The 576,716-nt window shown below is 43.8% G+C and overlaps 1 protein-coding gene across 1 annotated transcript; it reads right to left on the reverse strand.

Moving 5' to 3' along the window:
- Nucleotides 1–28,659: 28,659 nt before the first annotated feature.
- On the reverse strand, nucleotides 28,660–414,070 carry GFRA4 (GDNF family receptor alpha 4). Its single transcript, XM_044278104.1, has 9 exons — nucleotides 413,422–414,070; nucleotides 138,367–138,444; nucleotides 74,292–74,570; nucleotides 68,132–68,212; nucleotides 49,899–50,244; nucleotides 45,097–45,206; nucleotides 40,902–41,036; nucleotides 30,846–31,003; nucleotides 28,660–29,127 (listed from the first exon to the last, which is right to left on the reverse strand). Exons 1-9 carry the CDS (start codon nucleotides 413,468–413,470, stop codon nucleotides 28,984–28,986), a joined length of 1,380 nt encoding a protein of 459 aa, XP_044134039.1. The 5' UTR covers nucleotides 413,471–414,070; the 3' UTR covers nucleotides 28,660–28,983.
- Between the last annotated feature and the right edge of the window lie 162,646 nt (nucleotides 414,071–576,716).

A 576,716-nucleotide genomic window follows, 5' to 3' on the forward strand; every position in this document is an offset into this window, starting at 1 on the left:
ATTTTATTTTCGTCTGCATGATAATTTTCACAGAGCTTCAGGCCGTACACATTGACAAATAAATAATTTGGATACTTAATTTACATAAGAAAAAAAAAATCTCTTCTTACAGCCTCAGAATGACAAATAAATTGATGAAGAATTGTAGTTCTCCTGGGATTTATCATGTCCCCACGCGTTTCACTGATGGAGCTGGAGGCTAAGTGGTTTCTTTTCATGCTTTCCAATAAAACAACAAAAAAGATCTGCATTTGAAAAAAATAAAAAAATGTTCTACACGATGAAAAAAGTGACAGAACTGAATAGAACAAAGGAACAATATATGCAGGTTGTCAGGAGGCCTCCGCCACTGCAAACCTGATATCCCTCGCCTGGTGCTCCTGCTGGGGGACGCAGTGACTGCACACACAGCGATTGTTATTAGACCGCAGGTGGCACTGTAATTTGTGGAGAGACACCCCTCTCATAAAATGTGTGAGATTATTGATGTTATGTGTATTGCTGGTTTACTTGTTACTGTTCCTATGGTAGCTATTTTCTGCAGAAGCCTGCATCTATTTCTTAGAGCCTGAGCTATGTATGGTTTATTATGTCCATCGCTACGCTGCCACCTAGTGTCCAGGTTATATTATGTCATTGTGTACATGCAGAAGGACCTTTTGTTCACATGACCCTCCTGTGAAGGCCCTTTAGACAGAATAAAAGAAGGGCACATGAAGAGAATGCTGGGGCAGGCAGAACTGGAAACGTGTGGTGGAGCAGCCTGGCCACTGACCATTCCATGCAGTGGTGTCTCACACACCGGTGAGGTAGTTCTGAGCAGCAACTGAGGAAGATTGCCAGTATATATATACTGGAGGTGCAGTGACCGGCGGGTTCACTGATAAAGGGTTAATTGTATGGTTCACTTCTTGTTCCATGGACTAGACCCATTTTTCCAGTATTTGCACTTGCCATGGACTATTTTGCACCAGTCATGGACTGTAACTCTATTTAAAATCACCTCTCTATGCCACCATGCTTGAGATACAATTACATCTAATCACTCTGGCCATATTGACTTGCACTGTTGATATGCTTTGCTGTTGTGTCTTGCAGCTAGAAAAAAAGACAAGAATGTGATTGTATTCTGTGCATGTGCTTGCTGTTTGTATTTCAGGTAACTGGAGATCAACAAGTCAAGTGAAGCCAGGGAAGGCTTCTGTTAAAGTAGGGGGTGTGTGCAGTGACCCGTTGGTGCACTGCTAATAGGTTAATGTTATGATTCACTGCTTCATTGTTCCTTGCAAATCAGCCAAGAGGAAAGAAGTGCATGACAAGCTGAAGCAGGAGAAAGGAATTCTTCTCCAGGGAGACACCATCTCTGTGACTGAATGCTGCCAGAAAAGCAACTTTACTACGAACCAACCTCTGAGGGAAATAAGCATTAAATCATTGCAGAAGGTTGAGGCCCAAATAAAGGGACAAAGTCAGTAATGGTAACGCTCGAATACAGCTGTAGACTTTACTGCACATGGTTAGTGTTAAAGGGATTATGGATTTATTTTACATACTGATGACCTATCATCAGAATAAGCCATAAGTAGGAGATCAACTCTTGGGACTCCCGCTGATCAGCTATATAAAGAGGCTGCTGTGTTCTGTGAACACTTTGGCCTCATCCTAGGCCATGTGACATCACTTTCATCTGTGACATGATCTAGGTACAGCTCAGCACCATTCACTTCGTGTCCTCCTGCACCTGCTGTTTCACGAGAAGGAGAAGTCTGCTCCTGTCCATCTTTAGCCGCTGCTTATAACTGCAAGCATTCCTCAGCTGTCTTGCCACCATCCGGAACAGCCGTGAATGCTGAATCCACCATTGAGGACCGTGCTGAGGATCCAGTGACTGGAGACACTTATTCCACCCTCGACATTCAAGCAAAGAAATAATGGAGCCTAGAGTATGAGGTAAGAGGCTAGAGAGTGCTGTCCCTTTTCCTTGTGTGCCATCAGCAACCTTAAAGCCTGTCCCATGGACTCTACCTTAAAGCCCCACATCTATTTACCTAGTTGTACTCCTTGCACATTCCCTTCCTTCTCAGGCTAAATCCTGTCCTCTGAGATCGGCAATGTTCAAAGCATGTGGTCCTGGTATCTTCTCTCTGCTTCAGACAATCGTTGGTTTGAGGACCGTATTTTTCGCCCTATAAGACGCACCTAGGATTTAGAGGAGGATAATAAGAAAAAAAATACTCAGATCAGCCCCCCATTTCAGCCATAAGCCCCCCATGTCAGCCATCATGCCCCCCATGTCAGCCATCATGCCCCCCATGTCAGCCATCATGCCCCCCATGTCAGCCATCATGCCCCCCATGTCAGCCATCATGCCCCCATGTCAGCCATCATGCCCCCCATGTCAGCCATCATGCCCCCCATGTCAGCCATCATGCCCCCCATGTCAGCCATCATGCCCCCATGTCAGCCATCATGCCCCCATGTCAGCCATCATGCCCCCATGTCAGCCATCATGCCCCCATGTCAGCCATCATGCCCCCCATGTCAGCCATCATGCCCCCATGTCAGCCATCATGACCCCATATCAGCCATCATGCCCCCATGTCAGCCATCATGCCCCCCATGTCAGCCATCATGCCCCCATGTCAGCCATCATGCCCCCATGTCAGCCATCATGCCCTCATGTCAGCCATCATGCCGCAATGATCCTGGGGACAGATTCTGTTAAAATAGGGGGTGTGCAATGACCTTCTGCTTCACTGCTAAATGGTTAGTGCAATGGTTAACTGCTAAACTGTTGGGATGTTTACTAAGATGTTAACTAGACACTTTCAAGTATACAAATGGTTAATGTAACTGAACTATGTACTTTGTATTTCAAAAGGCTATGTATGAGTGAGAAATAGTTAACTTGAAGCCATAGTAATAGTTGCCGGGAGGTGGGCTGGCTCCACTTTCCTCTGGCTAGCAATCCAAGTGGAAGGATGTGACCTCTGCTGCTGGTGTGTATGTCAGTAAAGCAGTAGAACAGAATTCACCTCTGATGTTTATCTCCTATTTGTGGTGCAGCATGGCTGGATCTTGTCACTATAGTCTACTATAGGTAATGTGAAGAAAATGGCAAGCACCTTCTGTAGCTCAGATTCCCAACGCGGCTGACAGGGGAGGACTGGCCATAGACCCTACAGGTAAATTTCCTGTTGGGCCGATGCCCAGGGTCCTCATGGTGCCCTTCTCGACTTGAATTCAACTGTATTGCTGTCCTTAGGACACTGGGAAAGTTGACTACTACAGTGGGCGCAGCAGTATTGTGGTATTTGGTTCTTCTGGGGCGGTATGTTGTGCTGTACTATGGTATTGCTGCTGTTGTACCTAATTATTTGTGTTGGCTCTACCTAGTTGTGTTGCCCTTCCTTCTGTCAATTTGGACCACCTACAATATGGGGCCAATTTTAGGTTTATGTCCAGGGCCACTTTAAGCTCCCAGTCGGCCCTTGGAGGCTGGACTCTTGAGGTGGTTGTGCATGCCTGCCACCTTACACCATGACAACCAATACTGCCACCATTGTATTTCCCAAAACTGGTTGTCACTAACTTTTCCTGGAAAACAGATTGGCAAATCTGGTTACTTATGCAGTGGTCCATCATCTGGTTCAAACTGTGGCAAGTGCAGGTGAAGCTTAGCAATTCTCAGTAATCCTCATACGGCCTGGCTGCAACGCGTCATGCAATTCTCAGTAATCCTCATACGGCCTGGCTGCAACGCGTCATGCAATTCTCAGTAATCCTCATACGGCCTGGCTGCAACGCGCACCCCTTTATTAGTTCCATTTTTGCAGTTGTCACTGAGCACGTGTGAGGCCCGCATGCTTTGCATGTAGATTACAGAAGTTCTTCCAGTGATTGTCGGAGATCCGATCTCATCACATCAGCTTCAGACTAAAATGACTTCTTTATTCCATTAGTAAATAGTAATAAGTATGCTGAGCATTAAAGGAGAGCGCTTCCAATCACGTCTGATGAAATCCGCATCTTGTTGACCCCGCTCAGGTGCCACCTTCCGTTAGGTCTTCCTCTACAAGCCTCTCAAATGTATTCTGAGCCACGTATGATGAGGAGCGTGTGCCTGGCATTATAATGGACCACTTATGTTCAATGACTTGTTTGTTTGGATTCATCTGTCTACGTTCGGTGTCTGAGCAGAGGTCTCCGAGGAGAGATACGTGCTGATAGGTAGTTGTGACAGCCAGAAAATTGTATACATTGCTAAATAATATCTGGGGGAAAGGCTTCACACCTACAACCAGTCATAAATAAAACATACCGCGCACAGGACGCACTGTATGGTTGCCAGCTTTGTGTCTGTCGTTAAAATAAATTTTGCATCTCTTAAGAAAAAATTATCTGGAGCCGAGATTGTTTTTCTCGTGCAGGAACTCGAGATAAATATAGAGGGCAAATCCCAAAAAAACGAATGATGGCTCTCATGGATTATCATTCCAACCAGGAACGTATACAGAAGTCATAGGACGTCATAACAAACTGTGAGTGTTCACCGTCATTTAGTCAGTGACGTAGCTACTCATGCCGGTTATCTACTAGACCACCAGGGATCCTGCTACAAAGCCCCACACAACCCACCAACTGTTCAGACATTAACACCTTCACTGTCCTAGAGCGTCAGGTGCACTGACTAGGGATGAGCGAATCGACTTCGCATGAAACACCCAAAGTCGATTATTCTAATACTGTACGGAGCAGGACCTCCATACAGTATTAGAATGTATTCGCTCTGATGAGCTGAAGTTATTGCTTCGCGAAGTCGCATAATAACTTTATAAATTAATTTGTACTGTAAACATTTTTTTTCCAAAACTCGGGTTTGGTTCCAAGTGGTACCTTTGGCTCATCGGAGGCAATACATTCTAATACTGTATGGAGCTGCTGCGAATGAAACATCCGAAGTCGATTCGCTCATCCCTAGCACTGATGGTAAGTGGGTTGCACAGGAATGTTTTTTAATATTTTTTTGCAACTCCCCCAGTTTACTAGACCGGTAAAGGGAAGATTACTGACCTGCTTCCTGGCACTGGCTCCCTCCTCCTTTTTCTCTTCCATTGGGTTCCCTCAATGTTAACTTCAAGTCTGACATAGAGACAATCAATGGCCGTTACTGGCTCTCCATCATCTCTCGTAGTGACAAATGGTCACATGACGCAAGGGGATCCAGTGATTGGCTGCGGTGATGTCAAACTGGAGGGTAATATCGAGGCAATCCAATGGAATACTGCAGGCCTGAATGAGTGGGGAGTCAGTGCCACTTCCCTTCACATGTCTAGTAAAGTGGGGGGCTTGCCAAAAACACATTCTTGCACAACCCCTTTAAGCCTTTCACTTACCCCAGACCACTAAGCATTCTTATATTAACCCCTTACTGCATGAGACTACAAGGGATCCTAGACCATCAAGTATGCAGACATGATTCTGTTTACTGCCCTACACCATAATAGATTCTTACATCAACCCCTTCACCACCCTGGATCATGAGAGATGCCGACACATTTCCTGTGCTTAGCCCCATTTCTCATAATCCCAAACTATGCAACCACAGGGTGGAACCCAGCATCAAACTAAGTTCTGCATATTTTTTTTTTGCAGTGGTATTACCATTCCGACACCACGCTACTGTCTCTAATGGGCTAACAATAATGTAATTTCTGTATCTATTCTAGGTCCTCTTACACAGTGCATTAATTGTTCTGCTATGTAACTGTTATTCGTTGTATTACATGTCATATGCCTGGTTAGCAGAAGGTGGCAGCGTATACGGCAGAGAAATCTTTATATAGAATGGAACTTACCATTCCATTCTACCCCTTTTGGGCAGAAGTGGGAGGGGCTACCAAGGGAGGGGCTGCATGAAGTGTTTATTCAGTCTTAGCGGAGGCAAGCGTTGCAAGCAGACGTGTCAAGATGTAGCAGCGAGGCGAAGGTCCCCCTCCTGCACCAGGAGTCTCTCCCGAGGGAAGCAGCTCATAGAGCACCATGACTCCTTACTGATTTACAGACAGAGTGTCATGAGGGGGTCAACAGCCAAAGGCACCCCACTCTAAGGGTACCAGACCTGTCCTAAAGTCCAGCTATCAGAGTAAAGCAGAGTATAGAACAGCAGAAAAGGAGAAAGTAGAATATTCAAGTTTGCCTGCCAGTTTATCCAAAAACCTGCTGGAACCATGAGAAAGATCATTTTTTGTACTGATGCAAGTAAGTCTGGACTTGACTTATTCTCCACCTCCACCATTACTCTCCCCTTTATTGCTTCGCAGCCTAGCCCTGGGGATCGACGGTATCCAGGTAGGAGCACCAAGACACACACAGAGACTATTAAGGCTGCACCACACCACTCGGCATTCCGATAAAGCTGGGACACAATCGGCCCTGGGGGCGGCACATTGCAATTGTACTAACAATATATGTTTCCACAATGTCCTCTGTGTGATGTGGATCTTTAGCAAGTTACACAGTGTGCTTGTAAAGACATAAGCCTTAAATCTCTGAACATCCAGCTATGGAGACTCCAGAGGTCCTCTTCAGACACCTCCTCTCAACACTGGCATGCATTGTAAAGTTCTCTTTTACTCTTTTCTCCACTTTTCTTGAAATTTTTGCTTTTCTGGCTGGTTCACACTCCAGGGCTGTGTTCTAGCTACCTCCCCCCTCTCTATCTCAACACTCACTGAGACTGATCTGGTGAGAGGATACAGCCCCACCTAGTGGTGACAATAAAGCCCTGTTCTCTCTTTCCGATGATTATACTTGAAAATTGTATAGAGAAGCACTAAATCCCATTTTTGACCCCTTGGTGGCATAGTGTACGTACAGGTAATGCATATACAACCCTTTTGCAGGGGGGTCACCTCCTTATCAGGGGGGCACTGCACCCCTTTGAACTTTTCACTAAGAATAACCACTAAAGATACAGACACTTTTTTACTATTTTCATTGCAAAGAGCGATATCTAAGGCCATATTGCATCAGAATTCTACAACATACAGGGTCATGTACTCTACCCTGAGGATTTCTCTCCACTGTATATAAATGGGATTTATGTAAATCCTGTGATTCAGGCATGGACATTTTCCCCAACTGAAATCTTCTGTCCCTATGGTCACTAATAGTTGTCCGTCGTAGTGATATCTACCCCATAGTAACGAATGGCTTCTTTGGTCATGTGATGCAACATTGAATATCACGTCACCACCATTTTTGTCTAAAACACCCTATTATAAATAGCTGAAAATGCATTGAACACCTTGAAGACCCACCACCCTCACCATACTGGGCAGGGCCGGCTCCAGGTTCATGTGGGCCCTTGGGCGATAAAGCCTCAGTGCGCCCCCTTGTGGCATTCTGCACACAACAAACACGGCAATGAAGCTGCATGTGTTTAGATGTTGCCAAATACAATAGACAGAACACGCTGCAGAGCGGACATATCTGAATCAATCCTTATACCCCTACTTTTTTTTTATCTACCCAGTGTTTTAATTCCTCAGGTCTACTCAGTATTCCGTTTTTACTGTACACCCCCTAAAGAGAAACAGACATTAAATATGAAAATAAATTTCAATATGACTGCTGATAGCACTGTGCTGCTGCCCGCCCCTGTGCCCCCAATGCCCAATAAATATCAATATGATGATATCTTCATTTGGAGCACAGCAGGGCAGGCTGCAGCAGACTAGGGTTGTCACGATTTTAATTCGATTTTGATACCATAAAAAAGTATTGCAATACTCAATACCATTCAATACCACGCAAAAAAAAGCCGCGTGAATTCCGCATTTTATGAAACGTCCGGCCCATAATCGAACAGTCCTGTCCTATTTTTGGGGGCACAAGGTCACAAAAAAAATGGCGAATCGCGCAGCTTTTATTTTTTCTGTAAGGCCTCATGCACACGACTGAATAATGGCCGTGTTACAGCCGTCTAAGTATCGTCCGTCACACGGCCATATTTAGCAGCCAGTGAAAGTCTATAGGGCTATTCACATGGACATTCTTTCAACGGGCAGTGAATAACGTCCGTCAGACAAACCCCATTGAAATCAATGGGACCGTTTTTAACGGCCGATTGACAGGAGTGCACCCGTCTAATGGCCGTTAAAAATGGGTACACTTTACCCAGGCCATTTAGGGGTTAAAAAAAAACTCACCTCATCCACTTGCTCGCGGTGCGGCAGTCTCTTCTCTCTTCAATGACCAGGACCTTCAGAAAGACCTGCGATATGGCCGGTGACGTGACCATGTGGGAGCTAAACTATGGGGGGCATTATTTTAGCTGGGGGCCTACATGGGGGCATTTATTTAAATAAAGATTTTTTTTTCCATTTTTTTTCCATTGTAGTTTGATTTATTTCCATTTAATTGCAGTGGTAGTTATGGAGGTATCTAACAGATGCTTCCATAACTATCACTGGGTCTTACGGTCAGCCAGTGGTGTTCTTCCACCCCAGAGCTGACATTAAACCCCTCTCCATTACCCCGGTACCCAAAGCCTCAGGGGTGGAACCATTTTATATGATGGTTCTGCTCTTGAGGCAGCTGCGAGCTGGTATTTTTAGGGTGAGAAGAGGCCAAGAACCATGGACCTTCTTATCCTGATAATGTCAGCCCCCAGCCGTTGGTTAAACTTTGGCTGGTTATGAAACAGGGGACGACGACCCTATGTCATTTTTATTTATTTATTTGGTTGGTTAAAAAAAGTTTTAGAGATGAACGAAGCAAGCTTCTGTCTCCTCTTAAAATGCATAGGCTGTGCGGATGTGTAATGAGGTATCACCAAGTCTCGGTAAATAACTTCGGAAATCAATTATTAAAGGGGTTGTCCAATATCTAAAATATTCCCCCAAGTGCCCGGTCCCCTTGTATGGATTATACTTACCTGCTCTCCGGCACTCTCGTCACTCCTGATCACTGCAAGGCGGCCGCTGCATCTCCCCAGGTGGCCACGACAGGACGAGCCTCCATAGTGTCATCTCCGCCTGCTATTGGCTGCTCGCCTGGTCGCCGGATGTTTTGATCCAAGCAATGTGGAGATGCAGCGACGGCCGGGCAGAGAACAGGAGCGACGCGTGTGGCATGGGAGATTCCCTTTAATAATTAATTTCCTTAGTTATTCACAAGACTTCGTGATATTTCATTATGCATTTTAATGCTGTACGGAGACGGAAGCTTGCTTCATTTATCTCTAGAACTTCTGAAAAAAGTGGAGCCCCACTTCTTTTTAACCCAAAATTAAAAACAAAAAATTACACAGGGTCCCCCCTTCTTCATAACCAGCCTAGGTTTAAAGGGGTTATCCGAAACTATAAACTGCTCCCCCATATGCCTGCCCCCCCCTTACACACAATATACTTACCCCGCTAACCGCACCGCTCCAGGTCCCCGCACCGCCGCTTCTCCCCCTGCACAGATGAAAACATCCAGTGTTGGGGGGAGCAGCCAATGGAAGACTGGAACGAGCCTCCCTAGCATCGTGGGTGATGCTAGGGAGACTCGTGCCCGTTCCCGTCTGCCATTGGCTGCTCCCCCCGACACTGGATGTTTTCATCTGTACAGGGGGAGAAGCGGTGCAGGGAGCAGGGTAAGTATATTCCGTGTATGGGGCCCAGCATATGGGGGGGGGGGCAGTTTATAGTTTTGGATAACCCCTTTAGCCAAGAGGTGGGTGCTAACATTATCAGGATGAGAAGGTCCATGGTTCTTGGCCCCTTCTCACCCAAAAAATACCAGCCTACAGCCGCCTCAAGAGCAGAACCATAAGATAAAATGGTTCCACTTCTGAGTGCAACCCAGCACTCCTAAGGCTTTGGGTACCAGAGTAATGGGGGGGGGGGAGGGAGGGGGGTTAATGTCAGCTCTAAGGTAGAAGAACACTGCTGGCTGACAATAAGACCCAGTGATAAAATGGTAAAAAAAATAAAACCACAATGAAAAAAATTCTTATTTAAAAAAACACACCCCAACTACAGCCCTTTTTGACCATTTTATGCAATCAATTACACACGACGAGTACATGCAGTCCAGCGAATCCGTCGCAGTCCAAAAGCAGATCTGTGAAAAATGAAATAACAATTTAACAAATACGTTAAAATTATAAACCTTTGTTTGCCTTTTTCATGATCTACTACTACTACCGTGTTCTCTGGTGCCTTTGGTACCACCACACAATAGTTATGCCCCCTTGCCCACACACACTATTTATGCCCCCTTTGCGCCCCCAGACACATGCTATTATGCCTCTTAGCGAACCTACAGTAGTTTTGACTTATTTTTAAAAACATTTTGGCTACAATTTATACTTGCTTCGTAATGCTCTCCATAGCATCATCATCATGCCTCTGTACATTGATGTTGAGCGTCTCATCACACTGGTCCAAGACCATCCAGAAATTTGGGACGTCAATTTGGATCAGTATCACGTTTGCTATAAGAAAGATACAGCATGGGCGGACATTGCAGGCCAGATGGTCCCCGCTATTTCAGCCAAAGATGATAAGGCCAGAGAACAGACTGGTAAGTATAGCAGTCAATTTCTTTTGCACGAATGTCATGGTATAATGTCCCCTTTTTTAAGTTTTTTTTATTTATTTAGAAATTCTATTTTTGCTCTAGTGAAAGATCTGAAATCAAGATGGGCATCCTGCCGAGATCAGTTTAAAAAACATTTAAAGGAACAGGGAAGGAGCGGAGATGCACCCAGCAAAAAGAGGCCTTATACATTTGCAAGGCAATTTACAGGATTTACCATCAGAAATCCCACTGGAGGAGGAGGCGGTAAACAATGTTTGCTGCCACATCCAACACAGGAGCATTCTGTTGAAGATCACCTCACCAGCACACGTGATGAAAGTGCCACAACGTCTCCTGCCATCGCTGTGCCTTATGCCTCAACGCATCGTAAGCGTCGACTACCACCTTCTGCTATGGTCGAGGATGCTACCAGGGCCCAAATTCATGAGTGGGTGCTGAGTTTTCTTGAGAAGTCCTCTTCTGAAGGATATGAAGAAGCCTTCTTAAGATCTCTGGCACCCCTTTTAAGACGGGTCCCAGAGGAGGTACGTTATCGGGCCCAAATGGTAGTTGCTACTGTACTGGAGGCATTTGTACCACCTCATGATCCCTCTCCCATACTGCGTGCTGTGAATATGTGGCGTATTCAGCAAGATGAGGCCCTTTTTCCACCTGGCTCATCTGCACCACGTACGCAGTATTGGGGGGGAATCAACACCCCTCCATTACAATCAGGACTACCATTTGTGGCCCGTAACTCACCCCTGTCTCTTTTTTCAGGAAATCCTCATGGCCCATCTCTATCTGGACCTGGCCTGTATGCCCTACCTCCTCCTCAACATTGGTGACATTGGTCACAGCCACCCTCCTCCGGTAATAATGGACAGCCATCCACTTCCCCTTTGTGTTCTAGCCAAGGCGGCCAAGAAGGATGACAAGACACCTCAGGGTTGCCTTCCACCTCTGGCCATTTGATGGACTTAGAATTTCCCTTGCTGCAGTTTTGACTACAGTTTTTTTTTCAGTTTATTTAGTTTAGTTATATTCCCTACTTTTTTCAAACCAACACCTGGATCGGAATTATTTTGGAATTGCATGTATTTAAACATTTAGGGGATCATTTACTATTCTGAAATCCACCTATATTAGGCGTATTTCCGGCGCAGGTGGCGACGCAACAGTTAGTTGCGCCTCTATCTGCGACTTCGCCACGCTCACGCCAGGTCTTAAATTTTGGGCGGGGAAGGGGATGGGTCAGGAAGCCCGTCTCATTCACTATTTTCGACGCCTGTTTTAGGCGTAGAAAATGGCCTAAATGTAAGACAGAAGTGGCGCTGGATTGGCCGAAGTTATGGAGAGGCCGGCGCCTCTTCATAACTTCAGTGGATCCTCCGCCAGTGCAGGGGCTTTATTAAGATTGGCATCTAAAATGCTGGTCTTAATAAATGCGTCTCTTAGTTTAGCCCCTCAGTTATTTAACAAAATATATCAGTATTTCTCTGTCCACCTGAGGTGGATGCACATGCTCAGTACCACACTTAGTAAAAGTTTGGAAACTCTTTAATTTATGATATTAAGCAAGTTAACTTTTGCATCCCTGTGAAGTGTATTAGTGGGGGATTGAGAAGCACTGGTGGGGGGTGGGCCTAGCATCTACCGTTTTCTGTGATGGCAGTCAGTATTTGCCATGATGGCGGCAATAAAGTATTGACTGCCATGAGAGAAGTTGCACGCTGGAAAAGTGTCACTATAGTAGGCTGGCGCCAGTGAGAGCAAGCAGCTTATTTGAGGACACAGGATCCCTTTAACAAATTACAGCAAACAATTATTTCAAAATTATTTTATTTTGGAATTTAGGCAACATGAACTAACTGTAGCAAAACCAATTAAACTATGGAAATCCTGTCCACTGGTCACAAGAGCGCAATCAGATGAGGTCCTGTTGCCATGGTACAGAACCCTCTGGGGTCATCCGCATACAAATCACGAACTTCTATGCCAGAAGATCCCGATCTTCCTTGCAATGTATTGTATAACTGAACCTGGGGAAGGGAAATTGTTATCTAGATCAACATCCAAGGTGGCATCGTGGATCCGAGTGAAATTGTGAAGAAGGACGAAAGCCTTGATGACCCAGTCCACATTATTTGGTTCAACGTCGCATGTTGGTGTCTTCATATGTCAAACCAGCCGCAGCAACTCCAGCAGCCTGTCAAACGTTGGAACGGACATCATACAGAATGCAATAAATTTGTCTGGGTGCTGGAGCAGGTCTTGGTAGAGAGTGCTGAAGTGTCCTATCCAGGCCTGTTGAGAGACTATGCGGTGAACCCAGTACCGCCACCTCTTCTCATGGGTTCTTCTTCAAGCATTTTTGGACGCTCTACAAACTGCTCAGAAATCAGCCAAAGAAGCAGCACACAGTCCATTGGTTGTGAGGACATACCGTATTTTACGCCCTATAAGACGCACCTAGGTTTTAGAGGAGAATAATAAGAAAAAAATATTTTCCATTACACCTCAGTTCAGACCAGCAATCAGACCCCCAAAGTTAACCAGACCTCAGCTTACAGCCCCAATCAGACCCCCAATGTCAATCAGACCTCAGATCAGACCGCCAATGTCAATCAGACCTCAAATCAGACCCCCAATGGCTCAGATCCACCCCCCAACCTTCAGCCATCTATCAGCCCCTATTTGTCAGCCATCAGCCCCATATGTCAGCCAGCAGCCCCTATATGTCAGCCATCAGCCCCTATATGTCAGCCATCAGCCTCTATATGTCAGCCAGCAGCCCCTATATGTCAGCCATCAGCCCCTATATGTCAGCCATCAGCCCATATATGTCAGCCATCAGCCCCTATATGTCAGCCATCAGCCCCGTATGTCAGCCATCAGCCCCTATATGTCAGCCATCAGCCCCTATATGTCAGCCATCAGCCCCCATATGTCAGCCAGCAGCCCCCATATGTCAGCCATCAGCCCCCATATGTCAGCCAGCAGCCCCCATATGTCAGCCATCAGCCCCCATATGTCAGCTGTCAGCCATCAGCCCCCATATGTCAGCCATCAGCCCCTATATGTCGGCCATCTGCCCCATATGTCAGCCATCAGCCCCTATATGTCAGCCATCAGCCCCCATATGTCAGCCATCAGCCCCCATATGTCAGCCAGCAGCCCCCATACTGTATGTCAGCCATCAGCCCCTATTTGTCAGCCATCAGCCCCATATATTCAGCCATCAGCCCCTATATGTCAGCCATCAGTCCCCATATGTCAGCCATCAGCCCCTATATGTCAGCCATCAGCCCCCATATGTCAGCCATCAGCCCCTATATGTCAGCCATCAGCCCCTATATGTCAGCCATCAGCCCCATAAATTCAGCCATCAGCCCCTATATGTCAGCCATCAGCCCCCATATGTCAGCCATCAGCCCCTATATGTCAGCCATCAGCCCCTATATGTCAGCCATCAGCCCTCATATGTCAGCCATCACCCCCTATATGTCAGCCATCAGCCCCCATATATCAGCCATCAGCCCCTATATGTCAGCCATCAGCCTCTATATGTCAGCCATCAGCCCCTATTTGTCAGCCATCAGCCCCTATATGTCAGCCATCAGCCCCCATATGTCAGCCATCAGCCCCTATATGTCAGCCATCAGCCCCCATATGTCAGCCATCAGCCCCTATACGTCAGCCATCAGCCCCCATACGTCAGCCATCAGCCCCTATATGTCAGCCATCAGCCCCTATATGTCAGCCATCAGCCCCATATATTCAGCCATCAGCCCCTATATGTCAGCCATCAGCCCCCATATGTCAGCCATCAGCCCCTATATGTCAGCCATCAGCCCCTATATGTCAGCCATCAGTCCCATATATTCAGCCATCAGCCCCTATATGTCAGCCATCAGCCCCTATATGTCAGCCATCAGCCCCATATATTCAGCCATCAGCCCCTATATGTCAGCCATCAGTCCCCATATGTCAGCCATCAGCCCCTATATGTCAGCCATCAGCCCCTATATGTCAGCCATCAGCCCCTATATGTCAGCCATCAGCCCCCATATGTCAGCCATCAGCCCCTATATGTCAGCCATCAGCCCCTATATGTCAGCCATCAGCCCCATATATTCAGCCATCAGCCCCTATATGTCAGCCATCAGCCCCCATATGTCAGCCATCAGCCCCTATATGTCAGCCATCAGCCCCTATATGTCAGCCATCAGTCCCATATATTCAGCCATCAGCCCCTATATGTCAGCCATCAGCCCCTATATGTCAGCCATCAGCCCCTATATGTCAGCCATCAGCCCCATATATTCAGCCATCAGCCCCTATATGTCAGCCATCAGGCCCCATATGTCAGCCATCAGCCCCTATATGTCAGCCATCAGCCCCTATATGTCAGCCATCAGCCCCTATATGTCAGCCATCAGCCCCCATATGTCAGCCATCAGCCCCTATATGTCAGCCATCAGCCCCTATATGTCAGCCATCAGCCCCATATATTCAGCCATCAGCCCCTATATGTCAGCCATCAGCCCCCATATATTCAGCCATCAGCCCCTATATGTCAGCCATCAGCCCTCATATGTCAGCCATCAGACCCTATATGTCAGCCATCAGCCCCCATATGTCATCTTCATCCTGCTGTTGGCTGTGTATCGCGGCGCACAGTGTGAGGTCACAGAGCGCCCTCACGCTGTGCGCAGCCCTACACAGCCGATAGCAGAGCCGAGGACCAGGATGAGGTGAGTACAGAGCCTCCGGTACTAATGAAGCGCTTCCATAATGGAAGCGCTTCATTAATATTCGCCCCATAAGACGCAGGAGCATTTCCCCCCCCACACTTGGGGGGGGGGGAGGAGTGTGTTTTATGGGGTGAAAAATACGGAACTGCTCTCAAAACCATGCAATAAAGATGCAAGAAACCACTGAAAACAAACTAAGAAATCCTAAAGGCTCTCTATGCTCCTGAAGCAAAAGAAAATGGCTTCTGGGTTGATCCTGTGGGTGTTTTCAGAAGGGTGGGCCTAGAAATAACTGCCAATCAAATTCATCAATTTTTCATGTCCGTTTTTAATGTCCGGATGCAAAACGGACATTAAAAACGGACACATGGCCAGAAAATGGATGCACACACTTATGCAAAATGGCCATGAAAAACAGACAGTGTGTCCGTTTTTTTTCACTGTCATGTGCATGTAGCCTTACGGTGTTCACCGCATAGGACATTTTTTTGATATTTTAATAGTTTGGACTTTTCAAACGTGGCGATATGTAATATGTTTATTTATTAATTGTTTATATATTTTATATGTAAAATTGGGAAAGGGAGTGATTTATACTTAATTTTTTTACTTTTTATTTAATAACTATTTCCCCCTTAGGGGCTAGAACCTGGGATCTTGTAATCCCTTGTCCTATTCAGCCTGATAGATCTCTATCAGGATGACTAGGACCTCACCCTCTCCCTGTGCATAGTGCACACAGCAGCAGGGAACTGCGATCAGAAGCTGCCACTGCCACCAATGAGGAGGAGGGGACCCTGTGGCCACTGCCACCAATGAGGAGGAGGGGACCCTGTGGCCACTGCCACCAATGAGGAGGAGGGGACCCTGTGGCCACTGCCACTAACGATTTTAATACTTGTAATAGTAGGCAGGGTGATGTTTAAAGAGACCACAACTGCCGCAATTTTGAAGTGAGGAAATGAGTGGGTCCCCTAAGGAACAGTGGGCCCCGGCACTTGCCTGGGTATGCCGGGTGCTGACGCCGGCCCTGAAACTGGGCACTGTCGCTATGCCCATATGATCAGCAGCGGACCATGGCTGTAACAGAGTGCTGGGGTACAGTTGCAATGGCCAGGATGAAAGATACCTCAGATCTCAGCAGTTTAACCCCTTAGATACTAAGGTTTGTCAGAGAGAAGGAGGGTTGTTCTATCGGTCCATCACCCTTTCATTGTGCTGATTGATGCTCCCTGGAGGTCAGATGTCCACTAATCAACTATAGATGGTCTACTCAAGGACTGGTCATCATTGACCTGGAAAACTCCTTTAATGGGTTGTCCAAGGACAGGGTTTGTTATCGTGTCAGAACTGGGCACTACTTTAGGGTCCACCTATTGGCCACCTTACCCTCTATGCCACTCTGACCACAATGATTCACAGTATCGGTGGACATGTCCTTGAAGGAGAGGACGATTCTTATAGATTTACTTATGCCCCTTTCACACGAGCGAGTTTTCTGTGCGGGTGCAATACGTGAAGTGAACGCATTGCGCTCGCACTGAATCCGGACCCATTGATTTCAAATCGCTGCATGTTCTATATTCTGCGTTTTTCACGCAGCCCTGGCCCCATTGAAGTGAATGGAGCTGCGTGAAAAAAGCATCACATCCGCAAGCAAGTGCGAATGCAGTGTATTTTTCACTGAAGGTTACTAGGAGATGTTGTTTGTAAACGTTCCGTTTTTTTATCACGCGCGGGAAAAACGCATCAAAATGCATTGGACCTGAACAACTGAACGCAATCGCAGACAAAACTGACTGAACGGAACTCATCCGGACCTAATCTGTCACGCGTTGTTCCCAGACGTTTTCTCTCTGCACAAAACACGCAAGACGTTAAATACAGTACGTGGTAATTGCAGCACCACCAACACATTGAAGTCAAAATTCTCTCATTTTCATTGCAAAATGATAAAAAATTCATTGGAGCGCGGTCCCTTCCTCGGGTCGGCAAGTGCATTGCAGTAACAGGTGCCAGGAGCTGGCGGGAGGCCCGGTGGCCGCATCTCTTTTTCCTGGACACTGGCATTATTTTTCTGTTTTCCTGCTTCCTGTCATTTGATGATGTGCCAAACATCTAGGGGCTCGCATGATACCTGGCACCGGATCAGATCGGCTGGATGACAATGCTATTTGGCTCTGTGTTTATTTTGGAGTTTATGTTCTTTCTGAATAATTTTTCTATTCCAGATTCATTTTTAGAATCATATTCTTTTTGGAAAACATCTCATTGGCTTTTTAGATTGCAATAGTTCACCAGAATTACTCCCTGGTGTCCACTTCAGAGACTTCAAGCCCAACTGTTAGCTCAAGAAATATACCAAAGGTTTATACAGAGACATAGCTAGAGCTCCCATCACCCAGGGGCCCCGTCTCTAGAGCTCCCGTTTTAGGGGCCCGTTTCCCTTACAGACGGGTCGCAGTCCTCCAGCAAGACACAAGACTCAGATCCCAGCACACACACCTCCTGAGCTCCACTGTTAGACTGAGGTAATCCCCCTCACCTGGCAGTGCTGGATGGTTTTTAGGTGTGGCCAAACCCGGCCTGGAACATGGGGAGTAGTCACCGACCCAGCACTTTGACTACTCCCAGTAAGAGCCGTCCCAGATCAGCTATACAGCCATGCTAACTATTAAGGTGTCAAACAGCAACTGCTGCTGACACATAAAAACCGGCTCTTATTCGGTGACACATACCTATCATCCACAATGATTCCTTGTACCTTCTTACAACTTACATTTTATTAATTTTTCTGTATCCTGCGTTACATCCTGTATTACACTCCAGAGTTGCACTCACTGTTCTGCTGGTGGAGTCACTGTGTACATACATTACTTATCCTGTACTGATCCTGAGTTACATCCTGTATTATACTCCAGAGCTGCACTCACTATTCTGCTGGAGGAGTCACTGTGTACATACATTACATTACTTATCCTGTACTGATCCTGAGTTACATCTTGTATTATACTCCAGAGCTGCACTCACTATTCTGCTGGTGCAGTCACTGTGTACATACATTACATTACTTATCCTGTACTGATCCTGAGTTACATCCTGTATTATACTCCAGAGCTGCACTCGCTATTCTGCTGGTGCAGTCACTGTGTACATACATTACATTACTTATCCTGTACTGATCCTGAGTTACATCCTGTATTATACTCCAGAGCTGCACTCACTATTCTGCTGGTGGAGTCACTGTGTACATACATTACATTACTTATCCTGTACTGATTCTGAGTTACATCCTGTATTATACTCCAGAGCTGCAATCACTATTCTGCTGGTGCAGTCACTGTGTACATACATTACATTACTTATCCTGTACTGATCCTGAGTTACATCCTGTATTATACTCCAGAGCTGCACTTACTATTCTGCTAGTGGAGTCACAGTGTACATACATTACATTACTTATCCTGTACTGATCCCGAGTTACATCCTGTATTATACTCCAGAGCTGCACTCACTATTCTGCTGGTGCAGTCACTGTGAACATACATTACATTACTTATCCTGTACTGATCCTGAGTTACATCCTGTATTATACTCCAGAGCTGCACTCACTATTCTGATGGTGCAGTCACTGTGTACATACATTACTTATCCTGTACTGATCCTGAGTTACATCCTGTATTATACTCCAGAGCTGCACTCACTATTCTGCTGGTGGAGTCACTGTGTACATACATTACTTATCCTGTACTGATCCTGAGTTACATCCTGTATTATACTCCAGAGCTGCACTCACTATTCTGCTGGTGGAGTCACTGTGTGCATACATTACATTACTTATCCAGTACTGATCCTGAGTTACATCCTGTATTATTCTCCAGAGCTTCACTCACTATTCTGCTGGTGGAGTCACTGTGTACATACATTACATTACTTATCCAGTACTGATCCTGAGTTACATCCTGTATTATACTCCAGAGCTGTACTCACTATTCTGCTGGTGGAGTCACTGTGTACATACATTACATTACTTATCCTGTACTGATCCTGAGTTACATCCTGTATTATACTCCAGAGCTGTACTCACTATTCTGCTGGTGGAGTCACTGTGTTACATACATTACATTACTTATCCTGTACTGATCCTGATTTACATCCTGTATTATACTCCAGAGCTGCACTCACTATTCTGCTGGTGCAGTCACTGTGTACATACATTACATTACTTATCCTGTACTGATCCTGAGTTACATCCTGTATTATACTCCAGAGCTGCACTTACTATTCTGCTGGGGCAGTCACTGTGTACATACATTACATTACTTATCCTGTACTGATCCTGAGTTACATCCAGTATTATACTCCAGAGCTGCACTCACTATTCTGCTGGTGGAGTCACTGTGTACATACATTACATTACTTATCCTGTATTATACTCCAGAGCTGCACTCACTATTCTGCTGGTGCAGTCACTGTGTACATACATTACATTACTTATCCTGTACTGATCCTGAGTTACATCCTGTATTATACTCCAGAGCTGCACTCACTATTCTGCTGGTGGAGTCACTGTGTGCATACATTACATTACTTATCCAGTACTGATCCTGAGTTACATCCTGTATTATTCTCCAGAGCTTCACTCACTATTCTGCTGGTGGAGTCACTGTGTACATACATTACATTACTTATCCAGTACTGATCCTGAGTTACATCCTGTATTATACTCCAGAGCTGTACTCACTATTCTGCTGGTGGAGTCACTGTGTACATACATTACTTATCCTGTACTGATCCTGAGTTACATCCTGTATTATACTCCAGAGCTTCACTCACTATTCTGCTGGTGGAGTCACTGTGTACATACATTACATTACTTATCCTGTACTGATCCTGAGTTACATCCTGTATTATACTCCAGAGCTGTACTCACTATTCTGCTGGTGGAGTCACTGTGTTACATACATTACATTACTTATCCTGTACTGATCCTGATTTACATCCTGTATTATACTCCAGAGCTTCACTCACTATTCTGCTGGTGCAGTCACTGTGTACATACATTACATTACTTATCCTGTACTGATCCTGAGTTACATCCTGTATTATACTCCAGAGCTGTACTCACTATTCTGCTGGTGGAGTCACTGTGTACATACATTACTTATCCTGTACTGATCCTGAGTTACATCCTGTATTATACTCCAGAGCTGCACTCACTATTCTGCTGGTGGAGTCACTGTGTGCATACATTACATTACTTATCCAGTACTGATCCTGAGTTACATCCTGTATTATACTCCAGAGCTGCACTCACTATTCTGCTGGTGCAGTCACTGTGTACATACATTACTTATCCTGTACTGATCCTGAGTTACATCCTGTATTATACTCCAGAGCTGCACTCACTATTCTGCTGGTGCAGTCACTGTGTACATACATTACTTATCCTGTTCTGATCCTGAGTTACATCTTGTATTATACTCCAGAGCTGCACTCACTATTCTGCTGGGGCAGTCACTGTGTACATACATTACATTACTTATCCTGTACTGATCCTGAGTTACATCCAGTATTATACTCCAGAGCTGCACTCACTATTCTGCTGGTGGAGTCACTGTGTACATACATTACATTACTTATCCTGTACTGATCCTGAGTTACATCCTGTATTATACTCCAGAGCTGAATTCACACTTCTGCTGGTTGTTACTGAAAACAGTCAGGAAGCTTAGCTGACCTTCCATGATACAGTCAGTTTTTCCTATGAGATTATTGTACATTAGTTGTTGATGGAGTCAGGAAGAAAGGCAGAATTTTGTGTTGTTTGGACTCTGCCTGTCATTTATTTAATAATTGGAGCTCCCCTATAATAAATACCAGAAGACCTCGGTGTGAGTATTAATGCATGCTCATTATGGCAGGCTAAGGATAAGTCTCGTATAATGGCGGTAATACAAGTAACGTTATAGTTCTGCAGAGTTTTCTCATTTGGCATGCGCCACACAGGTGATGCTACCTAGAGGTGTAATATAACACAGCGCGGCGCGGAAACATTGCAGCTCTATATTTTACAATCCTTAAACGTGACATTTCACAGAGTTTATGATCTTTTTTGCAGATTACTGAATGCTACTCTTCTGAGTTTATGTAGGAAAAGCAGCAAGGTGAGAAAAAACATAGCATGGGCCCCAGAATGCTCCTTTGCCTCATATGATGAGTATACTTACATACAATTACCACACACACATACAGTAGGCTAGTGTAGTACTCCATAACTGTATTCTTACAAACTGTTTCTTGCATAATGTTCTGATGTATTGTATAACCCACCATAGCTCTGTATGGATTTGTCAGGGTTAACAATCTCTGCCCCTGTAGGAAGCTAGGTGATGGACTTAGGTCTGCCTATAGTTCATTGTAGAATTGTATGTTAGCTGAGGAAGTGAGAGGAGCTACATGGGGTCACTCCTTGGAGCTTTCATCTCTACATTACAATACTTTAGAGCAGGCATGTCCAAACTGCGGCCCTCCAGCTGTTGCAAAACTACAACTCCCAGCATGCAGTTTGGACATGCCTGCTTTAGAGAGAGAAAGAAAGAACCAGGAAGGACCAAACTCTGCATGGCCGAGCACTGGAGTCCGTCAGTAAGGTATTCGCTGTATAAGGCTGATAGAGACTTTACTGCAGTGATAGGGACAGTCATATCTTAATCCTGTACCACTCAGCTGAGAATTACAGCCACCATCGAAAGAACCTTATTGCTAACCTTAGATTCTGCAAAGAGAGGCTTTGGAGAGATATACGGAAGGAGTACTGTGCACATGGTTAGTTTAAAGCAACGCGTTTTAGTCTATCCTGTGTTCCCAGGTAAAGAAAATTAGACAAAATTGCTAATAAATTCCATGAAAACTTGGCCTATACAGGACAGTGTGAAATAAGCAGTTTTTCACTACTGAATGCAACCTGATGACCACCAACAAGCCCCCTAGAAATGAAAGGCCTTCATACTATTCTATAACCACTAAAACATAGAAAAATGTCCTGTTGCGTTTCACATCCCAACTTGCCTGCTTAATGAGCTGCTGTGTATAAAGGGACCCGGCGCACAGACTCTACGCTATAAAAAATACAATATACTTTGCATTTCTGCTGGTATTAAGATTTCTTTCTCTTTTTTTCTATTATGTTCAGATGTCTTTGTTTCGAGCCTACAGGTTTTCGCTATTCTGCGCTGACGCATTTCTGTTTTTTCAGATACATAACAGCGTGTTGTTTTGCCAGCGCAGTGAGACCAGTACAATTAAATTCTCATGCCTAGCTTGCTAAAATAATATGAGTGTTCCTTTATTACTTTAATGGTTTCAAAGGCGTCCTGCTGGGCCAATGTCTCTGAATCTCCGGATAAGGGAGAACAGAAGGAGAAATGGTTTGTGCTTTCTGAAAATCATGCCTTTTCCACCTGAAGCTTACAGTCGCTTTTTTTTCTTTCTTTAAGTACATCGAGAGAACAAAGCCCGGGCTCATCCTATTTAACATGAGGTTTTATAACGCACATAATAATTTTGCTCAGCTGCCAGTCTCTGACCTGATATCAGAATATAAATGAGGATTGAGATGGATTGCCAGGCGGCATCTCATGCTTGCTTATAGATATAGGGCTTTAGGAAACGTCTACAGAGATATGCATGACATATACAGTTACAATACATACAGTTGCAAGAAAAAGTATGTGAACCCTTTGGAATGATATGGATTTCTGCACAAATTGGTCATAAAATGTGATCTGATCTTCATCTAAGTCACAACAATAGACAATCACAGTCTGCTTAAAGGGGTTGTCCGGGATTGGGAAGATTGGAGTATGTGTACAACAATGCCCTAAATGTTACAATCGTGCCTGTCCTACCTTTATCCGACATTTCTAATGCCCAGTTTTCAAATCTCCAACTCTCAGCCGGAAGCGCTGTGTTTCCAAGACTCGGTGACGTACCGGGTCCCTTTCTGCTGAGTAAAGCCTCTTCTTCCGCTTCCCAGGGAGCCCGGTGACGTCACCATCAGCCTCAGTAATTATTCAAACTGCCTGGATGGGCGGTAACAAGACGGCAACCAACCGCGCTAAGCCACGCCCATCCAGTCCGGTGACGTCACCGGGCAGGGCGCTTTATTATGAATGAAAGAGGCAGAGCACTGAATATTAATTAGGGGGCGGAGTCACGGCGGAGATGAAACCACGTGATGCCGCGCTGTGCTGGGAACCACAGTGCAGTGCGGCAGGAAGGTAGGAAAAAATAAACATAGGTGTAAACAAAGCGTGGGGGGACCGTATGAGCCATAAAGAAATGGTGAAAATACTTAAAAACATATGGGGGGACCTTGATTCAGCTGTTAATAGGGAGTACACAAAAGAAAATGAGAAATTTAATCCCGGACAACCCCTTTAAACTAATAACACACAAAGAATTAAATGTTACCATGTTTTTATTGAACACACCATGTAAACATTCACAGTGCAGGTGGAAAAAGTATGTGAACCCTTGGATTTAATAACTGGTTGAACCTCCTTTGGCAGCAATAACTTCAACCAAACGTTTCCTGTAGTTGCAGATCAGACGTGCACAACGGTCAGGAGTAATTCTTGACCATTCCTCTTTACAGAACTGTTTCAGTTCAGCAATATTCTTGGGATGTCTGGTGTGAATCGCTTTCTTGAGGTCCTGCCACAGCATCTCCATCGGGTTGAGGTCAGGACTCTGACTGGGCCACTCCAGAAGGCGTATTTTCTTCTGTTTAAGCCATTCTGTTGTTGATTTACTTTTATGCTTTGGGTCGTTGTCCTGTTGCAACACCCATCTTCTGTTGAGCTTCAGCTGGTGGACAGATGGCCTTAAGTTCTCCTGCAAAATGTCTTGATAAACTTGGGAATTTCCTTCGATGATAGCAATCCGTCTAGGCCCTGACGCAGCAAAGCAGCCCCAAACCATGATGCCCCCACCACCATACTTCACAGTTGGGATGTTGGGATGAGGTTTTGATGTTGGTGTGCTGTGCCTCTTTTTCTCCACACATAGTGTTGTATGTTTCTTCCAAACAACTCAACTTTGGTTTCATCTGTCCACAGAATATTTTGCCAGTACTGCTGTGGAACATTTAGGTGCTCTTGTGCAAACTGTAAACGTGCAGCAATGTTTTTTTTTGGACAGCAGTGGCTTCCTCTGTGGTATCCTCCCATGAAATCCATTCTTTTTTAGTGTTTTACATAGCGTAGATTCACTAACAATGATGTTAGCATATGCCAGAGACTTTTGTAAGTCTTTAGCTGACACTCTAGGATTCTTCTTCACCTCATTGAGCAGTCTGCGCTGTGCTCTTGCAGTCATCTTTAGAGAACGGCCACTCCTAGGAAGAGTAGCAGCCGTGCTGAACTTTCTCCATTTATAGACAATTTGTCTTACCGTGGACTGATGAACAGCAAGGCTTTTGGAGATACTTTTATAACCCTTTCCACCTTTATGCAAGTCAACAATTCTTAATCGTAGGTCTTCTGAGAGCTCTTTGTGCGAGGCATCATTCACATCAGGCAATGCTTCTTGTGAAAAGCAAACCCAGAACTGTTGTGTGTTTTTTATAGGGCAGGGCAGCTGTAACCAACACCTCCAATCTCATCTCATTGATTGGACGCCAGTTGGCTGACACCTCACTCCAATTAGCTCTTGGAGATGTCATTAGTCTAGGGGGTCACATACTTTTTCCACCTGCACTGTGAATGTTTACATGGTGTGTTCAATAAAAACATGGTAACATTTAATTCTTTGTGTGTTATTAGTTAAGCAGACTGTGATTGTCTAATGTTGTGACTTAGATGAAGATCAGATCACATTTTATGACCAATTTGTGCAGAAATCCATTGCATTCCGAAGGGTTCACATACTTTTTCTTGCAACTGTATATATATATATATATACTGCTGCATATATATAGAGTATAAGCTCCAACCTAATCAGGTTGAGAAGGATTTTCTCCTCAATGTTTTCAACAGTGCTCACATACAGAACCTATTATCCTTGCAAATTGAAGTTCAACCATAAAACTCTTTGATATTAATACTTTTCTTGTAGCTTTTTCGCTTGCTGTAATAATTAGAAGAATGGCTTAGGTAGAGCTTCAAGAATGGATAAGACATAGGATATATTTAAAAGCATTCCTCCAACCAATGGCTGTGCTCCTCAGTCTTCATGGGTCTTGCGTTTAGCTGGTGGAGCTCCAGAAACCTTTAAATATGTGGTTTCTGAGACAGGAAGTAGTCGGTCAGCTACTTCCTGTCAGCCTTATTATGTCTCATGGGGCTAATATCTCTATTACCCAGAGATTTCTTCCTCCTGACATTCTTGGCTCTTCATGGGAGAGAATCGCATGGCCAGAACCTTTTATTCCATCTCTCTTGATGAGCAGTGGATAAAAAAAAGGCCTTATACTTTTCCACTAGTATAAGCTCCAACCTAATCAGGTTGAGAATGTTTTCAACAAAGCTCTTGTACTGAACTTATTATCCTTGCAAATTAGAAGAATGACTTGGGCAGAGCTTCAAGGATAGTGAACAGGATGAGACATAAGGATATATTTAAAAGCATTCCTCCAACCAACAATGGAAGCTGTGCTCCTCATTCCTTATGGGTCTTGCACTCAGCTGGTGGAGCTTCAGAAACCTTTAAATATGTCTCATGGGGCTAATATCTCTATCACCCAAGGATTTCTTCCTCCTGACACTCTTAAATCTTCATGGGAGTGAATCATAAGATAAGAACCTTTTCTTCCATCTCTCTTGATAAGCAGTAGATAGAGAAAAGGCTTATACTGTACCACTAGCGGCATTTAGGCTGCTTGGTGTCATGGCAGCTGGCGTATTTGCAGCATGTAATGTTTGTCCACCAATGAGCTGGGATACAAGGGGATCCAAGCAAAGTAATGTTTAATCCTACAGCTATCTCTCCCTATTCCACAGTACACATGGATGCTGGGGAGAGTGGAATAAGAAGTGGCCAGGGGAAGCTTACCTACCCAAGAACAAATGGACTGGCCATGTTGAAATCTAACAGACTGTTCCTGCTCCTCACTCGCCTTGTATATACCAGGTTGCAGTCTCTCAGAGCTACCGTCCTGAAAAGGGTGACCTCAAATGAAACCCAGGTATTTTTGTGCTTCTATTACTGTATTACTGTATATCCTATATGTCTCCTTTTACATATAAGGTATAACAGGGACACAAAAATACCTTGGCTCCAGCTGGGGTCACCCTTTTCAGGATGGTAGCTCTGAGAGACACAAGGGAAGGATGCATCCTAGGACTTTTACAACTGGCTGTCTATCCAAAACCAGACGTGATGGTAAAATAAAACATCAGAAGCCATTCAGTCCGGTGGACGTTCTTTATTGACTTATCGGACCTGATCTGCAAGTTGGTTGCCATCGATGGTAACCTTAGTTGTTATCGTTTAGGACATGTGGCACCTTTAAGATTTTAAGTCTAACAATATAAGTATGTTTTAATAGTGAATATCACGCTGTCTTCTATCAAGCAGGGCTCCAGATAGGAACTAGTGATGTCACTGCATCTTGGGCTGTGATGTCATTGAATGTGACATTATGAACAGCGATGGTGACCTGGTGAACACTCAGAGCTGTGTTTGGAAGGTAATCTGCTCACCTGACAGCTTCATATAGGGATTCCCAACTTCTGTGCTTATCGCTGGAGATAAGCGAAGTTTTGAAAAATTTGATTTAGCGATTTGCTGAAGTTCTCCAATTAATTTGCCATGAATCCCTATAAATCAGGTACACCCTGGCCTAATCACATTATTTCCGCCGAATCTCAGTGTGAAGACTTGGAAGTTAACCCTTTCCCACATCTCTCCCTATAATCAGCTCACAGGGTTATGGCGGAGACCGTGCAGTATCAGGGTTTTATACGGCTGTGACATCACAAGGGATGGCTACCTGTGGATTGGCTGACTGCATGGAATCATGGGTGATCTCACATTCCCGGGATTCTTACTTTTACTTTGTAACACATGCAGCCGCCATTTTAGGAAAAACTGATTATTTACCATAAAGTGTGAGGAAATTCGGTTTCTTGTTTAATCGAATTTTTCTTAAACTTCAGACCGAATTCCACTTAGGATGCTTCGATTCGCTCAAACTACTTATTGCCTTAAAATTTTAGGGAACCCTTAAGATGCTCATAGACATTAAAAAAAGGTCAGGAACTGCCAAAATATATTGAATTATCAGCTGATACCATATTCTCAAGATGTGAGTTAAAGGGGCTTTCCCATCTCAGACAATTGGGGGCATATTGCTAGGATATGCCCCCATTGTCTGATAGGTACGGGTCCCAAGTGCTGGCTCGGCTATTTTCATTGGCCCCATAGAAATGAACGGGAGTGGTGGCCGTGCAAGCGTGGTGCGCTCTCATTTACTACTACGGGGAGTGCAGCTGGTGGTGGCAAGACTCTGGGAAACCTGAGGTGCTCCGGCCACCACCATCCCTGCTCCGTTCTTGGTGTAGGTGTGGGTCCCAGAGGTGGGACCCGCACCTATCAGACAATGGGAGCATATACTAGCGATATTTCCCCATTGTCTCAGATGGGAATACCCCTTTAAAGTTCCTCTGGAAGTCGATAGTCCTCTGGTGTACATTACTAGGAGCTCACAAAAAAGTCTGAACTGAATTGACATACCCATACACCCACATAAACATGTAAATAAGACAATGAAAATAAAGGACATTTGACACCCGGATTTGTATAGTACAATTTAATACTACTATCCAAAACAAAATGGAAAAAAAGGGAAAATCGAGGGTTAAAATGATTAGATCTTTAATTCATAAAGAAAAATAAAGTCCAAGGGGTGGAGAATAACCAAGTTATGATCAAAATAAAAAAAATTCTGTAGACATAAGATGAAACAAATTTGCATTATATTGTGAAAGCGCTGTTTTATCTCCTCTTGTAGAAATTGTCTCAGATGACCGACAAGAAAAGGTTCGGTGAGAGGGTTTAAGGAACACAAGCAGTTGAGATGCTCAGGAGATGATACCATCTTAGAGGATCCATGTCTTTCATGGTATAACTTTCTCTTCCATTGCCCTTTAAAAGATGAATCCATACATGAAATTTACACATCTCAACCCAATCCCTCTCCAGAATGTAGAAAAGAAGAGTCTGTAGGATTTTTTCGATCTTTTATGTATTTTCTCCTACACACTATAGGATTTAGGAACATCAACAATTTATTCAAAGAATGTTTTTGATTTCACCACAAGTTATGCTTATCTGTAATTCTTGCACTCTGCAGTAGACATCTGGGTACTGTCTTAGATGCTCCACAGGACTCCATAGGACGGCTGGCACCAATTCCGAGCCATTGTTCCAGACGACTCCAGGTGACTTCCACCTGGCCTTCCAAAATGTGTAAAAGTCCAGTCCGAGACTCAAAGAGATGTTCCGCATTATTTCAAAAGACGATAAATGAAAGGAAGGACTTTGAAGATTACCATGAATTAACATAAAAAAATAGAGAAGACACAGTTCTGTTTCCCTCCCAGAAATTTTTGTGTTTTTTTTGTGTAAAACTGGGAACTCTCAGCCGTCTTTAGATCAAGATTTGAAAAAATAGAGTGACGATCAAGGAACATCCACCGCTGATCCACTGGGAACTAGAAGATGGGCCAAGAGAGTTGAAAACTTCAGATTTGATTTCATTGGATCCTACAAGAAAGGGCTCTTCCTTTGAGACCTTAAAAAAAAAAAAATTATGGTTATAAGTCAATAATAGTGATAATACATACTACTATGTGACGTTCTTGTTAAAGGACCAGATTACAAGAAACTTAAAAATACTTTTCTACTTGGACTGAAGTTTGTTTCAGTAGTATTCAAAGAAGAGCATTATCCAAATGGTGAAAGAAAAATGTGTTCCCTAACTTGGAGTTGACCTACACCACCAATTTCGCCCACCTAGGACAGGACTCGTTCTTCCTTTCCAATTTCTTATTTTATATAGAGCAGGAAGGTGACCCTTAGTCCAAATAACTCAAAAGTCCAAAAAGTGGTTCTAATATTTTAGAGCTTATCAGTTTTAAAGGGTATGCTCAGAATAGAAAACCTGTATTCGTGGACCCTAATTAATGGGGTTATCCTCTGTTCAGGATCCACATCTCTTGCCCAGAATGGACAGTAGTTATATAGGGTTCCCATTGCTTTTGATGACCTTTCCTGTTCTGCATCACACAGACAACCCATCAATTCAAATGGCACAGTGTAGTGCATCATTTGCCCTCTGGAGGCAGTGCAGACAAACTGAACGCTTACTGCAAGATGATTGCTGGGATCTCAGCAAGGGGGCACTTTGTGAACTGTTTATTGTTAAGGGGATTTATTTTTATTTTTATCAAGTAGGGGTTGTACAATGCAGAGACTTTACTATAACAAAAATAAGAGGTTATCCAAATAGTCACATGATGCAAGGGGAGCAGGTCATGGATGCCGCCAGAAACTGGCTGCAGTGGTCACATATCCCTCCCAGTAAGATAAGGATTGAGCTTTAATGAGTGTTTATAATGTCAGAGAGCAGAGATAAGGAGCCTGTCAGCTCCCCAACTGACGGAAAAGACAGAAAATCCACCGGCTGCTACTACAGCATCTCAGCTCTGTGCAGAAAAAAAGGATTCAATATTGTTAATAAAGGCCAATTGAAAAATTGATATTAGCTCAAAATAAGTAAAATGCAATAATAAAAAAAATTGCCCCCAAAGGTGTACATGGCCTTTAAGTACATCACTGGATTCATGGACTAGGACACCAATATAATATAGGACAATAAAGACTATGCAAGCACAGAGGTAACTGGCAATCAAATAATATTGATTAAAAATGTCCTATAATTTAAGTATACAGCTCCTATGCAGACCTTTGTGTCCCAGACTGGTTACAGACTGTGAACAAACCCTGTGCAGTCAGATCCTATAGAATGTGCTTTAACAGTTGCAAATAAAAAAAGAATAAAAAATACAGCAACTGCAAATAGTCTTGAATAAAAAAAAAAGCACCTACTATTTCAGGTCTACAGTTCCTTCTGCTATGTGTCTCCATGTTTACAGACTACAAACAACCCCTGTGTAGTCTGACCTGACAGTCAGATGTTCTTCCACTCCCTCTGCCTCCTCTTCTTGGCGATCTACAGACAGTAGAAGAAGAGCTGGTGGAAGAGGGTAACACATGACTGTAGGATTACACAAAGGGTTTAAAGTCTGTAACCATGGAGACGCATAGGTCTGCATAGAAGCTGTAGACACAAAAGGAGATTTTTTAATCAAGGAACAAAAAAATTGGTTGCAAAAGTATACACACCCTTTAAATACCGTGAGCATCAAAAAAGCCACTAACCACTGATCATATTAAAATATCCAGAAATAAATTCTACCGAGTCGAAGATTTAGCAGAGGTTCCTCTCACCTTGGTGGGCTGGACATAGACATGGACACTTTCCTTTACTGTAGGGACAGAGACGTTGGCATACTTCTCTTCCTTCTGCCCGGGAGTTGTGGAGGCCACGGATGGATTCAGAGCCAGGTTTAGATTGGTCCCATTGCCAAAAGCATGGATAGAGTTTTCTATGAAGCAAAAAACAAGTTAACAAGTCATAACTTATGTAAAGGCACAATACACCATAAAAACCTATAGTTCTGGGATGGAATAGTTTCTAATACAAAATCGACAAGATATAATAGGACTCGTTGCTGAAGCGGAATAAACCAGGGTTTAGTTCACAGCCGCCATTAGCCGGCTTGTAGGGAAATCAGTTTTATGCAAACCTGATCAGATGTTCAACTGCGAAAGAGGAAGGAGCGCTCACCGATGATTGCCGGAGCCATTAAAGAGGCCAGTGATTGAATCAAAAAGGCAAATGCAGAACATTAATCTTTCCACTATCCAAACAGACCTGGCGCACGGTCCCCGCCACACAGCTGCTGCCCCACACTAATGTCTGATCCCCGCAGGGCTTAGTTTTCTAGAACTTTCCAGACTATGAAATCAGGAAATTGAGAAAAATCTATGCCTGCCTATCTATCTATCTATCTATCTATCTATCTATCTATCTATCTATCTATCCATCTATACATCTATCTATATATCTATCTATCTACATCTATCTATCTATCTGTCTATCTCCTATCTATCTACATCTATCTATCTATCTATCTATCTATCTACATATATCTATCTATCTATCTATAGATAGATAGATAGATAATAGATGATGGATTGGTGACTGATAGAAAGATAGACAGATATTAAATAGTTAGATATACGATAGATAGATGATAGATGGATACGAGATAGATACATAGACAGATATGAGATAGCTAGATAGAAAGATAGATAGATATGAATAGATAGCTACATATGAGATAGATGGATAGATAGAGAGATAAGTGGTAGATAAATGGATAGACAAATAGACTGACAGATAGATAATAGATAGATATGAGATAGATAGATAAATAGATGATTGATTTGTGATTGATAGAAAGATAGACAGATATTAAATAGTTAAATATATGATAGATAGATAGATAGATATGAGATAAATATGTCTACCCCTGGGCAGCATACATAGCTCCACGAGATTCTCCATACTTCAATCCCATTTTCAGGCCCTGGGCAATGTTCTCATCTTTGGAGACCTCACTGCAAGAACAGGGAGGGAGAGAGACTACCTGACAACTGACGGAAATGTCTATATATTCGGAGCAGACACTGACTGTGACACACTGAGAGGAACAGCTATGACAGCACAGTAAACAAAAGTGGCAGAACATTGCTGAACTTATGTCGAAGCCTCAGACTTCATATTCTCAATGGCCGCACCATTGTTTCCCTCTGCATCTCCCGGTCGCTGCATTAATTTTGGCGTCACGAACAGGATGAAATCCTTTGTGTCTTATGCAAACTATATACCAACAGGATACAAAATTCTCTGCACATAGTAAGAATAAGCCCCACCTGCTTTATTGAAAGACTTTTGTTTGTTAAACGCTTTTATTGAGCTGCAGAACTATCCAAATATATTGAGAGTTGCATGGACATGCAGTACTAGTCACCTGTTATTGAACTGCACTGTTAAAACTGGAAAAAAAGTGTATTTCTGTGTCACTATCACTGCTTGCTGTGAATGGACTCTTGCACTGAACCTAAAATGGCCGCCGGAGGTCATCATGATTAATTACAGAGCCAATACCAACAAGGGACCCTACCTGGGACTGTGTACAGCTTCTGCTACAGCTTAATGTACAGCAATGTCAGGAGACTCATGTTCCTTTGTCAACTGAAAGGTCAAGTGAGCAACCCCATAGGGAAGTTACCTCTTCAACTGCACCAGGATCCACAGTTATGATTGTTCCAGCTACAAGGACAGTTGCTGAGACACCCGAAATTGGGCCGGAGCCCATTGTTATCAAAGAAACAGAGGAACTCTCTGTTTCTGACGAAATCAGGAGGAAACTACATCTTCCAATTGCGCCTATGGTTCGCCTTATTGAGGGAGTACTAGGAGATTCATCCCCTGATTCTTGGGACTCTGGAAGCCCTGCACCAACAGTTGTACCCAGCCCTCCAGACCTCTATGATTAAGTAGGCCGGTTGGCCATTACTAAAAATGGAGCAAGAGACATTGTTGTCAAAGGGACTCTAATGTTTGCCGTTGTGCTGGCAGTTTCTCCAAGCCACCTGTGGAGCCTTTTGCCCTTCTAAAGACTCTATCAAGGACTCTATCATTCTGCAATTTCCCAGTTGCACTTTATTTTTGTGCCATTTTTATCTATTTTTTACCCCCTTCTCAGGTTATCTGGGACTTTAAAAACTAAAAAGTTTATGCAACGTTCAAGACATGTACCCAAAAAGTCTTTTCTGTGCCTTATCCTATGCAACGCACAGCTTCTTAAATCAAAAACTTTTTCACTTTAACTCTTTGGATTACAAATTATTTATGCCCCAAATCAGGGATGGACTTTGTCTCAGGACTATGTCATGGACTGCATTGGCCCAAATGTGAGATCACCGCCCATTTTGTCCCCGTCAAGTAAAGAAGAAGAACAACGCCCATTATTCCTTTTTGCTATCTTGTACAATAATATGCAATACCTTAATGTGAAATATGCAAAATGTGTATGTGATAAATTGCCTAGAATGTGGTGTTGTGCATAACCCTTTATTACAGGAGGCTATCGAAGTGTTATGATAGTACATTGCAATATTTATATCCATATTTGTATTTTTGTGGCATGTACTTGGTGTATTTCAGGTGATGGCGTAGAGATCCACAGCTTCAGTCACTGCAAACGTCGAGGACGACTTATCTTTTAGCAGTGGGGTATGCAGCGTCCCACATCAGTGTGTAAATGGAACACTTTAAACATCTGAATATATATGTGTTTATTTGCATTGTATGGTATTTCCTATTATCTGGCTGGCAATGTCATTTACATCCATTCGCCCCTAGGTGGTGCTGGCACCACACTATATATATAGCTTTTGGTGTATTAATAAAGTTAGTTGGAGTTAGTAGTTGGTGAGAGGAGGAGAAGCAAGTTCATGGAGGAGAGAGACAGACTAAAGTCCCCATGTAACTGTTTTCCTTTCCTCTGGGCCCTGATCAAGCCTGGAGAAGACAACCACAGCAACCAAGCACCAGATAGTGAGTCTATGTACAAAGATGCAGAGAGCCTAGCGAGGGTTACAGCTAAACTCAGCTTATGGACCTCATTAGCACAAGTGCCTGAGAGCAACTTTCCGAGTGCCGGGACCTGCAAATAATGAAGCAGATGTGTTTGCCTGCCCCAAGGGAGATCGCCCTTTAAGCATAGCTCATAGTAACTAGATATATCAGCATACTTTAGTACCAGAGTGCTATAGAGTGGACTTGGGATTACCACCAGGATCCTTGCCTGTAAAGTGTCTACTTTAAAAGGGACAACTCCTTCATTGACAACTGCCACTACCTGATAATAGGAGTACAACTGAACTTATTATTAATTGTGCTATACAAAAACACTTTTAATTGATGAACTGTACCAACTGCCCAGAGACTATTGATTTTCAGTAAATGTTCAACTGGTTTACAACAAACGACTCCTCATTCTTACTACTGCTACTCTCAACATTTGCACCTTACGGTGCTGGCGTCACGAACCAGGGGCCCAGTTGCTAAAGCACCTTACACCCATTACCATCAAAGGCACCTCAACATCCACCTGGCTGGTGTTCCCTCTAATGGAGAGTGCCCCGGAGGATTTCGCGCTGTCTTCCTCATCACTGCACGCCGATCCAGGGAGGCATCTCCTAACTGTGAGTACAAACAACTACTACCCCCATCGGACCATGAGACTCACGTGTTTCTCCCTGCGTGTCCCGGTCGCTGCAGGAAGTTTTAAGAAAGCCATGGAAACACTGAAAGACAAGGCGAGCAAAACCTTCTATGCCATCAGAAGGCGTCTGTATCATCTTAAGGCACCAGTGACCATCTGGCTTAAAATCCTTGACACCATCATCGCCCCAACCCTCCTGTATGGCAGCGAAGTCTGGGGCCCAGACATATACCCAGACTGGGCAAAGTGGGACTCTGGGCCAACAGAACTATTCCACCCAGAACTCTGAAAACACCTTCTCCAGGTTCACAGGAGCACATCAAACAGCACTTGTCGAGCAGAACTGGTCAGATTCTCACTTTACTTTGCTGTCCAGAAGAAGGCGCTATCATTCAGAGCCTATCTGCATAGCAGCAGTCCCAGCTCCTACCATCACAAAGCCTTGCTACACCAAGAAGCCCCAGAAAAACAAAGCACCCTGCAACAAGTCACCCAAACCCAGCCTGCCCAAGCCACCAACCAATATAGCCTGACAAAGGGGGAAATCCAGAGGATGATACACAAGAGTAAAGAGGAGTATATTAGCGTCTGGAGGAACGACATACGAACATCACAGAAGCTGACAGTATACCAGAGCCTGCAGAGGGAGTACAAACTGGTCCCATATCTGGAGAAACTTCCCAATCCAAAAGACAGACAGATCCTGAGCCGGTACAGACTGAGCGCCCACAGCCTGCTTATTGAATCCGGGCATCACCGACAGAGGTACAAGCCCAGGGAAAGCAGACTGTGCCAGCAGTGCGACCAGGAGGCCGTGGAGGATGAGGCTCATTTCCTGCTACGGTGCCCTAAATACTCAGCAGTGAGGGATTCTCACTTCAGGAGACTGTCTGATCTCTGCCCAGACTTCACCTCCATGGAGGAAGAGGAGAGACTCTCCACACTGCTGGGGGAAGAGGAGAACACAGCGGCCATAGCAGCACAATATATTACTGCCTGCCATGGACTGAGAAGAGCCTGATATACCATGGACTCCTATATCCCCACCCTGGATGTGTCTCCACCCAACCCTACCCAATTATTTTCCACTTGCTTTGGCAATGCTAAAATGTATTTAGTCCTGCCGATAAAGCTGATTTGATTTAATATGAGATCGATAGATAGATAGATAGATATGAGATAAGTAGATAGATAGATAGATAGAGAGAGAGATATGAATAGATAGATATGAGATAGATATAAGATAGATGGATAGATAGATGATAGATAGATGGATAGATAAAGAGATATATGGTAGATAGACAAATAGAATGGCAGATAGATAATAGATACTGTAGATATGAGATAGATAGATAAATAGATAGATAGAGAGCTAGATAATAGATTGGTGATTGATAGAAAGATAGTTAGATATTAAATAGTTAGGTATATGATAGATAGATAATAATGAGATAGATAGATTTAGAGATAGATAGATAGATAAATAGATAGATAGTGTGACACAGCAAGGGGTTTTGTCTGGGTAGGCAGGTATTTTCATACCAGCATGTGTGGCTGGGTTGGTTTCCAGATAGGTGAGGTCAAATACCGGACCAGAGTTTAAGGTCCGGGTTTTGGCAGCACCTGGGCTCAGCAGCTGAGTCTCTGTGTTAGGATCTGAGATTTTGTGCCGGACTAGAGGGCTGAGACCCATGTGCAGGGGGAACAGGCCCCCTAAAGCCTGCTGTGGACTACTGGAGGCAGAGCTGCCAACAAGGTGACGTTCAAAATAGAACTTTCCATTGTGTGTGAATTAACACCAAAGACTGCAAAGTGACGTGTTGTTTTGTGCAACTGCCAACAAGGTGACGTTCAAAATAGAACTTTCCATAGTAGATGGTGAACCACAACAACCTGGGGCAAAGTCAGGGTTTCCGCGTTTTGTGGTTCATCAAGTGTGAATAAACACTGAAGTTTGAGTTAAGAAATTGAATTTTGCCTCTGTATTGCGTCCGCTTACCCTATCTACCAGAGCGAAACCCCACAATTGGTGGAGGATGCGGGCAAGCGCAGTGAGGCTGGCGTGAAGGCCGAAATATTTTTGTTGTTTTTCTTACATCAAACCAGCGAGATTACGACCCGTGTCCCTTGACAAAATGGAAGCTGTCGTGAAAACCCTCATGGAGACTAACTGCAGCAGTGGGAGGCTAATAAGCAGCAGCAAGAAACAAACTAGCTGTTGTTACAACATGTGATGGCTTTAGAGGCGGCAGGAGCATCCCAGAGCGTCCACCATGTCCGGAAAGCGCTCCGTGCGGCGATCCCCAAGATGACCCCCTCGGATGATGTCGAAACCTATCTGGCGGTGTTTGAAAAGGTGGCCGTGAGGGAGAAGCTACCCCGAGATCAATGGGCTGAGGTCGTCGCTTTATTTCTGGCATCCGGACCAGTGTAATGGTGGGAGACACTAAGTGAGATGGTGAGAGACGTGGAGGACTTGCCGCCGGGTCCTGAATTGGCAGACCTCAATGTCTCCGGGGATAATTTTGGTACCGCCCACCGTCGGGACCCAACCCTATCCCAAGCCTGGGAAAATGTGCTAATAGTAGATGGTGAACCACAACAACCTGGGGCAAAGTCAGGGTTTCCGCGTTTTGTGGTTCATCAGGATAAGTTGTATCCGGTAAACCAACTACGGGGTGAGCCTATTGAACAGTTGGTGGTCCCCAAGGCTTATCGCAAACTCGTGTTAGATCTAGCCCACCAACACGTTCTCGAAGGTTACCTGGGGCTGCAGAAAACTCAGGATCATACAGCCCAGCCTATTCAGAGAGGTGGAAGAGTTTTGTAGGTCTTGTCCAACCTGCCAGATAACTAGCCCCCAGACACATTTCTGTAGTCCCCTAGTACCTTTCCTGATTACCGAGGTACCGTTTGACCGAATAGCTATGGACCTCATAGGCCCAGTACCAAAGTCTACCAGAGGGCATCAACACATCTTAGTCATCCTAGACTACGCCACTCGGTACCCGGAGGCTGTGACACTGCAACATATTTAGGCCAAACTCATAGCTAAGGAGTAAATGGAGATGTTTTCCCAAGTAGGACTACCTAAAGTGGTTCTGACTGACCAGGGGACCCCTTCTATGTCCAAGGTGATGAGGGAACTCTGTAAGTTGCTGCACAAAAAACAACTACGGAAGTCCGTTTACCATCCGCAAACGGACGGTCTGGTAGAAAGGTTTAACCAGACATTAAAAAATGTGTTGAAAAGGGTAGTGTCTAATGATGGGAAGGACTGGGACCTCCTTCTGCCCTATCTCATGTTCGCAGTGCGAGAGGTACCCCAGGCCTCTACTGGATTCTCGCCCTTCGAACTGCTATATGGCAGACACCCTTGCGGTCTCTTTGATGTGGCCAAAGAGGCGTGGGAACAACAACCCACTCCACATAAAAGTGTCATTGAGTATGTTACCCAGATGCAAGATCGGATAGAGACAGTTTTGCCTCTTGTTATGGAGCATATGGAGGCAGCTCAGCGAGCCCAGAGTCGGGTCTATAATCGGAAGGCTCGGGTCCGGATCTTTAACCCGGGTGATCGGGTTTTAGTTCTGGTGCCGACCATGGACAGTAAGTTTCTGGCTAGGTGGTAGGGGCGCTACGAGGTACTCAAGAAATTTACTCAAACCTTGGAAAGATAGGGAAACCTGTACTGAAGACAGCCCGCAGCCTGGTTTTCTAGGAGAAGAGGTTCCGGCCCATCTGTCTGATGCAAGAAAAGCGGCTGCCACAGTAAAAATTACTGACAGCCTCTCCTCTAAACAGACACACGAGGCAAGGGAGTTCGTCAGCAGGAACACAGATGCGTTCTTAGACCTCCCTGGACGCACTTCTATAATCCAGCATGACATTGTCACTAAACCTCTGGCCAAAATTCGGTTGAAACCATACCGGGTACCTGAGGCTCGGCGACAGGCCATCTCTGAGGAAGTACAACTAATGCTGCAACTAGACGTCATCGAGGAGTCTAGAAGTGAGTGGGCCAGCCCTATAGTACTGATACCCAAACCGGACGGTTTTGTAACGATTTTCGAAAATTAAACAAGGTATCTAAGTTTGACGCGTATCCCATGCCCCGGGTAGACAAGCTGATTGAGAGGTTAGGACAAGCATGTTATTTTTCTGTTTTGGACCTCACCAAACAGTACTGGCAGGTACCCTTAATGGAGGCTGCCAAAGAGAAAACTGCCTTCATCACACTGGAGGGGCTGTATCAATATAATGTCTTACCCTTTGGTCTGCATGGCGCCCCTGCCACTTTCCAAAGGCTAATGGACATTGTGCTGAGACCACATCGTCGGTATGCTTCGGCTTACCTGGACGATATTATCATCCACAGTAGCAATTGGGAAAGTCCCCTCCCCAAAATGCAGGCTGTAGTAGACTCCCTTCGAAAAGCTGGACTAACCGCTAACCCAAAAAAATGAGCAATAGGGTTAGACGAGACAAAATACCTGGGCTATGTCATTGGGCGCGGAGTGATCAAACCTCAAGTAAACAAAATAGAGGCAATAAGAAATTGGCCTCGACCTGTCACCTCTAAACAAGTAAAGTCGTTCCTAGGAATGGTGGGCTATTACATGAGATTTGTTCCCCACTTTGCCACTATAGCTGCACCCTTGACAGAGCTCTTGAAGGGATGAAAATCAGTGATGGTCCGCTGGTTTTGGTAACGCCCGACTTCAATAGGGAGTTCGTGGTACAGACAGATGCCTCCGAAGTAGGCCTCGGTGCTGTACTCTCTCAGGAAGTCAACGGGGATGAGCATCCCATTGTCTTTTTAAGCCGCATGCTCACCCCAGCCGAAACCAGGTATAGTATAGTGGAGAGTGCGTGGCTATCAAGTGGGCACTCGAGTCTCTCCGCTACTATTTGTTGGGGAGAAAGTTCCGCCTGGTGACTGACCACTCCCCTCTTAAGTGGATGAGCCAGGCCAAAGAGAGAAATGCCCGTCACCAGGTGGTTCCTGTCCTTACAGAACTTTAAGTTCTCCGTGGAACACAGGGCAGGCCGGTTGCAGGCAAACACGGATGCCCTGTCCTGGGTATACTGAATGGCAGGTGTTTGCCCCCTCAGGGTTGAACAAAGGGGAGGGGGTGAGGTATGTAATAAGGTACCTGGAATAATCGTGGATGGAGGGTATGTGTCACCGAGGTTCCTGGCCTCGGTGAAGTAAGAGCCGGTATTTTATGTGTCAGCAGCAGCTATTGCTAACTGACACCTTGAGATTTAGCATGTTTGTTTTAGGTAATCTGGGATGGCTCTTACTGGGAGTAGTCAAAGTGCTAGGTGGGTGACTACTCCCCATGTTCCAGGGTGGGTTTTGCCAGGCATAAAAACCAGCCAGCACTGCCAGGTGGGTGGATTTACCTCCTTCTGACAGTGGAGCTCAGGAGTCTGTATGCTGTGAACAGAGGGCTGTGCTGGTATTAGAGGTTTGAGCCAGGCTGGAGGACTAAGGCCCCTCTAAAGGTGAACAGGCCGCCTATGGACTTGATGAGGCTGAACGGCTAACAGGATGTGAATTAACACCCAGCAGAAAAGGTGACTTTTATTGTTTATGGACTTTCCTTGTGTGTGAACAAACACCAAGTCACCTGTGTTTTGTGATACACCTTATCTGAATTTTGTTATACACCAATGTGTAAATAATCACCGCCGTTTGATTCAAGAACTGTGTACTTTGCCTCTATACTGTATCCGCTAGTCCTAACTACCAGAGCGAATCCCCACAATAGATAGATAAAAAAAGATAGATAGATAAAAAGCAAACAGGCAGCACTCCAAGAGTAAAAATGAAGATCCTTTTTCACCCATGTGGATATGCAACGTTTTGGCTCAACCCTAGAGCCTTTCTCAAGCTTGAGAAAAGCTCTAGGGTTGAGCCGAAACGTTGCATATCCACATGGGTGAATAAAGATCTTCATTTTTATTCTTGGAGTGCTGCCTGTTTGCTGTTTATATACATTGAGCAATAGTCTAGTCCCTTTGGACTTGCACCCGTTTTTTCTTTTTCTTTTTTATATTGCTGCCATATTTTTTCTCTATAGACAGATAGATAGATATGAGATAGATAGATATATATGAGATAGATAGATTTACTTACGTAGACAGATGTTGTTTGTGAAGAAGTGTAGGAAGTTCTCGCACTCCTCCTGCCGGTTTCCACTCGTGTTACAGGTGCACCAGGGGGCGACACTTGAGGATGAGTTGTCCACATAGTTGGGGGTGATAGGACTACCTGTGAATAACAGCAGAAACATCAGATGTTCCAGATATGCTATGCAAGTGTACAGAGATCATGCCTTCTGTTTAGGATCCAGGTGTGCATGAGGCCGTATCCACTAATCTCCTGAAGCACTGCACAGGAGGATTTGGAGTACTTTATTATTATTATTATTATTTATTATTAAAGCTCCATTCATTCCATAGCGCTGTACATATGATAAGCGGTGCACATGCATGATACAGACAATTGCACTAATCATAAACAAGACGGGTTACAAACTGGTACAGAAGGAGATAGGGCCCTGCCCGTGAGGGCTTATAATCTACATGGTACTTTATAGATTATATGAGAGGAGTCTATAGGGTATGTCCAGAATAAAACAAAAAGACTTAAAGCAGGGTCCTTGTTCCTGCTGCTGCAGAAGTCCTTCATATTCTAAACTAAGGAATGGGCAGACCTATTAAAATTGGGACATGCCCTAAAAAACAATCCAGGATTTTGACGATTTTTTGGGCTGAAATGTGGCGGTGCAATATGAAATAACCCAACCCATTGTTAAATGAGTCTTCCTAAAGAGTTACTAGTCAGAAGCACTGGATGGACATGATTGTAGACCCACCTCACGTCAAACTAATTTGAAGAAAGCGTTCAGAGATGTAACTTGAAGCTCCTGGAACCCAAATGGAACAGAATACATAAATGCAGAGATATGGATGGGACAGGCCTTGTTGATGCCCAAGAAAATGTAAAAATGCTTACCCCTTGGGTCTCTAAACTTTAGCATGATAGCTGATGGGTGGACCATCATTTAGATAGTTATGTGTCTTGGTTTACTCAACAGCATGCACATTTGGCTCTTCTGAGTATGAATGTTATATCTGTGGTGTAACATTCATCTACAGTAATACAGAAAAAAATGTGAAGGCCGCCTCTAATGGTGCCCATGGCAGTCAATGCCTACTACCTGGCCCTGACGGTATAAAAAAGTCAATGATATTGATGTGAGGGTCATGGTGGATTATGCCCTTCTTTAAACAATTGGGTATTTAGGTGGCACTTAAACTCTTGATGAGCAGAGAAGTGTCTGATCTTTTCTCATTGTGAGGAGGAGAGGTATGGGTGAAGTCCTGAAGGAGAGGATGTGTGTAGAACAGGCATCCTCAAACTGCGGCCCTCCAGCTGTTGCAAAACTGCAACTCCCAGTATGCCCGAATAGCCTACAGGTATCAGCCTACAGCAGGGCATTGTGGGAGTTGTAGTTTTACAACAGCTGGAGGGCCGCAGTTTGAGGATGCCTGGTGTAGAAGATAAGAAAAAGTATTGTGTGCAGAGTGAAGGTTGCGTTGGGTTGCTATTTGGAAACTAGTGCAGAAATTGGGGCAACAAAAAGCAGACTGAGATGCAGAAGAATGAGATAAGAGGTGGATGAACAAGGAGAGCGATGGAAGAACAAGAAAAAAGGTGAGAATAGAGGAATGCTAGAAGAAGCGGAAGAATGAGAAGGCAGCATAAGAGGGTAAGTGGAAGAACGAGAGAAGTGGAAGAATAACTGAAGAAATAGAAGAGTGAGGGGAGAAGTGCCAGAAAGGAGAGGATAGATGGAGGAACACAAGAGAGGTGGATAAATGAGAGGAGAAGTGGAGGAACAAAAGGAGAAATGGGAAATAGGAGAATTAAGGGAAAGGACAGGAGAGGTGGAAAAATGAGAGAAGAATGGAGGAACAAGGGCAGAGGTGGAGAAATCAGAAGAAGTAGAGGGAAGATTGGAGATGTGGAGGACAGACAAGAGAGGTGGAGAAAAGAGAGGGGAGGAGAATAGAGAGGACAGGTGGAGGAAAGAGAGGGGAGATTAAGAAGCATACGAAGTGAAGGAAGAAGTGGAAGAACAGCAAGAGAAGTCGAAAAAAGAAGAATAAGAGAAGTGGAGTAAGAAGAATTTGTGGCTAAGAATAGATATGTTCTATCTTTTGCGAAACGGACATACAGATGTGGAAGGCATATGGATGTATTCCATGTGCTTTCCGCATCCGTATGTCTGTTCAGAAAAGGATAGAACATGTCCTTTTCTTGGCCACAAATACGGACCATGGATCCATTGAAGTCAATGGGTCCTCAAAAAAACAAAAAACAACAATGCCACACAGAAGTCACACAACGTCATCTGTATTTCGCGGACCACAAAATACATACAGTTATATGAATGTAACCTTAACAAATGGAGAAATAGAGGACGAGGAGCGGAGCAGCAGGGTTGAGGATTCAGATGCATAAGCCTGTTACATGGGGTGGGCCTTGACTGCATATAATGTGTGTGTGCAGAGCAGATGCAAGAGATGTTTTTAGATCAATTGAACCATTCTTCTAAGAAATTGCTCTTTTGATAGTGTGACCAGGTTTGTCACGCAGTCCAAAATCCTAAGGGGCTCATTTATTAAGATCGGCATTTAAGACCTGGCGTGAGCAGGGAAAAGTCGCAGATTGCGGCGCAACTAACCGTATTTCTAATAGTAAACGAGCCCCTAAGTTTTTTCAAGCCAGTCAGAAGCAGTATGCTCCAGTACATCCAGTCAGCATCTTAAGCTTGGAGACACTGAGAAGAAATGCTCTCTCCAAGATGTAACTGTAGGGGGTCAGACACAACGGTGATTATAAATGGCTTGGTAACATGCCATTATACATTTCTTTCTTATCTTTTCTTATGAGCAATATACTGGAGACTTTAGGACGGTGCCCCAACATTTACCGTAAACACCACCAAACATCTCAATTCACTGGACAGGTCTAAGCAATTCATGCAGGCATCAAACAGCACGCCTGCATTAGCCGCTCTGCCAGGGCTGACAGCTGCTGTTGTTTGCAGCTCGGGGTTGAACTACAGGGCAGCTTGTATCAGGGTAGATTATCGGCTCAGACACAAATCCTTCCTGCAGGTGATTCTTACTGTAGTGCGTATCCAGTCACCTTCTTGAAAGCTTCCACTCCTGAACAAGCAGCAAGGGTTAACTTTAATCTATGGAACTGCATAATGAGAACAATAGGATGAAATATAGGAAAGCCTTTGAGCATGAAATCTGTCCCACCTGGACCAACCCTTTCCAGAAGCAGGACCAGTATGGACATTGAGGAGGGTATCCCATAACTAGAGCAAATGGAGACTCCTACTGGTACCAGTACCTGACACCATGTCATCCTTGTAACAGGACAGTTGCATGATTGTATCTTACTAACCACCTCTTGGAAAACAAAAAAGGACTTTCCCAGTTCCCTTGCTAGATAATGGGAGGGTCACTGTGGGAATAAAGTAGGTGCACATGGAGGACCCAATTTGGGTCTCCTACCTATATGGGCTCCAGGAGACCTGCACTGCCTGCCTCCCGAGGCGGCTTTGTTCTGTCTACAGTAGGTCCAGCTGGGACAACCTCTTAAGTATGAGACTCTGGGCTCCCTAGTCCCCATTACTTCTACTTTTTGGCATGTTTTCCAATTCTGAAAAGAAGTAGTCCAGGTCCTGGCTGCAGATCTACATGGCTTGATACAAGAGAAAGCTCTAATACTCCCAGCTCAAACCTTAAAGTTAAGGCTTGGCTGCTCCAGGATGCTCAGATATCTGGAGATGTTTGTTGGGTTCCCACTGTGTAGGCCTCTGTAGGGATTTTCTTAAACTCTTCACTATTAAATGATTTGGTTTGGGCATTTAGGCAGTGCCTTAGGATGAGGGGTGTAGCTATAGGCATCTATAGGTAGCCACTGCACCTGGGTACTGGTGCCTGGAGGATGTCCAAAGTCTCTTCTGTCACAAAAGAGTGGTGGGTTTGCTGTTAAAGATTTTGCATTGGTGCCCAGAAGCTAAAAGTTACATCTCTGGTGATGGCCCATTGCTGGAGGTGGCCTATAACCTCTCAATTGAGTACAGAACCCATAAAGAGCAAGCCTACAAGAAATAAATGCTTTGTGTAGCTCAACTCATAGGTATTATGATGGCAATGAAAGAGGCCAATGATCTTTGGGGGGGGCCCTGTGTTCCCCTAGCAGTTCATGTAGATATGCTACATCCATAAATTTGGACAGTTACCTATAATCCCTGTGTACGCCATCAGACAAGCCGCATGGTTCTCTCGTGCACACCCGGTCATGGAGTGCACTGAAGGCTGACAATCCATCTGGAAGGCAGCTAACCGCGACCTGAATGTAGAAAGAAAGAAGAAGATATAACAACACAACGAGGTAAGATGCACCCCCCTCCCATAGTGACGACGGCCCCTCGCCTCAGTAACACAGAAGACATGCAATGAGGCAGCAGCCGGACAACGCGTCTTGTCAGGGGGTCATACGTCTTGTTCTACGGAGTAATGCCAGGCAAGATGACACATTCTAACTGTACCGCTATATTTATAGGGCACAGTGCTGATGTATGGGTCCACCTGGGAGCCATACATAAACCGCGGTCTGTACTACAACTGAGGACACGCCGTATGAGCCTCCTCGTAACAAAGGAGTATTTCCCCTTAAAAAAAAAAAAAAATTGTAATAAACATAGCCCTGTCAGATTTCTAAAAAAATTCTAGTCAGCTCTTTATATGTTTCTGGATAACATCCAATATGGCTTCCGTTACAGCTTTTCAGGAGTCCATGGATCCTAAAATCTTGTATGGCTGTATACATAGATATAGGGCCAGATTTATCATTAGCTCAAGTCAGAATAATGGAGTAAAAAAGTCGCAAATTTTTGCGCAATCACTAAAACTGCGCAAAAATTTGTGACTTTTTTCTGCTCTGCACTATGCTCGCCAGTTTTCTGAAAGTGGGCGTGTTTTCTTATGTAAATTAATCTCTAGACAGATTTACTATTGAGACTATTTAAAAAGTCGCAAAAAAGTATCAAAAAAATTGCGCAATTTCACTCCAGTGAGGACCATGCTTATCTTATGAGACTTTTTAATAGAACATGTGACTTTTTCGTAAAGACGTGCGACTTTTTCGTAAAGATGTGCGACTTTTGTAAAGCTGCTTACTGACGGATAAACTGCTACCGTCAAACCACATTTATTACAGTCTTAAAAGGCCGATCATAAATCTGACTTGGCTAAAACTGACTTTAGCCATATGTGAAAGTGGAGTGAGCTGTCAGAGGCATGATAAATCTGGCCCATAGGCTTTTTAGGTCTCCAGGAAATCTGGTTGACAACCCATTTGGTTAACTGTAATGGAAACCCTAATGGAAGCCGTAAGTTGATGAGTTGGAAGCAGGAACAATGGGCAAGCGTAAGGACCTGAACAACTTCCACAAGGGTCAAATTGTGATATTGAGATGACCGGGTCAGAGCATCCCCAAAAACAGACAGTCTTGTGGTGTGTTCCCAGTATGTAATGGTTAGTAATTACCAAACGAAGGCAAACCGGTGAACTGACAACAGGAACATAGGCCCCCAAAGGTCATTGATTTGTGTGGAGAGTGAAGATGAACTCGTTAAGTCCGATCCCACAAACCACAAAATGCTGTCAATATGTCATAAATGTCTGGGAATTATGGGAATACTTTCAACAGCACCTGTCAGCAGGATTAACCCTATTAAACCAGGTGCCGTTTCTGCTAGGGTTGATCCTACGATTAAAATTAGACCTGTCTTGTGAAAATCAGGTGTGGCATTCCTGAGAAAAAAAAAGATTTTTATTCTTTATCAAATTGAGGGTTCCATTCACTGAGGGGTGTGGTCAGGACTGGAAAACTGAGGAGCACAAGGAGGCTTGGCCCCACCCCTCGGTGGACTGAAGCCCTCATCTACACAAAGAATGAAAGTCTTTTTTCTCAGGAAGGTCACAACCGATTTTCACAAGACAGGTATTATTTAAATTAGCAGGATCAACCCCACAGTTCAGTATGTCTAGTTTAATAGGATGGGTTCTGCTGACAGGTCCCCTTTAAGTTTCACTGTGGTCTTTAGGAGCGGTAGAAAATGTGGCCCTCAGAACAAAACGGTTGTGCATCCCTGTTCTAAGAGGACGGGCCCTTGAAAAAGCAGAGGTCTTAATTTCACACTATTCTATATCTACAGAGATGGAAAAAAGTAGACTAAGTATGAAACGATTATTGGAGAAGAGTCTCAGAAGAAGACATGAGAGCTTCATCTTGCTGTAGAGTAGATGTGAAGTAACTGGTTATGATGGTGACAGGTCACACATAGGTGATCAGGTCGTCTAATACATCAGAACTGATAAAGTGTGAACGCCGTTCAATAGTAATGCTGGCTCACAATGGGGCTGGGAATTTTCCAAGGATTTGTCATAGGGGGATGGGGAGAAAGATGGGGTGCCCTTTCTCAATGAGGGAGATGTCCCTTTCTATATTGGCATCTGATGTACAATTAGATCTCTGTTTATCACAGAAAGACCTGAGAGGGACAGCCCTGGTTGTTAACCACTGGACACCAGGGATGTATTCCAGCAAGAAACATTTATTCACAGGATTGGTGGAGGTCTGGCACTGAGATCTCCATCAGTCTGGAGAATGGGGGACCCCATGTCTCTCCTATTTGCACAACCAAGATAATAAGGAATTTCATGTATATCACTGCTCCATGCGGTGGGGGCAGAAGATTGGGTCCACTACTAATGTTTGGTGGGGGCCCCAGTGGTTGGACCATCAATCTAACACTTATTACTGATTCGGTTAATAGGTTTTAAGGGTGTTTTCCCAGAATCAACACTTACTCTGATGTCCACCATTAGAACGGGATTATGCAATATTGCCCACCCACTCCCGAATGTGTCACATATCTTTAAGTGGTTAAATCTTTTCCCACTCCCATGTCTTAAAGGGGTTGTTCCAAGAAAAATATTCTACAGTTTTCAAACCAGCACCTAATCTGAATACTTTTATAATTACATGTAATTAAAATTTTGTATAGTCATCGAGTTATTAAAAAAATGCATCTGTATAGCGCCACCTGCTGTTTTTTTTTCTTATTTCTTTGTCCTGCTCACTGAGATGGCCGCACATGCTCAGTTTCATCCTTCAACTGCCTCCTGAGCTGTGATAGGGAGAGCTGAGATACGCTCCCTGAGCTGTGATAGGGAGAACATGGACACGCCCCCTGATCTGTGATAGGGAGAACATGGACACGCCCCCTGAGCTGCAGCAGAATAGACACTCCCCTTGATCTATCAGCTTGATATTAATCTAGCTGAGCAAATAATGTGGAGCTCTCCGGATCCATGTGAGGTCCAGGGCTGGTTCTAGCTTTGTTAGAAAGAGATTGTCATGTCCTATATGATGTCTGATTTTCATTTTTTACAATAATCATGGGAGAACCTCTTTAAGGTGGCCATAGACATTAGATGAAAGTAAGATGAACCCACTGATTTCGGTGGTCTGATTTAAATCTTCTCGAACTGAGTTTGCATGTGTATGTGGAGGTCGAGAGTAAAATAATTCAGCTGACAACTAAACTGTATGAGCAGCCTTACAACTAGGATGGGCTAGAAGGAACTTCATGGTACAGAAGTTCTTGCTCTCTAAAGTCTAACCCTGCAATCATACCCGCTTACAATTTTCCTAGAAAGCGCTACTAATCAGAGGCAATGTTGGTAGAGTAATTGCCCCAGAAGAGGTAAATCTTCATTACGTTTCTTCTGAAAGTGTTGAGAGTCTTCTCCAGAGGACAATCACTCTTCTGAGTCCAAAGATTCCTTACATAAGCTCCTATCTGTAAGGTGCTAGTCAATGCTCATCATGGACATGAAAGAATAGATGCGTTACGCCTCTTAGGCCTCTTCACATCCACTGTCAGAAGATCTATGGCACGTCCCACGATGGATATTGACTTGCTGCCTCAAGTACTCGCTACACAATCACTCATGGTTGATGCCATTATGAGTCTTGTAGCGTCTCTAAGTCGACAGTTTATTGGACTTTAACTCAAGGACCTTTAAAATCCTCTGGAGAATATTAAATGTCAGGAGCTAACCGATAATTAAAAAGTATGGTGTTCCGCTCCAGCACTGTTAGGTAATATACAGCTCATGTCTTGCGCTGTGGGAATAAGATGTAGCATTGTAGGCAGGACATGCTGAGAGTTGTAGTTACTGGGTTATCTGACTATAATGGTTTTAATTCTAGTAGTTACACATTTTATTTCAGTTGGTTTACGGACACCACAATGGGTGACAAGAGATCCAGGCAGAAGTAGACTGTGATGCCTCGGATTTCAGGGACCATAGTGTACAGTGTGCAGGTATGTGTATTTGTCTATGTACTAAGGTCCATATAGTGAGTCTATGGATGAGCTGAATACATAGACATCTGTGTCGACAACTACAGTACAAACATGGCAAAATAAATCCCTGTTCTCCCCCCACTAAGATTGTACTGGCCCAGCATAGGACCTGAGGAATCCTAGGTCAGCCAACCTTCTGGCTTTTGAAAAGTGCCCAGTGACTATTCAGCCATCAGGTCAGAGCCTAGGTGCTTATCACCTAGATCCCTTTTGTCAGTCCTATCTTCTCTAAACTCCCACCATGGTAAATGTCGATGATTTCCCTTTTCAACCTCAAAGACAAATTCATCTTGAGAACCAATGGAATATATAGCAGACATTATTTCACACCGATCAGTATGGGCCACCAAGGACAGAGGGGCCTGGTGTTTTTTTTACCACTCTACATTCTTTTCTTATCCCTTAAGCCAATCCCTTCCTTAACAATACAGTTCTTTTGGAGAGGGGAGTACATCACATGTTCACGCTACCAAGAATGGGACCAACCTGAGGTGGGCCACCTTCTCCACATAGATGACTTTTTGGTATTTAAGCCTTTGTTGAGTACTTGTTAGAAGACTAAATTCCACATAGACACTGAATAGAAATTGTAGTAACCTACCTGCAAATGTAGTCACCCTTACAAGCATCTAGTGGGTTGAGACAGTTGGGTTTCTCTTTTGACTCATAAGAACATGTTGGAACGATTGTTTGCCGCCTCCGCTCTGCACAAGCTGTGTCCTCACATGGACAGAAGAGCAGTTCACTGGTATACTCGGCTGGAACTCTGTCAAAAAACTTCCTCAAGGCCTTGTGACACTTGGAACGGTTGCAAGAGTCAGTCCGTGGCATGGGGCGTATGCACAAGCCAACGTACTCTGTTCGTAACTTCTGGCAGGTGGGGTCCACGTTGCAAGCTTTTGCCGCATCAAGGCAACGATTGACTTGGGTGACTTCATTCTCAGAGCCTGGAAAAAGTCATAGAAAGTCATTAGATATCAGCTAGACATTCAGAAGTAATCCCCTGAGGGAATGACAAGAGCATCTGGAGTTTCAATTGTAATTAAGTGGTCTGGCTTAATGCAAAACTAATGTTTTCTATTAAGAATCCTATATTAGAAAGGAAGTCCTGTGTAAGAGCTCGCAACATGCGCCATGTTTGAGAAGGTTATTCTAGTTATATCATTAGAGGGAGAGAGGGGTCAACCCAGGCAACCATACAATGTCAAAAGCCCCTAGTGCAAAGTAGTGTTAGTTGCCACCAACTACTTGACATCCTGTCTGTGTGACCACCTTGAAGTTTGAGTTGCTTTAGACCAGACTGCCTCTCCAAGTTACAGATGCTTGTTTTATGAAGGAAAATTTTTCTTTAAGCATCAAGTATTGCAGGAGTTCACTGGAAAATATAATAATGTTAAATAATATGACAAGATGAGAAAATAATTATGATTAAAGAGATTTTCCCATAGTAGATATTTATGGCATAATTCCCTCGGGGACCACTGCTCGATCAGTTGCGTAGGTGGAAAGTTAATGGAGATGTGGACATGCACACAGTTACTGTATGTTCCTCTCCATTCAAGTCACAAAAATAGCCATCCCCGCAACATGTAATGTGGGAAAACCCCTTTAAGAATATATTTTACTTAGCTTCACTATGCCAATCTCCCTAACATCTTTTCAAGAAAATCAAAGGAATTTTTCTTTTGATTAGGTCATCAGAGCTTGATCAGTGGTGGTCTGAGCAGAGAAGGTACAGCCCATCAATCTCTAAAAGGGTATCTCCATCTAAGGGCGGGTTCGCATTTGCGTTATAAATTCTGTTATAGGTTCCGTTATAATGGAATTTTAGGACGGAATGCAAAACGGAAGCCTTTAAGAGCCATTCAGTTTACTCCATCCTAATACATGTCTAAAGGGCCAAATTACGGTTCCGTTTTATTCCGTTATACATGATGGAAAAAAAAGTCCTGTCAACAGTTTATAGGAGATAAGACCATAGTAACAGAAGACATTCCCATATGAAAAATATTAACCGGTATAAAATGTGGACCCTCCATGGTTCACCCCCTTGGCTAGTAACTGTGTCAGAACTTGATGCCACCAAATGATACTCTGCAACCGTGGTGGCTTGTTGATCCCTTCATGGTCTGCTTTTATGGTAGGTACTGCATATCACTGCCATCTGAACACAGATTTTAGAGAGGTTCCATGTGGGGGGCAGGCGCCAGTGAAGATAATATTGCTTCATAAGGCTGTTCTATGGACAATGTATGTTCATGTTTCTCAATGGATGGAATGCATAGACCAAGTAAAGTATATACACTGATCTCAAAGGATGGACAACGTATGTACACTGATCTCAAAGGATGGACAACATATGTACCCAGATGTCAATGCATGGACAACATATGTACACAGATCTCAATGGATGGACAGTGTCAATGCATGGACAACATGGTGAAGTATATACACTAATCTCAATACATGGACAACGTACGTACACAGATCTCAATGAATGGACCATGTATGTACACATATGTCATTGCATACACAACATATGCACAGAGATGTCAGTGCAGGGATAACGTATGTACAGAGATGTCCGTGCATGGATAACGTATGTACAGAGATCTCAGTGCAGGGATAACATATGTACAGAGATGTCCGTGCATGGATAACGTATGTACAGAGATGTTAACGGATGGAGAACGTATGTGCTGAGATGTCAATGCATGGACATCGTATGTACAGACAGTGTCGGACTAGGGGGCCTAGGGCCCATAAAATTTATTTTGAGGGCTTAACTATTGCAACATTACCTACTCACACAGCAGCAGACAAGGTTCCCTGCAATGACTTTTAGAAGGTGTCCCCCCCGGAAAAGAGGATACTGGCTGTCCTGTCTCTGTAACTACAAGCCACCTCAGCCACCTAATGTATCTACGATAATAAATTGGGTAGTTTCTTAAATAATCTACCCATTTTTTTTATATGAGCATAGACTGGTTGAGATGTTGTATGCTGCCTATCTTTATGTAGTACAGTCATTCTACTGTGTTATGTGTCACTTCTGCAAGGGGTAGTAGACTAGGGGCCCACCTTGCTCAGGGGCCCACTGGGGGATTCACCTGTACTCCTGTGGGCTAGTCCGAGCCTGTGTACAGAGATGTCAATGGATGGAAAATATTTATACACAGATCTCAATTTATGGACAATATATGTTCAACTAGAAAAGCTACAATTTCTGGGGAAATTGTGTGAAGTGTTCTTGCCTCCACCAGTAGTCTACAACTGGAGTGAGCGGAGTAACTGGGTGGAGTGGCTTGAGTAACTGTTGTGTGGTTGGAGTGGCTGGAGTAACTGTGGAAAGGTTGGGCTGGGCAGAGTAACTTTATGGAGTAGGCAGAGTAACTGTGTGGAGTCTTTGGTGTGAGTAAAGATAGTAAACATTACACTAACCCAGTGATGGCAAACCTATGGCACGGGTGCCAGAGGTGGCACTCAGAGCTCCCTCTGTGGGCACCCGCGCCTTGGAAAAAGTCTATGGCGTACCAATATGCTTTAGACTTTTCCTGCCTTCATCAGCACAGGACACACTATGAACAGCACAGGCAGCGCACTGTATGTAGGCTATTAAGCTATTATAGCTAAATGATAAAGTACATGGAAGATACACTATATTGGTATTCAGGTTAAATTGCTGTGTTGGCACTTTGCGAAAAATAAGTGGGTATTTGGTTGCAGTTTGGGCACTCGGTCTCTAAAAGGTTCACCATCACTGCACTAACCAATTAATTGATCAAATTTAAAAAGTGCACATGGCAAGCTTGATAGAGTGAGAAATGCATTTCAACTTTTATTTATTGATATAGAACATTTAATTGCAATGTTGTTGCCCAAAGTGCTTCACAGTTACATACATTTATAAAAACATTAGCAGCCGATTAGTGTAGGTCGGCTTGAAAATGAGGGAGTGGTGGCAGTTTAGAAATCATATCCTGATTTTTCAGCTCACACTCTAGCTTTTGTCACTCTGCTGGCTGCTCACACACCTGGGTTCCTATGGCAACCCACTCTACAGCAAGGGCAGAGAAGAGCGGTAAAAAACATACTGCTCCAACTTGCTCACTTCACTGGCGGTTGCCATCTTCAAACGGTTGTAGTTTAAAAATTATAAATCCTACAGCGAAGAGCTTTACACAAGACCCAGACCTACATTTTGATGCATAGTGTGTCTCTGAAATATTAAAAATGAAGGCACAGTCGCAGTTTAGAAATTGCCCTTCAAATTTGAGGTGGCTAGACTATGGCTTAGCCGTGGACATTTTTAGTGGCAGCAGGGATAGCTGAACGTTTTGATATAAGATTGGTGTAGGTGGGCCTGAAAATGAGGGAGTGGTGGCAGTTTAGAAATCATGTCCTGATTTTTCAGCTCCCACTATAGTTTTAAACATTCTGCCATTCATTCCTATAGGACCAATTTCACCACAAAAATGCCGATATTTCATGAACCATTCAGCGAAACGTTACACAAAGAAATAGGACACTAATCAGGAACAATCCGCATGTTTCAGTATATTACTGTCTATGTAGTGTCAAAACTGTGGGAGGAGTTACGGTGGTAAATTTGGCTTTAATAAGAATATATATGTGAGATAACAGTAAGTGGTCTTGCCATACAAGAACACTTAAATATGTCAATGCATGAACAACATATGTACACAAATATCAATGAATGAACAGCGTATGTACACAGATGTCAAAACATGTGTCCTGCACATGGACAATATATGTACATAGCAGATATCAATGGATGGACAGTGTATGTACAGAAATGTCAATGGATACTGTGCATGGATAATGTATGTACAGTCGTGGCCAAAAGTTTTGAGAATGACACAAATATTAGTTTTCACAAAGTTTGCTGCTAAACTGCTTTTAGACCTTTGTTTCAGTTGTTTCTGTGATGTAGTGAAATATAATTACACGCACTTCATACGTTTCAAAGGCTTTTATCGACAATTACATGACATTTATGCAAAGAGTCAGTATTTGCAGTGTTGGCCCTTCTTTTTCAGGACCTCTGCAATTCGACTGGGCATGCTCTCAATCAACTTCTGGGCCAATTCCTGACTGATAGCCACCCATTCTTTCATAATCACTTCTTGGAGTTTGTCAGAATTAGTGGGTTTTTGTTTGTCCACCCGCCTTTTCAGGATTGACCACAAGTTCTCAATGGGATTAAGATCTGGGGAGTTTCCAGGCCATGGACCCAAAATGTCAACATTTTGGTCCCCCGAGCCACTTAGTTATCACTTTTGCCTTATGGCACGGTGCTCCATCGTGCTGGAAAATGCATTGTTCTTCACCAAACTGTTGTTGGATTGTTGGAAGAAGTTGCTGTTGGAGGGTGTTTTGGTGCCATTCTTTATTCATGGCTGTGTTTTTGGGCAAAATTGTGAGTGAGCCCACTCCCTTGGATGAGAAGCAACCCCACACATGAATGGTCTCAGGATGCTTTACTGTTGGCATGACACAGGACTGATGGTAGCGCTCACCTTTTCTTCTCCGGACAAGCCTTTTTCCTGATGCCCCAAACAATCGGAAAGAGGCTTCATCGGAGAATATGACTTTGCCCCAGTCCTCAGCAGTCCATTCACCATATTTTCTGCAGAAGATCAATCTGTCCCTGATGTTTTTTTTTGGAGAGAAGTGGCTTCTTTGCTGCCCCTCTTGTCTTTGCCTCACTGTGCGTGCAGATGTGCTCACACCTGCCTGCTGCCATTCCTGAGCAAGCTCTGCACTGGTGGCACTCCGATCCCGCAGCTGAATCCTCTTTAGGAGACGATCCTGACGCTTGCTGGACTTTCTTGGACGCCCTGAAGCCTTCTTAACAAGAATTGAACCTCTTTCCTTGAAGTTCTTGATGATCCTATAAATTGTTGATTGAGGTGCAATCTTAGTAGCCACAATATCCTTGCCTGTGAAGCCAATTTTATGCAACGAACTGATGGCTGTACGCGTTTCTTTGCAGGTCACCATGGTTAACAATGGAAGAACAATGATTTCAAGCATCACCCTCCTTTTAACAGGTCAAGTCTGCCATTTTAACCCAATCAGCCTGACATAATGATCTCCAGCCTTGTGCTCGTCAACATTCTCACCTGAGTTAACAAGACGATTACTGAAATGATCTCAGCAGGTCCTTTAATGACAGCAATAAAATGCAGTGGAAAGTTTTTTTTGGGATTAAGTTAATTTTCATGGCAAAGAAGGACTATGCAATTCATCTGATCACTCTTCATAACATTCTGGAGTATATGCAAATTGCTATTATAAAAACTTAAGCAGCAACTTTTCCAATTTCCAATATTTATGTAATTCTCAAAACTTTTGGCCACGACTGTACACTGACATCAATGGGTTGACAACATGTTACACTGACATCACTGGATGGACAACATGTTACACTGACATCACTGGATGGACAACATGTTACACTGACATCACTGGATGGACAACATGTGTACACTGACATCACTGGATGGACAATGTGTGTACACTGACATCACAATGTGTTTACACTGACATCACTGGATGGACAATGTGTGTACACTGACATCACTGGATGGACAATGTGTGTACACTGACATCAATGGATGGACAACATGTGTACACTGACATCACAATGTGTTTACACTGACATCACTGGATGGACAATGTGTGTACACTGACATCACTGGATGGACAATGTGTGTACACTGACATCACTTGATGGACAATGTGTGTACACTGACATCACTGGATGAACAATGTATGTACACTGACATCAATGGATGGACAACATGTGTACACTGACATCACAATGTGTTTACACTGACATTACTGGATGGACAATGTGTGTACACTGACATCACTGGATGGACAATGTGTGTACACTGACATCACTTGATGGAAAATGCATTTACACAGATTTCAATGGATCCCAACTATAAAGCAACTTGTATGGCCAAGATCTCAAGGCAGAAAACAGAAGTCGGTTATCCGCTATATCCCCTTATATAAAAGTAGACGCCTGTATTCCACACTGAGGTCCTTCTCATATCTGTACTGGTTCACATTTTAAAACTCATAGTCTTCTTTCTGAATAACAATATACATTACAGAAGTCTAGTTTTATATGACCATTAGTGTACAGCCACACGGTCAGGTTAATGGATGTAGTTTTGGAAGTAAAAGTCAGGATGATAAAGAATACATAAGGTACAGATATGACTTCGCCATTTTTTAGAATTTACTCCTGGTTATGGTTTCCAAAACTGCATCAGTAAACCTGACCAGGTGGCCATATCCTATAGAGGTGCAGGATTGTCATTTTTATCGTGGTGGTCCATCCAGTGCGTGGTGGATCTGAATACAAGCCCTCTAATATTTTACAACCATGATTTTGGAACTCAATTGACTAAGGCTAGGTGATCTAGACATTTGTATATTAGCATCCGTATCTGGACAAGATCTATCACAATTACCCCATTTCCATTCAGTAAGCCCCCACATCAAGTTTCAGAGGTCACATTTCATTGAACAATGAATGGAGATAATTTTTTCAGCTCCATTTGCCAGCACCTATAGGATTACCCTAACATTTTTTTTGCATTTGATAACATTGGCCGTATCTCATCTTGTATCCAGGTTAGAGACTATATCTCATCTTGTATCCAGGCTAGAGGCTGTATCTCATCTTGTATCCAGGCTATAGACCGTATCTCATCTTGTATCCAGGCTATAGACCGTATCTCATCTTGTATCCAGGCTATAGACCGTATCTCATCTTGTATCCAGGCTAGAGGCTGTATCTCATCTTGTATCCAGGCTAGAGGCTGTATCTCATCTTGTAACCTGCTAGAGGCTGTATCTCATATTGTAACCTGCTAGAGGCTGTATCTCATATTGTATCCGGGCTAGAAGCTGTATCTCATCTTGGATCCAGGTTAGAGGTTATATCTCATCTTGTATCCAGACTAGAGGCCGTATCTCATCTTGTATCCAGACTAGAGGCCGTATCTCATCTTGTATCCAGGCTAGAGGCTGTATCTCATATTTTATCCGGGCTAGAGGCTGTATCTCATATTGTATCTGGGCTAGAAGCCGTATCTCATCTTGGATCCAGGTTAGAGGTTATATCTCATCTTGTATCCAGACTAGAGGCCGTATCTCATCTTGTATTAGGGCTAGAAGCCGTATCTCATCTTGTATCCAGGTTAGATGCCGTATTTCATCTTGTATCCAGTCTTGAGGCTGTATCTCATCTTGTATCCAGGCTAGAGGCCGTATTTCATCTTGTATCCAGTCTAGAGGCTGTATCTCATCTTGTATCCAGGTTAGAGGCCATATCTCATCTTGTATCCAGGCTAGAGGCTGTATCTCATCTTGTATCCAGGCTAGAAGCCGTATCTCATCTTGTATCCGGGCTAGAGGCCATATCTAATCTTGTATCTGATCTAGAAGCCATATCTCATCTTGTATCCAGGTTAGATGCCGTATTTCATCTTATATCCAGGTTAGATGCCGTATTTCATCTTATATCCAGGCTAGAGGCTGTATCTCATCTTGTGTCCAGGCTAGAGGCCATATCTCATCTTGTATCCAGACTAGAGGCCGTATCTCATCTTGTATCCAGGTTAGAGCCTGTATCTCATCTTGTATCTAGGCTAGAAGTCGTATCTCATCCTGTATTCAGACTGGAAGCCGTATCTCATCTTGTATCCAGGCTAGAGGCCGTATCTCACCCTGTAACCAGGCTAGAGGCTGTATCTTATCCTGTATCCAGGCTGGAGGGGGCCCAACAGGGTCCTAGAGCCTCCTTTCCCTGATACACTTCTCCTTTCTTTCTAATATTGTAATTGCTTACATTTATCATCATTACATTCACAGATAGAAAGTTTTATTCAATTCCAACAACTCCTTCTTGGTGTATAAAAAGGGGTTAAGGTCCGCTCTGCAATAAAGGAAAGCTTAGGTGTAGCACAAAAATCACAGTTTTTTTTTTGCTGCTTCTTCCAATCTCCTCCTTATCCTTCGTCCTTCGCAGCTTCTTAGTCTCTGAACCAACGAGTGGTATTGGGTATGCTTCTCACGCTTTCAAAGACTGTATCAACATAGCACAGACCCGCATGTAAATTAGTTCACGTTTCTTTATTATACTTACAAAATCGTTATCTTGAACATCACATGGAACATATGATAAAGTCCTTTTGTTCATATAACTCCTTCTTGGTGCCCTATTTTTTCTCAATGAGTGTATTTTTCCTACCATTGTCCTGTTCTTCACAGCCTCTAAATAACTGGCATTACAAGCTATTCTTTTCAGGTGCCAGGAGGTTTCAGCTTAGATGGGGTCACTGTGACCCAGTACTTAGTTGTCCAAATGTGGACAACCTGACCGCTTGTTTACCGCAAGGCTGCAGTCAAATGAAAAAAGCCCTGTTGCCTCTATTACCCGCTCCTATTTGTCTCTCATATAGTTTACGTTCAGGCCATATAAATGAAGTCAAAATGGTTTGAAAGTAAAAATAAAAAAAGAACATTAAAAGGTTGTAAAAGTAGTAATGATAGTGGCTGTTGATAAACTAAAGTGTTCTGTGGAAATGATGGCTATTATAAACTACTTCACATGCCGTATTATATGCAGGTCTGTCAGAGAACAGCACTTTTCATTCCTGTCACTAAAAGAGGTTGACCAGTGCTTAAAGTGAAACTCCAGGCGAAATTTAATCATTGGAGTTAGTAGGGCCATATAACAGCAGGGGAGTCAATAGCTTCAAAAACAACTACTGCTGTATGAGGCTGTGCAAAACCCCACCCATCTCTATGACATCACTTCCTGCTCTGTAGCTATTGGCTGAGGCTGCACCTGACAGACTTCCTACTCCTCCCACTTCCTGCATGCACTCCGCATACAATCCTGTTAATACTGAATGTTTTTTGCAGATATTGAGGGAGCTGTAGACAATCTGGACATGGATGAGAAAAGGATTTGAGCTTATATGAGACCATAGAAAGTGTTATTTACCCCGTGTATAGAATATAGTTATGCTCTATACATGTACATCAAAGTACTGTTATATAAAACTTCCAAACTATGCCACCATACAATGTCTAATAAATAAACCCATATAGAATCCCAAAAATGTCACCATAAAATGCTCATGGATTATTTGCATATGAATTCCACATAATTCTGCCATTCAAAGCCCAAATAAAACTCAAATTCAAATCCAAATAGTAATAGTAATGCAAAGCCTAAGTAGTTAAAGAGTAACTGTCATATTTTCATCAATCAATTTTAGCATAAGTTACTGCTACTGCAGCATTATGCAATCTTTAGTTTCTTCACATACCACAGTTTTTCTTGAGTTTTTCTTAGTTAAGGCTGTTTTACCCCTAGAATACGAGGATCTTCTGAAGATGGCTCCTCTGCCAGTTTTCTGAGGCCAAAACTGCCTTCCCTCACTTTCCATACACACCTACTTTAGTCAGCAGCTTCCTGCCAGCCAATCAGATTGGATTACTGAGAGAAACGCCCCCCCCCCACTCTGAAGCCTGATGCAGGCATGCAGCATGAAGGACCGCCCTTCTGTCTTCTGTTTACACTGAAGGGAAGACAGACAAGCCATAGCAATGCTCTATTATGGGACCAATTGAAAGGCATAGGAGACATTAATGAAAGCTGCTGTTATAAGGTAATTACAGATCTTTTAACTCAGGTATACATGCCTAGCTCTAATAAACTAGCAAATAATAAAAATATGACAGTAACACTTTAAGGGTTTACGGGTAAAATCTCACATATTTTAGAAAACTAAACAGGTAAATGCTATGGACCCTTGTGGTCGAGGGCGGAAGGTTTTCATGGTCCACTCTTAGCTTGCTCCTAAAAATATAGACCCCAGAGGATTCTTGTAATAAAAAAACTACACCTGTAGAAAGTGTAGTCCACTAACTGCAGAAGCGGGTCCAACTCTGAACCCTGTAATTTACTTTAGGAAGATGTAGTGCCTCTAGTGGTGGGAGAGTACACTCAGACCTCTATTTACTCTAGACCTGCTTGACCAGGAAGTTCGTCTTAAGATTAATTCCAGTCTTTGAGGCACGAGTCCAGTGTGGAAGACTGCATGACAAAGTCATTGGACATCTCCAGTTGTGGCATGTCAGAAAATCAGCTGGAGCATACAATTATTCTGTTTATAGCGTCTTATAAAATCATTTCTAACTGGAGCCATTATTTTTCTTGGAGCAAACCCCAAGAAACAAGGACAGCTGGTCACTTAATATCTTCATCCATCATAAGAAGATTCCTTAGTGCCTGCTCTTCCATGTGCTGCCTGAAAGGCAGAGTTCGCAGTGCATAAATCTTCAGTCTCCTGTGTAATGGGGGTTGCACATGCGGCTCCTAACACCCCCAAGGGACAAGATTTGATAATTGAAAGCAGGTGCTACATAGACAAGTGCTAGGAGGATCTTGGCTGACTTTGTTCTTAAAGGTTGATGTCATCCAAGCATTTGCTTCTCTAACTCACTGGGTGGTTTGCAGAATTTTCTGAACTCTCTAGAGCCCAAAATGCCAGAGAAGTTCTGGCCTTCTACTTTACGGATTTATTGTTCTTCCTGTCAGTGCTAGGTATGTCCCTTCCAGCCGAGTCTGATATCCCATAAGCACTGGATAAAATTATATTATTTATCCTAGAGTCTGGATGTGGTTTACTAACTAACCATGTCTCTGAATATGCAGCATATTACCCAAAGTATTGTAACAATAAACAAAATTGTATATATGTCTGCAAAAAACATAACTACTATAATACTGCCCCTATGTACAATACAAGAATATAACTACTATAATACTGCCTCCTATGTACAAGAATATAACTACTATAATACTGCTCCTATGTACAAGAATATAACTACTATAATACTGCTCCTATGTACAAGAATATAACTACTATAATACTGCTCCTATGTACAAGAATATAACTACTATAATACTGCTCCTATGTACAAGAATATAACTACTATAATACTGCTCCTATGTACAAGAATATAACTACTATAATACTGCTCCTATGTACAAAAATATAACTACTATAATACTGCTCCTATGTACAAGAATATAACTACTATAATACTGCTCCTATGTACAAGAATATAACTACTATAATACTGCTCCTATGTACAAGAATATAACTACTATAATACTGCTCCTATGTACAAGAATATAACTACTATAATACTGCCTCCTATGTACAAGAATATAACTACTATAACACTGCTCCTATGTACAAGAATATAACTACTATAATACTGCCTCCTATGTACAAGAATATAACTACTATAATACTGCTCCTATGTACAATAATATAACTACTATAATACTGCTTCTATGTACATATATATACTTACTATAATACTGCTCCTATGTACAAGAATATAACTACTATAATACTGCTCCTATGTACAGGAATATAACTACTATAATACTGCCTCCTATGTATTAGAATATAACTACTATAATACTGCTCCTATGCACTAGTGTTGAGCGAGCATGCTCGGCTGAACTGATGTTCGGCGTGAGCATCGCTATGCTTGGCACATTGCAGTGCTCAGCTAAATACTGCGGCTGCTCGAGTACAATTTAATACAATGAAAATCAATGGGAGACCCGAGCATCAAACCAGGGACCCCCTGCTCTGAAGAAGAGAAGGTGTCTGGTTCACAAAAAAGGTTAGAAATTGATGGAAAACCCATCAAAATGGTTTGGAAACAGCATTAAGAGGACAGCTGGATGCGTCTTGGACTCCAATTATCTAGGACATACAATAGACAACCACACAAAGGCTATATGTCAAAAGCCAGGTATGTGGAAGCCAACAACCTATCCATGAGACATAAAACAGTCCACATACCTTACAATGGCAGCCTTGTGCACTATGAGACATTCCAAACCAGCTCTCATCTGACTGAGAGCCAGTAAGCCTCAAAGTTGCTTCACATCTGTTGGATAGATTGGGTGGACCTGTGCACCTAGAGCAATATCATTAGGGTGACAAAAAGTTTTCTGTTGTCCTAACATAATATTCAATAAACTGAGGGAAGTGAGGTAGCTAGCTGGGTAGAGGGAAGAGTGCCAGGGAGGCTAGCCCTGATCTGACACACCCCAACAAGTTTGGACGTTTGGCAGATGAGGGGGATGTCAGTCCGGGGACGGCACTGCTGCAGCCAGACACTTCCTCTGCCAGTCAGGGGAATGTCAGCTCCAGTAAGCAGGGGACCAGGAGAGCAGGGCAGGCCAGACAGGTACTGGTAGTGGGAGACTATATTATTAGGGGTACAGAAAGGGCGATCTGTCACAAAGACCGGGATTGTCAAACAGTGTGTTGTCTTCCTGGCGCTCGAGTTCGACACATTGCGGATGGGGTTGACAGATTACTGGGAGGGGTTGGAGAAGACCCAGCGGTCATGGTCCATATCGGAACCTATGACAAAGTTAGAGGAAGGTGGAGAGTCCTTAAAAATGATTTTAGGGATTTAGGTCACAAGCTTAGGGCAAGGACCTCAAAAGGTAGTGTTTTCCGAAATACTACCTGTACCATGAGCCACACAAGAAAGGCAGCGGGAGATTAGGGAGGTTAACAAGTGGCTAAAGAACTTGTTTTGGTTCCTGGAGAACTGGGACGACTTCTCTGTCAGCTGCAGGCTCTATCGTAGGGATGGGCTGCACCTCAACGGGGAAGGGGCAGCTGTGTTGGGGGAGGAGATGGCTAGAAGGTTGGAGGAGTGTTTAAACTTGGGACTGGGGGAGGGTAATTATGTTATAGGATGGGAAGATAGAGCAGATAGAGACCAGGGGCAAGATAATGGGACTGGGGGAGGAATGGAAGGAGGGACTAGAACAGTTCAGAAGGAAAGGTGTAGGGTAAAAAATACTCTTAATTGTATGTATACTAATGCCAGAAGCCTGACTAATAAAACTGGGGAACTGGAATTAGTGATGTGTGAGGAGGACTATGACATAGTGGGAATAACTGAGACATGGCTGGATGATAGCTATGACACTATGACTGGGCAGTTAATGTACAGGGTTACAGTCTGTTTAGAAAGGATCGTCAAAACCGGAGAGGGGGAGGGGTCTGCCTTTATGTAAAGTCCGGTCTAAAGCCCACAGTCCGAGAAGATATAGGTGAGGGACATGAACATGTGGAGTCACTGTGGGTAGAAATACATGGAGGCAAAAATAATAATAAATTACTAATAGGAGTTTATTATAAACCACCGAATATACTACAGAAAATCTACTACTAAACGAGATAGACAAGGCGGCAAATCATAATGAGGTGGTTATTATGGGGGACTTCAACTACCCAGATATAGACTGGGAAACTGAAACCTGTATATCTCATAAAGGAAATAGGTTCTTGGCAATAACCAAAGACAATTATCTTTCCCAACTGGTTCAAGACCCGACCAGAGGGTCGGCCATACTGGACTTAGTATTAACTAATAGACCTGACAGAACAACAGATGTGCAGGTTGGGGGAAACCTGGGAAATAGTGACCATAAATTAATAACCTTCCAATTATCCTTCAAACGAGCGTTTCTACAGGGAGGAAAAAAAATACCAAACTTCAAAAAAGCAAACTTTAGCCAACTAAGAGAGGCCATAGGCCTAACTAACTGGGACAAAGTCCTCAAAAATAAAAATACAGCTACAAAATTGGATATTTTTAAAAGCATCCTAAAATTTCATTGTGAGAGGTACATGCCTTATGGGAATAAAAGGTTAAGGAACAAGAAGAAACCAATGTGGATAAATAGAACTGTAAAGAATGCAATAAATGACAAAAAGAAAGCATTTAAATCACTAAAACAGGAGGGTAGCGAGGAAGCACTGAAAAACTATAAGGAAAAAAATAGAATATGTAAAAAGCAAATAAAAGCCGCCAAACTAGAGACCGAGAGATTAATTGCCAAAGAGAGTAAAACTAACCCTAAAATGTTTTTCAATTATATAAAAAAAAGCATAAATCTGAAGGTGTCGGCCCTCTACAGAACAATGAGGGGGAAGTCGCAGAGAGCGATGAGGAGAAAGCAAAGCTGTTAAATATTTTTTTCTCCACTGTATTCACTGAGGAAAATAAACTGTCAGATGAAATGCTGAATGTAAAAGTAAATTCCCCATTAAAAGTGTCCTGTCTGACCCAGGAAGAAGTACAACAGCGACTTAAAAAGATTAAAATAGACAAATCGCCAGGGCCAGATGGCATACACCCCCGTATCCTAAGATTATTAAGTAATGTCATAGCCAGACCCTTATTTCTGATATTTACAGACTTTATACTGACAGGGAGTGTTCCACAGGATTGGCGCATGGCAAATGTGGTGCCAATAATCAAAAAGGGTAAAAAAACAGAGCCTGGAAACTATAGGCCGGTAAGTTTAACATCTGTTGTGGGTAAACTGTTTGAAGGTTTTCTAAGGGATGCTATCTTGGAGGATCTCAATGAAAACAAGCAAATAACATCATATCAGCATGGCTTCATGAGGGATCGGTCATGTCAAACAAATTTAATCAGTTTCTATGAGGAGATAAGTTCTAGACTTGACAGCGGTAAATCAATGGATGTCGTATATCTGGACTTCTCCAAAGCATTTGACACTGTACCACATAAAAGGTTAGTATATAAAAGGAGAATGCTCGGACTGGGAGAAAACGTCTGTATGTGGGTAAGTAACTGGCTGAGTGATAGAAAACAGAGGGTGGTTATTAACGGTACACACTCAGATTGGGTCACTGTCACTAGTGGAGTACCTCAGGGGTCAGTATTGGGCCCTATTCTCTTCAATATATTTGTTAATGATCTTGTAGAAGGCTTGCACAGTAAAATATCATTTTTTGCAGATGACATTAAACTGTGTTAAGTAATTAACACTGAAGAGGACAGTATACTGTACATATATACTACAGAGGACAGTACACTGCCACAGATAAATCTGGATAGATTGCAGGCTTGGGCAGAGAAGTGGCAGATGAGGTTTAACACTGACAAATGTAAGGTTATGCACATGGGAAGGAATAATGCAAGTCACACGTACATACTAAATGGTAAAACACTGGGTAACACTGACATGGAAAAGGAATTTTTATAAACAGCAAACTAAGCAGTAAAAAACAGTGTCAGGCAGCTGCTGCCGAGGCCAATAAGATAATGGGTTGCATCAAAAAAAGAAGCATAGAGGCCCGTGATGAGAACATAGTGCTACCACTTTACAAATCACTAGTCAGACCACACATGGAGGACTGTGCACAGTTCTGGGCTCCTGTGAACAAGGCAGACATAGAGCTGCAGAGTGTTCTGAGGAGGGCAACTAAAGTAATAACTGGAATGAGGCAACTACAGTACCCTGAAAGATTATCAACATTAGGGTTATTCACTTTAGAAAAAAGACGACTGAGGGGAGATCTAATTACTATGTATAAATATATCAGGGGTCAGTACAGAGATCACTCCCATCATCTATTTATCCCCAGGACTGTGACTGTGACGAGGGGACTTCCTCTGCGTCTGGAGGAAAGAAGGTTTGTACACAGACATAGAAGAGGATTCTTTACGGTAAGAGCAGTGAGACTATGGAGCTCTCTGCCTGAGGAGGTGGTGATGGTGAGTACAATAAAGGAATTCAAGAGGGGCCTGGATGTATTTCTGGAGTGTAATAATATTACAGGCTATCGCTACTAGAGAGGGGTTGTTGATCCAGGGAGTTATTCTGATTGCCTGATTGGAGTCAGGAAGGAATTTTTCCCCCCTTAAGTGGGGAAAATTGGCTTCTACCTCACAGGATTTTTCCCCCTTCCTCTGGATCAACCTGCAGGATAACAGGCCGAACTGGATGGACAGGTGTCTTTTTTTTCTGCCTTGTATACTATGTTACTATGTTACAGTTTTTTCATGTAAAAACTCATTTGCATAAACATGGCCATATTGGAAAGACATACAAATAAGCAGAATCTGCCTTGTTTTTCAGCTAAAAAAACATTTGCATGGAAAATTCCTGATCTACACTACTCATGAACAGCGCCATCTATTGGTTTCATAGTCTTATGACAAGACTATTAGACTATAAGTCTTATGACAACCATATTAGTCTTGTCATAAGACTATGAAACCAATAGATGGTGCTGTTCATCTTGTTGGGGCGCGAGTAAGTGGGGCACTCTGCTCAACAGAGTCTACACACCTTGTCATTACAAGCAGGGCAATAGTTCTTAGATACACCCTAGCAAGCTTATATTACCGCAGATAAAGTGCTAGAAGATGTGTGAATGATAGCAGCAATCCGATATACACCTCAGTGTTAGAACAGGCTATTATAGGCTGAGTGCTACTAGCGCCCCAACAAGATGAACAGCGCCATCTCTTGGTTTCACAGTCTTATGACAAGACTAATAATCTTGTCATAAGACTATGAAACTAATAGATGGCGCTGTTCATGTGTAGATCGTGAATTTTTCATGCAAATGTTTTTTCAGCTAAAAAACAAGGCAGATTCTGCTCATTTGCATGTTTTTCTATATGCCCATGTTTATGCAAATGAGTTTTTACATAAAAACAAAACTGTATAGAAAGGTTATTGAATATTATGTTAGGACAATCAGAAAACTTTTTGTTACCATAATGATATTGATCTAGGTGCGCAGGTTCAACCAAGCCATCCAACAAATGTGAAGCAACTTTGAAGCTTATTGGCTCTCAGTCAGAAGAGAGCTGATTTGGAATGTCGCAAGGCTGCCATTGTAAGGTATGCTGACTAAGCCTGTCATCTGTCTCATGGATAGATTGTTGGCTTCCACATACCTGGCTTTTGGCATATAGCCTTTGTGTGGTTGTCTATTGTGTGTCATAGATAATAGGAGTCCAAGATGCATCCAGCTATCCTCTTAATGCTGTTTCCAAACCATTTTGATGGGTTTTCCATCAATTTCTAACTTTTTTTGTGAACCAGACACCCTCTTCTCTTCCGAGCAAGGGGTGCCTGGGGTTCTCCTATTGACTTCCATTGTGCTCGGGTGCTCGGTAGAGTACACGAGCATACCGATGTGTTCGGCCAGAGCACACAAGCACTTTGTTGCCCGATCAACACTACTATGTACAAGAATATAACTACTATAATACTACCTCCTATGTACAAGAATATAACTACTATAATACTGCTCCTATGTACAAGAATATAACTACTATAATACTGCCTCCTATGTACAGGAATATAACTACTGTAATACTGCCTCCTGTGTACAAGAATATAACTAGTATAATAGTACCTCCTATGTACAAGAATAGAACTACTATAATACTTCACCTATGTACACGGATATAACTGCTATAATACTGCTCCTATGTACAAGATTATAACTGCTATAATACTGCTCCTATGTACAAAAATATAACTACTAGAATACTTTCCATGTATAAACTCGAGACTAGAGATTGTGTAATTTTGTGTTGTTCTCCCAGTATGGGGCTTGCTAGCGGTGTTCAAAACATGGTGGGAGTTGTAGTTTTGCAACAGCTGAAGAGCCACAGGTGGGTGTACGTTCCTGTATCCTTTGTGTTTGCATCTGTTGATCACCCTCATGGTCCTCTGGGCTTCGGTGGGATGTTCCAGGACTGTTTCTAGCCACACTATCACATTATATTCTCTGTTATTGTGCAGTCATATAAAGGAGGAGGATGATATCATTGTGTGTGGTGATATCCACCCTGCATATAGGACGTGCACTAGAATTACGGTATAATTACCTGCTGTGATGGACGCCAGCCTCACGTAGTCAAACCCTCTCACAAATGATTCATAGGGTGAACTCTCTAAGACACTTACACCTGAAAGAAAAAACACATTGAAACTGAGTTACCGCTGTCCCTCCTAAAGTCTTCTCTTACACTCTCATTATATTTGCTTTTCACAAAGGTAACATTTGACCGGCAATTTAATGTGAAATCGGCCCGAGTGAATGATGTCCTTGGAAGGGAACATTATCGTGGAAACTGGCAGAGCCCTCTCCGGTATCATTTCACTTTACAGGAAGGCTCTCTGCTCTTGACAGAAAAAATATTTATTCAAAGCCAACTCTAGAAGTGAAATGTTTCAATTTTAAATTTTTCAACTTTGAAATTTGGGAGGTATAATGCAGCGCATGTCCTCAGAAGCAGAAAACATTTGTCCATACTCACCGCTATTATTTTGCTATAACAGACCATCAGAATTGTGCTTTTTCAGCTTCTCGGCAATTGCTGCCATCAGAGCTTGTTTTTTTCTACTCAAAATGGAAAAACTAGCAGTGGCCAGGTTTGAGGTGGTCCCAGCACTACGCTGGGTCATCTGAACACTGTCAAGGTGTCACCACGTGTTGCTGGCCTCTTAAAGGGTTGGTAAGGCGTGGTGCACCCCAATGAGAAATAAGTCCAGAGAGTTAGAGTCTGCAGTAACCAGCTGTCCCTCTGTCTCTCAGAAGGGTGGTACACTGGCCAAAGGGCTGGTGGCCCAAGGTCTGTGGCTCAGTCATCTGCCTGGCCATCTAGTCAAATATCTGGTGATCCAGGGCCTGTGGAAGAGTATCATCTTCTTCTAGTCACTAATGTAGTCTAGGAGAGTCTCTCCTACTAATCACTGTTCCCTAACTGCAGAACACTAGGGGCTCTGACTGCTCTCCCTGTCTACAGTTTCTAGATGAACTAGAACCTTCTGGTGGGAGGGGTGGAGTGGAGAAGCACAGCCTAAACAAATACAATGCAGTTTCAGTCTGCCATAGACTAGTATAGAGTTTCAATAAAAGTCTATGGGAAGACTAAACAGTTTTTTCCAGACATAAACAAGTCTTCATACATATACAACTGAGCTAAACCAGTCAGAAGGTCAGTGCTGGTGTCTAGTATTTGTATATTCCCTCATAATAACCGTGGAAGATTTCTAACTTCTGCATAGATAGAAAGCCCCAAAGTCTCTTAGCTGGCTGTGGATTAACCCTTTCCATCGTGCAGTGCAGATATAGTGTAACAAAAGTGCAAAAGAACAGGATATGCTGTAATAAACATATAAAATGCAGTTCAACAATGTGAAACAGTGTAAGTGTAAACAATGGCATAAAAAGTTAACCCTTTGAAGTGCACAACTGTAGAGAGTTGACGGCTTTGCGTAGCAGCAATAGGGGCAAATGTCTACAAACGTCCATAGTCCAAAGTACCCTTGCTCCAGGGCACTACAACTATAATTAAATGGTACCTGTTACTAAGATTAAACCTATTAAAGCAATCAAATGGGCTGGTAGGGTTGTTCCTGCTGTTTAAAATGATACCTGTCTTGTGAAAATTGGTGGTGGCGTTTCTGAGAAAATGGACTTCTATTTGTAGCGCACCGAGGGGCGGGGCCTAGCTTCAGCTGATCAGCGCTGACCACACCTCTTGGTGCGTTAAAGCTTTAAATTGGATGAAGAATAAAAGTATTTTTGCTCAGGAACGCCGCCACCGATTTTAACACGACATGTATCATTTTAATCAGCAGGAACAGCACTATAAGGTAGTATACTATATATACTATATAGTTTAATAGGGTTGATCCTGAGGACAACTGCTCTTTAACCCTCTCCCCATCTATTTCTTGTGTCCCATGCAAATCTAGGGCTGGAATGAAAGGTAGGTAAAGTAGGTGGTCGATGGTATTTTTCAAATTTTCAAAAGTTTCATTATAACATACTTAATGTTTCAATTCCTGCTAAGATCTCTGCTTGTTGTCAGTGAATAGTATATGCCTGTTTACATTCAGAGGCTAAAACCCCATCCTATTCTTCTTCCCTAGGTGCACAGCTTATTACAATGTTCCAGAGCTCACCCTTTTGTATCAACCCTGCACCCAAGTCACTTAGATGTGAACAAAAATGGTTTTCTTCACTGACTGCAAGCAGTTATCTTGTATCCTATAAGCCACATGACCATTGCCATCCCATTGCTCCACACTGCGTTTGCTGCCGGTCCTCTCCTGTGTTCTCGCCTGACACACACCTTTCAGCTACTCCTTCCTGCCAGTGAGACTTTTTCATAATTTGTCATCTAGGAGGCTTGTAGCGGAATCTCAGAAATGTGCATCTTTTCTGGCTCTCATTATTATTGCTGCCATGGTCTATTACTTGTGATATTACAGCAACAACATTTTTTTTCATGGCAGTTAAAACAGACAGACAACAGCGTGTATTGATTAAAGCGAGCCGCCAGTTACACGGCAAATGATGGAAATAAATCATCACTGCAGGAATGGGGCACATTTATGGGAAATGTTGTGAGATGAGCAAGTCTGGCTGATTCAGAGGAAGACTGCGCTGGTATTAAAATGCTCTTCAACCAATGGAATATGAAGGGTCCAATGCTATCCGCTATACCAGGGTGGCCCAGTGCTCCCTGCCATAGTTACTCCAGGGTGGTCCGGTAATATATGAGGTATCTAGCGTTATATTCTATAATTATTCCAGGGTGGTCCGGTGGTATTTGAGGTATCTATTATTATATGCTATAACTATTCCAGGGTGGTCCGGTGGTATATGAGGTATCTATTATTATATGCTATAACTATTCCAGGGTGGTCCGGTGGTATTTGAGGTATCTATTATTATATGCTATAACTATTCCAGGGTGGTCCGGTGGTATATGAGGTATCTATTATTATATGCTATAACTATTCCAGGGTGGTCCGGTGGTATATGAGGTATTTAGCATTATATACTATAGTTAGTCCAGGGTGGTCCAGTGGTAGATAAGGTATCTAGAATGATATACTATATTCCAGGGTGGTCCAGTGGTATATAAACTATCTAAAGTTATATACCATAATTATTCAAGGGTGGTCCGGTGGTATATGAGGTATTTAGCATTATATACTATAATTAGTCCAGGGTGGTCCGGTGGTATATAAGGTATGTAGCATTATATACTATAATTATTCCAGGATGGTCCAGTGGTATATGAGGTATCTAGAATTATATACTATATTCCAGGGTGGTCCAGTGGTATATAAAGTATCTAGTGTTATATACCACAATTATTCCAGGGTGGTCCGGTGGTATATGAGGTATTTAGCATTATATACTATAATTAGTCCAGGGTGGTCCGGTGGTATATGAGGTATTTAGCATTATATACTATAATTAGTCCAGGGTGGTCCGGTGGTATATAAAGTATCTAGCGTTACATACTATAATTATTCCAGGGTGGTCCGGTGGTATATGAGGTGTCTAGAATGATATACTATATTCCAGGGTGGTCCAGTGGCATATAAAGTATCTAGCGTTATATACTATAATTATTCCAGGGTGGTCCGGTGGTATATGAGGTGTCTAGAATGATATACTATATTCCAGGGTGGTCCAGTGGCATATAAAGTATCTAGCGTTATATACTATAATTGTCCCAGGGTGGTCCAGTGGTATATGGGGTATTTAGCAATGTAAACACACCAGCTGCAGCGCTCTCCCGTGAGCTTTCTCTGGGAGGCACAGAATTAAGTCCCGGACACGACCATGTGAATATTCAAATAGAAAAAGTAGAATCCGGCTTCCCATTAAAGAAAAAGTTTTATTTCCTTGTATAAAATATCCAGACATCATATGCAAAAACTTTGTCTACGCGTTTCAGACCTTAGAAATAGCGGTCCTTCATCATGACATACAAAAGCTAAAATAAAGTCCCTCTCTTATAGGATTCCCCCCTTAATCTGATGAGTCGCACAGCCCACATACTGTAGCCGCATTCCCTGCAAATTCCGTATTGCTATTCAAACAGTGTCGTATTGTATGGCGACCGCCATTGGCTGCGGAGGGGATCGACTGACAAACATTTAGGAAACTGCAGCCTCTGCGTCTATTGCTGCCCCATTTATAACAGCCCTTACATGTTACCACGCGGGTTATTTAGTCTTCGCACCGTAATCAAAAAATAAACTGGGGCTGACCCTGTGACCTATGGTAGGAGCCTTTCATGCTACACTTTTAATACCTGCCGATACTACATGTTCCCGCTCTCCGTCATAATCCAGAATCGGGGAGTGTCGCCGTATGATATTGCTGATCTCCCCGAACTCCTCACTGAGTCTTGTAACAAAGGTAATGGGACGCGCTTTACGCTTCATAATGCTTCAAAATGTGTTTTTATTCTTCTATTACTGATCTTATTTTTTGATTTTTGTTTGACTGTTAGGGGAAATACTAAAGGAACCCTATCTTGTGTCAGTGCACACTGCTTCGCCCTCTCGGTATTCTGCTCAGTGTAATGTGGTTGTGATCTTCTCTGCTTCCTGTGAGGACAGGGGGACATTTGAGCAGTCACGTCTAGCCCTAGTCGTCTCTCCCTTTGGGATATTTTTGATGATATGTGCAGGATGGCACGAAGTCGCCCAAAGTATGGTGTTTCCGGCTGACTCTTTCCTGTGTGTATGTGTCAGAACACCGGGCATTTCACTATCGGCCTGTAAACACAGATCTGAAACCACCATCGATGAGGGGTCACTCTGCATAGTTAGTGAGACTGAGGCAACACATCCATGTAGGCGCTCCTCAAAGACGGGTACGTCGGAGGCCACACCGGCAACAAGGTTAATTAGGTGATACCCACCCCATCCCTATAAGAGAGGGACTTTATTTTAGCTTTTGTATGTCATGATGAAGGACCGCTATTTCTAAGGGCTGAAACACGTAGACAAAGTTTTTGTATATGATGTCTGGATATTTTATACAAGGAAATAAAACTTTTTCTTTTATGGGAAGCCGGATTCTACTTTTTCTTTATGAGGTATTTAGCGTTATATACTATAATTATTCCAGGGTGGTCCGGTGGTATATGAGGTATCTAGAATTATATATTATAATTAATCCTCCAGGGTGGTCCAATTGTATATGAGGTATATTTTATTATACACTATAATTATTCCAGGGTGGTCCGGTGGTATATGAGGTATATTTTATTATATACTATCATTATTCAAGGGTGATCCAGTGGTATATAAGGTATCTAGCATTACATAACATAATTATTCCAGGGTGGTCTGGTGGTATATAAGTTATCTAGCGTTATATACTGTAACTATTCCAGGGTGGTTCAGTGATGTATGAGGTATCTAGTGTTATGTATTATATGTGGTATATAGTGTTATATGATATACTTTTTCCAGGGTGACCCAGTGGCATATACTATAAAGATACCAGAGTGGTCTAGTGTTATATACTTCAATTCCAGGGTGGGCCAGTGGTATGTGAAGTGTACAGAGTGCTATAGTATAATTATTCCAGGGTGGGCCAGTGGTATGTGAAGTGTACAGAGTGCTATAGTATAATTATTCCAGGGTGGGCTAGTGGTGTCTTTTTTTTGTGATTCATGTAAACACTCCCGTATGCACCTAACAGACCACTCTATATGAAGGAATATTTGTGAATATAGCAGGAGACAATCAGTTTTTTTTCCTATGGCTTTAGGCAAAATGCCGGTGCTTATGTACATACCATGTCTTATACAGTGCAGTGCATAGTCCCTGGTAAAGCATGGTCATGTCCCTGGTGATCTAGTGGTATATGCCATGTTTTGTCATCAGCATATATCATTCCCAGTGCTACATAACAACAGAACACACCCGTCTGCCGCCTGCTATATACTGTATCAAGACATAAATATACCGCCTTAGCCCTGGTCACCCAGAGGTACATGAAAGGTGGTAAAGGGGTATATAATACTCCCAGTCACAATGAATAGTTTTCGATACTGTATAGCAGAGCTCATTGTGGCATCATAGGATGGCCCTGGTTTATTGTTATGATACACATACCACGCAGTAATAAATGACAAATTCAACTCTGCTGCTCCTGGAAAGCAAGCAACCGGCAGAGGAGCAGCCGTGTGTATATAGCAGTGTCTGCCGTACACTGACCTTCCATCAAGGTGTGGTGAATGCTCCAATATATATTTAGACAGTTCTTCTCCTTCTTCATCCCTCGCTTGCACTTGCAGCCGTGCAGCTGGCTGGAGTGAAGGGCGTCCACGGTACGCTTGCACTGGCTCTTGGCATTGGGCGCTAGCTTGTTGGCACCATTGCCAGCTATGCACTGGCGCAATGTTCGTAAATTGAAGCTGCAGCTGGGGTTATTTTTGCACGATTCTCCGGCTTGTAGGCAGTCTCTGCTGGATGATGTGGCACCGGACATCCTTTCTGTGGGGGAATCAAAACAGAATATATTAGATAGACAATGAAAATGCCATGGTATCGCTGGGCACATTTCGGCTCATAAAACAGCTGATGCCACTACCCACCATAGAAAGGGTCAATGCCCAGATTCACAGGTACAGGGATTGCTCATTTTGACACCTTGTAGGGGTGCACTTAAAGGGGGTGTCTCATGAAAGATATTCTGCGTTCTTCACACCAGCACCTGGATATGAATACTTTAGCAATTATGTGTAATAAAAAATTTGCATAGCCACCGAGCTATTATAAAAATTGCATCTGTATAGCGCCGCCTTCTGTTTGTTTTTTTCCTTATTTCTCTGTCCACCTGACTAAGGTGGTTGCACATGCTCAGTTTCATTTCTCCCCTGTCGCCAGTTGTATCCAGTTAGAAGCTGTGACAGTTACAGCAGGAAGGGCATGTTCCTGACAATGGATATGCCTCCTGAGAAAGGGCATGCCCTTCCAGCTGCCGCAGAAAGAAGACTCCTCTGAAAAAGAACACACCCTCTAAGCTGTCCTAAAGACAGCTGCAGCAGAAAGGATATGCCCCCGAGAAAGAGACAAGAAGAGAGCTGACAAAAAGAGGAAGGATATGCCCCCTAGGAAGAGACATGTTCCCTGAGCTGTGATAGGGAGAGAGCTGCAGCAGAAAGAAAACACCCCCTAGGAAGAGACATGTTCCCTGAGCTGTGATAAGGAGAGAGCTGCAGCAGAAAGAACACACCCCCTAGGAAGAGACATGTTCCCTGAGCTGTGATAGGGAGAGAGCTGCAGCAGAAAGAAAACACCCCCTAGGAAGAGACATGTTCCCTGAGCTGTGATAGGGAGAGAGCTGCAGCAGAAAGAAAACACCCCCTAGGAAGAGACATGTTCCCTGAGCTGTGATAGGGAGAGAGCTGCAGCAGAAAGAAAACACCCCCTAGGAAGAGACATGTTTCCTGAGCTGTGATAGGGAGAGAGCTGCAGCAGAAAGAACACCCCCCCAGGAAGAGACATGTTCCCTGAGCTGTGATAGGGAGAGAGCTGCAGCAGAAAGAAAACACCCCCTAGGAAGAGACATGTTCCCTGAGCTGTGATATGGAGAGAGCTGCAGCAGAAAGAAAACACCCCCCCTAGGAAGAGACATGTTTCCTGAGCTGTGATAGGGAGAAAGCTGCAGCAGAAAGAACACCCCCCCTAGGAAGAGACATGTTCCCTGAGCTGTGATAGGGAGAGAGCTGCAGCAGAAAGAAAACACCCCCTAGGAAGATACATGTTCCTTAAGCTGTGATAGGGAGAGAGTTGCAGCAGAAAGAACCCCCCCCCTAGGAAGAGACATGTTTCCTGAGCTGTGATAGGGAGAGAGCTGCAGATGAAAGAAAACACCCCCCCCTAGGAAGAGACATGTTTCCTGAGCTGTGATAGGGAGAGAGCTGCAGCAGAAAGAATACCCCCCCTAGGAAGAGACATGTTCCCTGAGCTGTGATAGGGAGAGAGCAGCAGCAGAAAGAACACACCCCCTAGGAAGAGACATGTTCCCTGAGCTGTGATAGGGAGAGAGCTGCAGCAGAAAGAACACCCCCCCCCCCCAGGAAGAGACATGTTCCCTGAGCTGTGATAGGGAGAGAGCTGCAGCAGAAAGAAAACACCCCCCTAGGAAGAGACATGTTTCCTGAGCTGTTATAGGGAGACAGCTTCAGCAGAAAGAACAGACCCCCTAGGAAGAGACATGTTCCCTGAGCTGTGATAGGGAGAGAGCTGCAGCAGAAAGAACACACCCCCTAGTAAGAGACATGTTCCCTGAGCTGTGATAAGGAGAGAGCTGCAGCAAGAATAACACCCCCCCTAGGAAGAGACATGTTCCCTGAGCTGTGATAGGGAGAGAGCTGCAGCAGAAAGAACACACACCCTAGGAAGAGACATGTTCCCTGAGCTGTGATAGGGAGAGAGCTGCAGCAGAAAGAACACACCCCCTAGGAAGAGACATGTTCCCTGAGCTGTGATAGGGAGAGAGCTGCAGCAGAAAGAACACACCCCCTAGTAAGAGACATGTTCCCTGAGCTGTGATAAGGAGAGAGCTGCAGCAGAAAGAAAACACCCCCTAGGAAGAGACATGTTCCCTGAGCTGTTAAAGGGAGAGAGTTGCAGCAGAAATAAAACACCCCCTAGGAAGAGACATGTTTCCTGAGCTGTGATAGGGAGAGAGTTGCAGCAGAAAGAAAACACCCCCCTAGGAAGAGACATGTTTCCTGAACTGTTATAGGGAGACAGCTTCAGCAGAAAGAACAGACCCCCTAGGAAGAGACATGTTCCCTGAGCTGTGATAGGGAGAGAGCTGCAGCAGAAAGAACACACCCCCTAGTAAGAGACATGTTCCCTGAGCTGTGATAAGGAGAGAGCTGCAGCAAGAATAACACACCCCCTAGGAAGAGACATGTTCCCTGAGCTGTGATAGGGAGAGAGCTGCAGCAGAAAGAACACACACCCTAGGAAGAGACATGTTCCCTGAGCTGTGATAGGGAGAGAGCTGCAGCAGAAAGAACACACCCCCTAGGAAGAGACATGTTCCCTGAGCTGTGATAGGGAGAGAGCTGCAGCAGAAAGAACACACCCCCTAGTAAGAGACATGTTCCCTGAGCTGTGATAAGGAGAGAGCTGCAGCAGAAAGAAAACACCCCCTAGGAAGAGACATGTTCCCTGAGCTGTTAAAGGGAGAGAGTTGCAGCAGAAAGAAAACACCCCCTAGGAAGAGACATGTTTCCTGAGCTGTGATAGGGAGAGAGTTGCAGCAGAAAGAACACACCCCCTAGGAAGAGACATGTTCCATGAGCTGTGATAGGGAGAGAGCTGCAGCAGAAAGAACACACACCCTAGGAAGAGACATGTTCCCTGAGCTGTGATAGGGAGAGAGCTGCAGCAGAAAGAACACACACCCTAGGAAGAGACATGTTCCCTGAGCTGTGATAGGGAGAGAGCTGCAGCAGAAAGAACACACCCCCTAGTAAGAGACATGTTCCCTGAGCTGTGATACGGAGAGAGCTGCAGCAGAAAGAAAACACCCCCTAGGAAGAGACATGTTCCCTGAGCTGTTAAAGGGAGAGAGTTGCAGCAGAAAGAAAACACCCCCTAGGAAGAGACATGTTTCCTGAGCTGTGATAGGGAGAGAGTTGCAGCAGAAAGAACACACCCCCTAGGAAGAGACATGTTCCATGAGCTGTGATAGGGAGAGAGCTGCAGCAGAAAGAACACCCCCCCCCCAGGAAGAGACATGTTCCCTGAGCTGTGATAGGGAGAGAGCTGCAGCAGAAAGAACACCCCCCCTAGGAAGAGACATGTTCCCTGAGCTGTGATAGGGAGAGAGCTGCAGCAGAAAGAAAACACTCCCCTAGGAAGAGACATGTTTCCTGAGCTGAGATAGGGAGAGAGCTGCAGCAGAAAGAACACCCCCCCAGGAAGAGACATGTTCCCTGAGCTGTGATAGGGAGAGAGCTGCAGCAGAAAGAAAACACCCCCTAGGAAGGGACATGTTCCCTCCCTGAGCTGTGATAGGGAGAGAGCTGCAGCAGAAAGAACACACCCCCTAGGAAGAGACATGTTCCCTGAGCTGTGATAGGGAGAGAGCTGCAGCAGAAAGAACACACCCCCTAGGAAGAGACATGTTCCCTGAGCTGTGATAGGGAGAGAGCTGCAGCAGAAAGAACACACCCCCTAGGAAGGGACATGTTCCCTCCCTGAGCTGTGATAGGGAGAGAGCTGCAGCAGAAAGGACAAACCCATGAAAAAGGACATGCTCCCTAAGTTGTCCTAGGGAGATAGCTGTAACAGAGAGGACACAACTATGAAAAAGGAAACGGCCCCTGAGCTGCCAGCCTGAACAAGATTGAGCAGATTAATTGGACAATGAATGGGGAGGTCTCTGGATTCATGTGCGCTACAGAGCTGGTTGTAGCAATTCTCATGAACTACTAGATGATGTCTGTTTCCCATTACTTACATGAATCATGGGATAACACCTTTAATGGGGTTACCGAGCACCAGGAAACCCGCATATAAGGAGAATGTGGGTAAAACGCTAACATTCTTTTGGCTGCCAGCAGGGGGAGCTCATGGCACATACATTATTAGGTGAAATAGCTGCTGTATAGAGTGAGCTCCCTCTAGTGGTAGCTGCCAGCAGAAAGAATTATACCATGCTTTAGTAGTCTGAAGCAAGAGATTTGGAGCTCTGCACCAAAAAAACTAAAAACACTATAAAGAATTTTGGACTTTGGATTTAGATGAAATTATGTTATTAAATTATAGGCATTATTTCTGCATAATCTGCAAAACCTCTTCATCATGAAATCAGTAAACCACCCCAGACTATCATCTATAATACACTGCAAATTATGGAGCCAGCACAGGTCTGGTTAAACTTAAAACAGCATAAGGATGATGATCTGACGCGTTCTGAGCATTGGATGATTGCTTGACAGACGTGTCTTCAGACCTGTGCAGCGCTGGATCCTTCGTCTGCATATCGGTAATTTATCATGGTCACGCACATGGTCCCTGTGGGAATATATTAAGGATGAGTCCCTGTGGTCAGCGGCTTTGCACGCCCCATGTGCACCATGTCTTATACCATGGGATATAAACAGGGATTAAGAAAAATGCCCCTTCTGACAGCCCCTGGCATATGGCAGTACCATTCTGTGTCTGACACTATTATAATGCTATATACATACTGGAAACAAAATATATAAATGAAAGAAAAATAAATAAATAAATATATAACATATAAACTACTTGGTATTTTATGCATTGATGTAAGTAATCACAAAAGTACATACAACTGTAAAGAAAACACCAAAATGACTAAACGAAGCCTTTCCTCTAATCTCTGGTGATTTTCCTACGGTGAATGTAAATGAGGGCATGAATTATGCATGTGTCTGATACGGATGCTGGCAATAAGACGGCGTCGGAGGCAGATCCTAATTCTTGGATCGCACTGCTGGGTTTTGGCTCGCTGCGCTGATCCAACCGCGCTCAGTCCACAGAACAGACAGCGCAAACGTTTTAGCGCTTGTGACTGTGATGCATGAAAAATGTATCCCCCCCCCCCCACCCCGAATTACAACCCCTGCGTCTCTGGACAGGACTTCACTGACTGTTCTTCAATTATCAATCTGTGTTATTACACTTAAGGCTAAGACGTCTAATTGACCCCAATGGGAAATAGTTACAGATGTGGGGGAAGAGGAATAATATTGGGAATTTACGGATTCAAAGCCGGAGGCCAAGTATGAGGAGTGCGGATAGCAGTGAATCAAATGGTATTTAACAGTCAGAGGATTAAACGCACATTAACGTATAATAAAAAGCATTCACACGAATCAAAGATATAGGACCCTGGATTATACAGGATAATGAAGCCCAGCTGTAATACATAAGGGTATTCCATAATTATTACTCAGGTTAAAAAAAACATTGCAGTCTGGAGCAACCCCTGTAACAGCAGTCTGGATGTGTAGTCTGGAGCGCCCCCTATAACAGCATCTAGATGTGTAGTCTTGAGCGCCCCCTATAGCAGCATCTGGATGTGTAGTCTGGAGCTCCCCCTATAGCAGCAGTCTGGATGTGTAGTCTGGAGCGCCCCCTATAACAGCATCTGGATGTGTAGTCTGGAGCTCCCCCTATAGCAGCAGTCTAGATGTGTAGTCTGGAGCGCCCCCTATAACAGCAGTCTGGATGTGTAGTCTGGAGCTCCCCCTATAGCAGCAGTCTGGATGTGTAGTCTGGAACGCCCCCTATAACAGCATCTGGATGTGTAGTCTGGAGCTCCCCCTATAGCAGCAGTCTAGATGTGTAGTCTGGAGCGCCCCCTATAACAGCAGTCTGGATGTGTAGTCTGGAGCGCCCCCTGTAACAGCATCTGGATGTGTAGTCTGGAGCGCCCCCTATAGCAGCAGTCTGGATGTACAGTCTGGAGCGCCCCCTATAGCAGCAGTCTGGATGTGTAGTCTGGAGCGCCCTCTATAGCAGCACTCTGGATGTGTAGTCTGGAGCGCCCCCTATAGCAGCAGTCTGGATGTGTAGTCTGGAGCGCCCTCTATAACAGCAGTCTGGATGTATAGTCTGGAGCGCCCCCTATAACAGCATCTGGATGTGTAGTCTGGAGCGCCCTCTATAACAGCAGTTTGGATGTATAGTCTGGAGCGCCCCCTATAACAGCAGTCTGGTTGTGTAGTCTGGAGCGCCCCCTATAACAGCAGTCTGGATGTATAGTCTGGAGCGCCCCCTATAACAGCAGTCTGGATGTGTAGTCTGGAGCACCCCCTATAACAGCAGTCTGGATGTGTAGTCTGGAGCGCCCCCTATAACAGCAGTCTGGATGTGTAGTCTGGAGCGCCCCCTATAACAGCAGTCTGGATGTGTAGTCTGGAGTGCCCCCTATAGCAGCAGTCTGGATATGTAGTCTGGAGAGCCCCCTATAACAGCAGTCTAGATGTGTAGTCTGGAGCGCCCCCTATAACAGCAGTCTGGATATGTAGTCTGGAGCGCCCCCTATAACAGCAGTCTAGATGTGTAGTCTGGAGCGCCCCCTATAGCAGCAGTCTGGATGTGTAGTCTGGAGCGCCCTCTATAACAGAAGTCTGGATGTGTAGTCTGGAGCGCCCCCTATAGCAGCAGTCTGGTTGTGTAGTCTGGAGCGCCCCCTATAACAGCAGTCTGGATGTATAGTCTGGAGCGCCCCCTATAACAGCAGTCTGGATGTGTAGTCTGGAGCGCCCCCTATTACAGCAGTCTTGATGTGTAGTCTGGATCGCCCCGTATAGCAGCAGTCTGGATGTGTAGTTTGGAGCGCCCCCTATAACAGCAGTCTGGATGTGTAGTCTGGAGCGCCCCCTATAACAGCAGTCTGGATGTGTAGTCTGGAGCGCCCTCTATAACAGCAGTCTGAATGTGTAGTCTGGAGCGCCCCCTATAACAGCAGTCTGGATGTGTAGTCTGGAGCGCCCCTATAACAGCAGTCTGGATGTATAGTCTGGAGCACCCCCTATAACAGCAGTCTGGATGTGTAGTCTGGAGCGCCCCCTATAACAGTAGTCTGGATGTGTAGTCTGGAGCGCCCCCTATAACAGCAGTCTGGATGTGTAGTCTGGAGCGCCCCCTATAACAGCAGTCTGGATGTGTAGTCTGGAGCGCCCCCTGTAACAGCAGTCTGGATGTGTAGTCTGGAGCGCCCTCTATAACAGCAGTCTGGATGTGTAGTCTGGAGCGCCCTCTATAACAGCAGTCTGGATGTGTAGTCTGGAGCGCCCTCTATAACAGCAGTCTGGATGTGTAGCCTGGAGCGCCCCCTATAACAGCAGTCTGGATGTGTAGTCTGGAGCGCCCCCTATAACAGCAGTCTGGATGTGTAGTCTGGAGCGTCCCCTATAACAGCAGTCTGAATGTATAGTCTGGAGCGCCCCCTATAACAGCAGTCTGGTTGTGTAGTCTGGAGCGTCCCCTATAACAGCAGTCTGGTTGTATAGTCTGGAGCGCCCCCTATAACAGCAGTCTGAATGTATAGTCTGGAGCGCCCCCTATAACAGCAGTCTGGTTGTGTAGTCTGGAGCGTCCCCTATAACAGCAGTCTGGATGTATAGTCTGGAGCGCCCCCTATAACAGCAGTCTGGATGTAGTCTGGGGTTTATCAATACTGTGTAGGGGAGCATTCTCTGGGAAGCCGTGTTCATGTTGTTTTGTGGTTATCTGAACCCCAGGGAATACAGGGAGTCCTATCTTGGTCCCTACCATGTCTTCTCCCCTCAGTCTTCTCTTCTATCAGACATTTTATGCTCTCAACCTTTCTTTTGGTTTCATTTTTTGTTACATTTGTATCATCTTCTTGAGCTCCATGGTCCTTTCTGGAATTAATGTAAAGAAATCCTTGTGCAGGTTGCACAGTGCCCAGGACCCGTCCTCAGCCGCAGTGTAGTTTATTGTCTTCTGTCACTTTGTAAGGTTGCACAGGTATCGGCATGTGCTTCATGTACCAGCCCGCATAATTTCAAATTCCCTTAGCCTCCCGCACGCTGGCTCATGAGGTCACCTTTAAATGATCGATGCAATTTTCAGACTGCTCTCCTGGATGCTGTAATATAATATCTCTGATCAGAGAAGGTGATGCTGTTCGCAACTTGTGCGGTAGAGCTGGAGAATACTGGGGCAGATTTACTATTCTTGTAGATGCGCCAAATTTTTTCATATTAGTTTAGTCCAGTGGTGCCCAACCATTTTTCGTCTGAGGGCCCCACTAGACTTGGTATAAATTTTGCGGGCTGGAACCAGGTAGCTTTGCCAGAAAGAAATGCAAACGCTGTCAGGGGGCACGTGTGAGCATTACTACTGTGAGGAGGGCACATATCTGGCATAACTACTGTGAGGGGGCACATATCTAGGCATAACTACTGTGAGGGGGCACATATCAGGGCATAACTACTGTGAGGGGGCACATATCAGGGCATAACTACTGTGAGGGGGCACATATCTGGGCATAACTACTGTGAGGGGGCACATGTAAGGGCATAACTACTGTGAGGGGGCACATATCAGGGCATAACTACTGTGAGGAGGGCACATATCAGGGCATAACTACTGTGAGGAGGGCACATCTGGGCATAACTACTGTGAGGGGGCACATATCTGGGCATAACTACTGTGAGGGGGCATGTGCGAGCATTACATCTGTGAGAGGGCACATATCTTGGCATTATTACTGTGAGGGGGCACATATCTGGGCATAACTACTGTGAGGGGGCACATATCAGGGTATAACTACTGTGAGGAGGGCACATATCAGGGCATAACTACTGTGAAGAGGGCACATATCAGGGCATAACTACTGTGAGGGGGCACAAGTGAGCATTACTACTGTGAAGAGGGCACGTATCTTGGCATTATAACTGTGAGGGGGCACATATCTGGGCATAACTACTGTGAGGGGGCATGTGTGAGCATTACTACTGTGAAGAGGGCACATATCTTGGCATTATTACTGTGAGGGGGCATGTGATGTATACATGTGTGTAATGTATGTAGTGCAGTATGTGATGATCACACACTGCACTACATACATTACACACATGTATACATCACATACTGCGCTGCCACCTTCTTCTGCAGGTCTACCTTGATGTCTGGTCTTTAGGCTTCAGTCAGATCCTCCACCGCCATGCTTGCGCCGTGTGCCCGACACCACCAGGAGCTGGCCCCTCCTCCTTTCATCTCCCGCCGGCTTCTCCTACAGCAGGGCGCTCTATCGCTCCAGTGCCTGCCCAATCTTACCAATCAGGGGCGTAGCTAGAAATGACTGGGCCCCATAGGAAAAATAATTATGGGCCCCCCTCCCGGATCTCCCACCCCCACATACCTAACGGACCTCCCACCCCTTCCAGAGCTCCCACCCCAACATCCCCACACCCCTCCCTAGATCCCCCTCAGTGTCATCCACAGATCCCCCTCAGTGTCATCCACAGATCCCCCCCCTCAGTGTCATCCACAGATCCCCCCTCAGTGTCATCCACAGATCCCCTCCTCAGTGTCATCCACAGATCCCCCCTCAGTGTCACCCACAGATCCTCCCTCAGTGTCATCCACAGATCCCCCCTCAGTGTCCTCCACAGATCCCCCCCCCTCAGTGTCATCCACAGATCCCCCCTCAGTGTCATCCACATATATCCCCCCCTCAGTGTCATCCACAATGAATAAATTAGCTCGGAGGCGGGGAGATTGCAGGCACAGGCAGCATCGCCTTGGTGCCTGTGCCGTTCGCAGAGCTCCCTGCGCTGATAAAGTCCAGGTCACTGCGCGTGCTGCATGACATGGCCGTAGGTTGGGCATCACTGGTTTAGTCTGAATGTTACATTTTTTGCACAAACCAAGTTCAAAAGTGCTTTCTGCTCCGATGCCTGACCCATATGCATGATGCACATTGTAGCTTTAACACGGTTTTGAATTGTGACAGCATTGTGCAATATTCTACAGACCCTGCTGAAGGACCTGCACATGGTCACAAGACCCTGCTTCTGAAGGTCCTCAAGCCATAGGAGAGAACAGAAGGAGACAAATGAGCTACTGTGTGTGCACTCTCATCTGATGTCTGTATTAGTTTAGGGGTGTCTGGATTTATGGATTCTGAATTCATTTTGGGGTTTTGTCCTAGGTTTGTACTATGGGGATGGGGGGGGGCTGACTTTATTTAGGGTCTGTGTTTTTTTAGGTCTGATTTGTGGGTCGGTATTAAGTATAGGGGTCTGATCAGGGCCTATATGAAGAGGGTCTGGTTTGGGGTCTGGGGCTTAACAGATTTGAGTTTTGAGTCTATATTTATTTCAGGTGGAATAGGGGGTCTGGTCTGTGGGCTGTATGGGTGAACCCACACAGGTGGGATGGAAAATCATCCAAACTTTACAGTAGCAGAAAAGTGGATGAAATTTGAACCTAGTCCACACGCGGTGTAAAAACATAATGTAAAATCTGCACAGAAATTGAAGGTGAATTTCTGATCTCATCTTCAGATCTCTCAAGAATTCTGCTGCGGAATTGACTTGTCCATAGGGACATACCCTATTAGTTTAGGGGTCTGTAGTCTGTATTTGTTTAGGATGGGTTTTTATTTATTTATTCTAGAATCTGTTTTCACCATGGACACTGGTCTGGGGTCTGAATTTATTTGTCTTGCTATAGAGGCTGGTGATAGCTGCAAAAATGTCTTGGCAGCTGTAACGGACTGTTTCAGCAGACAAGGGGTTAAAATCCGTTTAGGCGATATGCCCCTTTCTGAGAGACAGGCACAGCTACTGCAGAACACCAAACTCACGAACTGGATACAAAATAGCACTCCAAACTGGAACCTCGCGAATAGCTGCTAGCAGACGAACAGGAAAAGCATACAATCAGCTTACACTCCTGGCAATCAGTCTCCAACAGCATACAGGGAATCCCCCCAATAACGAGACAAGGCTCCGTGTTGAGGGTCAAGCAGTTGTCTGACGTGCTGGCACACCCAGCCTGGTTTTTATTACAGTTGTTGCAAATACAGGACAGATACAACACATCCCCACAATGCATCATGGTTTCCTCCTCTCTGTCCTGGAGACAACCGAGAAGTAATCCAATTATCTCTCAGGACAAAGTGGAGACAACAGGACAGACATCACCATTTAAACACACAATGGGACAATAGAAACACACCCACACAAAATCCTCCCCTCTGCCGGTGATGATTATTGAACACAATGGCGAATATAATCATCTAAGGCAGAGAAATACCGTTTTATAAAACATATCACAGGAACCCCAAAACATGCAATAACCCCATAACCAATATATCCTCGGAACCGAGGGATCTGGGTGAACCACATATCCAAAATTCACCCACATCCATTCAGTAGTTTGGAAGATACAGTTTTATGCCAGTTACACCGAAAATATACAAGTTATACAGAAAATAGTCACTAATAAATGTGTCCCCTGTTTGGTAGTTTCACACTACTGAATGATGTCTCTGTGCACCAAATACAGGCAAGATAGCACCGTGTGGAAAAGTCAGAACAGTGTCTGTGAGTTAAAATGGCCGCTATCTATTGTTCTCACCATGTGCTTCATCCATTGTTCTCACCATGGGAATAGTAAAATCCAAGCAAGTAAGGCAAATGATGCAATCCAGGGACAGAGGGCTCAGTCCCAAGTGCCTTAAGACCCAATAACTTAAGGGACCATAATCCCAGGGCAAGAGGCGGGCAAACAGCCCCCTCCAAAACACTGTGGCGAGGTTGGTTTCACCACAGCAGCTTTGCTGTGGTCAGTAGAAGTTGTCATGGCAGTCTGGGCCAGGTGGAGAAGAAAAGGAAAAATAAAACATCATCTGTCAGTCATTATATTTATAGAGGACCTGTCACCTCTCCTGTGGGGTTTAGTACAGAAGACCTCCCATCTCTGCTGACATGTCTGCTTTAGTAAATATCCACAAAACACATCCCTTTGATAAGAATAGATGGTAAGAAGCTGGTGCTGACTATAGGCATAGTATGGCAGGGTGGCAGTAGAGATGAAGGCATACAGTTGTAAGTTATCTGAGCATCAGGGGAGCCATGAATTGGATTTCCATGATGGAGCAACTGCACAATGCCAGGTCTTTGCTGAGGTTGATGGGAGGTTCTATTATTGATATTGTATTGGGTTCTAAGAGCTTTATGTTACATCTATGGCTCCATTTGAAGCCACATGGAGGTACGATATGGGTCTATGCCACTCTATGGATATCATGTGCAGCAAGCCTCTGAGGAGCTAGTGTAGATGATGGGAGTGGTAGTGGCCCTGATGATATGCTGTTTCAAGGTGTACTTTCTCAGGCCATTGCTCTCTGGGGATCGGTGCAATGGAAAGGTGGTGTGAAGAATTAGGCCAGAAGTAAAAGTATAAAAGTCTCTCTTTACTTAGTGGTGGTACATCCAGCAGTAGTAGGTACAAACTGCAGCTTTGGTCAAAAGAGGTATTAGCTGGTTATGTGGCAATTAAATGGACTTTCAGGCACTTGTGAAAATGGGTGTCCAAGGTGTGATAGAGGCCTGGAGTTAGTCTAGCCTGGAAGTGATCCAGGTGATGGGTGTCTGAGCCCTAGCCCCTCACCTGCATCAGTGTCTGTAAAGCTGTGGTTTTGCTGATTACTCTGCTGTCTAAGCACACTGAAGCTTGTTGAAAACAATGTTCTTGAGTCCGTCAATCTTTCTGGAGTAAAAGTCTCACATGAATACATTGTTAAGGTTCTCTAAGGAAGGAGCTCAGGCATTAGCTTCCTTAGTCTTCATTGTCTCACTGGAACTCCCCCTCCTGGCAGAGAGCATTACAAGCCCACTCTTAACAAGAAGGGAGGGACAGGGTGGTTAGCCCTGTTCCTGCCAACCATACCTCATTTTCTGGAGTACATGGAAGACCATAACATCAACAATAATACACAAAATCAAAAACACCCCTAGGTTTTATTTAACAAAAATTGCATTTATGAGTAAAGTAAACAAGCAAATGTTCTGAGAACGCATTGCAGTGTCTTAAACCCTAGAAAACAAGCGTCGATATCATTAGTGCTTGCGGGAGGTTTACTCTTCAATAAGTTGTGTAAAGGTATACATAATTAATGTATATTCAACAAATATATAATTAAGACTGTAAGTGGCACTCGGAGCGCTGGCGTGCACTGTCTGGGGACGTCGCGCTCTGGATTTAATGAACCCTGTTGTGTATTTAGCGGCAAAGCTGCCAGATCCATATTGATAATAGGATTTCATAGCTCGCTATATGGCCCCTGACGTTTTGCTTGCTCATCTCTTCTGATTGTTCGCGCTGCCTGTTCCTGCAGAGCTGTATGCAGAGTAATCACTTCTCACCACTTAATTTAGGATGACGGGAACTTTATTCTTGAATCATTAGCTGAAAATGAACAATGAAGGAAACAATGGCGCAGGAACACACCGAGAGACTGCAGACGTTTAGGAAATGTATTCGATCTAAAAACAATGGCTTTTTCAAGAAACAGCGCCTTCATTTTCCATAGGATGTGTGTGGTATTACAGCTCAGTTCCATTCAGGTGAATAGGGATTAGCTTCAGGACCAAACAGCCTGAAGGCTGGTAGTATTATATGGTGAGTAATATGATTGGTAGTATTTTATGGTGAGTAATATGATTGGTAGTATTTTATGGTGAGTAATATGTCTGGTAGTACTATATGGTCAGCAATATGATTGGTAGTATTATATGGTGAGTAATATGGCTGGTAGTACTATATGGTCAGTAATATGATTGGTAGTATTATATGGTGAGTAATATGGCTGGTAGTACTATATGGTGAGTAATATGGCTGGTAGTATTATATGGTCAGTAATATGACTGGTAGTATTATATTGGCAGAAATATGACTGGTAGTATTATATAGTCAGTAATATAGCTGGTAGTATTATATGGTGAGTAATATGACTGGTAGTATTATATGGTCAGTAATATGACTGGTAGTATTATATGGTCAGTGATATGACTGGTAGTATTATACAGTCAGTAATATGACTGGTAGTATTATATGGTCAGTAATATTGCTGCTAGTACTATATGGTGAGTAATATGATTGGTAGTATTATATAGTGAGTAATATGGCTGGTAGTATTATATTGTAAGTAATACGACTGGTATTATTATATATTTTAAGTAATACAACTGGTAGTATTATATTGTAAGTAATATGGCTGGTAGTATTATATTGTAAGTAATACGACTGGTAGTATTATATTGTATGTAATACAACTGGTAGTATTATATTGTAAGTAATACGACTGGTAGTGTTATATTGTAAGTAATACAACTGGTAGTATTATATTGTAAGTAATGCGATTGGTAGTATTATATTGTAAGTAATACGACTGGTAGTATTATATTGTAAGCAATACGAATGGTAGTATTATATTGTAAGTAATACAACTGGTAGTATTATATTGTAAGTAATATGACTGTAGTATTATGTTGTAAGTAATAAGACTGGTAGTATTATATGGTGAGTAATATGGCTGGTAGTACTATATGGTCAGCAATATGGCTGGTAGTACTATATGGTCAGTAATATGGCTGGTAGTGTTATATTGTAAGTAATACGACTGGTAGTATTATATTGTAAGTAATACGAATGGTAGTATTATATTGTAAGTAATACGACTGGTATTATTATATTGTAAGTAATACAACTGATAGTATTATATTGTAAGTAATAAGAATGGTAGTATTATATTGTAAGTAATACGACTGGTAGTATTATATTGTAAGTAATACAACTGGTATTATTATATTGTAAGTAATACAACTGATAGTATTATATTGTAAGTAATAAGAATGGTAGTATTATATTGTAAGTAATACGACTGGTAGTATTATATTGTAAGTAATACAACTGCTAGTATTATATTGTAAGTAATACGACTGGTAGTATTATATTGTAAGTAATACGACTGGTAGTGTTATATTGTAAGTAATACGACTGGTAGTATTATATTGTAAGTAATACGGCTGGTAGTATTATATTGTAAGTAATACGACTGGTATTGTTATATTGTAAGTAATACGACTGGTAGTATTATATTGTAAGTAATACGACTAGTAGTATTATATTGTAAGTAATACAACTGGTTGTATTTTAGTGTAAGTAATATGACTGGTAGTATTATATTGTAAGTAATACAACTGGTAGTATTATATTGTAAGTAATATGACTGTAGTATTATATTGTAAGTAATAAGACTGGTAGTATTATATTGTAAATAATACGACTGGTAGTATTATACGGTCAGTAATATGACTGTAGTATTATATTGTAAGTAATACGACTGGTAGTATTATATTGTAAGTAATATGGCTGGTAGTATTATATTGTAAGTAATACGACTGGTAGTATTATATTGTAAGTAATACAACTGGTTGTATTATCTTGTAAGTAATATGACTGGTAGTATTATATTGTAAGTAATACAACTGGTAGTATTATATGGTCAGTAATATGGCTGGTAGTATTATATTGTAAGTAATACGACTGGTAGTATTATATTGTAAGTAATACGACTGGTAGTATTATATTGTAAGTAATACGACTGGTAGTGTTATATTGTAAGTAATACAACTGGTTGTATTATATTGTAAGTAATATGACTGGTATTATTATATGGTCAGTAATATGACTGTAGTATTATATTGTAAGTAATAAGACTGGTAGTATTATATGGTGAGTAATATGGCTGGTAGTACTATATGGTCAGTAATATGGCTGGTAGTACTATATGGTCAGTAATATGGCTGGTAGTATTATATTGTAAGTAATACGACTGGTAATACAAGGTGGTCCATGGAAAAGTGTCCCACCTCCAATATCTCCAAACCAAACTGCCTAATAGTAAATCAGTCTTAGTTGTCCATAGCAGCCAATCAGAGCTCAGCTTTAATTTTTTCAGCGCCCTGTAGGAACTGAAAGCTGAGCTCTGATTGGCTGCTATGGACAACTAAGACTGATTTACTATTAGGCAGTTTGGTTTGGAGATATTGGGGATGGGACACTTTTTCGTCGACCACCCTGTATTATATGGTCAGTAATATGACTGGTAATACAGTATTATATGTCCACTAGTATGTTTAGTAGTATTATATAGGCACTATCTAATATGACTGTTACTGTTACTATATATTGGTATTTTCATGGCGGTAGGAGAAGGAACATTTTACCCATTTGCTTTAGGCACAAAAAATGTGTTTCCTACCATTACCTCTATGTAGTATAGTAGATATAGAGTAACCTGGAGTCAGCTTCACATGGAAAGTGAGGCACCCAAAGTCAAGCCCTGAGCCCCATCACTGGTAGTATAATTGATAGACAAACATATGTGATCCCCTGACCATAATGTCACCATATGCTTGTTGGACAACCCACTCCAGAGCCATGGGCATTGATGTGCAGTTGGGTCCCTTTTGTGGCTATCATGGACTTACTACAAGATTTTGGAGTGTGTCTGTGGGAATTTGTGTCCATTCATCCAATACAGCCTTTTTGAGGACTGGCGCGGATGTTGGTCCCAGTTGGCTTTCCCATTCATTCCAGATGTATTACATCAGGTTGAGGTCAGAGCATTAAGTAGACGCTCCAGATCCTCCACACCAAACTTATCGCCTCATGTCCTGGTAGACCTCACTGTATGCACAGGGGTGCATCCATGATGGAATCGAAAGGACCTTCTGCAAAAATTTCACCATCCATTAAAAGTTTGTAAAAGTGTTTGTATGTTGTAGCATCAACATTACCCTTCTCTGGAAATAAGGGACCAAATCCTAAAAACATCCCCATGCCATTGCCCCCTCCTGTATCTCATTTTACTGGAGGCACTATATCCAGCAAGTCGCATTCTCTTGGTATCCACCAAACCCAGTTTCAACCATCATTACTGCAGAGAACACATTTCTCCAGTCCAGCGACAACGTGCTTTACACTACCCCAGCAGAGACCTGGCATTGTGCATGCTGATCTTGGGCTTGTGTGCAGCTGCTCCACCATGGAAATCCTTTTCATGGCTCCCCTGATGCTCAGACAATTTTCAACTGTGTAGTGAGTGAGTTTTACACACCACGCGCTTCAGCATTCCCCGCTTTGTGAGTTTGCATAGTCTACAGCCTAGTTGTTTTTCTACTCAGACCATAGGCCCTGGGCCTTCATCCCTACTGCCACCCTGCCATACTATGCCTATAGTCAGCACCAGCTTGCTACCATTCCTCTTATCAAAGGGATGTGTTATGTGGATTACAAGAATTTACTAAAGCAGACATGTCAGCAGAGATGAGAGGTCTTCTGTACTAAACCTCACAGGAGAGGTGACAGGTCCGCCATAAATATAGTGACTGACAAATGATGTTTTCTTTTTTCTTTTCTTCTCCACCTGGCCCAGACTGTCATGACGACTTCTCCTGACCACAGCAAAGCTGCCAAGGCACCAGCCTCTATAGCAAGACAAAAAAATCCAGACCCCAGACCAGTGTCCATGGTGAAAACAGATTCTAGAATAAATACAAACCTATCCTAAACAAATACAGACCACAGACCCCTAGACTAATAGGGTATGCCCCTATGGACATGCCAAATTCCACAGCAGAAATCTAGAGAGATCTGAAGATAAGATCAGAAATGAACCCCCAATTTCTGCACAGATTCTACATTATGTTTTTACACCGCGTGTGGATTAGGTTTAAATCTCATATGCTTTTCTGCTACTGTAAAATAGGGATTATTTTTCATCTGCAATTCCACCGCAGAAAGTCCACATTGCCATTTATAATACTGATATCGTCTTATGTTGTAGAGGAACCTACAGGCCCTGAAGCTCTAGGGTCTGGGTGCGACTGATACCACTAAAACTTTTCTTACAGCAGTTATTCTGCATAGATGGATTTTCTTCAGAGCTGTGTGGCCGTTCCTTTGGGTCCATGAGAATAAAAAATCAGTCCTTCATCAATGGACCAGCATCCCGGTAGGTGAAATACTGATACATACTATGTTGTAGTCCAGGTGCTCCAGCAACCACCTGACTTCCCGCCTGGGTGACCACCATCTGATTTCACGTAGCTACATGGGAGAAGGAAGTTTGATCGGCTATACAACAGACTGTCTTTCCGCTTTGCACAGACTTGTTCAGGCCCCTGATGAAATTGGTTACACAATCAGGCAAGTTAAAGGGATTGTCCAGATGTTTACAACATGTTTAGAATATCCTCTAAAAAATGTCATAAGTAAAATGAAAAAAACAAACAAAAAAAAACCTACAAAAAAAGCAAAAGCTCAGACTCATCTATCCACCACCTCTCCTTCTGTGATCTCTACTTCCTGGTCGCCTCTCAACAAACAGGAAATGACCTCTAAGCCAATCACTGATTGGGGTGGCCAGTGATTGGCTGAACGGTCACATGTTCTGCATGTCGTGTAGCACCATGAAGTGGGTGGGAAATTCTAGAACAGGAGCGGCAGGGGATCGGTAAGGTGGGTGTAATGTTTTAAGTTTTTGTTTACACCATTCTGAGGTTTTCTAAACACTTTTTGTCACCTGGACAAGCCCTTTAAGGCTGAAAAACAAAAGAAGACAAGCAGGGAGAATTGGGGAGATGCTGCCTAATACATGAAGACAGGCTATTTATCGCTCGTGTTCATACTTTGCATCACTGCTTGACCTAAAGCCGTCAATTTGCCGATGTCTCTACTGTCGAGCACATTATTCATTAAGCCATGTGTGAAAACAGATTTTTCCCTGTGAGTCTTACCTGAAATCTGTCTGGGCGGTCGCATAGCAGCAGTCCCTGCATGCCTTTGGTGACAACAGCAGATCTCCATCATCCTGTGTGATCTGCAGTTGTCACTGATGTCATTCCCCCAGGCTGTTTCCTAGATGATCTATTTCCCTCTGTTTTGCCCCTTCATAACTCAAAGAAATGACGCCGGTAAAGATTTGCAAGAAAAAACATCATTAAAAATGTTGCCTGTTGCTCAAACTTCCGATTTGTTTATGTTTTGTACGGGCATTTGTACATTTTGGGTAGAAATGCCCTTTAAAAATTGGCCTCTGACTGCTTTAGGAGGTCTCTACAGTAGTCGTCAACCTTGAACCTTTAGCTTAGTGGAGGAGTACAGTAGTGGTGGCAGATCCCTACTGCTGGGGGTCCAGTAATCAGAGCGTTCTCCCTACACAAATCAATAGGTGTTGTCTGTATTGTGTATGGATAGTACATGGCGTGATATCACACATGGAAACACATGGACACACAGAAGACAGCAAAGTTGACTGGTGCCGAGGTGGTGGGTTCTCAAGCTCTTTGCGGTTGAGTGGATTAGGAGTAGGTTGTCTCATAATGACTCCATCTGTCCATAGGTTCAACTAGGACACATGAATGTCATAATGGGGTGTCCTCCACTCAGGACCACCTGCCTGTCCTAGTCTACTTCTGTGGACACTGTGCAATACCACATTTCACCTGTAGAGGCCGCTGCAGGGTGAAACTTCCAGACAAAACTTCTCAAGCAATATCAAAATTTAGTTGATGTGGAACTCCAGGAAACTGATCCGCTTTTATTTTTTTTTCAGAAAGTAAAAAAAAAAAAATGTAACTATCATTTATTTTTATTTTTTTGTAATACGTAGGGGCAGTGATGCTGACCATTTTTGTAATATACTTTAATTACTAAAATCATACATTTCTATTAGAAAAATAGCTCTAAAGTGGCCCATTTTGAGCCTTAGCAACGCTCCTCTGTCTTCTGTTTACATAACACAGCCAGTGTCAGCAAGTCTCCACTGTTATGTAAACAGAAGACAGAGGAGCGTTGCTAAGGCTCAAAAGGGGCCACTTTAGAGCTATTTTTCTAATAGAAATATATGATTTTAGTAATTAAAGTATATTACAAAAATGGTCAGTATCACTGCCCCTACATATTACACAAATAAAAAAAAGAATGATAGTTACACTTTAAGGAGGCTTCTTATAGATTAGATTGCAAGCTCCTGTGGACAGGCACTAATGTGATAGCAATCAGTGTACTAGGCTGCAAATCATATAGGAGGTACTGTATCTAAGAGAGGACTTGCCGGGTGCAGCAAAACTGGGCTAATTAGTTTTATCCTGGTGCAGTCTGGAAAGACGAGCGGTCACCAAGCCGCCGCTTCTCTCTACTATTCTCACTTTTTTTTTTTGTGAGGACCTGAAGGGACGATGGCATTTTTCATACTGGAAGTGACAGTTTTAAGTTGTCTTTGTGGGGCGGCCTGCACCTCCAGGGCCATTCAATTGTACGGCCAGTGTGACATTCGGAGTTATAATTGGATCTTCTGTGTTCTGCTCGGGAACAATGAGAAGAACTCCATCTGTAGCGCTTGATAACATTGCTGGCGCTGAGCGCCATCGCACCGTTACAGCACGTCCTGCTCGGTACACTGAGAAGATAGAGGGCACGCTCAAAGAGAAAGAGGCAAACCTACAGCAACAGAAAAGAATTTCCGGCAATGGTCACCGAGGTCAAACCGAACAAAGCATCTGTGAGGATGAAAACCGCCATGCTGTGCTCTGATAATATACTGACTTCCTATACTCTACCACCGTACTGGATATTGGCTACTTCAAATCGTCCCAACATATGAATTACATGGTCCTATATCCTCTTGAATAAAATGCCAGACTGCAGTGAGGACTGAGTGCTGTTCGCATCCATTGCTCCGTTCCGTGTTCCGCAAAAAAATATAACCTGTCCAATTCTTGTCAGTTTTGAAGACAAGAATAGGCAGTTATATCAAGGACCGTCCGTGCCGCTCCGCAAATTGCGGAACGCACACTGACACCATCAGTGTTTTGCGGATCCGCAATTTGCGGACCGCAAAACACACAACGGTTGTGTGCATGAGGCCTAGGGCTGAAAGACCATTGGCGTTAAAACAGAAAAACCTAGAGAAAAAGGCTTACAGGAACCGAATACTAGAACTGCAGTGAAGACTGACAAAGGGCAGTGAGAAAAAGGAATAGAATGGGTGTTGTATCCTAGTGCTCGACAATGCAGATTTATATGAAATTCAGGACTTCAGGACACTGAATTGTAAAAAAAGAATAAGGCTCTCACAAATAGAATGCTAGAACTGCAGTGAAGACTGACAGATAGCAGTGAGAAAAAGAGGCGGAAGGTGATCGTAGTCTAGTGCACAACAACACAGATTTCAAGATTTCAGGACTATGAATATTTAAATACTTGACACTAAAACATCGAAAAAAGGCTCTTGTGAATAGAATACTAGAACTGCAGTGAAGACTGACAGTGAGTAAAAAAACAGGAATGCAGACAATGCAGATTTATATGGAATTAATTAACATTAAAATATCTGACACAAATGTAGAAAAATCCAGAGAAAAAATGCTCTTGTAAAAACGGACACTTTCTGTGCAAGAACAGTAAAATGGCGTGGCTTCAGGATGTTCCCCGGTGGGAATGCTAATAAGCATATGAGTGACTGGGTGACCAGAAGAGGGTTCTCCATAGCCTCCAATGCATCTTCCTGACCTCAACAAGATGAGCAGCTCTGGAGCACAAACTGCTGCTCTAACAAGTGACGTACAAGAGAGCACGTGCTTTCCTGGGCACAAGGACATGAGTTTTGCAAGGGTTTTCTGTTTTTCTTTACACAAAATTGAAAAGTTCTGCAAATTTCTAGTATGTTTTGCATTACAGTTCCTCACTATTTCCCAAATCTCTGCTTGCTGTCAGTAAATGGGAACATTCTAGTTTTCATCCACCTGAAGTCTGGTTATCTTGGCCTTGATCTGCTCTCCCAGCTGAGAGCTTGTTATGACCATCCTGATTGGATCAGTCTACAGTGGAGACGTATTTGGGTGTAATTATCAGTTATACACTAGATAGTAGTGCTCAATGTCAGTGTGCTGCCTGAAAGGCTAACTCAATATTGGCTTGCAATAGCAGGACATGGCTTCTAGAAAGAAAAGCATTATTTTACCCATTGATGGTGAATCCTAGAAATGATCTCCCTAATTGCCAGTACATTTTAGCTTCTTCTGGATGACCTGGGGCTTGTAAACATGAGGGGGTGTTCCCACATTCAGCTTTTTTTTTGCAGTTTTGAAGTCAAAGTCAAGAATGGACATATGGGAATGAAAGGCTGCTCATTATAAGTTCACTCCTCCTGGGTTTGGATTTAGAAACTATCTAAAAACCTGATTGTGTAAACAAGCCCTCAAAGGTTCAACCAGCTCACTAGGTCATAATGCAACACAGGCCCCATAATTGTTACAGGGGCCACCTCTATGGGACATTCGCCATTGCTTTCTACCACTACTGGCATTAGAATGAGTAAGAGATCTGGGAACCATTGCTCCTAGACTTCCAACACTGCCTCTAGCCTTCTTGCATCTGATTATGATGACTTGGCTCCAGCCATCACCTCTGTCCTATCTCCACCATATTTGTCCTTGCCTTCTCCCCCTGCTAGCAGTGGAAAGACTAAGAAGAGACCTGGGAACCATTGATCATAGATGTCCACCACTGCCCCTAGTCTTCTTGCATCTGATGATGATAGCTTTGCTCTATCATTGACGTCTGTCCTATTTCCATATTGTCTTTGCCTTCTATCCCTGCCGGCATTGGAAAGACTAAGAAGAGACCTGGGAACCATTGATCATAGACTTCTACCATTGCCCCTAATTTTCTTGCATCTGATGATGATGGCTGAGCTAGGCTGATGTCCTCTGTTGTTCATATCTCCATATTGCTTTTACCTTCTACCCCTACTGGCAGTAGCAAGGCTAAGAAGAGACCTGGGAACCATTGTACATAGATGCCCACTACTGTCCATAGTCTTCTTGCATTTGATGATGATTGCTGTGCTCCATGGCATCTCCATGTCTACCATTACTTTCTACCCCTTCTGGCAGTGGAAAGACTAGGAAGAGACTTGGGAACCCTTGCACATAGACTTCCACTACTGCCCATAGTCTTCTGTCATCTTATAATGATGGCTGACCTACATCAATTACCTCTGTTTTTCATATCTCCATGTTTGTCCTTGTCTTCTACCCCTACTGGCAGTAGAAAGACTAATAAGAGACCTGAGAACCATTGCTCATACACTTCTACCACTGCCCCTATTTTTCCCATAGCCTTCTTGCATCTGATGAAGATGGCTACACCCCATGGTATCTTCATATTTGCTGTTGTCCTATACTCCAAAAGACTAAGACGAGACCTGGGAACCCTCTCTTATAGATTTACACCACAGCCCATAGTCTTCTTGCATCTGATAATGATGGCTGCACTCCATGGTACCTCCATATTTGTTGTTGCCCTCTATCCCAAGTGGCAGTATAAAGACTAAGAGGAGACCTGGGAAAAATTGCTGATAGACTTCCACCACTTCCCTTAGTTTCCTTGCATCTTATGATGATGGCTGCTCTCCATCCATGACCTCTGTCCTATCGATATTTGCTGTTGACGTCTCCCCCTACTGTCAGTAGGAAGACTAAGAAGAGACCTGGGAACCATTGATCATAGACTTCTACCATTGCCCCTAATTTTCTTGCATCTGATGATGATGGCTGAGCTAGGCTGATGTCCTCTGTTGTTCATATCTCCATATTGCTTTTACCTTCTACCCCTACTGGCAGTAGCAAGGCTAAGAAGAGACCTGGGAACCATTGTACATAGATGCCCACTACTGTCCATAGTCTTCTTGCATTTGATGATAATTGCTGTGCTCCATGGCCTCTCCATATCTACCATTACTTTCTACCCCTTCTGGCAGTGGAAAGACTAGGAAGAGACTTGGGAACCCTTGCACATAGACTTCCACCACAAGCCATAATCTTCTGTCATCTGATAATGATGGCTCACCTGCATCAACAACCTCTGTTTTTCATTTCTCCATGTTTGTCCTTGTCTTCTACCGCTACTGGCAGTAGAAAGACTATCTGACCATCTGATGAAGATGGCTACACCCCATGGTATCTTCATATTTGCTGTTGTCCTATACTCCAAAAGACTAAGACGAGACCTGGGAACCCTCCCTCATAGATTTACATCACAGCCCATAGTCTTTTTGCATCTGATAATGATGGCTGCACTCCATGATACCTTCATATTTGCTGTTGTCCTATACTCCATAAGACTAAAACGAGACCTGGTGTCACCGCCAGATCTCTGAGAAGCTCTGACAGACGTTCTTCAGTACCTCTTGCTTGAGGTTCTTTTGTTTTGGTTTTGTTTTGTCATCATGTTTCCCTCTCTCAGTTGTCATCTAGTTGCACTGATTGCATCCCTTTATATCCCCTCCCATACTGCATCACTTTGCGGTTTATCCAACTTCCTGGATTGTGCTTACTGCTAGATGCTGCAACTGCTGATTCCTCAGATAAGTCTTTTCCTTTATTTTCCTGTTGGCTTGATTCTGGGTGACCCTGGCTCCCTCCGTATTGAGTGCAGGGTGCCGGTGGTCATGTCTCCTCACTGTTGTAGGGTTTTCGGTTGTCGCTCAGTCTAGGTACGAGGGCATGCAGTTTTCTCTCATTAAGATCTTTGCATGGGCTGAGCAGTCAGGGAGAGCGCTAGGGCTTTTGTAGGGCCCACCCGTATGTTCCTTAGTTTGGGGTCAAGTCAGTTGGATCTTTGTTTGTGACTTCTAGTTTTCTGCAACACCATCCGTGACACCTGGGAATCCTCCCTCGTAGATTTACACCACAGCCCATAGTCATCTTGCATCTTATGATGATGGCTGCTCTCCATCCATGACCTCTTGTCCTATCGATATTTGCTGTTGCCGTCTCCCCCTACTGTCAGTAGGAAGACTACGAATAGACCTGAGAACCGTTGATAGGCTTCCACCAGTGCCCATAGTCTTCTTGCATCTGATGATGATAGCTGCACTCCATTGATGACCTCTGGTATATCTTCATATCTGCTGTTGCCCTCTGCCCCAAGTGGCAGTATAAAGATTAAAAAGAGACCTGGGAACCATTGCTGATAGACTTCCACCACTGCCCTTAGTCTTTTTGCTTCTGACTATGATAGCTGTGCTCCATCCATGACCTCCAGCATATCTCCGTCTGTGGTTTACAGTCCTCCGGGAGATTTACATCTCAGTTGAAATAGAGTGAATGACTTGTATTTAAAAGCCGGCCACTTACTCCCAGGTCAATAATCCAATTTCAGGCACAATACGCAGATGAGACTTGTGTCTTCTCTCCGGCGGAGGCGCAGCTAGATCTATATTAGGCATCACAATCTCTCAGCTACATAAAGAGAGCGGATCAATGCGGCACCGTCATCTGCGCAGGAGAAGCTCTTACCTTCAAGTGATATTTCTTGGTAAATACGGAACAATTTTCAGTTCCATTACAGCTACTAGGAGACTTTGATTCGCAAGTGAAATAGTCTCTGTCTTCCCCAAGATTGACAAGATAATGCAGGGAACATCGGTCCTTAATTCACCTATTCCCAATACACTGCCAGTACGCCACTGCCTGACACTGATATGATTGACTGTGTTACATCGGGACGGTGCATCATCAGTGACTGGTACCAGAAACACTGTACGGAAAAGTTACATCCAGGAGGATTACTGAAATGAGGGTAGATAATTCTACACATGCTTTCTGTCCAACATAAAAGATCAAGAGTCATTCGTTACATAAGGAACCACAGATACTGAAAAAGACAATACCCCTATAAGTGAGAGCGACTTGTGGTCCTCCACTGGTCAACATGTTTGTATCGGTTGTCCCCTTTCCATTATGGTGCTGAGGTTTGTGGTGGCCCTAGACACCATGACTGATGGGGCACTACACAGTTTTTGGTTCAAAATTTATAAATGCGCCGTGTTCCTCACCTGGACCTTATTCTATATGAGGAAGTGACTTTCCTGCCAACAAGCCCGCCAGCAATAAGACACCTGAGTGTGATAAGTCTGGTTGCGTGCCCCCCGTACCGTGTCCTCCAGGAAGAGAGCTTGACCTACTAGCAGGTCTTAGGGACACTCAGCAATGATAGACCCGCATGCAGGTCTGAAGTTGGCCATTAGATGCTTGTTGGTGGAACCAGTCAAAATTTCAGACGCATTGTTCCACCATCTAATGTGTATGGGGCAGATGTTGGGGAAGATAAAAGCTGGCCCTGTTGGACTTCAACATGCCTAAGCCTTTGGTTCTTGGGGAAAAAACAGTATGTTCCTTGCCAGAGGTGTCTGGAGCAGCTTTCTCCCCCATCAATTCACCAGTAACTGAGCATGCATGTGTACGGGTGGATCGGGAGAGGTATCTCAAGTGTGTAGTCAGCTTCAGTGAGACAACAAAGGAGTTGCTCATATTGCACCAACCATCTGTACTGCATAGAAGCTACCACCGCTTTATTGTACATTGGACTGTGTAACGTGGTGCCTCTCCTGTGAGATGAAACTGTGGTATGGCTACAAGGGCCTAGTGCGCCGCTCCGGACTAGACCGCTGTATTGAACTTGTTTTCAACTGTTACTGCACTTGCTGCTTCTGTGCATATTGCTTGCTGCTCAAAGAGTCTACACCACCCGGGGACAACCCTGGCATGTCAGTCAACTGGTCGTGACTACACAGTAGAATGCCCCCTTAGTGCCTTTACAAAGTAGTTATGCCTCATTGGTGCCCCCCACAATAGAATACTCACTTTTTGCCCCCACACAGTAGTCATGCCCCCTTAGTGCCCCCACAATAGAATGCTTCCTTGGTGCCCCTACAATAGAATGCTCCCTTAGTGCCCCCACACAATAGAATGCTCCCTTAGTGCCCCCACACAATAGAATTCTCCCTTAGTGCCCCCACAGAATAGAATGCTCCCTTAGTGCCCCCCACAATAGAATGCCCATCTGTGCCCCCAACTATAGAATACTCACTTAGGGCCCCCCACAATAGAATGATCCCTTAGTGCCCCCCACAATAGAGTGCTCCCTTAGTGCCCCCCCACAGTAGAATGCTTCCTTAGTGCCCCCTTACAATAATGAAGACCCTATAGTGTTAATAAAATAAAAACTAGTAATAGTCACCTGGCTCGGTTCATGAATGGGGCACATCATGCTCTCCCAGTGGCAGGCGACACAGGCCCAAGCCTGGCTGCTGTGTATGTCATCTATTATGGTTATGGCTCAGGCCTCGTAATCATTACTGTGTGTATCCTGGCATGCAAGACCCGGGCCCCCTAGTACTAGGGGGCCCATAGTAGCCACTACTAGTTCCGTCCCTGATTGACCCTTTCTTGTCTTTCTGCTCAGGTCCTTTCTTCTCCCTGACTACCATACATTGCCTCTTGAGCCCCTTCTGTGACAAAGCCCTAAATGAGCAATAAACGGGCAATAAACGGCACCAAAAGGCAATATCACACAGGGCACCGTGCAGCGTAAGGTCTGGCCCTGATCATCTGTACAAGCCGCTCCCGTTCTTGTGGTCTTGAGCCACCCTTGCATTACACTTTTCATGTCAATGGCCATCATGTAATACTGCATCTCTCCTGCAGGGGGCGTCAGGCTGGCTACAACTTCCCCTGTAAAATCAGATTTCTGCTGAGGATGCCAGGAGCAGGACACGTGGTGATCGGCTCATCACCCTGTCAGCTGCGCTTTGAAAATGTCAATAGTTCTTCGACTTTCTAATATACATTGTGATTCCTTGCCCTGGGCTGCTTGCTGTCAGTGAATGGAAACATACTAGTATTCATCCAAAGCCTGACAACTAGTCATCTAGGCCTTGTCCTGCTCGCATAGAGAGGGCTGGCTACCACCATGCTGGTTCTACACAAACCCTCCGAGTAGCCACCTTTGCTGAAGGTGAAAATATCATGCGGGGGCATGGTTCGTGACAATGTGTCAGCACTCCTTGTCACTCTGAGCTGTACGGCTGTCTCAGTTTTAAAGGACTGTAAGTGTTTCCATTCACTGACAACTGGTGAAGGTAGCTGCAACATGCTGTATGAGCAAGGCTGAGCCATGAGAATGTTCCCATTTACTGACTGCAAGCAGAGATGTTGAGAACGGTAAAGAACTGATGCACAAAGTGTGTAAGAAGGGTGACAAATGTATCAGGGAATGTGGAGATCTATACAAAGATGAATCACAGGGGCACTGGGATAGTACAGCTAAGTTTGATGATGCAGCAGGGCTGGGCGCGGAGTAGCTGACATGAGTTTGTCAGATGTAGCAGCCACAGTGCGCTTTAGCATCTATATTACAGCCCCAAATCCCAGCCTGACCATGGATCTAATCATCTGCACTATGCAGCCCCCAAGAGTCATATGATGAGTTCAGCACTGCTACATCCTGCGCAGTAACAGGTAACATAAGTAACAGCTTGCACCGTCACACGGCGCAGAGGAAATCATTCCTATCCTGCAAGAGGCTGTGGGATGGAGATATATTTCAGAAGGATAATCACTTGGAGTGGGCTAATCGCCTGTGTGCAACTGCGCTTCCTGCGAGAATTACCCCCGAGCGCTTCATAAAGAAATATTGACTTTTACATCAGTAAGGAGACCCCGAACGGCCGTACGGACTCGACTCGCGCCATGTAATGGTCAGTGAAGTATGACGGATCTGATCTCTGCTGCGCGGGCGCGCTGCTGCCGTCCTCCTGTCCCGATGCTTTACATTCGCAGCACAGGAAGGTGCTGAGAGCCGCTCTACACAGTGATTACACAGAGCAGCGGCCTTGGCAGAGTTACGGCGGACCGTAAAGTTTTCGAAGGAATGCTAACTCATGTTTGTAAGATCTGCTCCGCGTCTGAGACGTCTTTTTATCTTCTTCTTCTGTAAGTAGGGAACGTAAAAAAAAATCTCGCCAGCTTTTACAGGAGTTTTCTGCCCCCTTTTTTAAAGCGGTACTGTGCATAAAGAGCAGGATCGTAGTTGATGCTACTGAACGACCGTTTTCTAATCGGTAAAGTGCATTTAAAAAGTATTCACACACCCTTCCAGATGTCATTTGCAAAGCTTACAGAGATACGTTATGTGCTGTAAATTTTTTCTCCTCTCCATTTTTTGATTTTGGGAGGAAACTGCTAAGGGCCACCCTCAGATGTCCTTCTGAGTATCTAAAATGCACACATTTTTCAATAGACTGTTCTGAATTTTTTTTTTACCTTATGCCCTCCTCCTTTTATAAAGGATATTCCATGAACATACGGGTTTTTAATTAAAAATACTAGATATAGCCCATTTATCATAATCCTAAAGGAATACAGACCCCAGATCAGACCCCTAAAGAAATACAGACCCCAGATCAGACCCCTAAATGAATACAGACCCCATATCAGACCCCTAAATGAATACAGACCCAAGATCAAAGGTATACAGACCCCAGATCAAATGTATACAGACCCCAGATCAGAAAACTAAAAGAATACAGACCCCAGATCGGACCCCTAAAGGAATACAGACCCTAGATCAGACCCCTAAAGGAATACAGACCCCAGATCAGACCCCTAAAGGAATACAGACCCTAGATCAGACCCCTAAAGGAATACAGACCCCAGATCAGACCACTAAAGGAATACAGACCCCAGATCAGCCCCCTAAAGGAATACAGACCCCAGATCAGACTCCTAAAGGAATACAGACCCCAGATCAGACCCCAAAGGAATACAGACCCCAGATCAGACTCCAAATGAATACAGACCCCAGATCAGACCCCTAAAAGAATACAGACCCCCAGATCAGACCCCTAAAGAAATAGAGACCCCAGATCAGACCACTAAAGGAATACAGACCCCAGATCGGACCCCTAAAGGAATACAGACCCTAGATCAGACCACCAAAGGAATACAGACCCTAGATCAGACCCCTAAAGGAATACACACCTCCAGATCAGACCCCTAAATGAATACAGACCCCAGATCAAATGTATACAGACCCCAGATCAGATCCCTAAAGTAACATAGACCCCAGATCAGATCGCCAAAGGAATACAGACCCCAGATCAGACCCCTAAACCAATACAGACCACAGACTGGACCCCCTAACACATACAGACTGCAGACCAGACCCCATAGCAAATGCAGATCTTAGGCACAGGCCCTCTAAACAAATACAGACCACAGAACAGACCCCCCGAAAGAAATACAGACCCCAGATCAGGCACCATAACAAATACAGACCCCATAACAGATCCCAAAAAGAAATGCATTCCTCAGATTAGGCCCCATAACAGCAGGGAAGTAATATAACCACTTTACAAAGCGTTGATGCGGCCTCATCTGGAATACGCAGTCCAATTCTGGGCACCAGTCCATAGAAAGGATGCTCTGCAGCTGGAAAAAGTACAGAGGAGAGCCACTAAACTGAAAAGGGGCATGGAGGGTCTTAGTTATGAAGATAGATTAAAAGAATTACATTTATTTAGTAATTTTTTCTCCTCTCCATTTTTTGATTTTGGGAGGAAACTGCTAAGGGCCACCCTCAGATGTCCTTCTGAGTATCTAAAATGCACACATTTTTCAATAGACTGTTCTGAATTTTTTTTTTACCTTATGCCCTCCTCCTTTTATAAAGGATATTCCATGAACATACGGGTTTTTAATTAAAAATACTAGATATAGCCCATTTATCATAATCCTAAAGGAATACAGACCCCAGATCAGACCCCTTAAGGAATACAGACCCCAAATCAGACCCCTAAATGAATACAGACCCAAGATCAAAGGTATACAGACCCCTGATCAGACTCCTAAAGGAATACAGACCCCAGATCAGACCCCTAAAGAAATACAGACCCCAGATCAGACCCCTAAAGGAATACAGACCCCATATCAGACCCCTAAATGAATACAGACCCCAGTTCAAAGGTATACAGACCCCAGATCAGACGTCAAATGTATACAGACCCCAGATCAGAAAACTAAAAGAATACAGACCCCAGATCGGACCCCTAAAGGAATACAGACCCTAGATCAGACCCCTAAAGGAATACAGACCCCAGATCAGACCCCTAAAGGAATACAGACCCTAGATCAGACCCCTAAAGGAATACAGACCCCAGATCAGACCACTAAAGGAATACAGACCCCAGATCAGCCCCCTAAAGGAATACAGACCCCAGATCAGACTCCTAAAGGAATACAGACCCCAGATCAGACCCCTAAAGGAATACAGACCCCAGATCAGACTCCTAAAGGAATACAGACCCCAGATCAGACCCCTAAAAGAATACAGACCCCAGATCAGACCCCTAAAGAAATAGAGACCCCAGATCAGACCACTAAAGGAATACAGACCCCAGATCGGACCCCTAAAGGAATACAGACCCTAGATCAGACCACCAAAGGAATATAGACCCTAGATCAGACCCCTAAAGGAATACACACCTCCAGATCAGACCCCTAAATGAATACAGACCCCAGATCAAATGTATACAGACCCCAGATCAGATCCCTAAAGTAACATAGACCCCATATCAGATCGCCAAAGGAATACAGACCCCAGATCAGACCCCTAAACCAATACAGACCACAGACTGGACCCCCTAACACATACAGACTGCAGACCAGACCCCATAGCAAATGCAGATCTTAGGCACAGGCCCTCTAAACAAATACAGACCACAGAACAGACCCCCCGAAAGAAATACAGACCCCAGATCAGGCACCATAACAAATACAGACCCCATAACAGATCCCAAAAAGAAATACATTCCTCAGATTAGGCCCCATAACAGCAGGGAAGTAATATTACCACTTTACAAAGCGTTGATGCGGCCTCATCTGGAATACGCAGTCCAGTTCTGGGCACCAGTCCATAGAAAGGATGCTCTGCAGCTGGAAAAAGTACAGAGGAGAGCCACTAAACTGAAAAGGGGCATGGAGGGTCTTAGTTATGAAGATAGATTAAAAGAATTACATTTATTTAGTCTTGAGAAGAGACGTCTAAGGGGGGACATGATTAACCTATACAAATATATAAATGGGCCATACAAAAAATACGGTGAAAAACTGTTCCATGTAAAAACCCCTAAAAAGACAAGGGGGCACTGCCTCTGACTGCAGAAGAAAAAGTTCAGTCTCCAGAAGTGTCAAAACTTCTTTACTGTAAGAACTGTGAATCTGTGGAATAGACTTCCTCAGGACGTGGTCACAGCAGGAACAGTGGACGGTTTTATAAAGGGTTTAGATGAATTCTTGAAAGTAAATGACATAAATGCTTATGAAAACGTGTAGAAATCTGAGTCTCACTTCCTTCTGGGATTTGAGTCCCCACCTGTCCTTTGGTTGAACTTGATGGACTTATGTCTTTTTTCAACTGTATTAACTATGTAACAAGATAGACATGTAGACAGACACACTGAACTTTCGGTTTTGTTCCTATTTGAACTTAAAGATCTGAAACATTTTCTACATACAAAAAAGACCCATTACTCTCAAATATTGTTCACAAAGTTGTCTAAATCTGTGTTAGTGAGCGCTTCTCCTTTGCCGAGATAATCCATCCCACCTCACAGGTGTGGCATATATAGGTGCTGATTAGACAGCATGAATATTGCACAGATGTGTCTTAGACTTTCCACAATAACAGGACACTCTGAAATGTGCACCGTTTGCCTTACTGGGGGGGGGGGGGGGCAGAAAACCGATCTAGAGCATCCCAAACATGCTCAATGGGTGACATATCCGGTGAGTATGCTGGCCATGCAAGTACTGGGATGTTTTCAGCTTCCAGGAATTGTGTACAGATCCTTGCAATATGGGGCCGTGCATTATCATGCTGCAACATGAGGTGATGGTCGTGGATGAATGGCACAACAATGGGCCTCAGGATCGCGTCACGGTATCTCTGTGCATTCAAAATGCCATCAATAAAATGCACCTGTGTTCGTTGTCCATAACATACGCCTGCCCATGCCATAACCCCACCGCCACCATTGGCCACTCAATCAACAACATTGACGTCAGCAAACCGCTCACCCATGCGACGCCACACACGCTGTCTGCCATCTGCTCTGAACAGTGAAAACCGTGACTCATCCGTGAACAGAACGCCTCTCCAACGTGCCAGACGCCATAGAATGTGAGCATTTGCCCACTCAAGTTGGCTACGATGACGAACTGCAGTCAGGTCCAACCCCGATGAGGATGGCGAGCATGCAGATGAGCTTCCCTGAGACGGTGTCTGACAGTTTGTGCAGAAATTCTTTGGTTATGCACAGGAGAGCTGCTCATCAGTCCACGGTAAGATAAATTGTCTATAAATGGAGAAAGTTCAGCACTGGTGCTACTCTCCCTAGGAGTGGCCGTCCTGTAAAGATGACTGCAAGAGCACAGCGCAGACTGCTCAATGAGGTGAAGAAGAATCCTAGAGTGTCAGCTAAAGACTTACAAAAGTCTCTGGCATATGCTAACATCCCTGTTAGCAAATCTATGATACGTAAAACACTAAGCAAGAATGGATTTCATCGGAGGATACCACAGAGGAAGCCACTGCTGTCCAAAAAAACATTGCTGCACGTTTACAGTTTGCACAAGAGCACCTGGATGTTCCACAGCAGCACTGGCAAAATATTCTGTGGACAGATGAAACCAAGGTTGAGTTGTTTGGAAGAAACACACAACACTATGTGTGGAGAAAAAGAGGCACAGCACACCCACATCAAAACCTCATCCCAACTGTGAAGTATGGTGGTGGGGGCATCATGGTTTGGGGCTCCTTTGCTGCGTCAGGGCCTGGACGGATTGCTATCATCGAAGGAAAAAGGAATTCCCAAGTTTATCAAGACATTTTGCAGGAGAACTTAAGGCCACCTGTCCACCAGCTGAAGCTCAACAGAAGATGGGTGTTGCAACAGGACAACGAACCAAAGCATAGAAGTAAATCAACAACAGAATGGCTTAAACAGAAGAAAATATGCCTTCTGGAGTGGCCCAGTCATAGTCCTGACCTCAACCCGATTGAGATGATGTGGCATGACCTCAAGAAAGCGATTCACACCAGACATCCCAAGAATATTGCTGAACTGAAACAGTTCTGTAAAGAGGAATGGCCAAGAATTACCCCTGACCGTTGTGCACGTCTGATCTGCAACTACAGGAAACGTTTGGTTGAAGTTATTGCTGCCAAAGGAGGTTCAACCAGTTATTAAATGCAAGGGTTCACATACTTTTTCCACCTGCACTGTGAATGTTTACATGGTGTGTTCAATAAAAACATGGTAACATGTAATTCTTTGTGTGTTATTAGTTAAGCAGACTGTGATTGTCTATTGTTGTGACTTAGATGAAGATCAGATCACATTTTATGACCAATTTGTGCAGAAATCCAGATCATTCCAAAGGGTTCACATACTTTTTCTTGCAACTGTAGATAGATAGATCATAGATAGATATGAGATAGATAGTTTCATAGATTATAGATAGATATGAGGTAGATAGATATAAAGATAGAGATAAATCATACATAGAAAAGGCAAACAAAGGGGTCAGCCAGGCTGGTGGAGAGGTAAGTGACCACACACAGGTGGTAAGGTCCTGCACATAACCTGCGCTTTCTATTACACTGCAAGCTTTTGTTGGGAGCACATCACATCTGCACAGGTAATTGCTGAGAGACATTCTGAAATAATTATACAAAATTCGCAGTTTGCATCACACATTTTCCGCGCTCAGATGCAGATACTGTAATTGGCCCCAATCCCCGGAGCACACAACATGGAGGTTTTCAGTGCATTCCCCTAATTAGTAACAGTAGCTCCAAATCTGAGGAGTGTAGTATCCAGAGATGTAGAGGAGCCTCCTATACATAGTGCCGACATAGAGGAGTGTGTGGAGTCACTGATGGTAGGATGTGGAGGAAACCGGCCAGAGCTGATCCGCAGTAGTACTGAGAGAGCAGCTTCTATCTATCTATCTATCTATCTATCTATATCCTATCTATCTATCTATCTATCTCATATCTATCTATCTATCTATCTATCTAACTATCTATCTATCTATTATCTATATCTATCTATCTATCTCCTATCTATCTATCTATCTATCTATCTCCTATCTATCTATCTATCTATCTATCTCCTATCTATCTATCTATTATCTATATCTATCTATCTATCTATTATCTATCTCCTATCTATCTATCTATCTATCTATCTATCTCCTATCTATCTATCTATCTATTATCTATATCTATCTATCTATCTATCTATCTATCTATCTATCTATTCTATCTATCTATCTATCTATCTATCTATCTATCTATCTCCTATCTATCTATCTATCTATCTATCTATTATCTATATCTATCTCTATCTATCTATTATCTATCTATCTCCTATCTATCTATCTATTATCTATATCTATCTATCTATCTATTATCTATCTATCTATCTCATATCTATCTATCTATCTATCTATCTATCTATCTATCTATCTATTATCTATCTCTTTCGCTGAGCTGTGACAGGTATTGTAGCTCCACCACATACAAGTGACTATCATACCTCCCAGCTTTCTGGACGGTTAAAGAGGGACACTTATGGTTCATTGTGTGAAAGATCCCTTTTCTGCATGTCTGTACACTCCAATAGTTTTCTTTTACAAAATAGCACAAAAATAATCTGAATATAGACATTTCTAAAATCCCAACTGCATCAAATAATGAAATATTATGCAAGGCAAGCTCAAATCTACAGAAAGGAACCAGACACTTTCTTGTAATAATACAAATCTATACCTCAGATAAAAAAGAGGGACATTTAAGGAGCAAAGAGGGACGGAGGGATTTGGGACAAAAAGAGGGACTGTCACCCCAAAAGAGGGACACTTGGAAGGTCTGGAATAGGACTAAACTGTAATTCCATGCACAGCCCATAGATAAGGCTACTTTCACATTGGCATTTTTGCTGTCCGTTTTTGTGATCCAGCAGGGGATCTCAAAACCACAGCAAAATACTTCCGTCCTAATAGTGTAGTGTCCCACTATGTAAATGTGGGCACTACTCAAGGGTTAATTGGGCCACGTTGTTCTCCACCTCATGTGGAACATGGTCATTGTATTTTATATGGTATTTGTAATGTGTATTTTCCTGTTATCTCCTGTACCAGGCCTGTTAGGGGTGAAGTTCCTCCTCCTAGGCAGTAGAGGGAGCTAGGGAACCCCCTAGTATATATAGTTAGGCCCAGACAGGAAAGAGTCAGTCCAGAAGGGAGTGAATAAAGCACTTTAGCTAGAGAGGAGCTGAAGATCAGCTTCTAGCATGCAGCTAGATAGACCAGGTTCCTAGCTTGCATCCAAGGGAAGAAGTTGCCTCCTGAAGAAACCTAGTTCCTTTAAAAGTACAGTGCAGAGCCACTTTGATCCAGCCAAGTAGAGAGCTGAAGGGCAGAAGGATATTGTACAGCAAGAGGATTTATACCAGAGGAAGGTTTCCCTACCCAAGGAAAAAGCCAGCAATAGGGCATACGGCCTTGGAGAAAGCCAGACAGGAACTGAGGAGAAATACAGCCTGATCTGTAAGTGTTATATAAAGCCTGCCTGTTACCAGCCATTTATTAAAAGCCTGCCTGTTACCAACCTTTTATATAAAGCCTGCCTGTTACCAACCTTTTATATAAAGCCTGCCTGTTACCAACCTTTTATATAAAGCCTGCCTGTTACCAACCTTTTTACATGTGGAACCAACTAAACACTGTAAATAGTTGAACTGTTTCAGTAAAAGGAAGTTCTGGTTCACTGCAACTTGTGTTCCTCAATTATTCCTACAACAAATCGGTGTGCCACCGTTACTGGTACTGGCGTCACAAAACTATAAGGGATCTTGCCACCGGCACATTAAAAACCTGCAACGCCCAGGGCACCTCACCTACCACCCGGCCTGGTCCCTATACACAGAGAGTGTCCCAGAGGATCCATGTGCCAGCCTCTCCATCACTGCTGTACGCCTGCCCAGGGCATACATATAAAAACTGTGAGTACCAAGAACACCCTTGGTTTAGTAACTACCCCTGTGACCTCACCATTCGCTCACCCTGCAGGGCTGCGTACTGCAATAATACAACCGGCTGCGTCCATTCACAATGGATCCAGGTGTATTATATGAAGTAAAGAAAATGAAGAAACTGGATCCAGCAATAAAACCATTGTAAGTCATGTCCGAAAAAACTGGATCCGGCACCATTGATGGTTTTTGGTGTTGGATCCGACTTGTTCAGTTTCCAATGTCGCACAGAAAAATGCTGCTTGCATTGGGAAGGCAACAAACCGTACCGGTTTCTTCAGTTTTGTCCCCATTGACGATGAATGGGTACAAAACGGAAACGCTGTGCTGCGGTTTTGAGAGCCTGTGAAAGTAGCCTAAGAGTGGTACTGTCTATAAAAAAAATCTGTCTTTATTCTAAATTTCGGAGAAAACTTTAGGGTAGTCCGCTCTGAACTCGAGATAAGTTGTTAACATTGGGGAAAGTCCTTTGGTTTATATTGAATACTTAGATGTTCTAGAACCCCCTCTATTACTCATATCAGCCCTGAGGAGACAAAAGGGCCTTGCCCAAAGGAGACAACCCTAATGATGTATCTGACAGATACCGGATGATTATGTGACTCCTGCATCATCTTCTTCTAGGAGCGGCCGGCGATGACATCAGCGCGTGCGCCCATCCTGCGGGATCCATCACTTTCTCATTAATACACGTGTAAAAATTAGGCAGACATGACTTCTGCCTCCAGATAAATTTGAAAAGTCAACTGCGTCCCTTTGTGATGGATGGCGGAGGCGTGTGGCTCCGGCTTTAAACGACGGGCTGGCGATATTAAAACGTTTCTATAAAGCGCCAGAACAGATGGCGGCATTGTGCTGCGTGTAATGACAAAATCTCATTACAGTTTTAGCCATAAATTAATATCATGAGTAGAAAAATTCTGATGAAATTTTACGTGGTAGAAAATTTGTATTTGTTTGTATATCCCCATCGAAAAATTATTATAGGCCACCATTATTGTGTCCGGTTTTGCTACCTGATGATTGTTTCGCCTACATTCCCTTTCTATGACCCCTTAGTAGGTGCGTAGTCTACGTCTATAGTACTTACCCTTTGACCGTCGAAGTATGTATAGCAGCTACCTGACAACATTTTATCAAGGGTGGTGCGATCATTTCTGTACAATCACCTACTGATTTCCTGGTGGGCTTGTGCATAAAAACAGCAGCCAATCAGAAAAAGCAGAGCTACGGTATATGGCCTATAATAAAATAGAATCTCTATCAGACACCCAGAGACTGTTCCCATCGTCCTGTTAGTTTCTACTTTGGTTCAGCAGAACCATGCAGGTTCCCACCATATCACCCCCATCTGAAATGGGGCCTTCAACATGAAGGAAGGACAGAACTGCAGCTGATGGCACAAATGTTGGATTTCAGACTACCACACTCTCCCAACAGACAAGCTCCAAAGCTGCAGCCACTAATCATAGGTGTTTCTCTGAACCTGTGGATACAATCCTAGTTTATACCATCAGTTATTACAAAGTTCTGTTACTTGATCCAGTTCTGAGGAACCTAGGAACCTAATACACAGCCATACATTTTTTTTTATTTTGCTCATATCTGCCTTTACAAGGAGCACCTTACATGCAGTATGGCTTTGTACATTTACCACTGAGTTCAATGGGAGCTGTATAAATCTGTGTGCAGTGAGCTCCCTCTAGTGGTGACTGTTAATAGTTAATATTTTATAACAGATTTTATGGCTGCATGAAGGAAAATAAAGGATTTGGAGCTCAGTAACAATATATATGTACACATCTTCACCTTGTATAAGATATATCAAGATTTATTACAATTACGGGTAAATTATATGTAGACTGTACTGCTCTAGGCACTCAAGATCCCAGATCATGAGGAATATTAGGAGTTTTCCTCCACACCTACTCTAAACTTCTAGTGATACTAGATATTAACCCAAAACAACCCATGCCATGAGCAGAATCACTCTCTTTACTACCACAGGTAGTAAAGGAGTTCTCCGGGATTTTAATATTGATTACCTATCTTCAGGATAGGTCATCAATATCAGATCGGCGGGGGTCCGACACCCGGCACCACCCACCGATCAGCTGTTTGAAGAGGAGGCGCGCGCCGTGCTAGCGCTGCCTCCTCTTCACTATTTACCTTCTCGCCGTCGGCTCTGCAGCGGTGAGCAGGTGTAATTACACCTAACCGTCCCATTCATTTCAATGGGACTGATCGTTCCCATACACTTGTATAGAAGCGATCCGTCCCATTGAAATGAATGGGACGGCTTGGGTGTAATTACACCTGCTCGCCGCTGCAAAGGCGACGGCGAGAAGGGGGAATAATTGAGGGATTTGAAGAAATAACTTGAGTTCAGACCTTGAGATGAAGTTCAATGGCAGCTTTACTTGAATAAATGTTTCTCCAGACAGTTTCAGGCTTTGTCTTGGTTCCAGCAGGCTTTAGCATTAAACTGGCAGGCAAACTCAACTCTGCTATATATTTCTCTCACTCTGCTGTACTGACAAGCTGACTTGGTGTTTTTGTTTCCTCTTTATGCTGCACTTAACTCTTGTAGTCGGACTTATGTTTAGCCAAAAAGTAGGTTAGAATCCTGGCAGTTCCAACATGGAGTCTCAACCAGAATGCACCAGAACTGCCCCACCTCCTTCTGGTAGCAAGCAGGACTGGCCCACTTCTGTCCAAATTGGTGGAGAATAGAATGGTAAGTTCCATTCTATCTAACTATAGCTCTGCTGTGTTTGCTGCCACCTGGTGGTGAACCAGGCACATTACATGAACAGTTACATAACATTATTATAAATGCACAATGTTGAGGGACCTGGAAATAAATATATAGGTGACATACATGTTAGACCATAAAAGATAGTAGCAAGGTGCAGAAGTGGTAATAACACAACTCTGGGGTGTTACACATGTTTGCGTTAAAATGTCTTTGAGCTACGCATTCACTAACATGGGTATAACAATGCAATTTTTGTAGTAAAATGTTTTTAAACTACATAGTCTGTAATACAGCACAATTTTTGCAGTAAAAATAAAATGCATTGTATAACACAGGTATAAAAATGGCCTTATTGCTTATGTTGCAACTACTTGAGTGTAGAAGATGGGAGTCATAGTGCCCCTGATGAAATTATGTGTCACTGGGTACTCCCCATTGCACCCTGGGGATTGGGGCATTAAAAAGGTGGTATAGGGAATCTGTCCAGAAGTAGAAGAATAGAAGTCTCTCTTTGCTACAGTCAGGGCCGTCTTTTATCTTGATTGGACCCTGGGCAAAAATTTGCTTGGGCCCCCTGGATCCCGCCTTCCCACACCTTAGCAGGCAATCACGCCTTCCACCACAACACACACACACAAAATCCACATATCTGGTAGAGTCCAGTGAATGACTGTAAATACTTCCAGTTCTGAAGACTCCAGCGGCTCAGGATCAGTGCTCTGGGCAGCTGGGCTCAGGCTGGAAGTGGGCACCGCTCTGCAGGAAGGAGACCGAGGCTCGGCTCACCCTAGTGTTACAGTGCACCCCACAGTATGCAGTATAGCACCCTATAGTATACAGCACCACACAGTATGCAGTATAGCACCCCACACTATACAGTACCCCACAGTATATAGTAGAGCAGTATAGCAGCCCACAGTATACAGCACCCCACAGTATACAACACCTCACAGTATACAACACCTCACTGTATACAGCACCCCACACTATACACGATACAGCCCCCCACACTATACAGTACAGCAGTATAGCACTCCACAATATACCGCACCCACAGTATACAGTATACAGACCCCCACAGTATACAGTACATCAGTATAGCACTCCACAATATACAGCCCCCCACACTATACAAGCCCCCCACACTATAAGGCCCCCCCACAGTATACAGGCCCCCCACAGTATACAGGCACCCCACACTATACAGACCCCCACACTATACAGGCCCCCCCACACTATACAGGCCCCCCCCATAGTATACAGCCCCTCCTCACAGTATACAGGCCCCCCCACAGTATACAGCCCCCCACAGTATACAGGCCCCCATAGTATACAGGCCCCCACACAGTATACAGGCCCCCACACAGTATACAGCCCCCCACACAGTATACAGACTCCCCACAGTATACAGCCCCCCCACACTATACAGGACCCCCCCACAATATACAGGCCCCCCACACTATACAGGCCCCCCCAAAGTATACAGGCCCCCCCCACAGTATACAGGCTCCCCCACAGTATACAGCCCCCCACACAGTATACAGCCCACCACACAGTATACAGCATCCCACAGTATACAGGCCCCACAGAGTATACTGGCCCCCCACACAGTATACAGCCCACCACACAGTATACAGCCCCCCACAGTATACAGGCTCCCCCACAGTATATAGCCCCCACACAGTATACAGCCCACCACACAGTATACAGCCCCCCCACAGTATACAGGCCCCCCACAGTATACAGTCCCACACAGCATACAGCCCCCCACAGTATACAGGCCCCCACACAGTATACAGCACTCCGCTATACAGTAGTTTACAGTATATTAACATAATAGCCCCTGTCACCTTTTTCTGATGTAATCTTCACACAAAAAAGCTCCACAGTTAACTTCTGCAACACTCCTGGTAGAACCTGTGATGACCTCATAGCCATGTGACCAGTAATTGCTAGGTTACTGGTCACATGGTGATGATGTCATCTAAGGTCCTAGATCACAACTTTAACACAGTACGATGCCTGGACTCAGTGCCGGCAGGCATGGCATGGCAGTACCCCCTGTGTAGCTGACAGCTTGACACCCGGGGCAGTGGCTAGCAGGGCTCAATAGGCAGCTGCCTTGGGCCCCCCAGGAGCAACTGGGCCCGGGGCAGCTGCCCCTTTTGCCCCTTGGTAAAGATGGCCCTGACTACAGTAAGTGCAAAATAAAAGTTGTAGTACATCCAGCAGTAGTTGTACACAGTACAACTTCTCTTTCCAAATGATAAGGTATGATGGCTTGCAAAGTGACAGATGATGGCACTTCTGGTATGATATCTTGCTGCTGATGTCTCTCTCCTGAACTCCTGGCAAACAACTGTAAGCTGAAACTTGTGGCTGTAAGTGTGCACTGTGTAATGCAGGATTTCTGAGTTGACCTGGCATGGATGTGATCTAAGAGATGGGTGTCTGAGCCATAGTCCCTCATCTGCCGCAGGGTCTATATAACTGTGGTAGCTGGTCACTCTGTTGACTGTAAACGCTGTAGTTCTGCAGAATATCTGTAGTTTTTGGATCCTTCAGTAGCCCTGGAGTATTCGTCTCACAGATGAGCTATTTCTCTGGAACCTAAGACCCTTGGAGCAGGAGTAATAGAATGTGCTTTCTCACTTCTCACAATCTAAGCTAACATATTCCTCTCCTAGCAGGAAGTAGGACCAGCCTTGTTAAGGCAGTCGGTAGGGAAGACACGGACAGTGAGCCCTAACTGGAACCCTGCATGCTTTCTCTGCCTTCTTGCAGTGCAAGCCCTATGTGGCAAGTTCGCAACTGGTCGACATTCCCTACACTACTAAGGTGCAAAACAGATGAAAAACAGAGACAAAACCACACAAAAAGCAGAGAAGTACAGAAATGGGTCAGAACCAGGAGGATGATAAACTACCAAATTGAGAGATATACAGAATAGTCACTAGCCAAGTCGACATCAGAACCAGAAGGGAGACACAGTATAAAAAACACATGCAAAGTGTGGTCAAAAGCAAGCCGTGGTCAATAATATGAGCAATTCAAATGCACAGACAGAACTGGAACCGGGAGCACAGCTAGGGAATCAAAGACTATCACTGGCACTGGTATAAGGCCAGTAAGGGGTTTAAATAGAGTCCCAGGATCAGAACCTGATAGATCCATGACTTGGCGCTCCATTAGTCAGAAACACTAGCACACAGGACTAGATCAGCTGAGCAATCAGCCCACTGCTAGTCTCCTCCAGCACACGCCCGCTGTGAGGAGAAACAGAGCATTGCATGCTGTTGCTAAGGACACTGTTGCATCTCCGGGGGGCATAGCCATGCAGTCTGTCATGAGATGCGTGGCCCTGCAGCACATCTCACCCGGTGCGGCCACGCTGGAGCCAGAGACAGCAGCGCTGGAGCCCGGACATGCAAGTTCATGACAAGACCACTTCTATGTATAGGGGAGAAATGGGATGGTTAGCCCCATTCCTGATGCAAACCACACCCCACCTGCTGGTGTACAGTGCAAACATTAAATAACATTACAAACCAAACATCTGCAGATAACCCATCCGCCCACCTGTACTGGGGTATTGCATGTACAGCAGAAAATTTGTTTTTTTTTTATTGCCGAGAGTTTTGAAATGCAGAACCAGCTGCCGTCAGCTGTATTAAACACACAAATGGGTGACCAGTCCCTCATTCCCTCAAAGCATTCCTTGATCAAATTGACAAAAAATCTACTCAATTAGATCTCCAATAGTGTCCTTAGCACTGCTAGATTACTTGTGTCTGCAATTACCTGCCACAACACATCCTTCCAGGTCACAAGCTGAACACAGAATGGTGTTCTATGGCGTTCTCAGCAAAGGACCTTCCTGAATCCTGACCCTGATTGGCTGATCCGGGCTGTCTGTCAGACTCTGAGCCAATCAGGGTAAACCCTCCCTCCACTTCCTCCCAGTGTCAGATGATCCTCCATCTTCTTCCTCTCTCATGGTTTTCCCTGCCAATTTTCACAGTTAAACAGCGCTGGTCACCATTTTTAAGTGACTCATCGCTTAAGCTTTGGATTCATTTGGCAGATGAGATTTTGTAAAATTCATATCGAATTCAGTTCACTTAGAAACGATTCTGTCATCTCTAGAAGAAGCAAGACGGGAAAACAACCATCATCTATTACCATCTGGAGAAGTGAAACTTTCCCCTCTCCTTGTTATTTCATAGAACTTCTTGATTTGGAGTGATCTAATTTTACACCTCCTCTAGTGCGAGTCCAAGGAACTGCTAAACAATGGCCATTACAGGATGATTTATGGCATTACCGCACTCAGCAGATCCCCGGCTGAGGAACATATAAAATGCTTTTTTGATTTCAGGACCAAGGAAATGTGATTTAGTCTTGACAAATCAGATCAGGGAATAGACAGGCTAGCTTTATCGTGGTTGAGTATATAGAGTATATACAGGTTATATACCTCTTTACCTGGCTGTGATGTCATGATGATTGATAAAGATCAACTTCAGTGATGACCCCCTGATCACAACCTTAACCTTCTTGAACAACATTGTATGTAATAAATACAGTCCTGATCAAAAGTTTAAGACCACTTAAAAAATGGCAACAAAATCATATTTAGCATGGCTGGATCTTAACAAGGTTTCAAGTAGAGCTTCAACATGCAACAAGGAGAAATGGGAGTGAGACAAAACATTTTTGAGCATTCAATTTAATGAAAACAACGAATAAAAGTTTAGGACCACATGCCTTTAAAAGGCCAAATTTGTGCAAAGATGTGGATTCATTGTCACTTTCTGTCAGGTAGTCACACGTTGTGATGGCAAAGGCAAAAAAACTCTCCCTTTTTGAACGTGGTCGGGTTGTTGAACTGCATAAGCAGGGTCTCTCACAGCGCTCCATCGCTGCTGAGGTTGGACGTAGTAAGACAGTCATTTGGAATTTCTTAAATAATCCTGAGGGTTATGGAACAAGAAAGTCAAGTGGAAGACTCAAAAAAATGTCCTCAGCACTGAGCCGGAGGATCCAATTGGCTGTCCGTCAAGACACTGGACGATCCTCGACCCAAATTAAGGCCCTTACTGGTGCTGACTGCAGCCCCATAACCATCAGACGGCATCTGAGACTGAAGGGCTTCAAAAACAAAAAACGTCTTTAAAGACCTCGTCTCATTGAACGCCACAGAACTGCTCGTTTGGACTTTGTAAGAGAGCACCAAACATGGGACATTCAAAGGTGGAAGAAAGTTTTATTCTCTGATGAGAAAAAATGTAACCTTGATGGTCCTGATGGTTTCCAACGTTACTGGCATGACAAGCAGATCCCACCTGAGATGTTTTCTACGCGCCACAGTGGAGAGGGCGTATAATGGTCTGGGGTGCTTTTTCCTTCAGTGGAACAATGGAGCTTCAGGAAGTGCAGGGGCGTCAAACGGCCGCTGGCTATGTCCAGATGTTGCAGAGAGCATTCCTCTTGACTGAGGGCCCTCGTCTGTGTGGTAACGACTGGGTTTTTCTACAGGACAACGCTACAGTACACAATGCCCGCAGGACAAGGGACTTCTTCCAGGAGAATAACATCACTCTTTTGGCCCATCCTGTGTGTTCCCTTGATCTAAATCCAATTGAGAACCTTTGGGGATGGATAGCAAGGGAAGTTTACAAGAATGGACAACAGTTCCAGACAGTAGATGGCCTTCGTTTGGCCGTCTTCACCACTTGGAGAAATGTTCCCACTCACCTCATGGAAACGCTTGCATCAAGCATGCCGAAACGAATTTTTGAAGTAATAAACAATAACGGCGGAGCTACTCATTACTGAGTTCATGTTTGGAAGTTGGATTTCTGTTTTGGGGGGGTTTAGTTTTTTTGGAGGTGTGGTCCTAAACTTTTCATCAGCTGAAAAACAGCCTGGTTCAGTTTATTTGTTGTTTTCATTAAATTGAATGCTCAAAAAATGTTTTGTCTCACTCCCATGTCTTCTTGTTGTATGTTGAAGCTCTACTTGGAACCTTGTTAAGATCCAGCCATGCGGAATATGATTTTTTTCCATTTTTCAAGTGGTCTTAAACTTTTGATCAGGACTGTAGTTATAGTATTATGGGGAAGAGCATGTACACAGGACAGACTGCTACTGAGGTGGGCTTTTCATAATGGAAACAACCCATCTTCCCCAAAATGCACCAGACCTCTATCTCAGATCATAAGAACTGCAAGAGAAGCAGGAAGGTGTAATTGTCCTACAACAATTGTAGTCACCTGTTCCTGCAGCTGTCAAGGCCCTTAGTGGTATTATGACCAGCGTTTTCAAGAGGGAACAGCGTGCAGATGCAGGCAGCTATAGAATAAGCAGGGACACACTGCTGTTGTGAGAGTCCTGTTTTGTAGTTAGCTAGCAAGTGGAGGTGCCATGTCAAATGGTTTAGAGAGATAGAGGAAGTGCTCCAGCCAAATAAAGTTGGGTGGAGGTGGTAGTCTCGCAGTATGTCTGTTCTGTTGTACTGCATCTGTGAGTAAATGTCATCCTTTTTTGAAACAACCCCCTAGCCCAAATCTTCAGTCCAGTGCCTACCCTAACTGCTTAACTTCTTTTCACAGGACTAAAGGATCCTCTGTTCATCTGCTGGGCAAATCTGACCTAAGAAGAGACGAAAGAGGACTGAAAGGATGGAACAAAAATGCTCCTACATGGGACAAGATGGAAGGGTTTAAAGTGCTCCTCCAAGTGACAGGCAGTTATATAACTTTTCTGGAAGGTTTCAGACTACCACATACAGTCACTTTAAAGAGGTTGTCTCATAAAGACAACCTCTGTTCACAAACCTTATCATGGTAGATCATATGAACACTAGAGTGAGGGGGGGGGGGGGGGGGGTCTCCATTTGGAACTCCCTCTATGGGCCAGAAGGGAGAGACAGTACAAGTAGATCTTGTTCCAGGAGACTTGAGCCATCACGGGGAAAGCTTACACCTGAATCGCTGCCATTTATTTGTACATTTCATCCTGCAGTGGCAGGCTAACTAAACTTGCTTTCCCGGGAACATCGTCTGTTTGCCGGGGATGCTAGAACTTGGGGCACTTAGCTGATCACCTTGGTGGCCACGTTTTAAAAAGGGTTATCTCTAAGTATAATGAAGAGAGTGGTAGCCAAATCTTTCTGGAGGACTCCTTGGATGTAGCAGAGTGGCAAAGCAGCAACACATCATTACCAGTAATATCAATAGGTGTGTGGCTGTCACAACCTGCCATTCATTCACTGCTGCTACAGTGTGTTTATACTCCTCTAAAAGAAAATTATAGGCAGAATATCTTTGTCATATATAGAATTAGTTAAAGGAAGAGTCTACTCTTGGAATTCCCTGCGATCACCTCTAATCTGTAGGGAATGCCATCAGCAAGTGTTCCATTTTTCTATAGCACCCCCACAGGAGAAAGGAAGCATTACGCCATTTCCACTAAGATCAATGGGCTTTTTAAGTAATACACAGACATGTTGGGTCTTCCAGAGTGATAGGTCCTCTTTTTGTCTAGAAGATGAGTGTCCTTAAGGGGGCCCCTCAATTTGTTATTGCAAATTGTTTTCCTTACCTAGAAATCTCTTTTAGGTAAGTTATTTTATTACATTTACCCCCTGACACACCCAAGATATACTTTATCTATTCAACTGCGTCAATTTATAAATTATGGAAATTCATCTCCAGGCTAATTCATTATTAATGAAACTCTGTTACTGATTCTGTGTTTCTTCAGCAAGTTCTAAAAGTCGCTAAAAACGGAATATGGCGTGGAGGACGCCGCCGGAATGGGTAAGACAAGACCCACAAATAAATCATTACAGCTGAAGGAAGGCTTGCTGTTTATTTTTAAATTATGATGTGATTTCTGAGGCGCCTCTGATTTTCGTTGCCTTGTTAGTAGCGAGCGCGGCATTAATATAAATGGCGTGTACTCCCAAGCTTACGATGAGAGATGTCAATCACGTCCTCCCCAGAGTTCAGCCTGCCAGGTTCCTGCGTAATAGAGATGTAAGGGGAGATCAATATTGATCACGGGCAGCATACATGAGTTATCCGGGCGTAGGAAGGAAGTCTGTTTACTGTATAATGGGATTGTGCCTGTCACTTACAATATGTGTCATTATTACACTTGACGAGATGAGACCTCTAGGTCCTGCCTGTCCCTTAGCCCTCATGATGTGTACATTGTAAGAGATCTCATTTAATCCTCCCCTCGTGGCCCTCTTTATTGGACTGCCCTGGCGAGGTGACCCCTTTAAATTAACATCAATCAATAGGGAGTGCCAACAAGTTCCTTACCAGGATCATTACACGTCTTCTGCAGTTCTGCTTCATTACAGAACCTACTTCTTTAGCAGAACATGACGGGGGTCTGGGCAAGCTGGGTGATGGAGATGAGCAAATCGAATGTAAATGAATCAAAATTTCCCTAAAATTCGACTTTGAAAAGAAGCCGAAGTTTTGTCAATTCAAAGACAACATTTTCGCTGGTTCACTCAAAACGGAACCTGACAAATTCAGTACAGAGATAAGATAAAGACGGAGGATCACATGGCCCTGGCCGGCGTGATTGCCCATAATGTTTTTGAAAACACCGTCACAGCCAATCAGGAGGGATGATATTGGCCGGTCTATTAGACACTAAGTAAGGTCTCAAGCAGAGGCACCATTCTGATCTCAGCCCCTGTTGTGATAGGCGGTGTCTGTCACAGACACAATAGCTAGACATTTTAGGGTCTTACAAGGACATTTCAAGAGATTGGGAAGATATATTTATTTAGTTGGGTAAATTGAATTACATGGTAGAAAGCCGGTTTTTGCACTAGGGACAGGACAGGGGCAGTTATTTTACTGTATGTGTTACAGGGCTTGAAACCTTCACATTCGCACCTTTTTTCCCCCCAAAATCTTGTGGCGAATTTTCAACAGTGGTGCTCTCTCTACTTGGCATGCTCGCCTATAATCGAAGTCTCATAGCGGTGAATAGACATGCCCGACCACCCTTTATTCACCAATATGGGAGTTCTGAGTACTGGCTCAGCTATTTCCGGCAGTTGCATAGCAATTAAGGGAGAAGATGTTTTGCATGTGCGTTATGCTTTCCTTTACTTTGAGGGCCCTGTTTTGGAGACAGCAATGGTTTCCAGAGGTGGGACCTTCACCTATCTGACACTTGTGGCATATGCCAGTGATAGGCCACAAATGTTGACATAGTAAAACACCTTTAAAGAGGTTTTCCAACAATTTTTTACTGGTGACCTATCCTAAGTCATCAGTATCTGATCAGTGGGGGTCTGACAACCAGGAGAAGGCAGTAGCATTGAGGCCTTCTCTCAGCTCACCGAGCACAGTGCCGTACATTGTATGGCGGCTGTGTTTGGTATCGCAGCTCAGCCCCATTCACTCCTGTGCCTGCGCCTAGGCGATGTGACCAATGTAACAGCTGATCGGTGGGTGTCGCTGGTGTCGGACCCCCACAGATCAGATACTGATCACCTATCCAGAGGATATTTTATCAGTGTAAAACTCCCGGAAACCCCTTTAATTCCAAGTTATAATGCAGCAAAACTTGAAAAACATTAAGGGGGTGAATACTTTTGTAAGGCACTGTGCATATGTTTTAAATTGTAATTAAAATTCATTTTTTTATTATTATTATTTGAATTTAATAACTTTTGTGGTATTATTACATAAATAATTAAATGAACAACATTTAGTTAAGCCAGAAACACAAACTATATAATAAATAGTACTACTACTACTAAAACTACTACTTCTACTATTATTATTACTAGAAAGTTGTAGAGTCCGGCTTCCCATAAAAGATTCTTTTATTCATTTGACGTAAAATCTAGACATCCAATACAGTATAAAATGTCTACGCGTTTCGGACCCCAATATATAGGTCCTTCATCATGACAAGATGACATGATGAAAGACCTATACATTGGGGTCCGAAACGCGTAGACATTTTTTACTGTATTGGATGTCTGGATTTTACGTCAAATGAATAAAAGAATCTTTTATGGGAAGCCGGCCCCTACAACTTTCTAGTAATAATAATAGTAAAAGTAGTAGTTTTAGTAGTAGTAGTATATTATAATTTTTTATTATATAGTTTGTGTTTCTGGCTTAACTAAATGTCATCTATTTAATTATTTATGTAATAATACCACTAAAGTTATTGAAGTTATTGAACTTTTTTGCAATTTCTACATGACCGTGTCCGGGCCATTTGTTCGTGCCTCTCAAAGAGATACACAGGTGAGCGCTGCAATACTTCTATCAGCATATTATTATTATTACTACTACTACTACTAATACTACTACTAAAACTACTACTTCTACTGTTATTACTATGACTAAAACTACTACTTCTACTATTATTACGACTACTACTTGTACTAAAACTACTACCTCTATTATTATTATTATTATTACTTCTACTATTACTACTATTACTACTAATTCTTATAATAATATAATAAAAAATTATGTAAATAATAAAAATCTGAATAAAATAGCTGAATACAAGTACATTGAATGTATTACGTCGTATTACAGATCACACAGATGGACTCTGTACCGTATGTCCTGTAATGATGTTTATTGCAATCTTCATGTCTTCCTCCTCACTCTCACGTCTATATTACTTTTGTTTTTCTTCAGATGGATCACAATTTTCTACAATGGTAGCTTCTCCATCACTGCATCAAGGCAATTACTAATCTAATTACCAGATAAAACAGTACAATTTTATTTGGTTTCAGCTTTTAATATAACAGCATTATACGGTCAGAGAGGAGGAACATCTGTCGGTAATTCTGTAGAGCATTTACTCCGCAATTGCTTTCATATGCATTATCCGGGAAGATTCTGTAGAGCAGGAGACTAGACATAGCCTTGCGGTTCGCCCGGCGATCGTTTCGCGGCGAACTTTGCGTGTTTGCGATTCGCCGAACATGCAAACATATGGAGAAATTTGCGCCCGCCATATTCTTTTACATTGTGAAGAACTTTGACCCATGACACATCCATCAGGTGGGACAGGACAGCCAATTGAGACATTTCAGCACATGGACATACCCCCTACCTTATAAATAAACCTGATCTGGCCGCCATTTTACATTCAGTGTTTTGCCAGTGTAGGGAGAGGTTGCTGTGTGGAGCAGAGACAGACTGTTAGGGACTCCAAACGCTAGCTAATAGGGCCACAAAAGTCCTTTTAAGCACTAGTATAGGTGTGCTATCTATAGGTGTGATACACAGAGGGGTGCGATATACTTACAGACGTGGACAAAATTGTTGGTACCCTTTGGTCAATGAAAGAAAAAGTCACAATGGTCACAGAAATAACTTTAATCTGACAAAAGTAATAATAAATTAAAATTCTATAAATGTTAACCAATGAAAGTCAGACATTGTTTTTCAACCATGCTTCAACAGAATTATGTAAAAAAATAAACTCATGAAACAGGCATGGACAAAAATGATGGTACCCCTAACTTAATATTTTGTTGCGCAACCTTTTGAGGCAATCACTGCAATCAAACGCTTCCTGTAACTGTCAATGAGACATCTGCACCTCTCAGCAGGTATTTTGGCCCACTCCTCATGAGCAAACTGCTCCAGTTGTGTCCGGTTTGAAGGGTGCCTTTTCCAGACTGCATGTTTCAGCTCCTTCCAAAGATGCTCAATAGGATTGAGGTCAGGGCTCATAGAAGGCCACTTTAGAATAGTCCAATTTTTTCCTCTTAGCCATTCTTGGGTGTTTTTAGCGGTGTGTTTTGGGTCATTGTCCTGTTGCAAGACCCATGACCTGCGACTGAGACCAAGCTTTCTGACACTGGCTAGTACATTTCTCTCTAGAATTCCTTGATAGTCTTGAGATTTCATTGTACCCTGCACAGATTCAAGACACCCTGTGCCAGACGCAGCAAAGCAGCCCCAGAACATAACAGAGCCTCCTCCATGTTTCACAGTAGGGACAGTGTTCTTTTCTTGATATGCTTCATTTTTTCGTCTGTGAACATACAGCTGATGTGCCTTGGCAAAAACTTCGATTTTTGTCTCATCTGTCCACAGGACATTCTCCCAGAAGCTTTGTGGCTTGTCAACATGTAGTTTGGCATATTCCAGTCTTGCTTTTTATGATTCGTTTTCAACAATGGTGTCCTCCTTGGTCGTCTCCCATGTAGTCCACTTTGGCTCAAACAACGACGGATGGTGCGATCTGACACTGATGTTCCTTGAGCATGAAGTTCACCTTGAATCTCTTTAGAAGTCTTTCTAGGCTCTTTTGTTACCATTCGGATTATCCGTCTCTTAGATTTGTCATCAATTTTCCTCCTGCGGCCACGACCAGGGAGGTTGGCTACAGTCCCATGGATCTTAAACTTATGAATAATATGTGCAACTGTACTCACAGGAACATCTAGTTGCTTGGAGATGGTCTTATAGCCTTTACCTTTAACATGCTTGTCTATAATTTTCTTTCTGATCTCTTGAGACAGCTCTTTCCTTTGCTTCCTCTGGTCCATGTCGAGTGTGGTACACACCATATCACCAAACAACACAGTGATTACCTGGAGCCATATATATAGGCCCAATGGCTGATTACAAGGTTGTAGACACCTGTGATGCTAATTAGTGGACACACCTTGAATTAACATGTCCCTTTGGTCACATTATGTTCTGTGTTTTCTAGGGGTACCATCATTTTTGTCCATGCCTGTTTCATGAGTTTATTTTTTTACATAATTCTGTTGAAGCATGGTTGAAAAACAATGTCTGACTTTCATTGGTTAACATTTATAGAATTTTAATTTATTATTACTTTTGTCAGATTAAAGTTATTTCTGTGACCATTGTGACTTTTTCTTTCATTGACCAAAGGGTACCAACAATTTTGTCCACGTCTGTATAATATACTTTTATAATGAGTCAAAAACACATAGATCTATATAGTGATCACCTGGAGGTCAGGGGCCTAGGGGCTAGGGGCTTACTAGGGCCATTTTTATATAGGGTAAGGTTCCGGACGGGGTCTCTCTTATCAGGGCGGGTGGTCTGTGGTTAGGCTATCAGGGCCAGAATAGCACCCCCTGTAGGGCAATATCAGGGACAGTTCTTTGCCCACCGTGTCCTTCAATACCACATCATTATCTAGCCCAGGGATGGATGGTTTTTTGCTTTCCCTCCGGGATTCATGGATGTGCACTGGAACCCCCCGGATTGTGGTAGGACATATGGTTCCTGATTTGGTGCCGCCGAGCACCTGATTTAGTGCCGCCGAGCACTTGTTATTGCCGACCACATCTATGCTTTTTGCTTAACTTTAATAATTTAATTTCTTTTGATTTTGAGGGATATCTTTTCCATTCACACGTCCGCAAAATGGATCCGCATCCGTTCCGCAATTTTGCAGAACGAGTGCAGACCCATTTATTTTCAATGGGGCCGGAATGTGCTGTCCGCATCCGCATTTGCGGATCCGCACTTCCACATCCGTGCTTCCGTTTCCACAAAAAAATAAAACATGTCCTATTGTTGTCTGCAATTGCAGACAAGATTAGGCATTTTCTATTATAGTGCCGGCGATGTGCGGTCTACAAATTGTGGAATGCACACTGCCGGTGTCCATGTTTTGAGGATCCGCATAACACTTACGGACGTGTGAATGGACCCTCATAGTAACATTACTAAAGGTTACTTTTTATCTTTATGTATATTCTAATGGATTGCCTTCCTTGTACAATGTTATAATATACTTTCTATGTTAGACAGTATATTACAGTGCATTTGTATTGTGCGGCAGTTGTGTGCGGTTCTGCTGCGATACTGCAGGTATATAGAGGGACAAGCGTTATTGGAACAAATTATTTCTACTGGTGTGATATACCAGTCGCACCCCAAAAATACTGATTGAAGCGGGGTGTTATATACCAATATACTTTCTTTATAGTGCATTTGGGTACTGTATAGGGCATTTGCACATGCGCGTACGCGAAAATTATATTGCCGATATTTCGCATTAAAAACTTATGAATGGAGATCGCAAATTGGAATAATACATCTAGTATGTCACTGTCCATGTTGTGGGACTATGTGCACTTCTAGTAATTATTTCTTGCAAATATGAGCAGAAGGTTTTTCAGGTTCGCCTGCCATTAAAATGAATGGGACCCACCGCGAACTTACAGTTCGCGAACATTTGATCGTGTTCGCGCGATCGTGTTCGCGAACCGTCCCGGCAGATGTTCGTCCATCACTACAAGAGACAACACCTGACCTCTGGATGATGCAGTCTTACAAATGGCTATACAGTATGTTGTCCATGATCACTATGGCCTTTATATCTACATTTAAGCAGACCAGTAATTTGAAGATCCTTGACCTCAATGCAAAATTAGTAACCTAGCATATGTTATTTATAACACTGGTATCACTAGCTATGCCCCTGGATGTTGAGATGTTCGCGTTTATGTCCATATCAGACAATTACACATATCCTTCTTGCTTATCTAGCCAATATATTGGAACCAACATTGGTCCTGAAGTGCCAATCCCTCTATATGGCTGCATTATGATTGAAAGTGCTCAATCTCACACAAAATGTTTTCACCTAAAATCAAACTGGTTGGAAACAATCTTATATTAATGATGACCAATCATGGCCCTACCTCTGTAGGACCCAGCATGCTTTCCCTGGTGATGACAACAGTTCATCATCATGTAGGCTCTTGGGATTCCCTACTATTAACTCACTATTGGTGGACCTTCTATGTGGGAAAAGGTTTCCCATGGGTTGGTTTAATGCTGGTGGAGACCCTTTCTGGAACCGGGGCCATAAGCATGACCCTCTCCACTAAAGTCTATGGAAATTAAAGAACATCCAAGACAGTTACTTTCTTAGACTTCAAATCAGAATGTGTTTTTGTTACTTTTGGGGCCCTTTTGATTTATCTTAGAGGGCCTTCCCTCTTCAGTTTAGGTCCTTAGAATATAAAAACCTACATAGGGTCATTCAATGTAGAAGATATGATACATACAGCCAGCCTGGGCAGAAAATGTGGTTGGTGGAGGTGCCCTAGGTCCACGTAGTCCTACTCACTAGTAGGAAAGCCTTGGATAGCCACCATCTTTATTATTTGACTGATATTAGAAGTGTAAGGGTTTCAAGAAGACCTAATAAATGCCTTATATGGAACAAAATTGTACCAATTTAACAAATGGTATAATGTTTTATGCTGGTGGGACACTAGCAGCAAACCGATAATGGTACACATGGAAAATTGTTGTATAATGTTAAATCTGGCAGCCTTTCATTGACCCTCATTTCCATAGTGTTTTGACTCTTGATTTGACCTGTCTTGTTTGACTTCTCTTCTGCTTTACTCCTTCCTGTACTGGTTGGATCATCGTGACTGAATCCTTGAGTCATCTGATTACCCTTCTGACTACCCTCCTGAACTGCCAGCTTCAGTACTGCATCCCCGACACTCTTCAACCCTTGGCCTTACCAACTACATTTATGCTCTAGTCCTAGTACTGCAACTGTATCTGTCTAATGTAACTCCAATTTCCTTAATAGCCAGCTCATACCTTTCTCGGGAAGTTTCTGGTTCAACCTTACCTAATACTTTTCCCTGTGTATTTGGTATAATCCATATTAGATTTTATCCAGGGAATCAACCAGGAGATAAAACAAATAAAAAAGTACCTGAAACCCTTGGGACTAACCAAGTGCCTGAAACCCTACCCAAGGGTGACAAATTGGGATGCTATTGGTGAAACTTTTCTGTCCGGTTAGTTCTTTCCTGGAATATTGCAGGAATCAGGTCAGTAAACATACTACTATAAGAGCATGTCATTCATTTCAGAAATTAATGCTGCATTAAGTTGCTTTGAACCTAGGAGACCGTTCCTAAAAAATTTAATCCCACCCCTGAGGATACTTGACCTTAATATTCTCCAACCAAACTGATCACTGACATACAAGGCAGCAATTAGCGTGCTTTCATGTTCTAGACATTTACCATCGCCCCTTAGAGTATAACCTCCTTCATTTATATAATACGTCAGAACAGCTGATACATCGTTTTATTCTTGTCATCTGAGATTTCCAGAGTGTCACAATTAGATCAAGGTACACACCAATTTCTGTATCATTTCACAAGAGAGCTGAGTACCATACGTCTCATTAAATGCTGGAGGATGTGTCAGCGGTGTAATGGGTTATGACTAGAAACTTTATGAGGTGTTGTCAATATATCTGAAATCTCACTTGACACAGAGTGATGACTAGTTAGGCCCTGACGTTTTACTCCAAGGTTTGTTTGAAGAGTCAAATTGGTCCTTTTTCAATGAAATAGGCAACCATTGATCTTTATAATGTGAGATAATCTGTCAGGGGAGAACAACCTGACATCTGATCTACAACGAGGATGTTAAAGCTTCTGCCCGCAGAAAATTTCAAGATATCAGACCTCCAAGGTTGAAAGATATGAGCAACAAGATGGAATGGTCTTTATATAGCCATCACCAAAATATTCAATCTTCAAACCAGTGGTGGTGATGGAAGTTCTCCCATATCAAGGAAAAACCATGAGATGAATCATACAGTATTTGGTTGTAGGGTGGCTGCCAGAAATATGACAAAAGAAGTACTAGTGCGACACGGCCAGCAGCCATTCTTGATCCTAATTCAGATAATATAATCAAGTTTCACAAGAAGATAGGTTCTCCAGTAGTCCAATTCTGAAGGGTCCACATAGATGTAGAGTAGGGAGAGAAATGGGATGAAGATGAACTGAGACAGATCTTGGAGCTTCAAATGGGGGATGGATTCCAAGAAAAACAACTTGGTAATAGCTGAAATTTGAACCAAACGTAGGCTGTATTCAGGTGCAAGACTTGGATTTGTGGATCAATTAAACCCAACTTGGGTCACCATAGGATCCTATGGTTCGCTTGAACCAAAAGTGTAACTTGAAGCTCCAGGGCCCCAATGCACAGTCTGTAATAGGGTATCTCCACCTACCATATGTCATTTAGGATACTGCTGTGTGGTGGACGGACCTGATTCAAGCATAAGGGTCTGGGTGCAATTGCTACCTCTGCATATCCTATAGCTACGCCTTGAGCCATTGGGTTTCAGGTCTTGTGAATGACATATAGGCACTAAAATGCGCAGATTGTAGCCGTTTGAATGTGGACTTAATAAACATGATTAGCATAATATGACCTTACAATATGGAAATTTTTGTAAGACTTTTAAGTCCATTTATTTATTTTTATGCTTTAATGCTGTCTTCTTATCCATTTTGCTCACTATGGGTGTTTTTTTATGTTATTTACATTGATGTAATAGACAGAAACTAGAATTACACAGGACTGAGTCCATGAAGTGCTATCAATCAGGTCAGACTACATATTGTGCTATCTCTATCTGCCAGATGAGGCAATATGCAGTTTTAATCCTTAAATGAGGCCACCACTTGTATAATTAAGAACATCTTTAAGATATAGTCTATTATTCATAGCCACATTTACTGAACTATAATATACTGTAATAGTAATGTAAGTGATCAGGTTTATCTTCTCAATAGACTCATATTTCAGAATTTGATATTTTTATAAGATCCTTGCAAAGAGTTCTGTGTCCAGACACTAAATAAAGCAGCTCTCTCTCCCTCTATCCCAGCAAGACAGAAAATACCAATTTTATCTTCTCAATAGACTCCTATTTCAGAATTTGATATTTTTATAAGATCCTTGCAAAGATTTCTGTGTCCAGACACTAAATAAAGCAGCTCTCTCTCCCTCTATCTCAGCAGGACAGAAAATACCAATCTTCAAGTTAGTTAAATGCCTTCATCAGCAATACGACCAGACCCTTGTCTGGATATGACTCTACAGTGGAGAAGATCCCCGCATTACCTCTCACATGAAACAAGCTTAGGTAACAACATGCGTCCAGCTCTAAGTAGAGAGGGGAATTTGTGGTTTTGCACCAAAAGAGGAATTTCTAATAATCTATGGAGGTAAAGTCTTGGACTTGGATTCCTTGAGTCTACCAGGGGAAAATATTTTGAAGGACCCCACTATATGTCGGGGTTGAAGCTAAGCTTTTCTTTAATCTTGAGCAAAGATTCAGCTTGCTAGCCCTAAGGTAGAGTGGCTTGATGGAGACCACTTGGTCCTCAGAACCTGAGGCAAATGGCCCACCAGCCCCCTTAGGTAAAACCCAATGCAAATTATATAGATTTTTAAGGTTCTTCATCTTAGCTTTCAATTTTATACCACCTTGAGCTGCACATCGGTCTAGGCTAGGGTATGTCTGAGTATATATGAATACTCAATATAACATAAAGGGAGCGGCGAGGTTTAGATAGCATGCACTACATTAGCCTTATCATTTGAAGTATGAGGAGCCTTTCTAAGTAGAGCATTGTATCTATGTATTCTAAGCCACGTTCTTAACTAGCAGGCGGCAATTAAACCACAAACGTACACTTTAATGTAGAGAATTGATCTGCAATGTATGACGTGCCTGAATACAATATAGGAAGGTCTCCCCTAGGTCACACAATGATGAATTTTCCATGTGGTGACACACTGTTACCTAGCATCCCTGGCAGATGCTCTTATTCAATAGGATTTTCTGCATTCGAATGGATAGAGAGAACAATGCGCTGTGCCTTACTCACTCTTGGGTCTGTAGAACGAGATGAAAAAAAGGCCTGGGTGACATTTTAGGGGCGACAGAGGTTGCATTTGCACCCGGGTCCGGGTACATGAGGGGCTCAAAGACCACAGAAGGGAGTTTATTAGCACCAGCATTTCAGAGGCCAGTCTTAATCTGAAGACTACTGGTGTAAGATGCACCAAATTAAGCAGGTTTCAATAAATTTGGTGAATCTGTAAGGTTTCCATGAGACAGAAAATCTACGACTGCTGTGAGGAGGTGTAGATTTGTGCTATAATTTTATCCATGCTCTGAGATAAATTATGGTAAATCTGCCATTTCACAGAAGGCCTCATGCTAATCCACAGCAACTCTGCTAGTTAGCACAAGATGGCAAAAAGTAGCACATTTTGGCACCAAATGTGGCTTTTGCAAAATTTTTTAACTTTGTCCTTCAGGAAACTGGTGCAAACCTATTGGTAAATACCCATTTTAGGGCTTGTTCCCATGACCATATGTATTTTGCGGTCTACAAAAAATGGATCCGCAAAAATATGAATGACGTCCGTGTGCATTCCGTATTTTGCGGAACGGAACAGCTGGACCCTGATAGAACAGTACTATCCTTGTCCGTAATGCGGACAATAGGACATGTTCTATTTTTTTGCGGAATGGAAATACGGACATACGGAAACGGAATGCACACGGAGTACCCTCAGTTTTTTGGACGTACCTGTTAAAATGAATGGTTCCGTATACAGTCCGCAAAAAAACAGAGCGGACACGGAAAGAAAATACGTTCGTGTGCATGAGCCCTTAGAGGTAGAGACTAAAAGTCTGCATATATAAAGTGACCACTAGGGGGAGCTTAGGAGTTCACTGTATACTATTAGAAATTAAACACAGTAATAACAAGGTATACAGTAAGTATCTAAGCTCCCTCTAGTGGTGGTCACTGTATACAAACAGGAAGTAACTGAGGATCAGTACAGAATACGAAACATAATGTATGTATGCACTTAATCTATCAGCAGAAGAGTGAGTTCAGCTCTAAAGTATAATAAAGGATGTAACTCAGGATCAGTACAGGATAAGTAATGTAATGTATGTACACAGTGACTCCACCAGCAGAATAGTGAGTGCAGCTCTGGAGTATAATACAGGATGTAACTCAGGATTAGTACAGGATAAGTAATGTATGTACACAGTGACTCCTCCAGCAGAATAGTGAGTACAGCTCTGGAGTATAATACAGGATGTAACTCAGGATTAGTACAGGATAAGTAATGTAATATATGTACACAGTGACTCCACCAGCAGAATAGTGAGTGCAGCTCTGGAGTATAATTTTACACGGAACTCAGGATCAGTAATGTAATGTATGTACACAGTGACTCCACCAGCAGAATAGTGAGTGCAGCTCTGGAGTATAATACTGGATGTAACTCAGGATCAGTACAGGTTAAGTAATGTAATGTATGTACACAGTGACTGCACCAGCAGAATAGTGAGTGCAGCTCTGGAGTATAATACAGGATGTAACTCAGGAGCAGTACAGGTTAAGTAATGTATGTATACAGTGACTCCACCAGCAGAATAGTGAGTGCAACTCTGGAGAATAATACAGGATGTAACTCAGGATCAGTACAGGATAAGTAATGCAATGTATGTACACAGTGACTCCACCAGCAAAATAGTGAGTGCAGCTCTGGAGTACAATACAGGATGTAACTCAGGATCAGTACAGGATAAGTAATGTATGTACACAGTGACTGCACCAGCAGAATAGTGAGTGAAGCTCTGGAGTATAATACAGGATGTAACTCAGGATAAGTACAGGATAAGTAATGTAATGTATGTATACAGTGACTCCACCAGCAGAATAGTGAGTGCAGCTCTGGAGTATAATACAGGATGTAACTCAGGATCAGTACAGGATAAGTAATGTATGTACACAGTGACTGCACCAGCAGAATAGTGAGTGCAGCTCTGGAGTATAATACAGGATGTAACTCAGGATCAGTACAGTATAAGTAATGCAATGTATGTACACAGTGACTTCACCAGCAGAATAGTGAGTACAGCTCTGGAGTATAATACAGGAGATAACTCAGGATCAGTACAGGATAAGTAATGTATGTACACAGTGACTTCACCAGCAAAATAGTGAGTGCAGCTCTGGAGTACAATACAGGATGTAACTCAGGATCAGTACAGGATTAGTAATGTATATACACAGTGACTCCACCAGCAGAATAGTGAGTGCAGCTCTGGAGTATAATACATGATGTAACTCAGGATCAGTACAGGATAAGTAATGTAATGTATGTACACAGTGACTGCACCAGCAGAATAGTGAGTGCAGCTCTGGAGTATAATACAGGATGTAACTCAGGATCAGTACAGGATAAGTAATGTAATGTATGTACACAGTGACTGCACCAGCAGAATAGAGAGTGCAGCTCTGGGGTATAATACATGATGTAACTCAGGATCAGTACAGGATAAGTAATGTAATGTATTTACACAGTGACTGCACCAGCAGAATAGTGAGTGCAGCTCTGGAGTAGAATACAGGATGTAACTCAGGATCAGTACAGAATAAGTAATGTAATGTATGTACACAGTGACTGCACCAGCAGAATAGTGAGTGCAGCTCTGGAGTATAATACAGGATGTAACTCAGGATCAGTACAGGATAAGTAATGTAATGTATATACACAGTGACTGCACCAGCAGAATAGTGAGTGCAGCTCTGGAGTATAATACAGGATGTAACTCAGGATCAGAACAGGATAAGTAATAGGTTTTTGTATAAACAAATACAATGTAATATCAGATGCATTTGTAGTGTCCCACTAGGTAAATGTGGGCACTACACAAGGGTCAATTGGGCCACGTGGTACTCCTACTCCTGAGGGACAGTGGCAGTGTGCTTAACAGTCCATTTTAATGTATTTCTATATGCTTTTATATGTATTCTCCCCTGTTAGCTGCGCAGCAGGCCTATTAGGGTGGAATTATTCATCCTAGACACTAGAGGGAGATAGAGAGCCCCTAGTATAAATGTTCATGCCCAGACAGGGAGGAGGGCAGTCTGTAGTCAGGAGTCTGTGGAGACAGAAGTGAGAGGGCGCCAGCCAGAGACAAGCTGAGGGCCTCCTCTTGACATGCAGCTAGACAGTCCAGGCTTCTAGTTGCCACCAGGAGGCTAGTGAAGGAGAGTAGCCAGCCTGAAGTTTCCTGAGCCTCAGTTAGCTCAGAAGAGATGAGAAGAGTTTGCCTCCTGGGAGAAACCTGCAGTTCCCACAAGCCAAGCAGAGCCAGTGTACCAGCTAACCAAGTAAGCTGAAGGGCAGAAGGATTATAAGTGTAAAGCAAGGATAAATACGGGGGGAAGATTTCTACCAAGGATAAAGCCAGTATTAGGGCATCCGGGCCTTGGGATAAGAGCAGACAGGAGTTCTAAGGAACAGTGTACACTATTTCTGAGGAGAAGGTACAGCCTGATCTGAGTGTGTTGTTGTTACCCTCTGAGTATCTTGCAAGGAACAGTATACCTGCCATTGATGTAAGAGCCTGCTTGTGAAGTGAACCTGATATATGGAACTGTATTGACCACTAACTGTACAAAGTTGAACTGTTTCACCAGTAAAGCCAAGTTTGGTTCACCATACCATCGCGTTCCTCATTTACTAGAACTATAAATCGGTGTGCCACCGTTACAAGCACTGGCGTCACTTTTTCTAAAAGGGACCTTGCCCCAGGCACATTAAACACCTGCACCATCCAGGGCACCTCATCCACCATCAGGCCTGGTCCCAAAATACAGAGTGTGCCCCAGAGGACCCCTGTGCCAACCTCTCCTTCACTGCTATACGCCTGCCCAGGGTTTTCCTACAAAACTGTGAATAACCCTCGCTTGCCCGTTAACCGTGACCTCACCATCGCAATACCCTGCGGGTCCGGCTACTGCACATTGCGCAATAGACATGATAAATGGGGCTGTATGCATAGTTATCATACCTTAGGCTCTGTTCGCATTTATGCTGGAGCCTCCCTTACCGATTTCATCATACAGTATTTGACTTACAAATATTGCTAACGCAATACCCAGCAGACCTCATTATATGTCATTAGAATCTGTTGGGGGCGACATATCCGGCAGAGCATTGTAGTTCTCGTTATACACGGAAGCCTCCAAACAGATGTGAACCGATCCCCAGTCTAACATTTAAGAACTTTTTAAATGTAATTTCCATATGATGCCAGCAACGTGGAAGCTAGAGGGAAATTTCCATGTGCATACACCCATGAGCGCAACCTTTTCTCTTCCAACACTACGCAACCCCTCAGGCCGCCCTTAAAATATGGTCCCCAAATCCACTCCTGGCAGCCCTTTCACTGTGCGCGACGGCATCCTGCATCCTCTTATGAATCAGCGTTAACCTTTTTGGGCTGTAAATTTATGCACATTGCCTGAACTGAATAGAAAAGTAAAAATAAAAAATAAGAATAAAAAATAACCATCGAAAATATCGGTTCAATGTATTCACCGCTCATCTTCAAATTATTCTTACGGGTTGGTGCTGATTAACACATTAGATTATTATTTTTTGTATCTATATATATATATATTTATTTATTTATTATGTACTTTTTATTTTATTTTTATACTTTTTTTTTTATGCATTAATTGTATGCATGCCGGCTGAAACATATATCTTTATCTCGAAGGGTGCACGCTTATCTGCACATTCCAGGTTGCCTTGCTGAATTAGTACGCAGCCAGGGAAGGCGCTATGGCGCTATTATAAATGTCACCGGAGACGGACGGGGGGGATAGAGAGCGGACGGCTCGGGGTCTCTTGACAGCAGCCAGATGGAAAGTAACGCAGCATAATGATAAACTTATAGATTGGCGAGCCTCCGCGCTCCTATTCATGACACATGTCGCGGAGATTACACTCTAATGCACTACAGAGATAATAGGTTTGCAGAAAGAAGTCATTATATTTTCTATTCACCAAATCCTTACGTGAAAATTCTTAACCGACGCTCCAAATACTAATTTTTTCTACCCCCCTCCATGTGTTTGTATCCAGAGAACCAAGAAGGGAGCGCTGCCTCCCAGACGCAAGATATTGAGTTCCCTATTCAATCGAAACAATTGCAATATTATTTTTTTTCCTTTTTAAAGAACCACTTTACGGCTTAAAGACACAATGAGTTAAATGGATGCGTATAGAAACCTTTTGCCTTTTGTCTGTTGCTCGTCGAGATTTCGGAGGCTGTTTTTCTTCTGTTGCTTCGTTGGCCGCTGCTTGAAGCTGGAATGGAATGAAAAAAAAAAAAAAAGATCAATTCTGGGAAAAATTTTGACACTTTTTGGCATTTTTCTTAATACACATTTTTTTATAGCACGGTTTGATTTAAGAGGGTGGATTTATGCACTCAGCGATTATCTTCCAGTGTAATTTCAGTCAACATTGGGGAAAAAATGGCAGTTTTTGCAACAAAAAAAAAGAGAAAAATAGAAGCGCACAATCTTTTTGTTGGAAGACAAAGTGCTGTGTGGAACACTCCTGCGCATTCAGGTATTCTATAGAGCTAAACACACAGTTAAAGCGCTGAAAAGGAAAAAAAGCGGCTGAAATATATATATTTTCTTGTTTGGCACGGCAGGGTTATATACAAGCGCACACAGCGGGCCGTAAGCACAATAAGCCGCCGGCTGAAAATGCTCAGCACGGGACACGGATGCATTCAATAAAAAATTACATTTACATTTATGGGGATTAATTAAAACTGAACCTAGGTCAGCTGGTTGTAGACACCGGGATCCCCGCTGTCACAGGGAATGCTTGCATGAGGGGTAGGAAGACATGCCGAATATAGGAAAAGATATGGTCATCACACAGAGGGTGTACAGAACTAGAACTGGTCATATATAGGAAGAAAATGCAGGTGTAGAGCCCCATCCAAAAAAGGACGGGGGTGAAGGCAGATACTTTACTGGGAGGGTTCAAAATGAGAAAGAGAAATCCAAAGGAAAGGGGCAGCTGGAAAGAAGTCTTGTGGAGGTGACTGCGGGGAGGGGGAGTAGACGAGCTCTTAGGGAAAAGGCAAAGAGTGAAGGGATCTGAAAGCAAAAAAATAATGTCATTATTATGTGATGTAGTGAATATAGGCCCAATGGACCTCATGGAATAAACAGGATCACCATATAGAGCACATATAACAGGGCTTATACATGGAAGATATAATAAGACCAAACAGAGCACAGATAACAGGGCCGATATTGAGAGCATAAACAGGGTCATACAGAGCACATATAACAGGACCATACAGAGCACATATAACAGGACCATACAGAGCACATATAACAGGACCGTACAGAGCACATATAACAGGACCATACAGAGCACATATAACAGGACCATACAGAGCACATATAACAGGACCGTACAGAGCACATATAACAGGACCATACAGAGCACATATAACAGGACCATACAGAGCACATATAACAGGACCATACAGAGCACATATAACAGGACCATACAGAGCACATATAACAGGACCATACAGAGCACATATAACAGGACCATACAGAGCACATATAACAGGACCATACAGAGCACATATAACAGGACCGTACAGGGCACATATAACAGGACCATACAGAGCACATATAACAGGACCATACAGAGCACATATAACAGGACCATACAGAGCATATACAGTACAGACCAAAAGTTTGGACACACCTTCTCATTCAAAGAGTTTTCTTTATTTTCATGACTATAAAAATTGTAGATTCACACTAAAGGCATCAAAACTATGAATTAACACATGTGGAATTATATACATAACAAAAAAGTGTGAAACAACTGAAAATATGTCATATTCTAGGTTCTTCAGAGTAGCCACCTTTTGCTTTGATTACTGCTTTGCACACTCTTGGCATTCTCTTGATGAGCTTCAAGAGGTAGTCACCTGAAATGGTCTTCCAACAGTCTTGAAGGAGTTCCCAGAGATGCTTAGCACTTGTTGGCCCTTTTGCCTTCACTCTGCGGTCCAGCTCACCCCAAACCATCTCGATTGGGTTCAGGTCCGGTGACTGTGGAGGCCAGGTCATCTGGCGCAGCACCCCACCACTCTCCTTCATGGTCAAATAGCCCTTACACAGCCTGGAGGTGTGTTTGGGGTCATTGTCCTGTTGAAAAATAAATGATGGTCCAACTAAACGCAAACCGGATGGAATAGCATGCCGCTGCAAGATGCTGTGGTAGCCATGCTGGTTCAGTATGCCTTCAATTTTGAATAAATCCCCAACAGTGTCACCAGCAAAGCACCCCCACACCATCACACCTCCTCCTCCATGCTTCACGGTGGGAACCAGGCATGTAGAGCCCATCCGTTCACCTTTTCTGCGTCGCACAAAGACACGGTGGTTGGAACCAAAGTTCTCAAATTTGGACTCATCAGACCAAAGCACAGATTTCCACTGGTCTAATGTCCATTCCTTGTGTTCTTTAGCCCAAACATGTCTCTTCTGCTTGTTGCCTGTCCTTAGCAGTGGTTTCCTAGCAGATATTCTACCATGAAGGCCTGATTCACACAGTCTCCTCTTAACAGTTGTTCTAGAGATGTGTCTGCTGCTAGAACTCTGTGTGGCATTGACATGGTCTCTAATCTGAGCTGCTGTTAACCTGCGATTTCTGAGGCTGGTGACTCGGATGAACTTATCCTCCGCAGCAGAGGTGACTCTTGGTCTTCCTTTCCTGGGGCGGTCCGCATGTGAGCCAGTTTCTTTGTAGCGCTTGATGGTTTTTGTGACTGCACTTGGGGACACTTTAAAAGTTTTCCCAATTTTTCGGACTGACTGACCTTCATTTCTTAAAGTAATGATGGCCACTTGTTTTCTTTACTTTGCTGCTTTTTTCTTGCCATAATACAAATTCTAACAGTCTATTCAGTAGGACTGTCAGCTGTGTATCCACCTGACTTCTCCTCAACGCCACTGATGGTCCCAACCCCATTTATAAGGCAAGAAATCCCACTTATTAAACCTGACAGGGCACACCTGTGAAGTGAAGACCATTTCAGGTGACTACCTCTTGAAACTCATCAAGAGAATGCCAAGAGTGTGCAAAGCAGTAATCAAAGCAAAAGGTGGCTACTTTGAAGAACCTAGAATATGACATATTTTCAGTTGTTTCACACTTTTTTGCTATGTATATAATTCCACATGTGTTAATTCATAGTTTTGATGCCTTCAGTGTGAATCTACAATTTTCATAGTCATGAAAATAAAGACAACTCTTTGAATGAGAAGGTGTGTCCAAACTTTTGGTCTGTACTGTATAACAGGACCATACAGAGCACATATAACAGGACCATACAGAGCACATATCACAGGACCATACAGAGCACATATAACAGGACCATACAGAGCACATATATCAGGACCATACAGAGCACATATAACAGGACCATACAGAGCACATATAACAGGGCCATAAGGAGCACATATAACAGGACCATACAGAGCACATATAACAGGACCGTACAGAGCACATATAACAGGACCATACAGAGCACATATCACAGGACCATACAGGGCATATATAACAGGACCATACAGAGCACATATCACAGGACCGTACAGAGCACATATAACAGGACCGTACAGAGCACATATCACAGGACCATACAGAGCACATATAACAGGACCATACAGAGCACATATAACAGGACCATACAGAGCACATATAACAGGACCATGCAGAGCACATATAACAGGACCATGCAGAGCACATATAACAGGACCATACAGAGCACATATAACAGGACCATACAGAGCACATATCACAGGACCATACAGGGCATATATAACAGGACCGTACAGAGCACATATAACAGGACCATACAGAGCACATATAACAGGACCATACAGAGCACATATAACAGGACCATACAGAGCACATATAACAGGACCATACAGAGCACATATAACAGGACCATACAGAGCACATATAACAGGACCATACAGAGCACATATAACAGGACCATACAGAGCACATATAACAGGACCATACAGAGCACATATCACAGGACCATACAGAGCACATATAACAGGACCATACAGAGCACATATAACAGGACCGTACAGAGCACATATAACAGGACCGTACAGAGCACATATAACAGGACCGTACAGAGCACATATCACAGGACCGTACAGAGCACATATAACAGGACCGTACAGAGCACATATAACAGGACCGTACAGAGCACATATAACAGGACCGTACAGAGTACATATCACAGGACCGTACAGAGTACATATCACAGGACCGTACAGAGCACATATCACAGGACCATACAGAGCACAGATAACAGGACCATATAGAGCACATATAACAGGACCATACAGAGCACATATCACAGGACCATACAGAGCACATATAACAGGACCATACAGAGCACATATAACAGGACCATACAGAGCACATATAACAGGACCATACAGAGCACATATAACAGGACCATACAGAGCACATATCACAGGACCATACAGAGCACATATAACAGGACCATACAGAGCACATATAACAGGACCATACAGAGCACATATAACAGGACCATACAGAGCACATATAACAGGACCATACAGAGCACATATCACAGGACCATACAGAGCACATATAACAGGACCATACAGAGCACATATAACAGGACCATACAGAGCACATATCACAGGACCATACAGAGCACATATAACAGGGCCATACAGAGCATATATAACAGGACCATACAGAGCATATATAACAGGACCATACAGAGCACATATCACAGGACCATACAGAGCACATATCACAGGACCATACAGAGCACATATCACAGGACCATACAGAGCACATATAACAGGACCATACAGAGCACATATAACAGGACCATATAGAGCACATATAACAGGACCATACAGAGCACATATAACAGGACCATACAGAGCACATATAACAGGACCATACAGAGCACATATAACAGGACCATACAGAGCACATATAACAGGACCGTACAGAGCACATATAACAGGACCGTACAGAGCACATATAACAGGACCGTACAGAGCACATATAACAGGGCCATACAGAGCACATATAACAGGACCGTACAGAGCACATATAACAGGACCGTACAGAGCACATATAACAGGACCGTACAGAACACATATAACAGGACCGTACAGAGCACATATCACAGGACCGTACAGAGCACATATCACAGGACCGTACAGAGCACATATAACAGGACCATACAGAGCACATATCACAGGACCATACAGAGCATATATAACAGGGCCATACAGAGCATATATAACAGGACCATACAGAGCACATATAACAGGACCATACAGAGCACATATAACAGGACCATACAGAGCACATATAACAGGACCATTCTCCTCACTTCATCAGTGAAGGATGCTGGGGACCCTAAGACAGTGGTGCCTGGTGGTAGCTGCTGTAACATAAAAGTTGTTGTAGGCCGTGCATCCATGGAGTCTCGTTAATTGTACAACCCCAAAAAGACTAACCCCATCCACTATTACCAGGCTTTGAAGGATATAATGTTTGCAGACGTTGCCTGAGGCTCTACGTTACTGCCAGGCCTGGTCACCTTGCTCAACTCCCAAGTTAAATATGGCATCGTTGACTTGAAGACCACAAAACCGCGATTCTCCTCTGACAATGTATACGCTAAAAGCTTCTGTCTAATATTGGAGTCACATATCCAGCTGCCCACAAATGTGACTTTCAAGCATGGGAGCTTATAATGCACGCCAAGCCTCCTCTCTATGCTCCATATAGTTTTGGTCCTGTTTTATGAATCCACTTAGTCAACATGTCATAGATAGAAGGACGGACCCATTACCTGCTCCAGGCATTGATTTCCTTTCTGATCTTTCTTCCTAAAATTACACTGCCCCAGCTGTTCCCTGTATAGAAGGTTTAGAATTTCAGACCGAATGTTCAAAAGGCAAAGCTCCCTGGTGTCTGTTTTCCAAATAAACTCTCTTAGTCCCTGAATAAAAATCTCATATTATAGACAGCAAACCCCATCCGGGAAGGTGGTGGTGGTGGGGTTGCTGGATTATGTCAAGGGGTGGACACAGGCAAGGATATGTACGTAGTGTGTATGTATGCGGACCCCTAGCCATGCCTCTACCTGCTAGATCCAGTCAGTGGCCCTACACCAAGTGCATGAAACCAAACAGTGCAGATAAACAATAGAAAATAGTGCTGTACACACTGTCCTTAAAGATAGTGCCGTACACATACTGTTCATAAAATATTGCCGTACACATACTATCCATAAAAATATTGTCATATACACGCTGTCTATAAAAATAGTGCTGCACACACGATGTTGATAAGAATAGTGCCGTACACACACTGTCCATAAAATAATGCCGTACATATAATGTCCATAAAATAGTGCCGTACACACACTGTCCATAAAAATAGTGACATATACACAAAGTCTTTAAAAATGTTGTTATACACATGCTGTCCATTAAAATATTGCTGTACACACTGTCCTTAAAAATACTGCAATACACACACACAAAAAGAGTCGTACATACTCTGTCCCTAAAAAAGTACTGTACGCACTGTCCTTAAAATAGTGTCCTACACACTGTGCCTTAAAAATATATACACACACTGTCCTTAAAAACAGTACTGTACACATGATGTCCTTAAAACAGTGCCATACATAATGTCCCTAAAAATAGTGCCGTACAAACACTGTCCTTAAAAATAGTGTCATATACACAATGTCCCTGAAAATAGTGCCATACACACTGTGCCTAAAAATATTGCCAAATATACGATGACCTTAAAAATACAGCTGTATACACACTGTCCTTAAAAATACTGCCATAGACACATTGTCCCTAAAAATAGTGCCGTATATACAGTACAATGTCGCTATAAATAAAGCTATATACACAAGGTCCTTAAAAGTAGTGCCCTACACACAGCATCCCCAAGACTGGTGCCATATACACAGTTTCCCCCAAAATAGCGCCATCCAAAAGTAGTTCTATAGACAGCGCTCTCTACAATAGTATCATACATGTGCCGTCATCAGTATGATACCACCTAAAACAGTGCCGTACATATAGTGCCTCCGAGAAAGTGCCCACAGCGCTCACAGGAATATTATCACATAGATCTTCTACCATAAATTCTAAATGACAGCAGCATCACATCTTAGGAGAGAGAGCAAATAAGACGTTTATCATATGTGGGAGGGGCTTCTTTCTGTGCTCAGTAGCGCCATCCTCTGCTGAGAGAAGTGATGGTCAGTGACTGTTCAGCCATAGGACTCACACACTAATCTGAATATGCAGTAGAATACACGTCTGCCCAGGTACAAACATTCTTCATATTTGGCTGGATCTTCCTTAAAGGGGTTGTCCCATGAAAACTATTCTACAGTTTTCAAACCAGCCCCTGGATCTAAATACTTTTCTAATTGCATGTAATTAAAAAATTACTATCGCCACTAAGATATTCAATAAAATGTATCTGTATAGCGCCACCTGCTGTTTGTTGTTTTTCTAATTTCTCTGTACTGCTCACTGAGATGGTCGCACAAGTTCAGTTCCATCCTTCAACTGCCACCAAATGCAGTAGAAAGGACACGTCCCCTGAGAAATTGCGTCGCCCCCCTAAACTGCCAGAGGATAGATCATCAATAAAAAAAAAATGCAGAACCCCTTTAAGCCTTAAAGGAATAATTTCAAATTCTACTCACAAAGACAGTATACAAGTGGTGGCACACGGAGAACGTGACGATTTGCCCAGATAGCAATCACAGTCGAGAAGAAAGAAATGGCGGACTAGGATATCTCCAGAGGATTTATGAAAGGGTAAAAAGAAATAACATGAGCAAACTACATAAACATAAGTAATAAGGCCGGACCACCATGTGCATGGATTGTACACAAGGTAAGATATGGATGAAGAGGTGACCTCCACATCGGTGGTCATAGCAGGAACTTGTCCTGAGCCTTGTATCCTACAACAGATTCTCTGAAAATTGATTTTTTTTTGGAACCTACATCAAAGTCCTGTCATATGGATCAGTGATGGTCTGATGATATAGACCAGTATGATCAACATAAAGTTCAGCACCCTCATCCTCTTCCATAAGCCAAGTTCCCTCAAATACGGTAGTCCATGGTCAAAAATGGAAGACCTGGAGGAGAGGACATCTTTGTCTTTCAGTTTTAGGATAAGTTTGTCTGTTTTCTTTTTGTGTTTTTTTTTTTGGTAATCTGCCAAAATTTTAACATGTAAGACGGTAGTAGAAGAAGATGGGGCTTGACGACAGTGCTACTTCATTCACATGGTGGTAGAGTTGAAACTGCTCTCAACACTTTTTGAGACCAGATAGATCCCTTCCCTGACTAAGGGACTGGTCCAATCCTGAAATGCGTTGTATAAGCAGCTTCAACTGTACCACCGTGTGTCAAGGCTGAGGATGGGGAAAACCCTCAGCCGTGCGATGCCAGAAGATGTTAGTGGCTGCTCGACCAGGACGACAGAATTAGGGAGCAGGTCACCTCCTATCTCGTCCCTAATCTGACCCTGACTTCTAACCATATGAGCCAACCCTGATAGTGGGAGGGCTCATACATATAATCCCTGCTAGCCCTCAGGATTGCCCTGGAACAAGCCACACCTCAGTAACCTGAGCAAATCCTTACAGGTGGATGTGTTGTGATCACAACCAACTCAGGTGAGTGGCCCTTTGGCTTTCACTGTCCTTCGATTGTATGTACAGAATTGCCTATGATGCGCGCTCTCTTATTTTATTGCATGACAGAACATGTTTGGATGGGGTATCTTCTGAGCCTCAGCATGTAGGTACTGTTGGGCTTGATGAAGCTCTGAGATCCTTCACTGTTGTAGCACACATTTAATGACCCTTGTTCTGTCAGTTGGTGGTGTCATCTGGTGGATGGCGTTCTGGGGGGAATAGTCCTGCAGTCTGCTGAGCATGCGCAGTGAAACAAGGCGTACATGCCTCAGCATCATCTGCACATGCGTCAAATCTCCGTCACTCAGTTACATGGCATGCAGAGCAGGCACAGAGCACAGATAAGGCTAAGGCAGGTAGACGTCTGTCACTGCAAATGACCAGAAGACATAGCTTCAACCTGGACAGCAGAACTATTCCTAGAAGCAGTCCCGTCCAGGTGACTAGTAGAAGGTAATCTGCATACAGGGCACAGATACATATTACAATGATTTTTTTACTCAGTGCAATTATCTATAGTTTATATAACGTCAAGAGGCTACAGCTATTAAAGAGCAGAGTAACGTGGAGGTGGTGATTGAGGGGCTGTAGAGTACCTGACAGGGTCTAATGATAAATTCTGTCTGCCGGCAGTCACCACTAGGGGGAGATGAGTACTGCTTAATGAGAACACATAATAATCAGCACAGAATGTATAACGGACAGGACGACAATGTGATTGTAAGGTCAGAGATCTGGTGTAAGGACTACAGGGTCTGCGTCCACAAATCCACACCATGAAATGGAAGAGCCTCTGCTCAGCTCCGACTGCAGACAGAAACCCAGTGTGACTACTTGGTCATTCTAGGAAATTTCCAAGTCACGAGGCTGGTGTGTAAATGAAAATAAACACAATAATTAAGACTCCCCCGGTTCTCTCGGAGGAAGGGAAGGTGTGAGGTTTCTGAGAAATCTATACTGAGGTTTTGCTGAAAGCGGCACTTCTCTGTCCGTAACCCAGTTTCGGAAATATGCAACGCTGCACAAACCCCACTGCTCCAGCCGTGTGTCTACTGCTGAGGAACTGCAGTGAAATCACAGCACAGACCTGATTCAGTTCTATCTATCTATCTATCTATCTATCTATCTATCTATCTCCTATCTATCTATCTATCTATCTATCTCCTATCTATCTATCTATCTATCTATCTATCTATCTATCTCCTATCTATCTATCTATCTATCTATCTATCTATAAATCATCTATCTATCTATCTATCTATCTATCTATTATCTACAGTTAGGTCCATATATATTTGTACAGAGACAACATTTTTCTAATATCTGTTCCGTACGTTACCACAATGGATTTTGAACAAAACAATTCAGATGCAGGTGAAGTTCAGACTTTCAGCTTTAATTCAGTCGGTTGAACAAAATGATGGCATAAACATGTGAGAAACTAAAGCTTTTTTTAAACTCAATCCCTTGATTTCAAGGGCTCAAAAGTAATTGGACAAATTAAACAATTGTAAATAAGATGTTAATTTCTATGACTTGGCTGAAAACCCTTTGCTGGCAATGACTGCCTGAAGTCCTGAGCTCATGGACATCACCAGACGCCGCGTTTCCTCCTCTTTAATGCTCGGCCTTTACTGCCGCGGTTTTCAGTTGCTGTTTGTTTCTGGGCCTTTCTGTCAGTTCTTTAACCAGTGAAATGCTTTATTGGGTTCAGATCCGGTGACTCGGCCATTCAGGGATATTCCACTTCTTTGCTTTAATAAACTCCTGGGTTGCTTTGGCTTTATGTTTTGGGTCACTGTCTATCTGTATTAGGAAATGCCGACCAATCAGTTTGACTGGATTTGAGTGCACAGTATGTCTCTGACAACCCCAGAATTCATCCGGCTGCTTCTGTCCTGTGTCACATCATCAATAAACCCTAGGGCCCCGGGGCCACTGGCAGCCATCCATGCCGAAGCCATCACACTGCTTCCGCCGTTGTCACGACGGTCTTGGTTTTGTTGTCAATCACAAGTGAGGGCTAAAGTTTGTTGCCTCACCTGTGGTTGCCGCTGGCAACATTGTTTATGTGGCAGCAGAGCAGCCTGAGTGGTGCTAGGCAGCTTGCTGCAATAGGTATGCGGTTGCACCTGGCAACCTCTCTTTATAGGTGTGCCTTTTATCGGTGTGCACGGGGTGTTACATGTTATGTGTGCACTTTCCCCTTTAAGTGATTGTCTTCCCTTCCCTGGGGTGAGAAGGGTTAATTCCCTCCTAGTGTGTGTGCACTGGGTGTGTCTGAGTGTGGGTGTGGCTACTTTGGGCTATAAAGCCTCTGCTAGTTTCAGTTAGCTGAGGGGTTCTTCAGCCATGGTTGCTGGAGACATCCTCCTGTTATTTACCATCTGCCAGTGGGGGCCACCCTTGTGGTCATAGATTTATGTCACATGATGTTATGAAGATGTTTGTTTGGTCTTTATTCTTTGCAGCTTATGGTCCTGGGTTCCTGTGTGATTGTGTGGTGTGTGCTGTGTCTGTTTGTGGTGTTGTGGACAGCAGCACTTGCACATGGGTTCCAGGCTTTTTGTCTGTGGCAGGTAGGTGTTGTATTTGTTACATTTACCTGCCATTGCCATAAGTTGTTCATGTCTCCCTTTTCTTTGTAGCTTGTCCACTTTAGACTCCTGTTTCTCTGCGTCCAGGAGGGACAGCTTGTCTACCCAGCTCCTAGTCCAGGGCCATCCTGAGGGCTAGCAGGGACTATTAGGTTCCGGTGTATGAGCCCTCCTACCATCAGGGTTGGCTCATACGGTTAAGAGTTTAGGGTCAGATTAGGGACGCAATAGGAGGTGACTTGCTCCCTATTTCTGTTGTTCTGGCTGAATAACCATTAACATTTTCTGGCATCGCACGGCTGAGGGTTTTCCCCATGCTCAGCCGTGACAGTCGTGTTCTACAGATGATGTGGTATGCTTTGGATCATGAGCCATACCGTGCCTTCACCATACTTCTTTCTTTCCATCATTCTGGTAAAGGTTGATCTTGGTTTCATCTTTCCAAAGAATGTTCCTCCAGAAGTCTGCTGGTTTTTGAAGATTTTTTTTTAACAAAGTCCAATCTACCGTAGCCTTCTTATTCTTGAGGCTGATGAGTGGCTGCACCGTGCAGTGAACCCTCTGTACTTACTTTCATGCCGTCTTCTCTTTATGGTAGATTTGGATATTGATACGCCTATATCCTGGAGAGTGTGGTTCACTTGGTCGGCTGTTGTGAAGGGGCTTCTCTTCACCATGGTAATTATTCTGCGATCATCCACCACTGTTGTCTTCCGTGGGCGTCCAGGTCTTTTTCCATTGTTGAGGTCACCAGTGCTGTCTTTCTCTCTCTCTCAGGATGTACCAAACTGTAGATTTTGCCGCTCCTAATAGTGTAGCAATTTCTCGGATGGGTTTTTTCATTTTTCACAGACGAAGTATGGATTGTTTCACCTGAATGGAGAACTCCTTTGACCGCATGTTTACTTCTCAGCAAAACCTTAAAAATGCAAGCACCACACCTCAAATCAACTCCAGGCCTTTTATGTGCTTAATTGAGAATGAAATAATGAAGGAATTGCACCCCAATTTCACCCCAACCTATGTCTGTCTGTGAGGTAGTTGGCTGCAGCAGGAGCCTCCCCACCTCTGATTTGTCTGTAGTAGGAAACCAGTAACTCTAAGCTCCTCAGCTGAAAACCATCACCCCCAGTGTTCTCCAATGAAGGCGTTTGACTGATAAACCCTGTAGAGAAGTTTATCTCCTTTTCCGCCTCCTAGTTCTCAGTCGTCCAGTTCTTCAGATATGACGGTGGGGGTTATTTTACACCTCTGGCGGTGAAATCTTTCTATGACATTATAATACGACCGCTGTCCCTTCTACTGGTAAATGGTTAATTACACATGAGCACCTCTGAATAATTATCACCAAAGGCTTGGATTCTAGAGCCGCCTTCTCCGCCGCCGCCGTCGTCCTGCTTCTAAATATATTCCCTTACTTCCAGCCTCCATCATGTGCCGGTCGAGGCTAATTCCATTTTTTCGCTTCTTTTCTCTGGGTGAAGCTGATATGAAAGCAATCAGCTTCCTTTCTGAATCTCCATGCTTTAGACACATGATTATATATCCGTGAGACTCACACATAAAATAAAACCTTGATTGGAAGGGACCCGAGGCTGGGACTCTCTGCCGGCGCCTTTTACGAGCAGATAAAACACCTGCAAGGATCATATTCAGGCCCCCATGGAGATGGAGGATCGGCAAGGATGGACGTGGAAAAGGTTAAAAGCGGCTTTATCAGAGGTGACATTTGCAGTGGGTTCTCGGACACGCAAGGACTTATCGCCCCCGACCAGCTTGCCGCCAAGATCCAATCCTCCCCCTGAAACTGCCAGAGACATGAGCACTTTCCTGACTCGTTCATTGGAATTCAGAAGTATTCGGCGGCAGGGAGGATTAGAGAGAAGTAATCACAGTCTTTGTTTTATACCTTCAAGACGGGAGAATAATCTTCTGCAAGATTCATCCGCCCAATGCTATATTTTGCGGAAAGCAGATTTCCTTTTTTTCCCATTTGCATACTTTGATGTGGTTGTCAGGAAAGCAGAATGACAGGCGGGAGGCCCCGGAGAGCGAGCGTCTCTGCAGACCAGGCCGAGCTTCCGATACACAGTTATCAGAACTCGATGTCCGGTTTGATTTAACCCCTTAACGACTTGCGCCATATGGGATTATAAAGAGGAGCTGCACAGGCACCATAGCCACAGGATGCCAAGAAGCAGAGTCTGTGATCGGTGATAATCATGGACAATTAACCCCTCCTAAGCGGTCTTTTCCCAGGGACTGAACTGCTCTCCTGCGCTAAGATCGAGAGAGCCATTTGGTTGCTATGGCAGCCTGCAGCTTTCTGAAGGCTCTGAGGCCTGCCATAGCAAAATTCCTATGGAACCCTGTCTGCAACAGGATAGGAGCGCATGAATCTGACGATCACATGTTCAAAGTTTTTTTTTACAGATATCCTTTGGAGAAGGCACTTGCATCTGCAGTGGCACCGCTGCCTTTACTCAGCTCACCAAGCCCAGCGCCGTACATGTCATAGCAGTTGTGCTTGGTATCAAAGCTTAGCCCCATTTACTTCAATGTGGCTGAGCTGCGCCTAGGCCATGTGACCGATTAAAGTGCCCTAAGCCTAGGAATAGCAGCGAAAAGGCCACGGCGCTACTGCGAGTGCCAGTGCCTTCTCAAAGATCTGAAAAAATCTGGAAAATCCCTTTAAAGTCCTCTAGGGGGACTAAAAATAAATGTAAAAAAAGTGAATTATAAAAAAAATAAAAAATATATATATATATATATATATATAAAAATTCAAACCACCCCCTCCCCCTTTCCCTATCTTAAAAAGAAACAATAAAAAAAAAAGATCATTGTCATCGCGGCATTACAAAATGCCCATACTTTATTCCGTATGGTAATGAAAAAAAAAATTGGGACATTTTGCTGTTTTTTTGGTTGCATTACCTCCCCCTGGTAAATGGGCCCGACACACGTTTGATCAAATATGTGCGCTAAGAGCTTCCATTTACTCATTTATAGTAGGCATTGTACCACTTTTATTTAGAATGACCCCCATTTCTTAACTCTATTGTTTGTATGCATAATGGTGTGCATTTTCTTTTTTATAAAAAAGTTTAAATCATTTATTTTTATTTTTTTGTATTAAACACAAGAAAAAATATATAAATGTGGAATCCCTATAATTGTACTGACCCAGAAAATCAAGGTTATAAGGTCAGTTTTACAACAGAGTGAACGCTGTAAAAATAAAACCCATAAAAATATGGTGGAATTGCATTTTTGTCTAATTCCAACACATTCAGATTTTTTTCTCCAGCTTACCGCTTCTTTCTACGCAAAAGAAAATGGTGCCATTAGAAAGTGCAACTTTCAAAAAAAGAAGACCTCATACGAAAAATAAAAAAGTTATGGCTCCAGAAAGGGCGGAAGAAAAATAAAAACTGAAAATTGCTGTTTCGTTAAGGGGTTAAGACCGCCTTTACCCAGTAAGTGTTGTATGGGGAACATAAGCCGCCAACACCATGGCTGCATTACATGGGCCGGTGCCTCTGCTGCCAGTCCGCGTTAAGAGAACAAAAACAGCTAAAAATTTAATAAGGCGATGTACATTTAATTATTGAGCGCTCGCGGCCGTGGACAATTTCTCCCTCCAGAGCGCAGGCCATAAAACATTCTTCACTGGTTTGACCTCAGTTTGCAAATGCAGATTTAATGCAAGCATAATAAATGAAGCAAGTAATAAAACAGGAAATGAGGGCTCGCTATACCTCCAAGTGGTCCTCAGGGACCGGCGACAGTCCTTATCTGACTCTGGCCAGCAAGTGGCCTCCGACCTGTGCTTGGGATGCTCAGTCAATATGGACGCTATGAGATGCACCGTGTGCAATAAACCGGAGTAACGCACGGCAATCCGGACCGACTGACGTGGTCTTGAGTCACCACTGCAAAATCTGTATCGGGGACCACACCAGATCACATGACATTCAGTATACTGTGGTTGTCTTATGTGACAGAGGGGTCTTTGGGCCCCAGAAAGTAGAGCACCTTCAACCTCTGCAGCCCCTATAGCTCCCACACCGCGGATATGCCATTGCTATATGAGTCAATTGCCCGTTCAAATTTGCATCTTACTTGTAGCTTACAGTACTGCGCTGTCACAGAGTTTCCTGCGACAGGTGGCAGGAGATCTGTGAGACTGGCAACACGTGGTTTGATCTGACAGGTTTTCCATTTGGATCAAATGACGCCTGTGTCGTTTCTGGTGCTTGCCACACGTTCTTTCCCCCGGTGTGGCTATTAGGGTCATTTAACCTTCTCTATTTATTGTTGTTTTTCCCACTATGCTATGCAGTTTATAGCTTCTGTTGGACCTGTGGATAGCTGTTCCTGGTGCTGCCATAGCCACTTGAAGTTAAGTGTTTTCTTTCCCTTTTGTATTTTGGTTGGGTTATTTTTTGTGTTGCATTTCCCTGTCATTTGTATTAAGGCCTGAGGGAGACTCCTGTTCATCCTTCCTTTTGGAGGAACAAGTTGTCTCAGTCCTGACATTAGTACCAGGGTCCTATAGGGTGAGTTAGGACATTAGGTATTCCTGTGTATGAACTCACCTACCTCTGGGGTCTGTTCATACTGGTAGTTAGTCAGGACTTTGATTAGGGTTTTACTAGGAGGTGTCCATCTCCTTTCCCTAGTTTCCAGGCCTCATTCCCTCACCCCTTTCCCTCCTATGTTCAGTGTGGTGTTTGCCTCCCACACCCGAATGTGACATGCGCCCTGTGTGTCTATTGGGGGCTTATCCAATGTGCCATGGGGGAAGATAGACGGGTCGGGAGAAGCATGCTGGTTGTGGATAGTAAATATGGGGGAGGGCGATTCTTTCTGCTATTGGACCCTTCCTGCACAGACAGTGTATGTCCTGCTTAACAAAATCAAGAGCGACTTAAGGACACATAGCCTGTACAGCATGCGCAGGAGACACTTATCTTTGCTTTTCTACTAGAATATGGGAGATGAAAGCTGCTCCCCATGCACAATGCCAAGCGTCTGCTGGAGTGGTGTAAAGCACGTCATCTCTGGAGTCATGAATCATGATTTACTGTCTGACAGTCTGATAAAGGAGTGATAGATAAATAGGAGATAGATAGATAGATAGATAGATAGATAGATAGATAGATAGATAGGAGATAGGAGATAGATAGATAGATAGATAGGAGATAGATAGGAGATAGGAGATAGATAGATAGATAGGAGATAGATAGGAGATAGATAGATAGATAGATAGATAGATACTGTATAAAGATAGATAGATAGATAGATAGATAGATACTGTAGATAGATAATAAAAAAACGAAATCCACAGCACTTCCCGAGGAAATAAATCTATTTGGTTAATAAGCACACACATTCCTTCGGAAGTGCCGTGGAGTTGGTTTTTTATTCGCTATATGGTTGGTGTATCGCCTCTTCAGCCGCTGGCACTCCATTTTACTTTTTCCTGCTGTACTGCCTACAAATTTATTTTTTAGATAGATAATGAGATAAAAGAACGATAGATAACTAAATAGACAGATAATGATAGATAGATAATAAGATAGATAATAGATAGATAGATAATGAGATAGATATGAGATAGATAGGAGATAGATAGATAGATAGATAGATAATAAGATAGATAATGAGATAGATAGATAGATAGAAGATAGATAGATAGATAGGAGATAGATAGATAGATAGAAGATAGATAGATAGATAGATAGGAGATAGATAGATAGATAGATATGAGATAGATAGATGGATAGATAATGAGATAGATAGATAGATAATATCATGTGTGAGTTGTGCGGTGCCGGTAACGGAGCTGCTCCATACATCATTCTCGTTTTTTCTAGAAAGCGTCTATATTAGAAGGCAATTATAAGGTGAGGGTGATGTAGCCGTATATTCCGGGCGAGATTCATGCCGCTGTCGCTTTTATGATTTCACGTTAATCTGACCCTGAAAATCTATTTGCAGCAACCTCTGGATTCCAGGATGAATGGTCAGATCAGAAAATCAATGCGGGCGGGCAGTGCACAGCAAGGTGGATGGCACTAATCTTTCCAGGGTGACAGCTGGCTGCATCTTCCCGCCGTCCTCCCATGACAAGCCTCCTCCTCAGATGTGCACACAAGCTATGGACGTGTCATGTATGAGGATCTTCTACAGAACCTGAAACACTCCCAGGTTCCCATAATGCTGTTCAAGATCACCCAGACATGTAAACGCCTACTGCACCCTGTCCTGGGCCGAAAACTGCACCCACTACACCGCCTCCTCCTAATGCTTCATGCAGTGGACTCCGCCCTACTCTGCTTGTGGATCAGGATCTCATGGGTCTGACATCACGTGATGTCAGAAGAAATCCAGTCTCCCCAGACATGTGACCACTCTCCCGATCTCCAGAGCGAAACAGAAGAAATAGCGCAAGCACATTAGTAATCTGGAAGGCCTGGAAGGGGAAGGAGGGGGAAAGGATAAAATGTATACCCGGATACCCCCTTTAAGTCTGCTGTATAGTCCTGACTTCTGTGTCCGTTTGGGTGGATTTCTCTTGAGTGCTCTGACCTGCCCTGGTTGTGCAAGCATGTCTTATGTAATGCCTGGTCTTTCATGTCATGTCTTGTCTTGATCCATCTGGAGACTATCTATACCCTGTATTGGAGTTTATATGTCAAGGCTGTGTCTAGATTGTTCTGGTTATTTCCATGTCTGAATTCTGACCTAGTGTCCTAAGCCATAGTTTGTGCTCTGGTGTTGGAGTCTGTATGGAGTTTTCCATCTGTCTAACTCTTGTGCATTCTGTGTCTGCTCGCCAGGGTTCCTGTAGTACCTACCGAGTGTGAACAAGTTCCTGTCTCTATCTGCATGGGTTCCTGATCTGTTTATCTGCCAGTGCTCTTTGTTTTCTGCCATGCCTGTGTCTCTGGTATTTTCACTGGTTTCCCTGATGTCAGTGGGTCACCTGCCAAGTACATTGAGATAATCCCAAGAGGTAACGGTCTGGTTGCTAGCCCGCAGCGAAGTCTACATTCTTGCACAGTTGTTAAAGGGTAAATACCAGGGAGGCGCCAGAATAACGTCCTTAAGGTTTGGCCCACTGTCACACTGGTTTCTTGGTACAGTGGTTCCACAACAATTATCTGTACGTTAGTCCATAACACACAGATTTTGAAACTGTAGAATGGCATTGCTGAAACCTGGTTCCTTACAGAATCTACACTGAAGACAATGGGGGTCAGGAATACACAGAACTTGACGGTATTTGCCTAGAGTCCTGATTTTTTAAGAACTACCTATGAAAAGGACTGCAAGGAAGTGGAGTTTGTGCTAGCAAGGTGGGGTTTAAAATGTACCCCAAATTGTGTTCAGAAATGTTAGTCATTACATGATAAAACATGGTGTGTATGAAGTGAGAGAGAGACGGTGGTGACTATGTGGAGCAATGGAGGTCGTCACCAGGAGGGCTGTAGTCCATAGAAACCCTCCAATACCTTCATCTCCATACACAGGATACTATGTGCTGAACCGGCTGTGAAAGTGGAAGCAATCCAGCAGCGCTCAGCTATGAAATTAGCTTATTGTAGCGTCATAACAAGGCGACGGCTTCCAAAGACAAGCCACATCTGCACATATAGATACATATATATGTGGGATACATGCTGAGCATGGGATGAAGGATTGTCATTGAAAGTTACTGTGATCAACATTTCCTAATCATGAATAATCTTAAATATGCACATATAATACAGACTGTACATACTATATATATATATATATACACTACTCACAAAAACGTCATTTCAGAATGAACCTAGGATGCGCTCTAACCTTTACAGGTGAACTTAATGTGACCGTCTCTAAACTTTTGATTGGACATGTCCAACTGTTCAGTGTTTTAGTACTTTTTGCACAACTTGCTGTTCTTAAGGCGCTTAACGTCAAAATTCACAACAGGTGTTTGATCCATGAATCGCCCAATAAATTTCATGGTTCAATTAGGATTGGTATTTAAACAGTCCTCCTCATCATGCTGTTCACATTTTGACATCATGAGACCAAGACAATGCCTAACAATTGATGAATAGTACATCGCCATTGTGAGGCTTCAAGCAGAATGTTCTCAGACGGAAGTGACCACTGAGCTTAGAGCGTCACAGAGTGTCATCAGCAGGTTGTATCAGAGATACAGAGACTGGAAAAGTCACAGAAAGGCAGAGAAGTGAACATCCTTTGGTCACATCCCACACTGATTGACTCTTTCATTGTAAACAATGCCCGGCAAAACCAGATGGAGAATGCCACACAACTCCAGGCACATTTAATGGAGGTGAGAGGCACCCAAGTGTCACGTCAGACCATTAGAAATCATCTACATCAGCGTGGTCTGTGTGCTAGATGACCTGCAAGGGGACCTGAACACATGTGTCATCATCTTACATGGGCCAGGGAGCATCTATGCTGGACGAGGGGCCAGTGGGCCTCAGTGCTGCTCACCGATGAAAGTCGATTGATGCTGAGCAGAAATAATGACCGCCAACGATGTTGGAGATGTCAAGGAGAGTGCTATGCATCAGCCACTGTTGTCACCAGACGAGCCTTTGGTTGTGGTGGTGTTACAGTGTGGGCAGGTGTGTCTAGTCAATACAAAACCATCCTGCACTTTGTGAGTGGTACATTGACAAGCCTATACTACTTGAATAACATCATTAATCCACTCATTGTGCCTCTCCATGAACAACACAGGCCTAATTTCATCTTCATGGACGACAATGTGCCAGCTCATCAATGTCACATCATTAGGGAACAGCTGCTGGAGACTGGGGGACCTCAAATGGAGTGGCCTGCACTTTCTCCAGACCTGTATCCCATTGAAAACCTATGGGATCAGCTGAGTCGCCGTGAAGAGGCTCGTAACTCTGTACCCCAGAACCTCAATGACCTGAGGGCCACCCTTCAAGAAGAGTGGGATGCCATGCCTCAGCAGACAATAAGTTGACTTGTGAACAGCAGGAGACGTCGTTGTCAAGCTGTAATTGATGCTCAAGGCCACATGACAAGTTATTGAGACACTGCTATACCCAGCACTGGTGTGGGCTTTTGTTTCAATAAATTGTTTGAGATGAAGAAATCACCATTGCTGCTTATACTTAAATGTCCTACTTTCATGATATAATATCACTGGAGCGTCAACTTTTTCTGTTTTTCATAAATTTCACCCAAAAGCCAAATATCCCTAATGTTTTGTGAATACTACGCAAACACATAGGTTTATGGAGAGGACAGTTACATAGTTGATATGGTTGCAAAAAAGACACAGCTCCATCAGCCTCTGTCCAACCTATATTCCTACCAGGTTGATCCAGAGTAAGCCATAAAACCCTATGAAGTAGTCACCAAATACCCCATTTTAGAGTCAAATTTCCTTCCCAAATACAAATCTGGCAATCAGAATACATCTGTGGATCAACGATCCATCTTGTTGATCCTGTAAGTGTAACTTGTGATGTTTTTACTTTCAAGAAGGGCATTCAGGTCCAGAGCCAGGAATCAACCTTCACAACATCTTGTACCAGAGAGCTCCATAGTCTCACTGCTTTCACTGTAAAGAAGCCCTGTTTATGTTGGAGCAGAAACATTCTTTCCTATAGACGTAGAGGATGCTCTCATGTTCCAGTTATAGGCCTATTAAGATCTATGTACTGTGCATTCATGAACATTAAAAACAGATAGCCCATAAGGGCCCTTCTGGACCGGCCGAGAGAGCAGACAAAACCTGGGGTGCCGGTTCCTATGAATGTTCATTCCATATCATTGCCTTCTCATTTATCTGCAACTGCATGCAGCAATCATTGCTTCCATATGGGGATGAATGAGCGTTTTGCGGGAAAGGGGTGCCAATGGCGCACAATGGTTTCGGTTGGAGAGGGTGTTTTTTATTTTGCTTTTAAGTTTTTTTCATTTATTTATATTTTATTATAGTTTTCACTAATTATTTTTTATAAATATATGTTTGCTTTTTGGAATTTTTCAAAGGAGCCCCAATTACAGGGAAAGACAGCCCCCTGAGTAGGAATCGTACACAGGCAGAGCTGATCGGGGTCTGCTAAGACCCTGCAGTTCTCCCGATGATCACGTGATTGCTGGCTCCAATAGGGGAAGTTCTTGGCTCGATCCTTTTGCTCTTCCAAGAGATAAGCCACCACCAGAAGTGTTTGGCAGCAGCTTTCTCCGCCCTCCCCATACTGCAGAATACACAGACATGTTCAGCCGAGCCAAACACGTATGTTTATGGGGGGGCCGAGAGGGAGTTGGGGGAGATAGCTGTCGGCCAACAACTACTGAATTTGCATGCCAGGCTTTCATGTTCTGTTCTGTGTAGAAACAGATTACATATCTGGATTCCTAATTAGGTTAGTGAGCAGGTAACATCAGAATACACAGAGACTGTAGTAAATCACCCTCCTGCGACTTTAATAAAAAAACATTCCCATTCTCCATAGAAACAACCTTTACTAAGACATTACACGTTGTTTATTACTTGTGACTGTAAGGTCTCTTCTCACCTAAGACGACCGGATCCATCGCATTATAAAAGTATAAAGGCGCTGTGTGAAACTCTTCTTCTGTTCAGGTTGACATTGACTTAAAGGAACTTTCTATGAATGCATTTTGTCTCGCCTTTCCAGTGCTCCTGCCACTGAGTAACAGACCTACGAAGGAAGGCCTAGGCGTCATATGGCTGGGAGGAGAATTACTGCAGTAGAAATCTCCCCCTCTGCTCCGTCTGCAATGGAGATCTCTTAAAGGGGGTGTCTTGAGGAGCTCAGGCTGGGAGGAGACTGACTGAAAGTACATACAAATCCCTGCCCCACCTCCATGCTGTACGTCACAGATCTCAGGACCCCAAGAAACATATACACCCCTAGGTGAGAATAATGTCGCCCCTACCAAATATAAACCTGCTGAACCATAATAATCTGCTAACGGATAGATAGATAATAGATAGATATTAAATAGATAAATATGCGATAGTTAGATAGATATTAAATTGATAGACATGAGATAAGTAGATAGATAGATATTAGATAGATAGATATGAGATAGATAGAAAGATATTAAATCGATACACATGAGATAAGTAGATAGATAGATAGATATTAGATATGAGATAGATATGAGATAGATGATAGATAGATAGATAGATATGAGATGGATAGATAGATACAGTAGATCAGTAGATATGGTAGATAGATATATAATAGATCAGAGATCCCTCTGGTCAGCATGTGTACTAGCACTCCATTGATACAGGTGCTGTAGAAGACCCCTGTTTTCATGACTGGGGTGTCTCCCAGCGGTGTCATGACTGGTGGGTGTCCCAGCGGTTTCAAGACTGGGGGGTGTCCCAGCAGCTTCATGACTGGGGGGTGTCCCAGCGGTTTCATGACTGGTGGCTGTCCCAGCGGTTTCATGACTGGTGGGTGTCCCAGCGGCTTCATGACTGGGGGGTGTCCCAGCGGTTTCATGACTGGGGGGTGTCCCAGCGGTTTCATGACTAGGGGGTGTCCCAGCGGTTTCATGACTGGTGGGTGTCCCAGCGGTTTCATGACTGGTGGGTGTCCCAGCGGCTTCATGACTGGGGGGTGTCCCAGCGGTTTCATGACTGGGGGGTGTCCCAGCGGTTTCATGACTGGTGGGTGTCCCAGCGGCTTCATGACTGGGGGGTGTCCCAGCGGTTTCATGACTGGGGGGTGTCCCAGCGGTTTCATGACTGGGGGGTGTCCCAGCGGTTTCATGACTGGTGGGTGTCCCAGCGGTTTCATGACTGGTGGGTGTCCCAGCGGCTTCATGACTGGGGGGGGTGTCCCAGCGGTTTCATGACTGGGGGGTATCCCAGCGGTTTCATGACTGGGGGGTGTCCCAGCGGTTTCATGACTGGGGGGTGTCCCAGCTGTTTCATGATTGGGGGTTGTCCCAGCGGTTTCATGACTGGGGGGTGTCCCAGCGGTTTCATGACTGGGGGGTGTCCCAGCGGTTTCATGAGGTGTCCCAGTGGTCGGACCCTCTTAGATTAGATGTTTATCTCTTGCAGTTCTGAGAGGGGATTAGATGATTTCATAGAACAATTCCTTTAAGGTTTTGTCCTTCAGAAGTGTGGCCGCCGATAGCCTCGGATATCTTACACGTCCTTTTCTTTCGGTCTTTACGCCCACGCCGCTTCTTCTCAGATGCATTAAACCCCTAAACCGTCTCCTGAAGAGTGTTCTCTGTGGATCTTTTCCGCCTATTCCATCTACTCTTGTACGCCGATTGAAGCAATGACAAACAGTTTAATGAGGTCTAATTAACTGATGAATCTGCTTTCCTGTACCATGAAGTGCTCATCTCTCCTCAAGATGAAATTAAAACTTTTATTTTTTCCGCACAGCCTTTCATTCTCCAGTCAAACTCTTCGGGCTTGGCCTCGGATTGCCCACTCTACCTAACGATAGATAATGAAGGAGCAAATTACCGGCGTCTACAAATTGGGGCTCACAATTATGTTTCATTTGTATTCCACTGACAAATCCCATCTGTAAAGAAGTCCATATATGTTCTGTTCTGCCCCCATCATGTAATGGATGTAAGTGTTGGATCCGTCCGCCACGCAGTATGAAGATCTCTTCACATGCCATTTCCTTAATAGCCACAAATGAGGAAGTTGTTTCAGGAGAGGAGAACTCAATGAGGCGGCTAAGGACTGTTTTTCTTCTAATCGTAACCAGACTATGTGCGTCTATCTCATCCTACTGCCGTCTACCTTCCGTGAAGCGCGCAAAGGGTCTTTTTGGTCTTCGCTTTTATATCTTCTTTATGCAATCAGTTAAATAATTGCGCTTTTGTCCTGATTTTCGCCACCGCTTACCATTTAGATGCAATTACCGTCCTGATGTTATCGTAACCCTCCATGACACTGCAGTCCTGATCTTTTTTTTGTGCTGCTGCTTTCTTTCCTTCTCGAAAAGTCACCTGCGTCTATTCGCATGCACAGTATAGAAAATTATAGGTAGCCCCAACATAATCTGAAGCACAGTAAACAAACTACAAAGTCTAAAACGTGCGCCCACATAAATACACAGGGGTAGCAAGCCAATTAAACTTAAAGGCGATGTACACCTCCAGGGGCAATTTTGTTTTGTGATTGCATTTTACTCATTTCAGGCTAAAAATCATTTTTTTTCAATTGTTCTTCATTAAAAATTGTCAGTTGTTCTGTCACAAAGGGTTAACTGTTTGTCTAGCTGTGTGGATGGTACTTTCACTTTCACTTTGTGCCGGTCATCTAATAAACTTTATCTCTAAACTACTAAGAGGTCATGAACACTTATTTAAGCCACATTCTTTTCAGTAAGATAAGATTTGAGCTATAATGAGTGTTTATAATGTCAGAGAGCAAAGATAAGGAGCCCATCAGCTCCCTGCCTGATGGAAAAGGCAGAAAATCCAAAGGGTGCTACTTCATGTCAGCTCTGTACAGAAAAAAGGATGCTATATTATTAATAAATAATTATTTTTAGCTCAAAATTAGTACAATGCAATAATAAGAAAATTACTCCCAAAGGTGTACATAGCCTTTAAAGGCTATGTACACCTTCAGGAACAATTTTTGTTTATTATTGCATTTTACTAATTTTGTACAAAAACTATTTTTTTAATTGGTTTTTATTAAAAATATTCAGCTGTTCTGTCAAAAAGGGTTAACTGTTTGTCTAGCTGTGTGGATGGTACTTTCACTTTCATTTTGTTTCATCATCCAATAACCCTTATTTTGAAATTACTAAAAGGTCATAAACACTTATTTAAGCCACAGTCTTATCAGTAAGATAAGAACTGAGCTATAATGAGTCATTAGGAGGACATAGATCAGAGATAGGGAGCCATCAGCTGAGCTGCTTGATGGAAAACAGACAGTATGCTTCTAGAGAATCTCAAAGCTTTACAGAGAAAAGGCCTCAACATTTTTTTAATAAATTCCAATTGAAAAAAAGATTTTTCTCTCAAAATGAGTACAATGCAATAATAATAAAAAAAAAATCCTGCCAAAGGTGTACATAGCCTTTAAAGCAGTTTTTATTACATAGTTATGCAGTTAGAATGGTTTCAAAAAGACATGGGGAGGGGAATTTATCACGCTCTTAAAAAGTTGCAAAATAGGACTTTTGCAATGAGATAAACATGGCTGTGTAACACTGTGAGAGCGGTCATGTATTTCTAATCCAGGACCAACCATGCAAATTAAATGTTTTAATAAGGCCCCATGCACATGACTTTATCCATTTTTCAATTTGTAAGTCATGGATCCCGAAATACACATACTGTCCGTGTTTCTTCCGCATCTCTTGTGGACCCTTTGACTTCAGTGGGCCCGTGGGCCCATGCATTGACATATGGATGCAGAAAGCACTTGGATCATCCATCCGTAAGTCCGTTCTGCAAAAAGCAACAATATGTCCGCAAAATTGAGACCAAAGACCGGCTGAAGTCAATGGGTCCTCAAACAAATGTGGACGGCACATGAACTGTATCAATATTTTGCGGATCTGCGATTAAACAGATACGGTTGTGTGCATGAGGTCTAAACCACGTTACTGTCAGTGTCCCTGTGCAATACTGTGAATATTCGCAGAGTGCATTACCAGGAGGTCATGAATGATGGTGAGAGAAGGTCTATTTAACAGTAAAGCGGCCCCGATCTATATTATACACAAAAGTGCCGGCGCTCTATTCATCACTGTCACCGGCCGCGCACAATATTTAGAGAAATTTCTGATACTTGTCATAAAAATGCTTATTAGCTTTTCTTTATGCAGATGCGATTGATTTCTTTAATGATCCCGCGGGAAGGTTGGTGCCTCGATCACAGTTTGTTAGAGGAGCAATCAATGGATTTGTGTTAACAAGTTAGCGGACACTCCATAGGTGAAATGGACCTGGAGGGCGGTGAGATCACGGGGAACGAGGCCCCTTGTAATAGATTACATTGCTGATATCTTCTTACCCTGCTGCTCTTTTCACTGGCTCACGAAAGGAAAAAATCCCAGAACGGGAAGATTTTTGTTCTGCCGACGATATGAAAACTGTATCGGGATGAACAATCGTTCTAATGACTGCTCAACCCCATGCAGTAGGATGATTTGTGAAGTGCACCAAACGAGCGCCAATCGACCTGCTATATCTCCGACTGGCGCCTGCTTACCAGCACATAACCTGCCTGCGTAAAAGGACACTAAGATTCTGTTCCCATATTATGTATCACTGTTTTCTTTAAAAAGGAAGCCAGATCCATCACCAGTGGACCCAACTGGCTTACAATGTAGTCCATTGGGTTTTGTCATGACATCCATATATTTGCCTAAAAATTTTAAGCTGAATTTTAAGAAAAGGATCAGATGTAGATGTCACCCAATTTACCAAATAATTGCTGGAGAATCAAGGGAAACAAAAGCCAATGGAGAAATCTGCCGTAGATACTGTTGTAAAGGATTAATGGGGATTTCGAAATTTAGCTGACCTTCCATGAATGAAAAAAGATTACAAAATGTCATCTGTGTATTTATTCCAGGTGCTCTAATACTGTGCATTCCTAATATTGCTATGTAACTGTTATTTATTCAATTTTTTGCACTGTGCCTGATTGTCCCACAGGTGGCAGGGTACCTGGCAGAGGGATCTTTAGATAGAAGGGAACTTACCATTCCATTCTCTCCTCCTTTTGGGCAGAAGTAGAGGGGTTGCAGGAAGATTTTGTCAAGTTGAAAGTTGGAAGGAAACAAGACAACATGGCGCAGTAAGGGGAGCGTTGCCCCCTCGTGCAGCAGGAGCCATGGTAAGCAGCTCACAGAGCACCACTGCTCCAGCCAGTTCATAGACTGAGTATTACGAGGGGGTTAATGGCCAAAGGCACCACAAAGGTATCAGAACTGCCAGAAGTCCAGTAACCAGACTGAAGCCAGAGATTAATACAGCAAAGAAAGCAAGGTATCCATGTTTGCTTCCCAGTGCACCCCGAAACCTGCTGGCACCAGTGAAAAAGTTTATTCAAGTAAAACTGTTGAACTTTATCAAGTCTTAACTCTGCTTATTTCTCCAACTACAGTTTCTTTGAATGCTGCAGAGCCTAACCCTGGGGAGTGACAGTATCTAGGTAGGAGCACAGTGACACACAAAACTAATAAGGCTGCATCACCACTCAGCATTTCCTACACACTGGGACCCTGATCATGCCCTAGGGGGCAGTATGTTGCACATACAAAGACTGCAGATCTCCAACCCCCTCATGTCTAGGCATGGAGACGGGGCAGCACTATGTTTTACCATTCATGTTCTAATAGAGACAAGTGAGTCAAGAGACAAATTCACTTAAACTTTGATAGGAAGCAAAGCTTGGTAAGAAGCAAAGTTTTTGTGTTCCTCAACTTGTGGGCTAACAACCTGTACTGGTACTAGCAAAAAAGCTAGACCATACCCGTCTAGCAAACAGTGGCAAGCCACATAGAGTGGTTCGCAAGCCACATGTGCATCACAAGCAACGGGGAGGATCCCTGCTCTACACCATTGTCCTTCCAAGCTCTGTGCCCTAATTGGCCTAATTTTAACACTCCAGAAAAACTGGAGAGGACTTAGAACTTCATCATAAAAATTGAAAGGCCAATGTCTCAGAGTAGAATGGCAAGTCAATATGCGGACAACTGATAGACTCAGGCGACGTTCATAGAAGTCCATCAGGATTTTCTGGAAGAGAACTTATTGGAAATGTTCTATGGAGCCACTTCCACTAGGTGGTCCTGGTGAGATGGTTCTCTTTCTTGGAAGATACCTCTTTGTATATTCATTTCCTATGGAGCATTGCCAATAAGTCTCCATACCATGGCCCACTTCCATTAAGTCTCCATGCAGGACTGGTCTCTTCAAGAAGATCCAGCAACCTGCCTAAGCCACTTTCATGACATTGCACTGAGCTAGCCAATCCTACTCTGTATTACTGAGGAGCAAATAACCCAAAACAGCTGTCCATAGATGGATATCTGTCTTGGCTATATTCCCTTGTCATATTCCAAAGCTTGTTGGAAAGTTCCGTTGGTTCCGTCAACACAATCTACTTGGCTTCCCAATAGACCGCCCGGCACGTTTAAATGTGGCAAATGCATTGCATGCAAAGCCATCAAAAAAGGCAACGTGGTAAAATGCACAACCACGGGACGAGACTTTATGATCAGGTCCTTTATAAATTGCAAAACGGTAGGGGTGGTCTATGTGGCTACGTGCATTTGCCAAAAACAATATGTTGGCAAAACCAAGAGGGAGTTTAGGAGACGCATTGGTGAACATCTGCTAAACATCACAAATGAGGACGACACGCCCATTGCCCAGCATGTGACGGAATGCCACCCAGGAGTGAAACAATGCATTTCGTTTCAGGGCATAGAACACGTCAGAGGATCTCCAAGAGGTGGAGATATAGACAATCTGCTACTGAAGAAAGAGGCTCAATGGATCTTCACATTGAGAACAGTGAAACCATTTGGTTTAAATGACTATATATCATATACATGCTTCATTTGATGGATTTTCCCCTTAAGAATTCTCCCAAAAATTCGCAAAATTCGCAAAAAAATTTGCCAAAAAATTTGCAATAAAAACTCGCAATTATACAGCAATCCATTATGGGAACAATAGGAGAGGGACAGATTAGTCACTTCACCATGTAGTTATTAAGATGTATGGGAAACCCTAAATACCACCTTAGCAATATGGGCTGTTATCTGTGATCGCATGCAGTATAAACAGCTATGGCCTTATAGGGATCCTGAACCCATACATATATGTGTTATTCCCTACATGCTCTGATTGTCACAATATCTCCTTATGCATCATTAGTTCCATGAAATTATACATGGGATTGTAATGTATATATATTATAGTTCACCTATGTGCTGGTTATAATTGCCCGATCACCTCTGGTATCAGTACCAATCTTCAGTCTGTCCCCTATGATGGCAGGCAATTCTTGCCCATGTAAACATACCCACGATAGCGGCCAGCATAGGAGATCAGGCAGAACGGATCAACAGGACGCTTCACCTCCTTTCTTGGTGACGTCACCGCCTGCAGATGAAGCTCCGCCCAGTGGGAGTGGCGATCTTGATATGAGATCGGCGGTCCAGCGGCCGCGAGACGGCCGCAAACAAGTGCCGGAGGCTGTGTCTCTTTGAGCTGCACGCGGTCAAACAGAAGCGTGCAGCGTCTTCTATCAGTGAGCATAGTGCAAGTTGTTGAGACGAAATAAACTGCACTAATGCCTACTGTATCTCTGCTCCTGAAGACATGTCACTGGTGATACAGTGACATAGAAACGCGTCGAGCAGACGCATGTATAGGCAGGGACAGTCTTTTGTGAGATAGTGATGGGATATTAGAGATCAAGAACAGCAGGGTTGTAAGTAGAGCTTAAACATAAAAGCTCTCACCCGCTACATATCTATCTCTTTCACTATCGGTAATACTCACTATATACACTGTTGCAGCTTTTTGATTATAAGTTGCCACTAGTGTTATAGCTGGTATCTTTGATAGTTATAGGCAGATCCAGCATACCTAGTGAGTATTACCAGTGCATCTGGGAACTCATCAGGAGTCATATACAGACAAGATAATCCTGATACATCCAGACTTGCACGTTTTTGGAAGCGTGGAAACAGTGGCTGCACCCATACAATTGTGGGGTGAGCCACATTTTTCCAGGCTTTAGCCTGACGTATCCAATATGTGGTAGATTCGCCACAAATTTTTAATATATATCCAATAAAGTTTCCTTTAAGCGTCTATTCAGGCAGTTAAACACAAGTTGGTTCTTGACTAATAGAGAGCCACTTCCAATAGGTGACGATGGTGAGATGGTTCTCTATCTTGGGAGATACCTCTTTTGCATCTTTGTTTACCATGGAGCATTGCTTTTCGTGTTGTGCAAGCATAGGCACAACACTAGTGTAGGCGTATGTTTAGATAGTGGTCGGTGCTGCCGGTATTGTTTGCTCCTCACTTGCGGAGTTGCCAGTCCTCCTAGAGGAGTGATGAGAGACAATAGAGGGGTCTGGAGTATTGATGATCCACTGTTCGATACCTCCTGGCGCAATAACACGACCTCGAGTTGTTGGAGACAATTATTTTTATTTACATATAGGTGACAACACATTTCGGAGTAGACAAGCACTCATTTTTGAAGTCTAAAGAATAATAGTCAGATTTTATAAGAATAAAATTGAGACTAATAATAATAATAAAGGTATTATGATAAAAAAACAGAGATGACATATAATGATAGTAATGGGAGTGACGATATCGGCAATGTCGAATTTAGGATAAAAACTGGAGAGGAATTAGTGTGTCTGGAGTACGTCATAGAGCATTGAAAATCATTATGCTAGCTAAAAGTAAACGTTAAAATGAGAGTAATCATGATTGGCAAATGTATATACAGACGTGGACAAAATTGTTGGTACCCTTTGGTCAATGAAAGAAAAAGTCACAATGGTCACAGAAATAACTTTAATCTGACAAAAGTAATAATAAATTAAAATTCTATAAATGTTAACCAATGAAAGTCAGACATTGTTTTTCAACCATGCTTCAACAGAATTATGTAAAAAAATAAACTCATGAAACAGGCATGGACAAAAATGATGGTACCCCTAACTTAATATTTTGTTGCGCAACCTTTTGAGGCAATCACTGCAATCAAACGCTTCCTGTAACTGTCAATGAGACATCTGCACCTCTCAGCAGGTATTTTGGCCCACTCCTCATGAGCAAACTGCTCCAGTTGTGTCCGGTTTGAAGGGTGCCTTTTCCAGACTGCATGTTTCAGCTCCTTCCAAAGATGCTCAATAGGATTGAGGTCAGGGCTCATAGAAGGCCACTTTAGAATAGTCCAATTTTTTCCTCTTAGCCATTCTTGGGTGTTTTTAGCGGTGTGTTTTGGGTCATTGTCCTGTTGCAAGACCCATGACCTGCGACTGAGACCAAGCTTTCTGACACTGGCTAGTACATTTCTCTCTAGAATTCCTTGATAGTCTTGAGATTTCATTGTACCCTGCACAGATTCAAGACACCCTGTGCCAGACGCAGCAAAGCAGCCCCAGAACATAACAGAGCCTCCTCCATGTTTCACAGTAGGGACAGTGTTCTTTTCTTGATATGCTTCATTTTTTCGTCTGTGAACATACAGCTGATGTGCCTTGGCAAAAACTTCGATTTTTGTCTCATCTGTCCACAGGACATTCTCCCAGAAGCTTTGTGGCTTGTCAACATGTAGTTTGGCATATTCCAGTCTTGCTTTTTTATGATTCGTTTTCAACAATGGTGTCCTCCTTGGTCGTCTCCCATGTAGTCCACTTTGGCTCAAACAACGACGGATGGTGCGATCTGACACTGATGTTCCTTGAGCATGAAGTTCACCTTGAATCTCTTTAGAAGTCTTTCTAGGCTCTTTTGTTACCATTCGGATTATCCGTCTCTTAGATTTGTCATCAATTTTCCTCCTGCGGCCACGTCCAGGGAGGTTGGCTACAGTCCCATGGATCTTAAACTTATGAATAATATGTGCAACTGTACTCACAGGAACATCTAGTTGCTTGGAGATGGTCTTATAGCCTTTACCTTTAACATGCTTGTCTATAATTTTCTTTCTGATCTCTTGAGACAGCTCTTTCCTTTGCTTCCTCTGGTCCATGTCGAGTGTGGTACACACCATATCACCAAACAACACAGTGATTACCTGGAGCCATATATATAGGCCCAATGGCTGATTACAAGGTTGTAGACACCTGTGATGCTAATTAGTGGACACACCTTGAATTAACATGTCCCTTTGGTCACATTATGTTCTGTGTTTTCTAGGGGTACCATCATTTTTGTCCATGCCTGTTTCATGAGTTTATTTTTTTACATAATTCTGTTGAAGCATGGTTGAAAAACAATGTCTGACTTTCATTGGTTAACATTTATAGAATTTTAATTTATTATTACTTTTGTCAGATTAAAGTTATTTCTGTGACCATTGTGACTTTTTCTTTCATTGACCAAAGGGTACCAACAATTTTGTCCACGTCTGTATATACACTCACCTAAAGAATTATTAGGAACACCATACTAATACGGTGTTGGACCCCCTTTTGCCTTCAGAACTGCCTTAATTCTACGTGGCATTGATTCCACAAGGTGCTGATAGCATTCTTTAGAAATGTTGGCCCATATTGATAGGATAGCATCTTGCAGTTGATGGAGATTTGAGGGATGCACATCCAGGGCACGAAGCTCCCGTTCCACCACATCCCAAAGATGGTCTATTGGGTTGAGATCTGGTGACTGTGGGGGCCATTTTAGTACAGTGAACTCATTGTCATGTTCAAGAAACCAATTTGAAATGATTGGAGCTTTGTGACATGGTGCATTATCCTGCTGGAAGTAGCCATCAGAGGATGGGTACATGGTGGTCATGAAGGGATGGACATGGTCAGAAACAATGCTCAGGTAGCCCGTAGCATTTAAACGATGGCCAATTGGCACTAAGGGGCCTAAAGTGTGCCCAGAAAACACCCCCCACACCATTACACCACCACCACCAGCCTGCACAGTGGTAATAAGGCATGATGGATACATGTTCTCATTCTGTTTACGCCAAATTCGGACTCTACCATTTGAATGTCTCAACAGAAATCGAGACTCATCAGACCAGGCAACATTTTTCCAGTCTTCAACAGTCAAATTTTGGTGAGCTCGCGCAAATTGTAGCCTCTTTTTCATTTGTAGTGGAGATAAGTGGTACCCGGTGGGGTCTTCTGCTGTTGTAGCCCACCTTTCTTTCCCATTCTGACATTCAGTTTGGAGTTCAGGAGATTGTCTTGACCAGGACCACAACCCTACATGCATTGAAGCAACTGCCATGTGATTGGTTGACTAGATAATCGCATTAATGAGAAATAGAACAGGTGTTCCTAATAATTCTTTAGGTGAGTGTATATATATAAAAAATGATAACTGGTCCAGAATACGTCATAGATGAAATCATATTTCTAAAGAACATCAAAAAACATTATGCTGGATAAAAGTAGATGTTAAAAAGATAGTAATCATGATTGATAAATATATGTATATATTAGGAATGACGACTGGTCATTAATCTGATTGTAATGGCAATTCATGATGAAAGGTTTAAATAGGAAAACAAGAAGAAAAAGGGGGGGGGGGGGGGGGGGGGGGGGAAACCAAACCAATTTCACATGCTGGGTGGTGGATCACATGATGAAATATAAATATTTGAATATAAACATATAAATATATAAATATAAATAAAAAATGCACGAACAGATGCACGAACAGGTGCATGAAAATGCGCATGAAAGTATACAAATACCCACATATACATACACAAATGCGTACATGTACATATCTGTACCTGCAAGCGTGCACAAGCATGCGTATAGGTGTGTAAATGCCCACAAAACACATGGGAGGATGCATATGGAGAAAGAACAATAATTCTTGTTAGGACTGGCAATTAAAGGGTTAAAAAATTGCAAAGGTAGTAACTGCTGGTAGTATTCTGTAAATGGAGGTGCTTGTGAGAGGGTTATGGCAGCTACATTGTTGCGATTTGTTTCTATTTTCAGAGTATAATTAAATAAATTGTTACCTGAGGCTGTATGTCCACGTACATATAGCGCGTTTTAGGCTACTTTCACACTGGCGTTTTAGTTTCCGTTTGTAAGATCCGTTCAGGGCTCTCACAAGCGGTCCGAAACTAATCAGTTTTGCCCTTTATGCATTCTGAATAGATAAGGATCCGCTCAGAATGCATCAGTTTGCCTCCGTTCCGCCTCCATTCCGCTAAATTAATTACCAGTAGGAGGAGGGGACGGAGACCGACAGCCTGGGGGATGCGGCTGTATGCTGGTTAAGGGACAGTGAGCGCTGGTATCGCGAGCAGGGGGAATACAGAGCGCTCGGGGAGATGGCGTCAGATCGCGATGTGTGCGAGATGGAGAAAGTTTGTTGCAATATTAGATTACTGCCGTAAATTGTTACTGATATTATGATTTAGGGTAATGGGGGCATAAGTGGTAGATGGCTGCGTGTGTATGGAGCTGGGTAGTTGGGGAGATGACAGTGTAAAAATATTATAATCGGAACTGAGGGGGATAATGTGGAGGAGATGAATAGGGATAGATATTGTGAATGAATGGATAATGGTGTGGCTAAAAGGATTGAGAATGATAGCTGACACTGTAAATGATGAATAAAATGAATGATATTAAGTTATTAGTGTGAGTGTATGAACTGATTGTAGGGATCTGGGTGGTGCCGTGCTGTATGTGGCTGTGATGAAGTAATGGGGGGGGGGGGGATATATATAAATATATCTATATAACTGAGATAAATAAATAAATGTTATATACAGTCCTGATCAAAAGTTTAAGACCACTTGAAAAATGGCAAAAAATCATGAACATGTGGAGTCACTGTGGGTAGAGATACATGGAGGAAAATAACAATGATAAAATACTAATAGGAGTTTATTATAAACCACCTAATATACCAGAGTCCACAGAAAATTTACTACTAAACGAGATAGACGAGGCGGCAAATCATAATGAGGTGGTTATTATGGGGGACTTCAACTACCCAGATATAGACTGGGAAACTGAAAGCTGTACATCTCATAAAGGACACAGGTTCTTTCCCAACTGGTTCAGGACCCGGCTATAGGGACGGCCATACTGGACTTAGTATTAACCAATAGGCCTGACAGAACAACAGACGTGCAGGTTGGGGGACACCTGGGAAATAGTGACCATAAAGTAATAACCTTATAATAATCAGTCAAAAGAGTGTTTCTACAGGGAGGAACAGAAATAACAAACTTCAAAAAAGCTAAATAAATGACAAAAATAAAGCATTTAAATCACTAAAACAGTAGGGTAGCGAGGAAGCACTGAAAAACTATAAGGAAAAAAACTGAATATGTAAAAAACTAATAAAAGCAGCCAAACTAGAGACCGAGAGATTAATTGCCAAAGAGAGCAAAACTAATCCTAGAATGTTCTTCAATTATATAAATGGTAAAAAGTATAAATCTGAAGGTGTCATCCCCATTTAAGCTATTAAATATTTTTTTCTCCCCTGTATTCACTGAGGAAAATAAACTGTCAGATCAATTGCAGAATGTAAAAGTTAATTCCCCGTTAAAAGTGCTCTGTCTGACCCAGGAAAAAGTATAGCGTTGTCATAAAAAGATTTAAATGGACAAATCGCCGGGCCCAGATGACATACACCCCCGTATCCTAAGAGAATTAAGTAATGTCATAGCAAACCCGTTATTTCTGTTATTTAAGGACTCTTTACTGACAGAGAGTGTACCACAGGATTGGCGCATAGCAAATGTAGTGCCAATATTAAAAAAGGGTCCAAAAACAGAGCCTGGAAACTATAGGCCCGTAAGTTTAACATCTCTCGTGGGTAAACTGTTTGAAGAGATGCTATCAGCATGGCTTCATGAGGAATCGGTCATGTCAAACTAATTTAATCAGTTTCTATGAGGAGGTAAGTTCTAGACTTGACAGTGGCGAACCAATGGATGTCGTATATCTGGACTTCTCCAGAGCATTTGACACTGTACCACATAAAAGGTTAGTATATAAAAAATGAGAATGCTCGGACTGGGAGAAAATGTCTGTATGTGGGTAAGTAACTGGCTGAGTGATAGAAAACAGAGGGTGGTTATTAACGGTGCACACTCAGATTGGGTCACTGTCACTAGTGGGGTACCTCAGGGGTCAGTACTGGGCCCTATCCTCCTCAATATATTTATTAATGATCTTGTAGAAGGCTTGCACAGTAGAATATCAATTTTTGTAGATGACACTAAACTGTGTTAAGTAATTAACACGGAAGAGGACAGTATACTGTGTATATAAACTACAGAGGACAGTATACTGCTGCAGAGGGATCTGGATAGATTAGAGGCTTGGGAAGAGAAGTGTCAGATGAGGTTTAACACTGACAAATGTAAGGTTATGCACATGGGAAGGAATAATGCAAGTCACCCGTACATACTAAATGGTAAAACACTGACATGGAAAAGGACCTAGGAATTTTAGTGAACAGCAAACTAAGCTGTAGAAACCAGTGTCAGGCAGCTGCTGCCAAGGCCAATAAGATAATGGGTTGCATCAAAAGGGGCATAGATGCCCATGATGAGAACATAGTGCTACCACTTTGCACATCACTAGTCAGACCACACATGGAGTACTGTGTACAGTTCTGGGCTCCTGTGAACAAGGCAGACATAGCACAGCTGGAGAGGGTCCAGAGGAGGGCAACTAAAGTAATAACTATAATGGGGGGACTACAGTACCCTGAAAGATTATCAAAATTAGGGTTATTCACTTTATAAAAAAGACAACTGAGGGCAGATCTAATAACTATGTATAAATATATCAGGGCTATACATAAAGTACATGAGGTAATGCAATGACAATGCTATCAAATGCAACAACATAATAAACTGCAGTATAATGACACATAGATAGTCCCCTTACCGACTATGCTTAAAAACAGGCTGAATAATAGATGTATGGGGCAGGAAATCCAGTGAGAGTGTGTGGCTCCTGAGGCATAGGATGGTGGCTGCTTTCTGTACCAGCACAAGACTAGAAAGAACCAGGAACTACCCACAATGTGCTGGGACTCCCATAATGCACAGGAAAAACAGGCTGGATGAAATACATGAACTCATCAGTAGATGGTGCTGCTACCATACAATGCAATGCACATGTCAAACTGATAAACACACAGAAAAACAACTGGATCTGCATCTGGGGACAGAACAAGGGGGCAGTACAGAGATCTATCTTATCATCTATTTATCCCCAGGACTGTGACTGTGACGAGGGGACATCCTCTGCGTCTGGAGGAAAGAAGGTTTGTACACAAACATAGAAGAGGATTCTTATGGTAAGAGCAGTGAGACTATGGAAAAGGAATTCAAGAGGGGCCTGATTGGAGTCAGGAAGGAATTTTTTCCCCCTTAAGTGGAGAAAATTGGCTTCTACCTCAAAGTTTCTTATTCTTTACCTTCCTCTGGATCAACTGGCAGGATGACAGGCCGAACTGGATGGAGAAATGTATTTTTTTGGCCTTATGTACTATGTTACTATGTAATCAGATTAATGACCAGTCGTCATTCTTAAAGGGGTTTTCTCAACATGCTATTTGATACTTCCTGGTTTCGGCACTCGGCAGGGGGCGGGCTCCATCTTCATTGATGTCTTCTCCCGGCCGGGCCGCGCGCTGTACTGAATATACTTGCCAGGAAGAAGTCACCAGGGCGTATGCGTGGACTCGGCGTGCGCGTTCAGTACATCGCGCGGCCGGCCGGGAGAAGAAAAGAAAAGTCGTCTGCGCACGCGCGGCCACCGCGATTCCTGAGAAGAGCGGTGGCCGTAACCAGGGGAGACGGAAGACAACAGTCAGGTAAGTATAGGTTTATTTTTTTCTAAGGGGTGGGGATTTGTTAATGAAATATATTTAGAAAAATGATCACTGTTAAATCATTAACAGATTCATTAAGATGATAATACCCGTTTAATATATACATATATTTATCAATCACGATTTTTTATGTTCTTTAGAAATATGATTTCATCTATGACGTATTCTGGACCAGTTATCATTTTTTATATATACATACACATTTACCAATCATGATTACTATCCTTTTAACGTTTACTTTTAGCTAGCATAATGTTTTTCGATGCTCTATGACGTACTCCAGACACACTAATTCCTCTCCAGTTTTTATCCTAAATTCGACATTGCCGTTATCGTCACTCCCATTACTATCATTATATGTCATCTCTATTTCTTTAACATAATACCTTTATTATTATTATTATTAGTCTCAACTTTATTCTTATGAAATCCAAATATTATTATTTAGACTTGAAAAAGGAGTGTTTGTCTACTCCGAAATGCGTTGTCACCTATATGTAAATAAAATGAATTGTCTCCAACCACTTGAAGTCGTGTTATTGCGCCAGGAGGTATCGAAAGCGGTGGATCATGAATACTCCACACCCCTCTATAAAGTGATCTAAAGAATCACAAAAAAAGGTCAAAAACTGTGAATAAACTTAGATTTTGCACAATTATGAATCCTTATACTTTGTAGACAAGCTTTAGTAACTCAAAATGTGCGATGGACCAAATATCTGTCGACCCGATCTTATATAACTTATTTACCTCTTAAATATGGAAGGTTTGCAACAATATTTCACGATAAAATCAAGAAGTCTTTTAGTAAAGCGTAAATTACGGCAATTGGACTGGTTTCTCCTCAGTTTTACGAACATGGTGGTACCGGAAAGTTTAGCATTTGAAAAACAATCTGCGTCAAGCATATTTATGATGCATGGGAGAGCCGGCGTAGCACTATTAATCTTCATTTGAAAAATACTAGTGTGACAGGCCTGCTTATTGAACCAATATATTAAACAGTCACTGGTGATAAAAGCCAGCCAGCAGGTAGACCGCCTTACACACCAGTATATCAAATGCATTTTCCATCTGACAGCATTTTAGATTAGACCGCTTATGCACCCTCTATGAAAATGGCATTGGACTATTTACATAAGGCACACGGTATAGAAGAATACACACACATATTCCCAAATATTTGAGTTAAAAAACGCCCCATAAAATATGTGAACAAAAAATAAAAAAATAATGAAAGAATAATGACCCAGTTGCATAAGTATTCATACCTTTTCAACAACTTTTTTCAACTTGAAGTGGACACTAGATCTTAACTGGTCTTTTCAAAATTTTTATCTTGTTTTTGTGAAGCCATTTGGGTTGGCCTGGAGGTGGGATTTTACGATATTACGTTTTTATCCTGACTGTAAATCCAGTTTCATATGAAGAGAAGAAGCTCCAAAGCCATGTGGTCACCACCGTATATCAGAGGAGGTGCTACAGATCTGCCCACCCACACGTTTTGAAGCCAAAATTAAGAGTGGATCATAAAATGAGAGAAAATATTCTACGCTACTTCTTTTTCGAATCTACTCATGGGTTTTACTGGGATTTTTCAGCAGGATAATGCTCACCCGCACACAACAACTGTTCCCCAGGAATGTCTCCACCAGATTATAACACCTCCTAGGCTGCCCTGTCACTAGATTTTATCGCCGATCCAGCATTTGTGACCAGCTATGATGTCACATTTTCCCCAAGATGGGACCTCCAGCAATCAGCTGTAATCTGTGGGGAAACCAGGTAATACGTGTTCAATTTCCTTGCAGTACCACCTCTGGGGACATTAGGCATTACACTGTACCCATGCAAATCAATTGCCTCACTGAGTAACGTAGGGCAGGACAGATCCTCCCAATGGTCAGCTGCAATCTGTAAGGAACATTTTTGTGCACAGTTTCACTGCGGCACCTCCACACTCACTCTTCAAATGTCCCACTGATCCGTTACTATGATGACATCACAATCACTGGTCATGTGGCCAATCAATGTCCTCAGTGGTCATGTGCTGTTTCTGCACATGTGATTTCTGAGGCAAGTGATTGGCTGCAGCAGTACGTAAATGATTTATGGCACATGACTGCTGCAAAACTAGATGAGATGGGAGCAGCAAAGAGTTTGGGCTGGATGTAAAGGATGAGTAATGGGATTTTTCAGTATTTATACAGGTTATGTTCACAGAGAGGATTCTATGTATTTTTCATAGAATCTACGGCAGAAATGCGTGGTTGATCCTCGGATTTTCATCTACAACTTAAAGGGGCAGTATAAGTTCAGAGCAGAACTTGGACACATCCCCTTTTCACTGAGTCAGACCCTCTAACATGAGCATCATGCTCCGATAGAACTGGGCGTGGGCTTTTTTGTATGTATTTTTTAACTGCTAGGCGGAAGCTTCCGCCTAGCAGTGTTCCCGGTGACATCACTAATGCATGGGCTTTAGCACTGCCCTAGCCATTTTATAGTCTAGGGAAGCACTAAAGCCCCCCCATTAGTGCCGGTGATGTCACCAGGCTCTCGGTGGGTAAGCTAGGCAGAGGCTTCCGTCTAGCAGAGAGCCCGGTGACATCACCGGCACTAATGGGGGGGCTTTAGTGCTTCCCTAGACTATAAAATGGCTAGGGCAGTGCTAAAGCCCATGCATTAGTGATGTCACCGGGAACACTGCTAGGTGGAAGCCTCTGCCTAGCAGTGTAAAAATGCATAGAAAAAAGGTATGTCACCGGATCTTAAGAAAAAGCAGAATTGCGCAGGGCAAGGGAGAGCATTGGAGCATGAAATGCTCCGATGCTTATCTCAAAGGGGCTGAGTGGGGAAAGATAGGAATATGTTTGGGTTCAGCTCTGAACCCGGACAACCGCTTTAAATGGTTAATGAACCATACAAAAGGCAGTGTGCATTCCCATTGCAAAAAATGGGGGTGCGGATTTGATGTAGATGGGCCACAGATTTCAGTGCGGAATACCATGTTGCGACCATACCCTTATACTTCTACTCATTTTAGGATCCAAACCCAGAAAAGAAACAATGCACGCTGAGCAGGATCACCAGCGTGCTGCCTGAATCTGACTGTAACCCCACAGCTGGCTATTTCAGCGCGCGCAACTTTCATCCGATTTGTAAAACGTCTTCCCAGACTGTTTGTATCTTGCAGATTTCACATAAGCAGAGTTATCTGCGACATAAGAAGCCATTTTATAGACCACTGAATACAGTGAAATGACAAACATGTGCAATATTTAATTGCTGTTTGATTATTTTTCCCCCGCAGCATTAACATGAAGACGGGCAGAGCAATTTTCCAATTAGACGTCGTCTCCCCTTCTTCTAATGAAATTTCTGTAGGTGTCACAACATTTAATTAAAACAAGATGTAAAACCCCCTGCAGGATTCTTACAGTGAATTGTAACATTATACCCAGAGTTCATCAAGCAATTTCGTCTTGTTTTCCGTAGCGCGCCGCGGATAAAGGGCTCGTAACGAAACATGATTCTTATACTCAGACCAGGGGTACAATAAAAGGCGGCTAATTTGTTATTCCCAATCCATTGCCTACTTGGGAGACTATGCGTTAGATCGAAGATGCAGGAGGCAATGCATTCATGTCCTGCATGTGTTAAAGGGCTTCGGTCATCAGAAACTTGGACCTAGAACCATCCTGAGCACTTGACAGCTGAAGATCATGATCTGGGTCCCATCAGCCTCCTTTGCTTCATTCCTGAGAAAGCTCTATAATAGCAATATGCAAATTATCCTCTAGGAGCGACGAGGGCAGTGCCATTGCACCTCACTACTTCCAGAGGCTCCGCTCCCTCCTCTTCAGGCCGCGCCCCCACTTCTAAGACTGACAGGCCAGGCAGTGAAAACATATTCATGCCGGCAAAGAAGTCTTCCAGCGCATGTGTAATAAAGGGATACAGACCACCAGGCAGATGGGTAATCTCAGGGGTGTACCACCAATGAGGCCAGGTGAGGCGATCGCCTCAGGCAGCACCAGGTATAGGTCAGAGGGGGTGCAACCGAAAGGGGCATGATCTGAAGGGAAGGAGGTAGGTTAATAAATTGGCATTGGGGGGGACTGTTTCAGTTTTCGCCTCAGGCAGCAGGAAGGCTAGGTGCACCCCTGGGTAATCTCCATCCCTTTACTGCGCGTGTGCCAAATGCACTCCTGCGAGACTCCAGGGCCCAGTGTGAATATGTTTCCCCTGCCTGGCCTGTTAGTTTTATCGGTCGGGGCGTGGCATGGAGAGGAGTGGGTAGAGCCTCTGGGAGCAGAGAGGTGCAACGGTACCGTCCTTGTTGCTCCTAGAGGCTCATTTGCATATAACAAAAGTGCAGTTTTGTGGGGAATGCTGCAACGAAAGCTGATGGGACCAGAACCATCTTCAGTGGTCAAGTGCTCATGTCTCGGCTGAGACAAGTTTAAGTCCATTTTTCTGACAGAAGCCCTTTTAAATCTTACTTACTAACATTTTTGTTGGTAAATGTGGGGCATTTTAAGCCAGTCAGCTTGAAACAACCAAAATCCACCTGGAAACGTCCACTTCTGCTTAGGGTTTACACAAGCCTTGTCTGTTTTTGGCCCAGAAAAGGCCAAAATTGCTGGGATTAACTCTGAAAATTAGGGACAATTTGGGCAAATTCCAAGCGGGTGGAATTTATGAAAAAGGACCATGGATGCGGAGAAAAACGGATCTGGCATTACCTGCAATGTGTCACGAACCAGCGGGTGTGAACCCACTGTGCTACGTGTCCTACCTCCTCTAAGGGCGTTGTCTAAGAGAACCCCTGGATCATCACAGTACCCATGATGGTGGGGATAGACTTTCCCGAGGGGAACACCAGGTCGCTACCTCTTAAGGGGGATAGGCACACGAGGCAGATGGTCCAGGCGGACCAGGAGGTACCTGAGAAAGGTACCAGAGGTGCAGGACCGAAGGATAAGGCAGAGGTGTAGTTAGACAGGCAAAAGGACAGGGCAGACGGCACGGGTACAGGTCAGGCAATCCGGGTCGGTAACAGGAGAGTCAAGGCAAGCAAATAGGGATCTAACAGGTAGCAGAGTCCAGGAATACAGATACGTGCGCCAGCCCTTAAGGAAGTGCTGCAGGAAACATACAGCAAGCATGCTGTGGCCAGGGCTGAGAGCAAACTGTGGAGCGGATCCCAGAACAACAGCACCCACACAGACAGAGCCCAGGACTGCAGCGGTGAATGGGAAGCACCGGCTGCAAATCACCGCTGAAAAGTGATGGTCAGTTTGCAGTGTTCGCTATCTTTAGTAAGGTAGACTCACCCGTCCAGCGATGCACAGGTAAGCCCTTACCTGTGCCAGTGCCGGGAGCCGGTCTGAAATCAAATGCGGTCTCCGGGAGCAGGCAGTTACGGGTACAGCTGCCGGGGGCCTTCATCGGGCTGTTCATCACTGCCGCTGAACACGGCACCCAGGACCACAGCGGTAAGCAGGGGAACAGCGGCGCACAGCAACCGCTGTTGCACAATGCAAGTCAATGGGGACGGATCAGTTTTCTCGGACACAATAGAAAACGGATTCGTCCCCTATTGACTTTCAATGGTGTTCATGACGGATCCGTCTTGGCTATGTTAAAGATAATACAACCGGATCCGTTCATAACGAATGCAGATGGTTGTTTTATCAGTAACGGAAGCGTTTTTGCGGATCCCTGCCCGATCAGGCAAAAACGCAAGTGTGAAAGTAGCCTTAGAGTTGTAAGTTATGATTTTCCTACCACTGGGGCCAGATGTATGTGACCAGTGGGGCAGGAGCCCATTACAGACACTGTAAACCCCCTTTACAGTGTCCTTTTTGTGAAGCATGCCTAATACTGATGCATTCCCACAGAAATGTGCGATAAAAGAAATTACCCAAGAAGAGCGATAAGGAATACGTCAAAAATAGATATTTTCTATTTCTGTTTTGCGAGCACGAGCCGGGTACGTAAGGCTCATTTAAGTTAATTCAGTCAGAAGACGGCGTGGAGAAGTAAGGTAACCCTTCAATACATCTTCTTTCTCAGCGTTTAATAAGCCGAGGAATTTCAGATTGGTTTTTCATGACCCAAAGTGCTTTGAAGTAAATATAATGTGATGCTATTTCGTAATATATAAAGCAAGCAGAGCAATCAAAATAAATTTCTGGCAGAGAGCACAAACCGTTCCTCTTATCAAAGGACTTGTAAAATGACTTTTCAAAGACTGGTGCAGGATCCAGAAATTAAACCGCTAATTTCGCTTGTCTCTCTGGCCATATACAAGTGTTTTAAGTGCAAAATGTTTTATTTAGTGATTTCATCATCTCCAATATTATTTCTTGCTTCCTATCCTTCCTACAAGTAGTGGCTGCCTAAAAGAGTCTACAAGGTTCTTCCATCTATTTGTTGTTTTAAATAGGTCTAGAATTTATTAGCATTTTTATGTTTTTTACGTTATTCTTCAAAATAATAAAATTATGGTTACCTGTGGCTGCCACAAGGGGGAGCTGACTGCATACTGAGTTATTATTGGTTTTAATCTATGTACTGTATACACTAAGCCTCTAAGCGCCCTCTAGTGGTGGCTGGTCCCAGATGCTAGACCCGTCACTGGTCACAAAGAAATGTCAAACCCTCGCAATAAGCCATCACTTTATAAGATGGGAATACCCCTTTAGGGAGCAGCAACACCTTTGCCCTAGGATCATTGCAATGAGACATTAAAGGGGTTATCCCATGAAAACATTTTTATGATGGGGAGGAAGGGGTTAACAAGAGAAAATTGAAATGCTTCTTGGGAAATGCAGTAACTTAAGGATATGCTGCCCACTCACAAAGAGGGAAAAAGTCCTCCAGATATGTGGGCCATAGGACAAGAACCACTCACTTCCCACTACTCACCAGCATCTTCAGTGTCTCCTGCAGCTGTGTTATGAAGGCCTCCATGGAAGGTGCCTGAGCTTTAGGTTTCCTAGACTCTAGTAACCAGTATTCCAGCCTGACTACTGACTCTGACTCCTAGCCGCCTGTCCTGAACTTAGCCTGTTTCTCGAATTGCCCGACTGCTACCTGCAATAACTTTGGACTTGTCTCACAGATATATTTGTATGCTGCCGGCCTTGACCTAGGCTCATTTCATGCCTGACCCCTCTGTGTTTTGCACTAGTGCCTCAAGAGGTAGCAGTTGGTTAGCTCCTCTGCAGCAAAGTCCAGATCCCAGTATTGGGGTTAACGGGTAAATACTTGGGGACTGCCATGATAACGCCCTTAGAGTTGATTGGTACAATGGGTCCGCACCCACTGCCCGTAACACCTTTTAATGTAATATCTTATCAACCCACCATCAATGTCAGCAAAAAGTCCTATGTTTAGTTTGTTGACTACTCTAGAGTAGACTTTATATTCCATTACTGACCTCCATGGCTATACACTTGGAGGTGAAATGATTGGGTTAACATTTTCACTTTGAGCAACTATTCGAAACAAAGCTTTACCCAACCTCCTGAACAAAATTATGGGTACAAAATGGCCATCTGAAGGAAGGGTTACTCATGCTATCACTTCGCTCTGTAGGTCCTCTCTAGGACATCAACTTTAACGTACAGGACAGATCTGGATACAGAAATGAAAGCTGAAGGAAAAAGTCAATAGAACTGCCAGAGGCAAATGAAATTATCGTCCTGACACTCACCAGTGACTACTAGTAGCTCACGTGGCACTCAGCTGTCAGGACCTCATCACCATGATTGAAGCTGAGACAGCATTTTTTGAAACACATCCTGCCCTTGACAAGAGATGTTCTCCTGAGCTCTGGCTCCAGGTGAACAATGTGCGCAACGTAGTAATTTTAAACACTTTTGTTACTATTTACACCCCCACTGGCTTTATGAAACCACAAGTACATTTTCCAAAGCTCTGCCCGTGCAAGACTGCCCCCCAAATATTGTATGGAGCTGAGCCCTATGACCGTACTAAGTGGCCGCTTTATCCAACAGCACCAGAGCGACAGCATGACTGGGCCACCACACAAAAGAAGGTGCAAAGCTGAAAAAAAGAAAGGTACAGTCCTCCCTCAAAGGCCTCAGGATACAATATTTTCAACATACAATGGTCTTTTTTGGGCCACCGTAAGTTGAAGCTAGACTCAACATACAATGCCTGAGACTCCAACCAATCAAGGCCACTTCTCTGGTAAAACAGCTGTATTAGATACTAGTTAGCAGTTGTTCCTGACTGTTATATGTAAGGACTTGTTTTATCTCTCTTAGTTATCTGCTTATTTTTCTTAAATCTTAATTTTCTCTCATCTTGGGTGACATTTTGGGGCTTTGAAACCAATTACTCAACTTACAATGGTTTCAACATACAATGGTCATCCTGGAACCAATTAATATTGTAACCTGAGGAACCACTGTACATCATTTTTGGTGAGCCATGGGTTAGCCATGCAATGTCTGTGACTATTCACTTTACACTGAGCACTGTACACTAGTCTCATGTAGTAATAATACCATGCAGAATAGCGAGTGCAGCTCTGGAGTATAACACAAGATGGAACCCAGGATCAGTACAGAATAAGTAATATAATGTAATGTATGTACACAGTGACTGCACCAGCAGAATAGTGAGTGCAGCTCTGGAGTATAATACAGGATGTAACTTAGGATCAGTACAGGATAAGAAACGTATGTACACAGTGACTGCACCAGCAGAATAGTGAGTGCAGCTCTGGAGTATAATACAGGATGTAACTCAGGATCAGTACAGGATAAGTAATGTAATGTATGTACACAGTGACTGCATCAGCAGAATAGTGAGTGCAGATCTGGAGTATAATACAGGATGTAACTCAGGATCAGTACAGGATAAGTAATGTATGTACACAGTGACTGCACCAACAGAATAGTGAGTGCAGCTCTGGAGTATTTAATACAGGATGTAACTCAGGATCAGTACAGGATAAGTAATGTAATGTATGTACACAGTGACTCCACCAGCAGAACAGTGAGTGCAGCTCTGGAGTATAATACAGGATGTAACTCAGGATCAGTACAGGATAAGTAATGTAATGTATGTACATAGTGACTGCACCAGCAGAATAGTGAGTTCAGCTCTGGAGTATAATACAGGATGTAACTCAGGATCAGTACAGGATAGGATAGGTAATGTAATGTATGTACACAGTGACCCCACCAGCAGAACAGTGAGTGCAGCTCTGGAGTATAATACAGGATGTAACTCAGGATCAGTACAGGATAAGTAATGTAATGTATGTACATAGTGACTCCACCAGCAGAATAGTGAGTGCAGCTCTGGAGCATAATATAGAATTTAACTCAGGATCAGTACAGGATAAGTAATGTAATGTATGTACACAGTGACTCCACCAGCAGAATAGTGAGTGCAGCTCTGGAGTATAATACAGGATGTAACTCAGGATCAGTACAGGATAAGTAATGTAATGTATGTACACAGTGATGAACCAACAGAATAGCGAGTGCAGCTCTGGAGTATAATTCAGGATGTAACTCAGGATCAGTACAGGATAAGTAATGTAATGTATGTACACAGTGACTGCACCAGCAGAATAGTGAGTGCAGCTCTGGGGGTATAATACAGGATGTAACTCAGGATCAGTACAGGATAAGTAATGTAATGTATGTACACAGTGACTGCACCAGCAGAATAGTGAGCGCAGCTTTGGAGTATAATAGAGAATGGAACTCATGGTCAGTACAGGATAAGTAATGCTATATACAGTATTTAAAAAGTTACCAAAGTTATGTAGATTATTGTGGTGAAGTAAGAACATATGCTTAGTGAAACTTTAGTATTGCAGAACTTTAATGTGTGTTGCAGTCTCATTCATATCTACGGTTAAAGGAATCATCCAGTTTAGAAACTCTATTTTCAAACACCCTCTTAGGTAATTCTGAGTTAAAAGGGCTGTGCACTCTCTTTCACTTTGGAGGACATTTTGGGGAGACAATAGCGGTGGGACTCGCACCTATCTGACAGCAATGGTATATCTTAGTGACATACCATCAATATCTGACATGGGAATACCCCTTAAATACAGAGCCTTATCTATTATTCGGAGCAGACAGCAGCTAGCTAGAGGGTATACTTTTCTGAAGGACCCAGCACATCTATATATTACATGGACAGCCCAATGCTTTAAAAACAACTGTGTATTGCTTCCTGTACCCCTGGGTGATACAGTTGACAAACTAAGTGACTGTGGCTGGATTCTCCTTCAAGGTACGACCACATCAGGTTTCCTGATGCAGTTTTGGAAGCCAAAATCAGGAGAGAACGCACATAGGACAGATGTGACTTTGTAGTGTCCTGGAGCAGGGGTACTTTGATGTTTGGACATTTGTGGACATTTGCCTATTTCCCATGTGCAAAGTTAAAACTTATTTCTTTATTTCACTTAATAGAGTTAACGTGCACTGTTTAATACTGTTTAACTGCATTTTATATGTTGATATATATATATATATATATATATATATCCTTTTCATTTGGACTGTATTTGTGAGGCTTTGTGGAAAGGGTTAATGAATACTGAGAGACTTTTGGGACTTTGAATAAGAAGCTGGTAATTTTCCACTGCTGCCATAGGGTTTAAAGAAGAGCATGTTTTTGCGGGGAACAGTCTGCCAGACAGTCTAACATTTTGAATGTCTGTTATTATGTCTGGAAACTTGTCTGTGTCTGGAAAAAACTGCTTATCATTGCCATTGAGTATCACTGAAGCTCTAATGTAAGTCTATGAGGGACGCAAGTTGAAACAATGTATCTGTTTGGACTGTGTTTCTCCACTCCAACCCTTCCACTAGAAGGTTCTAGTTCAGCTAGAAACTGTATAAAAGGAGAGCAGTCAGAGCCCCTAGTGTTCTGCAGTTAAGGACCAGTGCTTGGAGCGGGAGACTCATGCCAGTCTGCATGAGTCACCAGAAGAAGATGCTGAGATGGGGACGCTGATCCACAAACCATGGGTCACCAGCCCTTTGACCCAGGAACCACCTGGACCTCCAGCCTTTGTCCAGGCTACCAGCCTTTAGAGAGAGAGGGATAGCTAGCTCAGACCTTTCTTCAGCATCAAACTCTTCTTCTTCAGCATCAAACCATTTTTGCACCTGAATTCCTCCAGCAAAGAAACACACTGGTTAAATGGAGATCCTGACTCTCTGGACTTATTTCCCATTGGGGTGCACCACGGCTTTACCATCTCTTCTGGAGAGTAGCAACACGTGGTGATTCACTCTTGGTTTTGGCTTCCAAAACTGCATTAAGAAACCTGACCATGTGGTTGTACCCTAATTCCAGAGCAGACTGCTCTTTGCTCAAGGCAATGTTCTTGTCTTGCCCATAACATCCCCATGAAGACCCAACAAAGATGGCTTATACAATTAGTACCAGTATCAAAAAACGCATGTGAGACCACGGAGAGGTGTAGAAAATAGAAAACAGGCCAGTTCTTTCACATATGGAGAATAAAATCACCTATCTCTCTACTTTTCATCCCTAGAATTACAGCAGACCCGGCCACCTGCTCCAGCTCTTGGCAAATGCGTCACTTCAGTGCATTTTGCAGCATGCTGGCTTAATATAAAGGCTTTTATTGCTAATCATAAACAAATAGACTAAAAGGTTCCCGGTCGCTTTGTAATAGTTCTAATTGAGTCACTTAATATGGACTGTATGTAAAAACGTTCAGCTATTCAATATGGAATCTATTAAAACATAATGGTTTATTAGACCAGCAAAAGACGTATTCACAGCCGCTGGTATTTCTGCAATATTGTGTCTGCATTGAAGAGCACTTAGAAAGAACATGGATTAAAATATTTAAAAAAGGTTATTATTTGCAGAGAGAAAAATACATATAAGGCAGGCGGTTGAACTCTATCTGTATAGATGACGCACTGTGATGCTCGATTGAAGTATATATTGTGAAATAATAGATGAACTTTAGTTTTGTTCCTCCAAATTGTAAGTTAGGTTATGAGGAAAGAACACAAAAAATGGGTCCAGGAACATGGTACACTTCCTGGATGACTTCTCGGATAGGTCAGTATAAAACATAGAATATCTTTTAAAAGATATTCTGTGTTTTATGCTCACCTGCCCGTGAAGTCTTCTGGGAAGTGTACCATGTTCCTGGTCCTGTGACTTCTGTTCTTTCCATGCCGAGTTCACGGCCAGAGAGTACATTGCAAAGCCCATAGAGGGACCAACGCTGCTGTCCAGTTATATCGCTCACTGTGTGGGATATAATATACACCCTGTGATCTAATAGTGTCTCACACAAAACCTATGTATGAGAATATAACTACTATAATCCTTCTCCTATGTACAAAAATATAACTACTATAATACTGCTCCTATGTACAAGAATATAACTACTATAATACTGCTCCTATATACAAGAATATAACTACTATAATACTGCCTCCTATATACAAGAATATAACTACTATAATACTGCTCCTATGTACAAGAATATAACTACTATAATACTGATCCTATGTACAAGAATATAACTACTATAATACTGCCTCCTATGTACAAGAATATAACTACTATAATACTGCCTCCTATGTACAATAATATAACTACTATAATACTGCCTCCTATGTACAAGAATATAACTACTATAATACTGCTCTTATGTACAAGAATATAACTACTATAATACTGCTCCTATGTACAAGAATATAACTACTATAATACTGCCTCCTATGTACAAGAATATAACTACTATAATACTGTTCCTATGTACAAGAATATAACTACTATAATACTGCCTCCTATGTACAAGAATATAACTACTATAATACTGCTCTTATGTACAAGAATATAACTACTATAATACTGCTCTTATGTACAAGACTATAACTATTATAATACTGCTCTTATGTACAAGAATATACCTACTATAATAATGCTCCTATGTACAAGAATATAACTACTATAATACTGCTCCTATGTACAAGAATATAACTACTATAATACTGCCTCCTATGTACAAGAATATAACTACTATAATACTGCTCCTATGTACTAGAATATAATTACTATAATACTGCCTCCTATATATAAGAACATAACTACTATAATACTGCTCCTATGTACAAGAATATAACGACTATAATACTGCCTCCTATGTACAAGAATATAACTACTATAATACTGCTCCTATGTACAAGAATATAACTACTATAATACTGCCTCCTATGTACAAGAATATAACTACTATAATACTGCTCCTATGTACAAGAATATAACTACTATAATACTGCTCCTATGTACTAGAATATAATTACTATAATACTGCCTCCTATATATAAGAACATAACTACTATAATACTGCTCCTATGTACAAGAATATAACGACTATAATACTGCCTCCTATGTACAAGAATATAACGACTATAATACTGCTCCTATGTACAAGAATATAACTACTATAATACTGCTCCTATATACAAGAATATAACTACTATAATACTGCCTCCTATGCACACGAATATAACTACTATAATGCTGTCCCCTGTGTACAAGAATATAACTACTATAATAATGCTCCTATGTACAATAATATAACTACTATAATACTGTTCCTATGTACAAGAATATAACTACTATAATACTGCTTCTATATACAAGAATATAACTACTATAATACTGCCTCCTATGTACAAGAATATAACTACTATAATACTGCTCCTATATACAAGAATATAACTACTATAATACTGCCTCCTATGTACAAGAATATAACTACTATAATACTGCTCCTATATACAAGAATATAACTACTATAATACTGCCTCCTATGTACAAGAATATAACTACTATAATACTGCTCCTATGTACAAGAATATAACTACTATAATACTGCTCCTATGTACAAGAATATAACTACTATAATACTGTTCCTATGAACAAGAATATAACTACTATAATACTGCCTCCTATGTACAAGAATATAACTACTATAATACTGCTCCTATGTACAAGAATATAACTACTATAATACTGCCTCCTATGTACAAGAATATAACTACTATAATACTGCTCCTATGTACAAGAATATAACTACTATAATACTGCTCCTATATACAAGAATATAACTACTATAATACTGCCTCCTATGCACACGAATATAACTACTATAATGCTGTCCCCTGTGTACAAGAATATAACTACTATAATAATGCTCCTATGTACAATAATATAACTACTATAATACTGTTCCTATGTACAAGAATATAACTACTATAATACTGCTTCTATATACAAGAATATAACTACTATAATACTGCCTCCTATGTACAAGAATATAACTACTATAATACTGCTCCTATATACAAGAATATAACTACTATAATACTGCCTCCTATGTACAAGAATATAACTACTATAATACTGCTCCTATATACAAGAATATAACTACTATAATACTGCCTCCTATGTACAAGAATATAACTACTATAATACTGCTCCTATGTACAAGAATATAACTACTATAATACTGCTCCTATGTACAAGAATATAACTACTATAATACTGCCTCCTACGTACAAGAATATAACTACTATAATACTGCCCCTATGTACAAGAATATAACTACTATAATACTGTTCCTATGTACAAGAATATAACTACTATAATACTGCTCCTATGTACAAGAATATAACTACTATAATACTGCTCCTATGTACAAGAATATAACTACTATAATACTGTTCCTATGAACAAGAATATAACTACTATAATACTGCCTCCTATGTACAAGAATATAACTACTATAATACTGCTCCTATGTACAAGAATATAACTACTATAATACTGCTCCTATGTACAAGAATATAACTACTATAATACTGCCCCTATGTACAAGAATATAACTACTATAATACTGCCTCCTATGTACAAGAATATAACTAGGATAATACTGCTTCTACGTGTAAGAATATAACTACTATATTACTGCTCCTATGTACAAGAACACATATCTGGTATTGACATGAGAAGTCTACCTCCTAAATATGGACATAAGTAAGGAGGAATCTTCTTGGCTGGAATTTTAGCTCCATCTTCAAGGCCTTTGGGTTTGTGCCGTCCTTCCATCCCCAGTTACTTAGCTGTCGGTAAGAAGCAAAACCAATTTCAGTTTCTAAATTTCTTATTTATTTGGCTGCTGTCTTCTTGACTTGGTCTTGAAGAAGCTTTCTAGTAGTTGAGTGATTTGCAGATGTCCACCCCTCGTCAAGTACATATTGCAGGGTATTTTTGCAGGAACATTTTATATTTCCACAGCCTAATATGTTTTCTTCTCTGAATACAATGTTTTCGCGCAGCAGATTTACCATCCAGAATAAAATGTTCTCTGCTTCTTAACCCACAGGAAGGTCAGCCTGTGGATTTCAGCTTCATCTATTTAATCAAGCTCAACAGTGTTATGTTGATTGGCTCTATATGTTATTGCTTGGTAACCTTGGTTCCTGCATATCAGATAAACCTTATTCCTACCGTTCCGTTCCAATAGTAGCCTGTCCACATTCTACATTCAAATACACTGAAATAACAGTTTGTGATGTTTTGGAAATCCCATGCAGCTGGTCAAGAGTTTTCACAGTTGGACTGTTCCACCCAAGTACCAAGTACAATAATGGGCTTCAAAGGTCCAGCAGAGGTGTAGCTATATTAGGATTTCAGTGTTTCTGAGGACATCCCCATGTTCAGTTTTCTTCCTAAATTCACAATTGTAAATAGTCTTCCTATAAAGTTTTCCTGCTATTTTGCTGTTGTAGAGCCTATGAAACTCCTTCAGATAGCTGACTGTTCTGCTATTTCTTCACATTGTTCTTGGAGTTGTCAATTATTTCTGCTCTCTTAGTACTAGAGATACTAGCTGAGAGTGAAGTATGTTGTGAATGACAGAGCAGAGTGTGGAGAGGGGAGAAAGCGGTGAAGGTTTCATGGAATGTATATCCCACAGGCTGTGCTGTGTCGATAGTGAGGACAGCTCACCCATCAGTCTGCAGAGTGAGATGGTAAATCACAGAGGCTTGTATCTGTGTAGAGGTAGAGAAGAGTACCCACTGCAGACTCTGCAAAGTCAAGAAGTGGATATCACACACTCCTCAACATCAGTGTCTGTTGACACAAGGAAAAAGAGATCCATCATGAGTTAATTCACACATAACCTTTTCAAAGCATAGAGCATGACCAGGATTAGATTTGACACTTTTCTTTACAGAAATAGTGCCACTCCTGTCAACAGGTTGTATCTGGAATTGCAGGACAACACTGATGAAATACAAAGCGACAGGTCTGACACTATATTTGAAAGAAAGCATCCTCGTTTTTCTAATTCAGTACAACCTTTAAAATGATGCTTGTCCATGATAACAGCATAGTGTTAATAAAGGGGACATGCTCCGTATAGCTTTAAGGAAGACTCTCTGGATACTTTGTTCTGGTATTCTCAAGACATTGAAGACTATGGGCATAATAAATCACCGACTGAAGGAACGTTGTGCAAAGGATAAAAAAAACCTTTATCGAAAATACTATTAGAATATTCAACGGGAAGGGACGATACAAACGCTACCTAAATTAATACCCTTATAGTTGATAAACATCTGTAGACACGATTGAAGCGAGCTGATACGAAAATGATACACTCAACTGCTGTGACGCTTGGAAGTCAGTGTATGCAGCCGCTCACGTGTGGGCACGAATCAACTATATACACCACATAAGGCTTTGACCATTGAGGAGGAAGTGTGGTGGTCAATTGATATATGCAGGGCCCATATAACCTGTAGGTGGGACACCGCCCACTGTGGGAATTACTGTGGGGATTACCACAGTGTCGGCCCTCTACTCAAAGTGAAAAATGCTGTTTATCATGCCATTAAACTGACGGCTCTACCAGCCTAGTTGCCCTGAATAACTTGTGGCAGTTGATAAACATCTACCCGCAACCAACTGTTGACTGGTAGGAACACCAACCATGCGTCCACACTATTACTCGGTGGGCGCATTTCTCGGTCACAATGGTGGAAGTATGAATCAACTCCACTAATGTGTAATAAAACTTTGCCACCACTAACTGCACAAGGTCCCACTTACTCATCATGGTGAATGCTGCTTTTGCGCCATAACACGTGGGCTCGTCAACTGGTCTAGTGACAAATTCGCCAGACACATTGCACCTAAATCATAAGTGGTGGTTGATAAACATCTGCCCACATCCTGTTGCTGACTGGTGATAAAATAAGTCATGCGTCCACACTATCATCAGTGGGCGCATGCACCCAGTCCCAGCGATGTGAGCACGAATCAACCCCACAGAATTGCGGTCTTAAGTCGAATTTGCCCCATACACTGCTCTACGCGTTTTGCCATAAACCTGGCTCTTCAGGAGCAATACAATTGCAGGGTGCAGACACACAACATAAACCCTGACCGCCTCACGTCCTGAGGCGGCGGCAACAGCGCTAGAATGGCCGTACGCGGCTTCCAGAGCGCATGGGTTATAAGGAGGAGGCCCCTCCCCTGCACCCTGATGAGTTCAGATAAAGCCTTTACCTACAGAAAGAAAAGTTTTCAAAAACTTTTCTTGCAAAATGGCACCTGTAAGACTCTCAGTTGCTTTCAGGTTCCCTTTAATATCCACAATTACAGCATCAAAACTTCTTGTGACATAATAGCATAAAAAAAATTGGAGACATCCGACATTTGGTTTTTGAGGATGTTTTCCTTTAAGACTGGTAAAAAGAACCAGATCTATGGGCAGTGTGACTGCACAGACTTACATAATGACAGCCCTCGATGCCTCCTCAAGCACGGGCGAGAAGAGAGTGGACTGGAAATGACAAGTGACATTGAAAGCAGGATATGAAGCCCATGTTACTTGTTGTGAGTTTTTGAGCCATTTACGTAAAAAGGTCTAGAAGATTGAGGCTCACTACCGCTGTAACTTAAATTACTTTAAAATGAAACATTTCCGCTCAATATCCGCTCAATACCTACATTAAAAAATGATACTTTATGAAATGTCAACTTGCCCTCAAAAATTCCAGTGACAAATGTGTGTCTCGGGTGGACAGACGGTGCTCTGCTCTTGTCAAAGGCCAAATAGAGGCTGCACCTCCTAATACAATGAAATAAATGGGTACTAATCTGCAAAAGAAAGAAGTCAGCTGCAGGCGCTGAGATGTATGTATATTGTAAACCTGTTATAATTGTAGTATTGCATTATTTTTATATTAACTATTGTAAAATGTGAGGTTTTCAGCGCACAATTTGATCAAATCGTGTGAGCCCACGTGCCACAACAAGGCGACCTCACTCAGAAGGGTGCCTACACTACACAGTGGACTCATATGGGTGCCTACACTATACAGTGGATTCATATGGTTGCCTACACTACATAGTGGACTCATATGGGTGCCTACACTACATAGTGGACTCAAATGGGTGCCTACACTGCATAGTAGACTCATATGGGTGCCTACACTACATAGTAGACTCATATGGGTGTCTACACTACATAGTGGACTCCTATGGGTGTCTACACTACATAGTGGACTCCTATGGGTGCCTACACTACATAGTGGACTCCTATGGGTGCCTACACTACATAGTGGACTCCTATGGATGCCTACACTACATAGTGGACTCCTATGGGTGCCTAAACTACACAGTGGACTCATATGGGTGCCTACACTACATAGTGGACTCATATGGGTGCCTATACTACACAGTGGACTCATATGGGTGTCTATATTATACAGTGGACCTGTACCACGGGAGACCTATCTCTCTCTCTTGAGTATAGTTCTACACAATGAACTCAAGAAAGGTAGGGACCACCTATAGTTTATACCAATTATCAGCAACCTCCGGCACCAGTTGTTCAGAAACTACAACTCCCAGAATGCTTCATTCAATTCTGTTGGAGTTAGAAGAACTGCCGAGCATGTTTGCATGCTGGGATTTGTAGTTTCCCCAGCAGCTAGAGTGAGCAAGGTCGCTGATCCATGGTCTATACTAACGAAAAACTGCCTTGGAGAAGTAGAAGGAGTGTATGATGCAAAATAGAGGTGCCATCACCCCACACCTACAGTGCTAAAGACCAGTGTAATTAGCACTTCTGTAGTATACAATAAACCTGGTTCCCACCTATTCTGAGCCTATTTTGTGACTCTCCTGTGGAGTAGATGTCTAGTGTATGGACCCATCTAAGTGAGATCGTCTTGTCATGGCATGTGGACTAACACAAATTGATCAACATGTGTGCTAAGACCCACAAATTTATAAGCAAGCTAAATACGGCAAGAATGCAAACACATATACTTAAAATATTAATTTTGCATTCATCTTAGCGCCTATGTTGCTTCTCCATCTTTGTCTTCGTTTTCATTGCTCTGGTGTGACTCCTATGGCATGTACAATTTTGTGCACTGTCCAAACAATACAAATAATTATTCTATCAATGGTTTAATGAAGGATGTATCATGAACACTAGAGACAAGCAAACTGATTCTGAACTAATCAAATTTGTTACAAATTTTCCTAAAAATTCTAGCAAATCATTTCAGACCGTGCTGTGTTTTATTAGGCTGTTTGATACACCGGATACCGTCCATTACCCATACCCATAAATCTCACTGTGACTCTGACATTACTAATACTGTCTTGGGGTTTAAGAGCTTGAAAGGGTTGGGTACAGTCCTAGGAGACCTCAGAATGTCATACATGACTTTTCAAGGCAATTATGGTCACTTTTATTCAGACCTAAATTGAATCTGATGACTTATTTGAGCAATTTTCAAGAAACTTGCTCATCTCTAATAATTATATTTGGGATAGATGTCGCTTTGTTTTTCCCTGTATAGACTTTCCTACTCTTTTACCTTATATCTGGTCCAAGGGCGTCACTATGAGAGTAGAATAGACGAGATGAATATAAACAGAAGAGTACAGGGATGAGTTGTCACGGACGTTCCCGTGACAGATGGCAGGAGATCTGTGAGACTGGCAACACATGGTTTGATCTGACAGGTTTTCCTTGTTGATCAATGGGCATCTGTGTTGTTTCTGGTAATGGCCACACCCCTCTCCTCCAGTTGTTGCTTATGTGATCATTTAACCTTTCTTATTTATGGTTGCTTCTCCCACTATGCTGTGTGGTTTATAGCTTCAGTTTCAGTTGTGGATTGCTGGAGTGTGGATCTCGGTGGAGTTCCTGGTGCTTCCATAGCCCCTTTGAAGTTAAGTCTTTCCCTCCCCTTTTTGTATTTTGTTTGGGTTCTGTGTGTTGCATTTCCCTATTCTTTGTATTAGGCCTGAAGGAGACTCCTGTTCATCCTTCTTTTTGGAGGAACAGGTAGTCTTGTCCCTGCCATTAGTACCAGGGTCATATAGGGCTAGATAGGGCTCTAGGTATTCCTGTATATGAACACACCTACCTCTGGGGTCTGTTCATACTGGTAGTCAGTCATGATTTTGGTTAGGGTCTTCCTTCCTTAGATCTCAGGCCTGATTCCCTGTCCCCCCTTCCCTTCCATGCTCGGTGTGGTGTTTCCCTCCCACACCGAAGCGTGACATGAATCCATCTACATGTAGCTAATGGCAGGTACTGTAGGTGACCGGATAAACAATAAAAGCTCTTCACAGCTGACAATGTGTTAAAAAAAAAAAATGACTATACCAGGGTTCCACATTATCAGTTAAATCATTTCCTAAAGGTTTTCTTGGATTCTTTCTTGGATTTTTTTTTTTGGACTCTCCTGGTCCGTTTCCACCGTGTAAACCTATCATTCTGGTTTGTTTCTGTTATGTTGGTGACCTGTACCACCACCATTCTGCTACTGGGGCAGGGTGTCCTGAGCAATAGGTGTATCTCGCATGCTAGTCTGTGCAAAGGTGTTTGGCTTCCCTTTGTCTGCCCTTGTACTGACCTCTGTCTGATTCCTGACTCCGACCCTTCGCTGCCTGACCTGTGCCCATTTTGACCCTTCTTTGCCTGCCCTGACCTCAGATCAGTTTCTCAGATTTGCCCCAACTCTGCCTGCCCTCAGTCTGTTTCTGACTAATGTTTTTTTCTGTTTCCTTAGTGCCTTGCACCTGTGTCTCTGAACCTCATGGGTCAATGGTCAACCACACCGTGACTACTCCAAGAGGTAGTGGTCTGATAGCTCTCCTGCAGGGAAGTCCAGATCCCTGTATAGGAGTTAAAGCGTGAATACTGCCACAATAATACCCAAAGTCAAACCAGTTGGCTGACCCAGTGGTTCCACACCCACTGATTATTACAAGTAGCACTTCCTGTTGCTGTACCCAAACAAACCACAGCTCTATACCAACCCCTAACATCACTCAGCTAGTTTATAGCTCCTTCCACACAGCTAGTTTCATAGACACACCCTTATCACTGCCCCTGTTGCTGCATTGACACGCCCATGGACAAGAGCTGCATGGACATGATCATGTGACCACAGCCCAGAACTTAAGATAGGATTCAAGAAAGGTAAAAAAATACAGAATTACAGCTAACTTCTTAAATGATTATATTACAGGATGTTGATGCAAACCGGAAAATCCCTTTTAGGAGACCAGGGAGAAGTTTTGAATTTCTCCAAGCTCCCTAAGCCCCCAACTGTAATATATGCCTATAACAGAACTGCTGTCCTGAGAAGCTCCCAACACATAACAGAACATGGGGCAAGTACAATGCCTATAACTACCCCCATTTTGTCAACTCCTTCGTAATTGGGATACAGTATTTATCTAGATCCCATTATTATGAAGTCCAATAGAGATATGACGGAGAACTTACATTGGTGACTCATAAAAATGATTTCTGGCTTATTTGGAAAAAGCCGTCATATATATTTTGCGACCTGTAATTAGCTGCATTAGAGTTTTTACAATATACAAGTCAGTTCTTTCTCTCTTAGCAAAATTATACTTTATTAGCATCCTGTCAAGAGCAGGGAATATAATAAAACATGAACATACCTCCCAAGACTGCTGGGGATGCAAGATTTTTAACATTAGTAATATACGTCTCCTTGGAGAACGAACTGTATATACTAAAAGTAATTTATAAACCCTTAAGAGGAAAGTGGGAGAAAATCTATCTCCTTTTCTTCCAGCGAGAATGGGCTTGAGCCAACGCACCCCAAACAGATTAATCTATTGTGAAGGGGGTTTTATTTTCTCTTTTTGTTTTTTCCCAGAATATAATAATCCCCAATAACCTGATTTATAGACAAGCCTATAATTCAAGCGGAGAATTCTGTTGCCATCATAAAACATAAATGTAATGCAAGCACTTACAGAAGCAGAATCTCGAAATTTAATTACCTCCTTCGTATTTCATAGGGAACATGTGTAATTATTTATAATGCAGCTAAATGATATTCATGGCTTTAATATTAAAAGAGTGTCTGCTGCAAAACAAGTTTACATTTTAAATATGTCTCTGGCTCTTCTTTCGATGTTTACTGTTATTTTTACTAGTTCTTTGCCTTTTGTTCGGGGAACAGAGTTCTATAGTTCTATAGGGAATTTTAGGACGAGTTTGAGGGTTGCGGCAAATATAAGATGTTCACTGCAATCTTTGAACAGTGAAAGCGGTTTTGCATTCTGATGCTGAAATCACCAACCTAATGCATAATTGATAACTTTTCTGAGCATCTGGGAGGCTCCAGATAATATGGGAGACCTCCTGGACTTCTAGAAGAGGAGACAAATCTGCTGGAGGCTCAGAAGACTCACAGAAAACAGTTCTTTACTAGTGTTGAGCGAACTTGTGTTCCAAGGTTCGGGTTCGGATTATCTAACAATTCCGTTATGGATTCCTCTACCACGGACCACCATAAGTTAACTGAGGCCGTACTGGGACGCCAGTTTAGGGGAGGTCGACATGATGGGTTTTGGCGAGAGGGGGCCGGTAGTGTAGGGGTTAAGAATTGGAGGAATTTGGTGGGTGGAGTGTAGAAGGGGGCGGGCTAGGGAGTTTATATTAGGAGGGGAGTATCGGCGCCATTTTAGTGTTAAACAGAAAAGGAAGGTACTCCCACCCTCCCTCCCTTAGGAAATGGGTTCAGCAGGTTGGGGGATGTGTGGGTAGGTTTACTGTTGTCTTATGTGTGGTTTGTATGTTTGTTGTGTGTGTTTGTGTGTCTTACGTCGTGGCAGTCTGGGCGGTGGGAGGTCCTCGAAGTTAGTGGTACGGATGCTTCAGGAGAATGGGAGGGCCTCAATGATGGGGCTGGACTCCCATGGTTGGACAGTTGGCTCGGATGAAAGGCGTCCGTCAGGTGGTCTTCGAGCTGGTGCTTTACGGCTGGAGGCAAGATGGATGTGCCAGTTTGGGGAGTTGTGTTTAAATGAATTTTGGGCTTCAAGGACCTCCCTCATCAGGGGTAAAAACATTTGTAGTTATGTTATTTATGGTTGTTGTATTTATTTTAATAAACTGCTGCTGTGGCCATTAAAATCCAAATTTGGTATCGGTGTTTTATTTGCGGAGTTTAGAGTAATAAGCTGGGTCAGAGCAAGTAAGGGAGGCCCCCGAAAAAAATAGCCAATAACCTACTCATGGTCCATGGTAGCCAAAAACCCAAACCGTGTACGCCAAACTTGAAACACAAGTTCACTCATCCGTATTCTTTATGTGTGTTTCTTGTACCAAGATGCTGGGTTACTGGACTTAGTGTCTCAACTAACTTTTTGGGGGCTTTACCCTAAGCAAAACGGGTGTGGTTTGCAAAACAAGGCTTGCACCACATTCTCCCTACTGCTGGGTGATGGATCTAAAAAGTTGGTAAGTATTCCCTAATGGGCACTAAAGTACACTGGGAGCAGGAGATGATTTAGCAGAGTCGATGAGACCTGACTAAAGGGGTTGTCTGGGTTCAGAGCTACCAGTCCTGGTACGTCACTGGATCTCCTAAAAAAGCCTTCGCCCTGCGCGATTCACACATACCCCTGCATTTTTTCTTTGACAGAGGTGCCCATAGACTTTAACATTATTGTCTTCTTGCACAACATTGACATAATCGAGGCTCTGATATATACTTAATAATTTATGAAGCCATGAGTGATTGCCATACTCCTTGGGCTCTACCTCCAGTCCTCAGATGGCCTCTACTTGTGCAGAAGTGCTGGAAGGAGAGACAACACTGGACCTCCAAAAAAGAACGGAGCTCTGCTGTTGTCACCCACGTGCTACAGTTTACATTGCTAAGCAACCATCTGAACACGTTTAAACAGTGATTCATTGAAGAGTTTTAAGCAAAATGACAATGGAAAACTAAGTTTTTGGAGATTTTTTTAAACTCCATTTCCCTTGAATTTCTCTCTATTGTTCTAGGAGTCGGCCGTTCTACAACCTCATTCCTTCTGCTTATTTAACATCTGTTCATTCTCATATTTGCTAAAATTTAAATCCAGATTCTGAAAACATTATTGGAGAGCGTCTTGAATTAATCATTAAGGAGAAGGAGATAAATCAAGGGCCTGCTACTCGAACACAAGTTGAGACGCCTCTTTCATGTGGTATCTCTGATAAACGCCATTGATCAGGTTACGCTGAACTTCTTTTGAGGTGAAAATTCTAAAGAAGGTTCAATAGGCCTGAACGCGTGGCATTCACTGGGGATGAAATAAATCAATCTGCGCCGCCAAAGCTTATTTTCAGCTCCTCTTAGATTATATGAATCTTTTTAGAAATGTAGCCAACTGCAAGTCTCCGTTCTATAGCGGTCTGAAGAACGGGAACCAGGCGGCTCTTACGCTCTTATTCCTTGCTGAAAATAATGGAAACTCATCATGCCTGTTGTACGTTTTATATTTCATCTCATTACTTTAATATATTTGTTTGCTTTGCCTGTTCTATGCAAGCCCGCTAGTTATGCAGTGCTGCCCCCGGACTTCAGGACAAGAGAATGGCTGACACTATAGTGGGGTATAGGGGTTATTGATCCAGATCCTGGAATCAATTCACAAAAAAATTCCTTTAGACTACAAACTATAAATGTCCAGCTGCTACAACTCCTTACATACCCTAACAGCCAGAAAAAACCCTTTAAAGGGGTTATCCAACCCCTATAATGACCCCCCTAATGCCTGGGCCCCTCATATAGATCATACCTACCCCGCTCCCCGGCACCTGCATCACTTCTGATTCCCGCACGGCTGCCTCTACATCTCCCTAACCCCCCTAGCATCACCCGCGATGCATCACGGGGAGATGCAGCGGCGGCCGTGCGGCGATCAGGAGCAATGCAGGTGCCGAGGAGCAGGGTAAGTATAATCTATATGGGGGCCCAGTCATTGGGGGGTCATTATAAGGTTTGGATAACCCCCTTAACTCCCTTTTATTTGTCCATCTTCTTTAAAAGGGTTATCCCATTAATTAAAGACATTATATAGGACATGACTATCGATTTCTAACAAAACCAGAACCAGCTCTGTACCTCAAATGGATCCAGAGATCTCCCCACTCATTATTTCAATTGCTCTGCTAAACTTATATCAAGCATTATACATCATTAGGATTATGGCAGCTCAGAGGTGTCTCCTTTCTGCTGTAGCTCTGGAGACATGTCCTTTCTGCTGCAGCTCTCCCTATCACAGATCAGGAGGCAGTTGAAGGATAGAACTGAGCATGTGCGTCCACCTCAGTGAGATGGACAGAGATATTAGAAAGAGAACAGACAGCAGGTGGCGCTATGCGGATACATTTCAGTGAATAACTCATTGGCTGTACTATATTTTTAATTACATGCAATTACAAAAGTATTCAGATCCAGGCGCTGGTTTGAAAACTGTAGACTATTTTTCGTGGGACAACCTCTTTAAGTCTGCACAAGTGTTCTTCTTAATTTACCGGGGGAAAGAAGGTTAGAAGCTATGGAGGACTATCCTTAGTCACTTAGTCACCCAACTGCATATAAGAGCACCCAGACTCTTCTAGGTGCTCCTGCCCATTCCCTCTCTTCTCCACCATTAGTCTTGTATATGTTACTCCCATCCACACCCTCTCACACCCTATGCCTGTTGCGCCTGTTGAAGCAACTCATAAAACTTGTCACATGATATCCTATAGAGGGCAGGCATGTGTAATACATATTCTGTGTAAAAAAACAAAAAAAAAAACACGCCAACAGCGCCTAATAAAAATACCATATATTGGCCGATTGCGTACAGGGGAGCAAACTGATCTCATAGGACCCCAAGCAAAACTTTATATCCCCTTTTCCCCCGTATAAGCTGTATGACAAATTATGATTTTTTATTTTTTTTTACAGAGGAGGGTTCATTTTACCCGATTACCATTTCTGTAAAAGTGGAACAGGTGCATGAAAATAAGGACTTCTATCTGAACACCATATTGTTGAATGTATTCACATCGGGCATACATTCACTGATACATCTCCCCTGTACAGATCATAAAGCAATAATAAAACTGTCTGACTGCAGCCACCACTAGGGGGAGATCAGTGGATAGGAATTTATACAGTTACCATTGAACTTAATGAAAGCTGTTAAAAAAAAAAAATCTCTATGCAGTGAACTCCCTTGGAAAATGCTGTGAATTAATCTTAGGAACAGAAGGTGTTCTGTGCCGGGCCTCCCTCACCATCATGGTGGGTATGCCAGCAATATAAGCCACCGTCACCATATGGTGCAGCAATAACGCAATATATAATGCATAAGTAAATAATGAAATAATAACACCAAATAACAGCTTCATAGTTCATACATAAAGTCATCCAATAACAGCGCCATATAACGCCTACATAATACCGTTATATAATAAGTGGTCACAGGGTGTCCTGTTCATCAGAAGCTCATGTGTTCTCTGAAACACAAAGGTAACATTCTACCATCTTAACAAATGGTGGAATATCGCTAGGATTTATGGGACCCCTACAGGTCCTGAGAATAAAGGGGCTTCAAATGCTCTCCTTGCCCCATAGGGGACACAGAGCTACATCCCCTTCTTTCTTAGGATTGGTGGGGGTCTCAAAGCCTGGATCCCATCCAATTTTACCCCAGAGATATGTCATCACTTAATAAGATGGTTCTACCCCCCCCCCCCCCCCCCCCCCGCCCAGCACTCCAGTGGTTGGTAAAAATTGATTCATTTCAATGAAGAGGACACGAAATGGCCATATAAATACTGTGCTTTTGATTGTAGTCATGTGCACAGAAAATGATAAACCAGTCGGATATAATAGTCGAGATGTGCAACATTAGCAAAGACATTGATGGTAAGTCCAGACCTCTGCGTACAATTCTTCACAAGTGCATAGATATACATGTAATAATGACTGTTACTATCATAAATGCAGAGGGAGGATAGATCGCCTCTCAGGCTCAGGATGGAACCCGATAGATGCGCGGTAATCACAGCATCTTCTGGGGACAATAACAGGTTTCCGTCAGGTTGAACCATTTAGCGGAGCAATCATTTTCTGAGAAAGCTCTTCATTATAAAAGCGTCATCATTTCCTTCATCTCCTCCGATGTGTTACTTATTACAGGGTGATATCACTTTGGCCGATGATGGGTTGATAGAACGTGTACAAGTAGGAGACGGTGTCAGTACTTGGTTCCTAGGAGCTGATCCCAAGAACCTCTGCTTTAACTTTGCTCATCATAGTGTTAAATGGTTGTTGGATTTAGAAAATGCTATTAGGTAATTCCAAATTTATCGCGGGGGTCCCTATTCAAGACTAGATAGTGGATGGGTGCTAAGAAGACATCCATGTTTCTTTCTGGAGGCCTTGGTCAACCGCACAGTACACCTGATTGCTCCCAGCCAAAGGAGGCCCTGTAATCAGAATATTGAAATAAGACTCTTCTAACAAAAAGGCATTGTCCATCCATGAATATTTGAGGGCTCTGACTGTATACCTGGACATATACCACTCAGCCCCTCTGATATGAGCATCAGAGCATTTCATGCTCCGATGCTCTCCTTTGCCCTGTGCTCAATCACATAGGGCAAAGGCTTATTCTGGAGATCTGGTGACGTACCAGATAGGTCCTCAAAATAGGTCATCAGTATCTGAACAGCAGGGGGTCCAACACCTAGCACCCCAGCCAATCAGCTGTGGAGATGGTCGTCTCAGAAGTACAGTGTAATGACAAGTACTTCCTCCATTCACTTGAATTACACTACAATGCCGCTCCATAGGAAAATTTTGGTAGAATTTTTTGAACTTTAAAATCAATTCATTTGTCTCTACTGTCCACACATGACAATTTGACCCTTGCTCATATCCTTATGCTTGCCCATCTTTCTTGCTCTCTCTCTGTTTAATTCTGCTAAACTGAATCACACAGAATTGGAATTTGTTAGAATACTAATTTTTTAAAAATGTGGGTAAAATTTTGGGATTGCTCACCTCTATTGTCTACACATCACACTTTCAGCCTTGCTCAGGTCCTTATGCTCCCTCGTATTTCCTTCTCTCTGTCTCTCTGTTTGATTCTCCTTAATCAAATCACACAAAATTGGAATTTGTATGAATCATATTTCTTTTAAATTCTGGCGAAGTTTTTACAATTTAATTTGCTTATCTCTATTGTCTATGTATCACAAGCTTCCCCCCATGTTTTTAATTGAGACAAGAAAAAGTTTGGGACTTTATTGGTGTTAGTGATCTTCCTTTGATAGGACACCAAGTTCTACCTGTGGCCTTCTTGGGATTTTTCTTCCTCCGCGACCTGCTCCGGATATAGAAAGGGTCAAATTGCTTCACTTGGTGAGCTGACTAAAAACTTTTACGTTGTTCCTTTTTACCAATTTCAGATCTTTAGTCTCATTTTTCCTGCTTCTAATGCATCAGCTTCAAGAACTGAGGCCATCGTCAAAACGTGTGGATTTAATATAATAGAAGGGAACGAGGGAATTGCGGGTTCAAATGGCTTTTCAGGACACAATTTGCTAAGGCCAAGTTAGAAATTGAATATTGGAGGGCGTGGAGGCTTTATAGTCACCATACATTTTCTTAAATTTAAGAGCTTTTAGTAAGAGTGCGTTTGATGTAACCTATGCAAATAAGCTGTGAAGAGAAAGGGAGTGAGAGTAACGTATCCCCGAGGTCATGGAGAATGAAAGCCACTTCCATATAGAAGGCTGCAGGAGGTCGATATTAGTGAAAAGCTCAGTAAGCGCCATGATTATACGGTTACAAGCTTTTAAACGCCACACGATCCAATTGTGCCCATTTCAGTCCTAAGCCTTTTATGTGGACTTTAAAGTCACTTCTAGAATGTCTATCACGTTACCAATTGATATAATAACTGCTTTGTGTCTTTGCAGTTTTTTTTTCCACATCAAAAATGTGTCGAAAGAGGAGAAATTCAATAAGCAATACACAACCGCAGGCAGTCACGTAAGAAGTATCTTGCAGAGAATTGTTGGAATAAGCAACTTTCGCTTCTTTGAATTTGGTCGCAAGATAAAGACATCATCAAACGATGAGCAAGGGTCCCTAATGTACTAAGAGCAAAGCTCAACTCCTGCATTAACTTCAAAATTTTCTGCTTATTTTGGGGTATTTTTGGAACTGTGCTGTATCTGTAATAGACATGGAGGATAACTACACTATTACCTTCAAAGGACAAACCTTCCCTAAAAACAACCACTGATTGCTGGGGTCCTATCTGATTGATAATACTCTCTGATGGAGCACGGGTCTTCTGGGCCCCTTCAGGGTCCAGGAATTGGGTATGACTGCAAACTATGCTCCCCATTTAGGTATTCCTCTAGAAACCCTGATTATGTTTGCTCCAGTACATATGTAGTCACCTTACTCTTTTGGTGCCTCCCTGCTGATGCTCCCAACAAGCAAACAATATTAGTTACACGATATATCCTGTCCCCTCCCCTTCATATACACATAGATATTATACATATTATACATTACACTTTTGTTCCAGGACTTTTCCCCAAATTTTCAGTCAAAAAAGCATGTTATCTTGTATTATTTCTTCATGCTTTCTGCTGACAGGACCTAAACAAGTCTGTGCACCCTGAAGAGGCAGTCTATAGTACGGCATACACAATTTCCTATGATCACTACATGTCCAATATCAAAGACTACCCAAAGCAATAGTCAAATGTATAATAAGGCAACCTAAAAGAGCTACAGTAGGAACACAAGCAAACTTACCACAGGGCAATAACAATAATAATGATACTGTATGTATATGGCTACTGAAGTGAAGGAAGACATCACAAATTCTTGTATTTTACCTTTAAAGGGGTGTTCCCATCTGAACCATTTATGACATTTCCTAAAATAATCCTGTTCCTAATAGGGATGGGTCTCTCCACTAGTTCCTTTGGGAGAGTGTGGTTCCCGTGACCACTGAGTTTCTTGCTGCTCTGTATGTAACGCTCTTAGACTTTTATGGAGGGGCCTCGTCTCCATCGATTGCAATGGCCTAAATGGCTAAATACTGGCAAACAGGGGTCACAACACTTCCTTTCTCCTGATAGGTAAGGGTCCAACCTATCGAACGTAAAAATGTCTAAGATAAGAAAACCTTTTAAATGGGTTGTCCACTCAGGACACAGTCTGTAAGCCTCTTCTAAGACATATGGGCAACACGGTGGCTCAGTGGGTAGCACTGGGGTCTTAGGTTCGAATCCGACCAAGGAGTTTGGATGTTCTCCCCATGTTTCCTTCCACACTCCAAAAAGACATACTGATAGGGTTCCCCACTGTCTGTAAAGCGCTGTGGAATATGTCAGCGCTATAGAGAAGAATGTAAAATAAATCTGGACATCACAGTAGAGTGTCCCATGTCCTGTGCAGTCACTGGGCACCATGTAAAATTACATATCCCCTCCAGCTGATTGATGAGAGGGCTGCATGGGACCTCTTTGGACAATTCCTTTAAGTTGAACTAAGCAATCTCTTATGCAAGTCACTCCCCATCCCATATATCCTTCAGGTACTCATGTTGTATTCAGGGTCAGTATGATGACAGTATGAGTGTCAGATTTCCACTAATTGTAAGGAAATCACAGTGCCTTTTCCATTCTGCTCTTCATTGGCCTCACTTCTTCATCCTTCTCTCCAGACATTAGCATATCATGCATTTCACTTGAATTACTTTGCCTCATAAATCAGTGAGTGATCCCTAGGTCTTCACATCTTTAGACTCTGATCTACTGGGGGGATGAGCCCCTCTGTCGTGTAGTAGAGGCTAATTATTAATCATGTTTGCAGAGCACACAAACCATGTTGTCTATGAAGCAAATGTATCTCACTGGGATTCCTGTACTAAGCTGAAGGGACAGATCCAACCAATATAACCTCCATATACCACACATGGGAAATTACTGGTTATAATTAGTCAAATGCTGATGACAAACAAAATGAGAAATTCACAAGGCTGCGGTTCCAAAGCCCATGTGAAACGCTGGGGGTTACATAGAAACATATGCTTCTGTGTTTCTAAAATGTCCTTATCTTGTATACTAGAGAAGATGAATTAAAGTGATCCTGTTATTGAAACTACCTATTGATAGGAGCGGTCCAGAAGATAGAGAACGTGGAAGTGTATGTGCTGAGAGATGGGTTAAGTGGACCCTGGGGCTCCGAGGACTTACGGTAGATCCTTTGGGTTCTAGTTATACAGTCCTGATCAAAAGTTTAAGACCACTTGAAAAATGGCAAAAAATCATATTTAGCCTGGCTGGATCTTAACAAGGTTCCAAGTAGAGCTTCAACATGCAACAAGAAGAAATGGGAGTGAGACAAAACATTTTTTGAGCATTCAATTTAATGAAAACAACGAATAAACTGGACCACATGCCTTTAAAAGGCCAAATCTATGCAAAAATGTGGATTAATTGTCATTTTCTGTCAGGTAGTCACACGTTGTGATGGCCAAGGCAAAAAAACTCTCCCTTTTTGAACGTGGTCGGGTTGTTGAACTGCATAAGTAGGGTCTCTCACAGCACGCCATCGCTGCTGAGGTGGGACGCAGTAAGACAGTCATTTGGAATCTCTTAAATGATCCTGAGGGTTATGGAACAAAAAAGTCAAGTGGAAGACCCCAAAAAATTTCACCAGCACTGAGCCGGAGGATCCAATTGGCTGTCCGTCAAGACACTGGACGATCCTCGACCCAAATTAAGGCCCTTACTGGTGCTGACTGCAGCCCCATAACCATCAGACGGCATCTGAGACTGAAGGGCTTCAAAAACAAAAAAACATCTTCAAAGACCTCGTCTCCTTGAACGCCACAGAACTGCTCGTTTGGACTTTGCAAGAGAGCACCAAACATGGGACATTCAAAGGTGGAAGAAAGTTTTATTCTCTGATGAGAAAAAATGTAACCTTGATGGTCCTTATGGTTTCCAACGTTACTGGCATAACAAGCAGATCCCACCTGAGATTTTTTTTACGCGCCACAGTGGAGGGGGCGCCATAATGGTCTGGGGTGCTTTTTCCTTCAGTGGAACAATAGAGCTTCAGGAAGTGCAGGGGCATCAAACGGCCGCTGGCTATGTCCATATGTTGCAGAGAGCATTCCTCATGACTGAGGGCCCTCGTCTGTGTGGTAACGACTGGGGTGTTCAACAGGACAACGCTACAGTACACAATGCCCTCAGGACAAGGGACTTCTTCCAGGAGAATAACATGACTCTTATGCCCCATCCTGCGTGTTCCCCTGATCTAAATCCAATTGAGAATCTTTGGGGATGGATGGCAAGGGAAGTTTACAAAAATGGACAACAGTTCCAGACAGTAGATGGCCTTCGTGCGGCCGTCTTCATCTCTTGGAGAAATGTTCCCACTCACCTCACGGAAACGCTTGCATCAAGCATGCCGAAACAAATTTTTGAAGTGATCAACAATAATGGCGGAGCTACTCATTATTGAGTTCATGTTTGGAAGTTGGATTTCTGTTTTGGGGGGGTTTAGTTTTTTTTTGGAGGTGTCGTCCTAAACTTTTGCTCAGCTGAAAAACAGCCTGTTTCAGTTTATTTGTTGTTTTCATTAAATTGAATGCTCAAAAAATGTTTTGTCTCACTCCCATTTCTTCTTGTTGCATGTTGAAGCTCTACTTGGAACCTTGTTAAGATCCAGCCATGCTAAATATGATTTTTTGCCTTTTTTTAAGTGGTCTTAAACTGTTGATCAGGACTGTAGTTCCATTACCCCCTATAACAGCATTATTAATTTCGCTTGGAGGTCTAAAGATGGAATAGTGCCCAACGACCCTGTAGATTACCATTAATATCCCTGGAAGGAACTGCCACTGAAGAGTAGTCACTGAACTTGTAGGTAACTTGAGTGCAGTGTAAATGCTCTATAACTATTTAGATTTTCTCAATATATTGAAGTTTCTAGGGACATATTTATTAGAGTTCCACTGCCTTTTTAGTAAATAATTATTTCTCATTCTTATGCAAGTTTGTTTTTGCATCTCTATGACTCTTACAGTAAATACAATCCTTTAACCAAGTTTCATGGAAGTATATTAGAAGTTTTTTCTTATCTCTTACAGTAAAGAATCCTTTAACAGAGTTTCTTGGAAGTATGTTTAATGATTGATCTTAGCTCTTACAGTAAAGAATCTTTTAACTGCATTTCATGGATATATATGAGATGATTGATATTAGTTCTTAGAGTAAAGAATCCTTCTACCCCGAGTTTCATGGAATTATACAAGTTGATTGGTCTTATCTCTTACAATAAAGAATCCTTTAACTGTGTTTCATGGAAGTATATGAAATTATTGGTCTTAGCTCTTACAGTCAAGAATCCTTCAACAAAGTTTCATCAAAATATATAGGAGGATTGGTCTTATCTTTTGCAGAGTTTAAGATTTTTTTTACTGAGTTTCATGGAAGTTTATGACATGATATGTCAGCTCTTACAGTAAAGAATCCTTTAACAAGGTTTCAAGGAAGTATGACAGGGCTCAGTTCCCTTTAAGATAGTTTCATAGATGTATATGAGATGATTGGTCTTATCTCTTATAGTAAAGAATCTGTTAACCAGGTGTCAGGGAAATATATGAGATGATTTGCCTTAGCACTTACAGTATAAAATCCTTTAATCAAGTTTCATTGAAGTATCAGATGATTGGCCTTTAACTCTTACAGTAAAGAATTCTTTAACCAGGTGTTATGGAAATAGATGTGATAATATGTCTTAGCTCTTACAAAAAAGACCCCTTAAACCAAGGTTCATGGATGTATATGAGATGATTGGCCTTAGCTCTTATGGTAAAGAATCTTTTAGCTAAGTTTCTTGGAAGTATATGATATGATTGATCTAAGCTCTTACAGTAAAGAATCCTTTAGCTAGGTTGTACGGAAAAATTAGAGAATATAGGTATACATATACAGGTTTCCTGTAGCTAGGTTTAATGGAAGCATGGAAAGTATACAGCTCCTACATTAAATAATCATTTAACGACCATTTAACGTATATCATAGAAAAGATTTATAGCTTTTACAGTTAGGAATCCTTCAACTAGTTTCCATAAAAGTGTGTGATGATAGATCTACGGCTCTTAGAGCAAGGACGCCTTTAATCATGTTTTACGAAAGTTCATGCAATGATCTTTTCAGGCTTTTTGGAAGGGTATGTCAAATGTCTACCGCTCTTACAGTAAATAACCCTTCATAATTTTTAGGAAGATACAAGAAATAGGTCTACTACTCTTACAGTAAAGAATCCTTTCAAGTTTCTCTTGAAGAATATGTCACGGGTATCATAGGTATACAACACTTACAAAAATGAGCTCTTACAGTTAAGAATTCTGTTCTACAGCTGGAGAATGTCTATTTATTATACTATAGTTATCTTTGGGGATAAAATACATTCTAAATGATAAATATAAACATATGTGTACTATGATTACACTTGACAAACCCTAGCATAATCACTAGAAAAGGGAAAACAAAAATTAAAAACAGAATTAAAATTAAATTAAATTCAACCTTCCAACAACAGCTTCAAAGTCAGGAGCGATATCTGGCAACGTCAAGCCCCTCTGCAGATCCCTGGCAGTTTGCGCAATGATAATATACGACCGGCTCACCATTTGGTAAATTGTTCAGAGACTCTGGGCTATTCTGTTGAATAATACACTGGATATTTTTCCTGTTTTATAGCTCATCAGAAATTTTCATAGTGTGATTAGGAACTTATGAGAACGACTCTCTGTGGGAACTTACGCACTCTGCCAATATGTTTCTTACTTACAGCTTGGATATTTATTCTAGTTTACATATAAATTAATTTTGGTGTGCTTTGGGTAAAAAAGGGGATTTTTTTCCCCAGCTTAGGCAGAAGCTGAGCAATATTCAGAGTTAACTAAGCACAAGGCATCGAGTGCCAAGACGCCTGTCCTAGTTAGCATTGCCTCCGCTTCCTGAAGCTCACCGTCTGTGGGTTAAATCGATGCACCACAGGGAAGTGTTTACTTGGGCAGCTGAGGGATCCCAAAGGTTTCTTTCTCTTTGCAATGGATCTACCATAATATATAAAGTGTCAAGTTTTCATATTTTCACATTCACAAATTTCTGAAAGTCCGTACTAGAAATTAGACAAATTGCCAAGTTTGGGAAGCCAACTGGATACAGGCTTGGTCCAAGTGCAAACATCAAGCAAGGAGGCAAGAGCATGCCGTATCCAAAGTCTACGAAGATGTGTAGTCCTTCCCTCATACTATGGCACACCACACACTACTCTAGTTTCTATATCACACATACAGTACAGACCAAAAGTTTGGACACACCTTCTCATTCAAAGAGTTTTCTTTATGTTCATGACTAGGAAAGTTGTAGATTCACACTGAAGGCATCAAAACTATGAATTAACACATGTGGAATTATATACATAACAAAAAAGTGTGAAACAACTGAAACTATGTCATATTCTAGGTTCTTCAAAGTAGCCACCTTTTGCTTTGATTACTGCTTTGCACACTCTTGGCATTCTCTTGATGAGCTTCAAGAGGTAGTCACCTGAAATGGTTTTCAATTCACAGGTGTGCCCTGTCAGGTTTAATAAGTGGGATTTCTTGCCTTATAAATAGGGTTGGGACCATCAGTTGCGTTGTGGAGAAGTCAGGTGGATACACAGCTGGTAGTCCTACTGAATAGACTGTTAGAATTTGTATTATGGCAAGAAAAAAGCAGCTAAGTAAAGAAAAACGAGTGGCCATCATTACTTTAAGAAATCAAGGTCAGTCAGTCCGAAAAATTGGGAATACTTTGAAAGTGTTCCCAAGTGCAGTCACAAAAACCATCAAGCGCTACAAAGAAACTGGCTCACATGCGGACCGTCCCAGGAAAGGAAGACCAAGAGTCACCTCTGCTGCGGAGGATAAGTTTATCCGAGTCACCAGCCTCAGAAATCGCAGGTTAACAGCAGCTCAGATTAGAGACCAGGTCAATGCCACACAGAGTTCTAGCAGCAGACACATCTCTAGAACAACTGTTAAGAGGAGACTGTGTGAATCAGGCCTTCATGGTAGAATATCTGCTAGAAAACCACTGCTAAGGACAGGCAACAAGCAGAAGAGACTTGTTTGGGCTAAAGAACACAAGGAATGGACATTAGACCAGTGGAAATCTGTGCTTTGGTCTGATGAGTCTAAATTTGAGATCTTTGGTTCCAACCACTGTGTCTTTGTGCGACGCAGAAAAGGTGAATGGATGGACTCTACATGCCTGGTTCCCACCGTGAAGCATGGAGGAGGAGGTGTGATGGTGTGGGGGTACTTTGCTGGTGACACTGTTGGGGATTTATTCAAAATTGAAGGCATACTGAACCAGCATGGCTACCACAGCATCTTGTAGCGGCATGCTATTCCATCCGGTTTGCGTTTAGTTGGACCATCATTTATTTTTTAACAGGGCAATGACCCCAAACACACCTCCAGGCTGTGTAAGGGCTATTTGACCATGAAGGAGAGTGATGGGGTGCTGCGCCAGATGACCTGGCCTCCACAGTCACCGGACCTGAACCCAATCGAGATGGTTTGGGGTGAGCTGGACCGCAGAGTGAAGGCAAAAGGGCCAACAAGTGCTAAGCATCTCTGGGAACTCCTTCAAGACTGTTGGAAGACTATTTCAGGTGACTACCTCTTGAAGCTCATCAAGAGAATGCCAAGAGTGTGCAAAGCAGTAATCAAAGCAAAAGGTGGCTACTTTGAAGAACCTAGAATATGACATATTTTCAGTTGTTTCACACTTTTTTGTTATGTATATAATTCCACATGTGTTAATTCATAGTTTTGATGCCTTCAGTGTGAATCTACAATTTTCATAGTCATGAAAATAAAGAAAACTCTTTGAATGAGAAGGTGTGTCCAAACTTTTGGTCTGTACTGTACATCTAACAGTTTTTAACTAGAACTTTGCAGTACCAAGCCATCTTCTTCTACTTAAAGAAGAGCTAAAGCCAGAATTTAAACACACAAAGAAAGAACAACAAATTAACATTATATAATCTTTGTCTTTGTTATTTGCTCTTGTTTCATTAGATACCACTATTGAAGACCATAAAAAATAAACTAGAAAAGCAGTATATTGCTCTCTCAGGCTGCAGTCATGTCTAATTCCCCTCCATCCCTCTGATTTTGAGCCGTGAAGTATAGGAGGAGGGGGCTAGGTTTGGTCTGGATAACATTTGTCTACACAGTGAGCGTGACCACTTTGTTGGAAGGAATGTCCTAGTTGGCCAGGAAGTATAAGAGGAAGGGGCTGGGTTAAGCCTGGCTAACTTTCATCTACACAGTGAGGGACATTTATCAATGCCTTTATGTCACAATTGTCGCATGTGTGCACCATAATTTGGGACTTTTTGAACTTCTCAGCACTTTTCAGCAGTGCCAAGAAAAGGGCCGTGGCTTATTGGAAGGGGCGATGCTTCACACCATCGCCACATTTAATATCATTTTTAACAGAAAATGGTGGAAGTTATAGCTGAAATCTAGGCCAGCCTGTAGCTTGGTTTCTGGCGCACAACAGGGCAGAGATGTGCCTGATGTGTTAAGAGGCTTCTGCCTCTTAAAAAATTAGGTGCATCTCACACCAGCGCAGGGAGCGTGACTGGATCCGCCAGTCTTGATATATCTCCTCCAGTGAGCGTAACCATTTTGTTAGAAGAAATATAGTAGTTAGTAAAAGTACAACCATGAGGAGCTGTAATAGACTACAGAATGCTAAATCTACCAAGATAAATCCCCCTCCACATTCCTAAATAGTGCTATAGTGAGGCAGATTTGCCTTTCAGAAAAATGGGAAGGCTGGGTTACTACAATGTAGAACTGTAATAGGCTACAGAATACGAAATCTATCAACGAAAATCCCTCTCCTCACTTTTAAATAGTTCTACAGCAAAGCAGATTTGCCTTTCAGAGGGGTGGATTGGCCATAGACCTTACAGGGAAATTTCCTCATGGCCGGCCAATTGGAGTTTTTGGGGATGTATTGTGCACTGCTGGCAGTATTTTATGATGGACTGTGGTATTTGACTCTGTTGGGTTGATATAATGTGCCACAATATTGTATTGCTGGCCCTGCCTTCCATCAATTTGGACCTGACAAAAAAACGGGGCCACTTTTGGTATTTTTTCCAGGGCTATTTTAAGTTTCCAGTCTTTTTTTTTGTAAAGAAGCAAACTACAACTCTCAGCATGTCCAGACTGATATTATAGGGCATACGTGGCCACTACATGAAAAGGGATATAAGAGGACCGAACTAGTGTTGAGCGCGAATATTCGAATCGCAAATTTTAATCGTGAATATCCCCACTTTGAGAAATTGCTAATATTTAGAGTATAGTGCTATATATTCGTATTTGCGAATAGTGTTGAATATTCTAATCGCGAATTTATCGTGAATTTATTACATTGCAGATTTTTCGCAATCAAGCAAACAGGGTTGTTCCATTTCATACATTGGAGGCATATCTCTAGGATGTGCCCCCAATGTCTGATAGGTGTGGGTCCCACCTCTGGAACCCACACCTATACTCAGAACGGAGCCCGCAAAGTCCTGGAGAGCGCACTGCGCATGTTGGCCCTCCATTCATTCCTAGCAATATACCCCCAATGTCTGAGATGGGACAACACCTTTACCTTCTCCCACAGATAGCAAAGGAGCTCTGCCCACAATGACATCACACAGGTCCTTGCAGGTCCTTCACTACTTCTCCGCACTGCTGAGCTCTGTCTTAATGGGCAATGGGGTGAAATTTATTTAGCTGGGGTGGAAGGAGCAAGACGAAAAGGCAGGGAGGCATATGATAGATCTCAGAGAAGTGGGAGAGAAAGTGGCTGTGGACCAAGGGCAGGGACTCTTACAGCATTTCAGGCAGATCAAATTGAGGGTATTTCAGTGTTCCTGGTTAGGCCCCATCCCTCTCCTGAACTTCCTGTTCACGATTTGTGTGGCTTGTTCACCTAGGAGCCATTCTGTAGCCAAAGATTGGTGGGGACTAGAGGAAAGACAAGGGGGGAGATTTATCGAGGCTGCAGCAAATTAAAACTGCTCAGTTGCCCATAGCAAACAAACAAATTCCACCTTTTATTTTCAAAGCGCCTTTGGAAAATGAAAAGATCAATCTGATTGGCAAAAGTCCTGCAGTAATACCATCAATATAAAAAGCCTGGACAACCCCTTAAACTTTCTTCTATCGTTTGAGTGAAAATGTACTTAGTGTTCTCCTTGCATGGCTAATAGGGCTTCTCACCATAAAAATAATGACGCAACAATCAGATATAAGGTGCAAGCCCAGTCGCTGCTCCCAGAGCTGAATTAGAATTACATTATCAGGGCCGGACTAGATGTCCGGACCTGTCCACAACATTCAGGTAGGTGTTTCTATACCAGTGGGGACATCCGCCTTACAGTGAAGGGCTCCTACTAATGAAACAAATTGAGTCATTATAATGGATTCAGTCATCCCTAATTTCAATGTTTGACTGGTGAGGGCCTAACTATTTGGGGCCCTCAGTGATGCCCAAACGAAAAGGTACCACAAGTTACTTCGGATGTTTGTTAGAACATTTAAATTTTCAACCTCAATTTCAGAAAGCCAACTCTTCACCCAACTGTCAACTAGTTGTCCACTCAACGCTTAATTCCATATGCATTGTCCCCACTGCAAGAGGGTAAAGTATGTATATTGTACGTTATGCACTCCACTGAGCATACTACAGAGCTAGCATCTAGCCAGGATGAGAGAGATATTTCAAATCGTCTTGGTCAAGTTGCAATGAATGCACAGACTACTGGAAAGAGCCTCAGCTCTCTATTCTCCATATACAGCCTTGGGGAATTGCATATGTCACATATAAAGACTTCATCTAATGTATACAGTGCCTGTGTGAACCACTTATGGATTTGTTGCATGAAACCTCGCTGGATCATTGACTCAAGTTTTAAGGAACTCTGTCTTGCATGGCAAAATCACTAACACCAAGAGCACCCCTAAACATCATCAGGAAGGAGAAACCCAACATCAGGGAGTGCATGAAGACAAGAACAGATGCCCCATTCCTATCTCTGCACGGCCCAGGGGGTGTCAGACCCATAAGTACTACAACTTCCATCTGGCCACACCCACATAAGCCCCATGCTGGCAATGGTCAACTACAATCTCAGAAAAGCTAGCCAACTCTCAAACCCAAACCTAGAGAGATTACTCTCTACTCAACACATCTAAAGTCATACATATATAGGATAGACATCTCATGACAGTATATCATATCTTGGAATATGTAGAACCATAAGGAAAGTTAATCTGTAATTTTCCGCCGTCAATGCAACCTAAAAGGGGTTGTCCAACTTCAGACTGTTATTTAAATATTCCCTAGCCCTCTCGCCACCCCAACCAGCAAGACCTTTTGAGGGAAGCATACTCATCTATGTTTGCTCGATTTCAGCTCCCTGGGTTCATGTAATCTTCAATGCATTTTGGTCTCCACATGTAAACTTCCGGAATGGATGGGGTCACATCCAATGACTTGTTGAAGTGGTAATAGGTCCTCCAAACGGCGTGTGACTCCCATCTATGCCGGAAGTTTACATGTGAGACTGAAGTGCAGTGAAGACTAATGTGGACCCAGGGAGTCGGTACTAGCAATGGGGAGAAGATAAGTATGCTTCGATTAACAGCTCCCAATGGGGGGTAATGATCTGAAGCTGGAAAAGCCTTTAACTTAAGTCTAAGCCAAACACTTCGACCAACTCTCAACCCAACTCTTTAGAGATCCAACCTCTGTTGATCAAAATTCTGGTCATCAGTTATTTTTATACAACAGTGACCCTTTAATGTTACATTTTTGGTCATCTGTGAATGAGATCCAATGATACTAATGAGCCTACCAAAGCAATGCCTGAAGACTTCTTGTTATTGAAATTTTAGACCAGCCTCCGGAGGGTTTAGGTACCAGTTGAATATTGGGGGAGATGGGAATTGTTTCAGCTCACCAAAAGACGTAAAGCCCCCTAAGACACTTTAGAGTACTTCTACTCAAATAAAGGACATACGTACGTCATTGTTCCCGGTCTTTGTTTCGATGGAATCACTTTTTACGCTAGGAATAGGGTAGATGTAGGTAATCCCCAGAGTGCAAAATATTTTCAGGGGTCCACTCAAAGAAAAATGGTGGGAATTAATGTACCTCATCGCCAAAAAATAGAGAAAAAAAATAAAAATAAAAATAAATCGGGTTGTTGGTCCAAAATCTGAACAGAGAAGCAGTAAACGATCCCAATGTGTTCCTTCACCTGGACACTTCCCCTCCCTCTACCTCCAGTGTCAGGACCTCTGTATGCGCTCTACATTAATTCATTGATATAAGTGCATACTTAGGCAGATTTAGTTCTCTACTTTGCTTTTTTCCCCAAAACATATATAATTGCACTATATAAATGCAAAAAAATTCTCCAGCAGTATGTAATTTTCAAAGGATCGGAAGGATAATTGTACCTTGTTTTCATATGCTTATAGGAGAGGGCTGCTTACGTTCTCTGCTTCGAGCATGCTGGGATATACAATTACCTCTCCATAATTACACAGCTTGATGTGCCACGTTGAGTATTTTCACTTTTATTAAGTACTCCTAATTATATTGTGTATAATGGGCACTTTGCATGTACGTTTTCAGATTACCTGTATGACTTTACATGAGCTTAACATGTGAACACAGAGGGATGGCATGGCAGAACAAGAAAAGTTAAGGGTAAGGTCTAAAGCATATGACCATGTTTTGGCCATATGCACTATGGAACCACATTGAGCACCATGTTGTGGTTGCCCATTTCCAAAACAAGGATTGAGTTTTTCAATTTGATATATAATTTGCAGGCTACCATTTTTTAAATGCACTGCACAAACCTTCTCTCCATACTGCCATTTTTTTCCATGGAAGCATATACGGTCCCACTGAAATGTGTTAGCTTCATATTTGAGCTCTATTGGATATGGATTTCAAATACAGTTGTGTACAGTCGTGGCCAAAAGTTTTTAAAATTACATAAATATTGGAAATTGGAAAAGTTACTGCTTAAGTTTTTATAATAGCAATTTGCATATACTCCAGAATGGTATGAAGAGTGATCAGATGAATTGCATAGTCCTTCTTTGCCATGAAAATTAACTTAATCCCCCAAAAACCTTTCCACTGCATTTCATTGCTGTCATTAAAGGACCTGCTGAGATCATTTCAGTAATCGTCTTGTTAACTCAGGTGAGAATGTTGACGAGAACAAGGCTGGAGATCATTATGTCAGGCTGATAGGGTAAAATGGCAGACTTGACCTTTTAAAAGGAGGGTGATGCTTGAAATCACTGTTCTTCCATTGTTAACCATGGTGACCTGCAAAGAAACACGTGCAGCCATCATTGCGTTGCATAAAAATGGCTTCACAGGCAAGGATATTGTGGCTACTAAGATTGCACCTCAATCAACAATTTATAGGTTCATCAAGAACTTCAAGGAAAGAGGTTCAATTCTTGTTAAGAAGGCATCAGGGCGTCCAAGAAAGTCCAGCAAGCGCCAGGATCGTCTCCTAAAGAGGATCCAGCTGCGGGATCGGAGTGCCACCAGTGCAGAGCTTGCTCAGGAATGGCAGCAGGCAGGTGTGAGCGCATCTGCACGCACAGTGAGGCGAAGACTTTTGGAAGATGGCCTGGTGTCAAGAAGGGCAGCAAAGAAGCCACTTCTCTCCAAAAAAAACATCAGGGACAGATTGATCTTCTGCAGAAAATATGGTGAATGAACTGCTGAGGACTGGGGCAAAGTCATATTCTCCGATGAAGCCTCTTTCTGATTGTTTGGGGCATCAGGAAAAAGGCTTGTCCGGAGAAGAAAAGGTGAGCGCTACCATCAGTCCTGTGTCATGCCAACAGTAAAGCATCCTGAGAACATTCATGTGTGAGGTTGCTTCTCATCCAAGGGAGTGGGCTCACTCACAATTTTGCCCCAAAACACTGCCATGAATAAAGAATGGTACCAAAACACCCTCCAACAGCAACTTCTTCCAACAATCCAACAACAGTTTGGTGAAGAACAATGCATTTTCCAGCACTATGGAGCACCGTGCCATAAGGCAAAAGTGATAACTAAGTGGCTCGGGACCAAAACGTTGACATTTTGGGTCCATGGCCTGGAAACTCCCCAGATCTTAATCCCATTGAGAACTTGTGGTCAATCCTCAAGAGGCGGGTGGACAAACAAAAACCCACTAATTCTGACAAAGTCCAAGAAGTGATTATGAAAGAATGGGTTGCTATCAGTCAGGAATTGGCCCAGAAGTTGATTGAGAGCATGCCCAGTCGAATTGCAGAGGTCCTGAAAAAGAAGGGCCAACACTGCAAATACTGACTCTTTGCATAAATGTCATGTAATTGTCGATAAAAGCCTTTGAAACGTATGAAGTGCGTGTAATTATATTTCACTACATCACAGAAACAACTGAAACAAAGATCTAAAAGCAGTTTAGCAGCAAACTTTGTCAAAAGTAATATTTGTGTCATTCTCAAAACTTTTGGCCACGACTGTACATACATGAGAACTTCTATGTAATGCAATGCTAAAGGTTCTAAATGGACATTAAGGTAAATTGTCCCTGCCCTTCATATATTAGAAGGCTACAAAGAGTGTCTCTACCTCTGGAGGACCCAACATGACCAAGCATTAGACAGACAGTGCATTGAATTCAATTGTCAATGTGTAATACCTCAATTCCCTGCGTTGTCACTGCAGCACAATTGAACTCTGATGCTGGTCTCCCTCTTGATTGCAGCTGAACATTTCTGGTTCTAATCAGCTTATTGCTTAGGGGTCCTTTTAACCAGGGTGGACAACCTCTTAGGTTTTTGAGCTAATTAGTCCCACAACCCATACACAGCTGAACCCCACTGCACCAGAAGTAAACTAGAATTTGGTCAGAATTTTAGGAAACATTCGATTCGCCACAAAGCCAAATTTCCTCAAGCTTCGTGGTAATCAATCATTTTTCCTAAAATGTAGGCTGGAGTTGCGCAGAGGCAGTCCGCTCCTCTGTGATCACTCTGGGAGCGCTCGCTGATGTCATCATGCTCAGTGCAGGTCCTTCGGCAGATCTCCCAATCAAGAGAGGAGCGGACTGCCAAGTGGATGAGGAGATTTTTAAACCCAAAAGGCCATATTGCACTGGCGTATTACTGCTTTTAGCGGCCGCTAGGCGGGTGGACTTCTATCTAAGCGGCCGGCAAAAACGGTCCTATTGATTGATAGGCTGAATGGGGTTTTAACATAGCGATTCGTGACAAAGTAATTCGTAACAAATTGAGTTTCTTTTCAAACTTTGGCAAAGCTGCTGAATTGAATTTTTCAAAACTTTGCTCATCTGTAAACCAAAAGGACTAAAAACATCAGATCAGTCAACAGCAGCTTGTTGACTGTTTCCTGCAAATTCCAGATATTATAATTTTTCACTATACAGCTAATGTTAAAAAAAAAAAACAGGTGGGTCCAACTTTTCTCACCCCAAAAAATGATGGCCGGGGAACTTATGAAGCCGTGTACAGAAGAGCCTCCTTCTATGACCGCCAATTGTCCGTATAAGACATATGGACAAAGAACATTCCCTTTAATCAAAGGTGGATTTGTATATAGGATGCATTACATGTGTTCTGCTATTTTGTAATAAAAAAAATAAAAAAAATTCAAGGCACTTTCCATGAATGTAGGAAATAGAAATATTATCTTTTTCTCCATTAAATCAAATATTGCCCATTTGACTCCCCTCTGCTTTCCAGGGATATAAAACACTGCCATTTCCACGAAATATAGGCTTCAATCTCAGAAACAACACCACGGAAAGCATAAATACTCAGAAAAAGACTCCAAATAACCGGAAAATTGCTCCTTCCTTGCAGCCTGGGACGATTTTTCGAAGCCTGTTAATCACATTTGATACACACTGTTAGCTGGAAAACTTTATAGACTCCCGGGTTGTCAGAGTATTTTTTGCATCCCATGAAAGAGAAAAATGAGATCAAATCTTAATATCAGTCTTTTTCAATAACTTTTTTTCAGAAAATGATATATATTTTATTGGAATCATTTTCCTTTCCTGCCATCTGTCAGAACACTGGCGTTTGTTGCTTCCGCGCCATGGCTGTGAATGAATAATAGATGTGTACTTGTAGTCCAGTGCAGTGTAAAAAAATTATGCATGCAAAAAGGTTGGGATTTCATCAAATGCTCTATATTTGCTTTTGAAGATCTCCTGGCATCACTGCCACTTGTTTTACTTTATTCACGCTTTTTAAAATGGAAAGCTTTATTTTGTATTATCTGTTATAAAAGCATTTTTTATTTTATTTTATAAATTTTTAAAATGTGGTATTCATTTTCCTATTTGCCATATTCATTTGTTATACTAGCAATTTCTATGTACCCTATTTTTCTGGCTATAAGATGGACTGGATTATAAGACGCACCTAGGATTTGGAGGAGAAAAATAAGAAAAAAACCTCCATGAGCATCAGATCAGCCCCCCCCATCAGCCTCAGATCAGACCTCATGAGCCTCAGATCAGACCCCTATAACCTCAGATCATACCCCATCAGCCTCAGATTAACCCCCGCATTAGCCTCAGATCATACCCCATCAGCCTCAAATGAGACCTCATCAGCCTCAGAACAGACCCCATCAGCCTCAGAACAGACCCCATCAGCCTCAGATCAGACCCCATCAGCTCCATAACAGACTCCATCAGCCTCAGAACAGACCCAATCAACCTCAAAACAGACCCCGTCAGCCTCAAATCAGACCCCATCAGCCCAACAACAGACCCCATAATCCTCAGATCGGACCCCATCAGCCTCAGATCAGACCCCATCAGCCTCAGAACAGACCCCATCAGTCTCAGATCAGACCCCATCAGCTCTATAACAGAACCCATCAGCCTCAGAACAGACCCAATCAACCTCAAAACAGATCCCCTCAGCCTCAAATCAGACCCAATCAGCCCAAGAACAGACCCCATAAGCCTAAGATTGGACCCCATCAGCTCCATAGAAGACCCTATCAGCCTCAGATCAGACCCCATCAGCCTTAGAACAGACCCCATCAGCCTCAGATCAGACCCCATCAGCTCCATAACAGACCCCATCAGCCTCAGAACAGACCCATTCAACCTCAAAACAGACCCCGTCAGCCTCAAATCAGACCTCGTCAGCCCAAGAACAGACCCCATAAGCCTCAGATCGGACCCCATCAGCCTCAGATCAGACCCCAACAGCCTCAGATCAGACCCCATCAGCCTCAGATCAGACCTCCATCAGACCTCAGATTAAGACATTAAATAAAATAAACTCACCTTGATCGCTCTGAATGGCGAGATCACTCACCACTCCCTTTTCTTCTTCCGGCCCATACATAGCACCAGGTCATAGTGTGCGCCTACGTACACTAAGTCCTGATGCTGTATGCCATCAGGATGCAGTGTAGAGCGGAGCCCAGATGAAGATCAGGAAGAGTGAGTACTGCGCAGCGCTTGCCTCACCCCTCCCTATGCCTCCCGCATGCCGTTGACTGCTTCCATCAAGGAAGCGGTGATTAGCATTCGGACTATAAAATGCACTGCTACTTTTCCCTCACTTTTTTGGGGAAAAAAGTGCATCTTATAATCTGAGAAATATGGTAACTTTATTTTTGTCATATTTTATCATTTTTTATTTTATTATATTTAATTTTTTATAAATATTATTTTGAATTTCATGTATTTTAAGTACTATTTTAAGGACTATATTAGGAATTGATTTTATTCAGCATTTTCTATTTTATTTTATCATTTTTTTAAATGTACTTTTTCTTAGAGTTTTTATTATGAATCTCGAATGCATCTTTTGCTTGGCGGTTATCTTTGCTGTGTTAGAAATCAGCTCGTCATGCCCTGACTTGGGCTTGTGCTCAGGTACAGCAGCCAATCTGAACAAGAGGAGCTGCAGTCTAGAACCTTGGATGAAGCAATAAATGGATTTCAGTTTACAAAACTGGTAAGTACAACCCAAAGGTATAATCATAGACATTCCTTTACCCAAAGTCTATAACTTTATATCTAGTAACTGCATACAACCAGAAGGTCTAGTTTTTGGATGGAGTTAAGTTGCAGTCGCACCGTAGTTTGGGTAAGAAGTGCAGAAATTGATCATTACTGTAGTTTCTGAGCACTTTGCTGTGCTCAGAAAACCCTCTGAATCTTGAGAGTTAGCTGGCGGTCTATCACCTTTCTGATACATGGGTCAGTGTCAGGCGGCAGTTACATCAGGCAGAGCTTGTTCCACCTACATATGAATTTATTACCCCATATAATAACGCTCCAGTGTTGGCAGATTGATCTGTGATTTAATTAACCTTTAGACCCCCCCCCCCCTTCCCCACACACAGAAAGCTTCAATGCGCCAGAAAAATACTTTTCCTTAAACTTTGTGAAGTTTTCTAGCAGACAATTTTAGAGACTGACATTTTGTCCCATGAAACAAGCCTCCCCTTAGTACCATCTGCTGAGGTGGCTCTGTCATGTATATCCAATGTACATCTCAAGATGGACAAGTGCAGTTTCTTCTTCATATTCAAAAAAGGGTGGATGATTTTCTGGATATAATTTACCAGCCATAGTATATACATAATACCGGCCATAGCATATACATAATACCGGCCATAGTATATACATAGTACCAGCTGTAGTATATACATAATACCGGCCATAGTATATACATAGTACCAGCTGTAGTATATACATAATACCGGCCATAGTACATACATAATACCGGCCATAGCATATACATAATACCGGCCATAGTATATACATAGTACCAGCTGTAGTATATACATAATACCGGCCATAGCATATACATAATACCAGCTATAGTAAATACATAGTACCAGCCGTAGTACATACATAATACCGGACGTAGCATATACATAATACCGGCCATAGTATATACATAATACCGGCCATAGTATATACATAGTACCAGCTGTAGTATATACATAATACCGGCCATAGCATATACATAATACCAGCTATAGTAAATACATAGTACCAGCCGTAGTACATACATAATACCGGACGTAGCATATACATAATACCGGCCATAGTATATACATAATACCGGCCATAGCATATACATAATACCAGCTATAGTAAATACATAGTACCAGCTGTAGTATAAACATAATACCGGCCGTAGCATATACATAGTACCAGCTGTAGTATAAACATAATACCGGCCGTAGTATATACATAATACCGGACGTAGCATATACATAATACCGGACGTAGCATATACATAATACCGGCCATAGTACATACATAATACCGGCCATAGCATATACATAATACCAGCTGTAGTATAAACATAATACCGGCCGTAGTATATACATAATACCGGACGTAGCATATACATAATACCGGCCATAGCATATACATAATACCAGCTATAGTAAATACATAGTACCAGCTGTAGTATAAACATAACACCGGCCATAGTATATACATAATACCGGCCATAGTATATACATAGTACCAGCTGTAGTATAAACATAACACCGGCCATAGTATATACATAATACCGGCCATAGTATATACATAGTACCAGCTGTAGTATAAACATAATACCGGCCATAGTATATACATAATACCGGCCATAGTATATACATAGTACCAGCTGTAGTATAAACATAATACCGGCCATAGTATATACATAATACCGGCCATAGTATATACATAGTACCGGCCATAGTATATACATAATACCGGCCATAGTATATACATAATACCGGCCATAGTATATACATAATACCGGCCATAGTATATACATAATACCAGCTGTAGTATAAACATAATACCGGCCATAGTATATACATAATACCGGCCATAGTATATACATAGTACAAGCTATAGTACATACATAGTACCAGCCGTAGTACATACATAATACCAGATATAGTATATACATAATACCAGCCGTAGTATAAACATAATACTGGCCATAGTATATACCTAATACCAACCATAATACATACATAGTACCAGTCACAGTGCATACATAGTACCAGCTGTAGTATATATATATATATATATTGTGGGGATTCGCTCTGGTAGGCAGGTTAGCGGACGCAGTATAGAGGCAATCACAAAGTCTTTAACCTAAATAGTTCCGTGTTTATTCACACAGAAGGCAAAACAAAATAACAGTTTGCAGTCTTGGTGTTTGTTCACACCATGGAAAGTCCACAGAACACAAACATTCACCTTGTTAGCAGTTTCTCATCAGCGGTCCCCAGCAGGCTTTAGAGGCCTGTTTTCCAGCATGCGGCTCTCAGCCCTTTTGCACGGCACACATCTTCAGATCCTAAACCACAAAGACTCCACAGCTTCAGTGTGAGATGGAGGATAATCCACACCACCTGATTAATGGTGACTGCTTTTTATAAGCCTTCCAAGACCCGGCCTGGAACGTGGAGAGTAGCCACCCACGCAGCACTTTGGCTACTCCCAGTAAGAGCCGTCCCAGATCGTCTTTACAGCCATACTAAACAGCTGAAGTGTCAGACTGCAAAGCAATAATGACACTTCAGGGGGAAAAAACAGCTCTTACATCACCGAGGCCAGGAACCTCGATAACATGTACCGACCATCAATGATGGCCCCTTGTTCCTTCCTACTATATATATATATCTCACCAGCCATAGTACATACAGCTGAATAGCTAATCTGCCAAGTTACTGATAATTGTGTCTTTTAGCAGCTGGGGAGGTATGCTGGTGATCACTATACATATATAGTATATACCCACTGTTGTCCTGATATTATACTTATAGGTATAGTGCGCAGTATACAGATTGTATATACCAAGTGTGGCCTCCATTATATCTCAGCTTTCCCAGACTCCTGATCTCTAAATCTGCCTAGTTGTGTGATGATAAATCCCTTCATACAGCTAGACCAACCCGCCGCTCAGGGTTCTGGAAAAGCTGGGTGCTGTAGAGCTGCATTGGTGACAACAGATTATGTGGCCCTGGCACTATAGGACACAATCACACAATATATCATTGTGTATTTTATTGAACCAATATGACCCATCACCACCCACAGAGGTTGTTACCCAGCTTTCCCAGACTGCAGAATGTCAGATCAGCCTGATAAACTGGTAAATCCCCAGTAGTGTAGAATACCTAGTCAGGAGCCTGAAAAAGCTGAGTAACAATCCCTGTGACTAATACTCAGCCTCAGGTGAATGCTGTAAAAAAAAAAAGCCATTTATTTTCACCTTGCAAAAAGTGTAATACCAAGTGATCAGAAGTGTTATGTACCCCAAAATGGTACCAATCAAACCATTACCTCATCACGCAAAAAATGAGCCCCCACATAAGACAATCACTTAAAAAATAAAAACCAATGACACCCATAAACCTATCCATCAAAATCTGCACTACAAAAGCCATATGGCGCTCCTTCCCTTCTGAGTCCTGCCATGTGCCCCCACAGCAGTTTACCACTACATATGGGGTGTTGCCCTATTCAGGAGAAAATGGGTAACAAATTATGGGGTTCTTTTTCTCCTGGTACCCCTTGTGAAAATTTTTGGTGCTAAAGCAACATTTTATTGGAAGAAACAAAACTTTTCATTTTTATAGCCAAGTGTTTCCAAATTTCGTAAAACTCTTAGGGAGTCAAAGTGCTCAGTACCACCCTTAATATATTCTTTAAGGGGTGTAGTTTCCAAAATGGGGTCACTTTTTGAGGGTTTCCACTGTAGGGTTACGTCATGGTCTCTTCAAATGCAAAATAGTGCCTAAAAAACATTCTAGCGAAATCTGCCTCCAAAATCCATACGGCGCTCCTTTTCTTCTGACCACTGCCACGTGCCCATAGAGCAGTTTACCGCCACAAATGGGGTATTTCTGCAAACTGCAGAATCAGAGTAATATATATTGAGGTTTATTTTGCTGTTAACCCTTGCTGTGTTGCAAGATAAAATTAATTAACTTAAAAAAATCTACCAAAAAAATGACATTTTGAACTTTCTCCTCCATTTTCCTTTAATTCTTGTGGAACACCTCAAGAGTTAACAAAGTTTGTAACATCAGGTTTGAATTGAGGGGTGTAGTTTCTAAAATGGGGTCATTAATGGGTGGTTTCCATTACGTAAGCCGCTCAAAATCACTTTATAACTGAATTGGTGCTTAACAAAATGGTTTTGGAAATTTTGCTGAAAATTAGAAAAATAGCTTCTAAACTTCTAAGCCTTCTAACATCCTGAAAAAATAAAATGACATTTACAAAATTATGCCAACATAAAGAAGACATACGGGGAATGTTGATTGATAACCATTTTTTCTGAGGTATTACTATCTGTCTTAAAAGTAGAGAAATTCTAATTTCTAATTGTGAAATTTTCTAAATGTTTGGTAAATTTTGGATTATTTTCTAAATAAAGGTGAAATATATCAACTCAAATTTACCACTGTCATAAAGTACAATGTGTCAGTAGAAAACAATCTCAGAATGGCTTGGATAAGTAAAAGCGTTCCAAAGTTATTACCACATAAAGTGACAAATGTCAGATTTGCGAAAATCTGCCTGGGATTTAAGGTGAAAAGTGGCCCGGTACTGAAAGGGTCAATCCATGTCTCCAACACTGATAAATGTCAAATTTGCCTAGCTAGACAGTGAGAAGTCCTTCCTGGCTATATGGTCAAACCTGGGTGGCACTTTCTGTAATGGCAGTGCCCTGCACATATACAGGGGAGGTCTTGTAAGATGCTGCTGAAGTTTTGCAGCTTCCACCTCTTTCATATACCTCTGGATGTCTATTGAAGGGATCCTGTTTGCCTGTGATGTCCGGCTAGTGCACACAGCTGGTCTCTAGCCAAAGATGGAGTAGCAGGGAGGAATGAGGCACATTTCTGATTGTGGAATATCTGTTTAACTACTTTATCCAGCAGTTTGCAGATGTCCATGAAGAAAGAACTAAAGACAAATGTTCCTGAGCAGGTTATGCTTCTTTTTTCTTGTTTTTCAGGATCTCTCAGTCAGGTCATTAATCAGGGAAAGGGGGTAGGTGATCCAAATAAAGCATCACACAATATGTTATTCTGTATTCTGTAGACATCTTTATCTAAGCCTATCAGGAGAATAAATACTTTTATGCCAATTCTACACCTACAATTGTCACGAGGATTACTTTTCAGATCACATCTTCTCCTCAAAGCAACAATGAACTGACCTATGTATATAGAAGGTCTTGTCATTTGTCGTGACTTAAGGACAAGTGTTTGTATTTCATTTTCAATGCCATAATATTACTAAAAGAAAAAAGAAAAAAAACACCAAAATCAAAGAGATTAAAAAAGTACTCCTGTCAAGTTTTACCTTTTTAATGTTGTTATTTTAGTAAGTTTTTGTACATCCGAAAAAATACAGTTTAATCAGGGCATCAATAGATATGGTAGTAGATGCTAGTAGGAATACAAAACGAGAAGGTGGACCACTTGCTCTTAGCCTACCTGGACGTGGAGTAGCAGTACACGAATAGACAGCTACTGACTATACACAAACATACACATCAGCTCAGTCGAGCATGCAAGTATTCTCAGTAGAAAGAGGGGAGAAAGTAGCTCTTAGACTCCTATGTCAGCAGTTTATCTCAACAAATGCCAACAATATTAAGCTGTTGAAATCCAACATGTCCCACAAAATCTGCCATTGCAGGAGAAGGTTTGATACACATTATATGGTTGGCTGCTCCCTCGAAAATCAGGAACAAAGGATCAAGAATGTTGAAATGCCCCAAGCCCTTCTATTCTCTTATATCTGTCATTGTGGAAAGTCAAGTCATCTTTATACATGTTAGACAGTTGGCCACTTCTGCCAGCTTTGGGGTTGGACAACATTCCACTAATGTGTAAGTCCAACTTAACGTTATGGCTAGCATCAGCAGCAGGTAATCCCTGGTGGATGCCAGGGAACCCTGGGCTCCAGGGTGAGCAACAACAACAGGGTCTCATAGCGCAGTCCAGGAGTAAACTGATCAATTTGTTATATATTCTGTGTAGAACACGTGTTTTATTTGCCCTCAAACGCCAAACTGAACAGGCACATTTTGAGTCTGAAAATCTTTTCTGAGTGAAAATCTATGGCAAACTAGGTATACATGCAGCATGCTTGCCGAAGCCGAGGTGGGTAGACTAGGGACAATTATAATGTGTAATGTCCACGCTCAAACTGGTTCCAGGAGTATGAAGAAAATCTACAAACTTGGTGTTCCAGCCCAGTAGATATTGTACACTTCTAATTTTCTTTTCTTATTGAAAGACCTCTAAAAGTTCAACTAAAACTTTTCCAGTCCATTCTTTGGCATACTGTAGTTAAGAAGAGGAACTCAATAGCTGGCCCAGCAGGGCTAATACTTAGTCTACTCAAAAGCTTCTCTATCTCGAAATTCATCATTGGGGAGCAAAGAAGGTGAACATCTCAAGAATCGATCCACTGTAGATGAATGAGGCTTTCTATTAAGACATTATCGACTTGTGTAAAAACCAAATACATCAATAAACTGTCTGCATGTCTTGTGGATGTTCAAGGGCCAACCATGATCAATCATAAGAAATGATGTTGACCAAGTCAAGAGAGAATATTGAGAGCCTTATGGTTTGCAGTGCCGTTTTATAACATTTTATACTCTGGTATTGTGGGTCAGAAAAGTTAAACCAAAAAAGGATTTACTTTTAGTGTTTCTATGTCAAGAGTGAGATTATTTGGCACAAGTGGCTCGATCATCTTCTTAAGTCAATGAACCCTTGCAAAGATATTCTTCTTCACTATTCATAACTCACTGAGAAAATTATCAGGTTATTTCCACCCTTAATGGTAAAACCTCCTTAAGGCACAAGATTTTTATAACTTCTTTGTCGCAGATACTTATGTGGACCAGAATTTCCCATCTCTCCAGCACAATAACAATTTCTTAAAGACGTCAATAATACTGTTATGAGCCTCCACTAATGTTAAGACAACGCTGTACGTCAAGATGTTAGTGCGGGTATTCAGCAGCATAAACTGATTATTATCCACTAAGAGTCTCTACAGACATGGCTCCCGGCCAAAGGCTGTACACAAGTTGGCAGACATATTAGAGATTTTATTAAAATATGTAATAATAATAAAAATTATTCATTCATGAGAATGTAGAGCGATCACTCAGTTATTACATATAGTGACTGGTGGGTATGATAGGGTGTCATGCTCTGGAGACAGGTGGGTGAGAAAGGATGTTATACAGTAGAGATTGGTAGGTGAGGGAGGATCTCATACAGCAGAGAATGGTGTGTGAGGGAGGATGTCGTACAGCAGAGGATGGTTGGTGAGGGAGGATCTCATACAGTAGAGAATGGTGGGTGGAGGAGGATCTAATACAAGAGAGGAAGGTGGGTGAAGGAGGATCTGATACACCAGAGACTGGTGGGTGAGGGAGGATTGGATACACCAGAGGAAGGTGGTTGAGGGAGGATCTGATACAACATAGACTGGTGGGTGAGGGAGGATCTGATACACCAGAGGAAGGCGGTTGAGGGAGGATGTTGTAGAGTGGAAATTGGCGGGTGAGGAAGAATTTGCACAGCAGAGGGTGGTGGGTGAGGGAGTATATCATACAGAAGAGGGTGGTGGGAGGTTTAGTGAAGTTGAGGTGAAAGAGGTTTGGTTTGAAGACTCTCTGGGTTTTCAAACCAAACATATATTATTTATAATGACATCAGATCTTGGTGCATTATGGAGATTACCAAGTAACAGAGACTGGCGTATCATGGAGATTACCATGTAGTGGAGATTGGTGTATCATAGGTTTATCATGTACAAGAGATTGGCATGTCATGATTACCACCTACAGGAGATTGGTATATCATAAAGACATGTGCCAGAGATTGGTATATCATAGAGATTACCATGTATAGAAGATTGATATGTCATGGAGATTACCAAGTACATCAGATCAGTGCATCATGGAGATTACCATGTAGAGCCAATTGGTGTATGATGTAAATTACCATGTATCGTAGATTGGGACATTATGGGGTTGTGGACCAGAGGTTGGCCTGATATGGAGGACCTGGCATGTTGTTTAGAATTTTTTCATGTTCTGGTCTATCAAGCACATCTATGTTTATGAAAAAACTTGCCCTGTAATTCATGAGTAACAAACCAGACATGTTCCATCTTGAACATACGAGGTCCTGTAAGCAGCAAATGACAGCACATACCAGGGAGGACCAGACTTAGCAGCCAGGAACAAGCCCATACATGAAATTACAAGTCTGTTACAAGACCCCACGTCCCCAGGAGAAGCCCCCGGCCTTCCTGAGTGTTTTATATCAGCATGGGTCTAACTAGATGATGTGGAGACAGAGGCTGCGTCTGGTTATAAATAAATTATAAATACAATGAAAGAGGCTGAAAAAGCCGGGACAATAACCGGCACTAGAAAATCAGCATGAAGACATAAGGAGATTATGGGATTAACATCGCCGGAATATCTGTATGCTTTACAGGAACCGTTACCTCCCCGGAGCTGAAGACTGAACAGAGGGCATATTGTACCCACCCACCGCAGTGCACTTCATTTCATTACACAGTGTGTGTGTATAGGTGTGTGTATGTATATATATATATACTATAGATGTGTGTATGTGTGTATATCCAGGGGTACACCACCAATGAGGCCAGGTGAGGCAATCGCCTCAGGCAGCACCAGGTAGGGGCAAGGGGGGCATCCGACGGGCCATGGGCAATGAACGCTTTTATTGTGGCAAAGGAGTAGTTTAAGAAATTGGCCTTGGGGGGTGGGCGCCATTTCAGTTTTCGCCTCAGGCAGCAGAAAGGCTAGGTGCAACCGTGTACATGTGTGTGTATGTCTGTGTGTATGTGTGTATACTATACATGTGTGTGTGTGTGGGGGGGGGGGGGGGTCATTAGCCATAATGATGAATGCTATCAGTGTATCAGACAGAGTCTCTTAGCTCTCCTCTTACCTTCTGTTTGGAGATGCTGCTCTACTCCTGTGCTATACACTGCAGCTCGTCTTGCTTTGAATGGCTGCTGTCTATAGGCACAAGTCCCCACAACGTAACTAGGAAGTCATAGCAGGAGGTGATATCCATCACAGATAACAGCATGAAGGGCAAGATGTCTGGATATTGGAGCCAAGTGCCTGGAGATTCGTTATTTCAGCCAATAGAAACCATTGGCACTTAAGGGAAACCTTAGTGAGTGCAGCTCCGGAGTATAATACAGGATGATCTGTACAGGATAAGTAATGTACTGTATGTACACAGTGACTGCACCAGCAGAATAGTGAGTGCAGCTCTGGAGTATAATACAAGATGTAACTCAGGATCAGTACAGGATAAGTAATGTAATGTATGTACACAGTGACTGCACCAGCAGAATAGTGAGTGCAGCTCTGGAGTATAATACAGGATGTAACTCAGGATCAGTACAGGATAAGTAATGTATGTACACAGTGACTCCTCCAGCAGAATAGTGAGTGCAGCTCTGGAGTATAGTACAGGATATAACTAAGGATCAGTACAGGATAAATAATGTAATGTATGTACACAGTGACTGCACCAGCAGAATAGGGAGTGCAGCTCTGGAGTATAATACAGGATGTAACTCAGGATCAGTACAGGATAAGTAATGCAATGTGGGTACACAGTGACTGCACCAGCAGAATAGTGAGTGCAGCTCTGGGGTATAATACAGGATGTAACTCAGGATAAGTACAGGATAAGTAATGTAATGTATGTACACAGTGACTGCACCAGCAGAATAGAGAGTGCAGCTCTGGAGTATAATACAGAATGTCATGTGGACAGACGGATCCGTCTTGTATCTTTTTTTTACATTTTTAACTGGTCTGCCGGATCCGGCACTAATACATTTCTATGGGGAAAAAATGCCGGATTCGGCATTCCGGCAAGTCTTCCGTTTTTTTTGCCGGAGATAAAACCGTAGCATGCTACGGTTTTATCTTTTGCCTGATCAGTCAAAACGACTGAACTGAAGACATCCTGATGCAAACTAAACGGATTACTCTCCATTCAGAATCCATGGGGATAAAACTGATCAAAAACGCTAGTGTGAAAGTAGCCTTACATATATAAAGTGACAATAATTTATATACAGTATATTATATATTACATAAATTATGTATGTAGTCATATCAATATATTATTTATGTGAGTCTGTTTTCTATATAAACTGTGAATTGAAGATCCCACCATTACATATCTGTGGCTGCAGGCAGTTGGGGCGCTAGGCCATCGTTACGCCTTGCACTCTGTAATTAGCGCATTCATAATCTTGTTTGGCTTTTTAGACAAGTAATTAATGACCGGGCTCCACTGACGTCTATACTTATCCAATAATCTGGTGGATCCTGCTGAGCGCTGCCGGTGACCTGTGCTGAGATACTCCTGCCGTTCAGCTGCCTCTGGTTGTCTGACTCAGGACAGTAACACAACTTCTTAAAGGGTTCCCGCATCTTAATACTTTTGTAATTTCATGCGATTAAAAATGTCCTATAGCCCCTGATTTCTTCACTGACCTCTCTCTGTATAGCGCCCCCTGCTCTTTGCCCTGTTTGTAAATTCTCTGTCCAGCTCATTGAGGCTGACATACATGCTCGGTTTTATCTTTCCACTGCCACCACCTGCAGCAGAAAGGACACGCCCGCCGAATCTGCCGGCTTGAAATAAATCTAGCAGAGGAATTGCAGCAATAAATGGGCCGATCTCTGGTTCCACGTAAGGTACTGGTTCTTTGTTTGTTAGAAAGAGCTGTTTTCCATTTCTTACATTTCTCCTGGGATAACCCCTTTAAGGAAGCGTAATATTCCCGTTGTCAGCATGGGCTTCACTGCAAATCGGCATAAAGGCACCTCATATTGGTCTCCTAAAATAAGTCGCTAGTCCTGGTGTTCAGCTTACAAAATGGACTTCCCCTTTAAGAAGACACACTCTTGATGAACGACCTAATCTCTGCTTCTACATAACATTTCGGAGAAAGTCAATAGTAGGAAAAATCTTTTCACGCCCCTCCTGCACCCTTTCTAACAAGGATTCATCCCAGAAACGACCCAATTGTAGAGAAATTTCGGCTCGGCACAGTCCCAACCCTGACAATGGCAATCAGTGAAAGGTTACCCGTCTGCAGACACATACATCTCTGTCAGCAGCTCCCAGAACAGATGCATCACTCCTGGCCCGCCACTACGGCTCAGCTACATTGCCTTCTAGAAGCTGGATTTGGGATTTGAGTCAGGTCCTAAGAAGCACATTGTGTTCATCAGCTATTGCTCAGACCTGCTACGTTATGGCTTTGGGCACCGGCTCGGCCTGTCAGCCAATGACGTATGGCGAGTAACCGCTTCCATCACTCACCGCGGAGAGCCGGGCCGAGTACAAATAAGTCCCCAATCGCAAGGAAGAGCAGATGGCTTTGTTTGGCAAATACTCTTTACCCAGCAGATCAAGGTTCCTGCGCGGCAGAGCCGTGAATGGTGGCGCCCACCATAATCCTATAGAATTCATATGCTACATTGTGATTAATGGCCCTTCATTTACATAATCTGAGTCAGTGGGTAAAGAATCCCACCTTATGGGCAGTGGCACAAGCCACAAACCACAGTCCCGAGATTTATATGGAATTATAATTAAATGTATACATTTGCAGTAGGTGGACATGAACATTGGAAAGGATTCTTCACAGTTCCAGAGTTAAAGTAGTTTTCCATCAACAGGAAAACTCAAAAAGCATGTTACAAAGTGAGTTATTTTTTAAGGGAAGGCAGCTTTATGGGTTTTGTAGTTGTCTAGTGGGGATTCTATCATCATTATTGGGGAGGATTCTTTACAGTAATAGCTGTTAAAATGATTTTCTGACAAAAGGAGAATTCATTAGGAAAGTATGCTACAAAGAGTAGTGTTTTTGAAGGGAAGGAAGTTTTTGGGGCTTTGCAGCTGTCCAGTGGGGATTAGATTATAATTATAGGAAAGGATTCTTTACAGTTACAGTAGTTAAAGTGATTTTCTGACAAAATGAGAATTCAGAAGGAAAGTATATTAGTTAAAAAAGGTATTATTTTTCAAGGAAAGGCAGTTTTATGGACACTGCAGATGTCTAGTTGGGATTCCATTATAATAAGAGCTGGTTCTTTACAGTAATAGCAATTAACCCGGTTTTCTGACAAAGGGAATTTCAAAAGGTAAGTATGTTACAAAGAGTGTTATTTTTCAAGAGAAAGACGTTTTTGGGCTTTGCAGTTGTCTAGTGGGGATTACATCATAATTATAGGAAATGATTCTTTACAGTTACAGTAGTTAAAGTGATTTTCTGACAAAAGGAGAATTCAAAAGGAAAGTATATTACAAAGGGTATAATTTTTCAAGGGAAGGCAGTTTTATGGACATTGCAGTAGTCTAGTGGGAATCCCATCATAATTATAGGAGGGATTCTTTTCAGTTGCAGCAATTCAAGTGGTTTTCGAACAACGGTAACATCCTCAAAGCTGATTCCCATTTCAATTCTCCTTAGTTTTCAGTGCTCCCCGTGGATGTGTCAGAGGCTGAAACATCAACATGGTTAGTCGCAGCAGTAGTCAACAATGTAAATAAAAGTACACCGGGAACCTAGAGAGTTCAATGGAGAAGGGGTTTAGAAATGAAAAGTAAGGAGATTTGGAAAGGTAAGTATGTTACAAAGTGTATTTGCTTTGCAGGAGTCTAGTACAGATTCCACCTTTAACACAGGAAAGGATTATTTACAGTTACAGCACCTAAAGTGATTTCTACCAACAAGACCTCCTAGGTTTGTCTTTATTCAAAAGTCATAAATATTGTAATAAAAAATACTTCAATACTCAAATACTTTTTAGTTTTCAGTCATTGGTCCCTGTGGATGCGTTGGAGAATGAAACGTCAACATGGCCAACCACTGTGGTCAAAAATGTAAGTTAAAGAGCATTAGAGACGAAGAGGGAGGATGAGCTGAGCAAGTGTACATGATGGGAAATCTAGATTCACAATAGCTGGAGTTCTGGAGCCTGCGATCCTTGTCGTCATGAGGGAGCATCCCACATCACGGTGAGAACAAACTCCATGCAGATTGTGGCTTGGTTAGAATCTACGGCCTTAGAGCTGCAATGCAGGACTATCTTAGGAGCCTCAGGGTCAACATAGTGGTCTCTCAGAGATGCAAGAATGAGTTTGTCATGTAGAACCACTCGCAACGAGGCATTTATTAACTTATTTGCACCACTATGATGGGATTAAAAATTTGCACATTATGGTGCACTCAATTTTCCATAATTTGTAGCTTTTTTTGAGCTTCCTGACACATTTTTTTTAAAGTGGTGAAAAAGCAGGTGATGTTTAGTGGAAGAGGAGAAGACTTTCACAGCCCACTTGATATAGAAACTGGTATACGGTATAGCTGAGGTCTATGACAGACCCTATCTGGCATCAATTTGAGTTTCTGGTGCACAGAGGGCCAGAGATGCACCTAACTTCTTAAGAGGCATCTGCCTATTAACTAAAGGGGTTCTCCCATGATTAATTTAAAAAACAAAAATCAGACATCATATACTACATGACAACCTCTTTCTAACAAAGCTAGAACCAGCCCTGGACCTCACATGGATCCAGAGATCTCCCCATTTATTGCTCTGCTAGATGTATATCAAGCTGACAGCTCAAGGGGAGGGTCTTTTCTGCTGCAGTTAAGGGGGCGTGTCCATGTTCTACCTATCACAGCTCAGGGGGCGTGTCCATGCTCTACCTATCACTGCTCAGGAGGCGTATCTATGTTCTCCCAATCACAGCTCAGGAGGCAGTTGAAGGATGAAACTGAGCATGTGCGACCTTCTCAGTGAGCCGGACAGAGAAAAAAGAAAATAGAGCAAACAACAGGTGGCGCTATACAGATACATTTTATTGAAAAACTCAGTGGCTGTACAAAGTTTTTAATTAAAAGAAATTACAAAAGTATTCAGATCCAGGTGCTGGTTTTGAAAACTGTTTAATATTTTTTTGTGGGACAACCCCTTTAATTAGTTGCATCTCACTTCAGCGCAGAGGGATCAAGACTGGCAGATGGGAACATCAGTATAGATAAATGTCCCCCATCGTGGTATTATGGATGTGCTGTTCCTGTCCATGGACTGAGTTTGCTATTGCAACTTTGCTCCATTCAACTTCAATGGGGCTTAGCTGTATTACCAGACGCAGCCTATAGGGGGCAATGCACACCAGAAAGAGTAAAAGTCAGTTCTGTTACATATGTACAAGCACAATACGCAGTGGAGCTATAGCTAGACCCGGGTGAAAAGATGAAAGGGGTTTTATCATCTGGGACATTGGTGACCTATTACTAGGATAGGCTACCAATGTCAGATGGGTGGGGTTCCCACCTCTGGAGCGCACTAAGCATGCAAAGAGAGTGCATGGTGCGCTCTCCATTCATTTCTATGGGAGTTTCGAAAAAGTTCCTTAGAAATAAATGGAGAGCCCTATGTACAAGGGCGGCCACCGCAGGGCACTGCTTGGCTATTTTCATCAGCCCCATAGAAATGAGTGGAGGGTGACCTTGTATATGTGGCGCTCATTTACTTTGGGTGCTCCATTCTAGAGATAGGTGCAGGTCCCAAAGGTGGGTCCCATGCCTATTTAAAATTAGTGGCATATCCTAGCGATATGCCACCAATGTATGCAGTGAGACAACCCCTTTAAATTTGATGCTCCAGCCTTTTATCTAAATACCCTAAGCAAGGCAGAGTGGCTTATTGGTGCCCCCATGGTACGTAGCATGTGCCAGCCCCTTCGAGCTATGCCCCTGATACATAGCGCCACAACATGAGAAATAAGAGCCCCTCAGAAGTCTTCAGTTGATATCACCCTTCAGCTCTGCTGCATTCACTTAGCAGAGATGTACAAGGTTTATCAGCCCTCAGAGAAAAGCTCACGGCCGATCATGTACCATGTAACAAGTAGCTTTATTTACCATGAAAACCTCGTGCTCAGATGGATTAACACAGGATTAGTCAAGGCTGGTTAGAAACATTTCCATACATGTCTTGTAGGTTTTATGAAGGCAACAGTTTCTGTAAGAGGATTTCATGTGTGTGATTGGGATCAGCACCATGGACAGCGGCAGAAAACTCAGGGACTCACAGCAGGAAAGCAGCATTAGAAGTTAGAGTTTTCTGAGGCCCAGTAAGTTCTGCAAACCCACCAAATAACTTGCTTGTAGAAAGCTACTTTTCCAAGGTTGCTTGAATAGTCCTCCTGGGAACCCGATCAAGTGATGCCTATCTTTCAAGAAGTTTGTAATATACTGTTCTGAAGTTGCTTGGATAGTTCTCCCAGGAACCCAGTCATGTGACGCATCTCTTTTAAAAAAAAACTGGATTCTGGTCTGGTCGATGGGAACATCACGTTTTCTATAGATGGAACCAGAACCATTCCTCTTCCTGGTGCATCCGCAGAAGAAGCAAAAGAAGGAATTTGCGAATGTGCAAGAGAGAGAGAAAGTTCTGGTCCCATTTATTGACCAGACCAGAAACCTGGTAAAGGATGTGATGTCTCTGGATTTTCAGAAGAGGAGCATCATGTGACCGGCTTCCCTGGAGGCCGCTCTACACAACTTTGCAGGTCAATGTACTGTATGCCCGGGATTCTTTTGTAGCACAAGTCCATTGCAGCAAATCTACAGCGTATTCATCCCATGTGGATGCCCTTATGCTTTCCAGATGACCCCACTGTTCAAAGCTGAGCAGGGTTTGCAAGCAAAACCCAAAGCATATGTCGGAATTAAGACCGCCCTTGGGACACTTGAGAACTAATTTGTGTTAAAGGGGCATTCCGGAAAGATACTTTTGTTAACACAATGTGTTAAAAATGACAACGATGCTTCATTCACTTCTGCTGATTTTTTAACGCTGCTCCACACTTCCTGTCCGAGCTCAACATGCGAGGAAGGCCAAACACTAGTTACGGCAGGTCACAAAAACCGGAGACTTCTGACAGGACATGAAGTGTCGAATAGTGGAGACCAGAGCATAATTCTTGAGATAATCCCTTTAAGTAGCACAAACCTTGAAGCCCATTGCTACTGCCTTTATTATCCTGCCAGGCTGAGCTAGGACTAGCTCTCCAGAGCGGCCACATCCAGCAATGAAGACTTGAAAAAGGAGACTGTTGAACTCCGAAATGCGTTGTCTACCTATGGAAGTTGCATTAAAGAAGTTCTCCTACAGTTCACCATATTAGGTCATGTTTTGTGCACCAAGTGATGTCACTCTGAAGGCGGTCTTAAAGGCCCTTCACCAACTGATGTATTTTTGATCTGCTACTGCCTTGGAAGCATCAGTGACAGCTTCATCTTTGCAGCTTGTTTCCTCAGTTACAGTGAAGTACTCGTATTATTATAATTTTGCACATTTAATTTTATTGCAAAACCCTGACAAGAACATACAGTAACACTAGAATGAAGGAATTCATCGTTTCATTCTGGAGTGTTAGAAGCATGCTGTGTAGAAAAGTCACTTCAAGAGCCCGAGGAACTTTAAGTGCATCAAAACATATGCATAATAACTGTGTTGTTGTTTTTAACTCACAAGCAAAAAAAGGTGTCTGCAGAAATTCCCCATCCTCCTTGTCTTTCTCTCAAGACGTCAATATCGGCAATGCTTTAGTTTGGACTCTTTTTTTAGAGCTCCACTCATTTCTATGGTAACTGGTATAATTTTAGGTCTAATGATTGTATTATTATTACATCACTGTGTGCATTATCCCTGTACTGTGACATCATCTTACTATCATTACATCACTTTTTGCATTGTACTGTGTGCATCATTCCTAAGCTATGACATAAATGTAAGCATTATCCATGTACTTTGACATCACTGTGTACTTCACCATGCACTGTGACATCACTGTGTACTTCACCATGCACTGTGACATCACTGTGTACTTAACCATGCACTGTGACATCACTGTGTATTTCATCATGCACTGTGACATCACTGTGTACTTCACCATGCACTGTGACATCACTGTGTACTTCACCATGCACTGTGACATCACTGTGTACTTCACCATGCACTGTGACATCACTGTGTACTTCATCATGCACTGTGACATCACTGTGTACTTCATCATGCACTGTGACATCACTGTGTACTTCATCATGTACTGTGACATCACTGTGTACTTCACCATGTACTGTGACATCACTGTGTACTTCATCATGCACTGTGACATCACTGTGTACTTCATCATGCACTGTGACATCACTGTGTACTTCATCATGTACTGTGACATCACTGTGTACTTCATCATGCACTGTGACATCACTGTGTACTTCATCATGCACTGTGACATCACTGTGTATTTCATCATGCACTGTGACATCACTGTGTACTTCACCATGTACTGTGACATCACTGTGTACTTCATCATGTACTGTGACATCACTGTGTATTTCATCATGCACTGTGACATCACTGTGTACTTCACCATGTACTGTGACATCACTGTGTACTTCATCATGCACTGTGACATCACTGTGTACTTCATCATGCACTGTGACATCACTGTGTACTTCATCATGCACTGTGACATCACTGTGTACTTCATCATGTACTGTGACATCACTGTGTACTTCATCATGCACTGTGACATCACTGTGTACTTCATTATGTACTGTGACATCACTGTGTACTTCACCATGTACTGTGACATCACTGTGTACTTCATCATGCACTGTGACATCACTCTGTACTTCATCATGCACTGTGACATCACTGTGTACTTTACCATGCACTGTGACATCACTGTGTACTTCATCATGCACTGTGACATCGCTGTGTACTTCACCATGCACTGTGACATCACTGTGCACTTCACCATGCACTGTGACATCACTGTGTACTTCACCATGCACTGTGACATCACTGTGTACTTCACCATGCACTGTGACATCACTGTGTACTTTATCATGCACTGTGACATCACTATGTACTTCACCATGCACTGTGACATCACTGTGTACTTCATCATGTACTGTGACATCACTGTGTACTTTATCATGTACTGTGACATCACTGTGTACTTCATCATGTACTGTGACATCACTGTGTACTTTATCATGTACTGTGACATCACTGTGTACTTCACCATGCACTGTGACATCACTGTGTACTTCACCATGCACTGTGACATCACTGTGTACTTTATCATGTACTGTGACATCACTGTGTACTTCACCATGCACTGTGACATCACTGTGTACTTCACCATGCACTGTGACATCACTGTGTACTTTATCATGTACTGTGACATCACTGTGTACTTTATCATGCACTGTGACATCACTGTGTACTTTATCATGTACTGTGACATCACTGTGTACTTCATCATGTACTGTGACATCACTGTGTACTTTATCATGTACTGTGACATCACTGTGTACTTTATCATGTACTGTGACATCACTGTGTACTTTATCATGTACTGTGACATCACTGTGTACTTTATCATGTACTGTGACACAATGCAAAATCCCTGAACTGTGTCATTACAGAGTACCACATACTTGCAATGTGACATCACTGTGTGCATAATCCATGTATGTCATGTCACTGTATGCATTATCATGGTAGGATGAAATCTGTCACATCAGGTAGGGTACAGAGCAGCTCTAAACTCCACTCGCACCACTGTCCATACCAACTTGGACAATCTGCCTTAAATGGCAACCGCCAACTGGTCGATGGTCCCCAACTTGGATAAGTGCATGGGACCAAAACTAGAGGAGAAAGAAAAGCCAGACAGGCCAGGTCAGAACCAAAGAAAAATGTCAGAACCAAAATGAGAAACAAACTCAGAGTCAATACCAGGAAGTCACGTCAGGAGTCAAAATCTAGAAATCTAGAGGTGCAAACACTAGTGCAAAACAGGCCTGTATGGCAAGGAAGACCAATGCCTATTTAACAAGAAGCACATGACACGGCATGAGCCTGATTTACCTGGCACCCCTTCTCCCTGATATGCCACCCGACCCCAGCATCATCGGGTCTGGTGGCCACTGTAAAAAAATGACACCTGTACCGCATTATACCTGTACTGTGACATCAATGAGTGCCATATCCCTGTACTGTGCCATTACTGTCTGCATTGTCCCTGCACTTTTTTATTACTGTGTGCACAATCCCCATAGTGTGACATCACAATGAGCATTATCCTTGACATTACTGTGTACATTAACCCTGCACTGTGACATCACTGTGTGGCTTTACCATGAACTGTGAGATCATTGAGTCATATTGCAGTACGGTGACATCACTTTGGGTTATATCTGCAATTTGACATCACTGTGTCCATTATCCCTATACTGTAACATCACTGTGAGTGTTATCCCTGTATTGCGACATCACTGTGTGCCTTAGCCAGGTACTGTAATATAGCTGTCATATGCCAGTATGGTGACATCATGTGTTTTATTCCTGTACCATGACATGACTGTGTGCATTATGCTAATATATGTGTCATTATGCCTATACCGTGACATCACTGTGGACATGATCCCTGTGCATTACGGAGATCAATCATACGCTTTTCTGAACAGGCTGCTGCAAGTGGTCATGTAGGAGAGGAGTCTCCCTCCAGCTTATGCTATGAAGCCCCACGGTTACTTATTGCACTGCCAGTAGAGCGTATCAGAGATCAAAGACTCAACCTCATAGGGTTTTATTCAAGGTTTATCTGGCGCCAAAGAAGCAAGTATAAAACCAATACCTTGAAAATAAAAAATAAACTACAGGTTCCTATCAGCTCTATTTCAAAGTCAACACTTTAACACTTTCCTAATTTCCTGTCAGTGTAGAAAGTATTGGACACTTCAATTCGGCTGCTTTGCCGAATATTACAAAAAAATTAGCTTTTTCACTAAGTACTTCGACACAAAGAGCATTTCTTGGTAAGTAGTGGGTAAAATGACAGAGAGCTGCGATTGCGCCGCCCCCAGTCATTGTACCCCTCAGATGTTGCTCAAATTAAATCATACTTTACCTCATCCATTTGCTCACGACGAGCCGGCCGTCGCCATCTTGATTGAAGATCTGGCACAAAATCTCGCATGGCCCATGATGACATCATCACATCGGCGGGTGTGATGACATCATACGTTACCGTCCGCGAGATATCGTGCAAGGTCTTCAATCAAGATGGCAGCAGCCTGCCCGTCGTGAGCATTTCAGGGAAAATTGATTTGCTACCACAAAGCACGAGGAAATTCGGCTTCGCGCCGAATCAAATTTTTCCTGAAATTCAGATCGAATTCTACTTCGTGGACTTCGATTCGCTCAGCACTAGGAATAATGAATGTTCCCCGGCATATTTATTTTGCAAATGAATCAGTGGGTTCTGAGTGGGGAATTCAGCTTCACAGGCGCTCAGCTTGTTAAATACAGGGCTATGCTGGAGAGTTTGCACACAACCCCATCCACTGGGATTTTATCGTACACCCAGCTGAGCATGTTCTCTGCAAGAAGCAGCATGAGCGCGAGCTAAAGACTACACAAAGCAAGGCAATATTTCCTGTCCTTCCAAATAGCAAACAATTCACCATATGCTTCATACCAGCTGATAAGGCTCGGCATTTTATAATGAAGCTTGCCCTTGAAGTTTTAATTTTGCTGTAGTGCTCCGTGCCTACAGGGTAACAAACCGAAGCTACAAACTCAACTGGAGCTCTTCTCCTAAACAACCTCTTCAATACAAACAATATGGAAACGACTCAAGACTTTCTAAACTGCCGAGAAAACTAAAACACTTATTCACGTAATCCTCTGCGGACAACCTGTCACCAGATGAGTCACCTTAGAGTAGGACAATCTATAAGACGCCCTAATAAAGTCAAGGTGAACCTAGTAAACGGCAGGTCTACCCAGAAGCACCCATGGTACATAGCATAGGCCAAACACAACCGGCTTACAACTCAACAAACAGATAGAAAAACTCCTGACTTTTGACACCATGACGTAGAAGAAAAAGAACAAATACAAGTATAGGTGCTCTAGGGTCTATAATAAAATGTTTGCATTTGGATGAAATCCTGCAAAAAAATTGTTTCCAAAAAGTCAAAAGGATAAAGCTTCTCAAGGATGATTGATACATCCATTTTAAGAGGAGAAGCTTCGCTACTGCCCTTCTTGGAGGTTTCATACAGTAATGTCACAGTTTAGAAGCTGATTTGGCTCTGCGGTTTGACAAGGGATCAGGAGTCAAGCAACTTCTCCATCTTCACCATTCTGAATGAGGGGACAAGAAAGGTCTTCAAGACTTCAGGACATGAATGATTCCAGAGAGGTCAGAAGTTTTCAGGTTTGGCTGAGGTACTCTTTAAACAGATTTTTGAATTGAGTATGGAAAACCAGGGCAAGGAGCTTGTCCGTAAGGGTGTGTGTTTCCAACAATGCAAGCATTCAAGGAGCAAAAAAAAAGAAGGCTACAGCCAACAATCATTGCCTTGTGAGGAAATAAAATGTAGATTACTGTTTTTGTGTTGTAATGTAATTACCAAGATAAAGCTGTTGAAGAATCTGCTCATTAACTGGAACTTTACTGCCAATTAGAACTGGGAATGTCTTCCATTAGACGTATGATGTCTCTTAGGCTGTGTCTGGTGTTCTTAGATGCGGCTACTGCATAATGTGCTCCTCACATTGACTCATAACGTCCCTAGTGCCCCGAAATATCTTGAAATTTATACAGTTGAAGGGATGTGTTCTGAAGTGTATGGCAGTGAGATCGAGAAAACATCACCATTTGGGGGCTAATTAATTGAGCCGTTTCAATAACTTTTCTATGCAGTGCTGGGTTTTGACTTCTCCTCAGCCTTTCACTGAACCTATTTAGGGTAAGAACTGTCCGAATGAGAGAGATGACCTAAGCTAAATTTTAGCTCTGAAGTTCATTTGGGTTTCAAGAAGGACATACATAGGATGGAAAATGGTTTGTGCAATCTTTTCACTTTGGGAGTGGTTTTTGCTCTTTGACACACCCTGATCCACTCCTCGCTGAGTAACACTCTTTACCATAGTTGTAAAGATGAGAGGTGGAAGAGGATAGAGGACATAGTTGAGGTCCATTTCAGACTAGGGATCCTTAGGTCCACCAGATGAACTGATTCTGACATCCACCCTCCATCTATATAGAACAGAGCATCTTGACTTTTAATTGCAATACAATCTTTGTTGGTATCGTTGGACATGTCAGACTCATCAATAATGGTGGAGTTGTCTTCTAACTGAATTTTTTTACTTTGTAGACTGCCTAAAAAATTAGAACACTATTTCATGTAATCCTCTGAGGACAGCCTGCCAACGGGTGAGTCACTTTAGAGTAGGGCAATCTGTAAGATGCCCTAATAAAGTGAAGGTGAACATAATAAATGTCGCATTCCCGAGAAACACCCATAGTACATAGCACTGGCCAAACACATTTGACTTACAGCTCAACAGACAGAACACATACAGCAACTCCTGGCATTTGACACGGCACATCATAAAGTTGATTTGTGTCACACACCTTACTAAAAAGATTTGGATTCATTGGGTTGCTATGAATTTGACACTGGCCTAAACCAAGTGATATAATCTAATGGTTTGTAAGCTCTTCACCCTAGAACCTAATGATCAGATATGGCCTTTGCCATGAGGAGCCCTCAGGTTTTATCAATAGCTGATGGATAGATGAGAGGACACAGTACTAAGTCAGCAGGGAGACCACATAGAAAGGGTGATGTCAGGACTGGTAGAGTTTCTTCACAAAAATTGACATGACAGAGCTAATTCAGCCAAAGCAGCAAACAAGGGATGGATCAGAACAGGCAGCAGATACGGAGATGTGATCAGAAAGCAAGCTGGGTCAAATATCAAGTATTATAGAGCAGGAGAACCCTTTAGAAGCTACTGGTACTAAAAAGATCTATGGCACCGGCATTAGTCATTGGGGCAAGGGCCGATAGGAAACCTGAAACAGGTGGACATTGGCTGAAGAAGCAGTTCACTCTGGTCTTTTATGGAACCTGGAGTCAGAACGTGCATCAGAGTCAGCATCAATGGCCCCAACAGGAGAGCTCTAGTGGCAAATGGGATTTTCCTAAATAGCATGATATTCAGAGTTGGTATCAGATTCAGATAAAAATCCTCAGAGCCCAACGTCAGACATAAAATTAGACAACTAATCAATATCATTTCCGTCTCTTGATGAGACTGAATATGGAACCGCACTTACTTCAACCCAGTCAAGACTCTGAGTCCATGTGGTGTAGACCACAACTAGAAATAGTCCCACTCTATGGAGAGAGCATTTCCCTAACATATAAATATAGAAGGTGACTTTGGGAATCTGGAGATGTCTCAGCCACAGGAATTCATTGGCCATGCCGATCAGGAACTCTAAACCAAAGAAACAAAACAGCGTCTGACAAACATCTCCACGGCCTTCTCTGCATACATAATAGATCAATAAAATCTTATTTACTTATGATAACCACACATCAAATACCCATTTTTCCCCCAGCAGGCTTTCAGATGATGTTTCATACGTTTTTCTGTTCTTTAATTTTCTGCCTTGGAAGATTTTATGGTGACAGTGACAGAGCTCAATGTAATATATTACTGATTATTTAAGAAATATATATATATATATATATATATATATATAGTACTCTCTGCTCTGCACTGATGAGGGACAATCAACCCGAAAGATCTTTCTGCAGATGAGGCACCTGGGTCATGTCTCAAGGCCTATTTAAAGGGTCAAACATTGACTTATAGGATATCTGCCTTACATCTGGTGGCATCAGAGGCAGAGCTTGTTAAGAGCTCATTTGCATCCCTTTCTTCCCAGGGTTCCAGAGGAGCATGTATGGCCTATAAGTCTCCTCACGCTGACTAAGATGCTCTCTCCCCAAGGTCATATAGTACCCCCAAATCCTATTTATTAACCCATATGAGATAACCCCCAAACTGGCCCCACAATAGCCAACTCAGTTTCATTTCTATCGAGCTCCCACTAAATACGAGCTCTAATGTGACCTGACCCTTAATGGGCCGCACCATCACTGCAATGGTCTCCTCTATGCTAAGTAGCCTCCTAATTGGCCCCACAGGAGATGCAATGTTTTTACGTATCTTCTAGAAGCATGCTTCTCGGGTAGATACTTGACACGCGCATTTCCATTCCGCTCATGCACCAGGCATTTAGAAAAAACTAAATAAGTTTACATATGCTATTGGCGAAAGAAGCCAAGAAAATGGCCAGGCTTCAGCAGATTTTCATATCCTCGAATGTAAAAATCTCCACAAGCTGCATAAAACAGGCCAATACACAACACAAATCCTAAAGTCTCCAAGCTCATTTCTCGTGATTTAGGTCATGCATTTCATAACTGGAGGTTAAAATTTACATCTGTACTCATGAGTTTTATAGGTGTCAGATGGAATTCATGAAATCCAGTTGATTAACACAATTTATTTAATGAACATGGCCACAAGTAAAAGAAATATAACTTGTTATTTCAGCATTATTCTTTAGTCCACATCAGGTCAAGCCTGAATGCTGACAGATGGGCCAGCAGCATCAGTATTAACTCCTTCACCCTAAAAACATAGGGGGAGATTTATCAAACTGGTGTAAAGTAGAACTAGCTTAGTTGCCCATAGCAACCAATCAGATTCCTCCTTTCATTTTTTAGAGGACTTCAGAAAAATGAAAGGCGGAATCTGACTGGTTGCTATGGGCAACTAAGCTAGTTCTACTTTACACCAGTTTTGATAGATCTCCGCCATAGTTGATACAGCATACATACACACACACATGCAGGGCCATCTTTAATATTAATTGTACACTGGGAAATAATTGACTTGGCCCCCCTGAATCCCCCCTACCCACACCCTAGCATGCAATCACGCCCTCCACCACAACACATACACACACAAAAAAATCCTCACACCCCGTAGAGTAGTAAACTTTAATAATGATGAGTGGCCACTAGAGATGTTCCTTGGTAGTAATGGAAATACTGACTTTTTTTCTGGAAAGCCAGTGTTTACATTGAAAAGCTTGCAGAGACGCGCTATAGACACCAGAACTACTACGTTTAGCTGTTGTGGTTCTGGTGACTATAGTGTCCCTTAATATAGAGAAGAAAAAAAATAATCAGCACAAAGGTATCAAATAAAATGGCTGTATCATTATTCTAAAAATTTTAAAAAGCACAACTTCTGACACAAATATATAGTATTTTGAAGATTACTTTTTTTTTTTTTTTACAATGTGCAGATAGTACTGTACTACTACCCCCTCCATCCACCCCTACAGACAGGGTAATACAGCGCCACCTACCTCTTACATCCAGTGACGTCTCTTTGATGTAGTTGTTCTCTTTCCTCATCTTCTCCTTTTAGACATTCAGACCAGACATTTCTCGTCTCTGCAGTTTGACAAACTAAATCTTAGTTTACTACTTTTCCATCATCCTCCCATCTTCTGGACAAATCATCCTACCACCCCCAATACTGTGCCGCTGTGCTCCCCAATACTATACGGCAGAAACAGATACACCCCCTGATAATACTAGTACCATGCAGATAGTGCCCTTCAATAATTATTGGCACGCAGAGCCCTAAAATAACGGTGCCCAGCAAATAGTGCCCCTGACACTAATAGTGTAAACATAACGTCCCCCAAAAATAATTGTGGTAAGCTGATACTGTGCCAAGGTGCCCCCACAGTAATAGTGCTCCCAAAAGTCCCACCAATAGGAATAATTCTCTGCTAGAGCACACATGGTAGTAATAGTGCTCCTACAGTGCCCCCAACATGTCCCCACTGTGCCCCAGAAGTAATAATGCTCCCATACTAGTAATCATGTTCCCCATAGATCCCCAGTAGTAATAAAGCCCATCATAATGCTCCCAGTAGTAATAATTCTCCTTATAATGTGCCAGTGCAAAAAACAAAACCCTTTTAATGCCCCCAGTTGAGCTAACGTCCCCAAAGTGCCCCCATAATGCACCAGTATAAAATACCCCTATATAGCGCCCCCAGTAAATGCCCCCATAGTGCTCCTCTCCCCCTTCTTCCTAGTGCCCCCCATAATGTACCAGCATAAAATGCCACAAATATAGTGCCCCTTTAGATGCCCTCAGTGTCCCCCATAATTTGCAAGTATAAAATACCCCTTTTTAGTTCCCCCATAGATGATCCCATAGTACTCCTCTCTCTCCTTCACCATATTACCCACCACAATGTCCCCCTGTATAAAATACCCCTATACAGATCCTCCCATATAAAATACCCCTTCTTTGTGGCCTCAGTAGATGCCCCCATAGTTCCCCCAATAATGTGACAGTAAGAAGTGCCCCAATAGATGCTCCCATAGTGCCACCCAATAAAGTGCCAGTAAGAAGTGCCACCAATAATTTGCCAGTAATAAGTGCTCCAATAGATGCCCCCACAGTGCCCCCAATCATGTGCCAGTAAGATGTGCCCCATAGATGCCCCACAATAATGTGCCAGTAACAAGTTCCCCCATAGATGCCACCCAATCATGTGCCAGTAATAATAACCCCCATAGATGCCCCTCAATCATGTGCCAGTAACAAATACCCCATAGATGCCACCAATCATGTGCCAGTAACAAGTGCCCCCATAGATGCCCCCAATCATGTGCCAGTAACAGGAGCCCCCATAGATGCCCCCAATCATGTGCCAGTAAGTAGTACCGTATAAAAAATAAATACTTTTACTTACCTCCGTCAGGCTGGCAGCGATGCGATGCAGGCCTTTTTCGGCCTGTGTCCTGCGCTGTACGGCTCAGGTGCCGCCTGCACCGGCCTCTGATAGGCTGCAGGCCTAGTGCCTGCAGCCTATCAGAGGAACAGGGATGGAAGATGCCTCTCTCTCCCCTGCCCCACCGCAGCACATCTATCTGTATCTCTGTCCTGAGGACGGCGATACAGATGACTATGGAGATGAGTGCTTCCACAATGAAAGCGCTCATCTCCCTGTGCCCTGCGGCCGCCCCCCACTTGTCACCAGGGCCAAGCCGCCTGGGGCCATTGCCTCACTTTGCCTAATTGGCGGTGCGGCCCTGCTTGCGCCCCCTGGAATTTTGCGCCCAGGGCAATGTCCCCCCCCCCACGCTACGCCACTGGCCAGCGGGGCTCAAGAGGCAGCTGCCTCCCGTGATACTACTGAATCCCTGTCTCTCTCTGTAAGTAACAGCTTTAAATACATAACATATACAGGAGATGCCCAGGTTATACCAGCATGGTCCATATCACTATATACAAGAAGATATATAACTTATACCAGCTGTACATATATAATTATATACAGGAGATACCCAGGTTATACCAGCATGGTGCATATCACTATATACAGGAAGATGTATAACTTATACCAGCTGTACATATATAATTATATACAGGAGATACCCAGGTTATACCAGCATGGTCCATATCACTATATACAAGAAGATGTATAACTTATACCAGCTGTACATATAGTTAAGGCTGCGTGCAGCCTGTAATTGTGGGTGGAGCAACCTCCCCTATTTAAACCCCCTGGTACAAGCAGGAGGGCGCCCGTTCTTTGCCTGGTCAGTACCTGTTCCGTGACGCCACTTCCGGTCGCTTCCTCCGTGACGCCACTTCCGGTCGCTTCCTCCGTGACGCCACTTCCGGTCGCTTCCTCCGTGACGCCACTTCCGGTCGCTTCCTCCGTGACGCCACTTCCGGTCGCTTCCTCCGTGGTGCCAGAGCGCGGCGCCTTCGGTCAGTGTGGATGCGCAACGGCCAGGCGGACGAAGCCTGCCGGCGGCTGCAAACGGTTTTCCCCCTGCTTTGCCTACCTCCGGTCCGGACGCTCCATGCAGGCTCCCGGCCCTCAAGCTGGGGTCCTGACTGCAGGGTTCCACGTCGGCCTCAGTCGCCTCCCCCTCCAGGTACTGGGCTCCTCCGGCGCACGCGTCACAGACGAGAGACGGCCCGGCCGTCAGAGGGGCGGCTTCTCAGGCGGTGATCGGGATTCTTGCTGCCCGATCCGGCCCTCACAGGATCCTGTCCACCGCCAGTCCTCCGGGGAAGGGGGGGCTCAACGGCGGCCCGTTTTCTTAGATCAGCAGCCCGCAACCCGGCCGTTTTCATCGCCGGGGGGGTCAGCCTGGTTCAAAGGGGCCTCAGGGCAGCAGGGCTAGCAGCACAGCCAGCCTCAGTCCTGTCAGCCAGTGGCTGCGGGCGCCGCTTCTCCGCTCCTGCGGGTCACAGGATCCTGTCCACCGCCAGTCCTCCGGGGAAGGGGGGGCTCAACGGCGGCCCGTTTTCTTAGATCAGCAGCCCGCAACCCGGCCGTTTTCATCGCCGGGGGGGTCAGCCTGGTTCAAAGGGGCCTCAGGGCAGCAGGGCTAGCAGCACAGCCAGCCTCAGTCCTGTCAGCCAGTGGCTGCGGGCGCCGCTTCTCCGCTCCTGCGGGTCGGCGACTGGTTGTCTGCCTGTTAGCTGCTGCCCTTAACCCCTGCACTACCAAAAAAAAAAAAAAACATTGAGGTTGTTGTTAAAGGATCTGGTTAGCCATGTGTTATTATGGTCATAGGTCTGGCGTGTTACGGTGTCACGCTGGTGGCATGTTCCCTGTTCGCCGCTGGCATCCCCTGAATCACTCAGGTGCCATGTCTCCCCGGGCCGCGGTTGCACGTATTCTCTGAATCGCTCAGATCCATGCACTCCGTTTCGCTCTGGTCCGTCATTCCATGAGTGGCTCAAGGGTCACGTATCCCCGGATTCGCTCAGGTGCAATGTTTCCAAGATGTTTCGCTGGGGAATTCATTCCGCGAAGGGTTTACATGCTATATATTTCCTTAACGCTCTGGCGTCATGTATTCCTCGAATACTTCGGGCGATACGTGTTTTTCTCCTGATTCCCAGAGATGTTATGTATTCCCTGATTCGCTCAGTTCACGTGTTCATTTTCTGTTTAGGTGTCCGGTTTTCCCTGAATCGCTCAGGCGTTATGTATTCTCAGAATCACTCAAATGTTACGTTTTTATTTTTTATTTTCCCTGGTTCATGTAGGTGTCCGGTATTCCCTGTAGCACTCAGGGGTCATTTATTCCCTGAATCTCTCAGGTGTTATGTATTCTCTGAATCGCTCAGGTGCTATGTATTCCCAGAATCGCTCAGGTGCTATGTATTTCATGAATCGCTCAGGTGCTTTGTGTTCCCTGAATCGCTCAGGTGTCGTGTGTTCCCTGAATCGCTCAGGTGTCGTGTATTCCCTGAATCGCTCAGGTGTCGTGTATTCCCTGAATCGCTCAGGTGTCGTGTATTCCCTGAATCGCTCAGGTGTCGTGTATTCCCTGAATCGCTCAGGCGTTGTGTATTCCCTGAATCGCTCAGGTGTCGTGTATTCCCTGAATCGCTCAGGTGTCGTGTATTCCCTGAATCGCTCAGGTGTCGTGTATTCCCTGAATCGCTCAGGTGTCGTGTATTCCCTGAATCGCTCAGGTGTCGTGTATTCCCTGAATCGCTCAGGTGTCGTGTATTCCCTGAATCGCTCAGGTGTCGTGTATTCCCTGAATCGCTCAGGTGTCGTGTATTCCCTGAATCGCTCAGGGGTCATGTATTTCCTGAATCGCTCAGGGGTCATGTATTTCCTGAATCGCTCAGGTGTCATGTATTCCCTGGGTTGCCCGGGGCCCTGTATGACCCTGGGCCGCTCAGGTGTCATGTGTTCCCTGATTCGCTCAGGGTCATGTGGTCCCCGATTCACTCAGGCGTCATGCTATCCCTGATATCGCTCAGGTATCTGGTATTTCCTGAGTTCGCCCAGGTTTCATGTGTTCCCCATTTTACTCAGGTCATCATCCCAAAGATGGCGTTCGGTCTGGGTCTCTCAGATTCCCCCGTCGCTTCATGTTGGTGTCTGTTGTTCACACCTATCGCCGGGTCTCGTTTCAGGTGTCCTGTATTTCCCTGAATCGCTCAGGTGTCCTGTATTTCCCTGAATCGCTCAGGTGTCCTGTATTTCCCTGAATCGCTCAGGTGTCCTGTATTTCCCTGAATCGCTCAGGTGTCCTGTATTTCCCTGAATCGCTCAGGTGTCCTGTATTTCCCTGAATCGCTCAGGTGTCCTGTATTTCCCTGAATCGCTCAGGTGCCATGTATTTCCCTGAATCGCTCAGGTGCCATGTTCTCCCTGATTCGGGTTTTTGTTTTTCCTACCTCGTCCAGGTCGGTTGTTTCCCAGGTTGCATATTTTCCTGAACAGTCTGGTTATGTATTCCCCTGATTCACTCAGGTCAGGTTTGGCCTGATTCACTCAGGCTTCTGTTTTTACCCTGGTCTCCCAGTGGGTAGGTAGTGGCCAGGTCCAACCAGGTTCAAGGTACTGCCCGACCCACCCAGGTGTCCGTCATCTTCACGAAGGTGTAATTGCCTGCTTTGCTTAGGATTCCATGTTGCTTGAACTGCTCAGGATTCAATGTATCGCCTGAATTACGCAGGTTCCATGCATCAGCCTGTAACGCTCGGGGGTTTGTTCAGCAGGGTCCGGGTGGTTCCTGGTTACCCGATGCGTGTCTGGATTCCTGTTTTTCTGCAGGTTTTGTTGCATGCGGCGCGACTTCGGGCTCTGATTCTGGCTGTCCAGGGTCTCTCAGCAGTTGGTCATGGCGCCCAGGCTGCATCCCGGTTCTCCGTCGCCTCTTTCCAGTGCCACCAGTTTGCACCTCTTTCCGGGTCTCGTACCAACGCAAGCTTATTTTTCATGTAAGCAGGGCCTCAGGCCACCGGAATTTCGATCCATCCACAATTGTCGCAGGGCTCCTCCATGCCCGGTCACTCCACGGTGCCGGGTTTCAGGTAAGTTCCAGCCGAGTGGCGGCGTGACGCTTCTCCGCAGCTCAGAGCCTTCCTTCGTTCATCACGAGCCTCCATTCCTAGGTCTTCAGTATTGCCGGAGAGTTGGCAGCGCTGTCCGTTAATTCGGTTAGGTTGTGATCCTTTCTATACCATGTTCATTCCTGTTTCCTTCTGATTCTCAGGTTTCATGTATTTCCCGGATTAGCTCAAAAATTCACGTATTTACCCATTCACCCACTCCATGAATCGCTCAGGTTTTGTATTTTTCTGTCTTTCAGGTTGGCGGTATTTCCAGGTTGTGTGTATTTTCTTGATTCACTCAGGTTACGTATTCCCTGAATCGCTCAGGTCTTATTTCCCACAGGTTGTTTGCATTTGCATGAATCGCTCAGGTCTTTTTTTCCCACAGGTTGTTCACATTTGCCTGAATCGCTCAGGTCTTTTTCCCACAGGTTGTACACATTTGCCTGAATCGCTCAGGTCTTTTTCCCACAGGTTGTTCGCATTTGCCTGAATCGCTCAGGTCTTTTTCCCACAGGTTGTTCGCATTTGCCTGATTCGCTCAGGTCTTTTTTCCCTCAGGTGTTCGCATTTGTCTGAATCACTCAGCTCTTTTTTCCCACAGGTTGTTCGCATTTGCCTGAATCACTCAGCTTTTTGTCCCATAGGTTGTACGCATTTGCCTGAATCACTCAGTTCTTTTTTCCCTCAGGTGTTCGCATTTGCCTGAATCGCTCAGGTCTTTTTTCCCACAGGTTGTTCGCATTTGCCTGAATCGCTCATGGCTTTTCCCACTGGTGGTACACATTTGCCTGAATCACTCAGGATTCGATATATTTGCCTAAAACGCTCGGTTTTTTTTCCAGCAGTATCCAGTGGTTCCCGTTTACCCGGTTCGGGTTCCGCATGTCTGAATCCCTGATTGCATTGGATCCGGGTTCATCACGGGGGTTTGGACATGGTCATCCATTATCTCGACAATTGTTGTTACATCAGGTATTGTACTCTGCTCCCACTCAAGCGGCATTCTCCTGTTCATTGCTACATCATGGTTTTGCTCAAATCTCACCTGGGCAGTCTGCACCCTGATTCCTGATCATCAACGGACCTCAGGGCGTCCCCTCGGACTGGGCTAGTTGCTCCAGCTTTTCGCCAGGCTTGAGGTCCCCGTGGCAGCCGCCAAACTGGCTAAGATCCAGGCCGCCGTTTCATCCGCGGCTTCTTCCAGGGTCCTGTCAAGTGGGAGCTCCAGTCCCTGTTAGGGTTCCTCAACTGTGCATTTACGATCATGCCCAGGGCAGGTCTTTCACTTCCCGGCTCCTCAGTCTCCCAAAAAACACCCATCCTCGGGGGGAGGTGGACGAGGTCACGTTTTTCATGGCTTTTATAGCCCATTGCTACACGCACCGCCACCTGTCATTTAACACCATCAAGCTGTATTTGACCGGCATTCAACACCATCGGATGCTCGGCGACCCCTCTGCCATCCATTTCGTATCAGGCCATCGTAGCCACCCTCAGGGTTAGCGCGGTGGTCCAGGTGCGTAGGCAACCAATGTCAGGCGAGCTTTCCGCAGATCGTCCGTAGCCCTAGGCGGTCTCCCTTTTGGGCACTCAGCAAGCATCATCACCAAGCAGCCATGTACCTAGGGTTCTATGGGTTCTTAGACCCGGGGAGTTCACCTGCGGCACAGTCAACTGAGCGACCCTGCTCAGGCGACATCTCGCCTGGCATTCGGTCGACTTCATACTGTCCATCCCAGCCACCAAGACCAATCAGGCTGGTCCTCCCACCGAGGTAGAGTTCTTCCCTATGGCCAACTGTTGGTGTCCCGTCAAGGTGCTCCAAGAGCTTCTGGCCTCACTCCAGTTTCCCGCGTTAGACGTCTCGTTGCTCCCGATTAACGGTAGGGCCCCCTTCTTCGGCCCATGTTGTCTCCAATATCCGCACCCTGGCGGCAGGGTTGGGGTTCAACCCTAGCACGGTATCCGGGCACTCCTCTCGCGTGGGGGCCGCTTCCGCAGCGTCCGGTCATCAGGTGCCGGCACACGTCATCCGCAAGGTGGGTTATTGGCGGTCGTCCTGCCACGCAAGGTACATTCCCAATCCGCGAGTTGAGATTTTCAGAGCCTTTCGTTCTTTGGGCTTTATGGGTTTCATGATGCTCCAATAAATACACTGCCCCCTACTCCGGGCCAGTTCTCTTTTTGCCCACTTATCTAGGCCTTACCTCGTCACTGGCGCCGGGCACACTCCAGCCAGTTGGGTCAGGGCAGTACATAGGCATGCCTACTCTGTTCCTCGATTAGCTCCTACCACAAATAGTTAAGGCTGCGTGCAGCCTGTAATTGTGGGTGGAGCGACCTCCCCTATTTAAACCCCCTGGTACAAGCAGGAGGGCGCCCGTTCTTTGCCCCTCCCTCCCATCCCCTCTTTTCATTCACTCCTCCTGGGTGGCCCACTTATCTAGGCCTTACCTCGTCACTGGCGCCGGGCACACTCCAGCCAGTTGGGTCAGGGCAGTACATAGGCATGCCTACTCTGTTCCTCGATTAGCTCCTACCACAAATATAATTATATACAGGAGATACCCAGGTTATACCAGCATGGTGCATATCACTATATACAAGAAGATGTATAACTTATACCAGCTATACATATATAATTATATACAGGAGATGCCCAGGTTATACCAGCATGGTCCATATCACTGTATACAAGAAGATGTATAACTTATACCAGCTGTACATATATAATTATATACAGGAGATACCCAGGTTATACCAGCATGCTCCATATCACTATATACAAGAAGATGTATAAGTTATACCAGCTGTACATATATAATTATATACAGGAGATACCCAGGTTATACCAGCATGGTCCATATCACTATATACAAGAAGATGTATAACTTATACCAGCTGTACGTATATAATGATATACAGGAGATACCCAGGTTATACCAGCATGGTCCATATCACTATATACAGGAAGATGTATAACTTATACCAGCTGTAGATATATAATTATATACAGGAGATGCCCAGGTTATACCAGCATGCTCCATATCACTATATAGAAGAAGATGTATAACTTATACCAGCTGTACATATATAATTATATACAGGAGATACCCAGGTTATACCAGCATGCTCCATATCACTATATACAAGAAGATGTATTACTTATACCAGTTGTACATATATAATTATATACAGGAGATACCCAGGTTATACCAGCATGGTCCATATCACTGTATACAAGAAGATGTATAACTTATACCAGCTGTACGTATATAATGATATACAGGAGATACCCAGGTTATACCAGCATGGTCCATATTGCTATATACAGGAAGATGTATAACTTATACCAGCTGTACATATATAATTATATACAGGAGATACCCAGGTTATACCAGCATGCTCCATATCACTATATACAGGAAGATGTATAACTTATACCAGCTGTACATATATAATTATATACAGGAGATGCCCAGGTTATATCAGCATGGTCCATACCACTATATACAAGAAGATGTATAACTTATACCAGCTGTACATATATAATTATATACAGGAGATGCCCAGGTTATACCAGCTGTACATATATAATTATATACAGGAGATGCCCAGGTTATACCAGCATGCTCCATATCACTATATACAAGAAGATGTATAACTTATACCAGCTGTACATATATAATTATATACAGGAGATGCCCAGGTTATACCAGCTGTACATATATAATTATATACAGGAGATGCCCAGGTTATACCAGCATGGTCCATATCACTGTATACAAGAAGAGGCATGACTTATACCAGCTGTACATATATATAATTATATACAGGAGATGCCCAGGTTATACCAGCTGTACATATATAATTATATACAGGAGATGCCCAGGTTATACCAGCTGTACATATATAATTATATACAGGAGATGCCCAGGTTATACCAGCATGCTCCATATCACTATATACAGGAAGATGTATAACTTATACCAGCTGTACATCATACTCCACATTCTGTTATCTGAAGGAGCTCTGAAGTATGAAAGCTGGAAGGTGATTGGTTGCTGTGGTTTGCACCGGTTCTGATAGCTCTCGGCTGCTCTGGCAGAGACAGATGTCAGCTCCTGCTCAGTTCTCCTCTTCCTGCACGGTCCTTCAGTATAATATGTTCCTCAGATCATTCTTAATCATCTCCCCCGTGCTCCTCAAGGTCCTGGACATGAAGGTTTTCATACATGTCTAAGCAGTTCCCCGCCGCTCGCTCTTTATGAATCCAATTAATAGTGCATGAGATGCTGATAAACAGGATAGCGCCCTCGTCACGCGGCGGCATCAGCGCGACCTCCATCCATTATTTATGCCGCAATGTAAGATTACACACTCAATAAATGTCTGCCACCGAGATCTTGTAAGAAGAAGGCTACAGGCCTGCCATTTGTCTCAGACTCCTGTCCTGAGGAAAGTGCAGCAAACAGAAGTGAAGCACATGGTAATGAAGCACGCCTCGATGAGCCGCCGACAGATCCGGCTTTGTCTGCAGTGAATCAATCATCTCCTCCGACTAGAGTGGAAGCTCCTCGCTCTGCACTCCTCAGACGTCAAGAGTCTGCACGTGGCCGACACCAGAGAAGGGACCCGAGAAAAGGGAATCGTCTCTTATGGGACTTATTCACACAGCCAAGCAAGTGTGCCCCCCCCCCCCCCCGACCACCTCTCCAGGTGGGACAGTGGTCAGAAGACCCCTATTCTTAACACAAGATCCCAGAGGTGGAACCCAACTTCAAAACTGTGATGATAGATCTGTGGATAGGACATAGTATCTGTGATGGAACAATTCTGGTGCGGAGAAAATTATGGTTCCATATTCCAGCATCTACTCCAAGACATTGTCATCTCTTAACTATTATCTGTCTACTGTATCTATAATGTCTTATCTATCTATCTATCTATTTATCTATCTATCTATCTATCTATCTATCTATCTATCTATCTATCTCCTCTCTCTCTATCTATCTAATATCTATCTATCTATTTATCTATCTATTATCTATCTATCTATCTATCTATCTATCTATCTATCTATCTATCTATCTATCTACTATCTATCTCATATCTATCTATCTATCTGATATCTACCTATCTATCTCCTATCTATCTATCTCTCCAAACAAGTAGACTGAAGAAATTCCACGGCACATCCAAGGCGTAAAAAATATATATAACGGCTTTATTCACCAGGCACGCAACATTTCGATCCACTTCCTGGGATCTTTCTCAAGCAGTTCCTAGGAAGCGGATCGAAACATTGCGTGCCTGGTGAATAAAGCCGTTATATATATTTTTTACGCCTTGGATGTGCCGTGGAATTTCTTCAGTCTATCTATCTATCCATCTATCTATCTATCTCATATCTATCTATCTATCTATCTATCTATCTATCTATCTATCCATCTATCTATCTATCTATCTCATATCTATCTATCTATCTATCTATCTATCTATCTATCCATATATCTATCTATTATCTATCTATCTCCTATCTATCTATCTATCTATCTATCTATCTATCTCCTATCTATCTATCTATCTATCTATCTATCTATCTATCTATCTATCTATCTCCTATCTATCTATCTATCTATCTATCTCATATCTATCTATCTATCTCATATCTATCTATCTATCTATCTATCTATCTATCTCCTATCTATCTATCTATCTATCAAATCAAATCAAATCAAATCAGCTTTATTGGCAGGACTAAATACATTTTTGGCATTATCTATCTATCTATCTATCTATCTATCTATCTATCTATCTATCTCCTATCTATCTATCTATCTATCTATCTATCTATCTATCTATCTCCTATCTATCTATCTATCTATCTATCTATCTATCTATCTATCTCCTATCTATCTATCTATCTATCTATCTATCTATCTATCTTATCCACTGTATCTGTCCTGACTTGTCCAGTACTCGCCCCCCCCCCCCCTCCCCTCGGATGTACAGGCAGTAGCTCCGCTCTCTCTTTCCCGCTCTCCGTATTCTCGGAGCGGCAGGAGAAGGGCGGCAGGAGGCCAATATCTTTTATTAACCCCTCCATTCATCTCGCTTCCTCCGCCGCTCGGCTTTGTGCTGGAGTTGCTCAGGCAGCGGACGGGGAGAGGCACAAGGCCATCCGCTATTACTGAGCAGATATTAGATGGAGGTGATAGAGACCCCGGGAACCAATCAATAGGAGGGGCGGCCGGCAGCTTCCACAGATTCCTACCTCACACGCTGCGCTGGCAGAGACTTGGCCTCTGAGGAGAGCTGACATTGCTCATTTTCGGGTGGATTTTAGGAGGATTTCCTACGTGGCGGTCTCTTCCCGGGTCACAAAACAGCAGCTACTGACCTATAAAAGAGGTCCTATAATATATCCGTGTATGGCACCAGAATGGACGCCGTTATACCACATGCCCAACCGTCCCCCCCCCCCCCCCTGCCGTAGGGATAGCCTTATCACTGGATAACAAAAAGCGACTTTCTAATATAGGTTGCATCTCAATACCTCTCCCATTTCAACATCTCTGCTTGCTGTCAGTGACTGGAAACACTGTTATTACTAACATCCCCAGGACCTAAACTGCATGCGTTTGTTCTACACTTGCATGCAGTCTAGACAATGCTCAGTGCCCTACCAGCAGCACCAATCTCTTCCATGTGCTGGCAGTTTGCTACAATGTATCAGTGCAGGTAAAATGTATCAACCTGAAGTCCAGCCTGTTCCGTTTGCAGAGGATTGTCTGGACTGGATACAACTGTAATAAACCTTTAGCTGCAAGAATTATTAGGTACCTGCAGGTTTTCAGGGCTTAGCATTAAACCCTGGGGTGTTCACATTCACTGACAGTAAGCAGAGGTCTGGTGGAGAATTGTAGGTATTAGATATTAGTATGCTAGAAAGCGGCAATGGTAAAAGGGGTTTTCTAGGAGTTGAATATCAGTGACCTATCCTCAGGGCGTCTCTTCAATATCTGACCGGTGGGGGTCCGACTCCTGATCCCCCCCATAATCGGCTTTTTGAAGAGGCTGTCTCCTCAGTGAGTACAGCGCCGTACATTGTATAGTGGCCATGCTTTGTACTGCAGTTTTGAATAGGACTGAGCTGGACCCGGGCCATGTGACCGATGTACTGGACATCACTGACCTTTCTCAACGGACACCCCCACTTCTAAAAACAGCCAGGAATCGGCACTTTTCAGCCAACTTTTCAAAAGTGGCAGGGGTCTAAAGCCGGGAACCGTAATGTGCTTTAGACCCGTCTAACTAGATAAGGGGAGTGGACATATGAAAGGGTCAGGGGGTTCAAACTGTGCCAACATTTGGAATTTGGCTTCTCTGGTATAGTTCTTAGATGTGTAAATTCAAAGGGGATGTTCCAAGATTGAAACTAATGAACTAGTCACATGATAGATGATAATGGTCTGATATGGTGGGGAAGGTCCAACCACTGGGACTTCTACAATCATGAGAATGGGAGTACCGTGTCCCGTAGCGGTGGTCACCGAAAGTCTATGGGAGTGACAGAGATAGCCAAGTACAATGGTCTGCTATCTCTAGCTAGTCATTCCCATAGACTTTAAATGGAGCAGCAGCCTAGATTCTCAACCACCTCTCTATTCATAGAGGTCCATATGATCACCCATGGGTTCCTCAGCGATCGGACACTCATCACCTACAGTATACTGTGGAAAGGTGCCAGGTTTTGATTCTGAAAAACCTCTTTAAAGGTGTTTTCCAGGATTCTTGCCCAGAGAGTACAGTTTCCCACCACTCCACTTGGCAATCTTCTGGTCCCTGACTTCTGTCCAGGGTACAGACCCGGACATCTTCACTGCTGCCACCAATGACTGACATCAGTGGTGACACATCTACAAGCAGCACATTACTGCTGGGTCATGTGCCACTAGGGGATACGTCAACATTAAGGATAGTCTTTGGCTGCAGCAGTGCAGGTGACCCAGTCGGACGTCAAGAACCAGGGACAGAGGTCACAGGTGAGGAGCAGGGGAGTACCGGTTTTTCATTAGGTACCACAGGCTCTGGGGCTGGATAAAAACTGCCATTATTCTGGATAACCCCTTTAAGCCAATGCTAATCACAGGCAGAACTTTGCTTTCAGGGGACTTTTGGCTTTGAGGACTTGATGTGACACGGCGCTCAATTTGGCTGCTTTGCTGATGATTTCGACCAGGTGGATTCACAAAGCCTGGGATGAAGACAATATAAAAAGCAGCAGCAGAAGATGATTATGGCCATTTAGAAGACTATTCTCTCCTAAGCGAGAAACCGTGGCCACCAGATGATTGGTACAAGTCAAAAATAGAAAACAGGTCATGCAATTTGGCCGTCTGTACGTGTCCAGGCCTATTCTACGGCGTTGGCTCATTCTCCCGGCCTATTATACTCTCTCATTGTTTGCCTAAAAAAACTGAACAAAAGATTGCGGATAAAAGGCTAGTAAAATTGCCATCCATCAGAGCTGAATAGGACTTTTCACATATTGCAGCACCTAGTGCCGCTCCACCTGCATCTTAATGCTTGTCCTTATTCCCTATCAGACATCATATATGAAAGGAGAAGATCCAAAGAGGGCTCCCGACCCACATTTCAATCCCTTTCATCCGACACATTTAGAAAGAGCCTGAGGAGGCTCTCTCCTTGTGCCATTGCCTGGCAGTCTCCTCTGGGCTCCTCATCTCTATGCTCCAACAAAGCAACCTGAAAATCAAATGTTCCCTCAAGACTTGACACACCTAGAACCCGTCCGCTTTCATCTCAGCCTCGTAACATCGCTTTACTCCCTGGCAGTGGGAGGATGAATGCAGATTGGATGGGCGTCTCAGGGTTACCAATGACATTACCCTCCTAGGGTCTTTGATTTTCCGCTCCTGCTTCATTTCCAGCTGAGCATTGCAAGAAGCGGAGCTGGTGGCAGGGAGAGGGGGGCACCATCAGGAGAAAAGCCTGAGCTGTGCAAGAACAGCAAGAGGCTGGCAGAACCTGGGCAGATGCCAGGGCCCAACTCAGCCTGGTAAACATGCTCTAATTATACAAGTCAAGCATGGGGTAGACAGGGGCAACTAAGATGTAAGTCACCAAACAGGTATATGAGCACAGGGAGCCGACTCAGCTGAGGTCAGGGACTTCTATCAGTCTAGTCATTATCTATTCTATCTATCTATCTATCTATCTATCTATCTATCTATCTCCTATCTATCTATCTATCTATCTATCTATCTCCTATCTATCTATCTATCTATCTATCTCCTATCTATCTATCTATCTCCTATCTATCTCCTATCTATCTATCTTTCTATATCAAATCAAATCAGCTTTATTGGCAGGACTAAATACATTTTAGCATTGCCAAAGCAAGTGGTAAATAATTGGGTAGGGTTGGGGGTGGGGACAGGTCCAGGGTGGGGGTATAGGAGTCCATGGTATATCAGGCTCCTCTCAGTCTATGGCAGGCAGTAATATATTGTGCTGCTATGGCCGCTGTGTTCTCCTCTTCCCCCAGCAGTATGGGGAGTCTCTCTTCCTCCTCCATGGAGGTGAAGTCCTGGCAGAGATCAGACAGTCTCCTGAAGTGAGTCTCTCTCACTGCTGAGTATTTGGGGCACCGCAGCAGGAAATGAGCCTCATCCTCCACGGTCTCCTGGTCGCACTGCTGGCACAGTCTGCTCTCCCTGGGCATGTACCTCTGTCGATGACGCCCGGATTCAATGAGCAGGCTGTGGGCGCTCAGTCTGTACCGGCTCAGGATCTGTCTGTCTTTTGGATTGGGGAGTTTCTCCAGATATGGGGCCAGTTTGTACTCCCTCTGCAGGCTCTGGTATACTGTCAGCTTCTGGGATGTTCTTATGTCATTTTTCCAGACGCTAATATACTCCTCTTTGTACTTGTGTATCGTCCTCTGGATTTCGCCCTTTGTCAGGCTATATTGGTTGGTGGCTTGGGCAGGCTGGGTTTGGGTGACTTGTTGCAGGGTGCTTTGTTTTTCTGGGGCTTCTTGGTGTAGCAAGGCTTTGTGATGGTAGGAGCTGAGACTGCTGCTATGTAGATGGGCTCTGAATGATAGCGCCCTCTTCTGTACAGCAAAGTAGAGTGGGAATCTGCCCAGTTCTGCTCGACAGGCGCTGTTTGAGGTGCCCCTGTGGACCTGGAGAAAGTGTTTGCAGAGTTCTAGGTGGAATAGTTCTGTTGGCCCAGAGTCCCACTTTGCCCGGTCTGGGTATGTGTCTGGGCCCCAGACTTCGCTGCCATACAGGAGGATTGGGGCGATGATGGTGTCAAGGATTTTAAGCCAGACGGTCACTGGTGCTTTAAGGTGATACAGACGCCTTCTGATGGCATAGAAGGTTTTGCTCGCCTTGTCTTTCAGTATTTCCATGGCTTTCTTAAAACTCCCTGATTGGCTGATTTCTAGGCCCAGGTAGGTGTAGCTGTCTGTTTCTGAAATTGGACAGTTGTTGAGCAGGAAGGGAGGACGCCCGGCTGCTTTTCGATTTCTTTTCTGGAACACCATGATGTTGGTTTTCTTTGGATTGATGGGCAGTGCCCATGTGTTACTGAACTTCTCCAGGATTTTCAGGTTATCTTGGAGACCTTTCTCAGTTGGCGATAGTAGCAGAAGATCATCTGCATAAAGGAGAAATTTCACCTCAGTGTCATGGAGGGTGAGACCAGGTGCTGTGGAGGACTCCAGAGCCGCCGCCAGCTCATTGATGTAGATGTTAAACAGGGTTGGACTGAGGCTGCAGCCCTGTCTGACTCCTCGGCTCTGCTGGAAATAAGCCGTTCTCCTCCCATTTACCTTCACGCTGCATCTGTTCTCAGTGTAGGAGCTTCTGATGACATCATATTTTTTTCCTCCATTTCCGCTTTCAAGAAGTTTCAGGAATAGGCCCGGATGCCACACTGAGTCAAAGGCCTTCTTAAAGTCCACAAAGCAGGCATAGATCTTTCCCTGCTTTGTATTGTGGACATGGCTCTTGATGAGGCTCTGCAGGGTGTAGATGTGGTCCGTGGTGCGGTGGTTTGGTATGAAGCCTGCTTGGCTTCTGCTGAGGATGTTGTGCTGGGTGAGGAAGCTGAGGATCCTCTTATTCAGGATACTGCTGAGGAGTTTTCCCAGGTTGCTGCTGACACATATCCCTCTATAGTTGGCTGGGTCGTACCTGTCTCCGCCCTTGTGTATGGGGGTGATGATGCCCTGGTTCCAGCTCTGGGGGAAGTAGCCGGCACTCAGCACAACATTGTAGAGTTTTACTAATGCGGCCTGGATACCTGGCGGGCTGTATTTGATCATTTCTGGAAGATATCTATTATCTATCTATCTATCTATCTCCTATCTATCTATCTATCTATCTATCTATCTATCTGTCTTTATCATCTATCTATCTATTGTTAGAAGGTACAAGGAATCATTGTGGATGATAGGTACGTGTCACCGAGGTTCTTGGCCTCAGTGGAGTAAGAGCCGGATTTTATGTGTCAGCAGCAGTTGCTGTTTGACACCTTGGTACTTAGCATGGCTGTAATAGCTGATCCGGGATGGCTCTTACTGGGAGTAGTCAAAGTGCTGGGTGGGTGACTACTCCCCACATTCGAGGCCGGGTTTTGCCAGACATAAAACCAGCCAGCACTGCCAGGTGGAGAGGATTACATCCGTCTGACAGTGGAGCTCAGGAGGTCTGTGTCCTGGGATCTGAGGCCTGTGCTGGTCTAGAGAGCGGAGACCCGTGTGTCAGGGGAACAGGCCGCCTAAAGCCTGTATTTGAACTTTCTGAGGCATAACTGCCACCAAGGTGACTTTTGTTATATTAACTTCCCATTGGGTGTGAAGCAACACAAGTAACTGGAAAAAGTGATGTTTTGTTTTTGGCATCATGTGTGAATAAACACTGAAGTTTGAATTACAAACTTATATTTTGCCTCTGTACTGCGCCCGATTATCCTAACTACCAGAGCGAATCCCCACACTATCTATCCATCCATCTATCTATCTATCTATAAATTTAAGAAATTCCACGGCACGGCGTAAAATCAAAGTAGTTTCTTTTTATTCACCTATCTATCTATCTATTTATCTATCTATCTATCTATCTATCTATCTATCTATCTATCTCATATCTATCTATCCATCTATCTATCTATCTATCTATCTATCTATCTATCTATCTATCTATATCATATCTATCATCTATCTATCTATCTATCTATCTATCTATCTATCTATATCATATCTATCTATCCATCTATCTATCTATCTATCTATCTATATCATATCTATCTATCTATCTATCTATCTATCTATCATCTATCTATCTCATATCTATCTATCTATCTATCTATCTATCTATCTCATATCTATCTATCTATCTCATATCTATCTATCTATCTATCTATCTATCTATCTATCTATCCCATACCTTTTATATACCTTGCTATATGATTTGCATCGGTTATCATTCCATATGAATATTAATAATAATGGTAATAGAGATAATACGTTTTCCTTCTCCTCCAGGAAGCTAACATAACCTTTCCATCTTGTTGCAGCAGTGATTTATTGCTTTCTTATCTTCTTATCATATTATGCAGATTAATATTTTCATAGGATTTAAACTTTCTGTGAATTTACGGACACAGTCCCTTATCGTCCTAATATACATTCCCGCGCTCACGTGCAGCGGCTGAGCAGCCACTTATCTCGCCTGGTGCTCTTGGAAACTTGGGTTCAGTCTATTCCATTGAGAATCAATTAACATAAAGGTCAATGTTGTCTTTAAGATTGTCCTAGAATACCATCAAGTTTTACTCAAAAGATGGAGATTGCCTCGTTACGTTACCTGCACAATGTTGTTTTTTAGGGCATATTCAGATGCCACAGATTTGTTGTAGAGATTCATGCATCTGAAAATTAGCTCAATTCATCTGAATGTGGTGGTTTCGGCAGCAAGCAGGTAGAAAGAAGACGCCATATTATACACCTGGTTACACTATTAGGAACCTCCTTCATGTATCAAATAGATCCTGCTTAAAGGGGACTTCCATATTTTAGATATTGATGACCTATCCTCTAGATCAGGTCATCAATGTCAGATCAGTGACGGTATGACATCCAGCTGATGATACAGCAGATGAATGGTCGTCCATGTAATACACCGTATGGAGAGTTCTGCACCACGTCTTTCTCCAGATCCTAATGTGTTGGAAATGGACACCACCAGAAAGGTAGAAGGGGTCCCAATGAAAAATCTGTAATTGGGATCCTGAACCATGTGCCATCTTGTTATGTGGCAGAGTGGTATTTGGGCTGGTGCTTCTTTCCTCCTCCACATTCTTTGGGCCAATTCCTTGTTCCTCAGAGGAGGGACTCCTCCGAAAGTTGATGGACTATTTAAAGCTGTCCATCTTCTAGGAGTCCCATTGCAACTGCTTGGTATGCATCCATGGTGTGTATGCTCTTGAGCCCAGGCAAAACTGAAACACTTAGGGCTTGAGTACATGACCAAGTAACCGGAATCTTCCACCACCTCCTTAGTCCCAACACAGTTTGGGCTGCAGGGTACCTTCTACCAGTGTCAGACTGAAGTCCCTTGAGCCCCCCAGAGGAAATGATTCTGAGGGACCATCCTCTGTGTATATAGGACCTTAAGGGCCCTATTTTACTAGAGGTCCATTATTGTCAGAGCTTGGGCACACTGGAGTATCCTCTGGTGGACCAGTCCAACCTTGCCTTCTACTGTGACTGGAGTATTGCAACCAATCAAATTTGCTACATTGTATCCAAATAAACTGGAAATATGAACACGTCCAAACCCTCCAGCAAACAAACAGTCCTTCATTTCAGTCAGATTCTGTCATATTGTAACTTTTATCTTTCCTTCCTTACCATGGTAGCGGAGCAATCAAGAAAATGTCTGGAACATGCTATAAAATGTATTTTCTTCCCAATCAGACACCAATTATGCATTGTGTACAATACAGGAGGCCTTTCTTCTAAAAGTCACAGTAGATGTGTCATCGAACTTGGTCACGGCGTACACTGCCATCACAGAGGAAGTCATTTTCTCCAGTTGGTAGACCAGGAGCGTCATCTAATTAACTCCTTTCATGCAGTGTCAGCTGGTGGGCAGAGACAGAGGACGGGACAACAACCAAGCGTTACCCTCTCACTTCCCGGGTCAGACAAGACTCAATCCACAATCACTCTCTTTATTTTTCCTTCAACCACACAAGATGTGCAGTCATTTGCTCACATCTTCTTACAGAGTTGACTTATTGTCAGAGATAATCTCAGTCTGTCTGCCATTGAAGTGAACAGGACCCCTAAGAGGAGCCTTCACTTCCTAATTACAAGGTGCACGTGGCTGTGATGTGGATGCTTCTTTCTCAGAGGAGGCAAGTCTTTCTATAGGAATAATCCAATGCGTGCAGAAGGAGCCTGTGACTGTGTCATATACACAATAGACCGAATATTCAGAATCAGATGGGTGACCAGGTGACCAAAGGAAACAATACATAGTCTCCAAAATGACTGACTATGATTGCTATGATCCTCCTAGATAAATAAAAAGGAATCCTTAAGAGGACGAGTTTGGGCTCCTTATTCCAATGGTTCTTGTAAACTGGTATACGGATGCTAACCCCTCACAGTTGTCAAGCTTATCCATAAGACTACTCCGTCACCATAGAGAAGCATCCCCTTATGAATACTGCTCACTGTAATTGATCTCCTGGCACCCCGACTGGGTACCTCCGTTGACGGATGCTCCTAGTGCTTCCCGAGGGCTCCAAGCACTCCACTCGACACTGTAACCACCACAGGAACAAGGAACAGGAATAGCTCTTACAAGAGCTAGTAGTTATAGCCAGGGGAGTATAGCAAATCTTCAGCGTATAGCAATCCCCAGTGTCGATCAGTTACCCAAACACCAGCCTCAACATGATGAAGGGTAAAACAGGAACTCTTTATTGAACACACAAGCATTGACTTATATACACATTTTCCAACAAGGGTACCACCCCCGTGGACCTGGTTGGGAACTGAGGACATAACATAGCAGCCAATCCTTTACAGTTTTACAGTTTAAACACAAAACTATACATTCAACAAACACAATGGCATCGTCTGTGATGCACTCAATAACAGAATAGGCATTGTCTTTGACGCAATCAACAAAATACAATTACCAAAATACAATGGGCTCTGCCTGTGATACAATTATCAAACATAATGGGCTAACTTAATCGCTCACAGGCAGAAAACAAACATTTTTCCCCAAAACACAGAAAACACCTCAAAACCCCACATATGGGCCATAATCCTGAGGCAAGAGGCTGGCAAACAGGCCCCTTCAAAACCCAGTGGCGAGGTTATTTTCGCCACACTCACCATAGGCAAGCATCCCCTTATGACTACTCCGTCACCATAGACAAGCATCCCCTTATGACTACTCCCTCACTATAGGCAACTTCTTATGACCTTCTCACCATAGGCAAGCATCCCCTTATGACTACTCTTCACCATAGGCATGTAAACTCTTAGGACTACTCCTTCACAATAGGCAAGAATCCCTTTAGGACTACTTCCTCACTATAGCAAGCATCACCTCCGTGTCAAGCACAGAAGACTCAAGGATATGACTGTGGGAGTCCTATATACCTGGTTCAGACTGGCCTACAGGGGAACAGGTGAATCTCCAGGTGGGCCCCTGAGCAAGGTGGTCTCCTTGACCCCATCCCACCTCCTGCACAAGTGCCACATGGCACAGTAGATTGAAAGCACTACCTGTAGATAGGCAGCATATAGCATCTCAACCAGCCTATGTTCTTATCAAACATCTCAACCAGCCTATGTTCTTATCAAACATCTCAACCAGCCTAAGTGCTTATCAAACATCTCAACCAGCCTATGTTCTTACCAAACATCTCAACCAGCCTATGTTGCTATCAAACATCTTAACCAGCCTATGTTCTTATTAAACATCTCAACCAGCCTATGTTCTTATCAAACATCTCAACTACTCTATGTTCTTATCAAACATTTCAACCAGCCTATGTTCTTATCAAACATCTCAACCAGCCTATGTTCTTACTTCTTATCAAACATCTCAACCAGCCTATGTTCCTATCAGACTTCTCAACCAGCCTATGTTCTTATCAAACATCTCAACCAGCCTATGTTCTTATCAAACATCTCAACCAGCCTATGTTCCTATCAGACTTCTCAACCAGCCTATGTTCTTATCAAACATCTCAACCAGCCTATGTTCTTATCAAACTTCTCAACCAGCCTATGTTCTTATCAAACATCTCAACCAGCCTATGTTCTTATTAAACTTCTCAACCAGCCTATGTTCTTATCAAACATCTCAACCAGCCTATCGGTTTCAAGGTACCACTTGGAACCTAACCCGAGTTTGGTAAAAGTTTTTTTACAGTAGAAATTACTTTTTGAAGTCATTACCCGAAGGCTCGTGAGACTTTGTGAAGTAATAACTCCGGCTCATCTGAGCCAATACATTCTAATACTGTATGTTGTGCTCGCTCAGTACAGTATTCTAACAAAGTTTTATGCGAATTGACTTCGGATGTTTCATCCGAAGTCGATTCGCTCATCCCTAGTTGTCAGCCCTTGTAGTGGAGAGACGAGGGAGATGTAATTAGAAGCCACCTGTAACATAATAACAACGTGCCGCTGCAGGAAGGGTTATTATACTCTGGCGGGCGATTGCTTTTATTGGGCACTAATGCACTTTTGTACAGAAAGGGCTGATATGTGGACTTCATTATTCACCTCTCAGACAACGAAAACAGCATGGTACAAAGTGGGCGAAGACAGAACGTTCTGTAGCCAGTCAGGTCATGAGTACACTGACAGCAGCAGGAGAGGAGTGTGTTGATTGTGTGGGCGACAGTGACCACTTATGTGCTGTTGTTAGTGAGGGCAGGGCTGCATATGATGGGGCAGGTTTATGACGTGGGAAGAGGAAATCAGACAAGTGGTACTTAGTAGAAAACTCCTAGTCTCCCAGCAGCACAGAGTATTTCAGGAGATGAAATAACCTGTCTACTCATGTGACGATGTTAGAAAGGACAGGGCTGTTTGTCATTGGGTGCAGTATCCTTACATGAGGAGGGAACCGGAGACAAGGAAATGATCACTGACTGACAGTAGAATGAGCAGGGTGCTGAGCAGCACAGAGTATGTTAGGAGAACAGTGTCCACTCATGACAATCTTACCAGAGCAAGGTCCCGATGTAAGGAGAATGGAAACAAGTGGGTGCAACTCCCCCCCCCCCCTTCTTGTTTGCAAATATATACCTGGCCCAGTGGGAAGAGACCTATTTTAAGGGGTTCTCCAGGATTTAACTCCTATCTGGCACAAAGGAACCGAATAGTATAAAGTATCTACAGCCAAATTTATAGGCAGAGTCACAGATGAACATAATTACAACCAATAATTACACCAATTCATGATAATAGTACAAAAATAAAGTGCAAATGTAGTGCAAAATCCATATTGAAAAGATCAAATGGGACCATTTGTGCATCCATAAGTGAATTCATACAGTGTAGGTCATATATCCACTGCAATATTCCCAGTGCACATCATATAGTGTCCATATTTCTTCATAATAGCAAGTAATTAATAAAGTGGACAACACCAGATATCCCAGGTGGACGCAGTATACATGCCTGTACATGTACTAGATGTCCTAGACATAATCATTGCACACAACTCACCCTCCCAAACCGCAGACAGAAAAATGCCTAAGTCGGCTTGTGCCTAAAAAATGTGTACAGTGTGATCCTTACACTTGCTTGACAAAGGGTCTATAGATGAGCTTTTTTATAAGCTTTAGATTATTTTAAATTATGTATTTTATTTTATATTATCTATATTATTGTATGTTTTTATATTATGTATTTTTTATCTGCTTTTTTTCTTATTTTATAGAATTTTATATTTTATTTATATATATTATATATACTTTGTAATTTTATAGAATTTTATATTATATTTATCTTATTTTATATGCTTTATGATATTTTATAGAATTTTTTATTATATTTATCTTATTTTATATGCTTTATGATATTTTATAGAATTTTATATTATATATATCTTATTTTATATACTTTGATATTTTATAGAATTTTTTATTATATTTATCTTATTTTTTAAGCTTTATGATATTTTATAGAATTTTATATGATACATATCTTATTTTATATACTTTGTTATTTTGTAGAATTTTATATTATATTTATCTAATTTTATATGCTTTATGATATTTTAAAGAATTTTATTTGATATATATATATATATATATATATATATATATATGAAAAATAACCGCAGCACATCCAATCGGTGAAAAATGTGTTGTCCGAAACGTCGCTATATGAGTGAATAAAGGAGAACACATTTTTTACTGATTGGATGCGCTGCAGTTCTTTTTCCTTTTATATTACATTTTTGATGTTGGTATATATCTGGACTGCAGGCACTCCGCCTATCTAGCTATTGATGGCACTGCCCTAATCTTTGTATATATATGTATACACTCACCTAAAGAATTATTAGGAACACCTGTTCTATTTCAAATTGATGCGATTATCTAGTCAACCAATCACATGGCAGTTGCTTCAATGCATGTAGGGTTGTGGTCCTGGTCAAGACAATCTCCTGAACTCCAAACTGAATGTCAGAATGGGAAAGAAAGGTGATTTAAGCAATTTTGAGCGTGGCATGGTTGTTGGTGCCAGACGGGCCGGTCTGAGTATTTCACAATCTGCTCAGTTACTGGGATTTTCACGCACAACCATTTCTAGGGTTTACAAAGAATGGTGTGAAAAGGGAAAAACATCCAGTATGCGGCAGTCCTGTGGGCGAAAATGCCTTGTTGATGCTAGAGGCCAGAGGAGAATGGGCCGACTGATTCAAGCTGATAGAAGAGCAACGTTGACTGAAATAACCACTCGTTACACCCGAGGTATGCAGCAAAGCATTTGTGAAGCCACAACACGCACAACCTTGAGGAGGATGGGCTACAACAGCAGAAGACTCCACTGGGTACCACTCATCTCCACTACTAATAGGAAAAAGAGGCTACAATTTGCACGAGCTCACCAAAATTGGACTGTTGAAGACTGGAAAAATGTTGCCTGGTCTGATGAGTCTCGATTTCTGTTGAGACATTCAAATGGTAGAGTCCGAATTTGGCGTAAACAGAATGAGAACATGTATCCATCATGCCTTGTTACCACTGTGCAGGCTGGTGGTGGTGGTGTAATGGTGTGGGGGGTGGTTTCTGGGCACACTTTAGGCCCCTTAGTGCCAATTGGCCATCGTTTAAATGCCACGGGCTACCTGAGCATTGTTTCTGACCATGTCCATCCCTTCATGACCCCCATGTACCCATCCTCTGATGGCTACTTCCAGCAGGATAATGCACCATGTCACAAAGCTCGAATCATTTCAAATTGGTTTCTTGAACATGACAATGAGTTCACTGTACTAAAATGGCCCCCACAGTCACCAGATCTCAACCCAGTAGAGCATCTTTGGGATGTGGTGGAACGGGAGCTTCGTGGCCTGGATGTGCATCCCTCAAATCTCCATCAACTGCAAGATGCTATCCTATCAATATGGGCCAACATTTCTAAAGAAGGCTATCAGCACCTTGTGGAATCAATGCCACGTAGAATTAAGGCAGTTCTGAAGGCAAAAGGGGGTCCAACACCGTATTAGTATGGTGGTCCTAATAATTCTTTAGGTTAGGGTATATATATTATTTTATATGCTTTATGTTATTTTATAGAGTTTTATAATATATATATATGTGAAACTCAAAAAATGTTAATATCGTGCAAAAGTTAGTTTATTTCAGTAATGCAACTTAAAATTAGAATATTGTGAAAAGGTTCCATAGTCTAAGCTCCTAGTGTCCCACTCTAGTCAGCTAATTAATCCATACCCCCTGAGCAAAGGGGACCTGAGATTGTGACTTTGGGGTTCCATAAGTGGTAAGCCATAATCATCCAAATTATACCAAAAAAAGGCCTGAAATATCTCGCTTTGCCTGTAATGAGTCTCATGTGTTAGTGTTACCTTTAAGGTTACATCACTGAAATAAATGAACTTTGCACGATATTCCCATTTTTCGAGTTTCACCTGTGTATCTTATTTTATATGCTTTATGTTATTTTATAGAATTTAATTTTATACCATTAGTTTTTTTAGCATCCATTTTATGCCACTGAAACTAAGAAAAACATTTTTGTAAAGCGCCAAACCTTGCAAAACCCAATTACAGAAGGCTGAATTCCGCCAGCGTGAGCTCTTCGCTCCTTCACCTGTGACACGGAGGAGATATCGGTGTGGCGCACATGTGTCACTTCTCCTTTCAAGCGAAATTGCCAGACTTTACAGAAACAACCACAATTTACTATGTCGTTTCACATCTCGTTTCAGAAAGTCCTTCAGAAAATATACGCCGATGAAGCCCCCAGATGTCATTTTTCCCTCCTGACACAAATATCCGCAGTATATCAGCACATATGGCCATACGCCGCTACGGCCAGGGCTAATATCCTTCATCATCACTATCCCCCTTCTTGCGGAGCGTAAGATGACCCTCGGAGGTAGAAGGACACAATTGCTTTTCTCGAAAGATTGGAAGCAGCAACCTCATCTTTCCAGCGTGACTAATGGCTTCCGAGATCAAAGATGGCTGACTCCTCAGAAGAACCTGCTGATATTACAATCACTGTACACACCGGCATGAAAACACATTCCTCCAGGTTCTGATCCAGCTGCTCTCTCTTTTCTCTATCATGTCACACATTTCCCGGAGAACAAGCGCGCTATCTCCTTGATGTATTATGAAGGTGCTCCCGAGCGTGGCAAACAAATCTAAACCTGAGCGGTGTGTCTATAGACAGGAGCGACGGAGGGCTCTCAGATGAAAGATGCATATTCCGTGTACACAGGATACTTACCGCCACCTTATCTCACATCCTTGTAGAAAGGAATCACTTGGAAGAAAAGGAAACAGCGGCTTACAGAAGATGGGGGCGCGACTTCAACAATACAGTGCGGAACTGAAGAAGGATATGAAAAAAGGGGGGCGTTTCCATATGAAACATAAGAGTGCACACAGAGTGTATAACAGCCCCTGCTTGTTCAGAGTCTGCAGAGCGATTAACTTGCAGTCTTCATGTAAAATATTCACAAAAGTAATTTAATGTAGGAAAAATTGCACCCATCATTATATCAGCTCATATACACTGTGATAGGTGTGTCTGCTGACTGTATCCAGTACTAACCAGAACAGTGAGTGCAGCTCTGGAGCATAATACAGGATGTAACTCAGGATCAGTACAGGATAAGTAATGTAATGTATGTACACAGTGACTGCACCAGCAGAATAGTGAGTGCAGCTCTGGAGTATAATACAGGATGTAACTCAGGATCAGTACAGGATAAGTAATGTAATGTATGTAGACAGTGACTCCACCAGCAGAATAGTGAGTTCAGCTCTGGAGCATAATACAGGATGTAACTGAGGATCAGTACAGGATTAGTAATGTATATACATAGTGACTGCCCCAGCAGAATAGTGAGTGCAGCTCTGGGGTATAATACAGGATGTAACTCAGGATCAGTACAGGATAAGTAATGTAATGTATGTAGACAGTGACTCCACCAGCAGAATAGTGAGTTCAGCTCTGGAGCATAATACAGGATGTAACTCAGGATCAGTACAGGATAAGTAATGTAATGTATGTACACAGTGACTGCACCAGCAGAATAGTGAGTACAGCTCTGGAGTATAATACAGGATGTAACTCAGGATCAGTACAGGATAAGTAATGTATGTACACAGTGACTCCACCAGCAGAATAGTGAGTGCAGCTCTGGAGCATAATACAGGATGTAACTCAGGATCAGTACAGGATAAGTAATGTAATGTATGTACACAGTGACTCCACCAGCAGAATAGTGAGTGCAGCTCTGGAGTATAATACAGGATGTAACTCAGGATCAGTACAGGATAAGTAATGTAATGTATGTACACAGTGACTGCACCAGCAGAATAGTGAGTGCAGCTCTGGAGCATAATACAGGATGTAACTCAGGATCAGTACAGGATAAGTAATGTAATGTATGTACACAGTGACTCCACCAGCAGAATAGTGAGTGCAGCTCTGGAGTATAATACAGGATGTAACTCAGGATCAGTACAGGATAAGTAATGTAATGTATGTACACAGTGACTCCACCAGCAGAATAGTGAGTGCAGCTCTGGAGTATAATACAGGATGTAACTCAGGATCAGTACAGGATAAGTAATGTAATGTATGTACACAGTGACTGCACCAGCAGAATAGCGAGTGCAGCTCTGGAGTATAATACAGGATGTAACTCAGGATCAGTACAGGATAAGTAATGTAATGTCTGTACACAGTGACTGCACCAGCAGAATAGTGAGTGCAGCTCTGGGGTATAATACAGGATGTAACTCAGGATCAGTACAGGATAAGTAATGTAATGTATGTACACAGTGACTGCACCAGCAGAATAGTGAGTGCAGCTCTGGAGTATAATACAGGATGTAACTCAGGATCAGTACAGGATAAGTAATGTAATGTATGTACACAGTGACTGCACCAGCAGAATAGTGAGTGCAGCTCTGGAGTATAATACAGGATGTAACTCAGGGTCAGTACAGGATAAGTAATGTAATGTATGTACACAGTGACTGCACCAGCAGAATAGTGAGTGCAGCTCTGGAGTATAATACAGGATGTAACTCAGGATCAGTACAGGATAAGTAATGTTCTGTTTGTGAGAACTGTTGCTGTAGATTCTATGTTGCTGTAGTTTGGTGTTCAGAGGTGGATATACCCTTCTACTGTGACAATGAGGATCACATCTATAACCTTGTGCAGTCAGCTAAGATTTTTTTTTATTGAATCTTTTAGCTCAGGCATAAATAAGGCCAGTAGATATTTAGGGCTCATTTGCATATTTGTGATCATTTTATGTTTTTTTAAGCTTTTTCTTGTCGTTGCTGATCGGCGCTCTCTCCGATATCAGGTGCTGGACCAGAATGAGGGCGATGATGACTTACTGAGCGCAGGAAACTTTATCTCCGGTAACGTGGAGTAATGGAGCTATGCACCGCTTAATTACAGTACAAATAAAGCAACATCAGGCTAATTTATCAAGCGGCTCCTCCAGCCTCACAGCGTAATCAAAGTCACGCCAAGATATAATGAACAATAACTTGTATGCAAATGACGCTGTAATTGTGAACGCTGGGATTTGGTTACAATATCCGGCGAGGAGAAACCAAACTGGAAGCCTGTGATCTGATAACTGGAGAGGATAAGGAAAGTAGGAATCGGGGAACCGAAAATGTCACAAAGAGTCTAATTCAACAAGTTTCTGCTGTGAGCGCCACCTTGAGGTCAGTTTAGGAATAACATTACGTTAGCTTTTTCCAATCCACCATCTTCGAGCTATGCTAGTCACCAGGAAACAACCTCTGATTCCTACAGTGCCCCCAACATCCAGGAACGATGTACAAGTCAACACTGCCAAAGTAATGCCTCACCTGCCTGCTCTCTGTGGTAGCCTCTACTGTGCTTCTGCAAAATAGTGAGCGCAGCTCTGGAGTATAATATTACATAGAATTCAGGATCAGTACAGGATAAGTAATGTAATGTGTGTACATAGTGACTCCACCAGCAGAATAGTGAGTGCAGCTCTGGAGTATAATACAGGATGTAACTCAGGATCAGTACAGGATAAGTAATGTATGTACACAGTGACTGCACCAGCAGAATAGTGAGTGCAGCTCTGGAGTATAATACTTGATGTAACTCAGGATCAGTACAGGATAAGTAATGTATGTACACAGTGACTGTACCAGCAGAATAGTGAGTGCAGCTCTGGAGTATAATACAGGATGTAACTGAGGATCAGTACAGGATAAGTAATGTATGTACACAGTGACTGCACCAGCAGAATAGTGAGTGCAGCTCTGGAGTATAATACAGGATGTAACTCAGGATCAGTACAGGATAAGTAATGTAATGTATGTACACAGTGACTGCACCAGCAGAATAGTGAGTGCAGCTCTGGAGTATAATACAGGATATAACTCAGGATCAGTACAGGATAAGTAATGTATGTACACATGGACTCTACCAGCAGAATAGTGAGTGCAGCTCTGGAAGTAACTCAGGATTAGTACAGTATACATGATTAATGTGGGAAATAAACTGCAATAAAACGGCTTAAAATGAGTGTGTATATTAACCCCGGGGTTATATTAGATTTGTCCTTCTTCCAGGCAACATCATATATGCTCACTTCCCTCCTTAGATCGGACAGATAACACTGTTCATCTAGTTCATTCTGTTCCATGAATAGAATTCTATAATCGCAGTGAAGACTGACACATTTAGAGGAGTTTGGATTAGTGCAGCGGAGGTCAGTGATATAGCACTATATTATTACCATCTCTTTACTGTTTCCTTGCTGTATGTAGAGGGATCCGCGGAGCATTGTCCGGGGCCCCCGCTCAGGTCTCATTGTTTGTTCATTTAAACCAATTTCCTAGAATAATGACCCGGCAGCGAGCAGTGATAAAGCCGCCATCAATAATACATAGGCGAGTGCAATAACCTGTGCGTCACCAGTAAACCTTTAACCTCTTCACGGCACTGGTTACAGAATATGGCTATCCCCCTACAAAGGCCTCTATGGAAGCTATAAGGCACTTATACGTTAAGGAGTAAAATAGTAGAAGCTGAGACAGGGATATAAAATGCTGAGGTGGAGGGAAGCGTCATGGCGGCCGCCGCAAAACGCAGGGAAATCACGTTGAAATTTTGTGCGAAAAAACAGTGCAAATTTCTCTTTTATCTTTTTGCCTAAATTTAGATTGTTTAATCCATAAAATCTGGTGCCGATAAATTCCCACAATGTATATAATCATCTTGTGTGTGATACTGCCCAGTGTATCTAAGCCTATCATGTACAATACTGTCTAGTGTATCTAAGCCTATAATATGTGATACTGTCCAGTGTATCTAAGCCTATCATGTGCAATACTATCTAGTGTATCTAAGCCTATCATGTGCAATACTATCTAGTGTATCTAAGCCTATAATGTGTGATACTGCCCAGTGTATCTAAGCCTATCATGTGCAATACTGTCCAGTGTATCTAAGCCTATAATGTGCAATACTGTCCAGTGTATCTAAGCCTGTAATGTGTGATACTGCCCAGTGTATCTAAGCCTATCATGTGCAATACTGCCCATTGTATCTAAGCCTATCATGTGCAATACTGCCCAGTGTATCTAAGCCTATAATGTGCAATACTGTCCAGTGTATCTAAGCCTGTAATGTGTGATACTGCCCAGTGTATCTAAGCCTATCATGTGCAATACTGCCCAGTGTATCTAAGCCTATCATGTGCAATACTGTCCAGTGTATCTAAGCCTGTAATGTGTGATACTGCCCAGTGTATCTAAGCATATCATGTGCAATACTGTCCAGTGTATCTAAGCCTGTAATGTGTGATACTGCCCAGTGTATCTAAGCCTATCATGTGCAATACTGTCCAGTGTATCTAAGCCTATCATGTGCAATACTGTCCAGTGTATCTAAGCCTATCATGTGCAATACTGTCCAGTGTATCTAAGCCTATAATATGTGATACTGTCCAGTGTATCTAAGCCTGTAATGTGTGATACTGCCCAGTGTATCTAAGCCTATAATGTGCAATACTGTCCAGTGTATCTAAGCCTATAATATGTGATACTGTCCAGTGTATCTAAGCCTGTAATGTGTGATACTGCCCAGTGTATCTAAGCCTATCATGTGCAATACTGCCCATTGTATCTAAGCCTATCATGTGCAATACTGCCCAGTGTATCTAAGCCTATAATGTGCAATACTGTCCAGTGTATCTAAGCCTGTAATGTGTGATACTGCCCAGTGTATCTAAGCCTATCATGTGCAATACTGCCCAGTGTATCTAAGCCTATCATGTGCAATACTGTCCAGTGTATCTAAGCCTGTAATGTGTGATACTGCCCAGTGTATCTAAGCATATCATGTGCAATACTGTCCAGTGTATCTAAGCCTGTAATGTGTGATACTGCCCAGTGTATCTAAGCCTATCATGTGCAATACTGTCCAGTGTATCTAAGCCTATCATGTGCAATACTGTCCAGTGTATCTAAGCCTATCATGTGCAATACTGTCCAGTGTATCTAAGCCTATAATGTGTGATACTGTCCAGTGTATCTAAGCCTATCATGTGCAATACTGCCCAGTGTATCTAAGCCTATCATGTGCAATACTGCCCAGTGTATCTAAGCCTATCATGTGCAATACTGCCCAGTGTATCTAAGCCTATAATATGTGATACTGTCCAGTGTATCTAAGCCTATAATGTGCAATACTGTCCAGTGTATCTAAGCCTATAATGTGCAATACTGTCCAGTGTATCTAAGCCTATAATATGTGATACTGTCCAGTGTATCTAAGCCTGTAATGTGTGATACTGCCCAGTGTATCTAAGCCTATCATGTGCAATACTGTCCAGTGTATCTAAGCCTATCATGTGCAATACTGTCCAGTGTATCTAAGCCTATCATGTGCAATACTGTCCAGTGTATCTAAGCCTATCATGTGCAATACTGTCCAGTGTATCTAAGCCTATCATGTGCAATACTGTCCAGTGTATCTAAGCCTATAATATGTGATACTGTCCAGTGTATCTAAGCCTGTAATGTGTGATACTGCCCAGTGTATCTAAGCCTATCATGTGCAATACTGCCCATTGTATCTAAGCCTATCATGTGCAATACTGCCCAGTGTATCTAAGCCTATAATGTGCAATACTGTCCAGTGTATCTAAGCCTGTAATGTGTGATACTGCCCAGTGTATCTAAGCCTATCATGTGCAATACTGCCCAGTGTATCTAAGCCTATCATGTGCAATACTGTCCAGTGTATCTAAGCCTGTAATGTGTGATACTGCCCAGTGTATCTAAGCATATCATGTGCAATACTGTCCAGTGTATCTAAGCCTGTAATGTGTGATACTGCCCAGTGTATCTAAGCCTATCATGTGCAATACTGTCCAGTGTATCTAAGCCTATCATGTGCAATACTGTCCAGTGTATCTAAGCCTATCATGTGCAATACTGTCCAGTGTATCTAAGCCTATAATGTGTGATACTGTCCAGTGTATCTAAGCCTATCATGTGCAATACTGCCCAGTGTATCTAAGCCTATCATGTGCAATACTGCCCAGTGTATCTAAGCCTATCATGTGCAATACTGCCCAGTGTATCTAAGCCTATAATATGTGATACTGTCCAGTGTATCTAAGCCTATAATGTGCAATACTGTCCAGTGTATCTAAGCCTATAATGTGCAATACTGTCCAGTGTATCTAAGCCTATAATATGTGATACTGTCCAGTGTATCTAAGCCTGTAATGTGTGATACTGCCCAGTGTATCTAAGCCTATCATGTGCAATACTGTCCAGTGTATCTAAGCCTATCATGTGCAATACTGTCCAGTGTATCTAAGCCTATCATGTGCAATACTGTCCAGTGTATCTAAGCCTATAATGTGTGATACTGTCCAGTGTATCTAAGCCTATCATGTGCAATACTGCCCAGTGTATCTAAGCCTATCATGTGCAATACTGCCCAGTGTATCTAAGCCTATCATGTGCAATACTGCCCAGTGTATCTAAGCCTATAATATGTGATACTGTCCAGTGTATCTAAGCCTATAATGTGCAATACTGTCCAGTGTATCTAAGCCTATAATGTGCAATACTGTCCAGTGTATCTAAGCCTATAATGTGTGATACTGTCCAGTGTATCTAAGCCTATCATGTGCAATACTGCCCAGTGTATCTAAGCCTATAATGTGTGATACTGCCCAGTGTATCTAAGTCTATAATGTGTGATACTGTCCAGTGTATCTAAGCCTATAATGTGTGATACTGTCCAGTGTATCTAAGCCTATAATGTGTGATACTGTCCAGTGTATCTAAGCCTATAATGTGTGATACTGTCCAGTGTATGTAAGCCTATCATGTTTAATACCGTTCAGTGTAAGCACATCATGCGTTATATTGTCCAGTGTATCTAAGCCTGCAATGTTTGATACTGTCCAGTGTATCTAAGCCTATAATGTGTGATACTGTAAGGTGTATCTAAGCCTATCGTGAGGGAAACCAGACAGGTTATAAAGTCTATTATGTGCAGTACTGTCCAGTGTATCTAGGTCTATCATGTATGATACGATCCTGTGAATCTAATGCCTCATGCACACGACCGTTGTTGTGTCCCGTGTCCGTCGTTCCGTTTTCCGTGATTTTCTGCGGACCCATTGACTTTCAATGACGTCCAATGGGTCCGTGTAAAATGGGTCCGTGTAAAATTCGGAAAATGCACCGTTTTGTCATCCGCGTCCGTGATCCCTGTTTCCAGTCCGTGAAAAAAATATGACCTGTCCTATTTTTTTTTGCGGACAACGGTTTGCGGACCCATTCAAGTCAATGGGTCCGTGAAAAAACACGGAGGCACACAAGATTGTCATCCGCGTCCTTGATCCGTGTCCGTTTTTTTCCCCTATCATTTGCAAGGCAAACTTGGCTTAGATTTCCTTCATGTCTGTAGATCCTCCAAAAATCAAGGAAGACACACAGAAACAAAAACGGACACGGATCACGGAACAACGGAACCCCGTGAGGCCTAAGTCTATGCATGAGGCCTAAGTCTACCATGTGCGGTACTGACCATTGTATCTAAGCCTGTCAAATGTAACACTGTCTAGTGTATCTAAGCCTATCAGGTGAGATACTATTCAATGTATCTAACTCTATCATGTCTGATACCATCCGGTGTATCTAAGCCTATTCAATGTGACACTGTCTAGTGTATCTAAGTCTATCATGCGTGATCCTGTCCAATGTATCTAACTCTAACATCTCTCATACCATTCAGTGTATCTAAGCATTTAAGGTGTATGAACTGTGATACTGTCTAGTGTATCTAAGCCTAACGTTTGATTAAGTCATCTGCTCCCTGGTCCCTTGTGGGGGCTCTGGGGTGCAGGCACTGCGCTCACTGCTTCCCTATCGGCGTCCATGGCAGCTCTGTCTGTGAATGGGGTTGGCTCATCGGCGTCTGCGGGCGGGCAGCCGTCTGTATCTGCAGGTTTCCTGGAATTATGTGCTAATAAATGGAAGAATAGAAATAAACACCACAGGCAGATGAGGGAAGCTGTCCACAAAAGACATGCAGGACGTCTGCTGGTCAGCACCACAGGATCAGTGCAGATGGAGCAGACTTCATTGTACACACCGGCAAAAGCATCCCACACCGAGGCGGAGATGCTGCAACGAGATGTCCTATGTGCAGCTGTAATTATTACAATGCTAAAGTGATAGGAGAAGACTACTGGGGAAAACCTACCACTGAGAGGAGGCTCCAGGACCCTGTTGTGTCACCTCTGGTCTGTATATAAGATGAGGTACGGCCTCTAGCCTGGATACAAGATGAGATACGGCATCTAGCCTGGATACAAGATGAGATACGGCCTCTAGCCTGGATACAAGATGAGATGCGACCTCTAGCCTGGATACAAGATGAGATACCACCTCTAGCCTGGATACAAGATTAGATACAGCCTCTAGCCTGGATACAAGATGAGATAAGGCCTCTAGCCTGGATACAAAATGAGATACGGCCTCTAGCCTGGATACAAGATGAGATACGGCCTCTAGCCTGGATACAAGATGAGATGCGACCTCTAGCCTGGATACAAGATGAGATACCACCTCTAGCCTGGATACAAGATTAGATACAGCCTCTAGCCTGGATACAAGATGAGATAAGGCCTCTAGCCTGGATACAAAATGAGATACGGCCTCTAGCCTGGATACAAGATGAGATACGGCCTCTAGCCTGGATACAAGATGAGATACGGCCTCTAGCCTGGATACAAGATGAGATCTGGCCTCTAGCCTGGATACAAGATGAGATACGGCCTCTAGCCTGGATACAAGATGAGATACGGCCTCTAGCCTGGATACAAGATGAGATCTGGCCTCTAGCCTGGATACAAGATTAGATACGGCCTCTAGCCTGGATACAAGATTAGATACGGCCTCTAGCCTGGATACAAGATGAGATACGGCCTCTAGCCTGGATACAAGAGGAGAAATGGCCTGTATACAAGACGAGATAAGGCCTCTAGCCTGGATACAAGATGAGATACGGCCTGTATACAAGATGAGATACAGCTTCTAGCCTGGATACAAGATAAGATACGGCCTCTAGCCTGGATACAGGATGAGATACGGCCTCTAGCCTGGATACAAGAGGAGAAATGGCCTGTATACAAGACGAGATAAGGCCTCTAGCCTGGATACAAGATGAGATACGGCCTGTATACAAGATGAGATACGACCTCTAGCCTGGATACAAGATGAGATACAGGCTCTAACCTGGATACAAGATGAGATACGGCCTCTAGTCTGTATACAAGATGAGATACGACCTCTAGCCTGGATACAAGATGAGATACAGCCTCTAGCCTGGATACAAGATGAGATACAGCCTCTAGCCTGGATACAAGATGAGATAAGGCCTCTAGCCTGGATACAAGATGAGATATGGCCTCTAGCCTGTATACAAGGTGAGATACGACCTCTAACCTGGATACAAGATGAGATACGGCCTGTATACAAGATGAGATACGACCTCTAGCCTGGATACAAGATGAGATAAGGCCTCTAGCCTGGATACAAAATGAGATACGGCCTCTAGCCTGGATACAAGATGAGATACGGCCTCTAGCCTGGATACAAGATGAGATGCGACCTCTAGCCTGGATACAAGATGAGATACCACCTCTAGCCTGGATACAAGATTAGATACAGCCTCTAGCCTGGATACAAGATGAGATAAGGCCTCTAGCCTGGATACAAAATGAGATACGGCCTCTAGCCTGGATACAAGATGAGATACGGCCTCTAGCCTGGATACAAGATGAGATACGGCCTCTAGCCTGGATACAAGATGAGATCTGGCCTCTAGCCTGGATACAAGATGAGATACGGCCTCTAGCCTGGATACAAGATGAGATACGGCCTCTAGCCTGGATACAAGATGAGATCTGGCCTCTAGCCTGGATACAATATTAGATACGGCCTCTAGCCTGGATACAAGATTAGATACGGCCTCTAGCCTGGATACAAGATGAGATACGGCCTCTAGCCTGGATACAAGAGGAGAAATGGCCTGTATACAAGACGAGATAAGGCCTCTAGCCTGGATACAAGATGAGATACGGCCTGTATACAAGATGAGATACAGCTTCTAGCCTGGATACAAGATAAGATACGGCCTCTAGCCTGGATACAGGATGAGATACGGCCTCTAGCCTGGATACAAGAGGAGAAATGGCCTGTATACAAGACGAGATAAGGCCTCTAGCCTGGATACAAGATGAGATACGGCCTGTATACAAGATGAGATACGACCTCTAGCCTGGATACAAGATGAGATACAGGCTCTAACCTGGATACAAGATGAGATACGGCCTCTAGTCTGTATACAAGATGAGATACGACCTCTAGCCTGGATACAAGATGAGATACAGCCTCTAGCCTGGATACAAGATGAGATACAGCCTCTAGCCTGGATACAAGATGAGATAAGGCCTCTAGCCTGTATACAAGATGAGATACGGCCTCTAGCCTGTATACAAGGTGAGATACGACCTCTAACCTGGATACAAGATGAGATATGACCTCTAGCCTAAAGGATAGGTCAGAAAGGCCTATATGGTGGATAATTTATCTAAATGACCATCGTGTTTCTTTTAATCCAGTGATGTGTCCCCTCTCATAATCTGTCAACTGTGTGAAATGTCTTCGAGTGCCTCACAGAAGCATATCTAACAGTGAACGATCTCTTACCAATAGGTGCACTGACCAAAAGTAGCCTCTGAGAGACAATTTATAGGGCATTAGGGGAAGCACTTTTACGCCCCTTTGTGACAAGACCCAGTGTCTAATCAGATCACACCTGTTATCAGTTACAGATCTGCCTGAGACGAGTTCTGCTGCAATCCGACACTTCTTTCTGGGTGCGGTATTTATATATATTTTTTCAGTGAGTATATATGATGGGGCATAGCTGAAAAAAACACAGTCAGGCCGCACACAGATCTTATAGGCAAACTTAGTATGCCCCCCAAGGAGGTACAACAAAGGGCAAACTTGTCAGAAAAAGTAGAACAGGTGCTTCAGTGCTCCATAAATGTGGCCTACTTTCAGCATATCTTATTGCTCAATACAGATTTACAAGACAACGGTCATACATACAATAGATATCGCCCCCCCCCCCCCCCCCCCCACCCAATAGAACTCTAAATTCTCTGATTTCCTCCACTAGGAGGAGCGCAGTGCATAGGAATTTATACAGTTACCACTGAATTTAATTGAAGCTGTAAAAATCTCTATGCGCTAAGCCTCCCCCTAGTGGTGGCTGCAGAAAATGGATTTACATCAACAGAAGTTCAGCTCTGGTCTCCTTTACTGCTGGACCCCATAGCATTAGTTTGATAAATCTGCCTCATGATAAATTCTCAGCATATTTACGGATGCCCTACAAGGGCACGCCATTGGCCTCGCCCTCTGGTTGCTATGGGAATTTTGCCCACTTCACAGTTGCTATTGGAAATTTGCCCACTATTTTCTCCTTTGCGTGACTGGTTGCCATGGTTACGGTATTTGTAGATGAAGGGGTTAAACAAGGACAGCAGAAGTCTCTTTCCTGGCTCTCTCTGAAGACATTTGTTTCATTTATGGCTGCGTCGTTGCCATTCTCCAGTAAATATAATCATCGGAATGATTTAGGGATTATAAATATTGAACAGATCGCGCGTTTTCACACGACGCTTTCTACTAAATGGGGTTTTTAAACAGCTAAATTTAAAAAAGCGCTGGCGAAATGTGAATCTTAAACAGCCACACGTCTTCAACAGATAGCGACGAAAATAAAACTGCAGATCAAGTCATTTACCACATGGAAATATGGAGATGGGATCATCTGCCGGCCTCAGCGCCTCGTAAAGGCCGGGCGACATGGGGGTGTGAAGATGGTGAGGGCCAGGGGAAAGGGTCTACATGGGAAGCAGAGGCATTCTTTATGCTAACAAAACAATACAATCAATTCTCATGGGCCTTGTGATCATAAACGAGCGGAAAATGAAAAATGTTTTAGCTGAGAATGATAAAAGTATAAACCACTAGAGGTGCTTGGTCAATGATGATCACACAACCAAGGTGGTGCACCCTTTATGTTGGGTTCTGCAGGAGAGTATATGTTTGTTGAGGTCACATTAATACTGGGTGGCATCTCCCCTTGCTGTGATACAGGCTGCCACTCTAGCATGGTAATGGTGAACTTGGACCCATAGTTCAGCCAAGATGGTTGTTGACTGCTGTGCATGGGAGAGCCATCACCCCATCCAGTCCCAGACATTCTAAATGGGGAAAGAGATTTGGAGACCAAGTTGACCAGAGGATCTGCTGGATACCCTCAAAAGCACATTGTGTAGGCGGCATTATCTTGTTGGAACACCATGTCTCCTAACTGAGTCAAAAAGGCAGTAGGACTAGTTCTATGATGTTCTGGACATATACCGAAAGCTGACCAATGTTCCCTCCTCGAATATGTATGATAACTAATTGATTCTCACAACAACAGCTATTGGATTCTTCATTAATCGGCCCCAAAGGAGGATTGTACAGCATATTTCAGAGAAAGGTAACGCACCTACATTAAGGAGGACCATAGTACAGATGGTTAAGCTGCTGGTAGAGGGGCTGACCTTCAGGGGTTGCGCTAGGAGCACAACATCCAAAGCAGCGGTGGAGATATATTCAAGTGGCTGGTGTAGCCATGCTTTCTCCATCAAGACACACGGTGCCAGGTCAGAAACTGTTGTGGGGAAGATACGGGATCAGGGCCAATCTTTATTGGAATAATTTTTTCAATAGGACCTATTGAAGAAATTTTTCCAATAAAGATTACACTTGACTAACCAAGTTTGGACTTACCTGGTTGTGCCACTGCTGATTCCGTATCTTCCCAACAACAGCAGCTACATTGAGGCTACAGACATCTCTGCATGTGGTGGGGCATTAAACTTCAGGTTTCCCATCATATTAGAAGGATATTAAGGGCCCTCTGTTCAGAGACTGTATTCCACTGAGGATACTCATCATACAAGACTCCTTAATTACAGAACCCAGACAAGACCTCCTGAATAAATACAGACCTCAGACCAGACCTCCTGAATGAATACAAACCCTAGACCACACTCCCTAAAGTTTGGACTTACCTGCTTGCACTGCTGCTGATCCCATATCTTCCCCACAACAGCACCTACATTGAGGCTACAGACATCTCTGCATGTGAAGGGGTATTAAACTTCAGGTTCCCCATCATATTAAAAGAATAGAAAGAGCCCTCTGTTCAGATTCCACTGATCATACAAGATCTTAATTACAGAACCCAAACCAGACCTTCTGAATAAATACAGACTCTAGACTACACTCCTTAAACAAATATACAACCCAGACCAGGCACACTTAATACAGACCCCAGACATGCAGATTCTGACCTCTTCTTTTTTTACGCCCGGGCATCAATCCCTTTTCCTGGGAGTTTTCTGGTTGACAAACATGGCTTTGGGTACAAGCTACTACAGTTTGAGTCAGAAAATATGGGCCATAACTTGGGGGGGGGGGGGGGGTTAGGGGTGGATGGGTGTGTGTGGTTAAGTGTTATGGGGAACGTCAATGAGAAGGGAGCCATCTGAGCTCGACAGAGAGTCCTGCAGGAGCGATTAGAATTGCATCTTTCCTACTGGTGAAAGAAAATGTAGCTATTGCCCCTTTTATCCCTCTACTTAGAGAAGCCCCAAATGGGCTTGGTGATCATGCTGGTGGGGGAAGGCCAGACGAGGCAAGTTCCCTGGGTGCTTGGTGCCAGAAGGGCCTTGGCCATAGCATTTTAATACAGAGCTAGGCCTGTAGACTGACTCTCCGCCCCAGATGAAGGAAAACCTAAAGACAACTCAGACGCACCAAATAATTGGCATCATTTTGTTTCCTCTTCTACATGTTTCCAGTAAGTGATCCCATTCCCCTATCCTAAACATGTTAATTAGTGGAGGTTGGCAATAATTGAGCTACATTTGCTGCAAAAAATTAGCATGTATGTTTGCAATCAATATACATCCAAACTGCCAGACGCTATTGACCGGTGCCTCAGCTTTCAGCTACTTGTGGGACAACAAGCCAATAACTGGACCTCTAAATGTTACTTATGGGGTGGAAATGCAGTGCTGAGCATTCTAGGTTCAATACGGCTGCGAAAGTCTGCAATCTCGTTTAATGGAAATAAAAGTAAATTGCAAATGTGTGTACATCTTATCATGATGATTAATGGAGGCCCAAACAGGAACTATACCTCATGAATCATGAAATGGAGGACTTCATAAAAAAGTATAGAGCCATTATAAACAAAAAGTGCAAGGACTGACAGTACATATAGTGGGAAGTGGATGCCTTTTATCAATGGGGCAGTCAGCCGTTTATCTGGTGAGTCTGAATGGACCTGCTATGATCTAAGGAACAATTCCCCCAAACTGAAGGAGTCCACACCGTACATGTGTAGCATGCTCTCCATTCATAGCTATGGAAGTTTCGAAAAGCATTCAACTGTTTGTAGAAGTCCTATAGAGGTGTCCGTGCATGTGCAGCTGCTCTCTGTTCACATGTGGGGTCCTATTCTGCAGCTCTCGCCCTGTAACCGTCACAGCTTCTAACAAGGATGGAACTGAGCATGTGTGTCCAGCTCAGCGATGTTACTGAGGTGGACAGATAAACAGGTAAAAGAACAAACAGCAGGTGGAGCCATTAACTTACATTTTAATAGATAACTAAGTGACTATACTATTTTTTTAATTATATCCAATTGCAAAAAATAGCCCAAAACAGGTGCTGGTGTGAAAAATGTAGACTATTTTTCGTGGAACAATGCCTTTAAAGGATAACTCATATTTTCATTAAAAAAAAATTATTTGCATATGTAACTGCTGCAGCAGCATTATGCATAAAGAAATCTTGAGTTTATTCACATACTACTGTTTTCCTTGAGCTTTCCCCTTAGTTACGGCTGTTTTGAATCCTACATTATGAGGATCTTCTCAAGATGGCTCCTCTGCCAGTTCTCTGAGGCCAAAATTGCATTCCCTCAGGTCACATACAAACATGCTGTAGCCAGCAGCTTCCTGCCAGCCAATCAGATTGGATTACTGAGACACGCCTCCTCACTCTGAAGCCTAATGCAGGCATGCAGTGTGAAGGACCGCCCCTCCGTCTTCCTAGCCGGAGACAGATGAGCCATAGCAACGGTCTTTTAAGGGAGCAGTGGAAAGGGACAGGGGACATTAATGAAAGCTGTTATTATAAGGGAATTACAGATCTTTTGGCAATCATTGACAGACTAACTCAGGTATACAGGCCTAGCTCTAATAAACTAGCAAATAAAATAAAATAAAATGACAGTTATCCTTTAAATTAAGCTACTGGAATTAAGTATCTTGGTGACAATTTTTTTTTGTCTAGAAAAACTGTGTCATCATACCCATTGACTATTATTTAAGTTCTAATGCAAGTCTGGACCAGAACTGTAACATTGTATTTGTTTGTGCTGAGTTTCTCCAATCTACCCATCCCACTAGAAGGTTCTAGTAGTTGTCTGCAGGGATCAGTGCTTAGAAGAGACTCTGCCAGACTACTTGAGTGACCAGTAGAAGATGCTGAGATGGGGATGCTGAGCCACAGACTGTGGCCTGTGACCAAGAAGCCAGGAGGACTACTGAGCCCTAGACTGTGGTCCTACCAGCCTTCTGAGAAAGAGAGGGACTGCTGGCTCAGGCCTTTCCTCAGCATCAAACCCTTCTTCTGCCAGGGTGGAGACTGAAGAAGCCAGCCCTATGCCTTGTCTGTATTGTTTTGCACTTAAATTCTTCCAGTACAGAAGCAGACTGGTTTACTGCAGACCCTGACTCTCTGGACTTATTTCCCATTGAGGTGTACCATGCCTTACCAACCCTTCCGGAGACCAGCAACACGTGGTGACACCTCAACAGTGTCCAGGGAACCAAGCATAGCATTGGGGCCACCCAAACCCGGACATTCCTAATGGTCCCCAACTGCTATCCTGGCAAACTACAATTGGGACAATATTTGGTTATTGCCCCCATTACCACTTAATCTGAAACACTGGGCTCCATATTAAAAGGACTATACTACCTTAACTTGTAATGCTGTCCCCCCATATGGACTGTTTTCCATGTTTCATGTTGTATCCACTACATGCGTGTTCAGTACAAGAACCTAACACGTGTGACACATAATGCCATCGTGTGAGGAGAAGCTTTCATCCCCTGAGATAACGGTGACAGGATGCGATAAGGCGCAATAAATATTATACTGTTTATTACACGTGTTCTCATTATCCGCCCCCCCTCGCTCCTGCACATTGCAATTAGTACAAGTTATTGCTACATTCTTTAGATGAAATGAGCAGAAAATTGCACAATATTCATTTGTATAGCAACATAATAATAGCGCAAAATCATAACAGGAATAAACGGTTTATGACCGAATAACTCTGGCAAGGATGGACCAGAAAACCGCCTAGACAAGATACAACTGTAACATTAAAAATTCTGCTACTTTCTGCTTTACATTGATTTACCAGTTTTAAGAGCTCTGCTTGCTGTACATTCTTAGAACTGTGCAGTTCCTCTATTGGTCCTCCTAGAAATGTCGGAATAAACTGTCAACTGGGTGTTAACAGTTGGAGGTGTAACGCAACATAGTCTAAGGCTGTCAAATCCATGATGACAGTATCAAACACATACCTCATTTGTCAAGGGAAACAGCAACAACCAGTTGTCAATCAATTTCCAGCAGGAATAACTGAGGAGCGGCATAGTGTAGAGTTCTAAGAAAAAAGGCATCAGAACTTTCCAGAATATAAGTATTTAATAAAACACATGTATCAGGAGAGGTGGCCATCTTGAAAGGGGTTGTCCCACGCCAAACACTTATTCCCTATCTACAGGATTAGGAATAAGTGTCTGATTGCTGGGGGTTTGACTGCTGGGGCCTCCTATAATCATGAGAATGGGGGCCCGTGTTCCGCCACTTAATGGAGTAGCCACAAGTACAAGCACTCACCTATCTCCAGTAGCCCCATAGAGTTAAATAGAGTGGCAGTAAGTATGCTCGCAATTCAAACGGGAGATACATGGGGCCCCATTCTTGTGAGAATATATAGTAAAAGAGACCACAGCACTCGTTTTTCGTATATATGAAAAAATATTTTTATATTTTCATTATTTTCATTCCATGATATTTATATCTTATTTCATCATTTCATCATTCATAATTTCATTGTTTGTTAGCATCCAGGAATGCATAGACTTGGCCAACGTTTAACGTTTCGGTCCTTGTATGGGACCTTGATCACGGCCTGGAGTAAGATACAATGTAATGTGTCAGAAAACATTATACATGATTAGAATAAATGAAAGTATAATTCATAGTATATATTACATTATAATTCATAGTATATATTACATGCATGTCAAGTTGTCCACTGTCGAATGGCTAGTGTCGCAGAGGGTAACAGGTAAGCATACTATCATTTCAGATATATATTTCATGTAGATATCATCCATTGTGGAGTTACATGTACATAGTTGGGTACAATTGGGTACAACATTGAGTGGCAGAATGGGAGAAAACACAGGAAAAAACAGGAAAAGCAGGAAAAAGCAAAGCGGAAGTCCACAACAAGTGAAAATAGTGATATCTCTCGCGAGATTCATAGTTGGCAAGGGCAAAGATAGGCATTTGGCAAAGTCATGCAGGGTAGCAGGGCTTCTCTGGGGTGGCGAGACCTGTAAAGTGTTGCAGAGGTTATATCTATTGTCATTAGGCTTGATAACATGCTGTAGTAAGGCTAGACATATAAGCATACATCAGATAGAAGAGGGGCCTCTGGTATAACACTAGGTAAGGGTCAGGGTCACCTCCCTTGGGGACATCTTGTCAGAAGCTGCCGTGGATGGAGAGAGTAAATGAGGGTGTCAGTCGGTATTTACCTTTGTCCGGGTTGCATGTTGCCTGCGTTGGGATGCGCTGGTGTGAGCAGCGCTGATGCCTTATTTAAAGTGTGCCGCCGGTGTGGGCGGGCGTCATGCGCACGCCTCCGGCCCCGTCGCACGCATGACGCCGCCGCGCGCAGGCGAATGACGTCACTGCGGCGGCGGCGCCGGCGCGCATGCGCACTTGGCCTGCCGAAACCTGAGCTGGCAAGGTAGTGCTGGCATGGGTAATGTAAGGGGCGTTACGATTGCAGAGGCATAGAGGGCTTAGAACAAGGGCCCGTTTTGAATAGATAAGTGCAGGCAGAATTACGGTGGAGACAGGCTGAAAATTGGGATACATATGGCGACCCAACCAGGATATATACATGCTAACTAATCTAGTCAGTATGTCTATAAGCTAGTGATTATTAGCATGTATATATCCTGGTTGGGTCGCCATATGTATCCCAATTTTCAGCCTGTCTCCACCGTAATTCTGCCTGCACTTATCTATTCAAAACGGGCCCTTGTTCTAAGCCCTCTATGCCTCTGCAATCGTAACGCCCCTTACATTACCCATGCCAGCACTACCTTGCCAGCTCAGGTTTCGGCAGGCCAAGTGCGCATGCGCGCCGGCGCCGCCGCCGCAGTGACGTCATTCGCCTGCGCGCGGCGGCGTCATGCGTGCGACGGGGCCGGAGGCGTGCGCATGACGCCCGCCCACACCGGCGGCACACTTTAAATAAGGCATCAGCGCTGCTCACACCAGCGCATCCCAACGCAGGCAACATGCAACCCGGACAAAGGTAAATACCGACTGACACCCTCATTTACTCTCTCCATCCACGGCAGCTTCTGACAAGATGTCCCCAAGGGAGGTGACCCTGACCCTTACCTAGTGTTATACCAGAGGCCCCTCTTCTATCTGATGTATGCTTATATGTCTAGCCTTACTACAGCATGTTATCAAGCCTAATGACAATAGATATAACCTCTGCAACACTTTACAGGTCTCGCCACCCCAGAGAAGCCCTGCTACCCTGCATGACTTTGCCAAATGCCTATCTTTGCCCTTGCCAACTATAAATCTCGCGAGAGATATCACTATTTTCACTTGTTGTGGACTTCCGCTTTGCTTTTTCCTGCTTTTCCTGTTTTTTCCTGTGTTTTCTCCCATTCTGCCACTCAATGTTGTACCCAATTGTACCCAACTATGTACATGTAACTCCACAATGGATGATATCTACATGAAATATATATCTGAAATGATAGTATGCTTACCTGTTACCCTCTGCGACACTAGCCATTCGACAGTGGACAACTTGACATGCATGTAATATATACTATGAATTATAATGTAATATATACTATGAATTATACTTTCATTTATTCTAATCATGTATAATGTTTTCTGACACATTACATTGTATCTTACTCCAGGCCGTGATCAAGGTCCCATACAAGGACCGAAACGTTAAACGTTGGCCAAGTCTATGCATTCCTGGATGCTAACAAACAATGAAATTATGAATGATGAAATGATTAAATAAGATATAAATATCATGGAATGAAAATAATGAAAATATAAAAATATTTTTTCAGATATACGAAAAACGAGTGCTGTGGTCTCTTTTACTATATATTGTCTCAAATTATCACTGAGCACCGTACAAAAAAGGACTCTAGAGGAGTGCCGTCCAACCCATTCTTGTGAGAGGCAGGGGCCCCAGTGATCATATCACTACTGGTCAGATGCTTATTCCCTATGCAGTGGCTGGGTTTGGAGAAGTCTCAACGCTACGCTGGGTCCCCCAACACTACTGAGGTGTCACCACGTGTTGCTGCTCTCCGGAAGCGATGGTAAGGCATGGTGCACCCCAATGGGAAATAAGTCCAGAGTAACCAGTGTTCTTCTTTACTGGAGGAGCTAAAGTGCAAAAGTGGTAACCTAGTCAAAGGCTGGTTGTCCAGAGTCTGTGGCAAAGTCATCCAGCTGGCTCCCTGGTCAAAGGGCTGGTAACCCAGGGTCTGTGGCGGAGTATCCCCATCATGATCACTTGTGCAGTCTGGCAGAGTCTTGTCACAGTGGGGAGTGGAGAAAACCACCCACCGTACAATATAAAGGGATAAAGGGGAAGCAGCTAGGCCAGGACGCTGTAATCAGGGAGCAGGTCACCTCCTATAGCGTCCCTAATCCTCACCCTAACTCCTCACCGTATGAGCGGACCTGAATGGTAGGACGGCTCATACCAGGATTCCTATGGCCCTGAGTCGCCCTGATAATCCCTCACATATAGGAGCAGGGGAGAGAGGAAATGTTCTTCCCAGACATGGATAAACAGAAGTCTCAAATGGCCTAGCAGCAGGGAAAAGGGAAGCCCATACACAGCTAGAGGATCGGCAGGTAAGAACAACAAGACAACACACTTACCTGCCGAAGCCTCCACAACTGGAACCCGTGCATCAGTACAGGAGCCCGAACACACAGCAGGTCACAGTACAAACAACCACACAGGAATCCAGCATACCAACTCTGCCAGAGCCCCCCATGCTCACACAGTGCATTGCAGCCCCAAGCAGCGCTGCAAACAGGCATCAACATACAGGGCAAACGTCTTGCACACATGTAGGGACAAACACCAACAACAGCCCAAACATATAACAACAAACAAGACGTACAACAAACCCTGAACATAAACCCACACCAAGCATACAACAAGTGAGGTTGGGTATATAGAGGATACAAGGGAGAAACTTAATGACCACAAGGGTAGCCCTCACTGGACAGATGGTAAAGCCAGGAGCAGTAAACCACCAGCACACACCAAGCCTCGAGAAACACTAAGCTACAGGCATCCAGCAGAAGCTAAATAGCCCAAAGCGACCACACACAATCAGGGGGTTAACCCTTACAGCAACAGACAGGGGAAAGCTACAACTTAAAGGGGAAGTGCACACACCAGCCACCGCGTTGCCACCGGGAACAGCATGCATGGCAACCATGTCACGGCGCACACAGCAAAAGCCGAGACACTGCCACCACATGCCATAACAACAACACGTTGTCACCGGTAACCATAAGCATGGCACCAGTGTCACGGCGCACACAGCAAAGGCCGTGACAAGTCTCTCCCACTAAACACTGGTCCCTAGGGCTCTCACAGCTCTCTTTATATACAGTTTATAACTAACCTAGAACCTTCTTGTGGGATGGGTGGAGTGGAGAATCAAAGTCTAAACAGAAACAATGTTGCAATTTCAGTCTGTCATAGACTTGCATAGAGTTTCAATACAAGTCTATGGGAATAACTAATCAGTTTTTCCAGTCATACACAAGTCTTCAAACATAAACAACAGAGCTGAAGCAGTCAAAAGGTATTTTGCATAATCCTTGGAAGATTTCTAACTTCTCAGTGCACAGGTAGAAAGTGCCAAAGTCTCTCACTATTAGGGTCCATTCACACGTCCGTTGTTTCTTTCCTGATCTGTTCCGTGGATCTGTTTTTGTGGAACAGATCTGGACCCATTCATTTTCAATGGGTCCTGAAAAAAATCGGACAGCACAATGTCTGACTTTTTTTCAGGACCCATTGAAAATGAATAGGTCCAGATCTGGTCCAGATCTGTTCCGCAAAAAATGGAACAGATCAGGAAAGAAACAACGGACGTGTGAATGGACCCTTAGCTGGCTGTGGATTAACCTTTTCCATAGTATAGTGCAATAATAATGCAAATGCACATGGTATAGTACAATAAACATATAAAATGCAGTTCAATAATATAAATAACAGCATCAATCACAGTGCAAGTTAACCCTTCAAAGTAAAGTAATGAGTTTATGGCTTTGCAAAGAAGAAATAGGGGCAAATGTCCTCAACTCTCCATAGGGCACTGCACCTATCCTGGAGACAGGAGACAATCTTTTGTCGTGGGACAGCCCCTTTAAGCCTGGTGTAGCAGTAGTTAACCAGAATAATTTAACCCTCTCTCAGCCATTGCCATAGTAAGGTATGTCACTACGCTATGAAAGTGGGAAGGGGAGTCATGGATCTGCTTCCTAGCTGCATAATCAGCTTGCTCTATGGAGAAGGTGTGGCACCATCAGCGGTGGGGGTGCCCAGCAGCCTTCCGCATGGTTCACTGCCCACCCGCTAAGCTTACAGTATTTAATTATGAGACGGCTGAGAATAAACACAACGAGTTGATGAATTAATCAGGAGGCAGAAAGCTCCGGGGTGAATGTTTGTTTGTTCATGTGTCATTTGCAAAAAGCGGAAACATTGACAAGGAGCCAAGGTCTGATAGTCATCGCCCCGCTGCGCTGCGTCTGGGGGATGAAACATTTCTATACAGAAAGTTAAGGACATGCAGAAGACGCAGGACTCAGATAAAAGGAATAGCTGGATATAGAGGAGACTCCCCTTCTTCTCTGTTCACAGCCAAAGTTAATTCACCTGGTTTTCCAATACCACAACCTTACTTGTTATCTTATCCATTCACATACAAAGTTAAAAAGTTAAATTGCCACTTAATTTTGGTTACAAAGGTAAAGTGCAATGTAGGAGATCAGATCATAGCTAAAAGGTCTGTCTCAGAAGAGACAACCCCTTTCAAAATCTGCTAAACGCAGTAGGTCCCGACACCCCCCATAAAAATCAGCATCCAGATGTACAAGATGATAGATGATACAAGAAAAGCCTGAGTCCCTCATCCAGTGTCTCTTCTCCAGCTTATAGAGGGCGGTCCTGATAGGACAAACCCCTCTGTGACACCCATATGCCCTAATAGAGACTTCATGAGACATCCCCTTTAATAATTATAACCTGTATATATCACCAACATATTCCGCAGCACATTACAATCGGAGGATACATGTACAAACAGAATCCGCCACTACATAGTAACAGACTAATAGGTGAGTGCAGCAGAGATGGCAGCATCGGGGGCGCGATGGATGGGTGAGTTTTACCCTTTTCAGTTTTTTCATCATATCATGGAAAGTTTTACAAGATCTCTGTATGCTGTCTGATAGTACACTATACTGATCCAAGCCTGAGACAAACACATTCTGCACACTACCTGTCCCCACACCATACTGGTCCAAACCTGAGCCGGACACACACTGCATGCTACCCGTCCTCACACCACTCTGGTCCAAGCCTAAACCGGACACACTCTGTATGCTACCCGTCCCCACACCATTTTGGTTCAAGCCTAAGCCGGGCACACTCTGCATGCTACATGTCTCCACACCATACTGGTCCAAACCTGAGCCGGACACAATCCGCATGCTACCTGTCCCCACACCACTCTGGTCCAAGCCTAAACCAGACACACTCCGCATGCTACCCATCTCCACACCATACTGGTCCAAATCTGAACTGGACACTCTATGCACGCTATCCATCCCCACACCATATTGGTCCAAACCTGAACTAGACACTCTCTGAATGCTACCAGTCCCTACATCATACTGCACGCTATGCACTCTGACTGTTTCCACACTTTACTGATCCATATCTGAGCTGGAAACTCTCTGAATGCTACCTGCCCCCACACCTTTCTGGTCCAAGCCTGAGCTGGACACTCTTTGTGCAGTGTTCATCCCCACACCATACCGGTCCAAGCCTGAGCTGGAAACTCTCTGAACGCTACCCATCCTCACTAGTCCAAGCATGAGCTGGACACTCTATAAACGCTACCCACCCTCACTAGTCCAAGCCTGAGCCAGATACTCTCTGAACGAAACTAGTCCCCACACCATACTGGTCCAAGCCTGTATCAGACACTCTCTGGACACTACACGTCCCCACATCCTACTGGTCTAAGCCTGGGCCGGACATTCTCTGCATGCGGCCAGTCCCCACACCATACTGGTCCAAACCTGAGCTGGACACTGTTATCACACTATCCATCCTCACACCTTAATGGTCCAAACACTCTTTGAACACTTCTATTGCTAGTCGAAACCTGAGCTGAATACTCTCGGCACACCATCCCCGGCAGAATATTCTCTCAGCCCAATCACTGAATGTTTTCCTTTGCAGCTTATTCATCATACATTCAGATATTCTGACAGTCTGATGAATCAGCCACACAGAATAACATAGCATGAAGCCACCGTAGTGCTTTTTATTTGTGAAAAATGATTTTATCCTTTTATCATGGTTTGGTACAATAGGACCTTCTCTTAGTCACCCAGTGACAGGTTTTGATGTAGCTAAGAGGTTCTAATTGCACAAATTAGTGGGAGGAAAACTAAATGTTTGACTACAGACTGCTCTGAATCACCAGAGAGAAGAAAATAGATGAAGTAACTTCACACAGTAGACACCGTCTTGTCATAGACCATCCAAGGACTCCTTGAGGTTCACCTGGTTTCTTGAGACAACTTATGTAAACTTCAATTTATCTTTTATACCATATATGCCAACTCTTCTGGAACATCTGGGAAACACCTGGAAGAACAGAAAACTTGATTTCTCCCAGGAGGCATGCCTCCATGTCCTGTATGTGACTCTAAGATTTGGCATCATTAGAAGCAGCCTCGGTGTCCACGCTGCCTTGACCAGCCACTGCTCCAAAAAAAGCACTGATGGATCCAAAAATCTATTTTAGCATATGTTACTGCTGCAGCAGCATTGTGCATAAAGCAATCTTTAGTTTCTTCACATACCACTTTTCCTTGAGTTTTCCCCTTAGTTACGGCTGTTTTGAATCCTACATTATGAGGATCTTCTCAAGATGGTTCCTCTGCCAGTTCTCTGAGGCTAAAACTGCATTCCCTCAGGTCACATACAAACTTGCTGTAGCCAGCAGCTTCCTGCCAGCCAATCAGATTGGATTAAGAAGAGACACGCCTCCTCACTCTGAAGCCTAACGCAGGCATGTAGTGTGAAGGACCGCCCCTCCGTCTTCCTAGCCGGAGACAGATGAGCCATAGCAACGGTCTTTTAAGGGAGCAGTGGAAAGGAACAGAGGACATTAATGAAAGCTGTTATTATAAGGTAATTACAGATCTTTTGGCAATCACTGCCAGACTAACTCAGGTATACATGCCTAGCTCTAATAAACTAGCAAATAAATACAAAAATGACAGTTATCCTTTAAGGGCTGCTTTTTGGTAGAAATTGTAATTCATTGTCACAAAATGTTCATACTTACCAACATTTAAAAGTTATGTACAAAGCATTTTTTATGATTGCATTGTACTCATGTTGGGCTAAAAATCATTTTTTCAGATGGTCTTTATTAAAAATACTGAGCTGCTTTGTCAGAAAGGGTTAACTTTTTGTCTAGCAGTGTGAATGGTACTTTCACTTTGTGCCGGTCATCTAATTAACCATAAACACTTCTTTAAGCCACAGTCTTATCAGTAAGAAAGAATCGAGCTATACTGAGCGTTTATAAAGTCAGAGTGCAGAGATAAGGAGCCGTCAGCTGATCTGCCTGACAGAACAGAGTGAAAATTCAGAGCCTGCTACTAAAGGATCTCAAGGCTGCACAGAGAAAGGGGTTCAACATTTTTAATAGTGACCAACTTATTTTTGCAATAATAATAATGAAAAAAATGTTTCCAATGATGTACATAGCCTTTAAATTCCCAAACTTGCCCCAAAACAGTACTTGTTGGGCAAATTAGCATAATCTCACCCCTTTTTGCCTAGTTTAAGGAATAGTCTTGGCGAAATTAGGACTGTTGGCACATATGCATGCTACTATAGCACCCAATTTCTATCTCGTCAGCAGCGGCATGTCATCTATTGGTCTCGTGATGTGTTGTGCCTTTGTAACGAGTCATCCATAATATCATCGGCCATTATTATAGTTGAATTGGTGTCCAGGGTCATATGACCACAGCATATTTACCGACATTTGAGTTGGTAAAATCGGGGCTTATAAGCCCCGCCCATGGGAACGTCTTGGACACGCCCAGAAATAACTATTTGTGTTTGCTTTAGCTGGGACAGCACAAATCTGCTGGGACTGTCTCTGAAAATCAGGGACAGTCTGGCAAATTCAGGACAGTTGGCATCTATGCCACAGTACTCAATCATTGGCTGTCTCCGAGCAGTATCATAAAACCATTACCTCAACAGATGTGAGGTTAGATATATGGAAACTGTCTTTGTTGGCTATGGCAACCAATCACAGTGCGGCTTTCAATTCATATCCTGCTCTTCAAAAATGAAAGCTACATTGTGATTGGTTACTATAGCCAACAGGCAGAATTATAAAAACTTTCTTGGTTGACCATAGCAACCAATCATGGCACAGCTTTCAGTTTCAGGCTCAATGTAAAAAATGAAAGCTGTGCTGTGATTGGTTGCTATGGACAGTTTTAGAAATCTTGCTCATTGATTGGCCGGCTCAGTAACTGGTTAGACACCGTGCGTACTGACAAAAAGTAGTAGTGGAGGAACCCGGTGACTAATGACATAAAAACCATGCCAAAATAGAATAATTAGGGTATGACTTTATGGCGCTGTCATGATCCGGTCTGGTTGTGGCCAGCTGCCGTCACCTTCAGTAACACGCCGCCATTAAGAATGCAGTCTGCCTATACGGTACGGTCTTCATTAGTTAAATATGAGGCAGCTGTGGTCTAACTGGCCGTGCGGTTTTTGACCTCAGCTGGCTGTGACCTGACCAGATCATGATCGTGCGGTGTGGTTGTACCCTTGTATTATAAGTTTTATTTTATTCAGTTTATGGGTATGTAGGAGGGGATGATTAGGGGTCGGAATCCCCTTTAAGGTATAATTTCAAAGACGCTCCTAATAATCATGGAGCGTCTGTTTGCAGCATGTACACCGTTTACCCGCAGTCCATTCACAGCTGGCATCCCGCTTCTTAGCTGCTATCAAAGGGAGCTTTTGTGCATCAGAACATTTTGCATCAAAAGTTTTCTCTTCACATGTGAATGCAAAGTGCTGCTGCCAGAAGATGACGAGAATTGGGGAAGAAAAGATGTATCTGCAGAAAAACAAGTGATGCCTCAAAACTTCATGATGGCTACAGTGGCTTTAGAAGTAACAGTGAAGAAGACGGCAGACTACTAGTATTGATCGAGCACCAAAGTACTCAGGTGTTCCGGTGCTCAGGTCGCACACCTCAGGATGCTCTGGTGCTCTACCGAGCACCCCAGCACAATGGAAGTCAATGGGAGAACCTGAGCATTAAAACAGACACCCCCTGCTCTGAAGAGGGGAGTGTGTCTGGTTCATACGATGTTGTCCGAGTAGTACGCCACTTTTACAGACTGACAATAATACGCACAGAACCGAAGATAAAATCGATTTTAGAGGAAAAATTGTTAGGAAACATTCTTTCCTGTATATTTACTTGTATATAAAGTGTAAGTGCTGCCAAACATTACAAGCAAGAGGCACTCCGATACAACCTGTATATCACATAAAGGAGGGCCTCATTCACATTGTGGTACAATAGTTCAGGTAGTGGGACTCCTACACTCATAAAGCCTAAGCACTAAGGGAAAGGTCTGCCAAAAATTACAAGGAACCAGCACTCCAATACACCCTTTGTTACACATAAAAGAGGGCATCATACACCCTTGAAAAATTATGATTGAAGGCCTGCTGGTGACCCTCAAAAACATTGGGAGCAATGGCCTGCTGGTGACCTTCTAAAACATTACGGGCGAGGGCCTACTGCTAAGCTGACCATCTAAAACATTAGGGGTGAGGGTCTGCTGCTGATCTGAGTATCGAAAAAAGTATGGGCAAGTGCCTGCTGCTGAGCTGACCATTGAAAAAATTATAGGCGAGTGCCTGCTGCTTAGCTAACCATTGAAAAAATTATGGGCGAGGGCCTGCTGGTGAGCTGACCCCGTAAAACATTATGGTTGAGGGCCTGCTGGTGAGTTGACACTTAAAAGCATTATATGCGGGGGACTGCAAGGCAGCTGACCCTCTAAAAGATTGTAGGTGAGGGCCTGCTGCTGAGCTGACCCTCTAAAACAATACATGCGAGGGCCTGCAGGTGAGCTGACCATCTAAAAGATTGTAAGTGAAGGCCTGCTGGTGAGCTGACCCTCTAAAACATATGTGAGGGTCTGCAGGTGAGCTGACCCTCTAAAAGATTGTAGGTGAGGGCCTGCTGGTCAGCTGACCCTCTAAAACATTATATGCAAGGGCCTGCAGGTGAGCTGACCCTCTAAAACATTGTAGGTGAGAACCTCTTTATATTCCAGCATATGTTGCCATCTACACGTGCCACAGCTCAAAGTCTAGGTTAGGATCCCTCAGAAGAAGGGGCTGGTTTGGAGGGAAGGGGGGTGAGGAGCCTGATGGCCACATCCTGCCTGACCTTCAAGAGGGACATCCATAAGGGCACTGCACTAGATAAGTGAACTTCCTGAAACTCAGTTCATGCCCGATTTGTCAGATGTTTCAGAAAATTAGATTTGTGTCCGATTTGATCTGGCTTTAATCAAATATGCTCTAATTGGCCTTAAAATTGTTATGACATTCTGAAGTCTCCTAGGAATTTTATATAGTTTCACTATTTCTTTTTTGTTTTACAATTTTTTTCTCTTTCTCAGCCCTCCCCCTTCTTCCCCCATTTGAGCTCTTTAATTCAAAGACAGCAATAACAAATAATGTCAGAAGTGACCCTATATAGCTATGGGTAAACGCATGGTTCATGCTGTTAGCAAACAGCCGGTTTAAGAATACACTGGGATGTTGCATTTGCTATGCTTTTTAAAATTAAAAACTTTCCAAAAAGTGTCCTCATGTGTTATGGGGGATAAAACTGTGGCTTGTTCTGAACAAGTGGTTCAAAAATTAAGTCTTAACAGGGACAGATGTTAGCCACAAATGTCAGTTATAAAAAACAGTAGCTTGTTCTGCACAAGCATCCACAAATTATGCATTAACAGTAGCAGAAAGACTGCCCATATTTTTACACAGACAGGTGTTAATTGTCAGAAGAAAAAGTAGCTTGTTCTAAAGTTAAACAAGAAAATTGTCCCTTTTATTTGGGAGTATCAACAGTACAGTGTAGATGTGGAAAGGATAAGGTGTGTAGTGGTTATATTGTAAGCATTTGCTGCACAACATGGAATAGAAAAGGCAGAAGGTAGATATGTGTGTGGCTATGTTGGGGTAGTAAGTGTAGTAGTTGCAACTGTGTATGGGTAATGGTAGTGACAGAAGTGGTAATGGAAGCTGCAGAAGGGAGATTAGCAGTGGGGAAGGGGGGGGGTAGTAGCTGCAGTGGTGGCGGCAGCATTCATCATATGGTACAGAAAATGATGATAGGCAGGAAGACAGCGGCAGACAAGTTTGTCTGTTTGGTTATGAGCACGCCACCTCCCGTGCTGAAAACCCTTTCTGAGATAACACTGGAGGCTGGACAAGACAGTATAGAGAGAGCAAGAATTACATTTTGGTGAAGGCGCCACAATCACAATTAAGTGATACAACTGCACCACCAGCAACTTGGCCAAGTAAGAGTTTAGCTTGCTCACAACCAGATTGCTAAGCGTGTAGAGTTGTTTTGCTGGCCACACATTCCATTATCGATGACTGACAACAAAGTGGAGGAGAAAGAGTCTGAGTGGGAGAACAAGTAACTGATGAGGACGAAGATAGGGACACTGAACTGGTTGTGGATGCTGCCTAGCTGCCACAAATAAAGAGGAGGACAGATCTGTTCCAATTTCTGACTAGTTCTATTTTACCACTGGATCTGGAGATGCCGCCTCATGTGCATGGAACTGCATAACATTTTTAAAAAAAAAATTTTTTATGGACAGCTGGCCATTAGTTATAATATAGAACAGAATTTGGTTGAACTACACCAAAGTTACTACAACTAATGTAAGTGGCACCGCAGCAACTGCACCACTAGCAACGTGGCTAAGAGGGAGTTGACTTTCCACACAAGTCAATTGCTGGTAACAAATAGTTTACTCATGGCCACACATTCCGTTATGGATATCTCACGATGGAGGGGAGGAAAAGGAGGAGTCCGAGCAGGAGAAAAAGCAGCAGATGATGATAACAAGGACAGACTTGTTCTAATTCACAACGCTGGCCAGTTGTATTTTCCCACAGGACCCAGTGATGTCGCCTCATCTGCTACAATAGACCTCTGGTACCTGCTGCTTAATTTCAACCTGGAGCTCTTGCACACGGCTGTTATTGCCAACCTTGTGAAGAAAAACCACCATACAGATACTCGCACAGAGCTAGTGGCAGCCGAGACTGGCCTAGGTCTGGCACCTTTTGACCATAAAATCTACCTAATTATACTGTATCTCACTATTTTCTCTCCTCTATATTGCCTTTATAGTGTCCCTAGTGTAGCTAGATTAGCTTATAGCTTTTTCTCAGACACAGAAGACACATGCTCTCAGGTTGAAGACCAAGATGTTCTCAGTAAAAGAACCTTCCCGAATCCTGCCCCTGATTGGCTGATCAAGCTGTCTGTTAGCTTCTAAACCAATCAGGGCAAACCCCCCCCAACTCCCGATGTCATGTGATCCTTCATCTTCTTCCTCCTTCAAGTTTTCCCTACCAATTTATACTGTAAAATGGTGATGGGGGCTGTTTTTACACGATTCTTCCAAAACCAATCCAAAAACTTCAGATGAATTTGGCAGATGTTTATTTTTAAATTCTTAACTAATCAATTTTTTTTTGAATCGATTTGCTCATCTCTACACTGCACCAAATTTCATCTACTTAAAGGCGCGAATCATATACAGTATACATGGCAACCTCTTTCTAAAAAAAGCTAAAACCAGGCCTGTATCTCACATGGATCCAGAGCTTTCCATTCATTGCCCTAATTGTTCTTCTAGATTCTCTTTAGGTCGGTAGCTAAGGGCAGGGGATGTCCTTTCTGCTGCAGCTCTCTCCCTAATACAGCTCAGGAGGTGTTCCCTTCTCAGGAGGCATGTCATTTCTGCTGCAGTTCCCTCCCTATAACCATCATAGCTTTTAGAAGACGATCCGTCTGGTGACAGTTGAAGGATAGGACTGAGCATGTGTGACCACATCAACGAGATGGACAGAGAAATAAGGAGAAGAACAAACAGCAGGTGGTGCTATACATATAGACTTTATTGAATAGCACAGTGGCTATACAACATTTTTTGCTACATGCTATTACAAAAGTATTCAGATCTAGGTGCTGGCCTGAAAAATGTAGAACACTTTTTGTGGGATGACCCCTTTAATGGAACACTCCAGGCAACACTGACCTGAGTGTGTGGGGCAAGTTCCTGTGTCATACATGGCCCATTCAAGATGGTCAGACACATATCAGTAAAGTCACCCAAACCCACCACTTGATGTTGGGGGAAGAAGGATCAGGCATGCCAAACATCAATACTAGATCCTTTTTCTCTATGCAAACCATGCATTTTTATGGCAGAGTTGGAAAGTGAGTGTTCAGTTGACGTTGTATGGCCACCTATAGGCTTTGCAGTGCTTATATGGGTGCATACTGGAGTACTCCCTTTAGAAAAGAAGAAAGGCTATCCTGTAATTTTCCTGAAACCATTAAGAAATTTAAAGCATTTAACAGTCCTACAATTTACACTATATGAAAAGCCACGTGGTGATGCCATGTGTAGACTTAACAAGTCTCGACTCTATTAACACATTTCATGTTCTAATCACCTCTTTGTTGTTGAAATGCAATATCCAAAAATGTCACATTAGCATATGAGCATTGTGCTAATGAGCTGTGATGACAGCGGCCGTCCTGTTGTTAGATCAGCATTTACAGGCAGGAGGGATGTTGGAGGACACGCGGGTCAACCTTATAAATCTGCATCCAAATGAATGGACCAGATTGTGTTCCTATTTATTGCGTGCTGTTTTTGGTGCATTTTTAGATGCTTTGCTCAACCATCTGAGTCGTCTTTATGTGCATACAAGTCGTAATCAACCCCTTTTAAGCCTCTGATTTAATCTTAATGTAGCAGTATAAATCAAGGAAGCCGAATGGTTCGGACATCTGTGGAGAAAGCACCTGGATCGGAGATGAAATGTATAAAAGTAGTTATTTTTATATATCAGCTTTGATTAACCACTTACAATCAGCATGGAATTATTTAGAAGTATCAAGAGTCTCATAATGGCACCTTATCACTTCCATGTTAGGTTCATTTTTAGCAGGTCAAATTGGCCTCATGTTGGTCACCTCAAGCTTCACACTTGCCTTGTAACGGTTAACTTTCTAGGGACACTGTAATTAAGCCACAGGTGGACTAAGAGTAAGAGTGCCATAAGTTCCCTTATCAAGAACCTAAGTAATAATACACTGGATGAGTTTTTATCTCATATTTTGTAGGTTATGATTGAGGGCCTCTGGCTCCCATTTGTTTTTGGCCCCTTAAGCACTGGTCAAATTAATCAATTCTCCCTTCTTTTTCCCTCCTTTTGTTCTTTCATTTCCCCTCCTTCATTCCTTCCTTAGATTCTCCCTGCCTACTGTACATTACTCTAATTTTTCTTCTTTGTTGCCATACATTTTTTCGTTCTTTATTCCCTTTTTGCTTTCCCCTTCCTCTCTTTTTTTTAGTTTTTATCTTTTGTCCTTTATTTTTACCCTTCCTTATTCCTTCTTTCTTTTTTTCTGTGTTTCCCTTTGTTTTTCATTTAGCTCCTCTCATTCTATTCTTCTCATTTCTCTTCTTTTCTTCTTCTCCCTTTCTTTGCTTCCATCCTCATTTTTTCTTTCCCCCCTCTTTCCTCCCATTTAATTTTTTTCATTTACCTTCTTTGCCACATCTATTTTTTCATTCCTTACTCCCTTTCTACTTTTCCCTTACTTCCTCTCTTTTTTTTTTTTTAGCTTTCATCCTTTATTTTTCTCCTTCCTTCCCTTCTTTTTTCCTTGGTTCCCCTTTTTTCTTTTAGCTCCTCTCATTCTGTTCTCCTCATTTCTCTTCTTTTCTTCTCCCCCCCTTCTTTTCTTCCATCCTTACTCATTTTTCCCCTCTTTCCTCCCATTTTGCTTTTTTCATTTACATTCTTTGCTACCATCTATCTTTTCATTCCTTATTCCTTTTCTTCTTTTGCCTTCCTTCCCCTTTCTTATTTTTAGCTGTCCCCCTCTTCTTCAAGCCTATTTCCTTATTTTCTACCTACTTTCTTCCTTCCTTACTTCCTAGGTTTTCCTATACCCAAGGCAAGGGCTCATGAGGTGGCCTTAGCTCTGCATGTAAATACCATAGGCGAGGCAAAATGTCCTGCTGGCATCCCCCTGGCGCACATGCATCTGGTGCCCATGCCCTGGTATCCCTCATAGCCTGTTCTAAGCTTCCTTTCCATGTAGTTGCTGCATTAGAACAAGACTCGGTTTCATCGTAAGCATTCTAACAATATCCCCTCACAACCCTCAGACCAGTATAGATGTTCCTTTTGATGGAGTAAGAACACAAAGACATTTAGCAGACTCTTAGAAGGAGAGAGAGCTCTTTGTACAGTATTTACAGATCTCCTAATACAATTGAACAAATAAATGTGACCTCTAAATGTTCTTCCAAAGGAGTCCTTCAAAATACCCAAAATACGCCTGTCTACTTTGTGACCCCACTCAGCCGAGAAAAGCAAACTGGCTTGAAGTGAGACACCTACAGTAGTGGCTCGCACTTTGGGGAGTTTTTACACTGGTAAAACATTATTTTCAGTTAACAAAGCAACTTACAGATTTGCTATTTGGTAGATGGTCTATCACTTAAGGTCCTTTTACATGAGACAACAGAGCAGCAGATTGTCGCGAGGGGGGCGTTCCTTCCGACAATGTGCTGCTCGTCAGCGGAGGAATGCGCTGCATTTACATGCAGGGATCTTCTCCAGAGTATGAGGAGGAGTGATCGTTAATGCCATCGCCCTTCCCCATAATGACTCTTTGCTGGCAGCAGATGGTGATTACACAGCAAGATCTGCTGCCAGTAAACAATAATTTTTGTGTCTGCACAAACCATCGGATTACATTTCGCTCGTTCATTGGGTAATTAGTGGTACATTTACACCGCCAGATAATCGTTAGCACGCATTCCTATGAACACTTGTTAGCGATTATCTTTGGGATTCTCTGCCCGTGTAAATGGGCACTTTATAGATAAGCTTATTGAAAAGATGCCCTTTAACCACATGTGTAGTATTCCAGTAGAAGCGGGTATCTGCACTTGTTTGATAATGTACTGTTATGGTAATGGTCTGCACTTCATGTAATGTAAAGCACTGTATGCCAATGTTCCAGCATGAGTTAGATGATGCCAGAACTAGCATCCTGGCCCAGCCCTCTCTGGAGCTGAAGGTGTGGGCTGGCCCAACCTCCTAGTTCCAGAAGATTTGTGTTATTCTAGAAGTAGGCAGTGTGAGTAGGTGTCTGGAGGAGACAGGTAGCAGACATTATGTGCTCCATTTCTCAGGCATTCAGCTTCTGGAGGCTAATAGATCCCTGTGTGTCCTCCGCTAGCATCACAGAGAGAGAGGTAAGATTTGGGAAGGTTTACATGGCAAAATTGAGAAAGAAAATCCGGTAACCAGAGTAATGCATTATAGACTTTACGGCTGCAAAGGGGAAATAAGATAAGACACCCTATACACCCCAGATTAGTAGACACAGAGTCTACAACATTTTAGTCAACAAGGTTATCAGCATACAGCATTCTCAGACCCTGCTGCAATGGAGGGATAACGAGTTCAGACACCCTGCACACTTCAGGTATGATTTTGGCCAGTTAGAAACCACGCCATTTTATGAATTACAGATATTGTGAAGGATTACGTCTAGTCAGAGATGCTAGTGCTAGAAAATGTAGAAATAGTAATCTGAGGGCCATTGCTGTATACATCTCTTTAGCTCATGCTTGGACATCGAGGGAGAACTTGTACTGTGTACAGATAATTGCTAAATGTAATACTCCTATTTTGTACCCAGTAAAAAGTAACTCTCATTTGGTTAATCCGGCCAGCTTACTGACTCTCATAACACCAGACGCTGGCCACTGCACCATTTTCAGCCATGCTTTACACCCACACGGATATTAAACATCACTGGCACCCCAAACTAGCATCAGGCAGGAGCCCTAGCTTCAGGGAGTGCTCCAGAGGAATATACAGCGCCCCTCCTTCACTGCACCAACCCCAGGGAGCAACAGCCTAAGGGAATACACTATGATACATCATCACCACGGCCACTACCATTCCCATTCTCTGCTCTGGCTCCTCAGGGGCTCGCTGCAGATGAACCTCCTGTACAGTGGCTGATATAAAGACCTCCCTGCCCACAGTGTGAATTACCAGTGCAAGGCACTGATAAAGCTGGGAGTGCTGGGAGACTCAACAGTCAGAAACCTGCAGAATTGCAAATGCAGCTCTGGGTTAGAACAATTATAATACAAAAATAAAAGGAAGATTAAATCTAGATATAACCAGGAACATGGTGTTCTAAGCTGAACCCTTATATGGAAAGGGCCACGGTGCCAAAATAAAACCACAAAAGTCCCTCAGACTGCCAAACGGTCAAGCTCCATTTATCACTCAGTATAATGATTTTCCACTGTGTTCAATGGTGGTGCCCTTTCTTTCCACCCCAGCTAAGGCGTTGTGTATTTTGTGATCTCAGGTATGCATTGAACCCAATCTAAGAAACTTCTGACAGGCAGTCCTTCTGCTGAGGTGGTCTGGGTTCTGGAAGTTCTCCCACCAAAGGTGAAAGTAGTGCTCCCACCAAAGTAGAAATTTGACAAACTGTAGGAAGATACTGTACACTGATAATGCCATGTACACTGATAAGGTCATGTGCCAAAGAAAGGAATCATTAAGCCACCCTGCTTTGGCCAAGGTGTTGAAATACAGAACTAGGGTGATGAAGTAAATTTTTGCCCAGGGTGAAGTAGAACCCAGCTATGACTCTAAACTGCCATGTTGAAAGTCATTGACGTCTTCAGTACAACCCATTTTACTGCTCAAGTTTGCCCATGGGCACAGGTTACTCTATGTACCTCCACGTGGCTGAAATGATTAAAACCATAAATTAGAAGTGGGGGTAACATACTTTTGGCCATGTCCATTATACATTGTGTGTTTATGTGAATTTTACAAGGTGTCCTTCTATGTAATCTTTGCTCAGTGACTCCGAAAAGACATGTATCAGAATCGCTCCTGCTCTTAAATCTTTTAGTGCATTAGCAATGAATCTTTCCAAGGCTCCGTCTATCAACGACATGGCTGGAGGTCACAAACGCATGTTGAGGAAACGCTACTCCTGTTTGGTTTTTCATTCTCCATCAAACGTGAAGCTTCCTAGAAAAGTCATTTAATTACATGATAGAGTTCTAGCCGAGAACATAAAAAAGGGCCCCGCAGGCAGAGAACGGTACAGAGTTACCCAAACACTTAATGTGTTTTTTTTTTATAGGGCTATAGATTTCTTAAAACATATTAGTGCAGCTCGGAGGTGAGCTGAGCAATGATGGAACCTAGGAAACATATGAGGCTATTTCCGTGAAGAGGTGAAAGGGACTGTCGGCTGGAAAAGATACACAGTGGATATGGAAGACGCTGGCTGCGGACGAGGTGATAACACTAAAGACCATTTCCCTCTAAAATCGAAGAATGACCTGAAGAAGTCCCTGAGACGTCCTCTACTGTGAAGGCTTGTAATACGTTATTGAGTGGTTTCGGAGAAATTGAAGACCTCTCCATACAACTAATGGCCACCATTATAGTGGTTTATGGAAAACTGGATGACAACCAATAGGGTTATTCTGATGTCAGTGGGAGTCAATTACACAGAGCCTCATGGCAGAGATCAAATATCTAAGGTGGCTTCCTGGTTCTCACTGAAGAGATCCATCTGGTTTATGAAGACATAACAACAGGCAATGCTCCATGGGAAAAAGTATGCAACGTATCTCTTATTCAGAAGGAAAGAAAGTACCTCAGGTGACTGGTTCTCATTAAAGAGAGCCAGCTGGCATATAGAGACTTGTTTACAGGCAAAGCTTCATGGGAAAAAAATATGCAAATTAGTTCTCATCCAGAAGAAAGAAAAGTATCTAAGACTACTGGCTCTCATTGAAGAGATCCATCTGGGTTACAGAGACTTATTTACAGTAAATGCCCCATGGGAAAAATATGCAAATCAGCTCTCCTTCGGAAGGAAGAAAACTATATCAGGTTACTGGCTTTTATTAAAGACATCCAGCTGGTGTATGGAGACTAACTAACTGGCAATGTTCCATGGGAAAAATAATGCAAATTAGCTCTCTTCCACAAGGAAAAAAATGATCCCATATTATCATTGTACTGTATATACTAGCTTGATTATGATGGGCATAGACATACATAAAAAAAGGGCAGATGATGCCCTATGGTGTGATCAGTGCTCAGACTATATGGATGAACTGCCCATATTATAGATGTTTACTCTGGTCTGGCTTAAAGAGGTATTCCAGTAATAAGAAGTTATCCTTTATTCAGTAGATAAGTGAAAAATCTGATTAACTTCTGGGACCCCTGCCAGAAGAGAGGTTCTGCCCCCCACTGTATGAATGGAGAGGGTGTCAAGCTGCCATGCCATTCCAGTCTGTAGGAGTAGTGAAGCTAGAACACCTATCACATACAAACTGCTGAGCTGTATTATATCAACCCATGTATTATTTTAGTTTTTCATATAAACCAGAGTTTCTTTATAGTCTGCATTTTAATACATTTTTTTAATACATTTTCAACACTTTCTAACAAGCTTGATGACAGTTTCCAATAACAACAAGCAGGTTTGCAAATACAGTTTTGGGGTATAAAAGAGGGTGTAACTCAGGATCAAAACAGGATAAGTAATGTAATGTATGTACACAGTGACTCCACCAGCAGAATAGTGAGTGCAGCTCTGGAGTATAATACAGGATGTAACTCAGGATCAGTACAGGATAAGTAATGTATGTACACAGTGACTGCACCAGCAGAATAGTGAGTGCAGCTCTGGAGTATAATACAGGATGTAACTCAGGATCAGTACAGGATAAGTAATGTAATGTATGTACACAGTGACTCCACCAGCAGAATAGTGAGTGCAGCTCTGGAGTATAATACAGGATGTAACTCAGGATCAAAACAGGATAAGTAATGTAATGTATGTACACAGTGACTCCACCAGCAGAATAGTGAGTGCAGCTCTGGAGTATAATACAGGATGTAACTCAGGATCAGTACAGGATAAGTAATGTATGTACACAGTGACTGCACCAGCAGAATAGTGAGTGCAGCTCTGGAGTATAATACAGGATGTAACTCAGGATCAAAACAGGATAAGTAATGTAATGTATGTACACAGTGACTCCACCAGCAGAATAGTGAGTGCAGCTCTGGAGTATAATACAGGATGTAACTCAGGATCAGTACAGGATAAGTAATGTAATGTATGTACACAGTGACTGCACCAGCAGAATAGTGAGTGCAGCTCTGGAGTATAATACAGGATGTAACTCAGGATCAGTACAGGATAAGTAATGTAATGTATGTACACAGTGACTCCACCAGCAGAATAGTGAGTGCAGCTCTGGAGTATAATACAGGATGTAACTCAGGATCAGTACAGGATAAGTAATGTAATGTATGTACACAGTGACTGCACCAGCAGAATAGTGAGTGCAGCTCTGGAGTATAATACAGGATGTAACTCAGGATCAGTACAGGATAAGTAATGTAATGTATGTACACAGTGACTCCACCAGCAGAATAGTGAGTGCAGCTCTGGAGTATAATACAGGATGTAACTCAATGATTTTCCTAGTCTACGACGTAAAGTCATAGTTTTATTAAAGACACGGAGGCGAGTATTGCTATCTCCTTCTTTACTTTCCACCAATAGCAGCAAAGAAGAAATTTACATAATCATAACAATAAAGGATCCTCCCCTCTCAGATCCTATATCAATCGGCTCCTCTTCAGAATCCTCCTCTTTCTTTGTATCCGACACCATCCATAACACCGTAACTGAAACTGGAACCGGAACTGGACCCGAGGAACAACCACCATTCAGGTCCACCAAACCGCAAAATCGAGCCAACCTGGCTAACTTCTGTAAACTCAGAACGACAGAGAACCATAGACACCGTGGCAACTCAGCCAGAAAAACGGCACCGAATTCCGAATTGACCTTCAACCTGAAAAAGAGAACAGACCATAGGCCCAGGTGAAACATACACGTCAAGACCTGTCACATCCGGAAATCCCAGTACTCAAACATACATGACAGGGATAGAATGACAGATCAACAATATACGACAATAATAATAATAATCATAATAATAATAATATAAATAATAAGAGCATAAAAGATCTGATAACAGTAAACAGTAGGTACAACAACAATAATAACAATATTAACAAAACGTCCATCATCAGAAAAACAAGGAAAAAATCCACTGCAATAAAAAACCGTGAGGAGACCCAAGGGCGGGAACAGGGTGGGCAATACTCGCCTCCGTGTCTTTAATAAAACTATGACTTTACGTCGTAGACTAGGAAAATCATTGAGTTTTACAGCAAGACACGGAGGCTCATATTGCAAGTTCAAAGCCGATCTATAATAGAAGAAAACAAATGAGACGGGGGACGAAAATAAAATTCCCTAAACCAGTCCGCCAACCGCATACCGTCCTCCAATCAGGCCCCTGAAACCGCCAAAGAAGTAGCAGAGGCACTCCTGGCGGAATGCGCGGTAAAGACGGCAGTGTCAATTCCAGCCAGTGACATGACCCACTTAAGCCAGCGTGCCAACGTAGGACTAGAAACCGGGCCAAAAGGATGGCGAATAGAGAGGAACAAATGAGACACAGTCGAAGAACGATGGGCTCTAGTCCTGGACTCATATTCTCTCAGGCAAGCCACAGGACACAAAATCAGAGCAGAAGGAAAACTGGGATAGGAGACAGAATTGATGTTAGTCTTGGTGCGACGCGAAATGTTGAAAGTGACGCCTTCCGAGTAAAAGAATGTGCGTCAAAGTCGAGGGCCCGAACATCCGAGACCCGTTTGCAAGAAATAAGACAAAATAAAGCCAACAATTTAGCGGACAACTGTCTCAAAGAGAGAGCCGAATTCTCCGGCCAAGAGGACAAAAAGGAAAGGACCAGAGAGACGTCCCAGGTAGTCGAAAAACGAGGCAGAGGAGGGCGCGCCAACCGAGAACCCCTCAACAGGCGAGAAACCGAAGGATGTTGACCCGCAGGGACGCCTTCATAACCCTGATGGGTAGAGGAAATAGCCGACCTGAAGAGGTTGATGGTCCGGTAACGCCTTACCTGCCTCAAAAAGGGAGGTGAGGAACTGCAAAAGGTGAGCTACAGGTGCTGAAACGGGATCCAAGTCCCGTTCCAAGCACCAGCTAGCCCAATTTCTCCAGGCTGCCCGATAAGACTTTCTGGTGCTGGGAGCCCATGCGTTGCCCAGTAACTGTCGAGTCGCCTCCGAAATGCCATCGACAGCTCCAGGTGTCCGGAGATTCAGCACGCCAACAGCCGAAGGGAACCGTCGAGCAGGAGAGGATGGTGAAGATCCTGAGGGTTGCGAAGGAGGACCACGCGAGACGGGAGAAGAACAGGTACCTCCACTATGATCCCCAGCAACGTCCAAATCCGCCCGATGGCGACGAACCTGAAGGAGAGTCCGCGGGATCATTGCGAACTGGGAAAAAGCGTAAAGGCGGGAAGTCGACCAGTCTTGGAGGAACGCGTCCACCGCCACAGCCTCCGGATTCGGACGCCGACTGTAAAACCGGGTGAGTTGCCGGTTGAGCCGCGAAGCAAAGAGATCGATGGTCATCGGGCCCCACATTTTTTAATTGCCGAGAACACCTCCGGATCCAACTGCCAATCGCTGCCATCCGACAGGTAGCGAGAGTTCCAATCCGCGCAGGACGTTGCTCAGACCCGGCAGGTATTCCTCCTGCACCATGATGTCCCCGGAGAGGCAAAACGACCAAAATTCCTTGGCTAACCACGCCAAGGTTGCAGAGTGGGTACCTTCTAACCGGTTGACGTAACGGACTGCCAAGACGATGTCCATCCGCAGCCTGATGCATGCATTGGCGATCCCACTGGAGAAACTCCTGACCGCGAAGGAACCGGCCAGGAGCTCCAAGGCGTTGATGTGGAGGAGAGACTCCTCCGCCGACCAAGATCCTCCCGTGGAGACTCCGTTGCAATGAGCCTCGCATCCGACTCGATGGTCAACTCCGGAAGGAAGCCGAAGATCGCCCTGCCATTCCACACAGATTGGCGATCCACCAACGCAACTCCTCCCGGGCTTCCGAGTCCAAGACCACCACGTCCGCAAAGGAGGCACCGATCCGAAGATGCGCAATCTTCAGCCTCTGGAGAGCACGGTAGTGCAACGGCGCCGGAAACACGGCCTGAATTGAAGATGCTACGAGTCCAATGATGCGGGCCAGGTGGCGTAATGAAAGGTGAGGGACAAGAAGAGCATGTCTCAACTCCTTGCGGATCGCACGTAACTTTGTCATTGGGAGGCTGAGGGATTCCGAGATCGAATCCACCATAAAGCCCAGAAACTCCATCCTCTGCGATGGGATGAGGCATGATTTCTCCGCGTTGAGGAGGAAACCGAGGTCCGTCAGTAGGTCCGCCGTCCACTGCAGATGTTCCAGAAGTCCCGCCCTGGATTCGTGTATCAGGAGGATGTCGTCCAGGTAAATGATGAGGCGAACGCCCCGACTTGTCAACCATGACACGACCGGACGCAGCAGTTTGGTGAAGCACCAAGGAGCTGAAGACAACCCGAACGGGAGACAAGTGAACCTCCAGATCCCTCCTCTCCAAAAGAACCGGAGAAGGTCCCTGGAACGAGGGTCCACCGGGACTGTCAGGTAAGCATCTTTTAGATCCAGCTTTACCATCCAATCTCCTGGTGTCAAAAGATCTCGAAGGAGGTGAATCAGGGCGTGAAGGTTGATGACCGGTCTCATCTGATCGAGGAATATATTGCTGATGACCCCCCACTCTGAAGGAGGGGCCCGTTCTATCGCCTGTTTTTGGAGGAGAGAAGACAGCTCCGAATCTACTAGTGTGCAATCCGGGCGCGACATTGGTATGGGCAGGGGGGGGATGGGCATGGGTTGCGTTGATCCTGGAAGGGAGGTCGCTGACCAAAGGAACCTCTACCTGCGCCACGGGCCTGAAAGTTTGCATGGCAGGACAGGCGAGGCGGCCCCTGCTACTGCTGGCCCGATTAGAGACCCGTCCCTGAAATACCCTGCGCATGGATGATTGGGCCTTGTCTAGCGCGGTGAAGGTGCCAACAAATTGCCCCATATCCTTAATAAAGGAATCGCCGAACAGGAGACCCTGGGCGTCCTTACCCGCTTCTGTGAGCGCCAAATTTGACAACTTGGGATCAATTTTAAACAAAATGGCCTTACGCCTTTCGGATGCCAAAGCGGTGTTGGCATTCCTGGCGATGCAGATCGCCCTTTGGGTCCAACCCCACAACTCTTCAGGGTCAATAGGGGAGCCCTCAGTCCTAGCTACCTCAGCTAGTTTGAAAATCTTGGCCAGCGGGCCGAAGATATCCAGCACTTTATCCTGGCAGCTGCGCAGGGCTGAGTCCAGGCCCTTTTTAGGGTTCCAACCAGTTTTGGCCAATAACTGAGACATCTTGGGGTCCACCACAGGGGTGTCACACACCTTATTGGGGACTAGTGGCCTGGGGCACTCGGCCCTAAGTTTGTTCCGTGTTTCACGGCTCAGGGGGCGACGCACCCAGTGCTCCAAATAGCTACCCACATGTTCAGTGGGAAGCCACTCCGCCGATCTAGGGTGATGCAAAGTGTCGGGGTCGAATATAGGTTCACCCGCTGAGTCCAGCAGAATGTCTGACCGACTCATAGCGGAGGAGGACGCAACGTCCTTGGCAGAGGAAGCCGCAGGAGCGGAAACTGAGGGGCCCTCAACTGGGGGAGAAATATCTTCCTCTGACACATAATCCACATCCGCAAAAGCCTCCTCATCCGATGCTCTGTCTGAGTCAGACATATTAGGGGATTGTGCTCTAGTTCACTTCCATGTTCGCGCCCGTTCTGCCTGGCGTGATAAGGCCCTTTTACGTGAACTATGCACGTTACCTTGGGTGGCAGGATGCGCACCAGTCAAGTTCTCCTGTGAAACAGGAGGCTTAATACAGGTAGGCTGCGGTGTGTTCTGGGTATCCTGCAGAGCTACTCTTGTAGGCTGCGCAGATAGCGCCTGGGTAATGCTCTGGGACAGAATAGTGGTCATGGAGCCCATGGCTGCCATGATAGCATCAGACACAGAGCGCTGAAAAGCCTGTGCCTGTGCACCCTCCCCAGGTGCCCTATGATCCTCAGGGAAAGAGGGGGGGGGGGGCATTAGTGGGAGACTGGGCAGGGTGGGATATTATGAGGTAATCAGACCTGAAACTAACTGGCCGCAAGTAAGGGGGACGTAACTGAGCAAAGAACTAGCCTAGCAGTGCAAGCGTCAAATACCAGAATGCAGGGGTCGCAGCTAGAAGAACGAGGGTGGCAGGAGCAGCAAGCAGGGAATGCTGGGTATGAACTGCCCACGAGAAATCGCGACCAAGAAAATGAAAATGGCCGCCAAGATCTCGCGGGACAATCGCGTCATCCAAGATGGCCGCCGAGATCTCGCGGGCAGCCAGGGAGCAAGGCCCGAATCGCGGGCAGAGTGAAGCGAGGAAGACGGGGAGGGAGGCCCCGCCTCCCGATGTAGAGACAAGCGGTCGGGAAGGGGAAACGCTGTGCAGAAACGGAGTGTGGTAAGGGGATGAAAAATGAAAAACAGGCCAAAATGGGGACAGTAAGAACTGAAGGCAAATACAGAACCTAAAGGGGGATAAAAAACAGTGGGGAAATAACCCACCAGGAAGCGCTGCACATAAGGGTTAGTCACCCTAGATGAAAGCAGCGCAGACAAACAATCCTATAAGAAAAACAGCAATATAGCGAAATGACAGGTGTACTTAGCTGGTGGAGCAGCAAAGAAAGAGGAGGATTCTGAAGAGGAGCCGATTGATATAGGATCTGAGAGGGGAGGATCCTTTATTGTTATGATTATGTAAATTTCTTCTTTGCTGCTATTGGTGGAAAGTAAAGAAGGAGATAGCAATATGAGCCTCCGTGTCTTGCTGTAAAACTCAGGATCAGTACAGGATAAGTAATGTAATGTATGTACACAGTGACTCCACCAGCAGAATAGTGAGTGCAGCTCTGGAGTATAATACAGGATGCAACTCAGGATCAGTACAGGATAAGTAATGTAATGTATGTAGTTGTACACAGTGACTGCACCAGCAGAATAGTGAGTGCAGCTCTGGAGTATAATACAGGATGTAACTCAGGATCAGTACAGGATAAGTAATGTATGTACACAGTGACTCCACCAGCAGAATAGTGAGTACAGCTCTGGAGTATAATACAGGATATAACTCAGGATCAGTACAGGATAAGTAATGTAATGTATGTACACGGTGACTCCACCAGCAGAATAGTGAGTGCAGCTCTGGAGTATAATACAGGATGTAACTCAGGATCAGTACAGGATAAGTAATGTAATGTATGTACACAGTGACTGCACCAACAGAATAGTGAGTGCAGCTCTGGAGTATAGTACAGGATGTAACTCAGGATCAGTACAGGATAAGTAATGTAATGTATGTACACAGTGACTCCACCAGCAGAATAGTGAGTGCAGCTCTGGAGTATAATACAGGATGTAACTCAGGATCAGTACAGGATAAGTAATGTAATGTATGTACACAGTGACTGCACCAACAGAATAGTGAGTGCAGCTCTGGAGTATAGTACAGGATGTAACTCAGGATCAGTACAGGATAAGTAATGTAATGTATGTACACAGTGACTCCACCAGCAGAATAGTGAGTGCAGCTCTGGAGTATAATACAGGATGTAACTCAGGATCAGTACAGGATAAGTAATGTAATGTATGTACACAGTGACTGCACCAACAGAATAGTGAGTGCAGCTCTGGAGTATAGTACAGGATGTAATTCAGGATCAGTACAGGATAAGTAATATCTCTTATGGTTCAAAAGTTATCAACACCAAATTTTGCAACAGCAACCGGGAACGTTCTCTGTGATGCATATCTATTTGACGTGTTTAATGTGTTGTACCTGGTGCTGAACTCAGAACTTTGAACTTTTGAACCATCTTACACACTGGCACCTTTGTACATCTATCTATCTATATTATATTTATTATCTATCTATTATCTATCTATCTATCCCGTGCAAATTTGCATTAAAAGATACAGGGTTATATCAATGCTATAGTGAAGGGATCAGCAACCTCCGACACTCCAACTGTGGTGAAACTACGACACCCAGCATGCACAATTCCTTGCTCATGCTCCAATTTCCCACAGAAGTGAATGGAGCATACTGGGAGTTGTAGTCTCAGCTGGAGAGCCAGAGGTTGCTGATCCCTGCGATAGCACATGTCCATATACCAGTCATTACTGGGTAACTTCATGCCTCCTTCAGACGCTTCTTAGCAACCTCTTTACAGACCCCGGCAGAGTTGTGTAACGGAGGGCTCCGTCATCTGGTTTATTGTTTATTATCTCATTCCGTGAATGCTCCTACTTTTACGACCACTAAAACCAGCCGACATAAAAGAGATGGAAAGGCTTTGTCTTCAGGCCCCGGACAGGTAAAAATGTGTATATAGTGATACATACGGGGAGAGGCACTCTAAAGATAAAACCCGTATCTTACAGAAGGCATTTACCGGACCTGATAAGGTTGAAAAAATGTCTCCATTAGATGCAATGACCCCCGGCACTTTCTGTGCCTTTTTGCTTTTGGTTGACTCCCTGTCTTTTAAGTAACACTTAAAGAGGATAAAAGCACCCTTCAAAGCGCTGATGTACTTTCTACCAGATAAAACTCTTCTGCTGTGAAATTACAGGTTGTCAATTGTCAATGCAGACGAGGTATGGCTCGAAATGACCTGTCACAGGCACATCTAATAGCCTCTATTGCAAATTATAACAAAAGTTGACAGCAGAAGCTGAATCTCTGCCCGTTACAAAGGTTTCATTAGCCAGGAGCGGAAGGCGAAAGTTTTTCTTATCATAAGTGTTTTTTTTTTTTTGTTTCAGGTCACATTGGACCAGGTAATCTAGAATCTAGAGTGTTTTCAGATCTATTCACGTGGTGCCATCAAAAGCTAAAGGACACTGTTGGCTGCATTCATTATATTAACCAAGTAAAATGGCCAAGAGGAAGACCTGCTGCCCACAATGGACCTTCTCCATCTGCTGCATGACCTATGAACGACGGAAACCTCTAGACACGTTTCACTGCTGAAGTTCATGGAAAGCTTTTAATTTAAGTCACTGAACAAGTATACAGTGCATTTGGAAAGTCTTCAGACCCTCCCATTTTTTCACATTTTGTTATGTTGTGGCCTTCTGATAAAATAAATAGGTTCAAGTTTTCCCCCATCATTTGCACTCAATACTCCGTAATAAGAAAGTGAAAACAGCATTTTAGAAATCTTTAGTAATTTATTAAAACGGAAAAATTAAAATCTTGCATTGACATAAGTATTCACACCCTTTACTTATGACTTAGTTGAAGCATCTTTGGCAGCAATTACAGCCTCCAGTCATCTTAGGTATGATGCCACAAGCAGTGTTGAGCGGATCGAAGTATCCAAAGTGGACTTCAATCTGAATTTCAGAGAAAATTCTATTTGCCGCAAAGCCGAATTTCCTCGTTCTTCATGGTAACTAATAAATTTTTCCTGAAATGGCAGTAAAAACAAAATACTCAACAACAATACTCAACTCATCCATTTGAGCTCGAAGAGAACGCCACAGCCATTTTGATGGAAGATCCCGAGCGAAATCTCATGCGTGGTGACGTCATAGATAAGGTGAGTATTATTTTTATTTCTTTTTCTCTGATTCACCCCTGAAAGCTCCAAATTTTTATCTCAGATGCTGCGATCAGCGATGAGCGCAATCGCCGTTCCCCATCATTGCGCCCGCAACTCACAAAGAAATGCGCTTCGTGACGAAGTAATCCATCACAAAGCAAATTCCTTTGTGAAGTTCGGCGAAATTGCCATATCAAGGTTTTCTAAACTTTACTCATCTCTAGCCACAATGTCTGCACAACTGGATTTGGGGATTGTCTGCCATTCTTTTTTGTAGATCCTCTCAAGCTCTTTCAGGTTGGATGGGGATCATCGGTGGACAACCATTTTCAGGTCTCTCCAGAGATGTTTGATTGAGTTCAAGTCAGGGCTCTGGCTGGGCCACTCAAGGACATTCCCAGAGTTGTCCCTAAGCCACTCCTGTGTTACCTCGGCTGTGTGCTTAGGGTCATAGACTTGTGGGAAGGTGAACCTTCAGCCCAGTGTGAGTTCCAGAGCACTCTGGATCAGGTATTCATTAAGAATATCTCTGTACTATGCTCCATTCAAGTTTCCCTCAGAACTGCTTTCCCAGTCACTGAAAAAGATTCCCACATCATGATGCTGCCACCACAATGCTTCACTGTAGGGATGATATTGGGCGGTGCCTGGTTTCCTCCAGATACAATGCTTAGAACTGAGGCCAAAAAGTTCAATCTTGGTTTCATCAGACCACAGAACCTTGTTTCTCACAGTCTGAAATTCTTTTAGGTGTTTTTTTTTTTTTTTTACAAACTTTCATGTGTCTTTTACTGAGGAGAGGCTTCTTTCTGAGCACTGTGCCATAAAGCCCAGATTGGTGGAATGCGGCAGTAATATTTGACCTTCTGGAAGTTTCTCCCATCTGTACACATATGGGGGTCAATTATTAAGACAAGAAATTTAGACGCCGGTCTTAATAACCCCATTCTGGTGGTGTATCCGCCGAAGTTATGAAGAGGCGCAGGCCTCTATATAACTTCAACGCATCCACCACCGGTCTAAATCTATGCCAGCTCCCTTGCTGGCTTAAGTTTAGACCATTTTCTACGCCTAAAAGAGGTGTAGAAAATGATAAATGAGACGGCCTGTCCCCTTCCCTGCCCACGCCACTCCTGCTTTTTTAGACCCGGTGTGAGCGGGAAAAAGTCACAGATTGCAGTGCAAATAAGCTTTGCGCTGCAATCTGTGCCAGATATATGCCAGAAAACTGGCGTATATCACTTAGTAAATGATCTCCATAATGTTTGGAGTTCAGAGACATTGATCATGGGGTTCTTGGTCACCTCTCTTGCCAAGGCTCTTCTCCCCCGCCTACTTAGTTTGGTGGAGTGACCAGTTCTAGGTAAAATCCTGGTTGTTCCAAACTTCTTCCATTTAAGAATTATGGAGACCACTGTGCTCTTAGGAACTTTCAGTGCGGCAGAACATTTTTTGTACTCTTCTTCAGATCTGTGCCTCTACACAATCCTGTCTCTGAGTTCTACAGGCAGCCCCCCCCCCCCCATCGTTTGTTTTTTGCTCTGATATGCATTGTCAGCTGTGAGACCTTCTATAGGCAGGGCAGTGTATCTCCAAATCATGTCTAATCAACTCAATTTACCACAAGTGGACTCTAGTCAAGGTGAAGAAATGTATCATAGATGATCAAGAGAAATGGAAGCCACAGGGCTAAATTTCAAGTGTGATAGTAAAGGGTCTGAAAACTTACGTCCATGTAAAATTTTAACTTTTCCTTTTATAATACATTTTCAAACATTTCAAAAATTATGTTTCCACTTTTTCATCATAGGGTATTTTTTTTTTTTTTTTAAGCAGAAGGCCGCGGCAACAAAATGTAAAAGAAAAAAGTCAAAGGGTCTGAATACTTTCTGAATGCACTGTAAAAGTCAATACAACATTATTATGGACCCTCTGTTTCCTCCTGATCATTCTGGCCTCATCAAGCCAAAACCTCGAAACTGGTCAGGAGGAGGGTCCATTTTAATGTTTTAACTTTTATTCTTGTTCAGTCCAATACACGTTGTGGGCTTATTTTAAAGTAAGTAGGATCATTAAAATTTGATGAATTTTATCAAAAGGTGCTACGCAATTTGTCTTTGTCCTTCATGTCCCAGTGCAGAATCAGACGGAACCAAAAGACTATGTTGAACCCAGAGAGTATGGAAGAGCAAAGTAGGAAGAAGTAGGGTAATGCTGCTAGAGTTCACCGAACAATTCCCATTGTGTTCCAATGGAGGGACACAGAAGAAGGATGACCCCCTGCGTAAAGCACTAGGAATGTATACTAGCTGTGATACTGCGTAGACTCAAGAGACTACTTCACATCCAGACACATTCCAAAGGAGTGGTGAGAACTTTGATAACCATGTAATTTTGTTAAACCAAGAGATCTGGGATTCCATGTGAGCTGCTGTCTAGCTACGCCCATGCATGAACATAAGATGACCATACACATTAGATTAAATAGATTGTTTGGTTTAGGAAAGCCATATTCTAATACAATTCCCCTTTTTAAGTCAGACTTGGGAAGCAACGAAAATGGACATCCATTGCCCTGGATGACCAGTATGCCCATGCTTTATGTGGACAATCCATTGCTTTCAATGCTTGAGATCCGGCAGCAAATATGCCGAGAGGCGGGCAGACAATAACCTCTGCACAAATCAAAATCTTTCGAATTTTACATATTAAATATATATAACCAATAACAAAATAAACAATATCGAGTATGGCCGCATCTGTAAAAATTAACGCTGTAACAGAAAAAAAATGTAAATCATGATTTGCTGTTTTTTAGTCACTTTTTACCCCCTAAAAAATAGAATAAAGGCTCGTTCACACGACCGTATGGCTTTTTCAGTGTTTTGCGGGCCGTTTTTAACAGATCAGTTTTTTAGTTTTTTGTTTCAGTAGTGTTTCCGGTTTCGATTTGTTTTTACATATGGCATATACAGTATACAGTAATTACATAAAAAAAATTGGGCTGGGCATAACATTTTCAATAGATAGTTCCGCAAAAACGGAACAGATACGGAAGACATACAGAGTACATTCCGTATGTGTTCCGCTTTTTTTTGCGGACCCATTGACTTGAATGGAGCCACGGAACGTGATTTGTGGGCAATAATAGGACATGTTCTATCTTTCAACGGAATGGAAAATCGGAAATACGGAAACGGAATGCATACGGAGTACATTCCGTTTTTTTGCTGAACCATTAAAATGAATGGTTCCGTATACGGACCGTATATGGAACGCAAAAAAACGTTTGTGTGAACAAGCCCTAACAAAAAGTCATGCATATCACAAAAATGGTACAAATAAAAACTACAGTTCATCCACCAAAAAGCAAGAAAGTACAGGGGGGGGGGCAGCAACAGCAGTGGCAGTAACAGTAGTGGCCCCATGACAGAGTGGGGAGGGGGGGCAGTGGCAGTAAGGCTGGGTTCACATCACAGTTTATTTTTCCGTTCTTCTGATCCACCAGAAGAACAGAAAAATAGAGAGAAAAAAGGATCCTTTATTTTTAGTATCCATAAGGCCTCTTTCAGATGGTTAGTATTTTGTGTCAGTATTTGATCAGTAATTGTAAGCCTAAACCAGGAGTGGGTCCAAAACAGAGATAAAATGTAATGGAAATATTGCCATATCTTCTGTGTTTTGGACCCACTCCTGCTTTTGGCTTACAAATACTGGTCAAATACTGATGCAAAATACTGACTGCATAAAAGCCTAATAGATGCTCAAAATACATGGGCATGCCTCCACCCTGCTGTCTCACAGGCATGCTGCCACCCTCGCCCCCGGATGACGATGCCCCATCTTCACCAGGCTCCCACGTGCAAACGGCTACATCATCATCATCTACATATGTTTGCTTGTCACTTGTGTCACCCTCAACTGTCTCTTGCGCACGTCCTTGACCTCTTGCAACATGTGTTCCCACCCGACTATCAACATCAGTAGTTGCATGCCTAGAGGAGTCTGCCGTGGACCTCTCGTCCAAGTCTGGGCTGGCCTGTAACTGCTGACTATACTCACAAAGCTCATCCTCACTGAAAAGCAGAGAAGAGTCAGTGGCTATCATTACTTGCCTAGCAGAAGGAGCAGCAAAAGCAAGAGGAAGGTTCATAAAAGGTGAGGGCATAGAGGCAGTTACTGGGCCATGCCAACTAAGCGTGGTGTCAGAGGAACCCACCAATTCCTGACTGTGGGTATCTGTTGTCACTTGGAATAATGTTGAAGAGCGAGTCAACAATTCCAGTAGAGCTGGATTGTTGGTCAAAAGACAACCGCTGGATGACGCTGGCAGCTCTGGCCTGTTGCTGCAGCTGCTACCACCACCATCTCTTCTTCTGCTGCTACTTGTGCAGGCTCCAGCAACTTTTTTGCCACTGCCCGTTTCTTTGGCAGTACAGTAACTGTATCACTAAAATAACAGATTAACTCTGAATGTCTGTGCACTAGAACGTGAAGCACAGATACAGCAATACACTCTCCATGCAGTCTCCCTGTAGTCTCCCTGCACTCTCCCTATACTCTCCCTGCACTCTCCCTGCACTCTCACTCTCCAATATTCTTCTATTAATAATTTTCAGCAACACTGTCCCTAGCACATGAGCACTTACCACGAGGCTTCCTATGCTGAGCTCACATGACAATGGCGGAGTCCGCGAAGGATGAGGGTTTTATAGGGCTGTGACATCACAGGGTATGGCTATCTTCAGATTGACTGTCTGCACGGCATTATGGGTGATCTTGTGTTCCCGGGCTTCTTACTTTCACTTTGTAACATGTGCAGCCCCCGTTTAAGGAAAAACTGATTCATTACCAGGAATCGCGAGGAAATTCAGATTCGTTGTGATTTAGTGAATCGAAGTTTTGCTAAACTTCAAACTGAGTTCCTCTTCGAATGCTTCGCTTCACTCAACACTACGCAAGTTCTTCCGCAAATTACAACTGATTGCTAGAGACCCAAAAACAAGAACGGCCTATCAATCTATCTGTAACGTTGCAGGTAGATGACGACACTACAGTAAGGTAGGTGAGACAGTTTGCAGTTCTTTACTGAATAACAGTATGTTACAAGAAATAACATGACAGGTGCAGCCAGCACACAACCTGAATGTCTCTCTATATGTGAGCAGTCTGCAAAAACTATGGGTGTCATTTATTAAGACCGGCGTTTTAGACACCAGTCTTAATAACCCTGCGCTGGTACTTGGTGCACCCAAGTTATGCGTCGGTGGATACACTGAAGTTATGTAGAGGTCGGGTATAGGGTTTATTAAGAATGGAGTCTAAAACGCTGTTCTTAATAAATGTGCCGTATAGCTTCTGCTAAAAACTGTAGTAAAGCCTTAACACTGATAACGGCCACAGAAAAGAAATGTTTTTGCCAATTTCGGGAACAATAGGCCTAAACAGTCAAAATTGGTTAATTTAGCCAACTTTCATCTACTGTGCATAGCGTGTGTCATTAGGGAGACACAGATGAAGATGTAGTCTGAGCCAACATTTGCAGAAATATCCTACAGGTAAATAAAAGTTGGAAACATCTTATCCATAGACATTACGTTGTTGTTGACTGATCCTGGCAACCTAGTACATTTGTGGTTTGTCTGGTAATCTCAGATGTTTCTTCTTAGATATTTTGGATTCTTTTCCAGTCCCCCCCCCCTCTTGCCTCCATACACGTGCATGCGTCTACAAAATTCATAGCTAATCTGAGTAATTAGCAAAAAAAAGCGAGGTTGTATTATGGATAACAGGGCTGTTCCATAATAAACCATTTCGCCAAACTGTAGAAGACTTGACAACACTTTTAGAAAAGCCCTAATCTGGAAAACCCAAGTTCTTCAAATGCAGTAGTCCAAGCATAGATGGCCATTGTTTGGCCTGGAATGAAGTAAGAGGATATTATATTGTTCCAAAATACTTTTTGGGTGCCTCGAAATGTGTAAATTATTAATATGGAAAGGATCATATGTCAGCAGAGTCAACCCTATTAAACCCGGTTTAAAGCCTGCTAGGGTTTAGGCTGATGAGAAAATGATACTTGTCTTATGGTCCTTCAGGAAAATTAACATTTTATTTATACATTAATTATATGCGAAACCCCAGACCAATAGAGCTCCTCCACCCTCACTAAATGACACCCGCTTTCCTCTTAGCTCTCACTATTGGCTCATACGCAGTGCATCCTCCTCCACTTCCCCAATAGTGCAGACTGCAGCCCAGGCATGAGATTACAGGTCCAGACAAGAAGGCTGAGATGGAGGAGGCACTGCACTGAAGAGCAAATTTTAAATGTTAATTTTCTCAGGAACAACTCAACAGAGGATCATAAGACCGAATCACCCCTACCAGTCATTAAACCTAGTTTAATAGGATTGATGCTGTTAACAGAAGATCTTTAAAGGGATTCTCCTGGAATTAAGAAAATGAAAATACCTAAATATTACTTTATTATAAATATATTCCCAAATACCTTTCATTAGCTATATTGGTTCGTTTTGTCAAGGGACCAATCATCAGGAGAAATAAAATGGCTGCCGTCCTATTAGTACACACAAAATCTGTCCTAATCACACAGGAGGACAAGTTACTTCACAACACTGAGGTAAAGAGCTGCCTCATCCTCCTCTCTGCTCTACTTATCAGGGAATATGATTCTGAATACAGCTGATAAGGCCTTCAGCTGAATCCCTGAAGGAAAGGAGTTCATTAGGAGACATAAAGTACAGAGGATAGACAGAGCAGACTGTGGTAATAGAGACTGCATACCAATGCTGCTAGTCATTACTCACATCTCCACCATCCTCTCTGTACTTCATGTCTCCTCGTGAACTCTATTCCTACAGAGATTTAGCTGAAGCTCATATTAAACTGTATTTAGGAAACCCCTGACAAGTAGATCAGAGATGAGGATGAGGCAGCTCTTTAGCTCAGTGTTGTCCTCTTGTGTGATTAGGACAGGTTTTGTGTGTACTAATAGGACAGCGGCCATTTTGTTTCTCCTAATGATTGCTCCCCAGACAAGATGAGACATTATAACTAATGAAAGGTATTTGGGAATATATTTATAATAAAGTATTATTTAAGTATTTTCATTTTCTTAGTTCCCAGAGAACCCCTTTAAAGATGACCTATCACCAATCCATAAAAGTGAGATATTTATATATTCTAGTTGGCTTACCTGAGCATGGGTTATTTTCACTTATGACTATCCCTCCCCCTTCTCTGCACCGACTGATCTTATCTCATTTGACTGTTCACTTGTTAACACTCCTAAACTAAAAATACTAATTTAGACAAATACAATTGTTGATTTCCCCTCCAATGGACAATAGGTCTTTGTCTTAATTTCTTAAGATTTTTTTCTAGTAAGACATGCTATATTTTTGTACAGTTCTACCTTACGAGCAGCCTGACATAAGATGCTATTAGTAAGTGTCTGTGAAATTTAGGATGTCTGTATAAGGGAAAAAAGTGTTTCCTAGTGGAGACCTTTAGGTTGCCATAGGGAGTCTTATGGGCTAGGCTATGCTCCCTGTTCAAAAAATTATGCTACTGTAAGGGTATGGGTTGTGGTCATGCTGTGGTTAGGGAACACAAGCGGACAACTGCATGCATTTTTGGTTCCCAATTGTTTTTGGACTGTTGTTTGAACTATTGTGAATTGTTGTGATTCTTTAACATTATGATTAACTTCAAATAGTGATGCATGTGGTAAAATATGCTAAACATATACCGCCAGCGCCTACTCAACTGTATATGCCATGTACTCAGCAGCCACAAGCAGAAGGACATGTTTTATGTGTGGTCAACTGCACGTACAAGAGGTGCAGCCATCACAACTTGGAAAGTCTCAGGTCTATCTCAGAAACCTATTTCCCCATTGACTTCTATTGCAAAATGAGATGCTGCAGTTCCTAACTGCAGCACAACCACATCAAGACCTTGCTGTGTGGACACACACCAGCTAGTTCTCCTCCATGAAGACTCTCTCTATTGCCACAATTTTTTTTTGCGTGGTATCCACCCTATGACTCAATTACTGACCTATTCAAAGGCCTTGCAACCTGATGAGGGATAAAATCCAAACCGGAATATTCTCCATAATGAGAAGACAGGCAGTTATTTTGTGTTTTTGCCCCTCTTCAGTACACAAGAGGCTGCTGGCTGACTCAATGAGAGGAATGTGATGTGGGTTCAAACTTTTTCCTTGTCGTGTCTGTCATGTTGGCTTTAGGCCTGGCAATGCTCCTTGGAAAAACAGCTCTGACATGAAACCTATGCTACAGTAAATTCATGTGATGGCTTTCACTAGCACTTTAAAGAGGATTAAAGTGCTAGTGAAAGTGCGGTTTGAAGATGTGTTGGTCACTTCGGATATGAGATCATTCTTGCAGCCAACCCATCGACAGCCTCCCTCCAGATCCAGCCTCAGGGAACGCCGAGACCGACAGGTGTCAGACTACATCGGGTTAACGGCCGATGTGGACGGTCTAAGAAGCGATGAACCCCTGGACTACTGGGTGTGCAGGCTTGACCTGTGGCCAGAGCTGGCACAATTTGCCATGGAACTCTTTGCTTGCCCCTCGTCGAGTATCCTGTCCGAAAGGATGTTCAGCGCAGCAGGGGGGATCGTGACCGATAAGCGCACTCGCCTAGCTCACGACAGTGTGGACTACCTCACATTTCTAAAAATGAATGAGGCATGGATCTTAGAGGAATTCAACACCTGTGACGACCACGTGCAATTTAATTTCCTCATGCCAGCCCATACATATCCGCCACCACTCAGAACAAAGAATGGTCCTTGTCTAATGTATATACAGCGGCATAAAAGGCTTGTCAGGTTCGCCTTTTAAGTGAATGGGGCCCACCGCGAAGACGCTGTTCGCAAACATTTGATCGCGAACGCGCAAACGCGAAACGCCCCGTCCGACGTTCATCCATCACTAATTACAAGTGCTTGTGGCGCTTCGCTCCCCGCACCTAATGGATACTAGTGAGTGCTTCCATATGGAAGCGCTCACTAGTATTTCGCTTTATAAAACGCACAGCCATTTTCCCCCACTTTGGGGGGGGGGGGGGAAGTGCGTCTTATAAAGCGAAAAATACGGTAAATTATTTCAAAAGCACCAAAAATTCAAAGATTGCTTCAATGTTACCAACCCTTCAAATGCAGGCTCTTCTGGACAAACATATTTAGTAAACACTATCACCACTGCCGTTCAATTTGCCATGTTATTTACTAACCAATAATCTTGAGATAATGGTGGCTCTTTGCACTCTGTCATAAACAGTCAAAAGGACATGAAATGGATGGTTAGCGTAAAAAAAAAAAAAAGATTGACTCTACACGTGCTCTTCAACTAACATCCCCACCGTGCGAAAGCCAATGTTTAAAAAGTTTTCTTCTACTATACAATAGCCCTTTTTTGCTGTTAAATTGACGATAACTCTGGATCAATACCTCCAGTTCCGTTATCTATGTCAGAAACCGACTTTCACAAAGACCAATGAGAGGTCAAAGGTCACCAGCCCCTCATTTTTCTCCTAAAAGCATATAGGCTATACCCCCCCCCTCCCTTTTCAATCAACTCATTCACAAAGGTCATATTAGTAATGGAATTACAAAGCTTCTCCAAGTCAACGTAGTCGGAGAAATGTGTCACAGCCTCCTGTTTCTGTAGCGGTCACCCTCTTAATGCTTTCAAGGTTAAAAAAGCTTTCATACTTATCATACCACTTAGTGTCAGCACCAACCATTTAGTTTAACTAAAGACTATCATTGGGCAAAAAACAAAATGTCTACTGTTTATTATAGGAATTCAGTTCTGGGAAAAATTGTAGCCGAGAGAAGACAGGGAAGCTGATTACGCCTCAGATATATGGATTTGAAAACGGTGTTAGTTAAAGCTTGAGTGACACAAAAAGATTATTAAAGCGAAGGGGCGAACTGAATACAGAGAAGAAGGGCATGATGTACAGAAGCAGCAGAGCTGACCATGTCTTGGTGGTAACTTGATGTGCATTTTTAAAATCTTGCAAATAAGCCATTCAGGTGGCTGTATGCTGGGATCTGTTTTGTTGTGGACAGTTCAGCATGTCCGCAAAAAAACGGATTGCATTCTGCATAAGTGACAAAGGGAAGGAAGGTGCCAATGGGCTGGAGGCCCAACAATCTTGAGGGGTAAATAGTATGTGTGCGGTAGACTGCTGCTCGCCACATTCTGGGACCAGGACCAGGCCTGGTAAAGTAAGGATCTGCGTACTGATAGTATGTAGCAGCACTGCTAAATTTTAGGACACAAAAAATAGATATTGATAGAACAACGCGTTTTGAACACTGTATTGAACCTGATGAAGTGGCCCGTTCAGCCCCGAAACGCATTATTCTTCTGTCAATAAAGTTTTGATCGATCCTAGCATTGAGCAGAAATGGTTCATATCATCAGTACACAAACAAATCAACTGCATCATCTGTACTTATGGACAAGCACTAGTAATGCCAAGACAACTCTACTACATCTGTATAGGGCTGTTTTATGTTGTTGTGTTGGATACTATTTAATGGTGTTCTACACTTTTATGTAATTTATTCCTGTCAACTTTCAGTAGTCGGCCTCCAGGAGTTATCTGATTGCAGAGCTTGTAGCGCGCCTCCAGATTTTTTCAGGCCATGGACACCCATTTTCCAAGGCTTCCTTGGAAGTTCCCTACATTTTTGTGTTCTGTCCCTGCCCCACAGAGCACGTATGGGCATCGGGGCTGCATCTAATAACATTTAGAGGTCTAGGAGGGCAGTTTTCCTCAATAATGCAGCCCTCCATGAGCTGTGTGGGAGAGTTGCTAGCTCCTCCAGGAGTCTGGGAGGTCTTTCCTTTTTTTGAGAGATTTGGCAAGTATGATGTCAATACGGTGTAAAGGGGTTGTCCGAGATCACAATAGTAACTGCCAATTCTTGGAATAATTCATTATTATCAGGTTGGTGATTTTTGTTATTTGGGATTTTTTCTTTACGCTGTTCATTGGTATAGATTTTTTACTTTATTATATGGGTCATTATATGTAACAATACCAAATACTGTATGTTTTTCATTTAAAACTTTTTTGGATTTTTTATTAAACAATGTTTTTTTACATTGCTTTAGTCCCTTTAGGTAACTTGAATCTGAGATCCTCTGATTGTTTGCATATTACATTACTATACTCCTGTATTGCAGTGTGTGATTGGAAGGCTCTGCCAGGCCCCTTGGCTGCACCGATAGGGTGACAGAGGGAATCCCCTGCTTCTAAATAAAGAGTAGGTGGTTGCTGCTGACCGGGCATCGAAGAGGTTAACCAGTTGGGATCAAAATAATCTCTTATACCTTCCATTCCAGTGGGATGTTGGCTGTTAGTTCAAGATTAAATAGTCCATGTGTCACGCTCTAGTGTGGAAGGAAAACCCCACACTGAACATAGGAGCGAAAGGGGAAAGGAAATAAGGCCGGAACACTAAAGAAAGAAGATGGACACCTCCTAGTGAAAACCCTAATCAAACCTCCGACTGACTACCAGTATAAACAAACCCCAGAGGTAGGTGAGTTCATACATAGGAATACCTAAAGTCCTATCTAACCCTAAAGGACCCTGGTACTAATGACAGGAATGAGACATCCTGTTCCTCCAAAAGGAAGGATGAAAGGGAGTCTCCCTAAGGCCTAATACAAAACAACAAAGAAATGCAACACACAAAAGACAAAATACAAAGGGAAAGGTAACACTTAACTTCCAAGAAGCTATGGCAGCAACAAGAACTCAGCTGAGATCTAAACACCTGCTACCCACAGGTCCAACTGAAGCTATAAACCGCACAGCATTGTGGGAGAGTCTACTATAAATAGGGAAAGTTAAATGACCACAATAGCAACACCTGGAGGTTAAGGGTGTGACCAGTGCCAGAAACAACACATAGGCCTATTGATCAACAAGGTAAACATGTCAAATCAAACCACGTGTTGCCAGTCTCACGGATCTCCTGACACTCACTGCCGTGGGGACGTCCGTATGTCTCGGTACATCCGTGACACCATGTCCATTACTTATCATAAAATCAGAGGTTATTTAAAGCACTCTAAAATGACATACAGTAGGCAATAGATTGTTTTGGGCCTCAAACTGGACCCCTAGGGTACTTTCACACTTGCATTGTTTGATTCCGGCAGGCAGTTCCGTTGCCTGAACTGCCTGCCTGATCAGGCAAACTGTATGCAAATGCATGTAATTTTTTCTGACTGATGAGGCATTTTTTTAGACTTATCAGGATCCTGATCAGTCTGAAAAATGCCTGATCAGTCAGAAAAATGCATTGCAATACCGGATCCATTTTTTCAAATTTTTAAAGGTCTGCGCATGCGCAGACCGGAATACCAGATCCGTCAATGCGGCAATTTGAATGCTGGATCTGGCGCTAATAAATTCCTATGTAAAAAAAAATGCCGGATCCGGCATTCCGGCAAGTGTTCAGTTTTTTGGGCCAGAGATAAAACCGTAGCATGCTGCGTTTTTATCTCTGTCCTGATCAGTCAAAAAAACTGAACTGAAGACATCCTGATGCCTCCTGAACGGATTGCTCTCCATTCAGACTGCATTAGGATAAAACTGATCAGTTCTTTTCCGGTATAGAGCCCCGACGGCGGAACTCAGCGCCGGAAAAGAAAAACGCTAGTGTGAAAGTACCCTAAGTCATGACCCACAACCTAAACAAAGGCATGAACAATTTAAAGGAAAGATCAACCCACCCATCAACCCAATGGGATAATTGCTGAACCAACATAAAAATTTAAAGGGGTTCTCTGGGATTTACATATTGATGAGCATAAGTCATCAGTAGATCAGAAGGGTCCAAGTGCGAGCACCCCTGATGATCAGCTGTTTGATTAATCTGTGGCACTTAATGGAGCTCCAGTGAGTGCCACGGTTTCCTTTCTTCTTACCAAGCACAGCGCCGTACATTTGATGGCAGCAGTGCTTGTTTTCGCCGCTCAGACCTATTCACTTGTTATGGGGCTGTGCGTTATCTAGGCCATGTCACCAATCAACGTGACGTCATATGGCCTAGGAAGAGGCCTAAGTGCTCACAGTGGACCCTTCATACAGTTTATTCGACTCCAGAGAATCCCGATCTGATATTGATGACCTTTCCTGAGGATAGGCAATCAATATATAAATACCAGAATAAAGCTTACACCTGCTGGTGATGATGTGGGTGCAGAAGAGTGACCGTGACATAGTATGGAAAGAACAACCCGCTTGCTGTGTAGTACCAATGTTGAACTGAAGTCCCTTGGGCCCACCAGAGGAAATGATTCTGAGGGCCCACCCTCTGCGTATATAGGACCTTAAGGGCCCTGTTTTATTAGGGATCCGTTATTATCAGAGCTTGGGCCCACCGGAGAATCCTCTAGTGAGCCAGTCCAACCCTGCTTATTACATAATATTATGTTATGCATGTGAAATGGGTAATACATCAGTCTGATGCACTGTGAAGCATGTGGCAGGATCTAGACATAGAATGGGTTACAACCGAGTGGACTAGGACCTCATTTGAGCAGTTATGGGTGTGTCTGCCATCAGTGTTTTGACATATTCCAAGTAGTAACCTGACGATTTCTAAAACCAGCTCTGGATGTGATTGGTGATTATGATATAATGTAAAATCAGCAAAAAGTGATATATGAAAATAATATCTAGATGTGATCATAAAGATAAAACATTATACCACCAATTATACCTCAAGCAGCTGCTTGGACAAGTGCCAATCTGGACTATAAATTTAGAAAATTACCCCATTGGACAGAGTCCTTTAAGGGGTTACTAGAACTTTATGCTGGAAATACAGGGAACAGTAAATGTCCCACATTTAAATTCAGTTACTAAAAAAAATAAAAAACAAGTCTCCTTCTTCTTCATCTTCTTCTTGAGATGCCGAGAGTCCAGCAAAAAAGTATTAAATTATACATTGGAGATGGTTAGAGATTGGAGGAACGTCAATAACTTCTTCATCTTTATGAACTTTTGAACATAAAAAGTGCTAAGCTTGAGGGATTGCGGCTGCACTATAGCGTGAACTTAGATCTAAATGTGTTTGGAGAGGATTGGATTTTTAATGATAACCACAAAGTGTCTACAAAGTACACCAAGATTAGAAAGAGCAGATTGAGTTTATCTGATTGTCTGATCCATCCTGCAGGTAAAATGAAGAACGCAAAGATCCAGGAGAGACGAGCATATTTCTGGAAAACTCAGTCTCAAGAAGCTATATAGTTTTCACTATATTTTTCTAAAGGCCAGTGCAAAAAGTTTAAATCATCTAAGAGGGGAAGCCCTTTTATTTCTGTCTGTGTAATACTTCATTTTCCCTGTGGGGGCACTGTTGTGGAATTGAACAGTTGTCCAAAAGGGATAAAAATCTAAACTAAAGACCAGATACTGTACATAGTACATAGTACAGTGTCATACAATGCCCATATACAGCCAAATTGTGCCATACTTTGCCCACAAAGAGCTTGACTGTAGCAGAGAAGGTAACATTTTTCCTAAATAGGGCCACACATTGCAGAAAGACTAGCATATTGTGCCGGTACAGGGTGAAACAGTCTCTACAAAATCCTATACCTTACTATACTATAGATAGTTAAAGTTTAAAGGGGTTTTCTGGGTGGAGAAAATTTCTTAAACAGCTGGAAAGGTTAATAATAAAAAAAATAAGCATTACTCACCTTATTCGATCCTGTGGCTGTTCTGATGCTGCTCTGGTCCCTAGCTGCTCTCCACGTCCTGTAACTGGCTCAATTTAAGAAATGGCTGGAAATGCACACGTAGCAAATCACTGCCTGAGGTGGGTCACCACTGATGCCAGCGATTGGCTTAGCAGTCATTTACATGTGGGATAAGCCCAGCAATTGGAGATCAGCGGGGACCAAAGTAGAACCTCCACAATGGTTGGACTGTGAGGGTGAGTAGTGCTTCTTCTTTTTTTTTGTAACCCAATCTGGTCATTTAAAAATAAAAAATCTTCCACTGGAAAACAGCTATAAAAAATACTGTACTAAAAAGTTCTAAATTAACAGGGAGGAGGACATCATTCATGATATCCAACTTTAGCTAGATAATAGAAAGGTTATGAAGAGAGTCTCTCATTTCCTAGGACCCAACTAGTTTATTTCCTTGGATACCATGCAATGTTTCATTTTTACCTGCGGGGGCACTGCTGGAGAATTGAAAACTTGCTTCCTTGTTCCCTTTGAAATAACATTTCTGAAGGTTCCAAGAGAGGAGCTTTTTTTCAGTAGACCGTTCAGATAAAAAGGGATCCACCAAAGCAGATATCCTTCTTAGCCAGATATTCCATGGGGCCAGATACATGTTATATTTCCTAAACAACTAAATTTACCCAAATGCTAAGATAGTGTAATACAATCTCCAAAATCTGTGGTCAGGGGTATAGATACTCCAATTTTCTTGATATACCCCTTTTTCTCGAACCAGTGCTTCCTCCTCCATGCGTTTTAGGCTCTTGGTTGACGATGCAACATCCCAGCACCATATATAGTTCATGAAGGTCTATTTTGCAGTAAGGAGATTTGCCAACTCTTCGAGGAGTCTTAGGGGTAGCTCCTTTTTTCCAGATACTTTCATGAAGAGGTGTCAAGCATGCTTGTAAGTCATCTTTTTCCATTTTGTAGGGCTTGTCCAGGCTTGGAAAAACATGGCTGCTTTCTTCTAAAGACATTGCCACACTGGCCATGTGTGGTGTTGCAGCTCTAACCTACAGATGGGTGCAGCACTGTTTTTAGGGGAAAGCAGCCACATTTTCCTAAACCTTGGACAACCATTTAATTCAACCATGATGAATTTTCTAAAATGTCTTCAAAGTCTAAAATAAAAAATTTGTTTCCATTCTGCATTCATAAACAGCCTTTATGTTAAACATTTAGCATTTCTACGCCTCGCCAATTTAGGACGCCGGGACTAAGATTGTGATCTCACAGACGGCACAGAGTGGTTATCAACGACTTGCAGAAACATTGTATTTTGCCACAGGAAAACAGACATGCTTATCCTCTGTGCAAAAAGCATTGATAAGTCGACTTCTCCGAAGAATCCATGGAGTCTTTTTTATTTTCCTTCCGTGAACAGATTTACTTGAGGAAGTTGATGTTCCCGTTGTAAAATAGATTTCAGAGCACCCGGGAATAGGTGTTATCTTATGTCGTGCTGCGAAATAGGCTGTATTAGCTGGAATTATTTTCTGTGAAATGTAGCTATAGATGGGGGTGATAATGCATGGATAATGGGGATTTACAAACTGGCGAGTATGATAAACGTGCATTTATTTCCTGAGGGCTGTTGGGTTTATAAAGCGAATGTTTGATCACTGATGAGGTCATGTCATATCTAACTAAACCTGGGTAGGGTCTAATTTGAATTGCCAACCTCAGCGCGTGACTTCATTATAGCGACATAATTAAGGTTGATATCAGGATGTTGTCTTGCATTGCCTCTGAATACCAATGGGTTTATTCATGGCACAGAAACAATGACTCTGTTTATGACTCTCCATGGTCTAAGTATGAAAATTCCACCAAATGCAAGAAGGATCAGTTTATAGCTAATGAATAGCAAAACCAGGGATTTACTGTAGCCATAGGTAGAAGATGCCCTAGATACCTAATGCCTAGGTAGGACCTTCTGCCAAATGGCTTTTCTAGTACTTAGATATTGATTACCTATCTTCAGGATAGGCCACCAATGTCAGATTGGTGGCGGTCCAAAATACTTATGTAATCCCTAAGTGGTCAGATATTTTTGGAACTCCCATAATGGTGAACAGAGGGTGGCCGCACATAAAATGTATGATGTCTTCTTCAAAGTTCTCATACGGGCTAAAGTTTGGTCTCCCGGACACCTTTCTCAACTAACAAGCCAAAGTGATTGCTACTTTAATATTTTTCTCCTTGTTCCCTGCTCATTCTTGATTGATTTCAATGAGTTAGTCAGTGTGAGTGTCCTCCTACTGATATATTTATTTTGTGAACTGTGATACCTCCAGGAGCTGAAGGGTACCTTTGGCCAAAAATTTAAAAAAAATCTGCCTTGTTCCATAACCCACATGTGTAGTAGGTGTAGGAAGTCTTTTTCTTCAAAGTTCCAGACATCAATGGCTATTTAAATCAAAACCAAACATTTGGTGTCAGATCTGATCTCACAGAGCTACAGTCTGGTCTCCCGGTCTTCTTTCTCAAACACACACAAGCAATTAGTTTTTTGATTTGACAAAACCAAATTGGAGATTTTTGGGTCACACCTCAGTTTCTTTGCTACACACAGAGAAAGAGAAAGGGTGAAGCCTAATTGTGTGACTCACAGTGTGAAGCCTGTGATAGGGGTGTCATGGTGTGGGGGCTGTGCTGATTTATACATAATTTCAAGCATAAATAACTAACATGGTGACCACAGTCTTCTCCAGTGACGTGCCATTTCTACAATGTTAAAGGGGTTGTCTTATAGACATTGATGGAATATCGCTAGCATATGCCATCAATGGTAGATAGGTGCAGGTCATGTGTGCCATCCTTTATTCACCAATATGAAAGTTCTGAAAATAGTCGAGCACTGGCTCGGCTATTTCCAGCAGTCCCATAGCAGTGAATGGAGGGGTATCCATGCTTGCACTCGCTTCGCTAATGCTGGAACTCCCACAGTGAAGAATGGATAGCATGCCGTACATGTGCGGTTGTCACAACCAGACAGCTGAGAAGCTCTGACAGAGGCCTTTCAGAACCTCCTCCTTGAATTTCTGTGTTGTGGTATTCAGCTCCTCCTCTCGTCAGCCTCTCTCAGCTGTCATGTCTTAATTGCTTCCCTTTAAATGCCTCCTCAGAATGCTTTTCTGGGCGGCTTATATTTCCTCCTGGAGTGTGTGTGCACGCTGTTCTGTCCTCCTGTTTGCTTCAAAGCTAAGTGTACTTTTATATGTTTATATCTGTTTGCTGGATCCCAGATGACCCTGACTCCCTCCGTGTCTTGTGTAGGGAGCCGGTGGTCGTGTCCCCTCACTATTGTAGGGTGCTCAGGGCTTTATAGTCAAGGTTCGTGGATATGCAAACCTCCACCATTAGGATCTTTGCATAGGCTGAGCAGCCAGGGAAAGTGCCAGGTCTTCTGCAGGGGTCTCCCTTGGTTCCTTAGTTTTTGGATCCAGCGAGTCGTTTATACATGTTGCTTTGCCTTGTTACCTGTACACATTCCGTGACATTATAAGCCGCCGAAACCGTCTTAAGCATGGATCCGGTTTCACTTTTGGCTGAACGCTTCCAGGGTCTTTCATTGGAGGTAGCTGACCTCCGTAAGACTTTGTCTCAGCTTCAAGTGACCGGTTCAGCTTGCGTTCATGGAGCTTGTTCTGAGCCTAAGATCTCGCTCCCGGATACGTTCTCCGGGGGTAGTGAGAATTTTGTGCGTTTTAGAGAGGCTTGCAAACTCCATTTTCGCCTTCTTCCCCATTCTTCTGGTGATGAGGAACGGAGGGTGGGGATCATTATATCGCTGCTCAGGGGTAACGCTCAGTCCTGGGCCTTTTCGCTGCCGGAGGGGGCACGGCCCCTCCGTTCAGTGGATGAATTCTTTTTAGCCCTGGGTCAGATATATGATGATCCGGATCGTATTGCTCTGGCGGAGTCTAGACTACGTCTCCTATGCCAGGGTAAACAATCCGCAGAAATATACTGCTCAGAATTTCGGAGTTGGGCAGCTGATACTGGTTGGAATGATGCTGCACTCCGAAGTCAATTTTGCCATGGTCTTTCAGAGGGATTGAAAGATGCATTTGCCTTTCATGAAAGGCCTATTTCTTTGGACTCTGCTATGTCTCAGGCCGTTCGTATTGACAGGCGTCTTAGAGAGAGAGGAGAGATCTCTCCTTCCTGTCATACTCGGTCCCAGGACTGTGCAGCGGTCCCATTCTCTGCGCAGGGGTCTCAGTCGCTGTCAGCCCCTTCTGAGCAGGAGCCCATGCAGCTGGGGTTGATTGCTTCTGACAATAGAAGATTCAGCCCGCATGAGAGGGTTTGTTTTTGTTGTGGAGGTATTAATCATTTGGCAAATATTTGTCCCTCTAGGAGATTCAGGCAGTTCTCTGGGTATAATAAAGAAACAAAGAGGAAAAAATCTTTGAAAAATGTTCCGTCTGTTACTATTGGCAGGATTGAGGCGGAAATTGAAGATTTTCCGTTTGCTTGTAGTTCCCGTTTTGTCCTGCCGGCTAGGGTGGCGCTAGAGAGCAAGAACATTTTTTGTGAGATTTTTGTGGATAGTGGAGCAGCGGTTAATCTCATTGATAATCACTTTGCGATAACTCATGGTTTCCAGGTGTGCGCTTTGAGAAAGGATATTCCTGTGTTTTCTATCGATTCCGCTCCACTTTCTCAGAAGTCATTAAAGGGCATAGTTCACAATATCCGTTTAATTGTGAGTGATGCTCATGTTGAGGATGTGTCATGTTTCGTCCTTAGCGGTTTGCCGACTCCTCTAGTGTTGGGGCTACCCTGGCTCACTAAACATAACCCCACCATTGATTGGCAAGCAAGGCAAATAAATGGTTGGAGTGACTTTTGCAGAGAGAATTGCCTCACGACATCTGTTTCTGAGGTTGCTACTAAGACTGTACCATCTTTTCTCTCTGAATTTTCGGATGTCTTCTCTGAGAGTGGAGTTCAGGATTTGCCCCCGCACAGGGAGTACGATTGCCCTATTAATCTCATCCCAGACGCCAAGCTGCCTAAATCTCGTTTATACAATCTTTCCCAACCTGAGAGGATCGCTATGCGTACTTATATCTCTGAGAGTCTGAGAAAGGGACACATACGACCCTCAAAGTCACCTGTTGCCGCTGGTTTTTTCTTTGTTAAGAAAAAAGATGGTTCTTTAAGACCTTGTCTGGATTTCAGGGAGCTGAACAATATCACAATTCGTGACCCTTATCCGCTTCCTCTGATCCCGGACCTGTTTAACCAGGTTGTTGGGGCTAAAGTCTTTTCTAAATTAGATTTAAGAGGGGCATACAACCTGGTCAGGGTCAGAGAAGGGGACGAATGGAAGACGGCCTTCAATACCCCTGAGGGCCATTTTGAGAATTTGGTTATGCCTTTTGGGTTGATGAATGCCCCAGCCGTTTTTCAGCATTTCGTGAACAGCATTTTTTATCATTTGATGGGAAAATTTGTATTGGTGTATTTGGATGACATTTTGATTTTTTCTCCCGATTTCAAAACTCATAAGGAACATTTACGTCAGGTCTTGCTCATCCTGCGGGAGAATAAACTATATGCGAAACTGGAAAAATGTGTGTTTGCGGTTCCAGAAATTCAATTTCTGGGGTTTCTTCTCTCCGCTTCTGGTTTTCGCATGGACCCCGAGAAGGTCCGCGCTGTGCTTGAGTGGGAGCTTCCTGAGAATCAAAAGGCGCTGATGCGTTTTTTGGGCTTTGCCAATTATTACAGGAAGTTCATTTTGAATTATTCTTCTATTGTTAAACCACTCACTGATATGACCAGAAAGGGGGTAGATTTTTCTTCTTGGTCAGTAGAGGCGCGTAAGGCCTTTTCTGATATCAAGGAGAGTTTTGCTTCCGCTCCCATCTTGGTGCAACCTGATGTTTCATTACCCTTCATAGTTGAGGTTGATGCTTCTGAGGTGGGTGTGGGGGCGGTCTTGTCTCAGGGTTCCTCTCCTGCCAATTGGCGACCGTGTGCCTTTTTCTCAAGAAAACTCTCCTCCGCAGAGAGAAATTACGATGTGGGAGATAGGGAATTGTTGGCCATCAAGTTGGCTTTTGAGGAATGGCGCCATTGGCTAGAGGGGGCCAGACACCCTATTACCGTATTTACTGACCATAAAAATCTGGCCTACTTGGAGTCAGCCAAGCGTCTGAACCCGAGACAGGCCAGATGGTCGTTGTTCTTTTCTAGGTTTAATTTTGTTGTCACGTTCCGCCCTGGAGTTAAGAATGTGAAGGCAGATGCCCTGTCACGTTGTTTTCCGGGAGGCGGGAATTTTGAAGACCCGGGTCCCATTTTGGCTGAAGGTGTGGTGGTCTCTGCTCTTTTTCCTGAATTGGAGGCAGAGGTGCAGGCAGCCCAGTCAGAGGCTCCTGATCTTTGTCCTCCTGGGAGGTTGTTTGTGCCTCTCGCTTTAAGACACAAGATTTTTAAAGAACACCACGATACGGTCCTTGCTGGGCACCCGGGGGTAAGAGCCACACTGGATCTCATCGCTCGGAGATTCTGGTGGCCTGCGCTTCGTAAGTCGGTTGAGGGTTTTGTGGCAGCCTGCGAGACTTGCGCTCGTGCCAAGGTCCCTCATTCACGGCCATCAGGTCCTCTCCTTCCCTTACCCATTCCTTCCCGTCCTTGGACACATCTGTCCATGGACTTTATCACGGACCTGCCTCGTTCCTCGGGGAAGACTGTGATTCTGGTGGTGGTGGACCGTTTTAGCAAAATGGTGCATTTCATCCCTTTTCCTGGTTTGCCCAATGCTAAGACGCTGGCGCAGGCATTTGTTGATCACATTGTCAAGTTGCACGGTATTCCTTCAGACATAGTCTCTGATAGGGGCACGCAGTTTGTTTCCAGATTCTGGAAGGCTTTCTGTTCTCGCTTGGGGGTTCGGTTGTCATTCTCTTCTGCTTTCCACCCGCAGTCGAATGGCCAGACAGAGCGCGTCAATCAGAATCTGGAGACATATCTGCGTTGTTTTGTGGCGGAGAATCAAGAGGATTGGTGTTCTTTTTTGTCCCTTGCTGAGTTTGCTTTAAATAACCGTCGTCAGGAGTCCTCTGATAAGTCACCATTTTTTGGTGCATATGGGTTTCATCCACAGTTTGGGACTTTCTCGGGAGAGGGGTCTTCTGGTTTACCTGATGAGGACAGATTCTCCTCGTCTTTGTCATCTATTTGGCAAAAGATTCAAGAGAATCTAAAGAGCATGAGTGAGAGATATAAGCGTGTGGCTGATAAGAGACGTGTGCTTGGTCCGGACCTGAATGTTGGTGATCTGGTGTGGTTGTCTACCAAGAATATCAAATTGAAGGTTCCCTCCTGGAAGTTGGGTCCTAGGTTTATTGGGCCTTACAAAATCCTGTCTGTCATCAATCCTGTTGCATACCGTCTTGATCTTCCTCAGACTTGGAAGATCCATAATGTTTTTCATAAGTCCTTATTGAAACCTTATGTTCAACCCATTGTACCCTCGCCTTTGCCTCCTCCTCCGATTATGGTTGATGGGAATCTTGAATTCCAGGTCTCTAGGATTGTGGATTCTCGTCTTGTCCGCGGTTCTCTTCAGTACCTTGTTCAGTGGGAGGGGTATGGTCCTGAGGAGAGGATGTGGGTCCCAGTGACGGACATTAAGGCCTCTCGTCTCATCAGGGCATTCCATAGGTCCCATCCTGAGAAGGTGGGCTCTGAGTGTCCGGAGTCCACTCGTAGAGGGAGGGGTACTGTCACAACCAGACAGCTGAGAAGCTCTGACAGAGGCCTTTCAGAACCTCCTCCTTGAATTTCTGTGTTGTGGTATTCAGCTCCTCCTCTCGTCAGCCTCTCTCAGCTGTCATGTCTTAATTGCTTCCCTTTAAATGCCTCCTCAGAATGCTTTTCTGGGCGGCTTATATTTCCTCCTGGAGTGTGTGTGCACGCTGTTCTGTCCTCCTGTTTGCTTCAAAGCTAAGTGTACTTTTATATGTTTATATCTGTTTGCTGGATCCCAGATGACCCTGACTCCCTCCGTGTCTTGTGTAGGGAGCCGGTGGTCGTGTCCCCTCACTATTGTAGGGTGCTCAGGGCTTTATAGTCAAGGTTCGTGGATATGCAAACCTCCACCATTAGGATCTTTGCATAGGCTGAGCAGCCAGGGAAAGTGCCAGGTCTTCTGCAGGGGTCTCCCTTGGTTCCTTAGTTTTTGGATCCAGCGAGTCGTTTATACATGTTGCTTTGCCTTGTTACCTGTACACATTCCGTGACAGCGGTGTGCTCTCCTTCACTTTGGGGACTCTGTTCTGGAGGTAAGAGCGGGTCCCAGAGGTTGGACCTCAACCTGATATTGATGGCATATCCTACCGATACACCATCAATGTGTGAGAAGACAACCCCTTTAAGTTTAGTTGGACCACCTTTTAGCTTTCAACAAGACAATGGCTCAAAACATAACTCCACATTTTGTAAGAGGTATTTGATATAAAAGGAAAGTAATGAAGCCATGTGTCAGATGACCAGGCCTACGCAGTCCCCAAACTAAATCCAATACAGGTTGGACACGTTAAAGTTCCATTTGTATTACTCCTTAGTTCCAATGACCATATCATGTTTCCGTCTTGAATACCTAATTGCTATTTTTGGTGCCTCAAAACCTATCTTTCATCTTTATAAACATAACTGTAATTAACAGCGGCATTAAATACTAGACATGTCTTTTTTCTAATTTCATGCTGTAATCAGTTTCATTAAAAAATAAAATGCATTACAAAAAGTTCTAATTTATATTCTAATGTGTATTATTCCATTATAAAGCCCCATATCCCAGCCGAAACCATTAGATGGATGGAGAAATGTATTCTAAGACACTGGAGGATGGGGATATGGAAAATTACAATGGACACCAGGATGACCAAAGAAAAAGTGTACCGGTTTAGAGCCCTAGTGGAGTTAGTAATGTGCACTAAAGTCATAACCGAAGAACGCTTCTCATTTATGATGTTTTTATAAAGCCATATGGTATCTACACATTACTAGCTTGATACCTCTACTATAAATTTGATAACTTACGATAATTGGGCATTTTCAGATACTGTTCTACAATACAACTTCTGATCCTGGCACAGGAGGACCTGGTCCTTTTTGTAACCTCCTATGCCCAGTAGGAGAAAGAGGATCCTTGACCATGGGACTAGTTCTTCCCTTGGAACCAATGACACAGGTATGTAAGGCTTTCCTCTCTGGCATATATAAAAAGTCAAAGCAAGCACCATATGGTGTAGTGTATAAATGTCAAAAAAGGTCCAACAATAGAAAACTCACTTACTCATTGTGCATAAACATTGGTACATGTGCATCTAAGGATGACTACTCTTTAAAGCACACATGGCTGATGCTCCCTACCCCAAAGTTGTCCATATGCTTAATGCTTATGAGCAAAGTTGGACGAATCCAAAGATTTTGGCAAGACTGACCAACTATCTTATATAAGTATGTGCTGGCTCTTCCCAACGGCAGATGTCTGGAAAAGGAAAAATGAGGCAAGATGGACTTCTACAGTGAATTATGGAACCATGTCTAAATTTAGGCAAAAACTGGGCAAAGACCATTGTGAAACCATCAAAGCTAAGGAAAACCCCAAATTCCCAAAATGTTTGCTCTTTTTTCAAGCCTTGTAAACCTTTTGTGCAGTATTTCACTGCATAAATTCTAGTTCCAATCTAAGGCATGTGGGATCTCATGAGACCATGGAGACAGGGGATTCATTCCAGGTTGATCTTGTCCCTGTTTGAATAGGTGGTAAGAGCCTACACGAGGATGTGAGCTCATCATGCTAAAATAAAAAATGTACTTCATGGACAGGGGCACTAGGACCTCCTGTTGCAGGTGGTGGTGTCAGGTAGCACCTGAAAGGGACCCCATTTTTATCATTGCTACATATGAGGCTTCCCACCTTGTATGTAGATTATTGTTCTTGAGGGCCAAGTAGCGCTTCAACTTTAACTCCATCGCAAGTCAGCTGCCAATCATTTCCAAGAAACATTTTGCATAATATTCTATAGAAATCGTGTGACGAATAAACTTTTATCTTTATTGAATGTTCCCTATTTAAAGCCTCTGAAGCCATTAGTTAAATGAGTCTCAGCCTATTTCCAAATGTTTAATTCTCTAAGCTTTGCAATTTTGTTAGAACTTGCATTTCAACACCTAAAATTAGATAAACACCAATTTCGTTGACGCTGAAGCAAGAATAAGATGTTATTGTCCATTAGCGTCGGACTTGTCCACAAATAAGCTTTATATACGATGTTTTGATGTTTGATGTAACAATAAAATACACAACATAAGCTGATTATGCAAATTTCATGCAAATCTCTTATCTTGGTCATTTTATCTATTAGTCCCATTTAGAAGGGAGCTGGAAATCAGCATCATGAAAGCATTTACCTAACGAGCCATCGATCACTCCCATTGCAGCTTTCCAGCTAATAACTTTGCTGAAGATAATTGACTAAAACTGAATATAATTTTAACATTGAGAACAAAAAGTTATAAGTGCTGTCAAGTAACGAGCACATGGCAAATTAATTTACTAGTCACATTCACATCAGGGGGAAAATATACTATTATGTGAACAATAAGGCAAAACCGAGGAAGGGATATACCGAGAAGGAGTGCACAGACAAAGATTACAGCTCATCGATTCTGCATCGCACGATGAATGGAATAGAAGGCAGACACAGAAAAGACTGTCCAGCGTCCAGTGAAATGAGGTGTGGACATGTGAATCCATTACAGTCTGGAGCCGAGAAGATACTAGAACCCTAACAGTGTCCCAAGACAACTAGGGTTTCAAAGTGCCTTGTAGACAAAATTAATTCAAAAATAGAACAAAAAAAGTGGAGAAAAGAGAGAAGGAAAATAAAGGAAATAAAAATAAGGGATTGAGATGATTTTGCTTTCCGAAATTTTTTCCTACACTAGAATGTGACAAAGTCTTAAGACCCTTAATTTGTGGTTCCTAGACCCCTATAAGACTGACCTGTTAATTAATAGGATGCTTGAAACTTTCCATGATATTACTAGACAATTAATATTTCTAGAGTTCATTTTCCCTAAATTTCAACATGCTGGACCCCAAAAAAAACACATACAATGGTGGCAGTCCCATATCACGGGGTCCTCGGTGAAGAGCCTCAGGTGAGGAAAAATTGGTCCATTGGGTAGAGAAAAATTGAACAGGAGTGATCCCTTTCAAAGTAACACACCATACGCAAAGTAGGAAGAATGCAGTCCAGTCATGGGAACTTTAATCACCTCTCCCTTCTAAGCTCTTATGCATATGGTACAGAACCCATTAGGTGGTACCTCTGGCATGTGATTGAGTAGGCCGTATTTTAATTTTAAATCAGAGGAGTATGGAGCTTCAGCACAGACCTCAAGGCAGCCTCATACAAAACACAACCATAATACAACCAGTAATTAAGGAATGGGATGGGGTGGGTAGTGGCTTAAATGAAGAAGCATGAACCTCCTTGACCTGAAATGGAATGCATAGTGGTATAAGCCAGAATTTTCAAGAAGGCCCATTGCAGTTTTTGCCATGTCCCTCCTGACTGGAACCCAAAATACCCTGGACTTTCACCTCCCTTTGACCTCCATCCCATACTGAAAGGTTGTACTGATTATTTCAGTTTAGCGTTTTCTCCTGGAGATGCAATCAAAATGTGGAGTTTGTGGTGACGTATAACCATGAAGAACATGCTTGAATGTAAGAAAAAAAAAGACAAAACAAGCATACTGGAGAACACTAATGGAATACGTATAGATTACAAGGGCAACATTCAGTTTTTCATCGTCTACAGGACTACGCGCATCGTAATCCGTTATATTCTACATTTCTATGTATTCTTTGGGTCCATGAATTCTTTTAGATTATAAGAGTGCGTTTTCTATCCTTGCAAAGAACATTTCCCAATTCTGAGCCAAGGAGAACTAGAGGATAAGCTTCATACAGTATATCTTATCTGTGGTGCAGAATTCGAAGCTAAATACTCTGACAACCTCCGGTGTTATCTGTGCAGAGAAGAGGGAACAAACAAGTAGTTCATACCGCGCACCTGATTTGCCAGTTAATGAGATTTAGCTTGTTCACAAAACCCCATTACTGCTCGGAGCAGCTGTGTACAGTCTATGGAGTAGAGTCCGTGGCCAAGGAAACCTATGGCGTATTTTTTGTTTTCTGTTCACCTAGCCTAAGGGCTTGTTTTTTTGTGGGCCAACGTGTATTTTTTTTAATGCCATTGTTTATTTTACCATAGCTTGTATTGGAAAATGGGGGGGAAAAAAATCTTCTGGCATTAAAATTTGAAAAAATTTGCCATTTTGCCAATGTTTTTGGGGTTTTCTTTTTAAGAGGTTTGCTGTGCGCTAAAAATAACAAGACAAACTTATTCTATGGGTCAGTATGGTTACGCCAATACCAAACATATCTTTTTCATTATGTTTTATAACTTTTTTTTAAAAAGCCTTTTTTTTTTGCATCACAATATTCTGACAGTCATACTTTTTTAATATTTCTTCCTACAGAGCTGTATGAGGGCTTGTTCGGGGGGAAGGAGAGGGGCAGACTAGTATTAAATGGTACTATTTGAGGTTACATGTGACTTTTGATCACTCTTTATTCAATTTTTTGTGGGACATGGTGACAAGGTGTGCATTTTTATTTTTTTTCTGTTACGGTGTACACAGAAATATATTTTTATAGATTGCACATTTTTGGATGTGATGATACCGGTGATGATTTTTTAAAATTGTTTATTTATATGTACAATTGGGAAAGAGGGTGATTAGAATTTCTATTACTTTTTTTTTTTTTTTATACTTCATACTTTCATATTTTTACTGTAATTGTTAGTCCCCTTAGGGGACTTAAACATGTGATCGCTTGTCCTATAGACTAAGATGATTTTTTTTAAATTATTTATATGTATATGTAGAATTGGGAAAGGGGTGATTTAAATTTATATTACTTTTGTGTGTTTTTTTCATACTTTTATTTTTACTGTAATTGCTAGTCCCCTTAGAGGACTTGAACATGTGACTGCTTGTCCTATAGACTAAGATGATTTTTTTTTATTGCTTATTTATATGTATATGTAAAATTGGGAAAGGGGTGATTTTAATGTATATTACTTTTGTGTTTTTTTTTTTTACATTCTTTTTTACTGTAATTTAGTCCCCTTAGGGGACTTAAACATGTGAGCTTCTGATCTCTTGTACCATAGACTAAGAGGGATATGTCCTAGCTCAGACATTTTTGCCATATCAATAAGACCTCCTCTGGGACCCTCTTCTATCTCAAGAACCGCACTTATGCAACAGCCTCTCCAATCACTGCCATTGGACTTTCAAAATTAGCCAAACTTTTTGGCTGTTTTCAAAAGTCCAAAAATAGGTGGCCTCACATGATTTCCATGGGGATAAGAGTGGGTTCCAGTGCTGGGACCTGCACCTATAAGACATTTATGGTATATCTCATTCATATGCCATAAATGTCCTAGATGGGAACACTCCTTTAATTAGGCGCTGTATAGTATTGTTATTTAAGCACTGTAGGTCGATACTATGATTTTATTATTAGTCTTATTTTTGTTTTGTTTTTTTATAAAAAGCTTTGGTTACTTCATACATTTTAGGGCATGTCTATAATCTCTGTGCTACATTTGCCTGTTTCTCATGACTTTGCTTGCGTTTCTTCTGGTTCCTCAAGTTTCTTTCCTCCCACATTTGGAGAACTCACTCTGATTAGCCAGCTGCCTATGAAATATTTGTCTTGTGTATAAGCCAGGGGCAGGAAAATTAGATTGTGTGGCCCACTGAGTAAAGGGATGACATGAGTAAATACATCCATTTATATAATTAACAGCACATAAAATAAATTCTGACTGCTGTAAATGCATGTCAAAGAACATAAAGTCTAGCGATGAATCTACTCCACGTCAACCCAGACTCCAGATTAATGGCTGCCTCTTCATATCTAGGACAGGGCTTTGTGCTGCTGGATGACGCTGAGCTAAGACTGTGCCATTTGGTGGCTGTAAATGTCAAATATCCCAATGATCTGAGGTATCGGCTGGCATCCTAACTCTACACCATCTGCTCCTCCGCCAGTAGCAATTTGCCAAATGAGAATCCTGCAACTGAAACCTTCATCAATTAGCCAAGGGAAGCTGCGGCTGCCACACATTTCCTTGTAGGCAAAGTGAAGTCCTTTGAGGCACTAATTCCAATGAATGGGACAGTCATGGTCTGACCTCTCCTCCTGAAGGCATGTGTATGATGAGACATAGGAATAGGGGTTTTCCTAACTGTAGAACCCTTAAAGGAATTTAATTGGAAAAATAGCATTTTTCAAAAAAGTTACAATAAGTTAATAAGAAAATATAATTCAAAGAACATGAATATTTGGGTATGATTCTAAATGTTTTACCCATTGTCCTTTTCAAAAAACTATGTGGTATATAAGCTTCCTGCTTTGTGTAGTATACAAATTCTCTCTGCCTGAAGCCACCTCTAGGAGGAGCTCCGGAGCTTAATGCATGCTGAGTTACTATTGAGTTCAAGGTATAAACAATTTGCAGTAAGCACCTAAGATCCCCCTAGTGGTGGGTGCTGCAAGCCAAAATGTTATAATTTAAAGGGGTTATACCACAATTAAAGTAAAAAAAAAATGAAAATCAGACATCATATAGCACATGATAATCTCTTTCTAACTAAACTAGGACCAGCCCTGGACCTCACATGGATCCAGAGATCTCCTCATTCATTGCTTAATTTGCTCTGCTAGAGTTTCTTCGGGCTAGCAGCTATGGGGCATGTCTTTTCTCAAAGAGCATGTCCTTTCTGCTGCAGATCTCTCCCTATCACAGCTCAGAGTGCATGTCCTTTCTGATTCGTTCTCTCCTTGTAATAGCACAGGGGGTGTGTTCTTTTTGCTGCAGCTCTCTGGTCACAGTTAAGGGGGGGGTGTCCATTCTGATGCAGCTCTCTCCCTGTAACATCTCAGGGGGCATATCATTTCTGCTGCATCTCTCTCCCTATCACAGCTCAGGGGACATATCTCCTTTCTCCTGCAGTTCTCTCCCTGTCACCGCTTAGGTTTGTGTGTTCTCTCTGCTGCATTTCTGTCCCTATCACAGCTCAGGGGGCGTGTCTTTTCTGTTGTGGCTCTCTCCCTATCACAACTCAAGAGGGCTGTCCTCTCTACTGAAGCTCTCTCCCTGTAACATCTCAGGGAGCATGTCATTTCTGCTGCATCTATCTCCCTATCACAGCTCAGGGGACAAATCCTTTCTCCTGCAGTTCTCTCCCGGTCACAGCTTAGGTTTGTGTGTTCTCTCTGCTGCATTTCTGTCCCTATCACAGCTCAGGCAGTGTGTCCTATCTGCTGCAGCTCTCCCCATCACAGCTCAGGGGCAAATCTTTTCTGCTGTAGCTCTCTCTTTATAACTGTCACAACTTCTAAAAGTAGCTGCTGGCAGTTGAAGGATGGCACGGAGCATGTGCATCCACATCAGCAATGTTACTGAAGTGGACAGAAATAAGCAAAAGAACAAACAGCAGGTGGCGCTATACAGATGCATTTTATTGAATAATTTAGAGGCTATACCAAATGTCTAATTACATGCAAATAAAAAAGTATTCAGATGTAGAATTTTTTTTTTCTGGGACAACCCCTTTAACTGTTTATGCAGGGGATTCGGAGCTTTGTATCAGAAGAATGGAGCTGCAACTGGTACAAAATACATCAAGGAATTACCGTAATCAGTGAATAATGTCATTTTAAAAATGTAGTTACGAGTCCGTATTATGCTCACTGTAAGGCCTCATGCACACGACAGTATTTTTTCACGGTCCACAAAAACGGGGTCCGTAGGTCCGTGATCCGTGACCATTTTTTCGTCCGTGGGTCTTCCTTGATTTTTGGAGGATCCACGGACATGAAAAAAAAGTCGTTTTGGTGTCCGCCTGGGCGTGCGGAGCCAAACGGATCCGTCCTGAATTACAATGCAAGTCAATGGGGACGGATCCGTTTGACGTTGACACAATATGGTGCAATTTCAAACGGATCCGTCCCCATTGACTTTCAATGTAAAGTCAGGAGTCCCTTTTATACCATCGGATTGGAGTTTTCTCCAATCCGATGGTATATTTTAACTTGAAGCGTCCCCATCACCATGGGAACGCCTCTATGTTAGAATATACTGTCGGATATGAGTTAGATCGTGAAAACTCATATCTGACAGTATATTCTAACACAGAGGCGTTCCCATGGTGATGGGGACGCTTCTAGTTAGAATATACTACAAACTGTGTACATGACTGCCCCCTGCTGCCTGGCAGCACCCTATCTCTTACAGGGGGCCGTGATCAGCACAATTAACCCCTCAGGTGCCGCACCTGAAGGGGTTAATTGTACGTATCATATCCCCTTGTAAGAGATCAGGGCTGCCAGGCAGCAGGGGGCAGACCCCCCTACCTCCCCAGTTTGAAAATTATTGGTGGCCAGTGCGGCCCCCCCTCCCTCCCTCTATTGTAATAATAGGTTGGTGGCACAGTGTGCGCCCCCCCCCCCCCGCCCCCCCCTTCCTCCCTCTATTGTAATAATTCGTTGGTGGCACGGTGTGTGCCCCCCCCCCGCCCCCCCTTTCCTCCCTCTATTGTAATAATTCGTTGGTGGCACAGTGTGCGCCCCCCCCCCCCGGCCCCCCCCTTCCTCCCTCTATTGTAATAATTTGTTGGTGGCACAGTGTGCCCCCCGGCCCCCCTCTTCCTCCCTCTATTGTAATAATTCATTGGTGGCACAGTGTGCGCCCCCCATCGGCCCCCCTCCCTCTATAGCATTAACAACATTGGTGGCCAGTGTGCGGCCTCCCCTCTCCCCCACCCCTTCGATCATTGGTGGCAGCAGAGTTCTGATCGGAGTCCCAGTTTAATCGCTGGGGCTCCGATCGGTAACCATGGCAACCAGGACGCTACTGCAGCCCTGGTTGCCATGGTTACTTAGCAATAGTACAATAGTAGAAGCATCATACTTACCTGCTGGCTTCTGCGATGTCCGGCCGGGAGCTCCTCCTACTGGTAAGTGTGGTAAGTGACAGGTCTGTGCGGCGCATTGCTGTCACTTACCAGTAGGTGGAGCTCCCGGCCAGACACAAACATCGCAGCAGCCAGCAGGTAAGTATGATGCTTCTACTATTGTACTATTGCTAAGTAACCATGGTAACCAGGGCTGCAGTAGCGTCCTGGTTGCCATGGTTACCCCGATCGGAGCCCCAGCGATTAAACTGGGACTCCGATCGGAACTCCGCTGCCACCAATGATCGGGGGGGAGAGGGGAGGCCGCACACTGGCCACCAATGTTGTTAATGCTATAGAGGGAGGGGGGCCGATGGGGGGCGCACACTGTGCCACCAATGAATTATTACAATAGAGGGAGGAAGGGGGGGGGCACTGGCCACCAATGAAATTTAAACTGGGGAGAGAGGGGGTCTGCCCCCTGCTGCCTGGCAGCCCCGGATCTCTTATAGGGGGCTATAATACGCACAATTAACCCCTTCAGGTGCGGCACCTGAGGGGTTAATTGTACGGATCACAGCCCCCTGTAAGAGATCGCGTGCTGCCAGGCAGCAGGGGGCAGTCATGTACACAGTTCGTAGTGTATTCTAACTACAAGCGTCCCCATCACCATGGGAACGCCTCTGTGTTAGAATATACTGTCGGATATGAGTTTTCACGAAGTGAAAACTTAGATCTGAAAAAGCTTTTATGCAGACGGATCTTCGGATCCGTCTGTATGAAAGTAACCTACGGCCACGGATCACGGACACGGATGCCAATCTTGTGTGCATCCGTGTTTTTTCACGGACCCATTGACTTGAATGGGTCCGTGAACCGTTGTCCGTCAAAAAAATTAGGACAGGTCCTATTTTTTTGACGGACAGGATACACGGATCACGGATGCGGCTGCAAAACGGTGCATTTTCCGATTTTTCCACGGACCCATTGAAAGTCAATGAGTCTGCGAAAAAAAAACGGAAAACGGCACAACGGCCACGGATGCACACAGCGGTCGTGTGCTTGAGGCCTAAGACGAATAAATGGCGGAACACTGTTCTTCATTAATATGAAATTATTAATTTCCGTGATAAGGGTTTCATTTGCTCTCCGTGTAGCTGCAGCCACATTCACCTGAGGGTACGGATAGGGTTTCAGTAATACAAACACAATCAGTTCCTGCCCCAGCTCACAGCGCGGTGTAAAGTGCCCAAGGCACAGGACGCACATCTGACTGGTACCCAAGAGAGAGGCGGACAAGATACATGAGAAGCGCGACATTAAAGGGGTTGGTTGAGATGATTACAAAAAATGGTCAAAGGCTGCAAAGGTGTTAAAATAATAAAATATATTATTTTCACAGTTTCAGATCCCCTCAGTTTCAGAGCTACCGCTTTAATTCTTCCCGCCGCTGCAGCGGTGACATCCCCGACTACAGCCGTGACATCCCCGACTACAGCCCTGACTGCAGCATGATGAGGCACAAGACTGGTAAAGCCAGTGTTATGCTGCAGGTTTCATAAGCGACATATGGGACACGTCACTGGTCCTTCATGTTAACAAAGCCCAGCAAGGAGGATTGAAGTGGTGGTGCTTGATCGGAGGGGGTTTGTACAAGTGGTGTAACGTATTTTGTCATTTTAGCACTTCCCTTGCACTTTCCAATTAACATCTTTTATCAAATAGGCTATCCAGTCCTTAGACATGTGGCACAGGATGTTCTGTAGTTCCCTCATGACTTCAGGCGGTCTCGCCCTTCCGTTTGTGTAAGTTCCCGATCACATGGCCACAAGGACTTTGATCAGAGTAGTGTTGCCAACTCCTTGTGGCCAAGTGATTGCTGAAGTCCCAACATGAATGGAAGGAAGAAGCAAGGGAAGGGCTTAGTTTTAGAGCCAGACCCTTGTTGGCACACGTTGACATCACCGGCTTTAGGGGATTAGGAGCAATATTGCAAGACTAAAGAGGTGGTTGGAAACAGGAAACGGTACAGAGAAAAAGGAGAATACTGGGATTTGTAGTCTTTCGCCACGTGCTAAAAAACTAAATCACGCCTCAAATATGAAAGTAGAATAGTGGGATCAGTTTCTGAAATTGGGTCGGGAAGAAGTGAAATATACTACTTTTTCACATTGAATTATAATGACTGGGTCAATAAAAATTTGTTAAAGGGAATTTGTCCATAGGATGGGGCAATTTAGAGTTATTACATATTTAAGGTGCCTTTGGTGTGCAATGGTGCTCAGTCAACAGCCTTAAAAAATACTGATCAGGAAGCCTGAAAATAATTGGTCATTTATGCTCCACCCCTGAGGAGCCTAGCATGGCACTCCCCTACAGACATGGCTTCTTAGTTCCTTTTTTGGCCCCGTAATTGGCACTTCAGGTATTTATTATATGAAGTGTCCATCGAGTCGATAAGACGTCAAAGATAGGCCTAGAAGAAGCCTGTGGTAGTGACAGGTCCCATTTAAATGTATCTCGTGTATCTCATTTTGTTCTCTGATGACATCCTTAGCGTTGTCCTGGAAAAAATAACTGAGGAATGTTTTTGAAGGCCGTTATGCTGAGAAGTACAAATCAAGACAGGGAAGAAATAAACTGTCCATAAAAAGTAGTAATCAGGAAGCTTGAATGTAATTTGTTTTATATGCCCCTCCACTGAGGATCCTAGCGTGGCACTCCCCTGCTGACAATGCTCCTCAATTCTTTTTTTGATCTTCTATCTCGCACTTCAGTTGGGCATTTAATATATGCAACTTCAAGTTTGATAAGACATCATAAGCATGCCTGGAAGAAACCTGTGGCAGTGACAGGTCCCCTTTAAATGTCTCTTATTGTGTATCTCATTCTGTTCCCTGATGTCATCCTTAGTGTTGTCCTGGAAAAAGTACCCAACTGAGGAATGCTTTTGAAGGCCGCTATACGCTGAGAAGTACAGATCAACAAAGGCAAAAGAAAACTGCCCTTATAGCTTTAAATTCTAAAAAGATAACATTTCGGCACAGTCAAATTTAAAAAGTCACCTTTTCATAAGCTGCTGCATCTGAAATGTTCATTGAGGGTGACAGGAGCGCCTTTAAGGTATAACATGACCTAATATTTTCTCTTAATTTACATATGGTTTTATTCCTGTCCTTGGAAGTTCTATAGGTCAGAGACTCCTGGTGGGAAAATGCCAATGGCCATGTCCATTACATCCTACGGTGCCGAGACGCACTGAACGATCCAAGACAAAGGGTCAAACCGTTATACAGAAAGAATAAGGAATCACTGGGTGAGAAACGCAGCACCACGGAGACATCCATGGAAGGAGCAAGAGCAATGCATGATAAACGAGGATGGCAGGGATGGTTATGTTGACACACTTAGTTTCCTACAATTTCGAAATAATTTTCTTTCCATACAGAAAGGATAGAGCAGAGCGCCTCCAATATACCACACTTAATAAAGTTATTATTCAAAGATGACACATCTGCAGGCGACTTGATTTATTTGTTGTACTCTGTAATTTGACATACTTCCTTGGATATTCTCCTGTTGCAAAACCTTTTTTTCTTTTGTTTGACGAGAGAACAGGGAAGAGTGTGCTCAGAATGGTGTTAAATTAATAGATAAGAAAAGGTAATATTATTCCTATGGAAGTGCCCGCTCCTCTCTGACGGGGTGCCCTGAATATTTATATTTTACATGGGGGCACATAGACAGTAAAAACATTAAAGAAAGTAACAATAGAAGAAGATGAGGCACAGACTCCACAGGGCTTGCAGTTACTTTTTTTTTGTTGAGAGGTAAAATGCAGGCAATGACTGGGCGAGGGCAGAGCCCAATAAGGGGAGGCCAATATGACGGGGGGGGGGGGGGGGGGTTGGTTTAGGGAGACCCGGGGGGTATTAGATTAGTGAGCTGGGAGAGTGGTTGTTTAAAGGAAAGGGGGTGGGGGGGGAATGAAGGAGGATCCGGATTGGTTCAGTTGCGGGAGGAGGGAGGAGCAAAGAGGTTAAATGCATCAGGTTGGTGAAAGACCGTAGCCATTTTGGCTACTGAAGAGAAGCTGGGAGTACCTGTTGGAGCGATGGAGCAGCTTGAAGCGGCGATTCTGCGGTTGCGGGCAGCAGCGGAGGTGCGTGGCTCAGAATGGGCCCAGTAGCAAGTGCAGAGGCTGCTGAGGGGGGAGGCTGAGGCTCCTGTTATGCCTCAGCCATCTGTGATCCGGCTGCGGTGGGCGAGGCCGCCAGCGCGCTATAGCTCTTCTTCCTCCCCCGTCGGGCTCAGCCCCGCATCAGGAGTCCTTCTCAGGACCCTTCATGTTGGGTGCCGCCAGTCCCAGCTCCCTCCGGCAGGCCCCGGCGTGGAAGGAATCCAACCAGTAGGCGGAGCCCAAGGGGTGGCCAGGCCCGGCCATCCCTTTCAACTATCGGAGGCGGCGTGGGATCGGGACCTGGCACAGTGTGTGGAGTGGCAGGGAACAGCAGGCCCTCGGCGCTGAATGTGCTGGGAAGCCCCGCCCCTATGCAACCGACAGTGAGGAGGTTAACCCGGGCCTCCCTGGCCTGCATGGGGTCAGGGGACAGGGTGAAGAGGGCAGTCGCAAGCCTGTTTCTGATGGGGAGTCTTACCTGGCATTCAGTCCCAGCTCTGCTAGGAGGCAGAGTGAAGATAGAAGCTCCGCCCCCCGGGATCCGGCTGTGGAGCTGTTTGACTTCGGCGTCCCTGGTCCCAGTACTTCCAGGGGACAGGGTGAAGTGTTGGTAGCTGCAGGATCGGATGAAATACCCCAGTGGAGAGGACATCCGGATTCAGGAGTTGCGGCTGATGGGAACACAGCATCCAGGCAGCCAGGTGAGCTTTTGTGGGGACCTTTAGCTCAGGTAGTTGTCACGGACGGTGTACAGAAAACAAGACAAAGCAACATGTATATATGACTCACTGGATCCAAAGCTAAGGAACCAAAAGGGAGACCCCTGCAACAAGACCTGGCACTTTCCCTGGCTGCTCAGCCTATGCAAAAATCCCAAAGGTGGATGGTTGCATATCCACGTACCTCGACTATATAACCCCTGAACACCCTACAATAGTGAGGGGACACGACCACCGGCTCCCTACACCAGACACGGAGGGAGTCAGGGTCACCTGGGATCCAGCAAACAGAAAATAACAGATAAATGTACAGCACTTAACTTTGTAGCAGACTGGGAAACGGGATCAGCATGCACACACACTCCAGGAAGAAGTATAAGCCGCCCAGTAATGCATTATGGGGCGGAATTTAAAGGGATGCAATCAGTCCAACTACATGACAGCTGAGAGAGGCTAACGAGATGAGGAACTGAACATCACAACAAAGAAAACTCAAGGAGGAGGTTCTGAAAGGCTTCTGTCAGAGCTTCTCAGCTGTCTGGTTGTGACAGTAGTGCAGGGTTTGGGGGCTGGGGGGGGGGCAGTGGACCCCAGTTGGATTTAAGCAGGGGTCTGGGGCAGTTTTTGGGGGGTTTGGCAGGGTTGGTGGCGATCTGGGGAATGGGAGGAGGATCACCGTTACAAGCGTGGGGGGTGCAGGGTTTGCCGGGAGGTTCTGGGTCAGTCGTGGAGCCTCGGCGGCGGTTACCGGGTGTTGGGGTATCGGTGCAGACGCAGGCGGGGGGAGAGGCGGAAGTGGATAGAGATGTCGCAAACATAAAATTTTCCGTTCGCAAACGGCGAACGCGAATTTCCGCAAATGTTCGCGAACGTGCGAACCGGGCGAACCGCAATAGACTTCAATAGGAAGGCGAATTTGAAAACCCACAGGGACTCTTTGTGGCCACAATAGTGATGGAAAAGTTGTTTCAAGGGGACTAACACCTGGACTGTGGTATGCCGGAGGGGGATCCATGGCAAAACTCCCATGGAAAATTACGTAGTTGACGCAGAGTGTGGTAAGTTGAACTTGAATTAATCGCATTGCGATTTCAACTTTCTCGAATCCGACAGTACATTCTAGCATGGAGTCGTTCCCATGGTGATGGGGACGCTCCATGAGCAGGGAAGTCGGCAGAAGTTCTAAGTTGAAATCGCACTGCGATTAATGCAGGTTACATTAATCGCATTGCGAATTCAACTTAGAGCTGCTGGGTTCCTAATGGTTGTATTGCTAGTATATATAACGAAGATTGAGAATATAGTGCTATATTCGTTATATTCGTCAATTCTAGCAATATAACCATTAGAAACTTAGCTCTAAGTTGTAATCGCAATGTGATTAATATAACCTGTATTAATCGCATTGCGATTACAACTTTGTGACACTGCAGCTTCAGAATTAATCTAAGATGGATGCTGTCCTTGCTTTTTGATAGGCGGTGGGAGGGTCTGGGAGGGAGGGTCTGCTGCTGATTGGCTGGAATGTGTCTGCTGACTGTGAGGTACAGGGTCAAAGTTTGCTCAATGATGACGTATAGGAGGCGGAGCAAACATTGCATATGTTCGCCCGCCGGGGCGAACGCGAACATGCGATATTCGCCGGGAACTGTTCGCCGGCGAATAGTTCGGGAGATCTCTAGAAGTGGATAGTGGGCGGTTGGATGATAAGGCAAAAGGGGAGGTTTACATTTGCTTTGAGGGGCCGTTGGGGGAAGAGTTGAAGTCTGAAGTTTGGGAGCGGATCTGGAAAGGGGAGTATGTGGAGATATTCTCTCTGCTTTCCCTTGAAAGGTTCCAATTGGATAGAGCGCAAAAGGATGAGGGGAAAAAAGAGGACAAAGAGAAACGCCTTTTTAGATTAATACCGCGGACATTTGCCAATTGGTTGCAAGCGTTTGCAATATTGGCAAGTGTTATTGGGGAGAGAAGTGCTCGGCGCTGTTTTGTTAATTAGATGCTATAGGGGAGGCGTATTGGGTATTCAGGGGAGTGGCTTGGCTGCGGTATGACAAGCAATAGCGGCAGCGGAGGGCGGTGCATCCGGAAATGAGGTGGGACCACAAGGACATAGCCTTGTGGTTAAAAATGACAGCACCTGTTCGATTGGGGCAGCCCTTTCGAGGTGAGGCTGGCAGAGGGGGGTAATTTAACACGGCAATGGCATCAGCAAAGGGCTTGTGCTTTGCTTTAAACTAAGGAAGTTGTCGATTCGGGGTTAAATGCAAATTTAAGCACAAATGCTTGGGATGTGGGGGGAGCCATAGTGCGGCGAAATGCTTTTGAGGCAGGAGGCAGAAAGGGGGAGATGCTAATAGCAAAGGGGATGATGCCGGTGCGGTTGGAAAAGATGGAGCCTTATCTCGCTAGGTACCGATAGGGAAGCAGCGGCTTTGATTTGGGGGGGGGGGGGTTCTGAGGGTTTTAGGATTCCGTACGTGTCGGGGGGGGCGTGTTATTAAGGAAGAATTTGAGGTCGGCTAGGGAGCATCCGGAGGTGGTGACAGAGAAACGAAATAAGGAAGTTTTGTTGGGGCGGATGGCGGGTCCGTTTCAGGAGCCGTCGTTTACGGATCTACGGGTGTCACCGCGGAGGCGAATAAGTTTCGCCTTATTCATCACCTGTCATTTCCGAAGGGCTCTTCAGTCAATGACGGTATTGACCCTGCATTATGTTCAGTGGTGTATACTTCATTTGACGCGGGGGTTTCTTGGGGGAAGCGTTTTGGGAAAGGTGCGCTGTTAGTGAAAACGGACATTGAGGCGGCGTTCAGGTTATTGCCCGTGCACCCGGAGTGTCAGCATTTGTTGGGTTGTTTTTGGAAAGGGGGGTTTTTCTTTGATCGTTGCTTGCCCATGGGGTGTTCTTTGTCGTGCGCCTATTTCGAAACATTCAGTTCGTTTTTGGAGTGGGCTGTCGTGGACTCATCAGGTTGTGCATCTCTGATTCAATACCTGGATGATTTTTTGTGTATCATTGTTCATTGTTGTTAGAAACATTAAGTTCTCTTTTTGATTCTTTTGGGGTTCCATTGGCGGCGGAGAAAACTGTGTCTCCGGTTACGGGTTTGAGTTTCTTAGGGATTGTGATTCAGAAAGGATGGAGTGTAGATTGTCATTGGATAAATTGGTCGATTTGCAGGGAGAGGTGAAAAAAGCTTAGGGGAGGAAGAAGTTACAATTACAGAAGCTTTAGTCACTGCTTGGGAAACTCAATTTTGCTTGCCGTATTATGCCCATGGGTAGGGTTTTTTGCAGGCGTTTGGGTAGGGCAACCGCGGGGTTGGTCGCCCCACATCAATACATCTGGCTGGGTAAAGAATTGCGAGCGGACTTGAAAGTCTGGAGTTCTTTTCTGGAACGGTACAACGGTCGCTCGTTATTCATGAGGGAAGTTGTTAATTTGTTTGATTTCAAACTGTTTACTGACTCTGCGGGTGGTTCCGGTTTTGGGGAGTTCTGTGGAGGTCAATGGTGTGCTGGATGTTGGCCGGTCGAGTGGTTCGAGCACGGCTGGTTGAGGAATTTGGCTTTATTAGAGATGTTCCCTATTGTTTTGGCAGTTTTGCTGTGGGGGGATCATTTTCGGAATAGGAAGATACGGTTTCACGGTGATAACCTAGGAGTGGTTCAAGCAATAAATGGGTTGTCGGCTTCGTTGCCTTTAGTGGTACGACTCCTTCAGCACTTGGTGTTGAAGTGCTTGGAGCTCAACGTTTAGGTGCTGGAGGTGCATGTGCTGGGGGTTAAAAATTGTATTGCTGACGCCCTTTCTCGTTCCCAGTGGGATAGTTTTCAGCGATTGGCCCCAGAGGCGGAAGCGGTTGAACTGCCATGTCCGGGTTGCCTGTGGGAGGTATTGGAGGAACGGTAACCGGGCTCGTTCAAGCATTATTGAAGCCCGGTACGTGGGCTATGTATTTGAGGGCTTAGCATTGTTGGGAGGCTTGGTGTAGGGATCTGGGCGTGGGGTTGGAGGATTAGGAGTTTTCATTATTAATGTTCTTGGGTCACTGTAAGGAGGAGGGATGGTCAGTGAGTAATATTAAATTGAGACGGCTGTCCGATTTCACTAAGTCGTTTCTGGTTTCGCAGGCATTGAAGGGTTGGCGTAGGTTGCGGACAGGGGGGGATACCAGAAGGCCGGTTTTGTTCGCTTTACTGTTGGAGTTGGGTGACTGGCTGGGAGGGGTGTGTACTTCAGAGTGGGAGTTTCGGTTATTTCGTTTGGCTTTTTCTCTGGCGCTTTTTGGAGAGCTTCGTTTGGGTGAGCTAGTGTGCCCGTTGGTGCGAAGATTAGGCAGGCTCATGAGAGATGATGTAGACCTGTTTCACGATAGGGTGGAGTTTGTGATTCGACGTTCAAAGACTGATGTGGAAGGTAGGGGACGTAGAGTTGTTTTGTTTCAGATTGCGGAGTGTGTTATGTGTCAGGCCCACTGTCTTCGGGAGTATGGGGCGAGGGTTGTGGTGGGGCTGTCTCCACTGTTAACGCATGCGGATGGATCCTTCTTGTCCCGTTTCTGGCTGTGTTTTGCAAATGTTTAAAGCGGTTGGGGTTGGATCGAGAGGGGTACTCCAGCCATTCGTTTAGGATTGGGGCGGCAACTGAAGCGGCAAAGTTGGGTTTGGGGGAGGAGGTCATAAAGCGGATTGGGAGTTAAGAATCAGTGCGTTTTAAGTCTTATGTACGGCTGAATCTATTTTAGGCGGTTTCTTTTGAAAGCGGGGGTTTGTGGGGATATTTTTGTTTGTTTATGGCAGTGTTGTTCTTGCATTATTTTCTTGTTACAGGTGCAGCACCCGCCCTGGTGTTGATAGTGGGGAATTCGTATGTCTTTTGGGGGCCGCCCAGGCACTAGTTCGGCCGGACGGACAGCAGTTGGGGTTTGACCGGGACTAGGTAGTGGTAAGATGGATAGGGCGTAGGGGCATGGTTTGGAGGGGGTGCTGCCAGAGGTACATTGTTTTGTACGAATGGATAGAGCGCCTGATGTGCTGGTGGTCCATGCGCGTGGTAATGATTTGGCGGCAAGGCCTATCAGGGAGCTGGTGAGGGATATCAAGTAGGATATGCTTCGGTTGTGGTCGTTATATAGTCCGAGGCGAGTTTGAAGGGAGGCACGGTCGGTGGAGGCGGTGAACAAGGCCCGGGTGAAAGTTAAACGAGCAGTGGGTGTTTTATGGCTAGGAATGGGGCGGTGGTGGTCAGACATAGGGAGTTGGAAAATGGAGTTGGTGCCTTTTGGAGGTCAGATGGGGTGCATCTGAATAAAGTAGGGCTGGACATGAGGTGCTTGGCTCTGCAGGAGGAAATTAAGGTGGCTCTGAGGATGTGGAAGAACGCACAGAATTAAGTGGTCAAATCTGTGCGTTGTTGGCGGTGGGGGGTCCTTGGAGTTGGTTACGGTGGAACTTGAGGACATTGGGAGGGCCCCATGGTTGGGGCTGGACTCCCATTGTAGGCGAGCTGTTGTGGTGGATGGAGGGGCTGGGCAATTCTGTGGTGCTTCCGAGCTGTGGTGTTACGGCTGGAGGCAAAAATGGCTCACCCCGGTGCGACAGCTCAGGGTTTTTTGGGGCTTCAGGACCTCCCCCGTTAGACTTAATATTGTTATTATGGTTACCTATGTATTTATATTTAATAAAACGGCTGCTGTGGCCAATACATTCCAATCAGTTGTCTGAGTTTTATTTTGGGTGGTTGGGTGTATTGGTGTGAGGAGGGGGTAATACATGGAAGGAGTAGGTAAGGGTGGAAGGGACGAGCGATAAATAACCAATACCCCCGTCATGAAATCCAGGGGCATAGCTATTAGTGTTGAGCGCGAATATTCGAATTACGAATATTTATTTTGAACATTGCAACTTCGAGAATTCGAAAATATTTAGAATATAGTGCTATATATTCGCTATATCGAATATTCAACATTTTGTAACATCTGAAAACATGGTTCCTCACTGCTTCTTGCTTGTGTGCCAATGAGTCATTGGCCCACAAGCAACTTAAGCAGGGAGGAATCATGTTTTCAGATGTTACAAAATTACAAATATTCGATATAGCGAATATATAGCACTATATTCAATATGGTGCTATTATTCGTTTTTTAGAATATTCGTCATTTTTTTTCCTTCTTAAAGGGGTATTCCTATCTTCGACAATGGAGGCATATTGCAGTGGGACCCGCACCTATATCGAGAACGGAGCGGGGAGCGCTGTGGCTGGAGGACCCCAGATTTCCCGGGGTCCGTCCACCAACAAGCGCTAATCCCCGCATCTCCCATAGAAGTGAATGGGAGCGTGCCGCACATGCACAGCCCATGCTCCCATTCATTTCTATGGGGCAGACGGCAATAGTCAAGCCAGCACTCTGCTATTTTCGGCAGCCCCATGAATAGAGGGGGCTGCGCATGCGCAGTGCGCTCCCTTTCACTTTCGGAGCTCCGTTCTCGATATAGGTCATTATTTAAGTCATGATTCCCTCCTGATTTAGTTGCTTGTGGGCCAATTAGTCATTGCAAGAAGCAGGGAGGAATCATGTGTTCAGATGGATAAAATGACGAATATTCTAAAAAATAATATATAGCACTATATTCTATAGTGTTATATATTCGTTTTTTAGAATAGTCGCCATTGACAAATATTCTAAAAAACAAATATACTGTATACTGTAGCACTATATTCTAAATAGTGCTATATATTTGTTTTTTTAGAATATTCGTAATTTTTTTCCATCTGAAGTCATGATTCCTCCCTGCTTAAATTTCTTGTGGGACAATGACTGTTCACTTCAGATGAAAAAAAAATTACGAATATTGTAAAAAAAGAATATCTAGCACTATATTCTATAGTGTTATATATATTATTTTTTTGACCCACTTTGCATTACGCAATTTTTACATTGCAGATTTTTTTTCTCGAATACGAATATTTGCGAATATGTGACAAATATTGTACCACATATTCTCGAAATATCGCAAATTCGAATATGGGACCTGACGCTCATCACTAGTAGCTATAGGGGTCGCTACCGGGACCAGGAGCCTGACGGAGGCCGCATAGAAAAGACACCAGTATTATAGAAAGTGCTTGATTGTCAAGTTACACCTCTGGTTGGAGGAAAAGGATTTGGTTAAGAATTTGGCATGGTTTGGGAGAAGGGGAGTGCCCTTTCAATTTTTGTCTCAGGCAGCAGGAAGACTATGTGCTTCTCTTCCACCTGACCACAAAGCACTGAGGGAAGGGGGGCCCAGGGAGAACTCTTGCACCAGGGGGCCCATGAGCCTTTAGCTATACGCCCCTGATGAAATCCACCAGAATTACAGTCCTACCAAAGCAGAGATGTACATACCACATAGACAGACCATACGGCTGCTCAGTCTTTGCTGTTGGGCAGTCATAGCTTTTCATGACCTCCTTCTCTATTGTAAACAGGAGGTTGGAAATTGGCCAAAGGGTCATAAAGAGAGTGTAGAGTAGGAAACAAGTATCAGGTTCTTCTGTATTGGGTGGCAAAAGCCAGCATCATCGCGGGACTCATATAAAGGATGACAGGAAAGTAATAAAAAAATAGGAAGTTCTACAGCATCAGTACCATAAATGATGTCCAATAGGACCTATATATCTACTCTATACACAGAGCAGCTTGTATCCACTGATGGGCAGTGGGAGAAGGGGTTAAAAAAAATGACCTCCTACTTCTTCCTAAAGGCGCATTTAGACACGCCGACTGAGCAGGCAAATACCGGGAAGGACATGTTTCTCATGGGTGAAGGTAAGAGCTCATCGGTATTAGTAGATTTACACAGGACAATTGTTGAGCCGATTATCGGGAAGGAACGTTAGTATGAACACTCATTCCTAATAGTCTCCCTGTGTAAAGATGCTGCAGATCACCCAATGAGCAAGTGTTTTGCTGGGCAGACACCTAAATCATTGTGAAACAATTGATCTGTAAGAGAAGGAATGATAGCAGTACCCATCCCTCATAGTGATGAGCGAGCATGCTCGGCCGAATATCTGTTCGGCTCGAGAATCGCTATGCTTGGCACATGGCGGTACTTGACGAGTACCGCATATGCTCGAGTGCAATGCTCGAGTCTCCTCGCCGCACGTTTCGCGGGTTTTAAGCAGCCAATAAAGGTGCAGGTAAGTACTGCCCTCACTGTAATGCCAGTAGCCATGTTGGCTGCTGGTATTACAGTGATTGGCTGGCCGGAACGCGTCATCAGGTGCTATATAGCACCCGATGACGCATGTTCGGCTCAGACGTAGACAGGGAGAACAGAGCGTAGGAAGGGACAGACAGAGTAGGGAGTGAATTTCACACTTTTTATTCTGAGAAAGCTTTTCCAAGACCCAAAAGTCCTTTTAAGGAATACTGTGTGTGTGTGTGAGTTTTAGAGCAGCAATCTATTTATCTGCAGTCTCAGGGACAGTGCTGAGGAAGGGACAGATAGTGCAGGGAGAGAAACTTGCTGTTTTTACTACCAAAAGCTTTTCAAAGACCCCAAAGTGCTTTTAAGGACTACTGGGTGTGTTTTACAGCAGCAATATATTTTTATTTTATACCTATTAGTGACTTATACTGTACCTAATATAGTGTCCATAATCTGTGGTGTTCTGTAACCAATACTGTACTACAACAGAAAACAGTGTCTGTATTGCAGATTCCAATAATCTGGGCCTAATATAGTGTCCATAATCTGTGGTGTTCTGTGACATATACTGTCCTGCATCCGAAAACGGTGTCTTTAGCGGACAGTAAAACAATCTGCGCCACATCTAGTGACAAAACCATTAATATGAAGAAGGCGAGCACTAAGGGACAGGGAAGTGGGTGTGATGCTGATGGTGCACGCAGAGGGCGTGGCCCTGGGTGCAATGAAACTGTGCCCGCTGCCAGTGCACCATTAAAAAAAAAACACCGTACCCAGCTTCATGTCCAACTTAGCTGAGCGGTTCAGGACAACACTGTCCAAGTCGGACCAGTGGGAACAGTTGGTCACCAAACGAGTGATCCCACACTCGGATATTCCGAGGAGCTCTTTCCAGCGCCACTATTGCATTTGGCCCTTGCACTCAGCATGCTTGAAGAGGGACCTGCGATATTGTGCCCTGATTCCCAACCTCTTGAGCCTTCACAGTTTCAAGAAGATGACGGTGGTGAACGGCAATCATTCGTTCACGAGGTGGATGATGATAAGACACAGTTGTCAATCACTGAGGTTGTGGTTAGGTCAAGTCAGGAGAATGAGCAGAGTGAGGAAGTGGACGATGAAGTCACTGACCCAACATGGGAAGGTGAAAAGCCGAGCGAGGACAGCAGTACAGAGGGGGAGGGATCTGCAGCACCGCAACAGGCTGGAAGAGGCAGTGGGGTTGCAAAAGGGAGAAGTCGACATTGCAGACGACAAAAGAGTGGTAGTTTGCAACCTGTGCCGTACCAAAATGAGTTGGGGTGTGAACACTAGCAACCTCACCACCACCAGCATGATCCGCCACATGACATCCAAGCACCCTAAAAAGTGGACCGAACGCCACTACTGGCCAATCCCCTGTCGAAGGCGCAGGCCCGGATGCCCCTCGCACTACACCTGGACCTTTGCATGAACCATCAGCAACAACATCCACTTCCCTGTCCCATTGCAGCATCCACATCTCTATGACACAGTAATTTGAACGCAGCGCAAATAGTTGCCTCTGCTACAGAGAGTAGTACCCATCGAACTTTAATTCCATCTGTTCAGCGTGGATGGGCAGAAGAGGAGGAGGATGAGGAGATGGCGAGTCATCCTGATGTCGACATCAAATTCTTGCCTGTTGGTTCTCTGGCACACATGACTGACTTCATGTTAGGCTGCCTTTCCCATGACCCTCACGTTATACGCATTTTAGATAACACGGATTACTGGGTGTTCACGACCCCCGCTACAAAGAGAACTTCTCATCTCTCATTCCTGTGGTGGAGAGGATGAGTAAAACGGTGCAATACCAGAAGGTACTTGTTGAGAGATTGCTCCAAAATTTTCCATCTGACAACGCGGCCGGCAGAGTCCGTACTTCCTTAGGCAACCAAGGAAGGGAGACAAGGGGAACACACAGTAGTTCCAACAAAGGCAGGGCAACACTCTACAAGGCATGGGACACTTTCATGACACCCCGCCAGCAACCTCACCCTGAAGCACGGCCAAGGAGGGAAACGTTTTGGAAGATGGTGAAGGAATATATAGCAGACCGTGTCAGCATCCTAAATGATCCCTCAGTGCCTTACAACTACTGGGTGTCCAAGCTGGACACGTGGCACAAACTGGCGCTCTACACCTTGGAGGTGCTGGCCTGCCCTGCCGCCAGCGTTTTGTCTGAGCGTGTATTTAGTGCTGCTAAATTATAACAGATAAGCGTATCCGCTTGTCCACTGGCAATGCTGACAGGTTGACTCAAACAAAAATGAACAAGGCCTGTATTGCCCCTGACTCAACTCCACCAGAGGAGAACTGAGCTGATGATGAAAATAAAGGCAATTTCAATCTATCATTTATAATGTACTCAATCTACTGTAGTGTATTCCCATGCACCTTTTCCACCGCAAAAAAAGAGTATATGGTTGAATCTTGTTTTCTCCTCCTCCTCCTCATCCAGATTGTATATATTCCCTCCACTCTAATTTTTTTTATAGGGTCAGCTCAACTGCAGGCCCTCAACACAATTTTTTTTATAGGGTCAGCTGAACTGCATGCACTCGCATATAATGTTTTAGAGCGTCATTTGGACAGCACGCACTCGCATATAATGTTTTAGAGCATCATCTCACCAGCAGGCACTCGCATATAATGTTTTAGAGCATCATCTCACCAGCAGGCACTCGCATATAATGTTTTAGAGCGTCAGCTGTACAGCATGCATTTTGAAAATAGTGTTTTAGAGCGTCAGCTGTACAGCATACACTTACAAATAATGTTTTACAGCGTCAGCTGAACAGCATGCACTCGCATAAAATGTTTTAGAGCATCAGCTCACCTGCAGGCACTCGCATATAATGTTTTAGAGCATCAGCTGAACAGCATGCACTCGCATATAATGTTTTAGAGCGTCAGCTGAACAGCATGCACTCGCATATAATGTTTTAGAGCGTCAGCGGAACAGTATGCACTCGCATATAATGTTTTAGAGCGTCAGCTGAACAGCATGCACTCGCATATAATGTTTTAGAGCATCAGCTCACCTGCAGGCACTAGCATATAATGTTTTAGAGCGTCAGATCACCAGCAGGCCCTCCCCCTAATGTTTTAGAGCAGTGGTTCTCAACCTAGGGGTCGCGACCCCTTTGGGGGTCGATCGTCCCTTTCCGGGGGGGTCGCCTGAGGCTTCCTATTGTGGGTCGCCCGCACAACGGCAGCGGCCTCTTATCCTCGCGCACAGGAAGTGATGTCCTATCACTGCCTGTGCTTGAAGGAGCCTGACATCTGGACGGGTAAGTCGGGCCGCCTGTCTGCTGAGGTCCGAGTTTTTTCGTTAATGACACCGTCGCTGAGCACCACTGCCACCAATGATTTAGCTGAGCCTGGCTAATTTTATTTTAATTATTTGGCTGAGCAAGGCTTAATTTATTTGGGGGGACATGAAGCACCGCTGATTTATTTATTTGGGGGACCCTGAGCACTTCTGATTTATTTATTTGGGGGACCCTGAGCACCACTGATTTATTTCTTTGGGGGAAACCTGATGCACCACTGATTTATTTATTTGGGGGTACCCTGAGCACCGCTGATTTATTTATTTGGGGGAGACCTGAAGCCCCGCTGATTTATTTATTTGGGGGGACTTGAAGCACCACTGATTTATTTATTTGAGGGGTACCCAACATTTTGTCTTTGTGATTAATTACTCTGCTTTAATTATGTTCAATTTGTAGCAATAAAAATACATCCTGCATATCAGATATTTACATTACAATTCATAACAGTAGCAAAATTAGTTATGACGTAGCAAGGAAAAAAATGTAATGGTTGGGGGTCACCACAACATGAGGAACTGTATTAAGGGGTCACGGCTTTAGAAAGGTTGAGAACCACTGTTTTAGAGGGTAAGCTCAGCAGCAGGCCCTCGCCCCTCATGTTTTGGATGGTCAGATCAGCAGCAGGCCCTTGCTCCAAATGTTTTTGAGGGTCACCAGCAGGCCACCAATCATAATTTTTCAAGGCTGTGTATGATGCCCTCCTTTATGTGTAACAAAGGGTGTATTGGAGTGTCGGTTCCTTGTAATTTTTGGCAGACCTTTCACTTAGTGCATAGGCTTTATGAGTGTAGGAGTCCCACTACATGAACTATTGTACCACAATGTGAATGAGGCCCTCCTTTATGTGATATACAGGTTGTATCGGAGTGCCTCTTCCTTGTAATGTTTGGCAGCACTTGCACTTTATATACAAGTAAATATACAGGAAAGAATGTTTCCGAAAAAAAATTCATGTAAAATTGGAGGGTTTTGTACGTATTTTTGATAGTCTGTAACAGTGGCGTACTACTCGGACACCATGGTTCCCAGCAGCGACCTGGTAGTCCAAGATGCATCCAGACATCCTCCCCATGGTGTTTCCGATCCATTTCGGTGGTGTTTTTGTCACTTTCTGACCTTTTCCAATAGACCAGGCACCTTCCCCTCTCCAGAGCAAGGGGTGCCTGGTTGTCTCCCATTGACTTCCATTATATTTGGGTGCTCAATCGAGCACACGAATATAGTAATGTGTTCGGGCCGAACACCCGAATACTTTGGTGCTCGATCATCACTAATCCCTTGTCCTTATACAGTGGAGGCGATCTCTGCATGTAAATGCAGCTCTTTATGGCCACTGACGAGCAGGCAGTTATTGGGAAGGAACAGTTTCTTCCCGATAATTGCTTGCTGAGTCTGCTCAATGTATATGCACCTTCAGGGGACAAGCAATGGCTACTGTGATCGTTCGTCCTCATACAGATTCATTGTTTCTGGCCAGCAGATCGATGTTTGCACAGCACAATCGATGCCTTAGCTGTCCACATAAATGGGTATTTCACCTGATGAATGAGCATTTTGCTAGCTCGTCGGGTGACCAGTGGCATCTTAAGGGTACTTTCACACTAGCGTTTTTCTTTTCCGGTATTGAGTTCCATCCTACGGGCTCAATACCGGAAAATAACTGATCAGTTTTATCCTAATGCATTCTGATGGAGAGCAATCCGTTCAGTATGCATCAGGATGTCTTCAGTTCAGTCACTGTACGATTTTTGATGAAATGCATTAATTCCGAATCCAGCCCTAAGTGTTCAAGAAAAATGGACCCGGTTTTGCGGTCTGCGCATGAGCAGATCTTTAAAAATGTGAAAAAGATAAATACCGGACTTTTCCGGATGACAACCGGAGAGACGGATCCGGTATTGCAATGCATTTGTGAGACGGATCCACATCCGGATCTGTCTACAAATGGTATACGTTTGCATACAGATTGCCGGAACTGCCTGCCAGAATCCAGCGACGCCAGTGTGAAAGTACCCTTACACAGGCTGATTATCGCACATTTGTACTAACGTTCGTTTCCTGATAATTGGCTCAAAAACTGTCCTGTGTAAATCTGCTGTAACAGTCTCTTTCCTGAGATCGGCCCTGGAGGACTAATGCAGCAATCAGAAAACGGTGAATTTTTGAATTTTTTAGTATTCAGTTACTTGCCTCGGAAGTGGATTCATCTCTTCGAAGTGCTCCACTTAGACTACCATATGTTTGGTCAATCCCCGTTATTACCACCTTATCTGAAGATATACCTATAAGCGTATCTCCCACATTGAACTTTGCAGTGGAAAGAGTTTAAAATCCCTCAAAAAATTCTATTTTCTTCTATTAGAGCTTGTGTCCATTCCGTCTGGTTGCACCAAAATGTAGCTTTCATGACAAGAAAATAATTAATTCCATCCGACCCCTTAAAGCGAACCTTTCTCCAGGATTTCACTTAATAAACCATTAGCAGTACCTTATAGATTATCCTCATTGTGTTTCAATGCATTCTTGTGCCGCTTTCCTGGGATGGATATTCATGAAAAAAACGACTTATAAAGTCCTCTTCTCCAGCTCCTGAAGTCACGCTAGCAGTCAAGGGGGTAGCCCTTCCCTCACTCCGGGCTGTAACGCCCCCGCCCTAACCCCGCCTCTAAGTAGTGTAACTGACACTCGGCTAAGTCGCCGGGACCGCGCTTGTACAGGCGGCGCATGCGCCGTCGGACTCAAGCGCGATCCTGTAACTGAATCGCGCATGTGCCGTCCCCGATGCCTGCCTGTCTTCTCTTCCTCACGCGCGATTCAGTTACAGGATCGCGCTTGAGTCCGACGGTGCATGCGCCGCCTGTACAAGCGCGGTCCCGGTGACTGAGCCGGGTGTCAGTTACACTACTTAGAGGCGGGGTTAGGGCAGGGGCGTTACAGCCCGGAGTGAGGGAAGGGCTACCCCCTTGACTTCTAGCGTGACTTCAGGAACTGGAGACGAGGACTTTATAAGTTGTTTTTTTCATGAATATCCATCCCAGGAAAGCGGCACAAGAATGCATTGAAACACAATGAGGATAATCTATAAGGTACTGGTAATAGTTTATTAAGTGAAATCCGGGTGAAAGGTTCGCTTTAAAGTGGTTGTCCCCTCCTCAGGCTCAATAGGGGTCTCTTCATTGTGTGGTGGATAGAGCTGGTTACTGCAGTGCTGCTCCCCTTGAAGTGAATGGTAACCCAGCTCTGTCCACTATGCAATGGACGGAGCTGTGTGGTTCTGGTGGCAAAGCTACTCTGAAACAGCTAATCGGCAGGGATACGGGGATCAGACCATTCTATAGTAAAGGAGTGAACAACTTCTTGAAAACAAATGGATATAGGATATGGATCATTTGAAGGCTATTTTGGTAGGATACCATTACCCAGCTTAAGCTTCTACCAAAAATATGCCTTCTGGACTACAAACCATCTCAGCTCCATAAAGGACATAACAAATGTCTGCTCAACCTCAAGTAACCAACTCATTGGGCCAGATTTATCACGACTCTGACAGCTCACTCCAATTTAACATATGGCTAAAGTCAGTTTTAGCCAAGTCAGATTTATGATCGGCCCTTTAAGACTGTAATAAATGTGGTTTGACGGTAGCAGTTTATCCGTCAGTAAGCAGCTTTACAAAAGTCGCACATCTTTACGAAAAAGTCGCACATCTTTACGAAAAAGTTGCAAGTTTTTATGAAAAAGTCGCATGTTCTAATAAAAAGTCTCATAAGATAAGCATGGTCCTCACTGGAGTGAAATTGCGACTTTTTTGCGACTTTTTTGCGACTTTTTAAATAGTCCCAATAGTAAATCTGTCTAGAGATTAATTTACATAAGAAAACACGCCCACTTTCAGAAAACTGGAGAGCAGAAAAAAGTTGCAAATTTGTGCGCAGTTTTAGCGTTTGGGACTTTTTTGGGGACTTTTTCACTCCATTATTCTGACCTAAGCTAATGTTAAATCTGGCCCAATGTGTTTACAGGACTCTTTTAGCTAAAGTGTAAAATTGGCCATACACTTTAGATAGCTGTCAGCTCAATGGTTGGCTGACACCTGTTCGTCCACCCCCCCTCCCCCCTATGCACATGCGCACACTGCTTGGTAGAGAGGGCATGTTCATGAGAAGAGGGGTATAAGTGCAACTTATCAGCCCGCAGGGGAGGCATGGTGACTGTAAACTGGAGAGAATTGGGGGGCAATGAGAGTGGTTGTAGACCCCCATAGTGGGAAGCTCTCCTTGGGCTGTGCATGTAGTGAGTGGCAGGCGCACCCTTTCTTCCCTCGGAGCACACCCTGGGCTTTTTTTGAGCTCTTGCCTGGAGGTGGCTGGGGTCTTGGCCCTTGATGTTAGGTGGATAAGTAGCAGGGTGCAAGGCAGGAGAGCAAAGATATAGGGGAGGAATAGGATAATGGAGGCAGTGACCAGGCAAGGCTAGAGTTACTGAGCAGATGATGGGAGTTACAGCATACATGCAAGAAGCAGGCACAGTTCTCAGGTCTTGGACAGAGTATATTTTTTCCAAAGGCTGTATATAGGAGGTGGCAATGATGGTAGTAGTCCTCCCTTAGTCTCTCTCTAGATACACTATGCAATCTTTCCCAATTTACCACAAACATTTAATCACTCTCAACATACTTTCTGCAGTTCCTAGATTCAGGGTGCAGTCCTAGATCGGATGACTAATCCGGCAGTGGCACCAGAAGCAATTAACTCTTTCCACATGCAGTAAAGTCTATTGCCATAAATGTGCATTTACCTTACTGTCTATGGCTAGACATCCTTAAAATGATTTTCAAGCTTCTGTAATTGTGCAATGCTTTCTTTTCTTTCTCTCTGGGATAATCCTTAGTAAAGTTGCTTTCTGGCAGTTTTTCACTCTCAGAAATGTTGCTTTACTGGATGAGGCTTCTCTTTAAGCCTAGTTTTCAGCAACACTCAAATAGTTCTTGTGTCTAGTTCTGATGGCTAGCGACTCTCTACTCTGACAAGCCAAAGGGTAGGACCAGCCAGTCCACCCACAATCATCTAAAGTTTGTCCGTTTTAGCTATTTCCTTCCCATATATAACCTTCTGGGATGTACAGTGAACAAATCATCGTCTCAGTAAACATTTTGTGGTAAACCTGAGTATAAACCTATAGAATCATAAGGTGTATTATATTAGACTAAACCTCTTTGGGGTAGGAATGGGAGTAAGGGTTCCCCGAGAACGGAAACATGTTTTAGGATTTCCACCATAGTAGTAATGGTGGGAATACATTTGTGCTGTCTCCTAACAATAACTTCAGATAAATGTTGGTCACAACCTGAGGTCTCCTTAGATATGTGTGACTGATGTAGAGCAATCATCACAGGTGATCGATGCTAGGTCTCCACCCTTCGATCTTGAAGATAGCTGCCCAATAGTGGATAAGCGAAAGAAGATAAAATAACACCATAGGGATTTTAGTTTTAGTATAAAGGGGGTGCCCATAGAAGACAGCAATGATGTCGGTGGAAGGAAAATGGTTAACTCTTCGAGGGACTCTTTCACTCGGCACACGTGAAGCCGAGGCCTTTGTTGCTCAATATAATGGACATATATAATGGGTGTATTATTCCTAAGAAAGCTTTTACATTTTTTTTAATGAAGAAATCATTAGTGTCTGATTTTGGCGCAATTACAAGAGCTTTTAATGCCTTGCTCCAACATATTGGTGAAATTGGCAATCAGCAAAGTTTTGTATCAGATCATTAAAAGGCAAACGAAATGCAGAGCGACCGTGACTTAAAAGCTTAATGTCCGACTGGTTGCTATGGATTTTATCACATGTCCGCTCATTCCAGGCCCTTATTAAATACGGCTTTCTGGTGTTTTCATAGAAAGAAAACAATTAGCAATTCAGCAAAATGGACGGAATAGTTGCCTTCTGGTCCTTTTAATCTAAACTTTGCAGCTAAGACTGGAAAGTATTTACTTGCAAATCCCCTTAACCAAGGATAACGAATACCTGGGTATTAAAGATTAACCCTGAGGAGTAGTTTATAGTTTCACAGCCCTAAAGAGGTACATTTTTTTTCATTGCAATTACCATTAATTACCTATAATTACATGAACTAAATGTATGACAACGACAAATTGAAAAATTAGGCAACCCGTGACTACATCCTATCAAATTGTGGTGGTTGCAAATATAGAAGAGAGTTTCAATCACAAGGGCTCGGCATCCAGATTCTCATAGGCTCCATATAAAATTGGAGACATAAGGAGGTACAGTACAGAATGGCCTCATGGACTTCTATAATAAAGCAGATCTGTCCACTTAGTATGCTGACCTACCTGAGGGCGGCAGATTAGATCTACAGGTCTTATAATACTAGTAGCCAAAAACAGCACAAAAAAACATTTGCCTTTGACTATTAAGGGTGTTGAAATAATACATCAGACACGTAGTTTATGAGCCTGCTGTATTCATGAAGGTAGTGTTCTTCTCTGCTTCTCTTAGCCTTACTAGGTCTTTGAAGATTGACAGACTACCGTGTTTTCATCACCCTGAAGAGCCTGGGATAGTAAGAGGAGTGTTAGCCTCTATGAGTCTGAAATTCATGGTGACTATGCAGGTCACTATGAATGAAACCTAGATCCAAGGTGCTAATTCCTTGGCACCTGGTTAGTAGTTATAGGAAGTACAGAGGCAATGGTTGCACTCAAGTCCTGGTGCCTAAAGAGACCAACAAGATTACTAATGAGTTGTACCACTATAGCAAATTATCATCTGTCCACAGGATATGTGATGTCATGGATCTGTGGTGGTCTAACCAGTGGGATGTCCAATAATCATGAGAACAGGGTCCTAAAAAAAAATGGAGAGATGGTCATGCACGCTAGCTAATGCTCCATTAATTGGACTACAGGTTTAGGCAATCCCCAACAGTTGCAAGACAGTCAATCCTTTCACTTGTGGAGCCCTCGTAATTGCTGAGGTTCCCAGTGATCAGATACTTATCACCGATCCTGTAGATCAGTGATAGGTTGTTATGGAAAGCCCACCCCGTTACATAAACTAGAGTCACATAAAAGTCACATTAGAAGACATCTGTATGATAAATGGTGCATGGTAGGTGTGGGCATTGTTACAGATTTTGCACTGGGACCAAGTACCTGACCTGCTTATAGCCAGCGAGAAGGATCCTAAAACGTGACAACTGAAGCCTGGATCCCTAATATGGTCAATTATTATCACTCAAGTCTCAAACAATTTCTCTGAGGCCATGAGTGTCTTAACAAATATGAATGTGGTGCCCTGCCACAAAGCATCATAGTCCTGCCATTCAATATACATTTACAAATTAATTTTAGTTACTGTTGTTTTTTTTTGTAGGATCCATTTATCTTCTAATCTTAGGTCCTTTTGCTTGCTGGCACCATGTAGTCCCATGCGTCCATCTAGGAATGGTTAAACCACCTGTGCCATATGTTAGAGCCGACACCGAATCCTACACAGATGACACTCTGGCAGCGTCTATCTCCCCCACCACCATCTTTTTTCTGGTTTCTAAACAGCCCTGAGGTTCTTCAGGCTATTCAGAGGCAGATTAAGCTGCTAATGTTATGAATCTTGGAGCTTCCTCTTCTAGCCAAACAGCCCTGGCCATGAATACGGCTCACGAAGAGATAATATCAGTTAAGTATTGCACGGCTTATAGGAAACCCACAGAGATGTTTTAATGAAGTGATTTATTTCCTGTCATTTGTAAAACACTCCCATACAAATCAACACCAGCAAGGCATGCGAGCGGCTACTATATTCTTCTCCAGCCTGGCGTCCCTTCCTATTCATTCTGTTATCATTTTCGAAAGGAGAAGGAAAAAATTATAATAGGAAACGAGATGTTGTGACGGGATTTGGAGTTGGGTCTATTAATGTTACATGTAATTATATTTTTGAGCTTGGTTTGGGCTATTATTTAGCTTTAGAGAAGTTGACTTAATGGTGGCCTGGAGGTTTTCAAAGCTGTCTCTGTACTCTTGCCACATGTTTTAAGCTCCAAATATTGTCTTGTCATTGAAACTCTTGAATAATGGCGATTTCTACATGCTAGATTCAATCTGATACCCCTCCACCTCAAAGTAATACATACCAATCCCTGGGCTTAGTAGTTCAACAGCCCAATCATTACCCTGCCCCAGCACCGCTTCTGCTGGCTCAAGGCTTTTCTCTCTTCCACAATGTAAAGGGATAATTCAGTAGATATAGAAGAAACTGAATATCCACTCAGGATGCTATTTCTGCGGGAGGTACCATGAGTTTATTTCAAAATAATGTGTATTGCGTTTCAGAGAAGAACCCGATTCTTCCTCAGGCACAATGCAAAAAGGGGATGTTACGACAATAGTATGTATCCCCAATAAAACTGTATTATTAAAGGGGCTGGCCACCTTTGGGGGGGGGGGGGAGTTGACAAGCATAAATACCTACGTCAACTGCCTAGCTCATGTCCACCACTATCAACATCTACTTGGACAGCCAATTACTGGCAGCAGTGGTAACCTGCTCTCCTTGTGTCACGTGACCAATTGACATGACGAGAGGAAAGCGGGTCACTGCTACAGCCATTGACCACATGCAATATTATCTAGAGAGCTAGAGCAAGGCAGTCAGGGGATGAAAGAGCTGGGACCCAGTACTGGAGAGTAGGTAAGTGTGCCTAACTTTGCAGGTCTGCCCAAGAGATAGGGTTTGCAACCCCCCCCCCCCCCTCTCCAATGGTGGCTAACCATTTTAACTGTTGCCAATGTGCCATTGGCCCCTGCCTTTAGGCCCAGAACCTGGCACAAATCCCCATTTGGCTTCAACGGATCTTTCATAATGTTGCCCCCTAGGACCATCAGCTGATTGCCATGGGTCCCGCTCCTGGTACCACCAACAATCAGATGACTTTTTTTCAATAAAGCCATGAATGCCCGTCTAAATAAAACAAGGATGGATCAAGTTTGCCAAAAAGGGAAATATTCATATTGAGAGGATGTCTGTTGTGGCTCTCAAGGAAGAGTCCCGATAGACAGACCCCCACTATTATGTCCGTATGCCCTAACAGAACATATGGACAGCTCTTCATCAGGCACCCATTTGAATACTTGCTACTGGACTTCCTCATAGACGATTACCTCAAAGGGATTAGCTAAAGAAGGTAACCCCTTTAAAGTGTGTTTTTCATCTGTCCTATCATAAGCTTTCTGAATACCCAAGCAGGCCATAGATGCATGGAGTTCATATGTGTTAATGCACCCCTCCAGTCCTTTCAGCTACATTTACTGCATGTCTGCTCACCAGGGTGGATTAATCTCATGCACAATGGAGAGCCATCATATAAACAATTTGTTCTAAGTGCTCCCTTGCCTCAGTGAATTTATGAGTGCGGCTCTGATGTAGTCTAAAGATCAGTGAGGACCATATTGTGAACACAACGCTCCCCTCTTCAATATGGTAATGCACATCTAATGTGGCATTAACTTCCATTCGAGTCCATTCACAACAGTTAAAAAATGCAGTTGGGAGATGAAAGCCACTTAGCTGACAGAACACACGGCATGTTAACGGGTGCCAAGTCTTTGCTCTAGATCTTGTTTCATTATTGGGTTTACCACAAAGTGGTTATCTCATGTAGCGGAAATACTACACTTTAAAAAGCTGTCTGCCAAATAGGCATTCCTCCCGAATTCCCCCATACACAACCATGCTGATTGAGGAGAGGGGAGTAAGCCACTGTCAGACACCTATGGAAGTGGCTTATCTTCCCTGAGACCAAAAGGATTGGGCATGTTGGTCCAGTCCTTTATTCCTATGACATCTGCCATTGAGGAATCCACCATATAGTGTAAGCTGGTCCCGAGTTGACCTTTTGTCTCCAGATCAATATGATCACTAAGTAACAAATAGGTACAAACAATCTAAGGTGAACATCAATTATCAAAATGTAGACTATAGGTGTCTGTGGCAAAGGGTTGGTGTACCATACCTATATTTAGCTCTACCAGCAGAGAGTTGTACATACCTACATATGTGTCCACCATTATCTTTCTGCAAATTTTGTTAAGGACTCCAATTTATCATGATACAAATTCTGTCCAATATCACAGCATGCTAGCAAAACCATAAACAGGCTAAAATTCACATTACAACCACTGGATGACCACATATGGACACATACAGCGCATACAACTCATGACAGAGTATTGCCAAATCATGTTTTTTTCATATCTGGTCATCTCTCGCCACACATGTTGGGATATACTGAGCAAAGAGCAATGGTAAGGAAGGACATATCAGTACACAGCCCACCAGAGATGATGGGGCTAAAGATTCACCCTGTTCTTTTATACAGGTTCAGGCTCTATTTAATTGCAAAAAAACTTTGCTGGACCACATTTGCCTTGTTGTGGCAGGGGTCCATTATCATGTCAGGGCTCATCAGATGATCATCCTGGTCAAACCCCCATGACAGCTACTATTTAAGCTTTTAAACCAAAGAGAATGGGGGTGCAAGTAAGAAATCTAAGGTGGATGTTCACACTGTATGAGTACCACTGGCACCATTAAGGTGAGGAAAATTGTAACATTTTTAGGCCAACAGATGTGTTTTCTCATTTAACGTCCATTTTTTGAACACCCTGTACAACCAACTCACATGGAGACACAAGTCACTAGAGCCAGGTCAACAGAAGCGAGCAGGGGACCAGGGCAGCTTCGGCAACAGAGCAGCAGTGGAGCGGTAAGGAAGTGTTATAGATATGAGCAAATTGATTTGTTAGAATGGAAATTTGACCTGAATTTTTTTAAACAAATTCTGATTTGGTAGAATCAAAATTTCTTCAGATCCTTTTAGGTAGAACTTCTCAAGAGCAAGTGAAAGAGAGACAAAGATTTTCCAGCCATTTGAAGTACTTTTGATTCAGGTAGAATTGATTTGTGGCCAAATCGAATTTCTTGGTTGATTTGGACCAATCCGACCAAAACAAAGTTTTTTTTATACCAATGTAAGCTGCTTTGAGTTATTTAGAGTTATTTAGATGTATCTTTTTCATTGTTGGCACCATGCAACAATGAAAAAATCCTGGCTTCTTAAGTCACCGATCCCATGGAGATCACAAAGCTTTGAGTAGGCTGCATTTGCTCAATGACCCCCAAATAGATTTTCATACGAAGAGTGGTCTTTATACAAAGTGAGGACCCTCTTCTGATATCAAGCACAATAAGGTTGGATATAAAAGTTCTAGCAATTGAAGAACCATGCAAACACCAGCCATGATACAACTACTAAACAACCAACTATGAAAAACACCCTGACCACCTGGAAAACCCTCATGGTTCCACAAATGCCATGATTCCCAGGACACATAGTCATGGTGGTTATTTATATCCCAGACAATCAGTTAATGACAGCTCCACATTCCAAGAGGCTTTCTGCTATGTTCTAAACATACAATATATGCAGCATGTTAGCATATGAAAAGCTCATCATTTATACAGATGTTGCCTTCCATGACATTTTCGATGCTGGCTTTGACTTGTTTGCTCATCGCGCTTCATGTTGATTTCCATTTCCTCCTGACACATTTGCATACACTTTAGAAGTATTCTCAGATGATGACTGCCAACAGCTCTTATACTCGATACACCGTGTCATCACCCGCTCTTCTCTATGTATTTTATGTTCCATGTTTTTTCAGTCCTTTTTGAAATAAAGGTTATTTTGTTTTGTAACATGACCTTGAAGCTTATCTCACAATGCGTGTTGTATGTTCCTTGATGGAACAATTTTTCAAGGTTAGTCATAAAATCACAGTAAATACAGACAGTGCTGAAGTTCAAAGATGGTTGTGTCTAAAAATATACAGAAGCAGTCTGTCCCCACATACCTGCGTATAAATCCAGATGACTTTGTAGTGCGACACACTTTGCCTAATCTCGATCAGTGGTCCCATTTATTTTTTGAAAATGAGTCCATTGGTGCCACGAGGACCTCCTCGTGCCCCCTTACTTTGAGTGACAGGGTCAATCAATGTCAACCTAATCACGTCTGGCCCTGATCTTTCACGTCGTCTTCTGAGATCGGCACACGGGCAGTTTAGGCCTGAAGATTGCTTGACTGAAGGAATCTGCACTCCACATGCAACATTGACAACAGGTGCTGACTGAAAGCGTCACAGGAAAAAAGAGCGGAGCTTTAGGTGCAATGAGGTGCAAGAGCAATGCCTTCGTTGCACCAAGATGCTCATCTGCAAAAAAAAAGGTGACTGTCTCGGCAATGGGGCCACTGATCGAGATGGGGCAAAGTGTGCTGGATTCAGATGCCAATCACACGCCTATAAAGTCACTTGGATTTATACGCAGGTATGTGGTGACAGATTCCCTTTAAAGGGGTTTTCTAACCCTCTGTAATTTTGCAATAATCACCGTACCAACCCCCTACCACTCCCATGCCTGCTCTTCCCTGGTCCCACGCTGATGCTTCTTTACCAGGCAACGTAAAGACTAGATGTGCCTGCTGAAATTGCTGGCTGTAGCAATGATTTGTCAATATCAAGTGGAGCTAGAAGACTTGAGGCCAATGGGGTACCAGGGATGTGTCTTCAGTGGGGCAGCAGGGAATTGGTAAGCTGAACATTACTCTTTTCATAAAATTTTAGGCTGTTTTTCATCCTCAACTCTTCTTCCATTCTTGCTTTTAAAAATGTAACCAAAACTGCACAGAGTCAGTCAAGTATTGGATCAGATATGGAACCAATAAGAAGAAAGTTGTAGACATGAGGGTGACAATAAGCAAAGGAAGTCCACTGGTCCCTGAACCATACAGTAGCTTCCGGCTCAGAGGGTTGGGGAATAAGTCAAACTTATGGCTGTATTAAACTGCCAATTTTTCAGCAGACGATGGCTAACGAGAGTTTATATGAAAATGCCGACTTTGGATCCAAGTTTTAAAATAGTTTTCAAGTTCAAAACCGAAGTCTGAATTTATTCTCCATGAGACTTCAGTGATAACGAATTTCCCTCGGCGGAGCCCATACATTTGAATGCTGTATGGAGGCGGATCTCCGTACAGCATTCAAACGAAGTTTTAAACAAATCGACTTTGGATCTTGGATCTGAAGCTCGATTCGCTCAACACTAGCCATCAGCATAGCTAACTACACAAATTCCCTGCAGCAGCTATCCCTAGTGGGACCAAAATGACGTGTTGAAGGCCAACCTTAAAGACTTTTTTTACCGCTAAATTATCAAACTGATAAGAATATGGCTTGATTCAGTGTTTATGAAGTCAGGAGATTAGAGATAAAAGCTCTATATGAGCCCTCATCTGACTGCACTCTATAAACAGACTGATATTTAACCCCTATATGATAAAAAGAGCAGATTTTTTTTAAATAAAGACCAATTGGAAAAATGATTTTTTTACCCAAAATGAGTAGAATGCCATAATTTACAAAATGCCCCCAATTAGTAAAAAACGAGTTCATTTTCATGGTGGTAATCATATGGCATTATACTAAAATAATTTTTTATTTGTGTCTGTCTGTTAATTTTGATACATTACGTCTATTTTAGAATAATTTTCTCAAGGATAATGTTACGATAATGATTGGTGGGGAGCGGTCCTGGAGGGTTATTCTCTGTATATTTGATACATTTCGTTTTTTTACTCTTATTTTTATGGTCTATCCATCAAAGTCCAAAAAGATCATTTTAAAACCACACTGAATAGCTTCAATGGATCGGGTTTTGAAGGAATTCTCCCTGATGAAACCTCTCAATAAATTACATAAAGTATTACACAGCATTTGGGGATTTTCTGCCATTCTGTTCTGTAGATTCTCTCAAGCTCTGTTAGGTTGGATGGGGCCCGAAGGATGTCCAAATGGGTTCAAGTCATGGCTCTGGCTGGGCCACTCAAGGCCATTCACAGAGTTGTCCCTAAGCCAGGCCTGTGTTGTCTTGGCTGTGTGCTTAGGGTCACTTTTTTGTAGGAAGCTGAACATTCGGCCCAGCCTGAGCACTCTGCATCAGGTTTTCAGTAAGAATATCTCTGTACTTTGTTCCATTTAGCTTTCTCTTAACCCTTTCTTCATGTCCCAGCTGCTGAAAAACACCCAGTACTACCACCACCATGCTTCATTGTAGGGATGGTATTGGGCATGTGATGGGCAGTGCCTGGTTTCCTGCAAACATGATGCTTAGAATTGAGGTCACAAAGTTTAATCTTGGTTTCATCAGACCAGAGATTCTTCTCACAGTCTGGGAGTCCTTTAGGTGTTTTTTTGAAAACTCTAGATGGGCTTTCATGCCTCTTTTACTAAGGAAAGGGTTCTTTCTGGCTATTCTGCCATAAAGTCCAGATTGGTAAAATGCTGCAGTGACGGTTGACCTTCTGGAAGTTTTCCCCATCTGCACACAGGATCTCTGGAGCTCAGAGTGACCATTGGGTTCTTGGTCATGTCTCTTACCAAGGTCCTTCTCTCCCAATTACTTACATAATTTTGGTGGGATGGCCAACTCTAGGAAGATCCCTGGTTGTTCCAAATGTCTTCCATTTAAGAATTATGGAGGTCACTGTGCCCTTGGGAACTTTCTGTGCTGCAGAAATGTCTTCTTCATTTACTCTTCTTCAGATCTGTTCCTTCACACAATCCTGTCTCAGCGCTCTACAGGCAGTTCTTTCCTCCACACGGCTTGGTTTTTGCTCTGACATGCATTGTCAGCGGTGAGACCTTATATAGACATGGCTGTGTCTTTTCAAATCATGTCTAATCAACTGAATTTAGCACAGGTGGACTCCAGTCAAGGTGCAGAAACATCTCAAAGATGATCAAGAGAAATGGGAGGCCCCCAGAGCTAAATGTCAACTATCATAGCCTGAATGCTTACGTCCACACCAAATTTTATTTTAACTTTGTAATAAATTTGCAAAAATTTGCTAAATCCTGTTATGGGGTATTGAGTGCCAATTGATGGGAAGAGGGGGGGGGGGGGTTGAATTTTTTTGATTTTAGCACAAGGCCGCAACAAAACAAAACATGAAAAAAGCCAAAGGGTCTGAAGACTTTCCAAATGCTCTGCAATTACACAGTTAATTAACACCAGATATTATACCTAAAAGACTTGTTATTCCTTTAGAAGGATTCGGTCGGTATCCCTTGGACAGTATTGGCACCTACTGTACTGCAGAACTTCTGGATCCAAAGGGGTTAACCCCTGTCCATTAAACTAAACAGAAAAATTGTCATACCTTCTATAAGGCACCATATATGTTTTATGTCTAAGTTGTTGGAAGTAACGTTTCCTCACCGAATACAGATGGAGAATATAAAAATGATTTAGACAGGAGACTATTTCGCTGCCTCTCAGGCTGTACACATGAAATACTACGGCTGGCGTCCGCCTCGTTACTCTCTCTTCCCTCTCGTCTCCATCGCTTCTTTCTGTCTCGGGTTAACAGCATTTCTCCGATATAAAATGAAGATCCATAGTTTAGCTGAAACCAAATGGGCAAAAAAATAAAAAATAAACCCTCATCTAGACTAATTCCTTATGATCACGTATGCCCATGTAACGCTGGCCTGGGCATAAATGTGCAGATTCATAAAATGCAGAATGAAATGACGCCCGCTCACCGGCAGATACCGTTTAATGCATTTATTTTTCATGCACAGCTCTGAACCGAACATCGCAACGTCAAGTACAAGTAATAGGTGCACTTGTTATGGTCTATGGGAATCGTGGCCATGAATTTTTTATTGCTATCTACATAAGGCAGATGTGTGCCGAGGATTAGAACCGGCTTATTCAAAAAAATACTTCACAAATCAGGGAGTTTCAATTCTGCAGGGCACCACAGCTAGGTGCCAGCAGGATGACTGACAGCTTAAGAAAAAACAAAGGTTACAAGTGGCTTCATCTACGTGAGGCTCTAGGTGCTAAAAAGATGGCCGGGGGTTTATCGTTTCAAAAAGATTTCTTCTTAAAGGGATTGTACCCTCTGTTATGGTTTAAAAGATAAATGAATAGATCTTATTTTGCTGATTAAAAAGAGGCATCTACAATTTAGGTGAGACAACACATTGAAAAGTTATGGCATTTGAAATGGGGGTTTTGATTGCGGGGGCGCTATTGCATTGGAATGAATTTAAATCATTCTTCAACTGACGTGGTGAAAAGTGGTACTGCAAGTATTTAAAAAAATATTTCCTGTTTTAAAATTAAATTTTTTTATTTTATTAAATTGGCTGTGTAATACCGCTGTAGATATAGGGGTACAGAGGCTGCAGATGCAATCAGGCCCAGGAGTCCGAGGCTTCATGTGTGACAGATACAGATTTTGCATTAGAGCCAAAAAGCTTCAAGCTCTGAGTTTCAAGATTGAGATGTATCACCTAGTGTCTAAAGCCTGTATTACACCTGCCAATTTTTTCGTATCTACACTCGTTAGTGATCATCTTACAGTGTAATACTGTCGCTGATTGCCTCATGGAAATTGTGGTGTCTAACCACTGTCAAACCTCTAGACAGCATGGGGACGAGCTATGGCATAGCGATCACTCTGCCCCATGGTGCGGAGGAGATCGCTGCATGTAATAGCAGCAGTCTCCTCCTTCAGCGAGCATGCGATTAACGGGAAGGAATGCTTCGTTCCCAATAATTGTCTGCCACATGGGGCTGTGTAATACAGCCTTAAAGGGAACTTGTCAGGTGGAACATGGTGTTTGAGCTGCAGGTACCATGTTATAGAGCAGGAGGAGCTGAGCAGATTGATATATAATGTTATGGGAAAAGGTTCAGTAAAACTTTTATTTCATTCATTTAAATTCCTTCTCATTTTGGGCTTTGAAGTCCAGGAGGCGGGGCTATCAGTGATTGACAGCTATCTCTATATACACAGTCATAGAGGGAAGGCTGTCAGTCACTGATAGGACCGCCTCCTTGACTTCAAAGCCCAGAATGAGCAGGAATTTAAATGAATGAAATACTAGTTTTACTGAACCTTTCCCCATAAAATTATATACCAATCCGCTCCGTTACTTCTGCTCTATAACATGCTGCCTGTATCTTACATTGCATTCTCATGGTGGTAGGTTCCCTTTAAGCCTTAGAGGTCCCACCGTGATCTGTTCAAAATGGGAGTCCTATGTCCACCGTTGGCATGGAACAGCCATGGTGCACATGCATTCCCGATTCACTCAAAGCGTATGAGATCGATTAAGACTTTAAATGGAGAAAAGTAGTATTCATCAGGAAAATCCCTCACCACTCCAGTGCAGCCGCTCCGGTGTGCCATTCAGTATGCGGCTGCAGTGGTAACAACATCATTACTGAAAGACAGCCACAAAGACCAGACTCTTGGGGGCGCTGATGCCTGGCAAAGATGCCGATCCGTGCTGTTAGAGCAGGGTCCTGGCTCTAATGTGGCTCTACTGCTCTGCACTGCAAGGGAGACCCATGCAGCACTTAGATAGCCTAGCCTAAGACCCATTAGTGACCGCTGTAAAAAGGCGTATTGACTGTCACTAATGGGTTAAATGTCTTGGACAACCACTTTCATCTCTTTCTCTCCTTTCATCCTATTTTTTTTCTATTACAGTAAAAGCTGAGAAGCATATAAAAACCTCTCCTCTATGTGTCCCTGGAGCTCCTCTTCATTGTCCTGTGTCTGGCTGTAAGACAACTGGCTGCAGCAGGAACCTGCCCCTCTTGTCCGGACTACAGGGGCAGGTTAGCTCCACCCCATGACAAAGACAGCAGAATAATCAAGTGAAATCCAAAGAGTAACACTAACAAATGCCAAGTTTGGGTCCATGTCTTAAAGACTATGTACACCTTCGGGGGTCAATTTTTTTAAATTAATGCATTGTACTCATTTTGAGCTAAAAATCATTTTTTCAATTGGTCTTTTTTACAAATATTGAATCCTTTTTTTCTGTACAGAGCTGAGATACTGTAGTAGCATCCTTTGGATTTTCAGTATTTTCCGTCAGGCAGGGAGCTGACGGGCTCCTTATCTCTGCTCTCTGACCTTATAAACACTCATCAAAGCTCAATTCATATCTTACTGATAAGAAGTAAATACTGTAAATGACTGTTTATGACCTCTTAGTAGTTTAGAGATAAGGTTTATTAGATGACCGACACAAAGTGAAAGTACCAGTCAAACAGCTAGAAAAACAGTTAACCCTTTTTGACAGAATGGCTCAATATTTTTAATAAAGGCCAATTGAAAATATGATTTTTAGCCAAAAATTTGTAAAATGCAATCATAAACAAAAATTACTTCCGAAGGTGTAAATAGCCTTTAATTTATCTTTCTTAAAGGGTTATTTCCATCTGGACACTAACAGAAGAAAGCTCTCAAGGGAGAGAACGGATAGATACATGCATGCTCGACCACTGCTCAATTCTCTGGGAAAAACGAGCCAGGTCCCTGGTCACAGAGTTCGGACATGTACCTATAGGACATTTATGGCATGTCTTGTGAATAGGCCACCAATGTCCACATGGGAATTCCCCTTTAAGACCACCTACAATACTCTTATGACCTCCTCCAATGGTTTTTCTAAAATTAACATTTAAGGCTTCCGTTCTCATATTTAGTTCGACATTCCACAGAAAGATCTTCCTGCATAATAGTCGAAAGCCGTCATGTTGAAATATGATGTGAATAATATATGGACACGCAGTGGCGGGTGTCTCTTCAGAGCGGGATGACTCAGTCAGAGCCTCGCTATGATATACGGTGTAAAACACTAATCACACACACAAAGAAAGGATATCTGGGAATACTTCTATAAATGTGATGTATGTCGGCAAATTTACACGTCCTCTGAATCACCCAGATAATTTATGTAATGTGACCGCTTTATTGGCTCAGCAGACAAATGTTTCCAGTGTGAATTTTAATCATCATTATGGACCAGAGCTGGGATTTCGAGACTTCAACTTACATAGATGACAATCAAGCCTAATGTTCATTTATTTTAACATTAAATAGGTATTTGGACTAGCAGGTGACAGCATAGCCTAGTTGAGACCCGCAGGAAATAGGCCCACCCCTGCTTAGCAGTTATTTACTTTCAATAAAAGTTTTTCTTGGAAACTACGTGAAAACAGCCATTGCTTGCTGAAGCCCCACCCCTGCTTAGCAGTAATCTACTTTTATTAAGAGTTATTCTTGAAAACTACATGAAACAGCAATTTCTTGTTGAAGCTCCACCCCTGCTTAGCAATAATCTAATTTCAGCAAAAGTGTTTCTTGGAAACTATGTGAAAACAGCGATTGCTTGCTGAAGCCCCACCCCTGCTTAGCAGTAATTTACTTTTAACAACAGTTTTTTCTTGGAAACTACGTGAAAACAGCTATTCCTTTTTGAAGCCCTGCCCCTGTTTAGCAGTAATCTACTTTAAACAAAAGCTTTCATTGAAAACTACATGAAAACAGTCATTGCTTGCTGAAGCTCCACCCCTGCTTAGCAGTAATCTATTTTTAACAAGAGTTTTTCTTGAAAACTATGCAAAAAATTGCCATTTCTTGCTGAAGCCACACCCCTTCTTAGCAGTAATCTACTTTCAACAAAAGTTTTTCTTGGAAACTATGTGAAAACAGCCACTGATTGCTGAAGCTCCACCCCTGCTTAGCAGCCATCTACTTTTAACAAGAGTTTTTCTTGAAAACTATGTGAAAACAGACATTCCTTGTTGAAGACCCACCCCTGCTTAGCAGCAATCTCATTTCAACAAAAAAAATCTTTAGTTGGGAACTGCAGGAAAAAAGTCATTGCTGCCTTAAGTCCCAACCCTGCTTAGCAGCAGTCTATTTTTTAACAAAAGTTTTAGGTGGAAACTACAGGAAAAAGCCATTTCTTAACAAGCCCCAACCCCGCTTAGTAGTAATATATTTTCAACAAAAAATATTTAGTTGGAAACTGAAGGAAAACAGCTATCAATGCCTGAAACCCAGCAATCTATTCCCATTCCCCTGCAGAGCAGTTTTATCTAGGAAAATCTATTTAGTGAAGATGTCTAACTCAGTTGATGAAGAGAACTTAGCGAACATCGAGTTCCATGGATTACTGTGGTATTTTGTGGTATCACTGTTGTTTATGAGGTCTGCTGACAGTTTTATGAGCACTGTTGACGCTGTATAAGGGGGCACTCTACTGTTAATTAGGGTATTCTAATGGCAGTGTTTATATGGGACACTCTACTGGCATTGTCTATAGGGCACTCTACTGCTGTGGTTTTTGAGGGCACTGTAATGGCAATTTATATGCAGGCATTGTACTGTCATTGTTTATGGGGACACTCTACTGGCATCATTTATAGGAGACATTTTACTGGCATCGTTTATGCGGGCACTCTGATGGACTTTTTATATGGAGGCACTCTACTTGCACTGGTTATATGGAGGCACTCTACTGATGTTGCTCATGGGTCACTCTACTGGTGTTGTTTATGGGGGCATTCCACTGGTGCTATTTATATGGGGGGACTCTAATAGCATTGTGTATGGGGACACTCTACTGGTGCTATTTATATGGAGGCACTCTAATAGCATTGTGTATGAGGACACTCTACTGGTGCTATTTATATGGAAGCACTCTAATAGCATTGTATATGGGGGCACTCTACTTGTGCAATTTATATGTAGGCACTCTAATGGCATTGTGTATGGGGACACTCTACTGGTGCTGTTTATATGGAGGCACTCTAATAGCATTGTGTATGGGGACACTCTACTGGTGCTATTTATATGGAGGCACTCTAATAGCATTGTGTATGAGGACACTCTACTGGTGCTATTTATATGGAAGCACTCTAATAGCATTGTATATGGGGGCACTCTACTTGTGCAATTTATATGGAGGCACTCTAATGGCATTGTGTATGGGGACACTCTACTGGTGCTATTTATATGGAGGCTCTCTAATAGCATTGTGTACGGGGACACTCTACTGGTGCTATTTATATGGAAGCACTCTAATAGCATTGTGTATAGGGACACTCTACTGGTGCTATTTATATGGAGGCTCTTTAATAGCATTGTGTATGGGAACACTCTACTGGTGCTGTTTATATGGAGGCACTCTAATAGCATTGTGCATGGGGACACTCTACTGGTGCTATTTATATGGAGGCACTCTAATAGCATTGTGTATGGGGACACTCTACTGGTGCTGTTTATATGGAGGCACTCTAATAGCATTGCGTATAGGGACACTCTACTGGTGCTATTTATATGGAGACACTCTAATAGCATTGTGTATGGGAACACTCTACTGGTGCTGTTTATATGGAAGCACTCTAATAGCATTGTGCATGGGGACACTCTACTGGTGCTATTTATATGGAGGCTCTCTAATAGCATTGTGTATGGGGGCACTCTACTGGTGCTATTTATATGGAGGCATTTTAATAGCATTGCATATGGGAAAACTCTACTGGTGCTGTTTATATGGAGGCACTCTAATAGCATTGCGTATAGGGACACTCTACTGGTGCTATTTATATGGAGACACTCTAATAGCATTGTGTATGGGAACACTCTACTGGTGCTGTTTATTTGGAGGCACTCTAATAGCATTGTGTATGGGGACACTCTACTGGTGCTGTTTATATGGAGGCACTCTAATAGCATTGTGTATGGGGACACTCTACTGGTGCTGTTTATATGGAGGCACTCTAATAGCATTGTGTATGGGGACACTCTACTGGTGCTATTTATATGGAGGCACTCTAATGGCATTGTGTATGGGGACACTCTAGCGATGGAGGCCACATCACGTGATTCTTGGGTGACTTTCTGTAGGACCATCCTTGGTGAGTGGAGGATAATGATGATGACAAGGTGGTCTTCCCTTTTCTTGGCGTGTTTTCTCGTTGAGTGCTCTCGTTAAGAGATTATTATTTTGTTTCTCTTAACGAGAGCACTCAACTAGTTTTCTATTGGCTAACACGGTACCAGACTTTTTCCTGTTTCTTTTGGTATTTTCTCAGCATGTGAGCTTTTGATGTACGTACATTTGTTCGGTCTGAAAATGTCTCTGTTGCTATGCCAATAAGCGCCGTGCCACGCTGAAGAGCCACCGAGTCACCTGCAAAACATATCCCAGAGAAACGGCTGCTCCGAAGCCTAGAATCATAATTATGTCTTTATATCTGGAATATGAAGGACTACAATTTCCTGTCCCTCCAGCAGCTGGAAACGCAAAGTGCGCCGCCAAAAATATCAGAGAAAAAGGACAAAAACTGTAAAAAAACTAATGACAATAGAAGAAATTTACCAAACAGAACCCTTCATTGTACCCAAAGGATAGAGATAAGGGATTAATCTTGAAGCTCCTGAGCTCCTGTGCAGTAGAACCCCAACCTACCATCAAAATGGTCATAATTAAAGAGGTTATCCAGAATTATAAAAAAATACCCCAAAAGTTCTAGAAATCAAAAGGGTTGTCCAGCATTATAATTTTTTTTATCAAAATTAAAAAAATTTAAGGGACTGTCTAGCATTATGAAAAATGTGTCAAAATGATAAAAAATTAAAGGGGTCGTCCAGCATTATAAAAAATGTGTCAAAATGGTAAAAATTAAAGCCACTGTCCACCATTATAAAAAATTTGTCAAAATGGTAAAAATTAAAGGGGTCGTCCAGCATTATAAAAAATTTGTCAAAATGGTAAAAATTAGAGCGGCTGTCCAGCATTATAAAAAATGTGTCAAAATTATAAAAATTAAAGGGGCTGTCCAGCATTATAAAAAAAAAGCGTCAAAATGTATGGGGGCACTCTCTACACTTGCTACTTATTTATATGGAGGCACACTAATGGCATTGTGTATGGGGACTAGGGATGAGTGAACTTGTGTTTTCGAGCTCGGCGTACAAGGTTCGGGTTATCTAAGAACTCGGTTTTGGATTCTGCCACCACGGACAATAAGTTATGGTCTGTGCATCAAAATGATAAAAATTAAAGAGGTTGTCCAGAATTATAAAAATGTGCATTTTTCCACAAACGGCTCCCCAATTCTCCATAGACTGTATCTGGTATGGCAACTTTCAAGTGAAGGTGCCATGCTAGACATGGATGCGCACAAGACTTGCGCTATTTGCAGGAAAAAGCCGATACAGTTTTCTAATTTCTAACCTTTTATATGCTTGCCATATGGGTATAACTATACCCTTTAGTAGCCATAGCACTCGCTATGGGACCCTGAGGTTGCGGGGGGCCCAATGAGTTGCAAGAGCATTGTGTTTTTTTTGTGGGGAATAACAATATGGCGGCTTTTCGCTATAATATCGGTCTTCTGATATATGGTGCTATGCAGCTGTTAAATTTTCCTTACACTAGGTGGTGGGGCCCCCATCTTTTTTGCTATAGGGCCCTAGGAATTAGATTTACACATACTCAAAGACCAGGGGCATAGCTAAACACTCATGGGCCCTGGGGCAAAAGTTCACCTTGGGCCCCCTTTCCCTCAGTGCGTTACATTGCCTTCGTGCTGTCTGAGGCCAAAATTGAAACGGCACCCCCCATGCCAAATTCTTGACCGAACCCCTTCCCTCCAGCCAGAGGTGTAACTTGACCAGCGTGCACTTTCTATAATATCAATAGCTTCTTGTGCGGCACAAGGGTCTTTGGGCCCCTCAGGCTCCTGGGCCCGGTAGCGACTGCTACCTCTGCACCTCCTATAGCTACGTCCCTGTCAAAGGCATAGGTTTGTATTGTATACTGCATGCCGAATGGCGTAAGGGACCTATCTATAGGGGGTGCAGAGGGGACAGTCATCATACTAGGGGCCCTGCAAACCCATAGACTTCTACAGGTTCCCAATTTAGTCCAGGGAAGAAAAATAAATGTCCAGCACTGAGATGAAAAATAAAATGTTTAGTTTTTATTTAGCTTCATGTAAAAATACATCTCCACAAAGAAAGCAGTAAAGCAACCAACGTGTTTTGATCTAATAGATCTTAGTCATATACCAGGACTAAGATCAGTGAGATCGAAACGCGTTGGTTACATTACTGCTTTCCTTGCGGAGATGTATTTTTACATGAAGCTAAATGAAAACTAAACCTTTTTTTTTTAAATCTCAGTGCTGGACATTTATCTTCCTTTCCTGGATTACTCACGGACTGTACCGGTCCCCTACACGAGAGATCACACGGGTAGTGCTGGCTTGATTCCTGATCTACACCAAATCTCTATGAAATGTTCCCACCTTATAAAGTTATTGCATACAACTAGGATATGCTATTGCTTTATGGGACCTCAAATAATCCTGGAAATGAAAGAGCCACAGCATTGATTTAGTGCCTTATCCCTTTGCTGCTTGCCCGGCACAGTGGCTCCTCAGGGGCGGGGCTGAAGTTACCAGCACAGCCTCGTGGCCAGGAGAGTTCTTTGGAGGGGAGGCAGCACTAAATCAGTTTCTTCCAAGCCAGGATGCCAGACAAGATGCTGAAACCCCACAGGAGATGACACCAGTACCATCTCAACCTAGGTGGGGGGCCCTGTTATATATTTTGCAATGGGGCCCTGGAGCTTCAAGCTCCTCTTCTGCATACACTATGGAGGAGCGGGTGATGCTCTTAACAGCTTTTTTGCATGATTTAGCAAGTGGCAAATGGTGCATGAGTGATCAAAGCGTCCGGCACTGTCACATTAATGTCCGCCCAATGTGATGAGGGAGCGACGCTTATCTCATGTGTAAATCAGGCCCAGAGAACAAATAGCCAGTGACAAGCCCTCAATGAGAAATCGCCGTAATTAAGAGGGAGCGGGGATCGCGGAATATTGTGTCACCGATGAACAATTACAATTATTGTCAAACATCACGTTCCGTGACATTAACGGCAGTAAATAACTAGTGACATTTCCCAGTTATGTAAATGGGTAGAAGACCAGCGGCTGCGCTGCATGGAGGCGAGGATGGAAACGATGGAAGTGGGAGCTCGATCGCTGCTGAAGACATGAACGAAATATTCTGCACTGGGAAATCAGCAGGGTTATGCTGGTTATGTCTAGAGCATTAGAGGGGTTGTGTCAGCACAAACAAGACCTTTAAGACAGCAGCTTTTTTGCTAGAGGTAGCTGTAGCCAGCCAGATATGGCTCCCATAGATGAAGGCCCAAGTCCTCTAGAGCAGGGTTGTACTGGTTATGTCTAAAGCTTTAAAGGGGTTGTATTGGCATGGAAAAGCCCTTTAAGACAGGATGGGGGGTTGAGAGGCCAGGATAACAGCTAGTTTGCTAAGGTAGTTGTGGAAAGCAAGATATGTCCCATTTAGTTGACGGATCAAGTCCGCTAAGCAAGTGGCTGGTGACTCCCAAGCAGAAGACCCCCCCCCACCATGATATTCATGACAGAAGCAAAACTGGGGGGCACTAATGTAGGAATAATTATTACTAGGAGCCACTAATGGGGGCATTCTTTATACTTTGGGGGTGTACTATTGGGGCCATTAGTCACACTAGGGGCACTATTTGAATCATTATTTATACTGGGGGGCACTATGGGGGAAATTTGATGTCCAGGAGGCAATATGGGAGGCATTATGTATACTAAGGCACTAAAGGGGCTGATTTTTTTTTTAAAAAGGACAATTAAATTCATCTGTTTTTAATACCAGAGAGCGAGAGCGAGAGAGCGAGAGAGAGGAGAGGGAAAGAGACTAGTATACATATGTGTACTCCTCAATAATATATATGCATTGTCTATGGGGTACTCTTTCTCATTATGGAGACCACCTAGTATGCAGAGTAGGCCAGGCGATGCCGCTATGGGTTTCTGGGGAAGATATTCAAATTAGCTTTCCTAAAATCTGATGCCTGGGGATGTTAGACATTTGCATAGATTTTCCCCACAAAGCAAGTGGATCGTTGTCTAGCCTACAATAGTCATCATATACATCTACTGGTCTCCACACTAGAAATAGTACCCACCCAGAAGTCCCCCCTAAGGCCTTGCTTCTTGAAGACTGTTCTCATCTGCTTTACTGATAAAAGGCCTTTGTCCTGAAAGAACTCGTTTCAGATGTGAGTCTGGCTTAGCTATTTTTCCTAACTTCTTTGCTACATACACATGTCTAAAAGATAGGAAGGCCTCTCCGCCAAACCACTGTGTAAAAATAATGCAGCGCTCATTGCTTCTGTGTTCTCCTTACTGTTTATCTACTAAGTATAATTATAGCTCCTGCTGTCTCACTTCAATGGGGCGACTCCTTCCTATTCACCTGAGGATACATCATCAGTATAGCAGACACACAACACCTTTAACAACTCTCTCTCTCTCATTGGTTTGCCCGAAACAAGCCTCCAAAAATTCAGTTTTGTAACCTTTAAAAAATTCTGACCGAAGCATGAAGCGTTAGAAACAGTTCGCTCATCCTTAGGCCCAACCACTAGATTCCCTACTGATCATGAGAATGGGCATAGACACTGCGCTGATCAATTAATTCTCTATGGAACTGCAGGAGATGGCCAAAAGCATACGATGTCACTCCCATGCAGATTAATGGAGCAGAAGCTGCATGCATGCTTAACCGTCGAGGGTACTCAGGATCGGTTAAACCTCTACCGATCTAATAATTATTACCTGTCCAGGGCATAGTCAATTGTTGTATCCGGAATACCACTTTAAGTAATTAAGACTGAGCTGCAATACCAAGAATAGCCACAACCACATGTATGGCGATGTGCCTGAGGAAGCAATGGAGATGCTCACTTGATTGCCGCAATCCCTATATTCTGCTGATCAACTTAAGACTGAGTAGCTGAACCCCCACTTATTCTAAATATAGATGTCACAAAATCCTAGGTACCCCCATGATCCCATCCCATGTCCTCATAGCTGGTGGTTCCCTCATGATCCCATCCCCTGACCTCATAGCTGGTGTTTATCCCATGATCCTGCCCCCTGGCCTCACAGCTGGAGGTTCCCCCATGATCCCAACCCCTGGCCTCACAGCTGGAGGTTCCCCCATGATCCTGCCTCCTGGCCTCATAGCTGGTAATTCCCACATGATCCTGCCCCCTTGCCTCATAGCTGTAGGTTCAGTCATGATCCCACCCATGACCTCATAGCTGGTGGTTCCCGCATGATCCTGCCCCCCTGCCTCATAGCTGTAGGTTCCCTCATGATCCCACCCCTGACCTTATAGCTGGTGGTTCCCGCATGATCCTGCCTCCTGGCCTCATAGCTGGTGATTACCTCATAATCCCATCCCCTGACCTCATAGCTGGTGGTTACCTCATGATCCCATCCCCTGACCTCATAGCTGGTGGTTCCCCCATGATCCCATCCCCTGACCTCATAGCTGGTGGCTCCGGCATGATCCTGCCTCCTGGCCTCATAGCTGGTGGTTTCCCCATGATCCCATCCCCTGACCTCATAGCTGGTAGTTCCCCCATGATTCTGCCCCCTGGCCTCATAGCTGGTGGTTCCCCCATGATCCCACCCCTGACCTCATAGCTGGTGGTTCCCACATGATCCTGCCCCCTGGCTTCATAGCTGGTGGTTCCCCCATGATCCCATCCCCTGACCTCATAGCTGGTGGTTCCCGCATGATCCTGCCTCCTGGCCTCAAAGCTGGTCGTTACCTCATGATCCCATCCCCTGACCTCATAGCTGGTGGTTGCCGCATGATCCTGCCTCCTGGCCTCAAAGCTGGTCGTTACCTCATGATCCCATCCCCTGACCTCATAGCTGGTAGTTCCCCCATGATCCTGCCCCCTGGCCTCATAGCTGGTGGTTCCCTCGTGATCCCATCCCCTGACCTCATAGCTGGTGGTTCCCCCATGATCCCATCCCCTGACCTCATAGCTGGTGGTTCCCCAATGATTCTGCCCCCTGGCCTCATAGCTAGTGGTTCCCCCATGATCCCAGCCCCTGACCTCATAGCTGGAGGTTCCCCCATATTTAAATGAAATATTGTGCTGATTTGATGGTGATCTGCACGTTATCTCAGCTTTCTGTGAAGGTAACACTGTTACATCCACATCAATTAAAGTCTTAATTTCCGGGGAAGTAAAGCATCTCAGAAAGTATATGACGACGGCGGAGAACCAGCAGAAGGCAATTATAAGAACAAATATTCAGAATTACTGGCACACATTTATTACGCTCTGCTGCCTGTGATAAATAACGCGAGGATAGGAAACAAGCGGCACAATCCGTGAACTCCCCGCCAGTGTGTCAATCCCCCTTCTCACCCCACCTTTCATCTGGTAGCCCGCCATTATTCCTTCTCTTCCAGCGAGATCTGACCCGCAGCCAGGATTAGACACACCGCTCACCGCTACGGCATCTGCGCCATCGTGGAAAGTAATTGTTTCCCAGTGATCTCCGACTCTCCAGCTACTGCAAAAACTACAACTCCCAGCGGGCTCACATTATCACTAGAACTTATGCAAATGTTGTATTTTGTTACTTCGCCAATTTCAAGATCTCTGCATGCGGTCAGTGAATGGAAACATTCTTGTCTCAATCCAGGGGTGTTGAAAATGGGTCCTGGACCTAATGCTTCTAGTCGCTGAGATTTATATCCAATCTAAGCAGCTTCGGTCTGGACACAAGATGGATACAGTTTGCCTGCGCTGATACATTGTAACAAACTATCAGGACAGAAGGGAAAGCTGTGCTAATGAGTTTAGCTCACATTGTATTGTCTAGACTGGATACATTGAAGAAAACATGGCTACTGCCTCATGCTGGATGCTGATTGGTGGAGTATCTTGCGTAGATTTCCCCGCCCCCTCGGAGCACCGTTTGAAGCCCAAATAATGCAGTCCTACAGTCTCCTAGTAAAATGGCCCTAACTTATCCAAATAGCGCTGCCAAGTGCAAGTTCTGGATGCCCATGCCGTCAAAGCTAGCATCCAGATCCGGTCATACCTCCTTAAAGGGATTGCCAACCCAGTCTTTTTTCTAGGACCAGCGCCACACCTGTCCATGGCTGTGTCTGGTATTGCAGCTTAGCTTTGATATTGATAGCCTATCCTCAGGTTGGCGGGGGCACCAGTAGTCAGCTGTTCAGAGAGGCCGTGAGTGCTACGTCCTCTTCCTGGCCCAAGTGATACCTGGGACATGGCAATTCAAGTGAATGGGGCCGAGTTACAATACCAAACACAGCCACTATACAATGTGAGGCGCTGTGCTTGGCGAGCTATGAAGAGACCGGAGCTCCAGTCACCGCAGCAGCTGACAGTTGGACCCCTGGATGCCATCAATATCAAATCCCTGGATAACCCCTTTAAAGCGAATAGAGATGTGGTGCAATACCACACACAACCTGTAGGCAGATGTGGCGCTGTTTTTGGAACAAAATTGCAATATTTGTGTTTTTCTCTTAGCCAATCACTTAAAGACCCTCTTCCAGCAATGAGAAGCATGAGATCGGCACAGGCTTTCAGCCTGCAGAATTAGATTTCTATTCACTGACAGCAATCAGAAATCTTACAGATATACACTGCATACAGCGCCATGCTTTGCTCAGTTACATGTCATGTACTGATTATCCCCCGCCCCCATGTATGTCCTTCCCGTGTTGCTGTCACACTAGTGTCTATTCCTGTAACATACATGACAGGCTACACCCCGACCACCCCCCACATAGCGTAACTCATCCTCTCCGCCGGGAGAGATCCGGCTGTGGGGGGATTATAATCTGCCAAAAAATCTGACCGACCAATCGCCCCATATTAGCTTTTTTCAGCTAAAGAAATCTTGGCAAGAGTGGGGCATCTGTCTTAGAGTCCTAGGGAAAGGATTCGGAATGCACCCCCCATCCTCAAACTCTAAAGTCCACCCAACACATACACATGCAGTTCTCCGTCTTAGGGTCGGCTAGCCCTGCCGCTCCTCCTTCAGTGGCGCCCTTGGCCGCTGCCTGTTACGTCTACCTCTTTGTCAGCAGATAAAGAGAAACACCGATATTTACAAAACACCAGTAATTTAATGTGTGTGTCAGCAACCAATGACTCACCAAACTCATAACCCCGCACATATAATGTATTAATGATTACAAATATATAACTACATATTGTGGACAGATTGAGCATGGCAGTGATTACAGGACAATGCTGCGACAATACGAAAGGTTCACGTAGTGGCAATGGTATTCTGTACTGTCACGAATGACCGGACAGATCAGGTAAGTATTATTTGCCTATACTGGTCATTATCAATGATTTGTCACATACAATAGAGCTGTACAGTCCAAACTTTGACATTTCCACAGCCTACACTCATGCATATCATAAAGTAGCAGCTAAATGCATGCTGACAAAATATGGATTCTATAATCCAAGCTCCACACTAGGTACATCATAGTCTGTAGGGTAGGATGACGGAAGAAGTGTCGTTTACTTTCTATTTTATTCTATATTATTCTGTATATTGTTCTATAGTATTATCTATATTGTTCTATATTATTATCTATATTATTCTATAGTATTATCTATATTGTTCTATAGTATTATCTATATTATTCTATAGTATTATCTATATTATTCTATAGTATTACCTATATTATTCTATAGTATTATCTATATTATTCTATAGTATTATCTATATTATTCTATATTATTACCTATATTATTCTATAGTATTATCTATATTGTTCTATAGTATTATCTATATTATTCTATAGTATTATCTATATTATTCTATAGTATTATCTATATTATTCTATATTATTCTATAGTATCTATATTATTCTATAGTATTATCTATATTGTTCTATAGTATTATCTATATTATTCTATAGTATTATCTATATTATTCTATAGTATTATCTATATTGTTCTATAGTATTATCTATATTATTCTATAGTATTATCTATAGTATTCTATAGTATTATCTATATTATTCTATAGTATTATCTATATTATTCTATAGTATTACCTATATTATTCTATAGTATTATCTATATTATTCTATAGTATTATCTATAGTATTCTATAGTATTATTTTATATTATTCTATAGTATTATCTATATTGTTCTATAGTATTATCTATATTATTCTAGTATATCTATATTATTCTATAGTATTACCTATATTATTCTATAGTATTATCTATATTATTCTATAGTATTATCTATATTGTTCTATAGTATTATCTATATTGTTCTATAGTATTATCTATATTATTCTATAGTATTATCTATATTATTCTATAGTATTATCTATATTGTTCTATAGTATTACCTATATTATTCTATAGTATTATCTATATTATTCTATAGTATTATCTATATTATTCTATATTATTCTATAGTATCTATATTATTCTATAGTATTATCTATATTGTTCTATAGTATTATCTATATTATTCTATAGTATTATCTATATTATTCTATAGTATTATCTATATTGTTCTATAGTATTATCTATATTATTCTATAGTATTATCTATAGTATTCTATAGTATTATCTATATTATTCTATAGTATTATCTATATTATTCTATAGTATTACCTATATTATTCTATAGTATTATCTATATATTCTATAGTATTATCTATAGTATTCTATAGTATTATTTTATATTATTCTATAGTATTATCTATATTGTTCTATAGTATTATCTATATTATTCTATAGTATTATCTATATTATTCTATAGTATTATCTATATTGTTCTATAGTATTATCTATATTGTTCTATAGTATTATCTATATTATTCTATAGTATTATCTATATTATTCTATAGTATTATCTATATTGTTCTATAGTATTACCTATATTATTCTATAGTATTATCTATATTATTCTATAGTATTATCTATATTGTTCTATATTATTCTATAGTATCTATATTATTCTATAGTATTATCTATATTGTTCTATAGTATTATCTATATTATTCTATAGTATTATCTATATTATTCTATAGTATTATCTATATTGTTCTATAGTATTATCTATATTATTCTATAGTATTATCTATAGTATTCTATAGTATTATCTATATTATTCTATAGTATTATCTATATTATTCTATAGTATTACCTATATTATTCTATAGTATTATCTATATTATTCTATAGTATTATCTATAGTATTCTATAGTATTATTTTATATTATTCTATAGTATTATCTATATTGTTCTATAGTATTATCTATATTATTCTATAGTATTATCTATATTATTCTATAGTATTACCTATATTATTCTATAGTATTATTCTATATTATTCTATAGTATTATTTTATATTATTCTATAGTATTACCTATATTATGTTATAGCACATTACTCTGTAATTGACTGATTTTCTGAATTCTGTCTATAGATCACACATTCTTTCTTGCATTTTATGTTATTTTTTTGCTATCCTTTTAGCTTCTTTTTGACCCTGTGCTGCTTATGAATAGTCTTCGGTGGCAGGGAACACACACGTTGCCTGTGAATATCTCTGCTCCCCAGGCACGCACCCTGCACCCCCGGGACGTTCACCTCTGACCCTCATCTGCTGTGCAGAGGACGCAGGCACAGATTGATTATCGGTTTCCCTCAGCAGGACGAGCGTATGACAGAGAACTGATTGTCAATGTCACTACAGAGTTCTGGCCTAGTCTGGGACATCCATCCCGCTGCCGCACCCTGCTGTAGATGTCGGGGCGTAGAATGTGTCAAAAAGGGGTGCAGTCGCCTAAAGCCACCAATTAGCGATGGTGTCTTTTGTATCCGTTTTGATCAATCTCCGCCATTGTCTTTATATGACTTTGTTGTATCTGTTTCCGGAAAAGCTGGGTGATAACCAACATGGCCGAGCAATACGGTAAGTTCCGCATCTTCCAAGAGGTTTGCTGATCAGGAGTCGGGAGAGCTGGGTTGAGATTTTACATTAAATTGACCATATTGGTGATCGCCCAAATTTTAAAGAATTACATTTTTTTGGTGCCTAATTCCATTAATCCGGCATTCTCTGGATGATCAAATATTCTATATCAAAGATTAGCAATCTCTGGATTTTCATTCGTTTTCATTAAATAAGTCAGTGGTCTCCAACCTGGAGCTCTCCAGCAGTGTCAAAACTACAACTCCCAGCATGCCCGATGCCCCACTGGTTGGAGACCACTGACCTCTATTTTTAACCCAACGTGACTGTTAACATATGCTCACATTCTCCTATCTGCGCAGACATCTGCTCCCAGTATAGGGGACAGGAAGTCTACACATTACCCCCAGTCTCTTAATGGGATCTTAAAGGGGCAGAAGAAGTGGGGAAAAAAAATCACCATTCTGTCCCTCAGGGAGGCCTTTTCGTTGCACTTTCATGTACCACCTAACTGAGAATGCGTTAACACCATATGTCGCAGTGCAGGAGATACCGGTGGGATTTTTAGAGATGAGTAAATAATTTGTGAGCGAGCCGTAAACTGGAAACCAACAAAAAAATGCATCTTTAGCAAAAAAAAAGATCGTCTTTCACTATTAAGATGAATTGCAGGCAGCGAAGGGGAAAATTGATTCTAATATTGTTAACCTCGGAAATAAAGATAGTGATTGTGCAAGTGAAAAAAAAAGCTCAAAAGACATAAAAAAATAATCCAAATATCATTGATCTATAAAGAGCTTCCAGCAGATGAGTTCACCCAGGTTGTTAATGAATATCGCCGATCGCGGGTGATGGACATCTCAACAATGAATTCATTTACATTCCAATGAGCGTCGATCGATGCAGTTCCTCGGAGCGGCTGGTAGGAGATCCCTATCTCTGCACCTTTTTTTTTATTTAGATATACTATGTTAAATATGGCAAGCCAATCAAACCCCCAGCCACTGAGATCCATCGGATGGATCAATATGGCGTCCCATAGGGGGCAGTATATACTGTATACCTGATAGACTAAGGTGGATTCAATTTTAATGTGTATTCCAGAGGGATTCGGAAAGTGGTAGTCTAGGGAGGAGAAGTGATATATGGAAGGTTATACATTAGAAAGGGTAAACAGAAGACCCCTAAACACTAAATACATAGATGCCAACATAATTCTGGATATATATAGGCCCCACCCCAGTGACCGCCCATAAAATGCTCAGGAAATGCCCCCAAACTGCCCACTTTGGGCCACATTTTCACAATACCCTGCTACTCCCCTCTTGTGCTCAACCCCACTCCCCTGCCACCCATTTCCTTGATCTATAGGCAGCTATATACATGAAAACCACCAAGTCCTATCAGTGGACAGAAAACTGAACTGTATTAACCAGCTCAAGGCAAATAAGATCATGGGATGTGTTCAGAAGATGATTAAAAAAAATTGTGGATTGGATGTAACACGACATCCTTGGAACTGGATATTTTGAGAAAAACATATCTTAACATTGATATACACAAATGAGCAAGCGTCAAACATGTAACACCTTCTGGCTCCAAATGGTAAAAAGCAACTGCCAGAAATGCCATGATATCTGATAATAAGCAAGTGACAAAATGTCACAACAACTCCATACAACCTTCTGCACCTTGGCCGTTATGTTCCATTGTGGTTTGGTGAAAATTTAAATATTAAGGTGTAAGGCGCAGGTGCCAAGTAATGGTTTATCTCAACTGCATCAGATGGGATCTGCCACTGGTTCTCCTCAGCTGGAGCCTCTGGAACATCTCACAGCAGTGGATGAAGTGATTGCAATTCCACCTGGACCTAGGTAGCTGGTGGTTATGAAGACCTGGACCTCATACATACCCTTCTGAGCCTCAGGGGCGGATTGGCCATAGACCCTACAGGGAAATTTCCTGGTGGGCCAATGCCCAAGGGGGCCACCCAAGTCCTCCTCTCTGCTGTGGGCCCAAGACATAATGAGCCCTCAACAGTAATTAACGCTTTGAGAATCAGCTACCCATGTACCCGAACATGCCCTCCTGAATTCAACTGCTGTGGCCTGCACTTCACCGCCTAAGAGCCCTGCTCCATAAGACAACTGGAGGAGGACAGAAGATGGCAGCTATTGATGGCCACCACAGATGGCCAGCTTTTGGGGCAGTATATTGTGCTACACTGTGTAATTTGGTTCTGCTGGGGCGGTATTTTGCACTATGGCATTGTTGACTCCGCCTATTTGTGTTGCCTCACCTTCTGTGAATTTGGACCTGCCTACAAAATAGGGACACTTTTTTATTTTTTTTAGTTTTTTTCAGGGCCACTTTAAGTTCCCAGTCCGCCCTGCTGAACCTCATCCATTTAGATATTTTCCCGTGAAGACAACCTCTTTTAATATGAAGCCGGTGGGTCCAGTGTTTCTCATCCACATCTAGGCACACATTTCCTCTGCGTTGCTTTACCACAGTGGATATATATATCATCTACCACTGGATAGATCACCTGAAGCAGATGCTTGACCATGCTCCATTCAAACTCTGACCAGAGTGAGGAGGAAAGCAAGGCTCGGGACTCCTGTTCTAGTCAATGTGGCACCTCCACCAATCAGACATTTATCATCCATCCTGTAGATAAGTGATAAAAGACCACTGTGGGAAAAAACCCTTTTAATGGCAGCTACTGTCTATGTAATGCATAAATATATCAGTTGCACCAAAGTGGGAGCTGCTCTGTAGCTGGAAACCCCCATAAAAGATGTCCATGTGTCCTAATAATGGTGAGGCCTCATGTTCAGCAACCTTTTCTATTGCCTGGGGCCCTCACAAAAGTATTGCTCTGGTGCCATCATGCTGACTGAGACTGAAGGCATCTCTGCCAAAGAAGAAGGGTACCAGCATTAGTCTAAAGGTCAAGTATATCTCTGCCACCAAGGTTCTGCTCAACCACCTCCCCTGGAGAGAAGAACATTGGCTTTTCAGTGGTCAAATCACAAATTTTATGTTCTCCTTGAGGCACATAAAGCATTTCAAGTAATTAAAGTAGACTAGCGGTTTACTAGAAAGAGACATTTTTATAATCTTTGAGCAACCCCAAGGTGGATAACTACCATGAATTCTTGAAGTTCACCTCATGGAATCACTACATGCTTATAATGAGGAAAGAAAAGTGAAGGGAATCTAGGGCATAAAGCTCAGTATGAAGGCATTAGCTTATGTGTGATGGGTCAAAAGAGCGCAATTTATATAGAAAGTGCTAGTATTTGGAGTATTTCGCAGGCAGGGACATGGTGTAACAACAAGTCCCGTGGTAATAGATCCTCTTCATCCAGGATGACAAGCGGACTGGCTAATTTTGTATTAGCTTATAAGGATTCTTGGAGCACACCGAGCCCAACGCCTGGCGCCATAACCTCCGAGAAGCTGAATATTCATACACTGGATTCCTATTACAAGTTCTGCGCACCATTCCCCAGATAGCTCCTCCACTTCTACGCATTTTCCTTGCTTGAATAATTGTGTTATGGATAAAGGATACCGTGTAGGGTAAATGAAGAAATATGTGTTATCTAGAAAGCGAAATTCAGATCCGCAATACAAAGAGGAATTATAGAATAGGACACATTCAATTTCAAGTTTTTCCATGAGTGATTGACTACCAGCTTCTGCTCGTCTGGGCCTCAGGGTGCACTATTAACGGGATATATTCTTTAATTGTTCTCACCTGGGTTGTGCCCTACATGGAAGTGAATGGAAACCTTAAGGTGGCTCTCTATTACCTTCCTAAAGATGGTTTCAGATGGCCAGATAATCTGGCAGATTACCAGGAACGAACGTTCCTGCGAATGTTCGTTCCCGATAATCTGCCCTTCTGAAGGTGCAGCCGATCACCCGATGAAGGAGCGAAAAGCTTGTTCACCGGATGAAACTGTTGGTGGTGCCAGCACCTAAATGATCATTTCTGGACAGCAGATCGTTCCATCAATCTGCTGCAAAAGAAACAATACAGCTGTATGAGACCGGATGATAGCAATAGCGACCGCTCACCCTCATACAGTGGAGGGGATCGCTGCCTATGAATACTGAGCTTCACCTCCACTGAATGAGCATCCGACTATCGAGAAGAAACACTTCCTTCTTCTTGACAATCTGAGGCTCATCGGCCCATCTAGATCCACCTTTAGTGTAGACGTTGAGGTGGGGGGGGGGGGTGACCGTAGATAGACCAGATGAAAACACAAAATAAAGAGGAGCGGTGACCCTTTTCACCCAGCTAGGAGTCTGTGCCAAACTGCTCCTCCCAATTTAGGTGCTTAAAGGCTATGTACACCTTTGGAGGCAATTTTTGTTTATGATTGCATTTTACTAATTTTTGGCTAAAAATAATATTTTTCATTGGTCTTTATTAAAAATATTGAGCCACTCTGTCACAAAAGGCTGTTTTTCTAGCTGTGTGACTGGTACTTTCACTTTTTGCTGGTCATCTAATAAACCTTATCTCTAAACTTCTAAAAGAGGTCATAAACACTTCTCAGCCACATTCTTATCAGTAAGATAAGGATTGAGCTTTAATGATTTTTTATAATATCAGAGAGCAAAGATAAGGAGCCGTCAGCTCCTGGTCTGACGGAAAAGACAGAAAATCCAAAGGGTGCTTCTAGAGCATCTCAGCCCTGTACAGAGCAAAGGGCTCCATATTTTTAATAAAGACCAATTGAAAAAAATTATTTTTAGCTCTAAATAAGTACAATGCAATAATAAAAAAATTGACACCATAGGTGTGCATTTTAGAACGTAGGACGTTAATAATAAAATAGGAGAACATCATCTAAATATATCTAAAAACTCCCTAAATAATTATAATTATGAAATCTAATACTAACCATTTCCAAGGTTATATGTCAGCCACGTTTTATGTATTGCTATCTGATGATAAAATATTGAAAGCAATGACGATTACACCGCTTCCCAGCACACGTTCTGTATCTATTTCCGAGCCCTGCGAATGTCTCCTGTAACAGGACGCTCGCAATATCTGATCCATTTGTGAATGTATTAAGAGGCCGTGTTAAGAATTCACAGTCACAGGGCTGCACTAGATCAGTCCTACAGGAGGAACGCCATCAACGCTCGGCTGTGTGCAAAAAAGGATAAAAATGAAATAAAAAGAAAAAAAATAATAAAATATTTCCGCTTCACGATATGAATATACATGATGATCTAATATTTATTATGCACTTTCTAACTCTCCATAGCTCGCAGGCTCTGCCCCGGCCACGAGGGCCACTCATTTCAGCCAGGGGATGTCCAGAGGAAAGGTCAGAGGTCTTTTTATGCTCTATTAAATTTTTTATGTCCTTCCAGATGGTAAGGGTAGGAAGTCAAGTAATAAATTCTGATTGATTGGGCATGAGAGGGGGCAAGGGAGGAACCAACTTGGATTTTGGGTCACTTGAGGTCATTTATTTTGACAGTGCAGAAATGTAACTGGAGACTTTGATTTCTTCAAAGAACTCATGAAGACCTTTGGCCAAAGCGTAAGATACTGTTTTTGGATGTAGTTGGAATTGTAGCCTGGAGCTGGACGTGATGGGACACCTCAAGCACCACCGAGTAGTTCTACATTTCATCAGCCATAGGCCTCATGCACACGACCATTGTGTGTTTTGCGGTCCGCAAATCGTAGATCCGCAAAACATGGATGGCGTCCGTGTGCGTTCCACAATTTGCGGAACGGCACGGACAGCCTTTAATATAACTGCCTATTCTTGTCCGCAAAGCGCTGATAAGGTTAGGACAGGTTATATTTTTATTGCGGACCACGGAACGGAGCAACAGATATGGACAGCGCACAGATTGAAGTGAATGGGTCCGCATCCGAGCCACAGTTTGGACCAAAACAACGGTCGTGTGAATGAGGCCTTGTAGAGAACTCAAATCTGAGTCTACTAAATCTCTACAACCTAGTAACATGTGAGGCATAAGCCACAATATGCCTCGTGTCAGGCTGAGGTAGATAGGCCTGAATCTAACCACACCACCATGACCTGCCTCATGAGCAACATCATTGGGTGGAGGACCACCATTATCTGCTGTAATCCTCATGGGGTGAAGGAGACTTCCTCAGTGGTTCAGCAATATCTACCAAACATCTCTGTATCTCATTATCTATCTATGTATGTTCTATCTATCTATCTATCTATCTAGCAATCATATCTATGTATCATTATCTATCTATCCATCTATCTTACATCTATCTCTCTCATATCTATCTCCCTCCAATCTATCTATCTATCCATCTATCTCATATCTATCTATCTATCTATCTATCTATCTATCAATCATATCTATCTAATTTATCTCATATCTATCAATCATATCTATGTATCATTATCTATCTATCTATCTATCTATCTATCTTCTATCTTCTATCCATCTATCTATCTATCTATCTATCTATCTATCTATCTATCCATCCATCTATCTCTCTCTCTCTCTCTATCAATCATATCTATATATCATTATCTATCTATCTATCTATCTATCTATCCATCTATCTCATATCTATCTATCTATCTATCTATCTATCTATCAATCAATCATATCTATGTATCATTATCTATCTATCTATCTATCTATCTATCTTCTATCTTCTATCCATCTATCTATCTATCTATCTATCTATCTATCTATCTATCTATCCATCCATCTATCTCTCTCTCTCTCTCTATCAATCATATCTATATATCATTATCTATCTATCTATCTATCTATCTATCTATCTATCTATCCATCTATCTCATATCTATCTATCTATCTATCTATCTATCTCCTATCTATCTATCTATCTATCTCTCTCTCTCTCTCTCTCTCATATCTATCTATCTATCTATCTATCTATCTATCATCTATCTATCTTCCACAGGGGCCGCCGCCACCTTATACTGTATCTATCTCTGTATCTATAGACACATAGGAGCAGCAGTTCCTTGTACCTTTCTGTTACGCTCTCTGGCTAAGTGCCAAAGACACAAAGGAGGATTATTCCGAGGAATCTACTGTCTCCTACCGGCTGCGCCGCCTCTGCCTTTTATAGGCGCAGAAAATAGCAGCTCCCTGGCATCCTGGCATCAGAGTCTTTGGGCATCTGTCTGGATACCAACACAGACACTGCGTGATGTCCGCTCCGGCAGCTGGGGGGTTAATAGCTAAGAGGAAATCATTTAACTCTTTGTGATGCAGGAAAACCGCAGAATGCATTACGATTGTTAATTATATGATCAGCAAACTTTTCTATAAACCTCGGACTTTCTGATTATTACTAATAATAATTTATATTTTGTATTATTGTTTTGTAGTATCATCATCATTATTATTAGATTACATTTATTTTTACTGATTATTTTATGTACTTAGAATATTTTAAGTATTTTTACAATTATGTATTCTTATGAATACACAATTTTATAATGATTACCCCCCCACCAAAATAAATAAATAATTAAACAACAAAAATAAATAAATGAATAAACCTCTTGCTTATTGCTCTGAACTCTGTGAACTTCACCATTAAACGTCACTAAACGTGGGATTCGTGTCTCCGAAATTCTCGGCCAATATCCGAATCACGCAGAGGACGGCGACAAATTAGGCGAATAAACCCAATTTACATACAGTGCACTACAACTACCAGAGGCCGCTCATTCCTGAAAGCATTTTACCCTAAAAAGCAACGATCCAGGTCCGTGGTCAGGAGGGGGCTGTGTGCTCCTCATTTCTCCCTAATAGTCGTTTCTAGGAGGGAAGTAACTTGCTGGTAAATAGATGGTGAGTTTGCAATGTGTTGGTTGAATAACCTCATCTTGTGTGGAAAAATGATTATACAGCAATGTGGAGGAGCGGGCGGGGGGGTTCAGACAGGGGAGGCGCTGGGAGGAGCGGGGGTCCCTACGAAAAGGATCAGCCCGTGTCCACTAGGTTGGAGGTTTTAATACAGATGCAGTAGAGCTGAGTTTGTCAATTGATACGACTTTCTGTGAGAGGTTTTTACATGCTAGTAGCTTCCCCAGTAGCATAGTTATATGACAACTCAGCTCTGCTACATCTGCTCTAGCATGCTGGCATAAGGGAAGGATGATGACGGAATAGTGAAATGTAAGGGAGAATAATTTAGACTATGCAGCGAGAAGATAAGGCGCACGGTATCCAATGAGAGAGAGATCCAGACTGGAGACTGGCAGGGGGGGCACAGCAGCTGGCACAGAAGTTGGTAGCAGCATCCACACGAGCGGGTATAACAAGGAGACAACATGTGAGAAGACACTACACCAAGAGCCTGGGGGGGTGCAGGTAGAGGGAAGTCTATACAGATACACAGATGTAGCAGAGCCGGCTGTGCGCATGCCTTGTTTATGTGATGAGATAAGTTGCTGAGTAAGGAGAATGCAGTAGGTTTGTTTGCGCCGCAATCTATATGCCCCGTGAGTTGTGCCAAATGACAAACTCAGCTTTGCTACATCGACCCATGATCATATAAAAGAAAATGCAGCGCTGAGTGAGACCGTACGCGCGAGATATACTTTTTTCGGTAATAGTTAATAATTAACCCTTACTGTTTTAACCCTTCCAGTGCCACCCTACTCCAGCACATGGCGGGAACAGCTAAATATACACAATTTTGCCCCCTCGCCTTAATCAAGTGGGCAGATTCCTGCCCAGTCCTTAGGAGCTTAGCTCAGTCCTGGCGCACCACGGTGCCCACAGAGAGGGTGGCAGTGCCAGTCTGTTCCATTCATAGTATAATACTCATTGCAGGATGCCAGTACAACTATAGCCCAGCAGGGTGCCAGGCTTATGTGTGCCCAGCCCAATGCGGTGCCAACTGGGTGCCCGCGCCTGCACACACACGATTACACAGACTGTGCCCACCGAGCTAAAGCAAAGCAAACCAGCGCCAACCTAAAATGCCATCACCCTGCCAGCTGTGCACACAAAGGGACTTACCACAGATGAGCAGGAGCAGGACACATCCACACAGCCTGACCGAGCTCATGGTGATGAGGATGGTGATGGTGATGGTGAAGGACCCCCTGGCACAGGGACTGGGATCTGGGACTGGTGGGCACTCAGGCTTCAGCTCTGCAGGTGTTTAACTCTCTCTCTTCCCAGCTCAGCTCTGCACCTTGTAGCATACACATCCCCCTTTAGATCCAAGCTGCAAAAAAAAAAAAACGAAGAAGAAAGCCTCCCAATCCAAGAGGATGCAATGTGGGGATGAGAAGTTTGATTGCACCCCCTGCTGCAAACTTCTGCCTCAAAGAAGGTGCTGAGGGCTTCAATCTGTGCTGGAACTTTAAAGGGCTCCAAAATCAAATTCCTTAGGTGAGGAGGAGAGTATCCACTCAATGGGAAGCCTGGTATCCTTGCTGTGGGCAGAGTGCCTCCTTAAATCCTTAGAGGGATGCACTGTGCAGGGCTCCTGTATATGCAAGTGGCTGGAGCCTCTGGATCCTGGAATCAGACAATCCTGCTATTGCAGTGGGGCTATCCTCTGATCCTCCTGGCAGCAGTTAGATCCTTGGCACTGATGCCCCTAATGCTGCTGTTGCCCTTACTCCATCCTGTGCTGCAACCCAGCACCATGCAAATGCCATGCAATGCAATCCCTGTCTCCCAGGTCTGAGGCTCTGCTCCCAGCACAGGAACAGAGCTGCTGGCACCGAGCGCAGCTTTGGAGGGTTTTAAAGGGACAGGAAGAGTCATAAATTGTGTGGAGCAGCAGCAGTAGGAGCAGCAGCAGTGGCACTACCTCCCTGCCTCACACACTGCCTGATACTGGGGAAGTGGGAGCAGCACCACCGCCTGTCAATCACATGGAGCTCTCCCTGCATCCAGCATCGCAACTGGCTGCTGCATTTAGAGTGCAAGCTCTTAGGGATGCTCCACGAGGTTCAGCCCCTAGCCTTGCTGATAGATGAGCTCAGAGTGGTTGGTAATGATGTAGCAGAGCTGAATTGATTTTTTACCTAAACTGGACTATGTCATACAGATAGAAAGAGTCCTAAATGAATTGCAACTTCAGCTTTGCTGGGCATTCAAGAGGAAAGGCACCTTGGGCTCTGCTACATCTGAGTTATTTGAGAGGAAAGGCAACTTCAGCACTGCTACATCTGAGGCTATTTGAAAAGGGAAAGGCAACCTTAGCTCTGCTACATCTAAGGTTATTTGATAGGGGAGACAATGTCAACTGTGTATTACATCTGAGGTTGAGATTAAAGGCAACTTCAGCCTGCTACATCTGAGGTTATTTGAGAGGAAAGGCAACAACAGCTCTACTACATCTCAGGTTATTTGTGAAGAAAAGGCAACTTCAGCTCTGCTACATCTGAGGTTATTTGAGAGGAAAGGCAACAACAGCTCTACTACATCTCAGGTTATTTGTGAAGAAAAGGCAACTTCAGCTCTGCTACATCTGAGGTTATTTGAAAGGGAAAGGCAACTTCAGCTCTGCTACATCTGAGGTTATTTGAAAGGGAAAGGCAACCTTAGCTCTGCTACATCTGAGGTTATTTGATAGGGGAGACAATGTCAACTGTGTATTACATCTGAGGTTGAGAGCAAGGCAACCTTAGCTCTGCTACATCTGAGGTTATTTGAGAAGAAAAGGAAACCTTAGCTCTGCTCCATCTAAGGTTATTTGAGAGGAAATGCAACAACAGCTCTACTACATCTGAGGTTTTTGTGAAGAAAAGGCAACTTCAGCTCTGCTACATCTGAGGTTATTTGAAAGGGAAAGGCAACCTTAGCTCTGCTACATCTAAGGTTATTTGATAGGTGAGACAATGTCAGCTGTGTATTACATCTGAGGTTGAGAGGAAAGGCAACTTCAGCTCTGCTACATCTGAGGTTATTTGTGAAGAAAAGGCAACTTCAGCTCTGCTACATCTGAGGTTATCTGAGAGGAAAGGCAACTTCAGCTCTGCTACATCTGAGGTTATTTGAGAAGAAAATGCACATACACAGACACATTGTGCATTTCTGTTGTATGACTGATGCTGAGACCTCCAGAGACGTTTCCATCCCCAGTTGTGAAGGAACGTCTAGATCTCCTATAGGTATGCCCCCTATAGGGGTACCCCCTTTCTAGATATTTACAGGGGGAGGTCCACGTCATTCCAGACAAGTGGCCAGCAGCTGCATCCAGCCACTTTGGTGGAATACGGTCCTTGGGACCTTGTTCTTTTTGTAGGTGGGGGTCACAGTAGTGGGGACCCCCTCCTATCAGATGTTTATGGCATATACTTTGGAACAGAACTTTAAAAGTCTTCATTTTCAAATCTCTTAGTCATTGGGTCGAATTTATTAACCCCTTAAAGGGGTTGTAGAATGGTACAGGATAGATAAAGCATGGCTGCAATAACAGCGCCTCACCTGTCCACAGGTTATGTGCGCTATTGCAGCCCAACCGTATTCACTACAGAGGAGCCAAGCTGCATTTACAGAAACATCCAACGCACAGCTGTGGTGCTGTTTCCAGAAGCAAGTAGCCATGTTGTCTTATTCTGTACGGCCCAGCCTATTCTGAGTCTTAAAGGTGTTCTCTGGGATTTTTTAACCCCTCCTTCCTTCTAATACTTTCTATTACAGCACTAGGACTTAGGTCCTCTGGACTTACAGTATTAGGACTTACTTCCACTGCACTTAAAGCGCTAGGACTTTGGTCCACCGGACTTGCAGCACTAGGACTTAGTTGCATTGGACTTACAGTGCTAGGCAGGGGAGTAGCTATAGGGGGTGCAGAGGTAGCAGACAGTCGCTACCGGGCCCAGGAGCCTGAGGGGCCCAAAGAAGACACCAGTATTATAGAAAGTGCATACTGGTCAAGTTACACCTCTGGCTGGAGGGAAGGGGTTAGGTCAAGAATTTGGCATGGGGGGGGGGGGTTGCTGTTTCAATTTTTGCCTCAGGCAGCACAAAGGCGATGTGCTCCCCTGTCCCTGGCCACAAAGCACTGAGGGAAAGGAGGTCCAATCTGAACTCTCGCACCAGGGGCCATGAGCCTTCAGCTATGCCCCTGGTGCTAAGATATAGTTCCACTGGACTTACAGCGCTAGGAGTTAGTTTCTCTGGACTTACAGCGCTAGGACTTAGTTCCTCTGGACTTACAGTGCTAGGACTTAGGACCACTGGACTTACAGCGTTAGGACTCAGTTCCACTGGACTTACAGCGCTAGGACTTAGGTCCACTGGATGTACAGCTCAAGAACTTAGTTCCATTAGACTTACAGATCTAGGACTTAGTTCCACTGGACTTACAGATCTAGGACTTAGTTTCACTGGCCGTACAGCACCAGAACTTAGCTCCACTGGACTTACAGCACTAGGAATTAGTGCCACTTGACTTACAGCGCTAGGACTTAGTTCCTCTGGACTTAAAGCACTAGGACTTAGGTTCATTGGACTTCCAGCACTTGGGCTTAATTACACTAGACTTTAAATGCTAGGACTTAGTTCCACTCGACTTACAGTGCTAGGACTTAGTTCCACTGAACTTAGGGCACTAGGACTTAGGTCCACTGGACTTACAGCACTAGGACTTAGTTCCACCTGACTTACAGCGCTAGGACTTAGTTCCCCTGGATATACAGCGCAAGGACTTACTTCCACTGGCCTTGAAGTACTAGGACTTGGTTGTACAGGACTTAATGTGCTAGGACTTAGTTACACTAGACATACAGTGCTAGGACTTAGTTCCACTGGACTTTTAGCACTAGGGTTTAGTTACACTAGACTTGTAACACCCCAGAGTGGCATTACCACTTCTTCACCCCGCTACTGTCTTTAATGGGCTAATATAATGTCATCTTATGTATTTTGTGCAGGTCCACTACGCTGTGCATTTCCAATGTTTGTAACTGTTATGTTCAAATGTAATGTGCCTGGTTCTCCAGCAGGTGGCAGCAAATATGGCAGAGCTACAGTCAGGTAAAATGGTGCTTTCCATTCCATTCTAACCCCCCCTCTGTTGAGGAGTGGGCGAGTCTCACTTCCTGCAGGAAGGGTGGGGATGAGTTTGAATTAGTCTAGCTTACCCCCCTTCTAGGTGAAGGTGTGCAGGGAACGTCTCTGCTGGACGTGCCCAAGCCAGCCAGAGTACCCTTAGCTCTGCTGGCTATGCAGGTCAAAGCTTAAGAGCCTCAGGAGCATAGTTCTCTGGCACTAATTAAGAGAGAGACTACAAAGAGAGAAGTTGCAGCATACAGCAAAAGCAAAGTTATACAGCCAGCCTGTGAGTACAGCAGAGCCAGAGAGCAACAGATGTAGCAAAGACCAGTTTGCCTGCCAGAGTTTTAATGCTAAAGCCTGCTGGGACCAAGACAAAGCCTGTAAACCGTTTTGGAGAATGTCTATACAAAATTAAGCTGCTGTTCAACTTTATACAAGGTCTGGACTTAAATTATTTCCTTCAAATCCCTCAATTATCTACCCTATTTATTGCTTCGGAGCCAAAGCCTGGGGTCCAGCAGTATCCAGGTAGGAGCACCATGACACACATAAAGAGACATTTTAGGCCTTACTATACCACTAAGCATTCCTAAACCTGGGAAGCGTTATAGAGGGCCCTAGGGGGAGGCGCCCGTTGCAGACTTACAGCACTAGGACTTAGTTCCACTGGACTTACAGTGCTAGGAATTAGTAACACTGGACTTACAGCACAAGGACTTAGTTCCACTGGACTTACAGCACTAGGACTTAGGTCCACTGGACTTATAGCACTAGGACTTAGCTCCACTGGACTTACAGCACTAGGACTTAGTTCCTCTGGACTTATAGCTCTAGGACCTACTTCGACTGGCCTTAAAGTACTAGGACTTTATTGTACTGGACTTACAGTGCTAGGACTTATATCCACTGGACTTATAGCACTAGGACTTAGCTCCACTGGACTTACAGCAAAAGGACTTACTTCCACTGGCTTTAAAGTACTAGGACTTGATTGTACTGGACTTACAGCACTAGGACTTAGTTGCTCTAGACATACAGCGCTAGGACTTAGTTCCACTGAACTTACAGTTCTGGGACTTAATTCCACTGGACTTAGAGCGCTAGGACTTAGGTCCACTGGACTTACAACACTAGGACCTAGTTTCACTGGACTTACAATGCTAAGACTTAGTTCCTCTGGACTTACAGCGCTAGGACTTACTTCCACTGGCCTTACAGTACTAGGATTTGATTGTACTGGACTTACAGTTCTAGGACTTAGTTCCACCGGCCTTACAGTATTAAGACTTACTTTCACTGCCCTTACAGTACTAGGACTTGATTGTACTGGACTTACAGAGCTAAGACTTAGTTGCACTGGACTTGCAGCACTATAACTCAGTTCAACTGGACTTACAGCGCTACGACTTAGGTTCTCTGGACTTACAGTGCTAGGACTTAGTTCCACTGGACTTACAGTGCTAGGACTTAGGTCCACTGGACTTAAAGCTCAAGAACTTAGCTCCACTGGACTTAAAGCACAATGACTTAGTTGCACTGGACCTATAGCTCTAAAACTTATTTCCACTAGTCTTACCGTGGTAGGACTTAGTTTCCCTGGACTTCCAGCATTAGGGCTTAGTTACGCTAGACTTACAATGCTAGCACTTAGGCCCAGCGGACTTACAGTATTAGGACTTACTTCCACTGGCCTTACAGTTTTCCAAAATACTACCTGTACCTCGAGCCACACAAGAAAGGCAGCGGGAGATTAATGAGGTTAACAAGCGGCTCAAGAACTGGTGTAGGAAGTAGGGGTTTGGGTTCCTGGAGAACTAGGCCGACTTTTCTGTCGGCTACAGGCTCTACCATAGGGATAAGCTGCACCTCAATGGGAAAGGGGCAGCTGTGTTGGGGGAGAAAGATGGCTAGAAGGTTGGAGGAGTTTTTAAACTAGGCACTGGGGGGAAGGAAATTACATTATAGGATGGGAAGATAGTGCAGATAGAGACCGAGGGCAAGGTAATGGGACTGGGGGAGGAATAGAAGGAGGGACTAAAACAGTTCATAAGGAAAGGTGTAGGGTAAAAAATATACATAAACCTCTTAATTGTATGTATACTAATGCCAGAAGCCTGACTAATAAAACTGGGGAACTGGAATTAGTGATGTGTGAGGAGGACTATGACATAGTGGGAATAACTGAGACATGGCTGGATGATAGCTATGACTGGGCAGTTAATGTACAGGGTTACAGTCTGTTTAGAAAGGATCGCCAAAACCGGAGATGAGGAGGGGTCTGCCTTTATGTAAAGTCTTGTCTAAAGCCCACAGTCCGAGAAGATATAAGTGAGGGACATGAACATGTGGAGTCACTGTGGGTAGAAATACATGGAGGCAAAAACAATAATAAAATACTAATAGGAGTTTATTATAAACCACCTAATATACCACAGAAAATCTACTACTAAACGAGATAGACGAGGTGGCAAATCATAATGAGGTCATTATTATGGGGACTTCAACTACCCAGATATAGACTGGGAAACTGAAACCTGTATATCTCATAAAGAAAACAGGTTCTTGGCAATAACCAAAGACAATTACCTTTCCCAACTGGTTCAGGACCCGACTCAGAGGGACGGCCATACTGGACTTAGTATTAACCAATAGACCTGACAGAACAACAGATGTGCAGGTTGGGGGACACCTGGGAAATAGTGACCATAAAGTAATGACCTTCCAATTATCATTCAAAAGAGCGTTTCTACAGGGAGGAACAAAAATACCAAATTTCAAAAAAGCTAAATTTAGCCAACCAAGAGAGGCCCTAGGCCTAACTAACTGGGACAAAGTCCTCAAAAATAAAAAATATAGCCACAAAATGGGATATTTTTAAAAGTATCCTAAAATCTAATTGTGAGCGGTACATACCTTATGGTAATAAAAGGTTAAGGAACAAGAAAAAACAAATGTGGATAAATAGAACTGTAAAGAAAGCAATAAATGACAAAAATAAGGCATTTATATCACTAAAACAGGAGGGTATCAAGGAAGCACTGAAAAACTATAAAGGAAAAAAATTGAATATGTAAAAAACAAATACAAGCAGCCAAACTAGAGACCGAGAGATTAATTGCCAAAGAGAGCAAAACTAACCCTAAAATGTTCTTCAGTTATATAAATGGTAAAAAGTATAAATCTGAAGGTGTCGGCCCTCTACAGAGTAATCATGGAGTTGCAGAGAGCGACGAGGAGAAATCAAAGCTATTAAATATTTTTTTCTCCACTATATTCACTGAGGAAAATAAACTGTCAGATGAAATGCAGAATGTAAAAGTTAATGTCACGGTGGACGAGCACTCAGACACACAGATAAACCAACAACCAGGCTCTAGGCGAGAAGCAGGGTAAGGGTCACCTCCTGGCTAATCCCTGACCTCTCTCCCTGCACTGCTCAGCCCACATTCAGACCTTGGTGGTAGGAATGATGTGTTCCCGTGCCTGGGCTAAAACACCCTAGATTCCCTGAGATGGTGAAAAGGGGAAATAGGAGCAGCCTGCTCGCACAGAACCTGGATGGGAGAGATGACACAAACACAACCTAGACAGCAAACAACAAAAACTGAAACAACACTTATCTTTTCTGAGCTGGAACAAACAACCTTCCTTCCTTGATGCTTGCTTGCTTCCAAGGCCAGACTGATTTCTATAACCCCCTCAGAGCACTGGAATTGAGAGCCATTTAAACTAATGACCCCACCCAGTGCACCTGATGGGAGGCGGATCCAGCACGACTCCAAAACAAACACTAAACACGTGCTGCTATTCTGGCCGACCTCCGCACATAGTCAGAGCAGGGCATGACAGTACCCCCCTTCTACGGGTGACCTCCGGACACCCCGGACCAACTTTATCCGGATGGGATCTATGAAAAGCCCTCAACAGTCGGCTGGCACTGACATCCAGTGCCGGAACCCACATCCTCTCCTCAGAGCCGTATCCCCTGACATCCAGTGCCGGAACCCACATCCTCTCCTCAGAGCCGTATCCCCTCCAGTGTACCAGATACTGAAGGGAACCCCGAAGAACTCTAGAGTTGAGAACCCTGGAGATCTCAAACTCCAAATTTCCATCGACCAGAACAGGAGGAGGAGGCAATGGCGATGGTTCCACCGGTTTCACGTATTTTTTCAGTAAAGACCTGTGGAACACATCATGGATCCTCCAAGTTGCGGAAGATCCAGCCGAAACGCAACTGGATTGATCACCGCAGATATTTTTTACGGACCGATAAATCTTGGACCCAGTTTCCAAGATGGCACTCTCAACTTAATATTTTTAGTGGACAACCATACCAGATCACCCACACACAGGTCCGGACATGTCACACGTTTCTTGTGAGCCATTCGCTTATACCTCTCACCCATCTTCTCCAAATTCCCTTGGATCTTCCGCCACATGGAAGACAAGGCAGAAGAAAATCTCTCCTCCTCTGGCATCCCAGAGGAACCAGTCCCAGAAAAGGTACCAAACTGAGGATGAAAGCCGTATGCGCCAAAAAACGGCGACTTACCCGTGGACTCCTGCCTACGGTTATTCAAAGCAAATTCTGCTAGAGACAAGAATGAGGACCAGTCCTCCTGATTCTCAGTCACAAAGCACCTCAAGTAGGTCTCCAGGTTTTGATTAGTACGCTCTGTCTGTCCATTCGACTGCTGATGAAAAGCCGAAGAAAACAAAAGTTGAATGCCCAGCCGAGAACAGAACGCCCTCCAAAACCTGGAGACAAACTGCGTGCCCCTATCGGAGACCACATCCGAAGGAATACCATGCAATTTCACAATATTATCCACAAAAATCTGCGCAAGGGTCTTGGCGTTAGGCAGACTAGTTAAAGATATAAAGTGAGCCATTTTACTGAAACGGTCAACTACCACCAAAATTACTGTTCTCCTGGAGGAACTCGGCAGATCCGTAATAAAGTCCATAGACAAGTGCGTCCAGGGACGAGACGGAATAGACAATGGAAGAAGTGAACCAGCCGGTCGAGTATGAGCAACCTTTGACCGAGCACAGGTTTCACAAGCTGCCACGTAATCCTAGCCACCAGAACCTCCGGGATACCAGATCACAGGTGGACTTACCACCAGGATGTCCAGCAAGGACAGTATCATGATGTTCCTTAAATACCTTTGTGACGGTAGTAGAAAATATCCCCGTCAAGCATTCCCTTCTTCCCATAAAAGAAAATCACCCAATATTTCACGAGTAGGAATATCCCTGGAATCGCCAAATAATCCACACATGAGTCAAAACTTAATGCTGGAACAAAATGAAAACTCTCTTTACTGGCACACAGAACTCACAATTTATGCAGCATAAAACTCCTCCTCTGGGCCAGGCTAGATAATTGAGTTTTAACAATACACACAGCTCAATTGTCTGCTGGCCAGAACATTTACAATTTTTAACACTTTCAGAATACACACAGCTCAATTGTCTGCTGGCCAGAACATTTTCAATTTTTAACACTTTCAGAAAAGTACTTTCTATCCCACATACAAACATAATTTCAACCTCCCTGTTCGGTACACAAATACATTCATTCTTTACATTTGGAACCGAACAATATAGACCTTAAAATAGCAGGGAGAGAATTAAACTGAAGCATATAGGCAATTGCATCAAAGTCCTTCACAATGGCCCCCCTTTTTCTCCCTGCTCCGGCAACTCGGTTGGACCTTTCCTGGTCCAGTAGGGTTGACGGGTTCAGAGCTTTTAGTCCGAGGTTAAATCCGTTTGGCGTGACAATCCATCGGCATTCCCGTTTTGCTTGCCTGGGCGATAATGAATCGTAAAGTCATAGGGCTGTAAGGCCAAGCTCCAGCGTAGCAAACGGGCGTTGTCCCCTGAAACCCGGTTAAGCCACACCAAGGGGTTGTGATCGGTGATGAGAGTGAACGCCCGGCCATAAAGGTAAGGTGTGAGCTTTTTGAGTGCCCATACCAAGGCCAAACACTCTTTTTCAATGGTGGCATAGCTGACCTCCCTTGGCAACAGCTTTCCGACTCAGGTATGCCACCGGGTGCTCGCCTCCATCCTCCCCGATCTGGCTTAGTACTGCCCCCAGTCCAAACATTGAAGCGTCTGTGTGGACAATAAATCTTTTGTTAGGATCTGGGGTAACCAACACCGGAGCATTAACCAGAGCAGTCTTTAGTGCTTGGAAAGCCACCTCGCATTCCGGGGACCACAGGACTTGTCGGGGTAGCTTCTTTTTGGTCAAGTCGGTCAGGGGTTTAGCCAGGGCGCTATAGTCGGGTACAAAGCGTCTGTAATAGCCGGCTGTGCCTAAGAAAGCCATGACTTGTGTCTTGGTGTGGGGAGTGGGCCAATTGGCAACGGCCTCGATCTTAGCCGGCTCCGGCCGTTGCTTACCACATCCTACTCGGTGGCCCAAATATTGTACCTCCGCCATACCCAAGTGACATTTGTCGGGTTTCAGGGTCAGCCCGGCCCCCCTGATCCTATCTAATACTACCCCTATGTGCTCTAGGTGCGCTTCCCAGGTATCGCTGTGGATGGCGATGTCATCCAGGTAAGCGCATGCAAAGCTCTGGAGACCCCCAAGTAACTGATCCACCATCCGTTGGAAGGTGGCCGGGGCGTTCTTCATCCCGAACGGCATAACCCGGAATTGGTATAGGCCGAACGGGGTGATGAAGGCCGACTTGGGTATGGCATCTTCTGCTAGGGGAATCTGCTAATATCCCTTGCATAGGTCTATTGTGGTCAGATACTTCCCTGCAGAGATACGGTCAAGCAGCTCGTCCATCCGTGGCATCGGATAGGCGTCCGTAACTCCTAACACCTTCATCTCCAATTCAGGGTACAGAGCAGAGACCACCACCCCATCAGCCAAAATCGGAGCAGGATCCTCTGAATCACCTCCCCCAGGAAAGCTGCGAGACAAGGCATCTGCCTTGACGTTCTTTACCCCTGGGCGAAAGGTAACCACAAAATTTAACCTGGTAAAAAACAGTGACCATCTGGCCTGTCTAGGGTTCTGACGCTTGGCAGATTGAAAGTAAGCCAAATTCTTATGGTCTGTATATACCGTAACGGAGTGAGACGCCCCCTCCAACCAGTGACGCCATTCCTCAAAGGCCAACTTGATAGCCAGCAACTCTCTATCTCCAACATCATAATTCCTCTCGGCGACCGAGAGCTTCTTGGAGAAAAAAGCACACAGGACCCATTTGCCAGGAGATGAACCCTGCGACAGTACCGCTCCAACCCCCACTTCAGATGCATCAACCTCCACAATGAATGTCTGAGACACATCGGGCTGCACCAGAATGGGAGCATACGCAAAACGCTCCTTAATAGCCGAAAAGGCCTGCAATGCCTCATCCGACCAGACTGAGACGTCAGCGTCCTTCTTAGATTATACCTATCCTCTGACTCTCATCACCTGACGACGATGGACGCAGCCGAAAATACAATTTGCAGGACTCTCTAAAACAGATAAAGTCATCTGTACCCCCTGAAAATCGACCAGGAAGAGCCACTTTAGGCTCCACACAAATTTGACCTCCACCTGATGCCAGAGCATTCTGACACCGTGTGACCGAACCACTTAGCTCCGCAACCTCTAGGGATAGCCCCTGCATGCGGTCAACTAACGCTTCAATTGACGCCATCACAAAACCGCTGAGCAATGACAGTCAAAGTTTGGCGGGTTATACAGGGAGTGCAGAATTATTAGGCAAGTTGTATTTTTGAGGATTCATTTTATTATTGAACAACAACCATGTTCTCAATGAACCCAAAAAACTCATTAATATCAAAGCTGAATATTTTTGGTAGTTTTTAGTTTGTTTTTAGTTTTAGCTATTTTAGGGGGATATCTGTGTGTGCAGGTGACTATTACTGTGCATAATTATTAGGCAACTTAACAAAAAACTAATATATACCCATTTCAATTATTTATTTTTACCAGTGAAACCAATATAACATCTCAACATTCACAAATATACATTTCTGACATTCAAAAACAAAACAAAAACAAATCAGTGACCAATATAGCCACCTTTCTTTGCAAGGACACTCAAAAGCCTGCCATCCATGGATTCTGTCAGTGTTTTGATCTGTTCACCATCAACATTGCGTGCAGCAGCAACCACAGCCTCCCAGACACTGTTCAGAGAGGTGTACTGTTTTCCCTCCTTGTAAATCTCACATTTGATGATGGACCACAGGTTCTCAATGGGGTTCAGATCAGGTAAACAAGGAGGCCATGTCATTAGATTTTCTTCTTTTATACCCTTTCTTGCCAGCCACGCTGTGGAGTACTTGGACGCGTGTGATGGAGCATTGTCCTGCATGAAAATCATGTTTTTCTTGAAGGATGCAGACTTCTTCCTGTACCACTGCTTGAAGAAGGTGTCTTCCAGAAACTGGCAGTAGGACTGGGAGTTGAGCTTGACTCCATCCTCAACCCGAAAAGGCCCCACAAGCTCATCTTTGATGATACCAGCCCAAACCAGTACTCCACCTCCACCTTGCTGGCGTCTGAGTCGGACTGGAGCTCTCTGCCCTTTACCAATCCAGCCACGGGCCCATCCATCTGGCCCATCAAGACTTACTCTCATTTCATCAGTCCATAAAACCTTAGAAAAATCAGTCTTGAGATATTTCTTGGCCCAGTCTTGACGTTTCAGCTTGTGTGTCTTGTTCAGTGGTGGTCGTCTTTCAGCCTTTCTTACCTTGGCCATGTCTCTGAGTATTGCACACCTTGTGCTTTTGGGCACTCCAGTGATGTTGCAGCTCTGAAATATGGCCAAACTGGTGGCAAGTGGCATCTTGGCAGCTGTAGGCTTGACTTTTCTCAGTTCATGGGCAGTTATTTTGCGCCTTGGTTTTTCCACACGCTTCTTGCGACCCTGTTGACTATTTTGAATGAAACGCTTGATTGTTCGATGATCACGCTTCAGAAGCTTTGCAATTTTAAGAGTGCTGCATCCCTCTGCAAGATATCTCACTATTTTTGACTTTTCTGAGCCTGTCAAGTCCTTCTTTTGACCCATTTTTCCAAAGGAAAGGAAGTTGCCTAATAATTATGCACACCTGATATAGGGTGTTGATGTCATTAGACCACACCCCTTCTCATTACAGAGATGCACATCACCTAATATGCTTAATTGGTAGTAGGCTTTCGAGCCTATACAGCTTGGAGTAAGACAACATGCATAAAGAGGATGATGTGGTCAAAATACTCATTTGCCTAATAATTCTGCACTCCCTGTAATGTCACGGCGGACGAGCACTCAGACACACAGATAAACGAACAACCAGACTCTAGGCGAGAAGCAGGAGAAGGGTCACCTCCTAGCTAATCCCTGACCTCTCTCCCTGCACTGCTTAGCCCACATTCAGACCTTGGTGGTAGGAATGATGTGTCCCCGTGCCTGGGCTAAAACACCCCGCAAACAGAGGATCTGCCAGCTACACCAACACCTGGGTCACCAAGCATCTCCACAAAGTCCCATTGTCACTCCAGAGGTGGATGGAGAGGCCAAGACTGTAGCAGAAGAGGAAGCAGGAGGAGCCAGAGACCTTTCTTGTTTTTTGAGGTGTCTACTCCACTGCAGCTCGTGCTTTGCACTTAGATGCCTGGTCATGCAGGTTGTGCTCAGGTTGAGGACGTTTATGCCTCGCTTCAGCTCTGATTGCACAGCGTGCAAACCCCTCGTGTCTTGTCATAAGCACATTGTCTGAAGAACTGCCATGCCAGGGAACTCCTTGGAGCTGGCTTTGGTGTGCTGCGGTGGGCAGTAGCAGGCGTACTGTCCAGGGGACGGCGCTCCACTTTTGCACCTTGCTTCCTCTTCGGCTGTGCTGGTGGCTCTGTGCAACCACTGCCTCTTCCTCCGAACTACACAGGTCACTCGCATGACCTTGATTCCATGTGGGGTCGAGGACTTCATCATCGTCCAGATCATCTTCCACCCACTCTTCACCCCTGCCCTCCTTGTCGGTCTGCACACTGCAGAAATCCACAGCAGTTGGCACCTGTGTTTCGTCATTATTCGAGACGTGCTGCAGTGGTCCTCCCATGTACTCATCCTGAAACATAAGTAGTTGGGCATCGGTGCACTCAATCTCTTCCACTTCTGGGGCAGGGCTATGTGGATGGCCCTGGCAAACCCTGCTAACAGAGTCATCAACAAGCAGAAGAGACTGCTGCATGACTTGGGGCTCAGACTGCTTGGTTGATTTGCAAGGGGGTGAGGTGAAGGACTGATGGACATGGGCTGCAGGTGCCAACTCTGATCTTTCAGCAGGAGACTGGGTGGGAGACAATGTGAAGGAACTGGAGGCACTGTCAGCCATCCAATCTACAGGATGGGCCATTTATATGGATACACCTTAATAAAATGGGAATGGTTGGTGATATCAACTTCCTGTTTGTGGCACATTAGTATATGTGAGGGGGGAAACTTTTCAAGATGGGTGGTGACCATGGCGGCATATGCTGTGAAGATACGAGATGTGCAGCACCTGAAACTACGGATACTGGAAGCCTGTGCTAGCATTTCTCCTGCGGTGTTGCTATCAGTGTGTGAAGAGTGGGAGAAGAGGGTTGCATTGACAATTCAACACAATGGGCAGCACATTGAACACATTTTTTAAGTGGTCAGAAACTTGTAAATAACTCATGAAAGAATAAAGTTACATTAAAACCAAGCACACCATTGTTTTTCTTGTGAAATTCCCAATAAGTTTGATGTGTCATATGACCCTCTTCCTATTGAAAAAAACAAAAGTTGGATTCAAAATGGCAGACTTCAAAATGGCCGCCATTGTCACCACCCATCTTGAAAAGTTTCCCCCCTCACATATACTAATGTGCCACAAACAGGAAGTTAATATCACCAACCATTCCCATTTTATTAAGGTGTATCCATATAAATGGCCCACCCTGTGCAATCACCTGTACTTGTTCTGGCCTCACCATTCGTAGAGCCACATTCGGCCCTACCGCATAATGCTGAAGGTTCTGTCGCCTACTCGCACCTGAGGAAGGTGTTTCACTTGTGTGTGTAGCTGGCACAGATCAACCACGTCCTCTCCCTGCAACAGGAGCTCCACCAGCAGCACCACGATGGGGCCACGTCCCTTATTTGACGCTCTCCTCATTCTTTGCGTTCACCCACCAAACTAACAGATGGTTTATGTCAGGTGACAATGTAACCACCAATAGTCAACAATTAAGTTCACTGAGAGTAAGGCAGTGCCGGTGTCATAAAGAGGAAACATTTCTTGAGGTCACACAACAGTGTGTATTTGACTGTCACAAATGCAACAAAGGCTGCAAATGTATTATTTTGCCCAAAATGGGTGTTTATTTTAAACCAGAATATAACAGCGGTGTATAACGCTTGTATTCGACTGTCAGAAATGCAGCAAAGGCCGCAGATGTAGGGTCTTGCAAAAAATTTGTGTTTTTTTAAACCCAGAATATAACTGCAGTATTTAAAGTTTGTATTTGACTGTCACAAATTCAGCAAAGGACCCAAAATGTATTATCTTGCAAAAAATGGGTGTTTTTTTTTAACCCAGAATATAACTGCAGTATTTAAAGCTTGTATTTCACTGTGACAAATGCAGCAAAGGCCCCAGATGTAGGGTCTTGCAAAAAAATTTTGTTTTTTTAAACCCAGAATATAATTGCAGTATTTAAAGCTTCTATTTGACTATCACAAATGCATATATGCTGTGCTGGTGCACTGACCTTGCATAAAATGGCCGCCGACGCCCACCTAACTAACAGAGGGATAAAAGTTATTTTTCTGTGTCACTGGGCTCAGGGCAGGGTAACAAAATGGTGCACTGCACCCACAAAACAAAATTGCTGTAGACCGCTGAGTTAACAATCACTTCTGATAACAGATTCTTTCCTATTCTCTCCCTCACAGCAGCAGCATCCTCTCCCTACACTAGTAAGAGCAGAGTGACAAGCAGCGCTACGTGACTCCAGCTTATATAGAGGCTGGGTCACATGCTACACTGGCCAATCACAGCCATGCCATCAGTAGGAATGGCTGTGATGGCTTCTAAGGTCACACGAGTTAAATGCTTGCTGATTGGCTGCTCTGCAGCCTTTCAAAAAGCGCCATTAACTCGACGAACACCAAACTCAAACCCAAACTCTTGGGTCCGGGGTCCAAAAATCTTAATGTCCGGAACGAACCTGAACTTTACAGTTCGCTCAACCCTATTCAGGAATTTATGGCAGCCATTTAATAATTTCCTTATTATTCAGATCTGCCCATTTCAGAAAATTGAAATATTGGATTTTTTTTTTTTTAATTACACAAGAATTTGTGGTCAGAGGTTAACTACATTGGAATCCATTGTGGTGAAAAATTCATGTTGACGTTAAAGGAATTTTGAGGTGGCCTTGGGTTTCTAGACATGGACTGGAGACATCATTGAGCTATGTACTGTAGTAACTTGAGATGCTTACCCAATTGACTAGGTTTCCAGCTTTAGTGGTAGCATCAAAGAGGTTTTCTTAAATCAGATTAGGGACATTGAATCCCAACAGCCACCCAGATCTTGAGCCATTAGCCAACTGTTCTGTCTGCCTTGGCTAAAGTTGACCATATACGTTAAGCTAATGTCCACAAGACTGACCAAACTTGAAAGCAGATTTTGGAGAAGGAAAGATCTGGCAACTGGATTTTCACATGCACAATCTATTTGCTCTTAGGGAAGATAAGCCACAGTGAGAGGATCCATATGAAAGCACATAAAATTTGTGGCATGTTCCATTGGATGTTAGATTCCAGAGATATTTACCCCTAGAAGTAATGGTTCTAGCGGAGAATACAGTGTATACGGGTGTAGGTATGGGGGGGGGGGGGGTGAAACGATAACAGTTGAAATCAGGTCGTAGTGCTTGAAGGGGCCCAACTGGACATTAGCAAATTTCTTAAAATTCGGTTTGGGTCTGAATAAAGTCTCCCTCCCAAGTCGAATAACACAAAATTTTAATTTGTCAGAACGTTTCGAGAAATTGGGGTCGAATTTCAAAACTTTAGTATGGATTCCTTCATCTCTAATCCCAATTCAGGTCACATAAGAAGACCAGTATTATTATTTGTTGGTGGAGACCCTGTTACAGAATTGGGGTCACTTAGAGCTTTAACTTACTTTTACAGTGCAGTACAATATGGGGGCACATGGAGTACATACGGCCCCGTAGTGAGCCATGATGCTACTCCCTCAGTCGTAGGGACAGACTCTATGAATATACTGTATTAATGAGGTCAAATATTCACTTTTCTCTGTGTCTAAATTATCAATCAAAATTTCATTTAGTTGAAAAGTCTGAACCTGGGCCCATTATTACACTGAAGGTGGTTAAACCAATTCAGAAGATTTGACTAAGAGCAAGGCAGTACGGGACCATTGTATTACCAGGATGGAATCTCAACGGCGTCAGCTCGGCTCCCTCCGAGTGCTGTTTTGTGGAAATAAAGGGAAGGCAGAGACTGTCTTTTATTTTATTCCCTAAATGTTATGCAAATGTAATCACACTTTACTACTTAGATTGACTTGAATGGATATTATTTTAATTGGTTTTCAAAAACGTCTTGATGATGTTAAATCCCTCAGAATTGTGCATACAGTACGTTGATGTTGCATTGATGGATTGTTGTGTTAGTCGGCAATTCTGACTGATTTCACTTTATTACCATTAGTTTGCAAGTCTATGCACTTTTCTGGCGCAAATATTTTATTTGATCAAAATGTAATTTTTAAATAATTAACTTAGAATGTAGTGGGTTTTGTCGTTAATGAAGGTGACTCATGGGTTTAAAAGGGTTGTCCAGAAGGATAAGATTTATTTTATATAAGTGACTCACCTCACCGATTCCCAGCAATTGCCATTCCAGTACTTATCAGGTCCTCGTTGGTTTTCACTTCCTGGTCTCAGCTAAACAAACAGGAAGTGACAAAGGATGGTGCTAAGGAGAACAACTCCTGCCATTTCCTGTGTCAAGGGCAGGAAGTGGAGACCAGCAAGGAAACGTTAAGCATCGCAACAGTGCAGTGATCCACTGGATCATTGCTAAAGGTGTTAATGTTGTGACTCATTGCTAAGGAGGTTAATGTTGTGATTCATTGCTAAAGGGTTCATTCTCGGGTTCACTACTTTAAGATGTCTACTGCTATTCTGTGAACTATGTATACCAAAAGGTTATATATAGGTAGGAAATAGTTAAACTGGCAGTTCTGAGTGTTGTTGCTGGGAAAAAGAGTGTCCCTGCCTCTCTGGTTGTGTGCAGTTTGTTAGTGAATAGGCAAGAAAGAAGACCTGTTTGGTGTCTGTTGTAGTCAAGTAGGCCTAAAGAATTTGTTTTAAAGCTGCCAGAAAATTTACTTTACTAAGGATCGTTCTTTGAGAGGAAGCATTCAATTTCTGTGGAAGGTTGAGGACCATAAATGCTGTGCTTGGACTGAGACAGGAAAGGTCACGCGTGTTTAAGGCTTTAGAGTTTGCTGCCAGTGGTTAGGGGTAATTGATTCTGGCACCCTCCACTCTACCGAGATGGAATGGCCACCCGATCTGCATCCCACAGATTGAGCTTTGCAGACATATTGAAAAAAGTCTTACATGCCTGTGATCAAAGGGAGAGATAGACTCAGGGAGGACCATCATTACGGCCACCTCCTTTATACAGAAGGTGGTTTTGGAAAATGCCTACTCAGTGATATACTTCAGAACTGTGCCTACTGACTGTATTTGTACTGCAATGTAATATTTGTTATGTTTAATTTCTTTATATTCAAGACGGTCTAGTCCATGGTCTCCATATTTGACCCCCGAAATTCTCATGCTTCCCTGCCTTGCACCCTGCCACCTGTCAGCCTAACATCAAGGGCACCCTAGCCACCACCAGGCAGGATATTCCCAAAGTCCCAGGTGTGCTTGAAATGAAGAAGGGTTATGTACCTTTATTCACTGCCCATGCAGCCTGAGGGAGAGTTGGGAGTAGGAACAGCCACCATGAGGAATTTCATCACCCTCATTGCCTCAACCACCACTTCAATCCTCTTCATCCCACGCCTCCCCCTGCAGGCTGGCACACGGCCACAGCAGTGGCATGGAATCAGTGGGTGATTAATGCTTCTTTTTACCTATTATGCCCTTTATATAAACATTTGTATTCCACGGAACATAATTTTATCACATGCCAAAGTGACAGGGTGCCTAGACCCCCACTAATTGTTGTGCTTGGATACACAAGGTTAGCAGTGTGTGGGATCATAGAAGTCTGTGAGTCCATATACAGGTGTCTCCATCAAGCACAACAGCCAGTTCCCCATTACCAAAACTTTGTTATTCTTTATAAATATTAAGGCATTTCGTAAGAATGACTCATTTCAATCAGGTCACTTCAACATGACATGGTCCACTATGTCCCCAAAGCAAAGAAAAATTCCCAATTAACCTCCAAAAATGGCCTCTGGTGCCATTAGTTCCCTGCATAGCTAACATGTCTACCAAGGTAGCCAATTAGGAATTGGTTCCCCCTGTAGACCACCAAAAACTAGATGCTTTTCCATTGGGTCACCAAGAAGAGGGCTATTCTTTATGTGAAAATCCCATTAGGAGGAGGGTCAGAGAGTGTTGGGTTGTGGAAGGTGTAGGTGGCACTGTATAGCAATATTCTTAAGGAAACTGTATGTAAAAGAGTTATGTTTGGTATGGGATTTTTTTGGCTACAGATGGGACTCTGTGGTTGTATGGAACCCTGTAATTCCTGGTGGTGGGACTGTCTGAGAAAACTGAAAGAGTCATATGTTCTATTCCCATTTTGTGGGACTTCCTCCCTGGTCCTGAAGTACCACACCGGTAATTGTGCTATAATAATACAGTTCCCACGGATAGACCGCCGTCTGGAATCCGGTATTTGGAAATATTTACCATGTCTTTGTTTCCAGGGCGGGTTGTAAAATTATCAAGTGAAACATATTTAATTGCAAGAGAAGTTGGGATGATAAAGAAAGCTTCTATAACCCCAGGCTTGGTCATAAAGGTTGAAATCTACAAGAATTGTACCGCAGTCAGAAAATTCATATTGGTTTTACAAGGACATTTATTAGCGATACAGTTCTCCTTGGACGGCGATCTTTACTGCACACATATCAAAGCAAATATTTGTGCAAAATCTATAGAAAACAGAGGTATTTGTCTCTGGTAAGTTCAGCGTTGATATCTCCAACTCCATATTGATTAGAGAAGGTGGGGAGTTCATCGCTGTCTGCAGAAAATCTTACTTTTCTTCACTTTTATAGGGTTCAAAGTAAGGCCGTTCTTTGTTTACATGAGACAGAAGCTCCAGGGACCTAATCCAAAATCTATCATATTCCCCCCCTACATGTGTCATTTACAAGCTACTGTCACGGCCTTTGGTGTGTTTTGTGACACTTTCCTTCACTTGGTTGCCCGTGGCAACGTGTGGTGTTGTGTGCATGTGGTGGCAGTATCTCAGCCCTATGGCTGATCCCCAGGACATGGTTGCCATGCATGCCGTTGCCCGCGGCAACAGGTGAAGTGTGTGTTTATGTGTGTACTTCCCCTTTAAGTGGCCGTCTTCCCTTGCCTTGTGTTGGAAGGGTTAACTCCCTTCTGTGTGTGTGATCACCTGGTGTGTCTGAGTGTGGGTGTGGCTACTTTGGCCTCTGCTGTTTTCAGTTAGCTGAGGGGTTCTTCAGCCATGCTTGCTGGAGACATCCTCCTGTTATACCATCTGCCAGTGGGGGCCACCCTTGTGGTCATAAGTTCACGTATGGTGTTTTGAAGATTGTTTGGTCTCCTTGTTATTGCAGCATATGGTTTCCTGGGTTCCTGTGTGATGTCTGGTGTGTGCTGTGTCCTCTGTGTTGTTGTGGACAGCAGCTCTTGTACATGGGTTCCAGGTTGTGTGTCTGTGGCAGGTAGGTGTGGTACTAGTCTCACTTACCTGTCATTGCCATATGTCTGTTTATGTTCCCCTTTCTATGCAGCTTGGCCAGTGAGACTCCTGTTCCTCCGTGTCTAGGAGGAACAGGTCGTCTTACCCTGCTCCTAGTCCAGGGCCACCCTGAGGGCTAGCAGGAATATCAGGTTCCGGAGTATGAGCCCTCCTACCATCAGGGTCGGCTCATACAGGCTAGGAGACAGGGTCAGAATTAGGGATTGTTAGGAGGTCTGCTCCCTGATTCCTGTCCTGGCCATGCTCTGACCATCTATCTTCTGATACCGCACGGCTGAGGGTTTTCCCCATCCTCAGCCGTGATAGTATGACCACAATGGCTCCTCATGTGGCACTCCCTCGAAAGAGGGTGCAGCATGTACCGCCATCTGCGGAGGGGGTGCATGCGTGTTCTCCAGAGGAAGAGCGTTATGGGGGTTTCACCGTTTACGGCGCGGTGAGTGGCATTCCCCGCCATTCCTTTCTCACCGTTGTCCGTGTTGGTGTCCCCTTGTTTGTCATTCCCCTCCCCCCCTCCCATTGTTTTTTATGCCTCACCAACTTTCCCCTTTTGTTGTTGGGAGGGGCTTTGAGGGGTGGGAGAATTCCGCCTTCGGAAGAGGGCGCAGCATGTGGTGCCTGCCGCTTTCTGGCACACATGCTTATCCTCCGGAGGGAGGGTGAAAGGGGAACCCTGATACTGTGCAGTTCTCTGTGGCTGTGGCTGCAGTGTGTGTGAACTGGCACTTGTGGTTGGGTCTCTCCTCGCCCACTTCTCAGAGGTTCGCTCACCTGTGTCGGTGTGGCTGGCTGCAGTCCTCGTTGGACTGGCTGTAGTGTGTGCTGGGAGAGGATGCATGCTGGCAGCGACTTGGTGGAACCGTTTACTGAGAGTGGACGCAGTGTTCAGTGCGGTCTCTCCGGGCAGTTTTTTTTGCTGGTCTCTGGTCCCTGTGTGTTGTTCCAGGGGCTGGCAGCAGTCCTGGGGAGACTCGCTCACACTGATTCTGCTACCCTTTTCCCTTCTCCCCTTCCCTGTTTTGGGTCCCACTCTGGGTTTTCCTATTTTGTGTTGGTAAGGGGGCTTTGAGGGGTGAGAGTGTCACGGCCTTTAGTGTGTTTTGTGACACTTTCCTTCACTTGGTTGCCTGTGGCAACGTGTGGTGTTGTGTGCATGTGGTGGCAGTGTCTCAGCCCTATGGCTGATCCCCAGGACATGGTTGCCATGCATGCCGTTGCCCGTGGCAACAGGTGAAGTGTGTGTTTATGTGTGTACTTCCCCTTTAAGTGGCCATCTTCCCTTGCCTTGTGTTGGAAGGGTTAACTCCCTTCTGTGTGTGTGATCACCTGGTGTGTCTGAGTGTGGGTGTGGCTACTTTGGGCTATAAAGCCTCTGCTGTTTTCAGTTAGCTGAGGGGTTCTTCAGCCATGCTTATGCCATCTGCCAGTGGGGGCCACCCTTGTGGTCATAAGTTCACGTATGGTGTTTTGAAGATTGTTTGGTCTCTTTGTTATTGCAGCATATGGTTTCCTGGGTTCCTGTGTGATGTCTGGTGTGTGCTGTGTCCTCTGTGTTGTTGTGGACAGCAGCTCTTGTACACGGGTTCCAGGTTGTGTGTCTGTGGCAGGTAGGTGTGCTACTAGTCTCACTTACCTGTCATTGCCATATGTCTGTTTATGTTCCCCTTTCTATGCAGCTTGGCCAGTGAGACTCCTGTTCCTCCGTGTCTAGGAGGAACAGGTCGTCTTACCCTGCTCCTAGTCCAGGGCCACCCTGAGGGCTAGCAGGAATATCAGGTTCCGGAGTATGAGCCCTCCTACCATCAGGGTCGGCTCATACATGCTAGGAGACAGGGTCAGAATTAGGGATTGTTAGGAGGTGACCTGCTCCTTGATTCCTGTCCTGGCCATGCTCTGACCATCCATCTTCTGATACCGCACGGCTGAGGGTTTTCCCCATCCTCAGCCGTGATAGCTACACCACGGAGTTAGGACACTATAGGATCCGAACAATTGCCGGTGACATTGTAAATAATACAGTTTGACCAAACATGCAGACCCTGAGTATGGTTGAGTGAACCCGAACTTCGCCGCAAAGTTTGGGTTCGGGACCCGAACTTGATCCCGAACCGAAACCCCATTTAAGTCAATGGGGACCCGAACTTTGGGGCACTAAAATGGCAGATCAATTGCCCTGCAAAAACATGTGGATAGGGAAATTTATTAAAATAACAGAATAAACAAAAAAAAGCAAAAAATAATGATCTTGAACTAGGAGGCGGATGTCAAAGTGGAGTAGGAGGTTGAGGAGGCGGTGAACGTGGTGGTGTAGGTGGAAGCAGTGAAGGAGGAGGTAGCCAAGACTATTTTTGTATTTTTTAATATTTTTTATTTTTATTTGGCAAGACCCCAAAAGATTGAGAAATATAAAAAAGAAAACAAAGAGAAACTGGAGTATAACAATGGCTGGTTAGTGCCGGTATACTTGTCTATTCTGCACAAGGTACGGACAAGTCCTGAGGGATCCATGCCTGGTTCATTTTAATGAACGTGAGCTTGTCCACATTGGCTGTGGACAGGCGGCTGTGCTTGTCTGTGATCACTCTCCCTGCTGTGTTAAACACACATTCAGATAATACACTGGCCGCAGGGCAGGCCAGCACCTCCAAGGGCAAGCTCAGGCCATGTGCCCAATTTGGAGACCCAGAAGTTGAAGGGGGCAGACCAGTCATTCAGTACGTGTAGACGTGTGCACACATACTGCTCCACCATGTTGGTGAAATACTGCCTCCTGCTAAGACGTTCCATATCAGCTGGTGGTGCTGGTTGTTGTGGCGTGCTGACAAAGCTTTTCCACATGTCGGCCATGCTAACCCTGCCTTTTGAGGTGCTGGCGGTGCCTCAGCTGCATTGGCGACCTCTTCCTCCTCCTCTGCCTTCACCTTGTGCTTCCTGAGCCCCCGGTGTCAGGTGGAAATGCCATCAGCAGCGGGTCTACCAGCGTGCGCTTGTACTCGTGCATCTTACGTGAGGGAATTAAGGATGGCATGTTGTCCCTGTAGCGGGGATCCAACAGCGTGGGCACCCAGTAATCAGCACTGGTTAGAATGTGGGCAACTCGGTGGTCATTTTGCAGGCATTGCTGCCCTCTGTGGGAGGTGTATCGTCTGTGTCCTCTGTATCCCCCCAGTGATGCCCATAATCTCCTTTGGGTGCCACCCTGCTGTGAACACGGTTCCTCCTCCTCCTCCTCATCCTCCAGAACTGTGCCGTGGCTGGACAATTGTGTACTTGGCCTCTGTTGGTGCAGGAACCCACCCTCCAAACCATTTGTGAATGACTGGCCTGATAACCGTGGAAATGATCCCTCTTCCTTCTCTTCCTCCTGTGCCACATCCTCTTCCATCATCGCCCAAAGTGATTTTTCAAGATGACATAGAAGTGGGATAGTAATGCTGAGGACTGCGTCATCGGCACTGGCCATGTTTGTGAAGTACTCGAAACAGCACAGCACGGCACACATGTCCCGCATGGAGGCCCACTCGTTGGTGGTGAAGTGGTGCTGTTCCGTAGAGCGACTCACCCGTGCGTGCTGCAGCTGAAACTCCACTATTGCCTGCTGCTGCTCGCACAGTCTCTCCAGCATGTGCAAGGTGGAGTTCCATCTTGTGGGCACGTCGCATATGAGGCGGTGAGCGGGAAGGCCGAAGTTACGCTGCAGCGCTGACAGGTGAGCAGCGGCAGGGTGAGAACGTAGAAAGCGCGCACAGACGGACTGCACTTTCTGCAGCAGCTCAGACATGTCGGGGTCATTTTCTCAGGAATTTCTGCACCACCTAATTCAGCACATGCGCCAGGCAAGGGATGTGCGTCAAACCAGCTAGTCCCAGAGCTGCTACGAGATTTTGCCCATTATCGCACACCACCAGGCCGGGCTTGAGGCTGAATGGCACAAACCACTCATCGGTCTGTTGTTCAAGGCCCGTCCACAGCTCCTGTGCGGTGTGGGGTTTGTCCCCCAAACAGATAAGTTTTAAAACTGCCTGCTGTCGCTTACCCCTGGCTGTGCTGAAGTTGGTGGTAAGGTGTTACGCTGACCGGATGAGGAGGTGGTAGAGGAGGAAACAGAGTAGGAGGAGGAAGCGACAGGAGGCAAAAAGAAACGCCCTGCAATCCTCGGTGGTGGAAGGACATGCGCCAAACTGCTATCCGCCTCAGGCCCAGCAGCCACTGCATTTACCCAGTGTGCTGTCCCTGACCGTGCTTACTGGTCCACACATCGGTGGTTATGTGGACCTTGCCACAGATGGCATTGCGCAGTGCACACCTAATTTTGGCCGTCACTTGGTTGTGCAGGGCAGGGATGGCTCGCCTTGAAAATTTAGTGGCAGCTGGGAACCACATACTGTGGGACAGCCACCGCCATAAGGTTTTTAAAAGTCTCCGTCTCCACCAGACAAAATGACAGCATTTCAAAGGCCAGGAATTTAAAATGCTGGCATTCAGGGCGAGGGATCGCAGGTGGGTAGGGGGGTACTTCCTCTTCCTCTCCAGTGTTTGGAAGATGGAGAGCTGAATGCTTCCATGGGACATTGTGGAGATGCTTGGTGACGGTGACGGATGTGGTGGCGTTACTGCCACATCCTCTGTTTGCAGGGTGGCAGGTGCCACTGTCACTCCAGAGGGGAAGAAAGAGGCCGAGACTGCAGCAGAAGAGAAAGCAGGAGGATCCAGAAACCTTTCTTGGTTTTTCAGGTGTGTACTCCACTGCAGCTCGTGTTTTGCATTTAGATGCCTGGTCATGCAGGTTGTGCCTCTCTTCAGGCTCTGATTGCACAGCGTGCAAACCACTCGTGTGTTGTCATCAGCACATTGTCTGAAGGAACTGCCACGCCAGGGAACTCCTTGGAGCTGGCTTTGGTGTGCTCAGTCCCTGGGTGTGGTGGGCAGAAGCAGGCGTACTGTCTAGAGGACGGCCGCTCCGCTTTTGTACCCTGTTCCCTCTTTTGCTCTGCTGCTGGTGTAGTGTCCCACTACGTAAAGGTGGTCACTACTAAGGGTCAATTGAGTCATGTTGTTCCCCACCACCTGTGGGAGATTGCGTATTGTATTTTGTATTGTATGACTGCATATTTCCATGTTATTTCCTGTGTACCAGGCCTGCTAGGGGGGTAGTTTCTCCTCCTAAGCTGTAGAGGGAGCTAGGGAACCCCCTGGTAGATATAGTTAGGCCCAGACAGGAAGTGGGAGTTCAGTCTAGTCCAGGAGGCTAAGCAAGTTCAGTCTAGCCTGCCTGAAGTCCTGAGTAAGTGAAGCTCAGAGGTTAATCCAGGAGAGGAGTTTCCACCGGAGTTATCCTGCACCCTGCAGAGTCCAGAGCAGTGCTGATCCTATCCAGCCAAGTGGAAAGCTGAGAGGCAGAAGTTTATTGTCAGCAAGAGAATTTATGCCAGAGGAGGTTTCCCTACCCAGGGATAAAGCCAGCTATTAGGCATACGGGCCTTGGAGAATGCCAGACAGGATCTTCAGAAAGTACAGCCTGATCTGTAAGTTTTAATTCCCTCTGAGTCACCTTGCTAGGATTCTACCCGCCACCTATGTAAAGGTGGCAGGTTTGTATGGAGTTTGTACATAGTTTGAACTGTTCAGTAAAGAAGAATTCTAGTTCACTGCAATCGTGTGTACCTCCATTATTCCTCCTAACAATCGGTGTGCCACCGTTACCGGCACTGGCGTCACGAACTGTAAGGGATCTTGCCACAGGCACGCTAAACCTTCAACACCCAGGGCACCTCACCTATCACCCGGCCTGGTCCCTATATCTAGAGAGTGCCCCAGAGGATCTACGTGCCAGCCTCTTCATCACTGACTGTACGCCTGCCCAGGGAATACTACAAACTATGAGTACTAAGAGCAACCCTCGGTCTGTCTACTGACCCCAGTGACCTCACACTCGCTCACCCTGAAGGACTGGTGTACTGCACTGGCGCTGTGTGACCATCACCTCTTCCTCCAAACTGCACACGTCACTCGCATGACCTTAATTCCATATGGCGTCTAGGACCATATCGTCCTCCACATCATCTTCCACCCACTCTTCACCGCTGCCCTCCTTGTCAGTCTGCACACTGCAGAAAGCCGCAGCAGTTGGCACCTGTGTTTCGTCATCATCTGAGACGTGCTGCGATGGTCCTCCCATGTCCACATCCTGAAACATAAGTGGTTGGGCATCGGTGCACTCAATCTCTTCCACTTCTGGGGCAGGGCTAGGTGGATGGCCCTCGGAAACCCTGCCAGCAGAGTCATCAAAAAGCAGAAGACACTGCTGCATGACTTGGGGCTCAGGCTGTTTGGCTGATTTGCAAGGGGGTGAGGTGAAAGACCTGAAAAATAACGCTGAACGTTCTGTTGCCTACGTGCACCTTAGGAAGGGGTTTCATTTGGGCGTGTAGCTGGCACAGATCGACCACGTCTTCTCCATGCAACAGGAGCTCCACCAGCACAAGCAGCACCACGACCAGGGCCACGTCCCTTATTTGATGCTCTCCTCATTCTTTGAGGTCACGCACCGAACTGACGGATTAACTATATCAATTTCCCTGTCACGTATGCAGTGCAGGTGTACTTCACGCAATAAATGGGTATATGACGTGCACCTAACTAACAGACGGATTAACTATTATATTTGTGTGGCAGGGGTACAAAGTACAGAGTTGCATTGAAGCCACAAAAAAAAAAAATCGCTGTAGGTCACCCACAGAATTAGCAGCCAGATTTATGATTATCTTTCTGTGTCAGGGGTGCGAAGACGGTGCATTGCACCCACAAAAAAAATCGCACTAACACTGTCCCTCACTTCAGCTGCCTGCTTTCTGTTCCTTCACTACTGAGAGCTGATGGGCGGAGCTACACGTGATCCAGCTTATATAGAGGCTGGGTCACATGATGCACCGGCCAATCACAGCCATGCCATTAGTAGGAGGCATGGCTGTGATGGCTTCTAAGGGCACACAGCTTAAAAGCTTGTTGATTGGCTGCCCTGCAGCATTTCAACAAGCTTTATTAAATGCCCGAACACCGAACTCGAACCCAAACTTATATGGCAAAGTTCGGGTTCGGTTCCGGGTACCAAAAATCGTAAAGTTCGGTACGGACCCTAACTTTACAGTTCGGGTTCGCTCAACACTAACCCTGAGATCACCACTTGAGTGACAATATCTGACTGGTTGCTCTTGATCGCTATATAGTGACAAAATAATGCCAGCATACAGTGCTCAAATAACACCATTATAAACCAACCAAACAATACCAGTATATAATGACCACATAATACCACCATACATTGCTCAAATAAAACAACCATACAGTGACCACATAATACCACCATACAATGTTCAGATAATACTACTATACAGCAACCCAAAACTACCACCATACATTGACCAAATAATACCACCGTATGGCATTCACTGTACACCATACAGTGCTTTAAGGGCTTTTCCGGGATTCTAATATTGATGACCTATCCTCAGGAGGGACGGCCGCGCTCCCTGCAAGCATAGCCTTCCCTTGTTTGTTTTACTGCTCGCTGTCGACAGCGGAACGGTGAGCAGGTGTAACTATAAGCCATCGCATTCACTTCTATAAAGTGAATGGGACGGCTTGTAGTTGCACCTACTCCAGCAGGTAAACAGACAAGGGAAGGCTGCAGTCGCATGGAGCATGGCCTTCCCTTCAATCAGCGCAGGCGCTGGATGTTAGACCCCCACCAATCTGATATTGATGACCTATCCTGAGGATAGGTCATGAATATTATAATCCTACCATACAGTGCTAAATAATACTACCAGTCTCAAATGATACTAACACACAGTTCTCATATAATACAACCATACAGTGGTATAATACCGTACAGTGCACAAATAATACCCTCATACAGTGTTCAATTAATACCACCATAACGTTACCAAGTTTTAAAGCCCTACAGTGCTCAAATAATTTCATGATAGGGGGCTAAAAAAAAACTATCATACAGTGCTCCATTAATTCCACCATACTGTGCCCAAATAATACTATCATACTTTGCTCAAATAATACCACCATAAAGTGACCACATTATACCACCCTACAGTGCTCAAATAATTTCACAATACGGTGCTTTAGTAATACTACCATACAGTGCTCAAATATTACCACGATACAGTGTCCCAATAATGCCACCATATAGTGCTAAAATAATATCACCATACAGTGTCCACCAAGCGTTATTCTTCCTTTTTTCATCGCCGGCTTCCAAGAGCTATAACTTTTTTTTATTTTTCTGTCTATATAGCTGTAAGAGGACTTGAGTTTTACGGGAAAAGTTGTAGTTTTTAATGGCGCCATTTTATGGTACACATAACTTTCTGATTAACTTTTATTAACTCTTTCTGGGAGGGAGATGGGGAAAAACAGCAATACTACCACTGCGTTTTTTTTACGTTATACATTTTACGGCCTTAATTTTTCGGTACAAATACCATGATATCCTTATTCTCTGGGTTAGTACAATTACAGTGATACCAAATACATATAGTTCTAACGTTTTACCACTTTTTTGCAATAAAACCCCCTTTTTAAAAAAAAAGAAAAAATGTTTTTGCATTCGCGCTTTCCAAGACCCATAACTTTTTAATTTTTCTCTCTATGGAGTTGCGTGGGGGCTTTATTTTTGCGGGACAACTTGTATTTTTTATTGGTATAATTTTAGAGTAAATTACGCTTTTTGATAGCTTGTAATTATTTTTTTTTGGTGGCAACTAAGAATAAATGAGCAATTCTTTTTTTTTTTTTATGGCTTTCATCGTAGGGTATAATTTGCATGATATTTATGTATTCCAGGTTATTAAGGACGCGGCAATACCAAACATATGGCGGGGATTTATTTATTTTTTGCAATAATTTTCATTAAAAAGTCTATAAAAAAAAAATTTTTATGGAATTTTTATTATTTAATAAAGTTGTTTATTAAATAACAGACAATATTCAGATTGATTTTAAAATGCAATGCATTATCCCTATAGTGCATTGCATTTTAATGTCAATGCTATACTGACATTGAACTGCATGCTGCGCCAGAGAGGCACAGCCTGCTGGAAACTACTCAAGACAGGCTTGGAGCCTTCATAAGACCCCAGCCTGCCTTTACACACATTGGCACCCCGCGATCGCATTTGTGGGGTGCTGATGGGAGACAGCTCCTTAGTGACCGCTGTAAAAAGGCGTATTAGTGGTCACCAAGGGGTCAAAGGGGTTGTCTCTAGTGTTGGTAGAGCACCAAAGTGCTCCGGTGCTCGAGTACAACACCTCGGGATGTTTAGGTGCTCTACAGAGCACCAGAGCACAATGGAAGTCAATGGGAGAACCCGAGCATTAAACCAGGCAGCCCCTGCTCTGAAGAGGGGACGGTGTCTGGTTTACATGAAAAGGTCATAAACTGATGGAAACACCACCGAAATGGTTCGGAAGCAGCATGGGGAGGATATCTGGATGCATCTCGGACTCCCAGGTCTGTGCTGTGAACGATGTTGTCCGAGTAGTACGCCACTTTTACAGACTGACAATAATACGCACAAAACCAAAGATAAAATCTATTTTAGAAGAAAAATTGTTAGGAAACATTCTTTCCTGTATATTTACTTGTGTATAAAGTACAAGTGCTGCCAAAAATTGCAAGCAAGAGTCTCTCCGATACAACCTGTATATCACATAAAGGAGGGGCTCATTCACATTGTGGTAGAATTGTTCAGGTAGTGGGACTCCTACACTCATAAAGCCTATACACTAAGTGAAAGGGCTGCCAAAAATTACAAGGAACCGGCACTCCAATACACCCTTTATTACACAGAATGGAGGGCATCATACACAGCCTTGAAAAATTATGATTGATGGCCTGCTGGTGACCCTCTAAAACAATAGGGGCGAGGGCCTGCTGCTGATCTGACCATCTAAAACATTAGGGGCGAGGGTCTGTTGCTGAGCTGACCCTCTAAAACATTAGGGGTGAGGGCTGACCATCTAAAATATTTTGTGGGCGAGGGCCTGCTGTCGAGCTGACCATCTAAAAAATTTTGTGGGCGAGGGCCTGCTGCCGAGCTCACCATCTAAAAAATGTTGTGGCAGAGGGCCTGCTGCCGAGCTGACCATCTAAAAAATGTTGTGGCAGTGGGCCTGCTGCCGAGCTGACCATCTAAAAAATTTTGTGGCAGAGGGCCTGCTGCTGAGCTGACCATCTAAAACATTATGGGCGAGGGCCTGCTGCCGAGCTGACCATCTAAAAAATGTTGCGGGCAAGGACCTGCTCCTAAGCTGACCATCTAAAAAGATTTGAGGGCGAGGGCCTGCTGCCGAGCTGACCATCTAAAAATGTAGGTGTGAGGGTCTGCTGCTGAGCTGACCCTCTAAAACATTATGGTTAAGGGCCTGCTGGTGACCCTCAAAAACATTATACAACAAAACATATAATGCAACAGCTCTCTGCGAGCCAAATAAAGTACAAAAACATGTTATAATGCTAATGCTGTGCTAATAAAGTAGATATACTTGGCAAATACATTTTGTACAAAATTATTTGAGCCCATCTGCCGCACGTCTAGGTGATCTCTGTAAGACGGGAACCTAACACTAAGTTCTACCTGTTAAGTGCCATGACAGCGACCATGAAATTCAGGGGGTGTAGGTGCCACATGCATGCTGGGTCCCCTTTAATTTTTATAATTTTTGGCGCCAAAATGGCCTCCATTGAATACAGGGGATGCAAGTACCAACATGCATGCTGAGTCCACTACCCACTCCATACCTCTCCTGGTGTCAGGGGCTTCCAGTGAGTGGGGAGGAGCAGGCTAAGCTTTATACTCATGCTAAGCCTGCTCCTCCCCACTCACTGGAACCCCCTGACACCAGGAGAGGTATGAAGTGGGTAGTGGACTTGGCATGCATGTTGGTACTTGCATCCCCCGTTGTCAGCTGGAAATTTTTGGAGCAATTTTTCCACAAGGACCTTCTGGTATTGCACCATTTTGCTCGTACTCTCCACTGCAGGAATGAGAGAAGAGAAGTTCTCTTTGTAGCAGGGATTGAGAAGGGTGAACAACCAGTAATCGGTTTTGGCAAAAAAGAGTACAGCGCGAGGGTCACAGGAAAGGCAGCCTAACATAAAGTCAGCCATGTGTGCCAGAGTCCCAACAGACAAGACTTCGCTGTCCTCATCAGGAGGATGACTCTCAGTCTCCTCATCCTCTTCCTCCTCTTCTTCCCATCCACACTGAACAGATAGAATAAAACTTCTATGGGTACAACCTTCTGTAGTGGAGGCAACGGTCTCCTGCTCCTCCTCCTCCTCCTTATCATCCAATTTGCACTGAGAAGACGAACTGAGGGTGGTCTGGCTATCACCCTGTGTACTTTCTTCTCCCATTTCCACCTTTTCCACATGCAAAGCATCCGCCTTAATTGTGAGCAGCAAGTGTTTCAGTAGACACAGAAGTGGGATGGTGACGCTGATAATAGCGGCGTCACCGCTCACCATCTGTGTTGATTACTCAAAGTTGCGTAAAAACTCACAGAGGTCAGACAACAATGCCCTCTTGTCGCTTGTGAAGAGCGGAAGCTGACTGGAAAGGCGACGACCATGTTGCAGCTGGTATTCCTCTACTGCCCTCTGCTGCTCACAAAGCCTGGCCAACATGTGGAACGTAGAGTTCCAGCACATGCTCACATCGCACAACAGTCGGTGAGCTGGCCATTGCAAGCACTGCTGCAGTGTTGCCAGACCAGTGGAAGCTGTTGATGACTTGCGGAAATGGGCACACACGCGGCGCACCTTCACCAGTAGTTCAGGCAAATTGGGGTAGGTTTTGAGAAACCACTGAACCACTAGGTTGAACACATGGGATAGGCATGGTATGTGTGTGAGCTTGCCAAGCTCCAAAGCCGACACCAAGTTACGGTCATTATCAGACACAACAATGCCTGGTTGTAGGTTGAGTGGCCAAAGCCACAGCTCAGTGTGGTACCTTATCCCCTGCCACAGCTCTGCGGTTGTGTGCTGTTTGTCACCTAAGCAGATCAGTTTAAGCATGGCCTGTTGCCGCTATCATGGTGGAGAGTGGGGGAAACTGTACCAGACAATGTCGGGAATTAAGGAAAGCAACTAGGCCTGGATGCTGGGATCAGGGAGCAGGTCACATCCTAAAGCATCCCTAATCCTCACCCTGACCTCTTAACCGCATGAGCGGACCCAGATGGTGGGAGGGCTCATGCACCGGAACCTCGGAACCTAACTGGTCCTGATGATCCCTGGGATAAAGGTCAGGAAAAGGATATGACCAGTTCATCCACAACATGGATCAACCGGAGTCTCCAGCAGACCTAACAGCAAGTAGAGGGGCAGACAGCAAGCAAAGGACGAACTCGACAGGTAAGTGTCCTGTGGCAGAATGACAACAAACCACAGGACCACAACGTCACTTACCTGCCCACAACAACTAAAAGGAAGGAGTCATCCGCACCACAACCACTGGATCCTATGAAAAGCACAGAAGCCCAAACACACAAATAAGGACTCAGTACCAACACCAAACACAGGAGCAGTAGTAACTACCTGGACCACCATGCGGCAAGATGCATGGCGGACACAGACAGCACTGCTTAACTGAGTTGTAGTTCCCCTCCGGGGAACCCCAGGAACCCCCTCCCAGAGGTACAGACAAACAAGGGAATGTCTAGCATACAAGCTGGACAACAACAGACCAGACATGTAACTACAAACTAAACATAACAACAAATCTCCAAATCAAACCCACACCAAACATAACAGATAAGGTAGGGAAAGGACAAGGCGGCGACCAAGGGATTACATCGATGTCAAACTAGGATGGCCCTCATATATCATCCAAGAAAGGAGCAAGCTCCTTCTCAAACAAAGGCAGACATACCAATGATCGCAGTCTCACAGCAACAGAATATAAAGATACCTGAGACCACATCTAGCTCCAACTTGCTCACATCTTAACCCCACACACACCAGAAAGGAAGGGCAACAGCCTTAAAGGGAAAGCTCCCAAGCATGTAATACAACTGGCAACCAGTTTGTGCGACTAAAGTGTCATGGCAAACTACCACCAAGTGATGTTACGGGACACATGCTGGTGTAAGGCTGGGTCTACACACCATGAAAAATATTGGCGACTGGGGACAGAGTACCGTGGGACACCCGCCACCATCAAGCTGCGGAAAGCCTCAGTGTCCACAAGCCTAATTGGCAAAATTTCCAGGGCCAGCAATTTGGAAAGGCGCGCATTTAGTGCTATGGTCTGTGGGTGGATGGCTGGGTATTTGCGCTTTCGTTCAAAGACCTGGGGCATAGACATCTGTACGCTGCGCTGGGACACAGAAGTGGATGTGCTAGCAGATGGTGCTTGCGAAGGTCCAGGTGCATGACGGAAGGCATCCGGGCCTGCATCTTGGACAGGGGATTTGCCAGCATGTAACACAGGGGAAGAGGAGGCAGTGGTGTGACCCTCAGACACTGGTTGTGGACCCAGGCGTTAGGCCCACCTATTAGGGTGCTTTGATGCCATGTGGCGGATCATACTGGTGGTGGTGAGGTTGCTAGTGTTCACGCTCCTGCTCATTTCGGTATGGCACAGGTTGCAAATGACAATTCTTTTATCGTCCGCACTTTCCTCAAAAAAGCGCCAGACTGCGGAACACCTATCCCTTGGCAAGGGAGATTGCCGCAAGGGGGTGCCCCTGGGAACAGTTGAGGGCCTGTTTGATGTAGCCCACCTTCTTCCTTTGCCACCCCACTGCCTCTTCCTGCCTGTTGCGGTGCTGCGGATCCCTCCCCCTCTGTACTGCTGTCCTCGCACGGCTTGCCACCTTCCCAGGTTGGGTCAGTGACTTCATCATTCAGCACCTCCTCTTCCACTTCCTCATTTTGGTCCTCCTCCTGACTTGTTGACCTAACAACAATCTCAGTTATTGACAACTGTGTCTCATCCTCATCATGAACCTCCTGAGACACTAATTGCGCTTGGCTTATTGGCAACTGTGTATCATCATCATCCACCTCGTGAAACACTAATTGCCATTCCCCACCGCCATCTTCTTCTGACTGTGGATGCTTAAGAGTTTGGGAATCAGGGCACAAGATCTCATCATGTCCCTCTTTAAGCGGGCTTGGTGAGAGGCCCAAATTAAGGAATGGCGATAAAAACACCTCCTTGGAATATCCGAGTGTGGGATCACTTGTTTGCCAAGACTCTCCATTGTGGGTGGAAGGAGGATCAGGGTCAGGATTCTGTTGACCAGACTCTTGGCTACTGAGACTGGACTTGGTGGAAGACAGGGTGGTGCCTAACCGACTGGAAGCATTATCTGCTGCAATCCAACCGATCACCTGCTCACACTGGTCTGACTTCGAGAGTGTTGTCCTGCCTGGCCCTGAAAACTGGGACATGAAGCTAGGTATCGTGGATGAGTGTGTTTCTTGTGCTCTGGCAGCAGCCACAGTTTCACCACACCCAGGGCCATGGCCTCTGTGTGCACCATCAGCAGCACGGCCACTTCCCCGTCCCTTACTGCTCACCTTGAGCATAATAAATGGTATATATTCTTGTAAGTATGTCACACGTACAGTAGCGCAGGTTTTGTAAGTATATGCGCAAATAAAGTACACAGAATGTCACAGATAATTTTAGGATGCGCACGCGTTAAACAGGAGGTATAGCGCAATTAATGTCACTGTCACCACCGCCTAATAAACAATTACACTGAATTAATGTCACTGATATTTAGTATGCGCTAACATTATACAGTAGATGTAGCGCAGGTAATGTAACTGTCTGCAACGGACACCGTCTACAGAAAAAGTACACTGGATGTCACAGATATTTTTAGGCTGCGCACACGTTAGACAGGAGATGTAGTGCAGATAATGTCGCTGTCTGCAACGGCCAAACAATTGCAAGCTATTTAGCGCAGGTTGCGCTAAATGCTATTTGCAGGTTGCGCTAAATGCTATTTGCTGAAGTGAGACAACCTCTTTAATTACAGACCATCTGGCTTGCCTCAGCAGAGGTGGCACATCCCTAAGGTCAGCCCTGAGCAGGACCATTTCCCTCTACGTCTCTCCATGCACTCAGTCGGTATATGCAGTTATACATTTGGTGGACACATGTTATTATAGATGAAATGCCGCCACTTCCATGTGTCTGCTGAAGAGTAGCTCTCTATATTAATCAGAGGAGAGCCACAGGGAGATGATGTTCATACAGGAATAGTTGTGAAGAGGATGTAGTGGACATTTTTTCATATATATCGATATCGCTTTAGGTATACCCCGAGAACAGTGGCCCATCTGGACGTGCGGCTGTGCCTGGTTCTGCAGCGTTCTGATCATATACATTGATAGTATACTTTAAAGGGGTTCTTAGGATAGGTCATCAGACTGAAGGGGTTCCAACTCCCATCATAGTCACTGATCACCAGGCTCCAGATCTCCACTGGTCCATACATTGTGTAGTGCCAGCGCTTGCAGTACAAACAGCTGATTGACAAAAGTGTCGAGAGTTGGACCCTGACCGATCTGATAATAAGTCATCAATACTTCATATTGAAGACCTATCCTTAGATCGGTGGAGACCTAACACCTAGAATCCCAGCCGATCTGCTGTTGGAAGAGGCCAGGCGCTCAGTTGACTCTTCCTAGGATATATCACATCACCGTACATCGGTCACATGGGCTACTTGCAGCAGAGACCTATTCAAGTCAATGGAGCTGAGCAGCAATACCAAGCACAGCCACTAAACAATGTATGGCGCTGTGCTTGGTAAGCATCCCTGAAACCACTGAGCTCGGGTGAGTACCACAGCTTCATGAGACAGCTGATCTGCCAATGTGTCGGAACTTGGACCCCTGCCGATGTGGATAGGTCAGCAATATAATTACCTGGACGGATAGGCTTTTAATATGTGGCTGGTAATGGTATGCTTCTGGAGATACCTCCAGTTGTAAACCATGAGGGTAGGGGACCTCAGAGCTAGATGAAGCACAGTAGTCCCCTTGACTTTTCTCCAACACAAAGGGCTCTGTGTATGGTTTGTACCCATGGAGACACATAAGTCTGCACAAGAGCTGTAAACAAAAAATGTTTTTGTTTTTTTTTAAATCTAGACTATTTAGAAAATGTCTGCGTTTTCATTTTAGATGAACAGAAGGAATTAAAAAATTGGTACAAAATAATATCTGCCATCTGTCTAATATCTGTCATCACACAGCTCTCTCTTTGAAGCAGACACTTGGTTCCTCGCAGGCACTTTTTAGCGTAATTTTTGTATTAGTAAGGCTTTTCATACTGTAACTGTTGGAATAATGGCTCTCAGCGTGCCCGCAGCCGCTGTGAAAGGAATACGGCTATTTATCTACAGTGAAAAAGAGAGATTGTGTTATCTGTGAGAAACGCTAACCTTCCTGAGCTTCTGGAAAACTTTTCAGATCAAAAAACATTTTAAAAAAATGACTTAAAGTCAGCTTCGTTTCCTGTGGCTCTCAGATCTGTTCTCTCTGGCGACGATGCAAGTGCAATAAAATCATAATTAGGCCTCATGCACACGAACGTATTTTGTTTCCGTGTCCGTTCCATTTTTTTCGCGGATAGGATGCAGGCCCATTCATTTCAATGGGTCCACAAAAAATGCGGACAGCACACAGTGTGCTGTCCGCATCCGTATGTCCATTCCGTAGCCCCGCAAAAAAAATATAACATGTCCTACTTTGTCCATTTTAGGCATTATTACAATGGATCCGCAAAAAAACAAAACAAATGGCATACAGATGGCATCCGTTTTTTTTGCGGATCCGCAATTTGCGCACAGCAAAACACATACGGTCGTTTTCTAATAGCCTTACCAGAGGTACAGAGGAGCCATTTGTTTCATCACATACAACAGATTATAGAAGTGTCTGTCACCGGGACCACAACAGCTAAATCCGGTGACTGTACAAGCAGCTGGTAAAGGGAAATAATTTTAAAATATGGATTTCATAAAGGTAAAAGGCTTCTTTTTTGCTGTTCATTTGCTTCCTAAATGCAGAAATAATCAACATTCTACACTCACCTAAAGAATTATTAGGAACACCTGTTCTATTTCTCATTAATGCGATTATCTAGTCAACCAACCACATGGCAGTTGCTTCAATGCATGTAGGGTTGTGGTCCTGGTCAAGACAATCTCCTGAACTCCAAACTGAATGTCAGAATGGGAAAGAAAGGTGGACTACAACAGCAGAAGACCCCACCGGGTACCACTCATCTCCACTACAAATAGGAAAAAGAGGCTACAATTTGCACGAGCTCAACAAAATTGGACTGTTGAAGACTGGAAAAATGTTGCCTGGTCTGATGAGTCTCGATTTCTGTTGAGACATTCAAATGGTAGAGTCCGAATTTGGCGTAAACAGAATGAGAACATGTATCCATCATGTCTTGTTACCACTGTGCAGGCTGGTGGTGGTGTAATGTTGTGGGGGATGTTTTCTGGGCACACTTTAGGCCCCTTAGTGCCAATTGGCCATTGTTTAAATGCCACGGGCTACCTGAGCATTGTTTCTGACCATGTCCATCCCTTCATGACCACCATGTACCCATCCTCTGATGGCTACTTCCAGCAGGATAATGCACCATGTCACAAAGCTCGAATCATTTCAAATTGGTTTCTTGAACATGACAATGAGTTCACTGTACTAAAATGGCCCCACAATCACCAGATCTCAACCCAATAGACCATCTTTGGGATGTGGTGGAACGGGAGCTTCGTGCCCTGGATGTGCATCCCTCAAATCTCCATCAACTTCAAGATGCTATCCTATCAATATGGGCCAACATTTCTAAAGAATGCTATCAGCACCTTGTTAAATCAATGCCACGTAGAATTAAGGCAGTTCTGAAGGTAAAAGAGGGTCCAACACCGTATTAGTATGGTGGTCCTAATAATTCTTTAGGTGAGTGTAAATAGTCTTCTTTAAAAAGTTCTTACTATTCTGCTGCTGTAGAGTCAATGCAACGCCTTCCCATAGCTGGCTGTGCTGCTGCTTCTGACACAGATTTAACAGCATACTGCTCCTGGCTGTGTAGACTCTGTTGCCTCTCCACTGTCAAAACTGGCTGCGCACTCCACGGCAGAAATTGTGACCGTTTCTGCCACTTTTATTCACTTTGAATCCCGGAGATCCACTCCCAATTTAGTTCCACTGAATAGGGCTAAACAGCGAGTGGACTCCCACCAAGGGACATCACCAAATTGCTCCTGGATGGTTAGGAGAAGTTGCTCTTGGAGGAGACTTTGATCCCATTCTGTATTCATGGCAGTGTTCTTAGGCAAAATTGTGAGAAACCCCAATCCCTTGGACTCTGGATGCTTTACTGTTGGCATGTGCAGCAGGGAGAAGGCTTTTGGAGGAAGGCCTGGTATTAAGAAGGGCAGACCTGCTAAAATGTGAAGTTTCACGTATTGCGCCAAAATATGCTCATCATTAGTGCTGATTAGCGCAATCGGGAATATATTGGAGCACTCTAACTGCATATGAAGTCATTTTTAATGTTCTGCCGTGCCGACCATTGTCTCCAGTCTCAGGAAACTTCTAGCAGCTTGGAAAATGTAGCAAAAGTCACCCACGCCTGTATTTCCTGCGCATTACGCGAATATTACATTGACGATTTTTCTCAATCAAGAAAATAATCTTGAATTCGCGTATATATGACGAATATTCACCCAAACATTCGTGAAATATCGCGAATTCGAATATAGCCCCTGCCGCTCATCACTAATTATCATGTATGATAGATACTGATGGCATCTTTATAATGCCTGCTTATGGGTCATACTTTGCTGCACTTACATGTCATCATGGCTGCTCTGCTATTGGATAAGGTTGGCTGCTTAAGGTAATATCTTATGTTTCCCGCTATTGATAAGGTTGTCTTATCCACTTATTAATAAATCATCTACTAATGTACTGTGTAATGACACGCAATTACCAAAGCAATTTATCACCACGCTCCACTGCACACGCTAGTCTTCTCCTCATATGTGCATGGAATGTCCTCACCATGATTATTAGGAACAGTTGTATAGATGTATACGGTCCATAGCTAGTAATATAAAGTCTTCCCTCTCCAGGTCTACCATTTTCAGGTCAGTTTTATAGGAAAGTAAAGTACCCCCCAACTTCATCTCAACATACAACTATATCACAAAATGGACACCTGGAAAACCAGAAAAGGAACACCTGGAAAACGTAATGCGGTTGATCTGGGAAGCACAAAGTATAAACAGCTAGTGGTGCTTGGTCAATGATCACACAACCAAGGTGGTGCCCCCTTTACTTTTGGTTCTGCCGCAGGATATACAATAAAAATAATAAAGTTTAAAAAAATTAAAATTTGCCCATAATTCTGCAATCAATATACTATAAGGAGAAAGTAAAAAAAGGAAAAAGTTAAATTTCACATGGCTATAAGTATCCAGACCCTATGCTATGACGCTTGACACTTAGTTCTGGTGGCCTCCCATTTGTCTTGATCATCTCTGAGATGTTTCTACACCTGGATTGCAGTTTCCTGTGGTAAATTCAGGTGATTGGACATGACTTGGAAAGACACAGCCCTGTCTATATCAAATCTCACAGCTGACAATGCATATCAGAGCAAAAACGAAGCCATGAGGAGCAAAGCCTCTAGAGCTCAAAGACAGGATTGTGTGGAGCAGTAATCTGCTGCACTGAAAGTTCCCAAGAGCACAATGGCCTCCATAACTCTTAAGAGGAAGAAGTTTGGAACAACCAGAATTGCTTGCTAGAGCTGCCCCCCCCGCCCACACCACCACTAAATCAGGGAGAAGGGCCCTGGTAAGAGAGGTGACCAGTAACCCAATGGTCACTCTGGATGAGCTCCAGAGATCCTGTGTGCAGATGGGAGAAATTCTGAGAAGGTCAACAATTACTGCACTACTCCTCCAATCTGGACTTTATGGCAGAGTGGCCAGAAAGAAACATTTGCTCAATAAAGACACATGAAATTCCACCTGAAGTTTGCAAGAAAAGCACCTAAAGGACTCCCAGACTCTGAGAAACAAGATTCTCTGGTGTGATGAAACTAAGAACTTTTGGCCTCAAATTTAAGTGTCATTTCTGGAGAAAACCAGGCACTGCTCATCTCCTGCCCAATACCATCCCTATAGTGAAGCATGTTGATAGCAGCATCATGCTGAGGGGGTTATTCTGTGGGTGGGACAGAGAGACTGGTCAGAGTTGAGGGAAAGCTGCGAAGTATAGGGAAAATTTTAATGCAAACTTGATGCAATGTGCTTTGGACCTTGGGCCAAAGGTTCACCTTCCTACAAGACAATGACCCTAAGTACACAGCCAAGACAACACAGTAGTGGCTTAGGGACAACTCTGTGAATGTCTGTGAGTGGCTCAGCCAGAGCCCTGACATGAACCCAATAAAATATCTCTGGAGACCTGAAATGGCTTTCCCCTGATGGCCCCCAACCAACCTGACAGAGCTTGTGAGGATCGGCAGAGATGGATGGGAGAAAATTCCCAAATCCAGGTGTGCATACCTTGTGGCATCATACCCAAGAAAACTGGAGGCTGCAATCGTTGCCTAAGGGGTTTCTACTAAATACTGAGTAAGGCTACTTTCACATTAGCGTTGTTAGAATCCGGCAGGCAGTTCCATTGCCGGAACTGCCTGCCGGATCCGGCAAACCGTATGCAAATGGGTATCTTTTTTTCACCGGATCCGTCTCATCCATTACAATCTTGTTTCAAACGGAATAATGGATACGGTATTTAAATTTTCCAAAGATCAAAAAAACAATTTGAGATGCAAATTGTACATTGGCTATAAAACATAACCGAAAGTCACATACCCCTCAGATGCTGCCTCAGAAGATAGCAAACCACATTCAGTTTGGATTTCAGGCTCTAATCCTTGTTTCCCGCTGGAGGAGATGTCTTCAAGCCAGACAGCGCCATCGCTATTGCGTGCATCCGATCACTTCTGCCTGGATGAGAAGAGGTGCATTTGAAGATCTTTTTCCCGAACTGCGGAATTATCCTGACAAGTTTCTTAACTACCTACAGATAAGTGTCTCCAGTTTTGACGATCTCTCATCACATCGAAAGACAGGACACCAATTTCCGTCGAAGTATTTCATCTGCAGAATGGTTAATGCTTACCATAAGGTAATTATACATTTTTTACATTTATTATAGTTATTTTTGCATACTTTTTTAACGTAGTTTTTCTGGGTTTAAAGCTGAACCCAGACTTATTTCCCTACCCCATGGTACAAAATTTTTCTGTATTTGATACTGTACTCTACCTAGTGCAGCTCTTCATTGCGCAGGCCAAGGGCTTAGGAGGCTCTGCATTAGTATTGTTCACTGTCACTTCACCAGCTCCTATGGTCAGGCTTTACCCCTATCTCGACCATTAGAGACGTTGACTTCACTGTGAGCCTATCGTTCTCCATCACTGGATTTCCCAAAAATTTTCTTTGCTTTGTGAGAATGACCACAGAACAAAAGGTCCCAAACAAGGCTAACCAAATTATATAGCTTGTATTGTTTTTTTGGCCCTTTATTTTTTACATATTTGCTATTTTTTTTTACACTATTTTATTTACACTCTTTTTTTCATTTTCTTCTGATAGATTTCTGGAAACAGGAGAGAGTTTGATGTCCCTCTATTATCAGTTTCATCTAGGAATATCCACAGTTTCCTTGATTGTTAAAGATACGTGCCTTGCTTTGTGGGAGCAGTTAGTAACATAGTAACATAGTACATAAGGCCGAAAAAAGACATCTGTCCATCCAGTTCGCCCTGTTATCCTGCAAGTTGATCCAGAGGAAGGCAAAAAAAAACTGTGAGGTAGAAGCCAATTTTCCTCACTTTAGGGGAATAAAAAATTCCTTCCTGACTCCAATCAGGCAATCAGAATAACTCCATGGATCAACGATCCCTCTCTAGTAGCTATAGCCTGTAATATTATTACACTCCAGAAATACATCCAGGCCCCTCTTGAATTCCTTTATTGTACTCACCATCACCACCTCCTCAGGCAGAGAGCTCCAGAGTCTCACTGCTCTTACCGTAAAGAATCCTCTTCTATGTTTGTGTACAAACCTTCTTTCCTCCAGACGCAGAGGATGTCCCCTCGTCACAGTCCTGGGGATAAACAGATGATGGGAGAGATCTCTGTACTGACCCCTGATATATTTATACATAGTAATTAGATCTCCCCTCAGTCGTCTTTTTTCTAAAGTGAATAACCCTAATTTTGATAATCTTTCAGGGTACTGTAGTGGCCCCATTCCAGTTATTACTTTAGTTGCCCTCCTCTGGACCCTCTCCAGCTCTGCTATGTCTGCCTTGTTCACTGGAGCCCAGAACTGTACACAGTACTCCATGTGTGGTCTGACTAATGATTTTTAAAGTGGTAGGACTATGTTCTCATCACGGGCATCTATGCCCCTTTTGATACAACCCATTATCTTGTTGGCCTTGGCAGCAGCTGCCTGACACTGTTCTTTGCAGCTTAGTTTGCTGTTTATTAAAATTCCTAGATCCTTTTCCATGTCAGTGTTACCTAGTGTTTTACCATTTAGTATGTACGGGTGACTTGCATTATTCCTTCCCATGTGCATAACTTTACATTTGTCAGTGTTAAACCTCATCTGCCACTTATCTGCCCAAGCCTCCAATCTATCCAGATCCCTCTGTAGTAGTATACTGTCCTCTTCAGTGTTAATTACTTTACACAGTTTAGTGTCATCTGCGAAAATTGATATTTTACTATGCAAGCCTTCTACAAGATCATTACCGTTAATAACCACCCTCTGTTTTCTATCATTGAGCCAGTTACTTACCCACTTACAGACGTTTTCTCCCAGTCCGAGCATTCTCATTTTATATACTAACCTTTTATGTGGTACAGTGTCAAATGCTTTGGAGGAGTCCAGATACACGACATCCATTGATTCGCCGCTGTCAAGTCTAGAACTTGACCGATCCCTCATGAAGCCATGCTGATATGGCGTTATTTGCTTATTTCCGTTAAGATGCTCTAACATAGCATCTCTCAGAAAACCTTCAAACAGTTTACCCACAACAGATGTTAAACTTACCGGCCTATAGTTTCCAGGCTCTGTTTTTGGACCCTTTTTGAATATTGGCACCACATTTGCCATGTGCCAATCCTTTGGGACATTCCCTGTCAGTATAGAATCTGCAAATATCAGAAATAAGGGTCTGGCTATGACATTACTTAATTCCCTTAGGATACGGGGGTGTATGCCATCCGGTGCTGGCGATTTGTCTATTTTAATCTTTTTAAGTCGCTGTTGTACTTCTTCCTGGGTCAGACAGGACACTTTTAATGGGGAATTTATTTTTGCATTCTGCATGTCATCTGACAGTTTATTTTCCTCAGTGAATACATTGGAGATAAAAATATTTAACAGCTTTGCTTTCTCCTCGTCGCCCTCTGCGACTCCCCCATAATTACTCTTTAAAGGGCCGACACCTTCAGATTTATACTTTTTAACATTTATATAATTGAAGAACATTTTAGGGTTTGTTTTACTCTCTTTGGCAATTAATCTCTCGGTCTCTAGTTTGACCGCTTTTATTTGTTTTTTACACGTTCTATTTTTTTCCTTATAGTTTTTTAGTGCTTCCGTGCTACCCTCCAGTTTTAGTGATTTATATGCTTTCTTTTTGTCATTTATTGCTTTCTTTACAGTTCTGTTTATCCACATTGGTTTCTTTTTGTTCCTTAACCTTTTATTCCCATACGGTATGTACCTCTCACAATGAGATTTTAGGATGCCTTTAAAGATATCCCATTTTGTGGCTGTATTTTTATTTGTGAGGACTTTATCCCATTAAGTTAGGCCTATGGCCTCTCTTAGTTGGCTAAATTTAGCTTTTTTGAAGTTTGGTATTTTTGTTCCTCCCTGTAGAAACGCTCTTTTGAATGATAATTGGAAGGTTATTACTTTATGGTCACTATTTCCCAGGTGTCCCCCAACCTGCACGTCTGTTGTTCTGTCAGGCCTATTGGTTAATACTAAGTCCAGTATGGACGTCCCTCTAGTCGGGTCCTGAACCAGTTGCATGCAGAATTTATACCTCATCCAAGTAGGCAACAGTTTATAAAAATTTCTGAAAAATTTTGGGAGGTGTGCCAGTTTTCTAACTGTCTTGGGGCAGTGGACAGGAAACATATACGTATTATCAAGCCCCAAGGCACTGGTTCTGAGTACTTTAATTACAAAAAATATTTTTCCATTATATTAATGGCCATCGCTGATTCCCAGTACCGTTTTGTGGCAATCGATGTTGGGGCTTATTGCCGAACCAATGATTCCATGGTCTTCAAATATTCTGACATGGGGCGAAGGGTATACAATAGACAATTAGATTTTCCACCTCCTCAACCACTACCAGGTACTGATGCTCGCCCCATGCCCTTCGTGTTGGTTGGTGACGAAGCATTTCAGATGTGTGGCAATCTAATTAAACTTTATTGCAGCCGCGGATTAAACCGGAGCAAATGCATATTTAACTACGGCCTGACTAGGGCCAGAAGAATGGTGGAATGCGCATTCAGCATTCTGGTGGCTAAATGGCGGATTTTCACCAAACCCATTAAACTAAAAATAGAAACTCAAAAACACAAAATGCAATCGCACTCTGCAACCAGCACTCTGCCCTGCCTTTATGCTGGATGTTGAATAAGGCATTGGTGTACATTTTGGCCAAAGCGTAATAAGCCACTCACCACGTCAAGGTCGCCTTCATGAGTGGTCCCTAACACTAGTTCCTACCTGTTATGGGCCACGACAGCCACACAAAGTCCAGGGAGCGCAGGTACAGCATGCACGCCAAGCACACTCTGCTTTTAACCCCGTCTGGTGCCAATCTGGCAATTCTATTTGTGAATTCCATCAAGGACTCGTAAACGAACCTTGTGAGATCCCCTTAGTACGCCTGGCGGCTCCTATCTGCACTCTGGCGACGCATGATGGCCTCAAATAATGGGGCTAATCGGTCCATCGTTGCGTCGCCAGAGGGCGGAGGAAGGGGAACATTGGATTCCTGACCAGTTGCTTGAGCAGGACGAGAGGGGCCTGCAGTGGCAGGCTCATCACTTCGGGCGCCTGTCTACTGCTTGATGTTCTGTAAAGTAAAGAAAAAAAACACAATTATCTATTTGATTTCAGTGGAGAACCTCTGGAATAGAGGTGAGCAAAGCAACTTCTGATGCTACATAGGAAGTTGCATTGCAAAAAAACGTCATACAAATACTGTACATAGATAGAGCCCATACATTCTATTAGTGTAAAGAGAAGTTTCTATGTACAGTATGACATTTTTGGGGGAAAGCAACTTCAGATGTATAATCTGAAGCATGCATCGCTCATCTCTACTCCATAACATACTATGTGGACGTCCAAGACAGAGTGTGAAATGACAGTCTACCTGGGCGATACATATAGATTGGATAACATCATTCAGAATCTCTATAAACATAATCTCTTACCTTCGCAGCTCTAGGGTTCTTCGTAGGAACCCCAAGGCGGAATCATGGCAATATTCCCTCCTTGAGGTTGCTCCCGAACCACTTGGGGCCCGAAGTTCCTCATTGTAATCTTTCTTGTAGCGGTCCCTGATGGACAGCCATGGAACCATGATTGTCGCCTGTGAAAAAAAAAAAAAAAAAGGTTAGTCTTTAAAATACATGATTTTGTGACTTCAAAAATGGTCTACTATTTGAATGATCTAGCCACAACGATAATAACCCACATCAAGTAGACGGTAAACCACTTCTGAGCAATAAAACATACATGTACAGTATGCAATCTAAAAATGAAATACTGTATGCTTATGGGACTGCTCCCATTGCCTCGCCATGTGGTCCTCCCAACTCGGCACAATTGCCTAAACGATTTCGTGCAAGAGGAGCCGGCTTGTGTTGTGGTCTGCGTGGCAGCGTTCGGTGTGGTCCCACAACTCTGGACGCCCCTCCACCATCTGGATGAGGAGGTCATCTTCTATATACAGTCATGTGAAAAAATTAGGACACCCTTTGAAAGCATGTGGTTTTTTGTAACATTTTTAATAAAAGGTTATTTCATCTCCGTTTCAACAATACAGAGAGATTAAAGTAATCCAACTAAACAAAGAAAACTGGAGAAAAGTCTTTTCAAGATCTTCTGTAAATGTCATTCTACAAAAATGCCTATTCTAACTGAGGAAAAAGATAGGACACCCTTGCCCCTAATAGCGAGTGTTACCTCCTTTGGCTGAAATAACTGCAGTGATACGGTTCTTGTAGCCATCTACCAGTCTTCGACATCGGTCTGAGGAAATTTTACCCCACTCCTCAATGCAGAACTTTTTCAGCTGTGAGATGTTTGAGGGGTTTCTTGCACGTACAGCACTTTTCAAGTCACCCCACAGCATCTCAATGGGATTCAAATCTGGACTTTGACTTGGCCATTCCAGGACTCTCCATTTCTTCTTTTTCAGCCAATCTTTGGTTGATTTACTAGTATGTTTTGGGTCATTGTCATGTTGCATGGTCCAGTTCCGCTTCAGCTTTAATTTTCTAACTGATGGTCTCACATGTTCTTCAAGCACCTTCTGATACACAGTAGAATTCATCGTGGATTCTATGATGGTGAGCTGACCAGGTCCTGCTGCAGCAAAGCAGCCCCAAACCATGACACTTCCACCTCCATGCTTCACAGTTGGTATGAGGTTCTTTTCTTGGAATGCTGTGTTTGGTTTACGCCAAACATGTCCTCTGCTGTTGTGTCCAAATAATTCAATTTTGGACTCATCTGTCCAAAGAACATTATTCCAGAAGTCCTGGTCTTTGTCAACTTTATCCTTGGCAAATGTCAGTCTGGCCTCGATGTTTCTCTTGGAAAGCAAAGGTTTCCTCCTTGCACACCTCCCATGCAAGTTAAACTTGTACAGTCTCTTTCTGATTGTAGAGGCATGTACTTCTACATCAACAGTAGCCAGAGCCTGCTGTAGTTCTCGAGATGACACTTTAGGGTTTTTGGAGACCTCTTTTAGCATCTTGCGGTCTGCTCTTGGGGTGAACTTGCTGGGGCGACCAGTCCTGGGCATGTTGGCAGTTGTTTTGAAAGCCCTCCACTTGTAGACTATCTTCCGGACAGTGGAATGGCTGATTTCAAAATCTTTTGAGATCTTTTTAAATCCCTTCCCAGACTCATAGGCTGCTACAATCTTTTTTCTGAAGTCCTCTGACAGCTCTTTTGCTCTCACCATGGTGCTCACTCTCACTTCAACAGTCAGGAGCACACCAAACTAAATGTCTGAGGTTTAAATAGGGCAAGCCTCATTCAACATGCAGAGTAACGATCTACTAATTATGTGCACCTGGTGTGATATACCTGTGTGAGATCTGAGCCAATTTAAGAGGGAATACATGTGAGGGTGTCCTATCTTTTTCCTCAGTTAGAATAGGCATTTTTGTAGAATGACATTTACAGAAGATCTTGAAAAGACTTTTCTTCAGTTTTCTTTGTTTAGTTGGATTACTTTAATCTCTCTGTATTGTTGAAACGGAGATGAAATAACCTTTTATTAAAAATGTTACAAAAAACCACATGCTTTCAAAGGGTGTCCTAATTTTTTCACATGACTGTATATATATAAAGAAGGACGTATATATGTATGTGTGTATGTATGTATGTTCTGCGATCACTCAAAAACGCAACCATAGATTTCAATGAAGCTTGGTACCCTTGCTACCTGGAAAGAAATCTTGTGGGGGTCATACGCCGCTACACAGCAGCTGCATGGAGTTTGTATGCTCCAACAGTTTTTGCTACGCACATATTGCTGTGTAACTCCAAAACTCATCGATCAATTTCTACTAAACTTGGTACCCATATCACTTACTATCTGGGAAAGAATACTGTGGAGGTAACATGCCAATACACAATGGGCCAGATTTATCATTAGCTCAGGTCAGAATAATGGAGTGAAAAAGTCTCAAAAAAGTCCCAAAGGCTAAAACTGCGCACAAATTTGCGACTTTTTTCTGCTCTGCACTATGCTCGCCAGTTTTCTGAAAGTGGGCGTGTTTTCTTATGTAAATGAATCTCTAGACAGATTTACTATTGGGACTTTTTTAAAAAGTCGCAAAAAAGTCGCAATTTCACTCCAGTAAGGACCATGCTTATCTTATGAGACTTTTTAATAGAACATGCGACTTTTTCATAAAACGTGTGACTTTTTCATAAAGATGTGCGACTTTTGTAAAGCTGCTTACTGACGGATAAACTGCTACCGTCAAACCACATTTATTACAGTCTTAAAAGGCCGATCATAAATCTGACTTGGCTAAAACTGACTTTAGCCATATGTGAAAGTGGAGTGAGCTGTCAGAGTCATGATAAATCTGGCCCAATGAGTTTCTGTCTGTCCCGACGTCTGTCTATCTGTTCTTTATGCTCGACCAAACAACTGCACCGATCTTCACCAAATTTCAGTAGGGATGAGCGAACTCGAACTGTATAGTTCGGGTTCGTACCGAATTTTGGGGTGTCCGTGACACGGACCCGAACCCGGACATTTTCGTAAAAGTCTGGGTTCTTGTTCGGTGTTCGTCGCTTTCTTGGCGCTTTTGTGACGCTTTCTTGGCGCTTTTTGAAAGGCTGCAAAGCAGCCAATCAACAAGCGTCATACTACTTGCCCCAAGAGGCCGTCACAGCCATGCCTACTATTGGCATGGCTGTGATTGGCCAGAGCACCATGTGACCCAGCCTCTATTTAAGCTGGAGTCACATAGCGCCGCCCGTCACTCTGCTCTGATTAGCATAGGGAGAGGTTGCGGCTGCGACAGTAGGGCGAGATTAGGCAGATTAACTCCTCCAAAGGACTTGATTATTGATCGATCTGCAGCTGTGGGTCATTGAGCTGCTGATACTCAATTGCTCACTGTTTTTAGGCTGCCCAGACCGTTTGTCAGTCACTTTTTTCTGAGGTGATCGGCGGACATTTTGTGTCTTGTGGTGCGCCAGCACAAGCTGCGACCAAGTGCATTTAACCCTCAATGGTGTGGTTGTTTTTTGGCTAAAGCCTACATCAGGGTGAAGCTGTCACACCAAGTGCATTTAACCAGCAATAGTCTGTTCATTTTTTGGCCATATACTACATCAGGGGCAAGCTGCGCCCGTCACCAAGTGCATTTAACCTTCAGTAGTGTGGTTGGTCAAGCTGTCACACCAAGTGCATTTAACCAGCAATAGTCTGTTCATTTTTTGGCCATATACTACATCAGGGGCAAGCTGCGCCCGTCACCAAGTGCATTTAACCCTCAGTAGTGTGGTTGGTCAAGCTGTCACACCAAGTGCATTTAACCAGCAATAGTCTGTTCATTTTTTGGCCATATACTACATCAGGGGCAAGCTGCGCCCGTCACCAAGTGCATTTAACCCTCAGTAGTGTGGTTGGTCAAGCTGTCACACCAAGTGCATTTAACCAGCAATAGTGTGGTTATTTTTTGGCCATATCCCAGTCTAATTCTGTCACTAAATCTATACCGGTCACCCAGCGCCTAAATACTAGGCCTCAAATTTATATGCCGCTAAATCTCTCGATACCGCTGTACTGTTGTGGCTGGGCAAGTTATTTAGTGTCCGTCAAAGCACATTTTTTGTTCTGGGTTGAAATACAATTCCCAATTTAGCAATTTCATAATTTAGTGGTTTCTGCTATATCAGAGCTATTTGAAATCTATCCCTAAAAGGGTATATAATATTCAAGGTGCACATAGGGTCATTCAGAATAACTTCACACACACGCTACTGTGCATTTCCAAGTCTAATTCTGTCAGTAAATCCATACCGGTCACCCAGCGCCTAATACTAGGCCTCAAATTTATATTCAGCTGAATTTGAATACAATACATTGGGCCAAATAATATTTTTGTTGTTGTGGTGAACGATAACAATGAGGAAAACATCTAGTAAGGGACGCGGACGTGGACATGGTCGTGGTGGTGTTAGTGGACCCTCTGGTGCTGGGAGAGGACGTGGCCGTTCTGCCACATCCACACGTCCTAGTGTACCAACTACCTCAGGTCCCAGTAGCCGCCAGAATTTACAGCGATATATGGTGGGGCCCAATGCCGTTCTAAGGATGGTAAGGCCTGAGAAGGTACAGGCATTAGTCAATTGGGTGGCCGACAGTGGATCCAGCACGTTCACATTATCTCCCACCCAGTCTTCTGCAGAAAGCGCACAGATGGCGCCTGAAAACCAACCCCATCAGTCTGTCACATCACCCCCATGCATACCAGGGAAACTGTCTCAGCCTCAAGTTATGCAGCAGTCTCTTATGCTGTTTGAGGACTCCGCTGGCAGAGTTTCCCAAGGGCATCCACCTAGCCCTTCCCCAGCGGTGAAAGACATAGAATGCACTGACGCACAACCACTTATGTTTCCTGATGATGAGGACATGGGAATACCACCTCAGCACGTCTCTGATGATGACGAAACACAGGTGCCAACTGCTGCATCTTTCTGCAGTGTGCAAACTGAACAGGAGGTCAGGGATCAAGACTGGGTGGAAGACGATGCAGGGGACGATGAGGTCCTAGACCCCACATGGAATGAAGGTCGTGCCACTGACTTTCACAGTTCGGAGGAAGAGGCAGTGGTGAGACCGAGCCAACAGCGTAGCAAAAGAGGGAGCAGTGGGCAAAAGCAGAACACCCGCCGCCAAGAGACTCCGCCTGCTACTGACCGCCGCCATCTTGGACCGAGCACCCCAAAGGCAGCTTCAAGGAGTTCCCTGGCATGGCACTTCTTCAAACAATGTGCTGACGACAAGACCCGAGTGGTTTGCACGCAGTGCCATCAGAGCCTGAAGCGAGGCATTAACGTTCTGAACCTGAGCACAACCTGCATGACCAGGCACCTGCATGCAAAGCATGAACTGCAGTGGAGTAAACACCTTAAAACCAAGGAAGTCACTCAGGCTCCCCCTGCTACCTCTTCTGCTGCTGCCGCCTCGGCCTCTTCCTCCGCCTCTGGAGGAACGTTGGCACCTGCCGCCCAGCAAACAGGGGATGTACCACCAACACCACCACCACCTCCGTCACCAAGCGTCTCAACCATGTCACACGGCAGCGTTCAGCTCTCCATCTCACAAACATTTGAGAGAAAAAGCGTAAATTCCCACCTAGCCACCCTCGATCCCTGGCCCTGAATGCCAGCATTTCTAAACTACTGGCCTATGAAATGCTGTCATTTAGGCTGGTGGACACAGACAGCTTCAAACAGCTCATGTCGCTTGCTGTCCCACAGTATGTTGTTCCCAGCCGGCACTACTTCTCCAAGAGAGCCGTGCCTTCCCTGCACAACCAAGTATCCGATAAAATCAAGTGTGCACTGCGCAACGCCATCTGTGGCAAGGTCCACCTAACCACAGATACGTGGACCAGTAAGCACGGCCAGGGACGCTATATCTCCCTAACTGCACACTGGGTAAATGTAGTGGCAGCTGGGCCCCAGGCGGAGAGCTGTTTGGCGCACGTCCTTCCGCCGCCAAGGATCACAGGGCAACATTCTTTGCCTCCTGTTGCCACCTCCTCCTACTCGACTTCCTCCTCCTCTTCTTTCACCTGCTCATCCAGTCAGCCACACACCTTCACCACCAACTTCAGCACAGCCCGGGGTAAACGTCAGCAGGCCATTCTGAAACTCATATGTTTGGGGGACAGGCCCCACACCGCACAGGAGTTGTGGCGGGGTATAGAACAACAGACCGACGAGTGGTTGCTGCCGGTGAGCCTCAAGCCCGGCCTGGTGGTGTGTGATAATGGGCGAAATCTCGTTGAAGCTCTGGGACTAGCCAGTTTGACGCACATCCCTTGCTTGGCGCATGTGCTGAATTTGGTGGTGCAGAAGTTCATTCACAACTACCCCGACATGTCAGAGCTGCTGCATAAAGTGCGGGCCGTCTGTTCGCGCTTTCGGCGTTCACATCCTGCTGCTGCTCGCCTGTCTGCGCTACAGCGTAACTTCGGCCTTCCCGCTCACCGCCTCATATGCGACGTGCCCACCAGGTGGAACTCCACCTTGCACATGCTGGACAGACCGTGCGAGCAGCAGCAGGCCATAGTGGAGTTTCAGCTGCAGCACGCACGGGTCAGTCGCACTACAGAACAGCACCACTTCACCACCAATGACTGGGCCTCCATGCGAGACCTGTGTGCCCTGTTGCGCTGTTTCGAGTACTCCACCAACATGGCCAGTGGCGATGACGCCGTTATCAGCGTTACAATACCACTTCTATGTCTCCTTGTAAGCACCCGACTGCATAGGGAGGGTGATTAGGGACTGATGGTCACCCCATCGCCCTTTCTTCCCCCTCAGGGCATTCAATGAGCTGGCCCCGCATGTTATGGTTAAATAAGGTGGTAGATCAAGGGGCTGTTAAGGGGTTAATTCCTTAGGGGACATTCCTTAGACAGGATGGGGGCGGTGCAGGAATCCTGTTAGGCTACATATACCCCTCCCCTGTTCTGTCACTTCCTCTTGCAAGTGGAAGCAAAATTGGCCCTCCCTCCCTCCCTTTGTGGTTATCTCTGAGAGGTGGGCGAGGTGCTCGGTTTTGATCAGTTATGGATACTTGGTTATTCTGTTTTGTTTTTTCTATTTTTTCAGATCCCCCGCTGGGAGCCAGCAGTTTGGATATCGCTCCGTGGATTTTGGCTTTGGAGAGTCGCAAGTTCTGGTTGAGTTTATGAAGTCACAGCTGGCGGCATTTTAGTACAGCGGAGATATGGTGGGAGCAGTTGGCGTACTTGCCCGCTGGGAGGCCAGCTGTGGGCATACTGCTCTGATGATTACGGTTTAACTTGCCCGCTGGGAGTCCAGCTGTGGGCATACTGCTCTGATGATTACGGTTTAACTTGCCCGCTGGGAGTCCAGCTGTGGGCATACTGCTCTGATGATTACGGTTTAACTTGCCCGCTGGGAGTCCAGCGGTGGGCATACCGCTCTGATGATTACGGTTTAACTTGCCCGCTGGGAGTCCAGCGTTTGGCATACTGCTCCGATATTATGGTTTATTATGGTTTGCCGCTTTAATAAATAAGCTGTGGCCGATCACCATCCAGCAATAAAAGTGACACATTTGTCTGTGTGGTTTGTCATGGGTCAAGGATGGGTTAAGGGGCCAGGGGTTAGTAAAGGTGTTGCCCCTTCCCAGGTTTCCCTGAATACCAGCAGTCTTGAGAAAACACTTAGGGCGATGATGGAAGAGGAGGTGGCCCAGGAGGAGGAGGAGGAGGAGGAGGAGGAGGAAGAGGGGTCATTTTTAGCACTTTCAGGCCAGTCTCTTCGAAGTGACTCAGAGGGAGGTTTTTGGCAACAGCAGAGGCCAGGTACAAATGTGGCCAGCCAGGGCCCACTACTGGAGGACGAGGAGGATGAGGATGAGGAGGAGGTGGAGGAGGATGAGGATGAAGCATGGTCACAGCGGGGTGGCACCCAACGCAGCTCGGGTCCATCACTGGTGCGTGGCTGGGGGGAAAGGCAGGACGATGACGATACGCCTCCCACAGAGGACAGCTTGTCCTTACCCCTGGGCAGCCTGGCACACATGAGCGACTACATGCTGCAGTGCCTGCGCAACGACAGCAGAGTTGCCCACATTTTAACGTGTGCGGACTACTGGGTTGCCACCCTGCTGGATCCACGCTACAAAGACAATGTGCCCACCTTACTTCCTGCACTGGAGCGTGATAGTAAGATGCGCGAGTAAAAGCGCACGTTGGTAGACGCGCTACTGAGAGAATTCGGAAATGTCACAGGGGAACAAGTGGAAGCCCAAGGCCAAGGCAGAGGAGGAGCAAGAGGTCGCCAAGGCAGCTGTGTCACGGCCAGCTCCTCTGAGGGCAGGGTTAGCATGGCAGAGATGTGGAAAAGTTTTGTCAACACGCCACAGCTAACTGCACCACCACCTGATACGCAACGTGTTAGCAGGAGGCAACATTTCACTAACATGGTGGAACAGTACGTGTGCACACCCCTCCACGTACTGACTGATGGTTCGGCCCCATTCAACTACTGGGTCTCTAAATTGTCCACGTGGCCAGAGCTAGCCTTTTATGCCTTGGAGGTGCTGGCCTGCCCGGCGGCCAGCGTTTTGTCTGAACGTGTATTCAGCACGGCAGGGGGTGTCATTACAGACAAACGCAGCCGCCTGTCTACAGCCAATGTGGACAAGCTGACGTTCATAAAAATGAACCAGGCATGGATCCCACAGGACCTGTCCGTCCCTTGTCCAGATTAGACATTAACTACCTCCCCTTAACCATATATTATTGTACTCCAGGGCACTTCCTCATTCAATCCTATTTTTATTTTCATTTTACCATTATATTGCGAGGCTACCCAAATTTGAATGAACCTCTCCTCTGTCTGGGTGCCGGGGCCTAAATATATGCCAATGGACTGTTCCAATGTTGGGTGACGTGAAGCCTGATTCTCTGCTATGACATGCAGACTAATTCTCTGCTGACATGAAGCCAGATTCTCTGTTACGGGACCTCTCTCCTCTGCCTGGGTGCTGGGCCTAAATATCTGACAATGGACTGTTGCATTGGTGGCTGACGTGAAGCCTGATTCTCTGCTATGACATGCAGACTGATTCTCTGCTGACATGAAGCCAGATTGTCTGTTACGGGACCTCTCTCCTCTGCCTGGGTGCTGGGCCTAAATATATGCCAATGGACTGTTGCATTGGTGGCTGACGTGAAGCCTGATTCTCTGCTATGATATGAAGACTGATTCTCTGCTGACATGAAGCCAGATCCTCTGTTACGGGACCTCTCTCCTCTGCCTGGGTGCTGGGCCTAAATTTATGACAATGGACTGTTGCAGTGGTGGCTGACGTGAAGCCTGATTCTCTGCTATGACATGCAGACTGATTCTCTGCTGACATGAAGACAGATTCTCTGTTACGGGACCTCTCTCCTCTGCCTGGGTGCCGGGGCCTAAATATCTGAGAATGGACTGTTCCAGTGGTGGGTGACGTGAAGCCAGATTCTCTGCTATGGGACCTCTCTCTAATTGATTTTGGTTAATTTTTATTTATTTAATTTTAATTTTGATTCATTTCCCTATCCACATTTGTTTGCAGGGGATTTACCTACATGTTGCTGCCTTCTGCAGCCCTCTAGCCCTTTCCTGGGCTGTTTTACAGCCTTTTTAGTACTGAAAAGTTCGGGTCCCCATTGACTTCAATGGGGTTCGGGTTCAGGACGAAGTTCGGATCGGGTTCGGATCCCGAACCCGAACATTTCCGGGAAGTTCGGCCGAACTTCTCGAACCCGAACATCCAGGTGTTCGCTCAACTCTATACATCAGGTGTCCTGGAATGTTTTACACCGGGTCTCAGCTCTCCAGGATGTACTGTTCCTGAGATATTCCCAAAAAATGACCTGCATTAGCCAATACAAGCCTGCAAGTCTTTCTCTTCATATCCCAACTGCCATACACACGGTCACATGTCCTTTATCAGCGAATAGAAGCTCGCAGGCTCTTAGTGTACACATACACAGTTTTACTCCAGGTTTCCATAACAACCCAGCCATTTTTTTTTTACTGCTGTAGGTCAGCTTTAGGCTAGGGCTACACGACGGCATGTGTCACGCGACAATAAGTCGCACGACACATAGAGCACAACTACACTGCTACATGTGTCACGCGACATTGATGTCACACCAATGTCGTGCGACAATTTTTATAATGATAGTCTATGGTGTTGCACTGCAACATGTGACATGCTGCGACTGCCATGTGCCAGTCGCAAAAAAATCCATCTTGGATGGATTTTTTGAGACTGTCATGTCGCAGTCGCAGCATGTCACATGTCGCAGTGCGACACCATAGACTATCATTATAAAAAAAAATTGACAAAATTTTGGGCGACACATGTCGGCATGTTGCCCTAACATTAAACGGGGAGGGCGCTGTGGAGGTCACTGTTAAAGGGGCAGGGCACTGTGGAGGTCACTGTTAAAGGGGCGGGCACTGTGGAGGTCACTGTTAAAAAGGCATTCACTGTGGATGTTACTGTTAAGGGGGCAGGCCGCTGTGGAGGTCACTGTTAAGGGGGCAGGGGCCACTATTAAAGGGGCAACTGCTGTGGAGGTCACTGTTAAGGCAGCAGGGTACTGTGAGGTCACTGTTAAGGAGGCGGCCCCTGAGGAGGTCACTGTCAAGGGAATGGGGTGCTGTGAAAATCACTGTTAAAGGGGCGGGCTGCTGTGAAGGTTAAAATTAAGGGAATTGGCTGCTGTTGAGGTCCCATTTTAATGTGGTGGGGCACTGTGGGGGGTCAGTATTAAGGGGTGGGGGACTGTGAAGTTCACTGTTAAAGGGGCGGGGTGCTGTAGAGGTCACTGTTATGGGTGGCGCTGCGGCCTGTACCTGTGGGCCGGCTGAAGTCTCCTTTTTTCCAGCCCGAGGAGAGAGCAGCTAGGACAGTGACACCTGTGGCGATGCCTGGTATTGCAGGCCGGAGGACAAGGGGAGGTGCGCTGGCTGTGGGATCAGGTTTGGCCCTGCCCACAGTGCAGCAGGTGGAGGACGCGTTATTTGGGAGGCATAGTGCGGCTCTTGGCTGTCGGGCCGGTGAGCCAGAGGCTGGAGGCATAGAGGATGAGGCAAGTGATGTTCTGGGTCAGCGGCCACCTTCCGGTTGGCCCATGCGCAGTGAGTCACCGGACTTGCGACCCTGCAATACGGAAGTTGGTGGGGGTCTTCAGCCAGATCCGACTTTGGAGGAGGGTGAACTAAGCCTGGAAGCGTGGGAAGCGGACGACAGGCTTAATGTCGCTGCAGGCGCCGGTCCGTGGTCGTCTACAGCGCAGGCCGGTTCGATGCCAGAAAGAGTTTCAGAGCGGTCTGCGGCTGCTGGGAGGATACCCCAGGGACAGCCACGTGAGAGAATGTCGAGTCAGGCTCATGGTTTGGGGCTCATGGGTTAGGGGGGTTAAGCGTTGCGGTCGTTCAGTTGGGCAGGACTAGGTCAGAAAGTTTGGCGCAGGAATTGTTGTCGGGCATGTTGACACTTATATCACATTTGGGAACAGGGGCAGTTGCATCTCCAGCTGCAGTTTGGGCTTCTGTGCCGGAGGTGGGGCTTGGGGAGCAATCTAGTGCGGTTGGCGTGGGAAGCGCGCCTGCCACGGCGGCTGGTGCACCGGTAGGAGAAACGGTGGTGAGAGGGGGTAGTAAAGGTAAAGTTGGGGAGGATGTCAGGTTGGCGAATGCAGCAAAAGGGGAGGTTTACGTCTGCTTTGAGGGGCCGTTGGGGGCGCACTTGAAGCCGGAGGTCAGGGAGAAGATTTGGAAGGACGAGTATGTGGAAATATTTTCGTTACTTCCGTTAGAGAAATTCCATTTGGATAGGGTGAGGTCAGATGAGAGCAAAAAAAAGAGGAGGAGAAGAGGAGGAGAAGTGGCTGCAGGCATTCGCTATCTTGGCAAGTGTGGTAGGAGAGAAGGCGCCTGAACACTGTTCGGCGCTTTTTTGCTATATGGATGAGGTTGGGGAGGCGTATCGGACGTATGGGGGCGGTGACTTAGCTCAGGTATGACGAGCAGTTTCGCCAGAGAAAGGCGGTCCGGCCTAGTATTAGGTGGGACCATAAGGACATCAGCCTGTGGATGCGGTTGATGTTAGCTCAAAAAGGGGGAATAAAAAGGGATGCTGTTGGCAATTCAATGAGAGGTACTGTAAGTACCTTGCCGATTGCCGATTCAAGCATGAATGCTCAGGTTGCGGCTGTGCTCACAGCCTGTCGCGGTGTTTTAAGCACGGAAAAGGTAAGGGATACAAGGCTGCGCAGAAGAGGAATGATTCCGGTGAGGGTGGACGAGATGGGGCCGTTTCTAAGGATCTATCCGAATAGGGAGGCGGCAGAGTTGTTGTTATCGGGTTTTATGGACGGTTTTAAGATCGCGTGTGTTTCAGAGAGTGTTGTGGTCGCTGCTCGCAACTTCTCTTCCGCGTTGCACCGTCCAGATGTAGTTTTGGACAAGATTGCAAAGGAGGTGGCGGCGGGGAGAATAGCGGGCCCTTTTGCTGAGTGTCCTTTGCAGGGTTTGTGGGTGTCGCCGTTGGGGTTGGTCCCAAAAAAGGAGCCGAACAAATTTTGGCTTATTCATAATCTATCATTTCCTGCGGGGGGCCTCTGTAAACGATGGTATCAACGACGATTTATGTTCAATGTTGTATACGTCGTTTGACGAGGCTGTGCGGTGGGTGCGCCGTTTCAGGTAATGGACTTTGTTGGCGAAGACGGACATTGAGGCAGCGTTTCGCTTACTACCCATTCATCGGGATAGCTTTCATTTACTCAGTTTTAAATGGGCGGGGCAATTTTATGTGGATTGCTGTTTACCAATGGGCTGTGCTATACCGTATTCCTTGTTTGAAACTTTTAGTTCATTTTTAGAATGGGTTGTAAAGCAAGAAGCGGGTTGGAATTCGGTGTTACATTATCTGGATGATTTTTTATTTCTCGGGCCGGCAGGGTCGCGGGTTTGTTCAGTATTGCGGCTGTCTGCCGAGGTGCGGGCGTATTTAAAAGTTTGGGAGCGTTTTTTGAGTTTAACGGTTGTTCGGTGTGGATGGAGGCGCCCATTTCTAGTGCAGATCTGGAACTGTTTATGGATGCGTCGGGTTCATGTGGTTATGGTGTGTTTTGTCAAGGGCAATGGAGTGCGGGTCTTTGGCCGGAGGAGGGGAGAGTGGCCGGCTTGCTTGGTAATCTAGCGCTGTTGGAGCTGTTCCCGATTGTTTTGCCAACTGAGTTGTAGGGGGATTTGTTACGATAATTTGGGTGTGGTGCAAGCGGTTAATAGTCAGATAATTCACCCCCGATATTGCACTCGCTTCGGCACTTGGTCCTCAAAGGATTAAGATTGAATGCTTGTTTTGTGGCGGTTTATGTTCCTGGCGTTGATAACTCAATTGCTGATTCCCCTTCTCGTTTTCAGTGGGACCGTTTTCAAAGATTGGTGCAGAACGCGGACGCGAGGGGGTCTGCCCTGTACTCAGTGGGTCTGGAGCGTGGCCTTGGGGTCTCCTCAGATCTGATTAGGCTGTCCGTGAGTAGGAGTACGTGGTCAGCTTATTCTTCTGTGTGGTCTCACTGGGAACGGTTAGTGGATCAGGTAGGGGAGTGTGAGGTAGCGGTGGATTTTAATTTGTCATTGGTCTATTTCGTGGGGTTGTCTTATAGTTCGGGCATGTTCGCCCATTTCTCAGTGGCTTCTAAAAGGGTTGCGGCAGTGGCCTTTTGGTTGCATCTGCATGGTTTGGCCGATGTGTCCAGAAGTTTTTTGGTGTGCCAGGCTCTGGATGGTTATCGTCGCAGTGCTGTTAGGAAAGACACTCGTCATCCAGTTTCTTTTTCGGTGTTGCAAAAGTTGTGGGATCAGGTTGGTGTGGTGTGCAATTCTTGGTATGATGTGTGTTTGTTTCGTGCCGTGTTTTCTTTGGCTTTCTTTGGTGCCTTTAGGGTCTCTGAGCTGGTGGCTAGTAGTAGGGCGTGAGGCGGTGGATTGTTGTGGGAAGACATTCATTTTGATGAGGAGGGTTTACAATGTGTTTTGCGTATGTCATAAACTGATCAAGTAGATAGAGGGGTTTGCATTTTGTTGCGCCCATTGGGTGGGTCAGTGCTGTGCTCTATTCGGTGTGTGGAAGAATTTTTTACTCTACGGCTGTGCGTGGCTGGTTCTTTGTTGGTGCACCAGGACGGATTGGCTATGTCTCGTTTTCAGTTTGTTGCGATCTTCAGGAGGTGTCTAGCCGCAGCAGGTTATCCGGCAATGGAGTTTGCGCCTCATTCCTTCAGGATAGGCAATTGAGGCAACTAGATGGGTACTAGGTGATGAAGCTATTAAGCGGATTGGCTGGTGGGAATCAGAGTGCTTTCGTGGGTATATTCATCCTCATATGTTATAAGTGGTGGGCTTTGTTTGTTATAGTTATCTCCGTGTTTGGCGTGGATTCTGGGTCATTCCTATGTTCACTGGGGAGCGTTGAGAGCTGATGTGCATAGGAATGGAAAGCAATTGGGATTCCAGCCAGAGGAGTTGCAAGTGCGGTGGATTGGTTTGCGGGGGCTTCTGTGGTTGGGTGTTACCGGAATTCCATGCTTTTGCTATGTTGTATAGGCCTCCCGACATTTTGGTTTTCAATGTTGGTGGTAACGATTTAAGTGTGCGTCGTTCGAGGGATGTGATACGTGACATCAAATTGGACTTGTTGCTGTTGCTTTGCGATTTTCCGGATTAGTTGGTCATTTGGTCCGAAGTGGTCGCTAGAAGGTCATGGCGATTTTCAAGGTCAGTGGATCGAATTAACAGGGCGCGGGCAAAGCTAAACAAGGAAGTTGGGTGTTTTGTCTGTCGCCAGGGTGGATTTGTGGTGCGCCATAGGGAATTGGAGGCTGTGTCGCCTCAATTCTTGAGGGCTGACAGTGTACATCTCAATGATGTGGGTATGGATCTGTGAGCCTTGGGGCTACAAGAGGGTCTAGAGACAGACAGGATTTCCACAGGTGAGGTTTTACCTGTGTTCGTTTGTAGCAGGATAATGGAGGGTCCTGGAAGGCAATACAATGTTTAATAGGTGCATGACACGTTGGAGCGTGCATCTCTTGAGGTTCGGTAAGCTGATGGCTGGGGCTCCTGTTTGGGCTAAAATGCCTACAGGGGTAGATGGAGATATCATTTTGGAGGATTTGGTCCCCTTGGGTCGGTGACTGCGGCCAAAGATAAGGTGGAAAGTCAAGTGGAAATGGGGAGTGAAGAACGCAACTTGCTTGGGTTGCCTTCTAGGATCCTTCCACGATGTGTTGGAATGTTATTGCACTTTATTTATGTGTTTATTATTGTGATCATTAAACGAAAGTTGATGGAGAATGTGTTTGTTTAATAAACGGGCTGCTACAGCATTTTTTACCAAAAAGTTGGTCTCAGAGTATTATTTTGGGGGAGAGGGTATATTGTGGTTGGTCTGGCAGCTGACTGAAGTGATCGCATTTTTTCCTAAAATGGCTGCTGCATGTGTGAGGACATGAAGCAAGGAACTCTGGGAATGAGGGATCACTCACAGTGCCATGCATGCAGCCAATCAGCAGCCAGCCAGCCATGTGATGTCACAGCCCTATAAATAGCCTCAGCCATCTTGGAATCTGCTATTTTCCAGTGTACTTAGTGCAGGGTCAGCATGTGCTTGGGACAGTGATAGGAAAGACTTTAAAACTTTTATTTTTCTGTATAGAAATTCAGGGAAAGTATAGGGAGGAATCATTCCACAGTATTGAAGCAGAATAGGGTTCAGTAGCGGAAATTACAGCCTGGGTAATAGGAACAATACTATTACACCTTGCTGCACTGAAAGGGGATCCAAATTGCTATTATACAGCTCTGTAATTCCAGCAAACCGTTCTTGTTATTGGGGTGAAAGTGCTGTTTAATACAGCCTGTGGGGATCCGCTCTGGTAGGCAGTGGTAGCGAGTGCAGTATAGAGGCAACACAGAATGGTCTTGGTGTAAAACACGATGCTTTGTTTATTCACACGGTGCATATTTGTGAAAGACGGTGCAGTACATAGGGAGGGTGGTCACACACAACAGCAAAATAATAGTTCAAACACAGCAAGTCCCTGCTGCAGGCTACTTGAGGCCTGTTTCAGTCACATAAAGCAAAGTCTATTTAAAGCCAGGAGTAATGTCACCTTTTTCTCCTTGGTGAAGTAAGTCCATGGGTCTTGCTTCTAGCCACAGGACACGGATCCCTCCTGGTTTCAGCTGCAGGATCCTGCACAGTCCTTTACAGGCCTCAGCACACAGCCCAGCTCACCTCCACTTCTCACTCTCACAGCCAGAGAACACAGAAGCTCCACATTGCGCACCACACCCTTGTTGCTGGTCAGGTTTTAACCCTTCCCTGCAAAACCTGGCCTGGACCGTGGGGAGACAGGCACCCGCCCGCATATCTGCCTGCTCCCAATAAGAGCCGGCCCGGATCCGCTGTTAACAGCATAACCGCTGCAAAATGCACTTTTCTGGCTCTTACTCCACCGGGGCCAGGACCCCCGGTGGCACGTACCTCCCGTCTACTACCACCCCAGGTACTCTCCTACAAGCCATAAACATGGTTTATTACAAGGAAATATTTCTATGTCTTATTTGCCCTTGTGCAGTGCAGTTATATGTTCTAAAGCATTTTTTGGCTTCTGCAGTGTCCTGAAACACACTGCTTAATACTGTGATTGTGTTTCATATAAATTGTGCTTATATGTGAGTTCCAATAAAGTTGCATAGGGAGGTTCTAACAAGCCCCAGGGCTGACTTTGCCTTACACACAGTACAGAGGAGAAGGAGAAGGAGGTCAGTGTGTGTGTGATGTCTGAGGACAAAGCTGCACCTTAGCAGCCGTCTTGAAGAGTTACAAAAACTCCAAAGTTAGTTCCATGTACCAGCCCATAGAAGGGAAAGATTACAGAAGATCCAGGTAACTCAAAGAGGGAGTGAAAATATTGGCAAAGGAAGGTAATTGTCATTTATCAGGCTCTAGTCTCTTTTGCAATAGGTGGAGAGATTCTAAGCTACAAGCTGCCCACCATAACCAAGGACAGAAAGGCCATCTGTCAGATCATAGTATTCCCAGAGAGAATACAGAGGTATATGATTATACTGTACATCAGAGATAGTCCATCCCTTCAGCCTGAAGAAACAAGGAAGAGAGATTGATTGTCATAGAAAACTGCCCCTTATGCAACTTCTGGGAACTGATCTGAATCACTTTAAAAGCTGCCTTGCTGTAAATTACTTTTGAATATATTAATGACCTTTGGATCAGCTTCAGTAAAGTACTGGGAGTTTCGGGTAGCGTTGACGTCCCGCCTCCCCTCCTCATGCCCTCTATCTCCTCCTTTGCCTCCTCTAGCTCCATGCTCCGGATGACTCCCTCCGCTACTGAGCTCCCATGATAATTTGAAGTATTGCGCGGGCCGAGGGTACCATCGCGGGGAGACGCGAAGATTTGGAGTCAGCGTCTCCCGCCATACCGCTATACCACTCCCTGACGTCCGGGCGGTCCGGTTGGTGATTACTGCGGGTGACTTTCTATACTTGAGGATATCCTACAGACGGCACCTGAGTTGGATGAGGTATCCCCACGTCCGAGGTGCATGAGGTGTCCTGGCATCCGAGTTTCCACCGGGCTGTAGCTGGTTCAACGGCCCGCATCTGGTCTGCAGCTCATCCTCCAAATTCCATCTCTGGAGCTTCATGAACACCACAGGCGAACCCCCGCATCGTCTCTCTTGTCGGCAATGATACGCTACCAGAGGAGGCCCCTTTCACCCGGGGTAGGGGTTAATTGGGTCTGAAGATTTGTGAGTACAGTGGCCGGGAGGTTTCCCTTGCAAGCTGGTATTCATTAGACTGGGGGCGCCCCATTTATGTTCCATGTTTTTTTGTGACATATGGTGCCTTTTACCATCTAAAGTTTGGCACTTCTGTTCTGCTCCTACTGCTCCTCTGAGGAGAACATTGGGGTATTGAAGCCATTTTGAGACAAGTCTGTGTCTCATTAGAACCTAGTACCCCTTTATTTATACAGGGTGGGCCATTTATATGGATACACCTTAATGGTTGGTGATATTAACTTCCTGTTTGTGGCACATTAGTATATGTGAGGGGGAACTTTTCAAGATGGGTGGTGACCATGGTGGCCATTTTGAAGTCGGCCATTTTGAATCCAACTTTTGTTTTTTTAATAGGAAGAGGGTCATGTGACACATCAAACTTATTAGGAATTTCACAAGAAAAACAATGGTTTTAACGTAACTTTATTCTTTCATGAGTTATTTACAGGTTTCTCTTTGTTTACAGCCATTGACGTGTTGCCAAGGTTAACACGTGCGGAGCGGATAGAAATTGTGTGGATGTCTGGTGATGTCGTGGGCCAGTTGAATGGCCCCCAAGGTCTCCTGATCTGACCCCCTTAGACTTTTATCTTTGGGGTCATCTGAAGGCAATTGTCTATGCTGTGAAGATACGAGATGTGCAGCACCTGAAACTACGGATACTGGAAGCCTATGCTAGCATTTCTCCTGCGGTGTTGCTATCAGTGTGTGAAGAGTGGGAGAAGAGGGTTGCATTGACAATCCAACACAATGGGCAGCACATTGAACACATTTTATAAGTGGTCAGAAACTTGTAAATAACTCATGAAAGAATAAAGTTACGTTAAAACCAAGGACACCATTGTTTTTCTTGTGAAATTCCCAATAAGTTTGATGTGTCACATGACCCTCTTTCTATTGAAAAAACAAGTGTTGGATTCAAAATGGCCTACTTCAAAATGGCCGCCATGGTCAACACCCATCTTAAAAAGTTTCCACCCTCACATATACTAATGTGCCACAAAGAGGAAGTTAATATCACCAACCATTCCCATTTTATTAAGGTGTATCCATATAAATGGCCCACCCTGTATAATAATCAAACCCTTTGTGGTGCTAATATTAACCTTGTATGGAAACCGAGATACTTAGAATTTTGGAACTGCTTACTGTTCATAAGATCATCTTAGTGGTTGGCTCTTCTCCTCCCAGTGAACTGATGGCTGGATTGAAGGAAATCAGACATTCTGGGTCTAATATTTATTATTTTTAGTTCATATACTACAAACCGGATTCCCAAAAAGTTGGGACACTACAAATCGTGAATAAAAACTGAATGCAATGATGTGGAGGTGCCAACTTCTAATATTTTATTCAGAATAGAACATAAATCACGGAACAAAAGTTTAAACTGAGAAAATGTACCATTTTAAGGGAAAAATATGTTGAATCAGAATTTCATGGTGTCAACAAATCCCCAGAAAGTTGGGACAAGGCCATTTTCACCACTGTGTGGCATCTCCCCTTCTTCTTACAACACTCAACAGACGTCTGGGGACCGAGGAGACCAGTTTCTCAAGTTTAGAAATAGGAATGCTCTCCCATTCTTGTCTAATACAGGCCTCTAACTGTTCAAACGTCTTGGGCCTTCTTTGTTGCACCTTCCTCTTTATGATGCGCCAAATGTTCTCTATAGGTGAAAGATCTGGACTGCAGACTGGCCATTTCAGTACCCGGATCCTTCTCCTACGCAGCCATGATGTTGTGATTGATGCAAAATGTGGTCTGGCATTATCTTGTTGAAAAATGCAGGGTCTTCCCTGAAAGAGATGACGTCTGGATGGGTGCATATGTTGTTCTAGAACCTGAATATATTTTTCTGCATTGATGGTGCCTTTCCAGACATGCAAGCTGCCCATGCCACACGCACTCATGAAACCCCATACCATCAGAGATGCAGGCTTCTGAACTGAGCGTTGATAACAACTTGGGTTGTCCTTGTCCTCTTTGGTCCGGATGACACGGAGTCCCAGATTTCCAAAAAGAACTTCGAATCGTCACTCGTCTGACCACAGAACAGTCTTCCATTTTGCCAAACTCCATTTTAAATGATCCCTGGCCCAGTGAAAACGCCTGAGCTTGTGGATCTTGCTTAGAAATGGCTTTTTCTTTGCACTGTAGAGTTTCAGCTGGCAACGGCGGATGGCACGGTGGATTGTGTTCACTGACAATGGTTTCTGGAAGTATTCCTGAGCCCATTCTGTGATTTCCTTTACAGTAGCATTCCTGTTTGTGGTGCAGTGTCGTTTAAGGGCCCGGAGATCACGGGCATCCAGTATGGTTTTACGGCCTTGACCCTTACGCACAGAGATTGTTCCAGATTCTCTGAATCTTCGGATTATGTTATGCACAGTTGATGATGATAGATGCAAAGTCTTTGCAATTTTTCGCTGGGTAACACCTTTCTGATAGTGCTCCACTATCTTTCTGCGCAACATTGTGGGAATTGGTGATCCTCTACCCATCTTGGCTTCTGAGAGACACTGCCACTCTGAGAAGCTCTTTTTATACCCAATCATGTTGCCAATTGACCTAATTAGTGTTAATTGGTCTTCCAGCTCTTCGTTATGCTCAAATTTACTTTTTCCAGCCTCTTATTGCTACTTGTCCCAACTTTTTTGGAATCCGGTTTGTAGCTTATCGGCTTATATTCCTGCCCCTTGAATGAAGGTCTGTTTTCATTTGTCCCCATTCTTCTTTATTTAGATCTGATTTCCAGTCTGGGACTCTTGTTTTTGAGGAATGGGAAATTTTCCTTTGTGGTTGTTTACACATATATGACTTATATCATGATATTTTGGTCCTTTGGTATATTATCTGTTCCATGCATAATGGGGTTGTTCTCTCTTTAATGGTCATTACATTTTAAGAGTGACCACTGAGGAAACGTGTTGTTTAAAAAAAAAAATATATATATATATACAGTACAGACCAAAAGTTTGGACACACCTTCTCATTCAAAGAGTTTTCTTTATTTTCATGACTATGAAAATTGTAGATTCACACTGAAGGCATCAAAACTATGAATTAACACATGTGGAATTATATACATAACAAAAAAGTGTGAAACGACTGAAAATATGTCATATTCTAGGTTCTTCAAAGTAGCCACCTTTTGCTTTGATTACTGCTTTGCACACTCTTGGCATTCTCTTGATGAGCTTCAAGAGGTAGTCACCTGAAATGGTCTTCCAACAGTCATGAAGGAGTTCCCAGAGATGCTTAGCACTTGTTGGCCCTTTTGCCTTCACTCTGCGGTCCAGCTCACCCCAAACCATCTCGATTGGGTTCAGGTCCAGTGACTGTGGAGGCCAGGTCATCTGGCGCAGCACCCCATTACTCTCCTTCATGGTCAAATAGCCCTTACACAGCCTAGAGGTGTGTTTGGGGTCATTGTCCTGTTGAAAAATAAATGATGGTGCAACTAAACGCAAACTGCATGGAATAGCATGCCGCTGCAAGATGCTATGGTAGCCATGCTGGTTCAGTATGAATTCAATTTTGAATAAATCCCCAAAAGTGTCACCAGCAAAGCACCCCCACACCATCACACCTCCTTCTCCATGCTTCACGGTGGGAACCAGGCATGTAGAGTCCATCCGTTCACCTTTTCTGTGTCGCACAAAGACACGGTGGTTGGAACCAAAGATCTCAAATTTGGACTCAGACCAAAGCACAGATTTCCACTGGTCTAATGTCCATTCCTTGTGTTCTTTAGCCCAAACAAGTCTCTTCTGCTTGTTGCCTGTCCTTAGCAGTAGTTTCCTAGCAGATATTCTACCATGAAGACCTGATTCACACAGTCTCCTCTTAACAGTTGTTCTAGAGATGTGTCTGCTTCTAGAACTCTGTGTGGCATTGACCTGGTCTCTAATCTGAGCTGCTGTTAACCTGCGATTTCTGAGGCTGGTGACTCGGATGAACTTATACTCTGCAGCAGAGGTGACTCTTGGTCTTCCTTTCCTGGGGCGGTCCGCATGTGAGCCAGTTTCTTTGTAGCGCTTGATGGTTTTTGTGACTGCACTTGGGGACACTTTCAAAGTTTTCCCAATTTTTCGGACTGACTGACCTTCATTTCTTAAAGTAATGATGGCCACTCGTTTTTCTTTACTTAGCTGCTTTTTTCTTGCCATAATAAGAAATCCCACTTATTGAACCTGACAGGGCACACCTGTGAAGTGAAAACCATTTCAGGTGACTACCTCTTGAAGCTCATCAAGAGAATGCCAAGAGTGTGCAAAGCAGTAATCAAAGCAAAAGGTGGCTACTTTGAAGAACCTAGAATATGACATATTTTCAGTTGTTTCACACTTTTTTGTTATGTATATAATTCCACATGTGTTAATTCATAGTTTTGATGCCTTCAGTGTGAATCTACAATTTTCATAGTCATGAAAATAAAGAAAACTCTTTGAATGAGAAGGTTTGTCCAAACGTTTGGTCTGTACTGTATATATATATATATATATAAAAAGAAGAAAAGGGGTGGCAGCACTGTCAAGTAGAAGTGCAGGTGGGTGCAAAAAGCCTAAGTGGGGATAAGCAAACCCTGTATGTAGAAAATCGAAAAACGAGAAATGTATTCACCCATTAGGAAATTAAACGTTTCGGCTCAGTGCTAGAGCCTTCCTCAAGCTATATATAGTTTTAGAAAATATGCCTCCAAAGAATCATAATGGGAAATCAATTGGTCTGGCCTCTCCTAAAGGGGCGGGGTAGAGTAGCCCATTGACTAAGATGGACAAGTTTTTAAAATCCCCCCAGCCTAAGGCGAGGTTGTCCCAGAAGATGCAGGGGACTACGGATATTAGGATCCTAGATAGAGAAGGAACTGGGAACAGCATGGAAGAAGTAGGGGGAGAGGCAATATTAGATAAGAAAATAGAACAGATTGATAGGAAATTGATAGACATTTTAGAGGCAGTTTAAGTTTCCAATCAATCTTTAGGAGACCTATCCACAAAGATAGCATCTGTTCAATCTGATATTATACTAATAAGAGACGAGATGAATAAAATTTGTGAAAAGGTTAAAGATCTACAGGAGTTCTTAATAGACATAAAAAAAGAGTTGGATTTAACGACCAAGAGAATTTAAGCAATCAGATTTAAAGAGCCAATCATTACGGGAAAAACTTGTTGAGTTAGATAGATCTAGAATTATTTTTTTTTCGAATATTATGTTTTCCTGAGGGGACAGAGTCTGATGACACAGGTTTTATTTAAAAATGGTTATTGGCAGTATTTGGTGTTGAATATCTCTCTCCTCTATTTGCTGTTGAGAGGGCTCACCGGATTCCAGGGAGAAAACCTCCCCTTGAAAGCCCTCCCAGGGCCATTTTGGTCAGGATGCTGTCCCAGAAGGATAGAGATATGATTATGAAGAGGAAGAGGGATGTTCGGGACTTACAATACAATGGTAATAGAATAGAGATTTATCCTGATCCCGCCAGAGAAGGGTTAAGTTCCAAAGGGTTAAGAAAAGACTCATAAGTGCCAAGATTAAATATTCCATGATATATCCCGCTAAAATAGGAGCGATTTATCAAGAGAGAGTTTTGTTTTTTACAAAATCTGAAGAGTTGTTGAAATGGCTCGATGAGAGGGGAATAGTTACTTGACTTAACTGTATCATTCATGGTTACATAAGGAGGGGGGGGGGGCAGGTGGGAAGGGCAGATAGTAGGAGGTTTGTAAGGTTGTTTCTCCTTGTGGACCAAGTGGGGATGGGGGGGGGGTGTGGAGGGTGGGATCAGTGGTGTATTGTTGCGAGGGCTATGGAAACGAATAACCCCCAGGGAATGTCTGTCACGGATGGTGTACAGGAAACAAGGCAAAGCAACATGCATAAATGACTCGCTGGATCCAAAAGCTAAGGAACCAAGGGGAGACCCCTGCAGAAGACCTGGCACTTTCCCTGGCTGCTCAGCCTATGCAAAGATCCGAATGGTGGAAGTTTGCATATCCACGTACCTTGACTATATAACCCCTGAGCACCCTACAATAGTGAGGGGACACGACCACCGGCTCCCTACACAAGATACGGAGGGAGTCAGGGTCACCTGGGATCCAGCAAACAGAAAATAACAGATAAATGTTCAACACTTAACTTAGTACCAGACAGGAGAACAAGGTCAGCATGCACACACACTCCAGGAAAGAAGTATAAGCCGCCCAGAAAAGCATTCTGGGGAGGAATTTAAAGGGAAGCAATTAGTCCAACACATGACAGCTGAGAGAGGCTAACGAGATGAGGAACTGAATACCACAACAAAGAAACTCAAGGAGGAGTTTCTGAAAGGCCTCTGTCAGAGCTTCTCAGCTGTCTGGTTGTGACAATGTCTGGGGGTAGTGCCTTAGTGTATCTTGTTTCGGGAGAATGACTCAAAGAATCCTGGGCTTAGCAGATAGAACTAAAAGAATAATTGTTTCTGATTTAATTAATATTCATCTCCCTGCGTTAGTAGGATTATTAGAAACGCACTTAACATCGGAGAAAATGGCATGCATGAAAAAAAAATGGGCACAGTATGAGTATCATTCCTGTTTATCAACTTTCTCTCGTGAGGTGTTTACATACACAAGGGTGGATTATGAGCCTATTGAACCAAAAATTTATAGGGAAGGAATATTTGTCTTTCTTCATTGTTGGTGGAATGGAGTTGTTTGCGTGTTGGCTTTCGTGTACATCCCTCCACCCTTTTCTCTTTATGTCATTTCCTGTCTTGCCGAATTTGTTAACATGAGGGGTAGATGTCCTGTTCTGGTCCTGGGCGATTTTAATTACGTAATGAATCAGGAGAATGATCGAATTCTATCGACATCTGAGCCAAGGACCAGGGCCGGCGGATACACCATATTGTACAAGGATTGTCAGGAACTGGCATTGATTGATAATTGGCACCATTTGTATGAGGAGAAAAAAGCATTCTCTTGTTTTAGTCGTTCATATTCAGCTATGTCAAGAATCGATCTTGCCCTGACAAGCCCTGATTTTATTGATAAAGTTGTCCGTATGAAGCATGAAGCTCATAGTATACCCCTATACTGCTATTGGTGAATAACGCTAATGTGACCCAGGGCCCTAGAAGATTTAGGGCGAACCCTCATTGGTTCAACTTAATTAAGGATCATGAAAAAATATGTAGTGAAATAAAATAATTTTGGCTTATGAATTTTAGCTCTACGCATGTACATTATGTTTGGGACGCCCTAAAAGCATTTATTCGGGGATTTTTTTGTAGCTAAATTTAAAAAATCTAAGCTACTTTTTAACAACTTAAACAGAGGGTTAGATCCTCACAGTCCAAGATTAGTAATAATCAAAATTCAGAAGTACAATGTCGTCTTAGGAAAGCAACTGAGGAATATAAATTATACCTCCAAGACAAATCCCAACAGCGGGCTTTTTTTTCCAGGTCAGAAACAATATTTTGAAGCAGGTGAGCCAGGTCGCTTCCTTGCTACTATAATCCCAAATCAAAAGGTCTCTAACAAAATTAAATCTATTAGATTAAGAAATGGTCACCTGTCTTCTGAATTTACCGTCTATTTCTCCTCATTATTTAGCTCTGAGACGGATAGGGAGGAAAGAGATCTTTAAACATTTCTTGAAAATATCACCCTGCCAGCTCTATCAGAGGAGGACAGGGCCTCACTAAACCTTCCTATTCAATTAGACGAACCAAAGGAGGCTTTGAGTGGCAATTCTGCCCCGGGCTCGGATGGACTTCCTTTTGAGCTATATAGGAGATATGGTGAGGTCCTGCTTACCCTATCTATTGCAGATATTAAATTCATCTTGGGAAGAGGGTAGGCTCCCTCCTTCCCTATCCGAGGCAATTATAACGCTGGTGTTAAAGAAGGGTAAGGATGAACAGGAGATCGTATCGTATCGTCCTATTTCACTACTTAATACGAGTCCTGGCCAATAGACTAAAGAGGATAATTGGTAAAATCATACATCTAGATCAAACTGGGTTTATCCCTAAGCGGCTCGCCCAATCCAACATTCGTAGAGCAATAATAAATGTCCATGTGGGGGATGGGGAGGACCGACATCCTGTCGTTAGACGCATCCAAGGAGTTTGACAGGGTGGAGTGGAACTTCCTATGGCAGACTATGGGAAAAATGAATATGGGCTCTAATTTTATCAGGTGGGTAAAGTTATTATATAACCAACCCACCGCAAGAATAAATATTAATGGAACATGTTCAGATCCCTTTATTTTATATCGAGGAACGAGACAGGCTCCCCTCTATCCCCCCTCCTATTTGCAATTTTTTGGGGAACCGCTTGCTTGCAGAATTAGATTGGATGAGAGGGTGCGGGGGGTTTAGGGGGAGGGGTGTTCATGATAAAATAAGTCTCGTCCTTTTCTTTCTACACAATGGTTATTTAGCATTACCTTATGAAATGAAATTAATAAATGATTATGGGGCAGAATCGGGTTATGAGGTGAATTGGTCTAAATCTGTTTTACTGGGAGTTTATTAAGAAACTTGGTCTCCTTATTCCACTTCATCTCCTAATTGCACCTTACGGTGCTGGCATCACGAACACAGGGGTCCAGCCACCAAAGCACCCTAAGCGTACCCATTACCATCAAGGGCACCTCAACTTCCATCTGACTGGTGTTCCCTGCAATAGAGAGTGCCCCAGAGGATTTAGTGCAGTCTTCCTCATCACTGCACGCCGACGCAGAGAGCTGCAAAACCGTGAGTATGACTACTACCCCCATCAGCCCACCGTGCACTCACATACTGCCCCTGCGGTCCGGTCCGCTGCACTGCAAAAGAAGGGCTTATTGTAACGCCCCAGAGATGCATTACCACTTCTGCACCTTGCTACTGTCTCCTGTGGTTAACCATGTGTCATGGTTAATTTCCAAGTCCTGCAAAATGTGTATTCATATTTCTTATTATGTAACTGTTATGTTCACTTGTAATGTGCCTGGTCCACCAGCAGGTGGTAGCATAAATGGTAGAGCTATAGTTACATAGAGTGGAACCTTCCTTTCCATTCTAGCCCCCTCTGTAGTGTGGTGGGCGGTTTTACCACTTCCTGCAGGGAGGGAGGAGTTTAGTTTAGAGCAGGGTGGATAAAAATCAATGATTTTTTTAAAACAATCGAAAAAATCAGATTTTTTAAATTTAAATCAGATTTTTTTTATTTTGTGGGGTCACTTTGTGGGGTCACTTGTGGGGTAGTTTTTAATTTTTTATTTAAATCGCTATTTTTTTTGTTTTAGCAATACTGATGGATTACTGACCAAATGCTGACAGACAGGATTGTTTTTTGGGGGTTATTATTCTGACGGATCAGAGGAAGGGCAAAATAATCAGTGACGTCAAGAGAAACTTACTGCTGACATCCTCTCCACTCTGTCGGGGGCTCTACTTGTATAAGTGTTTAATAGAACAGGTTCTGTAGACATCTATGTGGAATCAGCTGACGACGGTGTAAAAGGCGTGCATTTCTTCTTGACACTAACATTGACCTGTAAGGCTGAGTTCATACTTGATTTATTTTATCAGTTTTGGCTCCGTAACTGCCCAAATTAGTGAAGTGTGCAGTGATTCTAAGGCTCTCTGCAGCTAGGAAATAGCCATTTTTTTACCCGAATCACCGTGAATAAATTCGGATCGAACCAAATTTTTCCGAAAAATTCGGCGAACCGGCCGAATTGATTTTTTTTTTAATTTGCTTCTCTCTAGTGATGATATCATAGGGGGAGCACAGTGCAGTTACACAGTCTATGTAGAAGGTTAGTGTGTGATTGGTGATGATGTCATAGGGGGAGCACAGTGCAGTCACACAGTCTATGTAGAAGGTTAGTGTGTGATTGGTGATGATGTCATAGGGGGAGCACAGTGCAGTCACACAGTCTATGTAGAAGGTTAGTGTGTGACTGATGATGATGTCATAGAGGGAGCACAGTGCAGTCACACAGTCTATGTAGCAGGTTAGTGTGTGATTGGTGATGATGTCATAGGGGGAGCACAGTGCAGTCACACAGTCTATGTAGCAGGTTAGTGTGTGATTGGTGATGATGTCAAAGAGGGAGCACAGTGCAGTCACACAGTCTATGTAGCAGGTTAGTGTGTGACTGATGATGATGTCATAGAGGGAGCACAGTGCAGTCACACAGTCTATGTAGCAGGTTAGTGTGTGATTGTTGATGATGTCATAGAGGGAGCACAGTGCAGTCACACAGTCTATGTAGCAGGTTAGTGTGTGATTGGTGATGATGTCATAGAGGGAGCACAGTGCAGTCACACAGTCTATGTAGCAGGTTAGTGTGTGATTGGTGATGATGTCATAGAGGGAGCACAGTGCAGTCACACAGTCTATGTAGCAGGTTAGTGTGTGATTGGTGATGATGTCATAGAGGGAGCACAGTGCAGTCACACAGTCTATGTAGCAGGTTAGTGTGTGACTGATGATGTCATAGAGGGAGCACAGTGTAGTCACACAGTCTATGTAGCAGGTTAGTGTGTGATTGGTGATGATGTCATAGGGGGAGCACAGTGCAGTCACACAGTCTATGTAGCAGGTTAGTGTGTGACTGGTGATGATGTCATAGAGGGAGCACAGTGCAGTCACACAGTCTATGTAGCAGGTTAGTGTGTGATTGGTGATGATGTCATAGAGGGAGCACAGTGCAGTCACACAGTCTATGTAGCAGGTTAGTGTGTGATTGGTGATGATGTCATAGGGGGAGCACAGTGCAGTCACACAGTCTATGTAGCAGGTTAGTGTGTGATTGGTGATGATGTCATAGAGGGAGCACAGTGCAGTCACACAGTCTATGTAGCAGGTTAGTGTGTGATTGGTGATGATGTCATAGAGGGAGCACAGTGCAGTCACACAGTCTATGTAGCAGGTTAGTGTGTGACTGATGATGTCATAGAGGGAGCACAGTGCAGTCACACAGTCTATGTAGCAGGTTAGTGTGTGATTGGTGATGATGTCATAGGGGGAGCACAGTGCAGTCACACAGTCTATGTAGCAGGTTAGTGTGTGACTGGTGATGATGTCATAGAGGGAGCACAGTGCAGTCACACAGTCTATGTAGCAGGTTAGTGTGTGATTGGTGATGATGTCATAGAGGGAGCACAGTGCAGTCACACAGTCTATGTAGCAGGTTAGTGTGTGATTGGTGATGATGTCATAGAGGGAGCACAGTGCAGTCACACAGTCTATGTAGCAGGTTAGTGTGTGATTGGTGATGATGTCATAGGGGGAGCACAGTGCAGTCACACAGTCTATGTAGCAGGTTAGTGTGTGACTGGTGATGATGTCATAGAGGGAGCACAGTGCAGTCACACAGTCTATGTAGCAGGTTAGTGTGTGATTGGTGATGATGTCATAGAGGGAGCACAGTGCAGTCACACAGTCTATGTAGCAGGTTAGTGTGTGATTGGTGATGATGTCATAGGGGGAGCACAGTGCAGTCACACAGTCTATGTAGCAGGTTAGTGTGTGATTGGTGATGATGTCATAGAGGGAGCACAGTGCAGTCACACAGTCTATGTAGCAGGTTAGTGTGTGATTGGTGATGATGTCATAGAGGGAGCACAGTGCAGTCACACAGTCTATGTAGCAGGTTAGTGTGTGACTGATGATGTCATAGAGGGAGCACAGTGCAGTCACACAGTCTATGTAGCAGGTTAGTGTGTGATTGGTGATGATGTCATAGGGGGAGCACAGTGCAGTCACACAGTCTATGTAGCAGGTTAGTGTGTGACTGGTGATGATGTCATAGAGGGAGCACAGTGCAGTCACACAGTCTATGTAGCAGGTTAGTGTGTGATTGGTGATGATGTCATAGAGGGAGCACAGTGCAGTCACACAGTCTATGTAGCAGGTTAGTGTGTGATTGGTGATGATGTCATAGAGGGAGCACAGTGCAGTCACACAGTCTATGTAGCAGGTTAGTGTGTGATTGGTAATGATTAGTGATGAGCGGGAGGTGCCATATTAGATTTTGTGATATTTTGTGAATATTCGATTGAATATTCGTTTTATATTCGTCAAAATCGAATATTCGTCATTATTCTATTTATCGCGAATAATATGCGATTGCGTTGGCTTGGTCGAACAGACGAAGATTGAGAATATAGCGCTATATTCGACAATTATACCAAACCAACCCATTAGTGATAGTAGTAATTTTTACTATCACAAAATTTGTGATAGTAAATTACTATCACTAATTTTGTGATATTAAAGTAAATTACTAATATGACTAATGGGTTCAGATGGGAAAAAAAGAAATATTCGTTATAACTAATATATCTTAATATATTCGAAATATTAGCGAATTTACGAAGTTGTAATCTTCGTACGAATATTTCGCTATTCGAATATTCGTGCTCATCCCTAGTGATGATATCATCGGGGGAGCACAGTGCAGGCTTACTGGCAATGTAGAAAATGATATTTGCCTTTGCTTTGTGTTGCCCGGATTACAGGGACTTCTAGACTGTAGCAGCCCCTGTAGATGCTAATAACTGTGATTAATGCCTTAGTATATCCGCCGGTTTCCTTTCCTTTTTGTAAATGGTTATTTACCGGCTGGTCTTTGTGTTATTTCTGTAGTTAGTGCCTGTGTTGTGTATATAGAATAATGTGTACTTTGTGTGTATTGTTCAAGCGAAGTCACTTTTCATCTTGAAGCCTATGATTTATATGTCATTGTGCTGCTTTTCTGCTTCTGAACAAAACACAACTCGCTGCAGTGTTCTCTAAGTAGATGACAAGAGATTCATTAACCTCGTCATGGCACATGGCGCATATATATCTGTCACTAGGACGGCACAAGATCATGCAATATGATGTACGGTGATATCACCGGCCTAGGAAAAGTCCTAAGAACTCACTGCTGAGGCGTCTTCAAGATCCTTGGAATTGGACCACAACCAATCTGAGTTTTGATGACCTATTCTGAGGATAGGTCATCAATAACAAATTCCTGGATAACCCCTTTAAACAGGAGAAATGAGTCACACGGTTGATCTTGGGACAATGTCAGGAGGTGGAATATATCAGGCAGCAAGAGAACAGTCATTTCTTGAGACTGATGTACTGGAAATTTGGAAAAATGGGCAAGTGTTAGGATCTGAGCAAAGGTCTAACTGTAATGGCTAGATGACTGGGTCATCACATTTCCAAAGCTGCCTGTCTTATAGGGTGCTCCTGGTATGCAGTGATCAGTACATACCAAAAGTGGTCCCAGGTAGAGATTAGTGATGAGCGGCAGGTGCCATATTCGATTTCGACGAAATTCGCAAATATTCAATAGAATATTCGTTTTATATTCGTCTAAATCGAATATTCGTCATTATTCTAGTTATCGCGATTAATATGCGATTTAAATAATCGCGTATTGCGATTTTAACTTAAAGGCTACTCTCCTATTGAAATCGCAATTTGATTAATTCAAGTTATAATAATCAAATTGCGATTTCAACTTGGACCTGGTTTACTATGGTTGGCTTGGTAGAATTAGCGAATATGACGAATGTATTCGTCATATTCCACAAAACGAAGATAACGAATGTATTCGTCATATTCCCCAAAATGAAGATAACAAAGTATTCTGCATCTTCGTTTTAGCTACCTATTCGTCAACTTCGCTAATTCTAGCAATCATATAGGAAAGTTTACTATAGAGACAGCTAAGTTTCATTCGCTATGCGATTATATTACTTAGCTTTTTTTTTAAATCAATAGAATAATTATAACACCTGATAATTATTATAATTATTCTATTTATAAAAAAAAGCAAAGTAATATAATCGCATAGCGAATGAAACTTAGCTGTCTCTATAGTAAACTTTCCTATATCATTGCTAGAATTAGCGAAGTTGACGAATAGGTAGCTAAAACGAAGATGCAGAATACTTTGTTATCTTCATTTTGGGGAATATGACGAATACATTCGTTATCTTCGTTTTGAGGAATATGACGAATACATTCGTCATATTCGCTAATTCTACCAAACCAACCATAGTAAACCAGGTCCAAGTTGAAATCGCAATGCGATTAATATAACTTGAATTAATCGAATTGCGATTTCAACGTAATTCTCAAATCCGACAGTACATTCTAGTATATGGAGACGTTCCCATGGTGATGGGGACGCTCCATGAGCACGGAAGTCGGCAGAAGCGGCAACGGGCACTGACTGGAGCAGCCAGGAATCCAAAGGACAGGTAAGAACAACTTTAGGGAAGTGGGAAAGAAAAAAATATAACAATTAAAAAAAAAAAAAAAAAAAAGAATATTTGAAATCTCGAATTTATAGCACTATATTCGAAATATTCGCTAAAAAATTTCGATATTCGAATATTCGCGCTCAATACTAGTAGAGATGTCCCGAACTATTCGCCAGCGAATAGTTCCCGGCGAACATAGCTTGTTCGCGTTCGCCGCGGCAGGCGAACATATGCGATGTTCGGTCCGCCCCCTATTTGTTGTCATTGAGTAAACTTTGCCCCTGTACCTCACAGTCAGCAGACACATTCCAGCCAATCAGCAGCAGACCCTCCCTCCCAGACCCTCCCACCTCCTGGACAGCATCCATTTTAGATTCATTCGGAAGCTGCAGTCTTAGTGAGAGGAGGGACAGTGCTGCTGCTGATTTAATAGGGAAATCGATAGCTAGGGAATTGTTCTGTGTCCTCTACAGTCCTGAAAGACTCATCTGATCTCTGCTGTAAGGACAGCACCCCAAAAAGCCCTTTTTAGGCTAGAACATCAGTCTGCTTTTTTTTTCCCTGTGTAATCTAATTGCAGTTGCCTCTCAGCGTGTGTGTCAGGCTCACAGCGTATATTGTGCCCACTTTCCCAGTGCCACCACTCATATCTGGTGTCACAGTAGCTTGCATTTAAAAAAAACTAAAACTTTTTTGACTGTGAAATAATAGCAGTCAGTTGCCTTCACGCGTGTGTGTTTCAGGCCCTGCCAGGGCACAGTGTCACACCAGTGCAACTCATATCTGGTGTCACAGTAGTGTACATTTAAAAAAAAACTACAATTTTGACTGTAATAGATTGAATAGCAGTTAGTTGTCTGCAAGCGTGTGTGTCAGGCCCACAGCGTCTACTCTGCCAACTTCTGTTAGTGCACAGTGCCACTCATATCTGGTGTCACAGTAGCTTGCACACATAGTACAACTAATCGGAAAAAAAATGACAGGCAGAGGCAGGCCACCCCGCAGGGGCTGTCGTGGTCGTGGTGCTATGATTCCCTTTGGCCCTAGAATAATGCCCAGTGTTCAGAGGCCACGTACCCTGAACTCGAAAAGTTCTGAGGACATAGTTGACTGGCTAACACAGGACACCCAATCTTCTGCAGCTTCCGCTTGGAACCTTGGCGCACCATCCTCCTCCAGCTCAGCTTCGGGCACCTCTCAAGTTACCACTCGCCCGCCTGCCGCCACCACCAACACTAGCACCACAGCTGCTTCACTTGATCTGTCAGAGGAGTTATTTACACATCAGTTGGAAGAAATGAGTGATGTGCAACCATTATTGCCAGGGGATGTAGATAACAGGGATATGTCTCAGTCAGGCAGCATTACACACATGGACGTACGGTGTGATGATGATGATGTTGTACCCGCTGCTGCTTCCTTTGCTGAGTTGTCAGATACAAGTGAAGCGGTTGATGATGACGATCTGTCCGTGGATGTCACGTGGGTGCCTGCTCGAAGAGAAGAAGAACAGGGGGAAAGTTCAGAAGGGGAGACAGAGAGAAGGAGGAGACGAGTTGGAAGCAGGGGGAGGTCGTCGCAAGGAGCTAGTGGCACAGTCAGACAGCATGTATCGGCACCCGGGGTCAGTCAGACAGCACACCAAACAATGCATGCTGTTGCCACCACCAGAATGCCGTTATCGCAGAGCTCAGCAGTGTGGCATTTTTTTTTGTGTGTCTGCCTCTGACAACAGCGATGCCATTTGCAACCTGTGCCAAACGAAACTGAGTCGTGGGAAGTCCAACACCCACCTCGGTACAACTGCTTTGCGAAGGCACATGATTGCACATCACAAACGCCTATGGGATCAACATATGAGTACAAGCAGCACACAAACTCAAAGCCGCCATCCTCCTCCAGCATCTTCAGCCACGTCAACCACTGCTGTCTTCCTTGCCCCCTCTCAACCATCCGCCACTCCGTCTCTCACCTTGAGCAGTTCCAGCTCATCTGCCCACAGTCAGGTGTCTGTCAAGGATATGTTTGAGCGTAAGAAGCCAATGTCACAAAGTCACCCCCTTGCCCGACGTCTGACAGCTGGCTTGTCAGAACTCTTGGCCCGCCAGCTTTTACCATACAAGCTGGTGGAGTCTGAGGCCTTCAAAAAATTTGTAGCTATTGGGACATCGCAGTGGAATGTACCCGTCCGAAATTTCTTTGCACAAAAGGCAATCCCCAACCTGTACTCGATTGTGCAAAAGGAAGTAATGGCATGTCTGGCACACAGTGTTGGGGCAAGGGTCCATCTGACCACTGATACCTGGTCTGCAAAGCACGGTCAGGGCAGGTATATCACCTACACTGCGCATTGGGTAAACCTCCTGACAGCTACCAAGCATGGAATGCGTGGCTCTGCAGAGGAGTTGGTGACACCGCCACAACTTGCAGGCAGGCCTGCTGCCACCTCCTCTACTCCTCCTACTCCATCCTCTTCCATAACCTCCTCGGCTGAGTCCTCTTCTGCTGCTGCGTCTTGCTCCACATCAACAGCACCCCCCCAGCTCCCCAGGGGCTATTCCATATACCTGATACGACAGTGTCACGCCGTCTTGGGGTTGACTTGCCTGAAAGCAGAGAGTCACACCGGACCAGCACTCCTGTCCGCCCTGAACGCACAGGTGGATCAGTGGCTGACTCCGCACCAACTTGAGATCGGTAAAGTGGTGTGTGACAACGGAAGCAATTTGTTGGCGGCATTGTTTTTTCGCAAGTTGACACATGTGCCATGCATGGCACATGTGTGTAATCTGATCGTACAATGCTTTGTGCATAAGTACCCAGGCTTACAGGACGTCCTCAAGCAGGCCAGGAAGGTGTGTGGCCATTTCAGGCGTTCCTACACGGCCATGGCGCACTTTCAGATATCTAGCAGCGAAACAACACGCCAGTGAGGCGCTTGATTTGCGACAGCCCGACACGTTGGAAATTAACACTTAATGTTCAACCGCCTGCTCCAACAAGAAAAAGCCGTCAGCGAGTATTTGTATGACCGGGGTGCTAGGACAGCCTCTGCGGAGCTGGGAATTTTTTTGCCACGTTACTGGACGCTCATGCGCAATGCCTGAGACAAACCTAGTCAGTCGCACTGAAGGCACCATCAGTGACATCATCCCATTTGTTTTCTTCCTGGAGTGTGCCCTGCGAAGAGTGCTGGATCAGGCCGTAGATGAGCGTGAAGAGGAAGAGTTGTGGTCACCATCACCACCAGAAACAGCCTTATCAGCATCGCTTGCTGGACCTGCGGCAATGCTGCAAGAGGAGTCTGAGGAGGAATGTGGCTTTGAGGAGGAGGAGGAAGACCAACCACAGCAGGCATCCCAGGGTGCTCGTTGTCACCTATCTAGTACCCGGGGAGAAGAACATACCTTCAGTGAGATCAGTGAGGATGAGGAACGGGACATGAGGAGCTTGGCATCCAACCTTGTGCAAATGGGGTTTTTCATGCTGTCGTGCCTGTTGAGGGACCCTCGTATAAAAAGGCTGAAGGAGAACGACCTGTACTGGGTGGCCACGCTACTAGACCCGCGGTATAAGCAGAAAGTGCCTGAAATGTTACAGAATTACTGGAAGTCGGAAAGGATGCAGCAGTTCCAAAATAAATTAAAAAGTATGCTTTACACAGCATATAAGGGTGATGTCACAGCACAACAGGAATCTAACAGGGGAAGAGGTGAAAGTAATCCTCCTCCTACCACGACCACGCCGGCAAGGACAGGACGCTTTACAGACGTGTTGTTGATGGAGGACATGCAGAGTTTTTTAAGTCCTACGCATCACCACAGCCCTTCGGGGTCCACCCTCAGAGAACCGCTCGACCGACAGGTAGCAGACTACATCGCCTTAACCACCTCCGGACCGCCTAACGCAGGATCGCGGTCCGGAGGCGGCTGTCTCAGGCAGAGTCACGCATATATGCACACAGGCGCGCGCGTTCACAGGATCGGAAGGTAAGCGAGTGGATCTACAGCCTGCCAGCGGCGATCGTTCGCTGGCAGGCTGTAGATGCGATTTTTTTAACCCCTAACAGGTATATTAGATGCTGTTTTGATAACAGCGTCTAATATACCTGCTACCTGGTCCTCTGGTGGTCCCTTTTGCTTAGATCGACCACCAGAGGACACAGGCAGCTCTGTAAAGTAGCACCAAACACCACTACATTACACTACACCCCCCCCCCCCGGTCACTTATTAACCCCTTATTAACCCCTGATCACCCCATATAGACTCCCTGATCACCCCCCTGTCATTGATCACCCCCCTATAAAGCTCCATTCAGATGTCTGTATGTGTTTGACACCCCAAAACACATTGCCCAACTTCTCCTGAGTACGGCGATACCACATGTGTGACACTTTTTTGCAGCCTAGGTGGGCAAAGGGGCCCACATTCCAAAGAGCACCTTTTGGATTTCACAGGCCATTTTTTACAGATTTTGATTTCAAACTACTTCTCACGCATTAGGGCCCCTAAAATGCCAGGGTAGTATAACTACCCCACATGTGACCCCATTTTGGAAAGAAGACACCCCAAGGTATTCCGTGAGGGGCATGGCGAGTTCCTAGAATTTTTTTTTTTTGTCACAAGTTAGCGGAAAATGATGATTTTTTATTTAATTTTTTCTTACAAAGTCTCATATTCCACTAACTTGTGACAAAAAATAAAAACTTCCATGAACTCACTATGCCCATCACGAAATACCTTGGGGTGTCTTCTTTCCAAAATGGGGTCACTTGTGGGGTAGTTATACTACCGAAAGGTGCTCTTTGGAATGTGGGCCCCTTTACCCACCTAGGCTGCAAAAAAGTGTCACACATGTGGTATCGTCATACTCAGGAGAAGTTGGGGAATGTGTTTTGGGGTGTCATTTTACATATACCCATGCTGGGTGAGATAAATATCTCGGCAAAAGACAACTTTTCCCATTTTTTTATACAAAGTTGGCATTTGACCAAGATATTTATCTCACCCAGCAAACTACTATGCACGCATTTTTGCCCCTAAAATGCCAGGGCAGTATAACTACCCCATAAGTGACCCCATTTTGGAAAGAAGACACCCCAAGGTATTTCATAATTGGCATAGTGAGTTCATGGAAGTTTTTATTTTTTGTCACAAGTTAGTGGAATATGAGACTTTGTAAGGAAAAAAATATATAAAAATTCATCATTTTCCGCTAACTTGTGACAAAAAATAAAAAGTTCTATGAACTCACTATGCCCATCAGCGAATACCTTGGGGTGTCTACTTTACGAAATGGGGTTATTTGTGGGGTTTTTCTACTGTCTGGGCATTGTAGAAACATGACAGGTGCTCAGAAAGTCATAGCTGCTTCAAAAAGCGGAAATTCAAATTTTTGTACCATAGTTTGTAAACGCTATAACTTTTACCCAAACCATTTTTTTTTTTACCCAAACATTTTTTTTTATCAAAGACATGTAGAACAATAAATTTAGAGAAAAAATTATATATAGATGTCGTTTAAAAAAAATATATTTACAACTGAAAGTGAAAAATGTCATTTTTGTGCAAAAATTTAGTTAAATTTCGATTAATAACAAAAAATGTAAAAATGTCAGCAGCAATGAAATACCACCAAATGAAAGCTCTATTAGTGAGAAGAAAAGGAGGTCAAATTCATTTGGGTGGTAAGTTGCATGACCGAGCAATAAACGGTGAAAGTAGTGTAGTTCAGAATTGTAAAAAGTGGTCTGGTCATTAAGGGTGTTTAAGCTAGGGGGGCCGAGGTGGTTAACTGCAGATATCGACACTCTGAGGAGCGATGAACCCCTTGACTACTGGGAGTGCTGGCTTGACCTGTGGCCTGAGCTATCCCAATTTGCGATAGAACTTCTGGCCTGCCCCGCTTCAAGTGTCCTGTCAGAAAGGACCTTCAGTGCAGCAGGAGGAATTGTCACTGACAAAAGAAGTCGCCTCGGTCAAAAAAGTGTTGATTATCTCACCTTCATTAAGATGAATGAGGCATGGATCCCGAAGGGACTGACAGTGGGGGATACGTTTGACTAGCAAAAGGCCTGATGAGATGAGCTGCCTTGGGCTAAAAATGGTCCACACGCTGCTGTATTTTATCTCTGAATGCCGGATGACTTGCGTGACTTATCCACCACCAACTAGGGTTCAAGCCGCAATGTTTTACTGCACTTTCTGCCTGGGAAACATCAATTTTTCGGGCCTCTGGTGCTGCACTGTGGCTGCAAAAACCAAATTAAAAAAAAAGCCACATACAAGTGTCAATTCCCCTTCGTGGTCGTTACCTTGTTGTGGTGAAGGGGCTTGCATATCACAATGAAGCGACCACCTCTATGAGTGTGTTCGCAATGGCAATGTTGGCACACCTCAGATGATAAGGTCGTTGCTTCATTGTGAACAGACCAAAAGCGATCGGCTGGATAATTTTGCATAGAAAAAACATTAATTTTCTTTGTGATCATCTAAGGTGATCATTAAAGCCTACTAGGCCAACAATGGGCTCACACTGCAGAATCATTGTTTACTGGGTCACTTAACTGTCACTGAACTACCTCAGCACGACCATAGGCTTTGAAAAACCTTCATCGCCTGCAATCTCGCAAACGTGCGCACGAGCACAGTTATCACTACACCAAGATTGGCGCATAGAGGAATAAAATTGATGTCATGAGTGTGTCAACTATTGACAACTCTTTGCGGTCGTCTAAAATCTATTCCATACACGTTCCCTGATAGGGGACGTAACAGGGATTAAACTGATAGGAATAGTACTACTTAACACACCTTATAATAACGCAGAGAGAGGCAACGCAGAGAGAGGAGTCTGAAGAAGAGGAGTCAGAGGAGGAAGGTGGCTTTAAAGAGGTGGAAGACCAAACACAGCAGGCGTCCCAGGGGGCTTGTTGTCACCTTTCGGGGACCTTTGGTGTTGTATGTGGCTGGGTGGCAGAAGATACCTTCAATGACATCAGTGAGGACAAGGAACGGGACATGGCTAGCTTGGTATCCAACCTTGTGCAAATGGGGAGTTTGCGGTTGTGCAAATGGACTGTTTGCGGTGCGTTACAGTCCATTTGTTTGGTCTGTCAGAGTTTGGTCTGTCACTGTAAAGCGGGCGTAACCCTTACACTACCTGATCGATACAACATCATACTTGATGTTTTAAAGCACGTTATTCAAAACAATTTAGGATTGTTAGGTGATTTATGCCCTTTATGGATTAAAACCAGACTCTGCGTCAAGTATGTAATTTTCCTTGGGAGTTTTGCCATGGATCCCTCTCCGGCATGCCACAGTCCAGGTGTTAGTCCCCTTAAAACAACTTTTCCATCGCTATTGTGGCCAGAAAGAGTCCCTGTGGGTTTTAAAATTCGACTGCCTATTGAAGTCTATGGCGATTCGCCTGGTTCGCGAACATTTGAGGAAATTCGCGTTCGCCGTTCGCAAACGGAAAATTTTATGTTCGCGACATCTCTAGTCCCAGGAAGGACAAGTGGTGATCCAGCAACAGGGTAATGGGGACCCAAGGCTTATTGATTTATATGGGTCATGAAGGTTAGCTCGTCTGGTCCAATTCCCACAGAAGAACTACTGCTAATCCTGGAGAAGTTCCTGCTGGCTATATGAAGGTGTCGGGACATGCATGACATTGCAGTTTGCAGTGTATGGGACAGTATAGTCACAGATCGGTCGGAGTGCCCATGAAGACCCCTGTCAACCAGGGAAAGCATCTGCCATGGGGATGTGGGCATTAAACCTAGACTGTGGAGCAGTGGAAGAAAGTTACTGGGGCAGTGTCATGCTCTGGGCAATGTTCTACTAGAAAAATTGAGCCCTGGTATCACCTACCTAAATATTGTGCAGACAAGTACCCCTCTTCATGACAGCTGTGCCCCCTAATGAAAGCGGACCTGGCTTAGCAGAATAATGCCCCTGCCACGTTGCGAAAGCTGTCATAGTCACTTTAAAAAATCTCATTAATTCCAATACGATGCTTACAGGTTCCTGGCTGATAACTACTTCCTAGTCCCTCTCGAGATGCATTCAATGCACGTGAAGTAGGACAAGGAGAAGAACCTAAAAATTATAAAAACTGCCCCTTGTACGTTGCATATAATGTTTGGCGTTGCAAGTACCAAATTGTGAAGTGGGTAGGTATTCACATACAGTCTAGTTGCGTTTTTGGTTGGACTGCGCTGCATCCAAAAAGTCCCAGTCAGAGCCATTCAAACTTTCGATGTTTACCCTTGTCCATCAGTTCAAAGGGCTCTGATTTGATGAATTTTCTTCTGGGACTCTTTGAGGCAGCGCGGTCCAACCAAAAACGCAAGGAGAAGAATCTGCTTACTCGGCGCTGTCAAGCAGGATTCAAGCAAACATCCTTGGTAATGTAAAAGTATCTTTATTATAATGTCAATGCATTTTAAGGGCAGAAAGGCCTCTTCTTCGGGACAGTTTACATCTCTTGGGTGCAGGATGCTCCATGTTATAGATATCCACTCTCACAGTCCGCACCAAACTAAACAACAAGGGAACTGCTCCGAAACTGCTACTATCTCCACACAACTTTCATGCTCTTCTTCACACACAAGTGGATCTGCTGCTAACTTCTTGGTGCCAGATACCTGAGATCACCTCAGAGGTCTTGTGGAGTCCTTGCCTGGACAGTTTGGAGCTCTTTTGGTGGTATGAAGAGGACCTACGCAATATTAGACCAGTGGCTTTAATGTGGTCACTGATCGGTGGACATCTCAATGATGTGGTGGGTAATTCCACAAGGAGCTCCGGGCACAACCACCTGGATTAGAGATAGCTGAGCAACTCGGTGTCTTGGCGTCCTGAGTTCAAATCCATCCTCCCAACGTCTGAGTGGAGTTTATATGATCTCCCTATGGGTTTCTTCCCATGCTCCAAAAACATATTCTTTTTGAGGAACGGACATACATATGCAGAAAGCACACATATGATCCATGTGCCTTTTGCATCTGTATGTCTGTTCCACAGAAGGTTCGAACATGTCCTATATACTCGGCCTAAAATTGAGGACTACAGACCCATTGAAGTCAATGGGTCTGAAAAAAATTTGACTGAATTTAGATTTTGAGCTCCAATGTGGACAGTGAGAACACTCTCAGTACAGCGCTGTGTATGTAAGAGCTATATTAGCAAAAAACTCCTGGCAGTTTAACCCCTTAGATCCTGTAGTCAATAGTGATTGTGGAATCCAAGGAATCCAAGTGGTTGACAGTTGATGGCTCACTCCCTGAACACATGCACAGTTACTTACCACTCCACTTAGCTCCTGGGCACTGCCACAGACAAAGCCCTGACAGCATGGTGCTGGCATCTAGACATGTGCTGCTTGGCAGTGGCAGTAGAGGTGGGTATAATGAGAGTAACATGTGGGAGAACGCCACTTTTTTCACTACAGCTACAGGTAGATGTTTTTTTGGCAATGTATAGCCACTCAGTATAGTCACAATGACTTCACCTGACATAACTCATCATGGTTTCTCCAGCTATTAATGTCCTGTCAGATATTGTCTGTAAGTCCCGGTGACTCGGGGATCTTCAACTTACCACATTCTCGAGGCTCAGAGATCAGTAACTAATGACTGCGTCAGATGCCTTCCCTTTCTTTCTGTGCTACTTGGTAACCGAAGTTTCTACTTCAGTAATTTGATAAAAGCACTGATTCTCCACTAGGTGGCAGTAGAGGGAGGAGAAGATGACAAGCATCAGTAACTATGCTAGGCAAGCAGATTGATGGTCAGCTAGTTAGAATGTCAGGGAGCTGGTGCATGAAATGTGAGGGCGACCGGCGATCGTGTCGAGAGTCTTATACCAGGGTACTCAATGAGGAGAATATTACCCTTTCCATGCACCCTATTAGGGAGTTATAAGGAAGGCTCCTGTGTCCGGGATCCGCATCTCCTGTCCAGAGGGCTATAAAGAGTGTCTCTCGCTCTGGAGGACCTGCCCTGTCCTGCACATGAATATAAATGGACACGGTGTAATATTTAATTTCCCCTGTGGTGGCGCTGTTGATAAATTGAACACTTGCAACCAGGTTTCCCCACAGATCCCCTTTAAATGGGAAATTAGTGAGAAATGTTATCAAAAATGTCAAAGGGTTCATTCATTCAGAAAGTATCGCATGGCAATAAAACTGATCACACATTTTAAGAATTAAACCCATAACAGTGACAGCTGCAGTGCCTCATAATGGAAACAGAGTGCCCCCATAACTGTAACAAGTATAGCTCTACCATGGCATCAGCAGTAGTGACAGTCACAGTCTCCTCATAAGAGAGACATCCAGAGCAGCCTCATGACGGTAACTTTGGCGGTGCCCCATGACAACAACATTGACAGTGTCCCATGATAGAGACATTGGCAGTGCCCAGTGATAATGACATTGGCAGTGCCCCATGATAATGACATTGACAGTGCCCCGTGATAATGACATTGACAGTGCCCCATGATAATGACATTGGCAGTGCCCCATGATAATGACATTGACAGTGCCCCATGATAATGACATTGGCAGTGCCCCATGATAATGACATTGACAGTGCCCCGTGATAATGACATTGGCAGTGCACCATGATAATGACATTGGCAGTGCCCCATGATAATGACATTGACAGTGCCCCATGATAATGACATTGACAGTGCCCCATGATAATGACATTGGCAGTGCCCCATGATAATGACATTGACAGTGCCCCATGATAATGACATTGGCAGTGCCCCATGATAATGACATTGGCAGTGCCCCATGATAATGACATTGACAGTGCCCCATGATAATGACATTGGCAGTGCCCCATGATAATGACATTGACAGTGCCCCATGATAATGACATTGGCAGTGCCCCGTGATAATGACATTGGCAGTGCCCCATGATAATGACATTGGCAGTGCCCCGTGATAATGACATTGACAGTGCCCCATGATAATGACATTGACAGTGCCCTATGATATAGACATTGGCAGTGCCCCATGATCATGACATTGGCAGTGCCCCATGATAATGACAGAGCAGCCTCATAACAGTGACATGGGCAGTGCCCAATAATGTGATGTCCTCTATTCTACTATGTCTGAATCATCTTACTACACATGTAAACGGCACCCAGAACCCAGGTGGAGCTTACACAAGGCCTGCCAAGGACAGCCCAAATTTACAGGGACTGGCTCTGAAAATTAGGGACAATTCCTACAAATTTGGGACTGTTGGCAACTATGGAATGGGGTCCCTCATTTTGAGGGGTAGGATGGTGCTCTCCTGTACTAATCTGAAAAGAAGTTGCACCAGAGTTTGCGATGGCGCCTCGAAAGCTAATGTGAACTCAACCAATGTTTTTTTTCTCCTTTATCTCTTGCTTTTACATCTTATTAAAGGGGTTTTCGGAGATTTTTATACTGAGGATTTATCCTCAGGATAGGTCATCAGTATCTGATCAGTGGAGGTCCAACACTCAGGACCCCTGCCAATCAGCTGTATGAGAAGGTATCGGCGCTCACCAAGTACATTGTATAGTGGCCGTGCTTCATATCGCAGCTGAAAACTTTAAGGAAGACAATTCATGTTTTTACATTTTTTTTTCTGTGTTGGTGTCGTACTAGGGATCATGCTACAATTAACCCTTTAAGGATGATTGTTTAGGCCTCACTGCTGCATGATTATCTTTTGTTTGTTTTTTCTTCTCTACCTTTCAAAAGTCAGAACTTTTATTTTTTTTATTGTTTATTTTTAATTTTTTTTTGCTAAATGCATTGTAATTTTTCAAGTCGTCATTTGGGGTGGATATTCTGAATACCATACTGTATATTCATTTGTAGTTTTTTTTGGGGGGGGAGGGGGCAAAATGGGAAAAAACATCCTTTACATCATGTTTTTTTGGTTCATGGTTTTACTTTAACATCATACACCATTCGGCATAAATAACCTGATAACGTTATTCTGAGAGAACGTCGATACCAAATTTATATTTTTTTTTTTACCCACTTTTGCATAATAAAAACCTTGTTTTTTTAACTGACATACATTTATTTTTCCGTTGACGGAGCTTATTTTTTGTAGGACGGTTTAGTAGTTTAGGTATGTGGCAGCTCAGCTCCACGCAGTGTAGGAAAGATTATATCTAGAAATGGTGCATCATGGGAGAAAACTAACGCACAACGCGGCATTAATATCTATGTAGTGCAAACGTTTAAAACCCAGTCACCAACACTGGTTCTACATGATTGGATTTCTTATTTAAATGGGATCTTCATCTGAGACCCTCTGTTTTTGTTTGAAGGGTTCACTGAGATCACATATGGGGATCAAAAAGTGCCATTTACTCTAAAATGATACCAATGAAAAATAGAAGTCATCCCGCAAAAATCATGTCCTCACACTAGAAAGAAAAATATAAAAGTTATGGATCTTGGGAAGCGACAATGCAAAAACATTTTTTTCTTTAAAAAAAAAAGGGGGTTTTATTGCAAAAAAGTTGTAAAATGTAAAAAAAAAAACAATATTAGCGATGTGCTAATGTCAGCTAAACCTAACTAGTCTATTCCTACTTGTATCCATGCCCCTGTTACTCCAGAAATATAACTTTTATAATATGCTAATTAGCCTCTAGGTGCAGGGGGGGCGTTGCCCCTGCTCCTAGAGGCTCCGTTCTCCCACGCCTGTCCACGCCCCGCTACACTAGATTGACAGGACCAGGCAGCGTTGGCCTCCTACTGCCGGCCCTGTCTGCCATGTAAATCTCGCGCCTGCGCTGTTCCCTATTCGGCGCAGGTGCAGTGAGTGAAGGGCGCTGGCCGGCTTCCTCACTGCGCCTGCGCCGAATACTGAGCATCGCAAGATTTCCCCAGCGCACAGGGCCGGCAATCAGAGGTGAAGGCTGCCTGGCTCTGTCAATCTAGTGTAGCAGGGCGTGGTCAGACGTGGGAGAACGGAGCCTCTAGGAGCAGGGGCAACGCCCCCCCTGCACCTAGAGGCTAATTAGCATATTATAAAAGTTAGATTTCTGTAGTAACGGGGGCATAGATAAAAGTAGGAATAGGCTAGTCAGGTTCAGCTGACATTAGCACATCGCTAATGTCAGCTAGCTTTATAGGGTTAATTCTGGTGACAGAAACCCTTTAAGACAGATGAGGAGAACATAAACATTACCGGAGGATCACTTAACCCTTTTGGTACTAGTATCCCCAGCTTCTGGGCGGGATAATCCCGATATACCTCCCCTTACGTTGTATTTGGTCATTCCCCCACACAGGTTGGTCCTTGTGTGTGGAGGCTGGTGGTCCCCTGTGTTGCCCCCACACAGTAGAGTGCTTCCTTACTGTAGAATGCCTCCTTAGGGGCCCACACAGTAGAATACTCGCTTAGTGCCCCCCTTAGTGCAACCGCTGCACCCTCTGAACTTTGAAGGACAAAACCAGGCAGTATAAACGTCAATCAAAGAGGAGAGGCCATGACAGTTGCAGAGAGAGCAGAGCCTCTAGGTGTAACAGCAACGCCCCCGTTGCTGCTAGAGGCTCATTTGTATATATTAAAACTTCATTTTTCTCAGCAATGTGGACACATATGTACATGGGACCAACACAGATGTCTTCAGCTGCCAAGCGCACATGTAACAGGTCAGCCAGTTTCATAGGTACAAAACTGCTGACAGATGCCCTTTAAGGGTCTGATCTTTGGTCTGATTTAAGGGTCTGATCTGGGGTCTGATTTAAGGTTCTGATCTGGGGTAGGATTTAAGGGTCTGATCTGGGGTAGGATTTAAGGGTCTGATCTGGGGTCTATTTTAAGGGTCTGATCGGGGGTCTGATTTAGGGCTCTATCACACGAGCGAATCCAGTGCGTGGAATCCACTGCTTGAAAGAGAGCCAAGCCCCGTTCCGGACAGCAGAGACACGGAGCATTAACATTACTGATAATGCTCTGTGCCTCTCTGTGATCTTTTTACTACAAAATCACGGTGACAACTTTATCTTACTTTTGATTTTGTAGTAAAAAGATTACAGTGAGACACAGAGCATTTTCAATCATGTTACTGCTCCGTGTCTCTGCTGTCCGGAACGGGGCTTGGCTCTCTTTCACGCAGCAGATTAGCGGAAAGGCATCCGCTCGTGTGAAAGAGCCTTTAAGGGTGTGGTCTGGAGTCTGATTTAAGGGTCTGATCTGGGGTCTGATTTGAGCAGGGAGAGGAATATTAAAAAATTGTCCTGAGGCACAACCACACTGATCTCTGAGTAGATTTTCCGATATTCCCTGCTGTTTACTTTGGACCGCTGTGTACATTTTACGGAGTAGCATCCTTGCCCTATCCCAATGCAAAATGTGTTACTGGGCTACTGGTGTTTTCTTATGTGGTCATTGGGCCCGAATGTGACTGCTACCTCTGCACCCCTTATACCATTGACAGCCCGCTATACAGTCACCTGCGGTCAGAAAGTCATGGCGATGGACCAACATGGTTGCACTGATTTATCATCTAAAGAAATGTACACAGCTTCTATGGAAAACGGTGCTTGTGAACCTGCATGTAAAACCCGTGTCACAAAAATGTGACATATTGGACGTGCCGCGGTTTACAAAATAACCATTGATTTCTCATCCGGGAGCTTTGTAAAAAGGCAGCATAATAAAAGCCTAAATTTCAAATGGGTTCAATCAATATACTGAAGAACATGACAATAAAAGAAAACAGGTATAATCAGCTCACCACTCGATATACCGCACGAGACAGCCGTGCAGGGAAGGAAAATTCGGGGTTGGGACATGTACCAATATAAACTCCAAAACAAATTCAACACTACATAAAGCATGAAAATGTTATATAAAATACCAATGTAGAAAATGTGTACATTTTATCTAGTGCTGGAAGAATTTGTATTGGAGAACATGACAGTCTGTTTCTGAATCCAGAGGTCTCCCCGTTCATTGCTACAGTTACTCTACAAGATTTTCTTCAGACTGGCATCTCAAGGGGTGTGTCCTTTCTCAGTGGGCATGTCCTTTCTGTTGCACCTCAACGATGTTACTGAGATGGCCAGAGAAATAAGGAAATAAGCAAACAGCAGGTGGCGCTGTACAGATACATTGTATTGAATATCCAAGCAGTTGCATTACATGCAATTACAAAAGTATTCAGATCCAGGTGTAGAATGTAGAATATTTTTCATTGGAGGGGTTTTCGCATGACTAATGTAAAAAATGATATAGTACGTGACACCCTCTTGCTAACAAAGCTAGAACCAGCCCTGTACCTCACATGGATCCACAGATCTTCCCATTCATTGCTCTGTAGATTTATATCAAGCGGACAGCTCAAGGGGAGTACTTTCTTCTGCAGCTCAGGAGGAGTGTCCTTTCCCTGCAGCTCTCTCCCTATCACAGCTCAGGAGGCGTTTACTTTCCCTGCAGCTCTCTCCCTATCACAGCTCAGAAGGCGTGTCCTTTCCCTTCAGCTCTCTCCCTATCACAGCTCAGGAGGCGTGTCTCAGCTCTCCCTATCACAGCTAGAGAGGCAGTTGAAGGATGAAACTGAGCATGTGCGACCATCTCAGTGAGCAGGTCCAAGAAATAATAAAAAACAAACAAACAGCAGGTGGCGCTATACAGATACATTTTATTGAATAACTCGGTAGCTGTATAAATGTTTAATTACATGCAATTCCATAAGTAGAATATTTTTTTGTGGGAGAAGTCCTTTAAGGCATAGTTGCCAACATTTCACAATTTCTCAGGAATCTCCCGAATTTTCAGAGAGAATTCCAGAAAATTCATCTTGTTCCGGTTTGAATTTAGGTGGGTTCTCCCAGTTAGGTTTAGGAAATAAGGTGACCATACATTTTCAGTAGCTGTTGCTTCTTTGGCCTATTCCCGACCCCCCACCATATACCCTTATGCCTTTTTCAGCCAAGCATCAATCTATTTTCAGTAGTGCCGCAAGCCCAGGAGGAGCAGAGTAGAGAATGGGAGCAGTAGTGGCTCTGGAGGGCCACACCCTTTCTTCACTAGGGGCACACCCTGATGTTTGGGCTCCTGCCTGGTCATAGTTAGGGTGCTCTTAATGTTATAGGTTTAGTGCCGTGCAAGGGGCAATGGCGCAGGAGTCAGTAACCAGGCCAGTGTTCTGCCATGCAGATTCTAGACCTTCTTGGTTCTTTCCTTTTTTGCTCTCTCTTTCTGAAGTGCTGTAGAAATGGTGATTTTTCACTTAAGTAGATAATCTTCAGAGAAGGTGTTTTTCTGGATCTTTGGTCCAGTCCTGCGAGGAGTGGCGCACACGTCACAGCTCCTATAACTCACTACAACTCTACACTCTAGGCTGAGCTAGGGGCGGACCTAAGCGCACACACCTAGCTTCCTGCAGGGGCTCTGTCAGGATAATTAACCGCGTCTCATTCATACCAAAGCCACGATGGATATAAACATACGTAACATTAAATAGCATTACAGAACAAAACAAGTGGCAAGTTCTGGGGTACTGCAGTAGCAATAGAGGGGAACACCCCTGCAAGACATCACCTGCCTGAGCAAAAGGATCATCAGATGTTGCAATTCAACTTGCCCTTTTACATCATCATTCGGGAGAGTGTAGGGAGGCCCCATACACATTAGATAGTTGGCCGGCCCCGCCAAATCGGCACGTTCTGCCAACTATAATCTAAGATTATGGGAGCTTTTAGGGGAACAGATACAAATGCTACGGTCACTGCTTTGAGAGCCACCTGCAAATGTTCCATTTTCTCTTGTCCTAGTTTTGATAAATCCCCCAGCAGGATTGACATTGAGGTCCTTTAAGTAAACTGCTGACTTTTCTTCAGCGCCACATTAGCGAGATTTCTGTGGTGCCTCCTGCGCTCGCCGCTCCCCAGCTGTACTCGAGAAGCTTTAACTCAATTATCCCTCCATTTCCACGCTGCATAAAGTCCACTGTTAAATATTAATGTTAGAATCCTAAAGTGCAGTCAACACAGGTGAAGCGTCCATTTCCAGGTTCCTAAGCTGCCACTTGCACCCCCATCCCCTCTCACGGTCAGTGGCGTCTCCCTGCAGTATGTAATCAGCTGCCTCTGGAAAGCGCCATGTAATGAGGAGGTGGTTACAGTTCATTACTTTGGTTAAATACTTGTCAATACAAGGACTGTAGATACAAATACATAAATACCGACGGCATCCATTATCTCCACTCTCAGGACGGGAGAAGTCACTCTTCACATACGTCTGATTAGCTACACTTGACCAACAATGATACGCTTCCTGGGAAGAAATTGAAGAGATCTTAGTGGTGTTTATCGGCATTATGTTGTACGTTGCTATCGCAGCTTGCGGTATAAATCAGCTCGATATATTTTGTGCCTGAAAAGGACCACATATACAGTCAGGTCCATAAATATTGGGACATCGACACAATTGTAACATTTTTGGCTCTATACACCACCACAATGGATTTGAAATGAAACAAACAAACTAGATGTGCTCTAACTGCAGGCTGTCCGCTTTAATTTGAGGGTATTTACATCCAAATCAGGTGAACGGTGCAGGAATTACAGCAGTTTGCATATGAGCCTCTCACTTGTTAAGGGACCAAAAGTGATGGGACAATTGCCTTCTCAGCTGTTCCATGGCCAGGTGTGTGTTATTCCCTCATTATCCCAATTACAATGAGCAGATAAAAGGTCCAGAGTTCATTTCCAGTGTGCTATTTGCATTTGGAATCTGTTGCTGTCAACTCTCAAGATGAGATCCAAAGAGCTGTCACTATCAGTGAAGCACGCCATCATTAGGCTGAAAAAACACAACAAACCCATCAGAGAGATAGCAAAAACATTAGGCGCGGCCAAAACAACTGTTTGGAACATTCTTAAAAAGAAGGAGCGCACCGGTGAGCTCAGCAACACCAAAAGACCCGGAAGACCACGGAAAACAACTGTGGTGGATGACCGACGAATTCTTTCCCTGGTGAAGAAAACACCCTTCACAACAGTTGGCCAGATCAAGGACACTCTCCAGGAGGTAGGACATCATATAGTACATGACAATCTCTTTCTGACAAAGGTAGAACCAGCCCTGTACCTCACATGGATCCAGAGATCTCCATATTTATTGCTCCAATTGCTCTGCTAGACTTTAAGCTGTCAGCTTAGAGGGTGTGTCCTTTCTCAGAGGATGTGTCTTTCTTGCTGCAGCTGGTGGCAGTTGAAGGATGGAACTGAGCATGTGCTTCCATCTTAGTGAGCAGGAGAGAGAAATTAGAAAAATATCAAACAGCAGGTGGCGCAATACAGACAACCCCTTTACCAGTGACTGTATTTATGAGTTATAACCTCCCTTCTTATCCTCAGCTCTGTCATGTGACCAACTAACACAGGACATGAAGTCAGTTACTTCTCTATTCATTCCTACGAGACTGACATTGAGGCTCCCATAGAAATACATGGATAAAATGACTTCCTGTCCACACATAAGATGCTGTATCAGTTGGAGAGTCAGAGTGTTGGTCACATGACACAGCTTAGGATCAGAAGGGAGGTTATAACTCACACAGTCACTAGTAATAAACTACTTTCATTACAGTTTACATCATGTACTTTTTTTTATAGGTCAGAGATTAAAAACATTGTGGGAGTGCTTCCTTAAAGGGTTTATCCAACCCCTGAAATGCTCCCCCCATATGCCCGGGCCCCTCACACACAATGTACTTACTTTGATTCCCGACACTTGCGTCGCTTCTGAAGCCCGCACAGCCGCTGCTGCATCTCCCTGTTCCGTGGATGAAAATAGAAGGCCTTGACGGGAACGAGCCTCCCTAGCATGCGCGATAACCCCTTTAAGTAAGCATTGCCAGATAAAAGCTCCGTACATAGTTAGTCATGTTATACGATTTCCAAACAATATTACAACATATGGGAATATTCAGTTCACAGAAATGAAATACACCGCCTGGGTGCCTCGGCAGGACCGGATTCTTTTGGCTCAGCATTTGATGCAGATTTGTTTATTTGCAGGAGCGGAGCTGACTAAGGTAAGTCTTTTTGCTGACACCCGCCCGGCTAGCACATGAATCCTCACGGGTAGAATGTCACATATATCATTCAATTTAGATCCTGCTCCCTGAACGAGCTCCTGAAGACGATGGATCTCCGCTGGAGAGAGGATTAGCATACACATGAAAGAGTTAATGTCACAGCGTATTACTCCAGGAAAAGGGCTTCTGATCAGTCGGGGGTTTGATCATTCCGCTTTCCTACTGTAAGTCTATCAGCACTGACAGCGGTTTTCGGAAAGTCTGGGACACAGCACAAAATCAGATATCTACTGCCAGGGACATGTAATGAGAATGAGCAGAAAGCGGAGATAAGAGAGCGCCCTGATACATGGCTGGCGGGTGACAACTGGGGATCAACTCTTAGATCTAGAGGGGATTATAGCGGAAAAACAAACAAAAAAAAAAACTTAAAGAAACGAATACTCTTTTTACAGTAGAAGGGATGCGCCCCCAGAGCTGTGTTAGGCAGAGAGGACACAGCCCATAAGCTGCAGAAGAAAGGACATACCCCCCAAGCTGTTATAAGGAGAGAGCACACCCCCTGAGCTGCAGTAGAAAGGTCATGCATCCTGAGCTGCAGCAGAAAAGACATGCCCCAACTGAGCTGCCAGCTTGACATAAGGCTACTGTCACCGCCAGACATCTGAGAAGCTCTGACAGACGTTCTTCAGAACCTCCTGCCTGAGGTTCTTTTGTTTTGCTTTTGTTTTGTCATCTCGTTTCCCTCTCTCAGCTGTCATCTAGTTGCACTGATTGCATCCCTTTAAATCCCCTCCCATACTGCATCACTTTGCGGTTTATACAACTTCCTGGAGTGTGCTGATGCTAGAAGCTGTTACTGCTGCATCCACAAGATAAGTCTGTTTCCTTTATTTCTGTTTGCCTGTGGGCTTGATCCTTGTTCCTTAGTTTCTGATCAAGTCAGTCGGATCTTCATTTGTGTCTTCTAGTTTTCTGTAACACCATCTGTGACAACTACTTTCACACTAGTGGCACGGACCTCCGGCAGGCTGCTCCGTCGGGAGAACAGCCTGCCGGATCCGTCCTGCCGCTAGTGACCGTGTGCCCACGGACTGGCGCTCTGTCCCCATTGACTATAATGGGGGAGGGGGCGGAGTTCCGGCAGAGGCACGGCAGAGCACAGCGAGAGGCTGCCAGAATAAAACCACGACATGTCCGACATTTATTCCTGGCAGCCTCTCGCCGTGGGCTGCCTTGCCTCCGCCAGAGGCCCTTTAATTCTTAATGGAATTGTGACAGGGATAGCCAAGTACAACTCTCAGCTATCTACAGCAGTCCCATAGAAAATGGGCAACCTGCTGCTCCATTCATAAGGAGACACAAGACCCTATCCTAGTGGGGGCCACAGCAGTCGGAACACTACCACTCAGATATTTATCCCCTATCATGTGGATTAGAAATACATTTCTAACTTGGGGCGTGGTTGGGGGCGAGGAACATGGAGTTATATTCTTGTACATAGGGGCGGTATTATAGTAGTTATATTCTTGTACATAGGAGACAGTATTATAGCAGTTATATTCTTGTACATAGGAGGCAGTATTATAGTAGTTATATTCTTGTACATAGGGGCGGTATTATAGTAGTTATATTCTTGTACATAGGAGCAGTATTATAGTAGTTATATTCTTGTACATAGGAGCAGTATTATAGTAGTTATATTCTTGTACATAGGAGGCAGTATTATAGTAGTTATATTCTTGTACACAGGAGGCAGTATTATAGCAGTTATATTCTTGTACATAGGAGCAGTATTATAGTAGTTATATTCTTGTACATAGGAGGCAGTATTATAGTAGTTATATTCTTGTACATAGGAGGCAGTATTATAGCAGTTATATTCTTGTACATAGGAGGCAGTATTATAGTAGTTATATTTTTCTACATAGGAGCAGTATTATAGTAGTTATATTCTTGTACATAGGAGGCAGTATTATAGTAGTTATATTCTTGTACATAGGAGCAGTATTATAGTAGTTATATTCTTGTACATAGGAGGCAGTATTATAGCAGTTATATTCTTGTACATAGGAGGCAGTATTATAGTAGTTATATTTTTCTACATAGGAGCAGTATTATAGTAGTTATATTCTTGTACATAGGAGGCAGTATTATAGTAGTTATATTTTTCTACATAGGAGCAGTATTATAGTAGTTATATTCTTGTACATAGGAGGCAGTATTATAGTAGTTATATTCTTGTACATAGGAGCAGTATTATAGTAGTTATATTCTTGTACATAGGAGGCAGTATTATAGTAGTTATATTCTTGCACATAGGAGAAGTATTATAATAGCTATATTCTTCTGAATAGGAGCAGCATTATAGTAGTTATATTCTTGTACATAGGAGGCAGTTTTATAGTAGTTATATTCTTGCACATATGAGCAGTATTATAGTAATTATATTCTTGTACATAGGAGCAGTATTATAGTTGTTATATTCTTGTAAATAGGAGGCAGTATTATAGCAGTTATATTCTTGTACATAGGAGGCAGTATTATATTAGTTATATTCTTGTACATAGGAGGCAGTATTATAGCAGTTATAGTCTTGTTCATAGGAGCAGTATTATAGTAGTTATATTCTTGTACATAGGAGGCAGTATTATAGTAGTAATATTCTTGTACATAGGAGGCAGTATTATAGTAGTTATATTCTTGTACATAGGAGGCAGTATTATAGTAGTTTTATTCCTGTACATAGGGGCAGTATTATAGTAGTTATATTCTTGTACATAGGAGCAGTATTATAGTAGTTATATTCTTGTACATAGGAGCAGTATTATAGTAGTTATATTCTTGTACATAGGAGCAGTATTATAGTAGTTATATTCTTGTACATAGGAGGCAGTATTATAGTAGTTATATTCTTGTACATAGGAGCATTATTATAGTAGTTATATTCTTGTACATAGGAGCAGTATTATAGTAGTTATATTCTTGTACATAGGAGGCAGTATTATAGTAGTTTTATTCCTGTACATAGGGGCAGTATTATAGTAGTTATATTCTTGTACATAGAAGCTGTATTATGTTCTTCTACATGCTGTCTATTCCATTTTGAGGATCATGGTTGATGTGCCACATACTTTCTTGATGAATATACTGCAGGATAGACTTTCCTCAATCCTTCCTGTGAGTCCCCGAGTAACAAAATGGAGTTCTCAAAATAAATACTTCCAGACTGATTGGAGAGCCAATTTATGTCATTTAAGATTGATTACAGTAACCTCCTCTTTTATGATCTTACTTATAAATGGACTTCAGTCAGGATCATGGAAGCAGTTGCCACACATTGTATTTCAAAGCTTTAATTTTGAATTTAACATCCTGTAGATGATAAATCCATGGTAATGAGTAACCCCTGCTATGTCGCCATTGATCACAGTGATAATCCTGCAATGGATCACAGGACGCTGACATCAGTGAGATTTTAAATGCTCTTAAGGCAATGTTCAAGCATGGAGTAGCCACTGGATTAATGCTGAGCAGTGACTGAAAAGGTCAGCTGAGACTATAATAAATTAAATTGTTCACATTTAACGTTCAAAGACTGATGGCACGAAAGCCAAGGAAACGCAGCTGCCACAAAGCCTTCACTTGTGCATAGTTGGTTAATGGTGCCATAAGGAATGAGAACAGATATGGCCTCAGCAAGTGTATTACAAGTGCCTACTAACCGTAGAGATAAGTCATGCATTTTTATCTGCCTTCTTTTTCTGTCCAACCACTTAGGTGCCATGGTGGTAATTCACTGTGGGGTTAGACAGCTTGGGGTTATCTCCGATCCTGTGTCAGCTGTATTATACTGCTGAACCTGCTTCTGGTGGCATGGGCACATACCGTCTACTCTTCGTCATGGTCTCTACTAGTGTTGATCGAGCATGCTCGGCGGAATACCAGTTCGGCTTGAGCATCTCGATGCTCGGCACTTGGCGGTATTCTGCCGAACACCGCATGTGCTCAAGCGCAATGCTCGAGTCTCCTCTCCGCACGTTTGTTGGCTGCTACACAGCCAATAAACATGCAGGTGAGTACTGCCCTTCACTGTAATGCCGTAGCCATGTTGGTTACTGTCATTAGAGTGATTGGCTGACCGGAACGCATCATCGGGTGCTATATAGCACCCGATGACATGTGCTCAGCTCAGTGTTAGTCAGGGAGAGCTGTGCTGAAGAAGGGAAAGAGAGTGTAGGGAGTGAATTCTTTTTTTTTTGTTAAGTTGAAAAACTCCCAAAAGTTTTTTTATGGACTATTGTTGTGTGTGACAGCAGTAATATATATTTTTAGCGCAACCTGTGCTAAATTGCTAAAACTTTACAGACCCAAAAGTCCTTTTAAGAACTATTGTGTGTGGCAGCAATATTTATTTTTAGCGCATCCTGCGCTAAATAGCGTGCAATAGTTAGGCCGCTGCAGACAGCGACATTGTCTGTGCTACATCTCCTGTGTAACGTGTGCACATCCTAAATACCTGTGACATTCCCTGTTATTTTTTATTAGCCACTGGTGACATCAGCGACATTATCTGTGGTATTTCTCCTGTGTAACGTTTCCACATCTCAAATACCTGTGACATTTCCTGTAATTTTTTATTAGCCGCTGGTGACATCAACGACATTATCTGCGGTATTTCTCTTGTGTGACGTTTCCACATCCCAAATACCTATTTTTTTTTTGCGCATTCACTTACAAATCCTACGCTACTGTACATGTGACATACTTTTAAGCACATATAACATGTAATATGAAGAAGGCAAGCAGTAAGGGACGGGGAGGTGGCTGTAATGCTGATAGTGTACGTAGAGGCCGTGGCCCTGGGCGCGGTGAAACTGTGCCTGCTGCCAGAGCACAAGAAAAACTATCATCCACGATACCTAGCTTCATGTCCCAATTTGCAGGGCGGCGCAGGACAACGCTCTCGAAGTCAGACCAGTGTGACCAGGTGGTCGGTTGGATTGCAGCAGATAATGCTTCCAGTCGGTTAAGCACCACCCTGTCTTCCACCAAGTCCAGTCTCAGTAGCCAAGAGTCTGGTTAACACTATCCTCACCGTGATCCTCCTTCTGCCAAACAAGTGATCCCACACTCGGATATTCCGAGGAGCTCTTTTCAGCGCCATTCCTTCATTTGGGCCTCTCGACAATCCCGCTTGAAGAGGGACATGAGATCTTGTGCCCTGATTCCCAAACTGTTGAGCATCCACAGTCACAAGAAGATGACGGTGGGGAACGGCAATTAGTGTTTCATGAGCTGGATGATAATGATGAGACACAGTTGCCAATAATTCAATGGCAATTAGTCTCTCAAGAGGTTGATGAAGAGGATGAGACACAATTGTCAATAACTGAGGTTGTTGTTAGGTCAACAAGTCAGGAGGATGAGCAAAGTAAGGAAGTGGAAGAGGTGGTGGTGGATGATGAAGTCACTGACCCAACCTGAAGGTTTGGAAAGCTGAGCGAGAACAGCATTACAGAGGGAGAGAGATCCACAGCACTGCAACAGGCTGGAAGAGGCAGTGGGGTGGCAAAAGGGAGAAGGCGGGCCACATCAAACAGGCCCGCAACTGTTCCCCAGAGCACACCCTTGCAGAAATCCCATAACATCACCTGTGCCCTGACCAACGCAGTTACTGGTAAGGTCCACTTAACCACTGACACATGGACAAGTGCTTTCAGCCAGGGACGCTACATTTCCCTGACCACACACTGGGTGAACGTTGTGGAAGCTGGGAGCGAGTTGTACCCTGGGATGGAACAGGTGCTACCGAAGCCAAGGATTGCGGGCCCTTATTCCATCAGGGTTTCCGCCACCACCTACGTTAGTGGCTCCAACCCCCACTTCTCCACCTCCGCCTTCTCCTCCACTTCCACCTAAGAATTATGCTCTTGCACCATTCAGTCATCAGTCGGTAGCTGGAAGCAGTGTAGCACTGCAGTGGGGAAGCGTCAACAGGCCGTGCTTAAGCGGATCTGCTTAGGTGACAAACAGCACACTGCCGCAGAGCTGAGGCAGGGGATAAGAGACCAGACTGAGCTGTGGCTCTCGCCACTCAACCTAGAACCAGGCATGGTTGTGTCTGATAATGGCTCTTGGTGGTGGCTTTGGAGCTCGGCAAGCTCACACACATCCCATGCCTAGCTACTGGTGAAGGTGCGCCACATGTGTGCTCATTTACGCAAGTCATCGACAGCTTCCGCCGGTCTGTCAACGCTGCAGCAGCACTTACAATTGCCAGCTTACCGACTGTTGTGCGATGTGAGCACATGCTGGAACTCGGCATTCCACATGTTGGCCAGGCTTTGTAAGCAACAGAGGGCAATAGTGGAATACCAGCAGCAACATGGTCATCGCCTTTCCTGTCACTCTTCACAAGCGAGGAGTGGGCATGGATATTTGACCTCTGTGAGGTCCACTTAACCACTGACACATGGACAAGTGCTTTTGGCCAGGGACGCTACATTTCCCTGACCACACACTGGGTGAACGTTGTGGAAGCTGGGAGCGAGTTGTACCCTGGGACGGAACAGGTGCTACCGAAGCTAAGGATTGCAGGCCCTAATTCCATCAGGGTTTCCGACACCACCTACGTTAGTGAGCACGTGCTGGAACTCGGCGTTCCACATGTTAGCGAGGCTTTGTAAGCAGCAGAGGGCAATAGTGGAATGCCAGCTGCAACATGGTCGTCGCCTTTCCAGTCACTCTTCACAAGCGAGGAGTGGGCATGGATATCTGACCTCTGTGAGGTTTTAAGAAACTTTGAGAGATCAACACAGATGGTGAGCGGCAATAACGCTATTATCAGCATAACCATCCCACTTCTGTGTCTACTCAAATGCTCGCTGTTCTCAATTAAGGCCGATGCTTTGCATGTGGAAGAGGTGGAAATGGGGGAAGACATTACACAGGGTGATAGACAGACCACCCTCAGTTTGTCTTCTCAGCACAAATTGGATTATGAGGAGGAGGAGGAGCAGGAGACGGTTGCCTCCGCTACAGAGGGTAGTACTGTTCAGCGTGGATTGACAGAAAAGGAGGAAGAGGATGAGGAGATTGAGAGTCATCCTCCTGATGACGACAGCGAAGTCTTGCCTGTTGGGACTCTGGCACACATGGTTGACTTTATGTTAGGCTGCCTTTACCGTGACCCACGCGTTTTACGCATTTTGGACAACACCAATTACTGGTTATTTACCCTTCTCGACCCCCCGGTACAAGCAGAACTTCTCATCTCTCCATCCTGTGGTGGAGAGGACAAGCAAAATGGTGCAATACCAAAAGGTCCTTGTGGAAAAATTGCTCCCAAAATTTCCAGCTGACAACGCTAGCGGCAGAGTATGTAGTTTCTTGGGCAACCGAGAAGGGGAGATGAGGGGAACACACAGCAGTTCCAACAGAGGCAGGGCAACACTCACCAAAGCCTGGGACAGTTTCATGGCACCCCGCCAGCACCCTCACCCTGATGCGCGGCCTAGTGTCACAAGGAGGGAAAATTTTTGGAAGATGGTGAAGGAGTACGTAGCAGACCGTGTCAGCATCCTCAATTATCCTTATGTGCCTTACAACTACTGGGTGTCCAAGATGGACATGTGGCATGAACTGGTGCTCTACGCCTTGGAGGTGCTGGCCTGCCCTGCCGCCAGCATTTTGTCAGAGCGGGTATTTAGTGCTGCTGGGGGCATAAAAACTGATAAGCGCATCCGCCTGTCAACTGAAAATGCTGACCGGTTGACTCTTATAATAATGAAGAAGGCCTGGATAGCCCCTGACTTCTCTACTCCACCAGAGGTGTTTTGGAGTGTCGGTGCCTTGTAATTTTTGGCAGCCCTTTTACTTAGTGCATAGGATTTATGAGTGTAGGAGTCCCACTACCTGAACAATTGTACTACAATGTGAATGAGCCCCTCCTTTATGTGATATACAGGTTGTATCGGAGTGCCTTTTCCTTGTAATTTTTGGCAGCACTTGCACTATATATAAAAGTAAATAATATACAGGAAAGAATGTTTCCTAATAATTTTTCCTCTAAAATCTATTTTATCTTCGGTTCTGTGCGTATTATTGTCAGTCTGTAAAAGTGGCATACTACTCGGACAACATCGTTTCCAGCAGCGACCTGGGAGTCCTAGATGCATCCAGACATCCTCCCCATGCTTTTCCCGAACCATTTCAGTGTTTCCATCAATTTCTGACCTTTTCCCATGAACCAGACACCCTCCCCTCTTCAGAGCAGGGGGTGCCTGGTTTAATGCTCGGGTTCTCCCATTGACTTCCATTGGTGTTCCTGAGGTGTTCGACCCGAGCACCGAGCACTTTGGTGCTCGATCAACACTAGTCTCTACAAGTCTTCAGTTTTATTGGGAAATCGGCCCTTTTGTCAATTATCATTTACTGGAGGTTCTGTAATGGAATGTTTCCCCTAGGATCTACTATGGCATCTGGAGTCAGTCCAGGCCCATAAAACAAGTTAGAAGTTGATTTGTAGTGAAAATTTAAACATCTCTGACTCACCTACAGAAGTGCTGGATGTTCTCCTCTTAGCTGCTGCTCTCCTCCAGCATTGTACTACTTATGGACCACAAGCATACTCCTTCTACCGACCTCAAAAATAGACTATGGCCGAGATTTATCAAGACTGGTGCAAAGTAGAACTGGCTCAGTTGCCCAAAGCAACCAGTCAGATTCTACCTTTCATTTTTCAGAGCTCCTTTGGAAAATGAAAGGTGGAATCTGATTGGTTGCTATGGGCATCTAAGCCAGTTTTCCTTTTCACTAGTTTTGATAAATCTCCCCAACCAATGTCAATGTGCCCCTGTTTATCCACCGTGATCTGTCCCTGAGAATTTAGGTCCTTCAAACTCAACTCCATGGTTTTACCCTACGCTAAATCCATGTGACCTAGTGGGTCCACATCTCCAGTTGGTCATTATTTAATGTAAAATAAAGAAGAAAAACTGCCACAATTTGGAACTGCTGATGATAATCCCTTGATGATTTACTCTACATAAATGGTCAAGCATCTCTTAAACCCTGATTCATGTTCTTTGTTCCTAGACCCTGATGGTTGTCTCTGCTAATACAAAAATACAAGAACCTTAACTATTTCTTTAGCAGAGGTAGTGGCATCAATAGAAGTTTCCATAATGGTGCTGGGTTTTGTCACCCAGGACAGAAGGGCCTCTACAACCTTTTCCAGAATAGAAAAAAGACACTTCCACTTCTTCTGTTTTCTAAAAATGTACTGTAGATTCTCTAGAGAGAAATGTATAATGGAGAGAAGTACCCACTACTTACCAACCAGAACTGGCACCTTCTCTCCAGGGGCCCCATATTGCATGCCAATTCTTAGTTAGTGGCCACAATTGCCCTCAGTTGTACAGCTCCCCAAACTCTTGTGAAGAATGTCTGTATAAGGTTGACAAGGAAAGATCCTGATTGACAGGTGATGACAAAGCACTTGAGGGGAGGCAAGGACTAAGCCAACATGATGTTTGACAGTTTTCATCTTCACAACTCCTTTAAGATGTTACCTGCTGTGTATGGACATCAATATGACTTTCTTCTTGAGCGTTTCAAGATACATGGAAGTGATCTTGCATCTTGAATGCCAGTTGGTGGTCTTGAAGAAGCTAGGCAGGTCTACAGAGTGAGCACTTAAAACTCTATGCAAGAATGTTGAATTCAGGCTCTATACAATTTGTGCATTACGATTTAGCAGTCAAAAACCCAGTGGAAATGAGAAACCTTGGCACCGATTCCTTCTTCAGTCCTGGCATGTATATAATTAAGAGATTAATCCGCTTAGGTTGGAGCAGAGACAGAAATAATGCAACCTCCATGGGGCAGAGGCCAGAAGCTTATAGACTACTGGGGAGAAAATGGAGATCTGGTCCAGACGTTTTATCAGGATTATTAGAAACTGGAAGAGACATGGACTTATCTATCACATTATTTTGGAATATAGCATGTACTGCTGCCAAACTATATGCACATTCATTTCCCTCTAACTGCTGGCCTCGGAAAAAAGTAACCTTTCATCAACTGTAATTAAAAATATATTTGTCCAAATCATATAGTGGATATAATTTACACATAAAGCGCACTTTATTTCGAAGGGTCTTAGTGATGTATCTACTTTCATAGAACTACTATTGGTAAACAAATTATTTGGTCTATGCACAGCTATTTAATCACAGGAGGGGGAGCAGAGCTCAAGCCCATATTCGATACGATATTGGTGAGATGTTTCTTCACTAGCTGATGAAGTGATGACGATACAATGGCACAGAACGTATTCCATTGCATGGAACTGACTTAATTTTAACTGACTCTGCCCTCTTTTAGTACCTGGTACTTTGTTGGTACCTGATCTGAGGGGTTCCAAGTGAGCCAAGTCTATTGATTGGTGCGAGAGAATCTTCATGACACTGCTACCAGTTACATTGAGGGGGCATCATAGCCACAGTAGAAAGCAAACTGCCAGGTACCAAGTAGTGTAGGACAGAGCCGGTACCATGCAGTGGAAATTTCTTATGAGTTCCCCTTGGTCTAGCTGTATAGAGACCCAGTATAATGTTTTGTAATGTACTGCTGCCATGCTCCTAGCTGGTCTGCTGATGATTGTGTTGGGTGGGGTAGAGTTTGTGACTCATCGGAGAAAGAAACCATCAGTGGAGGTCCAATTTTGATACTTCTGCCAAAATTGGAGCCTTCACTGCTGATGCAACTTCATTAGCAGAGGTGCAGTGACAATCTCTCTGCTCCCGAGCCCCAAATGCAGTAGGGTTTGCTAAACTGTTGTATTAGACACATGTCTGGTTTCTTCTTGGTTCATTTGGAGGGTATGCTGCTCCACTGTAACATCAGACCACCCTCACACACCTTCATAGCCAACATTCATCTCTCACATCAATGGCATCTGGCGCTCTGCAGTTTTCATGTCACATATTTGCAATGCAAAAATAAATATCTGTAAAGAATACATCAAGGCAACTGGACTTACTGTAGATTTCGTGAAAACGTTTCACTCGTTCTTCCAACGAGCTTTCTCAATTCTCCAAGCTCGTTGGAAGAACGAGTGAAACGTTTTCAAGAAATCTACAGTACGTCCAGTTGCCTTGATTTATTCTTTACAGATATACCATGACCTGGATAAATGAGAACCTTCACAGACAATGCAAAAATAAGTAAGGGTCATAAGTAAGGCTCCACATTTTTGTGATCCGAAAATGCGTAGACATGTATGTATTGTATGTCGGCTTTTAAGGCACGTATGTATTAAAGATGATCACTTTTCTTGGGAAGCTGGATTTTTTTACATTTGGCGCTTGGTTCCTGACGTCTATCTGCGCCTCCCTTGGATTTTGAACAGCCGGTTGAGCACTGCAATCAGATTTTATTTGTACATATTTACAATGGTGCCATTTATCCACTCACAATACACTTTCACCACAGCAATTGTTCACATTAAGCAGTTTCAGAAATACTGCCACCCGCGGCTCCAAAGACAATAATCATCCCCTTTTATAACTCTGATAAATCTCCCCTTTTAGCCATAACAGCAATGAGGAAAATGTGTGCAGACCGCCTATTACACACCTTATATTCCCACCGATCCAACTCAGCACACCTTATATACCCACCGAGCCAGCTCACCACACTTTATATACCCACGAGCCAGCTCAGTACACCTTATATACCCACCGGGCCAGCTCAGCACAACTTATATACCCACCGAGCCAGCTCAGCACACCTTATATACCCACCGAGCCAGCTCAGCACACCTTATATACCCACAGAGCCAGCTCAGCACACCTTATATATCCACTAAGCCAGCTCAGCACACCTTTTGTACCCACCGAGCCAGCTCAGCACGCCTTATATATCCACTTAGCCAGCTCAGCACACCTTTTATACCCACCGAGCCACCTCAGCACACCCTTTATACCTACCAAGCCACCTCAGCACACCTTATATACCCACCAAGCCAGCTCAGCACACCTTATATAACCATTGAGCCAGCTCAGCACACCTTATATACCCACCGAGCCAGCTCACCACACTTTATATACCCACCGAGCCAGCTCAGCACACCTTATATACCCACCGAGCAACTCAGCACAACTTATATACCAACCGAGCCAGCTCAGCACACCTTATATACCCACCGAGCCAGCTTAGCACACCTTATATACCCACAGAGCCAGCTCAGCACACCTTATATATCCACTAAGCCAGCTCAGCACACCTTTTGTACCCACCGAGCCAGCTCAGCACACCTTATATATCCACTAAGCCAGCTCAGCACGCCTTATATACCCACCAAGCCAGCTCAGCACACCTTATGTACCCACCGAGCCAGCTCAGCACACCTTATGTACCCACCGAGCCAGCTCAGAATATCTTATATACCCACCGAGCCAGCTCAGCACACCTTATATACCCAACGAGCCAGCTCAGCACACCTTATATACCCAACGAGCCAGCTCAGCACACCTTATATACCCACGAGCCAGCTCAGCACACCTTATATACCCACTGAGCCAGCTCAGCACACCTTATATACCCACGAGCCAGCTCAGCCCACCTTTTATACCCACCGAGCCAGCTCAGCACGCCTTATATACCCACCGAGCCTCCTCAGCACACCTTATATACCCACTAAGCCAGCTCAGCACACAGGACTTCCTTCATGAGCTACACACTGCTGACATCAACAGTAGGAAATGGTCAGAATAATGGGACTTGTTTATCTATCTATCGATAAGTAGTGATATATAGCTTTGCTATTAATCATTTGCCAGTAATCATAGCGTAGCTAAAGGCTCATGGGCCCTGGTGCAAGAGTTCGGCCTGGACCCCCCTTCCCTCAGTGCTTTGTGGCCAGGGACAGGAGAGCACATAGCCTTTGTGCTGCCTGAGGCTCCCCCTTCCCTCCAGCGTGCACTTTCTATAATACTGGTGACTTCTTAGGAGGTACGAGGGTCTTTGGGCCCCCTCAGGCTCCTGGGCCTGGTAGCGACTGCCACCGCTGCACCCCCCATAGCTACGCTGCTGCCAGTATTATATTAAACAGTATTATATGCAGTACTTTTGACCCACTACATAGCAGGTTTTCACCTAATCTTGTTTTGTGGTGTGGCATCCACTGGTGAAGGTCATTTTCAGGGAAGATGGTCAAATATCGGAGACACAAATGTTGTTCTAGACAACAACATGTTCTTGTTATTAACATGCCCATTGATAAGGAGATGGCCCAAATGGCCGGCGGCCAGAAAAATAGATTATAAGCCCCTTGTTTTCGGCAATGAGATCTCTTGGCCACCTCTCCAGCTGGGAGCTCTCCGTGCAGCTTCTGACTTACCTCTATCTTCACCTTTATCTCTTTTCTGTCTTCGTAAACTCCATAATCTTCTCTACAACTTTGCTGGCTGGAGACAAGAGACCTTTCATTTGAAGAGGCAGCAGATTTCTTTCTCTGCATTTCAGTTTTAGATTACTGAATGAGGCATTTACCACAATACATCAATTCCTATTACCTATACTTTCCTATTTTTGTGGAAACTTTCGGAAAAAATGCAGAAGTTGGTCTAAGACGGGAGCGATGGTAGCTTTGAGGACACTTGGCCGTTCACGTCTGCTCTCCATAGTATCGTAGACTCCATTCTGCACGGTGCAGCTGCTTTCAATAAAGCTACAATGAGAGAAGAAGTGGCGGCTGCATGATGACAACGACCGCGGCAAGACGGCGGTTACTTCCCCCTGATCAGTTTCATCTGAATGCTTTATTAAACCAAGCAAAAAACATCACACAAGTGTTACCATCTGTTGCTTATGATTTCTCTTTAGGGTTATCACAGTGTCTAAAAAACAAGCAGATTAAGCAGATTACTCCGGCAATATGCTACTTGGCTAAACACATGAATATATAATCATTGATATGCTAATCCTAAGGAATTCATTACAGAAGTAACAGAGTATTACTAAAAAGTGACACAAGGCAGAGGGAGCTGGTAGCCACGTGGTGTACGGGAAAGGACGTTGTATAGCACCGTTATTAGATTGGACCTTGTACATTTACTGTTCATTTTAATGGTTCAGTTCCTTGGCCCCACAAAAAAGATCGTGGAAAAGGATAGGCATTTTCTATATAGCGCCGGCCCTGTGTGTTACGCAAAATATGGAACGCACGTGGCCGGTACTTGTGGACTGAAAAACACAGCACGTTTATGTGAATGTAGCCTAAGACATCACGCACACGAATGCACTGTATTTTCATTCCGTGTCCGTTCCGTTTTTTTTTAAGACTGTATACGGAACCATTCTTTTTAATGGGTCTGCAAAAAAAATGGAAGGTACTTTGCGTGCATTACGTTTCCGTATTTCCGTTCCGCAAAAAATTGAACATGTCCTATTATTGTCCGGATTACGGACAAGGATAGTACTGTTCTATTAGGGGCCAGCTGATCCGTTCCGCAAAATACGAAATGCATACGGACGTCATCCAGCCAATTTACTTATTTGTATATTTTTGGAGTGTGGGAGTACAGATTACCCGGAGGAAACCCACGAAAGCACAGGAAGAACATACAAACTCCATAAGATGTTGCCCCGGGTTGGATTTAAACCGAAGAACCCAGTGATGCAAGGCACCAATGCTAACCACTGAGCCACCAGGAGAACCCCTTTAAGGACTCTACTTTGCAATGAAACTGATTCATTACAGGACAATATTGTGAATGCTATCATAACCTTTTGACAAGCTGCAATTCACAATACATCCACTGGGTGGCTATACAGTATATAGATGCTGTCGGAATCTGTACTTGTAGGTGGGGTCAGCGATGAGAGACTTCACTGGCTCCAAAGATTAAAAAATACAAATCACAGTTTATTTGTCCAAAATGATACAACAGAAGCCAAGGCTAAATGTTCACTTTGATCAAGTTCGCAATCATAAACATAAAGAAAATACCTGCTCGTCTGGGCGCTAACTAAACAGTGGTTTTCTCACCTATACTCAGCATCAACATTAGATCAGGCACTGGCACTGAATGAGAAATTCTAACTTGTATTTATTCCCACAATAATGAGCACAACAGATACACCTGGGTTTGCCTCAGGCTAGGAGAAAGTGGTGTACTGGAGTAGGGAGGGAATGGCAAGTCTCACTACCGACACCTTCCTTACATTCTGTAAAAATTCAGCCGATAATACAATTGGAACAAAGTGCCTCAGCAAACTACACTTTGCTGAAACAAACTAGCTTTCTGGATTCTTTTGACCTCAACCAACTGAGCATTTTAGGCGCGATATACACCCTCTCTAGTACTTTACAATGCATACAGGATAGACATCTTGTGACATAATATTACATCATCATGTTGTGTTGTTGAAGAGTTGGTCAACTTGTGACAGGCATATCAGGAGGACATGTCCAGCCATAGGAAAGGAAAGATCTGTATATCAGCCTTGGCTACATGGGCACCCAAATGTTAAATCTATTGTTTGTAGATATCTACAAGAGGCTTGCCTAATTGTATTGCTGATGCTCTCTTGCCAGCTTCCACCTGATGTGATGATAGGAGTTATAGTCAGGAGGATGCGCTCTGCTTTATTTACCGATTCTCTAATTCCATTAATTTCTCCACCATTCCTTGCCATTATCTTGGAGGAGGAGGCGTTCAGCTCGACATTTCTCCGCTTTATTATATTAGTCTAGTTTGAAAAGAAGGGATGTCTGCCAGCTGAATGTAGACACAGGGCTGAACAAGGGGAACGCTATCAGCTTTTATTCCTCTCGCTTCCTGAACAGAAATCAACACAATTACTCCGGAATCTCCTCATAGTGTTGGCTCAATGAACTCGCTGCCAAAAATCTTCCCTTCTGAATTTTATTTATAATTTGCGGCTTTGAACTATGTTCACTAATTCAATATTTATTACCAATTCATAACACGATATCTGACTCTATGGAACACTCAGAGCTTGAGAATATAATGTTACATCACGAATGGCTGTGTAGTGGAAGTAAATCTGCTGTTGTAGCCCAAAATACTGCCAAAGATCTTTTACTTTTATTTTGAGTCTCTGTTTAGTTTCTTATTTGCATAATGGTTACCTGATGTATTCCCAGGCCGGTCTTAATACCTCCTATAGCTGGCGGTGGATCCGCTGGCGTTATGTAGAGATGCCAGCCTCTACCTAACTTTGGCTTCTAAATGTAAGAGCTTCCTTGCTGTCTAACATTTAGACCATTTTCTACACGTAAAACCAGGTCTACCGGCCCATCCCCTTCACCGTCCACGCCATGGCCACTTTTTTAGACCTGGTGTGAGCTGGGAAACAACACAGATTGCGGCGCAAAGGACCTCTGCGCCAGAAATACACCCTCTTTTTATCAAATGCCCACAGTCTATGACGTTCATTTGCACAAATTGGACATATGGACAGTGGTTGTCATTGGGAGATAACCTTTTCTATATCAGAATAATACATAGAGCAAGAAATATAGAAGAGTCATATGCCATATCAAAAAAATACTAATACCATGTAACACACAGAGCTTGAGAATGTAACACATTTTTATTTAATTTAATTATTGTTATAACCTTGAAACCTTGAAATAAGCTGCTGTTGACAGATCATTATTATTTTTTTTGACTATGTTTAGATTTTTATGTACATAATTGTTACCAGATGTGAATGGAATTTAAATGGTTAATTATATTCCTATTTCACCCTCCATGTTTTCTAAGCATATACCCAAAAATAGTGATGTATTGATATTGCAAGATTAAAGGGGTTTTCCCCTTCAGGATAGATCTGATCGGTGGGGGTCCAACACACAGGACTCCCGCCAATCAGCTGTTCTAGAAGGCACCGGCGCTCCTGTGAGCACTGCAGCCTTTTCCCAGCTTTTCCTAGGCCATGTGATGACACATTCATCTGTCACGTGGCCTAGGAGCAGCTCAGCCCCATAAAAGGGAAACGGGCTGAGCTTAGATACCAAGCACAGCCGCTATACTATATATGGCTCTGTGCTTAGTAAGTGCTCACAGGAGAGCCGGTGCCTTCTGATTGGCAGGAGTCCTGGGTGCCGGACCCCGACCGATCAGGTACTGGTGATCTATCCCAAAGATAGGTCATCAGTATCAAATTCTCGGAAAGCCCCTTTAGTACAGCATTATTAGATGTTCAGGTGTCAATGAGCTAAGACTAATTAAGGATTCATTAAAACATTTACACTAAATAAATACTTTGAGATCTGTCAATAGCCAATCTACTCTAGTTGTTGATGATTTCTGCTGTATAGGCCATGTGGTGCACAAGGGCACTATATGAAAAGACACTCTGAGATTGTGGTATCTGGGTGGGTGTTTTTCGTGGTCCTGACTTTGCTTCCCCACAGCTCCCCAGCTCTTAACAGTGTGCAGGAGGTAGGAAGTACAAGTTTGCTTCCCCTGCTCCAGGCTACCTCTCATCACTAAAGTGCTCAGCTTCTCTGTGGCCCTATCTATGCCCTGAGGTGAGGCAGTCTCCCACCTCTACTTGCTAGCTAACTATCACATAGGCAGAGTCGGACTGGCCCACAAGATTACCAGAGGATCCTCAGATGGGTCAAAGCTCTGACATAACTAATAAAATAGGGCTCTTATGGTCCTATATACACAGAGGGCAGGCTCTCAAAATAATTTTCTCTGGTAAGCCCAAGGGACTTCAGCCTGACTTTGCACAAAAGAGTATTGCCTGCTCTGTCTCCAGCATCAACCTCTTCTCATCTCACTGTCTAAGTTGCCTGTATGTACAGACCACAAGGTTCTGCAGAGTACTTCTATTTATCCCCTCCAGGTATGTGTTCTCAGCATGAGCATAATCTAGGTGTGACCCTTCCACTCACTTTCATATGACCAAATGCAAAGTGAAAGGGGGAAAATAATTGCTATTATAATTGTTCATTCAGCATTGCTCATAATACAGGAAATGGTTGATGTCAGCATCACTAGTGGTCTAGTGCACTTTGGGGTTGATGTCAGCCTCCCTGATGGTCTAGGGCAGTAAGGCTATTATGCCAGCATTCTTGGTGGCCTAGTGCAGTATGCAGTTGATGTCAGAATCTCTGGTAGTCCAGTGCAGTAAGGTATTGATGTCAATATCCTTGGTGGTCTGATACATTGATACATTAAGGAGTTGATTTCAACATCCTTGGTGGTCTAGTGCAGTAAAGGGTTAATGTTGGAATCCCTGGTGGTCTAGTGCAGTAAGGGGTTGATGTCGGAATCCCTGGTGGTCTAGTGCAGTAAGGGGCTGATGTTGGAATCCTTGGTAGTCTAGTGTAATAAGAAATTGATGTAAGCATTCCTGGTGGTCTTGTGCAATAAGGGGCTGATCTCGGAATCCTTGGTGGTCTAGTGCAATAAGGAGTTGATGTAAGCATTCCTGGTGGTCTTGTGCAATAAGGGCTTGATGTCAGTATGTCTAGTTGTATACTGCAGTAAGGGCTTGATGTCAGCATCCCTGGTAATCTAGTGTAGTACGTGGTTGATGTTTGCATCCCTTGTGGTCTAGTACAGTAGGAGGTTGATGTCAGTATCTTTGTTGATGTAATACAGTAACTAGGGGTAATATTTTTTGTGGTCATGCCTTTAGTCTAGAAGGTTTCACACCTCCCTGCGCCCATCAGGAGGTCTTTTTTGGTTATGGCCATGGTCAATGACCATGAACAAATCCAAACCAGCCTAGCCATTTCTGTCAATCTAAAAACATTCTGGACTGGGAGGTAATTAGTTTTTCATGCAGACCTCTGGTTCCTTGGGCTGAAGAAACAGTCTACGACCTCTCATGGGCTTCGTAGTGCTTGTCTACCCACTAGGGCCATTATCTTTATAATTGTTCTTTGTTTTGCAGGGAAATGTTAGTAAGCCAAGAGTGACACTTGCAATGATATGTATGCTGGACAAGCAGAAGCTGCTGAGCAAGGCTACTTCTCCTATCCGAGGACCTCATCTACTGTATGTTTTCCTTCTGATTGTGCATTTTTTTAATCTCTGTGTCTGATAAGAGCAGGCTCGGACTGGCCCACAGGGATACAGGTGAATCCCCCGGTGGGCCCCTAAGCAAGGTGGGCCCCTAGTCTCCCACCCCCTGCACAAGTGGCACATAACACAGTAGACTTACTGCACTACATACATGTATTCAATGTACAGCACCTCCACCAGCCGGTGTTCATAGAAAAAAACATTTTTTAGCATATAAAAAACATGTTAGATTATTTATTATATTTGAATGTATCCGTATGTTGGGCCGCAGGCATCCCAGTCCGACACTGCATAAGAGTCAAAGAAACCAACATGCACCAGGCAACAACTCAGGCAGTGACCATGAGATGATTCATCAGGTAATAAATTATGAATGTGCCATTCTATCTACATGGGGTTGATTTATTACAGAGGACTAAATTGGCTGCGGAGAACAATTAGCTACAGAAAGTTTTCAGAAAATACATTTTTAAACTGTTCTCCGCTGGAGTCATTTGTAGTAAAAAATAGGACTGTATATCTGGTGAGAACCACAGCGTCTGATATATGGCACACAGCTTTCTACTACTGATTAGCATTAATGGATGCAGGTTATATTATAATAGGGTATGGAGAGCGGATTTCATGACCTTGGTTTCAGATGGACCTTTCCTGTGTGCACTGAAGGAAACCAGTAAAAATGTTGAATATAGTGTTAATGTCATATATACAGGAGAGAGGTCCCAACAGGAAAACCCAGAAAAGGCTGTTCATAGAGGACAGTGCATGGGTGCACACAGAGCAGAAGCAACTCACCTTGAGTACTGGAACCTCACATCATGGGGGTATTTAGAATATTAATGTGAATGTCCAATTTTGACTAAATAGGTCTGTGGCGAAACCAACCTCTCCACTGGGTTTTAGAGGGGCCTGTTTGCCAGCCTCTTGCCTCAGGATTATGGCCCATATACTAACTTTGAAGGAGAAGACAGACCGGCCGCACAGCCTAAATCTGTGGAACTGTTTTGGGCAGGAAAGCCATGCTTGCGGTCGGCCAAATGTGACTTCCATGGAATTCAGGAACCCCTGCTCGGATCTGGGTGATTTTTGGATATGTTGTTCACCCAGATCAGAGCTATCCATGGATGTATAAATTATGGGGATATGTGGGGTTATGAGGTGGTTTATGTGTTTTGGGGAAAAATGTGTGTTTTCTGCCTGTTAGTGATTAAGTTAGCCCATTATGTTTGGTAATTGTATCACAGGCAGAGCCCATTGTGTTTTGGTAATTGTATTTTGTTGATTGCGTCAAAGACAATGCCTATTCTGTTATTCAGTGCGTCACAGGCAATGCCATTGTGTTTGTTAATTGCGTCACAGACAATGCCATTGTGTTTGTTAATTGCATCACAGGCAATGCCATTGTGTTTGTTGAATGTATAGTTTTTGTGTTTAAACTGTAAGGATTGGCTGCTATGTTATGTCCTCAGTTTCCAAAATGTGTATATAAGTCAATGCTTGTGTGTTCAATAAAGAGACATGCTTTAGCCCTTCATGAAGTTTTGGCTCATGTTTGGGGGATGGGATAATTACACTCTTGGGGATTGCTATATCACAATACTCCCCTGATTATAAGCTTATGTAAGAGCTTGTTCGTGGTTCCTGCTCTGTAGATTCAGGAGAGGTTCACCCACTGGAAGCTGAAGCCCGGTCTTGGGTCCAGCGTGGGTGGAGGACGGTGAGACCCCAACCAAGCTGCGGCGGTTTGTGGGGTCTGTGGTGGTTATGGTGTCAAGTGGAGTGCTTGGAGCCCTCGGGAAGCACTAGGAGCATCCATCAATGGAGGTACCCAGTCAGGGTGCCAGGAGATCCGTTACAAGGTCAACACATTTTGTATTGATTATTTCTTAATTGATCTTTTTAGCAATTCAATTATTTATTTATTTTGTGATACAGAGCTCCACGTCCTGAGCATAGCCAGGTAATGCATGATAAACTGCTAACTGCTTGCAGTCACCACTAGAGGGAGCTTAGGAGCTTAATGCATACAGCTTGTAAACTGAACTGTATAATAAATCAGTATGCAGTAAACTCCTTAGCTCCCTTTAAAGGTATTTGCAGGAGGGCAGATGGTATCATTTAAAGGGATTTTCTAGGAGTGGAAAATTGATGCCTATCCCACTATCCAAGGACAGGTCATCAATATTAGATTAGGGGGAGTCTGACAACTGGCACTGCCACCGATCAGCTGTTTGAAGAGACTGTAACTCTCTGGTGTTCAATTTGTTTTCCACAAAGCATACCAAGCAGAGCGCTGAACATTGTATAGTAGATGTGCTTGATATTGTAGCTCAGTCCCATTAAAGCGGTTTTCCGAGACATTTATACTAATTAATGGGGGTCAGACACTCAGGAACCCCATCAAGCAGAGGTTTGAGAAGGCATCAGCCCTCACTGTATCGCCGCGGCCCTTTTGTAGCTTAGCCAAGGCCATGTGATGTCACATTCGGTCACAGGCCTAGACTCAGCTCAGCCCCATTGAAGTCAATGTGGCTGAGCTGCAATACCAAGCACAGCCACTGTGCATAGTATGGCACTGTGTTTGGTGAGTTGAGAGAAGGCCGTGGCACTACCGTGATCCCAGGTGCCTTTTCAAACTGCTAATCAATGAGGTTTCCCGCTGTCAGACCCTCACCAATATGATACTGATAACTTCTCCAAACAAAGAGATTGGCGGGGGTCCAGGCAGTGGCGACTCTAGGAACAATATATAGGGGGGAGGGGCACATAAGACACCACAGTAAAAAATAGGGGGGCACTAATCATTTTCACCACTTAATCATACTACAAAAAAAAATAGGTATATATAAATAAAATTACAAAATATGAGAGTATTGCGGTATGCAGGGATACCTTTTCATTGTACTAACCTAATACTTAAAAGACAAACTTTCAAGAGATTTCCTTTTTTCCTCGGTATGCATTATAGCACCACACTACTGTACATTTATTACATTTATTATCAAAAGCATCATACATAACAAAAAAAAAATGTTTTACTGTCCCCAAAAACAGACATTAAAGGGTTTCTACCATCAGAATTTCTATTATGTAGCTGGAAATACAAATTTATGTGCATAGAAGTATGGATTATATCCCAATAGCCCATAGAACTGATAAAGAAGATAGATTTGTTTTCCTCCATTGTTATTTGCATGGTACTGTCTGTATACTGGCATTTGTGTATGTTCCTCCTCCTTTTGCTATGTCTGTCATGTCATACCTGGCGGACTTTATTGGCTCCGGTTCTGGTAATGGGTGACTTTAATGATGTCATGGACCTGGAGGTAGATAGGTACTCTAAGGACCATGTTTATCAAGCAGATAAGGATAAATCAATACCGCTAAGAAGGGCCTCCCGGGAAATGGCATTGACAGACATTTGCCGATATTTATATGGGTAAAAAAAGTATTGTCTTGTTTCAGTCGGGCAAATAATGTGATGTCCAGAATAGATTTAGCTTTAGCTAACCCTGATTTTTTGGATTGTGTAATGAAAATGAAGTATGAAGTACACATGATATCTGAGTACTCTGACGATAAAAATTAGGAATGTTAAAAAGAAAACAAGGAGCTTTAGACTAAACCCCCACTGGATCAAGTTGGTTAAAGATCAGGAAAATATAACAAGGGAGATCCGGGAATTTTGGCTACTGACTGCTCCATCAGCACCCTTGCATATAGTGTGGGACTCTTTTAAAGCGTTTTTGCGAGGAGTCTACATAGCTAAAATAAACTGGGAAAAAAAGAATATGCAGCAAAAGAATTATCTCTTAAAAAAAGGGTCCAAATGTTACGGCCCGAAGCAGGGAAACCTGGAAATCTTCTCTCATCCTTGATCCAAAACCCAAAAATGTATTAGAATCAAAAATATGAAGTTGGGAAACGGAGAAATTACCACATGCCCGGAGGAGATTGAGCGGGAGTTTGTAGAGTATTATAAAACCTTATATACAAATAACAAAAACCAGCAGGATGGAGACGTGGAAAAGTTCTTGGAGGATATCAACCTCCCAAAATTAACAGAGCAGGAGTGTGAAATACTAAACCGACCTATAGAATTAAAGGAACTATTAGAGGTGGTTGGGACTATTCAGGGAAACTCTTCCCCAGGTACAGACGGACTTCCGTTCGAAATCTATCGCCAATATGGGGACACAATTCTGCCAATGTTATTACAGGTTGTAAATAACACTTATCAGACAGGAGAGCCCCCTGTATCCTTATCCGAAGCAGTGATTACACTTATCCTGAAAAAGGGCAAAGATGAGGGAGAGATCGGGGCGTATCACCCGATCTCCCACTTAAATACAGATTATAAAATGTGCGCAAAAATATTCGCTAATAGGCTAAAAGGGAGTCATTGAAAGGCTAATTCATCCAGATCAAACCGGATTTATACCCAAGAGATTGGTACAATCTATATACGCAGAGCTTTTTTAAATATGCAGGTTGAGCATGGGGCGGTTCCTGCTCCATCCTGTCATTGGACGCTGAGAAGGCGTTCGACAGGGTTAATACTTTATAAGATGGGTTCAGATCCTATATAATCACCCCAAAGCCAAAATTAATATCAATGGAATATGGTTCGAGCAAATAGAGCTGTATAGAGGAACAAGACAGGGATGCCCCCTTTCCCGCGCCTGCGCCGTCCACTTCTTTATTCGGCGCAGGCGCAGTGAGTGAAGGACGCGCTCCTGGTGCCAGCTTCCTCACTGTGCCTGCACCGACTTCTTCACAGTGAGGAAGCCAAAACCAGGAGTGCGTCATTCAATCACTGCGTCTGCGCCAAATAAAGAAGTGGACGGCGCAGGCGCGGGATTTTGGCAGCAATGCTGCAAACTCGTATGTCACTCAAGAGGAGCGGGGCAGGCTAGATGGAGGACCTGGGCGGGATAAAGGGTGAGTGGACCGAGCCTCTAGGTGCTGAATCAACGCCCACATAGCACCTAGAGGCTCATTCATATTATAAAAGTGTGTTTTTTAGGAGAACGGCCTCAGGGACAAATGTATAAAGAACACTGTTCTGTACTGCTGACATTAGCACATCGCTGAGGTCAGCTGCATAACAGAAATTCTGATGGTAGAAACCCTTTAAACTACATTTATAATAAAACAATTTACTTACAAAAGAAGCTATTCAGTCGTCTGCTGTGCCACCCTCTGCTTGCTTCCGCGGATTCTTTCCCCTCCTTTCTGTCTCTCCTCAGTGTGCAAGCGCACTGTTATGGGGATCTGTGGATGACACTGTTATGGGGATCTGTGGATGACACTGTTATGGGGATCTGTGGATGACACTGTTATGGGGATCTGTGGATGACACTGTTATGGGGATCTGTGGATGACACTGTTATGGGGATCTGTGGATGACACTGTTATGGGGATCTGTGGATGACACTGTTATGGGGATCTGTGGATGACACTGTTATGGGGATCTGTGGATGACACGGTTATGGAGGAGCTGTGGATGACACTGTTATGGGAGATCTGTGGATGAAACACTGTTATGGGGGCATCTGTGGAATGCACTCTGTTATGGGGTATCTGTGGATGACACTGTTATGGGTGATCTGTGGATGACACTGTTGTGGGGGATCTGTGGATGACACACTGTTATAAAGAATCTGTGGATGACACTGTTATGGGGATCTGTGGATGACACTGTTATGGGGATCTGTAGATGACACTGTTATGGGGATCTGTAGATGACACTGTTATGGGGGATCTGTGGATGACACTGTTATGGGGGATCTGTGGATGACACTGTTATGGGGATCTGTAGATGACACTGTTATGGGGATCTGTAGATGACACTGTTATGGGGATCTGTAGATGACACTGTTATGGGGATCTGTAGATGACACTGTTATGGGAGATCTGTGGATGACACACTGTTATGGGGCATCTGTGGATGATGCACTGTTATGGGGGATCTGTGGATGACACTGTTTTGGGGATCTGTGGATGACACTGTTTTGGGGATCTGTGGATGACACTGTTATGGGGATCTGTAGATGACACTGTTATGGGGATCTGTAGATGACACTGTTATGGGGATCTGTAGATGACACTGTTATGGGGATCTGTAGATGACACTGTTATGGGAGATCTGTGGATGACACACTGTTATGGGGCATCTGTGGATGATGCACTGTTATGGGGGATCTGTGGATGACACTGTTTTGGGGATCTGTGGATGACACTGTTTTGGGGATCTGTGGATGACACTGTTATGGGGGATCTGTGGATGACACTGTTATGGGGATCTGTGGATGACACTGTTATGGGGCATCTGTGGATGACACTGTTATGGGGATCTGTAGATGACACTGTTATGGGAGATCCATGGATGAAACACTGTTATGGGGCATCTGTGGATGATGCACTGTTATGGGGGATCTGTGGAGGACGCACTGATATGGGGGATCTGTGCATAACACTGTTTTGGGGATCTGTAGATGACACTGTTTTGGGGATCTGTGGATGACACTGTTGTGGGGGAATCTGTGGATGGGATCTCTGTATCTCTGGATGACACACTGTTATGGGGAATCTATGGCTGACATGTTATGGGGGATCTGTGGATGACGCACTGTTATGGGGGATCTGTGGACAACTCTGTTATGGGGTATCTGTGGATGACACTGTTATGGGTGATCTGTGTATGACACTGTTATGGGGATCTGTGTATGACACTGTTATGGGGATCTTTGGATAGCACACTGTTATGGGGGATCTGTGGATGACATTGTTATGGGCATCTGTGGAATGCACACTATCATGGGGGATCTGTGGATGACACTGTTATGGGGAATCTGTAGATTACACTGTTATGGGGGATCTGTAGATGACACTGTTATGGGTGTTCTGTAAATGACACTGTTATGGGGATCTGTGGATGACACGGTTATGGAGGATCTGTAGATGACGCACTGTTATAGCGGATCTGTGGATGATACAATGTTATGGGGATCTGTGGATGACACATTTTTATGGGGATCTGTGGATGACACATTTTTATGGGGATCTGTGGATGACACTGTTATGGGGATCTGTGGATGACACTGTTATAGAGGATCTGTGGATGACGCACTGTTATGGGTATCTGTGAATGATACATTGTTATGGGGGATCTGTGGATAACACTGTTATGGGGGATCTTTGGATGACGCACTGTTATGGGTATCTGTGAATGATACATTGTTATGGGGGATCTGTGGATAACACTGTTATGGGGGATCTGTGGATGATACACTGTTATGGGGATCTGTGAATGATACACTGTTATGGGGGATCTGTGGATTACACTGTTATGGGCATCTGTGGATGACACTGTTATGGGGGATCTTTGGATGACACACTGTTATGGAGGATCTGTGGATGACACTGTTATGGGGATCTGTGGATGACACTGTTCTGGGCGTCAGTGGATGACACTCAACCACAACCACACTCAAATCCAACTGGTCAAACTTGTTAAATGGCTCCCAAACACAATATGCACAATAACCCCTCCCCCCCCACCTCCCCAACACTTAATTAACCCCTTCATGAACTAAAAAAAAGCTCAACTCATAACACACAACAATTTGGCTGGGTGGGCTGGCAGGGGAGGGGTTAATAAGTGATGGATGGCCTTGTGTTTACTAGGAAAAGACCTGTGACAGGTGCAAAGCGATGTCCTAACTGTATCCCCCCACTCCTGCCAGACACAATGCAATTAATAACACCCCCACCCCCTCCCCTTCACAATGATAATGCACTCTACTCACTGACTGCGTTTGTTCAAGAAGTAGATTACCTCAGCAGCCGCGCTGCGCTCCAGGATCTGATCCTCCTAGTCCTTCCACTTCCTGTCGCTGCGCCTGCAAACCAGAATTGACTGGCGGTGCGGCCGCGCGATTCTGCAGGCAGCGCGTGTGACATCACGTCAGTGTGCTCTGCGCAGTGACTGTCTGTTATGTTTCAGATCGCCGACCGCATTACGTAACATTTTAAATTTAAAGGGTAAGGGGAATTAGCAGCGGAGGGACACACGGGGGGGGGGGGGGCAAGGAACGATATGGGGGGGGGGGTAATTGCCCCCCCCCTTGTCCCCCTGTAGCGAGACACCTATGGTCCCAGGAGTGGGACTCCCAATGATCAGATACTGATAACCTATCCAAACAAAGAGCTGATCGGCAGGGGTCCCTGGTATCAAACTCCCACCAATCAGATGCTGCAGACCTATTCTGAGGATAGGTCATCAGTCTAAAACTCTCGGGCTGAGCTGCCTCTCGGCCATGTGACCACTGAATATGACATCACTGGCCTAGGAGGAGGCCTCAGCACTCACCGGAGTGCCATGGCCTCTTCAAACAGACGATTGATGGGGATGGCGGATGGCGGACCCCCACCAGTCCGATAGTGATGACCTATCCTGAGACTCTATATGGCCATATTCAAGCTTCCTCGACCACAAACGTAGTTTTCAAAAGTGATGTGAATACATGCCCAGTGGGAAAATTGCCCGGGTCCCACTTGCCCGGCTACAAAGACATACAAGGAACATTGGCTCCTAGTGAAGACAGTAAGCAGAGATCTTGAACAGTGTGAGAAATTCATACACAAAACATAAAAGTATTTACTACATTAACATTAATGTTCTGAAACCGGAATACCTCTTTAAATAACGATTGCCATTGATTTTACAAATTATTTATTGAGCAAAAATAAAACATCTTGCACCTGTTTTTCTTTCTTTAAATCCTTCTACCCGGTAAATGTCAATAGTCTTGCAGGGATATGAGCTGCGCGGTACATTAAACGAGAGATGGGCAGACAGGCTGCCGGATGGTTCTAAGATACAGTGTACATAGCACGCTCTGAATACATCTACCCACACAGCCTCCGGCACACCTGACTACAAAGGTAACAATTATCCAAATAGCGGGAAAAAAAAATATCAAAACGGAGGAAAAAGTGCCGTTCTCATTTTAAGAAACAGAAATTGAAATTTTGTTCGATGTTCTCTCTTTTGTCATAAATTCTAAGCTGCTGTAAGTCCCGTCAGGGGAAAGCACATTATTGTCACTCCAAATCACGAACAGAGAATTAAACCGTTTAATTGGTCAGCTGGGGAGCGAAAGTGTTCTTTATTTTTAGTAAAAGGCTCGGCGTCAGCCTTGTCACTCTGATAATAGCAGAGCGCGTTCATTTGTGGCGAGCTGTAAGTGCTTACGTTCCGAGTGAATCATGATTTCTCTGCCGTACCTGCTCCCTCCCTGCAAGCTTGCAGCGTCTGGGCGACTTTTTTGAGATACTGAAAGGGACTGCGTGTTATCTGAAACATTATCTGACTCCAGGTTGAAATCTTAAAGGGTAGGCGCAACTTCGACATGAAAAAAAAAAGTTTCCGCCGAATTTTGTGATTACGCTGAGTAACAAAAAGTTACATTAAGCTTTATTCTGTTTATTCACTTATTAATTCACCCCCCTCCCAACCTGATATTCAGCGTATGACCTGCTCCTACATTTCTAGTCTGGACATGTCTCTCCCTGTATTATATGCTGCATGTTATATCACTCTTGCCCGCTGCAGTGGGGGCCTTCTGCACTTGCCAGCAGGTCCTCCTCAGCCTGCCCATTGAGTGTTTCAGCAACCCGACTTTTAGAGGGCCTGAGCATGCACACCATGTTCTTCCTCAGCCAATAGTCTGGCAAACTTGGGGTACTTAAGGCACCTTCTTTCTGGTTGGGTGCCTGAGCAATAGGTTCATCTAACTTGCTATTCCCTGAGAAGGCATGCTGTTCCTTTTTCCTGTTTGTTTACTGAGCTTTGCCTAATTCCTGATTCCAATTTTCTACTGCCTGACCACTGCCTGATTACTGTATTGACCCTTTGCAGCACGCCCTGACCTTCAAAATGTTTTAAGGATTCACACATGTTCTACCTGCCCTAACCGTAGCCTGTTTCTGATGAGTTTTGCCTGATATCTTTGTGCTCTGCACTGGTGTCTCTGGCCCTCATGGGTCCAATGTCAACCATACAGGGACTACTTTGGGAGATAGTGGCCTGGTGCCTCCCCTTCAGCCAAATCCAGATCCCTTTATCGGGGTTAAAGGGTGAAAAACAGGGGCTGCCAGGATAATGCTTTACGATTAGCCCAAAGTCAAACCTGTTGGTTGACACATTGGTTCCACACCCACTGCCGAAACACTGCAGCATTCCCGGGCTGACTGATCCTTCTACAGCCTTTTAGAGATTTCTTCTTCCTTGCAGTGACAGTTACTGACCCTGAGTGTATGATTTCCCTCTCTCTCCTCCTGCAGAGTTTGCCATGGTTGCTCTGCCATCTGTCTATACTTTATGTTGCATATTGTGAGGCAGTGACAGGCCTCATATACGAAGAAAGATATGTGTCTCCTAGAATGGTGCAAAAAACCTATTAGAGGAGGGCGTTCACCTGGTCTAAGGTGAGGCCAGGTGCGATAATCATTTCAGGATACAGCAATCCTTAGTGTGTGAGAAAAGTAGTTAGTCCCCAGGGAACATACCTACAGAGGGCCTGTGTGGTCCCAGCCAGGAGGGCTGGGGGGGGGGGGGCACAAGGCTGAGGAAGCCTGCGTTTAGGGGGACCCAGCGACGCCTGAAGAAGAAAGGTGTCGCACAGTCAGAGTCAGAAGGACTGCTGGACCATATCCCCCCAAGGTATTTCACTGCTTCCACTAGGCAGACTGCTAGGTTGCACTGGTCACAGCTAGGAGGCTGTCTGACCGAAGCTGAATACTGCAGTGTGAACACTGACCTAGAAGTGAGTGAGAGGGACCTCTGTATAGCGAGTGCCTAGCCGGGCAAGCGTTTATTGTTTTGTGTTGATGTAACACATTGTGAGGTGAAGCTGCGACTTCATTGTGCCGAGTAGCGCCAAACTTGGAAGTGTGATGTGCTGTGTGACAAATAAAGCACAGTTTGAGCTTGAAAACCCCCAGTTTGATGAGAAGTCTGTCATTGCCGACCCCTGAGAGAGAGCGATCCCTTACAATATGTGATTGTAAACTACCTGGTGTGTGCTTTCCTTCTTATCTGCAGACTGTGATCCCTCCTTGGATGTTCTTCCCTTCTACATCTCTTATCTGCTGCGTACAACCTCTTCCTCCTCTCTATGTTCCTCCCTTCTAAATATCTTATCTGCTGCGTACAACCTCTTCCTCATCTCTATGTTCCTCCCTTCTACATCTCTTATCTGCTATGTACAACCTCTTCCTCCTCTCAATGTTCCTCTATTCTACATCTCTTATCTGCTGTGTACAACCTCTTCCTCCTCTCTATGTTCCTCCCTTCTACATCTCTTACCTGCTGTGTACAACCTCTTCCTCCTCTCTATGTTCCTCCCTTCTACATCTCTTATCTGCTGTGTACAACCTCTTCCTCCTCTCTATGTTCCTCTATTCTACATCTCTTATCTGCTGTGTACAACCTCTTCCTCCTCTCTCCTATGTTCCTCCCTTCTACATCTCTTAACTGCTGTGTACAACCTCTTCCTCCTCTCTATGTTCCTCCATTCTACATCTCTTATCTGCTGCGTACAACCTCTTCCTCCTCTCTCCTATGTTCCTCCATTCTACATCTCTTATCTACCGTGTACAACCTCTTCCTCCTCTCTCCTATGTTCCTCCATTCTACATCTCTTATCTGCTGTGTACAACCTCTTCCTCCTCTCTCCTATGTTCCTCTATTCTACATATCTTATCTGCTGTGTACAACCTCTTCTTCCTCTCTCCTATGTTCCTCCCTTCTACATCTCTTATCTGCTGTGTACAACCTCTTCCTCCTCTCTATGTTCCTCCCTTCTACATCTCTTATCTGCTGCGTACAACCTCTTCCTCCTCTCTCTATGTTCCTCTATTCTACATCTCTTATCTGCTGTGTACAACCTCTTCCTCCTCTCTCCTATGTTCCTCCCTTCTACATCTCTTATCTGCTGCATACAACCTCTTCCTCCTCTCTATGTTCCTCCCCTCTACATCTCTTATCTGCTGCGTACAACCTCTTCCTCCTCTCTCTATGTTCCTCTATTCTACATCTCTTATCTGCTGCATACAACCTCTTCCTCCTCTCTATGTTCCTCCCTTCTACATCTCTTATTTGCAAAATGTACAACCTCTTCCTTCTCTCTCCTATGTTCCTCCCTTCTACATCTCTCATCTGCTGCATACAACCTCTTCCTCCTCTCTCCTATGTTCCTTCCTTCTACATCTCTTATCTGCTGTGTACCTCGTCCTCCACTCTCCTATGTTCCTCCATTCTACATATCTTATCTGCTGTGTACAACCTCTTCCTCCTATCTCCTATGTTCCTCCCTTCTACATCTCTTATCTGCTGTGTACAACCTCTTCCTCCTCTCTCCTATGTTCCTCTATTCTACATATCTTATCTGCTGTGTACAACCTGTTCCTCTTCTCTCCTATGTTCCTCTCCTCTAAATCTCTTATCTGCTGCGTACAACCTCTTCCTCCTCTCTATGTTCCTCCATTCTACATCTCTTATCTACTGTGTACAACCTCTTCCTCCTCTCTCCTATGTTCCTCCCTTCTACATCTCTTATCTGCTGTGTACAACCTCTTCCTCCTCTCTCCTATGTTCCTCTATTCTACATATCTTATCTGCTGTGTACAACCTCTTCCTCCTCTCTCCTATGTTCCTCGCCTCTAAATCTCTTATCTGCTGCGTACAACCTCTTCCTCCTCTCTATGTTCCTCCATTCTACATCTCTTATCTACTGTGTACAATCTCTTCCTCCTCTCTCCTATGTTCTTCCATTCTAAATATCTTATCTGCTGTGTACAACCTCTTCCTCCTCTCTCCTATGTTCCTCCCTTCTACATCTCTTATCTGCTGTGTACAACCTGTTCCTCCTCTCTCCTATGTTCCTCCATTCTACATATCTTATCTGCTGTGTACAACCTCTTCCTCCTCTCTGCTATGTTCCTCCCTTCTAAATCTCTTATCTGCTGCGTACAACCTCTTCCTCCTCTCTATGTTCCTCCATTCTACATCTCTTATCTACTGTGTACAACCTCTTCCTCCTCTCTCCTATGTTCCTCCATTCTACATACCTTATCTGCTGTGTACAACCTCTTGCTCCTCTCTCCTATGTTCCTCCCTTCTTCATCTCTTATCTGCTGTGTACAACCTCTTCCTCCTCTCTCCTATGTTCCTCTATTCTACATATCTTATCTGCTGTGTACAACCTCTTCCTCCTCTCTCCTATGTACCTCACTTCTAAATCTCTTATCTGCTGCGTACAACCTCTTCCTCCTCTCTATGTTGCTCCATTCTACATCTCTTATCTGCTGCGTACAACCTCTTCCTAATCTCTCCTATGTTCCTCCCTTCTATATCTCTTATCTGCTGTGTACAACCTCTTCCTCCTCTCTATGTTCCTCCATTCTACATCTCTTATCTGCTGTGTACAACCTCTTCCTCCTCTCTCCTATGTTCCTCCCTTCTACATCTCTTATCTGCTGTGTACCTCGTCCTCCACTCTCCTATGTTCCTCCATTCTACATATCTTATCTGCTGTGTACAACCTCTTCCTCCTATCTCCTATGTTCCTCCCTTCTACATCTCTTATCTGCTGCGTACAACCTCTTCCTCCTCTCTCTATTTTCCTCTATTCTACATCTCTTATCTGCTGTGTACAACCTCTTCCTCCTCTCTCCTATGTTCCTCCCTTCTACATCTCTTATCTGCTGTGTACCTCGTCCTCCACTCTCCTATGTTCCTCCATTCTACATATCTTATCTGCTGTGTACAACCTCTTCCTCCTATCTCCTATGTTCCTCCCTTCTACATCTCTTATCTGCTGCGTACAACCTCTTCCTCCTCTCTATGTTTCTCCCTTCTACATCTCTCATCTGCTGCATACAACCTCTTCTTCCTCTCTCCTATGTTCCTCCCTTCTACATCTCTTATCTGCTGTGTACCTCGTCCTCCACTCTCCTATGTTCCTACATTCTACATATCTTATCTGCTGTGTACAACCTCTTCCTCCTATCTCCTATGTTCCTCCCTTCTACATCTCTTATCTGCTGTGTACAACCTCTTCCTCCTCTCTCCTATGTTCCTCTATTCTACATATCTTATCTGCTGTGTACAACCTCTTCCTCTTCTCTCCTATGTTCCTCTCCTCTAAATCTCTTATCTGCTGCGTACAACCTCTTCCTCCTCTCTATGTTCCTCCATTCTACATCTCTTATCTACTGTGTACAACCTCTTCCTCTTCTCTCCTATGTTCTTCCATTCTAAATATCTTATCTGCTGTGTACAACCTCTTCCTCCTCTCTCCTATGTTCCTCCCTTCTACATCTCTTATCTGCTGTGTACAACCTCTTCCTCCTCTCTCCTATGTTCCTCCATTCTACATATCTTATCTGCTGTGTACAACCTCTTCCTCCTCTCTGCTATGTTCCTCCCTTCTAAATCTCTTATCTGCTGCGTACAAGCTCTTCCTCCTCTCTATGTTCCTCCATTCTACATCTCTTATCTACTGTGTACAACCTCTTCCTCCTCTATCCTATGTTCCTCCATTCTACATATCTTATCTGCTGTGTACAACCTCTTGCTCCTCTCTCCTATGTTCCTCCCTTCTACATCTCTTATCTGCTGTGTACAACCTCTTCCTCTTCTCTCCTATGTTCCTCTATTCTACATATCTTATCTGCTGTGTACAACCTCTTCCTCCTCTCTCCTATGTTCTTTGCTTCTAAATCTCTTATCTGCTGCGTACAACCTCTTCCTCCTCTCTATGTTGCTCCATTCTACATCTCTTATCTGCTGCGTACATCCTCTTCCTAATCTCTCCTATGTTCCTCCCTTCTATATCTCTTACCTGCTGTGTACAACCTCTTCCTCCTCTCTATGTTCCTACATTCTACATCTCTTATCTGCTGTGTACAACCTCTTCCTCCTCTCTCCTATGTTCCTCTATTCTACATCTCTTATCTGCTGTGTACAACCTCTTCCTCCTCTCTCCTATGTTCCTCCCTTCTACATCTCTTACCTGCTGTGTACAACCTCTTCCTCCTCTCTCCTATGTTCCTCTATTCTACATATCTTATCTGCTGTGTACAACCTCTTCCTCCTCTCTATGTTCCTCCCTTCTACATCTCTTACCTGCTGTGTACAACCTCTTCCTCCTCTCTATGTTCCTCCCTGCTACATCTCTTATCTGCTGCGTACAACCTCTTCCTCCTCTCTCCTATGTTCCTCCCTTCTACATCTCTTATCTGCTGTGTACAACCTCTTCCTCATCTCTATGTTCCTCCCTTCTACATCTCGTATCTGCTGCATATAACCTCTTCCTCCTCTCTATGTTCCTTCCTTCTACATCTCTTATCTGCTGCATACAACCTCTTCCTCCTCTCTATGTTCCTCCCTTCTACATCTCTTATCTGCTGTGTACAACCTCTTCCTCCTCTCTCCTATGTTCCTCCATTCTACATATCTTATCTGCTGTGTACAACCTCTTCCTCCTCTCTTCTATGTTCCTCGCTTCTAAATCTCTTATCTGCTGCGTACAACCTCTTCCTGGTCTCTATGTTCCTCCCTTCTACATCTCTTACCTGCTGTGTACAACCTCTTCCTCCTCTCTCCTATGTTCCTCTATTCTACATATCTTATCTGCTGTGTACAACCTCTTCCTCCTCTCTCCTATGTTCCTCCATTCTACATATCTTATCTGCTGTGTACAACCTTTTCCTCCTCTCTCCTATGTTTCTCCCTTCTACATCTCTTATCTGCTGTGTACAACCTCTTCCTCCTCTCTATGTTCCTCCCTTCTACATCTCTTACCTGCTGTGTACAACATCTTCCTCCTCTCTATGTTCCTCCCTGCTACATCTCTTATCTACCGTGTACAACCTCTTCCTCGTCTCTCCTATGTTCCTCCATTCTACATCTCTTATCTGCTGTGTACAACCTCTTCCTCCTCTATCCTATGTTCCTCCCTTCTACATCTCTTATCTGCTGTGTACAACCTCTTCCTCCTCTCTCCTATGTTCCTCCATTCTACATATCTTATCTGCTGTGTACAACCTCTTCCTTCTCTCTCCTATGTTCCTCTATTCTACATATCTTATCTGCTGTGTACAACCTCTTTATCCTCTCTCCTATGTTCCTCGCTTCTAAATCTCTTATCTGCTGCATACAACCTCTTCCTTCTCTCTCCTATGTTCCTCTATTCTACATCTCTTATCTACCGTGTACAACCTCTTCCTCCTCTCTATGTTCCTCCATTCTACATCTCTTATCTGCTGTGTACAACCTCTTCCTCCTCTCTCCTATGTTCCTCCATTCTAAATATCTTATCTGCTGTGTACAACCTCTTCCTCCTCTCTCCCATGTTCCTCCCTTCTATATCTCTTACCTGCTGTGTACAACCTCTTCCTCCTCTCTCCTATGTTCCTCTATTCTACATCTCTTATCTGCTGTGTACAACCTCTTCCTCCTCTCTCCTATGTTCCTTCCTTCTACATCTCTTATCTGCTGCGTACAACCTCTTCCTCCTCTCTCTATGTTCCTCTATTCTACATCTCTTATCTGCTGTGTACAACCTCTTTCTCCTCTCTCCTATGTTCCTCCCTTCTACATCTCTTATCTGCTGCGTACAGCCTCTTCCTCCTCTCTCTATGTTCCTCTATTCTACATCTCTTATCTGCTGTGTACAACCTCTTCCTCCTCTCTCCTATGTTCCTCCCTTCTACATCTCTTATCTGCTGTGTACAACCTCTTCCTCCTCTCTCCTATGTTCCTCCCTTCTACATCTCTTATCTGCTGTGTACAACCTCTTCCTACTCTCTATGTTCCTCCCTTCTACATCTCGTATCTGCTGCATACAACCTCTTCCTCCTCTCTATGTTCCTCCCTTCTACATCTCGTATCTGCTGCATACAACCTCTTCCTCCTCTCTATGTTCCTCCCTTCTACATCTCTTATCTGCTGGGTACAACCTCTTCCTCCCATCTCCTATGTTCCTCCCTTCTACATCTCTTACCTGCTGTGCACAACCTCTTCCTCCTCTCTCCTATGTTCCTCTATTCTACATCTCTTATCTGCTGTGTACAACCTCTTCCTCCTCTCTCCTATGTTCCTCCATTCTATATATCTTATCTGCTGCGTACAACCTCTTCCTTCTCTCTCTATGTTCCTCTATTCTACATCTCTTATCTGCTGTGTACAACCTCTTCCTCCTCTCTATGTTCCTCCCTTCTACATCTCTTATCTGCTGCATACAACCTCTTCCTCCTCTCTATGTTCCTCCCTTCTACATATCTTATCTACTGTGTACAACCTCTTCCTCCTCTCTCCTATGTTCCTCCATTCTACATACCTTATCTGCTGTGTACAACCTCTTGCTCCTCTCTCCTATGTTCCTCCCTTCTTCATCTCTTATCTGCTGTGTACAACCTCTTCCTCCTCTCTCCTATGTTCCTCTATTCTACATATCTTATCTGCTGTGTACAACCTCTTCCTCCTCTCTCCTATGTTCCTCGCTTCTAAATCTCTTATCTGCTGCGTACAACCTTTTACTCCTCTCTATGTTGCTCCATTCTACATCTCTTATCTGCTGCGTACAACCTCTTCCTAATCTCTCCTATGTTCCTCCCTTCTATATCTCTTACCTGCTGTGTACAACCTCTTCCTCCTCTCTATGTTCCTCCATTCTACATCTCTTATCTGCTGTGTACAACCTCTTCCTACTCTCTCCTATGTTCCTCTATTCTACATCTCTTATCTGCTTTGTACAACCTCTTCCTCCTCTCTCCTATGTTCCTCCCTTCTACATCTATTATCTGCTGTGTACAACCTCTTCCTCCTCTCTATGTTCCTCCCTTCTACATCTCTTACCTGCTGTGTACAACCTCTTCCTCCTCTCTATGGTCCTCCCTGCTACATCTCTTACCTGCTGCGTACAACCTCTTCCTCCTCTCTCTATGTTCCTCTATTCTAAATCTCTTATCTGCTGTGGACAACCTCTTCCTCCTCTCTCCTATGTTCCTCCCTTCTACATCTCATATCTGCTATGTACAACCTCTTCCTCATCTCTATGTTCCTCCCTTCTATATCTCTTATCTGCTGCATACAACCTCTTCCTCCTCTCTATGTTCCTCCCTTCTACATCTCTTATCTGCTATGTACAGCCTCTTCCTCCTCTCTCCTATGTTCCTCCCTTCTACATCTCGTATCTGCTGCATATAACCTCTTCCTCCTCTCTATGTTCCTTCCTTCTACATCTCTTATCTGCTGCATACAACCTCTTCCTCCTCTCTATGTTCCTCCCTTCTACATCTCTTATCTGCTGTGTACAACCTCTTCCTCCTCTCTCCTATGTTCCTCCATTCTACATCTCTTATCTGCTGCGTACAACCTCTTCCTGGTCTCTATGTTCCTCCATTCTACATCTCTTATCTGCTGTGTACAACCTCTTCCTCCTCTCTCCTATGTTCCTCCATTCTACATCTCTTATCTGCTGCGTACAACCTCTTCCTGGTCTCTATGTTCCTCCATTCTACATCTCTTATCTGCTGGGTACAACCTCTTCCTCCCCTCTCCTATGTTCCTCCCTTCTATATCTATTACCTGCTGTGTACAACCTCTTCCTCCTCTCTCCTATGTTCCTCTATTCTACATCTCTTATCTACTGTGTACAACCTCTTCCTCCTCTCTCCTATGTTCCTCCATTCTACATATCTTATCTGCTGTGTACAACCTTTTCCTCCTCTTTCCTATGTTCCTCCCTTCGACATCTCTTATCTGCTGTGTACAACCTCTTCCTCCTCTCTATGTTCCTCCCTTCTACATCTCTTACCTGCTGTGTACAACATCTTCCTCCTCTCTATGTTCCTCCCTGCTACATCTCTTATCTGCTGCGTACAACCTCTTCCTCCTCTCTCTATGTTCCTCTATTCTACATCTCTTATCTACCGTGTACAACCTCTTCCTCCTCTCTCCTATGTTCCTCCATTCTACATATCTTATCTGCTGTGTACAACCTCTTCCTCCTCTCTATGTTCCTCCCTTCTACATCTCTTATCTGCTGTGTACAACCTCTTCCTCCTCTCTATGTTCCTCCCTTCTACATCTCTTATCTGCTGCATACAACCTCTTCCTCCTCTCAATGTTCCTCTATTCTACATCTCTTATCTGCTGTGTACAACCTCTTCCTCCTCTCTCCTATGTTCCTCCCTTCTACATCTATTATCTGCTGTGTACAACCTCTTCCTCCTCTCTCCTATGTTCCTCCATTCTACATATCTTATCTGCTGTGTACAACCTCTTCCTTCTCTCTCCTATGTTCCTCTATTCTACATATCTTATCTGCTGTGTACAACCTCTTCATCCTCTCTCCTATGTTCCTCGCTTCTAAATCTCTTATCTGCTGCGTACAACCTCTTCCTTCTCTCTCCTATGTTCCTCTATTCTACATCTCTTATCTACCGTGTACAACCTCTTCCTCCTCTCTATGTTCCTCCATTCTACATCTCTTATCTGCTGTGTACAACCTCTTCCTCCTCTCTCCTATGTTCCTCCATTCTTCATATCTTATCTGCTGTGTACAACCTCTTCCTCCTCTCTCCTATGTTCCTCGCTTCTAAATCTCTTATCTGCTGCGTACAACCTCTTCCTCCTCTCTATGTTCCTCCATTCTACATCTCTTATCTACTGTGTACAACCTCTTCCTCCTCTCTCCTATGTTCCTCTCTTCTACATCTCTTATCTGCTGAGTACAACCTCTTCCTCCTCTCTCCTATGTTCCTTTATTCTACATATCTTATCTGCTGTGTACAACCTCTTCCTCCTCTCTCCTATGTTCCTCGCTTCTAAATCTCTTATCTGCTGCGTACAACCTCTTCCTCCTCTCTCCTATGTTCCTCCCTTCTATATCTCTTACCTGCTGTGTACAACCTCTTCCTCCTCTCTCCTATGTTTCTTCCTTCTACATCTCTTATCTGCTGCGTACAACGTCTTCCTCCTCTCTCTATGTTCCTCTATTCTACATCTCTTATCTGCTGTGTACAACCTCTTTCTCCTCTCTCCTAAGTTCCTCCCTTCTACATCTCTTATCTGCTGCGTACAACCTCTTCCTCCTCTCTCTATGTTCCTCTATTCTACATCTCTTATCTGCTGTGTACAACCTCTTCCTCCTCTCTCCTATGTTCCTCCCTTCTACATCTCTTATCTGCTGTGTACAACCTCTTCCTCCTCTCTCCTATGTTCCTCCCTTCTACATCTCTTATCTGCTGTGTACAACCTCTTCCTCCTCTCTATGTTCCTTCCTTCTACATCTCTTATCTGCTGCATACAACCTCTTCCTCCTCTCTATGTTCCTCCCTTCTACATCTCTTATCTGCTATGTACAACCTCTTCCTCCTCTCTCCTATGTTCCTCCCTTCTACATCTCTCATCTGCTGCATACAACCTCTTCCTCCTCTCTCCTATGTCCCTTCCTTCTACATCTCTTATCTGCTGCATACAACCTCTTCCTCCTCTCTCCTATGTCCCTCCCTTCTACATCTCTTATCTGCTGTGTACAACCTCTTCCTCCTCTCTCTATGTTCCTCTATTCTACATATCTTATCTGCTGTGTACAACCTCTTCCTCCTCTCTCCTATGTTCCTCTATTCTACATATCTTATCTGCTGTGTACAACCTCTTCCTCCTCTCTCCTATGTTCCTCGCTTCTAAATCTCTTATCTGCTGCGTACAACATCTTCCTGGTCTCTATGTTCCTCTATTCTACATCTCTTATCTGCTGGGTACAACCTCTTCCTCCCCTCTCCTATGTTCCTCCCTTCTACATCTCTTACCTGCTGTGTACAACCTCTTCCTCCTCTCTCCTATGTTCCTCTATTCTACATCTCTTATCTGCTGTGTACAACCTCTTCCTCCTCTCTCCTATGTTCCTCCATTCTACATATCTTATCTGCTGTGTACAACCTCTTCCTCCTCTCTATGTTCCTCCCTTCTACATCTCTTATCTGCTGCATACAACCTCTTCCTCCTCTCTATGTTCCTCCCTTCTACATATCTTATCTACTGTGTACAACCTCTTCCTCCTCTCTCCTATGTTCCTCCATTCTACATACCTTATCTGCTGTGTACAACCTCTTGCTCCTCTCTCCTATGTTCCTCCCTTCTTCATCTCTTATCTGCTGTGTACAACCTCTTCCTCCTCTCTCCTATGTTCCTCTATTCTACATATCTTATCTGCTGTGTACAACCTCTTCCTCCTCTCTCCTATGTTCCTCGCTTCTAAATCTCTTATCTGCTGCGTACAACCTTTTACTCCTCTCTATGTTGCTCCATTCTACATCTCTTATCTGCTGCGTACAACCTCTTCCTAATCTCTCCTATGTTCCTCCCTTCTATATCTCTTACCTGCTGTGTACAACCTCTTCCTCCTCTCTATGTTCCTCCATTCTACATCTCTTATCTGCTGTGTACAACCTCTTCCTACTCTCTCCTATGTTCCTCTATTCTACATCTCTTATCTGCTTTGTACAACCTCTTCCTCCTCTCTCCTATGTTCCTCCCTTCTACATCTATTATCTGCTGTGTACAACCTCTTCCTCCTCTCTATGTTCCTCCCTTCTACATCTCTTACCTGCTGTGTACAACCTCTTCCTCCTCTCTATGTTCCTCCCTGCTACATCTCTTACCTGCTGCGTACAACCTCTTCCTCCTCTCTCTATGTTCCTCTATTCTAAATCTCTTATCTGCTGTGTACAACCTCTTCCTCCTCTCTCCTATGTTCCTCCCTTCTACATCTCATATCTGCTATGTACAACCTCTTCCTCATCTCTATGTTCCTCCCTTCTATATCTCTTATCTGCTGCATACAACCTCTTCCTCCTCTCTATGTTCCTCCCTTCTACATCTCTTATCTGCTATGTACAGCCTCTTCCTCCTCTCTCCTATGTTCCTCCCTTCTACATCTCGTATCTGCTGCATATAACCTCTTCCTCCTCTCTATGTTCCTTCCTTCTACATCTCTTATCTGCTGCATACAACCTCTTCCTCCTCTCTATGTTCCTCCCTTCTACATCTCTTATCTGCTGTGTACAACCTCTTCCTCCTCTCTCCTATGTTCCTCCATTCTACATCTCTTATCTGCTGCGTACAACCTCTTCCTGGTCTCTATGTTCCTCCATTCTACATCTCTTATCTGCTGTGTACAACCTCTTCCTCCTCTCTCCTATGTTCCTCCATTCTACATCTCTTATCTGCTGTGTACAACCTCTTCCTGGTCTCTATGTTCCTCCATTCTACATCTCTTATCTGCTGGGTACAACCTCTTCCTCCCCTCTCCTATGTTCCTCCCTTCTATATCTATTACCTGCTGTGTACAACCTCTTCCTCCTCTCTCCTATGTTCCTCTATTCTACATCTCTTATCTACTGTGTACAACCTCTTCCTCCTCTCTCCTATGTTCCTCCATTCTACATATCTTATCTGCTGTGTACAACCTTTTCCTCCTCTTTCCTATGTTCCTCCCTTCGACATCTCTTATCTGCTGTGTACAACCTCTTCCTCCTCTCTATGTTCCTCCCTTCTACATCTCTTACCTGCTGTGTACAACATCTTCCTCCTCTCTATGTTCCTCCCTGCTACATCTCTTATCTGCTGCGTACAACCTCTTCCTCCTCTCTCTATGTTCCTCTATTCTACATCTCTTATCTACCGTGTACAACCTCTTCCTCCTCTCTCCTATGTTCCTCCATTCTACATATCTTATCTGCTGTGTACAACCTCTTCCTCCTCTCTATGTTCCTCCCTTCTACATCTCTTATCTGCTGTGTACAACCTCTTCCTCCTCTCTATGTTCCTCCCTTCTACATCTCTTATCTGCTGCATACAACCTCTTCCTCCTCTCAATGTTCCTCTATTCTACATCTCTTATCTGCTGTGTACAACCTCTTCCTCCTCTCTCCTATGTTCCTCCCTTCTACATCTATTATCTGCTGTGTACAACCTCTTCCTCCTCTCTCCTATGTTCCTCCATTCTACATATCTTATCTGCTGTGTACAACCTCTTCCTTCTCTCTCCTATGTTCCTCTATTCTACATATCTTATCTGCTGTGTACAACCTCTTCATCCTCTCTCCTATGTTCCTCGCTTCTAAATCTCTTATCTGCTGCGTACAACCTCTTCCTTCTCTCTCCTATGTTCCTCTATTCTACATCTCTTATCTACCGTGTACAACCTCTTCCTCCTCTCTATGTTCCTCCATTCTACATCTCTTATCTGCTGTGTACAACCTCTTCCTCCTCTCTCCTATGTTCCTCCATTCTTCATATCTTATCTGCTGTGTACAACCTCTTCCTCCTCTCTCCTATGTTCCTCGCTTCTAAATCTCTTATCTGCTGCGTACAACCTCTTCCTCCTCTCTATGTTCCTCCATTCTACATCTCTTATCTACTGTGTACAACCTCTTCCTCCTCTCTCCTATGTTCCTCTCTTCTACATCTCTTATCTGCTGTGTACAACTTCTTCCTCCTCTCTCCTATGTTCCTTTATTCTACATATCTTATCTGCTGTGTACAACCTCTTCCTCCTCTCTCCTATGTTCCTCGCTTCTAAATCTCTTATCTGCTGCGTACAACCTCTTCCTCCTCTCTCCTATGTTCCTCCCTTCTATATCTCTTACCTGCTGTGTACAACCTCTTCCTCCTCTCTCCTATGTTTCTTCCTTCTACATCTCTTATCTGCTGCGTACAACCTCTTCCTCCTCTCTCTATGTTCCTCTATTCTACATCTCTTATCTGCTGTGTACAACCTCTTTCTCCTCTCTCCTAAGTTCCTCCCTTCTACATCTCTTATCTGCTGCGTACAACCTCTTCCTCCTCTCTCTATGTTCCTCTATTCTACATCTCTTATCTGCTGTGTACAACCTCTTCCTCCTCTCTCCTATGTTCCTCCCTTCTACATCTCTTATCTGCTGTGTACAACCTCTTCCTCCTCTCTCCTATGTTCCTCCCTTCTACATCTCTTATCTGCTGTGTACAACCTCTTCCTCCTCTCTATGTTCCTTCCTTCTACATCTCTTATCTGCTGCATACAACCTCTTCCTCCTCTCTATGTTCCTCCCTTCTACATCTCTTATCTGCTATGTACAACCTCTTCCTCCTCTCTCCTATGTTCCTCCCTTCTACATCTCTCATCTGCTGCATACAACCTCTTCCTCCTCTCTCCTATGTCCCTTCCTTCTACATCTCTTATCTGCTGCATACAACCTCTTCCTCCTCTCTCCTATGTCCCTCCCTTCTACATCTCTTATCTGCTGTGTACAACCTCTTCCTCCTCTCTCTATGTTCCTCTATTCTACATATCTTATCTGCTGTGTACAACCTCTTCCTCCTCTCTCCTATGTTCCTCTATTCTACATATCTTATCTGCTGTGTACAACCTCTTCCTCCTCTCTCCTATGTTCCTCGCTTCTAAATCTCTTATCTGCTGCGTACAACATCTTCCTGGTCTCTATGTTCCTCTATTCTACATCTCTTATCTGCTGGGTACAACCTCTTCCTCCCCTCTCCTATGTTCCTCCCTTCTACATCTCTTACCTGCTGTGTACAACCTCTTCCTCCTCTCTCCTATGTTCCTCTATTCTACATCTCTTATCTGCTGTGTACAACCTCTTCCTCCTCTCTCCTATGTTCCTCCATTCTACATATCTTATCTGCTGTGTACAACCTCTTCCTCCTCTCTCCTATGTTCCTTCCTTCTACATCTCTTATCTGCTGCATACAACCTCTTCCTCCTCTCTATGTTTCTCCCTTCTACATCTCTTATCTGCTGTGTACAACCTCTTCCTCCTCTCTCCTATGTTCCTTCCTTCTACATCTCTTATCTGCTGCATACAACCTCTTCCTCCTCTCTATGTTCCTTCCTTCTACATCTCTTATCTGCTGCGTACAACCTCTTCCTCCTCTCTCTATGTTCCTCTATTCTACATCTCTTATCTGCTGTGTACAACCTCTTTCTCCTCTCTCCTATGTTCCTCCCTTCTACATCTCTTATCTGCTGTGTACAACCTCTTCCTCCTCTCTATGTTCCTCCCTTCTATATCTCTTATCTGCTGTGTACAACCTCTTCCTCCTCTCTCCTATGTTTCTCCCTTCTACATCTCTTACCTGCTGTGTACAACCTCTTCCTCCTCTCTCCTATGTTCCTCCCTTCTACATCTCTTACCTGCTGTGTACAACCTCTTCCTCCTCTCTCCTATGTTCCTCTATTCTACATATCTTATCTGCTGTGTACAACCTCTTCCTCCTCTCTCCTATGTTCCTCCCTTCTATATCTCTTATCTGCTGTGTACAACCTCTTCCTCTTCTCTCCTATGTTCCTCCCTTCTATATCTCTTATCTGCTGTGTACAACCTCTTCCTCCTCTCTCCTATGTTCCTCTATTCTACATATCTTATCTGCTGTGTACAACCTCTTCCTCCTCTCTCCTATGTTCCTCGCTTCTAAATCTCTTATCTGCTGCATACAACCTCTTCCTCCTCTCTATGTTCCTTCCTTCTACATCTCTTATCTGCTGCGTACAACCTCTTCCTCCTCTCTATGTTCCTTCCTTCTACATCTCTTATCTGCTGCGTACAACCTATTCCTCCTCTCTCTATGTTCCTCCCTTCTACATCTCTTATCTGCTGCGTACAGCCTCTTCCTCCTCTCTCTATGTTCCTCTATTCTACATCTCTTATCTGCTGTGTACAACCTCTTCCTCCTCTCTATGTTCCTCCCTTCTACATCTCTTATCTGCTGTGTACAACCTCTTCCTCCTCTCTCCTATGTTTCTCCCTTCTACATCTCTTACCTGCTGTGTACAACCTCTTCCTCCTCTCTCCTATGTTCCTCCCTTCTACATCTCTTAACTGCTGTGTACAACCTCTTCCTCCTCTCTCCTATGTTCCTCTATTCTAAATCTCTTATCTGCTGTGTACAACCTCTTCCTCCTCTCTCCTATGTTCCTCCCTTCTACATCTCTTATCTGCTGTGTACAACCTCTTCCTCCTCTCTATGTTCCTCCCTTCTACATCTCTTATCTGCTGTGTACAACCTGTTCCTCCTCTCTATTGTCACGGCTGAGGATGGGGGAAAATCCTCAGCCGTGCGATGCCTGATGATGTTATGGCTGCTCAGCCATGACAACAGGATAAGGGAGAAGGTCACCTCCCACAGCGTCCCTAACCTGACCCTAACTCCTATCTGCATGGGCCGACCTTAAAGGTAGGAGGACCCATGCGCAGGAACCTAGGAGCCCTGACTTACCCTCCGTCCGGTCCCTAGCTAGGAGTCAGGGTAAGACAACCTACTCCTCCTAGGCACAGAGGAGCAGGAGTCTCAATGGCCAAGCTGCTGGAAAAGGGGGAACATAAACAGCTCTATGGATATGGCAGGTGAACAAGGAGTTCCGCCTACCTGCCACAGCCTTGCTGACTGGATCCTTGTGCTGGCAAGGTGGAGTTCACAACGCATCCGCGCACAGGGACCCAGATCCATAGCTGCACAAAATCACAAGGAAGGTCCCAGCAGAACATCACATACAACATCACACACAAGAAGACATAAACATAATCACAATAATGGTTATGACCACAGGGGTGGCTCTCACTGGCAAAGCATGGCTGAAGCAACCTCCAGACCTGGGAAAACAGTGAGGCTTTATAGGCCAAGAAGCCACACCCCACAGTCGGACACACCCAGTGACACACACACACTGGGAAGGGAGTTAACCCTTCCAGCACCAGAGAAGGGAAACACACATAAAAGGGAAAGTGTCCAACTCACTAACACTCTCTGTGGCTGTTGCCGCAGGCAACGACATGGGTGGCACTCATGTCCTGGGAGTCAGCCCGAAGGCCGGGACACTGCCACCCTATGTAAAACAACGACCAAACGTTGCCACGGACAACCACAGTGAAGGGAAGGGTCACAGTGCACACGTAACATAAAACACAGTGCACACCAGACATACATACACACTCACCTAACAGAAAGATTGCTAGGTGCAACAGCATGCACAACATAGCAAGCTGCCACAATACAGCTCAGAGTGCTATGCTGCCACAAACATACCGTTGCCAGCGGCAACCACAGGTGAGGCAAATACCACAGCCATCACCTGTGATTGACAACCAAACTAAACCGCTGACAACCGCATTCGGTTCAGGAGTCACGGTCATGGCCGTGACATCTATGTTCCTCCCTTCTACATCTCTTAACTGCTATGTACAACCTCTTCCTCCTCTCTCCTATGTTCCTCCATTCTACATCTCTTATCTACTGTGTACAACCTCTTCCTCCTCTCTCCTATGTTCCTCCATTCTACATATCTTATCTGCTGTGTACAACCTCTTCCTCCTCTCTCCTATGTTCCTCCCTTCTACATCTCTTATCTGCTGTGTACAACCTCTTACTCCTCTCTCCTATGTTCCTCCATTCTACATATCTTATCTGCTGTGTACAACCTCTTCCTCTTCTCTCCTATGTTCCTCCCTTCTACATCTCTTATCTGCTGTGTACAACCTCTTCCTCCTCTCTCCTATGTTTCTCTATTCTACATATCTTATCTGCTGTGTACAACCTCTTCCTCCTCTCTCCTATGTTCCTCGCTTCTAAATATCTTATCTGCTGCGTACAACCTCTTCCTCTTCTCTATGTTCCTCCATTCTACATTTCTTATCTGCTGTGTACAACCTCTTCCTCCTCTCTCCTATGTTCCTCCCCTCTACATCTCTTATCTGCTGTGTACAACCTCTTCCTCCTCTCTCCTATGTTCCTCCATTCTACATATCTTATCTGCTGTGTACAACCTCTTCCTCCTCTCTCCTATGTTCCTCCCTTCTACATCTCTTATCTGCTATTTACAACCTCTTCCTCCTCTCTCCTATGTTCCTAGCTTCTAAATCTCTTAACTGCTGCGTACAACCTCTTCCTCCTCTCTATGTTCCTCCATTCTACATCTCTTATCTATTGTGTACAACCTCTTCCTCCTCTCTCCTATGTTCCTCCATTCTACATATCTTATCTGCTGTGTACAACCTCTTCCTCCTCTCTCCTATGTTCCTCCCTTCTACATCTCTTATCTGCTATTCACAACCTCTTCCTCCTCTCTCCTATGTTCCTAGCTTCTAAATCTCTTAACTGCTGCGTACAACCTCTTCCTCCTCTCTATGTTCCTCCATTCTACATATCTTATCTGCTGTGTACAACCTCTTGCTCCTCTCTCCTATATTCCTCCCTTCTACATCTCTTATCTGCTGTGTACAACCTCTTCCTCCTCTCTCCTATGTTCCTCTATTCTGCATATCTTATCTGCTGTGTACAACCTCTTCCTCCTCTCTCCTATGTTCCTCCCTTCTACATCTTTTATCTGCTGTGTACAACCTCTTCCTCCTCTCTCCTATGTTCCTCGCTTCTAAATCTCTTATCTGCTGTGTACAACCTCTTCCTCCTCTCTATGTTCCTCCATTCTACATCTCTTATCTGCTGTGTACAACCTCTTCCTCCTCTCTCCTATGTTCCTCCCTTCTACATCTCTTACCTGCTGTGTACAACTCTTCCTCCTCTCTCCTATGTTCCTCTATTCTACATCTCTTATCTGCTGTGTACAACCTCTTCCTCCTCTCTCCTATGTTCCTCCCTTCTACATCTCTTATCTGCTGTGTACAACCTCTTCTTCCTCTCTCCTATGTTCCTCCCTTCTAAATCTCTTATCTGCTGTGTATAGGTGGAGTTCACAACGCATCCGCGCACAGGGACCCAGATCCATAGCTGCACAAAATCACAAGGAAGGTCCCAACAGAACATCACATACAACATCACACACAAGAAGACATAAACATAATGACCATAATGGTTATGACCACAGGGGTGGCTCTCACTGGCAAAGCATGGCTGAAGCAACCTCCAGACCTGGGAAAACAGTGAGGCTTTATAGGCCAAGAAGCCACACCCCACAGTCGGACACACCCAGTGACACACACACACTGGGAAGGGAGTTAACCCTTCCAGCACCAGAGAAGGGAAACACACATAAAAGGGAAAGTGTCCAACTCACTAACACACACTGTGGCTGTTGCCGCAGGCAACGACATGGGTGGCACTCATGTCCTGGGAGTCAGCCCGAAGGCCGGGACACTGCCACCCTATGTAAAACAACAACCAAACGTTGCCACGGACAACCACAGTGAAGGGAAGGGTCACAGTGCACACGTAACATAAAACACAGTGCACACCAGACATACATACACACTCACCTAACAGAAAGATTGCTAGGTGCAACCGCATGCAATCTGCTGTGTACAACCTCTTCCTCCTCTCTCCTATGTTCCTCCCTTCTACATCTCTTACCTGCTGTGTACAACTCTTCCTCCTCTCTATGTTCCTCCCTTCTACATCTCTTATCTGCTGTGTACAACTCTTCCTCCTCTCTATGTTCCTCCCTTCTACATCTCTTATCTACCGTGTACAACCTCTTCCTCCTCTCTCCTATGTTCCTCCCTTCTACATCTCTTATCTGCTGCGTACAACCTCTTCCTCCTCTCTATGTTCCTCCCTGCTACATCTCTTATCTGCTGCGTACAACCTCTTCCTCCTCTCTATGTTCCTCCCTGCTACATCTCTTATCTGCTGCGTACAACCTCTTCCTCCTCTCTCCTATGTTACTCCCTGCTACATCTCCTATCTGCTGTGTACAACCTCTTCCTCCTCTCTATGTTCCTCCCTGCTACATCTCTTATCTGCTGCGTACAACCTCTTCCTCCTCTCTCCTATGTTCCTCCCTGCTACATCTCCTATCTGCTGTGTACAACCTCTTCCTCCTCTCTATGTTCCTCTATTCTACATCTCGTATCTGCTGCATACAACCTCTTCCTCCTCTCTCCTATGTTCCTCCCTTCTACATCTCGTATCTGCTGCATACAACCTCTTCCTCCTCTCTATGTTCCTACCTTCTACATCTCTTATCTGCTGCATACAACCTATTCCTCCTCTCTCCTATGTTCCTCCCTTCTATATCTCTTATCTGCTGCATACAACCTCTTCCTCCTCTCTATGTTCCTCCCTTCTACATCTCTTATCTGCTGTGTACAACCTTTTCCTCCTCTCTCCTATGTTCCTCCCTTCTACATCTCTTATCTGCTGCATACAACCTCTTCCTCCTCTCTCGTTTTTGTTAAATCTCTGCTTGCTGTGATCATTCTTAAAATCTGATACTTCTCACATTAAAGGATTTTTAACAATTGCTTCCAGTCTACATAACTACGTATGTGTGCTGCTGATGGTTTTACTCACAGAGGATTGTCTACACTGGATACAATCCTCAGATATTATTAGCATTATATTTTTAAATCAAAGACCAGGAACCAAGGGGTATTCCCATCTTGCTAAATCAGCCTGAGCTGCAGTTACAGCAGAATAAACTTCCTGGTTTTCTGCTGCTAAGGCTGGGCGGGCTTAGGCAGTGTGAGTGAAGGCCGGCCACGCCTCCTTATGACATCACACTGAGAACTCAGTCGTTGAGTGCTAGTTCATGTGAAGAGTATGAGTCATCAGTCTGGCAGCCTGCAGTGTCTGTGAGGGGAATGGTCACTCAGAGAGCCATGTGAAGTGAGCTCAGTGTACAGTAACACGTGGCTGTTCTGCACAGTTTTACACACAAAATCTCAGTCTGATCTTTTACAAACCCATTATGTTCATCAAAAACTATAATTCCATATTATACATTAGCTCAAAAGCTTGACCAACCCCCACCCACCAGCACGGATGCAGATTTGTTTCCATTACAGCTGTACTCCAGTTGTGTATAAACCTTACATTATGTATCTTTATAGATGTGTATACAGCTCCGCTACATGTGTCTTTTCCAGTCCCCTAACATCACTTTGGCTGAATGGCTTCCTATAGAGCCCTGCTACATCTTTATTCTACTTCCCCACTAGCACTGTGTCTGAAAAGCTTCATATACAGCTCTACTACATCGGTCTGTTTATCTGTTCAACCAGCACTGTGTCAGAACAGCCACATATTCAGCTCTGCTACATCTGTTTTCTCTTCCACCAGCATTGATGCTGACCCGACACATATACAACTCTGCTACATCTGTCTATTCCCTTCCCGATTAGAACTGTGTCTGAACAGCAGGGTATTCAGCACTGCTACATCAGTTTCTCTCTTCCACCAGCATTGATGCTGACCCGCCACATATACAGCTCTGCTACATCAGTTTCTCTCTTCCACCAACATTGATGCTGACCCACCACATATACAGATCTGCTACATCTGTCTATTCCCTTCCCCACTAGAACTATGGCTAAACAGCAGCATATTCAGCTCTGCTACATCCATCAGCCCCCCATATGCCTCCATAAGCCTCCATAATCCCCCAAGTGCCTCAAACAGCCCCATATGCCTCAAACAGAACAGCCCCCATATGCCTCAAACAGCCCCCAAGTACCTCAAACAGCCCACCAACTGCCTCCATCAGCCCCCATAAGCCCCCATATGCCTCAAACAGCCACCATATGCCTCAAACAGCCCCAAGTGCCTCCATCAGCCCCGATAAGCCCCCATATGCCTCAAACAGCCCCTATAAGCCTCAAACAGCCCCCCAAATGCATCCATCAGCCCCCCCAAGTGCCTCCATTAGGCCCCCAAGTGCCTCCATCAGCCCCCCAAGAGCACCATCAGCCCCCCATATGCCTCCATCAGCCCCCCATATGCCTCCATCAGCCCCCATGTGCCTCCATAAGCCCCCATCAGCCCCTATATGCCTCCATCAGCCCCCATGTGCCTTCATCAGCCCAAGTGCCTCCATCAGCCCCATGTGCCTCCATCAGCCCCCCCAAGTGCCTCCATATGCCCCCATGTGCCTCTGTCAGCCCCCCATATGCCTCCATCAGCCCCATGTGCCTCCATCAGCCCTCAAGTGCCTCCATCAGCCCCCCAAGTGCCTCCATAAGCCCCCATATGCCTCCATCACCCCCCATATGCCTCCATAAGCCCCCATGTGTCTCCATCAGAGCCCCATGTGCCTTTATCAGCCCCCATCAGCCCCCAAGGGCCTCCATCAGCCCCCCATATGCCTCCATCAGCCCCCAAGTGCCTCCATCACCCCCCTAAGTGCCTCCATCAGCCCCCCAAGTGCCTCCAGCAGCCCCCATGTGCCTTTATCAACCCTCCATGTATCTCCATCAGCCCCCCAAGTGCCTCTATCAGCCCCCATATGCCTGCATCAGCCCCCCATGTGCCTCCATCAGCCCCCATGTGCCTCCATCAGCCCCCCAAGTGCCTCCATCAGACCCCCAAGTGCCTTCATCAGCCCCTGTATAAAAATCATTGGTGGGCAGTGCGCCCTCCCCCTCCCACCCTATCATTGGTGGTAGCGGCAGTGCGGCATTATACTTATATGCGCTCTGGCCTCCCGACGCTCCTTCATCTTGTAACTCACCAGTCTGTGCGGCGCATTGCTATAAGCATAAGCAATGCGCCGCACAGACCTGTGACTTACAAGAAGAAGGAGCGCCGGCCACAAGCGCATGTAAGTATGCTGCTGACTAACTGACCATGGCAGCCAGGACTTCAGTAGCGTCCTGGCTGCCATGGTAACTGATCGGAGCCCAGCATTACACTGCTGGGACTCCGATTGGAACTGCTGCTGCCACCAATGATGGGGGGGAGGAGGGGAAGGTCGCACCATGGCAGCCAGGACTTCAGTAGTGTCCTGGCTGCCGTGGTAACCGATCGGAGCCCTAGCATTACACTGCTGGGACTCCGATCAGAACTGCCGCTGCCACCAATGATTTGGGGGGGGCACTCGCTACTCGCCACATGAATTTGGCGATCCCTACGCCACTAACACTGCTTTTAGCAGGAGCCTGATCAGGCTTAGATACCATGGCAAGCCAGATGCCTGTGTAGGTGTCCAGTTGCCATGGTAACAATCGGGGCTGACACAGCAGCATAGCGCCCGATGGTGGGTTCCGCTCGGCCATCCTGAAATCGAAAGAAGTGGGCTCAGTTATACACAGCAGCGCAGCCCCGATCTCCTCACCATTCACTAAGGAGATCAGGGCTGCGTTGCTGAACTCTGAAAGACCGGACAGCTCTCCTCCTTTTACACTATTCTCCGATGCGCTGATGCGCTGATGCGCTGATCTATAATTATTTGTGCCGCAGGTGCGGATCTGTTTTAGACACGGCACAAAGGAATATAGATCTGCGCATGCGCGGCCGCCCAGAGCCGTGCTCGTTCGCGCTTGCGATGGAGTTGGCCACTGGATGCCGGAGTTCTTCTGCGCAAGTGCGGCCCCATGAATGCAGCCGGCGAGCGGTGGTTGTATCCATGGGCAGCTAAGATAAACAATTGATTTGGAGAATTCAATTTTAAAAAGAACAGTACGTTTTTTTAATGCTATATATTTAGAAAAATGTTCACTTGGGGGTATACAATTTAATCAAATATGATGATAAAGATGGGAATACCCCTTTAAGTGATAGCATGAAAACAAGTCAGCCGGTGAGCTGTCTGTGGTGATTAACAAAATTGCCAATCGTGGCCATCATAAGTATCTGTGTGCATACATTTTGGTGCTAATTTTCTCTGTTTTTTCTCATATAATACATGCTAAATATAATCACAATTAAATCACTGCAAAACCGCCTCACATTCATACCTCTTGAACTTAATTTTTTATTTTTTGGGGATTTTATGTGATAGACAAATAGAAAGTAGCAAGCATGAGTGAAGTAAAAACAAAATGATACCTGGCTTTTAACATTTTTAATAAATAAAAATCTAGAAAGTGTTCCGTGCATTTGTATTGTAATTACAGATACACAAGTGTATTAGAATGGAGGAGACATCACATGGAGGTGATTTGCCTGGTCACATGACTCTCCATCAGCGGCTATTTTATGGACAGGACCTCTGTGTGGACGGCACAAAAGACTTTGTAAACAAGAGAAAAATCCATTATAAAATATAGAAAATGGTGCAGAATTTCAACAAAGACTATAATGCCATATAATCATCTCACAAACACATCGGTCAACAGTAACCAGAAAGTGGTCAACCCCTTTAAGTACATTTATACATGGCATTCACAGTGGTCACACAGGTGTAGTTATGAAGGATTGACTGGATACTACCACTTATAAGATTATGAATAGGCTTTTACACTATGTGTACAGCGCTTCACACTGAATAGCGCCATGGGATTTGTTCTATGATTGCACCACTGCACTTATGTACAGTAAGAAATGAAATCAGGTATTTATACCATGTGAAGCCATGTTCACTTTTCTTTTTTTTAGTAAGATAATACAAGTAATATTTCTGCTGTCCAACAATTCTGCAAGAGAAAATAAAAAAAACATTAGTCTATTCGTATGATCAAACATCGTATTTATAGCACAATAGATCGCACAGTACACATTCTATGTAGCGGGCGGAATATAATGCAGAAGGAGGTAATTAAGTAAACATCCATGGTTTATAGTCCACATTCAAGCCATGGGGACGTAATGTATTTAATTTAGTTATCCAGTTATTTTGTTTTCTCTTGCAGAATTGTTGGACGGCAGAAATATTACTTGTAAAACCAGCATTGATCCTGTGAAAAATGATCTATGAAAAAGGAATAATGATTGAAATTATGATGTACGACATTGATGTTGGTCTCCTATGTATATTTTGGGTGCCTATGTGGTGATAATATTTTTTACATTTCTTTACATTGTTATAGACAGTAGGAGAATTATTGGGAGTAAAATGTGATTACGTTTGTACTTAGTTCCTGTGGGGATTAACTTATTGCGGGCCCAGTGGTCTGATACTTGGATTACGGGTCCGCATATAGTTTGGGCCATAAATAAGGACGGTGTACATGACCTGTATCCATGTCCATTATTCCCCTCTATTCAGTAGCACTGCTGCTCCTCTCCCTAGGAGTGGCCGTCCTGTGAAGATGACTGCAAGAGCACAGCGCAGACTGCTCAATGAGGTGCAGAAGAATCCTAGAGTGTCAGCTAAAGACTTACAAAAGTCTCTGGCATATGCTGACATCCCTGTTAGCGAATCTACGATACGTAAAACACTAAACAAGAATGGATTTCATGGGAGGATACCACAGAGGAAGCCACTGCTGTCCAAAAAAAACATTGCTGCACGTTTACAGTTTGCACAAGAGCACCTGGATGCTCCACAGCAGTACTGGCAAAATATTCTGTGGACGGATGAAACCAAAGTTGAGTTGTTTGGAAGAAACACACAACACTATGTGTGGAGAAAAAGAGGCACAGCACACCAACATCAAAACCTCATCCCAACTGTGAAGTATGGTGGTGGGGGCATCATGGTTTGGGGCTGCTTTGCTCCGTCAGGGCCTGAACGGATTGCTATCATCGAAGGAAAAATGAATTCCCAAGTTTATCAAGACATTTTTGCTTATCAATAAACTGCAGTCATTGGGCTTGGACTCCCATATTGTTGAATGGATTAGGCAGTGGCTGAGGGACAGACAACAGAGGGTTGTAGTCAATAGTGTATATTCAGACCATGGTCTTGTTACCAGTGGGGTACCTCAGGGATCTGTTCTGGGACCCATATTGTTTAATATCTTTATCAGCGAAATTGCAGAAGGCCTCAATGGTAAGGTGTGTCTTTGCTGATGATACAAAGATTTGTAACAAGGTTGATGTTCCTGGAGGAATACACCAAATGGAAAAGGACTTAGGACTTAGGAAAACTAGAGGAATGGTCAAAAATCTGGCAACTAAAATTTAATGTTGATAAGTGCAAGATAATGCACCTGGGACGTAAAAACCCAAGGGCAGAATATAAAATCAGTGATACAGTCCTAACCTCAGTATTTGAGGAAAGGGATTTAGGGATCATTATTTCAGAAGACTTAAAGGTAGGCAGACAATGTCACAGAGCAGCAGGAAATGCTAGCAGAATGCTTGGGTGTATAGGGAGAGGAATTACCAGTAGAAAGAGGGAGGTGCTCATGCCGCTCTACAGAGCACTAGTGAGACCTTATTTGGAGTATTGTGCGCAGTACTGGAGGCCATATCTCCAGAAGGATATTGATACTTTGGAGAGAGTTCAGAGAAGAGCTACTAAACTGGTACATGGATTGCAGGATAAAACTTACCAGGAAAGATTAAAGGACCTTAACATGTATAGCTTGAAGAAAGACGAGACAGAGGGGATATGATAGAAACTGCTAAATACATAAAGGGACTCAACTCGGTAAAAGAGGAAAGAATATTTAAAAGAAGAAAAACTACCACAAGAGGACATAGTTTTAAATTAGAGGGGCAAAGGTTTAAAAGTAATATCAGGAAGTATTACTTTACTGAGAGAGTAGTGGATGCATGGAATAGCCTTCCTGCAGAAGTGGCAGCTGCAAATACAGTGAAGGAGTTTAAGCATGCATGGGATAGGCATAAGTCTATCCTTCATATAAGATAGGGCCAGGGGCTATCCATAGTATTTAGTATATTGGGCAGACTAGATGGGCCAAATGGTTCTTATCTGCCGACACATTCTATGTTTCTATGTTTCTATGTCATATTATAGGTTCTTCAAAGTAGCCACCTTTTGCTTTGATTACTGCTTTGCACACTCTTGGCATTCTCTTGATGAGCTTCAAGAGGTAGTCACCTGAAATGGTTTTCACTTCACAGGTGTGCCCTGTCAGGTTTAATAAGTGGGATTTCTTGCCTTATAAATGGGTTTGAGACCATCAGTTGCGTTGAGGAGAAGTCAGGTGGATACACAGCTGATAGTCCTACTGAATAGACTGTTAGAATTTGTATTATGGCAAGAAAAAAGCAGCTAAGTAAAGAAAAACGAGTGGCCATCATTACTTTAAGAAATTAAGGTCAGTCAGTCAGTCCGAAAAATTGGGAAAATTTTGAAAGTAAGGGCTATTTGACCATGAAGGAGAGTGATGGGGTGCTGTGCCAGATGACCTGGCCTCCACAGTCACCGGACCTGAACCCAATCGAGATGGTTTGGGGTGAACTGGACCGCAGAGTGAAGGCAAAAGGGCCACCAAGTGCTAAGCATCTCTGGGAACTCCTTCAAGACTGTTGGAAGACCATCTCAGGTGACTACCTCTTGAAGCTCATCAAGAGAATGCCAAGAGTGTGCAAAGCAGTAATCAAAGCAAAAGGTGGCTACTTTGAAGAACCTAGAATATGACATATTTTCAGTTGTTTCACACTTTTTTGTTATGTATATAATTCCACATGTGTTAATTCATAGTTTTGATGCCTTCAGTGTGAATCAACAATTTTCATAGTCATGAAAATAAAGAAAACTCTTTGAATGAGAAGGTGTGTCCAAACTTTTGTTCTGTACTATATATGTACCCGGCACCATTGTTATGTATAACTGCTTGAGAAAAGTCCCAGTGAGAGGACTGAAACGTTGCGTTGGTGAATAAAGAACACTTTTTTTTATCATAACCCTGGGAGTGCCGTGGAATTTTCTTCTCTATGCGTCTGTTGGATGCGGGATTGTCTCCGTAGCCGCAGGCACACCATTTACTTTTTTCTGCTGTGCTGCTTTCATTTGTTTTTGTTCTAGATAGATAGATAGATACATAGATAGATAGATATAAAAGTAAGAAATTCCACTAAATAATTAGTGTGTTTATTACACCAGGTGCAATGTTTCGGTTCTCTCTATGGAACCTTTTTCAAGCAATGACAATACAATGGTGCAAAAAGGCAAATATAAATACCATCAACATACATAATTGAATAAATAGGATAATTGACAATAATTGTGCAAATGTGTCCAAAATATACTATAAAAAATCATAAAATCCATAGTCAAATATAAATAATGTAAACAATCAATACAGTACATGATCATATGTGAAATATAAGGACTAACACCATATTGTATAGATGCCTGACCCCCAGCACATTATACAGAGACCCCCACTAAACCAAAAAGACAGACTGTAGCAGCGATGTAATAAAATGCAAATTGACAATTGTAAAGTTGAACCACATACAAGTGTACACCAACTACTACTAATATGATGGTAGGTATCCATATGAGAAAAACACAGGATAAAAACTGTCAGGGCCCCATCAATAGTCCAGTTTACTTAGTGGTGACAGTGCGGCTCCCACAACACTGCTCCGCCATGCAGAGGATCGCCCCCCAGGTCGACATCCCAATCAAAAGATATACAGCCTGCGAGCAAATCCATAATGCCAGATAAATAAAATAAAAAAAATAATAAAATAGTTGCTATTCTTATTTTTATTGAAGCTATCCGAAACCTTCCCGTTATTGTGGTGCGGAGAGGATAACAGCAGCAACCAGTAAACCACCTGAGTGTTCACACTGTATATGCAACAAGTGAACCACCATGACACATGGAAAAGTAGTAAAAGGAAAAAATAACAATTGTTGATGAGGCCCAAAACAATCTTCCATCCATCCATCCAATAAAAAAATTATTTATTTGTAATTAATAGGTAAATAAACTATGTATGACATCAACTACACAATATAGTCAACTGCTCAAAGAATATATTGTCATATACAAAAGCGTTCCAATATGAAGGTCGTCCATGCCGGTCGGGCAGCTCCCAATTCCACACACCACCCAGATGAACTAAAAACAAGAAAAAGGTAATTCGTATATATAGCACCATACAAAGGAAGAGGCAAAATATAGGCAACAATGTACTCCAAATTGGGACTTATATAAAAATACCAAGTCTAAAATCCACATTTAACCGATTAGGTCTCAAAGAGTTCAGAGTGGCAATCCAATACATTTCACGTTTGTTTTTAAGGATAAAATCCCGTTGCCACCCCTCCGAGAGATAGGAACATCATCAATCAACATGCATTTATGAATCACTCTCTTTATGATTAAATTCTGAAAAGTGTTTCGATACCGGAAGGTCCATCCCTTTCTTACGAATGGTGTACCGCTGCTGGTTGAAGCGAGTTTGGGGGTTGGGGGTCTCTGTATAATGTGCTGGGGGTCAGGCATCCATACAATATGGTGTTAGTCTCGTCCGTTACCATTGGACGATTGGAGCATTTCAGGCAGCGATCTGTATTGAGCTTTACGCGCTGCGCTGTTTGTTGATATTGTCTCTATGGTGATGGCGGCCATGTGTCTTTTTTGATCACATGATCGTTGACTTCACTCACCAGGTTTTGTTGTTCGTGGCGTTTCTATGGAGTGAGGATCATGTGACCTGTTAAGGATCACATGATCGCTCTCTCCTTTTCTGGTTTCCTGCGCAATCACTTTACCGGGACGCCAAGCCACATCTGCGACTCCATGCTGGGCAGGTACAGTTCCGATTTTCTTCCACCAATCCAGGAATGTTTTTATTCAACCCAGATAATTCGGCACATTTGTATGTCATTTATTAATTATGAAGCACTAGAGCTTTTTAATGATTTTATGCATTTTTTTATGGATTTATATTGCACATATGATCATGTATTGATTGATTACATTACTAATTATAATTGACTATGGATTTTATGATTTTTTATAGTATATTTTGGACACATTTGCACAATGATTGTCAATTATCCTATTTACTCAATTATGTATGTTGATGGTATTTTTATTAGCATTTTTGCACCATTGTATTGTCATTGTCAGAGAGAACCGAAACGTCGCACCTGGTGTCATAAACACACAAATTATTTTTGGAAGTGCCGTAGAATTTCTTACTTTTATATTGATCTGGATGTTGGATCGCTTCCGTAGCCGCTCTACCTTGTCTGCAGTGCTGCCCACCATATTGATTTGTGTCTATTAGATAGATAGAAAGATACACGCTGCGTCTGTGTGCCCATGTGCGCCTTCACTAGACAGGACAGCACTTTTTCCTATACTGTGCAAGCACGACCACTACTGCTTTATTGCAGGTGGTCGTAAACCCTGGAAACGAGCAGTGTATGAAGTGATGGAAAAATAAATCCAGCCAGCAAACGAGGCAATATGGAGAATGACAATACATCCGTAACTACCTGCTGTTAACTTTCTCTACATGATAAATGCCATTTACTGAGGTGACACAACCCCTTTAAGGTTGAGGGGATGTGTGAGATAACTGAGTGCTATGGAAAATTACAGATACCATAATTCACCCGGTTCCTCTGTATATTGAAATGTACATATAGCGGTGAAGACACAGCAGCTCAGCCCTGTCCATATATTACACTGGTGGAACATTACAGGAAATGATCTAGATCTAAAGTAAACGGTGGCATATTAAAACCTGTCATAAAATCCTACACAGCAAACATATAGCAGATGGAGGGGAAGTGGGCTCTCCACGTATCTGCTCCTTTATATGAGCGCTGACTGCATGTTACGGCATAGGACACATCAGTTATTTTTATTAACCAAGATGGGATTATATGTGTCTACACGGGACAATGTGAAGGTTCAGCGTGACTACAATATTTCACTGCCTAGGAAACATCCAACATTATTAGTTTAGAGACAGCACAGAATCCATGCTTGAAGATCACTTATTAAATGCATGTAAAAACACAAAAATGAGGTTTGAGATATTACATTTACGGATAAATGAGTTACCACCTTTCAAGATTATTGAGATATTATTAATAGTGATGAGTGGCAGGGGCAATATTCGAATTTGTGATATTTCACAAATATTTGGTCTTGATCGCGAAAATCAGCAATGTAATATGCGCGTGCAATACAGGCGTGGGTCACTATAGATCCATTTTTTATGCTGCTAGAAGTTTTCTGAGACTGGAGAAAATGGTTGGCACGGCAGAACATTACAATAGCTTTATATGCAAATAGAGTGCTACAATATAATCGGCACTAATGATGCAAATATTTTGGTGCAATATGTGCAACTTCACATTTTATAGTGGTGTAGAACACTGTGCCGTGCAGTAACACGTATAGGGAGTCTCCTGTGGTAGTGAAACAATACTGTGAGTCAGTATGACAAGTAGATGACAGGCGTCGCTCTTAGAATCAATACACTGCACTTATTTGGGCAGTTACGTGGCCAAAACTGACCAAATAACTCAAGTGTGAACTCAGCCATACAGGTCGATGTTAGCGCCAGTTATAAAGAACCGGGCAGAGGCACAAAATCTTACTATAGCGTGAAAGAGCACACTCCTTTTATACCAATTCACTGATTCCACTTAGATGTACAGAACTTGTTCTATTAAACACTTACACAAGTAGAGCCCCCGACAGAGTGGAGAGGGGGTCAGCAGTAAGTGTGTGTTGACATCGCTGATTATTTTCCCTTTTTCTGATTCATCAGAACAATAACCCCTGAAAAACGGATCCTGTCTGTTGAGCATCTGTCTTCACTCAGGCAGCATTTGGTCAGTAATCTATCAGTATTGCTAATGCCAAAAAAACAGGAGTGGATACAAAACAGAGATGACACGTGAATGGAATATTTGCATGTCTTCTGTGTTTGGTACCCACTCCTGTTTTTGGCTACCAAATTATAAGCTTATTCTAAAGCAAAATAGGGACCATGTCATGCAGGCCTTACAGCTGGTATACAGGAAGGATCCATTGTGCGTCTCATTTTTCTTCCTTCTCACAGATCAGAAGAAGGGTCAAGTAAATGGTGATGTCATCCAGGCCAAAAAGGCAAAATAGTGTCCCAGTCATGGAGTGGGGAGGGTGGGAGAACAGCTTGAGAAGTCCACAGAGTGGCCCAATGACATAATAGTGGTAAGGTGGAAGCAGCATGAGGAGACCACAGAGTGGCCCAGTGACGTAGAGGTGAGGTGGCAGCAGCAGCAGCATGAGGAGACCACAGAGTGGCCAGTGACATAGTGTTGAGGTAGCAGCAGCATGAGGAGGCCACAGAGTAGCACAATGACAGAGTGTGGAGGTGGCAGCAGCAGCACGATGAGGCCACAGAGTGGCAAGGTGACATAGTGTTAAGGTAGCAGCAGGAGCATGATAAGGCCACAGAGTGGCACAATGACAGAGTGTGGAGGTGGCAGCAGCAGCAGCACCATGAGGCCACTGAGTGGCAAGGTGACATAGTGTTGAGGTAGCAGCAGCAGCAGCATTATGAGGCCACAGAGTGGCACAATGACAGAGTGTGAAGGTGGCAGCAGCAGTAGCATGAGGAGACCACAGAGTGACCAGGTGACAGAGTGGGGAGGTGGGTTGCAATAACAGTACCCACTGATAATGGTGGGTGTAAAAAGGAGCACTTGGCATCAGATGTGTGGCATCAGGCGGGTATCAGCATCAGAATAGTAGCTGAGGCAGGTAGCCAGAGGAAACCGATCTCTTTTGTCAAGGTTTGGGTGAGGCGGCATGGATGATCTAATCTGATGCATCAGACATTGGTGGGTGGAATCCTGGCTGATCCACGCCTGATTCATCTTGACAAAGGTCAGTCTCTCCACATTTTGGGTGGACAGGTGAGTTCTTCATGGGGTAACTATGGTCCCCGCAGCACTAAACACCCACTCTGATACCACACTACTGGCCGGGCAGGACAGCTTTTCCAGGGCAAACTCTGCTAGTTGCAGCAACAAATCCAGTTTGGCTGCCCAGTAGTCCAGCGGATCTTCAATGTGGGGTGGCAGGGTGCTGTCCAATTATGCCACCACCTGCTGGTTCAGGTCCTGCTCCAGGTCTAGCTGCTGCTGGTGAGTAGTTTCTTCACTAAGCGGGTGAAGAAAGCTTCTCATCAGCGACTCTAGACTCAAGTTGCTGCTGATGGAGCAGGAACTACTCCTCCCCCTCCATCCTGCCACAGCAGCCATGGCAGAGGAACGTGAGCGCAGAGGGCCCCTCTGGTCAGAAATGCGAGAGGATGGACGATGGCACAGATAGGCAGCGGCCAACTGACTACATAGTTTGTCTCTATAGTAGTTCAGTTTGTTCTCCCTCTTAGCGGGTGTAAAACGTTTTGGACCAGTAGTGAGAGTCCAACAAGGTGGAGAGCCAGAAGTCATCCCTCTGCCAAATGGTGACAATTTGGCTGTCACTATGCAAGCAAGTGAGCATGCATCGGGCCATTAGTGCAAGTGACTCGGAGGTACTCCCTCCCTCCATCTCCACTGCATACTGCCACGGTGAGTCTGTGTCCGTTGCCTCATCTTCCTCATCTGCCCTGTCTGCCATTAAAATGAATGGGACCCGCCGCGAACTTGCGGTTTGTGAACATTTGATCGCGTTCGCGAACCGTCCCGGCAGATGTCCGTCCATCACTACTCCTGTCCCCTTGGATCATCAAGAAATGGTTTATGGCCTTTCTCTGTTCATATAGTCGATCCAATATATAGAGGGTGGAATGCCAACGGGTGGAAACATTGCATATCAGCCTATGTTGGGGGACGCCGTTCTGCCGCTGTAGCTCAAGGAGTCTGTGCTTGGCGGTGTACGAGTGGTTGAAGTGCATGCTAAATTTTCTGACCATTTTTAGGATGTCTTGCAGATGGGTGGAAGACTTCAGAAACCGCTTGACAACCAGATTGAACACGTGCGCCATGCAGGGCGCATGGCTCAGCCCTCCTTGACGCAGCGCCAACACCATGTTCTTTCCGTTGTTGGTCACCATGGTTCTGATTTGGAGTGGTCGCAGAGAAATCCAGGATTCGATTTCTTGACGAAGGACGCGGAGCAGTTCCTCCCCTGTGTGACGAGCAAACGAGATGCAGAACAGTGTGATACCGCCATGTCCTGCACATGTGGTATGCTGGTGGGGCACTGTGAATTGTCCCTGCAGTGGAGGCTGAGGACAAGGTGGAGGATGAGGAGGCAGAGGCAGACATTGTCGCAGGACCAACGGCGTGAGAACAGGTTTCGCTGTGCAGGAACCACATTTACCCATTAGGCCATAAAGGAGATATATTTTCCTTGACTGTAGTTATATAACACCCCAGAGTTGTGTTACTACACGCCTCTACTCCGCTACTATCTTCTAAGAGCCTGTATATTGTCAGCTGATATAATTTTGCTCATGTCTTTACAGGTTTACCAGCAGGTGGCAGCAATGCATTGGCCAGGTACAAGTCCTAGTTTAGTATATCTAGGCTGGAATGGATTATTCCAGCTTAGCTCTCCCTCTGTGTAGGTGTGAACTGTTCCCACATCCTGCTGTTTGGGTGGAGAAGGAAGTTAGAGTCAGTGTGTAGCCCACCCCTTGCTAGGGGTAGGGTGTGTGTGTATGAGGAGATCTCTTGCATAGGGAAGACAGCAAGGATCTTGTCTCGGCTGAGACATTCATCATATCCCCAGACTGAGCACCTGTAGCCTCAGCTGGATAAAAAGAAGCAGAAAAGACAACCTCCAGATCTCCAGGAAGAAAACATCCCCTGAGAAACTATCTGTAAGTTCAGAGACCTAGGAGAAGCCATTCTTCCTCAGCTAGTCTGTTCCCACAAAACAGAAGGTACAGAAAAGTGCAGAAGATTAATTCCTGCCACAGTTACAGAGCTACCAAGCAGACATCCTATCCTGCAAGCTCCCCACATATCAAGCAGAAGCATTTATTCCTGCCAATGATTGCTAAAACCTGCTGGGACCAGAGACCAAAGTTGTATACTGCTTGGATACAAGTTATCTTCAGTAAATAAATGTTTGAACTTCACCTAAAGGTCTGGACATAATTTCTGCTGCAAAATTCCTCTATTACTCCTACTATCACTACACTCAAATTTTGCAATTACCACTACCCTATAGAGACATTATAGGCCATTACACCACTCTGGCATTCCTAATCTGGGACGTGCGTTATAACACCTTGGAAGTGCCCTGTGATAGTACCTTGCGCACGCTGCATCTGGCATCACGAACAAACTACAAACTATTATCCACCCATATCCTGACACACTGCATAACTGGCATCAGCGTACCCGTTCCTGGTCAATGCAGTTACAGCCAGAGGCGTACATAGGAATCACTGGGCCCCATAGCAAAAATCTGAATTGGGCCCCTTAACCCCGCCCACTACCCACCATGGCCCCTCCCACTTCCTGACTTTGCTCCTCCCATGCCACACCCCCATTAAATAAATTTATACATGACCTACAGAAACTGTTAGGGGTTTCCTGGGGGTGACCTGTCACATGGGATATCTGCTGCAGCCTGCAGGTCTCCTTATTTGGGGTGCCATGTTAGGCTACTTTCACACTTGCGTTCGGGTCTCCGCTTGTGAGTTCCGTTTGAAGGCTCTCACAAGCGGCACCGAACGGATCCGTCCAGCCCTAATGCATTCTGAGTGGATGCGGATCCGCTCAGAATGCATCAGTATGGCTCCGTCTGTCCTCCGCTCAGCAGGCGGACACTGCTTGCAGCGTTCGGGTGTCCGCCTGGCCGTGCGGAGGCAAACGGATCCGTCCAGACTTACAATGTAAGTCAATGGGGACGGATCCGTTTGAAGTTGACACAGTATGGCTCAATTTTCAAACGGATCCGTCCCCCATTGACTTTCAATGTAAAGTCAAAACGGATCCGTTTGCACTATCATGAACAAAAAAAAAAAATGTTTTTTTTTTTTTGTTCATGTTAATGCAAACGGATCCGTTCTGAACGGAGCCACCGTCTGCATTATAGGTGCGGATCCGTCTGTGCAGACACCAGACGGATCCGCTCTGAACGCAAGTGTGAAAGTAGCCTTAAAGGGAATCTGTCACTAGCAATTTACCCCCAATTTTTTTTTTATGAATCCATGTTTAACAGAGTACCTGTTTTCCATTTGTCTTGTTCTTTTGATTGTGAGTCTTGTCATGTCTTCAAAAAATCAATTCTTATGATATGTAAATGACGCTGTAAGGAGCCCAGAGGGGCGTTATTCTTTCTCCACGGTGCCCAGGAACGCCCCTCTGAAATGCCGTGCCCGGCTAAGTTTGAAAACTAATAACGCCTCCAAGTTCATCTAAATCGCCTCCCAGAGGCGCGGCTAAGTGCTCAACACCCCCCTCCTCAGTGGCAAACACCCCGATCCTCCTCTCGCCGGCATCCCAAATCCCGCGCAGGCGCAGTGCCGTCAGTCATCTTATCATAGCGCAGGCAATCGCCGGCACGGGATTTGGGATGCCGGCGAGAGGAGGATCGGATTTGGGAGGCGATTTAGATGAACTTGGAGGCGTTATTAGTTTTC

Source organism: Bufo gargarizans, chromosome 1, assembly GCF_014858855.1.
Source record: "Bufo gargarizans isolate SCDJY-AF-19 chromosome 1, ASM1485885v1, whole genome shotgun sequence".
NCBI classification, from domain to species: Eukaryota; Metazoa; Chordata; class Amphibia; order Anura; family Bufonidae; genus Bufo; species Bufo gargarizans.

What these genes read in the sequence shown, in the direction of transcription:
- GFRA4 (XM_044278104.1), bottom strand. Translation starts at nt 413,470, where the DNA reads ATGAGCTCGGTCAGGCTGTGTGGATGTGTCCTGCTCCTGCTCATCTGT. An exon ending in AAGGGTGACTACATTTGCAG is followed by an intron (nt 45,207 to 49,898) that starts GTAGGTTACTAC and finishes TTCTACATTCAG; the next exon opens with GTCGCGGTTAGCTGCCTTCC. An exon ending in CACAAACAACATCTGTCTAC is followed by an intron (nt 31,004 to 40,901) that starts GTAAGTAAATCT and finishes TTTGCTTCATAG; the next exon opens with AAAACTCTATCCATGCTTTT.